General features: G+C 39.3%; 5 protein-coding genes across 14 annotated transcripts; 2 read left to right on the forward strand and 3 right to left on the reverse strand.

The window, feature by feature from the left end:
* Nucleotides 1-17514: 17514 nt before the first annotated feature.
* On the reverse strand, nt 17515-36665 carry NANOGNB (NANOG neighbor homeobox). Its single transcript, XM_053596462.1, is given in 6 exon segments — nt 17515-17853; nt 17855-17985; nt 18064-18082; nt 19119-19132; nt 20333-20396; nt 36408-36665. Coding segments are annotated over 6 exon segments (825 nt in total).
* A 16660-nt stretch (nt 36666-53325) lies between these two features.
* LOC128590204 (60S ribosomal protein L6-like) lies at nt 53326-54186 on the forward strand. The gene has a single exon (XM_053597463.1). It carries the CDS (start codon nt 53326-53328, stop codon nt 54154-54156), a length of 831 nt encoding a protein of 276 aa, XP_053453438.1. The 3' UTR covers nt 54157-54186.
* Nucleotides 54187-69032: 14846 nt separating this feature from the next.
* On the forward strand, nt 69033-123713 carry MARCHF7 (membrane associated ring-CH-type finger 7). Of its 6 annotated transcripts, none has more exons than XM_053596511.1 (11): nt 69033-69207; nt 88759-88851; nt 91696-91860; nt 100131-100320; nt 102155-102322; nt 104450-105554; nt 109048-109217; nt 114988-115097; nt 117897-118010; nt 119651-119699; nt 122404-123713. In XM_053596511.1, the coding sequence occupies exons 3-11, from the start codon at nt 91708-91710 to the stop codon at nt 122460-122462; spliced, it is 2118 nt and encodes a 705-aa protein (XP_053452486.1). In that variant the 5' UTR covers nt 69033-69207; nt 88759-88851; nt 91696-91707; the 3' UTR covers nt 122463-123713. The 6 variants fall into 6 exon arrangements, 5 of the variants coding, with proteins under 5 accessions (XP_053452486.1, XP_053452488.1, XP_053452485.1 ...); XM_053596513.1 differs by having other exon boundaries at nt 88759-88818; XM_053596510.1 differs by lacking the exon at nt 88759-88851.
* A 2929-nt stretch (nt 123714-126642) lies between these two features.
* Nucleotides 126643-316775, reverse strand: LOC128589810 (CD302 antigen). 4 transcript variants are annotated; one of them, XM_053596509.1, is made up of 39 exons: nt 316629-316775; nt 311076-311447; nt 299182-299352; nt 292601-292765; nt 284150-284260; nt 282486-282626; nt 279780-279971; nt 278735-278892; nt 276614-276724; nt 275941-276029; nt 275642-275811; nt 273042-273241; nt 271497-271639; nt 251061-251142; nt 247331-247399; nt 237794-237908; nt 231317-231352; nt 230587-230762; nt 229561-229628; nt 229203-229279; nt 226271-226410; nt 224194-224299; nt 223830-223990; nt 213570-213699; nt 211471-211697; nt 207252-207417; nt 205686-205853; nt 204353-204469; nt 199662-199856; nt 197135-197361; nt 195805-195973; nt 191686-191835; nt 188531-188653; nt 186532-186699; nt 152239-152349; nt 146249-146365; nt 145621-145794; nt 142568-142594; nt 126643-127669 (listed from the first exon to the last, which is right to left on the reverse strand). In XM_053596509.1, the coding sequence occupies exons 1-39, from the start codon at nt 316720-316722 to the stop codon at nt 127467-127469; spliced, it is 5619 nt and encodes a 1872-aa protein (XP_053452484.1). In that variant the 5' UTR covers nt 316723-316775; the 3' UTR covers nt 126643-127466. The 4 variants fall into 4 exon arrangements, with proteins under 4 accessions (XP_053452484.1, XP_053452483.1, XP_053452482.1 ...); XM_053596507.1 differs by lacking the exons at nt 126643-127669; nt 142568-142594; nt 145621-145794; nt 146249-146365; nt 152239-152349 and adding an exon at nt 175400-177179 and having other exon boundaries at nt 211564-211697; XM_053596506.1 differs by lacking the exons at nt 126643-127669; nt 142568-142594; nt 145621-145794; nt 146249-146365; nt 152239-152349 and adding an exon at nt 175400-177179.
* Nucleotides 316776-344935: 28160 nt separating this feature from the next.
* Nucleotides 344936-479540, reverse strand: PLA2R1 (phospholipase A2 receptor 1). 2 transcript variants are annotated; one of them, XM_053597838.1, is made up of 30 exons: nt 479265-479540; nt 462723-463106; nt 459871-460044; nt 448891-449064; nt 444913-445026; nt 444268-444411; nt 430428-430622; nt 428516-428673; nt 425173-425271; nt 421908-422020; nt 412827-412996; nt 394566-394768; nt 391150-391295; nt 387701-387785; nt 385455-385587; nt 384854-384889; nt 384230-384387; nt 378177-378241; nt 377599-377702; nt 375605-375744; nt 364355-364472; nt 363460-363590; nt 362938-363085; nt 359782-360020; nt 358084-358252; nt 356071-356211; nt 355464-355580; nt 354110-354286; nt 350973-351005; nt 344936-350836 (listed from the first exon to the last, which is right to left on the reverse strand). In XM_053597838.1, exons 1-30 carry the CDS (start codon nt 479374-479376, stop codon nt 350625-350627), a joined length of 4392 nt encoding a protein of 1463 aa, XP_053453813.1. In that variant the 5' UTR covers nt 479377-479540; the 3' UTR covers nt 344936-350624. The 2 variants fall into 2 exon arrangements, with proteins under 2 accessions (XP_053453813.1, XP_053453814.1); XM_053597839.1 differs by lacking the exon at nt 350973-351005.
* Between the last annotated feature and the right edge of the window lie 7521 nt (nt 479541-487061).

Here is a 487061-nt window from a genome sequence, read left to right on the forward strand (position 1 = left end):
GCCTGGCTAACTTTTTTTTTTTTCTTTTTATTAAACCATAGCTGTGTACATTAGTATGATCGTGGGGCACCATACACTTGGTTCATAGATCATTTGACACATTTTCATCACATTAGTTAACATAGCTTTTGTAGCATTTTCTTAGTTATTTTGCTAAGATCTTTACATTCCACATTTACTAGGATTCACATATACCCTTGTAAGATGCACCGCAGGTGTAATCCCATTAATCCCCCTCCCTCCTCCCTCCCCTCTCTTTCCCCTTTTCTCCCTATTCTTAGGTTATAACTGGGTTATAGCTTTCATGTGAAGGTCCTACATTAGTTTCATAATAAGGGTGAGTACATTGGGTACTTTTTCTTCCATTCTTGAGACACTTTACTAAGAAGAATATGTTCCAGCTCCATCCATGTAAACATGAAAGAGGTAAAGTCTCCATCTTTCTTTAAGGCTGCATAATATTCCATGGTGTACATACACCACAATTTATTGATCCATTCGTGGATCGATGGGCACTTGGGCTTTTTCCATGACTTAGCAATTATGAATAGAGCTGCAATAAATATTCTGATACAAATATCTTTGTTATGGTGTGATTTTTGGTCTTCTGGGTATATGCCCAGTAGGGGGATTACAGGATTGAATGGCAGATCTGTTTTTAGATCTCTAAGTGTTCTCCATATCTCTTTCCAAAAGGAATGTATTAATTTGCATTCCCACCAGCAGTGCAAAAGTGTTCCCTTTTCTCCACATCCACGCCAACATCTCTGGTCTTGGGATTTTGTGATATAGGCTAGTCTCACTGGAGTTAGATGATATCTCAAAGTAGTTTTGATTTGCATTTCTCTGATGATTAATGATGATGAGCATTTTTTCATAAGTCTGAAGGCCATGCATCTGTCTTCTTCAGAGAAGTTTCTCTTCAAGTCCCTTGCCCAGCCTGCAATGGGATCCCTTGTTCTTTTCTTGCTAATGCGTTTGCCTGGCTAACTTTTTTTTTTTCGTTCTTTTTTTTTTTTTTTTTTGACACAGGGTCTTGCTCTCTAGTCCAAGCTAGAGAGCAAAGGCATCATCCTAGCTCACTGCAAACTTTAACTGCTGGGCTCAAGTGATCCTCCTGCCTCAGCCTCTTGAGTAGCTAGAATTGTAGGCATGCACCATCATGCCCAGATAATTTTTCTATTTTTCATAGAGACAGGGTCTCAATATGCTCAGGCTTGTCTCAAACTCCTCAATTGATCTTTCTGCCTCAGCCTTCCAAAGTGCTAGGATTACATGTGTAAGCCACTGTGCCAGTCTCTCAGATCCTTTTCAAAGTGAATCCAGAGTGGTAATACTTTTAAAATGAGTTTAAAAATAAAAGTTCCAATGTTTAAAAAGAATAGATCAATATAAAATTATTAAGAGATAATTATTTTTTTTAAGACAGAGTCTTGCTTTGTCGCCCCCAATAGAGTGCTGTAGTGTCATGGCTCACAGCAACCTCAGACTCTTGGGCTCAAGCAATTCTCTTGCCTCAGCCTCCCCAGTAGCTAGGATTACAGGCACCCACCACAATATCTGGCTATTTTTAGAGACAGGTCTCACTCTAGCTCAGGCTGGTTTCGAACTTGTGAGCTCAAGCTATCTGCCCACCTTGGCCTCCCAGAGTGCTGAGATTACAAGTGTGAGAGATAATTTCATTAATTCTTCCTCTTATTATTATTTTTATTATTCACTCCGTTGTCCTGGGTAGTGTGCCATGGTGTCATCATAGCTCACAGCAACCTCAAACTTTTGGGCTCAGAAGATCCTCTTGTCTCAGCATGTGATTAGATCAATAACCTTTTTTTTTTTTTTTTGAGATAGAGTCTTGCTTTGTTGCCCTTGGTAGAGAGCTGTGGCATCACAGTGCACAGCAACCTCAAACTTGGGCTCAAGCAATTCTCTTGCCTCAGCCTCCTAAGTAACTGGGACCTATAGTACCCGCCACAATGCCTGGCTATTTTTTTTTTTAATTGTGTAACTTTTTTTTTTTTTATTGTTGGGGATTCATTGAGGGTACAATAAGCCATGTTACACTGATTGCAATTGTTAGGCAAAGTCCCTCTTGCAATCATGTCTTGCCAACGCCTGGCTATTTTTTAGAGACAGAGTCTCACTCTTGCTCAGGCTGGTCTCGAACCTGTGAGTTCAGGCAATCCACACGCCTCGGCCTCCCAAGTGCTGGGATTATAGGCATGAGCCACTGCTACCAGCCAATAACTTCTTTTATAATCTTTTATATTGATTATATAATCCTGATAGTATATAATCATTGTTCCACAACTCTTACAATGGTTCTCTTGCGATTTGTCCACAGAGATAAATAACTATGTTGCCTAGCATGAATTTAGAGTGACCTGAAAATTCTTCACCTCACTTTCATCCCAGGGACCCTTTGATTCTTTTTTCTTTTTGTATACATTGTTAGCATGTTATATTAGACATTACCAGTTCATTTTTTATATAAACAAACATTCTAAACTTTGGTATATAAGAATATTTTTCCAAAATATCAAAGATGCTTCATACTTTCTGATGAAGGACACAACTATATCTTGGACCTTACATTATAAACATAAGCAATATAACCTAATCATATGTACCCTTATATGAATCTGTAATAAAAATAAAATAAAACAAAATTTTCCTAGAAAAAAAATAAAAAGAGCATACTGAATTGAGAAAGTCAGGATTTACAGTACACATTTCAAAAATGTTGAAGAGGACATATTGTAACAATTGTGAATGTACTTAAGATTTATAATTTAGCTGATTTGTACCACATGAGTACACAAATTATAACCTTATAATTGCTAAATCCAAAGGATCTCACCCTACATAAACAATCTTCAACAACTGTCAATATTGTCATTTTCTTTCCTACAAATCTCCCAAGTAGAAAAAAAAAAACACAAAAAAAACAAAGTATATGATTTTCATTAAATCAGAAATTAGAAAACACTGCATCCTGTACTGAATCCTGGGGATTTAGAATCCTCCTGGAAATACAGTTGTTGGTGATACCAACGAGAGTGACCAGGGATAACTAGCACCTACTTTATTCTTTTGGACGGAGGGAGGTGTTACAGCTTCCTGTCTCCTGTTGCTTGGGGCTCTCAGAAGAGCTTACCAATTAACCCAGGTTAAGTAAACAACATACACCTATCATATTTCTGGGAGTTTTCCAAGAGGGAGATGAGCTTTCCTGAGCATTTGTCTAGAATGAGGCCCCATATTTTCTTGAATAGTCCCTCAAAAAACCTTTAAACACACTTGTATGAGGGAAGTTCTTACATTGAACATGGCTTAAGGATCACCGTCACAAATTTCTTTTCCATGATCCACTATTTGAGCCTTAATGGGTGATCATCTGGCTAGTAATCATGAAGTATATACTTCTGTGTTTTTTTCTAATTGGGGATAAATTGCCAGACATACACAGACAGGTCAGATACGAGTTGACGTGGCACAATTTACTTGTTCCTTCTCAGCATCATAATGGACTTATGGCTTCTCAAGGTGCAACTGGTTCCATTTATTGTAATCAATGGTCATTTTCAGATGTTTTGCACAGTATTCTTGTTTTAGCACAACAACATATTGTAGACCAGTATTAATTTTTCCTACTATAAATATGTAAGCAGATTATTACCAAATAATCCTGGCTCATGTTAGTGTGCAATACTGTTTGGAAAAGGCCAACAGGCAAGATAGAGGGGCTGAGTTTCTTTTTCAAAATGAGTGTTATAAAATATTTATAAAATAGGCCAGGCTTGGTGGCTTACGCCTGTAATCTTAGCATTTCGGAAGGCTGAAATAGGTGGACTACTTGAGCTCCTTCCAGACCAGCCTAAGCAAGAGCTAGACTCTGTCTCTACTAAAAGTAAAAAAAACTAGCCATGCATGGTGGTGGGCTCCTATAGTCTCAGCTACTCGGGAGACTGAGGCAAGAGGACTGCTTGAGCCCAAGAGTTTGAGGTTGCTGTGAGCTAATGATGCCATGGCATTCTACCCAGGCAACAGAGGGAGACTCTCTAAAAAAAAAAACAAAAAAACTTACAAATATTCTCTACATGTTGGCCACCTCTTTCTTTCTTTCTTTTTTTTTTCGTAGAGACAGAGTTTCACTTTATTGCCCTCGGTAGAGTGCCGTGGCGTCACACAACTCACAGCAACCTCCAACTCAACTCCTGGGCTTAGGCGATTCTCCTGCCTCAGCCTCCCGAGTAGCTGGGACTACAGGCGCCCGCCACAACGCCCGGCTATTTTTTTGTTGCAGTTTGGCCGGGGCTGGGTTTGAACCCGCCACCCTTGGGGGTGGTGCCCTGCTCACTGAGCCACAGGCGCGACCCGGCCACCTCTTTCTAAGACTTTATAATACATACTTTCTGAATAAAGGTACATTTAGCCCCTATGTATGGCAACTTTATGTGCCACTTTTGGGACACGCTGTATAATCAATAAAAGAAAAAATGCACAACTATCAACATGTAATTTTATAAAGTATTTCAAAGTGAACAAGTATTCAATAAATAGAACATTAGGCTGGGTGGAGTGGCTCACACCTGTAATCCTAGCGTTCTGGGAGGCTGAGGTGGGTGGATTGCCTGAGCTCAGGTTTGAGACCAGCCTGAGCCAGAGCGAGACCTCTTTAAAAATAGCCAGGCACTGTGGCAGGTGCCTATAGTCCCAGCTACTTGGGAAGCCGAGGCAAGAGAATCACCTGAGTCCAAGAGTTGGAGGTTGCTATGAGCTGTGACGCCACAGCACTCTACTGAGGGTGACAAAGTGAGACTTTATCTCAAAAAAAAAAAAAAAGAACATGACAAAAACATTCACAAGTCCCTTTATTAAACACACTCTTGATCACTACTCCCTATCAACATTCACAGAAGTATCATTAATTCTAACACCATAGATAAATTTGACTGTTTTTGAATTTTATGTAAGTGGAATCATATAGTAGATAATTTTCTTATCTATCTTTATTGATTTTACATTACGCTTGTGAGATTCATCCATTTTGATGAATGCAACAGAAGCATTTCATTCTTTTTTTTGTTTGTTTGAGAGAAGGTCTCTCTCTGTCACCCAAGGTAAAGTGCAGTGGTGTCATCATAGTTCACTGCAACCTCAAACTCCTGGGCTCAAGGAATCCTGCCTCAGCCTCCTGAGTAGTTGGGACTATAGGCATGAGCCAACAGCCTCAGCTAATTTCTTCTTTTTATAGGGACCCAGTCCCTTTCTTGCTCATGTTGTATTTTTATTGCAGTACAGTATGCTATCATATGCATATCAACATAAAAGTTTATCCATTATACTAATCATAGGCATTTGAATTGTTTTCTTTCTTTTTGCAGGATTAATATAAAGAAACGTAGATTAGGTTACAATGTTTGCATTTGTTAGGAAAAGTTCTAGCTTATTTCAAGTCTTCCCTTAAGAGGTATGTCATGTACCCCTATGTTGTATCTGTAAGGTAGGAGCTTACTAAGCATGAATTATTTTCACTTTTTGGTTGGTAAAATAATGATATGATTCTTTTTGTAGAGACAGAGTTTCACTTTATTGCCCTCGGTAGAGTGCCGTGGCCTCACACAGCTCACAGGAACCTCCAACTCCCGGGCTTAGGCAATTCTCCTGCCTTAGCCTCCCAAGTAGCTGGGACTACAGGCGCCCACCACAATGGCCGGCTATATTTTTTTTGTTGTTGTTGCAGTTTGGCCGGGGCTGGGTTTGAACTTGCCACCCTCGGCATATGGGGCCAGCGCCCTGCTCACTGAGCCACAGGTGCCGCCCAATGATATGATTCTTATACATATATTTTTGTGTATATATTCTTTGTATTGAGCCTATCTAGAAAATGGAAATAAAAGGATATATATGCTTTAGCAATCACAGAATTTCAAAAATAGCAGGGTTATGACAATTAGAGTTTCTCCATTTGAATTATAATTCAACTGAACTTTATAGTTTCATATGGGAGATTTTACCTTTATTTTCAACTTCATATTTGTCATATTTTAATGTCAAGGTTATGTTCATATCATACAATGAGGTGGCAAGTGTTTGATTATTTTCTGAAAGACTTTGTGGAATATCATGCTATTATATTTTGAATAATTAACCAGTTAACATCTCGGCCTGGCATTTTTATGTGGAAAGTTGTTTTTACTGTGGTTTTTTTTTTGCAGTTTTTGGCCGGGGTGGGGTTTGAACCTGTCACCTCCGGTATATGGAGCCTGCGCCCTACTCCTTGAGCCACAGGCACCGCCCATGTGGAAAGTTTTTTAATAATACTTAATAGATAAAGATATGTCTTTTTCCAGAAATTTGTTCATTTCACCTACATTTCCTAATATATCAGCATAAAGCTGTTCAAATTATTCTCTTATTTTAGTGTCTGTGAGATCTCCATGATGTCCTCTTCTTCATTTTGGATAATAGCATTTGCACCTTCTTTTTCTAAGAATTCTTATTGGAGATTTATCAGTTTTGCTTTGTTTTGGTCTAATTTTGTTGCCCTTGCTATAGCATCATAGCTCACTGTAACCTCTAACTCTTGGACTCACGTAATCCTCTTGCCTCAGTTTTTCTATTTTTATTAGAGATGGGGTCTTGCTTTTGTGCAGACTGGTCTGGAACCTGTGAGCTCAAGCAATCCACCTGCCTGGGCCTCCCATAGTGTTAGGATTACAGGTGTGAGCCACTGCACCCAGCCACTTATTTCCTATTTTATTAACTTCTCCTTTAGCCTTTATTATTTCCAGGTTTTATTTTCCTTGAATTTATCTTGCCATTATTTTCCTAACATCTTAAAATAGATTTTTTTGATTACTGTTGGTTTTCTTTTTTTGTTATAATATATCTAAATGAGGGTCTAAATTTTATTCTGAGCACAGTTTTCAGTGCATCCCACAAGTTTTCATATATCTTACTGTTATCATTAACTTCAAAACATTTCTAATTTCCAATATAGTCTATTCTTTTATGCAAGGGTATTTGAGAAGTATATGGCTTAATTTCCAAAGGCATAGACCTGATCATTTTTAGACCTTTGCACTATTCTACAGTATTTTCCATCTTCATTTTTGTCTGCACTTAAGTATAGATCTATTCTTCTACACTATTCCCAAATAAGCCAGATAAAACATAGAATGCTTTATAGTCTTCTGAACTTCACTATTTTTAACTTAAAATGTCCTAGTAACTATTCCAATAGCATAGAGTGATATATATATATTTTTTTTTTGGCCAGGGCTGGGTTTGAACCCACCACCTCCGGCATATGGGACTGGCACCCTACTCCTTGAGCCACAGGCGCCGTCCAGCATAGAGTGATATTTTTTATAGCTTACTATGTTTCACAATTGTGGGATGTACTATAGTTTAGTTAACCATTCTCTCTTGATAGATATTTGGTTTATTTCCAGTCTGTCACTATTAAAAATAGGATTATAATAAATAGCCTTGTGTATGAATCACTCTGCATTCTTTCCAATTAAATTTTGGGACATACTCTCAGAAATAAAAATGTTGCTGAAATGGTAAATGTATTTGATATAACAAGCTAATGCCATATTCCTGTCCATAGGATAATCTGTATTCCTGTAAATAGTGGTAAGAATGTCTGACTCTTCATAGTCTCAACAACAGTTAGAAACTTTAGATTTTTGACCATTTGATGAGTAAAAAATTGTATATTAGTGTATTATTAATTCTCAGCTTTTTATCATGTAACTTGGAGCATTTATTCTTTTGTTTAAAAGCATTTTGCTAGGGGTGGGCATGGTGGCTCATGTCTGTAATCCTAGCACTCTGCGAGGCCAAGGTAGGTGGATTGCCTAGGCTCATGAGTTCGAGACCACTCAGAGCAAGAGTGAGACCCCCCATCTCTAAAAATAGCCAGGCACTGTGGTAGGTACCTGTAGTTCCAGTTAATTGGGAGGCTGAGGCAAAATGATTGTTCAAGCCCAAGAGAGTTTGAGGTTGCTGTGCTGTACACTAAGACGCCACAACATTCTACCAAGGGTGACAAAGTAAGACTCTGTCCCCCCCAAAAAAATACATAAATAAATAATTAATAAACATCTAACTTCAGTATTGAGACTTTATGACTCAAAATGCAAAAGTGATAAAAGATACATTTGATAAATAAAAATTAAAAACTACTATATAGCAAAAAACTACCATAAGTAAAATCCAAAGACAAATGACAAACACAGAGGAAATATTTGTAACATAAACCACAGGTTAAGGGCTAACATATAAAGAATTCTCAACTGAAGAAATAGAGCCTAAAACTTCAGTAGAAAGGTAGGCAAAAGGTATTAACATATTTTACAGAAAAATATTAAATAATATAAAATGGATTTTAAAAAATTTTTGGATTAACATAAGGATACATATGATTAGGACACATTGTTTGCATTTGTAAGGTAAATTCCAAGTTGTAGTTGAGTCCTTCACCCATGAGATGTGCCCTGTACTCCTCCGTTGTACCTGATAGATGAGAGCTTACTGAACCCATATCTCCCTTCCCCCCTCCCCATTCTATTTTTTTCTCAGACAGAGTCTCACTATGTCACCCTCAGTAAAGTGCTATGGTGTCACAGGTCACAGCAACCTCCAACTCTTGGGCTTAAGTGATTCTCTTGCCTCAGCCTCCCAAGTAGCTGGGACAACAGGCACCCACAACAACACCCGGCTATTTATTTATTTATTTATTGCAGTTGTCATTGTTGTTTATAGCTGGCCCAGGCCGGGTTTGAACCTGCCAGCCTTGGTGTATGTGGCCAGCACCCTATCCACTGAGGTATGGGCGCCGCCACCCCCTCCCCATCCTTACATTTGTGTTTTTCTCTTGTGGGAGCCTGACGTGTTCATCTACTAGTTTCAAATTAGTACTGAGTACAAAGGATACATGCTTTTCCATTTTTGAAATACTTTACTAAGAAGAATGTTCTTTCACTCCATCATCCAGGTAAATACAAAAGATGTAAAATCTCCATCTCTTTTTTACCGGGGGGGGGGGGGATAGATTCTTGCTCTGTCACCCACACTGGAGTGCAGTGGTACGATTATAGCTCACTGCAGCTCAAACCCCTAGGCTCAAGTGCTCCTCTTGTCTCAGCCTCTTGAGTAGTTAGTACTACAGGCATGTTACCAGGCCTAGCTAATTTTATTATTTTTTGTAGAGACAGAGTCTTGCTATATATATTTTTTTTTTTTTTTGTAGAGACAGAGTCTCACTTTATGGCCCTCGGTAGAGTGCCGTGGCCTCACACAGCTCACAGCAACCTCCAACTCCTGGGCTCAAGCGATTCTCTTGCCTCAGCCTCCCGAGCAGCTGGGACTACAGGCGCCTGCCACAACGCCCAGCTATTTTTTGGTTGCAGTTCGGCCGGGGCCGGGTTTGAACCCGCCACCCCTGGTATATGGGGCCGGCGCCCTACTGACTGAGCCACAGGTGCCGGCCCATAGAGTCTTGCTATATTGCCCAAGCTGATCTTGACCTCCTGACTCCAAGTGATCCTCCTGCCTCAGCCTCCCAAACTGTGGGCTGCCCTCTTTTTTTTTTTTTTTAATTGAGACATGATCTTACTTTGTTGCTCGGAGTGGTCCTGTGCTCCTGGGCTCACGTGATACTCCCACTTCAGCCTCTTGAGTAGCTGGGATTACAAGTGTATACCACTATGCCAGGCTTCGAATGGCTCTTGAACATATGAAAATATGTTCATCTTCATTTTCATAAGGCAAATACAAATTGAAACTATATTAAGATACCATTTTCTACCTTTCAGACAAGGAAAAAGTCAAAAACTTGCCAATATAGTCTCTTGGTAAAGCTTTGGGGAAATAAGAACTTATCCACTGCTGTGGCAATATAAAGTTAACAGCCTCTACAGTGAGGAATTTGGCAATATCAAACAAAACTACAATCTAACAATCTCACTTCTAGTACTTACTCTGAAGATACATCTCCAAAACTACATATACACAACACTGTGAATTGTAGCATTTGCAAAACACTACACACTGTACATCACAAATTATGTAGTTGTAAAAAAATGACAAAAACTGTGAACTAACAAGAAGTGATTTCTAGAACACATTAGGTAAAAATCAAACAAATCACAAGTGCAAAAAGTACCTTTTCTGAGAGAAATGAGAATAATAATATATAATCAAATACGAAGATACATATCTGCTATTTCCACACAAAAACTTCAAAAAATTAAAACAAAAATCAAAAACAAACAAAACCCCCCAAAACTTGAGAGAAATAATAACCAGGAATTAATAAAACTAGTTACCTACAGAGGGCAAGTCAAAGTGGAGTAGAAGGGATACAAAAGGAAATGACATTTCATTGGATATGTATTTTTAAATAATTTTTATTAAAACTTCAAAAAATTAAAGATGTAATAAAAACTGTTTTTAAAATAAATTTAAAAGAACATGGGAAAAACTAAAGTTGAATGCATGAAGAAACAAACTTATTTCAAATGAACAACATAGGTGTACCAAGAAAAAGAACTAATCTAAATAATTTTTGAACACAGTATTTTAAGTACATTCCTTTTGTTGAAAAATAAAAAAATGCAAAGAATTTTTGAGCTCTACCTTAAACATTTTTTGTTTATAATGACATAGGAGTAGCAATTTTGAATGATTTTGTGTGTATATAACATTAAGCAAGTAAGTAAATATATAAAATGCTCTTAGAAGCCATAGTTTTCATTGGGAGAGAAGGAAGACACACATATGGAGTAGGGGAAAGACAAAACAGAATCCTCTGGTGTTAGACTGGAATAAGAGCTATTTTCATTAAACTCGGAATTACGCATATTTCCTCAATAAAAGAAGGCATAACAGAATGCAATTTAACGGATGTTAAATGAGCCCATCAACTATAAAAATCCTCTGATGCCTGAAACAGAGACAGGATAAATTTGTATACATGAGTGAACAGTTCACCATTTCTACGCAAGATGAAATATGAAGAAATAATAAACACATGAAAAAGTGCTCACTGTTTCTAATCATCAGGGAAATGCAAACCAGAACCACACAGAGATGCCACCTAGTCCCTGTGATAATGGCTCACATCACAAAGTTCTAAAGCAACAGACACTGGAATAGATGCCAGTGAGAAAGGAACACACATATGCTATTGGTGGAACTATAAATTAGCATAACCTCATGGGAAGAAGTATGGTAATTCTTCAAAGAACTAAAAGTAGGCTCGGCACCTGTAGCTCAAGTGGCTAAGGCACCAGCCACATACACTAGAGCTGGTGGGTTTGAATCCAGCTAGAGCTTGCCAAACAACAATGACAACTACAACCAAAAAATAGCCGGCATTGTGGCAGGTGCCTGTAGTCCCAGCTACTTGAGAGGCTGAGGCAAGAGAATCGCTTAAGCCCAAGAGTTGGAGGTTGCTGTGAGCTGTGATGCCACAGCACTCTACCAAGGGTGACAGCTTGAGACTCTTGTTTCAAAAAATAAATAAATAAATAACTAAAAGTAAACTTCCCATTTGATCCTGTAATCCTACTATTAAGTATTTACTCAAAGGATAGCCGGGCGTTGTGGCAGGCGCCTGTAGTCCCTGCTACTCGGGAGGCTGAGGCAAGAGAATCGCTTTAAGCCCAGGAGTTGGAGGTTGCTGTGAGCTGTGTGAGGGCCATAAAGTGAGACTCTGTCTCAAAAAAAAAAAAAGTATTTACTCAAAGGAAAAAAAGAGTCATTTTTAACATTTAAAAGTCATTTTATCAAAAAGACACTTGCACTTAGCACAATTCATAATCACAAAGATGTGGATATAACCCAAGTGCCCATCATACGTGAGTATTAATAAAATGAGTATGAGGTGATGGTTATGTTAATCAGTTTGATTTAAGCATTTCACATTGTATATCAAATCATCACATTGCACCCCATAAATATATACAGTTATGATTTAATAAAAATTAGGTTAAAAAATAAAATGAGTGGATTAATAAAATGTGGTACATGTATACCATGGAGTACTACTTAGCCATAAAAAAAAGACGGAAATCTAGAATCTTCTGTAACCTGGATGGATTTCGAGACCATTCTCCTAAGTATCACAAGAATGGAAAGATAAACACCACATGTACTTAATAATGAAGTGGAACTAATTGTTTAATACCTGTGAGTTCATATGGAAGCAAAGCTCAATGAAATTCAAGTAGAGAGGAAGGAGAGAAGGGAATGAGAAAATTCCCACTCAACAGGTACACTTTCCCACTCTTGTACACTTTCTGGGATAAGAACACACCTACAATTTTTATCTCCACAAAACTATGTACCCAAAATATATGAACTCCCCGAGCAAGCTCAAATTTTTTAAAAAAATGAGAAAATAAGCTCAAGATAAAAAATGTGATAGTGGGCGGCACCTGTGGCTCAGGGGGTAGGGCGCAGGCCCCATATACCGAGGATGACGGGTTCAAACCTGGCCCCTGCCGAACTGCAACAAGAAAAAAAATAGCTGGGCATTGTGGCAGGTGCTCAAGCGATTCTCTTGCCTCTGCCTCCCAAGTAGCTGAGACTATAGGCGCCCGCCACAATGCCTGGCTATTTTGGGGGTTGCAGCCGTCATTGTTCTTTGGTGGGCCTGGGCTCGATTCAAACCCGCCAGCTCAGGTGTATGTGGCTGGTGCCTTAGCTGCTTGAGCCACAGGCGCCAAGCTGATGGTACATTTCTTGAACTGATTGAAGCCATCCACAACAAACCCACACTAATATTATGCTGAATGGAGTAAAACTGAAAGCTTTTCCACTTAGAACTGGAACCAGACAAGGCTGTCCTCCATCACCACTACTATTCAAGTGTTAGAAGTTCTAGCTAATACAATCAGGCAAGAGGAAGAAATAAAGGGCATCCAAATGGGTGCAGAAGAGGTCAAACTCTCCCTCTTTGCCAATGATACGATCTTAGAGAACCCCAAAGACTCAACCCCAAGACTCCTGGAAGTGATCAAAAAATACAGTAATGAGGCCGGGAACAATGGCTCATGCCTGTAATCCCAGTACTTTGGGAGGCTGTGGTGGGCAGACCACCTGAGCTCACAAGTTCAAAACCAGCCTGAGCTAGAGCAAGACCCCATCTCTAAAAATAGCCTGGCATTGTGGTCGCTGCCTATAGTCCCAGCTACTCAGGAGGCTAAGGCAAAAGAGCCGCTGGAGCCCAAGAGTTAAAGTTGCTGTTAGCTATGATGCCAAGGCACTCTACCAGGGGCAACATAGTGAGACTCTGTCTCAAAAACAAACAAAAAAAAATACAGTAATGTCTTAGGATACAAAATCAAGGTCCACAAGTCAGAAAATAACCAAGATGAGAAGCTAATCAAGGACACAATTCACTTCACAGTAGCTTCAAAGAAAATGAAATACCCAAGAATATAACTAACAAAAGAGGTGAAGGACCTCTATCAAGAAAATTATGAGGCTCAGTGCCCACAGCACAGTGGGTATGGCACCAGCCACATACACCGAGGGTGACAGGTTGGAACCCGGCCTGCGCTTGCTAAATAACAATGACAACTGCAACAAAAAATAGCTGGGCATTGTGGTGGGCACCTGTTGTCCCAGCTACTCAGGAAGCTGAGGCAAGAGAATCGCTTAAGCCCAAGAGTTTGAGGTTGCTGTGAACTGTGATGCCCAGCCCTCTACTGAGGGCAACATACTAAGACTCTGTCTCAGAAAAAAAAAGAAAAAGAAAGAAAAAGAAAATTATGAAACCCTAAGAAAAGAAATAGCACAAGATATTAACAAATGAAAGAACATACCATGCTCATGGCTGGAAAGAATCAACATTTTTTTTTTTTTTGTAGAGACAGAGTTTCACTTTATTGCCCTCGGTAGAGTGCCGTGGCGTCACACAACTCACAGCAACCTCCAACTCAACTCCTGGGCTTAGGCGATTCTCCTGCCTCAGCCTCCCGAGTAGCTGGGACTACAGGCGCCCGCCACAACGCCCGGCTATTTTTTTGTTGCAGTTTGGCCGGGGCTGGGTTTGAACCCGCCACCCTTGGTATATGGGGCCGGCGCTCTGCCCACTGAGCCACAGGCGCCGCCCCAGAATCAACATTGTTGAAATGTCTATACTTCCTAAAGCAAATCCCCATTAAAATACAAACATCTCCATCTTTCAAGATTGGAGAAAATAATTCTTCATTTTGCATGGAACCAGAAAAAAACCCCATACAGCCAAGGCAGTTCTTAATAGTAAAAACAAAGCCAGGGGAATCAGCCCACCAGACTTCAGGCTGTACTACAAGGCCATAGTGATGAAAACAGCATGGTATTGGCACAAAATTAGTGAACCAGACATCTGGAACTGAATAGAAAACCATAAAACAAAATGAATATTTACAGCCACCTAATCTTTGATAAACCAAACAAGAACATTGGCTCAGTGCCCATAGCTCAATGGTTAGGGCACCGGCCACATACCCTGGAGCTGGTGGGTTTGAACACAGCCTGGGCCTGCCAAACAACAATGATAACTATAACAAAAAAATAGCTGAGCATTGGGGTGGCCGCCTGCAGAAAATAGGTTAGCCCAAGAGTTTGAGGTTGCTGTGAGCTGTGACACCATAGCACTCTATCAAGGGAGACATACTAAGACTTTGTCTCACAAAAAGAAAAAAAAGAAGTACACTGGTGGAAAGAATCAATATTCAATAAATGGTGTTGGGAAAACTGGATAACTACAGATAAAAGACTGAAACTGGATCCACACCTTTCTCCACTCACTAAAGTTGATCCAAGATGGATAAAAGATCTAAATCTAAGGCTTGAAACAATAAAAATCCTCAAAGAAAGTGTGGGGAAAACACTTGAAGTTATTGGACTGGGGAAAGACTTTATGAAAAAGATTTCAGTGGCAGTTGCAACAACAACAAAAATAAACAAGTGGGACTTAAATTGAATAGCTTCTATACAGCTAAGAAAACAACAACCAAAGCAAATAGACAACTATCAGAATGAGAAAAGATATTTGCATATTATGAATCAGACAAAAGCTTGGTAACTAGGATCTACAGAGAACTCAAATTAATCAACATAAAAAAAAGGCAACAATTCCCTGTATCAATGGGCAAGAGAAATGACTAGAACCTTCTCAAAAGAAGACAGACAAATGGCTAACATATGAAAAAACGCTCATAGTCCCTAATTATCAGAGAAATGCAAATCAAAACCATCCTAAAGATATTACCTAACCCCAGTGCGAATGGTCTACATCACAAAATCTCAAAACTGCAAATGCTAGAATGGATGTGGAGAGAAGGGAACACTTTTATACTGCTGGTGGGACTACAAACTAATACAACCTTTTTTGGAAGGAAGTATGGAGAATCCTCAAAGAACTCAAACTAGACCCCCCCCCATCTGATCTTGTTATCCCATTACTGGGCATCTACCCAGAAGAAAAAAAATCATTTATCACAAGGACATTTGCACTAGACTGTTTCTTGCAGCTCAATTTACAATCGCCAAACTGTGGAAACAACCTAAAAGCCCACCAATCCAGAAATGGATTAACAAGCTATAGTATATGTATACCATGGAATACTATTCAGCCACTAAAAAAGATGGAGACTTTACATCTTTTGTATTAACATGGATGGAGTTGAAACGCATTCTTCTTAGTAAAGAATCACAAGAATGGAGAGAATCCAATGTACTCAATTCTGATATGAGGAAAATTGATGACTTAGTACTTGGTGGGGGGTAGGCAAATGGGGGAGCAGAGAAAGAGAAGGAAGGAGGAAGCTGGCGGGGTCACGGTGTGTGACACACCTCTTGGAGGTGGGACACAATTATAAGATGGACTTTAAATAACAAAGGTAATCAGTGTAACCTAGTTCTCTGTACCCTCAATGAATCCTCAACAATAATAAATAAATAATTTTGGCTTTGCATAATACTATCAAAATAAAAGATAATCTGCAAAAAAACAAAAACAAAAACAAAAAAAATTCAAGGCATATAGACAGTTCACATGCGACGCAAGTCTTTAGAATATTTATTCTGATTCAAAAAAACTCCAGTGGCTGTATGGGGCTTACAATTTAAGCCTTTTTGTTAAAAAGTAGTTTTATCTGAGAGGCAGTTTCTTGAGATCAGTAAAAATATTTTATACCCATTTATCTGCTCCTTCTGTTTATAACTTCAAGTTAATATGCTTTATTTATGACCTGAAACAGTTGAAAAAATAAACTTAAAAATGAAAGATGTTTTAAAATCCTCTTTCTTTCTATTTCATACATTTCTATTTTCTATTATACTATCTTACTATATCTGTCATTTTCATATGAATAAAATGGACTTATGTACGCATGTATATATGAATATAAGCTTCCTCATTTCTGTCTTAAGATAATGCATATTACATAATACTGAAGAACTGTGAGTTCAAGATAATGCATATTACATAATACTGAAGAACTGTGAGTTCTCTTCTTCCTAAAAACAGTTAAGAAACCCAAGAATGAGTAAGATGTTTAGTAAGCTTACTGATACTTGTCATTTGATAGTGACTTGCTTGAGCCACTTCACAGCTGTTTGTGTCTCAGTTTCATTTCTCCTAAATGATAACAGTTGACTTTTACCATGTTAAAATTTTTTCAGCCAAGAGAGACGCCATCTTCCAGTAATTCACCAAAATTACAAACACAAAGGGAAAGTGGAGAGGTCCCTAATACATGTTTTCTAGGCCTTTTAGAATATGGAGTTGTTCCGTTGGCCACATATATGCAAATCTGTAAGAAAGGTGATATTATAGACATCAAGGGAATGGGTACTGTTCAAAAAGACATGTCACACAGGTGTTACCATGGCAAAATTGGAAGAGTCTACAATGTTTCCCAGCATGCTGTTGGCATGGTTGTAAACAAAGAGGGCAAGATTCTTGCCAAGAAGATTAATGTTCATATTGAACATATTAAGCACTCTAAGAATCAAGATAGCTTCTTAAAACACATGAAGGAAAATGATCAGAAAAAAGAAGGAAGCCAAACAGAAAGGCTGGGTTCAACTGAAGTGCCAGCCTGCTCCACCCAGAGAAATACACTTTGTGAGAACCAACAGAAAGGAACCTGAGCTACTGGAACCCATTGCCCTTGAATTCACAGCATAATGGGTGTACAGAATAGCACACAGCTTAATAATCAAGAAAACTAATGAAACAGTAATATAAGGTGCTGGAACCTATTCTCGGTGAATTCATAGCATAATGGTTATACAAAGCTTTGCCACAATCATTGGCAAGGTACCTCCCCACTGGAGGAACTCTCTTTATGAGTTCATGGCATAATAGATATTAAAAATAAAAGGCTACTGTAAAAAAAAATTTTTAATGGAAAAATTAAAAATATACGGTTTCTTAAAACTATTAATATCACTTGTTAATGAGATCATGAATTCAATTCTCTTACATATGACTTGGAGTAATTATTGCTGGAAACGCAGTCTCTCAACCCCCACTTGGCTAAAAAGAATGGATCTTGAACCTCTTAGGCTTTTGTTATACTTCTGCTTGGACATTGCTTTATTGTATTTCTTCCTTTTTTTACAAAACCATTGATTTATCTGTTTATTGGTCATGCTAAATTCAAATGAAAGGGAAAAACTAACTTGTATTGTGAGGTATTGGTTTAATTTAAACTTTCCCCAGAGAGTGTTCATGAGGGCTTTGTTGACTAATCTTTTCCTGAGATATCGTTCTTCATTTTCATTTTCCTTTTTCTTTTCTTTTTTCGGCTCCTCTTCCAATTTCTTTTCTTACTTCCAATTCTTTTTCTCTTCCTTTTCCTTGTCCTCCTCTCTCCTCTTATCTCCATTTCTGCTTTCTCTTTCTTTCATGTTCACTACAATTCCTATTTGATTGCTCTGGATTTTGATCCCAAGGCATAGCTGGTTTTTGTATAGATCTTCCAGCCTTTATTGATTTAGGTCCAGGATTGTTTTGCTTGGGGTCTTTTCTCAGAGGTTCTGTTTGATTTTTAGAGCTAAGAATATTCTTAGCAGCAGATGGTTTTACTTCAGAAAAGAAGTCTTGAATTATCAGGGGCTTTTGAAGTATCTGGAACTCTCTCCACCTTGAAAAACTTTCTTCTCTGGTTTCCAGGACACCATTCTTTCCTGAGTTTCCTTCTAAGTCAGTGGCTGGTCTTTTGAAGAATTCTTTGATGGGTCCTTCTTTTTCCCCTTACTCTCCCGGACCTTGGATTTTTGAATCCAAAAATATATAGTTATTTTAAGCTATGCATGGTGTATATACCAGTAGTCCCAGCTACTTGGGAGGCTGAGATAGGAAGATTGCCTTAGCCTAGTAGTTCAAGTCTAGCCTAGACAACATAGTGAGACCCTGTCATTTAGGAAAAAAAACTACATATATATATATGTATATATATAGTATATAGTGTGTATATACATATATATATATATAGTGTGTATATACATATATATATGCAAACTCACTTATATAGGTTTTATTCTCGGATTTAAAAATTTGTTTTAAATTTTATTTATTTGTTTGTTTCTTTATTTTGGAGGCAGAGTCTCACTCTATTGCCCTGGTTAGAGTGTAGTGGCATGATCACAATCCATTGTACTGCACTGGAGCAATCCTCTTGCCTCAGCCTGCCCAGTAACTAGGACTACAGGCGCATGCCACCATGCCGGCTAATTTTTTTCTATTTTTAGTAGAGACAAGGTCTCACTCTTGCTCAGGCTGGTCTTGCATATATAGTCATTTTAAAAATGAGTCATTCAAGGTTCAGCACCTATAGCTCAGCAGCTAGGGTGCTGGCCACATGCACTGGGGCTGGCGGGTTCGAACCCAGCCCAGATCTGCCAAACAACAATGACAACAACAACAACAACAACAAAAACATAGTCAGATGTTGTGACGGGCACATGTAGTCCCAGCTACTTGGGAAGCTGAAGCAAGAGAACTGTGTAAGCCCAAGAGCTTATTATTTTTTTTTTTTTTGAGACAGAGTCTCATTATGTTGCCCTCGGTAGAGTGCGGTGGCATCACAGCTCACAGCAACCTCCAACTCTTGGGCTTAAGCGATACTCTTGCTTCAGCCTCCCAAGTAGCTGGGACTACAGGTGCCCGCCACAACACCTGGCTATTTTTTGGTTGCAGTTGTCATTGTTGTTTAGCAGGCCCAGGCCAGGCTCAAACCTGCCAGACTCAGTGTAGGTAGGTGGCTGGCGCCCTACTCCAGTCTTGAGCTACAGGCACCAAGCCTAAGCCCAAGACTTTGAGGTTGCTGTGAGTGTGACACAATGGCACTCTACGAAGGGCAACATAATGAGACTCTGTCTCAAATAATAATAATAATAATAATAATAATAATAATGAGTCATTCAAATCAAATTCATAGAGATAGAAAGTAGATTGGAAGTTACCAGAGGTGGCTGAGCACCATGGCTCACGCCTTTAATTCTAGTACTTTGGGAGGCTAAGGCGGGTGGACTGCTTGAGCTCAGGAGTTCCAGACCAGCCGGAGCAAAAGCAAGTTCCCATCTCTACCAAAAATAGAAAACACAGCCAGGCATGGTGGCAGGTGTCTATAGTCCTAGCTACTTGGTAGGCTGAGGCAACAGGAAATGCCCAAGCCCAAGAGTTTGAGGTTGCTTTGAGCTATGATGCCATAGCACTCTACCCAGGCCACACAGGGAGACTCTGTCTCAAAAAAAAAAAAAAAAAATTACCAGAGACTGGGGGCAATCAGGACTTGTTGCTTAATGGTTACAGACATTCTGTTCATGGTGATGAAACAGTTCTGGGAACAATGGATGGTTACACAATAGCGTGCATATAATTGATGCCACTGAATTATACACTTAAAATGCCAAAATTGTAAAATATGTATTATACCCAGGGTGCCAAAAAATGTAGACATGTTTTAAGAAAGGAAAAAACTATACTAAAATTGTAATAATATATACTGATAACAAAAGATGAATACAAGTCACATTTGGACCACCTCTTGTAAATTGCTAAAGTCAAATGTGACTTGAGCATTAATAATTTTTTTTGTTTTTTTTTTTTTGAGACAGGGTCCCACCCTATGCCCCTGAGCAGAGTGCAGTGGGCGTGGTAGCTCACCACAACCTCAGACTCGGGCTGCGGGCACCCCGCTGCCTCAGCCTCCGGAAGCCGCTGGGATTACAGGCGCTTGCCGCGGCGCCCGGCTGGGTTTTTCCATTTTTTTCACAAGTCGGGCTCTCACTGTTGCTCAGGCGAGTCTCGAACTCCTGAGCTCAAGCGATTCTCCCTCCTCAGCCTCCCACAGTGCTGGGATTACAGGCGTGAGCCACCGCGCCCAGCGAGCATTAATAATTTTAATACAGTTTTTTCTTTTCTCAAAATGTGTACACATTTTTTGTCACTGTGTATATGTGTTACAATTTAAAAATACGATTAAAATAGCAAATACTGTTTTTTTTTTTTTTGTGGTTTTTTTTTTGGCCGGGGCTGGGTTTGAACCCGCCACCTCCGGCATATGGGACCAGTGCCCTACTTCTTGAGCCACAGGCGCCGCCCAGCAAATATTGTTTTATATGTTTGTTTAACCACAATTTTTTTTTTTTTTTTTGTAGAGACAGAGTCTCACTGTACCACCCTCGGGTAGAGTGCCGTGGCGTCACACGGCTCACAGCAACCTCTAACTCTTGGGCTTACGCGATTCTCTTGCCTCAGCCTCCCGAGCAGCTGGGATTACAGGCGCCCGCCACAACGCCCGGCTATTAACCACAATTTTTTAAAATTGAGTCATTTAGTTATAAGACTTATTCCCTTGAAAATTATTACCTTTACTTAAGATGTAAATATTAAATATATCAGAATCTCAGACAGTTATTTCTGGGTTAAATTTTACCTAAGAATTTCACAGATAAATAATAATCTATAATCCATCCCCCAATTATAAAAGAAATCATGATTTTCTTTGTTGCATAAATCACATAAATTATAATAAATATGCTAAAACCTTTTAACTTTAGCGGAGTCAAAATACTGAGGACTGAAACAAAGTACTGAACAACTAAAAACCTTAGACAGACTCTTGTAAGAAAAAAAAAAAAAACACCCCAGATGCAGTGGCTCATGCTTGTAACTGGCACTCTGGGTGGTCAAGGCAGGAGAATCCCTTGAACTCAGGAGTCTAAAACCAGCCTGAGCAAAAGCAACACCCATCTCTACTAAAAAAATTAGTTGGGTGTTGTGACAGGTACCTGTAATCCCAGCTACCCGGGAGGCTGAGGCAGGAGGATCAAAGATCACTTGAATCTAGAAGTTTGAGGTTGCTGTGAGAGTGGCTGATACTGTAGCACTCTAACCTGGGCAACAGAATCAGAGATTCTGTCTCAAAAAAAAAAAAAAAAAAAGTCAGCCCTTACTGGATAGAAATCCTACACTGTGCTGAAAGAGAAAAGGGAATCTTCAATAAGGAAAATGATGTATAAATATCAAAGCACATATAATTATCAATAACCTGTACATGTCAGTGAAAAGTAATAAAAATTTACAGCTATACGAGGGAAAAAACGCAAAAACTCCACAAAGCTTTGTCTTTCCCTAATATTTTTTCTTAAACACAGCACAATGGTATTTTGCTTCAAACCTGTATTTTATTTATTTATTTATTTATTTTGTGGTTTTTGGTCAGGGCTGAGATTGAACCCACCACCTCTGGCATATGGGACCAGCGCCCTACCCCTTTGAGCCACAAGTGCCTTTATTTTAAAGATATCGTAACTATTCTGTGTATCTGTGCTTTTGCTAATTATACAAGGTAACTAAAAATGGCTAACAAGCCACGGAATTAATGTAATTCCTATTTATTTATTTATTTTTGAAACTGAGTCTCACTACATCGCCTTCAGTAGAGTGCTGTGCCTTCACAGCTCACAGCATCTTCAAAGTCTCAGTCCTAAGTGATTCTCTTGCCTCAGCCTCCCAAGCAGCTGGAATCACGGGTGCCCACCATAATGCTCAGCCATTTCCCTGTTGTAGTTGTCCTCATTGTTCAGCTGGCCTGGGCTGAGCTCGAATTGGCCAGCCTTGGTACATGTGGCCAGCACCCTATTCACTGAGTTACAGGCGCCACCCAGAATTAATGAAATTCTTAAAAGTATCTCTAAAAATTGGCAAATGATTATTCACTCTTTTTTTATAGCATCAAAAAGAGAATGGAAAAATTTAGGAGAAAAAATTATACTGTCTTAAGTGTTAAATTTTATTTCTGATTTCATATCTATTATTAAACATGTATTAGGACAAAATAAACACAGAAAAACAAAGAATATCATGTATTGTGACAATGGAGAGTCAAACAGGAATTGAAAGTCATTCATATTGTGGTTTTATAATTTGCTATTTGAGAATAAATGACTTATTGTTCAATTCAGAAGCTTAATTTTTTCTAATCCATATTACTACATAATTTAGGAAGACCACAAGAAGTACTTTCATGGATTTGTTCTTTGTTTTCCTCCCCTCTGTTCTGGGAATTATATTCAAGGCTTCATCAAGTTACTTCAGAGCACAGAAGAAACAATGGATGCTATGTTGTTGACATCTCCACCTAGCGGTCTTAAATTTCTGTTCTGTATAATATTCAAAAAGGACACTTAAAACTGAAAGTTAAAAAAATGTTTTCGGACAAAAATTAACACAAATCAAACTTTACAGCTGGGAAGAATATTATTCTATTACCTAGTCTCCTGCTATTATAACTAGGATGTAATAGAATGTCAGGAATTACATAAAGCCATCAGAAAAAAATGAGTATCATTTTCCTGAAATATCTATTTTACGTAATGTTAAGTAATTTAAAACATTTTTGTATTAAAGCACACATTCTAGAGTAAAATGCTTATTCAGAGTATTTTGAGAAGCACAGGGTCAAATTTCTCATTTTCTAGAAAAAGAACCTGATAAACTAAGGAATGAAGTTACTTGGTCAAGTTCCCTCAACCGAGGAGTGATAAAGCAATGTCACTAATATAAATGTTTTATGCTTTTCTATTACAAAATACCAAATACAAACACTGAACACCTAATCACAATATACTGTTTTTCTTTGTGCAAGTTTCTTAGAGATTTTATTCTAATCTCAAGAATTTACTTTCACTTCTTATCATAGCACATTTACAACAGGAAGCTAACTCACAATACTGTTCTGCATTTTTTGGGCATGTCCTGTAGTACCAGCTACTTGGAAGAATTACTTAGTTCACGATCAGCCTGGGCAACAAAGTGAGACTTTGTTTCTTACAAAAAGTACTATTCTGTGTTCTTTTCTAAAACTGGCATAAGGGCTGGGCATCATAGCTCACACCTATAATCCTAGCAGTTTGGGAGGCCAAGGTGGGTGGATTGCCTGAGCTCAGGAGCTCAAGACCAGCCTGAGTAAGAGGGAGTTCTTGTAGTTCTAGCTACTTGGGAGGCTGAGGCAAGAGGATTGCTTGTGCCCAAGAGTTAGAGGTTGTGAGCTATGATGTCACAGCACTCTACCGAAGGTGACAAAGTGAGACTCTGTCTCAATAAATAAATAAATAAATACACAAACAAATACATAAAATTGGCTTAAAATTATAAAATAAAATTGACTTTGGGGGGGGGGAAGATAGTTCTTTTTTTTTAGAGACAGAGCCTCAAGCTGTCACCCTGGGTAGAGTGCCTTGCCATCACAGCTCACAGCAACCTCCAACTCTTGGGCTGAAGTGATTCTCTTGCCTTAGCCACTTGAGCTACAGGTGCAGAGCCAGATAGTTGTACTATGATAGATTATACTACACATTAAGCCACTGAAAAATATTTTGGATGTTTTCAGTTTTATGAGTGACAATAAGCATTTGTAGCAAGGTTCTTTTCTACCTTTTTTTTTTTTTTTTTGCAGTTTTTGGCCGATGGCTGAACCCGCCACCTCCAGCATATGGGGCTGGTGCCCTACTCCTTTGAGCCACAGGCGCCCCTGCTTCTTTTCTACTTTTTAAGCCTTTTCTAATTCTGATTGTTTACATAGAATGTGATACAAAAATGTAACTTGCATAAGAGTAATTTAAATAAATTATTTCAATGCCTAAATTACCACATTATTCAAGAATTGGCATTAAGAAGATAATTATCACTAGTGATATGTGGGATAAGTGAAATACAAAGACTAGATAATCAAATTTCCTTTAAACATGGGAATATGTAATAATTTACTTAAAAACCCAGGAAAAGAATGCCAAATATTGAGGCCACTAGTCTTTCTTTCTCTGCCCATAGGATACATCAAAAATCATCTAAGATATACTTTTGTAGAGCCTCTAAGTGGCCTCAGAATGCTCAATTGCACAGCTCTAGGTAGCCACTTCTAAATAATCAGAGTTGGCACTCATGCTATAACAAATTTTCCATCTCTGGGTTAGAAAAATTATTCCCAACAAACTCTAATCCCTATAAAAATTATTTTAGCTTTATGGAAAAATAATATTCTGTAGCAGTCTTAATCCTGGGCCTATTACTTTGATAATCTGTGATATTTCACAAGATTTAGCAAGAAAAACTGCTGAAATAGGTCTGAATAGCCATCAGTTGGTACCAGAACAAAACCCAAAGTATAGGCTTGCCACCTGTAGCACAGTGGTTACGGCACCAGCCACATATACCGAGGCTGGTGGGTTCGAACCCAGCAGGCGCCAACTGCAACAAAAAAATAGATAGGCATTGTGGTGGGCACCTGTAGTCCCTGCTACTGGGAGGCTGAGGCAAGAGAATCACGTAAGCCCGGGAGTTTGAAGTTGCTGTGAGCTATGATGTCATAGTACTCTACTGAGGGCGACATAGTGAGACTCTGTCTCAAAAAAAAAAAAAAAAGAATCCAAAGTTTATAGGGGAAGGTATATATAATCTTAAAAGAAAGTAAAGGGAGGTCAAAGAGAAGCATGAAAAGATTATAACCTGTTAAGAAATTATAAAAATCTTTTTTATGATGCATTATATTAAGCTAATTCTTCCAGTTTTGTGCCTTATACCTATTTAACAATTTTATTTTTGTGTCTTCATACTACCTATTTGTTAGACATTATGGTTAGATTCTAAAAGAATAAGTACACACATGGACTTATTTCCTATATTCCAAATAGGTAAAAACGGTAGATAAAGGAGAAAACTAAAAGGTACAATCAGGCTCAAAATAAAAAAACATGTACCAAAAATTAAAGAATAATACAAGCCAATGAATAGGGCTTATTCCCTAGGTGTGCTAGTCTCCAGGCCGAAAGCAAGCACTAAGCAATCAGTGACACATATCTGAGAATTCAGCTTCTGTGGAGTGAATCTCTAAATATACTATATGTGATAATACTGGATCAGTGACAGGTTTACTATTTGAAACTAGAAGCAGTTGCGGGAAAGGAGTAAGAATAGTCTGTTACCCCCTACTCCAAAATAAGCCTATAAAATGTGCTATCAACCTAATGCTTGGGCCTCCAGTTTTATAGAATGAAATGGACCCAATACACAGGAAGACAAAAATATAGCCTTGTGACCATATCTTGGTGTCAGAATGAGCAATATCCCTCAATAATGTTGTAGTACAACAGCCCTGAAATGATGTCGCAAAACCTATTCCTAGATTTGGGGGAAGTTCAGGTAGAGGTAACCTCAAAATTGTTAGGGAGAGATGGGTCAGCACAGAGCAAGAAGTAGGGAGAAAAAGGGGAAAGCAAAACACATAATCTACTTAAAATGAACCTGCTGATTAAAATCCCAAACCCATGAAAAAAATCTTACATTAGGGCAGCACCTGTGGCTCAGTGAGTAGGACGCTGGCCCCATATACCAAGGGTGGTGGGTTCAAACCCAGCCTCGGCCAAACTGCAATTAAAAAAAAAAAAATAGCCGGGCACTGTGGTGTGTGCCTGTAGTCTCAGCTACTCAGGAGGCTGAGGCAAGAGAATCACCTAAGCCCAAGAGCTTGAGGTTGCTGTGAGCTGTGATGCCACGGTACTCTACCGAGGAAGACAAAGTAAGACTCTGTCTCAAAAAAAAGTTAGCTTTATAAAGGTATAATTTACACACAGTAAAAGCATATCTTTTAGTGCATTGTTATACAAGTTATGACAAACATATATAGCCTCAACCACCACCACAACCAAGATACAGAAAAGTACTATCACTCCAAAATATTCCCTTGTGCCTTTTTGTAGTTGTGTTAGTTTTCTCATTGCTGCTGTAACAAAGTACCAATAACTCAGGTACCTACAACTTTTTTTTTTTTTGAGACAGAGTCTCACTATATTGCCCTCGGTAGAATGCTGTGGTGTCACTGCTCACAGCAACCTCCAACTCTTGGGCTTAAGCTATTGTCTTGTCTCCACCTCCCAAGTAGCTGGGACCACAGGCGCCTGCCACAACACCCAGCTATTTTTTGTTTGCAGTTGTCATTGTTATTTAGCAGACCTGGGCCAGGTTCAAACCCACCAGCCTCAGTGTATGTGGCTGGCGCCCTACCCATTGAACTACAGGTGCCAAGCCATGTACCCCGAACTTAACACATACCTAACACTTCAGAAGTGTGAGATGAGTTGTATGGGGGCTAAAATCAGGTGTCTACAATTTTAGTTACTTCTGGAAGCTTTTGAAAAATTAGTTCCTTGCTACTTCCAGTTTCTAGAAGCTGCCAGCATCACTTGGTGCCTGGCCACGTTTTTGTAATTTGTGCTTTGTCTTCACATTGCCACTTTTTCTCCTATTAATTGTTTTGCCTCCCTCTTATAAGAAGAACCCTTGTAATTACATTTAGGTAATCCAAGATAATTGCCCCAAATCAAGATATTTAATCACATCTGCAAAGTTTCTTTGCCAAGTAAAGTAACACTTTCAGGTTCTAGAGATTAAGATGCAGATATCTCTGAGGGCCCTTCTTCAGCCTACAGAGTAGGTAGTCCTTCTGTCCCCCAGCTGTTAGCAGTCACTGAAGTTCTTCCCTATAGTTTCACCCTTTCCAGAATGTCATATAAATGCAATCATGACAATCTGTAGCTTTTGAGTTTAGCTTTTTTAACTTAGCATAATACACTTAAGATTCATCTGTTGGGGTGGTGCCTGTGGCTCAGTGAGTAGGGTGCTGGCCCCATATACTGAGGGTGGTGGGTTCAAACCCAGCCCCGGCCAAATTGTAACAAAAAAATAGCCGGGCGTTGTGGCAGGCCCCTGTAGTCCCAGCTACTTGGGAGGCTGGAGGCAAAAGAATCGCCTAAACCCAGGAGTTGGAGGTTGCTGTGAGCTGTGATGCCATCGCACTCTACTGAGGTGATAAAGTGAAACTCTGTCTCTAAAAAAAAAAAAAAAGAAAAAGAAAAGAAAAAAAAAAGATTCATCAGTTGTTGTATTTGTCAGCAGTTTGTTCCTTTGTTTTGATGACAGTATTTTATTAAATGGATGTACACTTTGTTTATCCATTCCACAAACTGAAGAATATTTGTCCTGTTCTAGTTTTTTTTTTTTTTTTTGAGACACAGTCTCACTATGTTGCCCTCAGTAAAGTGCCGTGGTGTCACAGTAACCACTGTGCTACGGTCGGTGAGCCTGTCCTGTACTAGTTTTTACAATAATGAATAAAGCTTCTATGAACACTGATATGTAGTTTTTTGTGTAAACATAAAATTTTTATTTCTCTTGAGTAAACACCTAGGAATGAGTTTGCTGAACTGTATAAATGAATATTACACTTTCTAAGAAACTGCTAAACTGTGTTCCAATGTGGCTGTACTCTTTTTGTCTTTTCTGAAGCACAAGTTTACCCAGTACATAAACATACAAACAAAAGTGGAATTAGTAAAGAAAAAGTGGAGGTAATAGTATTTGGTCAGACAACACTATCTATACAATGATGGATAAATTCTCTGTAGAGAAAGACAAAGATAAAAATATGAAAGCACATATAAGAGACAGGACCAACAGTTACAAAGGCTTCAACATAAATGCAATAATAATTCTAGAAATAATGTAGAAAACAGAGGAGGTGCAATATTAAATAGACAATAGCCAAAAAGAATTTATAGAATTGAGGAAATAATGTAAGCATACAGATTAAAAATGCACTCTGATCTGAATATCAAGCAGAATAGAATATACCCAGACACATTATGATGAAAATGTGGGATATCAAAAAGACAAATCTTAAAAACTACCAGAAAGAATAGACAGAAAGAATGAAAATTAAGACTGACAACACACATTTCACCAATAGAAGAGGCTATACAATAATAAAGTAATAAAAAATCCTATAACTCCTTATCAGAAATATTAGGACCAGATATACTTCAGAATCCAGATTTTCTGAAAGGAGCGAGGATATTAGAAAATTAATACAACCCATAAACATAGCACTCGTAGCACATTTAGCTTGCTCCCAGGAGTAAAGCTTAGTTAGGCTCCAGAAGATTTCATAACTATATGAAGCAACAGAGATATCATGACAGAGAAGATCTGACAGAACTGTACTTTAGAAGCAGCAAATTAGATTACCACTGCTTTGTAAGATTTTGTTAACCAGTTTATCTGTACTGTTTGTGCAAATAGAGTATAAAGAAGTCTTCAGACTTTTCTCCCCAAAAACCTTTCTCCTGCCAAAATCTCTTTCATTCCCCCCAGAGGTCCACTCTTAAATGTTCTTGGTCCACCATGTGTGAACCATATTTTGCAAACCTTTTTTTTTTTTTCACCCAGAGCCAAAATAAGAAATATATTTTTCATCACAACCCAGAAATCACATTTATTCTCACATACATAAACACAAGAAATAAAAGCTTCCATCATAGTAATTATCCTTATTATATGCCAAACACTCATATTTTCTATTATTCATGAAAAATGCTAGTTGTAACATAAAAAAATTGATTGACTGACACAACAATAGGTAGCAACCTGCAGACTGACAATGATCTAAAAGTTTTTGTGCATGTATAAACAGATGTTGTACGTTTTTATATAAAAATGGGATCAGATCATACAAAGTATATATCTTTGTGACATTGTGTCTTTACCCATATTCCCCTTTACAATATTTGGTAATATACTCTCAGGTATGACTAAAATTTAAGGCACAGCTATATTCTTTTTTTTTTTCTTTGAGACAGAGCCTCACTTTGTCACCCTTGGTAGAGTGCCACGGCGTCATACTTCACAGCAATCTCAAACTCCTGGGCTTAAGCAATTCTCTTGCCTCAGCCTCCCAAGAAGCTGGGACCACAGCCCCCAGAGACAAGGTCTCACTCTGCCCCAGGCTGGTCTTGAACCTGTGAGCTCAGGCAATCCACCCACCTCGGCCTCCCAAGTGCTGGGATTACAGGCGTGACATAGCTATCTTCTTATTTGTACAGTATATTCCTCTTTTTTTTTTTTTTATGGAGACAGAGTCTCACTCCATTGCCTAGACTAGAGTACAGTGTGCCATGGCATCCATCAGCTTAGCTCATGACAACCTCAAATTCCTGGGTTCAAATAATCCTCCTCTTCTTCCTTCAGCCTTCAAGTAGCTGAGACTACAGGGTCCTGCTACAATACCTAGGTAATTTTTCTATTTTTACTAGAGAAGAGTCTTGGTCAGGCTAGTCTAGAACACCTGAGCTCCAGGCATCTGCCTGCCTTGGCCTCCATTATTACCCCTGTAATAATGCTAGTATTACAAGCATTAGTCACTGTGCCCAGCATATATTCTTTTATTCTGAAAGAAATGATTTATTTTCTACAATGAGTCTCTATGATATAAAATCATCTGGTTTAGTAGTAATCTTCTTTTATATCATAGATCAAAAAAGTATTTTTAAAACCTTCTACATTTTCATATATGGAATTTCCTGTTAAACAGGCTAAGCTGTCTATATTATACTTATTCACTAGAGTGGAATTTGAGGGTGGAGGTATTATTGCTTAAAAGAGTCACAGGTAATGTCCAGATCTCCTTCCTTTATGCCTCTGCTATACTCCTTTATTTATGCATGTTAGATTAAACTGCTTACTTATTAGTTTTGTTATGAAAAGTTTTATAAATTTAATCATAGACCTCTATGTTTAAATAAGAGGAAAATGACAAGGTATTTTCACACTATAGGTATAAAAAGTTGCAAATAAAATATACAAAAATATTTACTGAAGGAATAGTATAATTTTATTAATAACTTCCAGATACTAAGTGAAGTATAAATATAATTTTTATTTAGAAAGAATAAGCACCTATGAATTTTATACTTGATCTTAGCCAAAAGGTCGAGAAGCAGCACCTATGAATTTTAAAAGGTAACATTTGCTTAATTAATATAATAGTTTAACTAATGGGCCAGGCATGGTAGCTCACATCTGTAATCCCAGCACTCTGGGAGGCTGAGGTGGGTGGATTGCTTGAGCTCAGGACTCTGAGACCAGCCTGAGCAAGAGTGAGACCCCATCTCCATTAAAAAATAAAAAAACTGAGGCAAGAGGAGCTCAAGAGTTTGAGGTTGCCATGAACTATGATGGCAGAGCACTCTACCCAGGGCAACAGAGTGAGACCCTGTCTCAACAACAACAAAATTGTTTACCTTAAGTACTAAGTTTAATGGTTGTTATCTCTGACATTTCACTTTAATACTTCTTGTTTTATTGTGCAGGTACACCCCCACTCTTTCAAACACATGTTTTGGTTTGTGATTATCTTTCAAATTTTTTAGAGCAATTTTTGTGAAACCATGGAGACGTCAAAACTTCGTGTTCTTTTTAAATACGAATTTCATCGTGGAACCAATGCACTATAGACACCTCAAAATGTCAACAAAGTGTTTGGAAAGGATGTGGCTAATGAATACACAGTATGGCAACGGTTTGAGAAGTTCCATTCTGGTGATTTTAATCCTGAAAATAAGCCACGTGGGCAACCTGTGACTAAGTTAGATAAGGATGAGCCGAAAGCTGTAGTGGAAGTGAAACCTATGCATGAACTATCAGTAAGGTTTGACATTACTATTCCAACACTACTGGGCCATTTGAAATAAATTAGCATGGTAAAGAAGTTGGATAGATGGGTTCTACGTTAATTAAATGAGTGTCAGAGGAGACACTGTCTTGAAGCTTGCCTTTCTTTGCTATTACAACATAAAGACAAACCATTTCTACACTGTATTGTTATATGATGAAAAGTGGGTTCTTTCAGACAATCACAAGCATTTGGTACCATAGTTGGATAAAGATGAAGCGCCAAAACACAGTGCAAAACTGAGTATTTCTCAAAAAAAGTTAATGGTGTCTGGTGGTTCAGCACTGGTATTATCCACTACACAACTTCATGAAACTTGGTCAATTGATTACAGAAGATGTCTACTGCAACCAATTGGATGAAATAAATGATGAAGATGCTTGTGATTAAGAAGTGAAGACTGATAGACACAGGCTAATACTCTTGAAAGACAATGTTATTGCACAAACAACACTGCTCAAATGACAGAAGCTGGACCTGCAAACTTTCTGCCAACCACCATATTCATCAGACCTTGAACCAAGTAACTATCACTTCATCCAGGCTTTGGACCATTTCTTACAAGGAAAAATATTCAATTCTTAAGCTGTGGAAAACACCTTTTGTGATTTAATTGCCACTTGCTCTTCATGTTTCTTCACTGCTGGCATAAACAAGCTACCCTTAAAATAGCAAAACCATGTCAATAGTTTAACTGTGCTGTTTTTTGTTTGAGAAATAATAAAGTTTAGTTATAAACTTTATAAAAGTTTTTTTATAAAAAAAAGTTTTTATACCTATTTCAAATAAAAAGTTGCAAATAAAACATATAACATTTCACATTTCATATTTGATGACCTAAGACAATGAATAATGGATTCTTAAAGATTAAGAGGTGATTACAGGTATGGAGGTGGGAAAATACAAGAAAAGGCGGAAAGGAAGGAACTGCTCAAAAAAGAAAAGCTTGGGATCATGAAAAAACTCACAGTGGCCAATGCTGGAATAATGTAAGTGACAAAATAACGGCCTATTACATCATAACCAAAAGAATAAAATACATATACATGGACGGCACCTGTGGCTCAGTGAGTAGGGCTCCGGCCCCATATGCCAAGGGTGGCGGGTTCAAACCCAGCCCCGGCCAAACTGCAACAAAAAAATAGCCAGGCGTTGTGGCAGGCGCCTGTAGTCCCAGCTGCTTGGGAGGCTGAAGCAAGAGAATCGCGTAAGCCCAAGAGTTAGAGGTTGCTGTGAGCCATGTGACGCCACGGCACCTACCCGAGGGCCATACAGTGAGACTCTGTCTCTACAAAAAAAAAAAAAATACATATACATGACACCATACTGTTATAAATATGTAATAAATATATATATAAATAAATACAACAGAGTCAAATCTTCCTTACAGGATAGGAGAATATATATATATTCCTTGGGTAAAAAGCTTAAGTGTACCCCCTACTTCAACTCCTGCCTTTGAGGGTAAGCTGGACTTAGTGACCCCTTGCTAAAGAACAGAGTTGAGAAAAACTGGCACATTATAGTAAAGAATAATGGTAAATATTACCTTAACCAAGAATAAAGGTTTACACCACTAGGAATGTGATATTAATAGCGTGCAACCCCCCCCCCATATGATGTGTTATGGTGAAAGAGAATTTCATTTCTGCAGTATCTTTCCAAAAGCCCATAACCCCAGCCTAATCAGAAGAAATAAAATTGAGGAACATCCTACAAATATCTCACCAGTACTTCCCCAAAACTATAAAGGTCATGAAACACAAGAAAACACTGAGTGAGAAACTACCATAGACTAGAGGAGATTGGAGTGGTAAAACAACTAAATGTAATGTGGTACTCTGGATTGGATCCTGAGCTAAAAAGAGACATTAAAGAAAAAAAAAATCATGGGCGGCGCCTGTGGCTCAGTGGGCAGGGCGCTGGCCCCATGTACCGAGGGTGGAGGGTTCAAACCCGGCCCCAGCCAATCTGCAACAAAAAAAATAGCTAGGCATTGTGGCAGGTGCCTGTAGTCCCAGCTATTTGAGAGGCTGAGGCAAGGGAATCACCTAAACCCAGGAGTTAGAGGTTGCTGTGTGCTGTGTGATGCCACAGCATTCTACTGTGGGTGATAAAGTAAAACTCTGTCTCTACAAAAAAGAAAAAAAAAAAATCAGTGAAATCTAGAGTTTAGCAGGGTATTAAGAGAAAAACAGGTGAAATCCAAATAGTCTGGGGTTTAGATAATAATATACTGGGGCGGCGCCTGTGGCTCAGTCGGTAAGGCGACGGCCCCATATACCGAGGGTGGTGGGTTCAAACCCGGCCCCGGCCAAATTGCAACCAAAAAATAGCTGGGCGTTGTGGCAGGCGCCTGTAGTCCCAGCTGCTCGGGAGGCTGAGGCAAGAGAATCGCTTAAGCCCAGGAATTGGAGGTTGCTGTGAGCTGTGTGAGGCCACGGCACTCTACCGAGGGCCATAAAGTGAGACTCTGTCTCTACAAAAAAAAAAAAAATATATATATACTAAAATGGATTTTTAAGTTTTGAAAAATGTACCACAGCAATTAAAAATAACATTAGAGGAAACTGAGTAAACTCACCGTACTATTTTTTCAACTGTGATAGGTATAATATCTCCCCCCTCTTCCTGGCACAGAAACTAAAATTCTTAGAGAGTATCCAGATAATAAGGTGAGAGGAGCATCTTTTGTTATTCAAAATAAGCCCCTCTCAACCATATCTGATTTTATACTACTAATATGCTAATAATAATAATCATCATGAGTAACCTCATGATGAAAGCTGATTGCCCAGGGAACTAACCATGAGATTAGATGAACTTTCAGCCCTACCCCACCATCCTCTTGGGAAGGGAGAAAGGCTGGAGATTGATGTCAATCACCAATGGCTAGTGATTTAATCAACCATGCCTATGTAATGGAACCTTCACGAAAACCATAAACAGGAGTTCGGAAAGTTTCCAGGTTAGACAGGCGCGAGGTCGCTCACGCCTGTAATCCTAGCACTCTGGCAGGCCAAGGTGGGTAGATAGCTTGAGCTCTATCTATCTACGAGTTTGAGACCAGCCTGAGCAAAAGCAAGACGCTTGTCTCTAATAAAAATAGAAAAACTTGGGCGGCGCCTGTGGCTCAGTCGGTAAGGCGCCGGCCCCATATGCCGAGGGTGGCGGGTTCAAACCCGGCCCCGGCCAAACTGCAACCAAAAAATAGCCGGGCGTTGTGGCGGGCACCTGTAGTCCCAGCTACTTGGGAGGCTGAGGCAAGAGAATCACTTAAGCCCAGGAGTTGGAGGTTGCTGTGAGCTGTGTGAGGCCATGGCACTCTACCGAGGGCCATAAAGTGAAACTCTGTCTCTACAAAAAAAAAAAAAAAAAGAAAAAGGGCAGCGCCTGTGGCTCAAGGAATAGGGCGCCGGTCCCATAAGCCGGAGGTGGCGGGTTCAAACCCAGCCCCGGCCAAAAACCACAAAAAAAAAAAAAAGAAAAAGAAAAACTTAGGCAAGAGGATCTCTTGAGCCCAAGAGTTGGAGGTTGCTGTGAGCTAGGCGCCAGGGCACTTTTCCCAGGACAACAGCTTGAGACTCTGTCTCAAAAAAAAGAAAGAAAGAAAGGAAGCTTCCAAGTTGGATGCATTCACATGCCTGGAGGGAGGAGGATGTGTCCAAAAATCCATGGTAATCTCCAATTTGTAGCCAAGTTGGTCAGAAGTACTAGAGCTGGGGCTTACAATTGGTGTCTAAAGCAGGAAGGTGAGCAGTCTTTTGGGATACAGCCCTTAACCTGTGGGGTCTGAAACTAACTCCAGATAAACAATGTCAGAATTAAATTAAATTGTAGGACATATCACTTGGTGTCTGTAGAGAATGGAATAAATTCTTGGTGTAGAAAACCAATATATTTGGTGTCAGAACAGAGTTTTTCTTTTATCTACTTTTCTAAATCTTAAATTATTCCAAAATTAAAAAGTTTAGGTGGCGCCTGTGGCTCAAGGAGTAGGGCACCGGCCCCACATACCGGAGGTGATGGGTTCAAACCTGGCCCTGGTAAAAAACTGTGGGAAAAAATCCCCAACAAAATTAAAAAGTTTATTTTTAAAAAGTACAAGGAATTGGGCGGCGCCTGTGGCTCAGTGAGTAGGGCGCCGGCCCCATATGCCAAGGGTGGCGGGTTCAAACCCAGCCCCGGCCAAACTGCAACAACAACAAAAAAAAATAGCCGGGCGTTGTGGCGGGCCCCTGTAGTCCCAGCTACTCGGGAGGCTGAAGCGAGAGAATCGCTCAAGCCCAGGAGCTGGAGGTTGCTGTGAGCTGTATGATGCCATGGCACTCTACCAAGGGCCATAAAGTGAGACACTGTCTCTACAAAAAAAAAAAAAAAAAAAGTACAAGGAATTTCTACATACATTTCACTCAGATTCCCCAACTTTAACATTTTACCACATTACTTCATCAGTCTTTTTTTGCTCCCTTTATAGATTTTTTTTTCTGAATTTGCTAATAAGCTACAGTCATCATTCCCTTTTACTCCTAAATATTTCTATTTCCTTCAAAGGCACGTTTATCAAAATAAGAAAATTAGCACTAATACAGTACTATCCAATCTATAGATCTTCACATTTCACCAATTTTTCCATTAATTTCTTCTATGACAAAAATAGAACAAAAGAACAAAATAAAACAAAAATTGGTTCTGTCCTAGCTCATGGTTCAATCCAAGGTCATACATTGTTTTAAACTATCACATCCCTTTAGTCTTTTTGATTTGGAATGAGTTCCTCAGTCTTTGTTTTTCATGACCTTGACATTTTTGAAGACTATAAACTATTTTGTAAAATATCCCTCAATTTGAGTTTGATTGATTTTCTTGATTTTCCTATGTACAAATATCACAGAAGTGATGTGCTCTTCTTAGCACGTTATCAAGATGCATGATGTCAGCTCAGCACCATAGCACAGTGGTTATGGTGCCAGCTACATACACCACGGCTGGTGGGTTAGAAATCGGCCCCCGCCAGCTAAACGACGACAACTGCAACAAAAAAACAGCCAGGCATTGTGGCTGGCACCTGTAATCTCAGCTACTCGGGAGGCTGAGGCAAGAGAATCATGTAAGCCCAAGAGTTTAAGGTTGCTGTGAACTGTGACACTCTACCGAGGATGACATAATGAGACTCAAAATCAAAAAAAAAAAAAAAAAAGATACATGATATACTACTGTCAATGCTAACATTTATTTTGAATTTTAGCAGTTTTTAATGAAAGTAGTATAAAAGATTACTTTATTCCTGCATCTTCTCAATTGTTTCTTCCTTGTACTTACCTTTTCCTTTTTTACTTGGAGAGATTTGGGTTTCCATTCAAGGATCTTTTTGTAGTCTTTGTCTACTTGAACCCTAGTAATAACCACCTTGCCAGGGTGAATGCCCACATGGACAGTTGTTCCATTAGCCTCTTCCCACTGCGCCCACTCAATATAGCTGACATATTTCTTCCTGTAAACTTGGACTACTTTGTCAATTTGCTGACCTTTATACTGCCTCTGGACAACCTGGACTTCATCATCCTTTTGAATGGGCATGGATCGAATATTGTACTTCTGTCTTAGCTCTTTGGAAAGAGGGGAAGACATAATCTTGCAGTGAGTGTGGGAAAGTGCATTGAAATGTCTTTTATGGTTCTTCAGTCAGAAGCCACAAAGAGATCTTCAGTAATAGACGCAAAAGGGAAGAGTCAAGTCTAACTTATACAACTTGGGAAAGGTGGTGTGTGACTAGAGCACTATAAAGTTGATTTTTTTCATTTGTGATTAATAAATATCATGTGAGGAGATATTTCGAATATGTGAAAATATCCTCCTTGTCATCAGCTCTTCACATATTATTGTAAAATCTACTCATGATTTCTAATTCTTGGCTATTCTTACTTATGTGGTTTTTCTTTCTTCTTTTTTTATTTGGTTTTTCATATGGAGATTGTATCATCTTATGTAGCTCCATAAAAAAGCATGTTGGTATTTTCATTAAAATTACATTAAAATTATAAATTAGGAGGAATTATGTCTTTTCATGACTTCAAATCTAGTTTTGTGTCTTTCACAAGCATTTTAAAGTTTTTCTCAAATAGCTTTTATATACTTTTTGTTACATTTATTCCTAAGTAGTATTTTATCTTCTTTATTGTTATTTTATTGATGTTTTTCCTAAAAGTATATCCTCTAACTGGAAATTGTTTGGATTTGTAAAGGATATTAACTTTTGAATGCTGATTTCATAGCTTAAGGTACTGAATTCTTTTATTGTTGAAGTTAATTTTACTATAAGGGCAAGCATCCATATACTTTTTCTGTAAAAGCACTGCGTGGGGCAAGATGAAGTTGTTTGGGCTCTTTTGCCCACAGTTCTGCCGGAAGTCACCATGTTTTCTTAAATAGCCATAACTGTGCACAATGATGTCATGATTATGTAACAGCTGTTTGGCACTTTGCCACTATTGTACCCCAGATATAAAAGTGCATGCTCACTGGCTGCCAGGAGCTGAATGAAGGCATGTCATATCTGCCCCCAGTTCCTAAGTTCTTCTATGGTCTGTCCAAATCAGATCATTTGGATGACATACTAGATAATAAATATTTTCATTTTTGTACATCAAAAAGTTTCTTTTGGCATCATAACTCTTCAACTGAATAGTGCAAAAGCAGACACAGGCAATACAAAAACAAATAAATATGGCCAAATTTGGCTTTTAGTTTGATAACTCTTGCTGTAAGGTTTTCCAGGTATACTATCATATCATCTGCAAATAGAAATAGCTTCATTTTTTTCTCATTATTATGTCTCTACTTACTGCTCTTGTTTAACTGTATTGGCTAATATTGCCAGTAAAATGTTGAATAGTAGTGTAGTCACTGTATATCCTTGCCTTGCTCTTACTTGATACTAATAGTATTACTAGTAATATTACTTTACTATTACTTGATAGTAACAGCAAAAATGTCCCCAGTGTTTCCCATTAAGTAAGATAATGATAGCTTTAGGACCAAGGAATATCTATTTTATCATGTTAAAAAAACTTTGTCAAGTCTCATTTTTCTAAGCATTTTTATTAGAAGATGTTGATTTGTTGTTGTTGTTGTTGTTGCAGTTGTCATTGTTGATTTTAGCTGGCCCAGGCCAGGTTCAAACCTGCCAGCTTCGGTGTATGCAGCTGGCGCCTTATACACACTGAGCTACGGGCGCTGCCCAGAAGATGTTGATTTTTGTTTAAGGTCTTTTCAGTATCTGTGGAGATAATTACATGATTTATTTCCTTATTTTCCTTCCTTCCTTCCTTTTTTAGGGTGTTCCTCTGTTGTTCCACACTGGAGTGCAGGGGTGTGATCATAGTTCACTGCAACCTAGAATTCCTGGGGTCAAGCAATCCTTCTGTTAGTCTCCCATGTAGCTAGGACTAAAGGCATGAGACACCACACCTAGGTAATATCTAAATTTTGGTAGAGACGGGGGTCTTGCTGTTTCCCAGACTGGTCCTGAACTCCTAGACTCAAGGGATCCTGCCTCAGCCTCCCAAGGTCCTAGGACTACTGGCATGAGTCACTGTGCCTGGCCTTTATTAATATGTTATATTAATGAGTTTCCTAATATTGAGCCAACCTTGTTTCCTTGGAATACACTGACCCTTGAACAATGGAGGGGTTAGGGGTGTTGATCCTCCAAGCAATCAAAAATCCACATTTAATTTTTTTTTTTGAGATGGGATCTTGCTATATTGCCCAGGCTGACCTCGAACTCCTGGTCTCAAGCAATTCTCCCATTTCAGCCTCCCAGATAGCTGCAACTACAGGTACACACCACTGAACCTGGCTGAAAATGATCTTTTTCATCTAGGTTTTCACATTTATTTTGAAAGAAAAGAAGGTTCTTTTTTTTTTTTTTTTGAGACAGAGTCTCAAGCTGTCACCCTGGGTAGAATGCCATGGCATCATAGCTCACAGCAACCTTCAATTCTTGGGCTCAAGTGATCCTCTTGCCTCAGTTTCTCTGTTTTTTAGTAGAGACAGGGTTTTGCTTTTGCTCAGGCTATTCTTGAACTCGTGAGCTCAAGCAATCCACCTGTTTCAGCCTCCCAGAGTGCTAGTATTAAGATGTGAGCCACCATGCCCAGCCTAAAATGTAGGTTCTTCACCCTTTTAAATTGCTCTGGTTTAAAGTGTTTTATCTCCCTTTCCCTCCACCAAATTCATGTGCTGAAGCCCTAACCTCTAGTACTCAGAACGCGATTGTATTTGGAGATAGAGCTTTAAAGAAGTACTTAAGGTAAAATAATGCTTTATACATGGATCCTAATCCAATATGACTATTGTTGTTTTCTTTTCGTCACTTTGTCACCCTCGGTAGAGTACCATGACGTCACAGCTCACAGCAACCTCCAGCTCCTGGGCCTAGGTGATTCTCTTGCCTCAGCCTCCAGAGTAGCTGAGACTAAAGGTGCCTGCCACAACACCTGAGTATTTGTTGTTGCAGTTTGGCCGGGGCTGGGTTTAAACCCACCACCCTCAGTATATGGGGCCGGCACCCCACCTTACTAAGCCACAGGCACCACCCCAATATGACTATTGTTCTTGTAAGAGGAGGTTAGGACACAGACAATACATCGAGGGGTGACCATGTAAGGACTGTGAGAACTTGTCCAAATATAAGCCAAGAAGAGGCCTCAGAGTAAAATCAACTCTTCTGACATTTTGATCTTGGAGCTCTAGCTTCCAGACTATCATAAAAATAAATCTCTGTTATTCAAGCACCCCAGTCTGTGGTATTTGTTATTGCAACTCTACCAAATAAATATATGAAATATATAATTCGATGTTTTCTAGTATATTCACAAGTTCACGAAACCATCACTATTATTTAACTGCAGAACATTTTTATCACTTCAAAAAGAAACAACATACCCATTAGCAGTCACTCCCACTTTCCACTTTTCTCAGTCCCTGACAACCATTACTTTTTAGCTCTATGGATTTGCCTATTCTAGAAATTTCATATAAATGGAATCATACAATATGTGATCTTTAATGTTTGTGTTCAACTTCCTTAACTTACAATATTTTCAAGATTCATCCATGTTGTGGCATGTAACAGAATTTCATTCCTTTATAGGGTCCATTGTATTGATGTACCATATTTTGTTTATCCATTTATCTACTGATGGACTTTTAGGCTGTTTCCACATTTTGGGTATTATGAATATTGCTATGAACACTAATGTAAAGGTTTTAGTGTGTTTTTAATTCTCTTGGGCATATACCTACGTTTAACTCCCATTCTGTTTTCCCAAGTAGCCATGACATTTTACATTTCTACCAGCAATGTATGACATTTCCAATTTTCTACATCCCCATCAACATTTGTTATTGTCTATGTTTTTGATTATAGCCATACAAGTGTGTGTGAAAAAATCCTTCCTTGTAGTGTTTTGTTGTTTTTTTTTTTTTTTGAGACAGAGTCTTATTTGGTCACCCTCAGTAGAGTGCTGTGGCGTTTTAGCTCACAGCAACCTCAAACTCTTGGATTCAAGCAATCCTCTTGCCTCAGCCTCCCAAGTAGCTGGGACTACGGGTGCCTGCCACGACACCCAGCTATTTTTTAGAGATGGGGTCTTGTTCTTGCTAGGCTTGCTAACTCATGAGCTCAGGCAATCCACCCACCTCAGCCTCCCAAGTGCTGGGATTATAGGCATGAGCTACTGCACCCAGCTTCCTTGTAACTTCCTACTGACTGATAATACTATCTTTTCCCGTACTTAATAAAACGCCTGTTTAAGTGCTTTGCCTATTTCAAAATTAGGTTGTTTTTTAATTTTATTTATTTATTTTTTGAGACAGAGTCTTACTGCCATCCTCGGTAAGAGTGCCATGGCGTCACAGATCACAGCAACCTCAAACTCTTGGGCCTAAGCGATTCTCTTGCTTCAGCCTCCCAAGTAGCTGGTACTACAGGCACCCTCCACAAGGCCTGGATATTTTTTTTGTTGTAATTGTCATTATTGTTTAGCTATCCCGGGTTGGGTTTGAACCTGCCAGCCTCGGTGCACGTGGCCGGCACCGTAACCACTGTGCTATGGGCGCCAAGCCTGTCTTTTTATTTTTGAATTGTAAAAAAGTTATCTATATATTCGGGATACCACTGTGCTATGGGCGCCAAGCCTGTCTTTTTATTTTTGAATTGTAAAAAAGTTGTCTATATATTCGGGATACCACTGTGCTATGGGTGCCAAGCCTGTCTTTTTATTTTTGAATTGTAAAAAAGTTCTCTATATATTCAGGATACAAGTCCCTTGTCAGATACAGAATTTACAACCTTTTTTTCATGTTCTATGGGTTGTTTCTTCAGTTTCCTGAGGTATCCTTTTAAGGACAAAGGGGTTTTTTTGTTTGTTTGTAGAGACAGAGTCTCACTTTACTGCCCTCAGTAGAGTGCCATGGCGTCACACGGCTCACAGCAACCTACAGCTTTTGGGCTTATGTGATTCTCTTGCCTCAGCCTCCCGAGCAGCTGGGACTGGCGCCCACCACAACGCCTGGCTATTTTTTTGTTGTTGCAGTTTGGCCGGGGTTGGGTTTGAACCCACCACCCTCGGCATATGGGGCCAGCGCCCTACTCACTGAGCCACAGGCGCCGCCTGACAAAGGGTTTTTTTTTGTGTGTGTTGTTGTTTTTAATGAGGTCCAAATTTACCTAGCTTTCTTTGGTTGTTTATGCTTGATGGTGTCATGTCTTAAAAAACCACTGGTGAGTCTACGGTCAAGAGAATTTACATGTTTTTTCATAAGAGTTTGATAGGTTTAATACTTATTTAGCTATTTTGTCTTTTAAATTAATTTTTGTGCATACTGTAAGGTAAGGGGTCCAACTTTATTCTCTTCATTTCAATTTCCATTTGTCCCTATATCATTTGTTGAGGAGGCTTTTTGTTCCCCATTGAACTGTCTTGGTATTCTTGTTGAAAATCAATTGGCTGTAAGTATAAGTGTTTATTTCTGGACTCTCAGTTCTATTCATTGATCTATTTGTCTACTTTTATGCTTGTTTTCCTTTTTTTTTTTTTTTTTGCAGTTTTGGCTGGGGGTGGGCTTGAACCCACCACCCCAGGTATATGGGGCTGGTGCCCTACTCTTTAAGCCACAGGAGCCGCCCACTTGTTTTCCCTTTTTGGTAGGGGATTTTATACATATTTTCTTTAAGGCTCATTTTCTGTTTGATTGGCCTTTTCTTTCTTCTCTATTTTTTTTTTAGAGACAGAGTCTCACTACGTTGCCCTTGGTAGAGTGCTGTGGCATCACAGCTCACAGCAACCTCAAACTCTTGGGCTTAAGCAATTCTCTTGCCTCAGCCTCCCAAGTAGCTGGGACTACAGGCACCTGCCACAACGCCTGGCTATTTTTCAGTTGGAGTTGTCACTGTTGTTTGGCAGGAATGGGCTGAGTTCGAACCCACCAGCTTTGGTGTATGTGGCTGCCACCCTAGCCACTGAGCTACAGGCGCTGAGCCTCTTTGTTCTTTTATTTATTAATTTTTGCAGTTTTTGATGGGGGCTCGGTTTGAACCCACCACATATGGGGCTGTTGACCTACTCCTTTGAGCCACAGGCACTATCCCGCTTTATTCTTTTAAATTTAGTTTTATATTTAAAAAATTGGTTTTATGTAGTTAAAGTTTAATACATAGTATAGTTATTTATAAACAGAACTAGGTGTTTGCAAGTTTGCAAGATTTCTAGTTCAAAATTTCCCTCTTCTTTTAGTAAAGCATGGTTTATTACCTGAATTTGGGGGCAAGGCAGTATAAAGAGATTCATCCTCTAATTTTCAAAATATTCTTCTGTTTTGCAGGACCCTAAAATTTCTCCACTTATTTTCTTAACAGTTCAATTTCCAAAGGGCCATTGTCCCTTCCTTTTTTTTTTTTTTTTTGCAGTTTTTGGCCAGGGTCAAAACTTTGAACATCCCTTCCTTTTTTAACCTTTTGTTCCAGAGGTGCCTTTCCAAAACTAATTCCTTAAGTCTTACTTGTAAGTCTCTTCCAGCCTGCCACAATGCCCAGCTATTTTCTTGTTGCAGTTTGGCCAGGGCTGGGTTCAAACCCACCATCCTTGGTGTATGGGGCCGGCGCCCTACTCACTAAGCCACAGGCGCCACCCTGTTATTCATATTTTAATAATATTATTTTCTAGTTATAGATAAAGTTAAAACATTCTCTGTGTTCTGGTTAACACATTGTTATATATAGTTTTTTCTTCTTTATTATCTTTTAGTGGTTGTGTGGGGATATTCAGATTAATACATTTGCCATTACTTTAGCTACCTAGTCAATCTTTTTAATATTTTTATAAATTTTTTTTTCTGGATGGAGAATTGTTATGTTTTTTTTAGTCTAGGATATATGCCTACTTAAGTACTGCAGTGGTAATTCTGGTTAAGAATAATACTGAAACTAATCTTCATTGACTCACTGGTTAAAATAGCATGAGAAACTATATTTTTGCCTAAATTTTTGAGGAAGATCTTTGAGCTGGGGTCTGGGAGACTTGGGTTCTGAGGCAGAGTTCTACTACAAGCCTGCTGTTGTGAACTTGGACCTCAGTCCCATGAAGTTTCTGTCTGTGAGCATACCTGACAGCAAAGCATGAAAGCTGGGGGGTACCTGAGTTCACAGATTATAATTTTGAGCCTGTAACTTGTCTAAATCCCCAAGGTGTTGAGTTGGTATAATTTCCCAAACTTGCCACAAGGAAGAACTATGTCTAATGCTTAGGGGGTTCGTTTGTTTGTTTTCTTTTTTAAAATTTCAGATAAATATGTGGGTACACATGATTGAGTTACATTGTTTGCATCTGTAAGGTAAAGTCTGAGTTACAGTTGTTTCATTTACTCAGGAAGTATGCCATATTCCTGTGCATTATTCTCTTTGGATTGGTACTTGTAGGATGCTTGCTAACGGAATGGGTACCCCAGTCTTTCTCCGAGAGAGTTGATTCAGTGTATTTAGTTGTGCTTCAGGAGTTTCATTTTAAACAGGGTGATTTGTAGGATTTACAACTTTGAGAAAGGGTAGTATCATTCATTTATTCTTACATTACAGAGTGCCTAAGGTCTGGATGTCTTAAGGAGGTCACAGTTTAATCACTAAACAGAAATGTAAATACAGAGTACTTCACTGGGGTACATCAGGGAAGAATTCCTCCTCAGCACGGTGTCCTGGGGGCCTCAGAACCTGGGACCATCTGCGTGAGAGAGGCAGCTGGGAAAGGGCAGGGACCTACCATCAGGAGCCTGGGGGCAGGCAGGGCTGACAATGACCCCTCATATCAGCTTCCTGGGAAATAAGCCTGTTGAGATTTTCAGCAGAGCAGCTATGGCCATTTTCCCACTGAAGGACATGGGTGGGAATAGGAAATGAGACAAAGTGGGGACAAGGGTGAGTTAGGGAGGGGAGAGTTGGGCGAGGTCTGTGCTCGGATCATGTGAACTTCTCTCACCTGCTGCTTAGGCTTGCTCCCAGTTTCTCTACAGTGGCCAGATCTGTATCTTATGCCTCTCAAAAGAGAAGGAGATGCCACTGCACGGCCATTTCCTCCCTCCTTTAAAAATTGAAACAGGGCTAGGCACGGTAGATTACCTGAGCTCATGAGTTCAAGACCAGCCTGAGCCATAGCTGGGTATTGTGGCAGGCACCTGTAGTCCCAGCTACTCAGAAGGCTGAACCAAGAGGATCGCTTGAGCCAAGAGTTTGAGGTTGCTGTGAGCTATGACACCACAGCACTCTACTGAGGGTGACAAAGTGAGACTCTGTCTCAAAACAATGAAATTAAAATTAAAAATTTCTTTTCCTGAAAGTTTGGGCCAAAAACGTGTGTGTTACATTATGCACAGTAAAAGATGGGGTAAATTCTTCCCCAAAATGCTGCAATTCTACCATAATATTCAAATAATTCATAAACCATGTGGTATCTAATCAACAATGACAATAGGAAAAAATATGAACTAAAATACAAAATAACGAAAAGTCTTCTATGCTACTTGCTTTTGTTTTCAAACTCTATTAGGGAAATTATTTTTATTTAAACAGATGAGTTTAATAAATAGTTTATTATAAAGTATATAAAAGAGTATTTGAATCAGTCTATACTTATTTCAGCTCTTTTTGAGCTTTGCTTACCAGAAGAGTGTCCAACTAAAAACTTAATGACCATGAAATTACTACATTCTTAAATATAAACATTTAAATAAATATGTTTATACATAAGAGATTACAATGGAATACTCACTTTCATAAAGGCATTTCTTTAAATTGCCATGAATTAATATTTTTAGTTTATTTTTGGAGCGTAATAGCATTCCTTGGGTGTTACTAAATTGATTTTATTTTATTTATTTATTTATTTTTATTTTTTATTTTGCAGTTTTTGGCTGGGGCTGGGTTTGAACCTGCCACCTCTGGCATATAGGGCCGGCACCCTATACCTTTGAGCCACAGGCGCCGCCCAGATTGATTTTATTTCAAAATAAAAGAGTTGATTATGGAAATTTGGAAATATTCAGTTTTCATCAGTTAGATAATGTATGGTCTTAGGTAAATTACTTTGCCTCTCTCAGCTTTTGTTTTTTTCATGTGAAACATATAATTAATTTAATAATACCTATTATAAGAGAGGTTAATTTAATAATACTTATTATAAGAGAGGTTTTGAAAGGTTTAATTAGTGTTTATTAAATACTTTGAAATATCAGGATGAAAAAACTCCATGAAAATTATTAGTAATTATAATTTTACCTAGTACTCACTACTATGCTAACGACCAATGCCAGAGCCCATATTGTGGTTTCTTTTGAAGCTGAGTTCTCTAATAATCTACTCTTTCTACTTGATATAAAAATATTTTACTGAAAGGTACTGTTGTTTCATACACATAAGAATGTTTAGGGCTGGGTGCGGTGGCTTGCGCCTGTAACAGGCGGCTATATTGCTTGAGCTCAGGAGTTCAAGACTAACCTGAACAAGAGCAAGACCCCATCTCTACCACAAATAGAAAAAAAACTAGCCGAGCATAATGGCCCACACCTGTAGTCCCAGCTACTTGGGAGGCTGAGGCAACAGAATGCTCAAGTCCAAGAGTTTGAGGTTGCTATGAACTATGATGCCACTGTACTCTACCCAGAGCAACAGAATAAGACTCTGTCTTAAAAAAAAAAGAGAATATTAGCCTTTTTTAGCAAATACTATGTATAATATCATATCACAAATAGCCTACATTTCTCAATATAAAAGTATTTTAATCTAACTACTGCTACCTCATGTATTAAGAATATTTAGCCCTACATGGATGGAGCTGAAATATATTCTTCTTAATAAAGTAGCACAAGAGTGGAAAAACAAGCCTCTAATATACTCAATACTGATATAAAACCAATACATAAATAACTACATACCCACAAAAAAGAACAGTAAGAGAGGAGAGGAGGGAGAAGAGGGAAAAAGGGGAGGGTGGGGCTGGAGAGGGGAAGGGAGAGGAGAGCGAGGAAAGGACAGGAGGGAGGGTGATTGGTGAGTTCTCACCTAATGTGCACAATGTGAGGGTGTTCAGCACGCTCCCTGGGTGAAGGGCTCAACTACAACTACAACTTCACCTTAAAAATGAAAACAATGTAACCTAAGCATCTGTACCATCATATTAATCTGAAATGTAAAAAGACAAAGGAAAAAAAGAAAATTCTGAAATTACAATCCTATCAAAAAATGAATCATAATTGTTATAAAAGAAACTTTATTTTAAAAGGTAAAAAAAAATCAGAATGTTTACCCCTTCCTATCATATATTTATTATACATTAAGTGAGCTGACTTTCAATAACCCCCTAAAAAAAATCAATGCTTTCATTTTAAAATTTTATCCAAAGAACGCATGACAACTTTAAAATTTCTACTAGACATATTTCTTACATAATTTAATAGTATCTTAAGCTGAAGATTTTTAGCAACAATTTTTACTTTACCTGTCCAAAACATATTAGTGTATACATATTACTACCAGATAAAGGCTACTTAACAACATGGGTGCGGTGGTTCACACCTGTAATGCTAGTACTCTGGGAGGCCAAGGCAGGTGGATCGCCTGAACTCAGGCATTTGAGACCAGCCTGAGCAAAAGTCTACTAAAAATAGAAAAACTAGCCCGGTATTGTGGCAGATGCCCGTAGTCCCAGCTACTTACAAGGTTGAGGCAAGGGGATTGCTTAAGGTTTGAGTTTGAGGTTGCTGTGAGCTCAGTATCACAGCACTCTATCTACTAGGGGTGATAGAGTGAGACTCTGTCTGAAAAAACAAAAACAATAATAGAAAAAAACAAACAAAAAAAACTACTTAATCTCTTTAAGCAACTTTAAAAAGAAAAAAGAGCCATGTAACAATGTATCCCTTGTTTCCTTCAACATTTACAGAGTGCCTACAGTTTCTAAGAACTGCCCTCTGATAATACCAGATATTAGAAATGGTAGTGGTAACTGGGCAAGGAATACAGGGTAGAGTTAGACAAATCCAGTATCACAGGGGCTGATGACATACAGGACAGTCTCAGCCACCCTTGTAAAACTGTGATGCCCTTTCATTGGCATTACAGTGTTTGAATTGCATAGCAAATCTGTATTTAAGTTGGTCCAAGCACATCAACGCTATTATTAAAAAGCCAGTGTCAGAAATACAACCTGAATATGCAGCTTACAGTAAATTAGTAGATACATAGTCTTTAATATTTTGCTTTAGCACTTTGATTAATCAGTCACCCTAAAATAGCCTTGTACATCTTACCATCTGAATCCTATCTCTCTTTGTGGGTCTAATTGTAATAACACATCCATAAAGCCTACAATACATTTTTCATCTTGTATTACAATGTATTCATTCTATCAACTCAAAATTCCTAGAACCTTATTTATCTGCATTGTTTATTTGTTATGTTCTAGAGGATAGGAAGTCCAAGATCAAAGCACTGGCAGGACTAATGTCTGATGAGGACTGTTCTCTGCTTCTATTAATAAGATACTGCCTTGTTGCTGGATCCTCCAGAGGGGAGGAATGCTGTGTCCTCACATGACAAAACAGAAGAGAGCAAATCCACTCCCTTTAAACTCTTTTTTAAGGGGCCTAATCTCATTCATAACAGCTTCCCAAAGGGCCTAGCACTTAATACCACCATATTGGTATTACTGTGATAGTACCTGCAAATTTGGGGGGACTTTCAGACCTTCCCTAATAGCAGACACAGGATTTACAAAACAATTACAGTTACAGTATCTCTAATTCACTGTAAACAAGGGGAATTGGTTTCCTGACTCATGATGACCCCATACCAAAAGCCATGAATGCCCAAGTACCCTATATAAAATGGCCTACTATTTGCATATAACCCATGCATATCCTCTACTTAAAATGATCTCTAGATTACTTTTTTTTTTTTTTTGTAGAGACAGAGTCTCACTTTATGGCCCTCGGTAGAGTGCCGTGGCCTCACACAGCTCACAGCAACCTCCAACTCCTGGGCTTAAGTGATTCTCTTGCCTCAGCCTCCCGAGTAGCTGGGACTACAGGCGCCTGCCACAACGCCCAGCTATTTTTTGGTTGCAGTTTGGCCGGGGCCGGGTTTGAACCCACCACCCTCGGTATATGGGGCCGGCGCCTTACCGACTGAGCCACAGGCGCCGCCCTCTAGATTACTTTTAATACCAACACAATGTAAATGCTTTGATAATAGTTACACTGTATTTTTTTAATTGTTGTATTATTTTTCTTATTAGTTTCATTCTTCAAATATTTCTGGCAAGGAGTTAGTTGAATCCTTGGAAGTACTCTATGGATGATACAGAAGGCTTACTGTATAAAAGAGCAAATTCTATCTAATTATAGGGTTCATTTTATCAGAATCTTTTTACAATAATAAACAGGATAAATAATTTCTCAGTTTCATAAAGTGATATTTAATTTTTATTTGAGAAAGATACTCACATAAATTTTATGTTACATTTCTAGTTGTGTAGATTTGATGGTTAAATATGTGATCAAATCCTGCCTAACATTAGAACAAATTTAACTGGCAAAGGCATTTGTTCAACTACAGACAAAATTTATTTCTAATCAATGGCAATCAAAAAAATTATTTTAAAGTATCCTATAAATAAAACTTAAATGTGATTAGTATCAGTCACCAGCAACCCAGCTAAAAGACACATTTATTGTAAAATAAAATTTATATATGCAATTTTCAGTGCAAATTTTAAAATAGGAGTAAATTAAATTATAGACACAAACAGAATCTGTTTATTTTAAAATTTTTTCTCTTCCCATTAATTTGTGTAAGTAATAATGAAGGCAACTCCAACATATTTTTTGACTTTTAATAGGAATATGTAATCCCATTCTTAAGGAATGAAGGTTTACCATTTATTTTCCATAAATAAAGGTTACTTACTAATCTTACTGTATGAATTGATGAGATGCTAAAATCCAACTGTTAAAAAAAAATTCAGGTGCCGGGCACTCCAGCTCACATCTGTAATCCTAGCACTCTGAGCAGCCAAGGTGAGAGGACTGCTTGAGCTTAGGAGTTTGAGATCAGCCTGAGCAGGAGCTGAGACCCCCCACCCCCACGCAATCTCTCTACTAAAAACAGAAAAGTCAACCATGCACTGTGGCGAAGGCCTGTAGTCGCACCTACTTGGGAGGCTGAGGCAGGAGGATAACTTGAACCCAAAAGTCTGAGGTTGCTGTAAGCTAGGCTGATGCCATGGCACTCTATACTGGCACAGAAGAGTAAGACTCTATCACTAAAACAAAAGAAAAATCAGAGTAAAGAGGGAAATATTCTGTTACTACTAATTAAAAATTCACAAGGTATTTTTTCATAGCTCTATCAATATTTTAAAAATTCTACTTTATATATATATATATATATATATATATATATTTTTTTTTTTTTTTTTTTTTTAGAGACAGAGTCTCACTTTATCGCCCTTGGTAGAGTGCCGTGGCGTCACACAGCTCACAGCAACTTCCAAATCCTGAGCTCAGGTGATTCTCTTGACTCAGCCCCCGAAGTAGCTGGGACTATAGGTGCCCACCACAACACCTGGCTATTTTTTTGTTGCAGTTTGGCCGGGGCCGGGTTTGAACCCGCCACCCTCAGTATATGGGGCTGGCACCCTACCCACTGAGCCACAGGCGCTGCCTCCTACTTTATATTTTTTAAAATACCTTTTTCCTATATCTACTTTATGTTAATAATTTTTGTACATTTTCACTACAGATTCTTTTCCTGCATAAAATAAGAATACTGCAAAGATAATCTGTGCCAATCTTGCTCTGACAAAGCCTAAATTCCATATTTGGTTCTGCTAGCAAGAAAATAAAAGTCCTCTAAATAACGTATAAAAGCTTATGCAAGTCAGGCATGGTGGCTCATGCCTGTAATCCTAGTACTCTGGATTGTCTGAGTAGGTGGATTGCCTGAGCTCACAAGTTTAAGACCAGCCTGAGCAAGTGCAAGAACGTGTCTCTAAAACATAGCCAGGCATTGTGGTGGGCACCCGTAGTCCCAGGTACATGGGAGGCTGAGCCAAGAGGACCACTTGAGCCCAAGAGTTTGAGGTTGCTGTGCCAATACCAGGGCACTCTACTGAGGGCTACAAAATGATACTCTGTCTCAAAAAAATAAAAATAAATTTTAATAGAAAAGGCTTCTATTCAAAGTCTGAAAGTCACTCTTTCCTCACTTTGGTTGATTAAAAAGCAAATTCTTGTAGTATTTTTAGTTCCATATATATTATTTTTCTTTTAATAAAGAGAATTAATGCTAATTGTGTCTCTGTGGCTTTCGTCCAAGCATAAGTAAGAGTACATACTAGCTTTCATTTCTGGACATTATCAAGAAGAAATATTAACATTTAACTTAAAAACACTTTACCCAAGCTGAGCATTGGTAGCTCATGCCTGTATTCCCAACAACTTGGAAGACTGAGGCAGGACAATCATTTGTACCCAGCAGTTCCAGACTAGCCAAGGCAACATAGTAAAACCAGACTCTATACAAAATGAAAAAAAAAAAAAATTAGCCAGAAAGGGAGGCTAAGGTAGGAGGATTGCTTGAACCCAGGAGTTTAAGGTTGCAGAGATATCAAATACCAATGTGCCCCTGCACTCCAGCCTATACCATAGAACAAGACTCCATCTCAAAAGGAAAGAAAAAAGAAATAAATTATTAACCTAAACTTTTTAGAGACAAATTTTTATCTGCTCAATTAATTTTGTAATGCTACAATTTAATTGATTTATGTTTATAAATTATTCATAAAGCCATTTGAAATCCTAACATACAACTTCACAAAAATGATTTTGTTTTGGAATTACTCTAGCAGTTTATATTATTATCAGTAATACCAAAATCGGTGTGTCAGAAAAAATATTAGGTTATTAACCTGAGAAAGTAACAACCAACACTAAACAGCAACATCCGTATATTTCTAAAATTGTCAGAGAGCATAAGAGAAAACCAAATCTTTAGTAAAATTGTTTTCCATATTTTTAGTCATATCCTTGGACCCTAACTATTTGAGATAAGCATGAACTTTTAGAAAGTGCCTTAATGGCTCGGCACTTGTAGCTCAGTGGCTAGGACGCCAGCCACATACACCGGAGCTGGCAGGTTCGAATCCAGCCTGGGCCTGCCAAACAACAAGGACAACTCCCACCAAAAAATAGGCGATCATTGTGGCAGGTGCCTGTAGTCCCAGCCACTTAGGAGGCTGAGGCAAGAGAATCGCTCAAGCCTAAGAGTTTGAGGTTGCTGTGAGCTGCACTGTGAGAAGTCCCAGCTACTTGGGAGGCTGAGGCAAAAGAATTGCTTAAGCCTAAGAGTTTGAGATTGCTGTGAGAATCACTTAAGCCTAAGAGTTTGAGATTGCTGTGAGAATCGCTTAAGCCTAAGAGTTTGAGATGCTGTGAGCTGCACTCTCACAGTGCAGTGAGTGTGTCATGGCACTCTACCGAGGGCAACATAGTGAGACTCTGTCAGAAAAAAAAAAAAAGAAAGAAAAAAATTAAAAGAGAAAAGGAAAAAAGGATAAGGACAATACTAAAATAGCTAATAGGTATCATATAATAGCTTTTTATAAAACTGTACATGTGGACATGAAAAGAAAAGGGGCCAGGCATAGTGGCTCACGCCTGTAATCCTAGCACTCTGGGAGGCTGAGATGGGAGGACTGCTTGAGCTCAGAAGTTCAAGATCAGCCTGAGCAAGAGCAAGACCCTGTCTCTACTCAAAATAGAAAAATAGTAGCCGGGGCTTGGCGCCTGTAGCTCAGTGGCTAGTGCACCAGCCACATACACCAGAGCTGGCGGGTTCGAACCCAGCCCAGACCTGCCAAACAGCAATAACAACTACAACCAAGAAATGGCTGGGCGTTGTGGCAGACGCCTGTAGTCCCAGCTGCTAGGGAGGCTGAGGCAAGAGAATCTCTTAAGCCCAAAAGTTGGAGGTTGCTATGAGCTGTGACAGTACAGTACTCTACCCAGGGTGATATAGTGAGTCTCTGTCTCAAAAAAAAAAGAAAGAAAGAAGGAAGGAAGGAAAGAAAAAAAGAAAGGAAAAGGCTTAGCGCCCACAGCTGAATGATTAGGGCGCCGGCCATATACATCAGGGCTGGCGGGTTTGAACCCAGCCCTGGCCTGGAAACCACAATGACAACTACAAAAAAAAGTAGCTGGATGTTGTGGCGGGTACCTGTAGTCCCAGCTACTTGGGAGGCTGAGGCAACAGAACTGCTTAAGCCTAAGGGTTTGAGTTTGGTGTGAGCTGTGATGTCACAGCAGTTTACTGAGATCAACATAGTGAGACTCTTGTCTCAAAAAAAAAAAAATAAAAGAAACAAAAAAATGAGAAAAGGGAAAAAAGGAGAAGGACCATACTAAAATAGCTAATAGGTATCATATAATCATATATATAGCTTTTAATAAAATTGTACATGTGGACATGAAAAGAAAAGGGGCCAGGCACAGTGGCCAAACCTGTAATCCCAGCACTCTGGGAGGCTGAGATAGGTGGATTGCTTGAGCTCAGGAGTTCAAGATCAGCCTGAGCAAGAGCAAGACCCTGTCCCTATAAAAATAGAAAAATAGCTCTTTCCCATCTTGCAAGATGGCGGGTGAAAAAGTTGAGAAGCCGGTTTCTAAAGAGAAGAAACCTGTTAATAAAGAGAAGAGGCCTAAGGCCAAGAAGGGGAAGCCCCACTGCAGCAGAAATCCTGTTCTTGTCAGAGGAATAGGCAGATATTCCCGATCTGCCATGTGTTCGAGAAAGGCTACGTATAAGAGGAAATACTCAGCAGCTAAATCCAAGATTGAAAAGAAAAAGAAGGCGAAGGTCTTTGCCACTGTTACAAAACCAGTTGGTGGGGACAAGAATGGTGGTACTTGGGTCGTTAAACTTCGCAAAATGCCTAGATACTATCCCACTGAAGATGTGCCTCGAAAGCTATTGAGCCATGGCAAAAAACCATTCAGTCAGCATGTGAGAAAACTGCAATCTAGCATCACACCCGGGACCATTCTAATTATTCTCACTGGACACCACAGAGGCAAGAGAGTGGTTTTCCTAAAGCAACAGGGCAGTGGCTTGCTACTTGTGACTGGACCTCTGTCCCTTAATAGAGTTCCTCTACGAAGGACACACCAGAAATTTGTCATCGCCACCACCACAAAAATTGACATCAGTAATGTTAAAATCCCGAAGCATCTTACTGATGCTTATTTCAAGAAGAAGCAGCTCCAGAAGCCCAGACACCAGGAAGGTGAGATCTTCACCACAGAAAAAGAGAAATATGAGATAACAGAACAGCGCAAGGTTGATCAAAAAGCTGTGGACTCGCAAATTTTACCGAAGATCAAGGCTATTCCTCAGCTCCAGGGCTACCTGCGATGCGTGTTTGCCCTGACAAATGGAGCTTACCCTCATAAAATGGTGTTTTAAATTTCTTAAAGAGAACCTAATTAAACAGCTAATAGATAAAAAAAAAATAGAAAAATAGTAGTCAGGGCTTGGCACCCATAGCTCATTGAGTAGGGTGCCAGCCACATAAACCAAAGCTGGCGGGTTCAAGCCCCGCCTGGGCCTGCTAAAATAACAATGACAACTGCAACCAAATAAAAACATAGTCGGGTGTTGTGGTGGGCGCCTGTAGTCCCAGCTACTAGGGAGGCTGAGGCAAGAGAATTGCTTAAGCCCAAGAGTTTGATTTTGCTGTGATCTGTGATGCCACAGCACTCTATGGAGGGCGATAGCTTAAGACACTGCCTCAAAAAAAAATAAATAAATAAATAAAAAATAAAAATAAAAATATTAGCTGGGTGTTATGGCAGGCACCTCTAGTCTCAGCTACTTGGGAGACTGAAGGAGGATTATTTGAACCCAGGTGTTTGAGGTTGCTGTGAGCTAGGATAATACTTTGCCACTTTGGCCTGGGGGAACAGAGTAAGACTCCACCTCCCCCCCCCCCAAAAAAAAAAGAAAAAAAAAAGGCCAGGCATGTGGCTCAGGCCTGTCATGCTAGCACTCTGGGAGGGCGAGATAGATGGACTAGCTGAGCTCACAGGTTTGAGATAGGCCTGCACCAGAGTGAGACCCCATCTCTAAAAAAAGCCAGGCATTGTAGTGGGTACCTGAGAATCACTTGAGCCCAAGAGTTTGAGGTTGCTATGAGCCATGATGCCACAGCACTCTACCAAGGGAACAAAGTGAGACTCTGTCTCAAAAAAAATAGGAGGATGCAACTTTCCCAAAGAACACATGAGGAACTTATGTCAGTATCCTCTTCTGCTACTAGCCTCATTAAATATAGTCTGAAGTGGCTGTGGAAACTAAGCACAGTTTTTGATAATATTATCATTCTGAAACCTTTGAGAGAGAGAGGGTGTGTGTGTGTGTGTGTGTGTGTGTTTGGCTGGACTCTATTACAGAATCAAGAGCAGAGGTTAGTTAGTTTGGTTTTATGATTTGCTCCAGAGGTCAGCAAACTTTCTGTAAAGAACTAGATAGTGAATATTTTAGGATTTCATATCATTTCTGACACAATTACTCAACTGTGTCATAAGTTATAGGACTGTGATGGTTAATTTCATATATCAACTTGGCAAGGATCCTCAGTTATTTAATCAATACTAATTCAGGCACTGCTAGGAAGGTATTTTGTTGATGTGGTTACTGCTAATATCTACAATCTGTTGACTTTAAGTAAAGGAGATTACTCTCAATAATGTGGACAGACCTCATTCAATAAGCCTTAAAAGCAAAAACTGAGGTTTATAGAGAAGAAGAAATTCTGCCTCAAGACTGCAGCATCAAATGTCTTAGTTTCTAACTTGCCAATCTGCCCTATAAATTTCAAACTTTCCAATCTTTAAAATAAATCTCTTGATAATGTATACTATTAGTTCTGTTTCTCTGGAGAATCCTGACTAATGCATAGATGCATACAAATAATAGGCTAGTGTTCCAATAGAAGTATTTTCAATAATAAGTAGTGGGCCAGATTTGGCCTATAGTTTTTACTATCATTTTCCAACCTCTCCTTTTATCAATAATAAAAGCTAGCTGCTTTTATTAATCACTCTCTGTTTCAGGGAATGTGAAATGCACTTCACATTCCAAGCATCCCATAAAATAATTAGGAATTACTCCTGGCCAGGCCAGATATTCTAGACTATAGCAACTATGAGCAGGAACAATCTTCCTAGAGGCAATGACATATAGATTGTAAAAATACATACGTAACTATATATATATGTATATACTTTTATAATGTTTTATATTTATGTTATATATATGTATGTATTTATATATGTATATAAATGTTATATATGTATATGTAACATATATGTATATACAATATATACATATGTAGGCAACCTATATGTTTCCTATTTATATATGTTATATATTATTTTTTACAATCTATAAATTATAGATTTGTAATTTTGATAATCTATATATCATTGCCTCTAGGAAGCTTGTCCCTGCTCATAACAATCCACACATATACATACATTTTTAAAGACAGGGTCTCACTCTGCCACCCTAGCTAGAGTGCTGTAGCATCATCATAGTTCACTTCAACCCATTCCTGGACTCAAGTGATCCTCCTGTCTTAGCCTCCTGAGCATCAAGGACCATGGGCACATGCCACTATAGCCAGCTAATTTTTTCAATTTTTATTAGAGATGGGTTCTTACTCTTGCTCAGGCTGGTCTCAAACTCCTAACCTCAAGTGATTCTCCCACCTCAACCTCCCTGAGTGCTAGGATTATAGTCATGAGGCACTGCACCCGGCTCTTTACATGTTTTGTATCTTTTTAACTATTGGCTTGGGCAATGCAAAGTTTTTGCAGCTAATCCAAGCAGAAATCAACCAACAGAATGTGGAAAATGAAAATTTATAAAAGCGCTAAATTAGGAGTTTATTATTTTTGGCATAAAAAGAATCCCTTACATCAGAGATTTTTTTTTTTTTTTTTTGGCCGGGGCTGGGTTTGAACCCACTACCTCTGGCATATGGGGCCAGTACCCTACGACTGTCAAAAAGGTTTCCTTCTCTAGGGATCAGTAAGATTCCCATTTGAGAAGAAATTGGCATCCCTTGTTTTCAATTCAGGGACAGTACTATGAGCACTCCTATCTTACCTCCTTATCTTATTAATATCTGTAATAAACAGATATTACTTTCTGTTTTTCAGAAGTTTAAAAAAATAATCTACAATTAAAAATTATATGTAGTGGCGGCACCTGTGGCTCAGTCAGTAAGGCGCCGGCCCCATATACCGAGGGTGGCGGGCTCAAACCCGGCCCCAGCTGAACTGCAACCAAAAAATAGCTGGGCGTTGTGGCGGGCACCTATAGTTCCAGCTACTCAGGAGGCTGAGGCAAGAGAATCACTTAAGCCCAGGAGTTGTAGGTTGCTGTGAGCTGTGTGATGCCACGTAACTCTACCGAGGGCCATAAAGTGAGACTCTGTCTCTACAAAAAAAAAAAAAAAAAAATTATATGTATATTAGAAAAAGATGCCTTCCAATAAATGGTGCTGGGAAAATTGGGTATCTATATACAGAAGAATGAAACCCCCTATTTCTCACCATATACAAAAATCAACTCAAAATGGATTAAAGACTTAAATGTAAGACCTAATACTAAAAAACTACTAGAAGAAACACCCCAGGACATTGGTCTGGGGGTGGGGAACCTATAGCATTCATGCCACATGTGGTCTTCTAGATCTAAGTGTGACCTCTTGACCGAATCCAAATTTTATATAATGTTTAAGGATACATGTTTAAATCTTATTCTGTTTTATAAAATAAATAGCACAAAACTCTATTAATATCTATGAGTATTTCTTTATATACACACACACACAGGATTTTTTTTATGATTATGTGACCATGCAGAAAAATAGGCGGCAGGCTAAGACTTCATATGTGACTGACAGAGCAGGAGCTTCTGAAGCCCCTGAGTCCCAGGTTAGTCTTTGGGGCCTGCATGGGGCTCCTAGTGCTGGGTCTGCAACCTTAGCCCTTGCTCGGCATGGCTATCATCCATATCACCAGCTCCACTACTGCTCACTCCCCTGACTGGGGAGCACTTGGTGGAGCTGCTCCAGCCAATTTCCACCAGATCCTGGATCTTCTTAGACTGGAACCTTAGATATCTGTCTCCTTGAGCCTATCTGGACAGGTAGGAGGGTGTGGTGTCCCAGGGAGGCCCACTGGACTCTGCCACTCCTGAGCTATCCTACCTATGTTTAATGCATACCCTTCTGTTCTCTGAAAAATTTGGGCAAAAAGTGCACATTATACACAGCAAAATACAGTATAATTTGTAAAAAGCAAATATAACCACATCTTTTCAATGACGTACCATTTATGCAAAATAATATGTATATTATTGCCTTTGCCTTAGAGAGGCTTCTTAGAAGGTTAGATTAAAAAGCCAGATGTGGTGTCTCATGTCTGTAATCCTAGCACTCTGGAAGGCTGAGTGGGGTGGATGCCTGAGCTCCCGGATTTGAGACCAGCCTAAGCAACAGTGAGACCCTATCTCTAAAAAGTAGCCAGGCATTGTGGTGGGTACCTGTAGTCCCAGCTATTCGGAAGACTGAGGTAAAAGAATCACTTGAGCCCAAAATTTGAGGCTACTGTGAGCTATGACACCAGAGCACTCAACCGAGGGTGACAAAATGAGACTCTGTCTCAGAAGAATGGCTAGGTTAAGGATGATAAAAAGAATAGAAAACATGAACTTTGAAATTTAATATATGAAAAAGAATTGTAAGCTATGGGGCAGATGAAGAAATATGTAAGAGCAAAGGGCTATATGACCATAGGTAAATGACAGACAAGTTTATGAAGTAGAAGGGGGAAAACTAATAATAGCCTATAAGACCCTAACATAGAAAAGAAGCCAAGTTTTAAATAGAAAATTAAGATGAATGGTATGAGTACATGGTAAATATAGTTAGATACAGAAAGGTGTGTCTGGGGGAGTTCAAAGATGGCACACTGGAGCTATCTCCTCACCAGTTATTCTCAGTGACATTGGGGCAAGTAGATTCCACCTACCTCTTGGTGGATTGTCCCTGCCCAGAAACATAGTTCGGGGGCAGAGTGAGACAATGGGGACTCCAGTGACTGAGGTGGGGGGTAAGAAATAGTGGAGGACCAACAAATAAGGCAGGTATTTAGGTGTGTGTAGATGCTGGCCCTTTGGCAGAGGGCTGAATACAGGGAAGGAGGGAATACAGGGAATACTGTTTTTTGGACTTGGGAGGTCACCAGGGTGGTGTGGGGAGGGCCTGAGACAGTGAGGGAACTTGAATGACAGTGGAGGCCGGGTTTGGACTGTCAGGTGTATCTGAACTCCAGGATAGCGTGGCTGCCAGTGTCCTGTGGAAGGGCCAGCAGGGAGGAATAGCTTCCAGAGTCCCAGCATATGGCTGGCTCTGATTCCCCTGGTGAGTATGGGCGACCACCTTGGGGGTGAGTGAGTAGATTTTGCAGCCCAGCCAGACTCCTTTGTGGCCAAGGGGAACTGTGTGCAAGGTGGAGGCATGTATCCCAAGAAGTCTGGCATGAGCTTCAGGCTCCTGATCCTGGAGGGATTGAACTCTAAGCAAAGAGACCACATCCTGATTGAGGTCAAATAAATCAGTAAGATGGGTCTCCATAGCAACTAGATAGTGGCTTCCTGTCCCCTACATACACAGCAGAAACAGCAAGCTTGTTTTTCATCTCCTAACCCCAGAGTGCCACCTGGAGCCCAGGCAATATATTGCATTACATATATATATATTTTTTTTCTTTCTTTTTGGAGTACTACCTGGTGTCCAGACAATATTGCAAATTATATATATATTTTTTTCTAATTTTTTCTTCTTTTTAAAATTTTTGTTTTGTTTTTATTTTTTCATTTTATTTTCTTCAATATCAAGGTTTCTATCTTTGTTGCAGTTTTTCTGACTTTTTTCTTTCTTTTCTATTTTTCACCTCTTTTCTTTCTTTTTGTAAGTATTTTTCTACTTTTGTAATCTTTCCCTCATAAATCTCTCCAATGACAAACAAGACATCCCTCCTTTTAATTTTCTGGCCTCTTTTGTTCTATTTCATTCTTTTTTTTTTTTACTGGTACAAACCCTTGCTGTGAGGCTGGACTAAGGTGCCACAGCATTGGCTTGGCTCAAGGAGGCCTTGAACCCCTGACATAGGACATTCCTCTAGTTTTGGCCTTCTAAAGGACTATATACATAGGATCCCATCATGACATATTACTGATTTTCGTCTATATTTGGAGGAGGGGTCTTGCTTTTGCTTAAGCTGGTAAGAAGCTCCTAACCTCACCTCAGGGGACCCACCCATCCTGGCCCCCTAGAGTCCTAGATTTGCAGTTATGGGTCAATGTGCCCTGCTGAACACGACTATAATTACTGTTTTTCTCTTTTTGTCCTCTTTTTTCATTTTTTTTCCACTTCATCACTTTTTCTTTTTCTTTCTTTTCTCCCTTCTTACTCTTTACTCTTCTATTCCTTCCCTGTACCAAAAGGCTGCTCCAACACTGAAGCATAACAAGGAAAATTAAAGAGAAAGAAGCAAGAGGAGAAAGTAGGAGCAGGAAGTGAACAAGAAGAAAACACATATGAGGAGGAACCAACAAAAAAATTCTGGCAACATGAAAAACCAAAACAGGCTGGGTGTCCATGGCTCAGTGGTTAGGGCGCTGGCCACATGCTCTGGGGCTGGCCCAACTTGCTAAACAAACAAATAAAAAAAAAGCCGAATGCTGTGGCAGGCACCTGTAATCCCAGCTCCCTCCTCAGGGAGGCTGAGGCAAGAAAATCACTTGAGCCCAAGAGTTTGAGGTTGCTGTGAGCTATGATGTCATAGGACTCTACCAAGGGTGACAAAGTGAGACAGAGTCTCACTTAATTAAAAGAAAAAAAAGAAAAACTAGAAAGATCAATCTCCCCCAAGGAAACACGAGGAGTTACCATAGAGGATCGCACCTATAAAGAAATAATGGAAATGACAAAAAGGGAATTATGAGTACGGATGGTAAAAACAATGAAAGAAATTGAGGGGAAAATGGAAAATCACTAAAAGGAAATCTAAAAATTGATCCAAGAATGAATGAAAGACATGATGAAAATAAAATGGATATATCGGCCTGGCGCCTGCAGCTCAGTGGTTAGGGCGCTGGCCACATACACTGGGGCTGGTGGGTTTGAACCCCATCCAGGCCTGCTAAACAACAATGACAACTACAACAACAATAAAATAGCCGGACATTGTGGCAGGCACCTATAGTCCCAGCTACTAGGGAGGCTGAGGCAAGAGAATCACTTAAGCCCAAGAGTTTGAGGTTGCTGTGAGCTGTGATGCCACAGTACTCTACCAAGAGCGACACAGTGATAGTGTCTCCAAAAAATAAATAAATAAGGGTGGCACCTGTGGCTCAGTCGGTAGGGTGCCGGCCCCATATACCAAGGGTGGTGGGTTCAAACCCAGCCCCAGCCGAACTGCAAAAACAAAAACAAAAACAAACAAACAAAATAAATAAATAAATAAATAAAATAAAATAAACTGTACATATCATAGCTTAAGGAATTGAAGGGGTCATTCGAGGAACTTAAAGATGCAGTAGAAAGTATCAATTAACAGATCAGACCGTGAAGAAGAAACAATTTCAGAGCTACATGATCAGTCTCTTGAGCTAATACAGGCATTTCAAGAGGCAAAAAAGAAGATAGTCAAAGCATCTCTAAGAGAATTATAGGACTTGACAAAGTGTTCAAACATACAAATTATAGGTATCTCAGAAGGGGAAGAAGAACAACCCAAAGGAATGGAAGCCCTACTTGATTTCCCAAACATCACCAAAGATTCTGACACACCCCTTTTAGATGGATATCGAAACTTAGTTTGTCTCAATAAAAACAGAGAATCTCCTAGGAACACTATAATGAACCTGGCCAAGGTCAAAATAAAAGAGAAAATTCTGCAACCAGCCAGAAATAAGCACAAATTGAATCAGGGTTACAGTAGACATTTTAGCTAAAACTTTTTAAGCCAGAAGAGGATGGTTATCTCCTTCAACCTTCTTAAAACAATTTTCAGCCCAGAATTCTGTATCCTACTAACCTAAGTTTCATGGTTGACAGAGATACCAAATCTTTTACTAACATGCAAACACTGAGAAAATTAGCCACAAGCTCCATTCTGCAGGAAGTACTCAACCCCATTCTTCACACTGACCAACACAAAGAACCATCAGCAAAGTAGACAACCAGAAATTAAAGGATAAAACCTAGCTTCCTCAGTGGTGCAAGGGATAAAACTCATCAATGGGCCTTCACAAATAAGACAAACACAACTCCACCATACTAATTAAATCTCTCAATAAATGTGAATGGCTTGAATTCCCCACTCAATAGACACCGGCTGGCTGACTGGATAAAAAAAGCAGAAACCATCTATGTGCTATCTCCAGGAAATGCACAAAACCTTGAAGGACAAAACAAGACTCAGAGTAAAGTTTTGGAAAACAGTGTTTCAGGCAAATGGAAATCAGAAGAAAGGAAGAGGTCACAATTTTATTTTCAGAAACCAGTGGATTAAAGTAACAAAGTAAAGAAAGACAAAGATGGTCACTATACACTGGTCAAGGGAACAAAATAATAAGGAAACATTGCAGTTTTAAATGTGCACCCAACTTAAATGCTCCCAGATTATGAAAGGAACCCTAATTAGTCTGAACAATATCCTACAACACCATAATAATTGAGGACTTTAATACCCTTTTGACCAAAATGGACAGCTCCTCTACACAGATACTAAACAAAGAAACAAGGGACTTAGATGCAACCCTAGAACAACTGGGCTTAACGGACATATACAGAACATACTCTCCCAAACTTAATGAGTATATGCTCTTCTCATCAGCCTATGGATCATATGCCAAGATAGATTATATGCTAGGACACAAATCAAACCTCAACAGAATTAAAAGAATTGTAATTAGGCTTTGTATCTTTTCAGACCATAGGGAATAAAGGTAGAACTGAACTCCAACAAAACCCTTTATCCTGAGTCAAGGAGAAGATAGAGGAATATTATTAGATATCTCAAACACAATGACAATGAAGCCACAATGTATCAAAACTTGTAGAATAATGCAAAGCAGTCATATGAGGAAAATTTATCACATTAGATGCCCACATCTAAAAACCAGAAAGAGAGCACATTAACAAACTAATGAATTTTCTCAAGGAAATGGAAAAGGAAGGGCAATCCAATCCTAAATCTAGAAGAAGAAAAGAAATAATTAAAATTAAATCAGAAGGGGTGGTGCCTGTGACCCTGAACAAAAACGGCAAAAAAAAAAAAAAAAAAATTAAATCAGAAATAAGTGAAATTGAAAACAAAATAATTATTCAGAAAATTAAACAAAAAGTTGATTATTCGAAAAAACAAAATCTATAAATCTTTGGCCAGATTAACCAGAAACAGAAAAGTAAGATCTCTAATAACCTCAATCAGAAACAAAAAAGGGGAAATAACAACAGATATTACAAAGATACAAGAGATTATCTCTGACCACCACAAAAAACCTATGCCCAGAAATTTGACAATATGGAGGAAATAGATGAAACCAGGAATCATCCCACCTCCCTAGACTTAAGCAGGAAGAAATTCTTGAATATACCTGATATCAAGCACCAAAATTGAAGAAATAATAAAAGAGCTCCCAACAAAAAAAGTCCTGGACCAGATAGCTTCACACCAGAATTCTGCTGAAGCTTCAAAGAAAAGTTTATATTTACACCTCAGAACTTATTCCAAAACATTGAGAAGGAAGGAATCCTCCCCAACACGTTCTATGTTTCAAACATGACCCTGATACCAAAACCAAGAAAGGATCCAACAGAAAAGGAGAACTACAGACCAATGTTTATCAATTAATTAATCCTAGCAAATAGAATAGAGTTACATATTAAAAAAATTATACATTTGGTGGCACCTGTAGTTCAAGCGGCTAAGGTGCCAGCCACATACACCAGAGCTGGCGGGTTCGAATCTGGCCCAGGCCTGCCAAACAATGACAACTACAACCAAAAAACAGCTGGGTATTGCGGTGGGCGCCTGTAGTACCAGCTACTAGGGAGGCCAAGGCAAAAGAATTACTTAAGACCAGGAGTTTGAGGTTGCTGTGAGCTGTGATGCCACAGCACTCTACCCAGGGCAATAGCTTAAGGCTCTGTCTCAAAAAAAAAAATAAATTATACATCACTATTAGGTAGGCTTTATCCTAAGGACGCAAGGTTGTTTAACATACGCCAATCCATAAATGTAATTCACCATATAAATAGAAGCGGAAAAATCGTATGATCCTCTCAATACATGCAGAAAAAGCATTTGACAAAATTCAGCATCTTTTTCTAAAAAGAACACTTAAGAAAATACATATAGATGGCACATTTCTTAAACTGATTGAGGCCATCTATGACAAAGCCCCAGCCAATATTATACTGAATCAAATAAAACTGAAAGCATTTCCACTTAGGACTAGAATCAGACAACAATGTCGACTATCATCACTATTGTTCAGCATAGTTCTAGAAGTTGTAGCCAATGCAGTCATGCAAGAGATGGATACTAAGGGCATCCAAATGGGGGCACAGGAGGTCAAACTCTTGTTCTTAGTCAATGATATGATCTTATACATAGAAAACCCTACAGCCTCAACCACAAGACTCCTGGAAGTGATGAAGAAATACAGTCAAGTTTCAGAGTATAAAAATCAATGTCCACAAATCAGTAGCCTTTGTATATGGCAATAGCAGCCAAGTTGAAAGGCAAATCAAGGGGGCACAATACCCTTCACAGCAGCTTCAAAAAAATGAAATACCTAGGAATATACCTTAGAAAGAAGGTGAAGGATCTCTACAAAAAGAATTATGATAGCCAAGCATTGTGGCAGGTGCCTGTAGCCCCAGCTACTTGGGAGGGTGAAGTAAGAGAATCACTTGAGCCCGAGAGTTTGAGGTTGCTGTGAGCTGTGACACCATGGCACTCTACCGAGGGTGACAAATGAGACCCTGTCTCAAAAAAAAAAAAAAAAAGTTATGAGACTGAGATAAGAAATAGCAGAAGATAACAGAAGAAAACACTATGCTCTTGCCCAAAACAATCTACAGATTTAATGTAATTTCCATTAAAATACCAGGATCATATTTTGAAGTATTAGAAAAAATAGTTCTTAGTTTTATATGGGATCAGAAAAAACTTTGGATAGCCAAGGCAATTCTTAGGCATAAAAAGCAAATCATAAACCTCAAGTCTGGTAGAGACATTACTCCACCAGACTTAAGGTTATATTACAAGTTCACCGTGATTAAAACAACATGGTATTGACACAAAAATAGAGACATAGACATATGGAACAAAACAGAAAACCAAGAGATGAAATCAGCATCTTACTGCCATCTTTTTTTTTGATAAACCAAACAAAAGTATACACTGGTGAAAAGAATCTCTATTCAATACATGGTACTGGGAGAAGTGGATAACCATATTTAAAGACCAAAATTGGATGCACACTTTTCATGTCTTACAAAAATTGACTCACAATGAGCTTTAAATCTAAGACATAAAACAAAAATCCTAGAATACAGCATGGGAATAACTCTTGATGATAATGGGCTGGGGAAAGATTTTATGAAGAAGACTGCATTGGCAATCACAACAATAACGAAAATAAACAAATGGGACTGAATTAAACTGAAAAGCTTCTGCACAGCTAAGGACAAAGTAAAGCAAGTAGACAAATTACAGAATGGGAAAAATATTTGCATGTTACAAAACGGACAAAGAGTTGTTTAGTTACACACTCTTTAAAGGTGTGTAACTAAAATCTACAGAGATCTCAAATTAGCCAACAAAAAAAGAGCAAACAGTATCATCTATGAGCAAAAGACATGAACAGAACCTTTTCTGAAGACAGACGAATGGTCAACAAATATATGAAAAAATGCTCATCATCCCTAATCATCAGAGAAATGCAAATCAAAACCACCCTGAGAAGAGGGCACATCACAAACTCCCAAAGTGGCAGATGGTGGTGCAGACATGGAGAGAAGGGATAACTTTTATACTGTTGGTGGGACTGCAAACTAATACAGCCTCTTTGGAAAGAAGAATGGACAATCCTCAAAGAACTAAAAATAGACCTTCAATTTGATCCTGCAATCCTATTACTAGGTATATACCCAGAAGAAAAAAAATTATTTTTTTATACTAGATTGTTTGTCACAGCTCAATTTATAACTGCCAAGGTGTGGAATCAACCCAAGTACTCATCGTATAAATGGATTAAGAACCTGTGGGGTGTGTGTGTTTATGTGTGTATATATATACATGCATACATACCATGGAATATTCAGCCATAAAAAGATGGAGACGTTACATCTTTTGTATTAACCTGGATATAAGAGAACATTTCCTTTAGTAAAGAATCATGAAAATGAAAAAGGAAGTATTGGCCAGGTGCAGTGGTTCACTCCTACAATCCTAGAACTCTCTGGGAGGCCAAGGCAGATAGACTACCTGAGCTCAGAGGTTTAAGACCAGCCTGAGCCAGAGCGAGACCTCATCTCTAAAAATAGTCTGGTATTGTTGTGGGCACCTATAGTCCCAGCTACTTGGGAGGCTGAGACAAGAAAATTGCTTGAACCAAGAGTTTGACGTTGCTCTGAGCTGTGACACCATGGGGCAACAAAGCGAGACTCTGTCTCAAAAATAAAAAAAAGAGAAAGAAAAAGGAAGTATCCAACATATTCAATACTAACCTGAAGTCAGTAGAGGAACAAATACCTACACCAGAGAAAAACTCAATTTAATTCAAGTTGGAGGGAGGGGAGAAAAGAGTGTGTGTGTGTGGGGGGAATTGGGGTGCTCTCACCTAACTGGCACAATGTAAGAACATATGGCACACCTGCTGGGTGAGGGAGGGGCACAACTACAACAGGGACCTTGCCTAGCAAACACAAACATTGTAATCTAATCGTTTGTACCTTCATGTTAATCTTAAATTTAAAAAAAAAAAGAAAAGTGTGTCAGAGTCAGTCAGAAAGGATATAAAGCTTATCAAGGGAAGGTCAACTGGGAACATTCTGTGGATAAAAGACCACTATGAAACTTAGATTATTTGAAACAGTTCTAATTTCAAATACTTGCCTATCATTATCATATGGTCCTGATTTTTAATCTAGAAAATATAGTCATTGTTCTACATTTTTGTATCCGTAATTCTTTAACATTTCAAAATCTCATTAGTTTTTTCATAATGAAAATTACCTGGAGACTGAAATTTGAGAGGCTACATTAAATAAAAACAACCAACCATTCTTAAAAATAAAAACTATTTATCAATGGTCTTTACCTATTTGCTAACATCAATGAAAAAGAAGAATTTGCTAGCTCTGTTTAGCACAGGAAACTGGTGCCATACTCACCTCTGATAATATACCATCAGTGCTGAGTGAGGATGAAGCCATAATCTGCCAAAATCTGTAACATCGTTGCCAGGTTTGGGGGTTCTGTAGAGAAGTTGCCACTACCAGGTCTGACTGACATAGCTCAGGAAAATGGTGCAGTCATTCCTCTTACCAAAGAATAAAGTTGAGATGTTTTAAGGGACCTATATTTAGCCCCAAAAGAAACAGTATTAGTGATGGTTCAGATATAGAATGTAATAGCTAAGAATTATGGAATGCTTACTATGTTCTAGGAACTGATGTACTATCTCATTTAATTCTTCCAACAACCCTATGGGGTATAGGTATTCTTATTAACTTCATTTAACAGAAAACCTAAGCTCAGCAAGTTTAAGCAATTGCTCGAAAGTAGTAGGAGGCGGGGTTGGGATTGAACCTATGCAGTCCAGTTATTCAGGGTGCATATATGCTTGTACATGACCACAATGCTACAGGGCACTCAAACAGACTGGAAAAAAATGTTTTTCTTTAAAGGGCAAATTAATTTCCTGGAAAGTAATCCCTGCTCATTTATCCCTTATCAGATGTTTAATGTTCAATGAATACCCTGAAAGTAAGACTGATACTGTGTGCCAACTTTAAATAATAACCAAACTTTAAAATTTACAGTATTTTACAATTTATCATAATGAATCAGGAACAGTCTGTTAGTCTTTAAGACACAGTAAAATAAGAATGATAGTGTTTGATATTCCAGTCCCTTCAGGTGAAGTGACATATATATAAACACACCATATTCATTTATTGAAATTTCTGTATTTGAATCGAATGAATGGATTGCTTTTAATAAGAAAACAGGTCATTAAAAAAAAATCAAGTGCCTTCGGCTTGCTTCCAAGTGTCAATAACTGATCTCTTCTGTTAAAGAACTTTTGTTTGAGACATTATTCAAAATCCACATGTCATCTAAAGCCACATAAATTGCGGCTTTTTCCTCTAACCTACTCCTTTTTCAAAAATGTGTACTCATTTACATCTTGGTTTATCACATTTACGGTTCTTTGAAAGTTCTAATATTCACCAGACCATTTATCTCATAATTTTCCTTGCTTTCCAAATGAGTGAAATTTTTACTGAAAAATGTTAGTTACGCTATCGAAGGTTAACATCACGACTAAAAGAAACGATAGGAGACGTATCCGACCACCAAGACTTAATTACCACTGAAAATTACCACAAGATTAGAAAATCAGCTCCTTCCCTTACGGGGAAGGGCTTCATAGGGTGGGCAGGGAACAAGAGGAGAGGAGGAGAGGTCGGAAAAGGCAGTGCTTGATTCAATTCAATAAACGTTGACTGCGCCACTTACCAAGCGCCAAAAAAAAAAAGGAAAGGAAAGAAAGAAAAAAGAAAAAAAAAAAGCTGGGCAGTGTTTGAAGCCGTGGGCCCTGCAGTTTTGCCGGAGGGGCTGGAGCCTGTGGGCGGGGACCCGGGCGCCGGGGAGCGAAGGGGCTGGCGCGGAGACCCTCGCCAGTCGAGGGAGGACAGACAGCCATCCAGGGCCCGGCCTCCGGCTCCCGGAGCCGGCACACTCGCTAGCCCAGCCGCCAGCACTCCAGCCGACCTTCCTCTGCCGCTTACCAGTGGCGCCTCGCTGACTCCCTCGGGGCAGACCTTCAACGGTTGCCGCAGTCAGAGCACCACCCCGCGGTGGGGTACGTCGAGCCAGCCCGCAGCTCTCGGATTCCCGCAGCGCCGCCACTCTCGCGAGATGCCAGGAAGTCCGCGAAGAGGGGGAGTAGGAGAAGGGAGGGGCACTTAACGGTGGTGGCTGGTTCTGCGCCGGTTCCAGGAGAGGGGCGGGCGCCATTGTGCTCAGCCGCGAACAGCTTTTCCTCAGCCACAGGCCTAAAATTCCGAGGAGAGAGGCAGCGCTGTGGTCGCCGCGAGGAGGACGCACCCAGTTCCGTGCCGCCTCGGGAGCAGGGGTAATAAGCTGCGGGGCTCGGGTTTCTCCCTCGCGGGGAGCTGGTTCAGACGAGGCCGCGGGTGGGGGAGGGGAAAGTGGAGGCCTGGGGCGCGAAGGCCGCTTCCTAGCCGGTGGAGGGTGGAGGAGCTCGGTCCAGGCCCGCCGGTACGAAGCGGGGTCCGGCACAGGCCTCTTCTGTTGGTGGCCTTTCGTCCCGTGATGGAGTTTGTGACGGGTGGAGGGGCAGATTGTGCGTTTTATGGACGTGGTGAGCGAGGGCGAGGGGCTCGAGCCCTCCTTTGGCCTGGCGCGGCCTCCTCTTGGGCTGGGTTCTGGAGGATCTTCTGGAGCCCCGTGGGCCGGGGTATCGCGAGTGAGGTATTGAGAGAGCGCGGGGCTGGAGTCAGGAAGGGTTAGGGTCGGGCCGCCCCAGCCTCGAATCGAAGAGACATTGTCCACCCCGTATATTCAGTAAGGATCTGCTCGTTCCTAGCTCTCGTTCGTGAATATCCTGGCCCTTGGGGGCTTATTGTTTTGGTAGATTTTCTGTTATTTAACTTGAAAGAGGTGATCATACGTGTATTAAAAAGGACCTGTTGGAAGTAAAAATATGGAAGGCGCCAGTAGTCGAATGCGCTCTTATTTTGTTGAAAGTGCGTAGTGGACCCTCCCCTCCCATACTACGGTTAATACTTCCCTGTTTCAAAAGCAAATATTACATGGGAGTAATCTCTGGGCAAAGAATTTAGTCACCACCAATGTTTGGTACTATTAAGAGTAAATATGTCAGGCCGGGCGCGGTGGCTCACGCCTGTAATCGTAGCACCGTGGGAGGCCGAGGCGGGTGGATCGCCCGACTCGCGGGTTTCAGACCGGCCCGAGCCGGAGTGAGGTCCGGTCTCAGCTAGCCTGGCGTGGTGGCGGGCGCCTGCAGTCCCAGCTACTCGGGAGGCTCAGACACGAAGGATGGCGTGAGTCCAAGAGTCTGGTTGCTGCTGTGAAATAATGACGCCACAACACTCTACCCATGGCGACAGCTTGAGACTGTCTCAAAAGAAAAAAAAAAAGGAAAACCGAAATAAAAGAGCACATGTGTCAAGTAAAATGATTTAGTAAGATTTTTTTCCGATTTGGTAGGAGTTTTTAAGATTGTTTTCATATTGGTATGTATCTCCTCCTTCCTACCTATCTCCTCTCCTCTTTTCTGTCCAAAGCTAAGAGGTGGGGTTGAAGATAAATTTTTGATTTAAAAGTCAAACCGCACGCTGTTAAGAAGGCAGAGACATCGTGTAACTAGGTTTTTTCTTGAGGTAACACAATTTTTTCCTGAAATGGAGTCAGTACTTCATGTCATAGCTCTGCAGCTTTTTATGCAAGAGCAGTGGTATGTGAGGCTGTGGCGCCAGCGTCAGAAGATCTGAGTTTGAGTTGTTTTTTGTTTTTTTTTTTTTTTTGCCGGGGCTGGGTTTGAACCCGCCGCCTCCGGCTTATGGGGCCAGCGCCCTACTCCTTTGAGCCGCAGGCGCCACCCTGAGTTAGAGTTTGATTTTTGCCTTATTTAACCTCTTCAGATTTCAGAAGGAAAATAGTAGTTCATTTCTATGGTTAAAGTGAGGATTAAATTAGATGAGATAGTGTGTGAAGAAGCGTTCGACACACTGAGCAACAACCAATGCCTTTTATTCCACCTCATGTTCAAAATAATACTTGCAGTGTAGATTTTTTTTTTTTTAGACAGTCTCGGTTTGTCACCCTGGGTAGAGTGCCGTGGAGTCACAGCTCACAGCAACCTCAAACTCTTGGGCTTAAGCCATTCTCTGCCTCAGCCCCCCAAGTAACTAGAACTGTTACAGGCCCCTGCCACAACGCCCAGCTATTTTTTTTAGAGACGAGATTTCGCTCTGGCTCAGGCTGGTCTGGAGCTCATGAGCTCAGACAGTCCCCTGCCTTGGCCTCCTAGAGTGCTAGGATTATAGGTGTGAGCCACCTTACCCAGCCTAGATTTTTTAAAGAATATAAACAACTGGAGGGCGGCGCCTGTGGCTCAGTGAGTAGGGCGCCGGCCCCATATGCCGAGGGTGGCGGGTTCAAACCCAGCCCCGGCCAAACTGCAACAACAAAAAAAAATAGCCGGGCGTTGTGGCGGGCGCCTGTGGTCCCAGCTACTCAGGAGGCTGAGGCAAGAGAATCGCGTAGGCCCAAGAGTTAGAGGTTGCTGTGAGCCATGTGACGCCACGGCACTCTACCTGAGGGCGGTACAGTGAGACTCTGTCTCCACAAAAAAAAAAAAAAAAAGAATATAAACAACTGGAGTTGATAGCTAAAGTCCAAAACATTCTGGTCAGAAGAATTTTCTCTACCAGTAGTATATTCATCACAGGGTCCTGACTGCTGCACACACACAATGATATGTATTTATGTAAGTCCATATGACCTATGTTTTATAGGTAAAACTTGTTGTAGCTCTTCTTTTGCACGAAATTTCACCACAAATGTAAGCAAGGTCAACTTTCATAATCTTGCCCTCCTCCCCTTCCTGCTGGGTCAGGTATATTGAATAAGAATTCTTACTTATTTAAAATGATTTTTCTTTTTTATGGCACATTGGCTAGAGGGCTTACTTTCCCAGGTAAAGCACAAAGATGCCCCCATATGTTCCACATAAAGTCATAAAAGTCATCCATGATTCTAGTGTGGTCAATTTTTAATCAGCTCTGTATCTGCCTCACAACTCTTCTTGATGGTATATGTTCATGTTTGTCTACATTTTAACATTTTGTGGTAGGAAAATTGTATAGTGTAAAAGCTATCAGTGTGAAATTTTTTTTGGTTTGCTGTTTTGTTGAGACAATTTTGCCATGTCGCCCAGGCTATAGTGCAGTGGCACAGGCATAGCTCATTGCAGCCTCAAACTTCTGGGCTTGAGACAACCTCCCTTCCCACCTCAGCCTCCTGAGTAGCTGGGACTACACATGTGTGCCACCATGCCTGGCTAATTAAAAAAGAAAAAAAAAAATTTTTTTTTTTTTAGGGTGGGGTGGGTCACACCTGTAATTTCAGCACTCTGGGAGGCCAAGGTTGGTGGATTGCCTGAGCTCAGGGGTTCAAGACCAGCTTCAGCAAGAGCAACGCCCTATCTCTAAAAATAGCCGGGCACCTGTAGTCCCAGCCACTCAGGAGGCTAAGCCAAGAGAATCACTTGAGTCCAAGAGCTTGAGGTTGCTGTAAGCTGTGATACTGTGACACTTATGAGATGACATGTCATGGTGTTGTTCAGGCTGTCTTAAACTCCTGGCCTCATGCAGTCCTTCTGCCTTGGCCTCCCAAAGTGCTGGGGTTACAGGTGTGAGATACTGTGCCAGTCCTAGCCAGTAATTTTTAATTTGTTGTAGTATGGCTACTATAATAGATTAGGACATTCATATTGCAAGAATGACCTTGACATCCCATCTGCCCTCTAACTCAGAATTTAGTCATCAGATTAATGTATAGACAACTATTATTATCCTAGTGTGACTATGGGAACATAGAGGAGGATTGCTTAATCTTGGAGGGAAATTTTACAGAAGTATTGCTTGAACTAAGTTGTAAAGGATCACTAAGACTTTGATAAGGATTCTACAAAGTGTTGATACCAGGATTTGTTTTAGGAATTGACAGTTTGTTCCCCATAACTGATATGTAAATTGAATGGGGGGTAGACCCTGACATGAAACACTTTCTGTACTGTATTAAAAGCGCTCGTGCTCAGCACCCGTAGCACAGTGGTTATGGCGCCAGCTACGTATACCGAAGTTGGTAGTTTTGAACCCGGCCTGGGCCAGGTAAACAACAATGACAACTGCAACAAAAAATAGCCGGGTGTTGTGGCAGGCCCCGTGGTCCCAGCTACTTGGGAGGCTGAGGCAAGAGAATTGGTTAAGCCCAAGAGTTTGAGGTTGCTGGGAGCTGTGATGCCATGGCAACATAGTGAGACTGTCTCCAAAAAAAAAAGTTAGTGCTCTGTACTGTGTGGAATGGAGGGCTAGTGTGTTTGTAAAGCCAAGTAAAAATGATTTTTAGATTATCCTTGCTGATGCATCTTTCTGTTACCATAGGTAATTAAGTGCCAGTAATAAAGGATGGTGGGACATGTGGGAATGAAAGGCAAAAATTGCATCAAACTTCATTTTTAACCAATAAATTGGACTTAACTAATGAACCCTTTAACTCTTAGCTACTGAATCAGCAATCAATTTAGGTTGATTACAATTTAAAAGGAGATTTTGAATTCCTACTAAGATTACTTGGATTCATCAATGCAGAATTCTATTGCACTGAAATAATTTATCTGACAGATTATTATTTTACAAAATTCTTTCTTTATAATGCAGTATTTGCTAATCATAGTGTGAGCCCCAAAAGGGGGAGGGAGGGACTAAAATTACATTTGAGAGCCTTCTGGGGTTTAATTTTCATTGTTGTTAATTTTTGACCTTTCTACTTTGACATGAACTTAATCAGTCAAATCTGGCTTAACCTGCTCTCACATATATTTCTGTAACTGTACTGGTTAGACTAGCTAAACTGAATACCTGATGTTTACAATCACTGACTGCTCTATGCCCATTTTTGTCAACAGATTTTTAAGAGCAAGTTTTGAACTTGAACAGATGGTTATCAATATTTCTATCATCATCCTTGCACTTTAGTGTAATGCATTTCTCACTTTCAAAAAAGAACCCTAAAATGGATTCCACTTACTGAAAGCAAATTGAAACTTGACACTTAAAGATTAAATTCACTTGAACAGGTTTTCTTTTAAAGTGCTCTAATATAGACTTACTGTCATAGTTGTATTTTTTTGTGGTGAAGATGTTAAACTTTTTTCTAGTTTTTGGTTTTTAAGACTTGAGTATATCTTTGTGTTTTAAATATTTGTGAGCTAAAAATCTAGATTTTTTTTTTTTTGAGACAGAGCCTCAAGCTGTCGCCCTGGGTAGAGTGATGTGGCATCACAGCTCACAGCAACCTCCAACTCCTGGGCTCAAGCGATTCTCCTGCCTCTGCCTCCCAAGTAGCTGGGACTACAGGCGCCTGCCACAATGCCCAGCTATTTTTCAGTTGCAGCCATCGTTGTTCTTTGGCGGCCCAGGATGGATTCAAACCCACCAGCTCCAGGTGTATGTGGCTGGAGCCTTAGCCGCGTGAGCCACAGGCGCCGAGCCTAGATTTTTTTTTTTTTTTTTTTAATCCCAAAAATGCTTTACTTCAAGGTGCTTCCTTCATTCGGTCACCCTTAACTTCCATGTCTTCGTGTTCACTAGGATCAGTAAAACACTAGGAATTCCCATTAAAAAAAAAAAAAAAAAAAAAGAATTTTTCCCCAGAAGCAGATATTTTAAACAAAATGATACACAAAGTACAGGTAAATAATGTAATCATTACTATGTATTTCTGGATCTTGGATATTAGAAAACTTGTATAATTACATGTGCCTTTGTGCTGTATATAAATGTTGTGACTTTTGCAATTCAGTAACTGAAATCTCTCCTTAATAAGACAGATTTCAAGGTAGACCCAGTTACAATCAGATTTTCATAGAAAGTGGGGCCTAAGATAATATAGTAGTAGCAGGAAAGTAAAAAGATAGATTTAGGAAGCTGCATAACTACCTCAAAACCTATCTTTTTGAGACATCTTATTTTGTTTCCCTTGATACAGTGCTGTGATTGTTACAGCAACCTCAAATTCTTGGACTCAAGTGTTTGCCTCAGCCTCCCAGGTAGCTGGGACTATAGGTGCCTGCCACAACTGCCAGCTAGCTTTTCTATTTTTAGTAGTGGTGGAGGTCTTTTGCTCAGGCTGTTATCCAACTCCTGAGCTCAAGCAATCCACCTACCTTGGCCTTCCAGAGTGCTAGGATTACAAGCGTGATCCACCACGCTTGGCCTAGAGCAGTGTTTCTCAATCTTTTTAATCAGCACACTTGAACCTATAGTTAAACTTCCCTGCACACTTAAATTATGTTGATTTTAAAAAACTTAAGAAAAAATACTATGCTTTGAACTTCTTTTGAAATGAATTTAATGATACTCAAAATTTTTCACGCACACTAGTTGAAAATCTCAGACCTAGAAGATTAAAACAGATTTTTACTATGTCTCACAGTTCTGTGCCTGTTGGGCAATTCTACTTGTTTATTCTTAGGTTCACTCCTGTACCAGTACTCAGCTGGTATATTTCCTTGGTGGGAAGGTTCAGAATAGGGTGGGGGTGAGGGTACTGGTTGAAATCTACATGTTGCTCTGTATGGTCATTAATGATGTGGAGATCTTAGGACTGCCTTCCAAGGGAGTGAAAATGGATGCCTATAAGACCTCTTAACAACCTTGCAATTCACATAATATCACTTACAGTGGATTCTTTCAGTCAAACTAAGGCTCACAGGCTAACCTACATTCAAGGGATGTGGAAATGAGACTGTTCTGGGCAAACCAGTAAGGGTGCATTGCAAAGAGTTGCATACTAGGATGGGGGAGATTTGTAGCCATATTTTGTCATTTATCAGAGGTTGTTTAGAATTATAAGAATGGGTACCCTTAAAAATATCATGATTGGGGTTGCTTCAAAATAATATAGGTGGTGGTAAAATAGACAGGATTGGTCAAATGTTATTTGAACACAGTTAATTGGTACATGAACATTTAGTTTTATTTGTACTTTTGTGTGTGTTTGAAAATTTTCGTAATAAAATTAAGTCATACTCAGGTAACCTAAATTTCATTTTGTGAAGTGATAGAAGATCAATCATGTCATTGAAGACTTTCAGCTGGTGCATGAAAGTTCAATTTTGTCTCTATTTTCGTGTGTTTGAAAATTTTCATATTAAAAAAAGGATTTAAGGCTCCATGCCTGTAGCACAGTGGTTACAGCGCCAGTCACATACACTGAAGTTGGCGGGTTCAAACCCTGCCTTGGCCAACTAAACAATGACAACTGCAGCAAAAAATAGCCGGGTGTTGTGGCGGCTGCCTGTAGACTCAGTTACTTGGGTGGCTGAGGCAAGAGAATCGCTTGAGCCCAAGAGTTTGAGGTTGCTGTGAGCTGTGACGCCATGGTACTCTACCAAGGGTGACATAGTGACGCTATGTCTTAAAAAAAAAAAAGGATTTAAGTCTTACACAAGTAATCTAAACTCCATTTTGTGAAGTAATTTTAACTTTGTTTTTTTTTTTTTAGCTTTTACTAGAACAGTACTTCTCTGTTTACAACTTTTCTTTGTTATGTGTAGCTATTAAGGCTATAAACCAGCAGTTTAGAAAGGGAATTATTCTACTTAAGACTTCTTTATAGATTTTATGGTAATACAAGTTATTAAAAACTTAGTTTTTTCTTATGTATAATTTTTTGCCTTTAATTAGTAAAGACAAAATACATTAAAGAAATATTGGAAATCTAAGCGTAAACAAAACATATCAATACTGCTAACACCCAGAGAATAGTAAAATATTGAAAATGGCTATTTTCTTTTCAGTTTTTTGTTTTTTTTTTAAAGACAGGGTCTTATAATGTCGCCCTCGGTAGAGTGCCTTGGTGTCACAGGTCACAGCAACCTCAAACTCTTGGGCATAAGTGATTCTCTTGCCTCAGCCTCCCAAGTAGCTGGGACTGTGGGCGCCCACTGCAACCCCTGGCCACTTTTTTTGTCATGGTTGTCGCTGTAGTTTGACAGGTCCCCTGGGTTGGAAGCCTCCAGCTCTGCTGTATGTGGCTGGCACCCTAGCCGCTTAGCTCCAGTCACAGAGCCTCTTTCCAGTTTTTAATGCATGGGCTTCTGTAAGTAAGCTTGTGTTTCTTAACCCTGCAGTGAATATCCTATACATGAATCTGAATGACTTTTACAAGTCTTTTTACTATATGTTAGAGACAAATTTCAAATATCGAAAAAGTAAGTAGACTCTCTTCTGAGATACTTATATGAAAATCTTAAACAATACTGATGGTATTGTTTAATAATAGCTAGTATCGTGTGCCTGCAGAGCTCACAATATACCTGTGAAATGGGTATTGCTATTATCACCATTTTGTAGGTCAGGATATTGAACATTGGAAAGATTGTGTCTAGAGTTACACCCAGGGCTGACTTCAAAACTTGTGCTCCTAATTATCATATTTCTATAAATAGTCAGAAATTTGCTCATGCGCAAGAAATTAAGTAATGCCTAATTTATTTCCTGCCTTTCCTCAGTTTCCTGTTTTGGAAAAAATAGGAAATGAATTTTATTAATGCATACTTAAAATATATTTTTATTAATACATCAAAATACAGAGAAAAACTATTAGTTGTGGACATAGCATGTGATAATATGGATAATAAAAGGGCCAAGGCCCTATTAGGCTGGTTGTTTGGTTCGCTTGACAGATGCATGACTTAAGACTGTTAACTGTAGTAATGGGGCACAGTGATCTGTAGAGTCATGGGAGGAAGTACATACATATTACTTGAGAAGTGCCTTCATAAGGAAAGCAAAGAAGGAATTTTGGAGGTTACACTGCTGTTTCTCTGCTTTTAGGAATTCACAGCTTTCCAAATTTGGTAAACTAAAAATCCAGTCCCTAAGTGGTGGTCAACTTGTAGAGGTCAGAGAAAGCTTTACTCTACAGAATGTTTATTGGTAGAACTCCTTTGCTGTAAGTGTTTTCTTATGTTGTCTAAACTTTTTTGGTTTACTTTTTCATAGTACTCCATTCTACCAATTAGAGATAATAAGTTGTTGGGTAGGGGGAGGGAGTACTAAGACTGTTTAGATAGGCAAGCAGATAGCCTGTATGTCTGGGAAACAGTAAATAGATCAGTGTAAGTGATTGAAAATCTGTTGTCAGCTCACACTGTTCTCCTGTGTTTTCAAAAGTATTTCTAGCACATCCTTCTGGAATTCTGCATATTTCGGACTGCTTGTTTTAAACCAATATATCTTGGTTTGCTTCCTTGTCTTCCACTCCAAACCTCTGCAAGAAAAAGAAGAAAACAGTAAAGCGTTTGTTCTTCATCAATATTCTGAATTATCCTCTCCCTCTGAGTTGTTAAATTTGATTTGAGAAGTGTATTTTAAATTTGCCTTCTATCCATTACCACTCCTTTGGACTCTCATTAATTTATCTTGGTGTCAACATGTTTCTTCCTGTATAATTTGACCTCAGTACTATTTTAGTTTTAGAGAACTTTTTTGTTTTTACCTCGCCCTATTTCAGACTTCTAGTAGCTTCTAAGCCTGTAGCTTATAGCAGGGGCTTACTTCCCCTGGTTACACAAAGGCAGTAAAATTAAATATTGCAAAAAATTTCAATATTGCAAAAAAATGCAGCAAGTTACCTATTAATCTTTTATTAAATCTAGATAAAACTAGATAAAGTTTTGTTGGAGTATTAACTTGTTTTGTCTTTGAATGCTCTTAATTTTCAGAAACACAATTCATGAGATCATTAGAGAAGAAAATAATGTGCAAATCATTGGTGGTAGAGAGCTTCAAAGTTGTTTTAGTAAAGTACATACGCCTGAACAGAGGATACAATTACCTGCATAACGTACTTTCTGCATTTATTACCTTCAGAGTTCTTTCTGTTACTGTCTTCATCTTCCATGAGTTGAAGCATACTCTTCATACATTAATTTTTAATATTCCAGTTCTTCTTAAATGTGCAGTAGTATCTTTATACCTTTTTTTCTAGTTGTTGTTCAAAGGGTCAACTGAAATGTTACCTCTGAAGTCTTTCTCGTCTTTTTTTTGTAGAGACAGAGTCTCACTCTGTGGCCCTCGGTAGAGTGCCGCGTCCTCACACAGCTCACAGCAACCTCCAACTCGTGGGCTCAAGCGATTCTCTTGCCTCAGCCTCCCGAGTAGCTGGGACTACAGGCGCCCGCCACAACGCCCGGCTATTTTTTTTTTTTTTTGTTGTTGTTGCAGTTTGGCCGGGGCTGGGTTTGAACCCGCCACCCTCGGTATATGGGGCCGGTGCCTTACCGACTTTTTGGCCGGGGCTGGGTTTGAACCCGCCACCTCCGGCATATGGGACCGGCGCCCTACTCTTTGAGCCACAGGCGCCGCCCTAGTCTTTCTCATCTTATTGGAACTTTTGGATCTCTGTTTATTGCTCCTGTAGTCAATTGACTTTTTTTTTTTTTTTTTTTTTGTAGAGACAGAGTCTTACTTTATGGCCCTCGGTAGAGTGCCGTGGCATCACATAGCTCACAGCAACCTCCAACTCCTGGGCTTAAGCTATTCTCCTGCCTCAGCCTCCCGAGTAGCTGGGACCACAGGCGCCCGCCACAACGCCTGGCTATTTTTTGGTTGCAATTTGGCCGGGGCCGGGTTTGAACCCGCCACCCTCGGTACATGGGGCTGGCGCCCTACCATCTGAGCCACAGGCACCACCCTGACAATTTTTTAAAAAAATACAATGATTTTCATTAGACTTGTGTGAATTGCTACTTAGTCTACTTGGTATTTGTTGGGCTTCTTGACTCTGAGTTGGTTGGTGACTTTTTCATTACTTCTGGAATACTTTCAGCCAATATTTCTTCAAATGTTTTCTCTGCCTTGGTCTTCTGTCCTTTTGTAAATCCAATAAAATGTATGTTAGACTTTTTTTTTTTTTTGCAGTTTTTGCTAGGGCTGGGTTTGAACCTGCCACCTCTAGCATATGGGGCCAGTGCCCTACTCCTTTGAGCCACAGGCGCCTCCCACTTAGACATTTTTACTCTCCCCTCAGTATCTCTTAAACCATTTTTTCTGTATTTGCTGTTGTATGTCTCCAGCCTTCATTCTAGAAAATTATAGCCTGTGTCCTCTTTTTGTAATTTTTCAGTTTTACCTAGTCCTCATCCACCAATTTCCTTATTTGCTAATATTTGGTATAATCTCTTGGTCTGGTTCTGTTAACTGTTTTATCTCTTGGTACTGAGTTGATTTTTTTTTTTTCTCTCTCGCTATTTCATGTGTCTTAGATTTTTTTTTTTTTTTTTGAGACAGTCTTACTTTGTCACCTTTGGAAAAGTGCTATGGCATCATAGCTCACAGCAACCTCAAATTCTTGGGATCAAGCGATCCTCTTGCCTCAGCCTCCCAAATAGCTGGGACTAAAGGCACGACACCACAACACCCAGCTGTTTTTCAGAGACAGGATCTTGCTCTTGCTCAGGCTGGTCTCGAACTCTTGAGCTGAGGCCATTAAGTCTCCCAGAGTTCTAGGATTACAGGTGTGAATCACTGTGCCTGGCCTGTCTTATAATTTATGACTGGTTGCTAAATGGTAAATAAAAGAACATTAGATGATGCCACTGTAGCCCAGCCAATAGGGCAAGCCCCTATTTCCAAAAAAAGAAATAAAATTAAATTAAATACCCTAAAGGTCTGGATTGTAGTAAAAAATAAAAAAAACAACAATGAAGACTGAGGTAAATAATATTTATGCCTTGACATGAGCATATTCTGTCAGGGCATTAGAGTGATGCCCTGATGGATTGAATTGGTTTAGTCTATGTTGAGCTGGATCTGAGCTTTACTATTGCTTTATTTACCTTCATAGTATTCTAGTAGGGGAGTGCGACTACCTAGTGATTAGTATGCGTTATAGAAAGCTCCAGGGGTTTCTTTCAGGGTTCTTGTACTACCTTCAACTTTTCTGTAGGCCTGGTACCATAGAGAGATCTCTCTTGGGCTATTGTACCTTCTTTCATAGTAGACTGGTATTTCTTCTCTAGTTTTAGCCAGGCTCTATGTACCTAATCCTCAGCAGTGGAGATTTCCCAGCATTTATGCCTTTCTTTCTGCCTCTTGTTCATTCTATAGTGCAGGCGGATTCTGTGTGTTTCCTCCCCACCCCATGGCAGCTAACTTCTGTCTTGTATTGGTAGAGGGTCTTTGGCGAGATGGGTTTTATGGCCCAGTAGCTACAGTCCTGTACCTATTACCTTTATCGGTGTGCTGAGTCCTTGCTTAAATTGTGTTTCCTAACTGGGCAACAGGTAATCCCTGCATTGTATTCATAAACGGTCTGGGAGATGGATAGGTTATCCTCATCTAGTAAACGTTAACATGCCCTGGGTGATTATGCTACAGAAAAAGAGACTCTTAGGTCATCTGCCTACCCTTATTCTTTCTTGTGAACACTCAGTAGAGGTCTATGGAAAATACTTTCCAGAGTTTCTTAGTTGTCACCCTAGCAAATATTTGGCCTTTAGCAATTTAAGAATTAGTTAAATTTCGACCGTTTTTCTTAGCAGGTTTTGTCCCATTTCATCCAGTGGAGGGGTTTGTCATCTTTTGCAGTTCAATTCATCTTGTTGCCTTGCAACCTCAGCTTTCTGGTAAACTCATGAAAGTCCACTAGATTATAGATTATTCAACTTATTTTTGTTATTTTAGGGTGGGAGGAATATTTCCTTGTGACTTTCTGTATTGCTCAGGGATGAATACTCAATTATCACACAGATGGTTCCATTCTGAGGACCCCAGGACACCATGCTGATGGAATCTTTCCCTCATGGTACCCCAGTTAAGTACTCTGCATTTATATTTCTGTTCAGTGTCTACACTATGACCTCCTTGAGCCATCCAGACCTTGGGCACTCAGTACTGTCAGAATGAACAATTCCATCTTTCCCAAAGTTGGAAATCCTACAGATCACTTGAGGGGAGTGATTAAAAAGACGCCCCTAAACCACACCCCAATACACTGAATCAACTCTCCAGGAGAAAGACCTGGGTATGCATTTACTTGTCAAGCATCCTAGATGGTTCTTCGTCCTGGCAAGTTTGGGTTATGAAACCAGCTCAACACCATTGGGGGTTTGGACAAATCATAGGCTCAAAATTACAATCTGTGGGCTCAGGTACTCTCCATCTTTCATGCTTTGCTGTCAGGTACCCTCACAGATGAAAATTCAGTGGGACTAAGGCCCAAGTTCACGACAGCAGGGTGCTAGTGCTGTCGTGAACTTGGGCCTTAGTCCCAATGAAGGATCTCAGACCTCAGCTTAGGGATCTTTATCCTGGAGAGTTGATTCAGTGTATTGGGGTGTGGTTTAGGGGTGTCTTTTTTTTTTTTTTTTTTGTAGAGACAGAGTTTCACTTTATGGCCGTAGGTAGAGTGCCATGGCATCACACAGCTCACAGCAACCTCCAACTCCTGGGCTTAAGCGATTCTCTTGCCTCAGCCTCCCAAGTAGCTGGGACTACAGGCACCTGTCACAACACCCGGCTATAGGGGCGTCTTTTTAATCACTCCCCTCAAGTGATCTGTAGGATTTCCAACTTTGGGAAAGATGGAATTGTTCATTCTGACAGTACTGAGTGCCCAAGGTCTGGATGGCCTTAGTCCCAATGAAGGATCCCAGACCTCAGCTTAGGGTTATCCTTCGTGCAGTGGGGGAGGGAGTAATGGGGGGGCTCCGCATGGGGCCAGCTATATGGAAGATGAGGCAGCCCAGAAAGGGCAGAGATCTACCATCAGGAGCCCCAGGACAGGCAGACCCAGCCCTGACACCCCACACAAGCTTCCTGGAAAATAAGCCTGCCAGGATACTCAGTGGAGCAGCTGTGGCCATATTCCCACTAATAGACATGGGTGGGAATAGGAAATGAGAGGATGTGGGGACAAAGGTGGGCCAGGAGGAGACAAGTGGGGGAGGTTGGGTGCTTAGGTTATCTGGACCAATCTCACCTGCTGCTTGGGCTTGCTCTGGGCTTCTCTGTACTGGCCAGCTCCATGCCTCATGCAGGTTGTGGGAGGAGACACCATTTAATGGCCACTTCTGCCCGTGGGTGTCCTTTTGCTGAAGCTGTTGACTGTCAGTGGTGCACCCACTTCCAAGATGGCGGTGGTGGTGTCTGGTGTGATTGGAGGGGGGAAGCTTGAGGCTCCTGCCTTGGTGCTATTCTCTTATTCCAGAGTATTATTTTGGATACAGATATCCTTATTACATTCATACTTTCAATGCATAAGCATAAATAAAATAATTAAAAACATTTGTATACATACAGAATTAGTATTCCCCATATTACTGCATATCCTATTTTTCTTTCAAAAATTTGGGCAAAAAGTACCCATTGTACAGGGCAAAATACGGTGATTATGGCTATTGTATATTTCGATTCTGAGAATTCTATTCAGTCCTTTTTTTTTTTAGACAGTGTCTATGTTGCCCTGGGTAGAGTGCTGAAGCATCTCAGCTCACAGCAACCTCAAACTTGTTGAGTTTAAGCAATTCTCTTGCCTCAGCCTCCCAGGTTAGCTGGGACTACAGGCGCCCGCCACGATATTCAGCTCTTGTTTGGTTGTAGTTGTCGTTGTTTGGCAGGCCTGGCTTGATTCGAACCCGCCTGCTCCGGGGTATATGGCTGGTGCCCTAGCCACTTGAGCTACAGGCCCCAAGCCAGAAACTGAGCATTGTTAAATACCTAGTAATGAACTTATAAAACCTGAACTGGAGACTGGGCGTGGTGGCTCACGCCTATAATGTTTGGGAGGCCAATGTTTGAGGCTAGTCTGAGCAAGACTGATTACAAAAGTAGTAATAGCTGGGTGCGGTGGTGAGTGCCTCTTGTCTAAGCTGCTTAGGAGACTGACGCAGGAGGATGATTTGAGCCTAGAAGTTTAAAGTTGCAGTGACCTGTAGTGACACCAGTGCACTCTAGCTTGGGCAACAGATCAAGAGCAACCCTGTCTTAAAAATAATAAATATGAACTAAAACAGGATTTTTTTTTTCTTTTGTAGAGACAGAGTCTCACTGTACTGCCCTCAGGTAGAGTGCTGTGGCGTCACACGGCTCACAGCAACCTCTAACTCTTGGGCTTACGCGATTCTCTTGCCTCAGCCTCCCGAGTAGCTGGGACTACAGGCGCCCGCCACAGCACCCGGCTATTTTTTTGTTGCAGTTTGGCCGGGGCTGGGTTTGAACCCGCCACCCTCGGCATATGGGGCCGGCGCCCTACTCACTGAGCCACAGGGCGCCGCCTAAAACAGGATTTTTAAGAAAATTAAATGTAAAAGGTAAGTTGGCATTTTGGATGCTAGGCCAAAGAATTTGGACTTCCTCTTTAGGGTGTTGGAAAGCAGACTGTAAGTTTGGTTGGGAAATGGTGTGATTACTTAGAAAAAGTTATAAGATGGTGTTTCGGTTGCATTTAACATGTGACTGTGAGGTCTTGGTAATTTGCAAATATCAGGCATAGAATTAATTTCAGAATTTTCTATATCAGATAATGACACAGTTTTTTTTTTTTTTTTTTTTTTTTTTTTTTTTGTAGAGACAGAGTCTCACTTTATGGCCCTCGGTAGAGTGCCGTGGCCTCACCCAGCTCACAGCAACCTCCAACTCCTGGGCTTAAGCGATTCTCTTGCCTCAGCCTCCCGAGTAGGTGGGACTACAGGCGCCTGCCACAATGCCCGGCTAAATGACACAGTTCTTTTTGGCTTTTTACCTGGACTTTGAGGATGTTGAACACAAGATATTTCCACAGAATAGATTTGAATAAATTCAACCCTTTTTCTGATCCTATGTCTGCTCTTGTCTGACACAGTGATTTCTTTTTGTTCATAAACAAAAATAAACAAAAACATTTTATGTAACCTAAGATAGTAAAACCATCAGGTGAGTTCATATTTATGTTTTTCTTTTTTAGAACTTAAGGATAATTAAGAGTAATCCACCATTATCTTTACTGCCCAAAATAAGAGCTGAGGAATATATGGCTGGCAGAGAAATTGGATTGGAAAGGGTTAATGCTGTTTATGGGTAGGAAAAGTGAGGGTGGGGGGAAGAGTTGTGGTTTGTTCTTTTGGTGTATAAACATTCTTTGTAGTGTTCCATAGGCCATCAAAAATACATACACTGAGGCTGGTGGGTTCCAACCCGGTCCAGGCCAGCTAAAACAACAGTGACAACTGCAAAAAAAAAAAAATAGCCAGGCATTGTGGCAGGCGTCTTGTAGTCCCAATTACTAGGGAGGCTGAGGCAAGAGAATTGCTTAAGCCCAAGAGCTTGAGGTTGCTGTGAGCTGTGACGATATGGCACTCTACCCAGGGCACCACGGTTCTCTACTCAGGGTGACAGCTTGAGACTGTCTCAAAAAAAAAAAAAAGTATGTTAGTTTCATTAGTATCTAAAGCAAGCAACAGGTTTATGAACTGGGTGTGTATACCCATTTTCTACTCTGGCTCTGATTGCTCGTATCAACCTCTGTTAGGATGCCTTAAGGTGAGAGCATATTTAACAGAGAAAGAGAGTAGGTAAATTAGCAGTTATGTCTGCTGCAGAGAATCTTTACCCAGAGACTTCATCTCAGAAGTTGAAAAGTTCAGTAAAGTAAAAATTTCAAATATGGATTTAAGATTTTTGTGGCTCATTACCTTTGTTATGCATTTGGTGGATTACTCGTAATTATCCTTAAGTTCCAGAGAATAAAAGCATGACTTCTTGTGTCTGTCAGTGCCTGCCCTTAACTCTCGTCATAGATGTGTTGAATAAGAGCACATAGTTCCAGTAGCCCAGGCATGCTCAGGAGTTCAAATTATTAATTGTTTTTTGGAAGCAGAGTAATAATCGGGAGTACAGTATACAAATTGAGTGGTGAGACATGGCAGACAGGTGTTATCTCTTTTGCTCAGGCTCATCTTCCACTATCCTAACTTCATTTATAAAACACAGCTCAATGACACAATTATGAAGAATTTCAGGATATGAACAGCAGAACTCTTATTTTTTTATTTTATTTTATTTTATTTTTTTGAGACAAAGTCTTACTATGCTACCTCAGTAGAGTGCCATGGCATCACAGCTCTAGCAACCTCAAACTCTTGAGCTTCAAGTAGCCTCTCAAGTAGCTGGGACTAACAGGCGCTTGCCACAATACCCAGCTATTTTGGGGTTGCAGTTGTCGTTTAGCAAGCCTGGTGTATGTAGCTAGCGCCCTGCTCACTATTCAAGCTGTTGCCCTGGGTAGAGTGCCTGTGGCATCACAGCTTACAGCAACCTCCAACTCCTGGGCTCAAGTGATTCTCCTGCCTCCGCCTCCCAAGTAGCTGGGATTACAGGCGCCCGCTACAACACCCGGGTATTTTTTTGTTGCAGCCATCATTGTTGTTTGGTGGGCCAGGGCTGGATTCGAACCCACCAGCTCAGGTATATGTGACTGGCGCCTTAGCTGCTTGAGCCACAGGTGCCGAGCCGAACAACAGCAGAACTTTTAATCAAGCACAGGTGGCTCATCTGTGAAGCCAGCCCTGCGGATAAGTTTTATCTTAGCACCCAGCAGGAAGAGAACCTGGCTTTTTAATTCTGGAATCAAATCTGAATTTAAAGAACCACTAAATAGTGACAGAAGGAAATTAAGAGACCCCTACTTTGACCATTGAGGAAAGATTGTACATATGACCCTTTTTTTGGTTGTACACTTTTAAATCTTAGTTAAAACCATTAAGCTTCAAGTATACCTTTTCTGCTAGTTTTTCTTACACCTTTCTGTTCATAGCATGTGACTGTGTTTATTTGTATAATTTATTCCCTACTAGACTACAATTTCTTTGTAGGCACCATCTCAATATGTTCAGGGACATCCTCCCACCTCCCCCCTTTGTTTAGTATTAACAAATGTATTTAGCACATAAGTACCTAAAAGTTTTTGAATCAATGAACTTGAAAAGATGCCTCATAGAACCTTGTAAGTTGGCAAAAGTTTTTCTAGGAGTGCTCATTTTACTTTTCACTGTATTTTTTGCTATTGACCTACCACTTATGCAACCAAATTATATAAGTTTTCATGTAACACCTACATTGTCAAAATTCAATCAACTTAATGTAGAGGAATTGCCAAAAATAGTTTCATACGGTGTCAAATTATATCTCTCTGAGGACTTTCCCTCTTTGCCTTCTCCCAAGAGGTTTTGTACAGATTTCCTACTAGGTTAGTTTTATTCTGCAAGTAAGAATTGAGTATAAATATAGGCAAAGAAACTACAAGAGGTATAGTTAAGAAGCATTATTGCTGCTGTAGAACCAACTCTTGACATACCTCTTTCAAAAAGCATTTTGTCTTTATGTTTAAAATCCTCATTTCACAAATACAGTTTCTTGTTTAGTGTTTTCATAGCCTTCTTGATAAAATAATGTCTGCTACTTAATTATTTATGGGCTTTTGCATGTCATTGTTTAACCATTAATGTTTTTTTCCTAATGAATGCCTTTTAAAATTTCCAATTCAAAATTCGCCTCTTTTTAATGAAAAATTTTGTTGGACTTATATGTACATAGTTTATAAAAAACTGACCATATGCTTTATCAACCAAACCAGGCTACTTATAAGAGACAATATTCTGAGATAATGAGCATAGGAGAGGACTTTTGGGGGCATAAACTGGGACTCTTTCTAGCAAATGGAAATAACAGTCATCTTGCTACCAGGGAAAAGTATCCTTTGTCCCACTCTTTACTCAGGCCCTAGTCCTACTTTCCATAGGCAGTGACCCTCAACTGTTTAACTCTTTCTTCTAGGATTTATTTACTTTGGTTTTTTTCTAAACCTTGTGCTTATACTGTTATTTCTTGGTTTTTTACTATTATATTTTTTGCTATTCAAATTGCCCTTCTATGCACTTAGTGTGTTTTTTCCAGTTGTACTGCCATCTACCATATGGCAACAAAATAGAGTTTGTATGTGGCGCAATTTTTTCCTTAGAACTTTTGCAACCTGAGTCCTGCTTCAGTCTGATGGCTTGCTCCCTATGCTTTCTGTATACCATCCTCAACTTTCTCTTTGTCATTACTTCTTCAGTTTCATGTTTGCACTTTACACTTCTATTTTCCTAGAATATGCTCTTCGTTGAACTTACTATGTTTCTGTTTTGTTTTGATTTTTTTGTGTGAACTCGAATGTTGAAAAAGGTGGCCTATTCTCTGCCTTACACAGGTAGTTTTACTGTCCTAAAAGTTTAATGTTCCTGTTAAGAAACCATGCTTATTACTTTGATAGTACTTTGTATATGACTTATTTGTCAGCACTGGAACTTAAAGGCTCTTTTCTTTATTTCTGGTTTTCTGAAATTTAAAGATGATATGTTGTGCATGAAGTTGTCTTTTTTTCTTGGTCTTGCTGAATACTCTTTAGCCCTTTGAATGTGGAGGTTTATGTCCTTCAGTTCTAGAAAGATTCCTTTTTTCTTTATTTATTTCTATTTTCTTTTCTCCTTTGCTATAACTCTGTCAAACGATAATCCTCTTGACAATTCTCTGATTTACGTGTTATGTTTTCTTCTTTTTGTTATGCTTTCTGGGAGGTTTCCTCAACTTGATCTAAGTCCTTATGTTGAATTTATTTCTGTGTGTCTCATTTTAAAAAGTGTCACATTTTGAATTTCCATGAGCTCTTTAATGAATGAATGTTGTTTGATCCCTTTGAGGAAAAGAATTATCTCCTCACCCTCAAATTTTCTTTTCCTTGCATCATCTAAGTTCCTTGTTTTGTTGGTTTTTCTTTCATATTGGTGGCCTTCCTTGCATACATAGTGGTCCTTTATGTTTGTCTATTGCAGGAAAAACTTGATGAACTCTTGGTGACTACTGGTGGACTTTGCTGTGGAGTGAGGTGGCAAGTGAGCTTTTAAAGGGAGATTATTCCAAATGAGGTCAGAAATTTCACCTCTGATATTTGGTGATCCAGCAGTCTTCTGACAAGTGTCATTAGGGACTAAGAAAGAGTCTTTGGGTCCCAATACTGAGTAAATTCTTTTTTATTTCTTCTTCTTCTTCTTTTCTTTTTTATTTCTTTACTGAGTCTACCTGACTCCCTGCAGAGATGATAGTACATGGGATAGAGAGGTGTGGGAAGAAATGCCTATAAGATCTTTATTCTCCATAGTATAAATATCCTATCTTTTGGGGAATGGAGTTTGGGCAGAATCTGAAGTTCTGCTGCTCCAAATATAGGTTTCAGTTGTACAACTCATTTTTCAAACACATGCATCATCCTTTTCTCTCCCCTTCAAATTTTTATTGTAGTAAAATACACATAAGATAAAATTTATCATCCTAACTGTTTAAGTGTACAGTTAAGTGTTATTAAATGCATTCACAGTTTTGTTCAACCATTACTACTATCTGTCTCCATACCTCACTTCATTTTGTAAAATTGAAACTTTAGGCCGGGTACAGTGGCTCATGCCTGTAATCCTAACGCTGTGGGAGGCTGACATGGGTGGATTGCTCGAGCTCAGGGGTTTGAGACCAGTCTGAGCAAGGGCAAGACTCCATCTCTGCTAACAATAGAAAAACTAACCAACGTGGTGATAGAGGCCTGTAGTCCCAGCTATTTGGGAAGCTGAGGCAAGAGAATCACTTGAACCCAAGAGTTTGAGGTTGCTGTGAGCCATGATGTTATGGCACTCTACCCAGGGTGATGGAGTGAACTGTGTCTCAAAAAAGAAAAACAATAAAAAATAAAATCGAAACTTTATACCCATTAGGTGCAGTCATGTACACCACATTAACAATGTTTCTAATCAATGATGGACCACACTCCTGGAGGTGGATCCATAAGATTATAATACTATGTTATATATATTATTATTATGATTTTTTTTTTTTTAAGAGACAGCGTCTCAGTTTGTTGCCTTCGGTAGAGGGCTGTGGTGTCACAGCTCATAGCAACCTCCAGCTCTTGGGCTTAGGCGATTCTCTTGCCTCAGCCTCCCTACTAGGTGGAATTACAGGCACTCACCACAACGCCCAACTCTTTTTTTGTTGCAGTTTGGCCGGGGCTGGGTTTGAATCAGCCACCCTCGGATATATGGGGCTGGCACCCTACTCACTGAGCCAAGGTGCCGCCCTATAATACTATATTTTTACTATACCTATTCTATGTATGGCTATATTCAGATACACAGATATTTACCATTGTGTTACAATTGCCTCCAGTATTCAGTAGGGTAATATGCCCACATATTGGTAGCCTAGGAGCAATATCGAGGACATGTTTGCACAGTGACAAAATTAGCCTAATGACACATTTCTCAACATACCCCTTAGGGGACAGATGACTTTACATACAGTGCAGTATTATTCCTCCTTAAAAAGGAAGAAGATTCTGACATATGCTACAATATAGATGAAACTAGAGAGCATTAGGCTAAGTGTAATAAGCCAATCACAAAATGACAAATATTGTGTGATTCCATTTATATATGAGATACAGTCAGAGGCCGCCTTCTAAATCCTTGCCCCAAAAAAATTTAAATCTTTTATGAAAATAATGCCCTTATAACAGTACTATTTGTAATAGCTTCAAACTGGAAACAATCCAATGTACATTCATTATAGAATGGAAAATAGATTGTGCGCATTCATACAATAGAAAACTATGTAAACAAATTAGAGTAAATTTATAAGAATAAGTATAAATTTAATAACTAAACTGGTTGATGCGGATGACTTTGTCAAAGAACTTAACAACTGCCTGCAGCAAAATGGATGAATCTCACAAATGTGTTAGGCATAGCTTAAGGGTTACCTTTTATAGTTTTATAGATCTTTTTACTTAAAATATATCACTTTCCAACAGTACAATAAGCATTCTTTGAAAACCTTGTGATACTTCATAGCTGTGTGATCATGTGCGAATTACTTATTCTCAGTGCCAGTTTTCTTATCTATAAAGTGAGAATAAGATAGCACCAGCCTCACAGGGTTGGTTTGGAGATTGAATGAATCAGAAAGCATTTATCCCCAGGCCTGATATATAATGCCCCATAAATATTAGCTATTGATACTATTTTTGTTATATTTAAGAATGGTAAATGAAAGAAAAAAAACTTCATTCTTTCATAACATTTTAATTTGCACTTACTGAATACCTGTTGTATTCCAGGCAATAATTTTTTAAATTAAATGATCTTGACCTGGAAATTCATTGTTGCAAAGGAGAAATTGAAAGGTTAAAAAATTACGAAGTAGTATGATGTCTTATGTACAAAGTGGAAACACACAGAGAAGAAACGTGCTGTGTTTAAAACAATGACCAGGAATTAGATGGGAAATGTATGGACTTTCCAGGCACATACAAGCGTATGATAGCATATTTAGGTATGCAGACAACACAATAGCTATAAGCATTGAAAACACTAATAGAGAAAAATACCAAGAAAATCAAAGGTAAATTCATATAGGATTTTTTATATTGCCAAAACTGAGTAAGGAAAGTACTCATGTTTGGGAAAGAACAGACCTCGAAGTTCCTCATTCCATTTTTCTCATGTTTGCTTGTTTCATTTTATGGGTAGTTAGGAAACCATTGATGGACCTCTGATCTCTGCCTTATAGAAGAGAGGTAGTGATGATAGTCTCACAATTTACATTGTGGGATATAGTTAATTTGCATGTCTAATTCTTGATTTACGGTGATGATTAATGAGGATTAAGTAGTAAAAGCCTGTATGTTTTCCCAAAGGCAATTAATGAAAATTTGCATTTTACAGTAAACCTTAAGAATGGAGTCTAAACCTTCAAGAATTCCAAGAAGAATTTCTGTTCAACCCTCCAACTCTTTAAGTGCTAGAATGATGTCTGGAAGCAGAGGAAGTAGTTTAAATGATAACTATCACTCAAGAGACCCTTCATTCAGACTGGACTCTGAATATCAGGTAACACCTTAATTTGGAATATATGTACAAAGTCCTCAGGACTTTTTTTTTTTTTTTTAAATTTTAAAAAGGTAATAGATTGGCTGGGTGCCTGTTGCTCACTGGTTAGAGCATCGGCCCTGTGCACCACGGGCGGTGGGTTTGAACCTGGCTCAGGCCTGCTTAACAACAAAAAAAGTAATAATTGAATCTGAGGTGTCCTGCAATCAAAAACATTAATATATCTGTAGCAAATTAAATTATTAGTGTCTTTTAAACTTGGACTCCAGAATAATAATAGTAGCTTTATAGAAAATCATACTTTCCAAAGACTTGGAAAATTTGTACTTGCAAATATAACTATCAGAATCAGTATAAATTTAATAAATAAACTGGTTGATAATGATGACTTTGTCAAAGAAATAAAAACTGCATCCTTTCCCTCTAACGCAGCTGTTCTCAACTTGTGGGTTGTGACCTCTTTGGACTATATTAAAGGCTTGTGGCATTAGGAAGATTGAGAACCACTGCTCTAACAGCACACTCAATTTGTCTTTTTTTTCTCTGTGTACACAAAACTGGTGGAATAACAGTTAAGTGTTTTTCTTTTAAGTATTTTGCTTTTAATGTTGGGTGATTATTGAATTAACAAGCTGCACCTTCATGAAAATGCCAGTAATCTTTTACGTGAATGTCTGTATTTTATTATCATGATTAGTAATGAGACTGTACTGATTTATCCATCTCCTCTAAGTAGCTAGTTTTCCTTAGGACTAACAGCTTTTGAAATAGCTTGTCAGTGTTGCAGCACAATACTGGTAGTATAAGACAGTGTGGATCTCAGAAGGCATTGGTTTGTAGGTTTAATGCAGCTTATCTTTTAAGTTCATTGCACCTTTGGCTGAACAGCTACTTAAAATAATTTGCAAAAGTCTGATTTTGAGGTAAGTGAATCTAAAAGAATCGTTTAGTGGAAGTTTCTGTTTCAGTTTTGGTGTTTATGTATTTATATATCCTGTGATGGAATGTATGAAAAAACCTCATTGAAAATGTACACAGTAATAAGTATTTTATAAAATATTCAGAGTAAGACTGAAGTTAAAAATTTTTTTTAAATCCCCATATCTATACTTTCTCTTTTTAAATAACAATAATAATTTTTTCTAGAGACAGGGTCTTGCTCTATAGCCCAGGCAAGAGTACCAGTGCTTCAGCCTAGCTCACAGCCACCTCAAACTCCTGGACTCAAGCAATCCTCCTGCCTTAGTCAAACAAGTAGCTAGGACTAAAGGTGCATGCCATTACACCCAACTAAATTTTTTTTCCCCTATTTTTAGTAGAGATAGAGTCTCCCTTTAACGCCTGGACTCCAGGGAGGATCCCTGTATTCTCTTAAGCTCAAGGGATTCTTCACCTAAATTGGTTTTAATTTTGACCAAAGTATATTACTTAAACATTAATTTTTAACTCAACATGTTAATATGTTGTTTAGGATATTGTATCCTCCTTTATAAGTGACATATCTTTGTAATTTGTCTTTTATAATAATATATTTTCTCCAACTTTAATATCAGGTGTACCCAGAACAAGTAGAATGATTTTGATGTATTTCTTCTTTTTCTATTGCCTACAAGACTTAGCATGATCTCTTTTTCAAAATTATCTTTTAACTATTATTTATAAATATGAGTTGTCTATTTTTTGATACTTAAAAAAATAAGTTAACTGGGCGGCGCCTGTGGCTCAGTGAGCAGGGCACCGGCCCCATATACCGAGGGTGGTGGGTTCAAACCCAGCCCCGGCCAAACTGCAACAACAAAAAAAATAGCCGGGCGTTGTGGCGGGCGCCTGTAGTCCCAGCTGCTCAGGAGGCTGAGGCAGGAGAATCGCCTAGGCCCAGGAGTTGGAGGTTGCTGTAAGCTGTGTGACGCCACGGCACTCTACCAAGGGCGACAAAGTAAAACTCTGTCTCTACCAAAAAAAAACATAAGTTAACTGATGACTGTACTGAATCTCAGAGTCAGCATTCTATAATGGACATACTCTTATTTGACAATGTGAATGTTGCTTTCTTTGCATGATTATTATTGCGTAATATTTCCATGTAGCAATTGTCTGATTCCTTTTCTGAATGTATTTATATTCATTCGTCCTTTATAAGGTTTTTGTTTCTTTAAAAAAAACCCAAATGTATAAAACTGATCATTTCAGTCTTATTAAGAATCAATTAATACGGGTGGTGCCTGTGGCTCAAGGAGTAGGGTGCCAGCCCCATATACCAGGGGTGGTGGGTTCGAGCCTAGCCCCAGCCAAAAAACTGCAAAAAAAAAAAAAAAGAATCAATTAATACATGTATGCATATACAATTAAATAAGAAAATGAAAATAATTTAAAATGTCGGGATAAATACAGGTAGAATATTGAAAGATAGGTAAAAAATACTGAGAGTGAGTAGGGGTGGTAGGTAACATTGATATGTACTACATGAACCCTGCAGCGTTTTAAAGTTAAACTTAGGCTCTTACTTTGGATATCAGCTAGATCACAGGGAAATACAACCAACTCTTTAATGTGTATTATTCATAAGGAAAAGAGAGATATATAGTTTCTCAGAGGAAGCAAAGCTTGGCAGTTTGCTCTGAAAATAGTGGAATAATGATATAGTGGACAGTATCTTCAGTTAGTATTCCTATTATAAGTACATAACTTAGTTTAGTGAAACTGTTTCCTAGTAAAACCTGTGTAAGCAAAGGACATGATGCCAAATTACAAGATAGTTAAAGTGGTTCTGTAAAGAACAATGGTGATCCAAATATTTTTACTTTTTTGGTAGTCTGTCTTAACCCAGGTATTGTACCTAGAGTGTCTTATGGTTTAAATGTATTCTGAGTCCTTCCATCTTATATTAGTAAAGTATTTTTCCTAGATTTCTCATAAAGTTGGACATGGGATGGATCCACATATTTCTTTTTTTTTGGCCGGGGCTGGGTTTGAACCCGCCACCTTTGGCATATGGGACCGGCGCTCTACCCCTTTGAGCCACAGGTGCCGCCCGGATCCACATATTCTTAAGATCAGCCAATGTCTTTTATGAAAATTAAGAAGACCACTCCTTTTTTTTTTTTTTTTTGGAGACAGAGTCTCATTTTATCACCCTCAGTGGACTGCTGTGGCGTCACAGCTCACAGTAACCTCCACCTCTTGGGCTTCGGCAATTCTTTTGCCCCAGCCTCCCAAGTAGCTGGGACCACAGGTGCCCGCCACAGCGCAAGGCTGTTTTTGTTGCAGTTGTCACTGTTGTTAGCTGGCCAGGGCTATGTTGGAACCTGCCACCCTTGGTGTATGGGGTCAGCGCCCCACCCAACTGAGCCACAGGCACCTCCCTGAAGGCCACTCTTTTTTTTTGTTTTGTTTTGTTTTTTGAGGCAGATCCTTAAGCTGTCATCCTGGGTAGAGTGCTGTGGCATCATAGCTCACAGCAACCTCCAACTTCTGGGCTCAAGCGATTCTCCTGCCTCTACCTCCCAAGTAGCTGGGACCACAGGCACCCCCGGCTATTTTTTGGTTGCAGCCATTGTTTAGCAGGCCCAGGCTGGATTCGAACCCGCCAGCTCAGGTGTATATGGCTGGCGCCTTAGCCGCTTGAGTCACAGGCGCTGAGCCAAGACCACTCATTTTGAACAGAAATAAGATTGTAAGTTTCTTCCAGAGTAGTGTGGAAATGGGTATTCTTTATTACGTGAATATTTAAAACAGCGAAGAGTTCAAAGTTCTAAGTTGTTGCTTATGGCTGAGATCTGGACATTTTTTCTTTTTAATTTCAGTTTAGCAGGAGGTTACGAACAATTAGTTTACAGTATTTGCTGATCTGGAAATTTTTCAATAGCAGGATTTATCAGTAATTACAACTCCCAAATTACTTGTTTATCCATTATGCAGAAGATTGTGTGCTCTGAAGACAGACTTACTCACTGATTTCATTTGCCTCAACAGTTCCAGATAGAAGAAGGGATAATATATTGCTAAATGAAACCAATACTTTAAATGTTAAAAGAAATCAGAGGGCAAAAAACTGTTTCAGAGTGAAGATATTTTAACAATGGACAAAATGGATTGTGGAACCAGGAAATAGTTTAATATTTGAATTTATGCCAGCAGCAAAACTAGTCAGGACTTACCCTTTTGTATGCTGGTATTAATATTTTTCATCTCTAGGGTGCTATACAGATTGTACAGGCTAACTTTTGAGTTATGGATCATGAAAATTGTTTACTGAAAGGTGAATATGTCTGTAGGCCTTGAGCATTTCAAATTTTAAGTATCTAAAGTAACATTTATTGTTGTATTGCAGTAGTTCTCACCCTTCCTGATGCCTCAATGTATTTTCATTGTTACAGAGGGGTCGTAACTCACAGGTTGAGAACTGCTGCTTTACTGTCTAAGACTGTTCCTCTGCAGTAAATACTTTTAACCAATGGCACAGTCACTTATCAGTAGCCAGTGCCAGGAAACTGAAGTGGTTAAGTGGTTTTAGACTATTTCTATTTCTTTTTCTTTCTTTCTTTCCTTTTTTTTTTTTTTTGGAGACAGAGTCTCACCATGTTGCCCTTGGTGGAGTGCTGTGGTGTCACAGCTCACAGCAACCTCCAACTCTTGGGCTTAAGCGATTCTTTTGCCTCAGCCTCCCAAGTACCTGAGACTACAGGTGCCTGCCATAGTGCCTGGCTATTTTTTGTTGCAGTTGTCATTGTTGTTAGCTGCCCTGTGCTGGGTTCGAACATGCCACCCTCAGTGTTTGTGGCTGGTGCCCGTAACCATTGTGCTATGGGTCCCGAGCCTATTTCTTGATTTCTTATGTTGTCTCTAAATCTGAAGAATTTTTATCTTTTATAATTTTTCTCTGTTCCCACTACTTCTGTTGCAGGAACTTATTTCTTGCTATTCCAATGGCTTCCTAGTTGTTTTTGCTACTTCCTGTCCATTCCATCCTTCACACTTCTCAGGGTCTTCCTAAACAGAAGTTGATCTGACATAGTCCTTCCTTAAACGTTCTAAATTTATTCAATTTAAAAGACATATTGTGGATTATGTCCTTCAAATTTTATGAGTGTAGTAAATACCATTTAAAAAAATGGGGACAGGATTATGTGGTATTTGCTGTTAGATGTCCTGTAGTCAAACTTGACAGTTTTTTTAATTTTTAATTAAAACTTTTTTGTTTTGGTCTCTGATTCCAAAGGTTTTAGAACCACTGGCCTGTAGGATAAGATGTCATAGAGCCCTAATAATGGTATATAAAATCGTTCAGTTCTGATGAATTTTATTTCTTAGGCTAGCTCTAGTTTATTGTTTAGGCCTCTGGGGAATATTGATACAGAATGGATGTGAAGCCAAGTTTGTGCTAAGCTGAAGAATGTCATATTCAATTTACAAAATATTCTCTGGGCAGAGGATGGGTGAAATTCTTATCTAGCCCATTTCTTTTTTCAGCCTTCTGTCTTTTGCTTTTTCACGTATGTCCAGTGTTAACTGTGAACTACTAATACATGTGTGTGTTTGTTTGTTTGTTTGCATATTGAGACAGGGTCTCAAGCAGTTGCCCTGGACAGTGTGCTGTGGTGTCATAGATCATGGCAACCTCCAACTTGGGCTGAAGCGATCCTCTTGCCTCAGTTTTTTTTCTATTTTTTAGTAAAGACTGAGTCTCACTTTTGCTCAGGCTGCTCTCAAACTCAAAATCCTAGCCTCCTAAGTGCTAGGATTACAGGCGTGAGCCACTGCACCTGCCCTAACACACGTCTTGAATGCATGCAGTTTGCTTCTTATAATTGAAGCACAATAGAAGATCACATAAATATTAATGTCTTAGAAGTCTGATAGTAGAATAGTTCTTATCTGTAATGCCCTTCATTCGGCTACTTAGTGAACTCTAGTTTTTGTTTTCTCTGAATCTTTCTGCCTCCCTCAGATATTTTTTATAAAACATTCAGTAGGCCTCCTATTATGTTTTTTTTATATTATAATTATACTCTAGAGCAGGCGTCCTCAAACTGCGGCCCGTGAGCCACATGAAGCGGTGTGAATTGTATTTGTTCCCGTTTCGTTTTTTACTTCAAAATAAGATATGTGCAGTGTGCATAGGAGTTTGTTCATAGTTTTTTTTTTTTTTTTTTTTGTAGAGACAGAGTCTCACTGTACCGCCCTCGGGTAGAGTGCCGTGGCGTCACACGGCTCACAGCAACCTCTAACTCTTGGGCTTACGTGATTCTCCTGCCTCAGCCTCCCAAGCAGGCATAGTTTATTTTTTAATCTATAGTCCAGCCCTCCAAGGTCTGAGGGACAGTGAATTGGCCCCCTATTTAAAAAGTTTGAAGATGCCTGCTTTAGAGCAATGTTTTTCAACCTTTTTAATCTCCCAGCACACTTGAACCTATAAACTTTCCCAGCAGGCTTAAATTTAAAAAAAAAAAAAAAAAAGAATTTACTGTGCTTTGAACTTCTTTTGAAAATAATTTAATTAATGATCTTTAAAAATGTTTGTGGCACACCTAAGATCCTCTCATAGCACACGAGTTCTAGAGTTGCTGCTCTAGAACTTCAGTGGCACTCATGTTTATCGTACGAATTTGAGATTAATGAAGACTGACATGGCCTATGCATGATATGTTAAATTTTTAACTCTTTTTAAGCAAAATAACACTTAAAAAGATGTTTCATTTTAATATTTTAATATTCTTTAATACAATAAACCATTTATTGCCTAATTTACATGTTAACATAGCCTTGAAAATTACTTTTATCATAGGAATCCTGGGTGTCTCTATGCAATTTATGCATTATATGCCTGTTGGGAGGGGGGTGTATGCAAGTGAGCATGTAGATAAGAACTTTGCAACGAAGGAAATTTTTTTATAAAAATACTAGGAGAATTTTAGTAGTTGCAGTAGAAATATATTCTTGTTATTTAAACCAAAATTTTTAAGGGCATAAACTAATTCTCTTTTATGCATTACATTGAGTATACTATTTAACCAGAAAAGAATTAAAAGTAAAATAGTTTGTACATTATTAGTGGATTTGTGTTGCAAGTTTTATTTTGTGTATGTGTTAAAAGAACCATGAACTAAGAGTTCTAAAATTATGACTTACATAGTTTTAATTCATTGATGAAAAAATCTCAGATGTTAAGGATTTCTTTCTTTTGTTTTAGCATACCATTATTAGTATTGTATAACATATTTTTGAGAATAAGCATCAGAAGAATGATATGTTTTTTATTACCTGAAAAAATGTATTTTTTACTAAGTATTCGCAATCATTTTATACTTTGGTGTTTTGTCCATATTTCAGAGGAACAGATTAGAAGGTTGAAATAATAAACCAGGACAAGCCGGTAGGGTAACACATGCCTATAATCCTAACACTCTGGGAGGCTGAGTTTGGTGGATTGTCTGAGCTCACAGGTTCCAGACCAGCCTCAGCAAGTGTAACATCCCATTTCTAAAAAATAGTTGTAGCTATAGTCCCAGCTACTCAGGAGGCTGAGACAAAAGACTCACTTGAGCCCAAGAGTTTGAGGTTGCTGTGAGCTATCACGCCATGACACTGTACCAAAGGCAAGAAAGTGAGATTCTGTTTCAAAAAACAAACAAACCAGGAAAAATGATTATAAAGTGTTTGCTCTTCAGTGTTTCATATTATATTATTGTAGTACATAATATTATGAATATGTACATATATATTTATTTACAGATACAAAGAGAATGCTAAATCAGATTGGTAGCTCACCAACATAACAATTATATAGTAAAGGCACAAGTGGTAGAAGGGAACAAAGACTAAGAAAAACTACAAGGTAGAAAAATTGGTACTTGTAAGGAACAAGTGGTCCTTGAGAATTTATTAGAGGATTTAGGTTAAATTTAAGTTTTTTTGTTTTGTTTTAAGACAGAGTCTCACTTTGTTGCCCTCAGTAGACTGCCATGGCGTCATAGCTCACAGCAACCTCAAACTCTTAGACTCAAGCAATCCTCTTGCCTTAGCCTCCCAAGTAGCTGGGACTATAGGCACCTGTCACAATACTGAGCTATTTTTTAGAGACATGGTCTCGCTGTTGCTCAGGCTGGTCTCGAACGTGTGAACTCAAGCTGTCCACCTGCCTCAGCCTCCCAGAGTGGTAGGATTTACAGGTTTGAGGCACCACACCTGGCCTTTGTTAAATTTAATAACTGAGTGCAAGTATTTTGTTCCTTAAAACCATATTTTTTAACTTAAACCATATTTTTTAACAGTCTACATCAGCATCTGCATCACCATTTCAGTCTTCATGGTATAGTGAGTCTGAGATAACTCAGGGAGCACACTCAAGATCGCAGAACCAGCAAAGGGATCATGATTCAAAAAGACCTAAACTTTCTTGTACAAACTGTACTTCTACCTCAGCTGGGAGAAATATTGGAAATGGTTTAAGTGCAGTATCAGGTAAGAACTAAGTTCTGTAAGAGTAAATCTTATATGTATTTTGGAGAAAAGCCTTTTTTGCTAAATGTAACATGGTTGTTCTTAGGTTTGGGATTAAAAGCAAGTAGAATCTGTGTTAGGACAATAGATCAGAAATGGTAAAAGTGATGGGTGTTGTCCTTGTTATTACAGGAGATAAATTTTTAGAATTGTTAACTAAGAAAGCCAAATTTACTGATATGTATTACATGCTAAAAATACTGCCTAAGCCTATCTTTTAAAAATGAGGAACATAGGGCGGCGCCTGTTGCTTCGTCGGTAAGGCACCGGCTCCATATACCGAGGGTGGCGGGTTCAAACCCGGCCCGGCTGAACTGCAACCAAAAAATAGCTGGGCGTTGTGGCGGGCGCCTGTAGTCCCAGCTACTCGGGAGGCTGAGGCAAGGGAATCGCTTAAGCCCAGGAGTTGGAGGTTGCTGTGAGCTGTGTGATGCCACGGCACTCTACCGAGGGCCATAAAGTGAAACTCTGTCTCTACCAAAAAAAAAAAAAAAAATGATGAACATTGTGGTATATAATATTTATTTTCAGAAAATATGGAAACTCTTCAGTTAAAAAAAAAATAGTTGATGATATTCTACTGAGAGTTCCATGCAAGGAATTAGCAAGTCACAATTCTAGCCCTGTAACTAGTTGAATGGGATTGGGCAAATTACTTAGCCACTCTAGGATTTAGACCGTCTATTCATTAAGCTTTATGTTGGTATTTTGTATTCAGAGACACATATTTCTTGCACAGATTGAAAAGTTTTTTTGTTGAAAGGGCAAGAGGCTTCTTTCTCACTTACAGTCCTCTTGAAGTGAGATGTTAGCTGATCATTTTAAGGGGAGACAAAATTTATGATAACACAGTTGGAGGGAAAATTCTTAAAATGCTTCTGTATTATTAATTGAATTAGTGTAAGCGATTCCTTTCTATTTTGATAGGCAGGACCGCCATGGGAAAGACACTGCCCATCTGAAGGATATTAAGAGTAGTGTGATGGGTAAGAGCAGACTGACTTTAACTTTGTAGACAAACCACTGTGCCAGAGATATTTTTGTTCTCTTCTACTATGTAGAAGAGGAATTATTAAGGCTGACCTTAACTTTGTAGACGGTTTTGTAGACAGACCACTGTGCCAGAGATATTTTTGTTCTCTTCTATGTGCAAAGAGGAATTATTAAGGCTATTGGGACTAGGTAAGGAAGAATAAAAATTTCAAGGTAAATAGGGGAAAAGAAATTTGATACTTAATTTTTAATTTACTTTTAAATGAAATCATATCTAATAAAATTTAGATAATTGTGACAAAACTTCAATTCTTAGAATAAAGAATGAAACAAATGTGGTATATTTCTGATAAAATTGTATTATAACCCACAATACAGTATCTTCCATTTCAACATGGCTTTCATTTTGGCGATTCTTTAAGAACACTTTCATTGACTTTTTGTGAAATTCTGCATCTTTGGCAAGATTTACATTTTTGTTTTGTAATCAGTTTACAGTATGATTTGACTATCAGTATGTTCATACTGTATAGTCAAATGTTAGGAAAAGTGACTCAGACATTGACATCATGTATGGGGGTAGATTTTAATGTTAAGCATAAAAGAAAAAGTAGGACGTAATTTATAAACAATTAGTTCATTAGTGAATAATTTAATGTTTTGCTGAATTTTGCTGCTGATTGCAACTGTGTAACTGGGATTCTTACAATAAATAACAGTAATTCCTCTCTGTATTATTGAAAACTTATATCAAAAACCTTGAAAGCTGTCTCTGAATTAGAACTTATTCAATTATTTTAAGATTCTTCTTGGAGGCATAATCAAGTTCCCAGATCTTCATCAGTGGTACTTGGATCATTTGGAACGGACTTATTGAGAGAGAGGAGAGATTTGGAGAGGAGAACGGATTCCTCCATTAGTAATCTTATGGATTATAGTCACCGAAGTGGTGATTTCACAACTTCATCATGTATGTATAAACTACGCTAAGTATAGCTAATCTACTATTCCACTTTCCCCTTTATGTATATCACTAAAATAACAGCACAAAGGAATAAATGAAGTGGTGAATCTTATGCCCATAGGAAGATTTCAGACTAGCTTGATTTATCTTCAGGTGCCGTATTTATTGTTTTGCTTTAAAAATATAAAATATACATTGGCTCGTTGAGCAGCTAGGGCCCCAGCCACATACACTGGAGCTGGCATGTTCGAATCCAGCCCAAGCCCACCAAACAATAATGACAACTACAACTTTAAAAATAGCTGGGCATTGTGACGGACGCCTGTAGTCCCAGCTACTTGGGTGGCAGGCAGGAGAACCGCTTAAGCCCAAGAGTTTGAGGTTGCTGTGAGCTGTGATGCCACATTACCCTACCCAGGGTGACAGCTTGATTCTGTCTCAAATAAATAAATAAAATAAAATATATATATGAGTATCCAGATTCTATCTGCCCTTAAATTTTTTTACTTGGATTTTTACTTTTTAAGAATATATGTTATAAAGTAACATACTAAATCTTAAAGACTCAAATAAAATTTGTCCCATAATATATATAGTTTAATAAGTACTATTTAAATCCTGAAGTAACTAAAGGTTGAAATCACCATTTAAAGGCAGAGTTTAGAATGACTTTAGTATAACATGAGGTGCCTTTATTTTCATTAAATCAACAAAGATTCTATTATAGCCTTAAACTTTCAAAAATAAAACTATCAGACTAACAGAAGGAAAAAAGTGCTAATTGAAGTTGACAAGTATAGCAGGCAGGCCTTCTGAAGGTAATGAGTTATCTAGCTTGATAACAGGAAGTTGCAGATTGAACTCCTTGTTCTATTCTTCCTTCTTTCTCACTTCTCTGTTTGTCTTAGAAAATACATGCATATAAGTACACACACACACATAGATGTAGAGTTTGATTTAGAAGAAAACACATTTTGTTTTTAAAGGGTTAGATTACTGTTATTGGGACAGGAGTTAGCTTTATTTAAGAACATTTTTTTCATTTGCTTGGATGGAGAAGCTTTAGTCGGCAGAACCTAATACCCTTTAGATTTGGGGGTATAAAAGTACAGGACAGAAAAACAAACACAGTCCCTGACAGTTTTTCCTTCCATAAAACTCCAAGCATTAGCATAGTAGTAATCCAGTTCTTATACAGGTGTATGAATGAGTATTCTTCACAAAGGAATCATGTAGTGTTTGTCATCTCATTTGAAGATTCAAACCATCAGTAAAGGTTTTTTTTTTTTTAAGTACAGATTTCAGAGCCCTATTCTGATTCATAGTTCCCAGCCAGTATTTAAAAGCAAAGGTATGTTTTGAGTCATAAGAACCACTGCTATTCACTTGAAAGAAAAGATGAAAGGTTGGAATTTTTAGCTATTAGGTTGTGTAATAAGGTTAAAAATGACTTTTATACTTAAAACACAGAGTCTGGGAAACCTCCAAAATAGTTTCCCTATGATGATTTTGCTTTTAATAGTTTTGAGAGTCATTTACATTGTGTTATTTGGCCTATTTAAAATATTGTGTCATTTTAGGTTGCTAGCTATTCTCCTACCATATCAATTAATTTTTGATGAGTAAGTTACCTTCATCAACTGTTTGTGTTTTCATAAGCTCATAATACATTTCTTTTGTATTTGTAATATGACTTAACACACCACTACTAGATTTTACCAAAAGGAATATAAAGAGAAACATGTTTGTGTTTTTCTTATACTAATCATTAAGATCTATAGTTATAGGGTGGCGGGTTTGAACCTGGCCCTGGCCAAACTGCAACAAAAAAATAGCTGGGTGTTGTGGCGGGCACCTGTAGTCCTAGCTACTCGGGAGGCTGAGGCAAGAGAATCTCCTAGGCCCAGGAGTTGGAGTTTGCTGTGAGCTGTGACGTCAAGGCACTCTACTGAGGGCAATAAAGTGAGACTGTCTCAAAAAAAAAAAAAAAAAAATAAAGATCTGTAGTTACAATATAGCTGTATTCAGTTTAAGTACAGTGTTTCGTTTTGGCAGTGATTAGTAGTGCAAGTTTTAATAAAATGATGAAATTACTTCGTGTAATTGGTTACACTTCCTTCTTTTCAAAAACAGATGTTCAAGACAGAGTTCCTTCTTCATATTCACAGGGAGCAAGACCAAAAGATAACTCACTGAGCACTTTACAATTGAATACATCATCCACAAATCACCATTTGCCTTCTGAACATCAGACCATACCAAGTTCTAGGGACTCTGGCAGAAATTCTTTAAGATCAAATTTTTCTTCAAGAGAATCAGAATCTCCTCGAAGCAGTACACAGCCTGGATTGTCTTATGTTTCTAGTAGAGATGAAACTCCAACCATAAGCAATTCAGAAAGGGTTGTTTCATCTCAAAGATCATTTCAAGAATCTTCTGACAATGAAGGTAGGCGGACAACCAGGAGATTGCTGTCACGGATAGCTTCTAGCATGTCATCTACTTTTTTTCCACGAAGATCTAGTCAGGATTCCTTGAATACAAGATCATTGAGTTCTGAAAATTCTTACATTTCTCCAAGAATCTTGACAGCTTCACAGTCTCGTAGTAATGCAGCATCAACTACTGAAATTCCCGATAATAGGCCATCTGAAGCTTCTCAGGGATTTCGGCTTCTTAGGCGAAGATGGGGTTTGTCATCTCTTAGCCAAAATCATAGCTCTGAGTCAGATTCAGAAAATTTTAACCAAGAATCTGAAGGTAGAAATACAGGACCATGGTTATCTTCCTCATTTAGAAATAGGTGCACACCTCTGTTTTCTAGAAGGAGGCGAGAGGGAAGAGATGAATCTTCGAGGATACCTACCTCTGATATACCAACTAGATCTCACATTTTTAGAAGAGAACCAAATGAAGTGGTTCACTTGGAAGCACAGAGTGATCCTCTTGGAGCGGCTGCCAACCGGCCACAAGTATCTGCACAGTCGAGCAGTGCCACGAGAAGTGGCTCCACATCAGATTCAGCTCAAGGTGGAAGAAATGCAGGAATAACAGGGATTCTTCCTGGTTCCTTATTCCGATTTGCAGTCCCTCCAGCACTAGGAACTAATTTGACCGACAATGTCATGATCACTGTAGATATTATTCCTTCAGGTTGGAATTCATCTGATGGAAAAAGTGATAAAACTAAAAGTGCATCTTCAAGAGATCCAGAAAGACTGCAGAAAATAAAAGAGAGGTAAGTTTAAATACCTGTATCGAGTCTGTGAAATAAGGATACACTACAGAAAGAACTTATTTCTAAATTGAGAAGCCCTAAATTGGCTTCTCATAAAATTGATATCTGAAAGTTCTTAACATTTGCATTCAGTAAAATGCTACTGCCACATAGGTAAATAAATGTGAATTAATAATAGAGGCTAGGCACTAGGGATGTGAATTGCACCAAAATATGAAGGTTATTTTTTTTTTAAAACCAGTTTAGGATACGGATACATGTGATGAGCTCAGCGCCTATAGCATAGTGGTTACTGCGCCTGCCACATGCATGGGGCTGGCTGGTTCAAACCCAGCCCTGTCCTGCTAAGCAACAGTGACAACTGCAACACAAAAATAGCCAGGCATTGTGGCAGGCGCCTGTGGTACCAGCTACTTGCTGTGAGCTGCGACGCCATGGCACTCTACCAAGGGCGACATAGTAAGACAGAGTCTCAAAAAAAAAAAGAAAAATCTTTTTTAAATTTTAAGATATTTACTCTATTTTTGTCCTAGAATTTACTTTTTTTTTTTTTTTTTAACGGTTTCTGTTTATTGTTGCAACAATGCTCTCTGTCTACTTTCTTTCTTTTCTTTTTTTATTGTCGGGGATTCATTGAGGGTGCAAGAAACCAGGTTATACTGATTGCATTTGTTAGGTAAAGTCCCTCTTAACAATCATGTCTTGCCCCCAAAAGGTGTGGCACACACCAAGGTCCCACCCCTCTCCCTCCTACCCTCTCTCTGCTCTTCCTTTCCCCACCCCTCCCTCCTTAGAAAGAAAAATCTTAATCACTTACCCTGCTCTTTGGTAGAGTGCCTAAATGTCATTGGTAAGAAGAACCAAGTATTCATGAATTACTAATAAATCTGTTCGAGCCTTTACTAAAATGATTTATTTACCATTTATTTCTATTCTTCGCCTTATATCCTTTTTTGGAATAAAATAAAATTTTTATTAATTTTGTCATCTTAGTCTAGTTATTCAGTATTAATATAGTTTTTATGGTAAAGTAGGATAGAGTGGTACATAAAAAATACACATGTAGGAAGAAAAGTTGTACTTTAGTGGTTTTTTTCATAAAGGCATAGTACACTACAGCTATAGGGAAGCATAGTTGTTACTGTAGAAGTTTTTGTTTGTTTTTTATTTTGGTACTTTAACGAGAAAATACTTTTCAACTCTAAGAAAGGAAGCCTTGCACATTTTCTGAGATGTTTGGCATGGGGCTGTCATTTTAGATTTTACCATGTGGCCATTATCTTCCTGTTTTTAAACTTTTTAACATTACCAGGGTAGAGTAAATCTCTTGGAAAAACACCAAGTTTTTTCTTTCTTGTAGGAAGAGATTTACTCTACCCTGGTAATGTTAGCTTTAATGTTTGCTTATTATAGCAAATTCTCTGTTGCAAGCCATCTGCTAAGGAATGCAATTAACTATTACATTTTTTGTCCTCAAGATTTAGTTGAGTGTAATAATGTAAGCCAGAGGGCAAAGCAATTGTTTAGTGATCTTCTGAGAGAAAAAAATTGAGCCAGCACCATTCTTTATGGTTAATTTAAAAAGCAGCATTTGTTGGTTATTTTGCCAGGGGCGGGGGGAGAGGGTGAGATAGAGAGCTTGTGTTCCTTTATTGTATCTTGCCTCATACATGAAGATTTAACACATTTATATTTAAATTTTTTCAGAATATAAAAGCTTTAATTTACATTAGAGGGGAAATAGCAGGGGAAGAGGTGAGAGAGAAGAGGAAGAGAGCAGGCAGTGGCATCCCAAAGAATGGAAGAATGGTAGCCAGGACATTTTACATTTAAACTAATAAGATATATAAAAAATGTGAATATACTGAGAGGTTATGGCATAGAACCGAGGTGAGGGTCTGCAAGAAAGGAGAAGAGGCCAGTCCAGGGACAAGGAAAGACTTCAATAGAGGGGAAAACCAGAATGGAGACTGACCAGGTGTCAGCTTAGCTCTCACACAGTTGGAAAAGGTTTTTATTAGCCTTATCAGTATAGTTGGAATGGGGCAGTTGAGTCCAGAGTACCCCATGGGTTTCTTCTGTAGTATGGGTCAGGATTATGGGTAGGGTATATCCCAGGGTATTGCTAGTTTCTCACCTGATTTTCTAAAATGTCTGCACTCCTGTCAGGGTTATGAGTATTCCTTTCCCACATCTATCAAGTAAAAACTTGTTGAAAAAAGTTAAAGATAAAACATAAATAAATACCATGTTTTCAGCCTTTCAAAATACTTATGCTTGAGACCCTGTCTCTTATTAAGCCAAGGGATAAAAGTCACATTGCAGTTGTCTGTCCATCTCTTTTCACAAATCTTTTTTTTTTTTGTAGAGACAGAGTTTTACTTTATCGCCCTCGGTAGAGTGCTGTGGTGTCACACAGCTCACAGAAACCTCCAACTCCTGGGCTTAGGCAATTCTCCTGCCTCAGCCTCCCGAGTAGCTGGGACTACAGGCGCCCACTACAACGCCCGGCTATTTTTTTTTTGTTGTTGCAGTTTGGCTGGGGCCGGGTTTGAACCTGCCACCCTTGGTATATGGGGCCGGCGCCCTGCTCACTGAGCCACAGGCGCCGCCCTCACAAATCTTTAAGTTCATTTAGGAATCCATATAATCCAGGTTGTATTTCAGTGACAGTTCACTCAATATTACCAATTTACACAGTACCTCTTTCATGTCAGCAGTGGACTAAAACAATAGAAATTTTAACAATTACTTTGCTTATTATGTAACACTATTCTGCATTTAAATTAAGTAGTACATGATGATGATTGCCTATTAAATAGAGGAAGGAGGTTAATGGAAATTTTTCCACATTTTAAAAGCCTACCCTTATAGAAATTAGGATGATTTAGTAAAATTGCTGGGGGTAGGAGAGTGGAGAATTTTTAAATCTACATTTCAGTTTTTTACTGTGATAGGGTACAAAGTGTCAGTTTAAACATGTGGTTCTGATAACACATAAATGAGAAAACCATAAGCCAATATGTATTTAATTTGTCAAAGTAGTCTTGAGATTTTGAAGGAGATAAGGGACAAAAGTGAAAAGGTTAAGTACGTGGTTGGAATTGATCAGTCTGGGATATTGCAGAGTACTTTCAAAGCAATTGTGAAAAATACGGATCTTAAACTAAGCCTACCACAGATAATTTTTTAAATCATTTCAAGGTAAGTAATAAGCTATTCTGTTTTATTTACCTTTAAAAGACTTATAATTTGGGGGGGATTTGCATCCCCCTACTGACATCAAAAAAAATTTATAATTTTTATTCTCAGTGAAATGGTTTTTCATGGTTACTGTTTATTATTAATGTTTTGTTGTTTGTTACTGTTTGCTTTTTTTTTTTACTCAGAGAAAGAAATAGTAAAAAAGATACTGTTTGTGATGTATGACTGGAAATGATCAACCAGGATGAGTTATGATAGCTCTGTTTGGGAAATGTGCCTTCTTTTCCAGCCTCCTTTTAGAGGACTCTGAAGAAGAAGAAGGTGACTTATGTAGAATTTGTCAGATGGCAGCTGCATCATCATCTAATTTGCTAATAGAGCCATGCAAGTGCACAGGAAGTTTGCAGTATGTCCACCAAGAGTGCATGAAAAAGTGGTTACAGGCCAAAATTAACTCTGGTAAGATTTACTCTTTTGTGTATTTTATTTACAAAATTTTCCAAGAGATGCATGTATGTTTACATTTTAGTGAACAGATTTATAATCTACTGATTATTTAGACTCTTTCAAAGTATTAATTATTGAAGTCTGAACAAAAACATTAGTTTTATTTCATACATTTAATTTGTAATAATGTTTCTTATATTTTAGTTTCAAACTAATTCATAAGACTTTTTGAAGTAATACACTCATCATTTTGAAATAATGCACTCATCATTTACCAGCTATGCATCCCTGAGAAAGATTGTTTCTAATGGTCTTGTGTCACTTAGCAAATTAGATTTCTTGTGTTTATTGAGTGCCTGTAATGGAGCCAGGCACAATTCCAGACGTGGGTTACATAGTGGTAAACAAGATTGACAAGGCACCTGCTTTTGTGTTAGTGGTATTGGGTGTTAAGTAAATGCCTTTTTGAGGTGAGAACGTTTAAATTTAGAGCTGAGCTATTAAAGAAAGAGAGGCAGAGCATCTTAGCAGAGAAAACAGCTACAACAAAGACTTTTGAGATGGGAATTGACTTTGGTGTATTTGAGAAGCTGAATGATAATAGTATGAGTAGTGTAGAATTAATGTTTTAGATGCAGGGTGATACAGTTGAAATGAAAAAGATGAGCAAAGGCTGGGTCATGCAGTACTTTAATTTTTTTTTATCTTTGGTATTGTTTTTAAACTTAAAATTTTTAATCACAGGCACATAATAGTTGTGTATATTTATTTATAGAGTACATGAGATGTTTTGATAATAGGTATACACAGTGTATAAATATCAATCAGGGTAATTGGGGTCATGCAAGACTGGTAAAGCAAAGACCCGAAGCTTAGATTTTTACCTAGGTATGATGGGAAACCCCTGAAAGATAGGGAAAGGAAATGATCTTATTTATATTTGGCATTCTGTGATGGATTTTAGGGTAATAACAGTGGCTACAGGAAGACCAACCAGGAGTCTATTAAAGTAGCACTTGCTGGAGTTGGTGGTGGCCAACATATAGTAGTGGTGTTGGTGATGATAGAAATGGATAGAATCTGGTGTATTTTGGAGGTGGGTTCTGTAAGACTTACTATGGATTGGATGTGATAGAATGAAGAATAAATAAAAAATAATGGAAGCTGTTATTTCTGCTTGAAGTAATAAGTGAATGGTGATGCCTTTTCCTGAATTAAAGGAAGATAGAAAGGCAATCAAGCATTCTGTTTTGGACATACAGTTGAACTGCTTATTAGATAACCATGTGGAAATGTGAAGTAGGCAGGTAGTTAGACAAGCCTGGCATTTTAGGAAAAACACTGAACGGTACAGTTTTGGGACTTAATAGCACATAAGTAACATTTGAAGCTTTGGGATTAAATAAGGTCACCTGGGAAAAGAGCAAATGTCAAAGAATCAGGCACAGGACTGAGCCCTGGGTCAAATGTTGAATGACAAGAGTAGAGAAGGAGTTTGAGGAGTCTGGTAGTCCCTTCAGTCTGGTAGGCAGAAAGCAAAAATGTGCTGTGCAAGCCAAAAGAAAAAAAGTGTTTTATGGGAGTATGATCAATCCTGTGCTGCTGTGAGCTCAAGTGAGATGAGAACAAAGAAATGACATTTGGTTTGATAGCAAGGAATGTCCTTGCTGGCTTTGGTCTTTGTGCAGTATTAAGTCCTAAGCCTGATTGGACTGGACTACGAAGAGAAAAAAAAATAGCAGTATAGACTCATCTTCAACAAATTTGCTGTTGAGGAAATTAGAAATATGGGGCAGGAATTAGAATTATATGGAGTCACAGGAAATGTTTTGGTTTATTTTGAATAGGTAATTTTAGGACATTTTTTCCTTTGAGAGATCAGTGGAGAGAAAAGACAATTACAAAAAGGAGAAAAAGGAGAATGGATCCAGAGCACAAGTTAAGAGATTTTAACTTTTGAAAGGCCTATTAATAGGAGAAAGGATATTTTGTCTCCACAAGAGATGGAGAAATGATTATTGATCAGTTTATTGTTTTGGTGGGAAGATTCATGACTTCCTGTATAATTGTTTCTATTATCTTAGAGAGTTATGGTTGTTAGCCAATTAGGAAACAGGTTAAGAAGTTTTGAAGTACGAGTAAAATAATATAAGGATGCGTAGTAGGATTTCCAGATGGTATTATAGCTATAAAATAACTTAAATTGAGACACATGTACTGCATTTCTTAAAAAGCAATTTTCAAATACTTGGATATGGACATAGATAAGAGTTCAATTATGTTGAGTCTTTTGCCAGACAGATATGATGAGAGTTAAGGGTATCTGTAAGGACATAATTGTGGTTACATATGAAGTGCTTACCATAATTCTTGGCCCTTAGTAAAAGCTCAGAAATGTTAGCTTTTACCATAATGAAGAACAGCTTGACACAACTTCTAATAATGTTGGCAGTTGGATTGTTGAGTGTGGAGAAAAACAGATTAATATCGTTTATTAAGAACATTGGCATTTTGAAATTAGACAAGGCTAGATTAGCGTATTGGCTCCAATGCTTACCTGACTATGTAGGCTCTTGAATGTATTACTTAACATTGGTTCTCAACCTTAGTTACTGATTAAAATCACTCATTCATGTTATTTAAAATAAAGATATTTCAGATCTACTCCTAAAGATTCTTAGATAGAACTTAAATAGAACTCAGGTTGGGCCTCAGTTCCATCATGAATAAAATTGAGTAATGCTACAGAGTTGTTGTGAATGTCCAAAGAGATAACATTTGTAGTTACACACGCTACTACTGAGACATGGTACATACTTGATAACAGGTGAGTTATTTTTATGAAGTTATAATAAGTACTTTTTAAGATGTGATTAACTGAATATATAGATCTCAACATCTGAACCTTCCTAATAAATATTTAAACAGCTACTATATATATGGATTTTTAAACTCTAAAGTTTATGTGAGCTTTATTCATATGAAGATGAATTTCAAAGTCATACAAGTTCAGGCAGATACAGTCGGCGCTCCTTGAATGAGGAACCCTGATTAAGGAATATAGGGGTAAATAGGTTGCTCCCAACTGTATGACCTTTTTTGATGACATTGGGTATTACATTGTACCATAGAAGAGAAAAGGCCCTAAGGTATAACAGAATTGTATTAAATAATCTCTAAGATTCATATTTTAGAATTATACTTTTCCTGTTTCTAAATCAAGAATAGTTTTATGAAATGTCTAATAAAGCCTTTTAAAACGTCTTTTTCATTTTTTCTTCCATCAGGTCATACAGAAGGCTTATCCTAAATTTAGTTCATTGTAACAACGTTAATTTTTATAATTCAGTGCTAACATCTTCTTGTATGCTAGACTCCAGAACCAGAAAAATAGGCCCAGTGCAGTGGCTCAGTCCTGTAATTGTAGCACTCTGAGAGGCTGAAGTGGAAGGGTTCCTTGAGTCCAGGAATTGAAGACCAGCCTGAGCAAGAGTGAGACCTGGTCTCTTAAAAAAAAAAAAAAAAAAAGCAAGGCGCATAGTGGTATATTTGTAGTCCCAGCTGCTTGAGGCTGAGGCCAGGAGGATTGCTCGAGCCAGAGTTTGAGTTTGCAGTGAGTTGTGATGACAAAACTGTAATCTGGGTAACAGAGCTGAGACCCTGTCTCTAAAGCAAAACAAGACAAAACAAAAACACTGGGTTTTTATTCTTTTACTTGAAATATAGTAAAACCTTGATGTGACTTGACTATCACTGATTTTGAGGTAACACAGGCAACATAACTTCTCCAGGTTAGCATTCACTTTCCTTTTAGCTTTAGCTGTTTTCTAAAAATTTGCATGTGTTAATACTGCTGTAAGAGTTCTGTGAGCTGGTTGAAGACAGGAGCTACTACTTTTTTCCTGAAACTCCAGAACCTCTGGTTATTGTTTAGCATGTAATAGCCATTCAACAAATACAGAAGTTAGTTGAACTGAAATTAAACCCATAACTCTGTTACATAATTTAATCTTTAGGACATTTTTTAGTTTGAAGTCTTATCTCCATATAAACACAGGAAAGGGACGGAAAGCTTCATTTTTGTTTTTTTGTTTTGTTTTGTTTTAGACAGTCTTACTTTATCGCCCTTAGAGTGCTGCGGCATCACAGCTCACAGCACTCCCCTAAGGGCTTCGGCGATTCTCTTGCCTCCACCTCCCGAGTAGCTGGGACTACAGGCACCCGCCACAACACCTGGCTATTTTTTTGGTTGCAGTTTGGCTGGGGCTGGGTTCAAACCCACCACCCTTGGTATATGGGGCCTGGTGCCCTACCCACTGAGCCACAGGTACTGCCCCGGAAATCTTCATTTTTTTCTTTTTCTTTTTTTGTTTTTGGAAATGTTCATTTTTAATTAGGCAAGGCTACTAGCTACTAAATTGGAACCTAAGCTTAGGAATAATCAAATGTTAAATGCACATGGAATAGATAGTTTTTTTCTGTTTCCTTTTTAAATGAATTATGGTAAAATAGATGTAATACAATTTGTCATTTTGACCATTTTCAAGTATATAATTCAGTAGCATTTAGTATATTTAGAGTGTTGTGCAGTCATCAATACTATATCCCAAACTCTCATCATTCTTCACAAAAACTATGTATACCCATTAAGTGTTGACTCCCAACTCCTTCCTCCCTCCAACCCTGGTAACTTCTTATCTATTTTTTTGTCTATGAATTTGTTCTAGATTTTTCATAAGTAAGTTGAATCAACAAATATTTGTCCTTTTTAAATCATTTTTTTATTATATCGTAACTTTGTATATTGATGCATTTATGGGGTTCAGTGTACTGCTTTGATATACAATGTGAAATGCTTACATTGAATTAAGTAACACATCCATCACAGTTATACTCATTTCTTAATAGTTTTGAAATGTACCATTGTGTCATGCATATTACGTGAGGTCAACAAATTATGGTATATGTACACCATGGCATACTATGCAGCCATAAAAAGGTGGAGACTTCATGCCTTTTATGTTCACTGAGGTGGAGCTGGAACATACTCTTCTTAGTAAAAGTATCTCAAGAATGGGGAAAAAAGTATCCAATGTCCTCGATACTACTGTGAAATCAATATATAATCACCTATACATTCATATGAATGGCAAAACATAACTATTTGTCCTTTTGTATCTGCCTTGTTTCACTTAGCATGTTTTCAGGGTTCATCTATGTTATAGAGTGTGTCAGGACTGAACTCCTTTTGTGGCTGAGAGAAGCTGTTCTTATTTAGACAATGATGGCTCCCTTTTTTCCCCTTCTAGGCAGTATGGTAGGCACATTCCTTGGATTCCAGTAGATCTTATGTATACGCTGTAATATCAAAATATTGGCCTTGGTATGTAACTAATTGTTTGGAATGTTATATCATTTAGTTTTCATGGCATCATGCCAAGATATTTAAGGCGGTAATAGGAAGTACAGATAACATTCCGTTGCACCTATCAACTTTTGAGGATCAAGGATGTATGAATGAATATCTGGGAGATAAAAACAGCAAGATCTAAATAATGAGTGGAGGCTTAAATATTGTAGGGCAGGATCTGACATGCACATTGAGTATTATGGATTCTTATTCTAGGGGACATGATTGGTTTCCTGCAGCAATGCAGTGTTTTTTTCCTCTTCTCCAAACCTTTTAAGATTTTTTTTTTTTTTTTAGCTTAAAACTTATGAGGAAAAATGTTTTGTGAAGGCATTGTAAAGTTAAGCTTTACTTGTAATTTAATTTTGCCAGGTTCTTCATTAGAGGCTGTAACCACCTGTGAACTCTGTAAAGAGAAGTTGCAGCTTAACCTGGAGGATTTTGATATTCATGAACTGCATAGAGCTCATGCAAATGAACAAGTTAGTATATTTTGCCTAATTTGGTAAGTGTCTATTCTACGCTTAAAGGACAGCTCTTGAAGAAAAGGTTAAATCATGGTCAGAAACTCTACATTAAAATAATATATTCTTAGCATAAGTTCTGTTACACATTGTTTTATAATTTAATAATTTTTCTTTATCTTTTGCTTTACTTTTTGTAAGTGAAAGATAGTCAAGTCACGGGTTTTAGATTGATTCAGGTAAAATTTATGCTTCCTAAATAAAAGTGAAAATAATTAAGCAGGTGGTCCCAACGGAGACAGTCCATCCAGCCTTACTTCCCCAGTGCTGTAAGTTTTTGAGATATTCAAATGATAGTTAGAATAAAGCATTCAAATTCTCTCCCCCACTCCCTTTTCTCAACTGAAGGAAAATTTAGGATGAGGAGGAAAGATAAGGAGATTTACAAGAGTGATTCTAGAATCAAAATATTCACGTGTGGTTAGCATATTTGTTATAAAAAGTTATGATAGAAAGGAAATGCATGAAATGCTTAAAAACCACTTTTTAAATAAAGGAGTAATTTTTTTTACTATTGAGTGAAGTTAACAAAACATAAAAGCCATTTTAAAGTGAACAATTCAGTGATAATACATTCACTATGTTGTACAACCATCTCTTTTTAGTTCCAAAACATTTTCATCACTCCGAAAGAAAATTCTGTACTCTTTTAAGTATTTACTCTCCATTTCATCCTTCTCCCAGTGCCTGGCAGCCACCAGTCTATATTCTGTCTTACTGACTTACCTATTCTAGGTATTTCAAATAAATGGAATCAAACTGTATGTGACATTTTTCTTAACAGCCTTTATTTTTAAGATGTGGTAATAATGGATATTCTCTGAAAATCTGATTAAAACTATGTACACTGCTTAGAAAATAAAGACACATAGCAGGCCTAAGGGAAAAAAAGTAAGAAAACACAGACACAAATTTTTGTGTCTAATTTAAGGGATTCCCAGATCCTTTGAAGTTAATTGCTTAGATCCAGATTAAGAATCCCTGATGTAAGAAATGAAATATCGGGCAGTTGATATAGCTTAGGTGCTACTCTAATTAATCAATTATATTTTATTCTCTAATGAGCTATTTGTTTTAAAGGAATACCACTTCCTTCAAGGAAATATCTTAAATCCCCAGGAACGTCTCTATAGAGAGCTGAGCATTGGTATTTTAAAGAGCAAAGAATAAGGAAAGGTGGAATAATGTGGAAATATATATGTGTGTATGTATATATATGTACATGTATGTATATATAGTATAAATATACATACACACACCAGTGTGTGTATGTGTATATACTTCTCAAAATGGGAGTAGATTTCAAAAGGATTGTCTTCTCTTGCCATCTTCCTTTCCTGGATGTTCCATCATGTTTCTTAAAGGCAGTTCTTTGGTTTTTCAATTCAGCCAGGAATGTCTTATTGTTCTCCAAGCATTTTAATGACTAACATTGTTAAATAATTTGAAGTGTCAGGAAATGTTAGGTGAAGTCATCACACAAAACAATGACAATCATGATAAAGCTTCTTGGCTTTAACTTGTTTGTTTTGTATGAATAATGGATTCTACTGGCTTGACTCCTACCCTCATTGTTTTCAAGTGATTAGTTTAATAGTCCATCTTTCTCTTTATCCAGTGGTTTCAGCTTTTCCAAGGTGATAACCACTTAAAATATTTCAATGTTTTCTGAATATATCACTTCCATTTAAGTTAAAAATATGCAAGGTAAGGCTGTTACCATAGCACTTTGGGAGGCCAAGGCAGGAGGATTGCTTAAGGCAGAGAATTCAAGATCAGCCTGAGGAAGTGCAAGACCACAAACAGTAAGTCAGCTGAGTGAGTGCTTAGTCCCAACTACTCTGGAGGCTGAGAGAGAGGGAGGCTGAGGCAAGAAGAATGTTGGAGCTCTCAGGAGTTTGAGGTGGCAGTGAGCTATGCTGATGCCACTGTACTCCAGCTCAGGCAACAGAGAGAGATTCTGTGTCCCTCTTCCCCAAATGAAAATAATTATTAACTTAAGAATTTTTTGAAACATTTAAGAGATTAATTTCAAATTTCTTGAATACTCAGTAGAATAGGATAACCAGTTACTCCCTTAAGTTGATACTAAGAACATCCAATTCTTTTTAGATGAGTTAATTTCTCAAAAAGCGGAATTTATAAGGAGTTCATTAGGTGTGAAAATGACAAGACCTGTTACCTTTTTAATAATACTGTTGTATTCATGACATTTGTTTATAGTTTCAAAAAAGGGGGGACAGTTGGGACCAAAGAACACTGTTTTTACTATTTATAATTTCTGTGTGAGTGATACATATTCTTTTATTACTGTTACTTAAGTTCATTGTATTACAAAGAAAAAACTTCAGGTATCAGGATAGGTTTTAGGAATGGTAGTATATTGGTTTAGATATAGATATAATGATATGTTTAAATAAATACCATTTGACCTTTATAGAAAACTAGAGCATTAATTCTATCAAATGATTTAAAAGTTCCATTTTTACATAAATCGTCACACAAAGGAAAGACTACATGAGAATATACAGGATATTTCCACCTATTTGGACTCATTAAAAGGCATTAGTAACATTTTATGAAATTATAAAGGACAGAACAGTCTTTTAATTTTTGTTTTCATTGTATCCCTAACTGGGAACTGGATATGAGTACATTCCCTATAGTTTTTCAATGTACTGTGAATATGGATCTTGATTCTACTAATTTTTTATTCTCCATATTTTTCCTTTTCTTCTGTTTGCTTCCCTATCAAAGGCTGAGTATGAGTTTATCAGCTCTGGTCTCTACCTAGTTGTATTATTGCACTTGTGTGAACAAAGCTTTTCTGATATGATGGGAAATACAAATGAACCAAGTACACGTGTCCGAGTAAGTAATATTGGAGTGGGGGAGAGGAGGGAGAAGGGTATGATACAGCAAGTTTTTGCCTTGGAAAGCATATTGTTTTGTATGTTCACATACTATTTCCTTTGGGATGCTCTTATTTTAAAATGTTTCTTATAAAAATAAAGATGCTGTAGATTTCATGAAAATTGCTATCTTCTACAACAAGCAGACTGATTTTCTCATAAAGCTATTTTAGAGAAAGAAGTAATTTTCTAGCTCTTGAAGGTAATTGGAATATATTTCAGTGAAAAACAAGAACGGAAATAGAATTGGAAACATCAAGGGAAAATGGCCTTTTTAATTTAAAAAACAAAAAAAAAGAAACCTCAATATTATAACTTATAAGCCTAAAATTGAACTCCAAAAACCAAAAGAGCGTGGAAAATTAACTTCACTGTTTTTTTTTATTAACTATTTTGTAAAAGATTACCAGTGTACTAAATTTTAAGTGTTCATATCACAAACTCTTTAAGGTATGGACTATTAGGTGTTTACTATGTACACTGTTAACCATATAATACAATATTTGGGCTATGTTTTTGTTAGATATTTGTAAGTAAATGATGCTGTTTGCCTCAGCATACCAGAGGAAACTTTATGGTCTGCTGTCTTGGCCATTTTGTGTAGCAGGGTTAAAGGGTGGGTGGGTGGGTGGGTGTGTGGGTGTGTGTGTGTGTGGGTGTGTGTATCTTTAACTGCAGCATTTGGAACACTTCATATCTTGAATGTGTTCATAAATATATCCTTTGCTTTTTATATAATGTTCACTTTGATAAAGATTTAGTGGAGTTCATATTAATGTGTAATGTTTTTATTTTGAAAATTATCAAATAACTGCAATTAAATGTATATGATACTCCTTCTAAATTACTAAAATATTTTTCTGTGTTTTATTATCACATGGATATTATTCCATTGACCCAGTTCACAGAGTATTATTGTTGCAAGTAAAGAGAACAAACAGCATTTGCATTTGAGCCATTACTAAGTACTTTAGAAATCATAAGCCATTAACTTCAGTTGATGCTATGAAATTATTTCTAAAAGGGTATCTTAACTCTTCAGAGTGAATTAAAGCATATAAGGTCTTTTGAATTCATGTGTTTGTGAAAGTTAATATTAAGAATTTCTAAAGTATTGGATCACTTCAAAAGTGAAAGTCATTTTTAGGATTTTTTTTAAATTTTAGAACTAAAGATACACTTCTAAAACTATCAAATTTAGAAAGGAAAATAGAGATTTGGGGGAGGATTTTTGTTTTAAGTTGACCACTAAAACTAAATTCATTTGGGTCCAAATTACGAGTTCTCTGGATTTTTCTCCCTTCCATTTCATAATTTTTTTAAGTGTTGTACAAGAAGACAGACTAATGGATAAAATTATTTTGTTGTATCTGCTCCTGATTTCAAGAAACTGGTTTCTACATGATTAATAATGCTTATATAAAACATTTTAAAATAATACCCTTAAACTTGTAATTTTTGATGTGGGGGGAGATAGACCCCTATTTAAAGGTTTAAATTGATGTTTGACTTTTTAAATAGAAATGAATCTCCTATACTGACTCTTTAGATCCATTTGCAACATTTAAACTACTGTATTTCTTTCTGCATTGTTTCTAGTTTATTAACCTTGCAAGAACTCTTCAGGCACATATGGAAGATCTCGAAAGTAGGTGGAATTTCCCCTCCCCAGATTTACTGAATTTACTTTTGCAAATTAAACCCACAGAACAAAACCTTAAGTATATACTCTTTTGTACCAAATCAAAACTTCCTATACAAGCTTAATAATACCAAAGTGATTGATTTAGGAAACACGGGAAATAAGTTAAAGAAGGATATAATTTTAACCACCAGCATTTTACTTTATGTTAAATAAAAATTTATTTTTGATCACTTTGATATCACTTGTAATCAGAAAGAAAGCATGAATCTTAAGTACTAATCAAACTGCATTTCTTAATGTTAGAGGTTTTTTTCTTTTGGTAAGAAATTGTATTTGTTATTCAGCTTCGGTAGATCATAAAAGGTTTTCCCTAGGCTTATATATGGTTTCAGGCTAATAGGGGAATAGAGTGCTGATTCTGTGTCCATTAACAGAACACAGAGAGGGTTTTTTGCTTGTTGTTCAGGTCCTCCTTAAGAAGTTGCCAGCTCTGCCAGCAGCTCTAGTCTCTTAAGATGACATTCCATAATGAGGTCTTGTGCCCTAGCTTTGTGCAGGCACTGAAATGCCCAAATCTTTATAACCGTCTGCACAACCTACCGTTTTCTCAAAGTCCTATAACTTCATAGCAAGTGGGCACAGGTATTGGTGGCTCTAGAACAGTTGTGGGTACCCGGGATGACCCCCCCATTTAACCCCTACCTATTGTACTTTTTTACCCAAAGCAAAAAGCTTCTCATTCCAATAAACTCTTTGAAGTGTTTTTTAATTGTATATATCTCCAATTGATTACTTTCTATGCTCATCTTCAAAATACTTGGGAGTATCTGAAGTATGGATTACATTTTACCATTTAAGCTCAGCATCCTTTGAAGTAAGATATAAGTCCTCATAAGAACATTTTAATTCCTTAAATATTCTGGGGCGCCTGTAGCTCAGTGGGTAGGGTGCTGGCCCCATATACGGAGGATGGCGGGTTCAAACCCAGCCCCCTCCAAACTGCACCCAAAAAATAGCTGGGCGTTGTGGCAGGCACCTGTAGTCCCAGCTTCTTAGGAGGCTGAGGCAAGAGAATCCCCTAAGCCCAGGAGTTGTAGGTTGCTGTGAGCCGTGATGATATAGCACTCTACAGAGGGTGATAAAGTAAGACTCTGTCTCAAAAAAAAAAAATCCTTGAATATTCTAAGGTAGATTTCTTTAAAGTCTGTACTAGTTTTAAGTTTTTAAAAGACTTGAGGTAAAAACGAGACCACATTTTCAGTTTTAATTAGTGTATGTGTGATATTAAAGGAGTTAGAGGGAATTTATGTGGTGTAAAAATTTTTCCCCTTCATGCTTTATCTTATGTTGCCTAATACAAAGATCTCTGCTTTTTTTGTTATTTTGAAAATTATAATAATTTATCCAATATGATAGTAATTTGTTTCAGTGCACATTTCCCCCAGATTTTTTGTTTTTTAAAAACATTTTAATTTAGAATTTAGCTGAACAGCAATGTCTACTCCCAGTAGGTGAGAGGAATATAAAATGGAGGTGAAATATATAAACTCATTTGAGCATGAAAGACACGGTGCTGTAAATTAAAACCTGAGTACTAGAGTATTAATACATTCTGAAATTGGTTTTGACTGAGTTTTCCTCTTGTGGCATTAACCAAATAGAAAATACAAGAAGTTCCCTATAAAAGCTATTTTTTTTTAGTTTGATATTTCTCCATGATATAGCATAGAACTTACTGATAGAGTTTATATCAGTCATGAGCTAGGTATATGCTTGATATAATTTATTAAGTATACATGTTATTTATAATTGTTGCATACTTTTTCTGTGCTTTGATTTAGGTTTATTCCATTTGCAGGATGCTCTTAAATTGTCCAGTATTAATACAAGAAGAGATTCCGTTAAACCTTTCTGCCCTTGATATTAGCAGAGAGACGTTGGTTAGACATTAATGAGCTTTCATTTTCCTTCACATGCAAAGCATTTCACAGAATTCATAATTCTATGCTTTATCCTTCCTAAAGACATTCCAGGATGTTTTTATTTCTTGAGCCACTAATGATTCTTCAATAAATTGAAGACAGAAATGTTTCAAAAGTGATTATTTCTGACAGTGTGGAGACATGGAATTAATCTCAACAGGTTTTCACTAAGTCCAATTAACTTAGGCTGTGTCTATATAAAGCTTTTTGATGTAATAGAGCTTTATCTTGGCATTGTATAGACATAGCTTTGATGTAAATTGCAAGAACACCCATAACCTATTATTCTATGTACATTTTTTTTTTTTTTCCATTTTCATCGGATGCATCAAACATGCAGCGGTAATAAGCCAGATTCTACTCAGGTGTGTGAGAGCACTTGCCTTAAATTCACTTTTTTCTCTAGTGTGTATATCATTGGCTACTGTGAACACAGATTGATCACAAACATTTTAGAAGACACTGTTAAGCCACATTTTTAAACATTTTCATTTTTTAAAAACTGTTTAATATCACAAAAAATAACGGGGGCGGGGGCATTATGGATGAGTATCACCCATGGTCAAACCACCCTAACCCTGTCATGATAACTTATCATTGTGCTCAAACAGTATACTAAATTGGGGTTTTTGTTTTACAAGTCATTGCTGTTCTGGCTTCATACTTACACCTCCAATTCTTATCACCCTTAAAATCATCTTGATCATCCTGTTTTCTTTCAACAGCTTCAGAGGATGATTCTGAAGATGATGGAGACCATAACAGAACATTTGATACTGCCTAACTTCATATAAGACAAATGGATGATCTGTGAACAAGTGTTTATTAAAACTGGCAATTAAGTATGAATCAGTTTTTGTGGGGAAATGCCTATTGAATACATTGACTGTCTGATACATAAAATGAATATATACATACACATACATGCATGTATATATATATATTCATTCGAAGTGTTGCTGAATTAAGATTCTACTGCTGGACCTTTTAACATGGCTGGCAAATCTGACATTTATAAACTGATAATCAAAAGTATTTTTCTTCTAGGTGAGTGGGAAAGTATTACCCTTGTTTTAAATATCTGAGCAATGCCCATGAACGTTTTTGTGTTCTGATTACTGTAGTCATATTTATGAAAAAATGTTCATGTCTTAGTCTCTTAGTGGGACCCCAAATATGCTTTGGAAATAAAATGCCAAACGGCACTTAATTATTTTTCCTTTTAAAATGCCTTAAGTTGTAGTCTCATTTGGATAATCATTTGTTGCCAGTGTTTAAAAATAAAAGAATGGGGAGGTTATGAAGCGTGTTTATTATATGTATAAAGTTTCCACATTTAATTTAGATTCTAAATTCACCCAGCAATAAAACGTAATTTTTAAAAATGTATACAAATATAAAGTATATAAATGATGGGTAAGTTTTTGTATTGATTTGCAAAATGCAGATTATATTTGATAGGCCAACGTATGTAGATATTCCTTTTGGGAATATTATAGCTGAAATTACATCAGAATTGCCAGTCAAGTGCTATTTGGTTAAAAAACAATTACTGCAATCTTAAGTTGATGGAGTATTTTTAAATCCCATGTTCAAAATTTAAAACACTGGTTTTCAATGTGTTTTTTAGTGTTGTCATTTCTTTATAGATAAATATTATATAAATAACCTGTTTGGATCTTGGTCGTTTTTAACTGTTCCTTGGTAATTCTGAGCATTTGTTTGGTGACTTAATATTTTTCACAAACTTCAAAGAACAGATTATTCACTATGAATGGGTGTACACTGTGGTCATGAGTTGTGTATACTTCATAATACTGTAATTTTTCCTCTGTCAGCACCTTTGGGGTACACTTTAAAACACCTTCAGGTGGCTTTAGGTTGAAGTGTTTGATGTTATGGCAACAAACTAATTTTTCAGAACCCAAACAGAAACCATGTAATTTCTGAAATGGGAATAATTTGCCCATTCAAGTCAGTTTGTTGATCTTATGTAAAACATTGGTGTGAAATAAAGTGCATACTGATTGATTTATTTTATAGTTTGAATGTTTCATTTTAAATTGGTGCTCAAAGACTTCAAACCTTATAACCACAAATTTTACTAAAATCAAATCCCATCTCATATAAAAGCTTCTAAAATATTTGCTCAAACCTTGACTCTTATCTTTGTATTGTCTTTCTTAAAGCAAAAATAACAAATTTAAGGATACTAGTTTCAATATATACTATAGGTCCTTAGGGATGTTTTGAATTTGAAATACATACTTTTTAATAAAATTCACTATGACAATTAAATGTCTCCTGCTTAACCTATAAAATTTTATTTAAAATTTTTAAATGGGGGCGGCGCCTGTGGCTCAGTGAGTAGGGCGCCGGCCCCATATGCCGAGGGTGGTGGGTTCAAACCCAGCCCCGGCCAAACTGCAACAACAACAACAAAAAAAAAAAAAAATAGCCGGGCGTTATGGTGGGCGCCTGTAGTCCCAGCTGCTCGGGAGGCTGAGGCAAGAGAATCGCGTAAGCCCAAGAGTGAGAGGTTTCTGTGAGCCATGTGACGCCACGGCACTCTACCCGAGGGTGGTACAGTGAGACTCTTGTCTCTACAAAAAAAAAAATTTTTTTTAAATGGTACAAAACCTTTCATCAGTGTGCATATAATTTATACATAGTTTTGTCATTAAATGATAAATGACAGTGGTAGCATTGGCTTGAGCTTTATAGTATTCTTACAATTCCCAAGTACCACTTACTATTTAAATATTCTCATATTAAGTTCTGATTATTGTACAAATGTGACAGTAAAGGAGTGAGAAATAGATGTTATCAATGGCTATCACTTATAAACACTGAACAAAATTTATGTAAAGAGACTGCTAAGTACAAAGAATGCAGATTCCCAAGAAAAGTAGTTGAGCAGGGTATAGTTGTTCGTTCTTGTGTTTCCAGCACTTTGGAGAGCCAAGGTGGAAGGATTGCTTGAGCCCAGGAGTTTGAGACTAACCTGGGCGACATAGCAAGACCTGATTTCTACAGAAAATACAAGAAAAAGGTAGTTGAAAATGTTATTCTCTCTACCTGCCAAAAATTATTAATAGTTAGAACTAAGGTGTTGAAGAAAGCAGTTTCTACATCATAAATGCTGTAAACAAACTTGCCTATATGATACAATTATCTATTTACCAATGAATAAAAAGGGTCTGCTATAGATGTTCTGATAATGTATTTTTTTACTTTTTATTTATTTTTGAGACCGAGTCTCACTATGTCGCCTTCAATAGAGTGCTATGGCGTCCCAGCTCACAGCAACCTCAAACTCTTGGGCTTAAGGGATTCTCTTGCCTCAGCCTCCCAAGGCTTTTTGTTGTTGTAGTTGTCGTTGTTTAGCAGGCCCGGGCCAGGTTCTAACCCATCAGCCCTGGAGCATGTGGCTGGTGCCCTAACCAGTGAGCTACAGGTGCTGAGCTAGATGTTCTGATATGTAATGAAAATTTAAATTTATACATTTAAAATTCATTACCAGAGGCCTCTAGACCTGTTGAAATTCAATTAACTCAACCTTGAAAATTAAATCACAGTTAAAAACAGCTATTTTGGGAGAGCAATAGGTAGAAATTGCCGAAATGTACACAAAATTATTTGTATGGGAGTGTCAAGTAGAAAAGCACATTGATTAAAGAGCAACACTGTCCGGTAATACTTTTTCTTAATGGAAATGTTCTGTAATGTACATTGACCAGTATGATGGCCACCAGCTGCATGTGATTTGAGTACTCAACAGTGTGGCTAACTTACCTGAGGAATTGAATTCCAAACTACCCGTGTTTAATTTTAATTTACTTAAATAGCCACATGTGGCTAGAGGCTAAGTAGACATTATAGTTCTAAAGATTTGAGAGTTTTAGGGAAGTGGTAAGATTGCTTTTAATTCTTAATAGAGTGGTATAATTTGGATAGGAAGAACAGAAGGAATTCCAAGCCAATGTTCACTATGAGCAGTATCAATAGCCTATCAGTAATAAACATCTTAATCACTATTCAAAACCTCAGCATAATCATGTAACACAGCTACTGTAACACTTTTAGAACTACATTGCCACACTGTTGATAGTTTTCCGTCACTTTATAGTCATTTGTGTTTCTTTAACAAAAGTGTCAATTGTTGTGAAGGGTATTTTTGATTCATGGCATTCAGTGAAAAACAGCACAAGCTGGGGCTTTGTTGCCATTAGTCAAGCTAGAGAAACAGCGTATCCCCTTAAGGTAATTCCTCATGTGAAACTAAATGTAGAATATAAATGTCTTAACACAATAACTAAGAAAATGCCAGGAAGGCTATGTTAACCAGTGTGATGAAAATATGTCAAATAGTCTATAAAACCAGTGCATGGTGCCCATGGGGGAAAAAAAAATAGATAATTCCTCGTAAGGTAATTGATGGCGTGTGGGTTCAGGAGAGAGATTATGTTAATGCTTTCAGGTTTCTAAATATAGTCTAATATATAGTCTAAATATAGTATACAGACGTGGGCCAAATTATGTTGTTTCAGTCATTGATAAACCATAGATGACAGTGAAAATTACCATATTTTTATTATACCTTTTCTATGTTTAGATGTACAAATACCATTGTGTTAAAACTGCTTCTAGTATTCAGTAGTAGTCACATGCTGTACAGATTTGTAGCCTAGCGTATAGTAGGCTATACCATTTAGGTTTGTAAGAGTACACTCTGTTGACGAGAAAACATTGCCTACAGATGCATTTCTCTGAATATATTACCATCATTAAGGTGATGCATGACTGTGTATCCATGTGAATCTTACACATTCCTTCTTTTCTAATATTCTTTTTGCTGTGAATACTGAAGAAAATCGTTCATTGCAGCTTTTCTCTAATTTCATTTTTTACCTCCCAAATAATTTTCACCTGTCTTAAAAATGTACAATGAGTGTAACGAAATCTGTCAGTTGTCATCACTGCATTTGTACTTTGTATTTTTGGGGGTTTTTTCATGTTATTTATTGAAGGAAAACAATTTCTAAATCTTGGGAAATTTATAAATCCCTTTTATAGGAAAAGATAAGGTGTCAAGAGAGAAATCCTTAAAGGGGCACCATTATAATAAATGCTCATTGCCAGCTCTCTCCATGCCTTCCTGTACATGGTTATAATTCTTTTGTTTCAAAACATTATAAACTTTTAGTAAAATTCTAATCATTTGTGACTAGTGCTTGTGGTTCAAAATGTCTAAAAGTAATGAAACAAATTACGTGGCATATGGGGTGTAAAATTTTTTTCTAAATCATAGGGGAAGATACACAAAACTCCAGAGGGAAGCATCTGCTAATATAACCAGTATTAAGAATATTTAAATGTATGAGATCCATTTAAGAATCGGGCTTATTCCCTATTTATTTATACCAATAAACGTAACTAAAGTAATTCAACTAAATGGAAGGGAAAAATAGAGCACGTGACACAAGTAGGCTGGGTTTTTATTTTTATCTCCTTGGGCTTTAACCTTTACTACGTTCAAAAGAAAGGCTCTATTTGCTGAGGTTGTAAAAACCTCTAAATTACATATGTAATTCCTTTTCTAAAATCTGTTTTTGTACAATGAAGTTATACAATTAATCTATTACAGGTTAATTTTTGTTATAAGTGATAAGGACTGAAATTAGGAATACCATAAAAACTATAATTTCAATGTCAAGTTTTACATTAAAATACTGCTCTGGAATCACTGTCAAGACATTTGATGTCTTAGTCTGAGAACACCAAAAATTTACTCAAGTTGAACAGTGTATTCATTTTCTTCTGTAGCTACCAAAATGCAGTCATCATCATGAGGTGATTGGGGTGCAGTTGAAAAAACTGTGGTGAAACCAAAATCAGAATTTCTTTTATACAGGAACCAAATGATTGCTCCCAAAACTGTCAAAACTACAGTGATAGCAATCACCAAAGCTGATATTAAAATGTAGTTATCTGAAAAGGAAAAGACAAAAGAATATATGGGGGATTAGGATATGCAAGTTGCTGGTATTATATTTTAGGGACATAACTGTAGTTTAATCATGTAAATATTTCTCTATATTGACAATTTCCCACATATAAGAAAAACAATTATAGGTCTATTATAAGGATTTGTTTCTTAATTTGAAAAATAGCTATACTTCAAAATTTCATTAAGGTCTCCACTCTACTAAATCTTAAAATAGAAATCACCCAAGTACCCCACAGTCCAGTTTATCATGTTTGGCTTACTTTCTGATCTAAGACTACAAATTCAGACCTACTGCTTTCTTTATGAATACTTGCATTTAGATGTTTGTCACATTATTGAGGTTTAATAGTTTGCTTGGCTTTGAGGATTTAAGATTTGTTTCACTGAAAAAACAAGAGCTGCAGTCTTTGTATTTTTTTGCATACATTCAAATAATGCTATATTTGGGTATTTCCCTGAAGTTCTGTAAGTAGCCATCTTGTAGTTCCTACCAATCCAATACCCTTGAAATCTATAAAAATCTATTTTAATAAATTGAGGAAAATTACTGGTTTAAAGGTTAAGAGGAAAATGCTTTTGGGAAGGCATTTGTATCATACACATGTATAGTAATAAAGGACAATTAAGTTCTCTTTGCAGGTACATTTTCAATTACTTAAATACATGCATAATGCTCATTAGAATTAAAAGACAAATCTGTCAAAAATTTAATTATTTTTTCAATTTGCGAAAATAATTTAAGGAGAGCCATCAATACTTTTCAAATATGGTCACAGCTGAACTATTTTTAATCCTGAAATAAAATTTTGTAGTCACAATTTGCTAAGCTGGGTTGGTGTGTTGTTATTAAAGGCATTTAAAAAGCCAAGAAACTTGTAAACTGAGTTCAGATGAAATTCTTCCATAGTTCTATTAAACCTACCCTACCCCTTTTTTTGTATAGCACATTAACTTTACCAGTGGGAACACCCTATTTCACTTGATTAATGTACAATAACATACTCATAATCAGTATCTCCTTTAAGGATAATATGATCATAGCAATCACACAAAAAAAGTAAACTTTAGTCTAAGAACTTGGAGGTTGAGAATGATTATAGACTCAAAGTTTAACAGAAAGTTAATAAAAGACCTATATTCTAAGAACTGGACAGTATCCAAGACATCTGACACAGTAAGTATGTATGTGTTGCTGTATCTTCACATCCTGCGAGTGACCTCTAGGACTTAGGCCTGCTACATGCTATTAAAATGTGGAACAAAGCCAATCTCAAGGCAGCTGATGAGCAATGTTAAAGTGAGGTTTGTATCTGGAGAAAGGGTAGTTCTACATTAGGAAGTCTATTATCAACTCATTAAAGGAGAAACTCCATTGCTAACTTGACTGAGCAAATTAGTATCTGACACCTAATTCTAATCAAAACAATATTTCTCAGCCTAGTTAAAGGAAGTTGAGGAAACTTTTAGCAAACACTGAAAAAAGCTTTCTTTTATTTATTTATTTATTTATTTTTGTAGAGACAGTCTCACTTTACTGCCCTCGGTAGAGTGCCGTGGCATCACACGGCTCACAGCAACCTCCAGCTCTTGGGCTTACGCGATTCTCTTGCCTCAGCCTCCGAGCAGCTGGGACTACAGGCGCCCGCCACAACGCCCAGCTATTTTTTTGTTACAGTTTGGCTGGGGCTGGGTTTGAACCCGCCACTCTTGGTATATGGGGCCGGCGCCCTCAGGCGCCGCCCAAAAGTTTTCTTTTCTTATTTCTCAAGCCCACATAATCATCTTTTCAGCCTTTTTTCTGAAACTCCTGTGGCAAAGGCTACCAGTAATCTGTATGTCACTATATATACGAAAACACATGGATGTTTAGATTCAACCATAGGATGTTAGATTGTTACACATCCAGCCTTGATATTTTTTCACTTGCCTTCCCTGTCTGCCCTCTCCTCTTTATTTCTTAGAGCTCTACTTGCTAATCACCTTTGTGGACTCAAAACTTCATGGTTGATCTCAAACAATACAAGGCTTTTATGTAAATCTATAAATAAGTATATGTGTAGTTACACCTCCAAATGTGTTCTAATTTGCATTCCTATAAATAAATAGGCAATACCCAGTCATCAAATCTCGGAGACTTCCTTTTCATTAACTAATCAATTAGGACAATGTATTTTTAACCTACATGCCTGACCCATGGCAGACCATCTTTGATACACTTAGTTCTAATTCTAATACTGATCATCAGAGGCCCAAACTACATAATCCACCTCTTGAAAACTATAGAACTTCATGTTGGGCTACAGACATAGGTTAATTTGTTCATTGAACGCCAGTTGCGTACATTGAATTATCAGGCACAGGGTTTAAATGACGTGCCCACGTCCATTTAGGAAATGACAGCAAAAATTCGAACCCTTTACCTTGGTTAATGCTGATTCATCCTCTTGGATAGCCTTCCTTTCCTCTTTCCTGTCTGATAACCTCCTTATCCTTAAGATTTAAGCCTGCATCGCTCCAGTTACCTTTGCTGAAGCCAGTAACTTTCCCTTTGCCATATGCTTGCCACACTATGTGGACCCTGTAAATGAGACCTTTCCTGACCAGACTTCCAAAGAAAATAATAATACCTTCTCCCTGCACTTCCAGTCAGTCTTTTTTCATTGTCTAACTTGAGAACGTGTGGAACATGTTTACTTATTAAATACTACATATTTTAGTAATGCAGATCTACATACGTGTTGAATTCACAGATAACTCTTTTCCATGAAATCTAAAGACCAGATGTCAGATCATCTGGTTTTAAAGCCTATCATAACCTATTTCCTTTCTTCTAAACATGTTTCAGTTTATGTATGTTTTTATTTTTTCCAAAGTATACGTGTATATAACTTAAAAATCATACTTTTAAAAGGTAGGTTAATGGAAAAAAATTACTGTGCTCCTATCCCACTATTCACCCCCTTAATAGCCATGCCTCAAAGTTAACTACTACTATTACTTCCGTTATTTGTCCCCATGCTTCTAACTTAAATGCTTGCACTACTATTTTTGATTTAAAAAAAAATAATTGTGGTAAAATACACGTAGCAAAAGCTACCTACGTGTACAATTCAGTAGCATTGTGAACATTTTATATTGTGCTACCTCACCACCACCTCCACCTGTAGAACTCTTCATTTTGTAAAACAAACTCTGTTACATACTAAATAATAATTATCCTATCTCCTTTCCCCAACCCTTGGTGAACATTTCTAGTTTCTAAGGCTGACTACTTTAGGCACCTCATACTATAGGCAGGAATCACACAGTATTTGTCCTTTTGTGACTGTCTTCACTAGTCCAATGTCTTACAGGTCCATGCATGTTGTACCACGTGTCAAAATACACCATGTGTTGTTTATTCCTTTATCCTTCAATGGAGACTTAAGTTGTCTCCATCTTTTGGCTGTTAAAAATAATGCTGCTAAAAACATGAGTATGGAAGTATCAACTGTGTATACAAATATACCAGCTTTCAATTGTTATACCCAGAAGTGGAATTATTGAATCATCTGGTAATTCTATTTTTAATTTTCTAAGGAACTGCCTTACTTTTTTACATAGCAGCTGCACCATTTCACATTTGCACCAACATCATGCAAGGTTCCACTTGCTGTACATTTTCATGTCAACACTTGTTCATATACATATACATACATATATAATATATATATAGTAGCCATTAATGGGGGTGGAATGGTGCATTTGACTTTTTAAAATGCTATGTATTTTTTACTATAGAAAAATGAGTATGTAATTCATACATACATACTCTTATACTCCTTTCTTTCTCCTACAACATTATTATAGTCAGCCCCAAACAGAAAATATTCATGATACACATATCAGACAAGAATTTGTATCCAAAATTTAAAGAAAATTTGTTTACAAAAACCTAATAAGCAACCCAATTAAAAATATGGGCAAAGGTGCGGCGCCTGTGGCTCAGTGAGTAGGGCGCTGGCCCCATATGCCGAGGGTGGCAGGTTCAAACCCAGCCCCGGCCAAACTGCAACAACAAAATAGCCGGGCGTTGTGGCGGGTGCCTGTAGTCCCAGCTGCTCGGGAGGCTGAGGCAAGAGAATTGCGTAAGCCCAAGACTTAGAGGTTGCTGTGAGCCGTGTGATGCCACGGCACTCTACCCGAGGGCGGTACAGTGAGACTCTTTTTCTACAAAAAAAAATATATATATACGGGCAAAGGACTTGAACAAGTTTTTCATAAAAGTCACAAATGACTAATGTGAAAAGGTGTTCAACATCATCAGGAAATGAAATTTAAAACCACAAGATCATTACACTGCCATTTGAATGGCCAAAAGTAAAGAAATTGACAGTCCCATCATGGGATGAATGTAGAGCAAGTGGAACTTGGATACCTTGCCAATAGGAATGTAACATACTTGCCAATAGGAATGTAGAGCAAGTGGAACTTGGATACCTTGCCAATAGGAATGAAAAATTATTTGGTGGTTTCCAATAAAGCTAAATGTATAGTTATCCTATGACCAAGCATTCCACTTTTTGGAATGTGCTCAAGGACTATGATAACAACAGGTGCACAAAAAGATGTATAAGAATGTACTTGTGATTTTCTCTCATGTAGGCATGCACAATGTAAGGGTATACAGCAAACCCTCTGGATGAAGGGCTCCACTACAACTTGAACGTTACTTTAGAAACACAATGTAACAATCATTTGTACTCTCAAATTAAGCTGAAATTTAAAAAATAAATTAAAAAAAAATGTATAAGAATATACAGTCAGTTCTATCCAAATTAGTTTGAAAGAAGTAATCCAGGCTGGATGCCTATAGCTCAAGTGGCTAGGGCACCAGCCACATACATGGGAGCTGACAAGTTCAAATCCAGCCCAGGCCCACCAAACAACAATGACAACTACAACCAAAAATTAGCTGGGTGTTGTGGCGGGCACCTGTAGTCCCAGCTACCTGGGAGGTGGAGGCCAGAGGATCACTTAAGCCCAAGAGTGAGTTTGCTGTGAGCTGTGACATCACAGCACTCTACCCAGGGCAACAGCTTGAGATTGTCTACAAAAAAAAAAAGAAAAAAAAGAAATAATCCAAAATTCCATAAACAAAATAGAAAAAATGTGATATATTTATGAAAATACTATAACCCATGCAAATTAAAAGCACAATAAGGTACTACCTTACCTCTTGCAGAATGTCCATTATTAAAAAGTCATAGAACAGTAGATGCTTGCAAGGATGCTGAGAAAAAGAATGCTTATACATTGTTGATGGGACTGCTAATGAGTAGAACTTCTATAGAAAACAGTATGGCGATTCCTCAAAGAAATAAACGTAGACCATTCAATCCAAGCAATCCCAATACTGGGTATCTACCCAAAGGTAAAGAAGTCATTTTATCAAAACGATACCAGCACACAAATGTTTACTGCCACGTAGTTCACAGTTGCAAAGATGTGGAATCAACCTGAGTGCCCGTCAATTCATGAGTTAATAAAGAAAATGTGGGCCAGGCAGGGTGGGTGGCTCACATCTGTATTCTGCACTCTGGGAGGCCAAGGTGGATGGATCCATTAAGATCTGCTTGAACAAGAGTGATACCCCATCTCTACTAAAAACAGAAAAACCAGCTGGACATTGTGGTGGGTGCCAGTAGTCCCAGCTACTCAGGAGGCTGAGGCAAGAGGATCACTTGAGCCCAAGAGACTGCAGTAGCTGTGAGCTATGATAATGCCACCGCACTGTACCCTGGGCAATTAAGAATGTCTCCAAAACAAACAAAATGTATGTATACAGAGGGTGCCCAAAAAAGTATATGCATTTTGAGAAAGGAAAAAACTATTAAAATTGTAATAGTATATACTGATAATAAAAGATAAGCACAAGTCATGTTTGAGTACCTCTTAGAATTGCAGAAGGTGCAACTGTAATACTCAAATATTCCAATTGTAATACAGGTTTTCCTTTCTTAAAATGTGTATACATTTGATCACCCTCTGTATATACCATGGAGTACTACTCGGTTATAAAAAGGAATAAGATAATGTCTTTTACAGCAACATGGATGGAACTGGAGACAATTATCCTAACTGAAGTATCTCAAGAATGGAAAAACACACCACATGTACTCTCTGATAATTGGGAGCTAAATGATGGACACTCATGGACAGAAAGAGATGAAAAGGACATTGGAAATCAAGAATGAGGGAACGAGGGGTTCTTTGAACTACTTGGTACAAAGAAAACTATTCTGGCCCCGAATTAAGACTTCTATAAGGTATCCATGTAACAAAAATACTTGTACCCCCTTAATATTTTGAAATAAAAATAGTATGAAGCAATTGAAAAAAGTACAATGTATATGCATATGAATCTAAAAAAAAATTCTGCGTGAAAGAAGCCAAACAAAAGTATGTATTATGAATATAGCCATGTGAAGTTCAACATCAACTCCAACCTATGGTGACAGAAATCATAGTAGTGGTTACCTCTGAGGTGGGTCATGGCAGCATGGACATACACTGGAGAAGGTGAATGGGGGAACTTTGTATAGTGATGGAAATGTTCTATATATTGATTTCAGTGGTAGTTACACAGGTAAAAACATAAATATTTATCAAACTGAGATTTGTTTTACTCTGTAAATAATACCTGCAAATATGGACATTTAAAACTCTACTATCCAACTAGCAAAAATCAAAATGTTTTGGGGGCAGAGACAAGATGGCTGACTGAAGCCAGCTTTCCACAGAGGCTCCCGTCCAGAAGGAGAGTTAAAGGACAGAAATTTAGTAAGTAACCTGGTGGATTTGAGCTGCACCAAGAGAGAAGGTTGAAGAATGCACATCAACCCTGCTGAGGCGAGCTGCGACTACAAGGATACAAACAAAAGGTACAAAATCCATCACCAAGCGGACAGGAGTCCCCTCCCCCATGAGAATGGCACGGAGTGCCCCACAAACAAATGGGCAGAATTCAAAGGTCCTCCCACTACACTCCAGGGGAGAGACCCTCTAAAAACTGGACCTACCTCCCCTACTAGGGTGCCAGGCATAAAACTGTATAAAACTGTATATATTCTCTACCTGCAACTCTGAGCTCCCAGCACTCCCCTCCACTCTCACTCTGAGGTCTGAAGGCCTGTCCCCCAGGATTCCAGATTCTTGGGTGATTTCTCGAGGGGTGTGGACAGTGCCTAGACTGCAGCTGGTCAGTGCTGACTCTGGGGCACGGGAGCGAGGAGAGGATGGTCAGCTGAGAGGGAACCACACCGGAGTGGCAGTTCCCTGAGGCACAGAGTGGCAGCCGTCTTTTGGCAACAATATGGCTCACTTCCGGATATTCTGAAGCCACACCCCCTGTCTCCCTGGGCAACCAGAGGAGGCCAGAAACCACCATGAACATATCTGGGCTGAAATGCAAGCCCTGTGAGTAAAGGATTTGCCTGAGGCGGTACTGACCTGGGTAGAGCACAGGGACTAGAAATGCACTCGCAGACCCCGGAAGTTCCCAGGGTGGGGCTGACCCAGAGGACCACTTTACTGAGCCTAAGACGAACCTGGCCCTCAGGGGATCATCAGCCAATAGACAAAGGAAGGCAGCAGGATAGAACTGACAGGGGAATTTAGCAGGAACAGAAACAAAATCCTGCAAAGTTGTTCTGTTCTGTTCTGTCAGTAACATCAATCAGGGGCGGGGCTGGAACTGAGTGAACACCCCCCAGCCTTCATCAAGCGCCCAAGGTTGTCAGGCCTCACCTCCTCCTGCTAGGTAGAGGCAGAGCACAGCGGCCTGGCTGAACAGAAATAGATTTCCTTGTGATTCAGGCAGGAGCAAACCCTTGGAGTATCTGTTCACTACAGGCAACTGGGTCAGCCAACTCCAGGGCTATCAGTGACTGGGTGTGACAGAGGTACAAGGTAGGGAAGGAGGCATCAACCTTCCCAGACTGATCTATTGGCTGGATGGCTCCTCCTGACTACACGCAGCACTGGAGCAAGCCATATCAGAGTACTCACCAGACCCCTCTGATCCAGGTCCCAGAGACCTCTTAAACTCTCCCACCTGAGACAGGTGCTGACTAAGACAATTGATTTGGACCTTTTGAACTGAGCCAATTGCCTGAGGACTATTCAGGTGGTGCCCTGGGTGTGTGGTTGTAGGAAGGTTTGATTTTCCTTTTCCAATTGTTGCCTGTGGTGGGTGGGGTGATGTAATTGCTGGTATTTCTCCACAGCTGAGACTTCAACCGAGAGTAACTGTTTCACTAGGGTCAAACAGAAACAAGCTGAAAACAAGACAGAACCACTCAGCCCCACCACACCAAACAGGGCCCCCATTTCTCAGGCCATAGCACTGTATGGGTCCTTGACAAAGCTCCAGAAGAAAAATCAAACGGTGTAAAACAATCATGGGGGTGGAATCAGTGGCATGAATAACCAGAATAGAGCAATCTCCCCAAGGAAAGATATGGCAGATGTAACTGAAGATCCCATTCATAAACAACTGGCCAAGATGTCAGAAATCGAATTCAGAATTTGGATTGCAAACAAGATTAATAAAAGGGAGGGAAATTTGGAATTAGAAATTCAAGCAGCAAATCAAAAGTTGGAATTAGGAATTCAAGGAGAAATTCAAAAGTTGTCTCAAGAATTTAACAAATTTAAAGACAAAACCACCAAAGATTTAGACACACTGAAGCAAGAATTTGCAGCCCTCAAAGATCTTAAAAATACAGTAGAATCCCTCAGTAACAGAGTGGAGCAAGCAGAAGAAAGGATTTCTGACATTGAAACAAAGCCTTTGAATGCTCCCAAACTCTCAAAGAGGAAGAGAAATGGAGAGCAAAACCGGATCATTCTCTCAGAGAACTCTGGGATAATTAGAAGAAGGGTAATATCTGCCTCATTGAAATCCCTAAATCTGATGAAGTGCCCTCACTAGGCACAGAGGCTCTTCTCCATGAAATTATGAAAGAGAATTTTCCAGACATGCCTAGAGATTCTGAAATTCAGTTAGCAGACAGTTTCAGAACCCCAGCACGACTCAATCCCTATAAGACATCCCCCAAGCATATCATAATTAACTTCACTAAAGTTAATATGAAGGAGAAAATTCTCAAAGCAGCCAGACGTAAGAAAGCCATTACCTACAAAGGGAAAAATATTAGAATGACTGCAGATCTCTCTGCTGAAACTTTTCCAGCCAGAAGAGAGTGGTCATTGACTTTTAATCTCCTAAAGCAAAATAACTTTCAACCCCGGATCCTGTATCCAGCTGAACTGAGCTTCATTTATGATGGAGAAATTAAATACATTAATGACATTCATATGTTGAAGAAATTTGCCATAACCAAACTAGCTCTTCAGGATATTTTCAGACCTATCTTCCATAATGATCAACCCAATCCTCTACCACAAAAGTAAACTCACTCAGAAACTTTTGATCAAACTCCAACTTCCACACTGGCGAAAGGATTAAAAATGTCCACTGGACTTTCGAAAATGTCGATATCCAAAACTTTACCAGACTTACCAATATTCTCCATTAATGTGAACGGCTTAAACTGTCCTCTAAAGAGGTTAGCTGACTGGATACAAAAATTCAGGCCAGATATTTGCTGCATACAAGAGTCACATCTTACCTTAAAAGACAAATATAGACTCAGGGTGAAAGGATGGTCGTCCATATTTCAGGCAAATGGTAATCAGAAAAAAGCAGGTGTTGCAATTCTATTTGCAGATACAATAGGCTTTAAACCAACAAAAGTAAGGAAGGATAACAATGGTCACTTCATATTTGTTAAGGGTAATACTCAATATGACGAGATTTCAGTTATTAATATCTATGCACCCAACCAGAATGCACCTCAATTTATAAGAGAAACTCTAACAGACATCAGCAACTTGATTTCCTCCAGCTCCATAATAGTAGGAGATATCAACACTCCTTTGCCAGTTTTGGATCGATCCTCCAATAAGAAGCTGAGCAAAGAAATTTTACATTTAAACCTAACCATCCAACATTTGGATTTAGCAGACATCTACAGAACATTTCATCCCAACAAAACTGAATACACATACTTCTCATCAGTCCACCAAACATACTCCAAAATCAATCACATCTGAGGTCACAAGTCTAACCTTGGTAAATTTAAAGGAATAGAAATTATTCCTTGCATCTTCTCAGACCACCATGGATTAAAAGTGGAGCTGAGTAACAACAGGAATCTGCATACTCATACAAAAACATGGAAGTTAAATAACCTTATGCTGAAGATAGCTGGGTCAGAGATGAGATTAAGAAGGAAACTGCCAAATTTTGGAACAAAACGACAATGAAGACACGAATTATCAGAACCTCTGGGATACCGCAAAGGCAGTCCTAAGAGGGAAATTTATAGCACTGCAAGCCTTCCTCAAGAGAACGGAAAGAGAGGAAGTTAACAACTTAATGGGACATCTCAAGCAACTAGAAAAGGAAGAACATTCCGACCCCAAACCCAGTAGAAGAAAGAAATAACCAAAATTAGAGCAGAATTAAATGAAATTGAAAACAAAAGAATTATACAACAGATCAATAAATCAAAAAGTTGGTTTTTTGAAAAGGTCAATAAAATAGATAAACCTTTGGCCACCTAATCAAAAAAAAGAGTAAAATCTCTAATCTCATCAATCAGAAATGACAAAGATGAAATAACACCAGACTCCTCAGAAATTCAAAAACTCCTTCATGAATATTACAAGAAACCTTATTCTCAGAAATATGAAAATCTGAAGGAAATTGACCAATACTTGGAAGCACGTCACCTTCCAAGACTTAGCCAGAATCAAGTGGAAATGTTGAACAGGCCCATATCAAGTTCTGAAATAGCATCAACCATACAAAACCTGCCTAAAAAGAAAAGTCCGGGATCAGATGGCTTCACGTCAGAATTCTACCAAACCTTTATATATATATTTTTTAATTTTTTTTATTAAATCATAGCTGTGTACATTCATGTGATCATGGGGCACCATACACTAGTTTCATAGACCGTTTGACACATTTCCATCTACCAAACCTTTAAAGAGGAATTAGTACCTATATTACTCAACCTGTTCCAAAAGGTAGAAAAAGAAGAAAGACTACCCAACATGTTCTATGAAGCAAACATCACCCTGAGCCCCAAACCAGGAAAAGACCCAACAAGAAAAGAATATTATAGACCAATATCACTAATGAATATAGATACAAAAACATTCAACAAGATCCTAACAAACAGAATCCAGCAACACATCAAACAAATTATACATCATGACCAAGTTGGTTTTATCCCAGGGTCTCAAGGCTGGTTCAATATCTGTAAATCAGTAAGTATAATTCAGCACATAAACAAATTAAAAAACAAAGACCATATGATTCTCTCCATTGATGCAGAAAAAGCTTTTGATAATATACAGCATCACTTCATGATCAGAACACTTAAGAAAATTGGTAAAAATTGGTACATTTCTTAAACTGATAGAGGCCATCTACAGTAAACCCACAGCCAATATCATATTGAATGGAGTTAAATTGAAATCATTTCCATTCAGATCAGGAACCAGACAAGGCTGCCCATTGTCTTCACTGCTCTTTAACATTGTAATGGAAGCTTTAGCCCTCACAATTAAGGAAGAAAAGGCGATCGAGGGTATCCATATAGGGTAAGAAGAGATCAAACTTTCATTCTTCGCAGATGATATGATTGTGTATCTGGAAAATACCAGGGATTCTACTTCAAAACTCTTAGAAGTGATCAAGGAATACAGCAGCATCTCAGGTTACAAAATCAATATTCATAAATCGGTAGCCTTTATAAATACCAACAATAGCCAAGTTGAAAAAAAGTTAAGGACTCTATCCCATTCACAGTAGTGCCAAAGAAGATGAAATATTTGGGAGTTTATCTAACAAAGGACGTGAAAGATCTCTACAAAGAGAACTATGAAACTCTAAGAAAAGAAATAGCTGAAAATGTTAACAAATGGAAAAACATACCATGCTCATGGCTGGGAAGAATCAACATTACTAAAATGTCCATACTACCCAAAGCAATATATAATTTTAATGCAATCCCTATTAAAGTTCCACTGTCATACCTTAACGATCTTGAAAAAACAATACTTCGTTTTATATGGAATCAGAAAAAACCTAGAATAGCCAAGACATTACTCAGAAATAAAAACAAAGCAGGAGGAATCACGCTACCAGACCTCAGACTATACTACAAATTGATAGTGATCAAAACAGCATGGTACTGGCACAGAAACAGAGAAGTAGATGTCTGGAACAGAATACAGAACCAAGTGATGAATCCAGCTACTTACCGTTATTTAATATTTGACAAACCAATTAAAAATATTCAGTGGGGAAAAGATTCCCTATTTAACAAATGGTGCTGGGTGAACTGGCTGGCAACCTGCAGAAGACTGAAACTGGACCCACACCTTTCACCATTAACTGGATTAAAGATTTAAACTTAAGACATGAAACTATAAAAATACTAGATTAAAGATTTAAACTTAAGACACGAAACTATAAAAATAGTAGAAGAGAGTGCAGGGAAAACCCTTGGCGAAATTGGTCTGAGGAGGACCCCCAAGGCAATTGAAGCAGCTTCAAAAGTACACTACTGGGACCTGATCAAACTAAAAAGCTTCTGCACAGCCAAGAACATAGTAAGTAAAGCAAGCAGACAGCCCTCAGAATGGGAGAAGATATTTGCAGGTTATGTCTCCGACAAAGGTTTAATAACCAGAATCCATAGAGAACTCAAATGTATAAGCAAGAAAAGAACAAGTGATCCCATCGCAGGCTGGGCAAGGGACTTGAAGAGAAAATTCTCTGAAGAAGACAGGTGTGCGGCCTACAGACATATGAAAACATGCTCATCATCCTTAATCATCATAGAAATGCAAATCAAAACTACTTTGAGATATCATCTAACTCCAGTAAGATTAGCCCATATCACAAAATCCCAAGACCAGAGATGTTGGCATGGATGTGGAGACAAGGGAACACTTCTAACACTGTTGGGGGGAATGCAAATTAATACATTCCTTTTGGAAAGATGTTAGGAGAACACTTAGAGATCTAAAAATAGACCTGCCATTCAATCCTATAATTCCTCTACTAGGCATATATCCAGAAGACCAAAAATCACAACATAACAAAAATATTTGTACCAGAATGTTTATTGCAGCCCTATTCATAATTGCTAAGTCATGGAAAAAGCCCAAGTGCCCATCGATCCATGAGTGGATTAATAAATTGTGGTATATGTACACCATGGAATATTATGCAGCCTTAAAGAAAGATGGAGACTTTACCTCTTTCATGTTTACATGGATGGAGCTGGAACATAGTCTTCTTAGTAAAGAATCTCAAGAATGGAAGAAAAAGTATCCCATGTACTCAGCCCTACTATGAAACTAATTTATGGCTTTCTCATGAAAGCTATAACCCAGTTACAAACTAAGAATAGGGGGTAGGGTGAAAGGGAGTGGAGGGAGAAGGGAGGTGGGCAGAGGGAGGGTGATTGATGGGATTAAACCTGTGGTGCATCTTACAAGGGTACATGTGAAAATTAGTAAATGTGGAATGTAAATGTATTAGCACAATAACTAAGAAAATGCCAGGAAGGCTGTTAACCAGTGTGATGAAAACGTGTCAAACGGTCTATGAAACCATGGTATGGTGCCTGATGATCACATTAATGTACACAGCTATGATTTAATTAAAAAAAAAAGTTTCATTGCTGTCAGGGATACAAAATGGTACAACCACTCTAGAACAGTATCATATGAAAGTTATAGATTCATTTTCAATCCAGCAACTGTATTTCAGGAAGTCTAACATACAGATAAACATGTACTTGTGCAAGATGATTCATTTATTGTAGTATTGTTTATATCAGCAAATGTTTGGAAACAGTGAAGTAGAGATCTGAAGCTCATTAAAGGACTATATATACCCATACAATAGATGAATATCCAGTTAACAGAAAAAGAATGAAGGTCAATTTGCAATGATATGAAGAGAGAGATCTCTAGAATATATTAGTAAATTAAAGTAAATTAAATATATAAGTAAATTAATTAGTAAATTAAAGTAAATTAAAGATATTAGTAAATATATGTCATATATCTCAATTTATTTATATTAAAAAAAAAAAAACCAACCCACTAGACTGTCAAAGAAACTAAGTAAAATGGTCCCCAATAAGAGTAAAGAGAATAGGGTGGATGGGGGCAGTGTTTGCTTTTAATAGTTTTGATTTTTTGAACCACATAAATATATCATCTGTTTCTTTCTTTTGTTTTTGTTTTTTTTTTTTGAGACAGACTATATCACCCTTCGTACAGTGCCGTGGCATCATAACTCACAGCAACCTCAAACTCTTGGGCTTAAGTAATTCTCTTGCCTCAGCCTCCCAAGCAGCTGAGACTACAGGCACCTGCCACAATGCCCAGCGATTTTTTTGGTTGTAGTTGTCATTGTTGGTTAGCCGGTGTGGGCGGGTTGGAACACGCTAGCCCCAGCGTATGTGGCCAGCACTCTAACCACTGAGCTACGGGCACCAAGCCCATCTGTTTCATTTTAAAAAGAAATACATGTAGTAAGCCCTTAAGACAGATGCTTCATGAATTGTATATACAACTATAAGGTAAAACATTTTTTAACAAAAGATGCAGTCATTTCCTCAAAACCGCAATGGCATTAAATTTGATGTAAAAAAAAATTGGTCTGTAGTAATATTTTAACATGCCAGGATTTTAATGTATTTTTATTGTTGGAAAAATTCAAAGACCAAACTATTACTTACCTGATAAATATTTCCTTTCATATGGGACTAAAATACAAAAGAAAATACAAATTACACTTGAAGTATGTTCTTGTTATAAGACTGAGTTTAAACATTTTCAAAGTCATTAAAAATGAACCCCTTAACATAGTAGTTTAATATCCACATAATAGTAGCCTAGTATCTATATTTCTATTGCTTCAACAATTGTCTCCATTATATTTTTTGAACTTAGTTTTGGGGTAGATTTTTTTTTTTTTTTTTTGTAGAGACAGAGTCTCACTGTACCACTCTCGGGTAGAGTGCCGTGGCGTCACACGGCTCACAGCAACCTCTAACTCTTGGGCTTATGCGATTCTCTTGCCTCAGCCTCCCAAGCAGCTGGGACTACAGGCGCCCGCCACAATGCCCGGCTATTTTTTGTTGCAGTTTGGCCGGGCCTGGGTTTGAACCCGCCACCCTCGGCATATGGGTCCAGCGCCCTGCTCACTGAGCCACAGGTGCCGCCGGGAGTAGTTTTTTTGTTTTGTTTTTTGGAGGCAGACTTTTATTCTGTTTCTCTGGTAGAGTGCCATGGTGTCATCTCATCATAGCTCATAGCAACCTCAAACTCCTGGGCTTAAGCAATCCTCTTGTCTCAGCCTCCCAAGTAGCTAGGTCTACACCTGGCTAGTTTTTCTATTTTTTTTTTTTTGTTGTTGTTGTTAGTGGAGATGGGGTCTCACTCTTGCTCAGGCTAGTCTTGAACTCCTGAACTCCAACAATCCACCCACCTCAGATACCAGAGTGCTAGGATTACAGGCATGAGCCACTGTGCCTGGCCTTGAACTTAGTTTTTCTTTTTTGTTTTGTTTTGTTTTTATTGTTTGGGATACACTGAGGGTACAAAGAATTAGGTTACACTGACTGCATTTGTTAGATAAAGTCCCTCTTATAATTGTGTCCCACCCCCAAGAGGTATGCTATATACCATGACCCCCATCTCCCTCTCCATACTACCTCATTCCCTTACCCTACCCCTGTATTAGCTCATCTACTGCCTTCACATTAGAATTGACTACATTGGATTCTTGCTTCTCCATTCTTGTGATGCTTTACTAAGTTGAACTTAGTTTTTAAAGAAAGACGTAGAGACCTAACAAAATTCATTAGCTTGAGCCTGTGCATGCTGGCTCACATCTGTAATCTTAGCACTCTGGGAGGCCAAGACAGAAGAATGCCTGAGACCAAGTGTTCAAGACCAGACTGAGCAAGAGCAAGACATCATCTCTGCAGAAAAAAAAAGAGAATTAGCTGGGCATGGTTATGGATGCCTATAGAAGGATTGCTTGAACCCAGGAGTTGAAGACTGCAGTGAGCTATGCCGACACTACTGTACTCTAGCTCAGGTGAAAAAGTGAGATCATGCCTCAAAAAAAAAAAAAAAAAATTAAGGTGGTGCCCATAGTTCAGGGATAGGGCACCAGCCACCTAAATTGAGGCTCGCAAGTTTGAACCTGGCCCAGACCAGCTAAAACAATGACAACTGTAAAAAAGAAAAAATAGCCAGGTGTTGCGGCGGGCGCCTGTAGTCCAGCTACTTGGGAGGCTGAGGCAAGAGACTCACTTGAGCCCAAGAGTTTGAGGTTGACGCCATGGCACTCTACCCAGAGTGATGGCTTGAGACTCTGTCTCAAAAAAAAAAAATTAGCTTGTTTAGTAAAAATAAGGGATGTCAAGAAAAAGACAATAATGAGGTGAGGAAAATAATATTCCAGTCAGAGAGTATAGAGAAGGTCATAAAACAGTTGTGACTTTAACTTCATTAATATGGATTTGCTCACTATTTCTGAGGCTTTGAAGTTATAGTTTAATTAAAAACTTGGTTGATTTCTTTTCTTAGCATTGTAGTCTTTGGTTTATGTAATGGTGCCCTGAGGTGCAGTGTTTGGAAAAGAATGTTTAGAAAATCACATATTTTAAGTTGAATATTACTACCATAATAGTATGACAAACGCTGATGTATAATTATCGTAAAACTAATTGTAGTCAAGAACCCTGCTGTAGCAAATAAAGAAATCTGTGTAATTCTATATGTAAAGAAAGGAAAAATCAGAGCCAGACGTATAGTTGTGGTCTACAGTTGAAGTAAAAAAGAGAAAATACTAAGCATACAAAATGGGAAATGGCTGTTTGTGTCATGTTTCAAGCATCCCCAAATTCATATGTATTTTAAAATTTTAAGTTTCCTTAATAAGAAAACGTTTACTTCCTAAATTGAGAAGAACAAACTTTGTGCAGTGTTTAACAAATAACATAAAAATATTGTTGTGGGCCAGTATAATTTTGTTCATTAAAAAGCGCTGTGGCCAGGTGCTCACACCTATAATCCTAGCACTCTGGGAGGCTGAGGTAGGAGGATTGCTCTAGCTCAGGAGTTTGAGACCAGCATCAAACTCCTGAGAGTGAGACTCCATCTCTACTAAAAATAGAAAAAATTAGCCAGGCATTGTGGTTGGCACCTGAGCAACAGAGTGAGACTCGGTCTCAAAGAATAAAATAAAAATAAAATAAAATAAAGCATTGTGATGGATCAGAAGAAAACTTACATTTTAATGCAGAATATAAGCCATGATATAATTTATATTTGACTGAACACAGGTTGTTAGTTCTTATAAAGAATCTAATTGCTTATAAAGTCACACATGAGGATTCTGCAATTATACACAAGTATTCTTTACTGCTTCTCAATCAAATTATATACAAAGAGACTATAATTTCTTTAAACAGAATAATTTTTGACCTCCTGCAAACTCTAAGAGTAAACAGAATGAAATTATGCCTGCTTCACATGATCTGGCCCTACCTCATAAATGCAAGTATCAGACTACTTCCAAGAGACTTGAGAGCAAGCTTTCCTACTATATTCTGAAGTCAGTGCCTTAAGAGCAAGCTTTCCTACTATATTCTGAAGTCAGTGCCTCCCTCTGTTAATGAGGCAAACTAATCTCAAAAAAAAAAAAAAATTATTTGAAAAGCAGCCCTACTCTCACCATCCCTGTTGGAATGAAAAAAGGACCACCAATAATACTTACTAGCTGCTTTACATAGTGTTCCTTCCACGGAAGAAACTTCACAATTTCCTTTTCTCCATTCACCTGTCTTGGTGTGCAGAAAAGCACAGGTGTCAATTAGATCCTCACCATCTTCTTGGTCTGTCCACTTATTAAATGTCATATTTGAATTATCAAACCACTTGAAACTCGCATCTGTCAATTAAGGAATATTGTTAACATTATGTCAGTTTTTAAAGATGTTAAAGGAAAGCCAAAGAAAAAGATCTAGGACTAAAGGTGGGAAGTTAGCTAAAGTATATCTGGTCTAAACTTGTGGTTATAGGAATTAAATTCCACAGGGACATATTCTGTGTACAGACAAACCATCAAAAGGTATTGGCTGAAGAACGTTCTCATGAAGATCCCATTTTTGTAAAGCTTAAAACCCTATTTCAATCCATACAAGAGAATCAACTGTGGCTTTCATCTGTGAAACACAGTGAGCCATTCAGGCATATGCAGCAGTACAAGTCATGTGCACACTGAAAATACAATACCCACAGGAGGCCACAGAAAACATCAACTTGAACTAGACAACTGAAGAATCTAAAAGCCATCAGTTTTAAAGAAAGAAAAAGTCGTGTCCCACAAGGTAAATATCACTCACCGTCTGTGTCATAAAACATGCCTAGCAGGATATCATCTGGGCTTTTCCATTGCTTTCTCAAAACATCTAGGATAAAAGCATTTTCTTCTTCATTATGTATGCTTACCATGTCTGCTCCTAAAATTATTTTAAAGAGAAAAAACAAGTCAGTATATTTCAGAATCAGTGGAAATCACAGGAGGGTCCTAAGGGAAAAAAGACAATAAATTTAACTACAGGGGAAAAGAAAACTAAATGACAAAAATCTCCCCCCAAAATATCTATTGTTAAGGAGGAAAACCACAAACTGGACAGACTAAATCTCTACTATAAGTAAAAAACTATAAAGCAAACACCTAAACAGAAAAACAAAATTGGTCTCAGACTACTATAAAGGCAATTCACTTCTACAGAAGAAAAAATAACGCAAGAAATGTGAAAAATCCAATCTCATTAATGAAAAGTTAAAAATAGGGTGGCACCTGTGGCTCAGTGAGTAGGGCGCCGGCCCCATATACCCAGGATGGCGGGTTCAAACCCAGCCCTGGCTGAACTGCAACCAAAAAATAGCCAGGCGTTGTGGCGGGCGCCTGTAGTCCCAGCTGCTCGGGAGGCTGAGGCAAGAGAATCGCGGAAGCCCAAGAGCTAGCAGTTGCTGTGAGTCCTGTGACATCATGGCACTCTACTGAAGGCAGTAAAGTGAGACTCTGTCTCTACAAAAAAAAAAAAAAAAATTAAAAAAAAGAAAAGTTAAAAATAAAAGTAAGCACCTTTTTAGACTTGCTGATTAAACAGTGCAGGCCTTTCAGTGCGGACAAATAAGAACTCATCAGTGGCAAGCCAAAATAATAATTAGTACAGCCTTTTTGGAGAGAATTTAGGAAGATGTATCAAAAGCCCTAGCAATTCTTAACAATTTAAGCTGAGATAGTCATTAGCTCTGCACGCAACTAAGCATAATCACTAATGTTCATCACATATTGTTTATGACACTGAAAAACTAAAAGTAATGCTTCATGTCAGATTATGGTTTATCTATACAGTTGAATAGTAAGTCAATTATGGCATATCTATACAGTTGAATGTACGTTATTAGAAAATATGCATTCTATATTTACTGCCACAGAAAGACATCTTTAAGGGAAAATGCAGATTACAGAAGAATTTGGCTTCTATGATTCCATTTTTATCTTATGGAAGATTTATTAAAATATATTTACATAAGGAAAAGAAGTCTAGAAGCATAGTTAAAATGTTAACAACCACAGGGTGGTAAAAACTAGGGTATTTTTGTTTTATTTTTTAAATAATTGCTATATGCTTTTCTATAGTGATCATGCATTGATTGTGTAATTAAGAAAGAACTTTTTTTTTTTTCTTTGAGACAGAGTCTCAAGCTGTTGCCCTGGGTAGAGTACTGTAGCATCACTGCTCACAGCAACCTCAAACTCTTGGGTTTAAGTGATCCTCTTGCTTCAACCTCCCAAGTAGCTGGGACTACAGGTGCCCACCACAACGCCTGGCTATTTTTTGGTTATAGTTGTCATTGTTGTTTGGTGGGCCCAGACTGGATTCGAACCTTCCAGCTCTGGTGTATATGGCTGGTGCCTTAGCCGCTTGAGCTACAGGCGCCAAGCCTAAGAACTTTTAAAGAAAAAATATGACTGATCTTTAAAGTACTAAATAATTAGCCCAAATACAAAATTCAGCCAGGTTCTCTCTCTGAATTATTTCTCAATTTTTCAAAACTTTTATGATTTTTAAAAAATCATTCCAGCTGCTATTACATCTACCTGTTAAATGTAATATAAAATTTTGATCTGTTTTACTCTAAAAATTTACTTATGAAATGTTACCAAAATGTCATTCTAAAAAATCCTCAAGAGAATATCTAACTAGGTTATAGTTTAGGCTACATCCATAAATGAGTTTTTTATCCTTTTCTCTGACCTTGTAGCAGCCAATGGAACTTTAATGATTTTTAACATTGTAATCTAATTAAATACTGCATAGACTTAAATTAGTATATCAGGCAAATAAGACACTTTCATTTTCTTTAACAGATGACAGCATAAATCCCAGAAGAATTAATGTGCTCAGGCAAATCTTTTTCACAATGCATTACCAGTGACACCACCTGCTGAGATGTAATTTGGGTCTTTAATTCTCTTTATGGCTACTGATGTAGCTCATATATCACAAAAAAAAAAGACTGAAAATATTTATTGTTATAACTGATAATACATAAATTAAAGGTAAATGTTGCAAAATAAGACAAATGTCAGCTTCTCACAATTATTTTCCTAAATGAAAAATAGTAGCAAAAATAAGGAGAAGCACCATCAGGAATTTAGCACAAAGCACCAGGAGTATTTATACACATAGCTCTCTGAAGGCCCCAAAGTAACAAGTCACTTATAGAAATATACCCTAAATGACAGGTTTATTATGTGATTATGTATGGCAGTGGAGATTTTTTCCACAGGTAAATATTCTAGTATTCCTTATGCATTTTCTTCATATACAGCACAGAAAACACAACTCATGCCAACGTACTGTTCTAAACCCAAACACTACTCTAGCCAAAAGTAAGTAACAGTAATGCCAACTAAACGATTCGTCCATGAAATGGGTAATTCCTGTATGGAAGCAGGTGTACAGAATTATCAAATAAATGGAAGGATTCTTAGGAATGAATAAGGAACCTTAAAAAATCAACTCAATAAAACACTCTATTTTAAAATGTTTAAGAAGGGAAAAAGATAATTTTCTTTAGACATGACAAATTTTATAATCATATCTATATATAATAATTTAAAATTACTAAATAGCCACCCTGCTTCAACAGGTAGGATTAATGGACTATGAAATAAGCAATCAAAAAAAAAAAAAGCCACAAAGTTTTCGGGTGTTTTTAATCAAGTTTTGCTTTACTTGATAAAGAAACAACTACCTTCAAGTAAGTTATAGAGGAAGTCAGTCAACAAGTATTATGTCTCTGTCTAATAAATAGCTGCTGTACTATTTACAAATATTAGAACTAAACAATGAACTTTGATCTTCTAGTTCATACAAACTATTAAGGATATGCAGTTTTCTTGGCTCTCAGCCTCCAATATAATTTATTTTTTTTATTTTTTTTATTTTTTTTGTAGAGACAGAGTCTCACTGTACCGCCCTTGGGTAGAGTGCCGTGGCGTCACACGGCTCACAGCAACCTCCAACTCCTGGGCCCACACGATTCTCTTGCCTCAGCCTCCCAAGCAGCTGGGACTACAGGCGCCCGCCACAATGCCCGGCTATTTTTTTGTTGCAGTTTGGCCGGGGCTGGGTTTGAACCGGCCACCCTCAGCATATGGGGCCGGCGCCCTACTGACTGAGCCACAGGCGCCGCCCGCCTCCAATATAATTTATGTTATTGAAATTTATGTTTGGGCTTGGTGTTCATGGCTCAGTGGTTACGGTGCCTGCCACATACACCAAGACTGGCAGGTTTGAGCCCGGACTGGGGCCTGCTAAACAATGACAACTGCAACAAAAAAATAGCCAGGCGTTGTGGCAGGCGCCTGTAGTCCCAACTACTTGAGAGGCTGATGCAAGAGAATTGCTTAAGCCCAAGAGTTGGAGGTTGCTGTGAGGTGTGATGCCATGGCACTCTATTGAGGGTAACATAGGGAGACTCTGTCTCAGAAAAAAAAAAAAGAAAGAAATTTATGTTTATATCTAAGTAAACCTAATATAAAATATTTTTATTAAAGGGACAGAAAACAGTTGTAGGGAAACCCCATTTAAAAACATCTTGTAAAACTAGTAAAATTGCTATTATTTTATTACAGTGACTTGAAATAAAACCTATTGTCATGCTGGAGATTTTGTCTTATTTTCACAGAGCCAATGTTTAACATTATTTGGTAAGTAGGAAGCTTTTAGAGGAAACAACAGATATGTATTAAGTACTGGGTGGCACTTACTCCTTCTATGATAAATGAATGTGATTTTGATTAAGGTATCCCTAATACAGTCTTCCAAAACATCATATTGGTGTGTTGTCAGAAATTGTGTTTTTTAGGTAAAGAGCATTTCTAGAATTTTCTTTTTGAGACAGAGCCTCAAGCTGTCACCCTGGGTAGAGTGTCATGGCATCACAGCTCACAGCAACCTCCATCTCCTGAGCTCAAGCGATTCTCCTGCCTCTGCCTCCCAAGTAGCTGGGACTACAGGTACCCACCACAATGCCTGGCTATTTTTTTGGTTGCAACCGTCATTGTTGTTTGGTAGAACCTGGCTGGATTTGACGAACCGCCAGCTCAGGTGTATGTGGCTAACGCCTTAGCTGCTTAAGCCACAGGTGTGGAGCCAAGTAAAGAGCATTTCTAGTTTTTTTTTTTTTTTGCAGTTTTTGGCAGGGGCTGGGTTTGAACCTGCCACCTCCATCATATGGGGCCGGTGCCCTACTCCTTTGAGCCACAGGCACCGCCTAAAGAGCATTTCTAAATGCTGGAGTTATGTATATGTCTAAGACAAAATTTAATGATGTGATTAAGAGTTTTTTTAGGTCTCATATATTAATGCCAAGCATCTTTAAAGAAGCAAGGACTCTCATGTCACCAGCTGGGATATTTCAGTTGAAAAAGATGCCAGCTATGGCTCAGAGCCTGTGGCTCAAGAGACTAAGGCGCCAGCCACATACACCTGAGCTGGCGGGTTCAAATCCAGCCTGGGCCGCCAAGCAACAATGATGGCTACAACCAAAACACAGCTGGGCGTTGTGGTGGGTGCCTGTAGTCCCAGCTACTTAGGAGGCAGAGGCAGGAGAATTGCTTGAGCCCAGGAGTTGGAGGTTGCTGTGAGGTATGATGCCACACACTCTACCCAGGGTGACAGCCTGAGGCTCTGTCTCAAAAAATAAAATAAAATAAATTAAAAAATGCACTTTTTAAAAATTTCAGAATGTTCCATGGGTACAAACATTTTGGTTACATAAATTGCTTTTGCATCATTTTTCAAAAGTTATAAGTATGCCCATCACCCTAACAGTGTACACTATATCCATTAGGTGTGAATTTACCCATCTCTTCCTCCCCTCCTATTTTAATTTGATTAGTGTTATTTCCATATGTATACATAAGTGTCAATTACTTCCAATTTAATAGTGAGTACTTGTGGTGTTTGTTTTTCCATCCTGTGATACTTCACGTAGAAGAATGGTCTCCAATTCCCAGGTTGTTATAAAAGATATTAGTTCACCATTTTTTATGGCTGAGTAGTACTCCATGGTACACATAAACCATATTTTGTAACCCACTTATGTATTGATGGGAACCTGGCTTGTTTCCACATCTTAGCAATTGTGAATTGTGCTGCTATAAACATTCAAGTGCAGCTGTCTTTTTTATAAAGTGCCTTTTTTTTCTCTTTGGGTGAATACCCAGTAATGGATTGCTGGATGGAATATACAAATGGCTTTTTATCATTTTTCCTTAATGTACTCTTCTTTACCATCGTCTCACTTCATGGTCCTATGTAATCTGATTTCTGCCAACTCTGCATGCCTAAAACAGTGCTTTCAGGGCAAAATAACAATGTGATTAAGTTTGAAATCCAGCAGTTCTAGATTTGAATCCTGGCTCTGCCAATTATTACCTGTGTGATCTGGAACAAATAATTGAATTTTATTTCCTTTCTCGATAAAGGAAGATAATAATAAACTACTTTGATAAGTTTGCTCTGATAATTAAAGCCAGGTAGTGCCTGGCACAGTGCATGCATATTAAATAGACACTTGGTGCTATGAAACATCCTTTGGATAATATTGTCCAACAACTGCCTCCTAACTCTAGGATTGAGTATACACTCAATTCTACTGGCTGTGGCTTGTGTGTTGGAGAATGAAAGCTGTCCTTTAATTTTAACTACCCACTTAAAAGTCAGATACAACAAAATTATTTTTCCAAAGAAATTCATGAACAATATTTACTAGTTGGTAAAAAAACACAGAACAAGCCTCTTACCATGGTCAGTACATTGACTTCTGACATCCTCTATGCTTTCTACTTTGAGAGCTTCTTGAAGGAAAACATAACAACTGCCTTGGAACTGAACCCAACTGGATGAAGGACAATCTATGGAAAAAGAAAAACCATGTTAAGAAATTAAGAATTAAGAATTACATGATCTGAAAGATGTTTGGAGAACACTTAGAGATCTAAAAATAGACCTGCCATTCAATCCTATAATTCCTCTACTAGGTATATACCCAGAAGACCAAAAATCACATTATAACAAAGATATTTGTACCAGAATGTTTATTGCAGCCCAATTCATAATTGCTAAGTCATGGAAAAAGCCCAAGTGCCCATCGATCCACGAATAGATTAATAAATTGTGGTATATGTATACCATGGAATATTATGCAGCCTTAAAGAATGATGGAGACTTTACCTCTTTCAAGTTTACATGGATGGAGCTGGAACATATTCTTCTTAGTAAAGTATCTCAAGAATGGAAGAAAAAGTATCCAATGTAGTCAGCCCTACTATGAAACTAATTTATGGCTTTCCCATGAAAGCTATAACCCAGTTATAACCTAAGAATAGGGGGAAGAGGGGGAGGAAGGAGAGAGAAGAAGGGAGAATGGGCAGAGGGAGGGTCATTGGTGGGGCAAAAAGAAAAAAAGAAACAGCAACCTGGCCAGTGCAGTGACTCATGCCTATAATTCTAACACGCCAGGAGGCCGAGGCAGGAGGATCATTTGAGCTCAGGAGTTTGAGACCAGCCTGAGCAACAGCAAGACCTCTGTCTCTACTAAAAAATAGAAAAACTAGCTGGACATTGTGGCAGGCACCTGTAGTTCCAGCTACTTGGGCAGAGATAGGAGGATCGCTTGAACAAGGAGTTTGAGTTTGCTGAGAATGAAGCTGAGGCCACGGCTTGGGCAACAGATTGAGACTCTGTCTCAAAAAAAAAAAAATTAATAATAATAATAACATACAGCACAAGTCCTGTTGTACAATAGCACCTAGGTTATTTTCAAACTCCTAGTTTTCATATTAGATGGAGGGATCATGACTGTTTACATTATTAAAATGAATTAACTAAAATAAAGGCAGGTCATACATGGAAAAAAAAAAAAGAATTACATGAATTGGGTGGTGCCCGTAGTTCAGTGGGTAGGGCGCCAGCCACATACACCGAGGCTGGCAGGTTCGAACCCGGCCCAGGCCTGCTAAAAACAACAATGACAACTGCAACAAAAAAAATAGCTGAGTGGTGTGGTGGGCACCTGTAGTCCCAGCTACTAGGGAGGCTGAGGCAAGAGAATCACTTAAGCTCAAGAGTCTGAAGTTGCTGTGAGCTGTGACAACACAGCACTCTACCCAGGTGACAGCTTGAGACTCTGTCTCAAAAAAAAAGAAAAAAAATTACACGAATTCCCGAAATAAGGAAATTAGATATTAAATGTTCATCTGCACAGAAAGGCAATTTCCCTGGTCAAGTCTTTCTTAAAATAAGATATCGGTGTAATAGGAATTTCTTTTTATTTTACATGTAGAAAAAGACAACTGTGATAATGATTATCTTCTGATTTGACAGCAAAGTTACAAAGCCTTTAGGTTGTTTAGGAATTCAGGTATGTAAATTGTAGCATTATTACCGAGGCAACAAATTATCAAGAAAAAAAGCAAACACAATTAGAGACTTCTCCTTGAAGTCTGCAATAATAGTTTATAATAACAATCTCAAAAGTCTTAAAAGTTTTTTTTTTTTTGTAGAGACAGAGTCTCACTTTATGGCCCTCGGTAGAATGCCGTGGCCTCACACAGCTCACAGCAACCTCCAACTCCTGGGCTTAAGCAATTCTCTTGCCTCAGCCTCCAGAGTAGCTGGGACTACAGGCGCCCGCCACAACGCCTGGCTATTTTTTGGTTGCAGTTTGGCCGGGGCCGGGTTTGAACCCGTCACCCTCGGTATATGGAGCCGGCGCCTTACTGACTGAGCCACAGGCGCCGCCCCTAGTCTTAAAAGTTTTATAAGGCCCTCTTGTTCAAAGTATACCTCCAAGAACAGAGAAAGTTCCTAGATTATGAATATTCAGAGAAGTTTTCACATTGCACTGGAAAACAAGGTTTACGTTCTTATGAATGTTCTTAATTTAATACTTCATCAAAGCAGTCTGTGAAAATAGAACCACATCTCTTCCTCTGTTGCTATTGAGTTGAGGGGCATTTCCTTCATCTCTGCCTGGGTCTTTTTTGGTTCATTATGAAGACATGCATTTTTAAGACTAGACAGTGTTTTTCAACCTTTTTAAAAATATCACGGCACACTTGAACATATAGTTAGACTTTCATGGTACACTTACATTTTGTTGATAAAAAAAGTAAATAACGAAAGAATATACTTACTGTGCTTTGAATTTCTTTACAAAATAATTAATGATCTTTAAAATTTTTCACAGCACATGCTAAGATCCTCTCAGGGCACTCTGGTTGAAAATCACTGCTCTAGGATCTCACTAGCTAGCATTAAAAGCAAAAGTAAGAATGTAAGAGCTTGATTTTGGTGGGCAAAATGGAAAAAGGAGAAGAACATTTTACTTAATTCCAGGGAATAAAAGAGTACAAAGCATTAAGCTTCTACAGTCTTTTAGGTTTATACAGGTAAAGTCTTAGTGATTTTCTAGATACAGGTATTATTCTTAAGTTCTGTAGGTGTTTCATTTTTAATATAAACAAGTAGAAACAAGCCCTATTGCAAAAATCAGAACTCACCAATCAGCTACATTAATCTAAATTAATTTAATACTTTGGATTTTGCAGAACTCAGAATATGGCAGAGACCCTTAGCTGTCCCCAGTACTGACCTCAGTTTGTTATATAGCACAGAGCACCTGGCCCCAAGCTCAATTACTTCCAGTCTTCTCAGAACTTCTAGATAATGAGGCATGAGCGGAAGTGAAATGTTCAACATTCAGGTCTAGCCTTTAAGAAGAAGAAGTGTGCTGCCTGTACTGTATTCCCCCTTTCCCATTGGCTAAACCGTATTAGATCACATCTTTAATCATGCGACCAATGGAAACACCTAGGGATAACAGGGCAACAAGCCGGAAGGGTCCTAGGTGGATCTGTCCTGTCACATTCACATTGTAGTGAAAGAGCAACGACTTCTATCTTGTTAAGTCTTTGTTAATTCAGGTCACTGTTCTAACAGCTGCACCAGTAACCTAATTAATGTAAGGGGCTAAATTAAAATTATCCTAATGTGTGAGATGGGGCTTTGGCCTCATGCTGTCACTGCTAGTAGCTAAACTACCCAAGATGTACTGGGATGAGGGTAGATGTCCCAACATAAAATTTATTTTACATATAGGTTTTTTCTTCCTTCCTGATGTTTTATTACCTCTTGAATGAACATTTGTGACTACCGTGGCTTAAACTCTGCCAGGAATCTAGAACATCCCACTATGGTGGCTTAAAGATAGTTGGATAGGGATATTTTAGTAACAAGCACTTTCTTTGGGGAAAATGCTCATGATGAAACATTAAGTAAAAATTTTGGTTACAAAATTATAGTATGATCCCAAGATCAAAGAAGTTCATCAAGATTAAGGAATTGGAGATACCAGACACCTAGGTAGCAGGAGGGTTCAGAAGGCCTCAACAAGCTCTTGGTTGAAAGGCTGTATACGGCATAGCTAGATCTTTAGATCCTCTTCCTGACAAATAGCACTTAGCCATCTCAAGTTCGTTACACACTCCTATCGCCTTCTTTGAAAGTCTGGCCTTAACTCAGAGGAAAGACGTCTATTTCTTCAAATCTACTTCCAGGCTATCACACATTACTCTCTGTCTGCTTATCTTTGAAGTCCAAGCCATCTATCTACACCATTTTCCCCAAGACATTACAACTGGAATTTATTTTGACTTTCTCAAACTATTTCACCACACAGTTCTTTCTTTCCTATGCCACCATACGACAACCATATACAGAAGGAACACGCTTTAAAGTTAGACAAACTTGGGTTTTTATCTAGTGGTGAGACTTTAAACAACTTTTATTATTCCCTGTGTTTCCACACACACACACACACACACACACACACACACACACACAGGATATCCACCTCTCACTGGATTGTTGTTAACATAAGATAAGATGCCACAAACAGCACAGCACAGGGCTTACTATAAGGGAAGTACTCAAAAAATGTAGTTTTTATTAAACATTATCATTCTTGTTGTTTTTTTTTGGGGGGGTGGAGGGAGGTTTGAGACAGAGTCTCACTTTGTTGCCCTCAGTAGACTGCTGTGGTGTCACAGCTCACAACCACCTCAAATTCTTGGGCTCAAATGATTCTCCTGCCTCAGCCTCCTGAGTAGCTGGGACTACAGGCGCCTGCCACAACGCCCGGCTATTTGTTTTTTAGAGACAGGGTCTCGCCCTAGCTCAGGCTGATCTCTAACTCCTGAGTTCGGGCAATCCACCAGCCTTAGCTTCCCGTGCTAGGATTACAGGCGCCAGCCACTGCACCCAGACATTATCATTCTTGTTATTTTTTCCCCCTAGACAAGTGACCACTGTCAAAATATGGACTTGAGCCTTAGTAATTTGGGGATCCCTAACACTTCCTAGCTCTTAGACTATAACAGGGCCTTAAAATACTTAGCTGAATAAAGGAATCCTCTTCCTCGTCCTTACATAGCTTAATTTATCTAATCTGCATCTTCAAGCACTGCTTTTCCTGTGGGTTCCTTTTCTTCTTGAAGCATGTGAAATTTCTTTCTTTTTTTTTTTTGTAGAGACAGAGTTTCACTTTATTGCCCTCGGTAGAGTGCTGTGGCGTCACACAGCTCACAGCAACCTCCAACTCCTGGGCTTAGGCGATTCTCCTGCCTCAGCCTCCCGAGCAGCTGGGACTACAGGCGCCCGCCACAACGCCCGGCTAGTTTTTGTTGCAGTTCAGCCGGGGCTGGGTTTGAACCCACCACCCTCGGTATATGGGGCCGGCGCCCTACTCATTGAGCAACAGGCACCGCTCGTGAAATTTCTTAAATCTTAAAATAAGATCTTATTTCTTAAATAAGAACACTGTATACCCATTTTAAGAAAGGGAAAAACTATGTTAAAATTGTAATACTCAAATCACATTTGATTTCTGCAATTATAAGAGATACAATACACAAGATAACAAATGTTATACATTGTTTTGGTGCCCTCTGTACAACTGAATTGACCAAGTCTACTACCTTTCCTGGTACACTTTTTAAAAAGCAAACATTTTACTGAAATACTACATACAGAGCTGGGCACAGTAGCTCACGCCTATAACCCTAGCACTCTGGGAGGCTGAGGCAGACGGACTGCTTGAGCTCACAAGTTGGAGAACAACCTGAGCAAGAAATGAGACCCCCATCTCTACTAAAAACAGAAAAACTAGCAAGGTGTTGTGGGGGCTTGCAGTCCCAGCTACTCAGGAGGTTGAGGCAAGAGGATCATGTGAGCCCAAGAGTTTGAGGTTGCTGTGACCTATGATGCCATTGCAGCATTCTATGTAGGGTGAAAGAGTAACACTCTGTCTCAAAAAAAATAAAGAAAGAAAGAAAGAAAAGAAAAAGAGGGCAGTGATTATGGTTCAAAGGAGTGGGGCGCCAGCCCCATATGCCAGAGGTGGTGGGTTCAAACCCAGCCCCAGCCAAAAACTGCAAAAAAAAAGAAAGAAAAAAGAGAGAAAAAGAAATATAATATACACACAAATCATAAATATACAGGTTGGTGAATTTTCATAAAGTAAATATAGCCAAATAATCATCAGGGCAGTGAAGAAACACCACTAATTCCTTTTGTTCACAACTCTCTTCCAAAGATAATCACTATCCTAACTTCTAACATCTTAGTTTTGCCTGTTTTTGAATTTTATAATAATAGCATCATACGTGATTTACTCTTTTGTGTCTGGCTGTTTGGATAAACATTACTTTTATGAGATTCATTCATATTGTTAGCATGCGCCTGTAGGTTGCTCTTTCCCATTGCTATATGTAGTATTATATCAATTTATCCATTCTTCTGGTGATGAATCTTTGCATTGTTTCAAGTTTGTAAACATTGTAATGTTTGGGGGGGGGGTTTTGAGACAGAGCCTCAAGCCCCTGGGTAGAGTGCCATGGTATCACAGCTCACAGCAACCTCCAACTCCTGGACTTCAGCGATTATCTTGCCTCAGCCTCCCAAGTAGTTGGGATTACAGGCACCTGCCACAACGCCCGGCCATTTTTTGGTTGTAGCTGTCATTGCTGTTCGGCAGGCCTGGGCTGGATTCAAACCCCCCAGCTCTAGTGTATGTGGCTGGCGCCTTAGCCACTTGAGCTATAGGCACCAAGCCTAAACATTGTAATGCTGCTGTGAACATTCTAAGGGTATTTTGTAGGTGTATTTCTAGATGTTGATTGCTGGGCCATAGAGTGTGCCTATCTCCACCCTTTGTACATACTGCCAAACACTTTTTTAAAGTGGTTATAATTTTTACAAGCAAGTAGGTTTTTTAAAAAAATCCAGTTTGACAATCTTTGTCTTTTAATATTAAATACTGAATATTTCCACTAATATTTAATGTAGTTTACTGATGAACTTGAGTTTATATCTACCACCTATTTGTTTTCTATTTATCCTACTTGTTTTATGTTCCTTTTTTCTCTTTTGTCCCCTTTTTGGATTATTAAACATTTATATATTTTTCCCCTTTAGCTTATTAAATATATCTTCTTTAATTTTTTTTCAGTTGTGAGTAACCTGAAAATTACAAGATACAATACTGATTAGTACCTAAAATAAATGAGCATTTTTACCACTTCCTGGACAATGCTAAAATCATTCAATATTTTAATTTCATCAGCCTCACTTCCTTTACGTTATTGTTTTATTTCTGTTCTGCATGGTCAGTGTTTTCTTAGATTTGAACACATGTTTATCCTTTCTGTTCCTCTTCATACCAACTAATTTTCCACTTGCCTAAGGAAATCTCTGTAGTATTTAAGTGCAGTTCTACTATAAAGTCCTTCAGTTCTTGATATTCTATAAATGCCTTTATATTACCTATATGTTTGATGGGTATTTTTGAAAATATAGAAATCTAGGTGGCAGCTTATCTTCCATTTAAGCTGTACAGTTATGTAGCACATGAAGTCAGTTCAGTCAGCAATGGACCACATATGCAACAGTAGTCCTATAAGATTATGTTAAATACTATATTTTGTTGTATGTTTTCTGTATTTAGATACACAAATACTTATCACTGTGCTGAAATTACCTGCAGTATTCAGTACAGTAACACGCTGTACAGGTCTGTAGCTTTGGAGAAGTACACTGTGTCACACAGGCCAGGTGTGTAGTAGGCTATACCACCTAGGTTTATGCAAGTGGACTCCGTGAGTTCATGTAACGACAAAATCACCTATATGTGCATTTCTCAGAATGTACCCCTGTCGTTAGTGATGTCTGACTGTTGCTTTATTGTTTTGGCTTCCATTTTTTTCTAATGAGAAATTACCTATCAGTCTGATCGTTGCTCTTCAGATGATAATGTTCTTTTCCCTCTTTCTTGGTTTTAGTAGATTTACAGTGGTATGCTGAGTTTTGTTGTTGTTTTGTTGTTTAATCCTAAGAATTCAATACATGTCTTTTCTCAATGGTCACTTTTGCACATTTCTTGGGGCCATCATCACTTCAATTGATGCTTCTGCTCCATTCTCTCCTCCCTTTTAGGGACTCAAATTACATGTATGGTAGACTTTTCACCATGTCCCATTTATCCCTTTTGCCCTTTTCTTTATTGGTAATATTAGTTCTGAATTAAGAACCCAATTTCAGTTCTCGATGCTGTTAAACACATCTAGTGAGTTCATAATGTCAGTGACTTTTCGGTTATGAAATTTCCATTTGTTTACATTTTTATAAATTCTAGGTCTCTGGTGAAATCCTCAATCTTATTGTCTCTATTATTGAATTTATCATAGTTGTTTTATTTTATATTTTTTGAGACAGAGTCTCACTGTGTCACCCTCGGTAGAGTGCCATGGCGTCACAGCTCACAGCAACCTCACACTTTTGGGCTTAAGTGATTCTCTTGCCTCAGACTCCCAAGTAGCCAGGACTATAGGCACCCGCCACAACGCCCAGCTATTTTTTTGTTGTAGTTGTCATTGTTGGTTAGTAGGCCCGGGTGGGTTCGAACCCTCCAGCCCTGGTATGTGGCCAGTGCCCTAATCACTGAGCTATGGGCACCGAGCCAGTTAGTTATTTTAAAGCCCATTTCTGAGAAATCTAATTTCTGGATCACCTATTAGTCTGTTCTCTGCTTCTTCTCTTCACCCCTAACTTCCTTGGGCCTGTTTTTTGTTCTGCCAGGTAGCTCTGTATTCCATTCCTATACAAGAAAATTGTAGATCCTCTAAATGATGTTATTCTCCTCTAGAAAGAATTCTGATAGGAAGCTAGAATTGCAAAATCCACATTAAACCTATTAGGGATTAAATCAACCTGAGAAGGTATTAGTCTTTGCAAGGCCCAAGACCTATGGATCCCAGCTGAATGCCTGGCTATTAACTAGAAGCTCCTCTTCTTTGATGAGTAGAACTCAAATTTCTAGTTTCCTTAACATACCATGAGACTGCCACAAACTTGGCTTTGCTTTTAGCTTAACATTTTAGCAACTGTCCTAAGGAAAAAAGCAATATACACAGTGTTGGGTTCACCTCAGCCAACTGCCTTAGCAGCTCTCTGATGCCTGCAAAAAACAATTCTTACAGAATTTTATCTAGATTTTCTAATTGTTCTTAGTGGAAATATGAGTCTCTCACCCCATTATAGACAGAAGCAGAATTCCATCTTTTATAAGTTGATAACATTTGAGTTATATGTTACATCTCACAGGATAAACAGGAGTTTGCCATGCAAAAAAGGAAAAAGAAAAATTAAAGTCTAAGCAGAGGGAATACCAGTGACTGGCATCTAGTAAACACTACATTGGTATTTGCTGAAAGAGTGAACTAGGACATAAAAGGCAGATTTCTCCCTCCCACCACATTTTATGACACCCCAAACATTTTTATAAGTCATTGGAAGTTCTTGAGACACGGGCTGATAAATGCTCTCTTGTATTATTTCCAAAGTTAAAAACAGTGTTTTCTATTGGCAATAAATAACTCAAAAACATATACAAATTTTTGAGATATTGCTTTTTGAAATAAAGCATGTCTGATAAGCACACAAAATATAATCAATATGCAAATCAAGCAAAATTTACAAATTACTTCTTTGTATACTTGTAGTTCTTCTACTTTATAAAATAAAATGATCTCTTATTTCTAAACCACTAATTAAAGTACATTCTTACTTCAGTGGCCAGTCTTGTGTCAATTCTCCATGAAGTGTGTCCATCTCTTACCTGTAAACTCTGACTATTCTGAACTTTCACAGGACTTTTTACTATCCTTTGCATGAGAAGGCTTTTCTGGTTACAAGAACTAAAGACATGTTCAGGTTACCCCAGATGCTAGAGATGCAAGATTAGTAAGAAAGCTGAGGCTACTATGAGTAGTTAAATGGACTTAGAGTTCTTACACCAGGTTCCGTCTTGGCCTGCTGCTTAGCCTAGAGTAAGTCAGCTTTTGATTGAGGAAGTTTTCCTTCCCTCCCTCCTTCTCTTTCTTTCTTTCTTTTTTTTTTTTTTTTTTTGAGACAGTGTCTCATTTTGTTGCCCCTGGTACAGTGCCTAGGTGTCATAGCTCACAGCAACCTCGGACTCTTGGGCTCAAGCGATTCTCTTGCCTCAGCCTTCCGAGTAGCTGGGACTACAGGCACCCACCACAACACCTGGCTGTTTTTTTGTTGCAGTTCGGCCGGGGCCGGGTTTGAACCTGCCACCCTCAGTATATGGGGCCGGCGCCCTAGCCGCCCTATCACACTGTCTTAAACATAACACAGGATGGCATGCACAGAACAGGGGCAGTGCAGGGCCCTGGGTAAGCACATCAGGCTATGGAGAAAAGTCTGGCTCTGACTACATCACCTTAGATACGTTACTTAACCTTATTGTATCCTAGTTTTCTTATTTGTAAAATGGGGATGATAACACTACCTATCTGAGGGGGCTGCTATGAGAACATTCTAAGTGTTTGGGATTCCACAGTGAACACAAAGGAAAAAAAATTCTCGCCTTCCTGGAGCTTGTATACTAACTGAGGCAGACCTACAAAAGGTAAGTAAGTAAAAAATTGTTAGCTCTACTGCTGTGTAACTCATGAACACTTTAACAGGAGAAACATTTATTCTCCCACACAGTTGCTCTGGGTTAGGAATTTAGAAACAGCTGCTTACCTGAATGATTCTGGCTTGGGGTTTCTAATGAAGGTGTAGTCAACATACTGGCGAGGGCTACAGCCCTCTGAAAACTGAACAGGGCTTGGAGGATCAGCCTCAAGAAGGCTCACTGACAAGGATGGTGAGTTGGTGCTGGCTGTGGGCAGGACACCTCACTTTCTCACCATGTAGACTTCTCTACAGAGGTACATGAGGGTTCTGATGACACAGCAAGTGGCTTCCCCCAGAGCAGTGGTTCTCAACCTTCCTAATGCCGCCATGTATTTTCTTTGTTACAAAGGGGTCGCAACCCACAGGTTGAGAACCGCTGCCCCAAAGTGAGTGAGTCAAAGGCTTGCTCTCCTTTGAGATGGAAGTTCAATGCCTTACACATGTGTAATCCAGACTTGATTGTCATACTCCGTTATTTCCATAATACCCTATTAGTTATTGCATTAGTCAGAGAAACAGAACCAATAGAAGATATATGCACCAATAGGAGAGGGTGTGGGGGAGGATTGATTTATTATAGGAATTGGCTCACATGGTTATGGAGGCTAAGCAGTCCTACAATCTGCCCGCTGCAATCCGGAGAACCAGGAAAACTGGTGGTGTAATTTAGTCTGGGTACAAAGGCCTAACAACCAGTGGTGGGGAAGCAGTGTCTTTAGGCCAGAGAATCATGATCTCGGATGTCCCATGGAGGGAGAAGACAGATGTGTCAGCTCAGGCATAGAGAGGGAATTCTACCTTCCTCAGCCTTTTAGTTCTATCCAGGTCCTCAACAGACTGGATGATATCGTCACCCTGATGACGGTGGACCTTCTTTACTCAGTCTTAGCGATTCAGGTGCTAATTTTTTCCAGAGACACCCTCACAGACACACCTGAAATCATGTCATAAAATTAACCATCACAATTATAGAGGTCAGCCCTATTCAGTGTGGGAGTATTCATACGGTACAAGAGTATGAATATCAAGAAGTTAGAATCTTTGGGAGCTGTCTCAGGCTGGTGACCCCAGATATTAATAAGTACTAAGGATAAAAAACAGACAAGAAGCCAGGAGCAGTGGCATGTGCTACTCAGAGCCTGAGGCAGGCAGACCACTTAAGGCCAAGAGTTTAAGTCTACAGTACCCTATGATCATGCCTGTGAAGAGCCACTGCACTTCAGCCTAGGAAACATAGCAAGACCCATCTCTAACAATACAAAACAACCCCCCAAACATAGAGAAGGAAGATCCTGAGTGTGGGCATAAGGATTAGGGATGCAATTTTAGAAAGGTGTCCAAGCAAGATCTCATCATAAAGGTGACATATGAAGATCTGGAGGAGCTGAAGGAAAAAGTCATGTGGATATCTGGGTGGGACAAAGCCCCAGAGAGAGTAGTAAGTATGATGAGGATGATGATAACTAGGTACTCAAAGACCAATGTTGAATAATTAAATAAGTAATACAGAGATGGTCACCAACTTAGGATGCCTGACTTATTTTTTAACTTTACAATGGGTTTTATCGGGACACAGCCCCATTGTAACTTAAGTAGTATCTGAATGTGGCAATACAAAAAAATCAAAACCAAAAAGTGCCTCTTTATGCAGAAATGCAGAAAAATAGAAAACAGACTGTTGACTCACGTCCCCAAAGTTTTCAACCGCGTTCTCCTTAGGCTCATTTCAGCATTAGCAGTAAACGCCAGGTAATTCAACATAGAGCCTCTCTTCTCATGTTATAGATCCAAACATGTGTCCCAGAACAAGTGTTAAGCACTTCTCAAAGGACATGCTGAAAAATTATGTTGAAATAGTGGCTGCGTAACTCCTGTGAGGAGAGTTACTGAGGTTCACAGACCTCCTGAGCAGAAGGCTAACCTATGTCATCTTCAATGCTAAGTATCTTTGCTATAATCCTGTTATAATTAAAAGTCTGCCCACTAAGCTCTCTGCAAAGTGCCTGTTACCCTTACTTCTTCACAGCAGTCCTGAAAGATAGGTTGTTATTAATAATGCACCTAATCTTTAGGGATTTTCTAATTTTATAATTCTATTAATTTAACATGTACGGAAATTTAGGAGGCTGACAAAAATTTTAAAAGCTGTATTTAGCATAACTCCAAAAGTTTCCATATACGTCTTCAGTCTAAAATTACCACGTGCTAAGAGAATAAAATGTCATATCCACAGGAATACTTTGTATTAAGAGTCAAATCAAATAGAACTCTCTGTTCCTTTATAAGTTCTTCTTTGCTGCTGCCTCTTCCTCTTCTTTTTCTTTTTAAAGCAAGCGCAGCATAGGAGGAAGTGATCCTTGGAACATACTTGTCTTAAAAGTTAACAAAGGAAAGGCAAAGATTTTACTTTTCTTTTTCTGGTCACTAATAAGACCTTTGTTCCTTTCCCATTAAGATATGAGTTACATGATGGGCATGGTAGGTCACGCCTGTAATCCTAGCACTCTGGGAGGCCAAGGTGGGTGAGAATCGCTTGAGATCAAGAGTTTGAGACCAGCCTGAGCAAGAGTGAGACCCCCATCTCTACTAAAAATGAAAAGCTGAAGCCAGAGACTGGCTTGAGCCAACGAGTTTGAGGTTTCTGTAGTTATGAGGGCATGGCTCTTTACCAAGGGCAACGAAGTGAGACTCTATCGCAAAAAAACAAAACAAAAAAACAGATACTGAGTTACAGTTACTTACCTTCCACAAGGGCAACTGTGGCAGGAACACAGAAGAAGGGCTATTTATTACACTTACAGAGGAGAAAGGGGCTATTCCAAGTCCCTGACTAATCTGTGGCTGAACTCCAGGCTGTAAGATCTCCCCAGATCTCAAAGAAACAGAGCTACTCTGACATCCATCCCCTCTCTCTATCACCCTTCCCAACTTAGCTACCAAGGTGTCACCTCCATCTTCTCCCGTCATCTCCCTCCTCAGAACAGCTCTCATGATATTCATTCACAAAAGGGGTGTGCCACTGTTAATCTGCACCTTTCTGTACAGAGCATCACTGGTCTATTTTTTTACAGATTCAGTCTCAAGATCCACCCTCAAAATCTACAGTAACCCAGTAACAGAGTAAAATACTTCATATATACAATGAAAAATTATGGAAGATAACCCTGTTGCAAAACCAGTTTTCAACACATAAGTTAGCCATTAAAGGCTTCTCAATTATGAGAGAAGTTTTGAAATAATACAAGAAAAATAAACATTAGCATTTCAAATTTTATAAAAATACTCTAATCTAAAATAACTTTTCCTGAAATATAACTGTGCCATCCACAAGGGTCAAAAAAAGTGGCATCAACAGATTAAGAGGATTTAATCCTTTGAATTCAATTATAAAATGAGTGCATGGCAGAAGTAACATAATTTGAAAGAAATTTCAATCCAATTATCCTCTGTGCTTTTTAAATTATTCACCTACATTTTTCATCCCTTTATTATAAATTAGAATAAATTAGATGCACAAATCAAAACAAAAATCCACAAGACAGTAAAATTACTGCTGTTCTGAGCTTCCTTCAGAAAGAGGAGCAACAAGAGGACAAATGAGTAGGATGCATTCCGAAAGGCTCTGAAACAGGAATAACATGGAAATGTGAAAGAGAACGTGGGGCGTTCAGGGAAGCCTCGGAGGTACATACAAACGGAAGTCAGAGTGGTGGGGTGGGAGCAGCCGTCCAAGGACTTAGGGGAGGTGGTCGATGCAGAAAGACCAGCAGGTATTGGAGGATACACAGAATGAAGGGTAGGACCGGTGGCAAGAGATACCGTCAGGGAGCAAGACGGGCAGCTCATCAAAGGCTTGTAGGCTATGACAATTCAAAAGTAAAAAGCTAGATTCTGATCCACATAATGGCCACGGAATGAGGACTTAAATCTGACCGTGCTTATTTTCACCCATCCCATGGGAAATCACTGACCCAATAAACATATACTTGTCATGTACCATCCCCCAAACCACCATTACAGAAACACTTTTGAAAGGAAATGCTACGGGTCCTCACTCAAGAATTTAAAGAATGTCTTGTCTATCGTGACTTTCAAGATAGTAACCAAGAACTACATAAGATCACCAATAAACCCCAAAGTAACAGAATAACAATAATTTCCATTTCAACATTAAATTTAGACCTTATGCAATACTGTAAAGAGCTTTTCTTGAGTATTTCCCATTCATCAGAAAACTCCTTCTTCATGTAGTTCTAAGCCAAACATGAATCTTGATCCCGTCTGGATAGGAGATCTGTGAGGCATTCTGATGAAAAACATACACAGCCCGGTAACATCATGGCTGTGAATGCGCTTAGTGACCATAAGCATTCAACACAGGTAAGGTGTATGCAAACCATAGCATTCAACACAGGTAAGGTGTGTGCAAATCATATTTTCTGGTTGCAGTAATTACCCTTCATTTTGTTTGATGAGAACAAAGGGAAGGAAACCAAGATTTACCAAGCCCGTAACAGGTACTAGACCTGGTGTTTTCACTGAGTGCTCACAGTAACCCTCTAAGGTAAGTATTACCTCCACTTTACTGAAGTGCTGATAAACTGGGTAACCGGAGAGGCCAAAGTTCTTTCTAAATTAATCTTTAAAGCTTCCTGACTGAGAGGAGCTGATTAACAACATTAATTTATCGACATGCACTTCTAAAGGTCTTGAAAAGCCTATATCCACCACCCTGGACTTACAAGACAACAAAACTTTCCAATGAAAAGTTTGTCATCTATTGCTGGTCAAAATAAGTTCTCTGAAGGAGAGAGATACCAAAATCTAGAAACCGATTTTCTTAAAAAATCTGACAAGAAAACCCGACTAGCCTAAAGTTCAAATGCATGGCAGTGTAGAAGGTGGGTTAAGTGGGAGTCCAGATGTTTCTGGCTGTCAAGAAGGTGGGTGTGCATAAGGAAGTCAGGAATGGTCCAGCCCTGTCTTGGTTAAAATTAATGTTTTCACTCTGAACAGTGTGAAAATCGGCACATCTTGTTTCTGCTCCTTTGATAGGCAGCAGATGGCATAACTGGTCATAAATGCTGGTCCACCAAGCTTTTCGGAAAGGAGCCTTGAGTCTGTAGGCAAGTTCAGAGCTGCTTCCTAAGCCGCTACCTCCAACATGAGGTTCTTTGAAATATTCTTGCCTGTCCCCAGGCTTTGAACGGGAACTTATCTTTAAAAGTCAGTGAAACTGGGAGGGTGGAGGATTTCTTGCATAATCACTTCACTTTAAGCCCACACAAGTATTCCTTTAGTTCTTGTTTAATTTGCTCTTTAATTCCTGGAATTGTTCAATCAATAGCGATTTTAGAAACCTTTCTTCCCCTGAGTTTCCCTATCAACACATTTTTGACATGCTTGTATGGAAAACTTTTTTTTTTAAATATAGCCAACAGAACCGTGTATTTTCCTCACGAGTCACTATGGAAATGACTAATCGTGTGTAATTTTTCAGATGTCACTTGCACAACAACGGACTGGACGAGGATTTTTAAATCCCTCGGGGCAGGCGGGGTCCAAGCTCCCGCGTCCACGCTTCTCTGGAATCCAGGGGTTATTTGGCAGAACTGTTTTCCTGTTTCAACAACTTGAACGCCAACCGACTGGACAAACAACGCCGCTTGCAAAAGCGGGCCAGCTGCGTCCAGCCCCCCCGCCCCCTGCCCGCCCCTTCCCGGCCGGGCACCCGCGGGGACATCTATGCAGGCAACGTCCCCGCTTCCCGTGTCCTCCGAAACGCCCCGAATCCGTCCCCGTCCGCTCTCTAAGCCCCCTGCCCTCCGGTCAGTCAGACCCATGGTGGGGGGCTTCCCGGGAGCAGGGTCTGCGCTGAGGATGTAGATGCCGTGGGACCAGATAGGCCCCTCGAGTCCCCGGCCGCCCCCTCCCCCGAAGGCGCCCCTCGGACCCCACTGAACCCGCAGAGGCGACTCGGGGAGGACAAGACTCCCGGGCCCGCAGGGGCGCCGGGCTGCGCGCGGGCGGGCGGGCGCTCGCGGTCGGGGCTCCCGGGCCGAGGACGGGGCGCGGCAGGGGGCGGCTTACCCGCGAGCGTAGCGGCGGCGAGGCCCAGCAGCGGCAGCAGGAGACGGGGCAGCGCGGCCCGGGGCATGACGGCGGCGCGGGCCGGGAGCGGGAGCGCGGGGGAGGCGCCTCCGGGCGGCGCGGAGCGCGGGGCCGACCCCTCCCACCGCGGGGCGGGCGGGGTGTGGAGTACGGCCTGGGGCGGGGAGGGGCTCCGGGGAGCGGGGTGCGGAGAGGGTTCCCCGGGTGGGGGTGAGGAGGCCCCGGGGAGCGGGGTGCGGGGTGCGGGAGGGTGCCCCGGGAGAGCGGGGGGCGGGGAGGGGATGTGGGGTGCGGGGTGCAGAGAGGGTTACCCAGGGTCGGAGACAGGGCCCCGGGGTGCGGGGTGCGGAGAGGGTTACCGGGGGGCGGAGACGGGGCCCCGGGGTGCGGGGAAGATGCCCCGGGTGGCGGGGAGGGGTCCCGGGGTGCGGGGTGCGGGCGGGGTGCGCAGAGGATGCCCGGGGGGAACAGGGGGCAAGGAGGGGACCCCGGGGAGCGCGCGGCCCCTCAGGTCCCGCGGACCGGCCTGCGCGCTGCCTTCTGGAACTTCTCTCTTTAATGTTTTTTTAACGTTTCATTTGAACTGAGATAATTTCAGACTTTAAAAAATGTTGCAAGAATACAACAAAAACATTTCGTAACCCTTAGGCCCACTTCTCTAAATATCAACATCTTATATAACCCCGGTACGAGATCAAACCCCGGAAATCAGCGCTGGTATAAAAACTACTAAGGAAGCTGCAGCGCTTATCGCATTTATTCAATTATCCCTAATGGTTTTGTTTTCGGACCCAATACAGGACTGCACATGCATTGAGATGTCATGCCTCCTTAGTCCTCTTTAATCTGGGACAGTCCTCTGTCATTTTTTGTCACACGTTGAAAGAGAACTGGCCATTTTGTAGAATGTCCCTCAGTTTCCCTTTGTCTGATGTTTCCTCCTGATTGGGTTCAGGTTATGCTTTTTTTGGCAAGGGTACCACGGAAGTAATGTGCCCTGCTGGGGGGCTACGGTGGGGGCACGATGTCAATATGTCTTTGATGTTATCTTTGGTCACTTGGCTAAGGTGGGGTCTGCCTGCTTTCTCCTTCGGATCTAATGGCCAGAAACCTTTTCAAAGGCTCTTCCCAGTAGATTATGCTTCTTAGACGACCTGTCTGTGTTGCTAACTTCGGGATGGAGTCCTTAAACTATTATATATGCACAAACTCTGCAATTATAATTTGATCCGTGAAGACCTTTGGAGCCAAACAACACAAGCCAGGGCCAAGAAGGGCTGTTTGTGTAAGCCTCATATCACTGGCAAAAGAGTCCTATAAAATCAAATCTAAATTCAACAATGAGAAAACGAATTAATGGCAAATAAACTTAGGTAAAGATGCTCAACATCATATGTTACAAGAGAATGGCAAATTAAAACAAAAATGAAATACCAGTACACACCTATCAGAATTACCAAAATGCAAAACATAATACCAAGTGCTAGCAAAGATGTGAAGCAACAAGAACGCTCATTAACTGCTGGTGGTGCGAATCCAAAATGGTACCGTTACTTTGGAAGACAGTTTGGAAGCTTCTTACGAAACTAAAACATACTCTTACTATATGATTTAGTAATCTTGCTCCTGGGTATTTACATAAATTAGTTGAAAACTTAACCTACACACAAAAACCTGCACATGAGTATTTGTAGCAGCTCCATAATTGCCAAAATGTGGAAGTAATCAAGATGTCCTCCAATAGGTGAATGGATAAAAAGTGGTACATCCGTACAATGAAATATCCAGGCAGGGCCTGGTGGCTCATGTCTGGAATCTCAGCTATTCAGGAAGCTGAAGTGGAAGGATTGCTTGTGCTCAGGAGTTAAAGGCTGCAGGGAACTATGATTGTGCCACTGCACTGGATCCTGGGTGACAGAGCCAGACTCTGTCTCTATTTAAAACAAAACGAAAAAAAAGTACATTAATCATTGCTAAAAGAAATGAGCTATCAAGCCACGAAAAGCCATGGAGGAACCTTAAATGTGTATTGCTATGTAAAAGAAGCCAACCTGAAAAGGCTACAATGCTGTGTGATTCCAACTATGTGACATTTTAGACAAGACAAAACTATAGAGACAACAAAAAGATAAGTTATGTTAGGGGTTGAGGTTGGGAGAGAAGGAAGAGGTGAGTAAGTTTTCAGAGCCATGAAATCATCCCGTCTGATACTGGAATGGTAGCTGTGTATCATCATACATTTGTCAAAAGCCATAGAATGCATGAAACAAAGATGAGCCGTAATGTAACTGTGGCCTTTAGTTAATAATGTTATAAATATTGCCCTGATTTGATTAATTCACATAGTATGCTTATATCAAAACATCACGTGAACCTTATAAATATGTACTATACTATACCCATAATAGTTAAAAATTTTAAAAATTAAAAAATGTTACCAATATTGGCGCATCAATTGTAACAAATGTATTTCATTAGTGTAAAATACATTAGTGTATTTCATTAATTGGGGAAACTGTGTATGTGTGAGAGGAGGTATATGGGAACTCTATACTTTCTGCTCAATTTTTCTATAAACACAAAACTGCTCAAAAATCTACTTTTTAAAATTCAAGTCTAACCCTTTCCAACTCTTTCTAACCCTTTCTGTGTTTCTGACAGTCTAGTCTGAAATGAAACAATTGCACCAAGGAACTTTAAGCAAAGGGGTCTGTAAGGAGAATCACAGAGTGTTTGAGGTGGTTGGGGCCACCTGTATTTACTACTAAGGGAATTGAGACCCAGAGAAGGGATGTGACTTACCCATGGACACACAGCGAATGCCAAACAATGAACCAGAACCCAGGTCTTTTGTGGGTCTTTCTCACCCATTCCACGTTCATACCCTTTGACAATGTATAAAGGTCTTGCTCAACTTACTTCTATTTTTCTTCTCAAGCTGTCAATGATGGGTTTATTCTCTACCAAACCCAAACTGAATACTTCCAAAGGTACTGTACATCTAAATACTGACATATCTTTATTCTGGCATCCTTTGCACTGCTAACTGCACTGAGTTAGTGAACAGTTCTATGAGTTAACTGAGTTAAGTCGACAGTTCCATGTAGTCACGCAACTGAAAACATTTTGTTTTCCATCGTCCTACCTCAGGTGCCAAAGTATATTTTATCAATGTAGATAACTTTGTATTAAACTAATTTTCAACAATTGGTTAGATTTGCAATAGAATTGACATCCTAATGAATCAATCAAATTTAGGCGAATAACTCATTTTAATAGTGTTATTTTTCAAAGTCTCAGGAACTATGGAAAGGTATGTTTTTTCATTGTTAATTCTGACGTACAATGTCTAATTTCTTTGCTAATATAATAAAACAGACTATTTATTGCCTGTATGTGGGATAATGTGCTATTTCACTAAATCTCTCACAGTGATATCCAACCCCCCAGTGACACCTCATACTTTCAATTTTTCCTTCTTTCTCACTTCAGCTTCCCTCAAGCCAGACTATAGTCCTTTGACCTAATTTTTCTCATCCGTTTATTTCTCCCTTCTCCATCCAGTGTGGGGGCCATATCTTCTGTTCTTCTCATTCCTCTCGTACACTTACCTGGCCAACTCTGAACCTGGGGTCCTTTTGCCCAACTTTACTGAAGTAACTGAGGACAGGTACAGGCAATCAGTCAATTCTCCTGGTTGTCGCCTACAGTATGTGGGCCCTGTATGCTGCTTTGCAATCCTTATATTTTATTTTACCACAGTCATGGTCCTCTCCTATTCCTTTCAGTAGTTATTTCAATTTTTTATTATTCTGTTCAATTAGGACTCCCTCCTCTACTCCTGCTTTTCTCAGCAGTAGATCTTGCCCTCTAATACTCAACAAGAAAGTGGGAACCATCAGATGCAGACACACATCTTCAAATGCTGATCTGCAGGTCTTCTCTTGGTTGTTTTGTTTGTATTTCTTTTCTTTTTCTTTCTTTCTTTCTTTGTTTTTTTTTTAAAGACAGAGTCCCACTCTGTTACCCTGGGTAGAGTATTGTGGCATATAGTTCAAAGCAACCTCAAACTCTTGGCTCAGCCTCCTGAATAGCTGGGACCGCAGGTGCTCACTACAGCCCAGCTAATTTTCCTATTTTTACTCTTCCTCAACCTGGCCTCAACCTCTTGAGCTGAGGCAATCCATCTATCTTGGCCTTCTAGAGGACTAAGATTACAGGCATCAGCCACAGTGCTCAGCCTGTAGGTCTTTTCTTGTGATCTCAAAGAAGACATGCTTCCCCCATCCCACCCAAACTCAGTTTTTCTTTCTGCTTAAAATGGCCATGCTCATCTCATCTTCTATCTAAGATCTTCTGCCACTAATGACTCCCTCTTTCTCCTGAGCACCATCAACTTCTCTCTGTCCATGGTTTTTATTTTTGTTTTTCCTTTCAGTTTCTAAACCAATGAATCTCTTTATCCTCTCCTTTGGAACAAAATTTATTTTCTTTCTTTCTTTTTTTTTGAGACAGAGCCTCAAGCTGTTGCCCTGGGTAGAGTGCTGTAGCATCACAGCTCACAGCAACCTCCGGCTCCTGGGCTTAAGCGATTCTCTTGCCTCAGCCTCCCAAGTAGCTGGGACTACAGGCGCCCACCACAACGTCCGGCTATTTTTTGGTTGTAGTTGTCATTGTTGTTTGGCAGGTCTGGGCTGGATTTGAACCCGCCAGCTCTGGTGTAAGTGGCTGATGCCTTAGCTGCTTGAGGTACAGCCGCCAAGCCACAAAATTTATTTTCATCCTTTCTCTCCCTCTGGCTATGACACAATCCTTCTCCTTTCCATCTTTACCATATTTCTGAAAATCTCATGTTTCCTATTCCCTAAATTCTCTTTAACATTTAAGCTCACTCCTGTCCAATTCTGGCTTCAGCACTGTGCTGCATTTGCATTGGCTTAAGGCCATCATTGGTTCCCTACTTCCTAGAATCCAGTTTTACCTGACCCTGCCTCTCCATTGCTTAGCAACTGGATCCATATCAATTGCATTAAAAGGGTAATTGGCCAGGGAACTCAGACCCCAGCCTTCCCAGGACTGATCAACCACCCACAAGGTCCCTGGTTTTGGCATTGCTAGGCAGCCTGTGGGCCTGAGGTGTTAGGGTAGACAACTTCAGGCCACAACAGAGGGTGAGTCCCCTCTGTGTATTTCAGCTCTCCCAGCCCCAGGCTTGGTGAAATCAGGATGAAGGAGAAGGGTTGATAAGGGAGATGAGTGAAGAGCCTGCTGCAAATAATCCAGGAGGAAAAACAGGATAAAGACCTAAAGTGATACAGCCGACAATGGAGATAACCTGCTCTGTGAGAACTCTGAGGTGAAATTGTCAGAATTATTTTACTGGGGGATGAGGAAAGGAGAATTTAAAGATGACTTCTGGGTTTCTAGCTTGTGAGACAAGGAGTATGGTTTTATGGTTTCTTCATATTAATTGAAATAGAATATAAGAAGAAAAACTAGGGGAATGGAAGTTTCTCAAGTTCTGTTTGTGATTAACTTAGCTCAGAAAAAAGGGAAATAACATGTATACTAAATTTGTTGAGATGTAGATGAAGTGAGAATGTTTTCATTTAGAATCCACAGGGCATTAGAGGTAACTTCACAGATCATGAGGTCTAGTCAAAAAAAGGTCTTTATTTTGAGAACTAGTTAAAATTTGTTTTCTCAAGCACAATAACATTGTTGAACTAATTAATAACAGTTAGGTCTTTGCTTCTCCAAGCGAGTTTTAGGATTAAATGAGCCTAAGATAAAAAAAAAAAAAAAATCTGAACCTCTGACTTTCTACAGAAAAATATCAGTAGAGATACCAGGATTGGGGGTTATTAAGATTACAGCATCGATATGGAAGAGAGAATTCCTAGATAATGACAATATCTTGCCCTAAGATCAGGGATGGGAACTTGCTGTGTAGGGGGGAAGGGGAGAAGGGGATGATTACTGGTTGTTATACTTCATCAGTAGACCTATTTACTTGTTCTTTTTAGGTGCCTGGATTTAAGAGATCAATTTTGTCAGACCCCACGTGGCAACTGGATTAGTTAGAGAAAACTGGAGCAGACTGTCTTTAGTTCTTCTGCAACATTTGGAACAGTGAAATGAGGAAGGAAAAGAATATGGGCAGTGCCAGGCCTGGCACGGCGGCTCAGGCCTGTAAGGGCAACACTTTTGGAGGCTAGAGCAGGAGGATCACTTGAGGTCAGTGTCTGAGACCAGCCTAAGCAACATTGTGAAAACAGTATCTGCCAAAAAATCAAAAAATTAGCTGGGTTTGGTGGCACAGACCTGTAGGACTAGTTACTTGGGAGGATGAAGCAGGAGGATTGCTTGAGCCCAGGAGTTTGAGATCACAGTGTGCTGCAATCATGCCACTGCATCTAGCCTGGGCAGCAGAGGGAAACTGGGTCTCAAAAAAAAAAAAACTATAACAAACAAATAAATAAAATATAGGCAGTTCTGGACATATTGAGGATTTTCACATAGATTGTCCAGTAGGTGGTGGGAAATATGAACCCGGAACTATACATTTGGACTATTAGGTTGGAAATGGTTGTTGTAGGGGAAGGGCTGGACAGGATTTCCTAAGGGGAGGATAAAGAATGAGAAGTAAGTGGGACACTGATGGAATCCCTGCTGATCCTACTAGTCAAAACACACTAAGCAAGAGGAATCTGAAAAGGAGACGAAAATCAAACACTCAGAGATGTAGGAATGCTTATATTTATCCTTTAAAAAAGGTACACAAAATCTCTTAAAGAATGCCTCAGTTTACAATAGCTAGACACTTTATTTCTCAACATACTATATGACTAACATAATAAACCCCAATCTAGAGATATTTTCTTTTTAACAAGAATTAACTCCAACACTTTTACTTAAAACAACTTTATTAGGACATCACTACTATACTAATATACAGCTGTACTTTACACATCAAGTCCATCCACTTCTCTGAGGAAAGTCCAAATGACTAAAATTGTAGAGATCATGGGACAAGAGAACGTCTAACAAATTGAATAAAAAATATTTCAGGATAACTATAAACCACATGAAAACTGTCTTAGAAAATGTATTTACAACTTTATTATAATGTAAATACTCTAAATTTAAAATAAATCTGTGGATTTTATACAAAAATACTCTAAAGTATAAATAGAAGTTAAATGCTAAGTAAAACATTCACCATATCCAGTGGATGCTATTATTAAGAATAATTCTAGGTGTCAAAATTTTAAGTGATAGCCACAAAACAGTATTTCCTTAATTCATAACTTTAAGTCTTTTAATAGTAATTACAAGGTTTAGAGTTTCATTGAAAAATCCTTATTTTTACAAATGCAGGTTAGATAATTTCCTTCATGTACCCCTTCTCCATTTAGCTTATATAAAAAAGTAACAAAATAATAAAAAATTCTCAGTCAAAAGTCAATGCGCTTTGTAAAATTGTGAAGCATTCTTATACTTAATTGAGTCCCTTTAAGAAGGAAGCATTTACACGTACGACATCAGAAAAGAGAAAACGTGCTGTTTCACAGTACCTAATCAATCTGAAAATAATATTCTGACACTTTAGAAAATGGTAAGTGCTAAATCTTTAAATGCCATTGTTTCATGAACAATTATGAGCAGAAAAAAACCTTTGCATTTAAATAATACTAGTATGAAATATCTTTGGAGCAGTATAAGAAGGATCTTGCCAAGAGGCATCATTTTGCTATATAAAAAGTAAGCACAGCTCATTCTTTAATAATTTTCCCCCAATACTATAAATGGCTATTTTGAAACAATGTTGATACTATTTACAGCTAAGATTTTTAACCCTGAGGTACTAATTTTGTAATTGGTTGGATGCTTTAAAAATTAAAAAAATTACACCTAGGACTTTACATAACAAACACAAATGTAGCAAACACAATCTAATCTAATCATCTGTACTCTTATATTAATCTGACATAAAAAATTAAAAGTAGGTGACCTGGTAATTTTAATTTCCTGAGAAGTTTTGTGAAACAGTCCATTAAAAAAAAATCCTAGTTACTATTCCTACAGAGAAAATGCATATTAAAATTATTACCCTACAAACAATTTGGGCTTGGGTTCCAACTTCAAGTCCTCTCTGTTGTATAAATTAGAGTTATAAACGTGGCATTTAATGGGCAATCAATTCCGGATACCGGCATATACATACGACCTAAGCAACTAAAACAGTAGTTAAGACTTTTACTTTGGAACGGAGTAAATACTGACACTGGAAAATTTTAAGTGGCTCATTTTTCCTAACATATGAGTGCAAATTAGCAAACTTTTTGAATAATTTAGTCATGGAAGGAAGGAAGCATAATCTCATTTTCATTCACTCCTTGTTCATACCGAACTGATGAGAAGCGTGTCCAGTGGAAACGATTCTTTTGGAAGAAAAACCAAGTGAGTCCACTGATGAGAGCTAAGACACTTAGCACTGCAAAGGTAATAACTGTTCCTCTGTAATCAGGGCCTGGAATAGAGAAAGGTTTGACATTGAGAGAGACTACAAAAGTGATTATTATTGATTTTATACATTCAGGTATGTGTCACATACATGGGCTCAAAAATTGTGTACAATTTATATACATGGTTGTTTCATTGCATTAACACAGAATTCAAACTCATCATCAAACACTTAAGTGCTTTTTTTTTTTTTTTTTTTTCAAATTTAGGCGTTTTCCTTTTCATTCAAATCCTCTTCATTGCTACAGGAATTTTCTTCCAAAGAAATGAAAGGCACTTTGATTATTCTCACTTTTCCTTCCCAGTGCCCTTTTAGGATTACATCACTCCTCATATATTATCCTACTTTGATAGCAAATTTCTAAACGCTGCAAATTTTTGTGTTTGACTTAGCTGGAGCCAAATAAAACATTATTTGCTTTAAAATGATTTAAGCCTCTGCGATGACCTCATTGAATGCCTATTCAACTTCAACTGCTGTCCCAGGTTCCTCCTCTGACAGAAGGATTCATTCTGTCCCGTACCTTTTTTTTTCTTTTTTTTTTTTATTAAATCATAACTGTATACAATGATATGATTATGGGGCATCATACACTCACTTCATAAACCATTTGACACATTTTTATCACAGTGGTTAACATAGCCTTTCCGGCGTTATCTCGGTTACTGTGCCAAAACATTTACATTCTACATTTACCAAGTTTCGCAAATACCCCTGTAATATGCACCACAGGTGTGATCCCACCGATTCCCCTCCCTCTACCCACCCACCCCCTTTCCCACTTCCCCCTATTGTTAAGTTGTAGCTGGGTTATAGCTTTCATGTGAGAGTCCCAAATTAGTTTCATAGTAGGGCTGTGTACATTGGGTATTTTTTCTTCCATTCTTGGGATACTTTACTAAGAAGAATATGTTCCAGCTCCATCCATGTAAACATGAAAGAGGTAAAGTCTCCATCTTTCTTTAAGGCTGCATAGTATTCCATGGTATACATATACCACAATTTATTAATCCATTCGTGGATCGATGGGCCCTTGGGCTTTTTCCATGACTTAGCTATTATGAATTGGGCTGCAATAAACATTCTGGTACAAATATCTTTGTTATGTTGTGATTTTTGGTCTTCTGGATATATGCCCAGCAGAGGAATTACAGGATTGAATGGCAGATCTATTTTTAGATCTCTGAGTGTTCTCCATATACCTTTCCAAAAGGAATGTATTAATTTGCATTCCCACCAGCAGTGCAGAAGTGTTCCCTTTTCTCCGCATCCACGCCAACATCTCTGGTCTTGAGATTTTGTGATATAGGCTAGTCTCGCTGGAGTTAGATGATATCTCAAAGTAGTTTTGATTTGCATTTCTCTGATGATTAAAGATGATGAGCATTTTTTCATATGTCTGAAGGCCGTGCGCCTGTCTTCTTCAGAGAAGTTTCTCTTCAAATCCCTTGCCCAGCCTGCAATGGGATCCCTTGTTTTTTTCTTGCTGATGCGTTTGAGTTCTCTGTGGATTCTGGTTATTAAACCTTTGTCAGAGATATACCCTGCAAATATCTTCTCCCATTCTGAGGGCTGTCTGCTTGCTCTGCTTACTGTGTTCTTAGCTGTGCAGAAGCTTTTTAGTTTGATCAAGTCCCAGTAGTGTATTTTTGAAGCTGCTTCAATTGCCCGGGGGGTTCTCCTCATGAAATACTCACCCAGACCAATTTCTTCAAGGGTTTTCCCTGCATTCTCCTCTAGTATTTTTATAGTTTCATGTCTTAAGTTTAAATCTTTAATCCAATGAGAGTCTATCTTAGTTAATGGTGAGAGGTGTGGGTCCAATTTCAGTCTTCTGCAGGTTGCCAGCCAGTTCACCCAGCACCATTTGTTAAATAGGGAATCTTTTCCCCACTGAATGTTTTTAATTGGCTTGTCAAAAATCAAATAGCGGTAAGTAGCTGGATTCATCTCTTGGTTCTCTATTCTGTTCCAGACATCTACTTCTCTGTTTTTGTGCCAATACCATGCTGTTTTGATCACTATCGATTTGTAGTAAAGTCTGAGGTCTGGTAGTGTGATTCCTCCTGTTTTGTTTTTATTTCTGAGTAATGTCTTGGCTATTCGAGGTTTTTTCTGATTCCATATAAAACGAAGTAATGTTTTTTCAAGATCTTTAAAATATGACAGTGGAGCTTTAATAGGGAGTGCGTTGAAATTATATATTGCTTTGGGTAGTATGGACATTTTGATAATGTTGATTCTTCCTAGCCATGAGCATGGTATGTTTTTCCATTTGTTAACATATTCAGCTATTTCTTTTCTTAGAGTTTCATAGTTCTCTTTGTAGAGATCTTTCACGTCTTTTGTTAGGTAAATTCCCAAATATTTCATCTTCTTTGGCACTACTGTGAATGGGATAGAGTCCTTAACTGCTTTTTCAATTTGACTGTTGTTGGTGTATATAAAGGCTACCGATTTATGAATGTTGATTTTGTAACCTGAGACGCTGCTGTATTCCTTGATCACTTCTAGGAGTTTTGTAGTAGAGTCCCTAGTGTTTTCCAGATACACAATCATATCATCTGCGAAGAGCGAGAGTTTGATCTCTTCTGACCCTATATGGATACCCTTGATCGCCTTTTCTTCCCTAATTGCGGTGGCTAAAACTTCCATTACAATGTTGAAAAGCAATGGAGACAATGGGCAGCCTTGTCTGGTTCCTGATCTGAGTGGAAATGATTCCAATTTAACTCCATTCAATATGATATTGGCTGTGGGTTTGCTGTAGATAGCCTCTATCAGTTTAAGAAAAGTCCCTTCTAGACCAATTTTCTTGAGTGTTCTGATCATGAAGGATGCTGGATATTATCAAAAGCTTTTTCTGCATCAATTGAGAGAATCATATGGTCTTTGTTTTTTAATTTGTTTATGTGCTGAATTACATTTATAGATTTACGTATATTGAACAAGCCTTGAGACCCTGGGATAAAACCAACTTGGTCATGATGTATAATTTGTTTGATGTGTTGCTGGATTCTGTTTGTTAGGATCTTGTTGAATATTTTTGCATCTATATTCATTAGTGATATTGGTCTATAATTTTCTTTTCTTGTTGGGTCTTTTCCTGGTTTGGGGATCAGGGTGATGTTTGCTTCATAGAACGTGTTGGGTAGTCTTCCTTCTTTTTCTACATTTTGGAACAGGTTGAGTAATATAGGTACTAATTCCTCTTTAAAGGTTTGGTAGAATTCTGACGTGAAACCATCTGGTCCCGGGCTTTTCTTTTTAGGGAGGTTTTGTATAGTTGATGCTATTTCTGAACTTGATATGGGTCTGTTCAACATTTCCACTTGATTCTGGTTAAGTCTTGGAAGGTGGCGTGCTTCCAAGTATCGGTCTATTTCCTTCAGATTTTCATATTTCTGAGAATAAAGTTTCTTGTAATATTCATTAAGCATTTTTTGGATTTCTGATGAGTCTGTGGTTATTTCATCTTTGTTGTTTCTGATTGATGATATTAGAGATTTTACTCTTTTTTTCCTGATTAGGTTGGCCAGAGGTTTATCTATTTTATTGACCTTTTCAAAAAACCAGCTTTTTGATTTATTGATCTGTTGTATTATTCTTTTCAATTTCATTTAATTCTGCTCTAATTTTGGTTATTTCTTTTCTTCTACTGGGTTTGGGATTGAAATGTTCTTCCTTTTCCAGTTGCGTGAGATGTCCCATTAAGTTGTTAACTTCCTCTCTTTCCGTTCTCTTGAGGAAGGCTTGCAGTGCTATAAATTTCCCTTTTAGAACTGCCTTTGCAGTGTCCCAGAGGTTCTGATAGTTTGTGTCTTCATTGTCATTTTGTTCCAAAAAATTGGTGATTTCTTTCTTAATCTCATCTCTGACCCAGCTATCATTCAGCATAAGGTTATTTAACTTCCATGTTTTTGTATGGGTATGCAGATTCCTGTTGTTACTCAATTCAAGTTTTATTCCATGATGGTCCAAGAAGATGCATGGAATAATTTCTATTCCTTTAAATTTACTGAGGTTAGACTTGTGACCTAAAATGTGATCAATTTTGGAGTAAGTTCCGTGGGCTGATGAGAAGTATGTGTATTCAGTTTTGTTGGGATGAAATGTTCTGTAGATGTCTGCTAAATCTAAATATTGGATGGTTAGGTTTAAATCTAAGATTTCTTTGCTCAGCTTCTTTCTGGAGGATCGATCCAACACTGCCAAGGGAGTGTTGAAATCTCCAACGATTATGGAGCTGGAGGAAATCAAGTTACTCATGTCTGTTAGAGTTTCTCTTATAAATTGAGGTGCATTCTGGTTGGGTGCATAGATATTAATAATTGAGATCTCGTCATATTGAGTATTACCCTTAACAAATATGAAGTGACCATTCTTGTCCTTCCTTACTTTTGATGGTTTAAAGCCTACTGTATCTGCAAATAAAATTGCAACACCTGCTTTTTTCTGATTACCATTTGCCTGAAATATGGATGACCATCCTTTCACCCTGAGTCTGTATTTGTCTTTTAAGTTGAGATGTGACTCTTGTATGCAACAAATATCTGGCTTGAGTTTTTGTATCCAGTCAGCTAACCTATGCCTCTTTAGAGGACAGTTTAAGCCATTCACATTGATGGAGAGTATTGATAAGTCTGGTGGAATTTTGGGTATTGAGTTTTTCAAAGGTCCAGTGGACATTTTTAATCCTTTCGCCAGTGTGGAAGTTGAAGTTTGATCCGAAGTTTCTGAGTGAGTTTACTTTTGTGGTATAGGATTGGGTTGGTCATTGTGGAGGATAGGTCTGAGAACATCCTGAAGAGCTGGTTTACTTATGGCAAATTTTTTCAACATATGAATGTCATTGAAGTATTTAATTTCTCCATCATAGATGAAACTCAGTTTAGCTGGATACAAGATCCTGGGTTGAAAGTTTTTTTGCTTTAGGAGATTAAAAGTTGATGACCAGCCTTTTCTGGCTTGAAAAGTTTCAGCAGAGAGATCTGCAGTTATTCTAATATTCTTACCTTTGTACGTTATAGTTTTCTTTCGCCGGGCTGCTTTGAGAATCTTCTCTTTCATGTTAACTTTAGTGAAGCTAATTATGATATGTCTGGGAGATGGCTTATTGGGGTTGAATCGTGCTGGGGTTCTGAAGCTGTCTGCTATCTAATTTCAGATTCTCTAGGCATGTCTGGAAAATTTTCTTTCATAATTTCATGTAAAAGGGCCTCTGTGCCCTTGGCAGCCACTTCATCGCTCTCCGAAATTCCTATAACCCTTATGTTGTTTTTTTTCGAATTATCTGAGAGTTCTCTGAGTGAGTGATCCGTTTTTGCTCTCCATTTCTCTTCCTCTTTGAGAGATTGGGAGCATTCGAAGACTTTATCTTCAATGTCAGAAATCCTTTCTTCTGCTTGCTCCATTCTGTTACTGAGGGATTCTACTGTATTTTTCATATCTTTGAGGGCTGTAAGTTCTTGTTTCAGTGTGTCTAAGTCTTTGGTGGTTTTGTCTTTAAATTCGTTAAATTCTTGAGACAATTTTTGAATTTCTCCTTGAATTCCTAATTCCATTTTATTAATCTTGTCTGCAAACCAAATTCTGAATTCGACTTCTGACATCTCAGCCAGTTGTTTATGAATGGGATCTTCAATCACATCTGCCGTATCTTTTCTTGGGGGGGTTGATGTATTCTGGTTATTCATGTTACCAGAGTTTTTCCGCTGATTCCGCCCCATGGTTTACTCCCTTTGGTTTTTCCCCTGGGGTTTTATCGAGGGCCCGTACAGTGTTGTGGCCTGAGAAACTGGGGCCCTGTCTGGTGTGGTGGAGCAAAGTGGTTCTGTCTTGTTTTCAGCTGGTTTCTGTTCGATCCTATTGCAACTTCTACTCTGGCTTGAAGTCTCAGCTGTGTGGAAAAATCAGCAATTAAGTCACCCCGCCTGCCCACCTCTGGCCCCAGTTGGAAAAGGAGAATCAAACCTTCCTACAATCGCACACCCAGGGCACCGCCTGAAAAGTCCTCAGTCTATTAGCCCAGTTCAAAAGGTCCGAATCAACTGTCTCAATCGGCACTTGTCTCGGGTGGAAGGGTTCAAGAGGTCTCTGGGAACTGGATCACAGGGGCCTGGTGGCTCCTCTGACACAGCTCACCCCAGTGCAGCGTGGAGTCAGGAGGAGCCACCCAGCAAACAGAGCAGTCTGGGAAGGTTGACGTCTCCTTCCCCACTTTGCCCCTCCGTCGGACCCAGTCACTGGTATCTCTGCAGATGGCTAACCCAGTTGCCTGCAGTGAACAGACACTCCAGGGGTTTGCACCTGCCTGAATCGCAAGGAAGTCTGCCAGGCCCCCGCAGACTGCCGCTATCTAGCAGGAGGAGATGGGGCCTGACATCTTTGAGTGTTTGATGCAGGTGATGGGAAGGAGGTGTTCACTCAGGCTTAGCCCCGTCCCTGATGGATGCTGCTAACAGAACAGAACAGAACAGACAACTTTGTGAGGTTCTGTCTCTGTTCCTGTCGTCGCCTACAGAAGTCGGGCTGTTTTGAGTTCAAAAGTCTTTGCTGTTGGAGAATTGCGTCTGAACACCTCTCTGGGTCGGCCCCGCTCTGGAAGCTTCCCGGGTTTGTGAGCCGTGTCACCAGTGGCCTCCTCTGGTTGCCCAGGGAGACAGGGGGTGTGGCCTCAGAATATCCAGAAGTGAGCGTTCTGCCGTTAAAGAAAAAACGGCTGTTGATCTACCTCCAGGGAACTGCTGCTCTGGTGTGGGCACTCAGGCGACCCTTTTCTCCTCTGTCCCGCGCCCCAGAGTCAGCACTGAGCGGCCGCAGTTTGTGCTGGGTCCACACCCCTTAAGAGATCCCCCAAGAATCAGAACTCTTGGGGGATGGGCCCCCAGCCCCCGATTGGGAGTGGGGGGGGGAAGCTAGAGTTTCATTCAGTTTCACGCAATACTACGGTCCAGGGAGGGCTCCTGCACTGCACCGCAGGGAAGTGCCGCCAAGGCTTGATTTCCCCTCAGCAGAGTGCCCTCTCCTCGCTCACGTGTCCCAGAGTCAGCGCTGACCTGACGCAGCTCAGGCACTGTGCACTCCCCTCGAGAAATCACCCAAGGAGCCGAACTCCTGGGGGATAGGCCCTCAGACTCCGAGTGAGAGTAGGGGCTCTCAGCTCTCAGCGGGGAGGCCAGAGTCTGATTCAGTCTTGGGCCCCGTATGCCCGGGGAGGGTTGGTGCACTGCACTGCAGGGAAGTGCCGTGAGGCGTGACTCCCCCTCAGCCCGGTGCCCTCTCCTCACTTGCGCGCCTCAATGCTGACCAGTCGCAACTCGGGGACTGTCCACTCCCCTTGAGAAATCACCCAAGGATCCGAAGTCCTGGGGGACAGGCCTCCAGACCTCAGTGGGCGGGAGGGGAGCGCCGGGGATTCAGGGTTGCCGGCAAAGGATTCCCAAAGTTTTATTCAGCCCTATGTCCGGCAGGAGAACGCCACGGCACCCCAGTAGGGGAGGTAGGTCCAGTTTTTAGAAGGTCTCTCCCGTGGAGTGTAGTGGGAGGGCCTTTAATTTCTGCCCGCTTGTTCAATTGTGGGGCTCTAGAGCCGGTCTCATGGGGGAGGGGGACTCCCGTCCGCTTGGTGGTGGATTTTGTACCTTTTGTTTGCGTCCTTGTGATCACAACTTGCCTCAGCAGTGTTGATGTGCGTTCTTCAGCCTTCTCTCCTGGTGAGGCTCAAGTCCACCAGGATACCTACTAAATTCCTGTCCCTTAACTCTCCTTCTGGACGGGAGCCTTTGTTGAAAGCTGGCTTCAGTCCGCCATCTTGTCTCCCCTCATCCTCCCGTACCTTTAAATGCTGACTCGCCGCCTCTCTCATACGTTGAACTGCACACGTCCCTGTATGGGTATCTCATTTCCATACAGGTAACTCAAGATTGCCAACAGCGAACTCTTGATTTACACCACCCTAACCCTGTGCCGGCCTACCCGCTAAAATCCTCCAGTTGCTTTCCATTCCCCTCAGAATAGAACCAGAACTCTTGACTCTTGCATTCAAAGGCTCATGTGCCTGGCACCTGGCTCCCTTCCGGCTCTTCCCTGAGCACACAGCAAGCTCACTCTGCTTTAGAAGCTTTGCTCCAGCTGGTAGCTCCACCTGCTGTGTCTTTTCCTCTGACCTTTGCTTGGTGGATTTTTTAGATGTCAAGCTTCTGTGTCTCCTCTTAGACATTATCCCTGATAACCCAGAGGAGCTATCCGATCACTATTTTCAATCACAGTCTATAATTATTTGACATTTTCCTCTCTTTCAAAAGCTGACTGCTTGTTTACTTATATTTCCTCACTAGATTGTAATCTCTGTGAGAACAGGTGCCTTGTCTGTCTTGTTCACAGGTGCATCCCAACATGCAGGGCATGACACATAATAGACACTCTAGGGTGTCCCCCCAAATCGCCCTAAAGTCTCCATACATAGAGAAAATGGAAAATTGTAGCTAAATGTACCTTTATTTACAACGTGTTCATTACAAAATTTTATAAAATATTTATAAGCTATTCTCTACCTGTTGGCCACCTCTTTGTAAAATTTTGCAATGAATATGTTGTAAATAAAGGTGCATTTAGCTTCAATCTCCCAATGTATGGTGACATTAGGGGCAACTTTTGGGACACCCTGTATTTACTGAATCGATGCATGTAAATTCAGATACTGATTACCTAGAATTGGGGTCTTATCTTTCATATTTATAGAACAAAGTGGACATTTTTTATGCTAGATCTTTAAAAATGTTTTTGTAAAAAATTCAGAGGTCTTCCTTCAGAAATGAAGTTAAGATAATGTTTTTATGGTTGTTTTATGTATTAATTCATGATGAAACACAAGTTCAAATTATGATTTCATACAGATATCCTGAACATTTTGAGTAATTAAATCTAGATTGGCATCATTTTAAAATTAATCTTGAATTTTATGGGAATGGGAAGAAAGGAAGCAAATTAACTGCAGAAATAAACCTGTAAGCTTGTATATATTCAAACTATAGAATAAAACACACTTCAAGAACATTTTCAAAGAAATTACCTCCCTCATACTCTGACAGTTTCCATTTTTCTCAGAAAACAATTATGTAAGGTTTAGACTGTTTAGTGGTTTCATTTGGGAGCCCTAGACAGCTTGTGCTTTTACTGTGCTTTATGATCTATTCATCAGTGGGAAAATCTCTGGGACTTAATCAAGAATTTTGTAAATACTTTAAGGACTAAATACTTCAGGACCAGGTACAAAACTTTGCATATAACTGGAGTATGTATTTATTTTATGACCTGTTCTGCAAAAAGTTTTTTTAAGGACAGGTTACATGCTTACCCAGAGGAACTTTGCAGACAACTCTTCCGAAGCCATGTGCACATTCAACTTTTTTCCAAGTTTCATTTGAAGCTATCAAAATGCTACATTTTCCATTACCACTCTTACTCTTATTTTCCCATTTGACAAATTTCCCTTCTGATCCATCTAACCAACTCCAAGACTGGTCTGAAGAAAGAAATTAAACGCACCAATATTTATTGCTATTAAATGTCAAAAGCATGTACAACTATACTGTCCAATATGATAATCACGTTTAAAAATGAAATTCATTAGGAATGAAATAATTTTAAATCAGCCTTTCAGTTGCACTAGTCACATTTCAAGTGGTCAGTAGGCACATATACCTAGCGCCTACCACATTGGGCAGTGCGGACGTGGACCATTATTATCTTTGTAGATAGTTCTATTGGGTAGCACTGATAGAGAATGTTATGTTTTGATTAAAGTACAGAATTTTTGCACATTTCTTGTGTGGGGGATAGATTTCTAAGGACTTATATTCTCCCTCTACATGTTTAAAGAACTCATATCATTAAAGATAGTCTGATGGAAGAGGAAAGGTCCAGAAAGGTGCCTCCCCCCACACCCACAATGACTCCATTTTTGTTTCCCAGCTGAGGTGGCACCACCTTGTGGTGATAGCATCAACGTGACATACATTTCACTTAGATGGCCAACTTTGTTTTATTTTGTTTTGGGACAGGGTCTCCTCACTCTGTTGCCTGTGCTGGAGTACAGTGCAGAGTATCATAGCTCACTGCAACTTCCAACACCTGGGCTCCAGGGGTCCTTCTGTCTCAGCCTCCTGAGTAGCTGGGGCTACAGGTGTGCACCACTGAGCCCAACTATTTAAAAAAGTATTTTTGTAGTGACGGGGTCTCACTATGTTGCTCAGGCTGGCCTCAAACAATCCTCTCAGCTTTGGTTTCCAAAGTGCTGGAATTATAGGCATGTGCCATGGTGCCCAGCTGAGATGGTCAACCTTGAATCCATTCATTTTTTGACAAGGACTTCACATTTTAGAATTTGCATTTATTTTGATAATTTAAAATTCAACTTTGCATAAAATGTAAAATAGACTTCCAATTCTTCTCTCAAATTTTCACTGACTCATTCTTTATCAATTTCAAGTGCACTCAAACCTTACACATATTATTTCTTATTCAAAAATTCTTCCACAAATTTTCTTTGAACAAATTCTCTGTAATTTTACTAAGTTATTTGAAAAAAGTCACTATTAAGACTTAATTTTAATCTATGGTAAAAGTATCCAAAAGGGAAGAGAACTTCAAGAAGGTAAGTTTCTGAAAAACAGGATGGTAGAGTATAAAATCCTGGGGTGTTGAGAACTGGAACTTTTAGGGAAATAAGTTGTGGGTTCCTTACAGGCTCATGAGGACACAGACATTGCTGTGGGAGAGAAACAATCCTGATATTCATCTGAGGATTTTAGCAATGAGCCTCTAGAATAATTCCAGCTGATTTAATCTGTTTTTCTATTTCACCAGTGGTTTCCATCGTTGCTAATAAGTTACATATTCATTCGAAATTGCTAAGCTTCCAGTATAGACAGTAGACCTAGCTTATTTACCAGTAGGAAGCATTAGACTTAGCCACCACTTGACATCCTTTAGCAAGGCTCACTTTGCAATTTAGGACAAGTTAGAACTTTCTTTTTTTATTTTATTTTTATTTTTTTGAGACAGAGTCTCACTATATTGCCCTTGGTAGAGTGCCATGGCGTCACAGCTCACAGCAACCCCAAACTCTTTGGCTTAAGTGATTCTTTTGCCTCAGCCTCCTAAGTAGCTGGGACTACAGGCACACACCACAATGCCCGGCTATTTTTTTGTTGTAGTTGTCACTGTTGTTTGGCAGGCTACAGGCCAGGATCGAACCCACCAGCCCCAGTGCATGTGGTTGGCGCCCAAGCCCCTGAGCTACAGGTGCCAAGCCAAGTTAGAACCTTCTTTGAGCAAAGAGTTGTATTACTTACCAGCAGAATTTTGAGAGAATCCAAGCCAAACTCTCATGGTAATGTTATTATTTTCCCTCATCAGCCTGCTCACGAATTTATTCTCAGCTTCATCTTTTATGGAAATAATATTTGCAGAATGATCTGGTGAAAAGAAACCCCCAACTAATTACCTCAGGGATACTAGGGAATTAGTTTATTCTGTGCTAGCCATTAAAAAAAAAAAATCTATCATGAACAAGATCATTGAGAAAGTCAACCTTTACACAGAGACTATTTTTAAAATCTGGTATTTATGTCAAAGCTTTATCAGTACTTCCAAAAAATAATACTTTCAATAAAGTTTCTAGTTGGAAACATGGAGATTTCATGTTTCTTCCAAATATTTATCTGGCAATATTTTTTGAACTTTGAAAACTGCCTAACCAGCGAGACCTTTGTGTTTGAACAGTTTGTCCTAATAACTGGGGCAGTGATGTTAGAAATGTATCCTCCATAGAGACTTTTAGAATGCTCTCCTCCACTACTTTTGTACAATAACTCAGGTTTAAAGTCACTTCTATTAAAAGGAAAATAATAGCAAATAGGCTTGAGATCAGGGAACATTAGTTTTCCCTTTAATATTTTATACATAAATGTTCTTGGTCATGTCTATTATAAGTTTCTAAAAATAGTATGGAATTGAATGAGTGCATGTGTTTGAAGTTTCATAGGTAGCCATAAACTCACAGAGAAAATAGTATTATTACCAGAACAGGTAAAGAAGGGATAGAAATAAAATAATAACTAGTCTTGGAAATCAATCCCAAATGAAATCAAATCATCTTCAATAGTAACAGACCTATCCAAACTTTAATTATAGCATTTCTTTTGTGAATGGAGAGTATTTTAAGAGGGACAAAGGAAAGCCTGTACCCCTTTATGGAATACCACAGTGTGCAGGTGTTTTTTACATAGGTCACTATGAAAGTGTTGAGACAGGGCGGTGCCTGTGGCTCAAGGAGTAGGGCTCCGGTCCCATATGCCAGAGGTGGTGGGTTCAAACCTAGCCCCGGCCAAAAAAAAAAAAAAAACCACAAAAAAAAAAAGAAAAAAGAAAGTGTTGAGACAGACTGTATCATAGTCCATTATCTCACTTCCAAGAAACACAGTCAATAATATCCTTTCTGATTCATTCTTGGAAGTTTCAACTTGCTCCACTTATCAGTATTGATGGGAAAGCTTCTTTTTGTTTCCTTTTATGCAGATTTTACCTTTCTTGATTTTTGCATATTGCAAACCTTTTGTAATAACTCACAAATATTGGTTCATTTCATAGTACAACCTAGTAGAGGAAGATGTTATCCCTATTTTACAAATGAGGAAACTGAGGCTAAAGAAGATTAAAAAAATTGTTCAGGTTTACACAGCTAGCCAGTTACAGAATTAGAATAATGACAGTTTTAAGAACTCACTGTTTGCAGAGCACTGTACTACATTTGTATATTTCATCTCATTTCATCCATTCCTGCAACTTAACCTGTACCAACTTTTGAAGTGACTATTACATTATATTCATTCTCACTCTTTAGGTGAGAAAAAAAACAATTAGATCGCTTCCATAATGTCACTTAGCTAGTATGTGTAAAAGTTGGGCTTGAACCCAGATCTGTCTGCCTCAATGGCTTAAGTGCTTAACCACACACTACATTTATATTAAACTTTTCTATTTTCTCCTTTAGGAGAAAGAAGCTCCTGACTTTCAGAACATACATATAGCTTACAATAATTCCCATCAAGTATATACATGCATAATACACAACAGTTTTCACACAAAAGTTTCTAGTAACCATAAGAGTTTTTAGTCAATCAATTGTCTCCACAACAGTTAGCAAAATAAATTAGATTAGTGACAGTGCCATCTGCCTGGCTAAACTGCTATCCACAGATAAACAGTTTTGGTCTTTGAAATACTCTAAGTGGACTCCTTAGAAGTCATTTAATAGTTTGACTACAGACTAAATTGTCATTGCTGCTCTTTCTAAAACAGCTAAGTCTGAAGACAAAGAGCCCTGGATATGGGTCAATCCTATTGCAGAATAATGAATGGACAACCCATACAGCTTTGATTTCATTACCCTGGTCAGGCAAACCTTGCTTTTTTTTTTGCCTTTTTTTTTTTTGAGACAGAGTCATACTTTGTCATCCTTGGTAGAGTGCCATGGTGTCATAGCTCACAGCAACCTCAAGCTCTTGGGCTTAATCTGTCCTCTTGCCTCAGCCTCCTGAGTAGCTGGGACTACAGGCACCTGCCACAGTGCTCGGCTATTTTTAGAGATGGGGTCTCACTCTAGCTCAGGCTGGTCTCAAACTCCTGAACTCAAGACAATCCACCTCAGCCTCCCAGAGTGCTAGGATTATAGGCATGAGCCACTAACCTTACTTATTAATAACAAAGTAATAGAAAATCTGTAATAATAATAGTAAATTTGCATTTATTATTTAGCCAACTTAATATACATTTTTTACCTCTTAATTTCTTCCTCTAAGCATATATAATTATATTTAAAACCATTTCATTTGTCTGTGTTTTTATTTAATAATTCACTTAGCAATTTTTTTTTGAGATTTTGTCTCACTCTGTTGCCCCAGGCTAGAGTGCTGTGGCATGATAGCTCACAGCAACCTCAAATTGCTATGCTCAAGCAATCCTCTAGCCTCAGCCTCCCGAGTAGCTGGGACCACAGGCATTCTCCACCTCACCCAGCTAATTTTTCTATTTTTAGTAGTGATGGAGTCTCCTTCTTGCTCAGGCTGGTCTCAAACTCCTGAGCTAGCTCAAGCAATCCACCTGCCTCTTGCCTCAGCCTCCTAGAGTGCTAAGATTATAGGCATGAGTCACCTTGCCTGGCCATTTAGCAATGTTTATTCTACTTCTTCCCAATTACTATTACGTTCTATGTACTTATTCTTACATTGATCATTTTTAATGTTATTCCAATATTCCATTGAGATCCTATATCATAAAATACTTAACTATTACCCTACCACTGGGCAATTAGGTTACAATGCTATTATAAATGGCAAGTGCTTTAAATTATTTTCAAAATATAATTATTACTTTGAATTATGTTGTAAAGAAAGATTTCTAAGAATTAAATTAGTGCGTCAAAGAAAATCAACAAATTTTAACTCACCAAATTCTGGACACAATTGTTTGGCCTCTGAGAAACTGTGCAATCCCTGGTCAGATGTGTAGCAGTGATCCCCATACTGGATCCACCGCGACCCGTTGCCTTTTGCTGCCGGGCATCTTGATGAGTATGCATATGGTGATAGCTCTTTAGCTATAAAAATGTCAGAAGACACTTTAATAATGCACAGAACAACCTGCCCACCTTTTAAATCCCATCACATGTCCCTGTCTGAAACTGTTGTGTTTATGAGTAAGAAACATTTAACTCAACACACATACCAGAGAAAGCCACAGGCTAAATGCCACAAATACACGTTCTCATTAGCTTTTTGGGATACATTTTAAAAACTTAGACCATGCAAGAGGAAATTACTTAGCCTTCTAAGACTGACTTAGACTAAAGTAAAAAATGTAGTAAAATAGAGTAGGAAAAGCAGCAAAGACAGGCTGGGCAGGCCAAAAACTACTCTCAAATAACAATCAAAATTCTCTCTTTGCTTAGATTCCTTTTTATTTTGACAAACCCTAGTTTTACCTAGGCATATAAAGAACTATTCTTTTTTTTTTGGAGACAGAGTCTCATTTTGTCATCCTCAGTAGAGTGCCATGGTGTCACAGCTCACAGCCACCTCTAACTCTTGGGCTTAAGCAATTCTTCCGCCTCAGCCTCCTGAGTAGCTGGGACTACAGTGCCTGCCACAACACCTGGCTATTTTTTGTTGCAGTTGCCACTGCTGTTTTAACTGGCCGGGGCCGGGTTCAAACCTGCCACCCTTGGTATATGGGGCTGGTGCCCTACCCATTGAGCCACAGGTGCAACCCAAGAACTATTCTATTTTTAAAAATTACACCGAAGTAAAAATTTTACTGAAGTAAAAAATTGGTAATTTATTTTACAAAGCACAGTATATCAGCACAGCAAAATCTATCTCAAACAAAAAAAGAGTAGAGGTGGCTTCTCAGCTCTTAAAAATGCCCCTGTTCCCTATTAAATTGTTTAATTTTTAATTGTGCTGATTAACAAGAAGAAGCTGGTTTAATAAAGCTTGTGCCCCTTATCCGCCTACCATGAATTCCAACGGAGAAACACATGAGAACTGGAAAGTGAACTGTCAAATAGTGCCCTATTGGTGAGATGCAGACAGCAGTCCCATCCTCCGTGACAGCTTTGTAATTGTTCCGTAAGGTCTGAGCATCCTTCAGCAACTGCAGGCTCTTACTGGCTTTTTCTCCATTTGGTAGTGTCCTTATCATATGTGGTCTCAGAGATTCTAGACGAAGGCTGCTGCCATTTCCTTCTTCATCAAGAGACTTTTTGGTGGCCCTTAATTACTTCTTCTGTTTCTTTATTTTCTGTTAGAAGCCAGGGTTGATCTTTTTGACCTTTGGTTATTTGATTGGCTTTTGCTTTTATTCTTCGCACTAATGATATATCAGTTTGAGCGCTAAGTCTTCCTTCAGGCCAACAGTTAGACTTCTGGATAAGTTTTCCCAGCTGCTGCTATCAAAACTTATTTGCTAAATTCATCTATAAAGTCTATAAAACTTCGGACAACTCACCATTAATGCTGCTAGTGGAAGCAGATGTTAATAGCATGCTCTTGCTTTTATTACCTTATGAAAATGTTTGCCAAAGGTATATGGCTGACTACTCCATTGTTGCACTGGGCTCAACTGCTGATGTGGAATCAAGCTGGACATTCGCTACCAAGTTGCTAGGACTGGAATTTGCTGAATGGTTTGACTTTTAAAATAGTTCCTCTTGCCTTGGGAGTGTAAGAGTCCTATCTGCAAACTCTATTTGTTTCTAGTACCGTCTGCATTGCAAGGGGGCCACTGTAGGTGGTATACATTTTTTCTCCCTTCCTGTTTTTCACAAACTTTATTTCTAGCTCTTACATTTTTTTTTTCTCCTTCGAGGGCCTGCCTTGTGGTAAGTGTGTTCTATCCCTGTTCAAGAAGATCCAATCTTTTATCATACACATAACAGCAAATTTACCATCTTAACTATTTTTAAGTGCATAGTTCAGTAGCATTAAGTATATCCACATTGTTTTGCAACCGTCACTACCATCTGTCTCCAGAACTTTTTCATCTCACAAAACTGAAATGTTATACCCATGACACAATTCCAAATGCTGAATTCTCTCCTTCCAGTCCCTAGCAGCTGCCATCCTACTTGCTGTCTCTATGAATTTGACAACCCTAGGTACTACCCCATATAAATGGAACCATGCAATATTTATCTTTTAGTGACTGGCTTATTTCACTTAGGATACTGTCTTCAAGGTTCATCCATAGTATAGCATGTGTCAGAATTTCCTTCCTTTTTAAGGATGAATAATATATATAATACACACACACACACACACACATACATATATTTTTTTCCCTATGTTTTGCTTGTCCATTCATCTGTTGATGGACCCTTGCATTGCTTCTATCTTTGTGCTAGTAAATTACCCTGGTATCACATGTTCTACAAACATCTATTTGAGCCCCTGCCTTCAATTCTTTTTTTTTTTTGAGACAGAGTCTCACTAGTTGCCCTTGGTAGAGTGCCATGGCATCACAGCTCACAGAAACCTCAAACTTTTGGGCCCGAGTGATTCTCTTGCCTCAGACTGTAGCTGGGACTACAGGCACATGCCACAATGCCCAGCTATTTTTTGGTTGTAGATGTCATTGTTGTTTGGCAGGCCCGGGCTGGGTTTGAACCCGCCAGCTCCAGTATATGTGGCCGGCACCCTAGCTGCTGAGCTACAGGTGCTGAGCCAACCTGCCTTCAATTTTTTTGCATGTATACCGAAAGTTCTGGATGATAGAGTAATCTTATGTATAAGTGTTTGAGGAATTGCCATACCCTCTTCCACAGTGGCTACACCATTTTATATTCCCACCAGCAATACATAAGGGTTCCATTTTCTCAATATTCTCATCAGTATTTACTATTTTCTGTTTTTTTTAAAAATCCATTTTCTAACGTCAACTTGTATATTAATTCCCCAGGATTGCCATAATAAACCACCACAAACTCAGTGGCTTAAAACAATAGAACTTTATACTCTGATGGCTCTGGAGGCGTGAAGCCTGAATTTAAGGTGGTGTTAGGGTTGGTTCATTCTGGAGGCTCTCCAGGAAAATCTGTTTCATGCCTCTCTTATCTTCTGGTGGCTGCTGGCCATTTCTGGCTTGCAATCCTGCCTTTGTCATCACATAGCCTTCTTTCCTCCGTGTGTCTGTCTTCCTTGCTTGAGGACACCATTCACTGGATTTAGGGCCTACCCTAATCCAGCATGACCTCATCTCAACTAACTACAAAGCCTATTTCTGAATAAGCTCACATTCTGGGGTGCTGAAGCAATTTCGGGAGGACAGCCAGGACAGCACAGAACTTAAGGTTAGCCGGGTTGTCATTCTCCTTCATCCTGTACAGGCTGTTTCTCTCTCCATTTCTAAAGGCCTAATGACATTTCTCAGGTATTCCAATTGTTTTTCTAAAAAATTACATTTATTTTTCATACCTAACAACTGAGAAGTTAGTTCTTTGATTGTGTCTTTATTCCTCATTCTTTACATTGTTCTCGCTTTCTCGTTTTTAACTTGTTTTGTTAGACCAAGATTTCACACATTCTTCTGCTTGAATCTGTTCAGTTCCAAATGTTGAATCTGCTCTTCAGGAGTGCCGAGGAGTGGAGGTTTCAGAGACTAACCTCATCTCTCTGCCCCTAGGTCTCTGCAGCCCTGAGTTGTTTGGCTTTTGTGCTGTTACCCCAGGTTTACCCTGTACTTACCACAGGTGACCTCAGGTCCAGCCCCTGATGAGATGTTTTATGAAGGAACATCTCAGCCTTTAAAAACATTACTAAGTGAAATTAGAATTCACAAATGCTAAAGTAAAATTTACCTGATGATAGAATGAAAGTCTCTGGGAACAAATCCTTCAGTGGATATATTATATTTGTTTCTATTTACAAATTATCAAAATTATTTGTATAGGATTTGTGGGTAAAGCTTACTAAAATAAAACATTCTTGAGTATTTAGCTATGTGCATAAATTATATGCACAAATTATGTCATGTTTTAGTAAATATATGGTTGTTTGAAATAAAATCTTACATTTTGAAGGTTTGTAACAAATAGCACCATCCTTAACAGAGTTGCATTTTTCATGTTTCCAAATTCCTTTTGGATCCAATACAACACAGTTCCCAGGAGATTTTTGGCCTTTCCATGGGATGTAGTCAAATGTACTGCCATCAGACCACTCAAAACTTGATTCACTTCCCTGTTGAAAAAATAATAGAGATAACCTGAACCCAGATGTTCACTTCAAAAAAGAGCATAAAGAATAATACACATACTTTCAGAACATGATAATGAAGAATTAATTATTTGCTTACAAGTATGGTCGGTCTGAGATGGATTTGGGACATTTACTCTGGCACAGTTTGAATAGGACTTTAAACTTAGAGACAGAGTTACTATACCCTGTTTCTAGATTTTTTTTTGTTTAAGGACGACAAATCTGCATAACACTTGAAAGTAAATGACATGCAAATGGCTTCCACTTGTCACAATTATAGATTAACAATCCCAATCTTCATTTTCTGAGTATTATTTTTCTATTTTTATAGTTCTGAGCTTTGTTTCACTGTGTACATTTTTCACTTTACAGAACGCATTAAGCAGCAGGAGACTAGAAAAGGGAAATGGGAAGACGTCTTTTGATTCTCCCTTGAATCTATAATCTTGCCACCCTTTCTTTTATTTTCTCCTCTTTGTTCTACAGATTATTTAAATTAGGACTAATCTCTAACAGATGACTATTTTTTTTAACCAGAGATTATTGTACGTACATAAATGTACTAATTAACAAGATTAAAATAGTAGCACAGAAGATGTATTTATCATCAGAAGATTAATTTTAAGTAGTGCTATGTTTTAGGTGAATACATGGGAAAAAGGTATAAATTTATTAGTCCTAACCTTGTTAATATTTTAGTTGGCCCCTTATATAAATGTTTGTGTTAAAATCTCAATGAAAATATTATTGCCTTGACTTTACAGATGAGAAAATAAAGTTGTAAACATTAAAAACTTGTTCACGATCACCTCGTATATAAATGTAAGACCTGCCACTAGTATTGAAATTCAGGTTTTTCTGATTTTATGCATTTCATCAGATTTCCAATTGGTCTGCCCCAAATAGGCTACAGAGGTATTGTTGATATATTAATCCACTGGGCCCTTAAGATGGTCTGGCCATTTTTCCTGGCACAGTCTACAAATAAAAATTTTTATTTGTGCTATGTTGTAAAAGGTAAGAAAGCAGTATACTTTGCACACTGAATCCCAGGACTTAGTATGATGCTGTACTCTGAATTAATATTTCCAACCTTCAAAGTAACAAATTTGAAAAGTTTCTGGAAAACAAAGAGAGACTTACATCATGACTCGATAGCCCAACCCATAGTGGAAATCCATCACGTCTTACAACATCTTCCAGAAAGAGCTGGCCATTTTGGTTATGAACACTTGCCAAATAACCTCCATTTTGAGAACATGCGTTTAATGCTTCATACCATGTTACCCTTTTTTGAATAACATTATAAATACCGTCTTCATATGGAATAAGCTGTGGCAGTGTAGAATTATGTTCTTCTTTGTAGTCAACTATAATATTTAAATTAAAAGGGTTGGTGATTAAATTATACATATATCATTTTGAAAGTTAAACAAAACTGGGTTTCTTATTAATAATGAAGGTCAAGTGCCTTCTTTATTTTTCTTATCACTATAGCACATATCATAGGCTCTTATATATTACAGCTGTCTGGTTGATTTAGAGGTTCTTAGAAGAGTCAGGAAGCCTCCTTGATAAATCAGGTCTCAAGGGTTAAATGAAATTAAAACTAAAAAAAAAATAAGGTAACCAGAAAGTCAGGAAGTGCTAAAAACAAACAAAAAACAACACCAGCACAAAGATGAGGCTCTTTCAAGGGGACATAGGAACCAAGTGAAAGAGCTCCCAATGGGGCGGTGCCTATGGCTCAAAGGAGTAAGGCGCCGGCCCCATATACTGGAGGTGGTGGGTTCAAATCCGGCCCTGGCCAAAAAAAAAGCTCCCAATGGCCAAAGCTGGAATAATTTGAGCAAAATATTAAATAATGTAGTATGTTCGATCATAATCCGAGGTACAGGAGCCCATATTAAAAATAGAGGGTTAGAGGAAATTAAGAGTAAAACAAAGGTAAGTAGAAAGTAAAGAAGTGCTAAAAGCAAACTACAAATAACCACAAAACCTCAGTGAGGAGGGTATAAACAAATGAATGAATAAATTTAAAAATGAGAGAATATGGACAAGTTTCCTGTGCTGAAGAAGTCTAAATAATTCCATGGATAGTACCCTGACCCCACAGCCTGGAAGGTGGGGAATATCCCTACAACCTGTAAGGATGGACCGAGCATAGTGACTTCCTTACAAGGAAAACAGTATGGAAAGGGGGAAAACGAGTAACTTTACTGTAGAGAAACTGGACAAATACTACCTTGAGCCAGGTGATAAAGGTTAAAATCAAAAGCAGTAAGTCACCCTGCTCATATGTACTGTTTGTATGCGAGATGACAAGAATGCCGCTGTATGTCTGTAGTCCTCTTCCTGAAAACTCATAAACCCCTGTTTAATCATGAGCAATCACCAGCTGACCCAAACTAAGGGGTGTTCTACAAATAAAGGCCAAGTGCTCCTCAAAACTGTCAAGATTCTTAAAAGTGAGAAAAAGTCTGAGAAACCGTCACAGCCAAGAGGAGCCTAAGGAGACGTGATGACTAAATGTCATGTGGGATCCTGGATGGAATCCTGGAGTGGAAAAGTATGTTAAATGAAAACTAAGGAAATTTCAATAATGTTTGGACTTTAGTTAAAAATAATAATGTATCAATATTGGCTTATCAGTTGGGACAAATGTACCATCCTAATATAAGATGTCAAGAATAGGAAAAACTAATTGTGGAATATATAGGAACTCTCTATAGTCTCTTTGCAACTGTTTTGTAAATCTAAAGGTGTTCTAAAACAAGAAGTTTATAAAAGACATAAAAAAGAAAGAAAGACAGAAGGTGGAAATGTTCTTGGTAGGAAAAAAATATAAATAAAGGTGCAAATATGAGGGTGGCCGCACAGTGTACACAGGACACGTTGGAGATTAGCCTGACTGAGGAAAAGATGCTTATGGGGCAAGAATGGGGGAAAATGAGGCATGGAAGAAGACCTAGAAATTGGGGAAGGAGACGTGTTTCTAAAGTCTCAAAAGATTTCATGGACTCAAAGTAATCGAAAAGAGGAATCCGTGGAGATTTGGATGCAAACGGTCTTCAGGAAGTTATTCTGTAGCATCACGAAAGGAGATGATTAGCCAGGATGCTGGTGTTGGCAGAGGGCTTGGAGAAAAGTGACAGTAACAACAGTTTAGCTGTGAAAAATTTAAAACTAACATGCACTTTAAAATAGATGTATGTAATGATTAGGCAAGCTTGAGAGAAATTCCTTTTGCCTGGAAGGTCAAAACTCCACATAAACCCACTTTCTTATTTATGAGAATCCAATATAGCTTTCAGGGCCCAACCAAGTTTCACCCCTTCCTGAAGGCATTCCTTGTTTCATTATTCCTGTTTTCATTGATTTCTTTTGACTTTCCAACAAATTTAAGTCTGTATCAAATAATCTAAGACCAACCTACAGACAATAATTACAAAGAATGTAATGCTAATCTCTCCATCTACATTCTCCTCCTGGAGGTCCAGACCATGACAGTTGGGTATGTGGCTTCCTTCCTCCATAACCTCTGTGGCACTTCGTGTAGGACTGAATACAGAGAAAGCATTAAAAAAACATGATTGCATGACTCCCTTTGCTGAACTAATGGCCTTATATTTTCTTTCCTTGGAGTGAAAACTCTGTTAGTATTACTTACCCATTTCAATTTTACAAGCAAGAATGCTATGCTGATGAAAATAAAGTATTTCCTCAATAATATTAAAGGTGTGAATATCCCAGAAGCCATCAGTACCCAAACCGGCCCAAAATTTGCCATTCTTTATAGTTGGTCTTCCTTCTCTCCAGTGTGTATAGGACAGCCTGGTCTTATCAAACCACATAAGAGAATTATCTAGAGAAAAAATATTTGTTTTCCTATGATTAGACGTTAAGACTTGAATTATAGTTATCAGTTTCATATTTCAAACTCAACTAATTTTCTTTTCCTTTCCTTATCTTCTGAAAGATTATATGATTCTATATATCCCTTTTAGATTATATGATTATGTATATCCCTTTAAAATATTTTACAATTTATAACAGTAAATCATGGTTATTTTTAGCTTTGAAAATATAAATTATAAATATAAAAATTAAAATCTACCTATAATTCCTCCTCCAACAGCTCTCATCCCTCCCTCTTCCCCATACAACTCCAATAACATTTTGTTATTTTTTCACAAATATCCATTTCTCTTACATATGTGTTTAATTGTAATGGAAATGAATACAACTGTTCAATTAAAAAATCATTGATATATTCCAAAATTAGTGATAGGAATCTTTTCTGTGGACATAAACTATAAACAATTGTGCATACTTATGGTCAATTGATTAATATATATATATATATATATTTTTTTTTTTTTTGAGACAGAGTCTTATTATGTTGCCCTTGGTAGAGTGCCGTGGCATCACAGCTCACAGCAACCTCAAACTCTTGGCCTTAAGCGATTCTCTTGCCTCAGCCTCCCAAGTAGCTGGGACTATAGGCACCTGCCACAATGCCTGGCTATATTTTTTGTTGTAGTTGTCAGTTGTTTGGCAGGCCTGGTCCAGGTTTGAACTCATCAGCCCCGGTATATGTGGCCGGCACCCTAACTGCTGAGCTACAGGTGCCAAGCCTGGTCAATCGATTTTTAAGAAAGATGCAGGATAATTCAACGTGGAAAGAATAGTCTGTTAAATAATGGTGGTGGGCAACTAGATCTCAACATACAAAAAACATGAAGTTGGACTCCTTCCTTTCACTATATACAAAAATTAACTCTCAATAAATCATAGTCCTAAGGTAAGAGCTGAAATTATAAAACCCTTAGAAGAAAATACAAGATTAAGTCATTGTGACTCTAAGAAGTAAAGCCTTCTTAGATATGCACAAGTGGTAAAAGAAAAAATAGGTAAATTGGATTTCATCTAAACTAAAACTTCTGTGCTATCAAGGAAGTGATGAGACTTCCTCATTGCCCACCAAATCCTGTTGCAGCCATTGCCACAGCCACAATGCCAAAACAAAGGAAGCAGAATCAGCCCCAGCCACCACCACTCCAGCAGCCTCCAATGCCCAGTGGAGACTGCAGAAACTGGAGAGGAGGAGGATGGGGTTCTGAGGGACTCCCCATCCTTCTGGGCCCTGGAACAGGTTCAGTTTTGAAGTGGCCCTGAGGAAATGGGTCAGGAGTTGTATGGGCAAGAGGGAGGTATGAGAGCCGTTGGAGAACTGAGAATGAGATTTTAAAAAACATTTTTTTTAATATTAGTAATAAACACAATGGAAAGCCAATAAAAGATATGGATAGAACTTTCTCCAAAGATGATATACAAATATCCCGTAAGCACATGAAAAGATGCTTAAGATCATTAACCATCAGGGAAATGCAATAAAAACCTCAATGAGCTATCACAGAGAGTTGACGGCCTAGAATCAAAAAGACTGATTAAAAACAAATGTTGGCATAGATACGGAGAAACTGGAACTCTCAAATGCTGTTGTTGGGAATGGAAAATCTAGCTGCTTTGGAAAACAGTCTAGCAGTTCTCTGAAGGATTAAATACAAGGCCCAGCAATTCCGATCTAGGTGTATACCAAAGAGAAATGAAAACATGTTCATACAAAAACTTATACATATTCAGAGGAGCAGGATTCATAATAACCAAAAATGTGAAAACAACCTAAATGTCTACCAAATGGTGAATGGGTAAATAAAATGTGATATATCCATAGAATGGGATATTACTCAGTCGTAAATAGGGGATACTGATACACGCCAGAATAAGGGTGCACTTTGAACCTTTAAACTAAGGAGAAACCAGTCACAAAAAAAAAAATCACATATTATGTGATCTCAGTTATGTGAAATGTCTAGAATAGGCAATCCACAGAGACAGAAAGGACCTGGTTGCTGAGGACCAGGAGAGGGGTAGGGAATGGGGGAAGGAACACTGTTGGGCATTGTGTTTCTTTTTAGGGTAGTGATGGTTGCAAAATTCTGTGTCTATACTAAAAATCACTAATTGTATACTTCAAATGGCTGCATTAAATGATGTAGGAAAATGTCTCAGTAATGCCTTTTTTAAAAAAGTTGCTATCAAAATTATAGATTGGTATGAAGAGTGTTGCCCTCATTCCCTACACATGCTTGACGTCCTGATGGCCGTCTCCCCAGCAGCACACCTAAACGCATGCCTGCAGCAATATACACACTGCACATAACTGCACACACGATCTGGCGCCTGCCTGCTGCCTTATATCACTGCATGTCTCCCAGGCCTCTGTCCCTCTCCCATACTTCAAACTTCCTGATTTTCTGATCAATACAATGTGCAATGATGTCTTCTAAAGTTGCTGTAAGGAAAGGTCACTTTTTCCCTTGGCTTGAAGTATCTCTTAGATGACATATTGTGGTGTCTCTTAGTCATTCGTGGTCCTACTAATGAAAGGTCAAGAATGTTCTAAAAACCAAAGTCCTTTGTAGAGATGCCATATATAATTAAATATTCGGTAAGTATATCAAAGTAACTACACACTGACTTATGGATGTAAATTAAGTCAGTAAGAATTAGATATAAAACAAATTGCTATTTGCTTACAGTATGTTTCTGTATGTTTCTCCTAGGTCTGGATATTTTAATAGAAATGTTGCTACTAATACAGTTTATAGAAGAAGACAATTAAAAGGAAGTCTTTGCATCTGAAAATGCTTTTCCAGAATATGGAATAGGTATTCAGTAATTTCTGATGATAACAAAGTACATCAGAGAGCACAATTTAAACCTCTGTATCCTGGGCATAGTCTCCATTGCTCACCATGAGACCATGTTTCTTTTTTTTTTTTTTTTTTGTAGAGACAGAGTCTCACCTTATCGCCCTCGGTAGAGTGCCGTGGCATCACACAGCTCACAGCAACCTCCAAATCCTTGGGCTTAGGCGATTCTCTTGCCTCAGCCTCCCAAGTAGCTGGGACTACAGGCACCCGCCACAACGCCCGGCTATTTTTTTGTTGCAGTTTGGCCGGGGCTGGGTTTGAACCCGCCACCCTCGGCATATGGGGCCGGCGCCCTACTCACTGAGCCACAGGCGCCGCCGAGACCATGTTTCTTTACTGGCTTTCAAGTAAAGCCTGGGAACTTTCCTCCTAGTTTCTCTCGGTTTTTTTCCCGCTCTTAAATTTAAGGATACTCAAGTGTCATTAGAGAAAAGACTCGTCCTAAGGTTATGGACTTATCTTCAACTGGCAACCCAAGACTTATCTTTTGCTTGATAGTTTAATTTTGATTAATTCTTCTGCAATTTCCATAAATCTTTAAGGAAATCTTGGCAACCCTAAGAAATAGACAAGTTAGATAGCAAAAGAGAAGCCTGCTTTTTTTTGAGACAGAGTCTCACTATGTTGCACTTGGTAGAGTGCCGTGGCGTCACAGCTCATAGCAACCTCAACCTCTTAGGCTCAAGCTATTCTCTTGCCTCACCCTCCCATGTAGCTGGGACTACAGGCACCCACCACAACGCCTGGCTATTTTTTGTTGCAGTTGTTATTGTTGTTTAGCAGGCCTGGGACAGCCTCAAACCCGCTGCCCTGGTGTATGCGGCTGGCACCCTAACTACTGAGCACGGGGGCCGAGCTAGAAAAGCCTGTTTTTAAAATGGTCAGATTTGAGTAATTTAGCTTCTTTTGCTACCTTATCTCTGGCTGTCATTGTCCTGTTCCCCTTAGTAAACCCTTTTTAAGATAAATGTATGCTTTTGATGCTTTATACTGACAACAAATTTTCTTAAATCTAAAACTTCTATGATTTCAGGATATTCCTGAGAATCTTTTTAAATTGGTCTTGTTTCCCCATTGGACTCTGTTTTTAAAAATGTCATATCAATTATATTTTGGATTTAGCCCCAATTTTAATATTCTATCTCATTATCAGACCACGTGTTTCGTTTTCCTAATGCTTACCTTGTGTATACCCCAAGCCAGTGCTATAAACCCAAAGGTGCAACATTCACAGAAGAGTGATTCTGTTCTTACTCATCCCACACAGTTAGGAGAGACGTAAGTATAGGAGATTTATTTGGCAGTGTGATCATTTTTAGTTAATCTTGAGTTGTGAGAAGGAGGAGAGAAGCAAGGCGATTATTTTCTACCACTTAACTCCAGACTCAGTGGGAAAGGTATATTAATGGCAGAACAGAGACACAAAAAGTGACTTGGTATTTACATAAGTTACATTAAATACACAATTAGGCTTTTACATATTGAAGCATGTACTTGGAAGAACTGTACTTTCATAGCTTGATAAATAGGTTGTAATGAAGTATGAATACAAATAGAGAAAATCAGTAGATTTATAACTTACTTTCATAAGTTATTCCTAACATGACCCACGAAGCCATATAACTGAAGTACAGAAGTTGTTCTAAAACAAAGTTGTTCTCATTTTCATCTCGAATACTCAAAATATGGGATTTTGGATCTGTTGAATAAAAAATAATCAGTAACTTTAATAGTTCCTTATCCAGAATATTTCACTTTATTTGATAGATTTAGAAAAGTGTATTTCCCAGTTTAATATATTTTAAAACTTAAACAATATTGGAAAATTAGAAAGATACGTCGATTAAATCTATGTCAATGTACTAAAACAAATAGGGTAAAAAGTCTTCCAGCATTTTGACATTAAATTTGGTCTTGCAGTATGTTGGAAAACTAATAATGAGTATAGAATTTAATACTGATGCACTTCACTTTCCCCCCATTTAAAGGTTGGTAGAGATCCACCCATATTAATGCTATCTTGTTAAAGATCACTCTGTAAGGAATAAAATCTCTTGAATGGGCTATAAGCCAGACTTTCCTTTTCCTTCGAGATGGAAATATATAATAAATAACCATTATTATAGGGTTAAAAAAGGTGAACATTTGCCAAAGTGTGTTCCTGAGGAAATTAACAAGGGGTTCCTTAGAATAGGTCTACGTGGATAAAATGTTTGCAACGTCGGTTTAACAAGGTTAAACTTTGTTAATTTATGCCAGTATTTCTTAAAGTACACGGTAATGCTCATCTGATAATGTCCAACACAAACTATGGTGTACAGTGCTTCCTAACCTTCTTTTTTTCCAACCTATTCTTTTTCTAAGAATTTTTTTTCCAGAACCTCTCTCAAGACCAGCGTTATACAGAGCACACTTTGGGGGAACAATGGTTTGATATTTTCTACAGGAACTTTCCACAAAGTTCCCAGTTCCATCCGTTCTATCCTTCAGAGGTCACAAACCCACACGGGACCTCAGGAATTATCTGAAGAGTCTTGAGAGCTGAAAGCATGAAATGTGCATTTCTTTCTGGATTGTTGCTTCTGTGTGGCACATATAAACTTTCATCCACTCAAACTAACCAGTTTTCACTTACTCACAGCCTAGCTTGCGGTAACACCCAGTTCTCTGCTCCCCTGCGTCATTCCCTTTCCTTTGGAAGGAGAACCTATCTTGTTATGTTAACAAGCTAGTTCTGGAATGAACGAGTACAGAGGATTACTCCATATGGTCCATTTAAACTAACCACAACTTTTAATACTTTGTCATTGATAATGTAGAAATTAGGAGATAAAATATTTTTGAGATCTAGTTACTAGTGGTAATTATAACTGGTGAGATTAAAAAGAAATAAAATGACAGCATAATATACTTACGTAGTTTCTGGCATTTAGAATGTACTTCCTCCTGTGTTATTGCCGTATGTCTATTCTTTGTTATCATGAAATTGTAACAACAGTTCTGAAATGGTATCCATGGAGTATTCAGAACAGGAGATGGACATTTAACACTGGCAAGTGGTCTGACCTCTTGTTCAGTCTCATCTAGAAAAAGAGTTAATGGTAAGAATTCTAATTTCAGATATAAATGTTAATCCTGTTCATAGCCAATAAAATTAATTTGAAGGAAATATCCAGGAAGCTACGTGCTAATAGCTCTGTGAAGTTTGTTCTCTGGTTATTCTCAAACACAGTGCACAGAAACCCAGCTTTTTTTAGGAAGGAGGTTTCATGACACAATTTTCTTACCCTGGCTGTGGAGTGGAAAAGTGCAAAAATTGAGGCGCTGTTATGTTAAAGGTAGTTTCTGTCTTCCTGCATTAGCATATGGCAAGCACAGGGGCCACCTCAGAGAAACAATATGAACATATTCATTATTAATAAGCACCTCACTATAACTTTGAGAATTCATTTTCAAGTTTCTGGCTACTGAAAGCACTAATTTTAAAGAAACATTTTAATGAAATACTTGATGTTCTACGTAAGTTATTGCTTTAGCCAAATCAAACGGAAATAGTGTTTAAAATCTGGCATGAAAATCTGATTACATTTTTCATTTTATGAAAAGGCCACGCGTTCTAAAAATGCAAATGTAGATCTGCTCTACTTAAAATAAATCAAACTGGTTTAATAGGAGGTAGGGACCATTCAGCATCTTTCCCAGCTCACAACAAAGCCTGTTGTCTGTGAAGTAGTATCTTCTTTCTATCACAAACAGGCACATGTGGGCCCCTGCCAGTCGTAAAATCATTTACCTCTGAATGGGCTGCAGATTGCATACCTGACTCAGGCTAAGTTCATCAGGTTCTCTCTAAGGATTTGAAAAGTAGAATTTAGAAATCGTCAGGTCATCTCCACTTACAACTGTTTCTGAAAGCTGCGAGCTGCTAAGTTCCGCTACACAGAGAGAGAAGCTGAAGCATACTAAGAGAATATTGCAGATCCACAGAGGAGAAACAGAGTGTCTCTGGATTCCTCACTCCTATTCCTCAGGAGACTCAGCTCCATTTCCATTTGAAGTTTCTACATTTCACTTTGTCTTCAGCTAGAATGAGCACATTGCTGTTACTTGCCACCAATTGAATCTTAACAGTGGCTCAAAAGAGTAATGATAGTTGTGATGTTAAGAATTATGACAGAATTCCCACAATTATATTTCCTGTAAGAATATAAACACAACTTACATGCAAAAGAGGCTGAGTAACAATGAGACAAACTCACGTGTCAAATGCCATTGTTAGCGGACATAAAAATAAAGATACAACATGTCTAAAATAACTCTACCTGAATGTAAATTTTTGCAACTAATTTTATTGTAAAAAGGACATGATTATGATTTCCTCACAATTCTAAAACCAGATTTTACAAAACTATTCCCCAGAAATTTTACTCCTGATGAGACTGATAATAATTTAAGAATTAAAATATTTAAGATTCACATACTTCCTGGATAGTAGCAAATAGCACCTGGTTGATCATCACTGCAATCGGCTGTTTTCCAGAATCCATCCGTGTCTAGCAGTACACAGTCTTCAAGTCGCTCGCTGTTTTCAGCCCAGCGACTGAAATGTAGATGTTTCCCATCTGACCAACCAAAGTTGAGCTCATCCTGTAAGGATCAATACGTTTCAAGTGACAGTGTTCACGTTATCCCTTTGCATTATTTTGACCCTCATGGTCAATCCAATGACTTTTTATTTTATATTTAACACACACTTATATAACATTTACTATACACCAGGCATTGTTCTTGGTGCTCTGTGACTACTGACTTATGTAATCGTCAGGACAACCATCCTAGAGAGATACTATGATTATCTCCATTTGACCATTGTACAGATGAGGACACTAAAGATCTGTAACTCGTGCACATCACACAGAATATAAACGGCAGTGCTGAAACACTAATCCCAGCTGTCAGTCTTTAGAGTTTACATCCTAACCATGATGCTAACGGAATTGGGCTGTTGGTGGTTTAGAAATCAGAAAGCTAAACGAAAGTGAGGCCTGCTGTCAGCACTGATGAAACCAGCAACAACATGGTAACATAGAAAGCCTTTGGAGAGAAGTGTATCTGCTTTTTGAATCCTGCTTCAGTAACTGTTTTTTTTTTTTTTTTTTTTTTTTGCAGTTTTTGGCCAGGGCTGGGTTTGAACCTGCCACCTCCGGCATATGGGGCCGGCGCCCTACCCCTTTCAGCCACAGGCGCCGCCCCAGTAACTAACTTTTGACTTCTGAGCCTACCTCTCCAAATTTCCATCCCCTCACCTATTAAATGAGTGTGCCACTTAACTTCACAGGCCTGGAATGAATGGGATAAAGTCTAAAATGTATAACCCAGTGGCCAGTCAGCACGCCGAACTACATCAATGCCAGTTCCCCTCCGTTGAGCACCTCAGACCTTGTGGATTCCCTCACCACTGTTTTCACACTTATCTTTGGGGAGAAGCTGCTTCATTCACTAAGTTCTGCTGTGTGCTAGAGTCTGTGAACATCTGTCTTTACATCCTGATAAGGATCTGACCACCCCTCTTGGTACATGGGATGGATTTCAGGGTACAGGTTTGTCCCAGCTTCCCCATAGTGCCCCAAGAACACCAGACAGTCTACAATCAATGTTGGCCCAACCAGTCCATTCAGCTAAGCTTTCCTGAGGCCAAGGGCAATTTGTTTCTCTAGTTTATTTGGAATGTTGAGCAAAGGCGACACCCAAGTCTCCTCGGTGAACCATAAACAGCAAATAAAGTGCAGCCTCAACACCCCCAGCTACTTCATTCTGAACTTAGAGAACAGAGTTCCAGCTGCAACCTCGGGCCAGTTAAGCCCCGAGCCACTGTGGCCTCCAACGTGGGCCTCTGGCAGTGTGATCTTGTCTGTAGGGCCCTGTATGTCTCCCTTCGTTGTCCTCCCCCAGCGCCTTCCCATGTGACCTCAGGCTTTCCTTTTCCTTCTACATAAATCGTCCCACACCTTCTATCTTTTTACCGAATACATCTCCTTCTTAGGCCTACAAATACCTCTTAAATTTTTGACCTTAATTGATCTTAATATAAATCTGGGGTTTCCAAGGGCATAATCTCCTTTCAGCACCCAGAAGGGAAGGCTATTTGTTATTCCATTCTCAGAGAACACAGGGCTAGAAGGGAGTAGTAGTATTTTTAATCTCCTTCAGTCACTTCCTTTGAGGCTAAAGAGTAATACACAGTGTGGCCATGGCAGGAGTCACTCAAGTATATAGCAGTAAAAATCCATGGACCGAGAGGAAGTCAGGGAGGCTGCTTCCTACCACTGCAAACTCATGGAGTCCTTGCCTCTCTCAGACCTGGGACTTGCCCCCTTTGCTCCTCCCTGACCTTCATTTGCTGTTTGTTGTTCACTAAGGAGATGCGGGAGTCTTGTTCTGTGGCCCTGGCCTTCCCATCGACTTAGGGATGTCTGCGTTGGACACCCACTCTCAAGCTTCCCTGACTTCCTCTCATTCCCTGTATTTTCACTTCTATGTATTTGAGTGACCCTTGCCATGGCCACACTCTATTACTCAGAACCGCTGCCCCTCAGACACTGTACACATTAACTCAGGCCAATGTCACTTCCTGCAGTGACATGTATAAAAATAACTGGTCTCCCTCTCTCCAGACTGCTCATTTCCTCCCTATCCTCTACCCAGTGTCATTTTACTTAGTGAAATCTTACATTGTTGCTATTTTATTTAAAATCTTTCAGTAACTTCCTGTTGCTTTCAACATAAATTGTTATTTGTTAATATCTGGTATGTTCTAAAAAATTAAGGCAGTGTATGAAGATACATAATAAACAGCTGCACGGAATGTTAAATTAAAAGTGAGATAAAAAAAGAACTACAGATAAAAAGGATAAGAAATAAGATCAAAATCATTATGTAAGAAGAAAAAATGTTATAGAAGAGTCTGATCCTAAATGTCTAAAAAATAAATATTGTACGTATAAAAATAACTTGAAGGGTACATACCAAAATATCACACCACATTTATCTTTAGGTACTGGGATTACAGGCAACTTTCAATTCCTTCTTCTTCTCCTCCTCCCCCCCCACTATTTTTTTTTCTGAGACAGAGTCTTGCTCTGTCACTTGGGCTAGAGTACAGTGGCATCATCGTGGCTCATGCAACCTCAAACTCCTGGGCTCAAGTGATCCTCCTGCCTCGGCCTCCCAAGTAGCTGTGACTACAGGTGCCCACCACAATGCCTGGCTAACTTTTCTATTTTTCTGTAGAGAATGGATCTTGCTTTGTTTCCCATGCTGGTCTTAAACGCTGAGGCTCTGAAGATTGTCCTGTCTTGGCTCCCAAAGTGCTGGGATTACCGGTATGAGCTACTGGCTTAATTTTCAGGTGATTGAAACTGGGACATGTAGCAACTTATTACTCCCTTCACAATAAGTGAAAGCAATGCTAGGAAAGAATTCATGCTGTGAGGGCTGGGTACACAGCTCCCTAATCACCTGGCTTGATTCAGGGTAAATTTTAAAATACACAGAGGTCACAAGGACTATTCTTTAAGTCATTTTAAAATGCTACTTTTAATTGAGATTCTGGTAACAATTTTGGTTTATTCATCCATTCTCCACATCAATTCTGAGTTTGTGCTAGGATTAAATTGTCTTCAATTTTTCCTATGCAGCCCTAGACCCATCTTGGTATGCTGGGGTATACCATCGCCGAGAAAAAAGAGGCAAAAATAGTGTACAATGCTGAGAGGAATATAGTTTTTTTCTTTAATCCCCTATTAATTACAGCCAAAAGCTTCAGTTTTATAACTATTCCTGTTTGTGCGACATGTACACAGGTTAGCGTTGGGATAATTGGAGATTAGCGTTCTTTGCTTGGCTATGAAATGAATGAGAATCACCCCAGACTTCTATCAGGATCAGCACTTGAGATGGGGGGAAACATTATTCTAATTCCCTTTTAAGGCAGCTAATTTCACTCTGGTGATTTTTTTTTTTTTTTTAGAGACAGGGTCTTGCTATGTTGCTCAGGCTAGATGCAAACTCTTCATCTCAAGTGATCCTCCAACTCTACTGATTTTGAAAGGAATGGAAAGGACTCTTCAGCACCATTCACAGTGTTTCCACATGCCCAAGCCCATCTGATTTTTTTTTTTTTTTGAGACAGTGTCTCACTGTATTGCCCCTTCAGTAGAGTGCTGTGCTCTACCTAGCTCCCAGCAACCTCAAATTCTTGGGCTCAAGAGATCCTCTTGCCTCAGCCTCCCAAGTAGCTGGGACTATTATACTTACTACAATGCCAGACTATTTTTAGAGACAGGGTCTTCCTCTTGCTCAGGCTGGCCCATCTGATTTTTAAACTCTTCCCTCTTTTCATCTTTTCATTGGCTAAAGAGTTATGGCGGTTCCTGGTTCTAGCTCAGTCTTTGATTAGACAAAATAAAAAGAACTGCTCAAATATATACTTCCACTAGAACTTTTTCCTTATCTAAACAATAACACAGTAGACCTTTTAACAGTGGAAAAATAATTGCCACTAAAAACTGCCTATTCCACGAAATTTACTGGAATAAGCTTTGAAGATATCCAGTTTCTTTCAGTGTGGTAGGAGACGGTGTGCACAATGACAACATCGCATCTCATTGCCAGTGCTGGCAGCTGGAACTGGAAACTTACATCCTGGCTGGAGAGGCCGATCCACATGGAGGAGTTGCGCCGCACGGCCTGCACGGCGAGGAAGGCCTGCTGGTAGGGGTCTGTGATGCTCACCAGGCGCATGTTGTTTTGCAGACACTCCCTTTGAGCAGCGTGCCAAGTCAGAGTCTTTGGGATTATTTTGTACAGGTTATTTAGGTATTTTACAGTTTCTGACGTATTCTGCAAGGTCTCTGTGCCTTTAATTTCTGTGTGTAAAAGAAAACAGGAACAGCAACAACCACAAACCTTTCCCCACCTCTGTACAAGTCATGGGCCGCTCTTTCCAATTTCTCACATACTACTCTGCTGTAGATACTATTTACTCATTTATTTATGTTAGAGTTTTGGTTGGGACAACGAGGTATGTTCTGCTCTATGCCATGGGTAAAATGTGTGAGCTGCAGTATTTGTTTTCTAAAATCAAAACAAAATTCTGTTTATTTTATCTGATTTAGAAAGGAGGAAAACGGTAAATAAATGTAACCTGCAATAAGATTACCATTTAACGCTGGTGCCAAATACCTCTTCTGTTTGAACTGCTTCAGCAAGGAAAGAAATGTCTTAAGTTTGTCACCTTACAAAGTTTTCACCTTGAGAAAAATGTAAGAAACGACCCACAAGAAGAAGATATAATTGTTATAAACCCCTACTGCTAAATTTGACTGGCTAAAAAAAAAAAAAAAAGATAAAAAAGAGTATATATTGAATTATCGCTTTATAGTGCTTTTTTTTTGAGACAGAGTCTTGCTCTGTCACCCCAGGTAGAGTGCAGTGCCATAATCATAGCTCACTGCAATCTCAAACTCCTGGGCTCAAGAGATCTTCTTGCCTCAGGCTTTTGACAAATAGCTGAGACTACAGGCCCCTGCACCACAATGCCCTGCCTGGTCAAGTTTTATATTTTTAGTAGAGAACAGGTCTTGCTCTTGCTCAGGCTGGTTTCACATTTCTGAGCTCAAGCAATGCTCTAGCTTCACCTCCCACAGTGGTAGGATCATAGGTGCCAGCCACCCACCACGCCCTGCCCAGAGCAAAATAATCCTGCTTCAGTACATGAAATATCTACTTCATTGCATGATAAAAACTTTTTCTTAATCATTTGTTAAAGACTCATTGTATTAAATGAAAAACAACATAATACCTTTTAAAAATATCTTTTTCAAAATATGGGTGATTTCTACTTTTATATAGGCATTTTACTTTTATTTAGATTATAGAAATGCATAGACAGTGATCTATTTATTTATTTATTTCATAACTATTTTTTAGTGCTAAATTTAACAGACTCAATATTCAATACGGGACTCAATTAAAAATACTAAGTTTTTTCCTTTTGCCCATGATTAAAAGTAAAACTGAAAAAATGCCAGAGTAGAAAATAGAAAAAGATTCAACCATAAATTACCGTAATTGGACAACTGTTATTAGCATATTCTATCAGATACTTAATTTTTTTTTTTTTGCGGTTTTTGGCCAGGGCTGGGTTTGAACCCACCACCTCCAGCATATGGGGCTGACGCCCTGCCTTTGAGCCACAGGCGCCACCCAGATACTTAATTTTTATGTTGAAGTTAAGTATGGCAATGACACTCAAAAATCATATTCCGTTTGTCATAATATGACTCACTGAGCCAACGTGGACTTAGTTAATGTTTAAATTTTAAGACATGATTATAAATTGATACGACTTTATTTATAAAGCTATTGTTAACTATTGTTTGAGACAGGCTTTTACTCTGTCACCCAGGCTAGAGTGCAGTGGCATGATCACAGCTCACTACAGCCTCGAACTCCTGGCCTCAAGCATTCTTCCTGCCTAAGCCTCCCAAGTAGTTGGGACTATAAGCACACACCATGCCCAGCTAATTTTACATTTATTTTGTAGAGACAGGGTCTTGCTATGTTTCTCAGGCTGGTCTTAAACTCCTGGACTCAAGTGATACTCCCATCTCAGCCTCCCAAGGTGCTAGGATTACAGGCATTAGCCACTGTGCCCAGCCAATAAGAGTTTTATAATAAAGAACTGTATGTGTCCAACGTCATAAAGTACCATACTTAATCAAGGTAATTATTGATACCTGGATATTTCTGACAGAGAGCTACAGAGTGGCGTTCACTGCAGGCAGTAAAATTCCATGTCCCAGTAAAAGGTGACTTTTGGAGGTTGAGTATGATGGCACAGTGGTACTGAGACTCCTCCTCGAAAAACTAAACAAAAAGGAAAAATACACAAACAATCATGAAACTGATGGTCTGAAGAAAAATTTCTGCAGGAAAATTTTAGATTCCAGATTGAATTATTCCCCCCTGTGAAAATCCCCATGAAGTAACTGAGAAAATGATGAAAAATTTCCAAAGCATGGAAAAAGGGCAATTAATTTCAGAAAATAGAAAACCCAAACAGTGCCAATATTGACAAATACATCTTCAAAACAGACACAGAGAAACTGCTAGGGATATGGTGAAAACAGCTCCAGTAATAGCTATCACTCTGCTATCAAAAGTTAAGTAAAAACATATCAGTTTATTAGATATTTATAGACATTTTATAAGAACAAACTATAAACCACATAACAGAGAATACATCTTAAAGTTTTGATTCTATTCTAATCAATCTACAAACCTCCATATAGCAAAACAAAGAGATTGCATTCTCTGATCACAAATCAATAATATTAGACATGAAAATTTAAAGTATATTGTCCCTATACTTTTCTGTATGTTTGAAATATATCACACTTAGAAAAATAATAAAAGTCAGCTTATCCCAGGAGATACAGGCTTTTTTTTTTCAAAAAGCATGCTACTCAGGGGAGGGAGGGGGGAGGTCGGTGGAGGGAGGGAGATTGGTGGGAATACAACTGCGGTGCATCTTACAAGGGTATATGTGAAACTTAGTAGATGTGGAATGTAGATGTCTTGGCACAATAACTGGGAGAATGCCAGGAAGGCTGTGTTGACCAGTGTGATGAAAATATGTCAAACGGTATATGAAGCTAGTGTATGATGCCCTATGATCATATCAATGTACACAGCTATGATTTAATAAAAAAAAAAAGAAAAAAAAGAAAAAAAAAGCATGCTACTCAATAAATATTAAACGAAAAATGAAATAAAATAATTTTAGGAAAAAAATAATGAAAAATGTAAAAAAAATGAGTAAAACTTTATGTGGAGGCAAATGTGTATTATTAAATCTACTCTTTTTTTAGGACTATCTTTTTCTTTTATTTATTTATTTTTAAATAAGCAATATAAGTTTTTTTTTTTTTATTGTTGGGGATTCATTGAGGGTACAATAAGCCAGGTTACACTGATTGCATTTGTTAGGTAAAGTCCCTCTTGCAATCATGTCTTGCCCCCATAAAGTGTGACACACACCAAGGCCCCACCCCCCTCCCTCCGTCCCTCTTTCTGCTCCCCCCCATAACCTTAATTGTCATTAATTGTCCTCATATCAAAATTGGTTACATAAGATTCATGCTTCTCCATTCTTGTGATGCTTTACTAAGAATAACGTCTTCCACTTCCATCCAGGTTAATACGAAGGATGTAAAGTCTCCATTTTTTTTAATGGCTGAATAGTATTCCATGGTATACATATACCACAGCTTGTTAATTCCTGGGTTGGTGGGCATTTAGGCTGTTTCCACATTTTGGTGATTGTAAATTGAGCTGCAATAAACAGTCTAGTACAAGTGTCCTTATGATAAAAGGACTTTTTTCCTTCTGGGTAGATGCCCAGTAATGGGATTGCAGGATGAAATGGGAGGTCTAGCTTGAGTGCTTTGAGGTTTCTCCATACTTCCTTCCAGAAAGGTTGTACTAGTTTGCAGTCCCACCAGCAGTGTAAAAGTCTTCCCTTCTCTCCACATCCACGCCAGCATCTGCAGTTTTGAGATTTTGTGATGTGGGCCATTCTCACTGGGGTTAGATGATATCTCAGGGTTGTTTTGATTTGCATTTCTCTAATATATAGAGATGATGAACATTTTTTTCATGTGTTTGTTAGCCATTCGTCTGTCATCTTTAGAGAAAGTTCTATTCATGTCTCTTGCCCATTGATATATGGGATTGTTGGCTTTTTTCATGTGGATTAATTTGAGTTCTCTATAGATCCTAGTTATCAAGCTTTTGTCTGATTGAAAATATGCAAATATCCTTTCCCATTGTGTAGGTTGTCTCTTTGCTTTGGTTATTGTCTCCTTAGCTGTACAGAAGCTTTCAGTTTAATGAAGTCCCATTTGTTTATTTTTGTTGTTGTTGCAATTGCCATGGCAGTCTTCTTCATGAAGTCTTTCCCCAGGCCAATATCTTCCAGTGTTTTTCCTATGCTTTCTTGGAGGATTTTTATTGTTTCATGCCTTAAATTTAAGTCCTTTATCGCTCTTGAATCAATTTTTGTGAGTGGGGAAAGGTGTGGGTCCAGTTTCAGTCTTTTACATGTAGACATCCAGTTCTCCCAACACCATTTATTGAATAGGGAGTCTTTCCCCCAAGGTATGTTCTTGTTTGGTTTATTGAAGATGAGGTGGTTGTAAGATGTTAGTTTTATTTCTTGGTTTTCAACTCGATTCCAAGTGTCTATGTCTCTGTTTTTGTGCCAGTACCATGCTGTCTTGACCACTACGGCTTTGTAGTACAGACTAAAATCTGGTATGCTGATGCCCCCAGCTTGATTTTTATTACTAAGAACTGCCTTAGCTATACGGGTTTTTTTCCAGTTCCATACAAAACGCAGAATCATTTTTTCCAAATCTTGAAAGTATAATGTTGGTATTTTGATAGGAATGGCATTGAATAGGTAGATTGCTTTGGGAAGTATAGACATTTTAACAACGTTGATTCTTCCCGTCCATGAGCATGGTATGTTCTTCCATTTGTTAATATCCTCTGCTATTTCCTTTCTGAGGATTTCATAATTTTCTTTATAGAGGTCCTTCACCTCCTTCGTTAGGTATATTCCTAGGTATTTCATTTTCTTTGAAACTATGGTGAAGGGAGTTGTGTCCTTAATTAGCTTCTCATCTTGACTGTTATTGGTGTATACAAAGGCTACTGACTTGTGGACATTGATTTTATATCCTGAAACATTACTGTATTTTTTGATGACTTCTAGGAGTCTTGTGGTTGCGTCTTTGGGGTTCTCTAAGTATAAGATCATGTTGTCAGCAAAGAGGGAGAGTTTGACCTCCTCTGGTCCCATTTGGATTCCCTTTATTTCCTTGTCTTGCCTAATTGTATTGGCTAGAACTTCCAGCACTACCTTGAATAGTAAAGGTGACAGAGGACAACCTTGTCTGGTTCCAGTTCTAAGAGGAAAAGCTTTGAGTTTTACTCCATTCAGTAAAATATTGGCTGTGGGTTTGTCATAGATAGCTTCAATCAGTTTTAGAAATGTGCCACCTATGCCTATACTCTTCAGTGTTCTCATTAGAAAAGGATGCTGGATTTTATCAAATGCTTTTTCTGCATCTATTGAGAGGATCATGTGATCTTTATTTTTGCCTCTGTTAATATGGTGGATAATGTTTATGGACTTGCGTATGTTAAACCAGCCTTGCATCCCTGGGATGAAGCCTACTTGATCATGATGAATTACTTTTTTGATGATAAGCTGTAATCTATTGGCTAGGATTTTGTTGAGAATTTTTGCATCTATATTCATGAGTGAGATTGGTCTGAAATTCTCCTTTTTGTTTGGGTCTTTTCCTGGTTTTGGTATCAGGGTGATGTTTGCTTCATAGAATGTGTTGGGGAAGATTCCTTCTTCCTCAATTTTTTGGAATAATTTCTGCAGTACAGGAATAAGCTCTTCCTTGAAGGTTTGATAGAATTCTGGAGTGAAGCCATCTGGACCAGGGCATTTTTTGGTTGGAAGATTTTTTATTGTTTCTTTGATCTCAGTGCTTGAAATTGGTCTGTTCAGGAGCTCTATTTCTTCCTGGCTGAGTGTAGGGAGAGGGTGTGATTCCAAATATTGATCCATTTCCTTTACATTGTCAAATTTCTGGGCAGTATTCTGGTAGTTTCTGGTAGTATTCAGAGATGCTCTCTTGTATCTCTGTGGGATCAGTTGTTATTTCCCCTTTATCATTTCTGATTGAGGTTACTAGAGATTTTACTTTTCTGTTCCTCATTAGTCTGGCCAATGGTTTATCTATTTTATTTATTTTTTCAAAAAACCAACTCCTTGTTTCATTAATTTTCTGAATGATTCTTTTGTTTTCAATTTCATTGATCTCTGATTTGATTTTGGATATTTCTTTTCTTCTACTGAGTTTAGGCTTAGATTGTTCTTCTTTTTCCAATTCCATAAGATCGCTTCTGAGATTGTTGATGCGCTCTCTTTCTGTTTTTCGAATGTAGGCATCTAAAGCGATGAATTTTCCGCTCAAAACTGCTTTCACTCAAAACTGCTTTTGCAGTATCCCACAGGTTTTGGTAGCTTGTGTCTTCATTGTTGTTATGCTCAAGGAAGTTAATGATTTCCTGTTTTATTTCTTCCTGCACCCATCTGTTATTCAACAGAAGATTATTTAATTTCCATGCCTTTGTGTGGGGTCGAGCGTTTTTGTTAGAGTTGAGTTCCACCTTTAGTGCCTTATGGTCTAAGAAGATACAAGGTAAAATTTCAATTCTTTTGATTCTGTTGATATTTGTTTTGTGTCCCAGGATATGCTCAATTTTGGAGAATGTTCCATGGGGTGATGAGAAGAATGTATATTCTTTATCTTTGGGGTGGAGTGTTCTATATGCGTCTATCAAGCACAGTTGTTCTGGTCTCATTTAAATCTCTTATATCTTTGTTTAATTTCTGTTTAGAGGATCTGTCCAGCTCTGTAAGAGGAGTGTTAAAGTCCCCTGTTATGATGGTATTATCAGATATCATATTGCTCAGACTGAGTGAGGTCTGTTTCAAGAATCTGGGAGCATTTAAATTCGGTGCATAGATATTTAGAATTGAAACATCTTCTTGTTGTATTTTTCCCTTGACCAATATAAAATGACCATCTTTGTCTTTTTGACTTTAGTTGCTTTAAATCCACATGAATCTGAAAATAAGATTGCAACTCCTCTTTTCTTCTGAATTCCATTTGCCTGAAAAATTGTCTTCCAACCCTTGACTCGGAGCTTTAATTTGTCTTTTGAAGCCAGATGTGTTTCTTGCAGACAGCAAATGGATGGCTTGTGTTTTTTAATACAGTCAGCCAATCTATGTCTCTTCAGTGGGGAATTCAAGCCATTAACATTTATTGAGATAATTGATAAGTGTGGTAGTATTCTATTCGTCTTATTTGGTGAGAGTCCATTGCTTAGTTTTATCTTTTGCATCAGTGTGGAGGTTAGGTTCTGTCCTTTAATTTCTGAGTTCTTACTTTGCTGCTGATCCATTGTGGTGGTCAGTGTGCAGAACAGGTTTAAGTATTTCTTGTAGAGCTGGTCTTGTTGTGGCAAATTTCCTCAATGTTTGTATATCCGTAAATGATTTGATTTCTCTGTCAATTTTTAAGCTTAGCTTAGAAGGGTACAGAATTCTGGGCTGGAAATTGTTCTGTTTAAGTAGATTAAAGGTAGATGACCATTGTCTTCTTGCTTGGAAAGTTTCATTAGAGAAGTCTGCGGTCACTCTAATGGATTTGCCCCTGTAGGTCAACTGGCGCTTACTCCTGGCAGCTTGCAGAATCTTTTCTTTTGTCTTGACTTTGGACAGGTTCATCACAATGTATCTTGGAGAAGCTCGGTTAGAGTTGAGGCGATCTGGGGTCCGATATCCCTCTGAAAGCAGTGTATCAGAATCTTTGGTGATATTTGGGAAATTTTCTTTTATAATATTCTCTAGTATGGCTTCCATTCCTCTGGGGCATTCTTCTTCCCCTTCTGGGATTCCTATAACTCATATGTTGGAACGCTCCATAAAGTCCCATAATTCTGACAGTGAACGTTCTGCTTTCTCTCTCTTCTTTTCTGCCTCTTTTACTATCTGAGTTATCTCAAGAACTTTGTCTTCTACCTCTGAAATTCTTTCTTCTGCATGGTCTAACCTGTTGCTGATACTTTCCATTGCATCTTTAAGTTCCCTAATTGACTGTTTCATTTCCTTCAGCTCTGCTATATCCTTTTTATATTCTTCATATCGTTCATCTCTTATTTGATTCTGTTTTTGGATTTCTTTTTGGTTATTTTCCACTTTATTAGCAGTTTCCTTCATTGTTTCCATCATTTCTTTCATTGTTTTCATCATGTGTATTCTAAACTCCCTTTCTGTCATTCCTAACATTTCTTTATAGGTGGAATCATCTGCAGTAGCTACCTCATGGTCCCTTGGCGGGGTTGTTCTGGACTGGTTCTTCATGTTGCCTGGAGTTTTCTGCTGATTCTTCCTCATGAGTGATTTCTTTTATCTGTTTCCTTGCCCTGATTTTCCTTTCACTTCCTCTTGCTCTTTAAGTTCTCGTGCCTGTGGAAGTTGCAGGCGGGTTTAGACGGATTGGACACACACGACCACTTGCCGTTTTTCCACTGTTTTAGTCCTCCTCTTGGGGTCCAGAAGTCTCTTGCTGACTCCCTGTATCCTCACAGGGGTGATGATAGGCAGATCCCACCAGCCAGAGATGCCTGGAGTCCTATCTCCCCAGACTCAACGGTGCCCAGATGGAAGAAAGCTGTTACTTGGCCGCCATCTTGCTCCGCCTCTCCTGTACTCTTTTTTTTTTTAAAGGATTAATGAATTAGATTCAAAATAGGAGATTAAAAATGAACAAAAACAGAACTCTAATAAAAATAAGATAGAAAACTATAGAAATAAATATTCATAAATATAGACCAAGAAATAGAAATAAAGGATAGGGATGAGAGTGGAGAAAACCGGTTTTTCTATGCACCTGTTTCTGTAAAAATCTCAACAAGACCAAGTAAAAATGCAATAATAAAGATGTGGAAATACCAGATACAGTCTTACTATACATATTTCAAAAAATCTAAATAAAATAGTCAACATTGTTGAAAGATATCAATTGGCATAACTGTCATAGGAAAAGTGGAAACCCCAAAATGTACCAGTAACTTTGGAGAAAGTTAAAAATTAATGATCATAGCTATTTTTTTTTTTTTACTATGTATCAGGTACTATGCTTAAAGGGTTCAATGAATTATCTTACATAGTCCACACACTATAAACCTGTTAGGTAGTATAAGCACATTACAGCTTATAGGTGAGGAATTGAGGCTTAAGAAATGTTAAGTAAATTTCCAAAGTCATAGCAAATGGCTGAATTGGAATTCAAATCCAGGAATCTGACTCTAGAGAGCTTGGGCCCTTTACTACTGCTGCAATATACTGCACCAATTTACTAGTGTTCTCTGTATTATTACAACATGATTTCTGCAAAGAATGATGTACTGTATATTTCAAGATAGGTGGAGGAGAAGTATACTATATAATATATAATCTGATTGCATACATGTTATATGCATAATGTAGCACATATAATTTGATCATTATATAAGGTATATATGCAGTTGAAATGTCACACTATCACTAACAGATATGTAATTATTATGTGTTAATTATAAATAAAAATTAATTAATAAAAAATGTTAGGCTGGGTTTTAGGGCTCAAACCTATAATCCTAGCACTTTGGGAGGCTGAATGAAGCAGGAGGATTGCTTGAGGCCACAAGTTTGAGACCAGCTTGGGCAACATAGTGACACCACATCTTAAAAAAAACTTTTTTTTTAATTAGCCAGACATGGTGGCATGCACCTGTAGTCCTACCTACTCGGGAGGCTGAGGAGGGAGGCTTGCTTGAACCCAGGAGTTTGATGTTGTAGTGAGCTGTGATTGCCCCATTGCACTCCAGCCTGGGCAACAGAGCAAGACACTGTCTTGAGAAAAAAAAAATTTTTACAAAAGAAAAGAATGATCTCTAAAATCTATCATGAGGTAACTGAAATAAAGGCAAAGATTATACACAAAGATTCAGTATTGCTCACTGCAGTACTACTTATGATGTGTAAAACTGGAAACAACCTAATACCTGGGATCGGTTAGGTAAAAGATAGAATATTTATAAGAAATACTGTGCAACCATAACAATGCTTCTTGAGTAGATCTTTTATCTTATTTTTCTTTTTGAGACAGTCTCATTCAGTCACCCTGGGTAGAGTGGGGTGCATCACAGCTCACAGCAACTTCAAACTCCTAGGCTCAAGAGATCCTCTTGCCTCAGCCTCCCAAGTAGCTAGGACTATGGTGCCCACCACAACACCTGGCTAATTTTTCTACTTTGACTTGTCTCAAATTCCTGAACTCAGGTAGTCTACCCACCTCAGCCTCCCAGAGTGCTAGGATTATAGGCATGAAATAGGCGCTTGGCTTGAGTAGATCTTTTAATGGCAGAAGAAACTTTTTTATAATATAATACTATGTGAGAAAAGTAGAGTGCAATAGTATATATACTATGATTTTGTCTGTGTTAAGAAAACAATGTATGGAAAAGCTCTACAAGAAAAATGCTGAAATACTTACTATGAGTTCCTACATCAGGGCTCCAATAAAGATTGAGACCCATTTATAAGTCATGGAATCTTGGCTAATATTTGTGACACTGAAATAGAATAGAATAGGATAGGGTTGGATTGGATAGGAAAAGACAGGATAAGAAAGGAGAATGAAATAGAATAGAATAACAAAATCAATGTGCCCAATTTCTAAGAGTGAGTATTGTTTCCTAAAACTTTAGTTTCAGTTCAATATTATATGTATGTACTTGAGGGTGATTTAAATGTATGTCCTACTGTGGTTTATGGTTAAAAGTTTATTTTGTTTTACTTTATTTTTTTTGAGACAGAGTCTCACTTTGCCCCCTTGGTAGAGTGCAGTGGCATCAAAACTCACAGCAACCCAAACTCTTGGGCTCAAGCGATTTTCTTGCCTCAGTCTCCTGAGTAGCTGGGACTACTGGCACCTGCCACAATGCCCGGCTATTTTTAGAGACAAGGTCACTCTCTGGCTCAGGCTGGTCTCTAACCTGTGAACTCAGGCAATCCACCCACCTCGGCCTCCCAGAGTGCTAGGATTACAGGTGTGAGTCACCATGCCTGGCCAGAGGTTAAAAGTTTAAAAGCCATGGTCCTAAGTGTAAGATTAGGGTTGACATTTTTCTTTATTGTGCTTACTCTTCCACATTTTCTATAATAACCAAGTCTTTTTTTTTTGAGACAGAGCCTCAAGCTGTCACCCTGGGTAGAGTGCCATGGCATCACAGTTCACCACAACCTCTACTCCTGGGCTCAAGCGATTCTCCTGCCTCTGCCTCCCAAGTAGCTGGGACTACAGGCACCCGCCACAATGCCTGGCAATTTTTTGGTTGCAGCCGTCATTGTAGTTTGGTGGGCCTGGGCTGGATTTGAACCCCCCAGCTCAGGTGTATGTGGCTGGTGCCTTAGCTGCTTGAGCCACAGGTGCCGAGCCCCAAGTCTTATTTGATATTTACTTTGTAGGCATTTGCACATGCTTGAGAGTTTTCTTTGCCAGTAGCATCAACCTTGAGAAAAGTAACACTGCAGCAGAAACATCAATTGATTATTGTCTGAGATATGTGTCTAGATTTTGACTTGTATGTTAATATATCAATTTTTGCCCTTTGTACAAAAGATGGTCTGTATCTGGAAAGTGGTGAGGATAGAACAGGGGGAAGCAGTATCTTGGTGTCTGCAGAACCACTGTCAGTGTTATGCCTTCCTCCCCTCTATGGCCTCTCTAAACATAGCTGTTAGGAAAAAATGATAACCCATCCTTAATTTTGTATTTGTTGCCTGGGGAGACTGAGCTGAGAGCTCAAAGTCCCAAAATGTGAAATGAAACATCCTTATTCACTTCTGCTTCCAGCTCGCTATTTGATGCCTTTACATGTGTGTGAATAGGAATCTGACGCTACTGTGAAAAACTAGGGCATCTACCTGAAGCCTGGGGAAGTGCCTGTTCTTCTTCTTCTTGTAACAGCTTTATTGAGTTATAATTCACATACCAGACAATTTGCTCATTTGAAGTATACATTCAATGGTTTTTAGTACATTCACAGAATGGTAGAACCGTCACCCTAATAAATCTTGGAGCATTTTCACCACCCCTAAAAGAAGCCCCATGCCTGTAGCCATTACTCTCAATCCTTCCGCTCTCCGTGGTCCCTTGCAACTGCTTATCTACTTTTTACTTTGCATTTGCCTATCCTGTGTATAAATGGAACCACACACTAGCAATCTCAATCCAATAACTTATGGAAGACTCAGGTATTTCACAGAGCTATACAGATTACTGATTCAAGAAACTTACATTTCCTGGTATTCTCAGCCTCCGACCAACCAGTAATGGGTGAAAGTTACTGAATGTCAGCTCCCGGTTATCCGTCCATTTGCTGATCCTCCCAAAGGCAGTCCAGCGCAAACCAATCCATACAGTGGTTTCCATACCCGGAAGCAAGGACGTAATAAAATCTGTTAGAAAGACATTTTTTTAAAAAGGCATTTGACTTATTCAAATTATACTAAAAATGTCAATCTTATCTATCAAGATAATCTTTTACCTGCTTTATAGAAAATAGTTTAATAAGATTTTCATACGTTAATTCTCCATAGTCTCTGAAAATAATTTAGCCCTCAGATCAAAATAAAACATGTTTCCTAGACAATCCCAGTACCTTGTTCGTTCTGGCTCAAGATTGAAGGCAGGGTGCCACCATACGAGTGACACAACTCGCTTGCTTGAGAAAACTTAAGAGATGTGGATTTCACCTTTAGAAAACACTGCAAACAAAGACACAGATGAAACATGAGATTCTAGATATGAAAAGATCACATGGGAAGTAAATGCCTCATCTTTTAGAGGGCTGCTAAATTTTGGTCTGTGAGATGAGATAATTTACAAAGTAGTACCATAGAATTCCTTATTTAAATAACTGAGAAGTGTTCCTCAAACTATTACATATTTTTAAAAGATCTCTGATTTATTAAGGGCTTCTATGTTTGCTAAGCAGTTTGTATAATTCAAACTATTACATATTTTTAAAAGATCTCTGATTTATTAAGGGCTTCTATGTTTGCTAAGCAGTTTGTATAATTCTCACGACAAATGGGGAAACCGAGGCACAGGGCTGTTAAAGTAACTTGACCCGTAAGTGAAACAGTTATACAGCAGTGAACTCAGCTCCACCTGATTTCAAAGTCTGTGCTCATTATCATCATATCATTAAGAAATACTGTCTGCTGCCCTGGGTAGAGTGCCATGTTTTTCTATTTTTGGCAGAAATAAGATCTTGCTCTCACTCAGGCTGGTCTCTACATTCCTGAGCTTAAGCAATCCACCCACCTCGGCCTCCCAGAATGCTAGGATTACAGCTGTGAACCACCACGCCCGGGCCAAGAAATACATTTTAAAAGAAATCATCTTTCTTTTTCTTGGCAGAATATTTTAATTAAATTGACAACAACTATGCAAAATAATATGATTCCAGAACCTTGGGGAATTAAAAGGATTGTCCTAATTTAGAAGTTCAAAATGTAGCCCTAACTTTACTACAAATGGTTTCAGCCGTCAGACACATCACTTTCTTTTCCTTTTCGACATTACGATCACTTTAGTGTACAGTAATATGTCCCAAACTGTGTTCCTTGAAATACTTAGCCTTCTTATAGTCTGCTGTGGCCAGTAACATACAGGCAACTCACTGGGTGGTTTCTAGACAAGACCCTAGAGAGGATACCCAGGTCTTGAGCTTGGAAGCCACCCAGTAAGGATGGCAGAGCAGAGACAAAAGGAGCCTGATTTTGAAGACTCCATGTAGTTTCCGCATGAGTCTGCTTACCTTCAAAGTTCTTTAATGTGAGAGAATAAATGTTTTAACAGACTGTAGCAATGTCTTTTTTGTTGCCAAATGTATTTCCTGATAGATGCACACAGCAATATGGATTATGCATCTCAAAGAGGCAGATACAGAATGCAGCATTTCCCAAATTTACTTAATCATAAAACACCCATTTGGAGGCAAGATCAGTGATTAATGTTTCATAGCATATGTGTAGTCCCTGAAAAGTAGTTTGGGAAATGTTAGATTAATTTGGTTAGCAGATGATGCTTGGATGCTTTCCTGGAGGGGAAAAAAGGAAACATCAGCCAGAAATTATGTGAGTTTCCTATATGCTATAGAGATAGTTTTGACTATTCAATGCATGACTATCCACTCACGGATGAACTTCAGCAGTTCAAATGTTAGTCACAAAGAATACAATGCTTAACTTTAAAAGACCTGTAAGTATGACTAACTTGAGAGTTAACTCTTTTTTTTTTTTTGAGACAGTCTTACTATGTCCCCCTCGGTAGAGTGCTATGTCATCACAGCTCACAGCAACCTCAAACTCTTGGGCTTAAGTGATTCTCTTGCCTCAGCCTCCCAAGTACCTGGGACTACAGGCGCCCACCACAACAACTGGCTATTTTTTTGTTGTAGTTGTCATTGTTGTTTAGCCAGATTTGAACCCGCCAGCCTTGGTGGATGTGGCTGGTGCCCTAACCGCTGAGCTATGGGTGCTGAGCCGAGAGTTAACTCTTAATATCATTCATAGTTTCTGGCAAAATAGAGAATCAGGTGGGATATTGAAATACATAGCATACAGAGGCTATCTCAGTGAAAGTGTTTAATGGGTTGTCTTTCTGCTATAGGCCACACAACCAGCATGAAAGCAATTATTGTTTGCACAATGTAGCAATTCTCTTTTTACCTTATTCTGAAAAGGAATCCAATCTCCAGAACACTGTACTTTAGCTGCAGAATCCGGGCTATATGTCTCTAATGAAGATACATTGTATTTTTCACAGATGAAGGGAAACTTGGAACTACAGTCTGCTGGTTTATTTAAGTCTGAGAAATGAAAAGTGGTGAGAAGTTTTCAGTCATCACATTTTAAAAACCACCTAGTAGTAGAGAAAGGTTCATTAAATCAGTCTTTCCCAGATGGTTAAAATATATTATTCCCTTTCCTCTCTGGAAATTTCTGTCTTCTATTATTATTCTTATCAGTAGGGTATAGCATATCAATATTACCTATAAAAAAAGCACACATTTGGCATTCAAATTGGAAAGGAAGGAGTCAAATTATCCTTGTTAGCAGATGATATGATTTTACATGTAGAGAAGCCTTGAGACTCCACAAAGAAACTGTTATAACTAGTAGATGAATTTGGTAAAGTTGCAGGATACAAAATCAACATACAAAAACCAGTAGCATTTCTATGTCAACAGGAAATAATCTGAAAAAGAAACCAAGAAAGTACTCCCATTTACAATATCTAGAAATAAAATAAAATATCTAGGATTAATCAAAGAAGTGAAAGATCTCTGCAATGCAAACTATAACACATTGATAAAAGATATTGAAGGGGACACACAGAAAATGGAAAGATATTCCATGCTCATGGATTGAAAGGATCGCTGTTATTAAAATGTCCATACTACCCAAAGTAATCTACAGATTCAATGTAATACCCATCAAAATACCAATGATGCTCTTCACAGAAACAAAAATAATAATCCTAAAATTTATAGGGAACCATAAGAGACATAATAGCCAAAGCCATCCTAGGCAAAAAGGACAAAACTGTCTTCAAATTTTACTCCTGAGCTGTAGTAACTAAAACAGCATGGTACTGGCATAAAAACAGACACATAGACCAATGGAACAGAACAGAGAACCCAGAAGTAAATCCACACATCTATAGTGAACTTACTCTTGACTAAGGTGCCAAGAAGATACAATGGGAAAGGAAGTCTCTTCAATAAATGATGCTGGGATAACTGGATATCCATGTGCAAAGGAATGAAATCGACCCTTAACTCTCACCATGTATAAAAATCAAGACTTAAATCTAAGACCTGAAATCATAAAAATACTAAAGAAAACATTGAGGAAATGTTTTAGGACATTGGTCTGGGCAAGGACTTCCTGAGTCCTGTGCTTCCCAAAGCACAGGCAACCAAAGCAAAATTGGATGGGATCACGTCAGCTAAAAAGCTTCTGCACAGAAAAAGAAATAATCAGGGTGGCGCCTGTGGCTCAAAGGGGTAGGGCGCTGGCCCCATATGCTGGAGGTGGCGGGTTCAAACCCAGCTCTGGCCAAAAACTGCAAAAAAAAAAAAAAAAAAGAAAAGAAAAGAAGAGGAAACAATCAACAGAGTGAGAAGACAACCGTTAAAATGCGAGAAAATGTTTGCAAAATACCCCTCTGACAAGGGATTAGTGATTATAATATACATGAAGCTCTGATAACTCAATAGGAATAAAATAAAATAATCTGATTAAAATGGGCAAAAGAGCTAAATAAACACATCTCAAAAAGACATACACATGGCCAACAGGTATATGAAAAGAAAATGCTCAACATCACTAATTATCAGAGAAATGCAAATAAAAACTACAATGAGATGTCTCATCCCAGTTAAAAATAGCTTTTACTAAAAGGTTGGCAATAACAAGTGCTAATGAGGACGTGAAGAAAGGGGAAGTGAACCCTTATGCACTGTGGGGGGGAGTGTAAATTAGTGCAGCCATCATGGAGAAGTCAATAGAACCACCATGTAACCCAGAAATCCCACCGTTGGGTATATATCTAGAAGAAGGGAAATCAGTACAATGAAAAGATATTTGTACTCCCATGTTTAACGCAACACTATTCGCAATAGCCAAGATTTGGAATCAACCTAAGTGAGCTCCAGGGGACGAATGGATAAAGAAATTGTGGTACAAATACATAATGGAATATTCCAGAGCATAAAAAGAACGAAAGGCTGCCATTTCATTTGCAACAACACTATTAGAGAATGTGATGTTAAATGAAATAAGCCAAATACACATGTTCTCATTCATCTGTGGGAGCTAAATATTAAAACAATTGATTTCCTATAGATGGAGAGTAGAATGGTGGCTACCAGAGGTTGGGAAGGGTGCTGGGCAAGGGGAAGATAAAGTGGGGATGGTTAATAAGTGCAAAAATATAGCTAGTTAGAATGAACAATATTTGATAGCACAACAAAGTGACTATAGTCAACAATAAGTTATGTTACACTTTAAAATAACTAAAAGAGTGGAATTAGAATGTTCTTTACCAGAAAGAAATGACAAATACTTGAGGTAATGGATTACCAGTTACCCTGATTTGATTACTATGCATTGTATAACTGTATCAAAATATCACATGCACCCTATAAATATATGCAAGTATTATGTATCCATAATAATTAAAAATTATTATTATTTTTAAAGCATACATCTGGTATGAACTATCACACCATCCGAGAGGGATGGCAGAAGGAAATAGGAAGAGAGTTGAAGGGTAAATCTAGTAAGGAAGAAAGAAACCTAGACTATATTTTAGAACTCCTGCCTATTTATCTTTATAAATTTGTCTAAATGCTTTTCAGTTATGAAAGTGGTGATATTATTTCTAAGTAACTGCTTTAGGATAAAGGAAGTTAAAATAGTCACAGCGAAAATCACTCTCATTTGTATTTGGAATTTGAGCTATCGTCAACAATAAACCAGAATGAGATGAAGCTATCAAACATTTAATCAAAAGGAAAACAAGATCAAGCTAGAAATGGAACCTGAAATTCACATATTACATAATCAACATTAAAGGATTTGGAATTAACTTTACCAATAAGCCAAGTCTTGGCAGACATGTACAAGCATTCCTCTCCAACCGCCATGGGAAAGTAGTGTGACAGGTGTGAGCTGAAAGAAAACAAGAGATTTGGCAACTCATAATGTAATTAGATGTTCCATTCTCGTTTTTACCCCATTATTTTAATTTTAAATTTAATACTAATGCAATCATTTTATACTGTTTTTTTCTCAATGGTAACATGCAAAAGGATTTGGTTTCTCTAATTTAGGCAGTTTATGATTTAATAGTCCAGGCTACTTATAAGTAGTAATCTGTTCAGTAAAATATCTCTGGGAGTGCTTCTTTTAAGTGACAACTTTACAAAGGCAGAATCAATGATGTCACATACTATATATAACGATGATCTATTGGCTGCTCACTGGTTCTCACCCACCACTTCTGTTCATCAACAGATATCTGAAACACAAACCAAACATATATTCTTATATGTACTGTGTTTTCTAGGAGATTGACTTAAATGCCCTAACTTACTATAACCACAAACCACATTAATTTTCAGACATTTCATTACTTTGGTCTCAAAATTACACAAACCAGGATCTTTTACATTAGAGTAATTTGAAAACTTTGTATGAGATCTATTTTTAGGTACATAAAATATGGTCAGTATAATTATGAGCATTCATTAATTGGGCTAGTACATTAAGTGGAAATATAGTATCCTACTGCAATTCATTACAAATTTAAAAATAAATTTAGGCGGTGCCTGTAGCTCTGTAGCTCAGTGGGTAGGGCACCAGCTACATACACCGAGGCTGGCAGGTTTGAATCTGGCCCCGGGCCAGCTAAAGCAACAACGACAACTGCAACAACAACAAAAAAATAGCCGGGTGTTGTGGTGGGTGCCTGTAGTCCCAGCTACTGGGGAGGCTGAAGCAAGAGAATCGCTTAAGCCCAAGAGTTAGAGGTTGCTGTGAGCTGTGACGCCATGGCACTCTACCGAGGGCAACATAGGGAGACTCTGTCTCAAAAAAAATAAATTAATTAAATAAATAAATAAATTGAAAAGGAATTTATTTTTCTTTCCAAAAAGTATTTTGCAGTTACTTAGTACAACCAGAAATGCAAGTTAGCATTCAGTAAAAAGAGGAGAAAGGAATCAGGATCATTTATATTACCTACTGATACTCTCATCTTATAAATTGTCACTTATTATTAATCTTCTATACTTTAAAACATTAAGCAGTTCTATTTAACTTTTCTAACATGAAACCAAGAATTAGATAGTCATAAGACAAATCTTACATTAAAGGAACATTTAACTTTTGTAAATTTGGGTAACATTTTTGAAATATTTTTAATGGAATATGTATAGAAATAAGTAATATATTTAAAATACATTGTTTTAAATTACATTTGCTATTTTTTTTCTGATGGCTTTTAGTCTTGCAAAAGATGTTATAGTAGCAAGAAAGCTGTGATTGCTAGCACAGTACAGGTTGGCTTCTTCGTAGTTTAAGCGTGGGTCAGCCACAAACCAGTATTCACTTCCTTCAATTATAACTGGAGGTCCATGAATTCCAGCACGCTCTAAAGGAGAGGAAGAGGAAGATCAGAGTTTTCGCTGTGCAAGCCAAACTGTATCCTCTAGGTATAGCTCAACATTTAAAACTATACATTAGTGTTTCTCTTTGACTGGGGCAGTGCAATTACAAGGAACTAAAGCTTCCTGAGCGAGTGACTCTGCCACTCTTAAACTCAGAGGGAAGGAAACGTCTAGACCAGGCGTCCTCAAACTTTTTAAACAGGGGGCCAATTCACTGTCCCTCAGACCATTGGAGGGCCGGACTATAGTTAAAAAAAACAAAACAACTATGAACAAATTCCTATGCACACTGCACATATCTTATTTTGAAGTAAAAAACAAAACGGAAACAAATACAATTCACACCGCTTCATGTGGCCCACGGGCCACAGTTTGAGGACGCCTGGTCTAGATTCATTGCCTCATCCCATAGCAACCACTCACCTTCTTTGCCTGGAGAAATTTTATAGAGACATGTATAGAGTAGCTGGCACTTAAATAATTAACTAAAGGCATTATTGAAAGCAGGTTTGGCTAAATTTAAGTTCTCTTAACTCACCTGGATTGTACCAGTCCGGTGTCTTTGGAGTGTGGCCTGCATAAGGAAGAAAGCAATTGGCTTTAGTATTCACTTACAGATCAGGAAGGACCATAATATACAAGGAGGGCCTTTAATGCAGCTCAAAAGGACTTACGGTATTGCTGAGGTTTGTAAATTTCTAGCCAAACCATTTCAAGTTATGATTATTTGAAATACTTTGTGTGGCCTGTACTAAAAGCTGACTCAGGGGCAAACAAAAAAGGCCCATCTGTTAAATGTTAATAAAGTATTACTAGCAATCCTTTACTTTATGTCATGACAGTCACGAAGGAAGACTAGATGGACAAAATAGCACTAAGAATTAGAAAGTAAAAATGAGTCAGTGACGATATTGTGTATGTTACATAGAGCCTAAGGAATGCACGTCCAGAAACCATTGTAGAATGAGGTTATTCAAAAACCACTTCTCCATCTAATGAAATTTGAGTAATGTTCTGTAAACCTAGGTTGGTAGAGTTTATTTTCTTCTAGACACCTTTGGAAATAATGTACAATGATCCAGTACTGAGCCTTTTGTGAAGGTGAGACAAAAGGACTCCAGGATGGAAATGGAGGAAATATTGCACGCTACACAGAATGAGAGGCTTTGAAGTTGGTCAGTGTCTAAATGCTCTTGTGCACTTTGCTGCCATGGTACTTTGGAGGAGCTGTTTAACTTCCTGAGTCTCAAATTTCTATGTCATAAAAACTGGGCTCTATTACATAACTCACAAAGACAGTGTGACAATCATGTTTACCCCAAGGAAACACCCAGCATGGTGCCAGGCACAGAACAGTCCCCCAAAGGATCCGACTTGCTTTCCACCCGTTTCATTTTGATCGCACATCACTCAAGTCAAAGACAAAATTTTACTAAGCTTAAAATTACAGGGTAAAGTAGCTGTTGTTAATCTTGTTGTGGCATTAGAGTCTAAGGTATCAAAAGCCCCTTCTCAGAGATCTGCCACCATATCCCGTCAGTCTTGCTGAGCCAGTTTTCTTAGTAGTGGATAATTTCCATCAGTAATGCTGCAGATCAGTGAAAACGTACATAGTTTCTTGTTTATAATTTTGTCAAAGACTTATGATCATTTGTATGTTAGGAAAGCTGCATGTGTATGTGATCTATAAATATCTCTAAATTAGTGAGAAAAACAGGATGCAAGATTTTCTTATACAAGATTACAAATATGTATATGTGTACACGGTATTAAGAAATAAAATAGCTATTTTTGGGTAGTAGCATTATAGGTAATTTTCCTAAATAGATATTTTTATAAAGGGATTTTCTAATATAATTTTCTCAATTAAAAAAGAATAGTTAAAAAGTAAATATATCCATAGTGGTTTTGGCTACTTTGAATTTATAGGTTGTTAAAATATCCCCTTTAGAGGAGAAGGGACTGATTTGAACTAGGTAATAAAAAGGCAAGAGCCAGAGAAGTGGCCTGGTGATTTGGGATCCAAAAGAGGAAAATTTCTTCAAGGAAATAAAAAAATAGAGATTAATACAAGCTGAATAGACTTCGGCTGTTCTAATAACCAAGAAAATATCCAACCAGGTGAGGTGAATGCAACATATTGTAACTTAGAAATTTAGATACAGGGTAAAATAGCCAGGCGTTGTGGCAGGCACCTGTAGCCCCAGCTACTAGGGAGGCTGAGACAAGAGAATCACTTATGCCCAAGAGTTTGAGGTTGCTGTGAGCTCTGATACCACAGCACTCTACCCAGGGTGACACAGTGAGACTCTATCTCAAAAAAAAAAGAAATTTAGATACAATACTATCAAAGGGAGTTAACATAACATTTCAACCCTGGAGCAGGCAATCATTGATTGCTTTGAATAATTGGGAATAGGCTGAGACAGGGAGTTGTTCAATTGTATATATTTTTTCTGAATGGGGAGAGTGAGTGGCACAATTATTTACGTTTATTTGTTTGATGAATCAATTTATATTTGCTAAATCAGTTATTTCCCTTCTATTTTGTTTAAAATAATACAGTAGAACCTCTGTAAGGTGACCACCCAAGGGAATGTAACAAACTGGTTAACATATGGAGGAGGTCAACGTAAGGAACTCGGGTAGCTGTACTGATACATACATGTGCATGTCCAGTCTAAGAAAATTAGGTCAATTTCAGGAAGTGATCAATGTCGGGAGGAGGTCAACTATGGAAGTTCTACTGTGTATATACATATATGTATATATGTGTATCTATATACATATATACAGAGAGAGGGTGGCAAAAAATGTATACACATTTTAAGAAAGGGAAAGACTATTAAAATTATACTACATAAAAATGGAAAAGGAAGTAGACAATGTACTCAATACTAACATGAAGCCAGTAGACAAACAAACAGTTTGCTCACACAAGAGAAAAACTCAATTCAAATTGGGGAAAGGGAGACGTGAGCGGGGGAGGGAAGGGGGCAGGGAGGGAGCTGGTGTGCTCTTGCACAGGTACAATGTAAGGTACACTGCACACCTCCTGGGTGAGGGACACAACTACAGCAGGAGGAACTTTACCTAACAAAGGTAAACATCTGTAACCCCATATAAATCTGAAAGAAAAAAGCTGTAATACTCAATATATACTGATGTTTGTTATCTTATGTATTATATCTCTTGACTTAAATATTGCAATTTTAACGTAGATTTTTCCTTTCTTAAAATGTGTATGTGCATGTGCACACATGCACATGTGTATAAAACTCCAAATACTATTTCCTGTGGTCACTGATTTGTCATTTCTAAAGCTGCCCTTGTTTAAACTCTTGGTGTGCTCCATCACTCTGACCGGAGGTAGGGGCAGCAGCTTACCCATCAGGGCTTCTGGGTGGGAGCAATGACATCTTCCACGCAGGTTAACAAATGCCAGAATAATGGGAGGTTCACATTAATGCTTCAAACCAGATGTTTCTGAATTAATTATATATATAGTTACTTTTCCACTTGCTTAGAGGATATTCAAACTGGTTTCCCTTGTCCCTTTTTTCAGTTGAATCAAATAATCAGGAATAATTCAACTATGATTTCTCCTTTAGAAAAAGCCTATCTCTTTCTCTCTTTTACACACACACACACACACACACACACATTTTACTAATGGCTAGACAGTTTACCTTCGTGAAAGAGACTTGCCAATTACTGAGCTCACAGTAATTGAGCTCACATCTGAGCTCATTTTTTTTTTGAGGCAGAGTTTTACCATCTTGTCCTTGGTAGAGTGCCGTGTTGTCTCAGCTCACAGCAAACCTCAAACTCTTGGGCTTAAGCGATTCTCTTGCCTCAGCCTCCAAAGTAGCTGGGACTACCGGCGCCCTCTACAATGCCCAGCTATTTTTGTTGTTGTTGTTGTCATTGTTGTTTGGCAGGCCTGGGCTGAGTTTGAACCCGCCAGCCCCAGTGTATGTGGCTGGCCCCCTAGTTACTGAGCTACAGATGCCGAACTACATCTGAGGTCTTTTAAAGGCAATATGGTGGCTTATTTTAGGAAAAAGAACAATCTTCTAATAGACAGCTCCAAGTTCTTTAAGAACTTGTAGAAAGATGTACCTTTAGTTTCGATGATCTGTTTACATTCAGTTCACGAATTCATTTTAGAACCTCCTTTGTGTTTTTCACTAATTATTTCTTTTTTTTTTCTTTTTTTTTCTTTTTGTAGAGACAAAGTCTCACTTTATGGCCCTCGGTAGAGTGCCGTGGCATCACACAGCTGACAGCAACCTCCAACTCCTGGGCTTAAGCGATTCTCTTGCCTCAGCCTCCCGAGTAGCTGGGACTACAGGCGCCCGACACAACGCCCGGCTATTTTTTTGTTGCAATTCAGCCGGGGCTGGGCTTGAACCCGCCACCCTTGGTATATGGGGCCAGCGCCTTACCAACTGAGCCACAGGCCCCGCCCTTTCACTAATTATTTCATATATCCAATATCTGCTTAAAATTAATTTGGGAATTAAAATCTTAATATTTACCAAATATTTTTCTAGTAAAAAGATAAGTAAAGGGCATTTGTTTCTTTTCTCCTTTTTTCTTTTTGTTATTGAAGCCTCTACTATCTAATTGTTTTTCTAAATTTGAACTTACAAAAAGTATTAGCAATTTTGGATTCATTGCAAATAGTTTCTAAATTTCAAAGGGACTGCCAAATTTTGATTTCTTGCCTCCTGCCTCATTCTTCTAAGATTGTCTTCATTTTGCATCATAATAAAAATCAGTACCAATGACATTCTTCAGAGAAACAGAAAAACCTATCCTAAAATTTATATGTATCCACAAAAGACCAAGAAGAACCAAAGCCATCCTAAGCAAAAAGAACAAATAGGAGGAGTCACATCACCTGTCTTCAAATTACAGAGCTATCGTAACCCCAGACAGCATGGTACTGGCATAAAAACAGACACATAGACCAATGGAACAGAATATAGAATCTGGAAATAAATCCACACACTGATAGTGAATTTATTTTCGACGAAGGTGCCAAGAACGTACAGTGGGGAAAGGACAGTCTCTCCAATAAATGGTGCTGGGATAATTGGATATCCATATGCAGAAGAATGAAACTAGACTCTTCTTTCTCACCATATACAAAAACCAAATTAAAATGGATAAAAGACTTAAGTCTAAGACCTTAACCTGTGAGACTACTAAAAGACAACATTAGGGAAATGTTTTAGGACATTGGCTTGGACAAGGACTTCTTGACTAACACTCCTAAAGCACAGGAAACCAAAGCAAAATTGGAGAAATGGGATCACATTAAGCTAAAAAGCTTCTGTACAGCCAAGGAAAAAAATCAACAAAGTGAAGAGACAACCCTCAAAATGGGAAAAAGTATTTTCAAACTTCTCATCTGAAAAGGGATTAAAGATTAGAATATACCACATATAGGGGGCTCTGACAACTCAACAGGAAAAAAATAAAATAATCTGATTAAAATGAGCAAAAGAGCTGATTAAACATTTCTCAAAATCAGATATTCACATGGCCAAAAGGTATATGAAAAATGCTCAACATCATTAGTCATCAGAAAAATGCAAATCAAAACTATAATTTTAAAAAAACAACACTACAATGAGATGTCTCATTACAGTGAAAATGGCTTTTATCAAAAGATAGGGAATAATGAATGCTGGTGAGAATGTGGAGAAAGGGGAACCCTCATACATAGTTACCGAGAATGTAAATTAGTGCAACCACCAAGAAGAAGTCAAATAGAACTACCACATGACCCAGAAATCCCACTGTTGGGCATATACCTGATGTGCCAAATAAGTGTATACACATTTAAGAGATCCTGTTTGATGTAAAATCAATCATTATCAAAAAGTGTATGAGTTTCAGGTAAAATGGATATGCGTAGTATGCCTAGGTATACTTGACTAGTCATGGTACCTTCGATTCACCTTTGAAAAGTAATACATAGATAACAGGTCTTAAAATGTGTATACTTTTTCTGGCACTCTCTGTGTATAAAAGGAAATCAGTGTGGTGGAAGCATACCTGCACTCCCATGTTTAATGCAGCACTATTCATAACAACCAAGAGCTGGAATCAATCTAAGTGTCCACCAATGGATGGGTAGATAAAGAAATTGTGGGAGATATTCACAAGGGAACATTATTTATCCATGAAGAAGAATGGAATCCTGCCACTTGCAATGGCATGGCTGGAACTGGAGAGTATTATGTTAAGTGAAATATGCCAAGCACAGAAAGAGAAATCTCACATGTTCTCACTCATCTGTGGGAGCTAAATATTAAAACAATGGATCTCATGGAGACAGAGAGTAGAATGATGGTTATCAGAGGCTGGGAAGGGCAGGCAGGATAGAGAGGATAAAGTGGGGATGGTTAATGGGTGTAAAAATATATTTAGATAGTTAGAGAGAATGAATAGTATTTGATAGCACAAGAAAGTGACTATAATCAACAATAAGTTAGGGTATACTTCAGAACAAGCGAAAGAGTGGAATTGGAGCATTCCTAACACAAAGAAATGATAAATCCCTGAGGATATCTTAATTACTTTGATTCGATTAATTCACATTGTATGCCTATGTCAAAACATCACATGTACCCTATAAAAATATTCAACTATTATGAATCCATAATATTAATGAAAAAATGAAAAAAAATTAATTAACATGCTTCTATTATTTTTGTCCTTTTGCTTACTCTTTCATTCCAAAATTTAAGTAAGCCTTAAATTTTATCTTCTATACAAAGTCTTCCATGGTCAAATAAATTTTGTATCACCAAATTTCAGTGACTTAGCCTTCTACATGGTATTAGGAGGGAAAATCAGGCAGGGGTGGCTTAATCTATTACATGCATCTTCATGGGGTTTAAGAAATTAAAATTATAGACAAAAATGCTCCTTTAGGTAACTTTTAGTTTGGCATTCACGATGTTAATATGAGACAGTTCTGAAAAGGGATGCCACTCACCTTTTGGAATCTGGCACACCCATTCAAGTTTTGTATCACAAGCAAAAGGTCTGAAAAAGATGGTTTCTCTGTCATCAAAGAAATACCAGCCTCTTCTCCATGGCCTATGAGCTACCTAAAAGAGGAAAAAGATTGCGGAATATTTTGAAATTGATTCAGCCCTTAGGAAACACTCAACTGTAAGCTCTATGGTTTTTGCTGTTTTGTTGTGTTTCTTTTTGAAACACGGGTTTCATTCTGTTGCCTGAGTTAGAGTGCAGTGGTGTCAACATAGCTCACTGTAGCCTCAACTTCCTGGGCTCAAGCAATTCTCCTACCTCAGCCTCTTGAGTATCTGGGACTATAGGTGTATGCCACCTGCCCAGCTAATTTTTCTATTGTTTTATAGAGATGGGGTCTTTCTTGCTTTGTTGCTCAGGTTAATCTCAAACTCCTAGGCTCTAGAGATCCTCCTGCCCCAGCATCCCAAAGTGCTGGTATGACAGGCATGAGCCACTGCAAAAGGCGAGCTGTATGGCTTTGATTGCTATTTTAGCTCTAGTACCTGTGGTATTTGTTTAATAATGAACACATGAGTAAATGGAATGTTTCAACAGTGACGCCTTGAGCAAGAGCCTTCAAAGGGGTTGAGAAAGAAAATATATTGTAAGGTCATGTTTCCATCTAAAATGAAAATTATTTTCTTCCCCTTCCCACCTATTTTTATTGACATGAAATTGTAAAATCTTGTACTGTTAAGGTTTGGGAAATACCAAACTAGAAAAAAAATTTATCCTCTCTGAGGAAGGCATGTTTCTTTGCTGTCCAACTGTATCCAATAGGCCAAGCTCAAGACCTCTTCTAACATTTAGAAAGCTGAAGTGAGTTCTGAAACTGAAAAGCCAATCAATTACTGGGTTAATTTGCAGTGACCACATCATCGGGGAAATTACAAATGGACCATGGCCTTGTTTGAACCTGTGACTTATGGTCTATTCTGTTGGTGGTTATGTAAGAATAAAAACAGCAATTAAAAGAAGTATATGGGTGATGCCTATGGCTCAGTGGGTGGGATGCCAGCTCCATATAGTGAAGGTGGCAGGTTTGAACCCGGCCCTGGCCAAATTGCAACATAAAAATAGCCAGGTATTCTGGTGGGCAACTATAGTCCTAGCTACTTGGGAGGCTGAGGCAAGAGAATCACCTAAGCCCAGGAGTTGGAGGTTGCTGTGAGCTGTGATGCCACAGCCCTCTACTGAGGCCAATAAAGTGAGACTCTGTCTTAAAAAAAATAATAATAAAATAAAATAAAGTAAGTATAAAAGAAAAAAAATTTATTTCAGTGGTATCCAAGCACCAGGCTATGATTAAAGTAGATCAGAAAGTGACATAAAAGTATGGCCTCAGGAGTATATGCTCCTTCCTTGGTGTTACTCTGCCATTTCCAGGATCTTGCCCTTCTCCACGTGGTCTAAGAAGGGTCATGATGATAGCAGCCAGCAAGCAGGAGTGAAAGGCAAGGGAAAGCAGGGTTTATGACAGGCATCTTCCACTGTCTGGACTGTTTCCTCTCTAGGCCAAGGTTCTGGAGGGTGAGGTAGGATGCGCCACACAGACCCTGGCGCGGCTGTTCCTGAGGCAGGTTGCGTCGTATCTCTTTTATTTATTTTTTGGCAGATTTTCAAATCTTCCAACCTTGGGAGGCGATTTCAAATCTTTCCATACTTCTGAAAACTTCATACGCTTCTCTGAAGTTTGTACCTTTTCATATGTAATTTGTCATTAGAAGAGTAACTTTGAAAAAGAATAACTTTACAGGGGCTTTCTCAGTTCTTATTTGCCTCAATCTCCTTATACCATTTCTAGTCAACTACCTTCTTCAGTCTTTGTGAATAAAAAGATTCTTTCTTGGGCCACAAAGCAAAGATACTATCAAGATGTTTTGTCTCTCACTTTATATGTTGGCAGTTCCTCCAACATAGAAAGTTGATTTTTTTTTTAATATCCATCTTCCCCTTCAACTACAATTCCTCCAACATATAAAGTTGATTTTTTTTTACAATATCCATCTTCCCCTTCACCTTAGCATGGAACATATCTTATAGCTAGCTTGGATGCAAAATATCTAAACCAAAATATACCATTTTCTCTATATATCCAATACGACTTCTGGCTATTTCTATAAATGCCTAGCTGTAGAATAGTGGTTAAGTGTACTGGATACCTGAGTGTTTAAATTTTAGTTCTTTAACCATGTAAACTCAGGTAGGTTACTCAAAGCCTGAATTTGTTTCTCTGTAAGATGGTTGCTTAAGTATTAAGTGAAATAATGTACGTGATATGCCTCAGACAGAGGCTGGCTCGTGAAGGAATCAATCAGTGTTAACTGCTTCCATCGTTATCATTATTATTCTCATACTACCCTTGTTCCTGCGTAAAACTTGCATTTGCCTGACATCATCCTTACCCAGTGGTGGCACAGCTTCCTTGTCTTTGTTTCCTACTAGCCGGTAAGTTCCATGAAGACAATGACTATGTCTTGTACTTGTCACTGTCATGTCCCCCATGCCTTACAGACCCCTTGGACATACTGCTTACAAAATGGGCAAATGAATGAATTCTGCAAAGGAAGATGCCTAACTAGTCTTACATGTCTTCCAGTACTGTCTGGTTACTTCTTTCAGTCTGTCTCAAGATGAATCTTCCTTATACTTTCCTTGCTTCACAAGGAAGACACTTTTCTTGTGAAAAGCTACTCAGAAGCTTTCTAAAATGCCCTCTTGCCTATCAAAACGTGCACAAACTCCTTCACCTAGCATCAAGGCAATTTCCTGGTGTTTTCAACATCACTAATGAAAACTTCTTGATTTATATTTTGTTCTCCTCACTGCCTTACCCTCTTTCTTCTACTCCCATCTTATTTTATGCCAGCTTCTCAGACCATTGCCCCATCTCCCACCCAGTTCAAGTGCCACCTCTTTCCGGAAAATGGTCACAGGGATCGCTTTCTCTTCTGAGTTTCATTTGTCCTCCTCCGCCCACTCATGTGGAGCTTATTACTGTGCAGAGTAATGAGGGATGTCTTTCTTGAATATGAATTTTTTTTTGTTAAATCATAGCTGTGTACATTAGTGAAATCAAGGGGTACAATGTGCTGGTTTCATATACAATCTGAAATATTCTCATCAAACTGTTCAATGTAGCCTTCACGGCATTTTCTTAGTTATTGTATGTAGACATTTATATTCTGCCTTTAGTAAGTTTCGCCTGTACCCATTCCAAGATGCACCGTAGATGTGGCCCCACCCATCACCCTCCCTCCACCCTAACCTCCCCCCTCCCTTCCCCATAGTCTTGTGCCATAGTTGGGCTATAGCCTTCATGTGAAAGCCACAATTTAGCTTCATAGTAGGGCTGAGTATATTGGATACTTTTTCTTCCATTCCTGAGATACTTAGCTAAGAATATGTTCCAGCTCCATCCATATAAACATGAAAGAGGTAAAGTATCCATCTTTCTTTAAGGCTGCATAATATTCCATGGTATACATGTACCACAATTTGCTAGTCCATTCATGGGTCGATGGGCACTTGGGCTTCTTCCATGACTTAGCAATTATGAATTGGGCTGCAATAAACATTCTGGTACAGATGTCTTTATTATATTGTGATTTTTGGTCTTCTGGGTATAAACCTAGTAAAGGAATTATAGGATCAAATGGCAGGTCTATTGTTAGGTCTCTAAGTATTCTCCAAACATCCTTCCAGAAGGAACGTATTAGTGTGTATTCCCACCAGTAGTGTAGAAGTGTGCCCTTTTCTCCACATCCACACCAACATCTCTGGTTTTGGGATTTGTTATGTGGGCTACTCTTACTGGGGTTGGGTGATATCTCAAAGTAGTTTTGATTTGCATTTCTATGATGATTAAGGATGATGAGCTTTTTTTCATGTGTTTGTAGATCGTGTGTCTGTCTTCTTTAGAGAAGTTTCCCTTCAAGTCCCTTGCCCACCCTGAGATGGGATCACATGTTCTTTTCTTGCTAATACGTTTGAGTTCTCTGTGGATTCTGGTTATTAGACCTTTATTGGAGGTATAACCTGCAAATATTTTCTCCCATTCAGAGGGCTGTCTGCTTGCTTTACTTACTATGTTCTTGGCTGTGCAGAAGCATTTTAGTTCGATCAGGTCCCAGTAGTGTATTTTTGATACTGCTTCAATTGCCTGGGGAGTCCTCCTCATAAAATATTCACCCAGGCCGATTCCTTCAAGAGTTTTCCCTACACTTTCTTCAAGTATTTTTATAGTTTCATGTCTTAAGTTTAAATCTTTTATCCAGTGAGAGTCTATCTTAGTTAATGGTGAAAGGTGTGGATCCAGTTTCAGTCCTCTATAGGTTGCCAGCCAGTTCACCCAGCACCATTTGTTAAATAAGGAATCTTTTCCCCACTGAATGTTTTTAATTGGCTTGTCAAAGATCAAATAACGGTAAGTAGCTGGATTCATCTCTTGGTTCTCTATTCTGTTCCAGACATCTACTTCTCTGTTATTGTGCCAATACCATGCTGTTTTGATCACTATCGATTTATAGTACAGTCTCAGGTCTGGTAGCGTGATTCCTCCTGCTGTGTTTTTATTGCTGAGTAATGTTTTGGCTATTCGAGGTTTTTTTTGATTCCATATAAAACGAAGTATTATTTTTTTCAAGATCTTTAAAATATGACAATGGAGCTTTAATACGAATTGCATTATAATTATATATCGCTTTAGGTAGTATAGACATTTTAACAATGTTGATTCTTCCCAGCCATGAGCATGGTATGTTTTTCCATTTGTTAACATCTTCAGCTATTTTTTTTCTTAAAGTTTCGTAGTTCTCTTGGTAGAGATCTTTCATGTCCTTTGTTAGGTATACTCCCAAATATTTCATCTTCTTTGGCACCACTGTGAAAGGAATAGAGTCCTTGACTGTTTTTTCAACGTGGTTATGGTTGGTATATATAAAGGCTACAGATTTATGGGTGTTGATGTTGTAGCCTGAGACATTGCTGCATTCCTTGATCACTTCTAAAAGTTTTGTAGTAGAATCCCTAGTGTTTTCCAGATATATGATCATATCATCTGCGAAGAGTGAAAGTTTGATCTCTTCTGACCCTATGTGGATACCCTTGATCGCCTTTTCTTCCCTAATTGCAATGGCTAAAACTTCCATTACAATGTTAAAGAGCAATGGAGACCATGGGCAACCTTGCCTGGTTCCTGATCTAAGTTGAAATGATTTCAATTTAACTCCATTCCATACAATATTGGCTGTGGGTTTGCTGTAGATGGCCTCTATTAGTTTAAGAAATGTCCCTTCTATACCAATTTTCTTAAGTGTTCTGATCATGAAGGGATGCTGGATATTATCAAAAGCTTTTTCTGCATCAATTGAAAGAATCATATGGTTCTTATTTTTTAGTTTGTTTATGTGCTGAATTACATTTTATATTTACATATATTGAACCAGCCTTGAGACCCTGGGATAAATCCCACTTGGTCGTGGTGTATAATTTTTTTGATGTGTTGTTGGATTCTGTTTGTTAGGATCTTATTGAGTATTTTAGCATCAATGTTCATTAGTGATATTGGTCTAAGATTTTCTTTTCTTGTTGGGTCTTTCCCTGGTTTGGAGATCAAGGTGATGTTTGCTTCGTAGAATGTGTTGGGTAATATTCCTTCTTTTTCAATATTTTGGAAGAGGTTTAGTAATATAGGTACTAGTTCTTCTTTAAACTAGTTCGGTAGAATTCTGACATAAAGCCACCTTGTCCTGGGCTTTTCTTTTTAAGGAGATTTTGTATAGTTGATGCTATTTCAGAACTCGATATTGGCCTGTTCAACATTTCCACTTCATTCTGGCTAAGTCTAGGTAGGTGGCGTACTTCCAGGTATTGGTTGATTTCTTTCAGATTTTCGTATTTCTAAGAATAGAATTTCTTGTAGTTTTTGTTAAGGATTTTTTGAATTTCTGAGGGGTCTGTTGTTATTTCATCGTTACTATTTCTGATTGATGAAATTAGAGATTTTACTCTTTTCTTCCTGGTTAGATTGGCCAAAGGTTTATCTATTTTATTGATCTTTTCGAAAAAACAACTTTTGGATTTATTGATCTGTTGTATAATTCTTTTGTTTTCAATTTCATTTAATTCTGCTCTGATTTTGGTTATTTCTTTTCTTCTGCTGGGTTTGAGGTTGGAGTGTTCTTCCTTCTCCAGTTGCTTGAGATGTCCCATTAAGTTATTAACTTCCTCTCTTTCTGTTTTCTTGAGGAAGGCTTGCAGTGCTATAAATTTCCCTCTTAGGACTGCCTTTGCAGTATCCCAGAGGTTCTGGTAATTCGTGTCTTGATTGTTGTTTTGTTCCAAAACTTTGGTGAGTTCCTTCTTAATCTTGTCTATAACCCATCTAGCCTTCAGCATAAGGTGTTTAGCTTCCATGTTTTTGAATGGGTATGCAGGTTCCTGTTGTTATTGAGTTCAACTTTTACTCCAGGATGGTCTGAGAAGATGCAAGGAATAATTTCTATTTTTTAAAATTTGCTGAGGTTCGATTTGTGGCCTAGGATGTGGTCGATTTTGGAGTATGTTCCGTGGGCTGATGAGAAGAATGTGTATTCAGTTTTGTTGGGATGAAATGTTCTGTAGATGTCTGTTAAGTCCAGATGTTGAATGGTTAAGTTTAAATCTAAAATTTCTTTGCTTAGCTTCTTTTTGGAGGATCTATCCAGCACTGCTAAAGGGGTGTTAAAATCTCCAACTACTATGGAACTGGAGGAAATTGAGTTGCTCATGTCTGTTAGAGTTTCTCTTATAAATTGAGGTGCATTCTGGTTGAATGCATAAGTATTAATAATTGAAATCTCATCATATTGAGTATTACCTTTAACAAATATGAAGTGTCCATCCTTATCCTTCCTTATTTCGGTTGGTTTAAAGCCTATTGTGTCTGCGAATAGGATTGCAATGCCTGCTTTTTTCTGCTTTCCATTTGCCTGGAGTATAGATGACCATCCCTTCACTTTGAATCTATTATTTGTCTTTTAATGTAAGATGCGATTCTTGTATGCAGCAGATATCTGGGTTGAATTTTGTATCCAGTCAGCCAACCTGTGCTTCTTTAGAGGACAGTTTAAACCATTCACATTAATTGAGAATATTGATAAAGAGAGTCAGGTGGACATTTTTAATCCTTTTGCGACTGTGGAAGTTGGAATTTGATCACAATTTTCTGGGTGGGTTTACTTTTGTGGTGGATGATTACAGTTGTCTTTATGCAGGATAGGTCTGCGAATATGCTGGAGAGCTGGTTTAGTTATGGCAAATTTCTTCAACATGTGAATGTCATTGAAGTATTTAATTTCTCCGTCATAAATGAAACTCAATTTAGCTGGGTACAGGATCAAGAGTTGAAAGTTATTTTGTTTTAGGAGATTAAAAGTCGATGACCATCCTCTTCTAGCTTGAAAGGTTTCAGCACAGAGAAGTACAGTTATTCTAATATTCTTCCCCTTGTAGCTGATGGTTTTCTTTCGTCTGGCTGCTTTCAGAATGTTCTCCTTCATATGAACTTTAGTGAAATTGATTATGATGTGTCTGGGGGATGTCTTATTTGGGTTGAGTCGTGGTGGAGTTCTGAAATTGTCTGCTATCTGAATTTCAGAATCTCTTGGCATGTCTCAAAAGTTCTCCTTCATAATCTCATGGAGAAGAGACTCTGTGCCTTGTGAAGCCACTTTGTCGCTTTCAGGGTCCCTATAAGATAAATATTGGTTTTCTTCAAATTATCCCAGAGCTCTCTGAGAGAGTGATCTGTTTTTGCCCTCCATTTCTCTTCTTCTTTGAGAGTTTGGGAGTGTTCGAAAGCTTTGTCTTCAATGTCAGAAATCGTTTCTTCTGCTTGCTCCATTCTGTTACTGAGGGATTCTACTGTGTTTCTCAGATCTTTGAGGGCTACAACTTCTTGCCTCAATGTGTCAAAATCTTTGGTCATTTGGTCTTTGAATTTGTTGAATTCTTGAGATATCTTTTTGGTTACTGCTTGGAATTGTAATTCAATCTTATTTGCTATCCAGATTCTGAATTCGATTTTTGACATCTCAGCTATTTGTTTGTGCATGGGATCTTGTGCTGTGTCTGTCCTATTGATCCTTGGGGGAGTTGATCTACTCTGATTATTCATATTGCCAGAGTTTTCTGTTGATTTCGCCTCATGATTGTTTTTCACCGTTGCCTCTGGCCATCCTCAGAATTGGGGAGTTGTCTCTTCAAGATTAGACCCCAGCGGGATCACTCTACTGTTGCTGGATCTTTGTAGGGAGTGACCCTGTGAAGTTCCTCTGGGGCTGCCCAAGCCAGGGAGTTCTGGTTGTGGAAACAGCTCTGGAGTGTGACACACCCAGATCCAGCAACAGGGCGGGAGGTGGTGCGCACGGTTCTGGGAGTGCCTGGCACCCAGTGACTTTGTCACAGAAAGCCCAAGGCTCTAGCAGTCTCTGGCCAGGAGAAGGGCTCTGCGCAGATGCAGGGAGGGCTCCGGAGGGCACGTGGCTACCACAGTCCCTGGCCAGATGAGCAGGCCAGTGTGGAGGCAGGGAGGGTACAAGAGGAAGGACGCAGGGTTGCGTGGCTCCTGCAGTTCCTGGTCAGGGCATGCGGAAGCCCAGCGAGCACAGGTCACGGGTCGGGGGTCGCGGCACAGCTCTTATGGAGGTCCGGGTGGCACCAAACCCAGGAGTTTGAGGTTGCTATGGGCTGTCATGCCAGGGCACTCTACCCAGGGCAACAGCCCGAGGCTCCAGTGTGCCAAAACTGGTCTCACTCTGCCCCTGAGGGTTAAGGCTATAAGGCAGCTCAGTCCCTGCCTTTAGACTGCTCAGTCACTAGGTTACTAGCTCCAGCTCGATCCTTGCTCTGTGACCCCGAGGGTGGAGCTTGCTGGGGCAGTTCTCTCAAAATGGCTCCCTGCAGCTCACATCCGAACACTATTAGCTCAGTCCAGCTCAGCGGCTCAGTCTGGGGCTCTAGACAATGTCCAAAGTTCTCTGCACTCCTTCTCAAGCTCTCCTCAGGCAGTTCAACTGAGTGCCAAGTCCAAAAACATCAGAACAGTTCAGAGGTAAGGCCTTTCCAGTTTGCAGTCTCACTGGTGCTTGTACTTATGGCTGCTGGCGGGATTAGGTCGATAGAACACATGCAACCATTTGCCAGTTTTCCACTGTTTTTGTCCTCCTCTTGGGGTCCAGAAGTCCCTTGTTGACTCTCTGTATCCTCAAAGGGATGATTATAGGCACATCCCACCAGCCAGAGATGCCTGGAGTCTTATCTCCCCAGACTCACCTTAATATGAATTTTATCTGCTCAAAGTAAGTGTCAGTTAGGCTGCTGAGGGTCAGGGCATGGTGCACTCATCTCCATTGTACCTGACATCATCCTGAGCACATGAAAGGCAGCCCATGTGTCCGATGCCTGACTCTGCATTACTTGGGATTTAATTTGGATTTTCCAGCATTGTACCGACCTTGACGGCAGCACAGTCTCTGATGTCATAATCCTGCTGAAATTCATCTGCCATGGTAATAGTGGACACCTGAAAAGACAAGAGAGGCTTGAGAATTTAAGGCTGAAGTCTAAGTATTTGTAATTTAGATGTAATTTGGGCAGCTCTAATAACTCAAACATGTTCATATACCGCAGAAAGAAAACCTTTTAATCTCTTTTTTAATATTAGGGTTCGAAATCATGAGAGGATTTAGAAAATAACATAATGTCATAAGTTTCTAAACAAAGGAAACACCCCCAATAATGGAGATTAATGGTATATTCAGTTCACCACTAGCATCAGAAAGAATGAAGAACTTGCAAAAGACTTTTTTGGGGTATGAATTGAAATGCTAATTATTTGATTAATCTCAAATATTTTACAATTTGAAAATAAGAGTAAGTGTTTTGGCTTGTTGCCTATAGCACAGTGGTTATGGCACCGGCCACATACATCCATGCTGGCGGGTTTGAACCCAACTGGGCCTGCGAAACAGCAATGACAACTGCAACTAAAAAATAGCCAGGCATTGCAACGGGTGCCTGTAGTCCCAGGTACTTGGGAGGCTGAGACAAGAGAATCACTTAAGCCAGGAGTTTGAGATTGCTGTGAGCTGTGATGCCATCACACTCCACCCAGAGTGACATAGTGAGACTCTGTCTCCCCTCCCCACCAAAAAAGCTAAAGTGTTTTATATTTGGAAAGCATATGAAATGATACAATGGTAATGTGGAAAACATACTGAATATTTGAGAATAATTTTGCTCTTATAAATGTTACATAAAGCCTCTTTCAAGGATGATATAAACCTTTGAAATAATATTAAGAATTTGAATTTTCTCTAAAATTATTTCTCCCAATAAAGTTATTTTTAAAAATATAACTCACATTTTTAGGTAGTAAAAAAACTTTTTATTATAAAAATGGAAGTAAAAAACAGTACAACAAAAGATCTTTGGAAAAAAATCAAATTTACTACTCAAAGATGACCACTATATATTTTAATACTTTTGGACTACATATAGAAAGACTGTACATATGATTCATATGATTTTTTAATAAAAATAAGATTAGTTACTTACTTTCCCCCTACTTCTTTTTTTTTTTTTGTGGTTTTTTGGCCAGGGCTGGGTTTGAACCCGCCACCTCCGGCATATGGGACCGGCGCCCTACTCCTTGAGCCACAGGCGCTGCCCATTCCCCCCCCTACTTCTTATGTGTAAATCTATTTCCATTTCAATAAAGATATGGCTACATAACTTTATTGGTTGTATGGTATGTGGATTTTATTATTTTATTTTTATAAATCTAGGTTCATGCCTTTAATACTAGCAGATACAATTATGTGTATTTATCCTGTACAAAATGATGTTATGAAGTACATATGCATTATGAAAAGACTAAATATAGCTAATTAACATATTCATTGCCTTACACAATTATCATTTTTGTGGTGAAAACACTTAACATCCAGTCTCTTAGCATTTTTCAAAACTATAAAATATTAATTCTAGTCACCATGCAGTACAATAGATCTCTTGAACTTAATTCCTGCTCTCTAATTGAAATTTTGTATCCTTTGATCAATATCTCCCCAAGTCTCCTACCCCAACTACCTCGGTCCCTGGAAACTACCAGTATGCGCTCTAGTTATATGATATCAAAATTTTTAGCTTCCATATGTGAATGAAATCATGCAGCATTTGTCTTTCTCTGCTCACTTTAATTCTTTTAACATGTCCTCAAGGTTCATCCACATTGTTGCAAATGGCAGAATTTCTTTCCTTTTTACAGATAAAGAGTATTCTATTGTATATGTACCACATTTTCTTTATCCATTCATCTGTTGATGGACACTTAGGTTGACTTTATACCTTTGCTTTTGTGAATAAAGCTGCAATTAACATGGAAGTACAGATATCTCTTCAACAAACTCATTTCATTTTCTGTGAATATATACCCAATAGTGAGATTGTTAGGTCATATATACTTATATTTTAAGTATACTTACATATACTTATATTTTTAATTTTGGGGGGAACCTCCATACTGTTTTCCATAATGGCTGTACTAATTTACATTCTCATCAATATCATATAAGAGTTCTCTTTTCTCCACATCCTAACTAATTTATCTCTTGTCTTTTTGATAATAGCCATTTTAACAGGGGTGAGGTGATATCTTATTGTAGTTTTAATTTGCATTTCCCTGATGAATAGTGATGTTGAGCATTTTTCATATTCCTAGAGTGTAAGTCGCAAGATTATAGCTCACTGCAGCCTCAAACTCCTGGGCTCAAGCAATCCTCCCACCTCAGCCTCTTGAGCTGGGCCTACAGGCATGCACCACCATGCCAAGCTAATTAAAAAGTTTTTCTTTTAAAAGATGGGGTCTTGCTAGGTTGCCCAGGCTGGTTGCCTCCTGCCTCAATCTCTTGAGTTGCTGGGATGGAAAGCATGAGCCCCCATACCCTACTCTTTGCTTATTTTATAACTGGATTGTTTTCTTGCCATTGAGTTGAGTTACATGCCACATAATTATGTTTCAGTCATTGATGGATCCAAGTATAGAACAGTGGTCTTGTGAGATATAATGTATTTTTACTGTACCTTTTCTATATTTAGATATGTTTAGACACATAAATAATTACCAGGCTAGGCACGGTGGTTCATGCCTATAATACTAGCAGTCTCGGAGGCTGAGGCAGGTGGATCTCTTGAGCTCAGGAGTTCAAGACCAGCCTGAGTAAGAGTGAGATCCCATCTCTACCCCAAATAGAAAATAATTAGCTGAGCACTGTGGGGGGTGCCTGTAGTCCCAGCTACTCAGGAGGCTGAGGCAAGAGGATCACTTGAGCCCAAGCATTTGAGGTTGCTACGAGCTATCATACCATAGCACTCTAGCCCAGGCAACAGAGTGAGACTTTCCAAAAAACCCCCATTGTGTTAAGATTGCCTGTAGTACTCAGTATAGTAATGTGCTGTATAGGTTTGTAGCCAAGAAGCAATACATAGCCTAGCTGTGTAGTCTAGGTCTGCAGGGGGCTATACTGTCTAGGTTTGTGTTAGTACATGTTTGCACTATGACAAAATTGCCTAATGCCACATTTTTCAGAACATATTTGTGCCATTAAGTAACACGTGACTGTACTTTGGATATCAGATGAAGAGCATGCAAATATTATTTCCAATTCGGTAGGTTGTCTCTTCATTGTTTATTGTTTCCTCTGCTGTGCAGAAGCTTTTTAGTTTGATTTAATCCTAATTGTCCATTTTTGGTTTTGTTGCCTGTGCTATTAGGGTCATATCCAAAAAACAAAATCTTTGCCCAGACCAATGTCATGGAACTTTCCCCCATATTGTCTTCTAGTAGTTTCACAGTGTCAGGTCATACATTTAAGTCTTTAATCCATTTTGAGTTGATTTTTGTATATAGTATGGTATCAGGAAAAAACTGTATTAAAATTGTAATACTCAAGTCATGTTTGACTTCTGCAATTACCAGAGATATAAGATATAAATACAAGATCAAAAATGTTATCAATATATATTATTAGTATTTTAATACATGTTCCTTTCTTAAAATGTGTGTGTATATATATATATATATATTTTTTTTGGCACCCTCTGTATTATTTAACAGTCAACTTACTTTTTATTGAAACAAAAACTACTTTCATATTATCCCAAACAAGAAAGTTTTAACTTACTGGTGCATGATCGCTCCATTGCCAGGATCCTTGTAAATCTGGGCTCCTTTTATTCAAACCAATCCACAGCCAACGCTGGCCACTTTAACAAAAAAGTGTTAAAAAAAAATTGAGGACAACATTTGGTAAAAATATTTTGCACTCATATGTCTAAAGCTTCAGAGATGTAAGTTTATTCAGAAGATGTAAGTTTATTCAGTTTATTCATTATTATTCGCTAATGGAAAGGCACAGCTTCAAGCTATATAAAGAAGACTTTTGAAATGAAATTGAACCTTTACTATGAAGTAGCTAAAGAAAAAAGTATCACTATACTTTAAAAAATACTTTATTTTAAGTAGTTATATTGATATAAAAGGTAAAAACTATTGCATTTTGAATTTTAAGAGGAAAAAATTGTTATTATTCCAAAATTTTTCCTGTAGTGCTTGAATATTAGACAATGTTTTTAGATACATGCAAATGCAACAATGCTATTTCCTTGAAGCATTTGTGTGTAACACTATAAACCTTTTCTTTATAATGCAGAACAAATCATTTGGCTAATTTTTTTTTTTTTTTTTAGATGACAGAGTCTCATTCTGTTGGCCCAGGATAGAGTACGGTAGCATCATAGCTCACAGCAACCTCAAACTTAAGTTATACTCTTGTCTCCAGCCTCTCTAGTAGCTAGGACTGCAGGTGTCTGCCACAACACCTGGCTAGTTTTTCTAGTTTTAGTGGAGACAGGGTCTTGCAGTTGTTCAGCCTGGTGTGGAACTCCTGAACTCAAGCAATCCACCTGCCTCAACCTCCCAGAATGCTAGAATTACAGACATGAGCCTCCATACCCAGCCCACTTGGCTAAAATTTTATTGAATAAGATTTAAAAATAATTTAATTCCTTCTGCCTATTAAGTTTAAAGTAAGCAAGTATTTGAGTATTCTCTTAAGTGTCAAAGAAATGTACCAGAGAAATATAATTAAGCAATGACTTAAGTGTGTAAACTTAACACTCAAGTTAGACTTTTATGTACAAGGCACTGAGCTAGATGCAATGATGATACAGGGAAGTACAAATGGGATATAAAATAGTCAGGGAGACAGGAGATATAAAGAAAATATGACTAAGACCACTTATGAATGCTATTCAAAGAGTGGCATGAATTTTTTTTTTTGAGACAGAGTCTCACTATGTCACCCTCGGTAGAGTGCTGTGGCATCACAGCTCACAGCAACCTCAAACTCTTGGGCTTAAGCAATTCTCTTGCCTCAGCCTCCCTAGTAGCTGGGACTACAGGCGCCTGCCACAACACCTAGCTATTTTTTTTTTGGTTGCAGTTGTCATTGTTGTTTAGCAGGCTCGGGCCAGGCTCGAACCTGCCAGCCTCGGTGTATGTGGCCGGCGCCCTACTCACTGAACTATAGGTGCTGAGCTGAGTGGCATGAAGTTTAAGTGCTATAGAAATTCGGAGAAAGGAGTGGTCGTTGTGCATTGCGGGAAGTGAGGAAATACTGTGTGACGTTGGTCAGACAAAAGATTTTCTTCAAGAGTTGGCTAACCTTTCTTTCCAGCCATAATCTGAGTGCTTATCTCATACCACTAAGAGGAAAAAAGATAGACATTCCAAAGAAGAACGTATACACAAACACTTAGGGACAAGAACAGACATTTAAGTGATTCTTTTCCCATAAATAGACTTATCCTCAAGCCAGGGAGACATATCTAGCATCAATTACAGTGATATAAGTGTAAAAAATTTTCTCAGCTTCTAACTCCACACTTGAAAATATTCCCTAAAATTTATAGTATTTTTTAGGCCTTAATAAACAGATCAATTCTGTTGACATGCGGTATGTACAATCAGTACATATGTGTGTATACATAGCATATATAATACATATGTAAAGGTAATATACATACAAATATCATACAGAATACATATTAGAGAAGGGGATAGAGGGCATAGAATCCAAATCTAAAAGCAATCCCTATCCTGAAGCTCTCGAGACTATATGAAATTTATGGAATGTACAGCTCCAAGTCTAGTGGGAAATACATGTCTGTATTTTTTTTTTAAATTAAATCATAGCTGTGTACGTATGTCTGTATTTTTATAAAATTTGCTAGTGAATCAAAGGCTGGAACAAATAATTTTAAATTAATATCTCACTTTTTTTTTTTGAGACAGAGTCTCACTATGTCACCCTTGGTAGAGTGCTGTCACGTCACAGCTCACAGCAACCTCAAACTCTTGGGCTCAGGTGATTCTCTTGCCTCAGCTCCAAGTAGATGGGACTACAGGCGCCTGCCACAATACCTGGCTATTTTTTGTTGCAGTTGTCATTGTTGTTTAGCTGGCCTGGGCTGGGTTTGAACCTGCCAGCTTTGGTGTTATGTGGCTGGCGCCGTAACCATGGCTACGGGCGCCGAGCCTAATTTCTCACTTTTTAATAAAACAATTGCCTATATCTCTCTCTTTTGTTTGACACGTATTCCCTTTATTTATTTATTTCTTTATTTTCTGTCATACTTTAATATCAACAAGTACTTTTTTATTTTTTCAACTTTAAGTTTTTCAACTTAATGCAATGGAATGTGAGGACTGTCCCTTTTGGTTTTATGATGATAATGTTATCATTCACAGAGAATTTGTGGACTTAAGATAAGTCCAGTAGAGGCAATTAAGCCCAGTTTAAATGTGGTACCTATAAAAAGAATCTGCAGTTTGTGTCTTCAACTAATCAGAGCGTTTCTAGAGGCTTCCATGTGTTTCGTCTGTGCAAATGTTGGCTCCCTAAAGCACAGGGGCTAGATAATTGCCATACAGCATAATTAAAGCCAGATGGCTGAAATAAGAGGTTAAATTTCCTTCCTCATACTTACTCAGGGATATAGCTCCGTTTCTCCCAAAATTGTGCATATTATGTATTTAAGGCTGGGGAATGTATGCAGAATTTTGTCTTTCCCTAAAGTAAGCATTAGATATTATCTTTTTTACACAATCAACAGTACAAACAGGCAGATGATCAAAGATCTTTTGTCACAAGCATTTCGGAGGTCTGTCCCTAGCGGCTTTTGGCCCCTGGAGCTTCCACCCAGTCTTTTTTCAGCCAATGGCTCCCCCCCCTCACCTGGAAACTTCTCTTACTTCAAGCCCTTATCTAGTTCCTTTGCTGTATCTCAGAGAGCAGTTTCTTAGAGAAAAGAGTCTACCTCAAATCTCCAGAATTTCTAATCACCCCTACTTTCTGAGAATGAACTTCATTTCAACTGAGAAATTCACAGATTTCAGCTTCATTTCAAGGAATTTGCCCTGGTGTCATAAATACAGAAAATAGTAGCTACTTTGTGTGTGTGTGTGTGTGTGTGTGTGCGTGCGCGCGCGCGTGTGTTTTCTGTGGTCAAAAGTAGAAAATATTTCCTGAATTGTAACTTGTTACTGGTTTGACCCGGTTTAGCAGTAGGCAGATTAAGAGAAGACATTTAAAATCACATTGAATATTGCCAATGTTGATTTTAGAAAATTTGAGGGAAAAAACACATCTGATCATAACTGGGAATCCAGCTGAACTGAAATTCTCTTTTCATAAATTTCTTCTACTCCAAGCTCTAAGTGTAAGGTGTTAAAGCTATTAGGTTTCACATATACCCTTGTAAGATGTGAAACTTAGTAATTGTGGAATGTAAATGTCTTAGCAAAATAACTAAGAAAATGCCAGGAAAAAAAAATAAATAAAGCTATTAGGTTAAGAAGACGTTGGATAAAGGCTAATATGTGCAATTGTGCTAAAATTCCTATTCTCAATCAAATTTCCTGCTGCCTTTGGTCACTAAGGAAAATAGTCTGTTAGCTATAACCCCTAATAAATACTATTTGGTGGAGGTGCTAAGTCTGCAAAGCCTTAGATTTATACCTAAATCCATTCATGCCGCATCACAGGAGGTAGTGTACACAGCAGCAATGGCTTTGCAAACAAGGCTTTCTTCTCTAATCCTATGGCTATTTTTGCTCTACAATGGCTTTCCCTGTTGGGCTGCCATTAAAAGTTGCAAAGATCTGACCGCCCTAATGACTTGGTGCACCATGAATCCTTTTCACTGAAATACAAAAAGAGATGTGGAATTTAGGTTGTGAGAGGTATAGCAGTAATCTGACTTAACTCCTTGGCACTCAACGCACAATTTGGGCAATGAACATCTTGCAGAGAAAGGTCAATTTCTGCAATAGAAAGCTAACACCTTCATGGAGTAAAGCTTTAGAATCACTTTCAAACATAAATAGGTTTTCTTCCTACTTTCCTTTAAACTATGATTACAATTTTGTTTTTAGAATATGTTGTTTTTCAGCTTGGTGCTTGTAGCTCAGAGGCAAGGGCACCAGCCACATACACCAGAGCTGGTGGGTTCGAATCCAGCCCAGGCCTGCCAAACAACACTGACAACAGCAACCAAAACATAGCTGGGTGTTGTGGCGGGCGCCTGTAGTCTCAGCTACTTGGGAAGCTGAGGCAAGATAATCACTTAAGCCCAAGAGTTGGAGGTAGCTGTGAGCCGTGATGCCATGGCACTCTACCCAGGGCCACATAGTGAGACTCTGCCTGAAAAAAACAAAAAAAAGAATATGTTGTCTTTGTAAGTACAGTACAGGCCAATGATCTCTTTATTACAGAGAACTTATTAAGCAGGCAATGCAGTCTGCTTAATATGGCCTTGTGTTAGCCGCTGGGATCAGAGTTTCAACAAGATATAGTTCCTATGAATGAAGGGATTATGGAGATTTGTTTTTTTCTCCATGCTTTTCTGTTTTTTAAATTAAATATGTATTACTTTTGCAATTAGAAAAAATTAAACACAGTAAATTCTATGGAAAATAAATTTTGTAAAAGCTGTATGTATAGGAAAGGAAGAAAATGTAAAGAGTTGACACTAAATATTAACTAGGATTTGAGGCGATTTGTATTTTCTTCAATACCATTCTTTTTATATTTTCTGAATTTTACATAATGAACTTGTATTAATTTTTTAATGGGAGGAGGCTATGAGAAACAAGGAAATGAATCAAGCAAAGTTCCTTAATTACCTCTCAGGTTAGTTTTGATCCTCTTGTAATCCCTACTGTATAAGGATTCTCCTGATGGTCATTGCTATCATACATGATATTCTAATGTTCTCCAGTCATTGATTCCCACAAATATCTACAACCTCATTGCTTAGTACTTTTCCATGGCTCTCTATTCTTGTTAGAGTTCCAAACCCTTAGCTTGGGAAACTAGAGTTTGTTATCTCGGTATTCTACTTTAAAATACTTTACCTAAACAGAATTATATTATGTATATCAAGCTTGGGAGCTAGAGGCTTTAAGTTACCCTGCTTGAAATTCATGTCAGGGAGAAATGGCAATGTTTTGGAAAGGCTATGGTCTAGAAGCAGCCACCACAAGGACCGGAGGCTTTGGTCATTTGTAGAGTAAATGTCAGAAATGAGAAAGCTTGTTCATCAGCACAGTGTTAGAAATTTGCTCTCACTGGGGAAATTTAATTTATTCAAGATATGAGGATTAGTTAAAATTCAGAGACACTCACCTTCCATGAAAGGGTAGTAAGTCTTATAAGGCCACAGTGAGCACCTTTAAAAATGGCATCTGTGGCTTGCTCCCTAAGTAATCCTATGTCCAGTCATTGTGACAGCCTCATGCTGGCTTTCACAGGAACAGAATTCTGCTGTTAGAACATTGTCACAACTGCCTTGTGTGAACTTTCTGTGTCAGATGGTAGTTAGAACACTTAAAAGGACAGATTGCTGGGATGTCGTCAAGCTTATACAATGGGTTGTCTGAAGTATTTTGTGTCCGCTTCATGAATGTTTGTGTAAATGCCTGTACATATGGAAGAATATGGTCTGAATTTTGTATACATTATAATCTATCAAAATTGTGAGGGAATAGCTAATGGTCACTTCAAAAAGAACCTATGAGTGAATATATCCAAATTGACTTAGGTCAGTCTGCAATGAGATTTTGTATACTGATTTCTACTGCTAGACAATAGATGCTTACTAAATGAACACTTACAGAACTCAAGTAGCGCATTTTACAATAGGTTCTCATGACATTATAGTAAAACTACTTTCTTTAATGAGAAAAATACATTAGTGGCTATGCTAGTATAAAACAAATCTGGACGCCAGGCGCAGTGGCTCATGCCTGTAATCCTAGCACTCTGGGAGACCAAGGTGGGTGGACTGCTTGAGCTCATGAGTTCAAGACCAGCCTGAGCAAAAATGAGACCCTGTCTCTACTAAAAATAGAAAAACTGAGGCAAGAGGATTGCTTGAGCCTGAGTTGGAGGTTGCTGTGAGCTATGATGCCACAGCCCTCTACCCAGGGTGACAGCTTGAGACAATGTCTCAAAATAAAACAAAAACAAAAACAAAAGTAACCCCCAAAAACCCGCCTGTGTAGTCCCAGCCACCTCATAGGCTGAGGCAAGAGAAACGCTTAAGCCCAAGAGTTTAAGCTTGATGTCAGCTGTGACACCACAGTACTCTACTGAGGGTGATATAATGAGACACTGCCTCAAAAAAAAAAAAAAAAGAAAAAAAAGAAAAATCTGAAAAATGTGGACATTTTCAGAGAAAGCATTTTTAAAATTACTTGGAATCTTACTTCCCAGAGGTATCAACCATTTTTTTAAATGTATTTCTGCAGTCTAGCTTTTAATGTAAATAATCTTTAAAAAATTTTTATAATCTGCCTTTCCCTCCACTTAATATATTATAAACATTTACACATGTAGTACTGTTTTTAATTTTAATGTGCAGGGGATGCATTCCAAACAAAAATCAACAATAGTGGTGATATTAGCCTTTTTCTGATTTTCATGGAAACACATTTGACACTTAACTATATTAAGTGTAATGTAGTTACTGCTTTGAGCTATTCTTCTATTCTTTCTCTCTCTCTTTTTTAGGCTGGTCAAGTGAACCAATGGGAGTGAAGAAGGAACAAAGGAATCTGCAACTGGTTGTGATCAATTAGTTGTTAAAATACCACTGTACTCAGACCAGCCTATTTTTAATTTGGTAAGGATTTGTATATTAATTATATATATGTATATATGCATATGACATACTTATATAGTAAGCCAGGAATGAATAGCAAATTTTACCAGGTGCATTTTCAACACCTATGAAGATGATCACATGATATTTATTTATTAATTTATTTATTTTATTTTTTATTGTTGGGGATTCATTGACGGTACAATAAGCCAGGTTACACTGATTGCAATTGTTAGGTAAAGTCCCTCTTGCAATCATATCTTGCCCCCATAAAGTGTAACACACACCAAGGCCCCACCCCCCTCCCTCCGTCCCTCTTTCTGCTTCCCCCCCTCATAACCTTAATTGTCATTAATTGTCCTCATATCAAAATCGAGTACATAGGATTCATGCTTCTCCATTCTTGGATCACATGATTTTTAACTTGTTATTTACTCAACCACTATTTGAGATAAGCAATAACATAAGCAACTAAAGTGGGTCGAGAAGTAATAAATCAGGGGCCCATTGCAGGGGGCCACAAACTACTCAGCACTAAATCTGGTGCAACATGAAAATGTTGCCAGTTCTTTTAATTTTTAAAGAGATGGATTCTTATTAAAATGTCTCAGTTTGGTAATAACTGTTGTGACTGTATTTTTCTGAGGGAAAGAACATCATACTCTTGGTGCTGGATAGGTACTCTAAGTCTCTATCAACAGCATAGAGTTGGACTATATTGTTGAACAAATTTGCTGACTTGTACTTACCCAAAACTGATAATATACAAACTTGGTCTTTTACCAACTTGTTTTATGCTGGATTTCATCCTTTGTAATTTTATTTCCCTATAATTTTGTACATAGACCTTTTATTCACCCATTATATATTCAGTAGATGAGCATACTCTTTTAAATTCTATTACACATTATATTAAAATTTTAAAAATGTACAAATGGGGGGGCGGGCAGAGGCAAGATGGCTGACTGGAGCCAACTTTCTACAGAGGCTCCCATCCAGAAGGAGAGTTAAAGGACAGAAGTTTAGCAAGTAAGCCAATGGTTTGGAGCTGAGCCAAGAGAGAAGGTTGAATAATGCACATCAACCCTGCTGAGGCGAGCGGCAACCCTAAGGATACAAGCCAACGGGAGTCCCCTTCCCCATGAGAACGGCTCACAGTATACTCTTTACAAACAAGCAAGCAGAGTTCAAACATCCTCCCATTTTATCCCACAGGAGAGACCCTCTAAAAAATGGATCTCCTTCTCCTAATAGGGTGCCATGGCACTCTCTTGCCAGGCATAGAACTGTATTAAACTGTATATATTCTCTACCTGCAATTCTGAACTCCAAGCACTCCCCTCCACCCTCACCCCAAGGGCTAGAAGCCTGTCCCCCATGAGTCCAGATTCTTGGGCATTTTCTCAAGAGGTGTGGACAGGGCAAAAGCTGTTACTGGTCTGTGCTGATTCTGCAGCACAGGAGTAAGGAGAAGATGGTCAACTGAGAGGGAACCATACAGGAGTGGCTGCAGCGGTGGGAACAATAGGGTTCATACCCCTGGGGATATTCCAGAGAGACACTCCCTGTCTCTCTGGGCAATCAGAAGAAGCCAGGCATCTTCTCTGGTGGCAGCAACTGGCAGAACAGATCTGGGATGGAAACGCAGGCCCCATGAGTAAAGGGTATGCCTGAAGTGGTACTGCCCTGGGCAGAGCACGGGGACTAGAATATATGCGTGCAGAGATAGCAGACTCCCAGGGTGGAGCTGACCCAGAGGACTGATTTACTGAGCCTAAGACACACCCAGCCCTCAGGGGATTATAGCTGAGACAAAGGCAGGCAGGCAGAGGCTAGAACTGATAGTGGAGTGTGAGCTCTAACTGTGCCCACCCCAACACAGACTGCAGCCGAGACCAGGCAGCGTCACAGACTGGGGCTCAGTCACAGTTTCTGTGAACTCAAACAGCATCTGATCTGCAGGGGAATATAGCCGGGACAGAAACAAAGTCTGCGAAGTTGTTCTGTTCTGTCAGCAACATCAATCAGGGATAGGGGTGGGGGTGGGGCTGGAACTGGGTGAACCACCACAGCCTCCATTAAGCACCCGAGGTTGTCAGACCTCACCTCCCCCTGCTGGATAGTGGCAGAGAGTGGCAGCCTTGTTGAGGAGACATAGATCTCTCTGTGACTCAGGCAGGTGCAAACCCCTGGAGCATCTGCTCATTGGAGGGAACTGGGGCACAGCCCTGCAGGGTTACCAGTGACTGAGTGTGACAGAGGTGCAAGGGGGGAAGGAGGCATCAACCTTCCCAGACTAATTTATTTGTTGGGTGGGTCCTTCTGACCTCATGGACCACCAGAGCGAGTCATACTTGAGCTGCCAGCAGACCCCTGCTATCTAGTTGTTGGAGACCTTTGGAACTCTCCCACCTGAGACTGGCATTAACTGGGACAATTGATTTGGACATCTTGACCTGGGCCAATCACCCAAGGACTATCCAAAGTGGTACCCTGGGTGTGTGGTTGTGGGAAGGATTGATTTTCCATTTCCAATTGTTGCCTATGGGGAGCAGGGTGACTTAATTGCTGGTATTTCTCCACAGCTGAGACTTCAACCCAGAGTAATTGATTCACTAGGGTAGGACAGAGACCAGCTGAAAACAAGACAAAACCATTTAGCCCCACCACACCAAGCAGGTCCCCAGTTTCTCAGGCCAGGGTACTGTATGGGTCCTTGGCAAAGCTCTAGGGGAAAAACTTTTGGGCAAAGGGCTGGTTAATCACTACTCCTAGAGCCCCCAACCCAACTTCTTTTTATCTAGCTCATCTAGCCAAATGGTATAAAATAATCATGGGGCAGAATCAGTGGAAAAACTCCGGGAACATGAATAACCAGAGTAGATCAACTTCCCCAAGGAACGACATGGCGGACACAACTGAAGATCTTATTCACAGACAAATGGCTGAGATGTCAGAAATCGAATTCAGAATTTGGATTGCAAATAAGATTAATAGAATGGAGGTAAAGTTGGAATTAGAAATTCAAGGAGCATTTCAAAAGTTGTTTCAAGAATTCAACGAATTCAAAGACAAAAATCATCAAAGATTTTGACACATTGAGACAAGAATTTGCAGCCCTCAAAGATCTGAGAAATACAGGAGAATCCCTCAGTAACAGAGTGGAGTAGGCAGAAGAAAGGATTTCTGACATTGAAGACAAAACTTTTGAATGCTCCCAAAGAGGAACAGAAGAGAAGAGGAAGAGAAATGGAGAGCAAAAATGAATCATTCTCTCAGAGAGCTCTGGGATAATTTGAAGAAAACTAATATTCGCCTTATAGGAAGCACTGAAGGTGACGAAGTTGCTTCACAAAGCACAGAGGCTGTTCTTCATGAGATGATGAAAGAGAACTTTCCAGACATGCCAAGAGATTCTGAAATTCAGATAGCAGAATTTTAGAACCCCAGCATGACTCAACCCAAATAAGACATCCCCCAGGCACATCAAAATTAACTTCAATAAAGTTAATACGAAGGAGAAAATTCTGAAAGCAGCCAGATGTAAGAAAACCATAACTTACCAGGGGAAGAATATTAGAATGACCGCAGCTCACTCTCCTAAAACCTTTCAAGCTAGAAGAGGGTGGTCATTGACTTTTAATCTCCTAAAACAGGGTTCCTCAAACTTTTTAAACAGAGGGCCAGTTCACTGTCCCTCAGATCGTTGGAGGGCCAGATTATAGTTAAAAAAAAAAAAAACAACCCACAAAAAAACTATGAACAAATTCCTATGTGCACTGCACATATCTTATTTTGAAGTAAAAAAACAAAGCGGGAACAAATACAATCACACCACTGCATGTGGTCCGTGGACCATAGTTTGAGGACCCCCGTCCTAAAACGAAATAACTTTCAACCCTTGATCCTGTATCCAGCTAAACTGAGTTTCATTTATGACGGAGAAATTAAATACTTTAATGACATTCACATGTTGTAGAAATTTGCCATAACTAAACCAGCTCTCCAGGATATTCTCAGACCTATCCTCCATAATGACCAGTGCAATCCTCCACCACAAAAGTAAACTCACTCAGAAACTTTTGATCAAACTCCAACTTCCACAGTGGTGAAAAGATTAAAAATGTCCACTAGACTTTTGAAAAAACTCAATACCCCAAATTCTACCAGGCTTATCAATAGTCTCAATTAATGTGAATGGCTTAAATTATCCTCTAAAGAAGCACAGGTTGGCTGACTGGATACAAAATCTCAGACCAGATATCTGCTGCATACAAGAATCTCATCTTACCTTAACAGATAAATACAGACTAAAGGTGAAGGGATGGTCATCTATATTCCAGGCAAATGGAAAGCAGAAAAAAGCAGGTGTTGCAATTCTATTTGCAGATGTAATAGGCTTTCAACCAACAAAAGTAAGGAAGGATAAGGATCGTCACTTCATATTTGTTAAGGGTAATACTCAATGTGATGAGATTTCAATTATTAATATTTATGCACCCAACCAGAATGTGCCTCAATTTATAAGAGAAACTCTAACAACATGAGCAACGTGATTTCCTCCAGCTCCACAATAGATGGAGATTTTAACACCCCTTTGGTAGTGTTGGATAGATTCTCCAATAAGAAGCTAAGCAAAGAAATTTTAGATTTAAACTTAACCATTCAACATTTGGAATTAACAGACATCTACAGAACAGTTCATCCTAACAAAACTGAATACACATTCTTCTCATCAGCCCATGGAACACACTCCAATGTTGATCACATCATAGGTCACAAGTATAACTCAGTGAATTTAAAAGAATAGAAATTATTCCTTGCATCTTCTGGGACCATCATGGAATAAAAGTCGAACTCAGTAACGACAGGAATCTGCATACAAAAACATGGAAGTTAAATAACCTTATGCTGAATGATACCTGGGTCATGGATGAGATTAAGAAGGAAATTACCAAATTTTTGGAACAAAATGACAATGAAGACACAAATTATCAGGACCTCTAGGATACCACAGAGGCAGTCCTAAGAGGGAAATTTATGGCACTGCAAGACTTCCTCAAGAAAGAGAGGGAGTTAACAACTTAATGGGACATCTCAAGCAACTAGAAAAGGAAGAACATTCCAATCCCAAATCCAGCAGAAGAAAAGAAATAACCAAAATTAGAGCAGAATTAAATTAAAAACAAAAAAAAATTATACAACAGATCAGTAAGTCAAAAAGTTGGTTTTTTGAAAAGGTCAATAAAATACTTTGGCTAACCTAACAAGGAAAAAAAGAGTAAAATCTCTAATATCATCAATCAGAAATGACAAAGACAAAATAACAACAGACTCCTCAGAAATTAAAAAAATCCTTAATGAATATTACAAGAAAATCTATTCTCAGAAATATGAAAATCTGAAGGAAACTGACCAATACTTGGAAGCACACCGCCTTCCATGACTTAGCTAGTATCAAGTGGAAATGTTGAACAGGGCTATATCAAGTTCTGAAATAGTATCAACTATACAAAATCTCCCTAAAAAGAAAAGCCTGGGACCAGATGGCTTCACATCAGAATTCTATCAAGCCTTTAAAGAGGAACAAGTACTTACATTACTCAACTTGTTCCAAAATATAGAAAAAGAAGGAATACTACCCAACACATTCTATGAAGCAAACATCACCTTGATCTCCAAACCAGGAAAAGACCCAACAAGAAAAGAAAATTATAGACCAATATCACTAATGAATATTGATGCAAAAATATTCAACAAGATCCTAACAAACAGAATCCAGCAACACATCAAACAAATTATACACCATGACCAAGTGGGTTTTATCCCAGTGTCTCAAGGCTAGTTCAATATACGTAAATCTATGAATATAATTCAGCACATAAATAAATTAAAAAACAAAGACCATATGATTCTCTCAATTGATGCAGAAAAAGCTTTTGATAATATCCAGCATCCTTTCATGATCAAAACACTTAAAATTGGTATAAAGGGACATTTCTTAAACTGATAGAGGCCATCTACAGCAAACCCACAGCCAATATCGTATTGAATGGCGTTAAATTGAAATCATTTCCACTCAGATCAGGAACCAGGCAAGGTTGCCCATTGTCTCCACTGCTCTTTTACATTGTAATGGAAGTCTTAGCCATTGTAATTAGGGAAGAAAAGGCGATCAAGGGTATCCATATAGGGTCAGAAGAGATCAAATTTTCACTCTTTGCAGATGATATGATTCTATACCTGGAAAACACCAGGGATTCTACTACAAAACACTTAGAAGTGATCAAGGAATACAGCAGCGTCTCAGGTTACAAAATCAACAGTCATAAATCAGTAGCCTTTATATACACCAACAATAACCAAACTGAAAAAACAGTCAAGGACTCTATTCCATTCACAGTAGTGCCAAAGAAGATGAAATATTTGGGGGTTCACCTAACAAAGGACGTGAAAGATCTCTATAAAGAGAACTATAAAACTCTAGGAAAAGAAATAGCTGAAGATGTTAACAAATGGAAAAACATACCATGCTCATGGCTGGGAAGAATCAACATTGTTAAAATGTCCATACTACCCAAAGCAATATACAATTTTAATGCAATCCCTATTAAAGCTCCACTGTCATACTTTAAAGATCTTGAAAAAAATACTTCCTTTTATATGGAATCAGAAAAAACCTTGAATCACCAAGACATTAGTCAGAAATAAAAACAAAGCAGGAGGAATCATGCTACTGGACCTCAGACAATACTATAAATTAACAGTGATCAAAACAGCATGGTACTGGCACAAAAATAGAGAGATAGATGTATGGAACAGAATAGAGAACCAAGAGATGAACCCAGTTTCTTACTGTTATTTGATCTTTGACAAGCCAATTAAAAACATTCAGTGGGGAAAAGATTCCTTATTTAACAAATGGTGCTAGGTGAACTGGCTGGTGACCTGTAGAAGACTGAAACTGGACCCACACCTTTCACCATTAACTAAGATAGATTCTCACTAGATTAAAGATTTAAACTTAAGACATGAAACTATAAAAATAGTTTCTAGAAGAGAATAGTTTCTAGAAACTAGAAGAGAGTGCAGGGAAAACTCTTGAAGAAATCGGCCTGGACAAATATTTTGAGGAGGACCCCCTAGCAATTGAAGCAGCATCAAAAATACACTACTGGGACCTGATCAAACTAAAAAACTTTTATACAGCCAAGAACACAGTAAGTAAAGCAAGCAGACAGCCCTCAGAATGGGAGAAGATATTTACAGGTTATGTCTCCAACAAAGGTTTAATAACAAGAATTCATAGAGAACTCAAACGTATAAGCAAGAAAAGAGCAAGTGATCCCATCTCAGGCTGGGCAGGGACTTGAAGAGAAACTTCTCTGAAGAAGACAGGCACACATATGTCCTACAGACATATGAAAAAATGCTCATCATCTTTAATCATCAGAGAAATGCAAATCAAAACTACTTTGAGATATCATCTAACTCCAGTAAAATTAGCCCACATCATAAAATCCCAAAACCAGAGATGTTGGCGTGGATGTGGAGAAAAGGGAACACTTCTACACTGCTGGTGGGAATGCAACTAATATGTCCCTTTTGGAAAGAACACTTAGATATCTAAAAATAGACCTGTCATTCAATCCTACAATTCCTCTGCTAGGTATATGTCCAGAAGACCAAAAATCACATTATAACAAAGATATTTGCACCAGAATGTTTATTGCAGCCCAATTCATAATTGCTAAGTCACGGAAGAAGCCCAAGTGCCCATCGACCCATGAATGGATTAATAAATTGTGGTATAAGTATACCATGGAATATTATGCGGCCTTAAAGAAAGATGGAGACTTTACCTCTTTCATGTTTACATGGATGGAGCTGGAACATATTCTTCTTAGTAAAGTATCTCAAGAATGGAAGAAAAAGTACCCAATGTACTCAGCCCTACTATGAAACTAATTTATAGCTTTCATATGAAGCTATAACCCAATTATAGCCCAAGAATATGGGGAAAGGGAAAAGGGAGAGGATGGGAGGGCGGAGGCTGAGTGGAGGGAGAATAATTAGTGGGAACACACCTGCAGTGCATCTTACAAGGGTACATCTGAAATTTACTAAATGTAGAATATAAATGTCTTAACACAATAACTAAGAAAATGCCAGGAAGGCCATGTTAACAAGTGTGATGAAAATATTTCAAATTGTATATAAAACCAGCACATTGTTCTCCATCATTGCATTAATGTACACAGCTATGATTTAATTAAAAAAAGAAAGAAATCATATGATGAAAAACCACTAAAAAATATTTCCCCTATTATGCTAGTGAAAAATCTTTCTTCCCAGCCTCTTTTTTCAAAAGATAGTATCTTGTTTAGAGGCTAGTTCAGTCAAAGAGGGATTCTTACACACTAGCAAAAAGTATATCCATTGATAAAATCTTAACAGATAGCCAACTTGCCAATATGTACTAAAGGCTTTGAAATGTGTTGAAACAATTTTGGCCTATTATGTGCTACTCTAAGAGCTATTCCAATGAACTAAGAAATGTACCAGAAAAGCTTTATGAATGAGGAATTCTTCATAGCGTCATTCATATTAGAAAAACTTTAGGACTATCCCAAACATCAAAAGTGAGGAATAGTCAAATAAACCGTAGTGTACCCATGTGAGAAATATCATGCAACCATCAAGGAGTATGCTGTTTTTGAAAAATATTTCAAGACATTATAAAATTTTTAAGTCAAATAAAAATTGTTTACACATATTGTTAAAAAAATGTACAAATCTGGGTTTCTAAATATGATTTCTGGATCAAATGAGGAATTTGTTATACTTTTTTTTCCCACAACTGTTTTCTCTCTATATATTCTAGTTTTTATTTGTAAACAGAGTTAAACACTTGGTTTTACTAAAATATTCTTATATTGTGTTTTTCTTTCAATATTTCAAAATATTTCAAAAAATATTTCTATTTTTATAATTAAGTTTATTGTAAGTTGGAGCTATGTTTTGTTTTTTTTTTTTGTAGAGACAGAGTCTCACTTTACTGCCCTCGGTAGAGTGCCGTGGCGTCACACGGCTCACGCAACCTCCAGCTCTTGGGCTTATGTGATTCTCTTGCCTCAGCCTCCTGAGTATCTGGGACTACAGGCGCCCGCCACAACGCCCAGCTATTTTTTTGTTGCAGATTGGCCGGGGCTGGGTTTGAACCCACCACCCTCGGTATATGGGGCCGGTGCCCTACTCACTGAGCCACAGGTGCTGCCCGGAGCTATGTTTTTAAGAAAAATTTAAATGTATTTAAAATTTTTTTAGAGACATGGTTTCCCTCCATCACCCAGACTGGAGTCCAGTGGCACAATCATAGCTCATTGCAACCTCGAACTCTTGACCTTAAGTAATCTTCCTGCCTTGGCTTCCCAAAGTGTTGTGATTATAGTGTGAGCCACCATATCCAGTCAGTATTTTTGTATTAATATTTTTGCTTCCAACCTTTTTTATAATAAATTGCAATTGTCCCTTAGCATGGCATGGTTCCAGGAATTCCCCCTCCCTCACTGACACCAAAATGTGAGGATGCTCTTGTTCCTTGTATAAAATAAGTATTTGCATATCACCTATGCACACCCTTTTGTATATTTTAATCATCTCTAGATTACCTTTAATACCTAATACATTGTAAGTGATATGTAAATAGTTGTACTATGTTGATTTTTATTTGTGTTTTTTATTATGATATCAGTTTTTTTTTTGTTTTCCCTAATATTTTCAGTCTGCTATTGGTTCACCCTGCAGAAACAACCCATGAATACAGAAGCCAACCATACATATTCATTTTGACTCATCTCTCAACTGGAATATGTCTTGGAAAGTTTTTTCCAAGGAGGGAACATAGATGGTTAGTATCAATTAATCTTTTCACTAATGAAGTTAGTTGGGAACTAAAATGAATACATTGCAAACATTTACTAGATCAAAATTCTTCAGATGTCAGTCTTTAAATGTCTTGTATAACTAAAAAGCTTCTGCACAGCCAAGAACACAGTAAGTAAAGCAAACAAACAGCCCTCAGAATGGGAGAAGATATTTGCAGGGTATGTCTCTGACAAAGGTTTAATAACCAGAATCCACAGAGAACTCAAACGCATCAGCAAGAAAAAAACAAGGGATCCCATCGCAGGCTGGGCAAGGGATTTGAAGAGAAACTTCTCTGAAGAAGATAGGCGCATGGCCTTCAGACGTATGAAAAAATGCTCATCATCTTTAATCATCAGAGAAATGCAAATCAAAACTACTTTGAGATATCATCTAACTCCAGTGAGACTAGCCTATATCACAAAATCCCAAGACCAGAGATGTTGGCGTGGATGTGGAGAAAAGGGAACACTTCTGCACTGCTGGTGGGAATGCAAATTAATACATTCCTTTTGGAAAGATATATGGAGAACACTCCGAGATCTAAAAATAGATCTGCCATTCAATCCTGTAATTCCTCTGCTGGGCATATACCCAGAAGACCAAAAATCACAACATAACAAAGATATTTGTACCAGAATGTTTATTGCAGCCCAATTCATAATTGCTAAGTCATGGAAAAAGCCCAAGTGCCCATCGATCCACGAATGGATTAATAAATTGTGGTATATGTACACCATGAAATATTATGCAGCCTTAAAGAAGATGAAGACTTTACCTCTTTCATGTTTACATGGATGGAGCTGGAACATATTCCTCTTAGTAAAGTATCTCAAGAATGGAAGAAAAAGTACCCAATGTACTCAGCCCTACTATGAGACAATTTGGGGCTCTCACATGAAAGCTACAACCCAGTTACAACCTAACAATAGGGGGAAGTGGGAAAGGGAGGGGAGGGAGGGGGGTGGTGGGTAGAGGGAGGGGGATTGGTGGGATCATACCTGTGGTGCATCTTACAGGGGTATTTGCAAAACTTGGTAAATGTAGAATGTAAATGTTTTGGCACAGTAACTGAGATAATGCCAGGAAGGCTATGTTAACCATTGTGATGAAAATGTGTCAAATGGTCTATGAAGCGAGTGTATGATGCCCCATGATCATATCAATGTATACAGTTATGATTTAATAAAAAAAAAAAATGAAAAAATGTGCACATGTGTATGTGTATATGTGTGTGTGGCTATATGCAAACACGTGCACTGTGTGTGCATGTATGTGTGTGTATAAATGTCTTTTATAGTTAGTGTCCCAGAGAAGAAGGCTAGCTAGATTTTGTTTGTGTTTTGGTAGCCTATTTTGCTTATTTTCTGCTGCTTTTCTCTGAGGTTTTTGTTTGACTCAAAATAATTGCAAAAATATTCACTAGACTATGTCCAGGTAGTGGTTCCTTTTCAGTAATTTTTCTTGGTACACTGAGAATCCTTGATTTACAGGTTTGGATCTTTACAATTCACAAAAATGAGGGAAGAGAAAAATAAATTTGTGGAGTTAAAGCCCCTCACACCCATAATTGTCTCCAAACCTTCAGAGAAATTTCCTTCCCACGATAGCAAGTTTTGGCCCATATTTCTCTATGTTGCCTTTAAAGGCATCAAGAAAAATGTCCACCCTAACATCAAAATTGCAACAGCTACAAATCTTTGATCACTTGCTTACCTTCCCATTTTCACTGTTCTCCCTCATGGTAGGTTTGCACAGGGGTGGTTATACTAGCTTTCAAATTAGTCGCCCTGCATCTACCTGCTGACCAGTCCCTCTTTGCATGTATATGTCTATGAGGATATATATACGTTATATGTATGTATCCACATATACATACATACGATATGTATGTGTGTGTGGGTATATGTATACACGTGCACTGTGTGTGCATGTATGTGTGTGTCTATGTATATATGTGTGTGTGGGTATACGCATGCACGTGCACTGTGTGTGCATGTATGTGTGTGTCTAGGTATATATGTATGTGTGTGGGTATACGCATACGCGTGCACTGTGTGTGCATGTATGTGTGTGTATAGGTGTATATGTGTGTGTGGGTATATGCATACACGTGCACTGTGTGCACATGTATGTATGTGTATAGGTATATGTGTGTGGGTATATGTATACACATGCACTGTGTGTACATGTACGTGTGTATAGGTATATGTGTGTGTGTGGGTATATGCATCACATGCACTGTGTGTGCATGTATGTGTGTGTAGAGGATATATGTGTGTGTGTGTATATGCATACACGTGTACTGTGTGTGCGTGTATGTGTGTGTATAGGTGTATATGTGTATAGGTGTATAGGTGTATATGTGTGTGTGGGTATATGCATACACGTGCACTGTGTGCACATGTATGTGTGTGTATAGTTATATGTGTGTGTGTGGGCATATGCATACACTTGTACTGTGTGTGCATGTATGTGTGTGTATAGGTGTATATGTGTGTGTGTATATGCATACACGTGTACTGTGTGTGCATGTATGTGTAGAGGTATATATGTGTGTGTGGTTATATGAATACACGTGCACTGTGTGTACATGTATGTGTGTGTATAGTTATATGTGTGTGGGTATATGCATACACGTGCACTGGTTTTCTGGTATAATTGTAAGGTATTCATAGTGTTAAAGTCAATTACAGTTAAATATGTGAGCCCCTGACACTGTGTGTGGGTATATGCATACACGTGTACTGTGTGTGTGCATGTATGTGTGTGTCTAGGTATATATGTGTGTGTGCGTATATGCATACACGTGTACTGTGTGTGCATGTATGTGTGTGTATTGGTATATGTGTGTGTGGGTATATGCATACACGTGCACTGTGTGTACATGTATGTGTGTATGTAAGTATATACATATACATGCGCTTTGTTTTATGTTTGTTTTTGCTTATTGACTTAAAAGATCATGCTCCAGGGCAAGCAAGGACCTTCCAATTTCTTATCTAAACCCCCTTGCCAGCTAAGTTGTATGACTCATTTCTTTTCAACCATACCTGAACATTCTGGTCATAGTACTTTGCTTATGTTCTTTTTATTCCTCCCGCGGCCCCTTCTGCTATCATACCTTTCAATTACCTCCCTTTCAAGAACCAGCCTTGTTCTCGACAGTTTTCCGGATTATAGCTCCCAGAAACACTTCAGCTCTCCTCTAAATTCCCAGGGCCTTCCTTGCCTATGCTCCAGATTTTTTGCTGTACCTTTCTCAACCTGTTGTTAGGCTTTATTACACAAAGGGTGGGGACTATGCCTCACTCACTTTTGAATCTTTCATAGTTCTTACACATGAGGTTGCTCAATATTTTATGACAGCTACACCAGGAGTGAACTTTCACATAATAAAACGTGCCCATTTTGAACACCTACGGGACATCAATTTCAGCATAGAAACCTCATTCTAAAAGTATTACCTGAACTGGTCCACTATAAAGTGAAGAAATTTTATTATTTCATCCACGTGACTGAAGCTAGGAAGGTGTGCTCCAAGTGCTTGGCAGAATCTTTCAGCTTCTTCCCAGTTCCTCTTTCTCACAATTCTTTCTACATGGAATACCTTAACAAAATACAATGTTAATTTGTTTTCTGGTATAATTGTAAGGTATTCATAGTGTTAAAGTCAATTACAATTAAATATGTGAACCCCTGACGCTGTTCTCAGAGGTGGAATGAAGGTTTAGGTGACGGCACATATCCTGAGACACAGAAGGCCCCACTGAAAGTGGCAACCGAAGGCCAGCCCAGGTGCCGCCACCATTGTCAGAGGAATAGCTTTTGTCACCCAGGCTGCAGAGGGCTCACCTGCACTGGCAGGACTATGACAAATAAAATGAACTAGCAGGCAAGGCTGTGAAGGATATATATGAATATGAATGCTCTGGGAGTAAGCTCAGCAAAGAAACGTGCTAACAAGATAATTTTGAACATAAGACACTAATATCTGCAGGAAAATAGGACTATTTTCTGATAAGGAAGAATCAGAGAGCAGTCTTCACTGGCATGTGAACACTGACACTTGGACTATTTGTTTTGTGCTAATTTCAGGCCACTGGAACCTGTTCTTTCAAAACAAGAAGAAGGGGAGGAGTAGGGAGAGAAGATGTCACAAAGATAGGCTGGATTACTGGTTCTGACCTTCAGTTTTCTGCAATAATATAATTATATATTCTTGCCATGGCCTCCTGGTGGGCAAAGTATATTTCTCTGTGCCTTGACACGGGGCTGAGCTGTGCTTTGATCACACGTGCTTTGCTGTGATCAATGGGATATCAGTGGAGGTAAAGTGAACACAGCCTGAATCAGGCTTACTTGGTTGGCTTGCCTTCTGTGGCTCTAGTAATTTACCATGAGAAAAGCAAGGCCCTGATACCTGCCGCCCCTTCAGCCTGAGCCCTAGACTGACGAGCAGCAGACCCCAGGTCATAGCCTGGAGCCCAGCACAGCCTACCTGCCCTTGGAAGCAGAACGGACCATTTAAACCCAAACCAGACCCCCCGTCAGACCCAAGCGGACCTGAAGATGTAAGGGTGAGACCAATGTTGTTATTATTACTGAATTTTGAACCATATCTAACAGTTTGTTTATGAGACTACCTGACTGATGCAGACCTCAAAATAATTATTTTTAACATTGTAAGAAGTGATGTAACCCTTAATTTGATAAAAAGAATTAGAGGGATATGAGAATCACAAGCACAGTGTCAGTATGGCAGGCAGCTTCTGCCTGGGAAAGGGCCAGCTGTGGCTTTGGCCCTGCTCTGTCTGCTAAGGACACATGCAGTGTGTGGGGGCTGAGCTGCCTGATGCCAGAGGTTCAATATGGCCTGCCAAGGACTCTGGGCTGCCCTGTACCTCAGTCACATTATACATAACTATGGGAAGGAGCGTATTTTGTACAAGCACATGAATTAGAGTAGAAAAATAACTTCATTGAAGGATTGAATGAGAATGTGACTTTACCTTAAAACAAGAAAGACCTGAGGGGAAACTCTGCCAGCCTTCAGGACAGGGGTCATCAGGCTTAGGGGCTGCTTCCTCCGGCTTACGAGGTCCACTTATCTTCTTGCAGATTGAAAGTGCTCTGAAGCTTCTGCAGTCCTTCACCTCCCACTTTCCAAGAGACTTCCCAGTAGACATAGCCACGCATCCACCTCGAGAAGCTGGGATGGAATTGGAAAGTTTATTTGGAAAATTAAAAATGTCAATTAAAGTTCAGATTTTTTTCAGTGTTCCTACTTTTTGAGTCAAGGCAGGGGTGAGGAGAATAGGAAAACAATGGAGGAAAGAGAGAAAAGAAATGCGTTGTTGAGAATAATGATGATGATGATGATAGGTAATATAGTGTTTCTTATTTGCCGGATCCTATTTTAAAAGTATTAAATTAATTAAACCTCACAACAAACTTGTAGGGTGGTACAAACTTATTGAGGTACAATTAAGTGACCTGTTCAAGGTCACAGAGTTAGTAACTGACTGACCATGGATTTGAACCTACACGGTCTGCTTCCAGAGCTGTACCCTAAACAACTATGCTGCTCTGGATAGTAGTTCAAATTAGCTTAACATCTCTGAGCAGTTTTTAAGCAACTTAGTAAACTTCAAAGCATAACTCTCCCAGATTCAGATCCCAAGGAAGGGTTGGTATAATAAAGGTAGAAGTAGGTACTTGTATCTGGTGACATACATTTGTTTTATGACGGTCATAATTTTATTTATTCATAACAACATTAAAAGGTAGTTTGTATTATTAAAGCTGCTTTTCAGATGAAGACTAAGTGACTTGCTCACAATTGTAGGCCAAGTTCCGTTTCTCATATTACCACACTGCCTGAAGTGGGCAGAAAACAGGAAATGTCGCGTACATTGGAAACAATGAGGACAACTTCTAGCCCACCAGAGAAGTCCTGCGGTCTCGGGGTTTATACACGGACAGCAAAAGGAACAAGGAACTAGGAAAAATAATACCTTGCTGCCCTGGATGGGTGCGAGTGGGTTTTCCCTTGTTCTGTCCCCCTATTCATTCATGTTGCTCATGATAGACCAACTTGGCTGCAGTAGGAGCAATGATGGTAAAGAAAGCTTCATGGCGGTTTTTCTGGCCATAGCACTGAAAAGACAGCCACAGTACCTACTTCCTGAGCACCTCTGCAAACACTGAAGGTTAGCCATGAAGAATGTGACATTTTCTTTAAAATGTCTGAGTATTTATAAAAGAAATCTATGGGGCTGGGTGTGGTGGCTCATGTCTGTAATCCTAGCGTTCTGGGCATCCACGGCAGGAGGAGCACATGAGACCAGGAGTTTGAGGTTGCTATGTTATGATGATGCCACTGCACTTTAGCCCAGGCAAAAGAAAGAGACTGTCCACCCCCCCGCCCAAAAAAAAAAAAAAAGGAAATAAAGAGAGAAATCTTTACATTTCATCCATTAGAATATTTCTAATTTAAGGGTGGTGCCTGTGGCTCAGTGAGTAGGGTGCCAGTCCCATATACCGAGGGTGGCGGGTTTGAACCCGGCCCTGGCCAAACTGCAACAAAAAAATACCCAGACATTGAGGCAGACGCCTGTTGTCCCAGCTACTCGGGAGGCTGAGGTTGCTGTGAACTGTGACATCACAGCACTCTACTGAGGGCAACAAAGTGAAACTCTGTCTCTAAAATAAATAAATAATAAAAAGAGAATATTTCTAATTTAAAATGAGATACAACCAGGAGTAGCCTCTGTATGTCTATCTGCTTCCACACATAAAAAGATGCCTTTGTTTCTATCAGCACCACTCACATTGATGATGATGGCCCACATGGTCACACATTTCATGGGTGTTCTCTATTTCAAATGTGTTCAGTGGCAAGCTCACATGTCTTCATGATCACATCAGACCAACATAAGAAAATACAAATAATTCAAGGGGGGGAAAGTAGAATGCTTTATAACTGCTGTCTTATTCAAAGCCAAAATCCTCTAAAAAGCGCTGGCTTCCAAACCAGGAATTCTGGATTTTACGAATTCAATAACCAGATGACTTTCATCAAGTAAATCACCTAAGTCTGTTTTCTCAACTCTAAAATCAGAAGGGACTTACGATCATACTTTATGTTGGTTGGAAAAAGATGAACTAACTTTCAAAATAAGTAATACATGCAATATAGCCTCCTTAATTCTTACCGATTGAGAATAACAATAAACACATTTGATTTTGGAGAAAGACGTTAAGAAGCAGACAGATGAAAATGTAAAGTGCTTTGCAATGAGGCCTCTAGATTCTGCTTGAAATTTACACAGAGGAGATAGATAAAAAACCTCACACTGGTGGTTCTAGCTCTGAGCTGCTAGAGGACAGTTTTAGAGAAGTGTCTCTTTAACATCTTTCTTGATAATTCCTAAGGATCTAAGAGGGAAGGCAGAACCACTGCTTCTATCTATGATTTCATAAATAGATGCTGAGCTGGAAGATCATCATTTCCCTCACATTTCAGAAGTAAGTGAAGAGCATATTTAAGAGACATGCTACCTTTCACTAGTCACTGTATGCTACTGCTCCTAAAAGCCAATCCATTCACCTGGCTCAAGAAATTTCCAGTTGGAAAAGGTTACAGCCTGCTTTATTCCACCAACAGTTGACCAACTATACTCTCCACGTGAATCCACATCTCTCAGGCCAGTCCAGAAGTGTTTTCTTAAAGATTTATCATAATTTTTCATCATATTATTTAGGTATTCTTGCTCAAATCTACAAAAGAAGAATCAAATTGGCAAGTGCTTTTAAATGAATTTGAAGATGCACTTTTTCATAGGGAAGATTGTTTCACCAAAGGACTGAGTTAAGAGTTTACTAGTACGTATTTACTGATGGTCACACCTGTTAGTGATAGTCAGATTGCAGTTTGTTCCAAAAGGGACTTCATCCTTGTAAATCTTGTAACAAGTTTCTCCATGTCTCTCCCAGCCCTAAATCAAAGGAGAAATGTTATTATACTGTTTTCCAAACTTGATGTTCCCATCTGACAGGTAAGTTTCTGCTACGTTGATAGTATCTTAGGGGAATTTGTGGAAACTGAGGGCACACTTGGTGAATTCATACATGTGATGAAAGTGGGATGCAATTTCATAAATAAATTACACGGGACTGGGAGCCTGTGTCAGACAGAAGATGGGATTTAATTGTCTTTTTTCTTTTTTTTTTTTCACTTGTTTTTACCCTCCTTTGCTGGCTCAACATAAGGGCTTAACAATTGTTGGTTGACTAGTTTTTGAACTGGGGAGGACGTAAAAGACATTAGCATTGAGGATAATAATCATATTGATTTTTATATAAATTCACGAATACTAACTCTTTCACCTTCTGTAAGAATGCCAGTGTGTGTATGAACCACTGTGTTCTGGGTTGCCCTAACGTAGTAGTTGCCCTAACTAGAACAGAAGCTAGTAGTTACTTTAATTTTCTAATTCTGACTTATTTAAGTCTCAACTACCATCTCTAACCACAAAGGCATAATATTGCTTAGGAAATTTTATGCAGGGATTTGACCTACCTCCTCTGGAGGACACATCTTATCAGACCTTGTATCACTCATTTTCTCTCCCTTTTTCTTACATACATATTTGAGTTTCTCTTCACACGACTGGACTTTCCACTGACCTAGCTTTTGAAAAAGAGACAAAAGTATTGCTCACAAAATAAATTATTTGCCATATATTTAGAAACGAACTTACAAAAACGATGAAAAAGAGAGAGACAGGGAGAGAGGGTGACAGAGAATGAGTGACTATAAGTGAAGGGTTAAATATGAAAACTTAGTAAATGTGGAATGTAAATGTCTTAGCACAATAACTAAGAAAATGCCAGGAAGGCTATGTGAACCAGTGTGATGAAAATGTGTCAAATGGTCTATGAAACCAGGGTATGGTGCCCCAAGATCGCATTAATGCACACAGCTATGATTTAATAAAAATAAATAAATAAATAAATATGAGCACACACTTCTAGAAAGTGCTGCCTAACAGGCCTGCAGGTGGCACAATCTCAAGTACATCTCAAGAATCTCAGTATCACCTCAAGGTCACATTGCAGATAAATTCATTGACTTATAAGAATAACACTAAAACTATCAAAAAACACTTAGTAAAGAAGCTGAAGAGGGAAGAACTCAGCCCGCTGTTGTCGGCATTCTGGTCTTCTTCTATATGACATGGCTAAGGTTTGTCCACATGTTAAAACTTCTAAGCATGTCAGTTAATCTCCCTGTCTCTCTCGGTTTCCTCCTATGTGAAATTGTGGTGGTTAGAACAGCGACTTTGCAAGACTTCTAGATTAAAAGTTTCTTTCAACTCTCCTTCAGCCTACTTTCAAAGTTTTCTCTTTCAAATGTGATACTTGACATTAATTTTCCTTAATTGACTAAGTCATTCTGCTTTCTTCAAATTAAATTTTAATTACTCTATTGTGATAAGGGTCAGTTTTGGACATTGGGATGCTGCTAGGTGTGCCATAAGTTCACTCGTACCCACAGGCCCTCATTCCCGTTTTTGATACTCTTCTAAAGGCATTTTGGATATCCTTTTAAATAGAGCACCAAAAGTGACATCTTCCTCAATACACCTTTAGTATTGAAAGACTTCTAAATACACATATCATTTATTGCTTCCACTTAAGGCTCTCTAGATGTCTGGATGACATTGTAACCCTCATAACCAATTAGAAGTCCATAGAAAAGTGACATAAACAAACAAATGTACCCTTTTTGCTCAAAATACAGCCTACTTTGGGTTATTAACTAAAGTATGTTCAAGAAATGTTTAAGCATTCTTGAGTGTGATGTTTTCTGAATAAAGTTAGAACTAATTTTTTTTGAGACAAAGTCTTACTTGGTCACCCCTGGCTGAGTGCCATGGTGTCTTAGCTCATAGCAACCTCAAACTCTTGGGCTCAAGTGATCCTCTTGCCTCAGCCTCCTGAGTAGCTGGGACTATAGGTGCCCACCATGATGCCTGGCTAGTTTTTCTATTTGTAGTAGAGGGGGCGTCTCGCTCTTCCTCAGGCTGGTCTTGAACTCCTGAGTTGAAGGGATCCACCTGCCTTGGCCTCCCAGACTGCTAGGATTACAGGTGTCAGCCACAGCACCTGGCAGTAATTTTTAAATAAAAATATCATTTCACTTCTCAAAGTAGGTTATTAGAACTAGTCTGGCACAAGAACCTAAGTTCTAGTTGGTTTCTCTGTCTGTTTTAGACCAGAGCAGATGCTCTCAGGAAGTAGGTAGGTTAATTAGTAATCGCTTTTGTTTATCTTTTTTTTCAGTAGCTACCAGAACAACAATCTAAAGCAGGCGTCCTCAAACTTTTTAAACAGGGGGCCAATTCACTGTTCCTCAGACGGTTGGAGGGTCAGACTATAGTTTAAAAAAAAGCAACTATGAACAAATTCCTATGCACACTGCACATATCTTATTCTGAAGTAAAAAACAAAACGGGAACAAATGCAATTCATACCACCTCATGTGGCCTGCGGGCTGCAGTTTGAGGACACCTGATCTAAAGGCTTCTTACCTCTTATTTTCTTTCCTGCCTAAACACAAATGTCTCAATCAAAACACACCTAATAATATCATTAGGTATAACATCAAGAATATAAATAAACCATAGGAGGTTCCTACCTTTCCTAAATAGGAAACACAGTTGGGAGTCTGATTGTAAGGAACTTTTGGCTCATTCTCATCCCAGTATGTGACAATAACTTCAGTACCATCTGACCACTGAAATAAAGGTGGTACATTTATGTTCTTAAGGCCTATCCATATTTCTTCCTTGGCATCTAAAAGAAAAACGTTTTATCTGTTTAATTTTATGCAATTACATGTACATCATTATACTAATTTTTACATTCTGATATGGGGTTTGAAGAGCCTTTGTGGTATTAATTAACCTACTGAGATGTTGATAAGGCCGGCAGGTTGGCTAATGAAGGCTTTCAAGTCACTAATGCAAGTATAGTACACAGGTAAACAGCTGCACGGTGATCTGTAGGCTGGGTGTTCCCGACAGCTGGTGTAGGTAAACTTTGCTTTATGGGGATTAATGAAATTCTGAAAATACAATCGTAGATATTCCAACTAGAATAGAAATATTCTCCACTACTACCCTGGAATGGCTCTGCTGCCTTCTCAAGTAAAATAATGAGCACCATGCTGGCACAGAATCAGTATCTCCTCTTAGCTATCATTATTAGCAGATTCTAGGAAGAGATCATAATACTGGCAGTCTAGTATATTTTTGTTTAACATTCTTTAGCTTCCAAATAATTTCAAAAGTGAAATAATTATCCCTTAAGTTTTTGGAACAACTTAAGTAGAATTTAGCTCATGAGAAGAGAAAGATTATTCAATTAATGGTATAGTGCCAAATTGGTAGCCACTTGGCACAGAGGCCATTTAAATCCAAATGTAAATTAATTAAAATTAAATAAAAGTAGTGGTTTGTTTCCTCAGTTGCCCTGGCTATATTTCAAGTGCTCACGTGGTTAGTGGCTACCATCCTGGATGGTCCAGGTTGTAGAGTGGCTCCATCACCACAGGGAATCCTACTGGGCAGTGTTGATCTGTAAGATCAAGTTGTAAGCTTTTCATTCCTACTAAAAGTCTGAAAACAGGGATACTTCAAATTGTCTTAAATCTCTCAAATAGGATATTTAAAAAAACTTACCCCCATTATGGAGTTTTGTGACAGCCACCTCCACATCAGCTAGAGAGTGAATGCTGACGAGGTCACTACCGAAAGCTTTGCATTTTTTATGTGCCTCATCCCAGGAATCACTTTTATTTACCAGCAGATAGCAAAATCCGTTATTTGGCAGCCAGCCTGAGTCACAGTGGGTATCAGAATATGTCCACACATCTAGGGGAAAAGTAACTATTTATATTCCCATAAAGACACATCTATTTTGAATCAATAACATTGTAAACTCTTCTTTCCTGAATACTAAGGCTCCTGGAAAATTGGGGAATGCAACACCAAATATTATAGTGACAAGAATTTATGTGGTGCATCAGAATTCCCGCAGGGGTTCAGATACTGATGTGACTTTAACATGACACAAATGCACTACATGGCCGGGCACAGATTATTTAAGGGGCGTAGACACAATCACCAAGGGCCTGCCCTTAGTTCTACTTAGACAGAAGAAAGGCCTGAGGGAAGCCGGCTGCTGACGAGTCTTTTCCTGGGTGTGGGATTTGTTGGGTTTCTCTCTCGTCTCTGCTTTGAGAAGATTATAATGAGGGCGAGCCTCTTTCTCTTGTATGGTCAGCTTAGCCAGGGGCTGTGCATTAATGCTCAGTGTTGAACAAAGGACAGGTAGAGGTTTTAGGAACCGAGTAAGACATTTATACACTTCCCACCCAAGAGACGGCAGCAAGGGAGGGAAAGGGCAAGGCCACCTCTGGACCCCTTCTTTCTTCCCCACTACTTGACAGGTAGTCCTCCTGGAGGTAGGGATTCTGTTTTGACTGTGATAAAACTCACAAGTGAAGGTCTAATCTCTCTAGATTAGAGGAAAAAAGTGTTGTGTAAGACCATATAAAATACTTCCACCCCTGTTAACAAAACTAGAACGTGATTTGGTTGCTCAGACTTCACTGATTCAGAGCCACTTGGAACATTTGTCACAAGAAAACACAGCATCTTAAAAATGTGGACGGTTTGTTTTCTACTGAAAGATGAAATTCAGGTTCAGCTAGCCTCTACTACTTGCAAGATAACTCAATTAACTTTAAGTTTTGGAAATAGCTTTTGTTATTATTACTATATTTTATGATTATATAAAGGAACAGAGGAAAATTATCGCCCATAATGGAACTTAATACAATCATTTTTATATTCTAGTCTTTGTCTCGATGAATACATATTTTTACAAGATTAAAATGATAAGTAGGCATATCATTGTGTTTTGTTCCTTATATTTTCCTGCTGGCACAGTTATTTTAATAAATGCATATTATTCAATCATGATTTACTTAAGAATTGCTACTGCAAGATGTTTACATAATCTATCATCAGTCACTCTATTTTCATTCGTGCTGGATTTTTTAATTGTGTCTTTTGTTGAATGGACTAAATTTGGTTTGAATCAACTTGGAAGATAAATATTTATTTCCTCCTGTTACCTTACAACATCTTTCTACATTTCTTCTTCTATATATCTATTTTTTCCTTAAAAATTGTTCTATCTTCCTTTCTGAATGGAAGTTTAGATGCTTTATTCCCTTCCTCTGTGGTTCCTTAAGTAGAACATTTTCAAAACACCCTTTCCTCTGTTGTTGAGTATGAGTTTTTCTCATTCAGTGAGGATTTAATCAAATACCTGCTGTTTGTCAAGACCCGGGCTTGACAGTCAAGGATTTCTCTTCTCCATTCTTCTAAAAACTCCTCTAACATCTCTGCACCTCAAAAACTTCAGATGTTCTTGTGTCCCTCTCACTCTAAACCTCCCTGGCAAAAAGCCCCCTGTACACATTTTGTCCTTCTGCACCTGTCCTTTTTTAACCTGCCTTTTCTTTTTTTTTTTTTTGTAGAGACAGAGTCTCACTTTATGGCCCTCTGTAGAGTGCCGTGGCCTCACACAGCTCACAGCAACCTCCAACTCCTGGGCTTAAGCGATTCTCTTGCCTCAGCCTCCCGTGTAGCTGGGACTACAGGCGCCCACCACAACGCCCGGCTATTTTTTGGTTGCAGTTTGGCCGGGGCTGGGTTTGAACCCGCCACCCTCGGTATATGGGGCCGGCGCCTTACTGACTGAGCCACAGGCGCCGCCCTTTAACCTGCCTTTTCAATGCAGAGGTCTCCCTGTCAAACAAGGATTAAAGAGGGCAAGAGGTGAGAGGCAGGGCTGGAAAAACCTGGTACTACTCCTGTGTCCATGGTTTTTGACTCATCTCAGAGGCACGAAATACACCAGGCCTGTTAGTACGACAGTGGTTCTTAGACTTGAGCATGGATCAGAATCATTTGGAGGGCTTCTGATTCCGTAAATCTGGGGCGGGTCCTCAGAATTTGCATCTCTAACAGTTATAGGTGATCCTAATGCTCTTGGCCTGGGGACCACACTTTGAGAACCCCTGATCTAGAGGAAAAAAGAGTACTCATGAACAAAAGCATATTTCCTTATCTAGCGTATCCCTGAATGCTTCTGTGCACATACATATTTTTACCTGATATTCTTCATTGCCTCAACCAAAGCTTTATTCATATATGGTTTATAATATCTAACCACAGGGTCAAAAATCAAATATTTTTGGGCATTGGCAGTTATCAGGTGAAGAAAAGGTGGAAACAGAGCTCTGAAATGGATTGACCTGATTTCATAAAACTAAGATTGTAAAACATATTTGTACGAGGGAATGGGAAAGTTACCTGTTAATTCCACTGTATTATTTAGTGGTTTCCTACAGACATAGGGCAGTTGCGCTTCACAGGAAAAACTCTGCCACAGACCAGACTCGGCATCCATTCTTGCACAGCTTGATCCACCGATTGTAGGTGCACTTGGCCTATCTTAAAAGGTAGGATTTTCAAACAATTAGAAGAAGGCCAAGGTGGTGATTAGAAAAAAAAAAAAAATTCTGCTGTTATGGGAACTCACAGTATGGTGAAAACTTTTAACTAAATTGAAACATATAAGCCACAATGAATAATCAGGTGCTTGAAAATATCTTACTTCTAAAATATAGGGGGAAAAACACTCTAACATATTATAGTTAATTTAACAAACAAAACCCGGGGAGGCGCCTGTGGATCAAAGGAGTAGGGCACCGGCCCTATATGCCAGTAGTGGTGGGTTCAAACCCAGCCTTGGCCAAAAACTGCAAAATAAATAAATAAAAAACAAAACCCAAATCTGTGTCACAAATGACTTCCCTGTCTTATCCCACGGTCAGTAGCTCTTAATCTGCTACTCTATATAGTACAAATATTAATTTATAATTATGTAATGCCTTATGGCCTTGAATGAAAGTTAAATTATTTTATTCCATTTAAAATAGAATATTAATAGGTGATCCTAATGCTCTTGGCCTGGGGAGCATTTACTAATTTACTAATAAGGAAATTTAGTAAACTAAATTAACAAAAATAACTTATCGGTATTTTATTACCTTTAACCTGTTTTTTTTTTCCTATATTTATATAGAACACATTTGTACTGAAGTTAGTGTTAACCTTTAGGTTCCTTGTTTGTGAGAAGCCTAAGATTTTATATTTAAAAAGGTGTCTAATCCTTTCTTTGGGGAAAAAAGTCTTTTGGCTAAGTAGGGTTTTGCTTATTTGATTCACTATAAAATTTTCTTTGAGTTATTTATTTGTGTTGTAAAATACAACCACTATGTTGTCAGTGCTTGGGTGCTATAGTGGTGAGACCCCCAAGAGTTTGAAAATGAGGGAATATTTTCTTATTGGAGTTAGGCTGCAGATGAAACACAGCATGGGCAAGTCATAGACAGGTGGAGTTCCCCAGGGCACACAGAATGGCTCCTAGCCTATTCTTACTAAAAAGGCAGGGTTGCTCCAATTGTCCGGGACAAATGCTCAGCTGCCCATGATGTGGTTCAGCTTGGCTATAACAGTACTGCAATCAAGAAAGACTTTGGAAGAAACAATTCTTCTGAGAAGTAACCATAAGAAGAGTTTGTAAGATTTGAAACTTTTTTTTTTTGAGACAGTCTCAAGCTGTTGCCCTGGGTAGAGTGCCGTGGCGTCACTGCTCACAACAACCTCAAACTCTTGGGCTTAAGCGATCCTCTTGCCTCAGTCTCCCAAGTAGCTGGGACTACAGGCGCCTGCCACAACGCCTGGCTATTTTTGGTTATAGTTGTCATTGCTGTTTGGCGGGCTCAGGCTAGATTAGAACCCGCCAGCTCCGGTGTACGTGGCTGGCACCTTAGCCACTTGAACTACAGGCCTCAAGCCAAGATTTAAAACTTTTATAAGTTCTCAGTAAGTGAGAAGCTCTTGGGATTTTTTTTGTTTGTTTTTTGTTTTTGAAGCTTTGCTTTTTGTAAAGCGAGGGAAGGAGCAGTTACCTGGGTCCCAGTTGAGAAAGTTTAATGGCTTGTGGTCCGACCATTCCCAGCCTCTAGCAGAGTACAGCTGATTTAAACCAATCCAGAATAATCTAGCAATGCCTTCTTTTTCTGTTAAGAATTACATAATTTAAAGAAGTGACAAAATTGCGTAAGTAATTATCTAAATCAGACTTAAGTTTCTACCAATAGCAAAACACCCTGCAGGCCTTGAATGTAAGGCGGGAATCCCCATAGAAGGCTATCTGTATATCAAAGGTAAGCGATGCTGATAGGAAATGAAACTTCAGACCATTGAGAAATCCAAAGGCTGGTAAATTAATTCAGTTCTGCTTCCCTATTTGCTTGTCAAATTCCCTTTGTTGAAAGGTAGGAACAGAATCTTCTCAGAGTAGCTGTTTCATTATCTACTTTTAGCCTTTTTTTTTTTTTTTTTTTTTGAGACAGAGCCTCAAGATGTCACCCTGGTACAGAGCCATGGCATCACAGCTCATAGCAACCTCCAACTCCTGGGCTCAAGGGATTCTCTTGCCTCCACCTCCCAAGTAGCTGGGACTATAGGCGCCCACCACAATGCCTAGTGATTTTTTGGTTGTGGCTGTCATTGTTGTTTAGCAGGCCCGGGCTGGATTCGAACCCACCAGCTCAGGTGTATGTGGCTGGCGCCTTAGCTGCTTGAGCCACAGGCGCTGAGCCTACTTTTAGCCTTTTTGTTCTAATGTAGAAGACTTATCAAACGTAGTTTCCATTGTACTTACAGATTTTGAGGATCTAACATATTCCAGACTGACAATTTACATTTATTAAGCACATATTATTTGCCAGGCACCAGTACTATAAAAACTAAAATGCCAAAATCCCTTCCCTCATGAGTATTTCAATCTAAAACAAGAGAACAGACATGGATCTCTCCAGTGATAAATTGTTTATAGGACTTGGTCAGATGTATGTATAGGAGCTGTTTTGTAAGCAATGAAGTATGTGGTTCCAGAGTCCAAAGGAATATCTAGACCAGCAATACAGAATCACACACACACACACAAATACGCACACGCACATGCACACACAAACACACACGCACACTCTGCAGTGGAGTTGCATCATTGAAATTTATTACTGGAGGGGGCTGGTGAGGTGGCTCATGCCTGTAATCCTAGAACTCTGGGAGGCCAAGGCGGGTGATTGCCCTGGGATGATTGTCCTGAGTTCACGGCTTCGAGACTAGCGTGAGCCAGAGCGAGACCCCCGTCTCTAAAAATAGCCGGGCATTGTGGCAGGTGCCTATAGTTCCCGCTACTTGGGAGGCTGAGGCAAGAGAATCGCTTGAGCCCAAGAGTTGGAGGTTGCTGTGAGCTGTGCCACCAAGGCACTCTACTGAGGGTGACAAAGTGAGACTCTGTCTCAAAAAATTTTTTAAAAGTTATTATTTGACAACCAGATGTCATCAGTAAAAAAAGATGTCATCAGTAAAAAAAAAAAAAAAAAAAGGAAAGAAAGAAAGAGAAGCAGAGATCATTTAAGTAGGGAGGCCAATTTCTGATGTGCCACTCAATGAGCATATATAAAAAGTAGATGCAATCATGCTTGCACGGGTCCATGTATGTTGGAAAAAGAAGGAAAAGAACGTGCAAACGATTATAAGGATTTTCAATACTGTCTAGTATTATTTAGGAAGCCGGCAAGACCTTGTCAACATCATGAAGAAAAAATTTGAAAGATTAATTGAGGGCCAGGAAGAAGAAATAGCACTTTATGAAATATTCCACCCAAGACAAAGATGATGCTGACAAACAGGAAGTGCTAGCAGGTTGGCATTTCTATAAATCAATGAAATACTCCCAGCAGTAACACCTGATAAGAGTTTCTTAATTCCTTTCAGGGAAATATATGATGTATTATTGCATTATGCAGACAAATAAATGGTGGTCTGGATATAGAAAACCATATCCAGACTTTAAGGGCTTTTAGAGGGCAAAATTGATTCTACATAATTGTTACTGAGACTTTAGAACTCAGATGCCTCAAACATGTGACTCCAGTGGAATTGAAACACAGGGAATGGAAGGGCTTTCCTGGATAGAAAAGAAATAGCAGAAACAAAGCGGAAAGGGGACAAGAACTGTACCCAGACACCAACCTTCAAGGGATAAGCAGGAGCCCGGTAAGTGGGTGGTGGGGACAGAGGCTCCGTTATTGCTCCACTGAGGAGCAAACGTGAGATGAGGAGGAAACTGCCAAGGAGCATGGCTGTGAAAGGAAGAGATGGGGCTGCAGGATCCAGGAAAGAGACATACTATATTTTAATAGTAGAGATTAAAACAGGATGATAGCCAGAGGGCAGGAGTCAGTAGAGTGGGTAGATGAAAACAAGAAATAGAAGACAGCCGAGGTACATACAAAGCACCTGGGGAAGGAGTTAGCCTTGAAGAAACTAGAGAGATGACAATATAGAGGCAGATAAATTTCTAAGTTTGAAGGTGAGAAGCTAAGGTTCACCTCACTTTTTTCAAGGAAATAAATGGTAAGAATATTCTATGAAGAAGGGAAAAGGTGGATAGTTAGATAGATATCTTGAGGAGAATGTTAAGAGGGAACTCTGGATTCATCCTTCTCTTTCACCCCCTAAGCATAAGCAAGGGCTTCCAGCACTGGTACAGAAAGACCTTGAAGATATAATCTAATGCAAAGTTTTCCTCATTAGCGAAAGGCATTATTATCCAGGATTCCTAAAGAGGTCCCGGACACTATGATGTGTTTCCAGTACTCCAGACTCAACCATGCACACCCTGATATTCAAAATTCTTTTCACTTGTGTCTACTGGGGTTACTATGGAGGGCCAGTCCTTCCCATCTGTCCTAAGTTCAATACCATCCCTTCCATGAAGACTTTTCAGATATCTCCCACAGGAAGTAATCACTCCCCCTTCTTTATTCTATCACCTGCATATGGTAAGTACACATGTATAATGGAACAGAAGGTTCTTTTGAAGCTGACATGCTCCCTATGTATTTCATTACTGTGTTCCTTTTGTGACCTGTATAGATGAATTCACTGAAATTATAGGATTTTAAAATTGTGACTATGTTGGAAAATAAGAATACCTTTATGTGCCTTTTGCCAGGTAGATGTAAATGGGAAAGAAATAAATTCTAAAGGTTCTGGTTGGCATAGATGAAAGGCAGAGGTTTTTTTTTTATAGGCTCGGATAATCTGGAGCTAGACTTTTTTCTCTATAGACAGTCCAGGTAAGAAGTTGATGAAATTGAGACTGTGCCTACCTCCATCTTTTCAATCAAGAGACAGATAATTACTAGTGTAAAACTCCTTACCTAGTCAAACGGGGGAGTCCACAGAGGTCTGTGGAATAGTCTCTGGACTATCCCAGAGATCCCTTTCAGATCTAACCCTATACTTGTATTCCTTTCCTCACAATGAGAGACTACCAGGCCTGATAATAGTCACGCACGGAACAAGCCAGAGAAGACGTCTTCTAAAGGCTTCTCCAAGACCACAGCCATCAAGGGCCCTAACCTACAAGTGTCCTAGCCCTGAGACACCTGTCAAGTTGGCTGAGGGTGAATAACTCTTCTGGTTGGAAGCAAAAACTAGGAAGAACAGAAATGTGCCGTTCCTGCTCTGGGGATTTTTGGGTTCTCTTTTGTAGTTCTAGGGTGAACCAGTGGTTGGAGATTCTAGGAAAGCCAGAGCCAGTGAAAATATGACTCTCAAATAAAATTCAGTGAGTACACAGAAACCAAATCTACCACCCATAGGCCCCAAGTATGAGTAAAACAAAATGGAAACAAAACTATGTGCAGGGAAGGCAGAAAGGAAAAAGCAAGCTCCTGTCTTCAAGCTTTTTTTCTGGCAATTGATTGCCTAGTTCCACCCAACCAGTAGCTACCAAACCCAGAGGCTGTTTGGGAATAATATTCTCCATTACACTCTGTGTATGGGCCACCGTCATTCCCCTGACTAGAATAGGCACTTCTATTACAAATCTCTGTGTGATTCACTTTCCTTTGCCTCATTACTCATAGACCAAGGTTTACACATGTTAGTCTTCAGTAAAGGGACAATTAACAGATATTTCTTTTCCAGATTTGGATACTATAAGTTTTAGATGTTAAAATATAGCATTCTTGGGTCCTGGGAAACCAACAGTCATAAGTAGGCATATGTCTAAGTATTTCATCCAGAAAGAGGAACTTGGAACATTAGAAGTGGATATACCTCTAAAATTAATGTTATGCATGAAATATGATAAATGTCTGGCCAAGGGGTAGCAGATAGTATGTACTTTATCATACTACCTCACTTTCATGATTGACTAAAGAAAATTGGTACATGAAGAATTGTGAAACATTTGTTCCACTAAGAATTGTGCATCATTAGATTGTTGAGGAGGATGTTGATAGTCACACTTTGGTACCTTTTGCTTTCTTTGAAGGCATCACTTTCCCAATGTTGATATTCCAAGACACTTAAATTTATTGACAGTTTTCATTCAGAACTTTTTTCAAGGCTTGAGTGAGGTGTGGAATAGAATCTCACTGCCAAACACTAGTCTAGCCCAATCTCACTAGCCCAATAGGCTTATCCAACAGGTTTTCATTCTACGGGTCTGTACTCAAGTCTCAAACAACACAGGAAAATGGTAAACAAGAAAAGAAGTCTGAATGAAGATGCAGTCAAAAGGAATGACAAAATACCAACGGACTTCCAGTGATAAAAATAAATAAATAAAAGTATGTAAGAAGAGTAAGTAGCGGGCGGCGCCTGTGGCTCAGTCGGTAAGGCGCCGGCCCCATATACCGAGGGTGGCGGGTTCAAATCCAGCCCTGGCCAAACTGCAAAACCAAAAAATAGCCGGGCGTTGTGGAGGGCGCCTGTAGTCCCAGCTACTTGGGAGGCTGAGGCAAGAGAATCGCTTAAGCCCAGGAGTTGGAGGTTGCTATGAGCTGTGTGAGGCCACAGCACTCTACCGAGAGCCATAAAGTGAGACTCTGTCTCTACAAAAAAAAAAAAAAAAGAAGAGTAAGTAGCATAATAAAAGAGTAAGCTGGGCATGGTCCAAGCTACTTGGGAAGATGAGGTAGGAGGATCACTTGAGCCCAGGAGTTTGAGGCTAGAGTGCACCACGATCGCACCTGTGAATAGGCTGGTCTCCAGCCTGGGAATAATAGTGAGGCCCTGTGTCTAATAAATAAACAAAGTAAGTAAGTAAGAGCTTGCAGTCCTATATGTTGATACTCAAATCCCAATTCTGGATTTTGCAGCATTGAGCTGGTTGCCTCCTGTTGTTGTGGAGGAACCCTTCTCTTCCTGGCTTTTGGACCTTTTTCTGTAGACTCTATTTAGATACGTAAGTCTTAGCCTTAAAAAAAAAAAAACAAAAAGACAACAGTCCAGCTCTTTAATTTTCCCCTTCCATCTCAATAACATGAGAGTGGATCCAGTGTGTCCCCAAAGCCCGCCTTGATCTGAAGCGTCTGATTCTAGTGACTCTTCTCCGGTGCCTGTGGCTTGTGGGCCTGAAGAAAATTATCCATCGTTTCCAATGTCTTCTACAGAGGTGCCTTCCACAGAGATTGCGTCTCCTCTTCCTGCTTTGGTGGATCTGCTGACTCAGGACAACCCTGATTCTTCTGCTAGTCCCAAAGTAAAACTAACCACTTCCGAGAGAAGAGTGCAGTAAAGAAGATAAGGTCCATGTCAAGAAACATAAGACCAGAACCATGTTCTCTACGACCCAGCTGTGTGTGCTCAGTGATAGATTTCAGAGACAGAGATACCTCAGCCTCCAACAGATCCAAGAACTTTCAACATCCTGAACATCAGCTATAAACAGTTTAAAACCTGGCTCCAGAATGAGAGAATGAAATCTAAGAGATGGCAGAAAAATAACTGACTAAAGAACACCAACAGTATGACTCAGGCTCAGAAGGCCTCAACACCCACAGAATACCCAGGCCTCTACTCTCCCTATACCGGGAGTGCTTGACGAACACACGTGGAAACCTTCCCATGTGGAGCAACCCAACCTGGAACAGCCCAGTCTTGGAGCATCTGTTCCTGGAACAGTCAGACCTGGTGCACCCAAGCCTGGAACAGTCAGCCCCGGAACAATTCCTTCTTTAACTGTCAGGAGAAACATGTACAGTCCTGCCCGCAGTTCCAGCAAAATTTTCTTGCTTATGATTTGGAAATTGCCTTGGAAGCTGCTGGAGAAAGCCATGATGTAATCCATCCAACAAACCACTAAGTATTTTAGCTCCCCACAAACATGGATTCACTCCTAAATTACTCAGTGAACATGCAGCCTGAAGATGTGTGAAGGGGGATGTATTAGTCAGTCTCAGTGTGGGCAGGGCCTGCATCCTTTCTTCTCCCATAGGATTTATTTTATTTTCTTTCTTTTTTTTTTTTTTTTTGAGACAGAGTTGCACTTTGTTGCCCTTGGTGGAGTGCTGTGGCATCGTGCTCATAGCAATCTCAAACTCTTGGGTTTAGCCTCAGCATCCCAAGTAGCTGGGACTACAGGCACCTGTCACAATACCCGACAGGCTATTTTTGGAGACGGGGGTCTCATCCTTGCTTAGGCCAGTCTTGAACTCCTGAGCTCAAGCAATCTTCCTGCTTCAGCCTCCCACAGTGCCAGGATTACACAGCGAGCCATCGTGCCGGGTCTTATAGGCACGAGCCACCACACCTGGCTAGTTTTTCTATTTTTAGTAATGATGGGGTTTTGGTCTTGCTCAGACTGGCCTTCACTCCTGAGCTCAAGCAACGCACCCACTTCAGCCTGCCAAAGCTCTAGGATTATAGGTGTGAGCCACCATGCCAGGCTTATGTATTACTTTTTGAATTGAATTACACAGCAATGTATAGTATGATGTTCACAGCACCTCTTGTAATTGCAGAAGTCAAAAGTAACTTTTTTTTTTTATTGTTGGGGATTCATTGAGGGTACAACAAGCCAGGTTACACTGATTGCATTTGTTAGGTAAAGTCCCTCTTGTAATCATGTCTTGCCCCCAGAAGGTGTGGCATGCACCAAGGACCCACCCCTCCCTCCTTCTCTCTCTCTGCTTTTGTTATCACTATATATTGAATATTACAATTTTAAGGCAGGTTTTTTCCTTTCTTATGTATACTTTTTTAATACATATATCTGTATAGTCTGATAAAAACTGAATGCTGGTATATGCCCAATAACACTTGTTTTCAAGTCAAACTGCTTCAAGTAAATTAGCTTCACTAATTACTTATAGGTAACTTTGGTCAAGTTATATTTCTTCTCTGAGCCTCACATTTCTCACCTACAAATGAGCATGATAATAATGCCTACCTCATAGGGTTGTTATATGGGATTAAATGAGATAATGTATGAAAAGCATTTAGTAGTCTGCCTAAAACATCATCATCATCATCATCATCATCATCATACATTGCTATTATTTATTTCACTCAGAAAACAAATCATCAGGGAATCAGTAACTTAGGCTATGGTTTAAAATATATAAAGTTAATGAAGTTTTTTTCTAAAAGGAAATATAAGACTCACATGGAAAAAAATTATAGAATTTTACTGAGTACATAAAAGAAGTCCTAAATAAATAGAAAGGCATACCATTTTCATGGCTTAATATAGAGACAGCAATGCCTTCATAATTAATATATAATTTAATATAATTCCAATTCAAGTCCCAATAAGGGGTTTTCACTGAAATTAACAAGGTGATCTTCATATGAAAGAAAAATGATGTTTTTAAGGTTATTTTCTATTCTTGTCTATAGGATTTACATTTTCACAGTTAAAAATTTAAAAATTACCACAACCATACCCCCGAACAAAACAAAGTCCTATGCATTCTATGTGTCCATACTATTAAATCCACTTTAAAATTTCTTAAAACTCTCCTCGCCCCTGAAAACTGCACTGTCTTCCTCAGTGTGAGGATTTTTTACTGAGACCATCTAGCATGACTCAATCATATTTTTTACTTTCCTTGAATTCTCCTTTTTTCAATGTTCAAAGAGTTCATTCACTTTTATTCAAATTCTTTATTTGGGATTAGGGCAGCAATTTAATCTTGCTACCTGGCCTCATTTTCTGAATACTAATCTCTGTTTAGTCTCAATCACAACATGCATTTTCTTTTTCTTTTTTTTTTAATTTATTTATTATTATTATTTTTTTTATTGTTGGGGATTCATTGAGGTACAATAAGCCAGGTTACACTGATACAACATGCATTTTCAACAGATGGAACATGACCACATTCAATACTTTTTTTGCTGGTGGACTTAAGTGTTGAAGTTGAAATCCCAAGAGAAGCCAAACAAACAAACAAAACCAAACAGAAAACAACGCACCTAGCTATGAAAATGAAGAAGAAAACACCATTACAATTTCAGCAATTTGCTTTACCACACATTATACCTACCTTGAAGATAAGTTAATTCAGCAGCATTATTGATGCTCACTAAGTCAGCTCCTTGATTGTGACATGAAACATAAGCTTCTTTCCAAGAAAGAGCTGCCTGAGTATTAAATTGGTAGCAACTTCCAATCTGCTCATTCTTTTCCCAATTATCTTTACAGCCATTTTCTGTTGACAGAAAGATATGTTAGCGATCATAAAGTAAGAGCATAATGTTTTATATTACTTAGGATGCTTATAAATACTATAATCCAATTTGCATACTGTTAGGATATGCCAAAATAGAGGCTGCCACTACTCATTTAGCCCATATTTTGATCTTTTGGTTACACAATAACACTGGAGTTGTTCCATACCAAAGGACTCAGGCTGGCTAAAACTTCTGCTCTTCCATTATCCTCTATCAATTACAATGCCATGTAGTCACCTATGTCCCTGCCGGCCCTCTGCCTGAAGGTAGTAGTCTCAATGTGCAGATGCTGGGAGCCCTGAGCCAATGGAAAACCAGCTCCCTTGAACAGGGTGGTAGCCTTCAAAAGGTCTGTCCTCAGACTGCAGAGAAACCACTATATGTGTATATGTACGCACTTACTTTGGAAACTAAGTCCAAGTTTTTCCTTAATGTTTTAATACATAATTGAATATATGATATATAATTAATATAATTTATGCCAGTTTGCGCATATGTACATTACATAATGTACATATTTATATTCTTTAACAGATATATAAAAACATGTATAATTTTAGATAAAGAAACTTCCAGCTATTTTCTCTTTGAGACACCTGGCTCAAACATTTCCTCAGAGCCTCCTGTGGGCTATGTCCAGCGTAGGCTATGTCAAGTGTGTCCCAGGGTCCATTCAGAGGGTTTCCTCCTATAACCAGTTACATACGTTAGACTCAAGAACCTATAAGTTGGAAGGGCCCTTAGAGATCATCTTGTCTAATGCTCTAATTTCACAGAAAGGAGCAAAGATCTAGAGGTGATCGTGGCAGAGCTACAATCAGAGCACCAGTCTCTGAGCCTGGTCTTGTTGACCCACTGGATGGCACATACTGCTTTAGTCTTTTCTCTATAGCACATATAGCAACAGAGATTGTGACATTTGGTGAAAACGAAATAGGGTGAATTTGCAAGCACATTACCTAAAGGTTCATTATTACCACTGAGGCCCTATACTTGTAAATCTAGAAGCTTCCTGTGGGATGGCAGTATGTTTGCTATATAACATGACCCCCATGATTTAACAGTTCTCAGGTTTGAGAAACTTATAATCTTGCTTCTTTCATAAAAAGTAACTCTGGGATGCATTAAACACCCTCCGCCCACACACACAACTAAAGGAGGCGAAAGGCCCTGAGAAACATCCCAATCAAAGCAGCATGGCAGAGTGGAGTAAATATGCTGAGGATGAGGAATCTGGGTTTTCCACCAGGTTCCACGGAATGTGGCCCAACTCTGACATGTCATTTCGTAAGATGGGGCTTGCTTCCTTTCACCTGAGAAATGGGGGTTGGCATTGGATAACTGCTACATTCCCTTTCACACCTGAAATTTCGAATCTAAACTACAATTAGAGTTCAATGAAATTGGCACCAAGTTGACTAAACTCTGCTTGTTATAAATTACACCTGAAGCAAATATTGGCTTTTTTCCATTTCAGTAGGTTCCAGGTGCTGAAAAACCTGGCCTCTACCTGAATTCTCAAAGCATAATCCCCAGACCAGCAACATCATCATTACCTAGAAACTTGTTAAATGTTTGGGCCCCATCCAAAATCCACTACATCAGAATTTCTTCGCACTATGTGTTCCAACAAACCCTCCAAGTGATTCTGTTGCATGCTGAAGTTGGAGAACTACTGGTCCAGTAAAACCTCTTCAAGTTGCTTAGAACTCTGCATTTTGAAACTCACATTGCCTTTGGGAGGGATCAGCATTACTAATACCACCAGGCTAGCTATTCAGTGAGGCAAATAGTGGAGCTATTTGGGGCAAGGACTGCACAGCCATATTTCTTGGGATTGAATGCTAGCTCTAAAATTTATTAGCTGACTGATATTAGACAAGTTTTGTAACTCCCCTGTCCCTTGCTATATTTGTCTGTAAAATGGGGATAAATAGTGTTGATTATTTATAAGGTGATTGTGAAGATTGTATGAATTAATGTATATTGAAAGCTAGGAAGAGTACTTGACACCTTACAGAGCCTGTAAACATTGTCACTTAGGTCTGGAACTCTTTCCTTGTTCTTGGCTATAGATTCTATCAGTCTAATACCCATTAAGTAATATTTCCTAAGCACCTGTGATCCCTTGTAACTCTCACCTAATTGGTGAGAAATTGTGTTTTAGTTATATGCCAGATAATGATACAACTGCTACTTTGTCTATCCCTCCCTCTAAAGAACAGGGAGTTCTTTTTTTAAATTATTTTTTATTAACTTTTAAAAAAATTTCAGATTAATGTGAGGGTACAGATGATTAGGTTACAATGTTTGCATTTGTTAGGTAGAGTCCTTATAGTTGTGTCCCTCACCCAGAAAGTGTGCCATTTACCCTTACGTTGTTTCCATTAGGTAGGAACACACCAATACCCCTCCTCTCCTCTCCCATCTCCCCCCAACTTAAAAATTTGAGTTTTTCTCTTGTGTAGGCATGTATTAGTTTGTCTTCTTGCTTCATGCTAGTATTGGATACTTGCTTTTCCATTCTTGTGGTATTTTACTAAAGAGAATGTTCTCTAACTCTATCCAGGTTAATAAAAAAGATGTAAAGTCTCCATCTTGTTTATGGGTGAATAGTATTCCATAGTATACATACACCACAGTTCCTTAATCCATTTACGAGTTGATGGTCACTTGGGTTGATTCCACATCTTGGTGATTGTTAATTGAGCTGCAATAAACAATTAAGTGCAAATGTCCTTATGATAAAATGATTTTTTTTTCCTTCTGGGTAGATACCTTGTAATGAGATTGTAGTATCAGATGGAAGGTCTAATTTGAGTTCTTTGAGGATTCTCCACACTTCTTTCCAATGAGGCTGTATTAGTTTGCAATCCCACCAAAAATGAAGATGTGTTCCCTTCTCTCCATAATTACACCAACATCTGCAGCTTTGGGACTTTGTGATATAGGCTATTCTCACTGGGCTTAGATATTTCAGGGTGGTTTTGATTTGCATTTCTCTGATGATTAGGGATGATGAGCATTTTTTCACATATTTGTTGGCCATTCATTTGTCTTCTTCGGAAAAGGTTCTGTTCGTGTCTCTTGCCCATTGATAGATGGGATTGTTTGCTCTTTTTTTTTGTTGATTAATTTGAGTTCTCCATAGATTCTGGTTATTAATCTTTCATCAGTTTTGTATCATGTAAATATCTTTTCCCATTTTGAAGGTTGTCTATTTACTTTAATTGTTGTGTCTTTAGCTATGCAGAAGCTTTTTAGCTTAATTAAGCCTCATTTATTTATTTTTATTGTTGTTGCAATTGCCAATGGAGTCTTCTTTATAAAATCTTTCCCCAGGTTGATATTATCAGTTTTCCCCACGCCTTCTTCTAGAATTTTTATTGTTTTGTGTCTTAAATTTAAATCTTTTACCCAGTGTGAGTCAATTTTTGTAAGTGGTGTAGGCCTACTTTCAGTCTTTTACTTGTGGTTATCTAGTTCTCCCAGGACTATTTAGTGAAAAGGATTCTTTTCCCCAGTGTATGCTTTTGTTTGATTTACTGAAGATCAGATGGTTATAGAGCCTGATTTCATCTCTAGGTTTCCTATTCTGTTCTCTGTGTCTATGTCTCTATTTTTGTGCCAAAACCATGCTATTTTGATCACTGAAATCTGATAGAGTGATGCTTACAGCTTTATTTTTATTATTAAGAATTGCATTTTTCTTAGTAAGCACCATAAGAATGGAGGAACCAGAATCTCAATACTAATATGAAGGCAGTAGATGACCTAATACATGGTGGAGGGTAGGGGAATGAGGGAGCATGGAGAGAGGAGGAGGGAGGGGGATGGGGGTCATGGTGTATGGCACACCTCTTGGGGTGGGATACAATTGTAAGAGGTACTTTACCTAACAAATGCAATCAGTGTATAATTCCTTGTATCCTCAATAAATCCCAAACAACAACAACAACAATAATAAAGGATTGCTTTGGCGATAAGGAGATTTTTCTGGTTCTATAAAAAATGTAGAACCATTTTTTCCAGTTGTTCAAAGTATGATGTTGTTATGTAAATGGGGATTGCATTAAGTCTTTAGATTGCTTTGGGTAACATAGACATTTTAACAACGTTCATTCTTCCCAGCCAAGAGCATAGTATGTTCTTCCACTTGTTAATAATGTCTTCTGCTATTTCTTTTCTCAGAGTTTCATAATTCTCTCTGTAGAGATCTTTCACCTCCTTTGATAGATATAATCTCAGGTATTTCATTTTCTTTGAAACGATTGTGAAAGGTATTGTACCTTTGATTTGCCTCTCAACTTGACTATTATTTGTGTATACAAAGGGTACTGATTTGTAGACACTGATTTTATACCGAGACATTACTGTATTTCTTGATCACTTCCAAGAGTCTTATGGTTGAGTCTCTGCAGTTTTCTAAATACAAGATCATATCATTGGTGAAGAGCAAGAGTTTGACCTCCTCTTCCCCCATTTGGATGACCTTAATATCCTTCTCTTGCCTGATTGCATTGGCTAGAACTTCCAGAACTATGTTGAATAGTAGTGGTGATAGTGTGTATCCTTGTCTGGTTCCAGTTCTGAGTGGAAATGCTTTCAGTTTTACTCCATTTGATATGATATTGGCTGTGGGTTTGTCATAGATGGCTTCAATCAGTTTAAGAAATGTGCCATCTATGCCTATTTTCTTACGCGTTCTTGTTAGAAAAGGATGCTGAATTTTTCAAATGCTGTCTTCTGCATGTATTGAGGGGGAATTATGGTCTTTGTTTTTGCTTCTGTTTATATGGTGAATTACATTTATGGATCTGCATGTTAAACCAACCTTGCATCTTTGGGATAAAGCCTACTTGATTGTGATGTATAATTTTTTTAATGTGTAGCTGTATTCTATTGTTATTATTGATTTTATTGAGTATTTTTGCATTGATATTCATTAGTGAAATTGGCCTGTAGTTTTCCTTTCTTGTAGGCTTCTTTCCTGGTTTTGTTATTGGGGTAATATTTGCTTCATAGAATGTGTTGGACAGCAAGAACAGTGAATTCTTTAGCACACCCTGAATAGTTTGCTTCTAGTAAGAAGGAAGTAGAAACTAAGTGCTCTGGCCAACACACAGGAATGGCAGAGGGAACAACATCACTGATTTTGAGAGAGTCAGAGATATTTTGTCTCTTCTGTCTCCCATTCTTTGCTTCAGGCCATAAGTAGGGGTAGGGAACATGCAGGCTTCTATTTTCTACAATCCTTCCATTTTTATTATTTTTTTTTGTTCATCTTTTATATTTCTACTTTATTTTTTAAATAAATCTAGGATTTTTTCTGTAAATTTTGGATTCAGTCAAAAGTCCACATTTAAGGACCTAGAAGACATGCGGTCTTAAGGCAGCTTATCCAAGTTCCATATCACCAAACCAAAACTCAACTATTATAATATCTGGCCTTGTGATAAATCAGGAGAGAAAGATAACAGCTTAATTTGGCAAATTGGCCAGTTTCAATCAACATGATAATAAAATCTCCTCTGTTTTAATTCTTAACCTGCAATCACCTGGTGTTAAGCAATTAGTCCTTTTTCTATTGTTCTGTCTCCCTGTCCTGTCTTGCAGGGAAAGTAACTTTGAAATGACCAATCTGCTTTTTGGTTTCCTTTTTCTTCAAGCCTTATTTTGTCTACAAAGCCACCCTCCTCTGCTTGGCTACCTGGAATACTTACATTATTCTATTTTATGGAATCATGTATTGCCTGATTCTAGAATCACAGTGGCACCAATTGAAATCTTTAAACTATGTGCATTTGTGATAATTTTGTCTAAGTTTCTCTTTTTCTTCTCCATGAAACTTAGGAGGCTTACTTCCTCCTGTCCATGCTTCAGTCCACTACAACCCAGCTTCTTTCTGCTCCTATTAGTGCTCTGACAGCAGCGATTTCCTAACTGCTCATGCTTTGCCCACTTCCCCTGTCTGAGGTGTCTGCTATTGAATGCTTCCTCCTTTGTCTTCCACGACACCGTCTGTCTTGGTTCTCTTCCTGACCTGTTTCTGAAAGCAAATTCATAGTAACACATTACTTCTCTTTCTCCAAAGACACACTCCTTATTTAGGATAATATTTATTGCAGTCACCTTTGAGTCATCTTGAACTATTTCTTCTCCATTTTGCATCATATAAACAGCACTCTCAGCCAGATCCAAGTAGCTTATGCCTATAGTCCTAGCTACTCAGGAGGCTGAGCTGATTGCTTGAGCATGAGGGCTTTGAGGTTACAGTGAGCTAACACTGTGACACTACACTTCAGCCTAAGTGAGAGTGAGACCCAGTCTCAAATTAATAAATAAATAAATAATACTCTCTTCTCACATATAAAGTTTACTAGCCCATACATACCTGGTTTTAAGCAGATGCCCCACTTTTGATCATATTGATAATTTAAGGTGGTGGCACACCATGGCCCACTATGATTTTCATCAAGAATGCACTCATGATGCCATGTCCCATCAACCAAGAATGGAAATTCACAAGGTCTCCCATAGGAGTTCCCATCTCTGGTATAGATCTCTGTGGTTTGGAGAGGGAGTAGAGGAAGAGAGAGTTAAAAACCTGACAACCAGCTTCAGTTAGCACATTTCTAAAGCTGTTTTTAAAGAAAGATTGTTGTTTTCACTTACGAGAATTCGATATCTGAGCTGCCTAGAGTGGAAGTGAAGAGCATGGATGCTGATGATTTAGGTCTGGACTTGACTTCTGGCTCCTGTTCTGACCTACTATGTGGCATCAGGCACGCTTTCCAATCTCGATTAGCCTTAGTTTCTGTATTTGCACACTGGGAACAGGACTCAGTGAGATAATCTAAGAAAAGCTTCATTTATTGTGGTGATGAAAAGCTAAAAGAGTCTGGCTTGGTCAAGCAAGGGTCTACTAATCTGCTGTGGGTGGCACAGTGTTTCACCAGAAAGGACACCCTGCCGGATATTAAACTTAGCTCTATTTTCTTTTCTTTACTAAGTGTGGGACCAGAAAAATACCTTGAAATCACTGAGAGTGGCTGTGGACTTTGGAACCACCTCTGGAGTTAGAGAGATGGACACATAGTCCCCTTGTTTAGAGACTGGAGATAGAATTGAGATCGTGGGTTTTGAGGAAGTGAGAGGAAGAACCACTGAATCTCTGAGTAGATTCTTGGGGAAAGAGAGGGCACTGTAATTTGGGACATGAAAGAAGAACAGCTTCAATAGGACAGTCATGGGACCAGCTGTTGGCCAATGAGGTAATGGACATAGGTTTTATTTTAATTATTTTCCCTGGTACCTGGAGAGCAGCTGAAAAGCAATACCAACATTAAATATGCTTAGAAATGCTAGAGAAAGTGCTTAATACTCATGTCGAAAATAGTTCTTTTGGAAAGGTGTTTTTATAGAACTAACCCTGTATCTATTTCTATCACCTTTTTGCATATTCTCAATTTGGTTAATACTCCGGTCATCATCAGGTCAAATAATGGCTATTAGATAAAGCATGGTAATCAGATCTTACCACCCTTTTCCAAGGTATTAGGGTCCCTTAAAATGTTTCACAGATTTGTTTAAAAGTGTGCTTAAGATGGACAGTGTTTAATTCTATATTCTTTATTACTCTTAAATGTTCAAGTGTGAGACTTAATTTAACAGTATTGAATAAATTAAGTAGCAGTATAGCAAAAGGTAAGAATAATCTGGATGCTTTTCTTTGCAAACAATCTTTTAAGGATCACTGGTTTTGTTTTCCTACGTCATATAAATGGTTTTGAAAAGGGTTCTTCTGCTCAGGAATATGATGACCTTACAAAAGGGTCCTGCTTATTATCTATGCTTTTGTTTTAACCACACCAAAATCCCCCAATATCGCACCATCAATTTCTCTTACAATATTACAATACTAAGAGGGACTGTGTTCAGGGACTATTACTTAATAGAATCATCAGATTTTTTTCTAAAACCTCTATTTCTTGGAATATCAAATGCTTTAATGTACATTTGTTTCACTAGTTCTTTACCATAAACCTGTGTGATTATAGGGGAAGAATTATATTTATTTGTGAAATCCCTATTTTTGCAGAGTAGTTACATAAAATATTGGTCTGTAAGTGACAGAGATGAGAATAGGCAGAATGAGATTAGAGTCCTCGACATACAAGGACAACTTGGGTGGCTCCTCAGGTTTTGAGTTAGATTTCATAGCTCTATGGTGGGCTTCAATTAAAAAACCTCTCTTACTATGGCTCAGTGAGTAGGGCACCAGCCCCATATACCAAGTGTGGCAGGTTTGAACCTGGCCCTGGCCAAACTGCAACAACAACAAAAAGTAGCCAGGAGTTGTGGCGAATGCCTGTAGTCCCAGCTACTTGGGAGGCTGAGGCAAGAGAATCGCCTAAGCCCAAGAGCTGGAGGTTGTTGTGAGCTGTGACACCATGACACTGTACTAAGGACAACAAAGTGAGACTGTCTCAAAAACAAACAAACAAACAAAAACCTCTTAGTCACAACATTCCTTGAAGACTGGGAAGCATACAAAGATATCTACAAAAGCAGTAGCTAAATTATGCTAACTACTCACTAACAGTTTATTCCCACACTTTCTTTGCTACTGCTGGATCTCTTAAATCCCCTGAGTTTCCTTAGTAAGGCACGCTTTCCTGAGAGGAATCTTCTCTCAATGTGTGAATTTATGATGCTAATATCCTTAAAACAACAGCTTATTATGTGATTGGCATACATTTGTGAGAGGAAAACAAGCAGATTAATGGCTTCCATGGTTAAAGAGGTTGGCAGCCTTCTAAGAGTTGCGCAGAAGTTCAGATAGTTCTACAGCCACCCTTCCACCAAAAGTTCCTTTCTCTGCATGATTCACCAAACATTCACAATTTGAAAAGTGCTAGGAAGGTCAAGATATCTTAATGATATAAATGCATAACTGGGTTCTAATAAAAAAGCAATTCAATTGTAGAATTTATAACAGCTTAAGTTTTCTCTGGGATGAACATGACTCGCACAGGAGGGGGTGAAAGGCAACCCATGGCATGGTGATAAATAGATGTTCTTCCATTAGAAGTAAATCATTTTTTGTACTGCAAAAGCCAATGGAGAAGTAAAGAAGCTATTATTTAAGGAAAGGAATCCTGATTTTGAGCCCTGGCTTTGCTGTTCAATCTGGCTACCCATGGACTTCACTTTGTTGGAACTCAGGTACTTTATCTTTCTTATTTCTAAACTTCTAGCTAAGAAGGCAATGAGGGAGGGACCGGTATCAAGAGTCTGAGACAGCAGTCTTAGAGAAAGTCCCTAACTTCAACAGCAGTCCCTAACCTAAGAACAGGAAGGGACATACATACATTTTAAAAGGTAGAATTGCCAGGATTTAATAATTGATAATATCTGAATGTTGGGAAAGCAAAGGAGGAAAACTCTAGGGTGACTCACTGATTCTGATAGGTAGGCGTTACATGGTACCAGTTATCTAGCCTCTGTGCAAAGTAAAACCAGAGGTATGCCTTGCTAACCTAAATATGCCTTTAAAAAATTTTTGGTGTTGCAAATATTGCATTTGAAAATGTCAAGAAAGACTTTATGCCTGGAACAATCCAAGATGGCGGCCGAGTAACAGCTTCCCTGCAATGGGGCACAGTGAGTCTGGGGAGATAAGACTCTAGGCATCTCTGGCTGGTGGGATCTACCTATAATCATCCCTTTGAGGATACACAGAGTCAGCAAGGGACTTCTGGACCCCAAGAGGAGGACAAAAACAGTGGAAAACTGGCAAGTGGTTGCATGTGTTCTAACGAGCGAATCCCACTGGCAGCCGTAAATACAAGCAGCAGTGAGAATGCAAACCAGAAAGGCCTTACCTGTGAACTGTTTCGATGTTTTTGGACTTGGCACTCAGTTGAACTGCCTCTGGGGAGAGCTTGAGAATGAGTGCGGAGAACGTTGGGCATTGTCTAGGGCCCCAGACTGAGCCGCTGAGCTGGATGGAGCTAATAGTGTTCGGCAGTGGGCCGCAGGGAGCCATTGTGAGAGAACTGCCCTGGCAAGCAGTTGCAGAGGCAGTTGCAAGAGCAAGGATAGGGCAGGAGCTAGTAAGCTAGTGACTGAGCAACCTAAAGGTGGGGACTGAGCTGCCTTACAGCCTTAACCCTCAGGGGCAGAGTGAGACCGGTTTTGGCACACTGGAGCTTTGGGCTGTTGCCCTGCGTAGAGTGCCCTGGTGTCACAGCTCATAGCAACCTCAAACTTCTGGGCTTGGCACCACCCGGACATCCATAAGAGCTGTACCGCGAACTTCGACCCACGCCCCGTGCCTGTGGGCCTCTGCATGCCCTGACCAGGAACTCCAGGAGGCGCGCAACCCTGCGTCTTCCCTCCTATACCCTCCCTGCCTCCACACTGGCCCAGTCATCTGGCCAGGGACTCTGGTAGCTGCGTGCCCTCCGGAGCCCTCCCTGCCTCTGCGCAGAGGCCTTCTCCTAGCCAGAGACTGCTAGAGCCTTGGGCTCTCTGTGACAAAGTCACTGGGCACCAGGCACTCCCAGAACCATGCGCACCACCTCCCGCCCTGTTGCTGGATCTGGGTGTGTCACACTCCAGAGCTGCTTCCACAACCAGAACTCCCTGACTGGTGCAGCCACAGAGGAACTTCACAGGGTCACTCCCTACAAAGATCCAGCAACAATAGAGTGATCCCACTGGGGTCTAATCTTGGAGAGACACCTCTCCAACTCTGAGGACAGCCAGAGACAATGGTGAAAAACAATCGTGAGGCAAAATCAACAGAAAAACTCTGACAATATGAATAATCAGAGTAGATGGACTCCCCCAAGGATCAATGGGGCAGACTCAGCACAAGATCCCATGCCCAAACAAATAGCTGAGATGTCAAAAATCGAATTCAGAATCTGGATAGCAAGTAAGATTGAATTACAATTCCAAGCAGTAACCAAAAAGATATCTCAAGAATTCAACAAATTCAAAGACCAAATGACCAAAGATTTTGACACATTGAGACAAGAAGTTGCAACCCTCAAAGATCTGAGAAACACAGTAGAATCCCTCAGTAACAGAATGGAGCAAGCAGAAGAAACGATTTCTGACATTGAAGACAAAGCTTTCGAACACTCATAAACTCTCAAAGAGGAAGAGAAATGGAGGGCAAAAACAGATCACTCTCTCAGAGAGCTCTGGGATAATTCGAAGAAAACCAATATTCGTCTTATAGGGATCCCCAAAAGCGACAAAGTGGCTTCACAAGGCACAGAGTCTCTTCTCCATGAGATGATGAAGGAGAACTTTCCAGACATGCCAAGAGATTCTGAAATTCAGTACCAGACAGTTTCAGAACTTCAGCACGACTCAACCCAAATAAGTCATCCCCCAGACACATCATAATCAATTTCACTAAAGTTAATATGAAGGAGAAAATTCTGAAAGCTGCCAGATGAAAGAAAACCATCACCTACAAGGGGAAGAGTATTAGAATAACTGCAGATCTCTCTGCTGAAACCTTTCAAACTAGAAGAGGATGGTCATCGACTTTTAATCGCCTAAAACAAAATAACTTTCAACCCAAGATCCTGTACCTAGCTAAACTGAGTTTCATTTATGACGGAGAAATTAAATACTTCAATGACATTCACATGTTGAAGAAATTTGTCATAACTAAACCAGCTCTCCAGGATATTCTCAGACCTATGCTCTGTAAAGACCAGCATAATCCTACACCACAAAAGTAAACCCACCCAGAAAATTGTGATCAAATTCCAACTTCCACAGTTGCAAAAGGACTAAAAATGTCCACCGGACTCTTGAAAGGCTTATCAATATTCTCGATTAATGTGAATAGTTTAAATTGTCCTCTAAAGAGGCACAGGTTGGTTGACTGGATACAAAAACTCAAGCCAGATATCTGCTGCATACAAGAATCGCATCTTACATTAAAAGACAAATATAGACTCAAGGTGAAGGGATAGTCATCTATACTCCAGGCAAATGGAAAGCAGAAAAAAGCAGGCATTGCAATCCTATTCACAGACGCAATAGACTTTAAACCAACCAAAATAAGGAAGGATAAGGATGGACACTTCATATTTGTTAAAGGTAATACTCAATATGATGAGATTTCAATTATTAATACTTATGCACCCAACCAGAACACACCTCAATTTATAAGAGAAACTCTAACAGACATGAGCAACTTGATTTCCTCCAGTTTCATAGTAGTTGGAGATTTTAACACCCCTTTAGCAGTGCTGGATAGATCCTCCAAAAAGAAGCTAAGCAAAGAAATCTTAGATTTAAACTTAACCAATCAACATCTGAACTTAACAGACATCTACAGAACATTTCATCCCAACAAAACTGAATACACATTCTTCTCATCAGCCCATGGAACATACTCCAAAATCGACCACATCCTAGGCCACAAATCGAACCTCAGCAAATTTAAAAAAATAGAAATTATTCCTTGCATCTTCTCAGGCCAGCATGGAATAAAAGTTGAACTCAATAACAACAGGAACCTGCATACCCATACAAAAACATGGAAGCTAAACAACCTTATGCTGAAGGATAGATGGGTTATCGATGAGATTAAGAAGGAAATCACCAAAGTTTTGGAACAAAACAACAATCAAGACATGAATTACCAGAACCTCTGGGATACTGCAAAGGCAGTCCTAAGAGGGAAATTTGTATGACGGCAAACCTTCCTCAAGAAAACGGAAAGAGAGGAAGTTAATAACTTAATGGGACATCTCAAGCAACTGAAGAAGGAAGAACACTCCAACCACAAACCCGAAGAAAAGATATAACCAAAATCAGAGCAGAATTAAATGAAATTGAAAACAAAAGAATTATACAACAGATCAATAAATCCAAAAGTTGGTTTTTCGAAAAGATCAATAAAATGGATAAACCTTTGGCCAACCTAACGAGGAAAAAAAAGTGTAAAATCTCTAATTTCACTAATCAGAAATGGTAACGATGAAATAACAACAGACCCCTCAGAAATTGAAAAAATCCTTAACGAATACTACAAGAAACTCTACTCTCAGAAATATGAAAATCTGAAAGAAATCGACCAATACCTGGAAGTACACCACCTACCAAGACTTAGCCAGAACGAAGTGGAAATGTTGAACAGGCCTAAATCAAGTTCTGAAATAGCATCAACTATACAAAATCTCCCTAAAAAGAAAAGCCCAGGACCAGATGGCTTTACATCAGAATTCTACCAAACCTTTAAAGAAGAACTAGTACCTATATTACTAAACCTCTTCCAAAATATAGAAAAAGAAGGAATATTACCCAACACATTCTACAAAGCAAACATCACCTTGATCCCCAAACCAGGGAAAGACCCAACAAGAAAAGAAAATTTTAGACCAATATCACTAATGAACATTGATGCTAAAATACTCAATAAGATCCTAACAAACAGAATCCAACAACACATCAAAAAAATTATACACCACGACCAAGTGGGATTTATCCCAGGGTCTCAAGGCTGGTTCAATATATGTAAATATATAAATGTAATTCAGCACATAAACAAACTAAAAAATAAGAACCATATGATTCTTTCAATTGATGCAGAAAAAGCTTTTGATAATATCCAGCATCCCTTCATGATCAGAACACTTAAGAAAATTGGTGTAGAAGGGACATTTCTTAACCTAATAGAGGCCATCTACAGCAAACCCACAGCCAATATCATATTGAATGGAGTTAAATTGAAATCATTTCCACCTAGATCAGGAACCGGGCAAGGTTGCCCCTTGTCTCCATTGCTCTTTAACATTGTAATGGAAGTTTTAGCCATTGCAATTAGGGAAGAAAAGGCGATCAAGGGTATCCACATAGGGTCAGAAGAGATCAAACTTTCACTCTTCGCAGATGACATGATCGTATATCTGGAAAACACTAGGGATTCTACTACAAAACTTTTAGAAGTGATTGAAGAATACAGCAATGTCTCAGGCTACAAAATCAACACCCATAAATCTGTAGCCTTTATATATACCAACAATAACCAAGCCGAAAAAACAGTCAAGGACTCTATTCCTTTCACAGTAGTGCCAAAGAAGATAAAATATTTGGGAGTATACTAACAAAGGACGTGAAAGATCTCTACCAAGAGAACTATGAAACTTTAAGAAAAGAAATAGCTGAAGATGTTAACAAATGGAAAAACATACCATGCTCATGCTGGGAAGAATCAACATTGTTAAAATGTCTATACTACCGAAAGCAATATATAATTTTAATGCAATTCCTATTAAAGCTCCATTGTCATATTTTAAAGATCTTGAAAAAATAATACTTCGTTTTATAAGGAATCAGAAAAAACCTCGAATAGCCGAAACATTACTCAGCAATAAAAACACAGCAGGAGGAATTACGCTACCAGTCCTGAGACTGTACTATAAATCGATGGTGATCAAAACAGCATGTTATTAGCACAATAATAGAGAAGTAGATGTCTGGAACAGAATAGAGAACCAAGAGATGAATCCAGCTACTTACCGTTATTTGATCTTTGACAAGCCAATTAAAAACATTCAGAGGGGAAAAGATTCCCTATTTAACAAATGGTGCTGGGTGAACTGGCTGGCAACCTATAGAAGATTGAAACTGGACCCACACCTTTCAGCACTAACTAAGATAGACTGTCACTGGATAAAAGATTTAAACTTAAAACATGAAACTATAAAAATACTTCAAGAAAGTGTAGGGAAAACTCTTGAAGGAATCGGCCTGGGTGAATATTTTATGAGGAGGACTCCCCAGGCAATTGAAGCAGTATCAAAAATACATTACTGGGACCTGATCAAATTAAAAAGCTTCTGCACAGCCAAGAACATAGTAAGTAAAGCAAGCAGACAGCCCTCTGAATGGGAGAAAATATTTGCAGGTTATACCTCTGATAAAGGTCTAATAACCAGAATCCACAGAGAACTCAAACGTCTTAGCAAGAAAAGGACTTGATCCCATCTCAGGGTGGGCAAGGGACTTGAAGAGAAACTTCTCTAAAGACAGACCCATGATCTACAAACACATGAAAAAAAGCTCATCATCCTTAATCATCATAGAAATGCAAATCAAAACTACTTTGAGCTGCAATAAACAGTCTAGTACAAGTGTCCTTAGGATAAAAGGATTTTTTTCCTTCTGGGTAGATGCCCAGTAATGGGATTGCAGGATCAAATGGGAGGTGTAGCTTGAGTGCTTTGAAGGTTCTCCATACTTCCTTCCAGAAAGGTTGTATTAGTTTGCAGTCCCATCAGCAGTGTAAAAGTGTTCCCTTCTCTCCACATCCATGCCAGCATCTGCAATTTTGAGATTTTGTGATGTGGGCCATTCTCACTGGGGTTAGATGATATCTCAGGGTTGTTTATTGCAGCTCAATTTACAATTGCCAAAATGTGGAAACAGCCTAAATGCCCACCAACCCAGGAATCGATTAACAAGCTGTGGTATATGTATATCATGGAATACTATTCAGCTATTAAAAAAAAAAGGAGACTTTACATCCTTCGTATTAACCTGGATGGAAGTGGAAGACATTGTTCTTAGTAAAGCATCACAAGAATGGAGAAGCATGAATCCTATGTACTCCATTTTGATATGAGGACAATTAATGACAATTAAGGTTATGGGGGGGAGGAAAAGCAAAAAGAGGGATGGGGGGGCCTTGGTGTGTGTTACACTTTATGGGGGCAAGACATGATTGCAAGAGGGACTTTGCCTAACAATTGCAATCAGTGTAACCTGGCTTATTGTACCCTCAATGAATCCCCAACAACAACAACAACAACAACAACAACAAAACTACTTTGAGATATCACCCAACCCCAGTAAGAGTAGCCCACATAACAAAATCCCAAAACCAGAGATGTTGGCATGGATGTGGAGAAAAGGGCACACTTCTACACTGCTGGTGGCAATGCACACTAAAACGTTCCTTCTGGAAGGATGTTTGGAGAATACTTAGAGACCTAAAAATAGACCTGCCATTCGATCCTATAATTCCTTTACTAGGTTTATACCCAGAAGACCAAAAGCCACAATATAACAAAGACATCTGTACCAGAATGTTTATTGCAGCCCAATTCATAATTGCTAAGTCATGGAAGAAGCCCAAGTGCCCATCGACCCACGAATGGACTAGCAAATTGTGGTACATGTATAGCATGGAATATTATGCAGCCTTAAAGAAAGATGGAGACTTTACCCCTTTCATGTTTACATGGATGGAGCTGGAACACATTCTTCTTAGCAAAGTATCTCAAGAATGGAAGAAAAAGTACCCAATGTACTCAGCCCTACTAGGAAGCTAATTTATAGCTTTCACATGAAGGCTATAACCCAACTATAGCACAAGACTATGAGGAAAGGGCCAAGGAAGGGGAAGGGAGGGGGAAGTCAGGGTGGATGGAGGGTAATGGGTGGGGCCACACCTATGGTGCATCTTAGAATGGGTACAGGTGAAACCTACTAAATGCGGAATACAAATGTCTACATACAATAACTAAGAAAATGCCATGAAGGCTACGTTGAACAGTTTGCTGAGAATATTTCAGATTGTATATGAAACCAGCACACTGGACCCCTTGATTGCACTAATGTACACAGCTATGATTTAACAATAAAAAAGTAAAAAAGAAAGACAAAAGACTTTATGTCTTTATGCTGGTGGCACTCTTTAGGTCTCTTAGCTGGTGCTCTTGGTGGGTTCTTAACCCTTTTTATGGCACTGATCACTCTGGCATCTGTGTGAAGCCCATGGATACCCTTTGCAGAAGAACATTATGAATGCACAAATAGAACACATAGGGTAAAAAAGAAAACCAGTTATATTGAGATAAACACAAGTTGGGAACTGAGGGAGTTTAAGATTACAATGATGCAACTCAAAGAAATGAGGGGCAGGAAACGTTCTGAAAGAGTCTTGCCAAGAAAATGACATTTTCTGATCTTTGGACAAATACAATGAGGCAAGTTAAATCCAGGCCAAAAGGCATTTTGTTTGGTTCTGTGTTTTCTTTTAGTTGCCAAGTTAGAGAAAGGCTTTTTTAGCACAAAATTTAAACTTGCCATGAAGTGGTATCCAGAAAGCAACTGGTTTACATTTAAGCAACCACTTTCTGTTGAGGAGGAAGCTGGCTAGTAGAAACAGATTTCTCAACTACTCCAAAGTTGGGGACTGATGAAAAGGAAAGCCCATCTCTAATTCTCTAGTATTTCTCCCCAGCAGCAGAACCTGCCATTCTCAGATTTCTTATATCTTTATTGGGAAATAGAGATTCTCCAGGAGAAAAACTTATACAGGTAATGGGAATGATGGGGGTGAAGCTGTTATCCTGAGTCTAAGGCCAAATTTAGCTTAAATGAGCTTTAAGAGAAGAAAACCTCTGTAATGTTATGCAAGCACGTACAGAAAGGTGAGGTTAAGACAACAGGACTTAGATAACGTGATAGATTAATACTTTATGTAATTTAGAGCAGCATAATGAAAAATATGTACTTGGGTGATAACTTATTACACTTAGTGGTTATAAAATAAATGTACTCATTCTTTTGAAACCTGGGAGTTAGTTGCAATCCAGTCTCTAGACTCAGAGCGAGTTGATGATCAGCTCCCCCCAAAGCAATAGTCATCTACTTATTTTTGGAAATAATATAGGAAAAAGTCCACTCTTAAAATGCTAGATCATAAATACAAACATTAAAGTGTGATTGACATGCCAAAGACGAAAATAAATAAACCCACATGAAATTCAAAATATTCTCATTATCTAAAAATCTGTAGGCAAAGAAAAATACATTTTTCTTTCTTTTTAAACTCAAAATAAAATCAGAATTTTTTGATTATTTCACTTTGGGCCTATATCAACCTTCCTTATTAATCTAATGTTTCCTTTCCTCTAGGGTTCAGAATGTCACCATAGCAAGTACATGTGCCCCAGGCATCAGGTACATTTCACATCTCAGGTTTACCACACCATGGTTGTGTGACCTCTGACAGGCACTTAACCTCTCCTAGCTTTACCTATAAAGGGGTGGGGGGCACATACCACCTGCCTCACAGGTGTGTAGTAAGAATGTAGCTTCAAGTAACTTCACAATATCCGGAACTGAATAACTCATTCACTGTACAATAAATGTGTAACTTTATTTTACACAGTTGTGAATGTTCAGTGCCACCTTTATCAATCACACAGCAAATGGTCAAAGTCCCTCCCCAGTACTCACCATGGTAGGGCTGGTCACAGAGGCTTTCCTCCGAGCCTCCTTTCTTCCAGACATCAGATGCATCAGTAGTTGCTATGGCATGACCGCTCTGCAGAGCCAGCCTATACTGGGCAGCACCATACACTGAGTGGTGGTCACACTTCCACCACAGCATAACACTGGAGTCACAGCTAAACAATCCCAAAGAATCCTCGGGTTTAGTAATGTCTAGGCCAAGGCACTTCCGGGATTGCAAATGAAAAAGTCGATGCTGGGACACCCACTTCCATAACATGTCTTCAGTTTCAAGACAGTCCGCTGCTACTATCCAGCTGGACAGGGGTTTGATGCATTGGCTTGTGTTTGCATTGATGATGGTGAATGGATCATTGCCTGAGTCAAGACAGACAGTGAGGGAAGATAGTTTAGGACTCTGAATCACGTGCCTTGCTTCCTGCTTGCTGGGGAGAATCTGAGCACACTGCACTGTCCCTTCAGAACTTTATAAGGTGTAATTACTAGGCGCGGTATGAGAACAGTGGTGGCTGGAGAGGCGGTGCTGCCTGCGGAGTAAGAGTATGTGCTCCAAAGCTAGTCTGCTGGGTTCATATTCTGCTTCTGCCACTTTCTAGCCCTGTCATCATGGCAAATCATTAACTTCTGTGCTTCAGTTTTCTCATTTGTAAAACAGTGCCTACCTCATATGGTGGATACGCGGATGAAATGAGCTAAATACATGTAAAGCAACTAGAGCAGCATGTGTGTTATTGCTATTAAAGACCTCCCCCCATTTACTAAGATAAAGAAGCCCCTAATGTTCATCTTCCTTAGACAGGTGGTTTAGCGTGAATGAAAAATGTCCTGAGCCTACTTGGCACCACATTTCTGTCTTGCATACACTGAAGCCACTATAGCTGCATAAATCATTTCATGAAAAAACAATGTTTCATTCTCACTGTATGTTCCAGACCTTTCCTTTCCTAAAATGAAAGTATGCAGTCAGGCCTCTAGGCTCCTTTGTGCTGGAGCAAATTAGTGCAAGCACACCATAGGAGAATTTGCTTAAACACCACTTCCCCCGAACCTTTTGTGGAAGCCTGAATTCATTAAGGTGTCTCAGAGGAAATGGAGAAACTTCCGAGGGAGCAGTAGAACAGTGGGGTAAAGAAATGAGAGGAAATAGAAGGCGAGGGTGCGAGGGCAGGACCCTGTGGCCAGCTCCATCATTGCCCTTTCAGGACGGTGACAGGATCTGCGGAGGGGCTGGGGGGACTGACTGTGTGAATCACTGAAGGAGGCTGATCCTCAGGCTCCAAGAATCACCTCAGCTAGCAGATTCAAGACTTTGTGGGTTTAGACAATGGGAAACTCAGAAGTAACTAGTGGAATCTGAAAACTAAAGGAGAAACCTCCCTGATTGTTCCCCTGCCACTTTCTGGGAGCTGGGGAAGATCCCCACAATGAAAGAAATCGAAGTTCTGCCAATCTGGTAGAATGGAAATTCAGAATCAAATTAAATTTGATATTCTGAGCATAATGCATAGTTTCTTGTGCATGAGTTTGTAGAGTAAGATTCACACCTGTTAACAACAAACTATAACTGAATGATTTGGTTAGTTTTTTTTTAAAGAAAAAAATTTAAAGTTATGGCACAGATCATCACGTTGATAAAAGTAAAACTAAAATATTTTAGATAAGCTTAAACAATCATTGTTAATGAACCGGAGTTTAGCAGAAAGACCCATAAAATTTTGTTTCCCCAAAAAGGTGCTTTCGTTTTGATACCAGCTTCACAATCACCAGTTTCATTAACACTAAATGTCTTTTCTAGTAATAATTCACGGTTCTTCAGAATTAAAAATTCTCATTCTGGGGTCTGGTGACTTGAGGGGAAATTCACTATGTAAATACTATCCACAAAATGAAGTCTAATTGCACTTTGAACTTCGCATGGGATTTTTTTGTTTTAAGAGTAGCAGCGACAAGAGAAACAGCAGAAACAACAACAAAAATTCTTTAAAGCTCTAAGTTATTTCTGTTTCCAAATCTGAATTTTAAAATATTGCACAGGGTGGCAGCTCTGTATGCTTGCCATAGCAGCTTCCACCTGTCACTCTATCTTTTTTGACATTTCTCTGTCATTCTCTGCTGATGGACACAGGTTGGGAGGATAGTCACAAAAAAAGGAAAATGTACTATCTTTTAAGATTGCCACTCACACTCTATCTATAATGTCCTTCTCCCACATATTCACTAGTCACTCAGACCGCTGAACTATCTCTTTTCCTAACTATTCTCTTGTGCCTCCAAAATAAAACTGTGTCCCAAATATCAGGAATCAAAGCAGAAAAAAAAGTTTGTTCCTGTAGGAGTCATGTCCATGACTCTTTCTGGAAATATTCCTTCTCCTCCCCAGTAATCTTGTTGCTTTCTTTCCTGGGCATTCTGCATTGCACCTTGACCCCAAATAAGTGAATTGGGCAAGCAATAGCTTTGCTTTCCTTTACAGGTTGAAGTTCTAGTTTTTTCAAGCTGCCATTGTAGGATCCAATAGATGAGCTATACCTCTTAGTATAGTGGAAAGAACAGTGGAGTAAGATGTTGGGAGTCTCAGATTGGAGACCTACCTCTGCTACCAGATTGCTGGTAGAATGTGGGGTTGAACCAAGTATGCAATTTCAATTTTTGACATGTTAGTAGTCATTTAGTACAGATATTATTTATATATTTTAAGGAAATGTATTACCCTTCACATATAATGTCTGCATAAGCATTCATATATAAGCTTGAGAGATCTTGACTTCTCATGATGTTTCCCCACATTTTTCTCTATTTCTAGTGGGAGCTGTTCAGTCTGCCTCAGTCTTATGACTCTTATGGGGATGGCAGGTTGAAAAATAGGAAGGACTGAGACAATGTGAAAATAATTCCTTATTTTTAAAAACTGTTACATAAAGGTATAGAATTTATTTTAGAAATGAGTTACATTTTGAAAACGCAATTATAGAACAATTTATAATATTGGTTCCTCACTGAAAGTTGTATGCTGTGTCTCGTTCATTTCACAACTTTATACTTGTCCTCAAGGAAGTTTTAATGTTTACATCCAAATATAATATGGGGCCAAATACAAAAGGAAGAGGTTGATGAGAAAAAAGAGCTTCATCACCCCTAGAAGCTCTTTTAGAGCTCTCCAGTGGTGTTTGAGAATGGGTAAGTAGCATTACCACAAATTGAAAGTTAATTTTTAGTATCTTTCCATTTATCAACAGAAAACCATCTCTCTGTGTTTTTATAATGTCTGATCACTAAGTAAGTTCAGTCTTTTAGGACCTAGACCAAAGATCTTTGCATAATTCCAAAGAGAAGCAAGATATTAACATAACCACAGCCAAATGGAGAGAGAAATGTCTTGGAAAGATAATAAGGGTGAAGACTGTAGCATTTATAGTTTCAGGGGAACTTTCACAGCTCACACTGTGTAGCATATGTCCAGAGTGTACAGGTACAGTAAGTAGGAGAGAACCAGAAGTCTGGTTTACTAGTTCAAAAACAGGCCCTGAAGCAACAGTCAGGTCCACAGCAGTCTACTAGGAGTCAGAAAATTTTCAAGCACACACTGACTCCCCCGAAGTCCCCGGAGAATTGGTTTATTTCAAGCTGTTAGTTCTCCAAGCAGGCAAAGAAAGAAACTGAGCGCTTGGCATGTCCCCAAGGACATGGAGGAACAGATTCAGCATTTGGGTGACCAAGACCACCTGCACAAGCCCAGCCACACACTCGTGACAAGGCGTACACATCATCCTTAGCATCATGAAGCTGATACACTGCCAAACAAGTTACCCAAATAGCTGGGTGTTCAAAATTCCAGTACTTCCCCTAACAAGGCCACAAGTCTGCTCTGAGGGTAAAAGCCGACCAGGGTGGTTGCTAGGAGTAAGGAAGAATACAAGAAAACATATACCTGTGGGGACCTATGTGCAAGGAGAATAGAATTCAATGTGGTGCTCTTTGCTTTGGGTTGATGAGAAGGGCAGAGATTGTACATATTGTAAGAATCAAGGAAATGTTGAATTGCATGGAGGAGACAAAACAGATAGGAGAAAAGCAGATATAGACAGTGATTGAAAGCTTAGGTGTTTTCACTGTAGTGAGTTGCTCCGTGAGTGACATTTTTCTCCTTGGATCATGGGGCAGGCAGAATAGAATTCTCACACCAGTAAACCATCTTATTATTAATGGCTCTTTTGGAAGTTCCCAGCTGAGAGAGTCAAAGAAGAATGGAGAAGTGTGAATCAGAGCAGGGTCCTGGATGCAGATAGGATGAGAAACCTCTTCCCATCACTTTCTTAAGGAAGTCTAAACTAGATGGTAACTTAGCTTAGCTGTAAAGAAAATAAGAGCCACAAACAATAACGTTTTTCAAACTGTCTCCACTGTGTTTTCCTTCCTCATAAAAGCAATATGACAGAAGTTGTGGATGGGGCCTGCTAGCAGACTTCTCATTAGGCAGCCCAACCAAGAAATGAGGTCCTCAGCACACCTCTTGCCAAGGCAAAAAGAGAAAGTAAAAGTAAAATTTGGTTGCTGCCAGGGGGGCTAGTGGGGCTGTCATGACCCTGGGGATCAGCAAAGGGGTCTCTTCCTGGTCCTGCTTCCGGGGTGAGAGGAAGAGATCCTCCCCAAGCAAGCGACCCCCGCTTCAGCATGGGACTGCCAGCCTTGGGAGGGGAAAGGGGGTCATTTGGGGCTGATAAGACAATTAGAAGAAAGAGTTCCTGCTCTAGGCCGTGGGGGAAGGCGTTGTCAACAGATTCTTGGTCCCGACTTCCTTTTTAACAGGCAGCGTGAGTGCAGTGAGGCGACCAGTGACTGGGAATCCTTGGCGCGGTGAGGGGAAGCCCCCTGGACACTGAGTGTCCCAGTTGGCCAAGGAGACCAAGGGGCGAAGGAAGAGGGAGATTGGGAGGGTAGGATGTGCGGGGAGATGAGGAGAGGAGCTTCGTATTCCAGGGATGCAACGTTTTGCAGTGGTTTTCTCAACCTTCCTAATGCCGCGACCCTTTAACACAGTTCCTCATGTTGTGGTGACCCCCAACCATAAGATTATTTTCGTTACTAGTAGCAAAGAAAATAGTTTTATGGAACAAAAATAATTTTATAGTAAGTGGGCACCACAACATGAGGAACTGTGTTAAAGGGTCGTGGCATTAGGAAGGTTGAGAACCACTATTTTAGAGGAAAGATGAGGAGTAAGGTGCGGGGGATCTGCCTGGAGAAGACCCCAAGAGCCTCGGTTAGGATGGACCCGGTCCCCTCCGCACCTGAAGGCCCTGCCCTCTCCCACCTCCCTGGCCTTCCTCCTGCCCCGAGGGCAGCGGCGCGCCCTCTCCGCCCGACCTGCCCTTCGGCTCACTCGTCTGGCTCCAGAGCCGCCACCCTCATCCCCAGCCCCAGAGCAAAGCAGCTGTGACCCGACCCCGGAGCGTGGCCCTGGGCCGGGAGGAGGAAAGTCCGCAGACCTGCAGCGTCGAGGCCCCCAACGGACAGGTGGACGGACGCGCCCGCGGTTACCTGAGCGGCCAGAGGGCTGCGCAAGCCCAAAGCACGGGAGGAGCAGCAGGAGGAGCCCCGCCGCGCGGCGAGGGGTGGCCCGGCGCGTCCTCATCCCGAGCCGCCCGCCTGGTCCCACTCGGCGATCGGGCGCTCGCGGTACCCACCCTCCCGGCGAGCCCAGCCTGCCCGGTCCGCTCTCCTGCTCGGGGCTTCCCGAGGCGCACGGGTCCCGCCCCCGCCGCCCTCGCCCAATCAGACGGGCGTCACCTCGGTCCCGGGCGGGGCGGGTCCCGAGTGCAGCGGGTAGCCGGGCTCTGGTCCTCTGCGTTGGGTGGGTCCTTCCAGGAGGCGGCCCGTGTCTGTCCCAGGAGGTTCGGGTTCCCGCCTCCGCATCTGTAAAGTTGGGGAGGTGCGGCCCTAGCTGGGACTTAGCTTCGCCCTGGTGGGTGAGTTCGGTCAGTTTAGGACCTTGCCCTCTACCTAGTCCATAGCAGGTTGGGCTGGAAGGGCACTCACATCCTCCCGTACGTACCCCAGTTAGGAAATATGCCCCTCGTGTGGCCGCAGCGGCAGCCACGCTAAGGAATTCAACGTCCTAGGCCACCTCTTGGGTATTTTGATAGTACACACAGAGGTGGGGTAATGGTACAGTGCTGTTCTACCCGATGTTGTTAAAGAATTAAAAGCAAGAGTTATCCAAGTGACCCTACAATACTCCAGGGATGACGTAGGTTTTATAACCATCTGACCTTTGCAAGTGTGCTCTTTTGTTAATAATTTAATAATAATAATCCAATGGAAATGCGAAAGTCTACTTCCAGAATCAGAAACTACAAGCGCCACTTACTCTCTCCCTATAGACACGGCTATCACTGTGTATTTATAAGGCCAAATTCCAATGACCTCAGTTGCTTGGATGTGAAATCCATTACCTTTAAACCCCATATTTAACAAGCACATGTGGTATACTTGGGATGGCCTCCATCCTGTTCCTCAGGAGTGTTTCCGGGAGGATGCAAGGGCTGAGGTTGCCATTGCTGATTCCAACTGCCGAGGCTTCTCTGAGGCTCCCAAACCTGCCCTGACTCTGTCCCCTCCCCCAGCCTCTCAGTTCAGCAGACACCTGAGCAGTTGCTGTCACAGGAAGTGGGCAGGGTGGAACAGGGGGATGAAGAGACAACGGCCCCAGCTCTGGCACTCGCTGAGTACTGGCTGAGACTGAGGCACACACAGTGACTCAGGGAAGAATGGACAGGAGACATGGTCAGAGCTTCAAAGAAGCTCAACTGCACCTGGAAGAGTGGGTGGGAATTTGGCCAGGCATTAAGGTGGTGGGAGGAAAGTAAGGACAGAACAGAGGAAGCAAAACGCAAAGCAGGGTCAGAAGATAGTCCAGAGTCCAGCTGTGTTGCACTATGTGCGTGAGAGAGAGAGATGAAAGTGGTTGTGGTCAGGGCCTAAATGGAAATTCCAGCAGAAAGGTGAGTTGTGGCTGTTTTGTGAAGGGCCTTAAAAATATGTACAGAAAACTTTAACTTTATTCTTCAAAGAATGGACACTGGAAAGTTCTGAGTCAGATAACCTGTTGCTGAACTGACCCCTCTGCCTCTGTGGCTGCTTGCATTTTTTTCTGGTCCTGCCCAGCTTGGAGCTTTTTTAGGGCCGTGTTCTTGTTTTACTCGTTATTGCCACCTCAGCCCTGGGCATAAGGCCTGTCCCAGAGTACACTCTTAATAAATGCTAGCGTTATGAATGAATGAATGAATTTTGGAGCCACCATCTAGCCTAGAGCTACATGAGCTGCTTGCATTACATGGCAGCAGTTTCTCAATTGACCTCACTGCCAACAGTTATTTCCCTCTCTGCCAAATGTATCCTTCTAAACGCTGTTTGCCACACACTATGGTTCGACGTGCTTAGACGTTTTCAGGGCTATTTGCTTATAGCAGGGGTTCCTAAATGGGAGTTAAGAGGCTTTGTGAACCTCTGAAATTTTATGAAGCTTTATAAATGTGATTTTTTGAGGAGGAAGAGGGATCTAAGGCCTTCTGGAGAGTATCAGGAGAGGCCCATGACACCACAAGACAACTCCAAGATAAGCAAGTACCTTTACAAACTGACCTTTTATCTCTAACTTCCCTCTCGTCACTCCTTGGTTCAAGTTGCCTATCTGAACTTGTCTTGCTGAAACTATCTATATTAAAATAGTGTAGAATTACAAGTTATAAATAGTAATCACAGTCCGAATTTTATAAAAGTGTTGTTATACTCAGAAGTTAACCAGCTATCGTCCCTTAACTCCCTTGCTACTGTTTTTGGTCAAGACTTAATGACACCACCCTCCCCAACAGGCACAGGATTTGTATCATCCCCTCCCCCACTACCTCTATAGGTAATACTGCTTTTGTATACCCCAGGAGTTGTGTTTCTATGGATAACATTGCTGTTGTAAATCCTAAAACTGATCTTTGATGTGTTTTTCAGACTTATTCCACAGACCTGCTTGCACCAACCAGACTTGTGGATAGGTGTAGGAAAGTATCCACCAGCCCTGAAACCCCAGACCCAAGAAACCTCCCAACTGAGAAGGTGATTTCTCACCCTAACCCTATGAGTTCATCCCCCCCCAACAGCAGATCCAATTCCCAAGCCCTTTGTTTGCCAAACCACTTTTAAAAATCCTAGCCCCCAAATTCTAAAGGAGACGCATTTGAGAAATGACTCCCATCTCCTTGCCTCATGCCTTGTAAAATAAAACTCTTTCTCTGCTCCAACATTTGCTGTTTTAGTATATTGGCCTTCACTGGGCAGTGGGCAAGTTGCTTTTCCTATCTCTGTCCATATGCTAATATCCAGAATGCCTCTTTTTTCCTTTCCTGGTCTTATTTACATTCTTCCTTTAGGCTTCTGCTTAGATTCTCCATTTTGTATAAAACATTTCTATGAAGGGGCATAACCCTTGGGATTCCCCCTCCTCCAAACATCTGTATGGGATTGTACATTCTGTCCACTTGGCATTTAATATATACTCCCTCCTTCCACTGTTTTTTGGTTTTTTTTTTAGGAACGTGTGCATTGATATTCCACCCAGATTATATATTCTCAGTAAATCTTTATGGTTGATGGTGACAGTGGAAAGCAGTGTATCCTTCAGGTCTCACTTTCTCAAAGAAATCTTTTTTTCTTGACTCTACAGGCTGGGTCTCAAGGCACCCCACACTTTTTCCCTGATAGCACTTAGCACAGCAAGACTAAATCATTATGTGCTTACTCAGTTGTTTAATGTCTATCCCCTCACCAGGCTGCAGGCTTCACGAAAGCAGTGACTGTCTGCTTCCTTCACTTCTATGTTCCTATTACCTGACACATGATTTGCTAGTTGGATGAATAAATAAATATGTAGTAAATGCTCCATAAACAGTGCAGGCAATAGGAGGTCTAGGGTCTAGGCATTTAAAAGAAGGGGAAATTGGGATGGGAAGGAGGGTGTTTAGGCACTGAACTGGATATCCTTGGATGAGTAGCATTCAGTAGGTAGAGGTGATAAAGACTCCAAGCTGAGGCAATGAAGTAAACAAAATAACAGATATCAATAAATGTTTGAGATGACGGATATGATGCTAATTACCCTAATCTGATCACTATACATTATATGTATAAAAATATCACTATGTACCCCATAAATAGATATAATTATTATGTGTCAATTAAAAAAATAGAATTTTAAAAAGTAGTAAAAAAAAAATTGACAGACATCTGCCACTCACTGGGCACCTGGCCGCTGTGCTAAGCATTTCTCATGTACTCTCTTGTTTAGTAATCATCTTATGAAGTAGGTGCTACTATTATCTTCAATTTATGGATGTGGAAACTAAGCCAAGGTTAATAGCCACAATTGAAGATACCATAATGGAAATCTAGCTCTAGAGCTTGCATGAATGTGTGACAGTGTTAGTAATACTAGTAATATTTTATTATTAATCACAATTAGGGAGGAGGGAAAATGAGCTTTTAGGGTCTCTAAAGTCATGTTTTTAATTATAAATATACCTAAAAAAAGAGTAGCTATGCTATGTTTATGGACTTCTTTCGGTTCATATGTCCCTTATTCCCATATACAGGTAAATTCTACTGTGAAATATATATATATATCTATATATATCTATATATATATATATATTTTTTTTTTAAGAGAGACGGGGTCTTGCTGTATGACCCAGGCTGGAGTTGCAATAGTTCAATCACAGGTCACTGCAGCCTTGAATTCCTCGGCTCAGCCTCCTGAGTAGCTAAGATCATAGACACATATCACAACATCTGGCTAATTTAATAAAAATTTTTTTCGTAAAGACAGGGTCTCACTATGTTGCCCAGGCTGGTCTCAGACTCCTGGGGTCTAGTGATCCTCCTGCCTTGGCTTCCAAAAGCATTATTCATTTCTTTGTCATTTTCCTATATGTAATTTATCCCTTAAACAGTATATAATTTCACATATTTTTGAATTTTATGTAAATAGAATACTTTCAAGTACTTTTTTTGATACTTGTCTTTTTTGCTCAAAATCGTGTCTGTTACATTCATCTGTGTTAGTGTGGATAGCTATAGTTCATTTGTTTTTATGTAGTATTCCATTATATGAATAAAACAACACACTTTATCCATTCTCTTGTTGGTGGATGTTTGAATAGTTTCCAGCAGGGTACATCCCATTTGGGTAGTTTGCTGTCCTTAACAATGGTTCTGTGAACATTTTGGTACCTGTCTCCTGGGGCACATTGCTAGAGCTTCCTGAGGATATGGTCCTAGAAGCGGAATTCCTAGAACTGAGGATACGTTCAGTATCAAAGTTATTGGGCAATCTCAACATGCTTTCCAGTGCCCACTCCCACTAGCGTGTACAAGTATTCTCACTGCTGAACACCTTCATCCATGTTTAGTACTTTAAAGTTTTTGGTGAGGGCTAGCAGAGAATCTTGCTGTGGTTTAACATGGCAATTCCTTGATTGCTAATGAGGTTGGCCGTGTTTTCCATGTTTATTAGTTATTTGTATATTACCTTTTCCTGTTCTTGGGCAGGTTATTTGCCTGCTTTCTCTTAGATCCATTTCACTCCATTCCCTGTAGTAACTCCGTGGAGCTCCCTGGCACCTCCCAAACTCCCTTGCCCATTGCCTTCTGATGAGATGCAGCCACTGGGACTTCCTGGCGTGAGATGGCAGTTTGGGGTGGGGAGAACACAGGGTATTTCTTCCTCTCTGCTTTGGGAGCATGTCAAGCAGTGTCTCCTGTGGTTCCATCTCCTGCCTTGAAACCCCATCCTTTGTGCTTCAGCTCCCACCAGGCAGCCCCTGCCACACACCAGCTCCTTTTGGGTGGTTTTTACCCCAAGGTTCTAGCTCCCATAGAGTAGCCCTGGTTCCTAGACTGATAACAAACATCATCATCCTTCCCATCCCTCAGGCCCCATGGATGGACGGCAGTAGCTTCTTGTCCCTGTTACTTTCTAGGTAGCCTCATTCCCACTTATTTTCAGCTCTTCCAAAACTTCTGTAACTAGTTATTTCCCATGATTAAATTCCTTCAATTGAATTATGTAGCATGGCTTTCATTCCCTTTCCGGACCTTCATTATATTTATTCAGAAAACGTACCCAGAGACAGCATGCAAAATCAAGTTAGTTGTGGACAAGGAAAACTGCACACGTCACATATTCAGCCTCACGAGGAGCTCGGCACGAAGCAGGCCTGTGTGAGATGCACCTAGACCCAAGTTGTGGTGGTGCCCACAGATGGCCCCAGGTGTGGTGAGGAGGACCCAGGAGGCCCAGATGAGGTTTTGGTCTAAGAATACATTTTAAACAATTCCCACTGCACCACAATAATAAAGATCTGCCTTGATTCTGGTCATAAGTAAACTCCTGAGGATTATAGTCAAGGATGTGGACTCCACAGGGCAAATATAAGGTTCTAATTCAACCACTTAAAAAAACAAAAATAAAAACAAAAATTTCACAATTCATGTGGTTTAAATAAACTGAACTTTCTCCACAAATTTTAAATTATAGAATTCTCAGATGAAGAAATGTGCTATTAGGATATGTGTATCTGTAGAACAGGGACAGAAGAGACTGAACAAGGAGTGGATGTGGTGGACATAGTTAAACTTCATACACGGACACCAAGGAACTGTAGATTTACAGGGCTTATGGAGACCCCACTCTCTTTATAGACGAGGAAACTGAGGCCCAGAAGGCTTGGTGATCATTGTCAATATGATTAGCATTAGAGTGTTTAAAAGCAGACCCCAGAGATTGGTAGGGAGAGTAAAAAAAAAAATACAGATTAGAGCAGTTTAGGACTTGTTAACTTCTGATAAGAGCAGAAGTGAAACTTGGGCATACAAGATTGAATCACAGACGGAGAAAATTAGTGTTGGCAGGGGTGTGTTACAAGGATCAGGAATGTGTTTAGGGTAGGAGTGTAGATCTCCAGCATGGTGGGAATTCCCAAGGAAACATATTTATCACATGTGCATGTTTGGAGAACAAGAAAACAATTTCCATGGTACAGATGATTTTCTGGATGTAAGAAATGTGATGAAGGGATACGTTTTGACTTTGGGAAAGGCACGTGTTCACTATGTTTTGACAAAGAGTCGAGAACCAGGGTGATATGTTTTCCTTTTACTCATGTAATTGGAGGTTCTTTCCTCAGGATTAACTAAATTCATTGCTGAAATGTTTCCAAGAAAACAACAGTTAGGATGATAAATAATCAAAGCCCAAGAGTCTTTGCTCCTCAGGGAAACTGATCAGGTTTACACATTAGAATAATTATTTCCCCAACTTTAGCAGAAGATAGAGAAGGTCAAATTTTCTAGGTTTGGAAATTGGAGTGTGATATAACCCTCTAACAAAGCTGAATCTCAACACAGGGCCAAAATTCAGGACCACCTCCTGTTAATTAACTTTAGCAATGCTGAGTTCTTGATTTTTAGGGATATCTTTGAGAGTCCTACTAAGAAATTCTGGCACTGAGAAATATGACATTATAACCTTACTGTATTTACCAACATTACTATTTACTGGATTTTCACTGACTTACCATTATCTCCTTGAAGTAGATGGTCCAAACCTTTTCCTCTTCAGGATCCAGTTCCATCTCCCCATGAGCTTCCTCTGGGGAGAGGAAAGTGCCTCTTACTCTGCTGATAGGCTCAAGGCCACCTGATAGGAGTTCACCATCTCTCTTCTCTCTATTCGCTGTGGTTCTCAACCTTCCTGATGCCACAACCCTTTAATACAGTTCCTCATGTTGTGGTGACCCCCAACCATAAAATTATTTTCATTGCTACTTCATAACTGTAATTTTGCTACTGTTATGAATCGTAATGTAAATATCTGATATGCAGGATATATGTTCATTGTTACAAAGGGGTCGCGACCCACAGGTTGAGAACTGCGCTATTGCTTCATGTCTTTCTCAGCCTTGGAAGGAAAAGCCAGCACCCTTGTTTTTTGTTTTGTTTATTTTAAAAAAATTTTAATTGATACATAATAGTTGTACATAATTATGGGTACAAGTAACATTTTCATACTTGTATACACTATGTAATGATCAGAGTAATTAGCATGTCTATCACTTCAAACACTTATTATTTCTTTGTGTTAGTAATATTCAAAATCCTTTTATCTAGCTATTGAAAATATAGCAATTAATTAATTGGTACCTGTAGTCACCCTACAGTGTTTTAGCATATAGAACACTTTCCTCCTATATGACTGTATTTTTGTGTCTGGTAAGCAGCCTCTCCCAACCCTCATCCAAATCCTCCTTTCCGCCTACCCTTCTCAGCCTCAAATTACCACTATTCTGCTCTCTACTTCTATGAAATTGACTTACTTAGCTTCTACATATGAGTGAGAACATGTGGGATTTATCTTTTTGCACCTGACTTACTTCATTTACATAATGTCTTCCAGGATCATCATATTGCTGCAAATGACTGGCTTTCATTCTTTTTTTGTGGCTGAATAGCATACGTGGTACATACATAACACATTTTCTTTATCCATTCATCTGCTGATGGATGCTTAGGTTGATTCTCTATCTTGGCTATTGCAGACAGTGCCACAGTGAACATGGGAGGGCGGCTATCTCTTTGACATACTGATTTCATTTCCTTTGTTTAAGTTGGATTGCTGGATTACAAGGTAGTTCTATGATAAGCCTCCATACTGTTTTCCAAAATGGCTGTACTAATTTATATTCCCATCAACAGTGTATAAGAGTTCCCTTTTTCTCTACAGCCTCACCAACATTTGCTATTTTTTGTCTTTTGGATAATAGCCACTCCAACTGGGGTAAGATGATATCTCATTGTGGTTTTCATTTTACTGATGAATAGTGATGTTGATCACTTTTTCACATATATTTGTTAGTCATTTTTATGTCTTTTGAGAAATGGCTATTCAGATCTGTTGGATTATTTGGGGTGTTTTGCTATGGAGTTGTTGGAGTTCCTGTATCTTCCAGCTATTAATCCCTTGTCAGCTGAATAGTTTGCAAGTATTCTCTCCCAGTCTATAGATTGTCTCTTCACTCTAGTTTTTTTCCTTTCACTCTGTTGATGGTTTCCTTTGCAGTAAAGAAGCTTTTTAGTTTTATATAATTCCATGTGTTTATTTTTGGTTTTGGTTGCCTGTGCTTTTGAGGTCTTATTCCATAAAGTCTTTTCCCAGACTAATGTCCTGAAGTATTTCTTCTACTTTTTTTTTTTTTAAGTAGTGTCACAGTTTTGGGTTTTACCTTTACACCTTTAATCTATGTGGAGTTTTTTATTTGGTGAGAGATAGGGGGTCTAGCTTTATTTTTTATGCATGTGGATATTTAGTTTTCCCAATACCACTTTTGAAGAGAATATCCTTTTCAAAATCAGTTTGTCTGTAAATACATGGGTCTAATTCTGGGTTCTCTATAGTGTTCCATTGGTCTATGTGTCTGTTTTTATGCCTGTACCATGCTGTTTGTGTTATTATAGTTTTGTAGTATATTCTGAGGTCAGGTACAATGTGATGCCTCTAGCTTTATTCTTTTTTGCTCAAGATGGCTTTGGCTATTCAGGGTCTTTTGTGGTTCCAGCCACAATTTAGGGTTGTTTTTTCTATTCCTGTGAAGAATGCCATTGGTATTTTGATAGGGACTACAATGAATCTATAGATTGCTTTGAGCAGTATGGTTATTTTCACAATATTAATTCTTATAATCTACGAACATGGTATGTGTTTTCATTTTTTGTGTCCTCTTTATTTCATCAGAGCTTTGTAATTTTTATTGTAGAGATTTTTCACCTCTTTGGTTAAATTTATTTCTAGGGGGCACACATGTGTGTATCTGTTGTAAATAGTTCGCTTTCTTGATTTCTTTTTTAGCTAGTTTGTTATTGGTGTGTAAAAGTGCTGCTGGTTTTTTTTTTTTGTTTGTTTGTTTTTGAGACAGAGTCTTACTATGTTGCCCTTGGTAAAGTGCTGTGGCATCACAGCTCACAGCAACCTCAAACTCTTGGGCTTAAACGATTCTCTTGTCTCAGCCGCCCAAGTAGCTGGGACTACAGGCACCCACCACAATGCCTGGTTATTTTTTTTTGCAGTTGTCGTTGTTTGGCAGGCCCTGGGCCAGGTTTGAACCCATCTGCCCTGATGTATATGGTCGGCTCTCTAGCCACTGAGCTACAGGCACCAAGCCGAGTTGCTGGTTTTTGTATGTTGATTTTGTCTCTTACAACTTTACTATATTTGTTCATGTGTTCTAAGAACTTTTTTTTTTTTGTGGAGTCGTTAAGTTTTGCTCTGTATAAGATCATGTTGTCAGCAAAGAGGGACAATTTAAATTCTTCCTTTCTAATTTGGATGCTACTTACTTCTTTCTTTGCCTAATTATTTTGGCTAGAACTACATTGAAGAAGAGTGGTGAAAGTAGGCATCCTTTTCTTGTTCTAATTATTATCATTATTATTTTTTTTTTAGACAGAGTCTCATTATGTCACCCTTGGTAGAGTGCTATGGTATTGCAGCTCACAGCAACTTCTAACTCTGGCTTAAGCGATTCTCTTGCCTCAGCTTCCCAAGTAACTGGAACTACAGGTGTCTGCCACAGCACCCAGCTAATTTTTTTTGTTGTTGTAGTTGTCATTGTTGCTTAGCTGGCCCGGCCTGCCTCAAATCTGCCAGCCTTGGTGCATGTGGCTGGTGCTGTAACCACTGTGCTATGGGCACTGAGCCTCTTGTTCTAATTCTTAAAAGCTTTCAATATTCCTCATTCAGTATGATGTTAGCTGTGGGTCTTTTACTAGACCTAATTAGTCGAAAGCTTTTTTTATCATGAAGAAATGTTTAATTTTATAGTATGCTCTTTCTGGATCTATTGAGATGATCATAAGATTTTGGTCTTTCATTCTGTTAATGTAATGTATCACATTCATTGACTTGCATATGTTGAACCATCCTTGCATCTCTGGGATAAAGATTATATTGTCTTAATATAGCTCCTTCTGTACTCCCAACCATGTTCCTCCCTTCTCTAGAGTTTTAAATTTCTCCTCCATGAATCAGTGGGGAAGAGAGATAAAAAATACCTGAGCATATTTAAAATTTTTATTTTTAACTTTTTACTTTAGCTTTTAAATAAATTTGGTGTAACCTAAGTGTAAAGTGCTTATAATATCTACGATAGTGTATGGTATTGTCCTTGGCCTTCATATTCACTCATCTTACTCACTGACTCATCCACAGCAACTTTCAGTCCTGAAAGCTCCATTCACAGTCAGTACCCTATAAAGTTTTACCATTTTAAAAAATCTTTTATACTGTATTTTTACTATACCTTTAGATGTACAAATGCTTACTATTGTGTTACAATTACCTATAGTACTCAGTACAGTAATATGCTGTGCAGGTTTATAGCCTAGGAGCAATACAATAGAGCCTAAGCCTGCAGCAGGCTTTACCATCCTGGTTTGTGTAAGTGCACTCTATGATGTTTGCACGATGACAAAATTATTTAATGACGCATTTCTCAGAATATATCCCTGTTGTGAAGTGATGTGTGACTGTATTTGGGACAATAATGCTTTGATATATTATAAATCTGTTTTTCAAATTTGAGGTCTATTTTCTTTCTTTATGGTATCTTTTATTATGAAGACTTTTGTTGTTGTTGAGACAGAGTCTCACTATGTTTGTTACCGTTGGTAGAGGGTGGTGGCATCACAGCTCACAGCCACCTCAAACTCTTGGGCTCAAGTGATTCCCTTTCCCCAGCCTCCCAAGTAGCTGGGACTACAGGTGCCCGCCACAACACCCAGCTATTTGTTGTTGCAGCCATAATTGTTGTTTAGCTAGCCCGGACTGGGTTTGAACCCACCACCCTTGGTATATGTGGCCAGTGCTGCAACCACTGTGCTATGGGCGCCAAGCCAGTTATTATGCAGACATTTTAATCTTTAATTCATTCAGGTGTATAAATATTTTCCTTTGTGATGATGGTTTTCATTCTTGTTTAATAAATCTTTTCCTACTTAAAGATCACAAAATTATTCTCCTATGGTTTCTTTCTTTCTTTTTCTTTTCTTTCTTTCTTTTTTTTTTTGTTGAGACAGAGTCCCACCCTAAGCCCTGAGCAGAGTGCAATGGCGTCATAGCTCACTACAACCTCAGACTCGGGCTGCGGACATCCTGCTACCTCAGCCTCCAGTAGCTGCTGGGATTACAGGTGCTCGCTGTGGCGCCTGGCTAGGTTTTTCCATTTTTTTCATGAGTCAGGGTGTCACTCTGGCTCAGGCGAGTCTGGAACTCCTGAACTCAAGCAATTCTCCCTCAGCCTCCCACAGTGCTGGGATTACAGGCGTGAGCCACTGCTCTGGGCTATATTTTCTTATAGACATTAAAAAAAAACTGTTCCTTTATACATTTAGATTTTTAATCCATTTAGGATACATTTGACTCTATGATTAAAAATAGAAATTTTTTCCATGTTTAATTAATTATCCCAACATTATCCTTTCCACATTAATTCATAGTGCTACCTCTATTATATATATACATCTATAAATTGACTGGACAATATCCAGGCTTTATATATAGTAACATTAAAAAACATATTTTCTACATCTCTGAGATAATAGTAGCATAATATTTTTACATATTATATATTCAGAATAAGTCCCAATTTTTGGGACTATGGAAACAAGTGAAGTTGAGAAATTCACTTGTTTTTCCTCTTCAAAATTATCTTGGCTATTCCTGCCCTTTTGCTCCTCAATACGAACTTTAGAATCAATGTGCCAATTTCACACAAAAAAAACTCTATTTAGCTTTTCATTGGAACTGCATTCAAGAACTAATTTGGAGAAAGATAATGTCTTAGTGATGCTGGTCTTTTGTTCTTTGTGAACATGGTATTGCTCTTTTGTTAGTCTGGTCTTTTTTTGCAGGCTGAACCGTGGGGGGTAGGTACTTGATATGGCAGTTGTTTGGGGCTCACTAAAGCCTTCTGAGTTGAAAGGGTGACATAACGACAGCTTTCTTGTGATAATATTTGTCTAAAAGTAGTAGCAATTTGATCAGTGACTAGAAATAGAGAAGTTGATCAGGACTTTTGCAAAGGTCTGGGAGAACAATAATGTAGCTCTGACTTTTAGTGGTAGCAATGGTAATGGAGATAAGATGGTTGCAAGAGACATTCCAAAAATGAAATAATTACCCTCTTGTGTAAGAAAAAGACCCACCCAGGTTTCTTGCTTTTTTTCTTAAAGACAGATGAGTGAAAAGGTCTCCATGAGAAAGACAGTAAAACTTACAGGGGTTACCTCATCCTGTGATAGAGAAAAATGGTTATCACTGAAATAAATCCTTAGAGCATCCTATTCCCTGCTGCTTCTTTTGGAAAGCATATTATTCCCTGAAGTCTAGTTTACATAGACCTCTTCCATGAAGCCAATCCTGATTCCATCAGTTAGAATGAGGATGCTTGACAGGTTTTCCTTTGTATCATAATTTTGTGCAGGCTTATCATTCCCAAGGGAGCTGACACTAAGTCTTAGGTTTTTATTCCCTACTCTTTGGCACTATTCTCTTTAATGCAAGGAAATGAATGCAGTCAGGCAACAATTCAAGAAAAAATGAAAACATTCACTTGTTTCATAAAGGACACTGGGTTTTTTCCTCTTCCTTTTGGGGGTAGAATCTGGACCACCATGCTATCTTAGGTCATGGCAAATGAATTTGGGTAGTATTTTTATGGATCTTTCTCTCCTCTGTTCCTTCAAACACGTCTTGTAGGCCATGTGATTTCATTCATTAGTAGGCCATTTTAGAGTGTTACTATGACATATGGCTTCTGTGTGTAAATTAAGTAGTTATTCGGTTTAAATGATTTTTTGTGTGCTTTATTATTTTTACAACGAAATAATTTAATCTATAAGTCACTTACCAGGTTACTCTATGCAATTTATGGAATGAAAGAGATATCTAACAATTCAAAAACTAAAACCAGAATACAACTATAAATAAAGGTGTACCTTTGGTACGTTGTAAATAGCTGTAATAGGTTTCTGGCCCATGGGTGGTCAGAATTCCCCTGTGAGTTAATGGAAAACTAAAGAGATATTGTTAAGATTCTTTTTTTTTTTTGTAGAGACAGAGTCTCACTTTATGGCCCTCGGTAGAGTGTCATGGCCTCACACAGCTCACAGCAACCTCCAACTTCTGGGTTTAAGCGATTCTCTTGCCTCAGCCTCCCGAGCAGCTGGGACTACAGGCGCCCGCCACAACGCCCGGCTATTTTTTGGTTGCAGTTTGGCCGGGGCTGGGTTTGAACCCGCCGCCCTCAGTATATGGGGCCGGCACCTTACCGACTGAGCCACAGGTGCCGCCCCTGTTAAGATTCTTAAGTGTGGTTAAATCTCATGTTGCTTTCAGCGAGAAGGCTTGATTTCTGGGTCCTCTGTGTGTGTGTGTGTGTGTATGGGTGAGTGCATGTGGGAGTGTATGTGCACTTATATCTTTCTCTTTCATATTTTAAAGTACTGTTGATGATTATAAATAACACATTGTCATTTCTACACTGGGCACAGAGAACACTTTATTTTCTTTCATCTGATGTACTCAGTTCACAATTGTTGCCTGCATTTGTTTTCACCTGGCGTGTTTATGACCAGGAGACATTAGCCAAATGAAAATGAGTGTATTTTCTGGAGAGATCTCTGGCTCTTGGCTTATGCTTCTTCTTATACTGTGAGAGGCTGCCATGGCCCATGGCCAAAGCCCCTGCTAAAGGGTATGCGCAAATTATAGTGATCTGTTCCACGTGACCTTGCAACCCTGGTCACGGCTGATTGGATCAGGGATGGGAACTTGCCTCAAAGACAGCCAGTCTCTAAGTGGCTTAGCAGAATATGAAATGGCCTTTTCGGAGATGGGTACTGGGATAAAGATTTCTGTAAAAATGCTCTGGAGAAGATAATCTGCAAATAAAATCCAAGGAGTTTGTCTTGCTTTCATTGGAGTCTTAAGGTAGGATGTATTCCCAGAAAAAAACTATGTATTAGAGTTGTAGGTGACATGGGTCAGGCGAAGGGAAGTAAGACAAACAAGGCCGAATGTCAAACAACACCCCATAAAAGGTAACTTTGTCTCAATTCTGCGAGGTATGGGTCTGTAGATAAGTGGGTCACATCACAGTCAACCTCATCAGGGGCAAGGAAGCTGAGGCATTTATACTTCCACACATGTCAATCACTGGTTAATACTGTGTATAAATTCCCAGGCACTGCCTGCTATCTTTGCGTACAGAAAATACTGGCCTCATGCAGCCTGAGGACAGCCCTCCAACAAGGAGATACATGTGATGGCTGTTGGGAGCAAAAGCATTCCAGGCGGGGACTGCACAAGCACAGCACAGGCATGGGAAGGGACGGGCATGAAGCACTGTCACGGAGTCTACAGGCCTAGAATGAGCTTGCTCAGGGACCATTGTGATTAATGGGACTAATCAAATCCTCTCTCTTAGGGATCCTGGAGTATGAGCTTTAACATCCCCAGAGAATTAACAAGAATTTGTAAGGCAACAGGATCTAACAGGAACAAGAAGCAGAGTTAAAAAGCATAGAAGCAGAAGTGCACGTGTGTGTGTATGTGTGTGTTTGCCCTGGTGTCACTCAGCTCGCTCTCTCATTCCCCTTGGGAAGTGGCCTTTCATTATTCTATCACTCTGCCTTTTGCAATGATGGAATTCCTTCAATATACAGTAAGGACAAGAGTCATGACTTTCCCCCAAAGAACCAGATGGTCAAATCCATAGGTTCAAGTACTTTCTTGTTCTGCTTCCTTTTGTTTTAGCTCTTCTTGACTTGTCTATGTCACGTGAGGCATGGATTCCACTTGGGAGGACTACCTGCGTTATTACGGAACCCAACCTTCTGGGATTTTCAGTATAGGGAGATGGGTGTCTCAGACCTCCAATCAGTTTAGAAACTTAAAGGTGTTGGGAATACTTTTCTACCTCACTGGAAGGGCCAGCTGCATGGTGGCCAGTAGGCAGTGCCTTCAAACAGCATGATCTGGCACCAATCCTTGGACTACCAAAACCTCAGCCTCCCATCTTTCACTCACTCTCCATTTATTATGCATTTGTACCCTGCAAATTGGAGTTGTTAAAATGCCAGTGTTTATAGTTGATAACCCGAGTCAGTTAACGATCTAAGTTCATTTGCTCTTGTGTGATGATGCAGTTAAAGAACTGCAAAACGAAGGCCCCACAGAACAATTATTTCTAATATCTAGAGTAACCCTCTCAAATCTGTTTTAGAAGTGACTTATTTAAGAAGAGAGAACTTAAAGAAGATAAACAGTAAATTAACACAAGAACTGGCAACCTATTGGTACTGAGAAGGGAATTTTTTTTTCTCCCCAGGTATAGTAACCTTATTTATATGTCCGACATTTTAAGAAAAGGTATAATTAATGCTAGTAACAACCACTCATGTGGATAATGGTTAGGTATAGGTGAGACTGGGGAAGGTGAAAGTGATTTACAAGGTGAAAACAAAAGTGATAAAAATAGTTCAGAATAAATTAGAAAAAAAAAAGAAGCAATTAACTTGAAGGCCAGTATATGGTGAACTTTGGAATGGCAGATAATCTAGCTCCTTCTAAACCAGATAGTCATATTCATGTCACTGCATAGACTTTGTCTGCACCAAGACATCAACTTCTACTTATAATGGTATCTGGCAGCTCTTAGGGTTAATAATGACAGGACCACATTAGTTTTTTTAAAAAAGCAACATTCCTTAAGTTATTGAACACCTATTCTGTGCTTTGCTTTTCCTATATGTAAAATCAGGGTAATAATAATATTCACTTTACAAAGTTATTGTGAGGATTAAACGAAGGAAGCATTTAGATCAGCACCTGAACCATAATTCTAGTGCATAATAACTGATATTTATTATTTTCATTATTGTTAAATATTAAAGTTAGCATTAGCAATATTGAGAGAGAATACCAGGAAAGTGAAGTCTGGAAGACCAAAGGGTTTCTCACAGAAGCTCAAGGACACACCTGCAAGGTCCTCTCCATGGTAACCCAGCTCTTAAAAATGTGTAAAACTTAGCTTCCTGGGTCCTTGAAACTAATGCTTGCTGCTTGCTTCCACTTCTGTAAACCCTGCACAGGATTTGACACCCACAATGAGAGGTTATATGGTAATTCCTTTGCCTGTGAATCCAGTAAAAGGACAGGGAAAGAGCTGATGGGGGAGCTCAGCCATTTTGGATTCTAGTCTGCTGCAGCTCTACCGGCTGAAATAAAACGCCTTCTACTTCTATCACCGGTGTTCAGATGACTCTTTCTCTTCACTTTCTCTCCACTGGGCCTAGATTCCTGCAACAACATAAGAAATGGCCAAATACGACCCCTTTCTCCACCTAGCTCTAGGCTAATGGAAAATGAGACAGGTGAAGGAATATTTGTGATTTGGTAGGACTTAGTACAACAATAGAGATATGTTAAAGTCAAGGTCACACGGTTTAAAGGAGGGATTATTAATTTTTCTTAGGTACATCTTGGAAGATTTTCCCAGAATGGAAGGCAGGGGGTAGCATATTGACAACTGAGGCTGTTGTGTGGGGTGAAGGTCCTTCTGGTAGGGGGGACTGCATATGCAGTGTCATGAAGACATGACAGAACAGGGCACGTGGGAGCAATGGGTGGCTGGAGACCCAGCAGGGGAGCACAGTCTGCCTGTGCAGAAATATCTAAAGGGGATGCTGGACCATGAGGAGGACTCATGTCAGGAAAGGCCTGTGTACAACATAAAGGAGTTTGGACTTTATCCTCTGCCCACTGTACACTGGTGAGGGTTTGGACTCCCCCTCACAGACGCAATCAGATCTATATTTTAAAAAGATGACTCTGGCAGTTGTGGATAGATTTAAAGTTGGTGAGACAAGACGAGCCGTTAGTAAAGTCCAGGCAGAGACGATAATGAGAGCGTTAACTAGGTCAGTAGCAGTGGGGTAGAGGGGAGTTAAGAGAGTTATGGGAACACAAAATATAATGAGCTGCTATTAAAAGGGTTAGGGATAAAGTTGTTATTTATGGTACAATAGCATCTTACCAATTATTCCAAAGAAATTTCTCATTTTAATGATGTACCAGTCCATGTACAACTGAGATTCTTTGCATTTCTCTTTAACTTGTATACTCTGTTCTTGGGTTTTGTTGCACATTCTAACTAAACTTGTCTCCATTTAAACTGTAAAAATTGGGGGAGAATAAAGTCAGCAATGTGGTAGCTTAACTTGTATTTGCTACAGCCTATTGTCCTTGAAAAGTGTCAGAATGAATGATTTAGGACTATCGTCAAGATAAAAATGTGAAATTCTGGAAATAATTGGATGGTAATGGTAATAGGTAAGGATTATACTGATATATGTTAGGGAATCGCGCTACAAGGATATCAGCCCTATTTGGAAAGCTGTCAATGTTATCTCATATTTAAACTAGTAAGTGCATATTTAAACTGTGCAAATCACTTGCATTCATTTCATGGCTAATCAATCTAGTCTGAAATAGCTTGCCAAATAGTAATGGGATTTTCTCTATCAGCCAGATACTTAAGTCACGAGACACCAAATTATGGGATAAAAAATCAATTCAACATCTCAGGTAATTACGGGCTTAGAACAATATTGTGTTGAGTCCTGGCACATACCCACCAACAGCAGATGTCTTTGTGTTGGACCATTTTGATGATCTCAGTAAATCTAGCATGGTAAACTAATGATGCAAATTATTTTTTCATTTTAATTTTGCATTGTAGATGGAGCTATTGGCCTTTAACATAACTTACTTTCTGTTTCATCCGGGGCCTACATTAGAACAGTAATAGTGAAGAAGGACAGCAGGTGACGTGTCTAGAGCTATTGCAAGGTCTAATATCTGGAAATATAAAGTGGGAGTTGAAGGGATAAATTCTGGGTTTCTCCAGGGGGCAATTGGCAAAACTGATGGTGCCATTTGCTGTGAGAAAGGACTCAGGAGGAAGGAAAAGTTTAAGAGGAGACAAATTCTTTTTTTAGATTTGATGAATTTGAGGTGTCCATTGTAAGGATTTGGAAAATTCACTAATATCTTCAGTATGGAACTCAGGAGAGAGCTATGTTGGAGACAGAGACTTGATCATTATCAGTGTACATGTAGCAGAAAGGTTACAGGAGTGTCCCAACCATAAAGAATTTAGGGATTACTACGTGTCAGGGAAGGGAGAGGAGGAGGAGGCATGATGGCAGTCCAGAAGGAAAGGTCGGAGTTGAGTAGAAAAACTGTGAACCAGGACTACTTCCATGAAGGGGGATGGCTTAAATCTGTGCTCTCCAAACCTTTTTTTTTTTGAGACAGAGCCTCAAGCTGTTGCCCTGGGTAGAGTGATGTGGCATCACAGCTCACAGCAACCTTCAACTCCTGGCTTATGAGATTCTCGTGCCTCAGCCTCCCAAGTAGCTGGGACTACAGGTGCCCACCACAACAGACTATTTTTTGGTTGTAGTTGTCATTGTTGTTTGGCAGGCCCAGGCTGGATTTGAACCCGCCAGTTGTGGTTTATGTGGCTGGCACCTTAGCTGCTTGAGCTATAGGCGCCGAGCCTCCAAACCTTTTTAATTATATACCTAATCAATAAAGTTTTTTGAACAAACTTCATATATACTATAAATATGTACTTATAAACTACATATATTTAATATTTTCAATCCATATAGTAACTATCAGTACGATTTAATTTCTTAAGAATTTACACATAAAATAAATACATTTTACCTATCCTAAAGTGCATATTTTCCTCATTTTAATGTCTGTCCATCAGGAAGTTGTAACAGCATTGTCAATGCCCAGGCATACATGAACTTAGTCACAATGAATCAAGTTGTCATCATGTGTAAGTTAAAATAAAGTTATAAATTTAAGTGATCTAAAGGAATTCTTACAAGAAATATTAACTAAACTTGTAAATGATCCAAAAAAGCTGTGTCATATTTGATTAGCAGTGTTTTTCCTTCTTAGTGGTACGTAAAATAATGGCAGATATTACAGTCAATAGAAGTTGCTATGTTTCCTTGTCACACCCAGATGGATCATCTTCAGTGCCTCCGTTTGGAGACTAAGTTTAAGAGGGAGCAGTCAGTAGTGTGGAGCACCTTCAAGAGAATAGGCCAAATACCATTTAGAAACGGAGAAACAAAGTTCTCTAAATATGTCTGAGACTCAGGTTTACAGCCATCCTCCTGAGAACCACCTACTTCGTTCTGTGCTGCAGAGCCGGGCTCCTCCGTAGTGGTTTCTGCAATCCATACAACTCTAAATTTCTTGAATTCCAACAATAACTTCCCTGACCTTTGCTCCACTGGACCTTTTAAAGACTACGTAATTCTCTAATTTTCTGTATTAAATCCCCTTTTACTTGACATATTTAGAGAACTTTGTCTAACAAAACCTTGGTGAATATATTCCCCCAATTTTTCAATTAAGCAGGATTATGAGCTTTTTCTTGATCACAATGGTATCAGTTAGGATTTTTAGTTGCGAGCAACACAAAGAATACATAAGCTAATTTTAAAAGAAAAGAAATGTATTGAAAGAACTTTAGAGGGCTTGCAGATTTGCTGGGAAGGCTGGAGAACCAGGTGCTGAGAATTATCCTAGGACGGATGGGACACAGACAAAAATCATGCCGTAGATCCAGTGCAGGGACCACCACTGCTGAGCTCCCAGGTGAGTGTCCCTGCTGATGAATCTGAGCCGTGCCCCTGTGCCCTCAAGGTGGCAGGGAAAGTCAGCATCTGGCCTTCCATGCTAGAGTGATCGCTTGGCCGCATCGGATGGAAATTCAGAACTGATAAATGCCCTCTCTAACATTCAGTTTGTGTGTGGGCGTCATAGTTTATACCTTTCATTTTCTCTGGCAAAACCTCCAAATGCTCATTGTCCCCACTATGTCCCCTCATGTATTTAGATTCAGCTTCCTCCCTGAGACCTCCCTAGCCGGAAGTGTCTGCTTCTGTCTCTGAACTCCTACAGCAATTTGATCTTACTAAATTCTCACTTGTTTTTACTGAGATTGCAGTTAAAAACATTACATTTCTAGAATATTTAAGGTTGTGCGATCATTCGAAGTCTTCTCATCTAGTCTCACCAACTCACTGAAGTCATGCCCTGTTTTACCCTATTTAATACCCCACAGTTGCCAGCATAAGACTCAACACCTCCTAAATATTATCACATGAAAGGCTCCACAGGACTCCTTATCCCCATTTCCCTCTTGTCTTCCAACCACCGCCCTCTGCTACCATCCCCTTTTCTTTGATCCCCAGCCCTCCCACAGGCTCTAGGATCTTACTTCACTCCTTTTCTGGAATGTTCAATTGCTCTCTTTTACAACTGCACATTGGCCTGAAATAAGCTCAAATTTCCCCTGTCTTAAAACAACCTTTCCTTCCACCTCTACACTTTTAAAAAGAATAGTTTCTATGAGCCTTCTGCATTGTCACCTTGCTCTGCCTCGTGACCTTTCTTGAAATTTGACTTTTACCTTCCTGCCGGTGGACTGACTTTGTCCTTTCTTAACGTTGCCCGTGACTGAACCCATCTGCGTCCTCCCTGGCCTCCTGGTATTGTGTGACTGCTGTGTTCTCCTCTCTGATGCTTCTGTCATCACCCCTTTTCTTTCCTTTTCCATCCCGTGGTTTCCAATACTTCTCATTTTATGGTAATAACTGGATTTCTCAGGGATAAATATGTGGAGAGAAGGGGATGCCCCACATGGGATCTGCTGTGGGCGAGAATGGCATGACGTGTTTAAGACAGTGCTTGTTTATTGTCATAGCCGGGGTGCTCAGCTGCAAAAACTGAACCCACCCCAGCTTAACAGAAAAGGAACTTATGAAGGTATATTGGGTAGAGCACAGGATTGTTGAGGAGCCAGAGACAACACAGCCAAAGGAGGGCACAAATGACACCAGAGACTCCACGGCCCCCTGCTTTGGGCTGATGCTCTGCAGCTCCCTGTGAACTAGAAGGTTGTCCTGGAGCTTCAGCTCCTGCTTCTGAAAGTTCGTGGGTCTGCCACCAACCTGGCCAGAATGGATTCAGTGTAGGGCCGACTTCTTCATGTTTGTATTACCCTGTTTCCCCGAAAATAAGACCGTGTCTTATTTTAAGGTGTGCTCCCCAAGATGCGCTAGGTCTTATTTTCAGGGGATGTCTTATTTTTCCTGTAAGTAGGTCTTATTTTCAGAGGATGCCTTATTTTTGGGGAAACAGGGTAGTTTCCGTGAGGCAGGGATTTTGGGTTGTACTCCAAGAAAAATCTGTTCCAGAACCCTAAAGTGACCGATCCATTCAGATTCATTCAGATCCTATATTTTGTTAGGAATAACATTTTGTTATAAGTCGATGTAAATTCCATTTTCTATTTGGCCTTCTGCATATTACTCCTGCAGTGCCTAGCATTGTCCAATACGGTTATGGCAATAGGACTTGGGTAATAAGTGGGTGGCTTCTGTTTCTTTGGCTCCCTTTTACATGATTTTTCAAACAAACCTAAGTGGTGCTTTTTGTACCTGTCCCTTTATCCCAGTGTACATGTTTTCCCCATGTGAGCGATGAATTTTCCTAGCTCTTCTCACCTGTATACCTATTGCCATAACTGCTAAAAATAATAGTGTTCTTATTTTTCTGACCAGTTGTTAAAAAAATTAAAATAATCTTTTAGAGGTGGCACCTGTGGCTCAAGGAGTAGGGTGCTGGCCCCATATGCTGGGGGTGGCAGGTTCAAACCTGGCCCTGGTCAAAACTGCAAAAAAACAAACAAATAATAATCTTTTAGGATCTGATGTGGCAGGCATCCTCTAGGTCATACAGTGTCCAAATTGCTGTGGAGGGAACAATAATTCTACCTGTTGGGGTTTATATGCATATTTACAAGGAGGAGAGAACCAGGTAAAACATTACTGAGATTAGCATTTACAGCAACTACATACATGTCATTATAAATACATTTTGGGTTCTTATTTATAAATAATGTTCTGAGAACATTATTTTTATTGTTGACACTTTCCTGCAGTTTTCTGAGACACATTTAAATTCAATCTGTTCTCTTGAGCATTTTTTTGTGATCTGGCAACATAATAAAAACTTTCTTTCAGAAGGTCTGGAATCAAAGCAATGAAAAAAATTAAAGTTGTGGGAAAAAATAATTTTTTTCCTTTAACCTTAGAGGGTTCCTATCTCTTTGCTGAGAGATTTTATTTGAAAAGGGACAGCAGTGATATGATCTGATTGACATTCCCAGCTTCCCCATACATTAGCTGGAAGTTTGGGGTGAATTCCTGACCCTTTCTGGTGCCCCATTTCTCATTATAAGATGAGAATAATGACCAGGTCACCTAATAATTTCCCAGCACCAGTTTACTTTCCCCTTTCTTAGCTATGACTGGCATTTTTATAAAAGTATATTTCAGTGCTCGTATCTTCCTTGGGTTCTAGAGTGGTTTTGTGTATATTGAACACTGACAAAATGTCCACTCTCTTTTGTCCCTAAACGCCTGGTTTGATGTGACCTTTTTGGTAGGGGGAGGAAGGATGCAGGAGAACTGTAGAGGTTCTAGAAGCGTCACTCTATGAATTAATGCTTCTGCTTCAGCATAATGTTGGTATTTGATCAAACGTAAAAAGCTTCAAGCTTTTAATGTCCTGCTGACACCAGTATCAACAAAGCATTGAAGCAGAAGCTTTCTGGCAGCTGATTAGAGGGAGATTTTATTTCACTGGCGTTAAGACTAAGTATACCTTTTAGTAGATCTTTCTCAGGGATAAGCTACATCGTGTACTATAAATCAAATTCAAGAGCTTTAATAAAGAATCCTTGATAATTTGGTAATATATTATCACTATGTTTTGGAAAGGTGATAAATGACTGCTTTTTATAGTGTAATTTAAAATAATAATATGGATTACAGTTGTGTTCAGTAATGAAAGTATAATTTAACAGTTTGGGTTTATAATTACCTCTTTTTACCCCTTTGATAATGTCCACTCTGCTTTTAACTGAAGAATGGCTTACTTGGGAGTGATTTACTATGCTTGCTTTTAGAATCTAGTAGGGCTGAACATGTGCTTCATTGGAATTTTATGTTGTTGTGTTGAAAGAGCTTCACACAAAAATGAAATTGAAAGCTGGGAAGTGAAGACTGCTAAACAGTTAGTCATTCCAACCTGGGAAGCAGGGTCCATGTCTGCAAGCTTGCTGAGTCAATTGGGGATCTCTGGGGAATGGGAGGCTCACTAGGAGTGGTATATGAAAACTTTGGAAGGACTCCTGTGGGTTACTAAAGGGGCAAGAAGTTTAAGGGAAGCAACATGGAGTGGTGACCAATATGCCTGCCTCAACTCTGTGTGGCAGGGAGTCTTCACCACCCGAGGCCTGAAGAGGCAAGTGTGTTAGTGAGCTCCCGGATCTGGAAAACATGGAGTCCCCTGTAAAGGAATGTAGCCAACGCCAGTTTGCAGCAAGGCAAGGAGGGAGCCAGGGAGATCAAAATCTCCAACCTTTCTTTTTTCCCAATCGGGTTTGACTCAACTGAAGCTAGAGGACAAGAACATCACAGGACATCATCTGAGGCCCAGAGCAGGTGGAGAAGGGCCAAGTGTGGACTGAAGGAATAGCCAGCACCCACGAGCTACTGGTTACGGGAGTGAGGAAGGATGAGCAACGTTCTGATGCCGAATGGCATTTATATTTAATATGTATGTGGTGGGTTAGAGTCTAAACCCAAGGATCTTCGGGTTCCCATTTTCTGCTTTGCAGTCATTACAGTAAAAATAAAAAGGCTCTTTTGAAGTTTTCATTTTATTCTGATGGCATGTGACTTTCAGAGAGCTGTTTGCTTTATATCTTTTATCAGGATAGAATGCAACTCATTAGCTTTGAATAAGAATGCATGTTCTTTAGGAACAAACGGAAACAACTTACTTCTTGCTGTTATTCAAGACCACAGGAGGAAGTTTCGCCATTTATGAGACCCATCAAAAACAAAAACAAAAACAAAATAAAAAACAAAATGAATGGGTAACTTTCCTTTGAATTGTCCCTCCAGTGTTCCGGAGAGCTCCTTTGGGGTTCCTGATTGCCCTCCCAGGCCTCTGTGCTTCAACTCCCCACTTTCAGAGCTCTCCTTAGGCCTCCTTGTCTGCTCCACACACCTATTTGGGTTCCAGTGCATAGATGCAACTATATGTCACCTTCCAGGTGTCTGAGCCAGATGAGAAGCTTATTTGCCTGTCTCTGTTTTTATGGCCCAATAGCCGGGGCTCTTTCATTATGCCTGATCTACCACGGCCCCCACTCCTCTTAACCTTGTCCTTTCTTGCAGTGCTCTGGGGTCAGCCATGCTGCAGGCAGCAGTCTACTGGTGAGAGCTCCAAACTGGGAATCATGAGATTAGGTCTCACGTATTGCCACCAATTCACCATGTATCACTGGTTAAATCAAAGAATATTTCTAAATCTCGCTTTTGTCATTGTAAAATGGTGTTTGAAACAGATGTGTGATCTCTCAAATGAAATAAGAAGGATGAGAGCTAGTGGAAGAGTCTTATCTGTCCTCCAAGGAAACACAGACTTTGCGGAGATGGGCTGGACTTTGAAGATCACCAATATGTCTCGGACCTGATCCACAGTTTCAAGCCACAGACACTTACTCTTTTCTGGGACCAGGGCATGTCATGGTTGGCTCACTCTACCTAAGCACCCACACAAGCCAAGGTAGATACTGCAAAGCCAATTTATGATTGTTCTGCCTTTTAAGTAAGCACAAGCCCTTGTTCTGGAATCACTGCACCAGGACAAGTTCCCCAAGTCTTGGCTCCTTTCCCCTGGACACCTGTGCACTTCCTCCAGCAACATTCCAGAGCCATCACTGTCCCAACACAATCAGCCCCAGAACGAGATAGACATCATGATGCTAGTTTATTGACTTACAAGGGGAAATTTAAAACAGGAATAGTCACACAATCAGCAACTTCACTCAAGCTGCATGGGAAATTTAATCACAATCAAAAGCCATTTCCTTTATTGTAGCCAGTCACTCTCCAGGAGCCTAATAGACTTAAACTCTGGGAAATCAGACATTCTCTCGACACTAAGCAGACCTACACTGGGGACCTAAGTCCTGACTAGAGATTTTTGGTGAGCTTGAAAATGAAGTGAAGGAAGTTATGCTTATGGTAGGAGGTAAGATATTCTGATCATGCATCCATTTCGCAGCCAGGATGTCCTTGGATCTCTACAATCTTTTGGGCATATTCTTGCCTTTGAGAGTCCAAGGCCTCTTCTTTCCAAACTGCTGAGGTGGTCTGATTCTGCGCTGCTTCCGCAGGGGACTATTTCCCCTCCCACCCCGTCCTGGGCATCTTCTCGCTTTCCTTCTTCAGACACTAATCACGTTACAATCTGGACAGGTGGTCCAGGACAGGTGTCTCTCCTGCTTGTTACAGTCAGATCCATTCTGTATGGATAGCAGAGGGTTACATTCATAGAGAAAGCCTCATTTCCTGTTCTTGGAGTAAGTCTCAAACATAACAGCTCATGAAGAAGCTTGTATCTCAGCCACCCTGCAGGATCAGCCAAGCTGCCTGTGGAGTAAGGGGGTCCAGGCTGCTGTGCCCACCAGTCCCCTCACGTGCTTAGCAGGAGTTGCTTGTGCATCCACTGGCGCAGATGGTGCTAGGTTGAAATTATACAGTTGAACGTAATTATAAAACATAAAATGGGAGTATGAAAAGAGAATTTTTTTATGAAACCTAAGCTAAAAGCTTTGCAAAATCCCAATAAATGTGAGCAACTAAAAATTCTGTCAAGCAGGTAATCATAAATATTGGGGGAAATTACATAAATAGGGCATGCACTGAGATTGATTTACAGGTTTGTTTCAATTTTCACCCACTAGAGACAAGGAAACTGGAGACCCTGAGCCACCCTCAGGGATGTGCTTTATGTGGATGCAGAGCTGATTTTCTCTTGCACTTTTAGGTATCATCTGCCGTGAGAAGGGAGTAGACAATTTCTTATCTGATCAGAACAGCCCTTACTGAAGGACTACCATTGTGAGTGGCTTGAGTAAACAGTGTGTCTGTTAAAGCATGCTCAGTCTTGAGCGAGTTTGTCCTCATGCTCTACAGAACCAACTGCCTTTTGAATCAGGAACTCCACAGCCCTTGCTGACTCACTGAGGTGCTATTTCTGTAAAGTCCCTACTCTTTTCTATGAGTTTTTCCTTGTTTTGCCTTCTCGTTCCATGTCTCCCCTCACCCCCACTCCAATATCGACAGGGGCACAGGCCCTGCTGATTCCTAAATCCGTGAGTTGTGTTTCTAGCTCCTCCCAAGCTCTATCTCCTAAAAAAGTAAAGAATAAAGTTTAAATAATCTCACAGAACGTGACCTTAAATAGAGGCTCAAAGAGCTTAAGACAATCTACAGACCACAGTGTGGAGGCAAAAATAAAGTCACAATTATTGGGGAGAGGGGACAGGAGGAAACATTAAAATGGTGTTTGAGTAAATAGTAAATTCAACACATATTTATTCGAAAAATATACAGGAAAATATATATCAAACCTAATGTGAAAAAGACTTCATGGGAGAAATGGAAAAGAGCATTTTATGTTAATTTAAAAAATCAATTTCCATTAATAAGTGGAAGTACAGGAAACAATTTGAAAATAGCGTAGATCAGGCTGCCTATTTTTTCTTTTAGAAAAAAAGATGATATTGCTGTTCATAATTACAAGAAACGGTTGATAATATTTTAAATGAGTTAACTTTGGTCCATCACACTTACTTCATGGTGTGAAGAAAACAGCACTTGAATGATTTTTTTCCTTAATTTGCTCTAAATTACAGCAAAGTGCTCTGCAAGAAGCAAGTGCTTGTGTTAATTAACTCAGAGTAAAGAAGGTCACCCGTATACAGAGGCCTCATTTTGTGGTTTTAGTTATAGATTTTTCTTCCGCAATTAAAGTTATCATTAGGCATTCTGAGCACATGCAGATCTTTACTTTTTTATCCAGAATTTCTGATTAGGTACACTTTTACATGCTTCCTTAAGCCAATTTTGGCCCCAAAGCAAAAACTTGCTTTCTAACAATCTCAAAAAGCTCTAAAATTTCCTACTACTTAACAGATATCACTTATCTTGTTAAGGCTCTTTCTCTACCTCTGATAGAATTAATCAGTACCTTTTCTTTTTCTGATGCTGTCCCTCTTGCTATTATTTGCATCACACTGTGTAACAGTTATTATTTACATGTTCCTCTCCTTCTGAGATTGGGTTCCGTGAGGGAAGAGATGGGGTTTTATTCATATTTCCAGCCTCAGGGCCCAGAACACTCTCTGGGCCACAAATGTTTATTGATCAGAGTTTCCTATTGATACACTTTAAGCCAGTGTTTTTCAACCTTTTTTTTATCTCACAGCACACTTGAACTTAAACTTCTGTAGCACACTTAAATTATGTTGATCAAAGAAAAGAGTAAGAGAAAAGAATATACTTACTGTGCTTTGAACATCTTTTGAAAATAATTTAATCACTGCTTTCAGGGCTGCTCGTACATAAACTAGAGCTACTGAGACAGGTCAAAGTCAGCTAGACTTCCTCACTTAGGTTTTCATTCTCCAAATGAAGGTTTGACAAACTTCCTGTAAAGGGCCGGATTGTAAATATTTTAGGTTTTGCAGGCTGTTGGGTCTCTGTTGCAACCATTCAACTCTATTGTTGTGGCAGGAAAGCCGTCACATAACGTCAAGAACTTTGGATGCCACGTGTCCTTCTCAGTGCTTCAGACGGGGGGTTCACGATGCTGCTCTGGCTTGTAGTTGGTCAGCCTTGATCACTTGTTTAAAGAAGTTTCTCTACTGCGAAGTTACAGCTCTCCTGTTATAATTAGTGACTATCATGGGGAGACACTTTAAGGTTATGCAAATAACCGCTTTTCTGCAAACATTCACCTGCTAATTTTAGCACCCCTGGCAAATCTTGTAAACAACCATTTTTACTTTTGTGTCTGTCTCATGGTGACTTTTCTCTACCATTTCTCTCGTTCCTTCTGTGTTTATTTGCGAGCACCTCCTTATTTTCTGGCCTCACATGATATTCCAGTTTCATCTTCTATTGCTTCTGCCCAGATCTAGAGTCAATGAATTCTCAAAGAGTCCTAATTTTTTTGATGGAGATACTATAAAAATTTGACTTCTGACCTAATCTATTTAAAAATAGAAATAAACACAAATAAGGTCTTGAACAGTGTTTTTCTCTTTAATCTTATATTTATGTTCCAATTGCCCCAAATTTTATCCTAATGTAATACATTATTCTTGAAGTATTTTATTTGCTGTCTTGTCATGTTTTCCTGCAGTAAATATGTATATATACATTAAAATTATTTTTTAAAGGTCTCCGTGAACATAGGCTCTAAGTGTTATAAATTTTCTTCTATATTGAGTTATTTTATTATATGTGTACAATTGATCAGAACAAGATAAATGTATTACAAAGATCATATTAAACATATTAAATTACAATTTTACAGGAAATGCATCTCCTAATCAAATGTCTATAGTATAGAAAAATTAATATTAATTAAAAATTGCTAGAATGAGTCAGGATTCAGCAATTCTATTCCTATCCCCCCTTTTTTGTAGGTGTGTTTATGTGTGCTAAGAAATTGTCAGAGTACAGGTCTGCTAGTACTCACTCTAGTCAGTTACCCTCTCCTTTCTGAGCACACTGAAAGACCTCTTGGACTTCCTTGCAGTTAGATGAGGTCATGTGACTAGTTCTGGCCAATAACAGGAATGAAAGCACCATGTGTTGCTTTCTAAACCCAGGAACTTAAGAGTTCTCAACACTTCTAGTGTCACAACACTAGAAGCCCTGTGTTCCAGAGTAGGGTGCAGACTAGATTTGTGAGTCATTGCTTGGAAGTTTGCTGCCCTGGGAAACCAATGAAACCACAGCAGGCTTTACATGATCAAGAAACAAACTTCCTATCCTATCTTGGCTACTACAGAAACTTTGTTTATATAACTAGATAGATGGGAATGGAAAGAGGTTTGTTGTAGCAGTATTACTTCATTATTTGAATTCTTTTCTCATAGGTGCCCCAAAGCACAGTGATATTACATTAAAAATTATTTTCCATTATATGTCAACATAGTACTTTGTTATATCCTCCTTCAGTTTTGCTTAAAGCAAAGAACTGGAGACACCACCTACAAAGGGTTTGTTACCTAGTCATTAGAGTGATTCATATTGTCAGTTTCCCAGTATTCAAATTAAAAGGCTTTACTAAGACTTTGCTGATGCCCATTCATTTTGCCTATTATAGTCTTTACTTATGCACCTTTTTTTACCTGATACACAAAGTAGGGTTGGGAAAAATAAGATATTATTTCATTTTATTTCTGTCAATACTATTTTTCTATTAAAATGCCATTATCTTGTTACATGTTTTAATCAGAACACGAGAATTGCCGATTTAGTTTATCCAGTTAATAAAAAATGTTCATCATAAACTTAATTGGTAAAGTCAATCCTCCTTGTCAAACCAATGAGCCAAATAAGACAATGTTCAGAAAAAGCCTGATTTCATTTTTCATTTCAAATAAGCTTGTTAATACTCGTCCTTACAACTCACTTAGAAATCTAAAATAGCAAAAAAAATAAAATAAATAAATAAATAAAATAAAAAATAAAAGAAATCTAAAATAGCACAGAGCCTTGTCTTAGGCCTTTCATCTGGATAATCCAGGTCACCAGGTTCTTAGCTATTTTCTCTGTGGAAATAACATCCTTTGACAATGGTGAAGGATGGAGGAGATAAGGTTTCAAACAATGGTACTCAGCAGAGTTTTGGTTTCATTGTATAATACATACCAATTCAGAATTTGAATGGGGGGCAAAATAACTCATTTCCTCATCTTATCCTTGACAGAAAAACATATGAACACAGGGAAAGACATGAGGCTTATGAGAGTTTATGATTTCTTTATTAAAAGCAGCTTTGCTGACATCAATGTTTTAAACTTTTTTCTTTCTTCATGGTGCCATGAAGAATTTTCCCAAGGTAAAGTAACACAGAAAGAGCTGGAGTAAAAGCCATCCTCCCCGCTTTTCTTTTCTTTTCTTTCTTTTTTTTTTAACCCCCTAAAAGGGTAGACAAAGGCATTTGTGCAAAAAAAAGGTGAGGAAGAAGAACCTGCCTGATACCTTGGTCACAGGGGTGCTCTCAGGAAAGTCAGTTCTATGGAAAATTACACATGAAGATCAAAAATTCTGGAAATTGAGATCCTTAGAAATATCCATGCCCTTGAGTTTTCTTGGAAATCTTCATGCACTGTCAGGGTGTATGTCCCTAATTCAAAACTGTTTACTTAGAGAATGTATTTCAACAGCCTGCGAAGGCTACATAATTAATCAAAGAGAGATCTCGAGTTAATTCCTCTGCTGGCCACAGGTAGACCCACTGGAGGACCGCACGGGCCTGACCGTGTATGAGGAACCAGGACTCATGAATGACTGGAGAGAGCAGAGGCCTCTTGCCAGCTGGTTCAGGTGTTGGTGGTGGAATCAATCTCTGCTGTGTTAAGCCACCAAGATTTGGGGATTGTTCTGTCTGTATTTAGCCTCGCCCACCTAATAGAGTAGCTGATGGTGCTGGATAGGGTCTCACCACCACAGGGGAAAAGTGACCTTGGAATCAAGAACTGCAGTGTCCAGGTAAGAAATCGAATAGGAGTCACAGTCAGTTCTCCAGAGATAAGGCAATGCCAGGGAGATCTGGGATCAATAAGAACACGCCACACGTTAATTGACTACAGACTTCACAGCAGATGCTGGCAGAATTCCCAGGAGAGGGACCAGACAACATTCTCAGTGGACAGTAGATAGCACACGTGCCTGGTCAGTTAGTACCTTGACCCCTCAATACCTAAAGGACACAGCAAGTTCTCATATATCCAACTGCCTTTTTGAGGATGATAAAGAGACTCCAAAAGACTTATTATTTATTTAAATATTCAGTTTTCCCCTAGTTTTGATAGGGAGGGGGACTTCTAATAAGACCCTTGTAATTGGAAGAGCCCAAGATATGGTTAATTAGAAAAGTCCAAGATTTTCCATTACCCAGAGTCTATAAAGATACTCAGATTAGTCACAGAAAATAATTGATTGGGGGTGGGGCTGGGCTGATTATGTGTGCGTTTGTGATCCTGCTACTTTTTTTCTTTACATGTTCCAGCTATACAATCTAGTTCAGATTAAAATAGATGAGGTGGAAAAAAATTTTAAAGTGCATGTGTATGATGAATATAGCAGAATTCTTCACAACTTTCTACTTCTGCAATTTCAGTAAGGGCAGGGAGCACATGACCTGTCCATGGAGACAGATTCTCTGGAGATGTGGTTTAATACTCAACCGTCAAACTACAGAATACTGACCCGCAATACAGTGTCTTTGAGCAAAGACACTTTCCTAATGACATATTTTGTCAAATTGTTATGTGTAACTGTATACCTTGACTGGAAGGCTAATTGATTAGCAGGTTTTACCAATTCCACTGAAAGGAACAGAACTTTAATTTTACTTGACAGATTGTTAAAGTGGGCTTTTATACCATCTGGTTAGTTTGAGTCAATTATTCTTTTGAGTCAGAAATATACAACTGCCACATAATATAATATCTTTTAAATAAAATGAAGCATCAAAACTTAAAAAGAAATGACGGTAGATTGTCCCAGAGTCTAAACAATGGAGCAACAGCAAAGTGCAGCATTTGGAAGCTTTATGAACTATTTCAGGGCACTAGAGCTCCATTGGTGGGGCCTGGTCTTCAAACTGCATTTATAATGACGATGGTTTGCCCCTGAGAAATTCATTCATACTTTCTCTCGGAGCTCCTCCTTGGGACTAGCGGCCACCAGTTTTGAGACAGTGGTTGTAATAATTAAATCATATACAGAGAGGCTCCGAGTTTCCTCTATTACAGGACCTTACTTAAAAGTTTAATATCCACCTGCTATTTTCGACATATGTATTTCTTTCCTGGTTAATATCAGCTTTTCTGATTGGAAAACAAGAGACTCCATTGGCTTGCTCACTTTAGTACCCCCATTTCTAGAATAGCACTTGTTCTTAATCAGAACTCAACAAACATCTATGTAATGAGTAAACTTTTAAATACTGATTATGGAGCCATTTTTCTCTAAAAGAAATTAATGAAGGAAAACCAAACCTCCTTTTAATTTCTTCAAAAGCAATTAATGAAGGTGATTTATAAAAATTTACAGACAGTATTATACTTTCAACTATTTTTTCCCAACTGGAATAACTAGTGCAATATATTGTAAAGGATGATGGTTCCCAGAAATCATGGTTTATTAAATAAAACACCTAAAATAAACTCATTTATACTACAATAAAAGTATCTATATTACTACTGAAATGTAATTCATTTGGTACTTTTCAACATATCCTCTAGTTATAATTCAGGTCTTCAATTTTTCTCCTTTAAATTAAAGGTATATATCTTCTGGTTACGTGTCATTTATTAATATCTTTAGTTTTTAATAAAGTCCATGAGTTTAACAGGATTAAAATCCCAAAATATTCCTTTAAGCTTACCTGTAAAGCATTTTTTTAAAATATCAAACTCATTTGATAGTAGTGATTGAAGGTTTAATGGCACATCTAAACTGTGTAGTTGCTTATGAATGTGTGTTGCTAACCAAGATCATTAGTATTCAAAGAAAGCCATCACTTCTTCTCCTTTAGCTTGAGAAGTCAGACCTAATAAAAGCAAATATCACCATAAATATTGGTGTAGAACCCAGAGCCTCCAACCCTTAAGCTTAGAAATTAGTATTTTCCAAACCTTGCTATTAAAAATGGAATTAAGCAAACAAGAAACATTTCAGAAGACTTTTGTATTCCTCTCCTATATAAATATGACTTTTGGATTAAAAAAATTTTTTTTTGCTTTTCTTTTCTCTCATCAGAGGGTGAGTAAATGTTTGCATATTTACAGATTAGTTTTAAAATTTCCAAAAAATTTTAGAAAAAACTATTGTTCATATTGGTTTGAGAGTTTTCAGTAGAGAGTTTCTTTCCATAGTTCTTGTCTTTCTGAATAACAACCACTGCAGAATTTCCCCTTTTTAAGAATGGATCACAGTTTAGCAAAATGACTAAATCAAAACCTATCTAATTTGGTTATAATTAAAATTCAAATAGGGACCCAATTCACATTCTAACGGCATCTGGTCTACAAGGGGAAACTTAGAAGACAAGCCAGGTTTCATCTTCTTTACTCAACCTCTTGGCTGTAGCATTCTCTGATTTCATGATTACTAGTCATTCTTCTCAAGATCAGAAATGAGAATATTTTCTTCCAAATGAACTGTACTAAAGTTGGTTGTAGGATAGTAAGGGCTCTGAAACCCTGCAAGTCTCCTGCAAAAGCCACTGTTTTGCTTATACATGCAGAAAGAAAGTGTGAAAATGGCCAGAATTATTATCAGGGTCAGTGCTACTGCAAGAGGAACCACACTGTGATTTGGTCCTGAAAGAAGAAGCAGAAAAAAGAAAATTTTCAATGACAACGGAATCAATGGCACCATAGAGACACTTTCATATACATGTTTTCTGTCTATTATTTCTAAAAAAAATCAACGTGTTCTCTCGTGTTCCAAACATACCTTTTCCTGGATGCTCCTTTGTAGTGTGAATATCTAAAATTAAATTTAAAAAAAAATGAAGTGAAGTTTTTCTTTTCATTGAGCAAAATTATGTCATTACCTACTGCAGGGATCAGCAAACTATGGCCCATGGATCAAATCCAGTCACATGTTTTTATAAATAATGTGTTACTGGAGCTCAGCCACACTAATTTGTTTATGAGTTGTTACAGCTGCTTTTGTGCTACAATGGCAGAGTGACAGAGACCATATGGCCCCCAAAGCCTAAAATATTTACTATCTGGCTCTTTATAAGAAAAGTTTACTGACCCTTGATTTATAGTAATCACCATTATTAGTCTCACAAACACACACCCAGTTTTTTTTTTTTTTCAAGTCAAAGAGTCCTTATCACGAGTCAACACTATACTGCAATAAAAATGTGAGTAAAATTCAGACCCTGCATACAAGAGACTCACAGTTTTTTTGGGATCTGATATAGAGTTTGTCCAGCAGGGATAATCTGCCTGTCTGTTTGTAAGGATTTTTAAGATCAGCCTTTGTGATCTGAAGAGTCTTTGGAAATGAATAATGGCTCCTCTATTCAGAAAGTTGGAAGGTTCCTGTTTTAGGACTTCCTACTGTAAAAACATATCTTTTATTTTTAATCTAGGTAAAGATTCAGAGAAAATGGAAGAGAATGATCCAGTGGAAGATGAGTGAATGGATTTGTGAGTGGAGGAAGCACCTTGGTGTTCATTTCTGAATGACTTAAGAAAATAAGCCTTGTGACCAACAGCAAAAGCATATTTTCAAAAACCTAACCTGTTCTTATAATTCTAACCTGTTCTTTTAATTCAATAATTAAAAAATTATTGAATAATTTTTGTGTGCGCATGCACGCCCATGCACACGTGAGTGTGAGAGTGTGTGTAGACACTTCTTTAAGAAAGACTATAAAAAGACTATTTGCTTTCAGGACTTGGTGGCTGGGGTGCCAGCCACATGCCCCGGAGCTGGGAGGTTCAAACCCAGCTCTGGCCTGCCAAACAACACTGACAACTACAACGAAAAAATAGATGGACATTGTGGCGGGCACCTGTAGTCCAAGCTACTTGGAAGGCTGAGGCAAGACAATTGCTTAAGCCCAAAAGTTTGAGGTTGCTGTGAGCTGTGACGGCACAGCACTCTACTGAGGGTGACATAGTGAGACTCTGTCTCAAAAAAAAAAGAGTATCTGCTTTCAGGACAGAGGAAGTGGGAGGTACAGACAGAGCACTTGGGGATATGAAGTGTAGTCCCTGATCACTTGATGTAACCTCAGTTGGGACAAGCACTTTTCTCATCTGTAAAATGGGGATATTCTAATTGCTCTACTATCTTGAAAAGCAGTTGTGGAAGATGAAAGAAGTGTCATATGATCATAGGAAGCTTTAAAGTCCTGCAGAGATACAAGGTGATTCTGATCTTTATTTTTATTTTTTTTGAGATAGGGTCTCTCTCTGTTGCTCCAGGCTAGAGTGCTGTGGTGTCAACCTAGCTCACAGCAGCCTCAAACTCCTGAGTTCAAGCAATCCTCCTGCCTCAGTCTCCCAAGTAGCTGGGACTACAGGTGTGCATCATGAAGTCCGACTAATGTTTTCTGTTTTTAGTAGAGATGAAGGTCTCAGTCTTGCTCAGGCTAGTCTTGGGCTCCTGAGATCAAGCGGTCCTCCTGCCTTGGCCACCCAGAGTGCTAGGATTATAGGCACAAGCCAAAGCCTGGCCTGATTTGTTCTTGATACTTAAATGCTAATGACATTTACTATTAGGCTTAGTCATATTTTCCACACAGAATGGATGCTTAGGGCGGCGCCTGTGGCTCAGTCGGTAAGGCACCGGCCCCATATACCGAGGGTGGTGGGTTCAAACCCGGCCCCGGCTGAACTGCAACCAAAAAATAGCCGGGCGTTGTGGCGGGCACCTGTAGTCCCAGCTACTCGGGAGGCTGAGGCAAGAGAATCGCTTAAGCCCAGGACCTGGAGGTTGCTGTGAGCTGTGTGATGCCATGGCACTCTACCGAGGGCCATAAAGTGAAACTCTGTCTCTACAAAAAAAAAAAAAAAAAAAAAAAAAAGAATGGATGCTTATACTATGGAGGTTTCAGACAGGGGTGCCCACACCTGTAGTTTTCTCTCCTCCATTCCCAGTCACCACGACCTGATGATTCTCTCTTCTCATTTCTCCCCCTCTTTTTTGTTCCTAGTTCTGTTACTCAAATGAAAAATCCAGCTCAACTGCAGGTGTCTGCGGAGCAGATAGGGGGCCCCTGTCTCCTCCACCAGGAAGTTTAGCTCTTTAGCCTGATGCTCTCTGCGAACGGATCCTCTATTACGGTCCAGGGTCATTCCTATCTCTCCCTAACAAAAGTCTTTCCCTCTTACCTCATTCCTAAGCACCTTCTCTCTTGCTGCCTTTAGTCATGCTGGGTCTTTTGTCCAAAATGCCTTTCCTCCTGTGTTCCAGCTCTTAAAACTCTCTTCATCCCTTGTGATCCTGCAGCCTCATCTCTCTGAAGCCTTCTGCAACAGTCCAGGCCCCACCAATCCCTCCTTTATGATGTTGGAGTCTACAATTGATCCCCTTTAAATCTTCTCTTAAAAATGTCTTCTATTGTTTGCAAGTGACTAGTATTTTCTGGCTTAGATTTCTAGAATTTTTAAAAATCACTTTAAGTTAAGCATGTTGCTCTTGGTGAAGTTAAAATATGATTTTGATGACACGTTATGGTTGCAACAGAGAATTACATCTAATTGTCCTCAACAAATATACCTAGACCTAAATTATATTTCCTGGGGCCAAAGATAAACCTTAAAAATTCTGAGCAGTGGTCACCAGAATGAAAGTTACTGGCTTACATTTCCAGTCCTATTTGCTTGAGGTAAACTGCTTTTTTGCCCCTTAGGTTAATAGCCAGGATGACACAAGAAATTCATAGTCTTTCAGTTGATTTGAAAGGAAAAGCTGAAAAATCTTTTGTTTTGTTTGATGCAGAACAAGACAGTAATGTCAGAATCTATCTGAATGCTTGGATTTTAAAACCTTTAAATAGTAAAGAGGCAGGTCCACATTAGTCAAGGTAGAATCAAAATGAAGAATTACTCTCTGATTGTACATACCTGCCTCCATTTTACATATAAAGCCCTTTTTTTCTTGACAGGGAGATAGCTGCCACACTCCTTCAGGGAGCCTTAGGGCCACACACTGATGGGGCGTGAAGTGCTCCCTGGCTGGCTCCCGAATGCCCCAGTTTGATTGGTCAGTGGGAGTTCCATCAAACCACTTTATGGTTTCATCTGTGGAAAAATCACCGAATTACTACAAATTATATGCACAGTTATCAAACATACTACGACTGGAATGGAACCATAAAAAGTAGCCCCTAAATTTAATGAGACTCTACTTTACTGATGCATTCAACTAGTAAGTACAGCCATGAACTCAACATCAAAAGGTGGGTGTTAATAAAGTTGCCTTGTGAACAACCCTCTATTTATTCAGACATAGTGTTCTAGTTTAGGTCATTTAGGATGTCGTGTTAATTAAGGTAACAATTTGAGTTCTGAAATTTTCCATATAATCTTGAAAGAAATAAATAAGTGAAACTAATCAACATAGAGAATAATCCTTTGAAGTGCTAACATCTATATTGTTACAAAATGGCTCACTTTCTGAAAGAATTTCATAGTGAGTTTCTTTAAAGAGCAAGTCAGTCATGTACTAAGAGTGTAGTGAGGGTGGGAGAGCCTATCCCGTGTGTGGGCAATAAGGGGGAAGGTGCGTCGTCTCAAAAGAATTTAAAACTCACAATAAAACTGACTCAAAGTCTGTCTGCTTTTTATTATCACCATCTGCTCGAAATTCTAAACAATGTTGGTGATTAAAATACTCCTCACTGCAAGGACTGGCTCACCCTCCACCTTGGTACACCACTGTAACAAGCTCTCCATACCAATTAAAATAATTTTCTTTACAAGTATCTTTCAATGGCCATCAATTACATAAAACAAAAAAGAATACCAGGCTTCCATTTTATTACAAACTCTGGTTTTTATGAGTAGCAAATAAGAATTCCAATAGCACAATTTGTCACCGAAACATTTCCATAACTCTATTATGCTTTTATAACATTTAGAAACCTGGGGGTATTTTCAAGTAAATATGGCTTTGGTGTGCAGTGAGTAAGTCCGTGAGTAAGAAGTTCCAGCCAAGCATCTTCAGGCTAAGTCTAAAGGTAAACTTGTTATGGTTTGTCTGTTGTTATTTTGGGTATTCTGGAATTATTCCAAAGGATAAGAGGGTATAGAAAAGGCTCGCAATGTTGTTTCTGGAAGAATGGCTGAAGGATTCATGCTTATTTTTCACAGCAAATATATCCAAGGGAGCTTTCTGGCTCACGGATGCCATTATCATCAGCCTTAACAACCATGTATTTATTTATGCCCTCTCCTCTTCCCTCCCCAAATTACTTACTGTTACTATCAAATTGAGCATTCAACCAAACCATCTGGACGGAAGAACCAAAAGCAAAAAGCTCTTGTAGGAGAAATGCATTTTCAGTCTCATCTTTGATGGTTAAAAGATTAGATCCTATAAAAAAGTAGCAAATGAACAAGCATTTATGTTTACACATAAACATAATTTTTAAAATGTCTCCTATACAATCACTTGTAAAGCCAATGTTTTGAAAAGTGAAAATGTCTATTGTACCTAAGTGATTTTTGATTAAAAAAGGTAAAGCAAATTTGTTAGAAGATTCAAGCTTGCACCTAAGAAGTTTTAAAGCATAGAATGTTAATTTTAGCGAACATTCAAAATTCATAATGTAAAGGGCATTCAAAAGGAATTTCTTGGGGAGTATGCTGGGATGTCAACTAAAGTTTTCAAATTCTACACTGGATGTTACGTTTCAGATATTAGCTGTCCTCCAAATAAGCAACCTTAATAGTATTTACTTTTTTCAGTAGTTTTTGTTGCTCTTAAATTCACTAAATAATCAGACAAATGAAGAAAACCACACCATTTACTGAAATATCAAGAAGAAGCACATGAAAGCATTTTACCACCACAAAAGAATTACCTTCCTTTTTGCAAAATTCATAAGCAGCCTCAAAACTCGTACTGTCTAGGACTGTAGAAAAACTGTAGCAATTACTTTTAAATTTTATCCAGGGAATAGATGTTTCTGAGCACAAGTCTGGGTGTTCAGATTGTCTTGTTTCTATGAAGAAAAACCAGTTATGATTTCAGGGTAGTAACCGGGTTTATTTATTACAACAAATATTACATTGTGTTCTGTGAAAGATCAAGAAAATATATGTAACAAGATTCACGATAATACTCTGAAAGACTGGGTTTAATGTAAATGATTACAAAACTGGGGCCAGTTTGTAGCATTTCTGGCAGAAATGATCTTTTCCTAAACATAACAAGGTGTATTAATGCATAGCTGTGTAGGCTTAGTTTGGGTATTGGCTGGGGAGGGGTGGCTGTCGTTCATGTTTACACTTAGTACCCTAATGATTGCTACAATATGGGGATGTGATTCTTAGAAATAGTGGCATCTGAATGACACCTGCAAAAGGGACTTCTTTTTTTTTTTTTTGTAGAGACAGAGTCTCACTTTATGGCCCTCGGTAGAGTGCCATGGCGTTACACAGCTCACAGCAACCTCTAACTCCTGGACTTAAGCGATTCTCTTGCCTCAGCCTCCCGAGTAGCTGGGACTACAGGTGCCCGCCACAACGCCCGGCTATTTTTCGGTTGCAGTTCGGCCGAGGCCGGGTTTGAACCCGCCACCCTCGGTATATGGGGCCGGCGCCTTACCGACTGAGCCACAGGCGCCGCCCGCAAAAGGGACTTCTAAAGGTACAAAATGTGTCAAATGAAGCCCTGAGTATCACAAATGTGAAAAATCCTGCCTGCTAATAAACCTATGAGAGAGAAGAATGCATTCAATGAAATAAAACAACACAACATAAATCAGGGAAGTTCAGGAGCCACGTTATTTCAGAGAGCAACGTGAGAGCCAGATACATGGGTGCTGCGATCCTGACTCTGCCACCCTCTAGCTTTGCGGCTGTAGGACTGTTACCTTACTCCTGGCAGGGAGCCGACAACAATACCTCTCTTATGAAACCAGGGTATGGTGCCCCATGATCACATTAATGTACACAGCTATGATTTAATAAAAAGACAAACAAAAACAATACCTCTCTTACAAGTGGAGAAATTTAAATGAGTTAGTGCTGACACTTTCTAAGCACTCACTAAATGCATTGTTACTGAAAAGGGAAGGACAGCTTTTATGGTGTCTTGGAAGCAGAATTAGCTTTTACAATATATATGGCTATCATTTACATTTAATCCTGAATTGTTTTGATCTAAAGTTACCTAGTGGGTATATTATTTGATACAGCACCCAGAATGTAAGTAAAGACATGTGTTTCACTAAATGAGATATTTAAAAAGGAGACAGTGTAAGGAAACCCTCTTTCTGCCCACCCCAGCAATCAAGGGACAGAAGCCTGGTGCCATGGAATAAATGTGCCATGGGAGAAGGAGGAAACTTGGCTTCAACTCCTGGTACTGCTGAAGGACAGCTATGAGGTCTTCAGGAACCTATTTAATGCTCCGAGTTGAAGTTTCATCTTTAATAAGCGGGTTGGGCCAGGTAAACTTTAAGTGTAAAGGAGATATTAGGTAAAGTGTAGGCCAGACACATCGTAAATATCCAAATAGTATCAGCTGTTGCCATCACTATCGTCATGATCATTATCACTGGTTCTCCATACATGCTCCTAACCCACGTTTCTAGTCTGGTTTCCCACCCTGCCCTTACCCCTAACCTGCTGTGTTCTTCAAGAACCCTTTCTACTTTCCTCCAGATGAACACGATGTAGTTGTTTCTTGGTAACCCCTCCCTACAGCCCTGGGTGGTATACCAGTTGTCTTTGCATCACTGACTAGAGCAGCAGCTTCTTGAGGGCAGAGTCTCCTCAGTATTCATCCCTATATCCCCTGGATAGTGCGGTGCCTTGCACACAGTAGGTGCCTAGGGCATATGTTGTGAGTTGAGTAGAACTGAACCTACCAGTGGGCACCTGACAAATGGCACCTTGCAAGAATGACTCACAGGCTGTGCTATGCCAGCGTCCACTGGTGTCGGCATAAACACAGTCGCCAAGGAAGGATGACGCCTCATCTTTCCAAAAAGTGAAAGAGGATTTGGTGCCATCTGACCAGTCAAAATGAAGACCATTCTGTGGAGGAAAATCGAGCCATCATTTCTTTGCCAAGACTGCTGCACCATCCCACAGTGCTATCTGAGCCTTCATAATTCCCATGTAGATTTATATTTCCACACCTTTTTACAGAGGATTTAGGACAGCTTATAAAGACAGCCTGACAAACAGGAATGTCTGCCACAAATGATGTCTTTCTTTTGGTTTTTAAGAATCCTTGGCTCTCTGCCACAAAAAATATCCTAGTGAAAAGTCAGGGTGAAGTTAGACCAATGCCTTAAATAAATTTCAGATTAATTAAAGATTCAAACATAAAATTAAAAATATGAAAGCATGAAAGAAAACTTGACTAAATTTTGTATACTCCTCTTGGTGTGGGGAAAATCTTTTTAAGTCATACAAAGTCCAGAGGCCATAAAGCAAAGTTGACTCCATAAAGTAAAAACACTGATACAAAAATACAACAAACCATCAGGAGATACCATTCTTTGACCTATCTCACAAGCAAGGATTAAAATTCTGGTAATACTGGATGCTGGCAAGGACATGAAAAAACAAAATGTTAGCATATCCTGTTGCTGTTACGTAAATTGGCACAAACGATGGAGGTCAATTTGGCAGTACTTATTAAAAATTAAAGTGTACTCAGCAATTTTACTTCTGGGAATTTATCTTATGCGTACAAAGATATTTTCTGCGCATTGTTTATAATTGTGAAAAACTGAGAAGACCCACACGTCCATTCGAAGGAGAATGGTTTAATAAATTGTCATATGTCCTTATAGGCTGCTGTTCCAAGGAATGCATGAGATTTGCATGTGTGGACATGCAAAGCTGTAAAAAATATATTAAATTAAAAAGCAGGCTTACAGAGGGCATATATAATAGAATATAATCTCATTTGTATTTAAAAAACAGTATATGTGTTCACTTATCCCGTGTGTATATAGAAAATTTCTAGATGACATAGAAGAAGCACTTATAATGATTAACACTGCAGAGCACAACCAGGGTTCAGACAGAATAGAGTTTACTACTCGCCACTTTGAGTGTGTAATGCTTTTATTTAACAAAAAAACTGAAAGCAAACTTATTTTCCAAACAACATCCTTAAAGGAAAAAAAAAATCCACGTGTTAAATTTCAGGGAGAACTGGATTAATTAATGTTGAATTTCTAGCCAGGAAGTATATGATTCATTTTTCTTGGGAATTCCTTAAATGCAACAAATTACCCAAGTGCATTGCCTGAGGTTAAGATGAGTGCTGGCGCACACATAAGGATATAGGAGTACTTGGAAAATCTCAGAGAACCTTTGAAAGGGATTCATTTCTAGAAATTAGGCAAGTGGATGTTTACCTCGAGAATGTGTGCATCTGTATTTTGTAAAATATAGGTTGCTCCTAAAGTCAGTATTTATAGTCTGAACCAATTATTTAAATGCTATGTTTACTATTATTTCCGGGAAATTTCTGTGGTTGTATCACTAAGGAGGTAGATGGGAAACTTAATTATGCAAGGACATCCCAAGGGATTTAGGACACTTACATCTGCGGTGAACAGTCCAATCCAGTGGGCACGACCTAGCCGGTTGAGGACAACAGTGAGAAAGGACTGGTGATACTGGTCTGCAATGCTGACTAAGTCTGCTCCATGCACCAAGCAGGTTTTTATTGCTGCATACCACGTCATATTTGCATGAATTATTTTGTAAGTTCTGTTTCCATATTCTAAGGTATTGGGGACTGGATACATGTCAGATGTATTTATATCATGTCCGGAAGTATCTAGAACAAGAACCACAACAAAAATCATTTGTAGCTTCTGGATGAGACATGAGGAAGTAAAGCTTAGCGTGAATCCTCTGACGGTCCGTGTTGATCAGAGAGTTTTTCTTCCAGAATCGACTATTTCAAAAAGAGGATACTACCTTAAAGTGTATATGATGCTAAAGAATTAGAACATTTGGGAAATTCAATGAATGCATTTTTTTCAAAAATATAAACATAGTTTGAACCAGTTCTAGAAGAGTTTTCATTTTTGACCATCCCTTGTCAAACTGAGCACTTTTTGGTGCAACTGATGGGATCGGCTTCATTCTATGAGTGACACTTGGCCTCACACACACTGCTGTAGCAGAACTTAATACTTAGGGATAGAATATTGATACAGACAGTCATACACTGCATTGCAATCCTAATTTCCCATGAGCATATTCTCACGTAAACCTGTAGGCTGTATTTTTGAGACTACATAGTCCCTGTCATGTTTGCATATAAAATTCTAAAAGGAATTTTTTAGAAACAAAGTTAATACATGTTTAGAAATACACACAGTTACTGGTAATATACCACCTGTCAGAGTCAAGATTTATAAATTAAAAGGCAAGGTTTTCTCACTCGTGATCATTGGTGCTTGTGTGTTTGTGAGAAGCTGTGACCGTGTGAAAACGAGCTTGTGTTTTACATACAGATGTTTCCTCTCTCATGTGTGCATTTGACTTTCTGTTCTGTATTATGTTATCTGTTATTCCAGGATAAGCAAACGTTAGAAACCTAAAACACAAAAACAAGGTAAAGAGTTTCTCTGTGATATGATCCAAAGTGACTTGAATTCATCTCTGTGTGCTGGTTTTCATTACATTTGGGGTAGGAGAGGAGTCTGGTGAGGCGTGGATAGGTTAGAAGACCTGGGACTTAATTCTGTTCCTGACCTGACTAAGATCTCTTGGGCAAATAATCTCTCTCTATACCTCAAATATGTGGGCTGTGAGAGAGCACTCGGGTCTCTCTTAGAAGGGTGTGGGTAGAAAGGTACTTTCTATTTTTATCATCTGCTTATCTTTCATTAGAAGTCTTTTTGCCAGCATATGTACCTAGTATATGGTTATTTATACAAAATCAAAACAACACCGAAGTAGCTATTTAAAAATAATTAGCAAAATTAAAATAACTGAAAGTCTTTGTGTATGTAACCCAAATTCTAATTTGACATTTTTCCCCACTGAGTTATAAGCTATACTTTTACATGTATGTATTTCTCTATGTGTAATTCATTCCATTATGTTTCAAAATATAAGTGATTTTGGGCAACAGAACTTTTCCGCCCATTGGTCTAAAAAAGAAAGGTCTATTAAAAGCAAAGTTCCAAACTGGAGGTCTTCACTTTGCCCTTATTTCTCTTTATTCAGATTTCTTAATTTTTTTAGACAGATAAAAGGCTGTAGGCTCAAGCCCAGGGTAAGCACATATGTATCTGATGAATAAAAAAGAGAAACAGAACTTGGATATTTATTGTAGGCTATAAGAGTTTGTGTGATTGAATTAATACATTTTGGAAGTAATAATAAAAAACTCTTATCATTTGTTAAACGTATGCTGGAACTATGCTAAGCATAACGTATACATAGAAAATCTGAAGACAGTTATTACCCCATTTTGCAGAAATCAAGGTTCGTAGAAGATGACTAATTTGACTAAGCTTATTTACAGGGTGGGCAGGCATTCCAGTGCCTATGCTCTCCACCACCACTGCTCTATACTGTCTCCAAGAGAACATTCACATTGTTAGTTCCCAAAATATTTCTAGACGAGATCAACCGCAAGGTAGGGTAATAGAACGTTGGGTTTAACTGAGACACTGTGTGTTACTTACTTTTTCTAAGCCTCAATTCCAAAATGGACAAACTTTGACCCGCTTCATAGAACCATCTTGAGGAGCTCATGGCATGATGCCCCAGGTGCAGAGCACAGTGCAGGGTGCATCAGAAGCGTGAAGTACGGGGGTACTGATGTTGTTTCTGTCCCCACAAGGCTCTGCTCTTCCCATTTACTCTTGCTATTACAGATTTACTATCTTCTTTTGGTTCCTGACAACAATCAAGCTTAAGTGATAACTGGGAACCAAAGGCAGAGCTTCCCTGGAACTGATTTTTGGAGGATGGGGTGATATGGGCTGATATTTAGTATCATAGTTCATGTCTATGCAACACTAAGAAGTGCAATTCATGTTTCAAGTAAGTACGTGTGTGTGTGTGTGTGCGTTTATGTCTATGCTAGGCTGCTCAGATTTCCACCCAATCCAGACATAAAACTACAGCCCTCCCAGCGCTCAGTGAAAGCCTGCGCTGTAGTTTTCCTTAGTATTCCTCAGGTCTCACTTACAGCGCATTCGCTCTTTGACCCCACTGGCTATTTGTATTTCATACCAGAAACTCTTGGGGGGTCTGCTCACCAGATCTACAAACATTCTGCATACCATCTGTAGCTACAGAGACCATTTTTAGGATTCTAAAAAGGGGTAAATATGAATTAGTTTATTTCCCTGATGCTTCTCCAGTATTTTCTTTTTAAAAATTGCCTAAGGGTGGGACACAATTCTAAGAGGAACTTTATCTAACAAATGCAAAAAAAAAAAAAAAATCTACCAAAAAAAAAAATTGCTTAAGTAGACCCATAATCTCAGAACAAAGCAGTAAGGCCATTTAATATGACTAAAATGGAGACATGAACTTGGTTATCATTCAAGTGGCCTCTGCAGTGCTTAGAACCTCGCAAAGGGCATAGTCCTAGGGCGTGACTAAATACACGTAAAACCAAAGGGCAAATACCTTGACACCATTAGCTATATAGCTATGGAAAACAAATATGGACAAGGAAGGACGGGCTGTGGAAATGAAAGGAATAAAAACCAAGTATTTCTTACCCTGCATTTTTTCACAGACAAACCCATAACCTTCTTTTCCACAGTCTTCAAAATACCATTTTCCAGTGAAATGAAAATTAGGATTACTTGACAGCAAGGCACAGAGAGGAATGTGTTTTTGAACTTCAGTGATATTATAACTTGGAATCTTTAAAAGAATATATATGTATCAAAAATATGGTAACATATAACATTGAAACATTGAACATATAGCTTTGAAATTTTTATTAAGGATAAATTTAGATCGGCATCATTGTTCTTTTATTTGCATTTAATAGATCTGCTGACAAATCACTTTATAACCTACGAAATCAACAATTACTGTGGTGAGCAAAGCAATTACATTTATGGAACATGTGAAAACTATATGAAATTACATTATTAAAAATTAATAAATGAATGACAAGCGAATATCAATTTAGACCTAAAAATATAGAAAGAAAAAGAAAAAGCTTGAGTAAACAAGTCTCGAATAAAATCTCTTGTCAAAATGATTTCTAAAAAATAAATCTCAAAACTTACATTTATTACATCAACTGGAGACCAGTTAGAATATGCCACAGGCTTTCCATTTAGCCATTTTTCATAATTACTATTTTGTAACCCTATCCACACATTAGTGGTCTGGCCAAAAAGATTCATAGTAATGAAAGCTGAAAAATAAGAATACATTATCTAATTTAATACTGTGGAAATCATTTGAGCAATCATTGAATTCTTTTTATAGCTATGATAATATTTAAATGACAGCAAAATGTAATTACAAATCAATCGTAGCAATTTGTTACTTTGTCTTTGTTAAGGTAATGCAGTTTCTTTCACTTTTGTTTTAGTTTAAATAGAAAGATTAGCTAAATAACTTGCGATTTCGTCATAGCATCAATAAAACAATTTATAGTGTTCATTCATTTTCTAGCTAAATAACCTGAGATTTCATCATAGCATCAATAAAACAATTTATAGTGTTCATTCATTACCTTTCTAAACACAAGAGGATTTATCTACTGTATTTAAACTAAAGTTTGTAATTGTCTAAATAGCAAATGTATATAGGTAAATCTAGAGGGATCTAAAAAATCATACCGTGTAATTCTAGTAGAATATACCTAGATTATTTTACCTATTTTGAAATACAGATCATAAATATGTACTTATTCTTTCTACTGCTTTTGGTGAGATGAAAGGCTTCAAAACTTAGCAGTTCATAAGCAATGTGGTATACTTACTTTTACATGTCATGTGACAAAACCTTATAGGTCAAACTGAAAATATATATGTCATCAGCAATAATATTTTAAATGTATACACAGAAATAATAAATTTGTATTTGGTAATGTTAGTTTTTTGTCGTAAAATATCTTAATAAATATTGAATAAAAATGGTTATGTTGGCCTGGGTGAACATTGAATACTCCACCTTGCTCCACTTCACTTTCAATGGCCACCAGTGTCCCTCCTGCTTCAACACAGAAATCCCGAGCACCTGTCCAGCTCTTCTGATTGCTTGGGTCTTTGGGGATATTCATCAAAAGACACTATAAAAAATGTTAAAACAAAATGTTCATTTCCTTATTTTTTAAAAAGTGGATTAAAAATTTCCCAAAGAAACCAAGGGCCGGTTTTGAGAATTTTTTTTTTTTTTTTTAATTTTCAGGGGCAGAAATAACTCATTTTTCTTTCAACTGCTGGGAACGTGTTAAAGCAAAACAAAGAGGAGTAGCTTTCTGGGTGAATTGCGACTTGCCTGCATTTGCATCAGGCAGGAACAGAAGCAAGGATGTCTTTTGTCATGTGTGTTATCAGAACAGGGTCTTTTGCTCAATGAAGATTAGTATCTTTCCTGAAAAGAGCCAGTCTGATTGCAAAGGTTGCAGTGGTACATTTAATTTAAAAAAGAATTCCGGGAGTGGTAATGAATAATTTAGTTCAATTTTATTTACAAACACATTTCCTCACTTTAAATGAGAGAGGAATAGTGGAGAATCAAAGCATATCAGGTATTTAAATTCCCTAAATTCCTGGAGCCAGCCCTTTGGTCAGTAAATCCATCAGAAAGAGCTGCAAAAGAAATTCTGAGCCCATGGGAGGAGATGAAAGGAGGAAATGAAACCTAGAAGGAAGGAGAAAAGAGGGGCAAGGTTGGCCAGCGGCATGAAATGGGACACAAAATGAACGGCTGGGTGGTTTGGCAGTGAGAGTTGGTTGTTACACAGGAGAGAGAATCGTGTCTGTAACGTGACAGAGGTTTCTTTATTATGGGATGGGATGAGAAAGGGAATGATACATGCTAGGCAGACCAGGCAGGATTGTAGATACGGTTTTTTTTTTCCTAAAATCTCAGTGAAATTTAAAAATATTGGTTAGGACCAGATGAAGTTAGGTGAGAGGGAGAGAGAAAAGAGAAAGGCTATAGTGGATTACGCCAAGTTCCAGAAAAGGAGGGAGAGATTTTATGCGAAAGATATCCCATCTGGAATTTGCTAGAGATTCCTTTCTCATACGCAGTTCAACCCTAGTCATTGACAGGTCAGATCCCAAAAACTTGCCACTGAGAAAATTCTAGCAGCACGATAGTTCCAGATTAGCGTAAAAACTTACACTTGAAAGAACATCTTTCCCTGTCTTACTTTGGAATAATATCCTTCCGATCTTTTCTTAATTTCTAAGTTCATCGGTTCCCCATCCCTCCTCCACCTTCGTATACTCCTTAGGGCAGGGGGACCAAATCTTACTCCCTTTGAACATCCTATCAGAAAGGGGGCCCAATAAACATTTATGAATGAAAATAAAAGCCAATAAACCCTAAAATAGTTGTCAAATGACATTGTCAAGCCCAGAAAGGCAATTTGCCCCTCAGGGGATATTTGACAATGTCTTGAGAGATTTTTGGTTGTTACAGTTTGGGCTAAGTGTTGTTACTGACATCTGGCAGTGCTGCTAAACATTCCACAACGTGAGAGTCTGGTCAGTCCTCCAAACAAAGACTGTCCAGCCCAAAGTGTCAACAGTGCAAAGCAAAGCTTTTCAGAACTCAGTCCTGAGTTTTGAAAAGGTAAAGCATGTTACCTTTTGCTTTAAACCCTTCAGAAATTTTCCACTGCTCATAGGATAAAAACCAGAAACCCCGATGTAGCCTGAAGTTGGGTCACTAGGAGAGAAAGTACATTTCCAATTCTTTTGGTCCCCTTTGCCTTGTTTGCTTCACAAAGAAACTGAATTGGGTTTAAAGGAGTTTAATTTTATAACAACTATCCTTTTATCTATTCCCTTTCATTTTGCCTCTTTCCTCTAATTACAAATTCTAAAGAGTGGCACATACTAATTATTAGGAAGTCTTATCATTTAATGTGAATTCACCTTGTGTTCAGATAGTTACACTAATGAACCATTCATAAATACCAATGAACCTCATTGGTTCAGTTGGCTCAATAAATCTTTCTGGAAAAACATCCCCCTCCTCTCACCCACAACGTTTTGACTCGGCCAAGATTTACTGGCTTGACTTTGGAAGTGTGGCCTCCCATTACCACAACTTCATTGTTTCCAAAAATATAACATAGTTACTAATGTACTCTATCTATAATGGTGTCATTAATAACTAAAACAAAGCAGCAAGATGAAGTACAGCATCCTTAATTTTAAATTGTTTATTTACTTACTACTTTGCAAAATGTGATCAAGTTTAATGTATCTCTGATCATTTCTGAATTAATATATGTACTCCTACTGATTCTAAATGAGTTTTGAATATAAAATCCTTTCTTGATTCAAACTAATTTCTAGCAGTGGCACCTGTGGCTCAAGGAGTAGAGTGTCGGCCCCATATACCGGAGGTAGCGGGTTCAACCCTGGCTCCGGCCAAAAATTACAAATAATAATAATAATAATAATAATTTCTAAGTCAACATTTGAAAATGAGGATTCGCCATCTTCCCTCCAAAGTTGGTCCTTTCCTGATGTTACTGTATAGCCTGAAACCTGGAGGCACTCTCACCCCTATAGCCCTTCCATTTGGACATCCTATTTCTCAAAAAGTCCCTTCACCCATCCCCGCATCCCAGCTGCCCCATGGTCTTTGTCATCCTGTCTTAGACCAAGCTACTCATCTCTTGCGTGGACCACTGTAATTGCTTCCTAACTGCCCTCATCTTTCTCACCCATGCCCTTCTCCGACATATCCTTGGTGCTGCATCTAGAGCAAAGCCTTTCAAGGTTCAGTTCTTGCCTAGCCCTGTCCCTCTCTAGTTTAAAACCCTTCAAGGGTTTGCCATTACTCTTAGGACAAAAAAATGAGAAATCCTAACATCTAATATCACCCTCGCCTACTTCTTCCTGCCTCACGTTCCACCATTCTAATTTTCTTTAGTTTCTTAAATGTCACATTCCCTTAAAATGTCACATCACAGGACCTTAGTACATGTTGCTCCCCTTACATTTAATGTTCCCAGCCCTTCTGACCACCTCAGTCAGGTCTTCCTGTTATGCACTTTCATAGAACTATATAACTTTCCTTTGTTATCTATGGCACAGTCTTAAATTATGCAGGTTTTTTTTTTTTTTTTTTTTACTAAGGTTTATTCTCCTTCTAGTCTGGAAGTATCAAAAGAAAAAGGGTTGTGTCTACTTTTCCTCATCATTGAGTTCTCAGAATCCAAAATAGTTAAATGGTGCTGGTGAGAGGGTGTGGAGAAAAGGTAACACTTTCACACTATTGGTAGGACTGCAAACTGATACCGCCTCTTTGGAAGGAAGTATGGAGAATCCTCAAAGAACTCAAATTAGACCTTCCATTTGATCCTGCAATCCCATTACTAGGCATCTACCCAGGAGAAAAAAAAATCATTTTATCATAAGGACATTTGCACTAGAGTGTTTATTGCAGCTCAATCCCCAATCACCAAGATGTGGAATCAACCCACTGCCCATCAACATATGGATGGATTAATAAACTGTGTTATATGTATACCATGGAATACTATTCAACCATAAAAAGGTGGAGACTTTACACCTTTTGTACTAACCCAGATGGAGTTGGAGAATATTCTCCTTAGTGAAGTATCACAAGAATGGAAAAGCAAATATCCAACGTACGCAATACTAACATGAAACCAGTAGATGAACAAATACCTGCCCACATGAGAGAAAACCACATTAAAATCAAGGTGGGGGGAGAGGGGGCTTGGTGTGCTCTCACCTAACAGGCACAACGTAGGGTATGTGGCACACCTGTGTGAGGGGCACACCTACAACTTGGATTCTACCCAGAAAGCACAAACGATGCAATGTACAATCGTTTGTGCCCTCATATTAATCCGAAAAAAAAAACAACCTAGTTAAATGAATGAATGAATGAAGTGTGAAGAACTTGAATAAATTCCAAAAACAGAAGAGAGAACATTTTAAAGGAGAAACTATGCTGTGCTAATATTGGCTAATCCCAAACTAAATGGTACCAAGCAGCCATTAGCACTCAATCTAAGTCTCAAATAAAAATGTGCAAGTAGAAGCACAAGAGTTAATGTAACACACAAGGAATCCCTTCCTCCCACAGCTCTGCTGAGACAAGTAGATGACTCATTCTCCCTGGGTCAACCTGTGATCAAGACTCTTTTATTGTTTTTTTATTTTTTATTTTCTTTTTTCTTTTTTTTAGAGACAGAGTATCACTTTATCACCCTCGGTAGAGTTTTGTGGCGTCACAGCTCACAGCAACCTCCAACTCCTGGGCTTAGGTGATTCTTTTGCCTCAGCCTCCCGAGTAGTTGGGACTACAGGCACCTGCCACACGCCTGGCTATTTTTTGTTTGCAGTTTGGCCGGGGCTGGGTTTGAACCCACCACCCTCGGTATATGGGGCCGGCACCCTACCCACTGAGCCATGGCGCCGCCCTGATCAAGACTCTTTTACACTGTCAAACACAGAGGAAATTACTTACGAGACATTAGAAAAGATGCTTAATTTCTGAGTATTTCAGTTTTTAAAACTGAAAGGAGGTTAATTTGTCATCCAACTAGTATTTTTTTCTTAGAAATAACCAATAAAAATTAGTCCTAAGAAACTGACAAACCAGAAGCAAGTTTAATGGGAAATAACTATATTGGAACCTATTCAGAATTGTAAACTGAATAAGGCATGATCATTAACTCTGTTTTCCTTCTGTAGTTTTATTTGTTGATGGGGGAAAATCCCATTCCCAGCTGACTCTCAACTCCTCTCAGCTATTAATTCTCCCATGAACAGCTTTTCTAATAATCTGATAAATCCACTTTTCTAAGATGTAGATAAGGCAATCTCAGAAAAGAATTTCCTTTAAAAAATAAAGGGGCTGAGGGGTCTGGCTCATGCCTGTAATCTAGCACTCTGGGAGGCCGAAGCAGGTAGATTGCCTGAGTTTAGGAGTTCTAGGCCAGCGTGAGCAAGAGCAAGACCTCGCCTCTGCTAGAGAAAACCAGCAGCAGCAGTAGTGGGTACCTGTAGTCCCAGCTACTTGGGAGGCTGAGGCAAGAGAATCACTATACTTTGCAGCCCAAGAGTTTAACGTTGCTGTGAGCTATGAACCCACGACACTCTACCCAGGATGACAGAGTGAGAATCTGTTTCAAAAGCAAAACAAAACAAGACCCCGCCCCCCCCCAAAAAAAACCTAAATAAATAAACAATTAAAAGGAAAATGTTAAGGTAAAGGAATGAAACCCCTTGGAATTTTATCTATTAATAAGCAAGGGAAGTCACTGTGGGTGAGGAGACATGGATGGTGACTCTGATACTGTGCCCAGAAAATGATCACCTACTCATGAAGCCTGCTGTGACGATGTTCTTCACAATCAAATCCTCTGAATACCTTGTTGACAAAGTTGTGGAATTATGATTGTTGAATTGCTGGGCAAATATTGGCTGCACGTTAGGATAACTGAAGGAGCTTTTCTTTCTTTTTTTTTTTTTTGTGGTTTTTGGCTGGGGCTGGGTTTGAACCCCCCACCTCTGGCATATGGGGCTGGCACCCTACTCCTTTGAGCCACAGGTGCCGCCCTGAAGGAGCTTTTTAAAAATTCAGTTGCCTGAATCCCACACAGATAAGTTAAATAAGAATTTTCAGGACAATATTTCACCTTGATGTTTTTAAAAAGCTCACCTGCTGATTCTAAATATTTGACTAGGGCTGAGAACTACAGATCTAGCTGTTAGTTATCTGTCAATATTTTTCTACAACTCTGAGCTACATGAGGGCATTTTAATCCTGCTCCAGGGCTAGCTTCAGAAGGCCCCCTACTCTCATTTACGTGTTTATGCTCTATTTCTTTTGTGGGAGGCATTTGCTTGTTCTTTTGCCCCCAGTTTGTTCCACCATGACTGCCACTTTGTTCCCAACGCGTGCACAGGACTCATGGGTGGAGCTTAGCTATGCAGACAAAGCTTGGGGGAAGGGGAACAGCCAAGAGCTGAACTAAAACCAACGATTCTAGGTTTCTAAGAATTATTTTTCTAATGCCAAGGATTTGACTTACCTTTAATTTCCTTAACATGTCCATTTTTATACATGCAAAGAAGTATGAATTAGGAATAGAACAGTTGTGTTCATGCTTTTGGGTTGTTCACTACCTGCATCAAAAATGTGATTTTGAGATGAGATAGGTATTCCTGTGTGCCTGTTCCCTGCAGACCACCACAGGATGCACTTATTGTAATAGTTGTGAAAACTATTTGTTTTGAACTAAAATAATTAGCATTAGTTATTGATAAATATTTTTCTCTAACTCTACATGAAAGTGTTTTAAGCATTAAATAAAAACAAACCCACAACCTAAATGTAAGAGCTCTCAGAAGAAAACACAGGAGTAAATATTCATGAGCTTGGATTTGGCAATGAATTCTTAAGTATAATATCAAAAGCACAAAGGACAAAAATCCAAAGTAAACAAGTTAGGCTTCATCAAAATTAAAAACTTTTGTGCATCAAAGGGCATTATCAAGAAAGTTAAAAGACAACCTGAAAAATAGTTTGTAAATATATCTGATCGGGTTTCACATCAAGAATATGTAAAGAATCATACAACTCAACAATCAAAAGATAACCCAATTTAAAAATGGATGAAGGACTGCGATAGATATTTTTCCAAAGAAGTTAAACAAATGGCTAATGAGCACATGCAAAGTTGCTAAACACCATTAACCAGTAGGGGAAGACAAATCAAAACCACAATGAGATGACATCTCACACGTATTAGGATCACAGAGTGCTACAACAGAAGAGGCAGACAATAGCACGTGTGGGCAAGGATGTGGCAAAATTGAAATCTTCATACACTGCTGGCAGGATTGTAAAATGGTTTAGGCACTGTAGAAAACAGTGTATCAGTTCCTTGCAAAGTTAAACATAGAATTACTAGATGCCCAGAAATTTTACTTATAGGTATATAATCAAAATAATTGAAAAGAGACACTCAAAAAACAACTTACACACCAGTGTTAATTATAGCATTATTCTCAATAGTCAAAGAATGGAAACAATCCTAGTGTCCATCAATAGATGAAAAAATAACAAAATATGGTCTATTCATCTATGTGAATATGATTCAGCTTTGAAAACGAAGAAGGTTTTAATATATGCTAATATGGATGAATCTTGATAACATCATGGTAAATGAAATAAACCAACACGAAGACAAATAGCGTATGAGTCCGTTGCATAAAATATCCAGAATAAGTACATTCACAGAGATAGAAAAATTAGAGGTGACCAGGGGATGGAAGGGGAGGGGAAGGGAATGGAAAATTACTGCTCAATGGTTACACAGTCTCTCTTTGGGATTATGACAAAATTTTGGAAATAAGAGATGATGTTTGTACAACATTATGCAGGTAATTAATGCTACTAACTTGTACACTTAATAATAGTTAAAATGACAAATTTTATGTTATATATATTTATCCTCAATAAAAATGCTTAAACCCCCCAATTGTCAAAGGTTTTAATAAGAGACTTAGTAATATCCACACTCGGTGTCTTATTGAATAAGAGCCACAATTTTTTTTTTTTCTTGAGACAGAGTCTCAGGCTGTTGCCCTGGGTAGAGTGCCGTGGCATCACAGCTCACAGCAACTTCAAACTCTTGAGCTTAAGCAATTCTCCTGCCTCAGCCTCCCAAGTAGCTGGGACTACAGGTGCTAGCCACAATGCCTGGCTATTTTTGTTGTTGTTGCAGTTTTCATTGCTGTTTTAGCTGGCCCTGGCCAGGCTCGAACCACCAGCCTTGGTGTATGTGGCTAGTGTTCTACCCACTGAGCTACGGGCACTGCCAAATTTTTCATAAAGAAATGTAATAATTTAAAACTGGTAGGAAGACTTTGTAGTTTAAGAAAATAAGAAATATACAAGAAAGAACCAACTATTAAAAATAGTGCACTTTTATGCAATAGTAGAGTTTTGAAGCTCCATTACATTATTCTAGAAAATATCTCACAGGGCCATTGGGCTGATTGTAACATGGGGCTAAGCTGGAATGGCAATTCTTTTAGAAAAATTATTATTAAAGGCTTGATTTTTTTTTTTAGAGCAGTTGTAGTTACACAGCAAAATTAAGAGTAAGGTACAGAAATTTCCCACATATCACCTGTCCCACAAATGCATAGCTTCCACCATTATAAACATCCCTTACCAAAGTGCTATATTTGTTATAGTTGATAAACCTACATTGATGTATCATAACCACCCACATTCCATAGTTAACATTAGGGTTTACTATTGGTGTACATTCTATGCATTTGTAAAAGTATTGCCCATTGTATTATCATTCAGAGTATTTACACTGCCCTAAGAATCTTCTGTGCTGGTGTGGGTGTGGAGAGAAGGGGACACTCTTACACTGTTGGTGGGATTGCAAACTAACACAGTCTCTTTGGAAAGAAGTATGAAGAATCCTCAAAGAACTCAACCCTCCATTTGATTCTATAATCCCATTACTAGGCATCTACGCAGAAGAAAAAAATCATTTTTTCTTTGCACTAGATTGTTTATCCCAGCTCAATTTATAATCGCTAAGATGTGGAAACAACCCAAATGCCCATCAACACATGAAGGATTAATAAACTGGTATATGTCTACCATGGAATACTATTCAGCCATAAAAAGATGGAGAATTGACATCTTTTGTATTAACCTGGATAGAGTTGGAGCACATTCTCTTTAGTAAAGTATCACAAGAACGAAAAACAAGTATCCAATGTACTCAATACTAACATGAAGCCAGCAGACGAACTAATACGTGCCTACCCAAGAGAAAAACTTAATTTAATTCAAGCCGGGGGGAGGGTGGAGGACTGGAGTGCTTCTACCTAATGGGGACCTCCTGGGTGCAGGACACAACCAGGACTTAATAAACACAAACATTGTAACCTAATTGTTTATATTCTCAGATTAATCTGAAATTAAAAAAAAAGAAAGAAAGTTCTGTGCTCTAGCCATTTAACCTTCCCTCCCTGCAACAGTTGGCAATCACTGATCTTTTTGCTGTCTCCATAGTTTTGCCTTTTCTGGAATGTCATATAATTGAAATCATGTAGTACCGTAGCCTTTTCAGACTGGTTTCTTTCTTTTAGTAATATGCATTTAAGTTTTCTCCATGTCTTTTCAGGGCTTGACAGCTCATTTCTTTTTAGTGCTGGGTAATACTCCATTGTCTGAACGTACCACAGTTTTTATTTACACATTCACATTCTACAAGGCATCTTGTTTTTTCCTAAGTTTTAGTAATTAAAAAGAAAGATGTTATAAACATCCATGGGCAGGCCATTATTTGGGCATAAGTTTTCAACGTGTTTGCGCAAATACCAGTAGATGTGACTCCTGGATGTCATGGTGAGTATATTTGGTTTTGTAAGAAACTGCCGCTGTCTTCCCCAGTGGCTGCACCATTTTGCATTCCCACTAGGAATGAACGAGATTCCTGGGGCTTAGCGTCCTTGCTAGAATTTGGTGTTGTCAAAGTTCTGGATTTTGGTCATCTAATAGATGGGTGGCATATCTCACTCACGGTTGTATTAATTTGCATTTCCGGAGTAGCAATCCTTAAGTTCTAATATAAAATGCCAGGCCTAGGAAAGGGGCAAAACCACCAGACTCAGGGTCAGAAAATATACGGTGATTCTCAGCCTGTCAGTTACTCATTGTGAAGTTTCAGAAAAGTCACAGTTTTATTAGCATCAGTCTTCACACATGTAAAGTGGGGACAATAATTTTGTATACTGTAAACACTCAACAAAATAAAAAATATATGCATATGAACTCACTCAGGAAAGTCAGTTAGCCAAGAGGGGAGGCAACCAAAATATCCATCAACTGACGAATAATAAACATGAATAAAACACGGTCTGTCCACACAACAGGATCATTCAGCTTTAAACAAGAAGGAAATCCAGTCACTTGCTACAACACTGATGAGTCTTGAAGGCTCATATTAAGTGAAACAAGCTGGTCACAAACAAACAAATGCTGTACGATTCCACTTATGAGGTATTTAAAGAAGACAAATTCATAGACAAAGAAAGTAGAATGGTGGTTGCCAGGCACTAGGAGGACAGACAGGGAGCTGCTTTTTAATGGGTACAGAGTTTTACCTTTGTAAGATGAAAGGGTCTGCAGATCTTCTGCACAACAATGTAAATGTACAGTACTTAATATTAGTAAACAGGAAACTTAAAAATAGCTAAAATTGTGAACTATATCTTATGTGTATTTTATCATAAATTAAAAACCAGTGCCAAATATACAGTCGGTATACAACAAATGTGTGTAAAATCCAAGCGGCCCCATTCCACAAATTAACACGGAGGAAGAACACGGAAAAATTGAGGATGCCCTGCCTCCTCCGCGTCAGTCTAAGCGCTCAGTCAGCGCTTAGATTGAGAACTGGCCATCCACGATTGAAGAGCAATCTCACATTAGCATATGAGATTATGACACAGTTTGGGTTTTTAATTCTCTGAGAGTTAAACAATTATAATTTGGGATGTATTTTAATTACTTACACCTAAGGCCTATAAAGTTATTTTATTATAAAACATAAGGAATGGAGAGAAAGTCTAGGCCTTAATTGAAGGCAGTATCAGAAATAATAAATCTGGTTTACAATATCCCCATTGGCAATTTTTTTTTCTTAATTCAATTCTGTATGAAAGTACCAGCTTTATGAGACTCAAGATGACAGTGACCAAGCTAAGTTATTAGTCTGTTAATTCACAAGTGGGCAGAGCGCTGTGCTGGCTCCAGGCATGGAAGACACAAAAGGAGAAGGTGGATCTGGTCCCTCTGCGGCTCACAGCTCTTTCAGGAGCACGGGATAGACATGTCCAGGCATGCGTGTGGACATGCACACGTGCACACACAACTCACAGCACGCTAAGGAAACCTTCATCCAGAACCATAAATGACTATGCCAGGTGTATACCAATGAGGGGTGGTGTCCAGGCTGTGTTTGACCAAAACTTTTTTGTTCCAAAAGGTTTGTTACTAAATGGAAAACTTCTCCAATCTCTTGAAAGTTGTAACCAAAAATTCCAAGTCCTATGGACAACTCTTAGTTTTTTAAGAACCCTTCCGATTTTTTGATCGCTTTCTAAAATCAGTATCAACAAAAGAGAAACAAAGGTAACTTCTGGAAAATGAGTTTACCTTATAGTTAAAATACAGCCATCCCTTGGGACATGTTCCGTGTTGTTTTGGTGTATTATTCTCTTTCTCGATGACCCAAATCTTCTTTCTCTTACAGATACTTGGCATAGAAACTGAACACTCTTCACTACCCCAGAGTCCTAAAGGAGAAAATGGGTTAGAATTGACTTAAAAAACAATGGTGACTCTTCGTAGCCCTTCTCTATAATATTATTTTCGTGATTGCTATGCTTTTTGAGAATTTTTTTAAATGTAGAAACTGAACAAAACTTAACTACTGATCAGGGAGTTCTCTAGTGACAACAACTAACTGGGCAAGGTGCCAAATCAGTAATGCTAATTTAGGAATGAAGAATTCTGCAAATGCAAAGAAAACAATCTAAACAAATACTGCAACTGAAATCACAGGGTTGATTAAAGCCCCAAGAATATTTGACTTGGATAGCAAAAGAATACTTTGCAGAGGAATATTTTTTTTAAAAAATATTCAGCTTCAATGTACAGAGAGAAAGAAGACAATAAAATAGTACATGGTTGTTTTCACTTTATAATTCTTTAGAAAATTCCATAGAAAAACCCATTCAGCAATTTCTAAGAAAAGAGCATTTCTTTTTTTTTTTTCTTTTTTTTTTATTGTTGGGGATTCATTGAGGGTACAATAAGCCAGTTGAAAAGAGCATTTCTTAATACTGACCCTGAAATAAAAGACTCACAGATAGACATGCCCTCGATAAGACATATCCTCAAGTCCTAAGCCTCCTGCAAACTGACTTTTTTTTTTTTTTTCCAATTTAGAAGATCTATCGTTTCAGAGTAAGGGTTATACCCATGTAGAACATATTTTAGCATTTGAATCATAAGTCCCAGAACAGTGCAGGGTGCATGAAAATTGCAAGGGTAGTCTCAGTTTTCTAGCATTAGGAATATGAGCCAAAAAGACGTTGGCATTTTGAAGGAGGGGCTGGAATATTCTGTTCAACACAGACAGCTGCTATCCTTCAGTCTCATAAAACAGCCCTTTCTGTAGGCTGTTGTGACACCTGCTGGCAAAAGCAAACTGATTAACCACATGGATTTTCCTTTCCTCCATTCAGAGGACGATTTCCTTTCCTCAATGCCCTCACACCAGGGATTGCTCTCCATGTTTATTCCGACCTGGGGCACAGGTAGGTTATTAATCTGTAGAGAGGGAATATCATTATCTTTTAATCTGTAGAGAGGGAATATCATTAGCTTTAGAAAGGTGGGGGTGGGAATAAGGGAGCATCAATCCAACAACACTGTACAGATGAACACAATTAAAACCAGTCTTCAACCTACACATACTTCTAAATTCAAGTTGTAAACAATTGCTATTTAATGAATTGCTGGCGCAAGCAGCAGTTAATTCCAGGTATTAAAAAAAAGGAATATTGAATTGAAGAAAAATTTTTAGTGAGTGGATAAGTCTTTAGTAAGTGGGAAAGCAATTTCACAGAGTTTAAAAGTTCTGGCCACTTATAAATTGGATACTAGCAATCAGCCCATATGGAAATTTCATGGAGAACAGCGTTACTTTTCAAAGTTGAATTGAAGGTGCCATTACTGGTCAAGTGTACAGAGACATGCTGTGCACACCCATTTTGCCTGCAATTCATACTCTTTTTGGGAGATGATTGATTTTGCTTTCAACAAGATCTCTTAAAGTGTAAATGCATTTTTTGGCACCACCCCCAGTATGTTTTAGCAGTTTCAGTGGGTCCATTTTTTGGTGCTGTTTTGGTCCATTAGAAAATATTTATTCAGATGTAAATTATTTTCAAGAATGTGATTGTATGGATTAAACAGAAGGACGGGCCATCCTTAAGCCTTAGGACTGGCAAAATTGAACACGGTCAACTCAAAAGAAAAATTAGTCCAACAGAACCTTCTCATTGAACTCACGCAATGAAAAGGAGATTTCAAGCCTCCTGGAAACCACCAGTATAAACCCCCAAATGGATAAAGAAAATAACCTGTTATGGAAGAAATGAAGCCACATCTCAAGCTCTGATTAGTCACAGATATTTCTCTCCCTTTGTCCCAGTTCTGGTATATTACTGGTGTTCCATCTCTCCAGCTGTAGGAAAATTAAAACTTTTAGGGTCTTCTCTCATTCTGCATGTTCAATTTCTAATACCATTCTTAGAGTTCTGAAGTATGAATTAAAGGCATGATGTTTTATTAAATTAATAAAAATACTCATGTGTAACACAGTGCCTATAGTTAACAATATTGTACCGTACACTTAAAATGTGTCTAAAAGGGTAGATTTTATGTTAAGTGTTATTACCATAAAAAATGAATGAATGAATAAATAGGGTAGGAGGAAACTTTTGGAGGTAATGGATATATTCATGGCAGACCTTGTGGTGATGGTTCTGTGAGTATACACTTAAAACACTCATGTCTTTAGTTAAGGAAATGAAAATTTATGCATAAAAGATGACATTTGAAGACTACTCAACAAATTGATTACTAAAATCTGATCCGATCATTCTGCATATAAAAACTTATCAAACAAAATTAAATGTAAATTGATCTCGGTTCATACCGAAATTCATCATTGGCTGTTTCTTCTTGAAGTCCCATCCACCAGTTTGCACCATACTTTGACAACTATTAAAAGAAAAAAAAAAAAAAAGGAAAATGTCAGCATTTATTCTACTTGTTTTCCTTTTTCACTATTAAGATTAATGGGATTGCTGTTAATAGCTTGCTATTCTTTTGTATTTTACCCCATTGTCTAAGGAAAAGTATACTAAGCCCTAGCATTTTGAGAAAACCTGAAACTTCATTATTCTAAAAAATTCCTTCCCCATTATGGCAGAAAGTTGAATCAAACATTGAAAATAATTTTTGCGTAATACAACTTGAAAAGTAAACTTTTCAACTATATAAGAGGGATTTAAAAAGTAATGTTGTAAAGTAAAATGAAAAATGATTTCCTTTCCTAACTAAAAATATGCATGGCTTATCCTCTTAGTGATTTATAAAAATTCATTGAATAGGTCACATCTATTAGAAAAATAGTACAAGGCACAAAAGCATCAGTAGTATAAAGATTTTGAACTTTAGTCATTGGTCTGATTGGTAAGCCTTAAACAGCATTAGCACTTTCCCCATTCGAACACAACACAGCATCGGACAAAATACTACAGGATTCCCAGTATTTAACAATGAGAAAGTTATCCTTTGTTTATTGTATTAATTTTTACACCAGTATTAATCATGTGGTCCTAAGTACAAGAAAGTCTAAAATCGAAACACAGGCACACACGTGTTAGAGCAGATGTAACGCTCGACTTACGATGCAGGAAATTGAAATTCCCTCTTTAAGTATAAAAGAGAAAGAGGCAGTAAGGGTTTTTGTAAGACCTCTAAATCAGTGTACTTTATGGTGTAAACATGTGTTATGTGTGTGTATCAGTATGTGTGAACCGTAACTTTTATATGCTAAAAAGTGTTAGTGTAAAGGTATTATATATTCAAATACATACTCTCATTTCTTCTGTAAAGACTTGGGAATAAATTTTAAGACATATTATTTTTCTGTATGAATTTCAGGTCACTATACAATAGAACTTAATAGCTCTCTAACATTCTAATTTATAAGCAGGTATTTTTATTCCTTAAACATTGTGGCTGTTTGCCGTATCAGCAATTTGAGACTAATACAAGACGGAACAACTATAATTTTGGATCCCTGAGGTGCCGTTTCATGGACATGTTCTTACATGCTGAATTTAGGTTCCCATTGTCAGACTTTGGAATGGGTCTATTGAGACTGGCTGTGAACTCAGTGGGAGAGCCACAACAATTTTATTCAGTCTAAATAGGTCTCACGTGCAACAGGGGTGGAACTCATGGCCTGATTGTTCACTACCCCAATTACGGAGCTCTTAAGAGAAATTATAATGACTGCATCTTAAGTGACATATTTATTACCACCTTGCTTATGGCCTGGTAATCTTCCACCCTCCACATTACAACCTTTGTGACAGGGCACAGAACTTCCTAGGACATGCTTGAAGATTCCCAGACTGAAAAAAAATCCAATGTCAAAAGCAGATGTTTTAAATTTTAGCTGAGGCATAAGACTACAACAAGAGAAAACTTGTTGCTTGTGCTTGTATAAAGAAATGTGATGCAAACACGCATTTGTAACATCAATTATGTTTTGATAGATACAAACTGCACTTACAATTAACATTACATGGAAAGAACACTTACAGATAAACGAAAATCCCAGCAACAGTTAGCATATTAATTTACTAAAAAATATAAGGAAGAACAGCTTGTCCTCTCTTAAAATGTTCCCATCAAAAATGACAAGACTGGGCAGTGCCTATGGCTGAGTGGGTAGGGCGCCGGCCCCATATACCGAGGGTGGTGGGTTCGAACCCCGCCCCGGCCAAACTGCAACAAAAAAATAGCCGAGCGTTGTGGTGGGTGCCTGTAGTCCCAGCTACTCAGAAGGCTGAGGCAAGAGAATAAAAAAATAAAATAAAAAAAAAAACAACAACCAAAAAAACAACCAAAACAAACAAACAACAAGACCAAGTTCTTTTAAAGGGTTTTAAGCCCCATATATTGGAGGAAGACTAATAGATTTGGTAGGTATTTTTAGAAGTATTTAGAAATCAAATTTTAATAATAATGATAAGTTGCCATTTCAAAAATGCCAACGTTGCATAACAGTGTAAAAATGTTAGCCACGTGGACCAATTGGGTAACAGTATATGTCAGTTCCTAAAGAGCTTACGCCTTCCCCCACCTGCAAATTAATCTGATTATCAAGATGGCTCCCCAAATGAAGTCACTCTATCATGCCTTGTAGTCTTCTGTTATTCAAGAGTTTCAAGCTGAAAACATCTTGTTAACAATGTTTTCTTCGCTTCAGATTTTAAAAACTGTTTAAAAACCCAGTTTCCTTGTTCATAAGGGATTTTTTGACACTTCAACTAATCTTATTTTTGTTTTACACAATTCCAGTTACTACTCTTCGGAGGTGAGCTATACAAATCAGAAATGTAATTTTTAAAATATTTAATTACTTATTTCTATTCTTCCTACATTTATAGGATAAGCATGCCACAAAAAGTGAGTGGCATGACCTCCACAAATTTGGCTCCTCATCCTGTAATAAAATAAGTTCTTCTGGATTAACCTATTTCAGTAGGACATTCTTAAGCATGGGATTTCTTACTTACGAAATGTGAACGTTCACCATAAATGCCACTTTCACCACCACCAACAAAACATGCTCAAGGTCATAACAAATTGTGCAGAAATAAGAACTGCTTGCAAATCTACCACCTTCTTCTAATTTAATACCCTTTCCCATTGATATTTGCTTATAGACTAAATGTTTGTGTTCTCCCCAAATTTACATGCTGAAATCCTAACCTCCAAGTTGATACACGACAAAGTGGAGGGAGACTTAGGGAAATGATTAGGTCATAAGGATGGGGCCCTCGTGAATGGGATTGTGCCCCTATGGCAGGGACCTTGGAGAGCTCCCTTGCTCCTTCCACTATGAACACAGATGAACACAGGACACAGATGAACCAGGAAGTGGGCCCTCACCAGACATTGAATCTGACAGTGCCTGGATCTTGAACTTCCATCCTTCAGAACTGTGAGCAATAAATTTCTGTTATTTGTAAGCCATCCAGTCTATGGTGTTCAGCCCAAATAGACTAAGACAGTTCTAGGCCCCTTTCCTGGTCTCCACATCCTGTACTTACCAGTAATTTTTTTTTTCTTTTCTGTAGCACAGTAAGGTGTTAGATGAGTCAGAAGATCACCCATAACACTGATGGGACTTTCTATATTAACATGGTTATTGGCTGGTTGACAATTTTGCTATATAAATCACCACAATGTTTGTCCTATTTGAGATCAGAGTCTGCCCCTGAATCATGGCACTGGCGACCACGACTAAAGCTGCCAAGCTCATGGAGTTTCATTATTCTTTTCTGTGGGAGTTATTAACTTCACCATCCCCACTGGCGATTAGAAGATGAATTAAATAGAAAGGTGAATACAGAAGGCTTACAGAAGTTCCCAGAATAGCCAAGCTCCTGTTGGAAAAATGATGAAGCCTGTGTTGTTTATGCCTGAGATGGAGTTGGTGGCCATCTTTTGGGGAAGGATTCTGGAACTAAATTTTAATGCAATGAAGACACTGTGCGCTTATATGCCCTGGAGACTGCTGTTCTGCTGTTGCAGGCAATACTGGGTAGGGTTTTTAAATGACCTTGTAAGTCAGATGGCCTGGGTTTCCTTCCAAATTCTGCCACTTAGCTGCCATGTAACTAAGTTGCTTAACCTGTTTGAAGTCTTTGGTTCCTCATCTATAAATGGTACACATAAAAGACTTCCAGGTTCTTGGAAAGATTAAATTTTAATGCTGAGCACCATCCTAACACTGTTATGGTACATACTGGCCAAATGGCAGCTCTTTCGAGGATAGACATTTTGCATATTGTTGGATTTGTTTTTAGCCATTCATCTGATCTCTTGTTAGTGTCATCTGAGGCGAGGAGTTTGCTGTCTGGCCAAAGAAACATGGATTTTCTGACATTATAGTATGTAATTTGTTAATATTGAACCTACATTATGGTTTCCCTCCAGTGCTCCAGTTGCAGGAGTGGAAAAGTGACAAAATAGCATACACACTGATGGTGGATCTAGAGGTGGTTCTGCCACTGAGCGTCAGCAGCATCATGTGCTTGTTATCTGACCTCTGACCTGAGCTGCCTACAGCTATATGAGCAAAAACAGGATACAAAAATGGTAAAGCCCGTGAGCTTGAAGGAAGACATTTCTCCCATAGGCTTAGGATACTTTAACATAGGGCTTTGTTTTAACAGTTAACTTACAAAGACATGAAAAGACGATAGAGCCAGCCAGGCGCAGTGGCTCACACCTGTAATCCTAGTACTCTGGAAGGCCAAGGCGGGTAGATCCCTTGAGCTCAGGAGTTTGAAACCAACCTGAGCAAGAGCAAGACCTGGTCTCTACTAAAAATAGAAAAAACTAGGTAGGCGTTGTGGCAGGTGACTTAGTCCCATCTCTGTGGGAGGCTGAGGCAAGAGGATTGCTTAAGCACAGGAGTTTGAGGTTGCTGTGAGCTAGGCCGACATCATGGCACTCTAGCTTAGGCAACAGAGTGAGACTCTGTCCCCCTCCCCCCAAAAAAATGATGGTATCTCTAGTAAAGATTCCTGGATATCAAGAAATATGGTTAGATTATAGAGAAAGGAAATGGCTTTCTCATACTTTCAAAGGCTTCCTAGGGAAGTTGGGAGTAAGAGTTTTCCTCTATGGGGCCCCCATGGAAATGTGCATCTACTGCTCCATTTGACTCACAGCATCATATCATTTACAGACTTTTAATTTTTATTAAAAAACTGACAGATAAAATTGTATGTACTTATTATGTAAGACAAGATGTTTCGAAGTATACATATCCAGATTTTTTAAGAACACAGACTGTGCCAGGCGTGGTGGCTCATATGTAGAGTCCTAGCAGTACAGGAAGCTGAGGTGGGAGGAACTCAGGAGTTCCAGACCAGCCTGAGCAAGAGCAAGACCCTGACTCCACAAAAAAAAAAAAAAAAAGGCCAGCAGGCATTGTGCGCATCTGTAATCCTAGCAAGTCAGGAGGCTGAGGCAGCAGAATGCCCCCAGCTCGAGCCTGAGGTTGCAGTGAGCCATGACACCACCACTGCACTCTGTTAGGGCACAGAGTGAGACTTTGTCTCAACAACAACAACAACAAACAAAATACACAGACTGTATCTCGTACATTCTTTGTGTCCTTGACAAATATCACAGTGTCTGCTACACACTTGATGCTTAATAAATGCTTACTGAAGGGATACACTGAACAGTACGCTATTCCTTGCTGATTAGTTTGCTCCTTTCTGATTAGCTTAGTTCCACAAAGGACTGAGTAGTTTTTCTCTACTTTAAGTTGACATGGAAAACTACTCCTAAATATTTTTTGTATATTGTCTTTACAAATATAAAAGTAGTATACTCTCGTTAGTAAAACTGGAAACCTTAAAGCTGCCCTATACCCCCCCCAGGTCCTCCTGTCCCTTATTTGAGCCTTATTTTCCACCATGGTGTTTATCCATTTATCTTTTTCTAATACCCACATATTACATCACTCTATGTATTTACTAATATTGATTATGGTCTTTCACTCCAGACTAGATTATAAACTCCATGAGGGCAGGAATTTTGGTGTGTTTTGGTGTGTTTTAGAGTTTTGATAGAACTCTAGTCCCTGGGAGGGACTCAGTAAATGTGTGTTGAACGAGCACATGAACCTCACAAAACAACAAAATTCTACTTCCTCTCCATTGTTGCTAACAAAGAATGAAGAGAAGTGAAATGACTGAGCAACGCGGGAAAACTGTATGGCTGTGATTTTCCCTTAACCTCTATACCTGGAAGAAGAGCAGTTCTCGAACATCTATGGCTTCTATTGAAACTTAAGTAAATGTCTGAATTCAAATGAAATCCACACCCCCCAAGGACAGAAGCCAGCCCTGAACCCTGAATTTCTCAAGGAGCAGTGTGTTCTAGTACCACTTTTATTTTGCTGTGGATGAATTCCTGCTCGTGTGCGGAGTGAATTGTGAGAAGATCACCGCGCAGCCAGGCACAGACAAACGCAACGGCAGACCAGTCTGAGGCATAGGTGTGAAAAAGGTATTCTGAGTCCTGATAGAAGAGCCAGGGTGCATCTGAAAGAAGAATAAACGATTCAAATAAGGCAAAACCAATGACGCAGAATGCAGCTTAAATAAGGTACACCACAACTGACCCCAATTTTGCAATCTGGCCACTCAGCATTAAAAAAATTTTGTATACACACACATATGAACATGGACACACACATCTCTATGAACACAAATACATAATTTGCTTATTTTTCTTGGTCCACCTCATACAAGAAACCATCATTAGTATACAAAGGTCAGGGATAGACACATTTTAAAATCACATGTCATAAAAATGACCAAAGATATTAGTCTTCAATTATAATTAATGGGCACATTTATTCATTTGTTCATTCATTTCAACAAATTATTTCTAGGTTGACACGAGAAGAGAGAGGCTCAAGCGAGGACTTGATAACACAGTGAGGTGTGCAGAACCACGTACATGGTATACAATTAGAAAGACAAGAAGTGCCAGGATTGCTCTTACCGTACTGGTACCAGGATGGAGTCTTGGGTCTCACGTCTGCAAGTGAAAGCAAATCACCTTGACTGACCTTTCTTCACAAGTGCATTGTCTCTGAGTTACCTCATCTCTAAACATATCACTCTGTATTTCATCTTTTTAAAAATCACTTTTAAAAAGGTACATTAGGCTGTTGGGAACATATGATCAGTTCTCCTATTTGAAGAGGAGACCCCAGAGAGGCCTTTGATTAAGGAAGGAAGGACACAGACATGGCTGGGGGCCCAGTGCTTCCACTTACTCATTTCACAAGTAGTTCTGTTTGCTTATAAAGTCAGAGTGACATTTCTTTCAGACTGTACTTGCACAATAAAGTATTCTGCAATATTAGCTGGTTGCCTTATTCCTAATGAACTGACTTGGCATACAGCATTAGTGTCATTTTTTTCTCATTTCCTCATGATGGATTCTTTGTTGAAATAGTGTAATTTGGTTCATCAAGCAGGTTGTTGGTATTGTGGTTCAGGGTGCTTAAATTTTAAGGTGCCTGTAACCCTCTACTTGGGAAAGTTCTATTGGTTTTTAGAAGCCAAACATATAGTAAAAATCTGATTAATATTTTTACCTCTTGGAATTTTGCATATCCACTCGCGTTTGGAATCACAGTGCAAGGGTAGCAAGGTTTTGTTTGCCTTAAACACAGCACAATTTCTTGCATCTTCTTCCAAATAAATATTGTCTAAAAATGAAGAGACAACCTGCAGCAGATGAAGTTTGTTATTCCTTAATGATGATTCCCCCACAACAAGTTCCAACAGATCAAAAAAGACATTCCTGTACATAATCACTATGGACTTCTAGAGAGAGCCACAGAAAATGTCTGGATAGCATTCCAGTTAAAGTTTGTTGGACATTCGTGAAGAACAAGCCAAACAATATTTAGTATTTTTTCTTAAAGATCCTATCCCTTTAAAAGAGGCATGCTACCCCTTTCTCCAGAAGGAACCAATCAGATGCAAGCTTCATTCTGCACTTACACTGATTTCTACTGGCTGGGTTAGTCTCACCTTGAAATCCTGGGTAAACTTCTCAAGGGATCAAGGTTGTGTCAGATTTGGGTATCACCTCTGATGTCAATTATTTTGCATATTTGCTAAGCTTTTAGTCTCTAATTGTTAGCCCTAGATAACAGGAATAGACTAATCAATTAATAGATTTATCAGGTAACTATCCATCAGTATCCATGCATGCCAAAGAATTCATATAGCAGGGGTATGAAATAAATGTGCTTTTCAATTATTTAATGACTACCTGACAGAAGAGTGGATGGACTACTAGTGAAATTGGGGTAAAAATTTGGAAAAAGGAGGATATTTTGAAACCATTTATATTCTTCCTCAAACATGTACATAGTTATGCAACAATTCATCTAATTTAGATATAACTAACATATGAATACATATCCTCGGGTTCAGAGAATGGCATGAGGAGTAGTGAGGAACTCAGTCCACTGCTTCATGGCCTTGTCTCATTTATTCTGAACCACATTGTCTATTCTTCTCTTATTACTAATGAGTTTGCTTTGTTAAAACAAAATGAAATGCTCTCAACCTCTTAGTTTTTTAAGTGCTGCACTGACTTTAACCACCCAACCATGCCATGCCGTGGCTGCCATTTACAGGGTGAGTTGACTCTTCTATATTTCTTCTGTTTTCTGGGCCTAGGTTTCTCCAGCAAAACAGATGGATGGGGCTTAGTGATCTTCAAGATCATGTCCTGCTCTCTGAACCTGACACTCTTCCAAAGAAGCAGTATTGGAGTAGAAATGTTATTCTTATTTTTTAACTAGTATGCCCTTAGCATTATTTCAGTTTCCACCAGAAGCATACAGCTTCATCACAAATCCCTTGCCGCAATTCTGAATACAATCTATGTAGTGGGCATTTCTCCTTGGTCTTTACCATTTCAAAGTTAGGCTGCTGCTACTTTGCAACTGTGAGATATTACAACATGTGGCTTTGGAGTCAAGACAACCTATGTGCAAATCCTGGCTGTCCTAGGTATTATTGTAGGCCAACTACTTAGTCATTCTAATACCCAGGGTCCTGAGTGATTGTCAGGATGGATTAGATCATGTATTCAGCTTGGCATTTGCAACATTGTGCAGCTCAATGAACAGGAGCAGCCTTAAACACCCGTGCAGGTTCTTACTAGTGACCCCATGTCACAGATGAAACAGAATAACTTGATTTAAGATGCATGCATCCCATTTCAATCTGGGATACGGCTTCCATTTTTTTCCCTGTGAATCTTGAGAAAAATGTGAGAATTCTTCAGTGCAATAGTGGGTTCTCTCTCTCTTTCACAGAGGTTTGCAAGACTCTGTTTCCTTCTGGAGTTACTTGCTCTGGCAAAGAAGAATATTTTTAAGTCTTGCATTTCTGTCCTTTTAGAGTGAGATAAAGTGAAAACCATTCTCCAAAATAGTCTCCTTTCCATTGTGACAAACACAAGGATCCCATGTTCACATAATCAGGCACCATACAGGATGGGGGAAGGGGGAAGGAAGACTGGTGTTATTCTAAAAATAGCTGCTTTGCTGCCACAGAGACTCTTCCCATGGTATATGGTATGGGGCGGACTTTTTTTGAGCATTTAATTCTTTTTCAGGATGAGATATTTAGAACTAGCTGGCTAGCAAAAGTTTCCTAGGACCTAACCAAAAGAATTCTGGTACCAATATCTGGTGTAATTTTGCCATGGTAGATACAGTCATGATTTCTAGTTGACCCTGTCTTGGTTGGTTCACCAAGTGGTTCCAGGGCCACTTGTTTTGAATTCATCACTTTTCTCCAGTTTGGCAAGACTTACAGGAGTTCCGTCAGACCACTCCCAGGAGCCAGCATTCAGTGGGTTTCTTTTATTAAATCCAATCCAGAACTGCCTTTCTTCTGTGCTAGGAAGAGAAGAAACAAAAACGTTGCCTTTCCTTTAGAATTTATGACATCACGTAAAAGGCTCCAACATATTTTAAAATATGGATGTATGCAGGAAACAGCTGATGCTCCTGGCAGGATTGATCAAGTCAACGAACATTTTTTGAACATTTTTTTATGTGCAAAATCCTGCGCTATGAAATGAACGAGATGAACAGAGAGAATATTTAGACTCACACTCTCTTTCTCCTGGTTTTATGGTTTGCTCACCAGGGACACACAGCTGGGGAAGAGTCAGCCCATGTTGAGAACATGGGTTCCTGATCAGAGATGGCAGCGCCTTTCACTCAGCACAGAGCACATGAGAGCGAGTTGGTGGAAATCATGGGACATCTCTTCCCCAGAGGAAGTTTCACTACTTTGCTATTTCTACTACCTTGCAATGCTTTGATTTGTGGCTCTTTTGTCAAACGTCGTGTGTTCTCTGAAAGTTAACCACCATCCCCATTTAATAAAAGGTGCACAGTAGGTTTTGGGCTTTTCCCCCTCAGATCCCAAGATAAATACTTCTACAGCAAATCAGCCTGAGCCATGGTAGATTAACTTCAGCAGTCACCACTGGTTTAGACTTGGCGAGAAGCTCCACAGAGAATCATCCGCCTTCCTATTAGGCAGAGTACAAATATGTCAAACCACAGACTACTCAATAAATCAAGCAATAAAGCCAAATTGTACAATGAACCATCTCACTAAGATAATTTTCTGAGAGTAATTTTGAAGAATCTAAAATTTAAAAGATTCAGAAGTCATGACAGATGCTTTATTTTCCTTAGTGCAGAGAAACAAGCTTATTCTGAAGAATCCCTTCTCGTGGATTTGAGCTACTCAGCCTGAATGATACAAATTAAAGTCAAATGCAACATAGAAAATTTGAAAGATCACTGGTGCCTGGTTGGTCACTGTTGTGTTGGCATCTTGCATTTGAGGTTGGGAGGAGGTGGGAACGGTCACCTTCAGATTAAGCCAAGCACATTCGTTCTCCACGGCAGAGGCTGAAAATCCACATCATTCTCCCTCTCACACCTTTTATTTCTTTGTTCTCTGATTCTCTGAATTCAGAGTTCTACATTTTTTCCTGCTATGTACTGGCTCCTAGAAGATTAAATAGTATTTATTTTCTTTCTATCTTTTTCCTAAAATTGTATAATTTCCTAAGTGTGTGTGTGTCTGGTTAATGAAATAGAAAAGCAGTTCCATAGGAAGGATCAGCAGCTCCCATGCTGCCTCTGAGGTCTGGTACACACTATAATTAAGCATCAGATTTGAGAGAATTCTCTAGTAGTCTGGGCAGAATGCACAACACCATTATACGGCTTGTATGATTAGAGGTCAAAGATCAATAATTTGATAGATGCTTGGCACTAACTTCTATAGAGATTTCAGATGTGAGCATTTATGTAAATAGAAATGGCACTGATATTTGATCTGAAAGCAAACTGGGAAGCAGTTTGTATGTGGTTGTGTCATATAACAAACCTCACAAAAAGCACAGGGCAGAATATGCAAATATGTGTTGTCAGGGGCTAAAGTAGTGAAGCAAAGTACACTCAGGACAATGAAGACTGTCACCTATCCTTCGGATCTGTGACCTCACACCTGTCTAATAATCCAATCAACCAGGAAGCTTATTAGATCTTTCTTCAGTCCTAGAGAGTCTGATTCAGCCGCTCTGGGGCAAAACCAGAAAGCTCCCATGTTAAAAGGTGATCAGTCAGGTTCTGGAACCCTGTTTTGTGTCAGCACTTCCTGTAGGGATGAGCAGTTTTGTGGGATGTTAATAAATGTCCTCCAAAAAAAGGGTTTCGTGACTAAAGAAAATGCTTCCTTCTAGAAGCCTTTACAATGCTAATAGGCATGGCAAATTTCAAAGATTATCTATTAGTTTGCAAATATATTAAACCACAAAATCTCCCTTTTTCTCCATAGAATAATCCAGGAGATTTGCAATGGAAAATGTGTCAAAAACGTTCACCCTTATGGTTATTTTTATAGATGCTGAAGATGGAGAATTTGATACATATTACATATTAATCTTTTTACGGGAATGTCCTACAAGGAAACTTACAATGAAGGCCATAATTTTCCTCAAAACCCATCCTGGATTTTTTCTGGGATTCGGGCAAGTGTTTCATTGAGACTCCAGATTTCCAGACCTTGGAGGAGAGTATCTGGTATTATGTTTGTTCTCACTAAATTAATGAATCCAGCCATGAGGTGCGCTGCGCTTAGACCACGTGTCCTCAAGGGCAGGATACTATCTGGATGTCTGCTGGGTGCTCCAGCCACTTACGCATGCACCTGTGTCCCTCACACAGAAGATAGTCTCAAATATACAGTGACTCATAAGAACATTCTAGAAAGACAGTTCAAAGTGGTAGTGGGGTAAGATTCAACAAAGAGACCTATCTTCAAATATTTGAAAATAAAGCAAATTTTTATCTGAACTGCTGTAGCTCTAAACTGAAGGGAAGGAGATTTCTGGTTTACTAGAAAGTTCCTCGTTAAAACCAGCCTTCTACAATGGGATAGGTTCTCTCTCAAGTAAAGAGATTGCTGAGACAGGCAGGGATCATGGCAGACGGGTGGATGACCATGGGAATGTACTTGAAGGAATTCCTGTGTAGGGCAGGAGGTAGCATAAGACCTTTTAGATTTCTTCTGATTTAAACTTAGCTGAGTTTCTAATTTCACAGAATTCAAGATTCTGTAAACTTGCAAGATGGACACAGATAAATAAGCACTTATTTCTGCTTATGTAAAATTAGGGGGATGGGTTTGAAATTAAAACAAAAAAATCAACAGGACTATTTTTTTTCCCCAAACAAAATCTTACATGGATTCCTGTTAGATATAAAATAATCATCAGTGGAGCTAGGTGGAGCAGCTCTGGTGAGTCAGTGAGCAAGGAACCAGTTCTGCCTGTGGCCGCCTCTTGCTCCTTGGGTTCCAGGAGCCTCAGATCCTCAGACAACACTTTGAAAATCACTGGGCTATATAATTATTGAGTTTGGCAGCAAAGCTCTAAAATTCTGACTTGAGTCACATGGAAAAGTTTTCAACTATCAAAAACAATTGTCATTTGGTTCTTTGTTTTATGAAATGAGAAGTTGATGCAATTTATGTATATACACACACAAATATACATACATATATATAACTATGTGTATATATATATTTTTTTCTTTCACAATTATGTATAGCTGGCTTTAGGCTTAGTACAAATACTGGAATTATAAAAAGCTACTTTGGATACTCACCCCTAAGAAGCCATTACTAGGAGATGGAACATTCGACTGTAATTTTTCAAAATTAACACATATTTACCGATTAAATTTTGAATGTAAGAGATCATTCACAAAATTCTCTTCTTCAATATGGGCAAAGCTTGCAAGATGAGCTCCAAATTCTTCACAAAATGCTTCAGCTTCTCTCCATGTTCTTTTCCCCAGGACTTTTTCACTATGAAATACCTGAATAGTAAATGAAGAAAAGTAACACAGTCACGGAGGAGGTGAGGCTGTTTAGTTATCCTCAAGAGAAGAACAGCTCAGAAGAGAACGTAATTGTCATTATTCTTTATTAAAAAGCTTGACTTCGTGGGAAGATGCAACAATTCTCAAACTAGAATGTGCCTAGTCATCACAAAACTATTAGCTCATTTTTTCTCACAACAAATTCCTGTGGAGGATATGACAAACTCAGTTTTATAAATGAGCTTTTTGAGACTTTCCCACCCTAAATCTCCTGTAGCTGACATGACTTGCCTGTACTTGTCCTTCAATAAATGTTTGTCAAGAGATGAGGAAAGTCAGTCTAAGAGAAGTTGAGAATTTTAGGTTACACAGCTACAAACTGGCCGAGTTAAGATTAGACTCAGACTCCTTGCTTCTGGAGTCCATGACTTTGCATCCTACTAGACTGCCTTCTGACAAATTAGTATTAGTATCCGGCCGACCAGCGGTAAGAATTGAGGAATGAGACCTGGGACCTAGAGCAGGTATATTTCTAGGGTCTTTGGGTCTTAGCTGAATTGGCAGGTGCAATGGTTCAGCTGGGTCTAAATTTTCTGCTGTTTTTCAGCTGTGCTCATGGTAGCAGAAAAAAGTCAGTCAAATGATGGGTCTGTTTTTGGCTTTAAGTTTCAAGTGAGGGACTGAAGCCCAGAGCTCATGATCCTGGACCTCTGCACCTTTCTCAATTTTAACTGCCTGGCACTAAGCCTGAACCTCTAATGTCAGGCAGGTACACCTGCGGCCACCCTTCACCAGACTCTGATTTGCTGAGACCAGAATGAATAGCTTTCTAAATCCTGTGGGCCACAGCACACCATTTCCATCTTTTAAATTATATGTCAAAACTTGCTTCCTCTGGGAATGTCTTCCTGAATCACTCTAAACTCATAAATCCTATCACCATGCCCATCGCACACCATGCATTTGTTGACATATTAGGGTGATATATAGTAGAAAAAGCACTAGACCAGGAGTCCCAAGACTGGAGTTTTATTCCAACTCTGTCAAGAAATAATTGTGATCTTGGGCAAATCTCAGTGGCATCAGGTTGTTCATTTCTAAAGTCTAACTTACTGCTTCGTGAGGTCACTTTGGGCCTGTTATTCTATGAATGGGGTGTACATGAGTACAATTTAAACCAAGTGCACAGGTGTTCCACACCATCCGTGAGCTGCAGCAGCTCTGGACAGAGTCTGTCTGTGTTCAGATCTGCACGTGCCCTGTTGCTGGAGAAGTTTCTTCCAAGATTTGGTGAAACTCTATTTGTAAAATGAACTAAGACAAAACCAGCAAACATAAAAATATCATATTTCAAAAAATATATTTCTGATAAGAAAATTATAGGAACTGATACAAATATAGGATCTGAAACTGATTTTCAAATAGGCATTTCTTCATGGATTTTATATATATATATATATATACACACAAGGGATTATATCTATATATACAAAGGATTTTATATATATAATATATATTTATATATAAATATAACACACACATACAGTATATACACATACAGAGGGTGCCAAAAAATGTATACACATTTTATGAAAGGAAAAACTTGTATTAAAATTGTAATCCTCAGGCTGGGTGTGGTGGCTCACACCTGGGAGGCTTAGGCACATGGATTGCTTGAGCTCACAAGTTTAAGACCAGCCTGAGCAAGAGTGAGGACCCCATTTCTAAAAAATAGAAAAACTGAGGCAAGAGGATTACTTGAGCCCAAGAACTTGAGGTTGCCGTGAGATATGATGCCATAGCACTCTACGTAGGCCATCAGAATGAGACTCTGTCTCCAATAAATAAATAAAATTGTATATTACTGATAAAAAAAGATGAATACAAGTCACATTTGACTTCTGCAATGGCAAGAGGTGGTATGAATTTCATACTACACGCATTGCTACCATAATTCAATTCAATTTCAAAAAGTAATACATAATAGCATCTCTCAAAATGTGCATACATTTTTTGGCTTCCTCAGTATATATACACACATATGTATACACACATAATGCACACACATATACACATATGTATCAAGTGTATATATTAATTTGTGTGATTTTTTCAGGTGTCTGGCAAGCTGCAAAAGTTACCCTTATTAGCAGAATACTACCAATAAGGAATTCATTCATTATCTTACCAACAATACACAAATGCACCATTTCATCAGTAATACCCAGTGAGTGTCTGCCTCCTTGATGTGGCGTATGTTTGACAATAAGGACAATATTAACAGGGGCTTCACTGTCCCCAAATGGTCCTTGCTGACTCAGCTCTTGATTGTAATTCTCAGGCAGAATGTACTGTGAATGTAACATCGTGAGATAGGGGGAACTGTCCTCATCCCTCCTGTAACAGGATCTCCTGAATGCTGTAGTCCAAAGATGCAGAGAGGAGAGCTTTTGGGACTCTCTCAGCTGTTGTAGGAAGTGAGGCATGTGCAGATGAGACTCCATCCTCCTTGGGCAGCTTTCCTGGACCTTGGGGGTCTGGTTCACCACAGATTAGGCTCTTGCTGCTTCTCACTGCCTATCTGTTAATACAGGTTGTGCATCCCCAAACTAAAAATCTGAACTCCAAAACACTCCAAAATCTAAAACATTCTGAGCAGGGACATGACACTCAAAGGAAAAGCTCATTGGAGAAGTTCAGATTTCAGCTTTTCAGATTTGTGATGCTCAACCAGGAAGAAATATGAAAAAAATCTGAAATCTGAAATACTTCTGGTTTCAAGCATTTTGGATCAGGGATACTCAACCTGTAATAAAGTTGCTTTGCCTGACTTGTCATGTGAATCTTTTGTCCTACCAGATTCATACCGTAGCAGCTGAGTTCACACGAAACCTCCTGCCAGAGCTAGGAACCTTAGCAGAAACTGGTCAGGGAATTGGAGTCCTCCTCCAGGATTGCTAACCAGTACATGGTGTTCCCCGCCCAGGGACTAAGACTGGCACATAGTATTTCTTCTTAATAGATTTCAATCTTGGTGATAAACCCTTCAATGTCACCACAACATGCCAATTTTTTTTTTGACTTAAAAATTATTTGGAATGCAACCACAAGGGTAGAGACAGGCAACAAATACTGATTAAGCGCCTGCTGTTTCCCAGGCACTGTTCTGGAAAAAGAAAAGGTGCTGGAGGAAAGGAATTTAGGATACACGGATCAAACTGATAAAGTGTTGTCTTGTTAAGCACACCTATGTAACCTCGGTGTTACCTTGAAGCAACTGGCCAGACCGGACTCTGATTCCCAGTCCAAATAGCAGGGGTGAAAGGGCCATCTCTCTTCATGCTCAGTTTTTTCCTGGGTTTCAACTGGCTGCTTGCACAGGGACATTGCCTTAAAATGTCTGCAGTCCTTTACTTCCCAGCGACCAAGTGGATACCTTCCTCGCATGGCAACACAGCCACCACTGTAGCCTAAAAATAGAAAACAAGCACTTTTCACACCACACAACTAAAACATTTTGTGCTCGGGAGACAGCTCTTTAGAGTATTGAATAATTGACATCTCATAATGAGGCACCCAGACAGAGCAATAAAGATGAAAAAGGAGGCTTTGTTGGCATGATTAACTCATTTCTCTTCATCTCTGGAGACAAGAACAGAAGATGGAAGTCTGAGAGAAAAGAGAGTGTGAAGGCTGAAAATTGGACATGGTCTTCTTTGAGCTCAGATGGCAAATGATGAGGAACTAGGATCTGTTCCTACATGGAACCAACATATCCCCATGGCCCAAAGCTGTGCTTTGAAATCCCATCATGAAAAATCGGCACAGTGCTCATCCTTTGACAACAGATTCAATGGGGGAACATTCATAAATGATGGGTTCAAGGTAGACCTCAAGACATACACAGAAAACCAAACTGTAAACCCTGGGAGAAGGGAGAGAATGAGAATGAATTCTCTAAATGAGGTGAAGCTCTGGGCAGAGAGAGAAAGCAGACATCAGGGAAGAGAGGGCCAGCAGAGAGAGAGAGAGAGAGAGAAAGAAAGAGAGAAATGTAATAGATGTTTGGTTATAGACAAATTTCCACTATTTTCTTTTGTGTATGTCTGAACATTTTAAAACATGAAATATGTTTTTACATAGAAATAATTTATAAATTGAGTTAAGATTCTTAAGTTGTCAGCAACAGCTATACAACTCATAAAGCAGCTGAAAATACATATTTTATTTTATTAAGTAGAGATGTTTATTTTTAAATATAATTCCCAATCATCATGACCATTTGATATTTTCTGAGTATATCCTGTACTTTAAAAATACATATTTTAAACTTTAGTAAAGAGTAATAGAAAACAATCTCATTCCAAAAATAGAGTAAAAATGGTTAAGAATGAGCTTTGTTTATTTTGGAAGCCAGGGTGCTAACTAAATCAACATTCAGTAATAGCTACGAAAGCTGGGAATTTGTAACATGCTGGACTAGACTGTATGAAGGACAAAACAAAACAAAACCCAACTCTTAGTTCAGCAAGACATTAAACAACTGAAATAAATAGAATGTGTGAAATGCTATAGTGAAGATGTTTTCAAAGCTCTGGAGTAGACATCAGAAGTAGTGATAAAGCCTGACCAGAGAGATGAGCAATGAATGTGTAGGAGGTGACATTTGGGCTGAATTTTGAAGGAAGAGAAAAGAGTTTTCAAGGCATGTTTGTCAAAAGCAAGCATTTGAAGACTTGTGATTATTCTGGATGTAAAGGCACTTTAAAAAATGTAGTCTCTTGGTACTAGATATTTATCTTGCTTAATTTTCCTTCAGAAGTGATAGCTTCCATTTTTTTAGATACCAGGAAACTGGTATTATCCTTCTCTACCATATTTGCATTGTTTCAGGCTCACAGAAAGACAAAAGAGAGGGGAAATGAAGAGTGGGAGTGAAAGAAAGAAAACAGAAGAAGACATAGCAAATTCCTGCTGAAGAAATGGAAGAGTTTGATGAAAGAGGAGAAAGAATAAAAAATTGAGAATGAGAGCGTTTGGGTCTTCAACAATCCTGGGTGCACACTGATGTGGTAGACACCAGCGTCCGGGTGACCAGAGAGTCCAGATTGGTGCTGCGTGTGTACAAGTTCATGTATCAAATAGACCTGCAAAGGGGAAAATGGCTAGCTGCAAAGGAAGAAACACAGTAAGTTTCAGATGGAAGAAATGGAGTCAAGGGAGAGTTGGTCCATACAGAGGCCATCAGAGGGCTCCACCTGCCTAGAACAGATAGTTTGTGTTAGAGATGCGGGGTTGTGGGATGGCAAAGGAGATTGTAGTATACAACTGCCTCTGCCTTGACTGGAGCTTTGTGGGCCTGTGGAGCATAATAGTGGAATGCAGCTTGCAGTCTAGCTGGGTCATGAAAAACAGAGATGTTGCATGCTCTGTGCTATGAGATTACACTGGGAAATCCACATGGAAGCTCCAAGGGCAACACGCCTGCTGGAAGAAGAGGTAAAACACGCACGCTTGCCTCATCCCTTCATCTTTCCTTCCCAACAGTCTTTGAAGGGGTGCCAGTGGAACCTCCAGTTCCTGCAGAGCACATAGCACTTCTGGGGAACAAAGCACTTCTGACTTGGAGCCTGAAGTCCAGGGTTCTGGTCCTAGCACAAATATTTGGTAACTTGAAACTTGAGCATGTTAATCACAATGAGCCTTGTCTAAAATAGGGGGATAATAACCCCTTTTCTTCTCATAGGTGTTCAAAAGCATCAGCTGATACCAGAAATTGAAAAGCACTCTGAAAAGTATGAAGAACTAAAAACTCTAAGATGTCTCTATGATTGATGTTACATGAGAAGGTGGGGTTCCCTAGGCCCCTCCCATTCCTAAGGGATCTGGTGTGCAAACTGTGTCGAGGGGAGATTCTCTGTGAGGTGAGGGACTGAGTAGGCAGGGGCACCCCAGCCTACCTAAGGGCCTTTCTCTTCCTCTCATGCTCTGGCTGACGTTGGTCTGGGGGTTCTTACTCCTCGGAGGCCACGTGGGCCATAAGATCCACCACCCTGTTGCTGTAGCCAAATTCATTATCACACCAGGCAATGAGTTTGACAAAGTGGTCATTGAGGGCAATGCCAGCCCCAGCATCAAAGGTGGAAGAATGGGGGTCACTGTTTTTTTTTTTTTTGCAGTTTTTGGCCAGGGCTGGGTTTGAACCCACCACCTCAGGCATATGGGGCCGGCGCCTTACTCCTTTGAGCCACAGGTGCCACCCAAGGGGGTCACTGTTGAAGTCAGAGGAGACGACCTGGTGCTCAGTGTAATCCAGGATGCCCTTGAGGGCGCCCTCTGATGCCTGCTTCATCACCTTCTTGATGTCATTGTATTTGGCAGCCTTCTTGGCAGGTGAGGTCCACAACTGACATGTTGGAAGTGGGACACGGAAGGCCATGCAAGTAAGCTTCCCGTTCAGCTCAGGGATGACTTGCCCACAGCCTTGGCTGCACCAGTTGAGGCAGGGATGATGTTCTGGAGAGACCCATGGCCATCAACCACATCTTTCCAGAGGAGCCATCCACAGTCTCCTGGGTGGTAGTGATGGCATGGACTATGATCACAAGTCCCTCCATGATGCTGAAGTTGTCATGGATGACCTTGACCAAAGGGGCAAGCAGTTGGTGGTGCAGGAGGCATTGCTGACAATGGTGAAGCTGTTTTTATATTTCTTGTAGTTCACACCCATCACAAACATGGGGCATCAGCAGAAGGGGCAGAGATGATGACCCTTTTGGCATCCCCCTGTAGGTGAGCCCCAGCCTTCTCCATGGTGGTGAAGATGCCAGTGGGCTCCACAACATTCTCAGCACCTGCCTCATCCCATTTGATTTTGGTGGGATCTCGCTTCTGGAAGATGTTATAGGATTTCCATTGATGACAAGCTTCCCATTCTCAGCCTCGACCGTGCCATGGAATTTGCCATGGGTGGAATCATACTGGAACCAGTAGACCATGTAGTTGAGGACAATGAAAGCGTCACTGATGGCGACAATATCCACTTTGCCAGAGATAAAAGCAGCCCTGGTGACCCGGTGCCCAATATGACCAAAGCTGTTTATTCTGACCTTCACTTTCACCATGGTGCCTCGGGGATGCAGCTGGCGCTAGAAGAAGAGGCTGTCTGACAAACGGGAGGACCAGAGAGCCCTGATGGTGGTCACTTTTATTACAAAGGCTGGGATTTTGTGGTGTGAGTTTTGCCTGCATGTTCAAAGAATTTTTTTAAAAGTTCGAATCAGCAAGTTTGAAATGTAATATACTTTTTTGGTTGGGCTTGCATTTTTCACACTTTCCTACATCAGACAATGATTAAATAGCTTTGGTTTTAGATGCTATAGATAGTCAACTCATCTTCATTAGTGAAGAAGGAGCCGCTGGTGAAACACTATGAAGATGAAAAGTGCTGTGGGAGTGCTATTGGTATTCTAAAGTGCTTCACTTAATGGGACGTTTGACCCAAATTTTAGAGTCTCAGCCCCAAAGAAGCAGTAAAGTGGTATAATAAAGGGAGGCTGGGCTCAGGGAGATATAAACTGAATTTACAAGCTACACCATGGGAATGCATGCTTGCAAAGCCCGGAAGGGGACGGTGAGGGCAAGAGAAGGGGTGGTTTTTCTCTCAGAGAAATTGTTGTTAAATTTGATAACTCACTTCCCATTGGATGAAAAAAAAAAAACCTATTATCCTTTTTCTCAGTGGTGAGTCTCCTGTTTCAACAGATTCTTGTTACCGTCTTTCCCCTGAGTCCCCCGTCACGCTCTCCCTCAAACGCGAAGAGGGAGACTTTCTGTTGATTAAGACATTCCCATTCCTAATTCTAGTCTCCTCCATTCAATAAAGCTATCTGGCCTTATAAAATGAAGTGAGCTGGGGAAGCCTCCAGCCCCTCCCCCCCTTTGGTGACATACCTGAAAACAAACCAGCTGAGCAAACTCTTTGTGGTATCAGGGTAAGAGAAAATGTGCTAGGCCCTCAAGCCTCTAGACAAGTATTGCATTAGAGTTGGTTGTTTTATTGCAGCCCAATTCGTAATAGCTAAGTCATGGAAAAAGCCCAAGTGCCCATCAATCCACGAATGGATTAATAAATTGTGGTATATGTATACCATGGAATACTATGCAGCCTTAAAGAAAGATGGAGACTTTACCTCTTTCATGTTTACATGGATGGAGCTGGAACATATTCTTCTTAGTAAAGTATCCCAAGAATGGAAGAAAAAGTACCCAATGTACACAGCCCTACTATGAAACTAATTTGAGACTCTCACATGAAAGCTATAACCCAGCTACAACTTAACAATAGGAGGAAGTGGGGGTGGGTGGGTAGAGGGAGGGGGATCGGTGGGATCACACCTGTGGTGCATCTTACAGGGGTATTTGCGAAACTTGGTAAATGTAGAATGTAAATGTTTTGGCACAGTAACTGAGATAACGCCAGAAAGGCTATGTTAACCACTGTGATAAAAATGTGTCAAATGGTTTATGAAGCGAGTGTATGAAGCCCCATGATCATATCAATGTATACAGTTATGATTTAATAAAAAAAAATAAAAAAAAAAGAGTTAGTTGTTTTCCCATTTGTTGCCTGCAACAACCCCTCACACTCTCAAGTCCACGACCCTCCCCACCTACCCTCTCCCTCCCTCTTCTCTCCTTCTCCACAGAGAAAAGGAGGGCTCTTCAAGGGTGCAGGAGCTGAGCTTTCCTGAAGTGCTGTATATCTGCCAGGCACCGCGTGAGGCATTTCAGATGGTCTTTTCCCAGTTTAACTCCCCAAACCTTCTGAGGCAATTCTTAGTGTCTGCATTTTGTGGATGGAAATACTGAGGCACAGAGGCTTAGTGCCTTGCCAAGACCACCCGGTTGGTATGGGTTTGATCCAGGATTTGAAACCAGACTTAAAATTTGAGTCTACTGTGAGACAATATCAAGGCACAGAGAGGGTGAGCATTCAGAAAACAGCTGAATGAATGAATAAACCATTTCCCTTAAAATTATGCTGCTTTTCCATGGAGCTTTCTCTGATTCCTCTGATAATGTTTCTCTCCCTTATGTGGCTAACGCATTTCCATGGAGATTTACTATCACATGTTTACCTTGTATGACAGTTACTATAATATTATTTTAAAAATGTGGACATGTCCTAAGGGTGCTCAAAACCAAGACTGGGTTTATCTTCACATATGTGGTGGTTCATTCCAGAACTCTGATGAACCTTAAAATAGACTGGCCTATACAGTTGCGTCTGACTTGCCCTCCTGGGACCCTATTTTCCTTATCACTGGCAGAAGATTTTGATTGACTTGAAACAATTGGGGCGAGTGTGCCCTGGAGTTAGTTCATATGTGGGAAGCAACATGCCAGAGGCATCTAGCTTTAGAAACAAAACTTTTTCATAGAATGGATGGTGGTAAGATAGTGCTTTCAAGTGATTTTCTTTTTACAGCCATCTACAAGGCTCTAATCTAATATTCTAATAACTTGGAAAAGCATTTTTGAGTAACTTAACACCACCCAGCAACTTTCATTTCCATTGCATCTTTAATCTAAGTCCAAAGTAAATTTTCGTCTCTATGCATTCACTTCCTTGATGAGAAGCTAATTTATCATCTTTCCCTTTAATCAGTAGCAACAGTTAGTATAGATCAAAACCATTTTTTTCCATTTCACCTGAAATTTTACTTCTCTAAAATACCAAAGGTCATAGGGTTGCTTTGTTGTTCTTGCTTTTTAATGAAAGTAACGGAATTTTCTGGTGTTTTGAAAATGGGAAATTTTAGCATGAAAGAAAGGAAATACAGAGAAAAGATGGGTTAAGTAAAAACCTTGTATTTCTGACTTCAAGTTGGAAGCATGAATTCGAACTCAAAAAGCATTTCATCTTACACACGCACACATACACATGCACACACATACCCTAAATATGTCCACTGAAATGGCCTAGAAACAATAACAAACCCACAAACTATGATCACTCGTGGGTCCAGATTGTGATATGTTGCCCATCAAAAGGAACAAGGGTTCTCTGGTGAAATGGATGTTTCTAGGTCAGAGCAGAAATTTGTATCTTGCCATGGCAGGTGGTAAGGACCCTATCAAACACTACTAGTGTCATATCAAAAGGACTCAGAAGGTCATTCTTGAAGACATTTCGACCACAAAGATGGGTCAACATAAGCATTAAAAAAAGAAAATTGTAATGAATTAAAACATATCAAATATATTTAAAACCCTTACTTCATAGTAATGCTAAAAAAAAATCAAAAACTCAAATTCAGTGTTTTAACCTTTTTTTAATCTCACAGCACACTTGAACCTATATTGAAATTTCCTTGGCACATATAAATTATGTTGATCAAAAAAAAGAAAAGAAAGAGCAAAAAAGAGAATATACTTAGGGTGCTTTGAACTTCTTTTGAAGACACTTTAATCAGTGATCTTTAAAAATTATTGTTGCACACCTAAGGTCCTCTCAGGGCACACCAGTGTGCCGTGACACGCTGGTTGAAAATCACTGTTCTAATCTTACAAGGGTATATGTGAGGCTTGGTAAATGTGGAATGTAAATGTCTTAGCAAAGTAACTAAGAAAATGCCAGGAGGGCTATGTCAACTAATGTGATGAAAATGTGTCAAATGGTCTATGAACCAAGTGTATGGTGCCCCATGATCATATTGATGTACACAGCTATGATTTAATAAAAAAAAAAAAAGAAAATCACTGTTCTAATGGTCACTTTTGAAGGACCCTAATGAAGAAATAAGCATTTTGAAAACTAGTAAAGGGAAAAAATTAAGCATTCATTCCGTTTTTCCTCTAAAAATTGTATACAGGGTAACCAAAAAATCGAGAATTACTTCCTTATAAGAAATATTCCAGCTATAAATGAAAACACCCCTGATGAATTAAGAGATATAGACATTGATCATCAAAGGCTGCTAATATCAGAAAAGTTGGACACTAGGTGCCTTCAGACAGAACACAACTTCCAATGAAATGTTCTTCCCCAAATCTAAAGTATAAAATAAAATCTGAATGTGTTCATGCCTCTGATTCTAACCCTTTAAAAATAAAAATTCCAATTTTATAAAATATATAGAGGATAGAGTAACGCATTAACCAACATGATGGGAATACAATCAGCAAAGCCCAGACTCTAAAGACATTTATAGAATAAAACCCATTCGCATCAACCAATAAAGGTGGGGGTAGGGTGTGGAGAAGGAAACCTAGAGATTGAAAAGAGTTTAGGAGACCTGTCAACCAAGTGCAATGCATGAACCTTATTTGAATCTTGATTCAAACAAACTATAAAATGCATTATGTAATACTTGTAAGTCATTTAGAAATTTGAGCATTAGCTGAAGATTTATGTTAGGCAATTATAGTTAATTACATTTAGGTATGATGATTGTATTATATTACCATGTTAAAATAAAGTCTTTATTTTTTGGAAATAATGCTGAAATATTTATGGATGAAATGATATAATGATGGGGATTTGCTACGAAAAAATATGGGAAGGGGTGAGGATAGAGAGGAAAGATTGGCTATGAATTGAGAATTGCTGATGCTTGGGGATGGATACATAGTGTTTCATTGTACTATTTGATGGACATTATACCATCAAATAATGGCAGAAAAAATGGCAGACATGTGATTCCACCACAGATTGAATGTTTTGCTGGCATGACAGAAGGACAGAGTCTTGGCTGAGTTTATAAAAAACTGCAGGCTTCCTGTTCAGTGGTCAATTCATATATTCACTCTTCACTGGATTAAGATTCTGACACGGGGACTAAGCTAATGGATTCTTTCGTGACAGGCAAGAAAGAAAATGTGATTTAGGATGGTGTTTCTACAAGCTGCAATTTGAAAGAAAAAGGGAAACACAGGGGCTTTTATATTGCTATTTTCTTCCAAAAAGATTTACATTTTCATCTTATTCAGAGACAATTTACTCAATGTCAATCAGCATGAGGAGCCAAACTAAGCATCACGGCATTATTTTTGCTTCAGGGAAAAGAGAAAAAGAATAGTGTCACTCAAATAAATTACAGCAGAAACTTATGAATGACAAGGAGCTCGGCTTCAATTCCAGATTTTAGACATCAAAATGTGCCCCAAGGAAGTTAACATTAAAAACCAAGGAGTCTGTCTACTCAAAATGTATTAATTTATTTTGACAGTTATAGACATTCCTAACAAAATTCCAAAATCTATAGAAATGATACCTGAGCTCCTAGTTTTTTTCAATATAGTGTGACATGAAAGTTTACTATTCTCTGCATTGTAGTAAAATTCATAGATTCATAGAAAAAGAAAATTGTTCTAGTGAGACAGTTGTGATGTTTCTTATTTAGAGCTATGGAAAAGTGCCAGTTTCTATACAACTTTCCTAAATGATGCTTATATACAAAAGAAAATCTCATTTGTCTTAACTTCATTTTGCTGAATCTTTAAAAAGCAGCATTAAAACAAAATTAATAAACTTATTTTGTTAGAGCAGTTTTAGGTTCACAGCAAAATTGAGGGGAAAATACAGGGAGTTTTGCTTAATATCCTCACACCCACCACAACCTCCTTCACTAAAGACATCCCAGGCCACAGTGGTACATTCATTACAACTGATAAACCTAGGGTGTCTGATGTTTCTCTGTAAGAACCTGATTGAGGTCCTGGAAGTAGAATTCACAAATGTATGGGGGCCCCCTGTGACTGGGTCCCCTGGAGTTTTTGCCTCTCAGAGTCAGTGCACAGTGAACCTTCAGCAAATTCATCAATTTCAGGTTGGGTTTTCCCATCCCAGCACTGGTTCCAGTAACTTATGGTTCTCTGTATCCTCCTGCTTGTCTGTCCACTTTTGGGGGACAGTGATTTGCCCTCTGATCTCATTTATTTGATGGATCTAAGAAGAGTTATTGATTTTTCATTTTGTTCAGTTTTTCACTCGTTGCTAGGATGGCGTGGCAACTTCTAAGCTTTGTATATGCTGGGCTGGGAACTGAAAGTCTTCAAAAAGTACAGATTTTTAAACCATATATTCAACAGAGAGAATGTAAACTTTCTTTGATCTCACTCTCTTTTTCTTTCTTTTATCTTTAGGAGGTCTAAAGAAATTTTTTTAAAAGAACATTTAATGCTGGCTCTTAGGTTGAGGAAATGTAAGACTGTAAGCAACAATCAGACCCTCCTTTAAAGCCCTGTGATTTTCCAGGGTACTCACATCTCAGACTATATAGGTGAGGAATTCTAATAGCATAATAATGATACTCTCTGTACACTTAGGCACAGTCCTACAAAATCTTTGTCTAAGGAAGGCTTATATTTACTGATTATTTATGATGCAGCAGGAACTACGTAATATTTCTTTTTTTTTTTTTTATTGTTGGGGATTCATTGAGGGTACAATAAGCCAGGTTACACTGATTGCATTTGTTAGGTAAAGTCCCTCTTGCAATCATGTCTTGCCCCTGGAAGGTGTGACACACACCAAGGCCCCACCCCTCTCCCTCCTTCCCTCTCTCTGCTTTTCCTTCCCCCCGCCATGACCTTAATTGTCATTAATTGTCCTCATATCAAAATTGAGTACATAGGATTCATGCTTCTCCATTCTTGTGATGCTTTACTAAGAATAATGTCTTCCACTTCCATCCAGGTTAATATGAAGGATGTAAAGTCTCCATTTTTTTTAATAGCTGAATAGTATTCCATGGTGTACATATACCACAGCTTGTTAATCCATTCCTGGGTTGGTGGGCATTTAGGCTGTTTCTACATTTTGGCGATTGTAAATTGAGCTGCAATAAACCATCTAGTACAAGTGTCCTTATGATAAAAGGATTTTTTTCCTTCTGGGTAGATGCCCAGTAATGGGACTGCAGGATCAAATGGGAGGTCTAGCTTGAACTATGTAATATTTCATTTAATTTTCCCAATAACTCTGTGAGGTAGATACTATTACTATGATTATCTTAAAGAAGAGGAAACTGAGATACGAGGAAATAAAGAAGAAATAAAGTAACTTGCCAAAGATTATACAGTTGGGATTTGAACTTGAACCTGACTCCACAGTGGGTACTCCTTATGCACATGCTAACCTGCAGGGCAGTCTCTTGTAACTATTAGTTATCTACTTAATGCCCTAAGTGAAGAATGGTTTTGAGCCTAAAAATTTTCAGATCCAAAACCTTCAATGGCTTCCCAGACCTAGAGAACAAGTGAAAACTCTTTAGCTTGTAGTACCCTGTTTCCCCGAAAATAAGACATCCGCCGAAAATAAGACCTACTGACAGGAAAGATAAGATGTCCCCTGAAGATAAGACCTAGCGCATCTTTGGGAGCACACCTTAAAATAAGACACTGTCTTATTTTTGGGGAAACAGGGTATTAAGCTGTGGTTTCAACATACTTCTCTGGCCTATCTTTTACAACTCCTTTTCATATATCTTACTTTCTAGTTACATGGAACTATTAAATTCCTCAAAGTTGCTCAGGGCTTCCTTGGCTCCGTATGTTCGGTTATGCTTAGAAAATTCTTTTTACTTCTTTAGCCACCAAATCCTGTGACATTTCAAATACTAGGTGAAATCTCACTTCCTTCTTGGAGTCTTTTTTGATAGCTCCAATGGGAGTTATTGTCCCCACTTTTAACTGTTAGAGTACTTTATTTTCTGCTGCTATGGTTTGAATGTATGTACCCCTCCACCAAATTTATATGTGTGATAGTATTAAGAGGTGGGGCCTTTTGAAAAGTTATTAAGTCATTAGTGCTCCAACCTCATAAATGGAATTAGTGTTCTTATAAAAGAGGTTGAAGGGAATGCCCTGGTTCCTTTTTACCCTTATACAGCAGGAAGGTTCTGACCAGTCCCTGAGTCTGCTGGCCTCTTGATATTGGACTTTCTAACTCCCAGAACTGTGGAAAACAAATTTCTGTTGTTTGTAAATTACCTAGTCTGTGATATTTTGTTATAGTAGCAGGAAAAAACTAAGACACCTTTATAAAAGTTATTTCTTATACTTGCTATCACCACTAGCAGATTATAGCAACTTGAAGGCATATACTTTAAGCAACTTTTTATACCCCTTGTTATACAAATGCCTTATGAAAGTTTATTGGATGAATGGATTTAATTATGTAATAGGGTTATACAGAGGAAGAACTTTTCTAAAAAATATGCAGGAAGACCTCTCAAAGATTGAGTAGTAGACTGATCACATGTGTACATCTCTTTTCTATCCTTAAATCCCATGTATTGAAATAAAAGATGCTATAAGAAATAACCAGCAGATTAGGTGCCCTAAAAGATCCTTCTGATTGAACCAGTTGAAATGGTAGATGAAATACTCTGAAAACGTCTTTATGAATGGCTGAACTGGCATAAAGTGAATGAATTTGTAGAGTTCTCAAATGCAATAAAAGTATAAACCATGGAAGTCAAGCTGCTGTCATAGTTGGTTTTATGCTGACGATTTCTTCCTAACCCCAGAGACACTGAGCTTCTGCTCTGATAGTTACACGGAGGTTTGAGAAAAGAAGATGAAACCGAAGACATACACAAAATGGGAAGTCTAAAAGAAGACACCAGAATAAAATAGGATCCCAGCAGCCACTTCTAATATGAGAGGTAATTAAGGATAAACTTGGTTGCATGTGAACTTGCAACCTGGTTGTCTCTCTTAAGCTTGGCAGTGAATAGTGAGAAAAAGAAATAACTCCTTGAAGAATTTATAACCCTGACCCAAACTTCATGCAGGTTAGTCATCTAAATTCATACTACCTATATGTTCAAGAAAACCTCAACCACAGTTTTTAAAGTGGTCCTTAGTTCACAGTGCCCAGACTGAGTGATAGAAACAAAGGCTAATTCTCTCTGGAGGAACCTGATGTCAACCCAGGGGTGAGAGAACTACCATAAAAAAGTATAAAGAAAATGAGCAGCTCTCAGGCAAACACTCAGAGCACAAGAAATGTGATAGCAGAAATAGACTTACAAAACTTCAGGTATGCCACTGTCACAAACCAAACGCAAGATAACTTGCTGTTGTATGTGTAAGGAAATGAAAGAGAATCTTAAAAATATGAGAAGGAAACAAATGACTATAAAGAGCTACCAAATAAAATTGAAAGAGAAATAAACATACCTTTTAGATATGAAAAAATACAGTATCTAACATTAAAAACTCAAGGAACAAATTTTAATTAGATCAGATCTTGCTGAAGAGAGAATCTGTGAACTGAAAGAATACATGAAATTATTAAAATACATTCTCAAGAGACAAGAGAAAGAAAATAAAAAGAAATGTTAACAAACATGGAGGAGAAAGTGAGAATGGTAAACATCAGTAACTGGAATGATAAACACCAACATTAGAAAGATTAGGGAAAAGGTGATATTAGAAGAGATAGTAGCTGAGAATTTTCCAGAGTTATTGAGTCACATTATTTCTTTATTTATTTAGTGAGACAGAGTCTCACTATATCGCCTTTGGTAGAATGCCTTGGCGTCACAGCTCACTGCAACCTCAAACTCTTGGGCTGAAGTGATTCTCTTGCCTCAGCCTCCCAAGTAGCTGGGACTGCAGGTGCCCTGCCATTATTTTATTGTAGTTGTCATTGTTGTTTAGCAGGCCCGGGCTGTGTTATAATCTGCCAGCCTCAGTGTATGTGGCTGGCGCCCTAACTACTAAGCTACGGGCACCGAGCCAAGTCACACATCTTTAGGTTGAGGGAGCCCAGTGAAAAAGATCCCAAACCAAAAATCCCCACATCACAAAAGAGATGGCATATTAGTGAACAGATATATCTAAACATCTGAACAAATATTGACAGCATAAACAACAGCAATAAGATAATATCAAATGGAAATGAAACAAGTCAGAATTTAAAAACTAGACACCAATAGCAGCATATGATTTGGAATCCCTTCTCAAGATGAGAAGAGAGTGATTAACTGTTGAGATTGTTGATTTTGTTAAGAATGCCTATTAACTAGCTAGTGCAACAACTAAAAGAATAGATTTAGAGGATACAACTTCCAAACAAAAGGGGAAAAATGAAGTGCAAAAAGAAGAAAAAACCAATTAATAAAATGGCCAGAAAAAAAAGGAAAAATAACATTAAAAAATGCAGGACAAATAAAAGGGGCACAATAAAATAGAAGAAATAAATGCAATTATACACATAATCACAAAAGTAGAATCAAATTCTGAAGTTAAAGATTGTGTGAGTAGGCTTAAAAAATTCAGTTATATAATTTTTATAACTATAATAACCTTATAGTTATATACACTAAGTATAAGGACACAAAAAGATCGAAAGTTAAAGAATGAACTAGGCCAATACTAATTTTTAAAATGTTACTCTTGCTATATTAATAGACAAATTAACTTTAAGGAAAGAATAATTTTGAGAGAATACGAGAGTCACCAAGAATACTTTACTGATTTTGATGCCACAGGGAGGATCTAACAATTCTAAACTTGTATAGTCCTAAGAACGTAGCTTCAAAAACATACACCATTAAAAACTGGCAAAATAAGAAGGAGAAATTTACAAATCCACCATATAGTGGGAGATATTTAACACTCTCCATAATTGATCAATCAAGTGGGCAAAAACTAGTGAGGCTCTAGATGACTCGAACAACGCAGTTAACATCATTGATTGACATACAAATATTTAGAATGTTACATGCAGCAAAAGAAGAATATATATATATATATCCTTTTCAAGTCCATGTGAAAAATACAAAAATTGATCATGTGAAGGCCATAAAACAACTTTAAATTCAAAAGAATAGGCACCAAGCAAACCATATTTCTTGATTATGGTGAAATTAAATGAGATCTCAATAACAAAAAGAACTAAAATCACCTGTACTTTGGGAAATTATAAAAAAAAACTTTTCTTATAATTCAAGGGCCACTATCATGTTCATCTGGGAATTAGGATATATTCTAAAACGAAAAATTATAAACTCTACTAAATCTTGTGGGATGCAACCCAAACAATACAATACTTGGAAGGAAATAGAAATCCCTAATAGTCTTATAAACATTATAGAAATTGGATCAGTGGTTTAAAAATCTTCTCCTATATAAAATATGAATACATTCTAATAAACATGTATTGGATATACAGGTCAAATTTAAATATGCATTTCAGAGACTAAAAATGAACAGTCTCCAATCATTCTATAAAACTAGCATAATCATAAAACAAGAGAAATATGAACCTTTTTTCTACATAAAAAGGTTGTAGAAATCATAATATTAATGCTTTATCATTCAATGTTTGCTCTGTGTACCTACAACACAGGCTCCGCCTGGGAGCTTTTTTAAAAAATGCAGATTCTTGGACTTTACCCCAGAGCGACTGACTCAGAATTTTAACTTCATCAAGGTTCCCAGGATATCTCTATATTCACTATAGTTTGTACTAGCAAATTAAACCCAGAGATAGATTTAAAAGATATATCATAACCAAGGGAAATTTACCCTAAAGTGCAAAGCTTATTTACTACCATAAATTAAATTGTTATATTAATAGGTTAAAAGATGAAACCTTTGGATTGTCTCAACAGATTCAGCAAGTGCTGAGTGAAATTCACTATCTATTAATGATTTAAAAAAAATAACTCTAAGCAAACTAGGAACAATAGAATAAATGATATTCTTATATGACTAATATCTTTTCAGATACATTGGTTCTATTTTTTTTCTTTTTTTTTACTACTTCTCTTTCACTACCACATTACTTGAGTTACTCCAGTGCTATTGGCAGGGAAACAGAAAATTAGAATTTAGTTTGTGTTATTTATGATATTTCAAATCAGTGGGCAAAAGGGTGAACTAGTCAATATATAATGCTGAAACAAGTTATCTAGAAAAATTAAAGTGAGATATATCTTGGAACATACTTTAAAAAGTTCCAGATCAAAGTCACATACTTACAAAACAAAACTATAAATGTATTAGAAAATAATGTTTTATAATATATATATATATATATATATATATTTTTTTTTTTTTTTTTTGGCAGTTTTTGAACCCGTCACCTCCGGCATATGGGGCTGGTGCCCTACCCCTTTGAGCCACAGGTGCCGCCCAAAATAATGTTATATTTTTACAAACTTCTGTTGAGAAAATACAAAAATCTTCACAACTATAAGGAAAAATACAAACATTTTATGAAAAAATTTTACCTTTTATGACAAAATATACCACAAGAAAAAATAAAAGACAACTAATAAACATGGATACTTTATTTTTAAAAGATAATAAAATTTCCACAAATCAATGAGAAAATAGAAAATTTCCAAAATAAAAATGGAAAGTGATGCAATTATGTAACAAGGCAATTGAAGTAAAAAACAAAACCAAAAAAAGTGTGATACAAATATGAAAAATTGCTAAATCAAATTACTAAAAATTATAAATTAAAACAATAACAAAACATTTTTATTTTATCAAATTGGCAAAAAAAAGAAAAAGGTTGTCACATTCAGTATTGACAAAAATATGGGAAAATTGGCATTCTCATATTTTGTTAGAGGAAATTGTAAACTGATAATACCTTAGTTGTATTTTCACTTTTAGGCTGTTATGCTCATACTTATGTACAAAGACATCTACATAAATATATATTTGTTGCAACAATTTCATAGCAGAGAAGAAAATGAATTTAACCCAATGTCCCTCAGTAGGGTTAAGACAAAGCAAATTATGGTTATATATACATACTGCAGAATTCTATGCAGCTGTTTAAAATATTGACAAATAAATACCAATGTGGAAAGTTCTCCAAGATAGATTATTAAGTAAAAAAACAAATAGCAGAGACATGCACCCTATTTCCATTTAAAATCACATATGCATGGACGTCTGTACATGAGTAGAGCAGCAAGATCACACCCAACAACTAACAGTGGCTATTTCTGAGAAGGGACGAATGTTAATGTCGGGGAGGTGAAGAGAAGGAGGTGACGCAGGACTTCCACATTTTATGCAGGATACTTCTCTATAATTAGAGCATCTATATGATTTATCATCCAAACCAGGAAAATTTAGAGTAAACATATCTGCTCCAAGACAATAGACATAAATTGGAACTGCTCTGGACAAATGGGCTGTATGGGCATTATCTATAGTGAGACCATATTCATGACTTAATTGTTTAGTTTTAAAAACCAGTCATGTGTTGCCAACTGTTGTCTAGTGTTGGAAGTAGCACACTACCTTCAACTGGGCTTTGATAATTATAAGAAAAAAGACTTGTGTGGCCTCTTTCATATTTTATCGTGAGGCCACTAGATATCCCTCCCTCTGTGCGTGGCAAACACTCTTCCTTTACTTGGTAGAGTAAAGTTGGAGGACATGACAGAACAATTTGTATAAGGACCCTACAGGGTTGTCCAACCTTTTTTCCCTCCCCTGCCACACATCTGAAGAATAAAAGTTGTCTTAGGCCACACATTAAATACACAAACACTAAGGAAAGCTGATTAGCAAAAATGTAAGTTCCATGCACACATTTTGTGATATCTGACAATACAGATAGACAAAAAAGTCTTTACAAAGTCAGCATGTGGCCTGTGGGCCACAATAGACAGACCTCCCTGCGGACCTTCTGGGAGGGAAGAGCCTGAGGCCCTAACCCATTTCCTCTGGATACAAACTTGGAGGTGACCTACTGCCTGTTGTCTCTTGACACAGCTCCTGTAGAGATCCAGAAGCAAAAAAGGGACTAAGATATCCAAACAGGAATTCACCCTGAGGTGCAGGGGAGTGTGGGGTCTGGTCTGTCGGCCTCAGTGGAACACAAGGACCTAAAGCTGGTTCTGCAGAGACTGGCTCTCGTGTGGGTTGCTGCAGAAGCCATTAGCTTCTCTGCTTCTAGACAACCTGGAACATTTTCATGCTTTGGGATCCAGAGCTGAGCATGTGAGGATGAACTAGCAGAGCTGTTAACTCTGGGACCTGGCTCAGGTACCCGAGGAGTCCACAGAAGAGGCAGACCAACAAGAATGCTGTCTCAGTAATGGGTCCACATTCTGCAGGAAAGCCCGGTGGCAGTGACTGTGAACTGACCAGAGGTGCCCACATGGGCCCATCACTGTGCTTTGAAGTATCACTGACTATTCTAAACTGAGTGAACTCCTGAGATCTGGGGACAATGAAAAGGCATGGGGAGAAAGACGTTAGGAGGGATAAAATGAACTTTCTGCTAATAAAGGCAAGTGTGGTTTTGATCAGTGAATTTATACCTTGAACATGTCAAATGACTCACGTGGATTATTTAAAATGACCAGCCACGCGTCAACCCCTGTGAACCTATGGTGATCATTTGAGTTGATTTAGGCATTAAGAAAACATTAAGAAAGAATGGAAGGAGGTGGGCCAAGGAGTAAAGGAATCTGAGGCGAAGAAAACAGGAGCAGGCAGTGAGGCGGAGTTGGGCCTGCGGCACACTCTACTCACTGGGCTGACGTGCGTTCCAGTGCGTGTACCGCACCTGCTCCGACGCCCGCCCTGCTGTCTTCCACGTGTACTCTCCCGTCTCATTTTGGTCTTGAAGAGCTATCCAAAAATAACTGTCCTTCGTTTTCACCACACTACTGATCAAACTGGTAATAAAAGCCTGTTCGAACCTTAAAAAGGGAAAAAGGAAGTGGTTATATTAAGTTTTGGGGCAATAAAAAAATGTTGTTAAAACATAATGAAGTGCACAAAATGGCTGCAGAGTAAGCATTTCTCATTAATTCTTTAGAACACAGAGTAGAAACATATCTGAAGATCCTGAGCATTGCTAATAAATGCCAAATGTCAGTGCAATTCCCAGAAATACATGAGTGAGAAAAATTTAACTCTTAATTCTTTCAGGCAATAAATAGAGTCCAGGTTGGAAAGGTTGACATAGTCAGCAATACATTTCTTTTCTGTTTTTTGCAGTTTTTGGCCAGGGCTGGGTTTGAACCTGCCACCTCCGGCCTATGGGGCCAGCGCCCTACTCCTTTGAGCCACAGATGCCACCCAGCAATACATTTCTTATAGTAAGGTGTGGCCTATTTTGTAATTAGGGAAGATATCACCGCTGTGCCCTCATGTGCAGGAGTGGGCCTTGGCAGGAGAGAGAAGGAAGGATATTATGCTTTTCTGAATGAACATCTACCAGCAGAGTTCACGTGCACCCCACCACCACACCTGCCTGGGGAGAAAGAACAGGGCAGCAATTCTGGGTCTCCCAGATAAGTATGTTCGGAGGTCCAGGTAGGCCTTGGCTTATTCAAACGTGTTCAACTGCATTTTTACAGAAGATAAATTTATAAGCCTTAGAGTCAGTCCAAGGCAGTGCACCCACTAATATATGTATTTTCCCCTAAAGCTGCATGAATTAGTGTTGAGTGATTGGTGGCAGTGCTCCCTTCCCAGTCTGGATGCATCAAAAACAGAATCTAAAAAACTTGTACTTACGCTTCCACACGCACATGTGCTAAGAAAAATGTAGGTATTAAAGTTTAACTAGCACTGAACTTGGGCTAAGTTCAAGCTAAGTTTGAAACTGTTTTGAGAAAGCTCTTTTCAGACATCCAAAGTTAGGAGAAACACTTTTCAAACCATGCTAACTTCTGGCCAGACCTGTGAGTAAATGGGAAAGGAAAGGCCTGATGTCATAGAAACTTAAGGAGAAAGCAAATTAGACCTTTTCATCAAGTTTTGGATTTTTTTTTTTTTATTACCATGCATCCTTAACTTGCTGAGGGGAGCCAAAGCAATGAGAATTAAGAGTAGAGAAGTTTCAAAAGGAAAATAGGGGAGGAAAAGAGAATAGAAGGAAAAGGAGCACAATTTTTAAATGCCTTGTGGACATCATCAGCATGTCGAGTCATCTTAGGCACCCCTGGAACTTACCTTTGCAGAGCACATGGATTTTCATCACGTGTTAGTAAACATTTTGTGCAGATACTCTGTTAATGGCCTAACTAGCTTGTGTTTGAAATTAGGAAAGTTCTTTCCTAGCCATATTGCTCTGGCAGAACTTTACATAAATGCACTTCAAAAGGAAGGTATGTAAGACTAAATATTGCCTACCTGATGGTGTCACACTTCTGTTGGTTGGTGCTCTCATCACATATGATCCCCTCACGGTATCACCCCACCTAGTCCTGAAATTGTTGTGTGAGAGGCCAGCAAGATACCTCTATTTTCCGAGCTGGTGCTGCACCCAGGGGGTGTTGCTGGTTCTTCCATTAGCTTCTATTATGGCATTTATCAGACAATGCAGGGAAATGATGTTGTCTGTAAACTTGGCTTTGGGTATTATTACTCGTGGCAACATTTTCCTTTTGTTCCCTGCTGGTGGCAGATTTTTTCACTCCACCAGTATAGTATTTCATCTCCATTTATCATGCTTAAAGTAATAGGAACCTGCTTTTTAAATTGGCTACTGTACCTTTTAAGTAGCTACATGTAATACTGAATAACATTCATGCATTAAATCCTAAAACCTTCAAATCAAAACATGAGTCTAGTTTTCTTGGTTCAATCTAGAAGATGGCACTGTTAATAAAGAATTTCAGCAAACATGTCTTTCTTCTAAACCATATATTCTAAGAAAATTAAATCTGGAATCTCTTGAGTGTCTGTTTTTAGCTGGTAAAGAAATAAAAGTACGTTTTATATTCTTTACTATGCTCTATTTGTTTTCACACACTCAGAAGGTTATGAAAATTCTGGCTTAAAGTAATAGAGCAGATGACCTTTCAAAGTCTTTTCTGGCCCTGTGTTTTAGAATTATTAATAAGAGGACATTCCAGAGTTTTAAAATATCTGGGCTTTTTGCATGGTTTCACTGAGGTGGTTTAATTTGAATGTCGTTATGATTTAAGGAAGCAAAAATAATCCTGTGTGTATGTTATTGTATTATTATATGAGCCAGGATAACATGTTACCTCCAAGGAATTCAGTAAAGTAAGAGTAGTTTGTTATTTTTAAAATTAAATTTATTATCATTATTATTATTATTATTTGAGACATAGTCTCTCTCTCTCTTACCCTGGGGTTGAGTGCTATTGTGTCATCGTAGCTCACAGTAACCTCAAACTCTCAGGCTCAAGCGATCCTCTTGCCTGAGCCTCCTGAGTAGCTGGGACTACAGGTGTATGCCACAACACCTGGCTAGTTTTTCTATTTTTAGTAGAGACAATAGTCTCGCTCTTGCTCAGGCCGGTCTTGAACTCCTGAGTTTAAGCAATGTGCCAGCCTCAGCCTCCCAGTGTGCTAGGATTACAGCCATGAGGCATTATGCCTGGCCACTGTTTGTTATTTTTTTAAGAAAACAAATGATAAAATATTTAGCTTATGTGTACGTATTTAGAAAATCAAACTTTGTAAGAGAATAATTCTTAGTGTCAGAAAGAAATCAACTTCTTAAAAAAGTTAAGAAATCCAGAGTGTGTTTTCAAGTGTAAATAAGAAAAATGTATCTTGGGCTTTCAACAGTCTAACAAAAAAATCTTGCTCATGGCACTCAATAGTAAATTTTAACTAAAAAATGCAATTTAAAGATAGCAATATGTTTTTAGCATGTGTTGACAGTTTACTTATTTCAGAATAGCCATTTTGCATTTTGAAAAATGTGCGCTTTAAAAAGAGACATTTTATATTTAATCACTAATTGAAAATTACATGTCTTCATCAGTTTAGTCAGTGACATATGTAGTAAAAATCTTTTTTTTTTGAGACAGAGGCTCAAGCTGTTGCCCTGGGTAGAGTGCCATGGCATCACAGCTCACAGTAACCTCAAACTCTTGGGCTTAAGCAATTCTTTTGCCTTAGCCTCCCAAGTAGCTGGGACTACAGGTGCCCGCCACAATGCCTGGCTATTTTTTGTTGTTGTTGCAGTTGTCATTGTTGTTTTAGCTGGCCTGGGCCGGGTTGGACCCCGCCAGCCTCAGTGTATGCAGCCGGTGCCCTACGCACTGAGCCACAGGCGCCACCTAAAAAACATTTTTTTCTTGTCTGTGACCCACATACTTTTAGCAGACAACAGTACTATAATGATGGTGCTTTTATTATCTAAAGCAACTAATAGAAAAAAAGAATGAATATATCTTCACTAGAGAGTTATTTCACCTAGAAAAAATAGTATGCAAAGAACCCAGCTTTGAACGGAGTAGCTATAATTGGATTTCTCCCAATAACATGATTATTAACATTTTTGATGTTATTTTCAAATAACTGACTTTGTTGTGGAATTAGTATAAAATGATTAATTTCTTCCTCTTTCTTTTAAATAAAGGATTGAAATAGAGTATCCGTAGTTTTAAAACAGGAGATGCTCACCACGACCATCATCGTCAAAAGTTTCTGGTAGCATTCCTCAAGAATTAGAACTAAGTTTTTGGATATTGTTTCTTGCAAAAGATTGGAAAAGAAATATAGACTTGGAAAATATATTTAATATAGACACAAGAGATAAACTTGAAGAGCAAATTCGAAACAGTGGTGGTTACTTTGGGGAGGGGAGGCTGATTGGTTAAGAGGAGAAAGGGATAGCGGGGAGGGGCACTTTCATTTTTTAGTCTATATTCTTCAGGTTTACTTGAATTTGTACCAATAAGAATATTTTTATTGTATAAATTTAAAGAGAATACCTAAAATGTGTTTTTAAGAAGAAAGTTAACTGCCTTACACACACTAGAAAAAAATCCCTGTCAGAACTAATAAATAAATTCAGGAAAGTTGCAGCAATACCAAAGCAAGTTGTGTTTCTATACACTAACAATGAACAATCTGAAAAGGAAACTGAGAAAACAATTCCACTTACAATAGCAATTGAAAGAATAAGATATTTAGGAATGAACTTAACCAAGGAGGCATAAGACTTGTACACTGAAAACTGCAAAATGTTGCTGAATGAAATTAAAGAAGTCACATAAAAATGGAGAGACATCCCATGTTCATGGCTTGGAACACTTAGTATTGTTAAGGTGTCCGTAGTACCCAAGGTGATCTATACATTCAATGCACCCCTCATCAAAATCCCAGTGTTAATTTTTGCAGAAATAGAGAAATTCATCCTAAAATACTTATGGAACTTCAACGGACCCTGAATAGCCAAAGCAATTGTAAAAATGAACAAAGTTAGAGGTCTCACACTTCTTGATTTCAAAACCTACTACAATGCTACAGTAATCAGAACAGTACTGGCCTAAAGACCAAAATAAAGATGAATGTAATAGATGAGAAAGCCTAGAAATAAACCCTCATATAGATTTCAAATGATTTCTGACAAGGGTGTCAAGACTATTTAATAGAGGAAGAACAGTCTTTTCCACAAATGGTGTAGAGAAAACTGGGCGTCCACCTGCAAAACAATGAAGTTGGATCCTTATCTTCTACTATGTACCAAAATGAAGTCAGAGTGGATGAAAGACCCAAACATAACAGTGAGAACTATAAAACTCTTAGAAGAAAACATAGGGGAAAAGCTTCATGACATTGGATTTGGCAATGACTTCTTGGATGTGATACCAAAAGTATAGGCAACAAAATAAGAAATAGGTAAATTGAACTTAACTAAAATGGAAAACATTTATGCATCAAAGGATACTGTTAACAGAGGGAAGAGTCCACCCACAAAATGGGAGAAAATGTTTTCAAATCATATATCAGATAAGAGATTAATATCCAGAATATATAAAGAATTGGTATAACGAAACAACAGAAAAAACCAAACACCTCATTTAAAAAATGGGCAAAGGTCTTGCATAGACATTTCTCCAAAGAAGGCATACAAATAGTCAATGAGCATAAAAAAAGATGCTCAACGTGCCTAGTTATTAGGAAAATGCAAATCAAGACCACATGAGATACTATTTCACACCCAGTAGGATAACTATGATCAAAACAAAACAAGATGAAACAACCAGAAAACAGCAAGCATTGGCCAGGATGTGGAGAGATTAGAACTCTTGTGCACTGCTGGTGGGAATGCAAAATGGTGCAGCCACTATGGAAAATGATATTGTGGTTTCTCGAAAATTAAAAATTGAGTTAACATATGATCCACCAATTTCACTTTTGGGTATATACCCCAAGGAATTGCAAGCAGAGACTCAAAAGATATTTGTATATTCATGTTCACAGCAGCACTTTTTTTTTTTTTTTTTTTGCAGCTTTTGGCCATGGCTGGGTTTGAACCCACCACCTGTGGCATATGGGGCCAGTGCCCTACTCCTTGAGCCACAGGGGCCACCCTCACAGCAGCATTATTTATAATATCCAAATGGTGGAAGAACCCAAATATCCATTACTGGATGAATGGATAAACAGAATGTGGTGTATACATACAATGGAATATTAATTAGCCTTAAAGAGGAAGGAAATTCCGACATACATTACCACATGATGACCCTTGTGGACATTATACTGAGTGAAATAAGCCAGATACAGAAAAGCAAATACTGCATAATTACACCTAGATGAGGTATCTAGAGCAGTGAAACTCACAGAAACAGCAAAGAGAATGGAGGCTGCCAGGGGCAAGGGGGAGGGGAGAGGGAAGCTATTGTTTAATAGGTACAGAGGCTCAGTTTGGGAAAATGAAAAATGTTCTGGAGATGAATGGCAGTGGTGGGTGAACCACAAGGTGAATGCACTTAATGCCACTGAATATACACTGAACAATGGCTGAAACAGTAAACTTTGTTTATGTAGATGTTATGCTCTTTTCCCACAATTAAAAAAAAGTGTACTGCAAATGTGTCTTGGGAGATATGGCAGTTGTGGGAAAAGGGCAGAGCTTCAAAAATGCTTGAAAACAACACACATTTGAACCTAGGAGAAAATGAGATACTGCAGAATTTCTTCTTACTTTTGGTAAAATTCACAAAACTGAATGTCATTTGGATTATTTTGTACCAAATATTCCATGATTCAAGATTTAGATATATGGGCATTAGACAAGTATCCATTGTAATTCTGGAATCTGAATTATACAGTCATGCTTTGTCTGGAAACAAAGTGGTCAGACCTGGAAAAGTTTTATAATCATTGGCAACCAAGGGAAAGTTTGTTATTTGACAGTATGGATCTGTTTTTCTTCCCTTCTCTATTCCACAGAGGGTTAAAAGTCCTAGACCAGGAGCAGTTGCCCGATAACAAAAGAAATAAGTAATTTGCAGCAGGTGGTTCTAATCGTGCCCATCAAACCTGTCACTCCATTGTGCAGAAGAGTAGAAAATCAATTAGCTGCTACAGACTTGGGTATTGAAGAGTGACAGAAGTGTCTTACCTCAAACAGGAAATCAGCAATTAGGGAAAATGATTACCAAGGCAGTGAGTGGACCCTCCTGGATCTGAGGGGACATGTTTTCTACTGCCCAACCTTCTCAGACAAAAAATGCTTTTGGAGGATATTCCAATATGGGTTGTCAACTCAAAGAGCAGGACGGTGTAGACCCTTGTTTCTTTTCTGTTGGGGTCTGAATGCTGAGAAATTAAGAGCATGGGGCACTTCCCCTCCTCAGCTTGCAAACCCCATGTTGGAGTCACTGCTTGGGGTATGTAGTATACATTAGATAAGTTAACTGACTTGGAAAGGTGCCGCACTCCTGCTCCTGAGTAGTCCTGTAGGATGTGGTCTGTGCCCAGGGAGCACGGGCAACCTAGGCCATATTTCTGCGTAGAGTTGGACCTGTCATGAGTGTTGGCTACTAAATACAGTTTACAAAATATAAAAACAATTCACAACATACTCCTGTATTCAGTTTTGGGGGAAATGAAACAGATTTTTGTCCAGATGCGTTCCATCATTTGTGTGAGGTCCCTAAGAGATTCGTAGAATAGGAAATATTTGTTCTAAGAGATTTCTGCCTTAGTTTGGGTCATTTTGGTGCTAAGAACTATCTATAATGTTACTTTAAGTTTGTCCATTTATTATATTATTGTACCTTCTTCCCTTACTTCATGTATCTACATTCTATCTCTTCCACTTCCGGGCTGCAAAAGGCACTGGACAACTCTACCATCCCTTCTATTCCTTTTGTATAGCCCGTCAATGTTTAGTGTGATGCCTCTCACAACATCAGTATTCCAGAAATAATTTCCTACTAAACTCTTGGCTATTAATTTTTTGTGTGGTCAGGTAATATGAAAAGTTATTAACACAGGGCCAAGGTAGGTGGCAGGCACTCAAAAAATATTAAATAAAAAAAAAAAAGAAAAGAAATAATAAGACATAAAAAAAACCCAGATCAAACAACTAGACTTATTTTCTCAGTGAAAAACATAATTAAATTATAATTAACAAAAGGGCATAGCTTCATTGGTCAGGCTCCTGTCAAGTCCAATGTTGACTCACTGATGGGGAGAATTCCAACCCATGGTGCTCTTCAAACTTTTTGGGTGGGTTAGCAAGTTAATAAAGGCTTCCTTCTGCCTGATAGCTACACCTGGGAAGGAGAAAGGTAGGACCAAAAAACCCTGAGATACATCAAAGATAATTCTATATCCCAAAGGGAGGGTCTCCTGGGCATAAAATGTTTCATTAGGTGATTTAGTCTGTCAAATGCCATCAGTGTCTTTCTCTCTGTGTGTGCACACGCAGGTGCATTTCTGTGTGCGGTCTGGAGGGAAGGTAATGGGAAGGAATACAGGAGAATTAGCGGATAAGTGGAGGAAGGCTTTGAATGCTAACTCCCAATATGACAAGAGCAGGAAAGCATATAAGAATTCCTCTACAAATTAGGCATACATATGAAGGGTCTCTGGATGAAACCATAACACCAGCTGTCCCATTTTCTGGTATTCCATGGACATTTTTAAAGGCAGTGGCCCAGGCAAAAAAGCAAGTCCCTTGCTCTGCAGGTGTAGTTTCTGTGGAGCCACAGAACAGTTCCATCCTGTTTCTGTCTTCAGTAGGGAGGAAGTGGCCTCCCAGCCCTCACGGTCCTCCTGGCATGAGGTCACCTTTGCCGTTGGTACTTTTATATCCTACAAGTACTACACATCTGTAGCATGCTGCAAATTGTATGGGACGCAAGAAAGGGCACAGGCTCTGGGTCAGCATCAGTTAGACGTGTATGCACAGAGAAGTCTTGATCTAAACAAAAGTGACCTAAGAAGTAATAGTGAAGCATTTGAACATCCTCCACATTTTATTTAGAGTTCCTATTCTGTTTGAAAAGAAAGAAAAACCACATAACTCACACCCATTATATTTAAAAAATACTTAATTTTTAAATAACATTTTTTTTCATTACAAGCAGTTAGAAGCTAAACCTCAAAAACAACCAAATATATCAGCAAAGCTAATTACTAAACCTTTATGGAGAGTAAAAGTTGCCTTAGATTTTACTATTTGCTAGTCAGTAATCAATTTAGAAATAACACTAGAATTTAAATTCATCTCAATAAATAATTTAAATAATTTAATACTACTCCAATATACAGCATGCTTTAGATTTTGACAAGTTATAGTTGTAGCAACATTTTTAGCATTCCAAGAGTCCTCGCATCAGAGCATACTCATGTTTCTGTCAGCAAATTTTTATTTACCTGTTTGCAACGGTGACAAGTGCAGGAGGACAGTAGTAACCAGTGGAAGCGTGGTCGAAGCTTCGAAGAACTGTGTCAATTTTGTAACAGAATCCACCATGTCTCTCCCATCCCTTAAAAAAAGAGAAGGGAAATTAAAGACATAATCTGATTTCATTAAATACCAAGGGATCCTTTTTACACACACTCACATATTTTCCACTTACATAACGTCCTTCTGTGACTCACTGCAAACTCCTTGAATGTTGGTCTTGATATATTTGTATTTATTCTACCCTGATAATGCCATTAGCTATAGCCGCTTCTATATTTAATTAATTATCTTAAAGCCGAAAAATGTTTATTAAATGAAAACCCAAAACATCAAAAGCAAATAAAGGGGTCCTCAATCAAGATTGATATTCTTTCTCTCTTCCCCCACTGGCCCATACAGAGGGTAAAAATGAAGAATGTCATGACTGAAGTCAGCATGCATGAGTTTGAATGCCCTGGTTCTACCTTATTTGTGACCTTGTGGGGTCTCTTAGTTTTCTCACCTATAAAATTGTGATAATAATAGTATCCCTGGTACTGTTTTAAGAACCAAAGGGAGACAGTGCTGACAGAGATCTTCAAACTGATATGGCGGCTCACTATGAGCAAAGAGGACATGTGTACAATATTTGTATCTAGATTACATTATAGATTTTTTCAATTTTCTTGAAAATGTTAAAACCTAAAAATTTTAAATTAGTTATTTCATGTTATCCCATTGGGATTCACCGAGGTTGGGGACTTAGGTTAAGTCACAAGCTAGTGGATCAGTTGGGCCTGGAAACCAACTCTGTTGGAACCCAGGATGATCTTCATTGGATCATGCTACTTTCAAACAGAAAATGGCATATTTACATATGTATGCATGGGTATAAAGATTATTCCTAAATTAACTAGCTGGCCTTTTAGAGGAAGAATTGCTTTCTTCCTCTAAATTGCTTGCTGCTTTGGTACTCAGATAAAAATGACAAGCGTGTGGCTTTGTGGCTTAGCCCTGGGAGCAAAGAAGGGCTTTAAAGCCATATAGTACAGAAGGCACACATTCATTAGTCTCCTGTATTTCAACTGAGTTATTTTAGCTCTTTTTTCCCCAATATTATAAAATCATATCACTTATATCTATTTTTACTTATTCACCAGTTTTAAAATACTCTTCATTTTATGCCATGCCGATACTTGCCAGCTTTTGATCAGACATAAAATGACTTCTAATATAGTTCTTGAAAAAGGTCTTGGTCTTGCAGTAAATTGAAGAAAACCTTAATTTAGAAATCAGCTTTTTTAGTTCAAAACCTATCAGGAAATGAGGCATGGATCCCTGGAGCTGCCGCAGCCGCTGTCTAGGACCTGCTCTGAACTCCCAGCTTTCCGTTCTGCTCCCAGCCCTCTCTGTGCCTCTGACAGCTCCACACAGCTCTTCCCTGGATCACCGGGGGATGGGGCAGGGAGGTTAGACTGCTTTTGTGCTTGGAGGGATAGGAGGAGGGAGGCTGACAATCTGACCTTTCTGACAATGTATTTCTTTTTCATGACTAGTTTTTAGATTATAAGCTGCTTCACAAAACAAAGAAATCTCAGAACTCAACAGGCTTAAGAAAAGGGAGGGGAAAAAAAGATATGTCATAGAATAACTAAAAAAACAGACACCTTTACTACAAGCCTTTGTCCACACAATAAAAGGGGGTAAGAAAATTGATTATATCAATTAACCCTTTGTGTTCTACATGTAATTTCATTTTTATATGAAAAATGATGATGATTATACTGTAACAATTGCTCATACAGTCTGATTTCAAAGAAGTGACTCATAAGGAAGAAATAAATCACTTTTTTTGCTTTGAAATTATCCAGACTATTACCACAAGTTGATTTTATCAGTGCAGACTGTTTAGAGAACTAGGTAGAAGCAACTGTCTAAAAGAAAGAGACACTTCAAAGCCATAGTCACAAACTGATAGGAATTTCCCCATAAAGCGGGAGAATTGGCTTTGAATTCAGACTCTTTAAATACTGGTAATGCTGGCTGGAGAAGGGAAGCAGCAGACAAAAATTTGGGTAGAACATCAATTCTGTTTATCTTGTGAAAGAAGTTAATTGTCCTGTCAACAAAAACAGAACATGTTGAGTTCCCCTGAAAGCCACGATAAGACCAGTTTCCCCCCAATATTTCTGATTAAATAGAGAAAAGTCAGTGATCAGCTGTACGTAATTCAGAAATTATAATCATTAGGTAAAATGGCAACATGTCAGCTATGGCACGTGGATTATCTAACTTGAGTGTGAAGAGTGGTTCACATGTCCACACGTTGATTAATGAATAAAATGCAATTTCTGGAGAGAGGGTGGGGGGGGGACATAAAAAAATCAGATTCAAAGAGAAAATAATTAGAATTGCATAAAAATCAGTTCTGGGAAAATTTTTAGGTTCATATAGCACGAGAGAGAAAGAGAGAGGGAAAGGGAGAAAAAAAAAGAGAGGAAGGGAGAGAGAGAGAGAGAGAGGGGACATGTGTGCATGCGAGTACATGTGCCTAGGACACTGATAGGTAGATTGCAGACTCCATGCAACTTTACGGCAGGATATTGAACATATTTTTAAAAATTTAAAACATAATTTTCCACCTTTTAATTTTAAAGCATCAAGTATTTTTTATTACTTAAAATATCTAAGATGGTTTTTTACTTAAAATACGAAATTAAAGATTTTTATTATCCCCTTTTTGAATCATAAATATACCGCACACATGCACTTCTCTCCATCATTGTGTTCTACTCAAATACTCAAGTCTAAGAAAGGTGAAAGGAGGCAAGATCCTGGGTGCAGAAGTTCCCTCTGATTCAAAAGAGTACAGTAACTTTGATAGCCCACTTCAAAACTAGGAAAACCAGGTATGAGACTGGGCAGCACAGGACAGTCATTGTAGAGATGATGTATCAGGATTACTTAGTTTTCTATCTCAAAAAAAAAAAGTAGTCTTAGGTCAAAGAAAAAAGCAAGACTGTTCTAGGGAATAAAAAAGGAATAGGGAAGGGCGGTGCCTGTGGCTCAAAGGGGTAGGGCGCCGGCCCCATATGCCAGAGGTGGTGGGTTCAGCCCCAGCCCCAGCCAAAAACCTAAAAAAAAAAAGGAACAGGGAAGGAAATAAGGGAGAGAGACTTTAAATTGATGGCATTTATATTTTCCCAGTTCTGAAGTCCCTGGACCTAAATCACAATGTTTAACAGCACTTACCTCTTGACATCCTGTTTCAGCATCAGAAGGGACCTGGCCTGCTTTTTCACAAATGTAAAAAAGTGTTTCTTCACAGTTTTTAACTTTCCAGCGTCCCTCCTTAGGGGAAAAATGTTACAAGAATTCACTCTGTGCTGATGATAAAGGACAATACCAAATATTATGAACATAAATATGATTAGTATCAGGTGTTTCTGCCTGGGGTAATATTCCAGGCAGGACCCCGCCTTGTCACAGACAGGGCTGAGGCTCTCTCCATGGTGGGAGGTCTCTCTCTCCCGGGCTTGAGTTTCAAGGGTGCAGTCCCAAACTGGGTGAGCAGAAACAACTACTTGTGTTTCTTGATTGCTGTCATGTGCCGAGCTTAATGTAGGGTGACTTTGGCATACTATCTCAATGTGTCTGGGGTTAGGTTTAACATTTTGCATGCGGTCCTATGGTCATTAAAAACTGGAGCTTGGATTGATACCAAGGGCAGCCTGGCCTTCCATTAAGCTGTTCTCAATTTTTCTTTGAAAAGACAGGATAGAGCTGGGCTGCTCAATCTTCAGTGTTCACCAGAAGCACCCAGAGGGTACCTAAAACACAGCAAACTAGGCACTGTGATGAGGGTCTCATTCATAGGTCCGTCGGACCCACCAATTTGCATTTCTAACAAGTTTTCAGGTGACACTGATGCTGGTCTGGGGTCCACACTTTGAGAACCACTTGGATGAAGCCATTCTCCTCACCATGCGAGAGTGCTGTGGCTTCTCTTCAACACCTTTAAGTGTTAAGCTGAATGCTTTGCTGCTTTCATGTATAAACCTAGAACAGGGGAAGTGCTGGGGAGCTGCCGTGAATCATCCTAGACAATATTCGTGCAGGTGAAGTCCACGTGTAACTCCCAGTGTCTCCTTTCATTGCTGATTCTGCACAGTCTACAAACAGGTAGATACCTTTGTGTCTTCTCTTAATCTTACCAAAAGTTCCTGTCAGATTCTTCATTAATAATGACATAATAACTACTAACAGATTAAAATTTTATCTTCCCAAAGGATGTTTTACAACACAATCATAAGAACCTTAGGCTGAAACTACACAATTCAAATTCCAAGTGGAATTTCAGGCATCCAGACTTTTAGGGAAATATGGATCCCTCAGGAAAATACTATGTTGGGGCTAACATCTTCATCTATAAGAGGAACCCTGCATCAGTACCCCATGGAATCTTCCAGCAAACTACGCAGTTACAGAACAATGTCCGGCATATTGTAGTTGCTTAATAACTGTTGGATGGGTGGATGAATGAATAAATAGTTTCCTCGGATCTCACATTCAAATTTAGGTGTCAGCCATGATTAGGTAACTTGTTAATTATAATAATTATATTCATACTGAGTTCTACTTCATGGAAATAAATGTTAATTTTTATACATCTACTATTTAAGGAGCTACAGAGTTGCCAAAAAAGGAGCCATAAAATATCACACTTACAGCAACACTGTCCTGACACATCCAGTAATATCAATTCCTATTCTTACTCCCTTAAAAATAACCCCTGTCCAAATGTTGGTTCCTGCTCCGTAAAGATGCTAAATGAAATATCTATGTCTGTTAGTAGAAATGAAGGTATCTTAATTATATTAACACCAGTGAATGAACTGATAAAGCATCAGATACTGTGGAACAAACTATGATGGATTTCATCAGAGCTAGGCCCAAAGCAAACATGTACAGAGGACCCTGTTTGTCCCTCTCCAGGGTGACTCAGAGACACTGTGTGTGCATCTATAATTATACCTGCACTTGGAGCATCTCTTGCCTTATGAGATGAAATGTGTCATAAAGTGAAGTGCTTAGAAATTTTCCATGTTTGATTGGCACAGTTACTTTGTCAAGCAACTTCAGTAACATTTAAGAAACTGCTTTTTAGAGGAACCTGACACAGTATTCTGATGGTTACAAAGAATGAGGACGCCCACCTAGTCCCAAAAACCTCCTGGGACTCAGCTGGTACATTTAATAGCCATCTGATCAAAGAGATTAAGTCTGCTTTAGACATAAAATAAAATGTTCAAATGGCCCAGGATTAAGCTAATTCTGTATAATCAGGTGCTTTAGATGAATGAGAGACTAGAACACAGGGATAAACATGATGTTTGGGCAATTGGGACCTTTCCATTCATGTGAGAAAAAGAGCAAGATTTGCCATGGCTTCACAATTTTCTTTTTTTTTTTTTTTGTAGAGACAGAGTCTCACTCTATGGCCCTCGGTAGAGTGCCGTGGCCTCACACAGCTCACAGCAACCTCCAACTCCTGGGCTTAAGAGATTCTCTTGCCTCAGCCTCCCGAGTAGCTGGGACTACAGGCACCTGCCACAACGCCCGGCTATTTTTTGGTTGCAGTTTGGCCGGGGCCGGGTTTGAACCCGTCACCCTCGGTATATGGGGCCGGCGCCTTACCGACTGAGCCACAGGCGCCACCCGGCTTTACAATTTTCAAAGAGATTACGTGTAACATTTAACAGCTTTTATGTTCACATGTTCTATTAATAAGATAATGGGGCTTAAAAACCATCACTTTCCAGAGTAATCTTGCAATTCTCTGTTCTTCCCTTCACCATCACAGCACCACCGTCCACCAAAACGGTAGCTACTTAAGCAAGAACCTGCTTCTCTTTCAGCCTCACATCTCATTTAGCACCAGGAGATGTTCTCCAAAGCATCCTTGAACCTGTCCACTTCCCTTCACAGTCACTACCCTAATTCAACCCAGGTGTAGCCGCCAAACTGGTCTTTCTCCTTCCTTTTATCCCTGTCCTTTCTCTCTGTAGCAGCCACAGTTTTTGAAAACATCAATCAGATCCTGTCCTCTTTCTCATGCAGCATTTGCGTGGCTCCTATTCTGTGGTCTATAAGGCTGGAATTTTGGCCTTCCTGCTGCCCACCTCGCCATTGGTCTCCCTTGGGATCATTATACAGGGCAAGGCTGGGCCTCTGGGCCTTTGCACGTGCTGCCCTCTGCTTGCTGTGCTTGCAGTGTTCTCCTTGCTCTTCAAGATGTTGTGATTTTCTAAAGTCCCAGGTTGAATGTTACCTTTTCAAAGCAGCTTTCTCTGTCTTGTCTGAAGTAGCTGCCCCAACCCAACTTCCATCATCATGTCACCTATTTCCTCAGAGCAACTGTCACACCATAATTACCATGTTTCCCCAGGTGTGCTTGCTCACTGCCTAGCGTGGAAGCCCCATGAGCAGGAGCAACTGCACCTGTCTTGGTCTCTGCCCTAGCCCAAGTCCCTGACGTAGGTGGTCCTTGATACTAGTCCAGCAAAGTGAGATTTGAACAAGGGAATCAACTCACAGATTGCTCTGCGGAGACACATAGCTGGTGTCTATTTGGAAAAATTTGTGGCTCATGGGTGTTCCAATTGGTGAAGATGACTGAAGAGCCATCAGACCATTCAAAGGAAACTGGAATTTTATTGCTGCTCAAACCAATCCATGTTTCTGATGCATTTTCTGTAAGAAATAAATGCAAGTTACTCTTAAGACTATTATTTGCAAAGGAGATAACACACGGGGTATATTATCAAAATATACCACTCTGCATGTGATTTCTTCCTTTATCTCTTCATGTGATGAAATCTGTTTAAGTCTCAGTATAAAATACTTGTTTGCATCTTTCCCCCTTCACCCTCTTTTGGTTTGAATTTTTTGCTCTTCTAGAACTCATGTAAAAAGTTAATTCCAATGTAGCAGTATTGAGAAGCAGGGCCTTTAAGAGGTGATTGGGTCATGAGGGGACATGACTGTGCCTTCATGATGGATTAATTCATTCATGGATTAATAGGTTATCATGGGACCATGATTTTATAAGAAGAAAAACCATTTGTACCCTCCCATTAATCTGAAATTAAAGAAAAGAAGAAGAGAGACCTGAGCTGGCATGTTCAGCACCCCCTGCCTGTGACACCCTGTGCCACCTCAGGACCCTGAAGAGAGGCCCCACCAGCAAGAAGGCTCTCACCAGATGAGGCACCTTGATGTTAAACTTCCCAAACTTCATAACTGTAAGAAATAAATTCCTCTTTTATTTTTATATAAATTATTCACTCTTAGTTATTCTTTTATGAACAACAGAAAATAGACTAAGACACCCCATAATGTCCAGATCTGCTAGAGAGAAGCCTCATAAGTGAGGCAGAATATGAGCTCAGACTATGGAAGGACTAAGCCTAAGCAAGTCATGCTCTCAGGACTCTGGTTTCTGCCATGGTATTCAAAGTAGATCTGAAAAGTTTGGTTTTGTTCTGCCTAGAGGAAGGAAAAATAAGGACCATTGGATTATGAAAAGGGCATGTTTCAAAAAACCCCAAACTTTTAATGATAGTCTAGCTTGAAGGTACATTTTTTTCTTGCCTTCTTTCTTTTTTGCCATGAGAAAAAAGGAGCAGAAGCTCTTACAGGAGTAACAGGGTTGCTGGAAAAGTAACTAACACTTGACAGCCTCGGTGGGGTGAAAGGCGTCATGTAGCCGAGAGAGACGTGCAAGTACCCTTGACATTAAACACCCACAGGATTTGTTTAATCCCGAAGGCAAAGGATTACGAAAAATGAAAGAGAAGGATTTGTGTTTTCACTCCAAACTAAAACTTAACATTGAAAACGTCATCAAAGTAGAGACTGGGGATTTTTGTTTTGATTTGTTCAAGGCAGCAATTTATTGTTTTTCAGCAGAATTCTACGTTAAATATATGACACAATGAGGAGCGAATCTGCTCTGATGGGCTAAAACTGGGTGTAAGCCCAGAAACCTAGAACTCCTGGACATGGGACATAGCCTGAAAACTATCTCACCAAGTAAATTATTCATTTTCACTTGCTAAAATTATTTAAAACCCTTTAGTATCTGGATTACATGACTGTAACACATTACTGCTATCTAGTGGATATAAAGCTAAATTACAGGTTCAGGTTTTTTATTAGGAGTTTTAGGAAATAACATTTGCCCCCTTAAAAAAATTAAAAATTTTCTAATGTATCTGGCATAGATGGAGATGTTACAAAGTCTCCAAACATGTATTTTAATCCACTTAATCTTCACTCCTTGATTTCTCTGCCACCATGTCCAGGAGTTACTATTTAGAAACTTTAAATATGTGTGCCATAAACAACCACTTTTAAATAGCTTAAATTTCTTTTCAATTCCACTAATAAAAGTAGTTACTACATTATATTTTATACCTCTTAAGCCAAAGGTAATTGGTACTCACCATCTCCAAGGAGGGTGACGAGAAACTCCACCTCTGCTAATGAAACGGTGTCTATTAGTGTACTGTTATCAGACTGGCAAGAATGCAAAGCCTCATTCCAGGTCTTTTCTTCTTTCTGAAGTTTGTAGCAATTACGATTGTAGGGATTCCAACCAGGCTCACAGTGTGTAGCATGATATTTCCAAGCATCTTTTTCTTTTTAAACCAACAACAATAACAAGTCATTTTGTACAATTATTTTGACAATTGCTTATTATCCTTTACATAAATTGCCATCAATAGGATTACTTTAACAATGGGAAAGACAGAAACATTTGAAATGACTTTTAAGTCATAGAATTCTAGATCTTCAGGGTCGAGAGTGTCTAGTCTTCTAGATACAGGATCAAATGAACCTCAGAACTACATTTTCCAGTTGAGATATCTAAGGTACAAAGAGGATAGTAGTGATGCTAGCAAGGTGGCTGGCTAGGACCTCCTAGTATACATCTCCCCATAGGAACAGCCAAAGCAATTAATAAACAGCCACATCTTGATGAAGGTAGTGCCAGAATACATCAAGAAGTTGCAGAAACTACAAAAGACATAGAAACCTTCTCCTTTGCCACACTTTCCTTCAGGGGAGATCAGCTCAGAGCAGGCGGGGGTGGGGTCTTCCCCCTGTGGGGACAGAGTGAGCAAGAGGACCCAGGAAGCCCCCATCACCACTGTGATCAACTATAGTCCTCACAGGCACTAAGCCCAGCTGAGAGGGCTGCCTGAAGTTTACACAGCTTTGCTTCCCCCAGAGAAAGAGCTAATGTTGTACTCTGACCCATTGTGGCCCCTGTGGCTACTGTGCTGCCCCATATTGGAAAAGGAACCACTGCTGGAGTGTGTTGTGCTCCACTGGCAAGCTATGGCAAGCTATGGCACTCTTGCATCCTTGCTGCTCTGTTGCCACTGCACCCAATACCCCTATGCAGCCTCCATTCTACCCTATAGGACCAAGCTACCACAGGGTACTTCATCTATCTCTCCCCATCGCTGCTGCACTCTGCCTTGCAGAGCATGAGCTGGCTTGCTTATCAGCCTACCTTCCAAAAAAACCAATGCCTTGGCCACCTAGAATAGTCATGCTGCTCAATAACTGTGCTGAAGTAGTACCCTGCCTCCCGTGCTAGTGTGGCACCCTATCTCCCTGGGAATCCCAGAGCAGTCCTGTCCTAGTGACTGAGCTGAAGTGATGCCACACCTCCCAGGGAATTCCTGCCTTGGTTGCCTAGATCAGTCACACCCTGGCATCTGAGCTGACATGGTGCCCCACCTCCATGGAAAATGATTCCTTTACTGCTCAAAGCAGTCACGCACCCCTTCATGTGAGCAAAGCAGCATCCCACCTCATGGGGAATTGGTGTCTTGTCTGAGATGAGCAGCCATGCCTCACAGGGCTGAGCTGATGAAGCAGCCCATGTGCCAGTGAAACAACATTTGCTGAGCTGGAATACCTGCATTCCAGGCCAAACAACTGTAGCACCCTGCTTCCTCCCTGGAACTGGACTAGTCCCCTACAACCTGAACTGCTGAGGCACTATACCTCCCCAGGGAGTGGAATCATCCTTTTGCTGTTCCTTGCCCCCAGTGGCCTATGCTATAGTTATGCTCCCCTACTCCTGAGTCCTTGATGCCACTGTGCCTGACCTCACAGAGTCTGAAATGCTGCTGGGTCCCAACATCGCTGGGTTAAGCCTCATCCCCCAGAGCTTGCATTCTGGTTCCTGAACTATAGCTGTGCCCTGTTCTCTGGGGTCAACCTTCCAGAGAACTCCTTCCTCAGAGCTGGGCCAGTGCTGTACTTTGTTCCCCAGTGGCCAACTACAACCTGGCTCTATAAGTAGAAGCTTCTGAGATGTGCTTAAGAATCACAGATCCCAGTTTTGCGGGTAATCTTCATCCACTCATGCCTTTGAGAGTGAACCTGTGCCAGAAGTCCCCAGCCCTGGTTCTTCAATTTCTCTGAGCATCTGTGTTCTGAACCTCAGCAGCACTGTTTTGGGGCCATGTCAGACCCAGCACCAAGAGGCGTCCTCTCAGCTAAGACTCCCTATTCTTGGGAAGTGAGAACAGAAGGGATGCCCAAAGCCCTTGCCACTGAAGACTAACAGAACAGGCTGCTGCTGCAGCCTCAAAGACCTATAGCCTGGGCCGCTGAGGCACCCACAATCATTGCTGATATTAATTGCAGCTGAAGAAACTGCATGGAGGCTATACCACTGCATCCACTTGGACCTAGAGCCAACATAACCTTCCTACCTAGCGCCCTAAGGCCCATTTGCAGGTGAAAGTATTTCCCTGTAGAAACTACTTGGTAAATTTTGAGATGACTATTCCATTAGATGTAGAGACATCAATGAAGGAACAGAAGAAACATGAAAAGTAAAAAAATATGATACTACCAAGGGAACATAATAATTCTCCAGTAACTGACCCCAAGGAGGAGGAAATTCACAAATAGTCTGAAAAGGAATTGAAAATAATGATCTTGAGGAAACTCAGAGAGATATAAGAGAATACAGATAGATAATTCAATGAAATCAGGAAAACAGTTTCTGAATAACAGGAATCTAAATGACAAATTCAACAAAGAGATAGATATCGTTAAATGGAACCAAGCAGAAACAACAAAGCTAAAAAATTCCATGAATGAAGTAAAAACTATAATAGAGAATTTCAATAGAAGATTGGATGAAGCAGAGGAAAGACACTATGAACCCAAAGATTAGTCTTATAAAATTACCCCATGAGAGGGGAAAAAAAGTGAAAAAGTGAAGACAGCCTATGGGACTTAAGGACACCTTTAAGTAAACAAACATTCAAATTATAGGAATTTCAGAAGGAAAAGAAACAGAGAAAGGGATAGAAAGCTTATTTAATAAGGTAATTGGAGACAACTTCCCAAGTCTTGGGAAAGATATGAACATTTGGATCCATGAAACTTAAAGATCTCCAGACAAATTTAATCCAAAGAGGTCCTTTCCAAGGCACATTGTAATCATATTGTCAGAGAGTTTTAAAAGCAGCAATATAAAAGTGTCAAGTCATATATAAAGAAATCCCCATTAGATGATGAGCAAATTTCTTAGCAGCAGCCTTGCAACCCAGGAGAGAATGTGATGAATATTCACAGAATGAAAAGAAAAAAATTATCAGCAAAGAACACTATACCCATCAAATCTGTTCTTCAGAAATGAAGGAAAAATAAGGCCTTTCCCAGATAAGTAAAAGAGGAGAGAATTCATCATGACTAGACCTGCTTTACAAGAAATACTGAATGGAGTTCTTTCCTCTTTTTTTTTTTTTTTTTTAAATTGAGACAGAGTCTCACTTGGTCACCCTCTATAGAGTGTTGTGGCGTCATAGCTCACAGCAACCTCAAACTCTTGGGCTCAAGCAATTCTCTTGTCTCAGCCTCCCAGGTAACCATAATGCTCAGCAATTTATTTTTGTTGTTGTTTGTTTGTTTAGCAGGCCCGGGCTAGGTTCAAATCCACCAGCCCTGTACATGTGGCCAGCATCCTAACCACTGAGCTATGGGTGCCCAGCCCTTAATGGAGTTCTAAAGAAGAAATGAAAGGATGCTAATTACTAACATGAAAATATATGAAAATAAAAAAAAAAAGAAAATATATGAAAGTATAAAATTCACTGGTAAAGGTGAATGAATATATATAGGCAAATTCGGAATACTTAAATACTATAATGGTGATATGTAAATCATTTACATCTCTAGTCTGAAAGTTAAAATCAAAATGGTAAAAAATAACTATAGCTACAATAAGGTAAGAAATAACAAAAAGAGGAGGCGGAGCAAGATGGCAGCCGAGTAACAGCTTCCGTGCATCTGGGCACCATGAGTCTGGGGATATAGGACTCCAGGCATCTCTGGCTGGTGGGATCTGCCTATCATCACCCCTGAGAGGATACAGGGAGTCAGCGAGAGACTTCTGGACCCCAAGAGGAGGACTAAAACAGTGGAATACCGGCAAGTGGTCGCATGTGTTCAATCCGTCTAAACCCGCCCGCAACTGTAAATTCAGTAGCAGCCAGACTGAAAACCAGAAAGGCCTTACCTGTGAACTGTTTTGGTGTCTTTGGACTTGGCACTCAGCTGAACTGCCTTGGGGAGAGCCTGAGCGGGAGTGCAGAGAACTTTGGCCTTTGTCTAGGGCCCCAGTCTGAGCCTCTGAGCCAGACGGAGCTAATAGTGTTTGGCTCTGGGTCACAGGCAGACATTGTGAGCGATCTGCCCCAGCAAGCTCCACCCTCAGGGTCGCAGAGCTGGAATTGGGTGGGAGCTGGTAACCCAGCGACCAAGTAGCCTAAGGGCGGGGTCTGAGCCGCCTTGCAGCCCTAAACCTCGGGGGCAGAGGGAGACCAGTTTTGACACACAGGGTAAGTGGATAGCCACTTCAGCAGTGATTCCAGTGACAAGCACTTCCCTGAGAAAGCTTCTGCTCAGTAAGTGAACAAGTTCAAAGTGCCTTTTAAGTGGGCTGAAGAGAGATTTAGGGTGTCTACCTGCTGGGGTTTGAGAAACTAGCAGGCTCCAGTCGTATCAGAACTGTGATTAACATCTCATACCCCAGAAGACCACGTGTTGCCCAGACAATATTCAATAACATATACATACTGCTTTGTTTTTGGTTGTGTTTTTTTTTTTTTTTTGTTTTTTTGGTTTGGTTGTTTTTTTTGTTTATTTTGATGTTGTTGATTGTTGTTTTGTTTTTTAAGTTCAACCTTTTCCATACAGATCCTTTTTCTTTCTCAATTTTTCTAGTTTAATTATAATTTCCCATTGCTGCCTATTTCAATAATTAGAACTTGATTTTTGTTAGTGTTTCTATCACTATTATTTGGTTTTTCACCCAATTTTATCCCGTAAAGTTTTCTGTTGCTTGTTTTGGTTTGATTTATAGCATTTTTGTCTTTCCTCTCTACTTGGTGGAGGTGGGGTACTGTGTCTGATCAGGTTAGCAAAGAGCTGCTGACCTCAAGGGAACCACCCAACTGGGCACCCCCAGAAGGTGGTTTTTTTTTTTTAAGGTTGTATCAAAGTACCCTACTGTACACCTATATTGCTCTGTCTCCCTCTTTCTATGCCTCTCTTCTTTTTGTCAATATTCCTTTTACCCACTCCCTCTCCTTTCTCTATTTTTCTTTTTTTTTTTCTTATCACTCGGTCCTCCTTTCTTTCATTCCTTTTTTGCTCTTCAACCTTCTCACCCTTCTGGTCCTGTAACCCTTAGTCCACAGGCATGAGAACTTAAAGAGCAAGAGGAAGTGAAAGGAAAATTAGGGCAAGGAAACAGATAAAAGAAATCACCCATGAAAAAGAATCAGCAGAAAACTCCAGGCAACATGAAGAACCAGTCCAGAACAACCCCGCCAAGGGACCATGAGGTAGCTACTGCAGAGGATTCCACCTATAAAGAAATGTTAGGAATGACAGAAAGGGAATTTAGAATACACATGTTGAAAACAATGAAAGAAATGATGGAAACAATGAAGGAAACTGCTAATAAAGTGGAAATTAACCAAAAGGAAATCCAAAAACAGAATCAAATAAGAGATGAACGATATGAAGAATATAAAAAGGATATAGCAGACCTGAAGGAAATGAAACAGTCAATCAGGGAACTTAAAGATGCAATGGAAAGTATCAGCAACAGGTTAGACCATGCAGAAGAAAGAATTTCAGAGGTAGAAGACACAGTTTTTGAGATAACTCAGATAGCAAAAGAGGCAGAAAAGAAGAGAGAGAAAGCAGAACGTTCACTGTCAGAATTATGGGACTTTATGAAGCGTTCCAACATACGAGTTATAGGAATTCCAGAAGGGGAAGAAGAATGCCCCAGAGGAATGGAAGCTATACTAGAGAATATTATAAAAGAAAATTTCCCAAATATCACCAAAGATTCTGACACCCTGCTTTCAGAGGAATATCAGACCCCAGGTTGCCTCAACTCTAACCGAGCTTCTCCAAGACACATTGTGATGAACCTGTCCAAAGTCAAGACAAAAGAAAAGATTATGCAAGCTGCCAGGAGTAAGCGCCAGTTGACCTACAGGGGCAAATCCATCAGATTGACTGCAGACTTCTCTAATGAAACTTTCCAAGCAAGAAGACAATGGTCATCTACCTTTAACCTACTTAAACAGAACAATTTCCAGCCCAGAATTCTGTACCCTGCTAAGCTAAGCTTCAAAATTGACGGAGAAATCAAATCATTTACGGATACAAACATTGAGGAAATTCGCCACAACAAGACCAGCTCTACAGGAAATACTTCAACCTGTTCTGCACACTGACCACCACAATGGATCAGCAGCAAAGTAAGAACTCAGAAATTAAAGGACAGAACCTAACCTCCACGTGATGCAAAAGATAAAACTAAGCAATGGACTCTCACAAAATAAGACGAATAGAATACTACCACACTTATCAATTATCTCAATAAATGTTAATGGCTTGAATTCCCCACTGAAGAGACATAGATTGGTTGACTGGATTAAAAAACACAAGCCATCCATTCGCTGTCTGCAAGAAACACACCTGGCTTCAAAAGACAAATTCAAGCTCTGAGTCAAGGGTTGGAAGACAATTTTTCAGGCAAATGGAATTCAGAAGAAAAGAGTAGTTGCAATCTTATTTTCAGATACATGTGGATTTAAAGCAACTAAAGTCAAAAAAAGACAAAGATGGTCACTTTATATTGGTCAAGGGAAAAATACAACAAGAAGACATTTCAATTCTAAATATCTATGCACCCAATTTAAATGCTCCCAGATTCTTGAAACAGACCTTACTCAGTCTGAGCAATATGATATCTGATAATACCATCATAACAGGGGACCTTAACACTCCTCTTACAGAGCTGGACAGATCCTCTAAACAGAAATTAAACAAGGATATAAGAGACTTAAATGAGACCCTAAAACAACTGTGCTTGATATACGCATATAGAACACTCCATCCCAAAGATAAAGAATATACATTCTTCTCATCACTCCATGGAACATTCTCCAAAATTGATCATATCCTGGGACACAAAACAAATATCAACAGAATCAAAAAAATTGAAATTTTACCTTGTATCTTCTCAGACCATAAGGCACTAAAGGTAGAACTCAACTCTAACAAAAATGCTCGACCCCACCCAAAGGCATGGAAACTAAACAATCTTCTGTTGAATAACAGATGGGTGCAGGAAGAAATAAAACAGGAAATCATTAACTTCCTTGAGCATAAGAACAATGAAGACACAAGCTACCAAAACCTGTGGGATACTGCAAAAGCAGTTTTGAGAGGAAAATTCATCGCTTTAGATGCCTACATTCGAAAAACAGAAAGAGAGCACATCAACAATCTCACAAGAGATCTTATGGAATTGGAAAAAGAAGAACAATCTAAGCCTAAACTTAGTAGAAGAAAAGAAATATCCAAAATCAAATCAGGGATCAATGAAATTGAAAACAAAAGAATCATTCAGAAAATTAATGAAACAAGGAATTGGTTTTTTGAAAAAATAAATAAAATAGATAAAACATTGGCCAGACTAATGAGGAAAAGAAAAGTAAAATCTCTATTAACCTCAATCAGAAATGATAAAGGGGAAATAACAACTGATCCCACAGAGATACAAGAGATCATCTCTGAATACTACCAGAAACTCCATGCCCAGAAATTTGACAATATTTGGAATCACACCCTCTCCCTAGACTCAGCCAGGAAGAAATAGAGCTCCTGAACAGACCAATTTCAAGCACTGAGATCAAAGAAACAATAAAAAATCTTCCAACCAAAAAATGCCCTGGTCCAGATGGCTTCACTCCAGAATTCTATCAAACCTTCAAGGAAGAGTTTATTCCTGTACTGCAGAAATTATTCCAAAAAAGTGAGGAAGAAGGAATCTTCCCCAACACATTCTATGAAGCAAACATCACCCTGATACCAAAACCAGGAAAAGACCCAAACAAAAAGGAGAATTTCAGACCAATCTCACTCATGAACATAGACGCAAAAATCCTCAACAAAATCCTAGCCAATAGATTACAGCTTATCATCAAAAAAGTCATTCATCATGATCAAGTAGGCTTCATCCCAGGGATGCAAGGCTGGTTTAACATACGCAAGTCTATAAACGTTATCCACCATATTAACAGAGGCAAAGATAAAGATCACATGATCCTCTCAATAGATGCCAGAAAAAGCATTTGATAAAATCCAGCATCCTTTTCTAATTAGAACACTGAAGAGTATAGGCATAGGTGGCACATTTCTAAAACTGATTGAAGCTATCTATGACAAACCCACAGCCAATATTTTACTGAATGGAGTAAAACTCAAAGCTTTTCCTCTTAGAACTGGAACCAGACAAGGTTGTCCTCTGTCACCTTTACTATTCAACGTAGTGCTGGAAGTTCTAGCCAATACAATTAGGCAAGACAAGGAAATAAAGGGAATCCAAATGGGAGCAGAGGAGGTCAAACTCTCCCTCTTTGCTGACGACATGATCTTATACTTAGAGAACCCCAAAGACTCAACCACAAGACTCCTAGAAGTCATCAAAAAATACAGTAATGTTTCAGGATATAAAATCAATGTCTACAAGTCAGTAGCCTTTGTGTACACCAATAACAGTCAAGATGAGAAGCTAATTAAGGACACAACTCCCTTCACCATAGTCTCAAAGAAAATGAAATACCTAGGAATATACCTAACGAAGGAGGTGAAGGACCTCTATAAGAAAACTATGAAATCCTCAGAAAGGAAATAGCAGAGGATATTAAAAAATGGAAGAACATACCATGCTCATGGATGGGAAGAATCAACATTGTTAAAATGTCTATACTTCCCAAAGCAATCTACCTATTCAATGCCATTCCTATCAAAATACCAACATCGTACTTTCAAGATTTGGAGAAAATGATTCTGCGTTTTGTATGGAACCGGAAAAAAACCCGTATAGCTAAGGCAGTTCTCTGTAACAAAAATAAAGCTGGGGGCATCAGCATACCAGATTTTAGTCTGTACTACAAAGCCGTAGTGCTCAAGACAGCATGGTACTGGCACAAAAACAGAGACATAGACACTTGGAATCGAATTGAAAACCAAGAAATGAAACTAACATTTTACAACCACCTAATCTTTGATAAACCAAACAAGAACATACCTTGGCGGAAAGACTCCCTATTCAATAAATGGTGTTGGGAGAACTGGATGTCTACATGTAAAAGACTGAAACTGGACCCACAACTTTCCCCACTCACAAAAATTGATTCAAGATGGGTAAAGGACTTAAACTTAAGGCATGAAACAATAAAAATCCTCCAAGAAAGCATAGGAAAAACACTGGAAGATATTGGCCTGGGGAAAGACTTCATGAAGAAGACTGCCATGGCAATTGCAACAACAACAAAAATCAACAAATGGGACTTCATTAAACTGAAAAGCTTCTGTACAGCTAAGGAGACAATAACCTAAGCAAAGAGACAATCTACACAATGGGAAAGGATATTTGCATATTTTCAATCAGACAAAAGCTTGATAACTAGGATCTATAGAGAACTCAAATTAATCCACATGAAAAAAGCCATCAATCCCTTATATCAATGGGCAAGAGACATGAATAGAACTTTCTCTAAAGACGACAGACGAATGGCTAACAAACACATGAAAGAATGTTCATCATCTCTATATATTAGAGAAATGCAAATCAAAACAACCCTGAGATATCATCTAACCCCAGTGAGAATGGCCCACATCACAAAATCTCAAAACTGCAGATGCTGGCGTGGATGTGGAGAGAAGGGAACACTTTTACACTGCTGGTGGGACTGCAAACTAGTACAACCTTTCTGGAAGGAAGTATGGAGAAATCTCAAAGCACTCAATCTAGACCTCCCATTTGATCCTGCAATCCCATTACTGGGCATCTACCCAGAAGGAAAGAAATCCTTTTATCATAAGGACACTTGTACTAGACTGTTTATTGCAGCTCAATTTACCATTGCCAAAATGTGGAAACAGCCTAAATGCCCACCAACCCAGGAATGGATTAACAAGCTGTGGTATATGTATACCATGGAATACTATTTGGCCATTAAAAAAAATGGAGACTTTACATCCTTCGTATTAACCTGGATGGACGTGGAAGACATTATTCTTAGTAAAGCATCAAAAGAATGGAGAAGCATGAATCCTATGTACTCAATTTTGATATGAGGATAATTAATGACAATTATGGTTATGGGGGGGGAAACAGAAAGAGGGAAGGAGGGAGGTGGGTGGGGCCTTGGTGTGTGTCACACTTTATGGGGGCAAGACATGATTGCAAGAGGGACTTTACCTAACAATTGCAATCAGTGTAACCTGGCTTATTGTACCCTCAATGAATCCCCAACAATAAAAAAAAAAAATAACATGGCCCCTGCTGGCCTTCAGGCAGTAAAAAAAAAAAAAAGAAATAACAAAAAGAGATAAATTGTGACATCAAAATTTTAATTGTCAGAGGAGCAGGGTAAATGTCTAGAGTTTTTATGTCCAACCAAAGTTAAGTTATTGTCAGTGTAAAATATTGTTATGACTATAAGACCTATGTGTCCTAATCATCACAAAGCAAATATGATAGTAGTTACATAAATGATAAGGAGAAAGGATTCACAACTTAGCACTCTAAAAAATCACTGAGTCACAACGGCAAACAAAAGAGGAAGAAAAGAACAAAGAATCTATAAAAGCAACAGAAGACAATTAACAAAATGGTGGTAGTAAATTCTTACCAATAATTACTTTGAATGCAAATGGATTAAATTCTTTAATCAAAAGACAGAAAAAATGGCTGAATGGACGAAAGGTTACTAGGGGTTAACAGTGGGGGGGGGAATTCAAAGAATACACAGTAACAGATGCATAGGATGAGCAAGTCTAAAGACCTATTGTATATGAAGACTATAGTTAACAATAGTGAATTATGTACAGTGACTCACGTCTGTAATCCTAGCACTCTGGGAAGCCAACACACGAGGATTTCTTGAGGTCAGGAGTTTGAGACCAGCCTAAGCAAGAGTGAGACCCTGTCTCTACTAAAAATAGAAAAATTAGCTGGGCATTGTGGTTGGTACCTGTAGTCTCAGCTACTCTGGAGGCTGAGGCTGGAGGATTGCTTCAAACAAAGAGTCTGAGGTTGTTATGAGCTATGATGATGCTACTGCACTCTTGCCTGGGCAATTGAGTGAGATTCTGTCTCCAAAAAAAAAAAAAAATAGTGAATTGCATTCACAATGAGTAGATTATAGCTGCTCTTGCCACAGGAGAATAAATGGGTAACTATGAGATCATGGATGTGCTAATTTATAAAATAATCACCATTTTACTATGTGTATCTTATAAATCATGTTGTATATTTTAAATATGTACAATACAATTTATTTTAAATATAGTAATAAAGTAAAAAAAAAAACAGTCATAAAGAGACTTGACAAAAAGTTATACCATGAAAACTGAGAGTCAGGGCTAGGTATAAAATTTAATAGTTAGAGGACAGTGCTTGTGGCTCAAAGGAGTAGGACGCCAGAGGTGGCAGGTTCAAAAACAGGCCCAGCCAAAAACTGCAAAAAAAAATTAGCAGTTAGAACTGTTCATTTTTGAAATCTTTTTATATTGCGAAAGGAGTATTAAGGAATTTAAAGGGATTTCCAATAATTTTATACATAGTATTGAGTTAAATAGACATATATCCTCAGCTGGAAAGAACCTAAAACTCTGGAAAACTATTTCTGAAAAATCTCTAAAAACTTCTGAAACTCTGAAAAACTATTTCTGAACATAAAACTCTGAAAAACTATTTCTGCAAAACCTCTAAAAACTATTTCTTCTAAGGCAGGGTTGATAAGTAGGTTTCATTTGAGGGTCAGTGTGAGTGACTGTGGTGGATTGGACGCAACCTCTGGATTGGACTTACCGGAACCTAGAGCCATGAGAATGGACATTGGAGGGGAAGATGGTGGGGCACATGCCGAGTGTGGGCTTTGCTTTTCCAGGATCTTGTCCCCAACCTGATAAGCATTTTTACCTTATTTTAATAACCACAGTTAAGTGCCTCCCTTAAGAACTGAGTTAAATATGACTTCAAAACTATTTGGAGACATAAAAATATACTTTTAAAATTGTTTCTAGGACTCTCACAGCAATTAGAATTATGGTGAAAAAAGGTTGGAACGTTTAGATAATGATCTACCTCAATGGTTTTCAAGCTAAAAGGAAACAATCATGGAATCCTTTTAAAATATTTTTAAATCTTTAAGAGGACCTTCTGTGATTGAAGCAGAGGCAGAGCCACGAAAGGAACCTGGGGATGCAGGAACCACAGATCTGAAGTCACTGGCCTCCATGGTCAAAAGGATTTTTTGAACTTGAAGCAATAGCAAATAAGCCAAACAGGCTTAGCTTAATTACTCCCATTTCTGGTTTTCTGACCTCAATTAATAGACCAGAAGAATAAATAAAATACAAGAAAAAAAAAAAGATGACAGGAGGGAGCACAAGATGGCATAAGAGAGAAAGAAAAAATGAAGAAGGAAGGAAGGGAGAAAGGCAGATGAAAGAAAAAAAAAAGAGGCAGGGAAAAGGGCAATAATTGCTGGTAGCCACTGCAGCAATTCTGGAAGTAATGGAAAAAAATCTCTCTGTAAAAAAAATGACGAGCTGTGTCTTCTCTCTGCACCCTTACCCCATATTCTACAATACTTAGCTATTTTAAAGGAATCAGAAGTTAAAACATAATTACAAGACATAATATTTTAAATGATGATTCAGTTTATTATTTTAAATCTAGAATTGTTTTTAATGATTCTTTTAAAAAATGGTTGTGTTTTTAATCTCTACTTTCTGAGTTCAGACACTAATTCCCACAGAAACTAAAAAGAGGTTATAGACCTTAAAAACAGAAATAATTTTACTTCAGGAACTAGATTGTAATTAGGTATTATTTAAGCATTAACTACATATAAAAGTTTTATGTGTTATTTCAGAGAGAAGGGTGTGTTACTAAAAAGATTCAGAGTGTGAAAGAAAATCAATAAAATAATCATAAAATTATTTTCTGATTTACGTTGAATTTCTAGGAAAACCATAAATAAAACTCAAAACTAGAATAGAAAATAAAGCATATCTGGTTTCTCTAAAGTGAGAATACAAAGAGAGGAAGAAAATGTTTGCTATGTGCAGGTAATTTTGTTTCAGTTTTTAGTAAAAACCTAAATGCATTTGTTAAATTCATGGTGCCTTTGGAATAATGGATACTTTTCTTTTTTCTTTTTTTTTTTTTTTTTTTGTAGAGACAGAGTCTCACTGTACCGCCCTCAGGTAGAGTGCCGTGGCGTCACACGGCTCACAGCAACCTCTAACTCTTGGGCTTACCTGATTCTCTTGCCTCAGCCTCCCGAGCAGCTGGGACTACAGGCGCCCGCCACAACGCCCCGCTATTTTTTTTTTTTTTTGTTGCAGTTTGGCCGGGGCTGGGTTTGAACCCGCCACCCTCGGCATATGGGGCCGGCGCCTTACTCACTGAGCCACAGGCGCTGCCCGGAATAATGGATACTTTTCTAGTGACACATTTTTTTCTTTTGTTTGTTTACTTAAGGGTATCCCATAAGTCCCATAGGCTGTTTATAAAAATACAAACCAGGGTTAGCTAAATTTAAATGACAAATTATTATCAAAAAGAAAATAGATGAATTTGAATTACGGAGAGGACAGGTAAAACAACCCACAAGAACAACTTAAAATGAAAACACTTACCAACTATTTCGTGATCAGTGTGGTTTAGGTATTTTTTACATATATACGGCAAGGTGGATTCACAAGCCCGACTCCTCCAGGCCCTTGTCGTAAATGAATTAAATATTCCACAGTGATATTCAACAAGTGGCTCAAATTTTATCTCTGAAAATACAACGTGCATGTTTAAATTCGAAACAAGAGCGGTTACTTTAATATATTTTGGAATGAATGTAGTTTTAGCACCGGGGGACAGCCTTTCTATTTGGTATCTGTAGTAAAACCTGTAAGAAGACCTGTTTTATCTGTGATTTTGCAGTTAAGTCCAGCCATGACAATTAAATGATTTCCCAAAGTTTGCTAAAGACCCAATTGTATTATTTTAAAGTAGGTAGATATTTTGCATTTATTGCTATTTTCAAAATAGCAGACTAGAATCTTGGCTGTGATTCAAATTCTCTAGCAACTTTGGTTAAATAACTTACCTTCTTGGCCTCTATTCTCTTGTTTGGGAAAGTTTGCCTCATAGAAAGTCAGTCAGGCTAAAAAAGCTGTTTATAAATCACTTTCAGAATCACGTGTCATATCTACATGGGAAACGCTGCTGCCCAAGGCTGCAGGATGATATCACATGATGAAGGCAAATAAAACGCTGGCTGCAAGTACCTGGGTTCCAGTTAAGGTAGCTGAGTGGAGTTCCATCAGACCACTGCCAGCCAGCCTTGTCATCCAGCTGGTTCAGACCTATCCACACTTCCACTGTGTCCCCACTCATGTGCTCTAAAACGAAAGGAAAAAAGAAAAAAATTCAGTGTTACACTTCTTTCTTGTTCTCCTAGTCCTGGATCACGAAGTCGTAAGTTAATCCCAGTCAATGAAAGAAATGGTGCACTGGTGCTTAAAAGTGGCAAAGCAAGCCTCCTCTGTCTTGGGAAACACAGCAGTTGCCCATCGGCTCACTGACAGCTGTTCATAGTTCAGCTTCCTAGCACTTCATCCAAGCATCCAAGAAAGGCTGCCTTTCAGCTGTTATCTTTCTATCCAAATTTGAGGCCATCTTATTTGTGTTAGCTCATGTACTTAAAGGTTTTAGAGGGTGGTGGAGGAAGTGTCCAGGGCCACTCCAAGAAAGTGAACAGAGATAAGCCTTCAAACTTAATTGTGCTGATGCAGAGCAGGGAGGGGGCTGGACAGTGTGGCAGCTCCATAGAGTTGCCTGGCTAAGAGGGGCAGTATAATCCAAGGCACCAAACTACCCATTGGGATCCCTAGCTGCCTAGCAGGTTGGGTCCTACAGCTGTGCGCAATGCAAACTTGAGGCTGCTTCCACACTTGGGAGGGCAAGGGTTTTAGGGCAGGCTTGCTCTGTAGCCACTACTCCTAATCACTGTACCCCAACAACTTGTTCAATAGCCTTTTTGTTATAGATGCTGTGAATAAACACATGCATTGACATGCTTGTGCAAAAAAAAAAATGTGGTTATTGGAATTATAGAATTATGGGGAAATTTTACTTGATTTTTCTTTTTGCACACCTGAACTTAAAAAATTATAAACATATACTTGTGCAATAAAATTAAAAATAAACCCAGTGTCAGAAAACTTTTAACGCAAGTGGTTTATTTTTTTAATTTATTTTATTTTTTTAATTGTTAAATCATAGCTGTGTATATTAGTGCAGTCAAGGGGTACAATGTGCTGGTGGTTTATTACACTTTCAAATATTGCCATTTAATTATTTAATCTATGAAGGAGAGCATTGCTCTCTTTGGTTCATTTGCTTCAGAGCTCAACTTATTTTGAGCCAGATGCAGGGTCGCAGTCTGAAATTAAGACCCGGATAGATAAGCATTATAAAGAGGGTGACTATATGTCCCAGGTTTCCTATAAAACCCATGGTTTATGCTAGTAGTTCCAGAATAAATATTAATTGCAGCCTATTGTACTCTGAAGAGAGTCTCAGTTTGGATGGCAGACTGTATGATTACTCCGGTTATGAGAGTCATTGTAGTCATGTAGCAAGGCTTCCGCATCCTCAGTGATTGGACATCTCAACATAAGAGTGAAAAACTGATTAAGGTTATGGGGGGGGGAAGCAGAAAGAGGGATGGAGGGAGGAGGGTGGGGCCTTAGTGTGTGTCACACTTTAAATAAAAACCGAAAAAAAAAAAAAAAGAGTGAAAAACTGGAAGAACCGAATCCACTAAGAAAATAGAAAAAGGCACTTTATAATTTTTGAACTCCCAGAAATTACTAAGCAGAAACAGTGCACTATATCTGGGCCCCGTCCTCCAAGTTTCTGTGGCATTAATGTGTTGTCTCTTCCTAATATCTATTTGATTACTTCTTTCAATAGAACCATTTGATTAAAAATCATTTAACAGAAGGTAGCTGGGAGTTGTGATGCCTGGCCCTGGGTAGAGTGAGACTCTGTCTCAAAAAAAAAAAAACAAACAAAACATTTAACAGGGCTTCTGATGACACAAGTGAAACAGATTGATAAGACAGAAAGAAACTCGTACATTTCATTTCTGGATCAGTGCCAAGTGATACTTTAAAATCTAATTAAAATATTAAAACATTAATTATTTTTACCTTAGAATTATTTTAAGTACCCATTGTGCAACTGTTTTAATGATACACATACTAAATACTAAATAATACACATACTATTGTGCAATTTATAGTTTGTGCCTAATGGTACAAAAACAGTCTCTTTACCTTTATGACTAAATTGGTCCACAAAACTGTAATAGCAAATTGAAACCTAAATTCCTTTGGATATCTTTTGGCATTTGTCGCAGCTTAGATAATTCCTTATGCCGTAGTATATACACAACAGTGATTAGCAAGAAACATAAGACCATTCTCATCATTAAAAAAAAATACCTTGGTCAGAACAGGTGTCTGTCTTTATGAATAGATTTCTGGTTTCCTAAACAATTCCCAAAGACTAGCCTTAGAACGGAGGTATTTAAATCAGAGTCTCTGACATATCTTATTTTGTAAAAATTGTTATTCAAATTTGATGAATAAATCTAAACTGTCATCAAAAATCCCGGCAGTTAAGATAGATGACAACGATAATTCATAAGCAGTGTATACACTTCTATATAAAAACCATTTCAGGCTAATAATGATTTTAGAAATTGATGTTTTCCTGTACTATGATGTACTCAAATCAGCTTCCATAATAATCCCCCACTTTTGCATAGTTGTGGGGAAGGACACGCATTCACTGTTCATTCATCTGTTACAATTCTCTTGGAAGATAGTAATAACTTTCAAAAGCTTTAAAATGTGCTTATTTTCCATCCAGTGAATTCACTTCTATAAACTTGTAGAGAAATAATTGGGGATTCTATGCACATAGGTATATGCAGGGATGGTTTATAATAGCAACAAATAACTATACATACAAATAAAATAAATAATTTAACCTATATCCCTAACAGAAGGAGATTAGATCAATACAGCGTATTATTGCTAACCTATATTACTCTGAAACTACTAAAATTTATGATGTGGATCTATATTTATAGACACAGACAAGTGTTCATTTTACACAGGTAAATGAAATAAGCAGATTACCCAACTCTGTGCCTAGTTGTTGCCAAACAGTTAACACACATTGAGTGTCATGCGTGCCAGGCATCTCAGTTACACTGCAAGATGTAATCCACACCGAGAAGTAGACACTATTCTTATTTCCACTCAGTAGAGGGAGATTACTTGCTTGAGTAATCCTGCTAGTAAGTAAGAGAGGCAGGATTCAAACCCAGGTGGCTTTCTAGTCCCTGTTCCTAACTATGGTGTAAAAGCATTTTGTTTTTATACAATACCATTTTTTATAGCTACTGTGCATATACACATGCATTTTCTATTTTTGCAGAAAGGTATGATTATTTTAGGATTGCAGACTTGTTTCACAAGTTTTTCTGTCTGTGCACCTAAATCTAAAACATTACTAACAAATAAACAGGCACTACATGTATAAGAAAATTTGAAAAAAATAATACCAGAAACTTCTAACGAAAGTGAATAATATTGTGACAGCTTCTAATGTTTCCAAAAATGTTAGAGGAGGTATATGTAAGCACATACAAGCACATGTAATCTATAAAGCAGTAAGAGTGGAGGTCAGGTCATGGGCGAATTCTTCCAATATCTTATATTGGTGTCTAGATTGTTAGTTAACATGCATGTGCTTTTGCTTTTCCACAAAAATTTCAAGTTCTTTGGCATCTACCAGAAAGCCCAATGAGTGATAAGATTTTGTTTGGTAAACTACTTAATTATTTACTAATGGAAATTGAATGGATAAGATCTCCAGAAGAGTGAGGATTGGCACTTAAGTTGAGCAGTCTCCTTGATCCACTTGATAGAACTGCAGCTCTCTTGGGTCCCTTCCTGTGGCTTCAGATTTTCTTCTCCAAGAGGGATAACGTGAGTAAGACATGACTGGGTGCTCAATGGAGTGGCTCAGGGTTCATGGGAAAATTCTGGGTGCGAGAGTTTGGGCCATAGTAAGAAAAGAAAAATATTTTTTAAATAACTATTTTTCAGAATATGCTTTTGAACACATGGACATGACTTTTGACATTTTATTGTATCAATACCAATGTGAATCATTCACGTACTTACTCCTTATGAAATTTTCTTCAGTTTCATCTGCAATGCTCAATAAAGCACCTCCTTGCATATGGCATGAAGAATGTGCCTCACTCCAAGAAAGAGACGAAAGCAGGTTGAATTGGTAGCAAATGTGTGAATCGAGACTCTTCTCCCAGACAACATCACAGCTTACTTCTGCAGAAGCTGGAAACAAAGTCTTATTTTATTTATATAGCAACATATTTCTGAGATGAAGTTAAATGGAATTATTCCAACTTGCAAGCTCTAAAACTTCAGTGCCTTAATCTATTTTCGACTAGGTCTTTATGAAGAAATCTGCATTATTAATCCATTATTAATATATGGCTAAACTCTTCCAGGAATTCAATTATTCTTTTTTTCTTATTTCAGGTTATTGTGAGGGGACAAACAACCAAAATTTGTTGAGTATGGGACACAACGCAACCTCTTGAAGTTGCGTCCTACACCCCAAAGATGTGCCGTACACCCCTACCTTCTGCCCTTTAAGCAGGAGCACACCAGTTAAACTCTTCATAAGAAAATTCAAGAAAGTATCAGTAAAGAAGCTCTGATTTTTTTCCAAGATAATAATAGAAACCAGTTTTAAGAGAAGGAAATAGAAGTCAAGAAAAATAACAACATCTGAGTTCTGTAAAAAGCAGCCATTTAGAACTTTAAATCGAAAGCTGTGCCAATTTAAATATTTATTCGAGATAGACACAAGTGTCATTTCAAAAAGTATTTCTCACCAGAAATACTTTGGTATCACCAGATACCAAAATGTTGGATGAAAAAAAGGGATAAAGGAGAAATAGGAGTCAATAGTGAACACAATTTTTCACATTGACATTGAATACAGGAATACTGACAGTTGAAGAAAATTCTCCAAGAGGAATAGATGCAAAATCCACTTGTAAGACATCAGCCCAGTGGTTCTCAACCTTCTGAATGCCTCAGCCCTTTAACACAGGTTGAGAACCACTGCAGTAGCCAAAGAGTGCGTAGAAAATTCACAGTATATTTAAGGAGGTATGAAATGTGGCTCTGAAATGTGAAGTTTATGGAATTAACAGAAAATTAAGAACTAGTTTGAAAGCTTTTGCTAAAATTTTTGATCAAACTGTATAATAATTGCTACAAATTCAATTTAGCCAAAGAATTTCAGGATGCAGAAAATGTGAACCCTACTACTGGTATAACAGAAGTGAAGCTGATGGACAAGCAACCAGCTAAAATTGAGAACAGCCTCTCCCAGAGCGTAATTGTCAAAGTAAGACAACTTCAAGAGATACCCTAAGAAAATCTGGAATAAAATGCAGATATAGAGTCCTCTGGGAAATTCACAATGCATATTGACCTATTAAACGCTCTGAGAAGTTCCATTGTGAAGATACCTGCTTAATACACTTCAAACTTGTTTGACAATGAAATCTTTTTTCATACATTTTCTTTTGCCTAATACTTTGTTAGATGGCTCCCTTGGGAAATGAGTACAGTTTGTTTGCCTGTCTGGTTGCAACATGTTTTACCCAGAAGTTAGTTAACCAGAAGTTATGAAATCACATAAAAATCTAAAGCTGTTTATAGAGTTTCCCAGCTGATATATGTATTTACATAAAAGGACCCAAGATTGAAGGCAGGCAGGAGACAAGGCTATCAGGAAAAGAGGAGAAAGAGAGGGGAGATTTTCAGTACCTATTTTGCCTTGGTGGCTGAAACTTCCCCCATTGAATGAAATCCTTAGAGACAGTCTTCAGTGAAGATACTAGGCCTGCCCTGAGAGTCATCAGACTCCAGCTCAGCCGTACTCATCCTGTGTGACAGCGGAGATCATGAAGAGGGAGCTGGGGTGTATTTACAGGTTCAAGGGCATACAGTGCTTTCTCTGCTTCGCTGGGTGGGCTGCATGTCACTCCACAAGTCTCATTTGAATGTTGTAACTGAACAAGGAATGAAAACGGCCATCGGAGCCACTGTGAGGAGCTGCCTCATCCCCCTTTAGGTCTGAAAGACTTATTTCTCCAGCTGCCATCTGACACTCCTCCGTGTTAAGCCTCCCAGGACTGGCTTTGCTGAAGAGTCTCTGCTCAATGTCACTCTCCCTTCCCAAGGGCAGCTGGCTGACCACGACTGGCCAGTGCATCAATACAAGGCACCCACCAAACCCTGACCAGGGGCAGCTCTGAAGGGCCACTCTATCTTGAGAACTCCTTATAGGACTGGACTGGGGGTTGTCAGGCTCATATCCAGCTCCCTCAGTGCAATCCCACTCCCCTCCCTTTCCTCCCCTTCCCTTCCCCATGGGAACCCGCCTGCCATAGGCTCTGCTCTTGGCCTGGTGCATTTGTGTGTGTGTATATATATATATATATGTGTGTGTGTGTGTGTGCATATGTGTATAAAATCTCACATATATATAATATCTCTTTCCAAAAATTAAAGGTCACTATCTCAGGTACAGTTAATTATTCTTGAAAAATTCTAATACAAGGGCTAGAATCCTATTATAATATTTTTTTTGCATCTTTTGGTTATATTTATATTGTCTTTTCTATCACTTAGTTATGAGCTCCTTGAGAGAAACACTTGTGTCATATATATTTTTGAATTTCCTATTATTTGATGAGAGATCACCAAAATCTTTGGCATGATGTTATACAACAAGTAATTTTTCCTCTCCTAACTTCACCTCCCTTTTAATGAACTGAGGTGTGTTCACGTCAACATTGATTTTGCTCTGGTTAGTGACTGACATCCGCCCTTCCTCCTTCTCTGGTACTGTGGCTTGCTTTTCTTCCCTGATTATACAGTTTTGCCCACGGCCCAGGTGTCCTATTTCTTTGCTTCTTTTAAAAATTATTGAGTTCTTTTTTACACAAAGGAAGAGTTGTATTATCAGAGCAGCTATTGAACTCCAAACTGCAATGTAACTATTTTTTCCTCTCTTTGGTCTTTTTTTTTTTTTAATTAAATCATAGCTGTGTACAGTAATGTGATCATGGGGCACCATATACTAGTTTCATAGACCATTTGACACATTTTCATCACTCTGGTTAACATAGCCTACCTGGCATTTTCTTAGTTATTGTGCTAAGACATTTACACCCCACATTTACTAAGTTTCACATATACCCTTGTAAGATGCACCGCAGGTGTAATCCCACCAATCCCCTTCCTCCCCTCCTTTCCCCCTTCCCCCTATTCTTAGGTTGTAACTGGGTTATAGCTTTCATGTGAAAGCCATAAATTAGTTTCATAGTAGGGCTGAGTACATTGGATACTTTTTCTTCCATTCTTGAGATACTTTACTAAGAAGAATATGTTCCAGCTCCATCCATGTAAACATGAAAGAGGTAAAGTCTCCATCTTTCTTTAAGGCTGCATAATATTCCATGGTGTACATATACACAATTTATTAATCCTTTCGTGGATCAATGGGCACTTGGGCTTTTTCCATGACTTAGCAATTATGAATAGGGCTGCAATAAACATTCTGGTACAAATATCTTTGTTATGGTGAGATTTTTGGTCTTCTGGGTATATGCCTAGTAGAGGAATTATAGGATTGAATGGCAGATCTATTTTTAGATCTCTAAGAATAGATCAACCCCCCCCAAGGAAAGATATGGCAGATGTAATTGAAGATCCCATTCATAAACAACTGGCTGAGATGTCAGAAATCGAATTCAGAATTTGGATTGCAGACAAGATTAATAAAGTGGAATTAGGAATTCAAGGAGAAATTCAAAAGTTGTCTGAAGAATTTAATGAATTTAAAGACAAAACCACCAAAGACTTAGATACACTGAAGCAAGAATTTGCAGCCCTCAAAGATCTGAAAAATACAGTAAAATCCCTCAGTAACAGAATGGAGCAAGCAGAAGAAAGGATTTCTGACATTGAAGACAAAGCCTTTGAACGCTCCCAAACTCTCTTTGGTCTTTCATGCGATCAGCATATCGTTGTTGAGTATCTGCTCCCCGAAGGGCTGTGCTGAAAAGTCTCGTGTAAGAGGGACACAAGGCCACATCGGGTTTTCTTGCTCTGTACTCTCTCAGCACCCTATGGGATCCTTGGTAGCCCAATCACAAGTGAAATGAAATGATGTATTATGCGATTGCTTGTTGGTTGTCTGTTGCTGCTGATAGTGTGAAAATAGCCGGGGAGTAGGTACCATGTTCCATTTTGTTCAAGCTATTATTCCTCAAGCTTGCTCATCAGCATTTAATGGTTCCTGGGCAGAGGTGGCTATGCTATCAAAGAAAGCTGAGAGGTGATGGCCACAAAGGAAAGAGGAAAGCTAGTAGGTGTGGGCTACAGAAGCCCAAGGAAGTCATTCTGATCATTTCATTATCCACAACCTCCAATATTTGCTTGAAAAATTACTGGTTTTCTATAGTGAGCTTGTTCTCCCTGCAGCCACGATATGCATTGCATGCCTGCCCTGCTGTTCAGGCCTCTCACTCTTTTTCCACTTCAGAGAGAAAGTCCTTGCCACTGGACTGATTTCTTATTTTCTCCCATCACCCACACTATCCACCTTCATGGACCTGTGCTGTCCTCTCCATCATCCCTTCTATGGAGCAACTATCTTTCCACTATTAAAAGCCACTCCGTCTATGATCTGGACCCCACTTCTTTCTGTCTTCCAAGAGACCATCTACACTCTACCAGTTGCCTTCACATTCCTGGATCATCAACCTCTCTTTCCTGAGCACAACCCCTCTCTCTCTCACAAAATCTCCAGTCATCCTTATTTCATTTATAGATGCAATCAAAGATAGCATCTCTGATCCTTAAAAATAAGAAACAAAAAACTTCCCTTCTCCAGCCTCCCCCAACCCTTGTCACTGCCTTCTCTCTACCCTCACTAGTCATTACTTAGAAATACATACTCTCTCCAATTCCTCATCATCCATTTACTCTTTAAAAAATAGTTTGTTGAGATATCATTCATATACCATTTAATTCATTATTTTAAAGTATACAATTCAATGGTTTTTAGCATGTTTAAGTATTGTGCTACCATCACATAATCCATTTTAGAATATTTTCATCATACCAGAAAGAAATCCAGGATCTGTTAGCAGTCACTTCCCATTTCCCCCTTAATCCCTCCCACCTGCCAGCTCAAGGCATTATACGATATGTAGTTTTTTGTGATTAGTTTCTTTCACTTAGCATAATGCTGCCAATGGTCATCTACACCGTAGCATGTACCAGTGCTTCATTTCTTAACATAACACACTTTGTTTGTGCAATCATCAGTTCACAGATGTTTGGGTTGTGTTCACTTTTTGGCTATTATGAGTAATGCTGCTATAAACATTTGTGTACAGGTTTTTGCCTGGGCATATATTCTCACTTCTCCTGGGTGTACACCTAGGAGTGGAATTGCAGGGTAATAAAGTAACTCCATGTTTAAGCGTTTGAGGAGCTGGAGTTTTCAGTATCAATTCACAACCCTACTGATAATAGATAAGAGTTACAATTTGTCTACATCAGTGGTTCTCAACCTTCCTAATCCTGTGGCCCTTTAATACGGTTCCTGTGGGTCGCAACCCACAGGTTGAGAACTGCTGGTCTACATCCTTTTGAGCACTTGCTATTTTTCATCTTTTTGACTGTAGGTATCACTGTGGGTGTAAAGTGGTAACTCATTGTGGCTTTTGTTTGAATTTACCCAATGGCTAATAATGTTGAGCATCTTTTCAAGTGCCTAGTAGCCATTTGTCAATCTTAAGTGGCTGTTCAGATACTTTACTCATTTTCAAATAGGGTTGTCTTTTGATTATTGAGTTGTAGGAGTTCTTTGTGTATTCCAGATATAAATTCCTTATAAAATATATGATTTGCAAATATTTCCTCCCATTCTGTAGGTTGTCTTTTCATTTTCTTGATAGTGTCCTTTGAAGCACAAAATTTTTAGTTTTGATGTAGTTGAATTTGCCTCTATTTTCTTTTGTTGCTTGTGGTTTGGTGTTAAATCTCAGAATCCACTGCCATATCCAAGATCATGAAACTTTACCCCTAAGTATTCTTCTAAGTGTTTCAAAATTTCAGCTGTTAATTCAAATTTTTAATCCATTTTGAGTTAATTTTTTTTTTTATAAGGGGAGAGTTAGGGGCCCAAATTCATTCCTTTGAATGCAGATATCCAGCTTTCCCTTTATCATTATTTTGAAAAGACTATTCTTTTTCCATTGAATTGTTTCAGCATCCTCTTCAGAAAATCAGTTCACCATAAATGTGGACTCTCAATCCTGGCACATTTTGCCACATTGTCTTGATTATTGGATCTTACCCATCATGACTTTTGCGTATTTGCACGCCTAGCCCAGGTCCTCTTCAGGCAACTCTGCTGAAGTAGGTTGGGGTCCAGAGTGAAGGAGGGAAAACTCTGAAGATATTTTCCCCACTCTGATTCAGTACTCAGTACTTTTCTGATCCTAGCTCTTCCCCTTCACCTTATTCTTGGCCCCAGAATCCATGAAACTGATAAGCCTTTTTTTCAGGGTTCCCTCAACAGCAAGGCAGACTCTGCATCTGTGCTGATCCACCCAACCCTCAGTAGGTGTGCTGTTTTCTGGGGGAAAACGGCACAGAGGGAGTTGGTGAATGCTTGTTTTAGACTCTTGCTTATACCATCCCAGAGGGTGATTAAAGCCTTAAGCCTTTCATTTTTGGCCTGTTGCTTTAATCAGCAACTCTAACACCTGACAGCTCAGCTCTCTCTCCAGCCCAGCTGAGCTCCTGACAACCAGGGCCCGTGCAGTCTACCTCTCAATCAGATCATCAGTATACCCACTTTCCTCTGATCACCTTTGCTCCCACCTAACCCAGGTCCCCACTCTTCCGGCCTGGATTCTGGTTCTAGCCTTACCTCTGGTCTCCAGGATTTCCCTACTGTTACCTTCCAAGCCATTTGCTATCAAGGAACCAGAGTGATCCTTTAAAGAATTTTAAGTCATCATCACACCCCTGCTTAAAAGTTTTTCTGGCTTTCTTTTGCACTTAGAATTAGGTAAATCTTTACCTTTATGACACCCTATTTATCTAGCCTCTGCATGAGTCGGCCTCTGTGTACCTTTTCAGTGTGTCTTGTTTCTTTCTTGATCACTGTACTCTTACCACATGGCCTTTCTTAGAAAGCAATAACTTCTTTTCCTTGTCAAAACCTCCAGTCATTTGGCTAGTTGACATACTGAGGGGTGGGGGTGGAATAGCTGTCCCAAATAGGTGGGAGTATTTTATCACTCAAACTATTTACAAATGTTAGAGCATGTGCATGGTGAATCAAAAGACTGACCTTCCATTGGTTTTATTATTATTTTTAGTTCTGTTCAATATACCTCTTTTATTGCCTGCCTCCAGTGCTGACCACTGCCTCACCAGCCCCTCCTTGTCCCACGACCACACCTCTGTATGGGTATGTCACTCCCCTACTCTCTAGCTTGATATTGTCTGCTCATATCTCAGGCTAGATGTGAAAAGGCTTAACTGCTAATGAGAAGGATCCACCCAAGTGGGAGTGGATCCCACTCGAGTGGGAGTGGGCATTGTAATTACCTAAAAGTCTTGTTAAAACACATGATATTGGGATGAACTCCTAGAATTTCTGCTGTACTAGTCTTGAATGTGATTGACAAACTGCATTTCTAGCAAAGCTGTAGAGAATTCTGACATTGCTGAAATGGGAATCACATCCTAACAACCATTGAAATATAGATTGGAGAAGGTTGGGCAGGAGGCTCCAGAGCCCAGGTGGAGAGATTTACTCTAGGTAGGAGAAGAAAAGTCATCCTCTTATACAGGATGGAGGTAAAAAGATGGGTAAAGACCCAGGTAGGCCTGAAGGTCAGGCGCAGGAAGTTGTTGCCAAAACTCTCCCCAGCCTGGATTCTTTTGCCATTATGAGACAGAAATTGAGGTCATCTGATGTTAAAGAAGAAGGAGCATGGAAGGCAGGATTAGAAGTTAGAGGGAAATAGAGAGGCTGGAATGGTCATTCTGGGGCATGGAAATCACGTGACAGACATGCGGCTCTGCTGATCCATGTTGAGGACTTAGGTGAGGTCGACAATCCTACATGTATAGGCCCCGATCTGCTCTGGAAACTGACCGAAATTACATCAACTGAACAAGGTTCTAGGGCAATGGTTCTCAACCTTCCTAATGCTGCGATGTATTTTCATTGTTACAAAGGGAGTGCGATCCACAGGTTGAGAACCACTGTTCTAGAGCAATCAGATCATTTTAGAAGTTGGTAACCAAAAAAAAAAAAAAATCTCAAACTAACCAAGTATGGCTCTCCTTTTCTGGTAAGGCACACAAATTAAGAAAGACCTAGCATGGCCCAGAATTGCCTCTCAACAAATGCAGAGAGATTCCTGTATATCAGCTTTATCTCTGAAGATGATTTATTATGTGCTTCCCTGCTAGTGTGTTTGTGTATGTGTGCATTAGTACTAAATTTAATTCTTGTTAATTTATGGTGAACTTTTCTTTCAAAAAGGCAGCATCATTTTACATTGAGATATTTAAAAACTTTCATGTAGGAAAGACGAGATACAGAAGCATGAACCCTGACTTTACTGTGCTCACTTCTCTCTGCCTTGTCCACTTGCTGACCCCGTGGAAAGAGCCATCAGCTTGCTCAGATTTCAGTCTCTGACATGTCATTTTGAGTTATACTGGCCACCAGGAACCAAAAGTCATAAGAAAAGAAGAAAACTGGAACTGTAATTTAGCACTGCACAAATAAACATGCTCTCTGCTGGTTGTGATAAAGGTCAGGAGAGCTGGAATCTGGCAGGCTGTCAAGTGAAGGGAGCTTCTGAGCTGTAGGAAGCTGAACAAATAGGTAGTCTTGGGAATGAAGAACCCTGAGCACCACTGAACCAGACTTCTAGCAGCAGACTATAATTGGCTACCAGTGACAGAGGATGGTGACAGAGCTCTTCTCAGAACCTTAAGGAGAATGCTGTGGTTTAAAAAAAGTTCCTAGTATTAGAACCACACGAAGTATGTGTTAATGTTATGAGCACTGGTTCATTTATTTGGTTTTAGTAATGACATCTATTGGAGATGGAAATGGAAAGAGCAGAGGAGATGCAAATAACATGGCATCTGGTTCAGGACTCCAAGAAGTGTAGGGAACACATGCCTATTCACCTACATACATATGTTCAGATTCAGGTAGGGAAGGCTGGCGATCTGACGGGTATTAAATAAAATGCCTTCATGCTGCTGGGTGAAGAGCCAACCTATAGCTGAGCTCGTCTGGTGCCACCTGCTGCCTCAGCCTTCCCTGCACCTCCTCCCTTCCTGACATTCTAGCAGCTAAGGGGTTAATACCAGCAGTGGGCCACTGGAACTCCCAAGCCCCACACTAAGGTCTCCACTTTGGTATTAAAGATCTTAATATCACCCCATGTATATAGATGTATGTTGCATAGAATTACCTGCATATTATGATTGTTTTATGGGAAATTATCTGCATTAAGATTACCTAGGACACTCATCAAAAACACAGATGCTTCCATTCCACACTCTGCCCCCACTGTCCCTCTGGGGGAAGCGGCAGGATAGGCATATTTATCTATCTTCCAGGTGATTCTATAGCAGCATATCAGATACAGTCTGCATTTTCTGGCATACCGCAAACCTGCCTGTCCTGTCTTCCACCTAGATATCAAGATTTTTGAGGTAGGGATCCTAGATCCTAAAACTCTTGACATTCACCACCATGCCTAGCTTAGTGCTTGTTCACTGGCATTAAAGAGGAGAGATCGTTTATTCAGAAGTGTAGCTGACAAGACAAATGGGGTTTGATGATGATGGTGGTGGTGGTGGCGGCAACGGCGGATCCTTGTGTGCCAGGTACTATGAAAATTAGATGCCTCCCCTAATTGAATCTGCGCAATATCCATATTCCATGGCTGAGGAAATTGAGACCCAAAGAGATGGAGAGACTTTCCTAAAATCTCATTGCTGGGAGGAGGCAGGTCCAGTCTTGACCTGTCTGACTTCAAAGCCTATCCTCTTTCTTGTTTACTTAACCATACTCGCCCTTGGATTAGAAAACAATCCTACAAGTAATTTATAAATCAGATTTTTTGGTGTTAATCTCTTCCATCTGCTTCTGTTTGAAACTGATTTGTTGCATTTTATTATGTAGGTGGAGGAGAGGCAAGCACAGAAGGCAAAGAGATTGTACGCAAAAGCTATACTCTCTAATTTGCAGAAACCAAGATGAAGAAAACTGAATATAGGAAGTAGAAGGTATATATAAATATTTTTCAATACTAAGAAACAATTGGAAACTTTTTAGTTAAGTATAAATAAAATAAGATGAAATAATAAAGCACTAACTGAAAAAAAATTAGAACGATGCAGCTGTCACTAGACCTAAGAAATCAAGAAAAGAAGAGAAAAAAATTTTGAGGTTATAGCTAGAAAGTGAGTAGCAGGAAAAAGAGTAAAGATGAAAAGACTGTTGAGAAATAATGAGGGCAACTGTGACTTTAGAAAGACCATCATTGGGCCAGCTGATGCCTAGACTTGACCATGGGCAAGACAAGCAGCCTGGATGTGTAGAAATTAAGGCAGCTCATAAGAGGCAGTGGATTGAAAGGATAACTGGGCTTTATATGCAATCAGGGTTTTTTTTAAGTATCCTGCAGGGAAGCTGGAATTAATGAGATCACAGAGTATTATAATTTGATTCTGGTTAAAGCATCCTTGTGCACTGAGCTTAATGAAGAATGGGTAATTAACATCTTTTGAATGTAAAGAAAAAAAGAATATACACCAGAATTGTCTTTTCAAGGCAAAAACAAGACCAAAATCAAAATCTGGATTAATAGCATCTGAGTGCTTATTCAGACTTCAATAGATCAATCCCAGTGCTTTTCTTTAAATACAGAAAAGTTCCTAATCATCTTTGATTCATTCATGACATATGGAGAAAACTATATTTATTCTTACTGGGATCTGGGCAAAATCCCCACTTTTCATCTCTCTCGTATCGGCTTGTCGTGGCACACCACAGTAAGTCGTCATCACGGCCTTCTCGGGTGCATTCGTGATGCCACTGATGGTTGTACTGGAAGGGAAACACACATGGCATCCCGTGGGCATTTCCTTTGATTGTATACAAATCTAGGAGAAAGAAATTCACCAAGTCAGTAAAGTATAATGTCAGCCTTGTCTTGGAAACTGCCATATATTTAATGCATTTTGGGTCATTAGGTAAATGACCCCGCATAGGGGCAGGTATTTTACCATTCCAGACTGAGCCCCCAGGTCCTCACATACCAGGCTGAGTGCAGGGCTCAGAGGAAGTGCTCACACACAGTTTGCTTAGACATCTATCTACTTCTTTGCTTACAATACAGAGCAACGTTCATGTCAATGGGTGGATAAGAAGGAAAATTTAATAGAGATATTACTTCAAAATATCTCCCAGTCATCCTTTGGCATCTCAAACTCAATAGTTTCATAGGCATTTATTAATTCAATAAATATTTATTGGGTGTTTAATATACCCAGCACTGGGTCTACAACGAATGAACCAGCAAAAGTTTCTTCATGTGGGACTTCCATTCTAGTGAGGAAAGACAGAGAAGGCAAATATATAAACATATAATTTTGGGTAGTGCTAAGTGCCCATGAAGAGAAAATAAAATAGGACAATAAGACAGAGTGACTGTGTGTGAGTGTCTGATGGGGCAGCGGGCACAGCTTTGGATGGGATGGGCAGTGGAAGGTGTCTCTGAATCACTGGGTTAAATAAAGGTGCAAGTCTTGGAAAAAGCTTCGTTCCGGTGGAAGGAACAACGAGCGTAAAGGACTCAGAGGGTTCAGGGATGTGCTGGAGAGTCTGCCCACCAAGGGCTGTCGGGCTGTCTCTCCACCGTGTATGGACCTTGGCCTCTACTCTGGGGGTGGTGGGAAGTCAATGGCAGGTTTTGAATACGAAAGTGACATGATCAGATTTCCATTTTTAAAGAAACCTTAGGGGTGCAATGGGGCCAACAGTCTACAAGGTGAAGAAGACAGCTGGCTGTGAGGCTTCCATGTGGCCTGGAGAGAGAGGACCCTGCGGAGGTGGCCTGCTGGTTGCTGTCTCAGAGTATCACAATTCTCAGTCATTCTTGGCCTTAGCAGAAAGCTCTTCATGACTTAGCTGCGGCTTTCGATGGGGAGAGGGATCAGGGTCACCTCCAGTTAAGACGCTAAGTCCTGGGGCAAAAGGGTCAGATGTTGAGATATCCACCCCTCTCCCTTAATTCCAGGGGCTGGACTAAGCAAGCTCACAACATGTTGTTGACCTTGGTGGCTAGGGCCGTTTAGCAACCAGAGGTAGTTCAGGACACATCTTTCTGTTTCAATCCCCTGTCTTCTATTCAGAAGCACATGTTGCCTGGAGTCTTCCCTGCATGCACTGTGAGTGTGGGTATACGGCTAAAAAGTTAACATAAAGCAAGATACCAAGTTCTTCCTTAGAACTGTAGATTAGTCTGGGTGCTGGTTTGCAGCACTTGCTTTCTTGCTAAGAACTCAAAATGTCCTGCTCTTGGCTTTTTACTCACTCCTTCTAGCTAGAGGAGAAAGTCCTACCTTGAGCCTTAGGAGTTCCTTGCTCCTAAGGACGATATGCTCTTATTAAGACACAGAGCAGAACCTCTATAGTTGACTACCTTCTTGTATCAATAACCTCCTTTAGTTGACCTAATTTTCATAGACCGGATATGCACATCTATAAGTCAGTACAGTATCTAGATCCTTATGATGACCACCTCTGTATGTTGACCAGTTTGTTAGAATCCCTTGGGTGGTCAACTTACAAAGGTTCTATTGTAATTCTGCACAGCACGGCAGGTGGGAGGCACACCTGTCCTGCTGGTCATTGTAAACCAGATGCCTAGCACTGTGCCTGATGAATAGTGCCCGGCAAATGTATGATGGACACATGGATGGAAGGATGGATGGATGGATGGAGACAGCTACCAAACAAACCCTGAGGGACAGGTCTGAGGTTTCAGAATTTAACTATGTGACTTTCTTTATTTTATTACTTTTTCTTTAAAAATGTCAAAAATGAAAGAACTTTGAAAAAGTAAAATCCCCCAACTACCATGCTTGCTACACACCCCATAATCCCTGATGTTACCCTGTTTCCCCAAAAATAAGACATCCTCTGAAAATAAGACCTACTTACAGGAAAGATAAGACGTCCCCTGAAAATAAGACCTAGCGCATCTTTGGGAGCACACCTTAAAATAAGACACTGTCTTATTTTCGGGGAAACAGGGTAGTTTGTCCCCTCTCTTCAAGTGCCTTGTGACATGACCATCACACAGATGTCAACTAGGCATGGGGAGGTGTTTCAGAGGCCCTGCAGACACACCTCCACGGTGGGAGGAGGGGGAGCTGAATTCCTACAGTACTAGAAAAAGGTGGCAGGGAAAGTTGTCACTTTTGTCCTGACAACTGTCTACACTTTAAAGATCTTTTCCTTCCACCTTCCTTTCCTCTTTCCCTCTTGTCCATTTGTTCTTTTTCCTCTTTTCCATTAATTCCCAAAGTGAAATGTTTTTTTCTCCCAATACCTTTAAATTCTGAGCAGTTCTTCTTTAGCAGAATTTGGCATGTCCACTTCAAAACTCCAGTAACCCTTTACCATAAGCAAGGAAGCAACTAAAATGTGTTTATAGAAGTCCCCGATGTCGCAGGCTCTGTGCACTTCTTTCACATAATGCTTTACAAATCTTTACTTATGGGCAAACTTTTAAAATATACCTTTCTGTGAGTACTTTGATTTAAATTATTTTTACCTTTGTGCAGATATTCACAAATGTCTCCACCACCTGACAGATAGGAAATCCACTTATGGACATACGTCCAGGAGGCCACCACTGTGTCATCGTCCTTCACCTGGACCACATACCGGAGCGGGCCCGTGATCATCTTCCCATGACAGCGCCACCCCAAGGAGACCTGGGTGGAATCACATTCATATAAGCTTAACGGTTGCTCCGGATTTGATAAATTCAGGCCCAGGCAACCGCTGCCTCCTATGTTGTAGAGATGGTGGTTTGAGACCCATTTCCACAACATGTTCTTGTCTGGTTGTTTGCAGCTCTCCAGGGTCAGTACAGATTTACCAGTTCGAATGCATTTCTTGAGACTCTCACTTTGGATAATAAATACTCCTTTACCTGAAACAGAAAAAATAAGACATGAGGAAGACATTTTCATTTATAATTCACTAGCGTTGGGAAGATCCCGGTGTGTATGGCTAAGCTGTGATATGTCACAGGTTCCAGTCATTTCCAATAGATCTGGAATTGATGGGGGGAGAGGGGGCAGGGGTCCACCTGAAGGGCTTGATTCCCACAAAACGAAGAGTCTGGGGGGAAGCATGAAAGGACTTACTGGAGCTCATGGGAGACCTCGGATTAAGATCCCATTGGCCACACGGGAACAAAGGCCACCTGGTTTACTTCCTGTCTATTCTGCAGAACTCTGAAGAGACACTAACAGGTTCCATTAACATGGCCAGGATTTAGGGCCGGTTGTGTCATGTGGCTGGGGCAGAACAGGGACAGGGACAGGCAGAGAACTTCGGCAGGTTTGGAATCATGCAGGATGAGCCTCTACATGCATTGTGTGAGGGAACAATGCTTCAATTTGGTAACAGTTCTTTTTATTTCTCCAAAGTTAATCAGGCCAAAGAGAATTGATTTACAGTAACCATGATCACTTAGACACCATTTAAAAATACTGTTATTAAGTAATGAGTATAATTGAGATGGAAGTGTTAGTTCAATGTTAGAATTTCACATTGTATATCCAAGCAGTACCCTGAACCCCATAAATGCATCAATGTATAAAGTTATGATTTAATAAAAAATAATTTAAAAATACTGTTACTGTATTAATGGAAGGTATACTTCATTTATAATTGGTATCCTTTCTTGTAGCCACATATTTAAGGTGTTGATTTGGTTGTCAGAGAATTGCTTTGATCACCATCCATCAAAGCAGAAGAGAAGGGGGTCGGGTGGGGGAAATGAATGGTTTTAGGGAGATTTCATTTAGATCAGGAAATTTGTTTTCCTAATGAAGGCCATGTCTGGATAGTTATTAGTAATACTCATTCAAAATCAAATTCACCTCTTGCCAATGCAATATGGACTCTGACAATTAACCTTCTCTCCAACTCTCCTTTCCACCTTTTCATGCCTAGGTGGAATGTTAACCTTAATTTCTGTTGTAACCTGCTAACTAATGACTTTGTAGCTAGCCCAGAGTTCTATCAGTTTTTTATTAAAGGATAATTATTTTACTATAACAGTTCTGTAGTTCATCTTCTACCTATACATATGTTCCAGCCTATCCATCTCCACAACTTACTGACCGGCCCTCAGTTTTACATCTAAGATAAGTGTGCAGACCACCTGGATAGTGGTTGAGAGCCCTGGAATCAGGCAGACTGCGTGACTGTAGACAGACTGCTTGATCTCTGAGAGCCTTGTCTTTCCTTTTTGATCTGGGAAGATGTATGATACTGAACTCACAGGGATGTTGAGGATATTCTATTAAACAACCTGTTCAAAACACACCATGCACTACCACGGAAGTGGGAAGACCTCAGCAAACGTGAGTTGTTATCATTGTTATTCCTCTGACTTCCTGATTCTTGGTCTACAGATCCAGCTGTAGATCTGGGTGAATGCTAATCTGAGCATCCCTCAAAGACTTCTCCCAGGTTTAGCACAGAAGCTTATCTTTAGTTTCTGCAGGACACAGTGGGTGCAGATTTTTTAAAATCAAACCTGAGACACTATGCAGTCACCTTTCATAAAAAAAGTACTCTTCAAACAACGAGATAACAAAATCCTTCTCACATTTGTTCAAACACATGTGCAGTTATGAATAACAGTCTTCATCTGTTGCTGTTCTACATTGCCTACTTGTAAAGTCTATACTGCAGGGTTTTGTTTTGTTTTTTAAGAAGAAAGAGAAAAATACATCATGTTGACAAGCAGCGTGTGGATGGGGGAATGGATAGCCTGTGAATAAGTGAACGTGGAAATGATACATCTCAAATTTAGGGTGAATAAGCAATGTTTTTCTAACTTATTGTTAAGAGGAAAAGTGTGGCAGAATTCTGTAGTCACAGCAGTGATTATAAAAATACCTTTCCAAAGCAGAAGATATTAGACACAGCTAATGCTGCTTACTTTGGGGGATGTGATTACATTTCTATGTCGGCTACGTTTAAGATGTAGCTTTGGAAAGTTCTCTAGAATGTGCCATAAAAAAGTAGCTGTGGCCCACCAATAACAATAAACATGATACCTCTAAATATATTAAGCTAAAAAATGACCCAAGCCCATTTGCATTAAGTTATAATAGAATCTAATCCCAGCACTGTTAATCTCCATAAATTCACTGAAGAGAAAAACAATTGTTTTCAAATAGACTGTGAGGAGACTTAATGTAGGCATCAATATTCTTATTGTTATTATATGCACATAATGTCTCTAACAAAACTATAATGTGAAAATAAGCCACCAATCTTTAGTGTGTGTAGTTGTTGGATTTCAAAAGAGATGAAAATCAAATGTGGGAGGAATCAAGATTGATTATATATGTCAAGGACATCAGTTCTGCTTGAACACTGATTAAGTGATTAATGAAGTACTGCCAGAATTACTAAATCTCTTTGCAGAAAAATGTTATTATACCTCCCTTCATAATTATAAGTTTAGGAGGAGAAAAAGGACTGATTTACTAGAACTAACTTAAGCTAATTTCCATTCTTAAAGAAAAAAAAATCCATGGAAGAGGGTGGTTTTGCTCTTTACTTCTAGTTCCTTTTAGGAGGAGATCATTTCAGACCCAATCAGACCCCGTAAGATAAAACGTACTCTTCTAAAGAGTGGGAGGAGAGGTGGGGCCACACCTACCGTGCATCTTAGAAGGAGTACAGGTAAAACTTACTAAATGCAGAATACAAATGTCAACATACAATAACTAAGAAAATGCCATGAAGGCTATATTAAACAGTTTGATGAAAATATTTCAGATTGTATAGGAAACCAGCACATTGTACCCCTTGATTGCACTAATGTACACAGCCATGATTTAACAATAAAAAAAAATAAAAAAAAGAGTGGGAGAAGAGTGTTTTCTTGACTGACTATTGGACTCAAGTTCAGGGTATTTCTTCCATGACTGCATATGGAGCATTCATTCATTCATTCAACAAGCATTCATTGGGTACCAGCTATGTGATAGGCATTGTATAAAGTGTTAAAGATAGAGGACTTATTTGCTTAAATGCCTATCCTTTGAAACTATATCTATTTGGTCTGGAATCATGGCAATTTGCCTAGCCAATGAAACAAAGGGAGTTCTATCAGTTCCAAAAAAAGGAAAATATAATCACCCTTAAAATAAGCCCTTAAAAACACAATATAACAAACAAGAAAAAGAAAACAGAACAAATTTATGACATTTGACTGGATCCTTAACTGCTGTTACACGTGAGGTGGACAGAACTCCCAGTGTCATCAGCCTTTCTGGGTGGGGAGTGTGCGTGCACACATGTGCTTGCCATTTCCTGGGAAGGACAAAGCAGGACAGCCCTGGGAGGAATATGGGTGTAGTAGAGGAGACTAACTTTGCTCATAAACTAGGGCTGCGAAGCTCAGAGTTGAATGGGACTGTAAAGATTATGTAATTAATTTCTTTTTCAAAATCCATTTTGTCTTAGAAGTTTTATTCCCACACAGTCAGTGAGGACCATATTCAGCCTAGGTGTGGCTTTATTTGCATATATTCATTTATAACCTAGAGAGAAGAACATGAACTACTATAGATTGTTGCTAAACATTTTCGAATAAGAGACTTGAAATTTCAAGCAACAAACATCTCCTGAATGCCCGGGAAGGCCTATGTTGGAAATTCTGCAGAGAGAAGGATGTATATGCCACAGTGCTTATCTGCAAGGAACTTGTGCTCTCCCTGTGAATCACTGAAATGTGAAGAAATGCAATAATAATTAATGCCAAAATATATTTGACATACGAGATACAAGTACAACAGAGTGGAAGTTGGGGGCGGAAGGGGTCACTTTGGCCAAGAAGACTAGAGAAATCAACCAACGCTCTCCTTCCTCTGCCACCTGACATTTTCATTGAACAAATACTTACCAGGAACCTAATATTTGTAGCAATGGGGATATATTGGATGCCAGTCCTCATCAAAGAGTGTCCAGGATCACGGAGGAGGGGTACCCAAACTCAAAGACGATGAAAATGATTATCTGTGAATAGGCTGTGCAGACCGCCTAGATATACACAACATTTTAATGACAGTAGAATATGAAGTTGGAAAGAGGTAGTTTGGGGTTATTTTATAGATAACTTGAATTTTATCCAAAAATGTCCATATTATCTTCAGATAAAAGGTATCTTTAGGAACTGGAGAAGACATGACAAACTGTGGTATAAAAGATGAACTGGGCAGGCGAATCGCTCAACAAAATCATTTACCAGATGCCCACTGTGCGCTCAGCAACGTTTTAGGTGCTGAGACAAATGAAGACAAATAATGAAGCTCCTGCCCTGGAAGAGTTCTGATTTCGGTGGGATGGGACAGGACACGACTGAACTGGAGACTGGAGCCTATGCTGTGATAGGGGAGACCGAAGGTGTCAGTTCAGTGATGATGCGAAGGGAAAGAGGAAATGGTCAGAAGTAGACGAGAGAAATGTCAAAGGGCGAACAAATGACAGGATTGGGTGACCCATAGAATGCGAGGAATCTGGAAAAGGTAGTTGCAATGCCTGTCAGATGCCTACCAATCCAACTTTGCCAGGAGTTGGGAGTCTTAAACCACCCTGCACTTGGCTTTCAGCACCCCTTCTGGTCACCTCTACCTGTCTTTTTGGTGCTCCCTTTTGCTTTAGACAGCTCTTTTCTTAGAACTGGCTGAATAAAGGTTTGAAATGTTACATGAATAAGGTAAGGCTTGAGCTGTAAAGCCTTGCCAAAGTTTCTGCATTTCCAATAAAAAATACTTGAAACAAATAATAAAACAATTCCTAAGGAAATACTCTTTGTACAGTGGCACTTTAAGCAAGCAAAAGACTTTCGGGTATTCAATAAATTGCATCAAGATGGTGTCACCTGATCCAGCTACACACAAAAAAGTTGGCCTCTGTTAAGGGAACGGGAAGGAAAAGTTCAAGTGCATGGTTCACATCAAGTGCAATGTTTAAGACAAGCTATTAGGAAGCCACAGCTTGCAAGCTGCAATCCACTTTCAATCTCCTACTCCAGTCCCCTGGGTTTGAAATTTCTTCCACAACATCCACCCACACAGCCAGGGCTGGGCTCACCCACTTCCTGTCCTGCAGCATCTCTTGAATTTGTCCATTTCCTTTCAGTTTAAGCCGGTCCATGGTCCAGAAGGAAGAGAGAAGGGAGAGCATCTCTGCTCTGTAACCAGTCTGAAAGTGAGCAGCTTCTCTCCTGAGATGTATCGACCTTTTGCAGCTCCACAAATTTGGGTTTAGCTATGTCTAGCTTATATGGCAAACAATGAATTCAGAGCTGATAGCATTCCTAAGATTACTCTGTTGCAGGCAGGGATATTGTAAGCTGCTGAATCAAGTCCTGTGCATGGCTGAGTGATGCAGAAAATCTGGATTCTGAATATGACTTTCCAAACCAATAAGTGAGGAATGTCCCATGCTTGCAGCAAGCAGCATGTGCATAGTTCTTGAAAGAACAGATCCGCAGAGCAAAATGAAAAATATGCCAGCCCTTTCTACTCCTCTCTGCATGAAAATGTGCATTTTACCTCAAATTGTCTGAGCTATAGTGTGCCTCCATGATCTGAAACCTTCTGGTACCTGTGAATTGCCTTCTATTAATTAATGAAAAAGTTACCTAAGTATATTTAAAAAAAAACTCAGCCTGTCTCAGAACGTCCTTTTCTCTCCCTGTCCTGGCATTGTCCTTGACTGAGCCTTGTTCATTCCCCTGCAGCTTCTGAACCTGGATAATCGCCACCTCCACAGGCCTGTGGGACCCCTCTTGCTAAATCTTTTTTGTGTTCTCTCCCCCTTTCTCTCTAATCTCCCCAAACCACCGCTCCAAGTTCCACAAGGCACACAATACTCTTTCTCACCTGTGGGAAAAATGAAAACCAGCTTAATCAACTCCACCGCTGCAGTTTTGTGCAGCTTCAAATTGCTGTTACTAATCCCTGAGCCAAGAAGAAGAATAACCTTTCCTGGTGTTCTTGCCACCTCCTGCCCATGCCTATCCCCTCCTTGCTAGCCCTCCTCATTTCAGCAAGCTGACTATTGCAGAAAATCTTATATCTTCCCAAAGTTCTTTGCTATATTTCTGTGTTTTACCACTAAAATTTGTAAACTGAGTTGAGAATATGTTTCTTCCTTTTAGCTTTTAGTCTGTTCCCCCATCATTTTGCTTTTATTTAACCGGTAAGTACCTCACAGACATTGCTGGTGTAAAAAACATTATTCACAGTGGCTGTTATTATCTTATAGACTGTGTGGAAAAGATACCATCTCAGTCACCAGGGAGCCTCGTTACAAAGAGCAAGTTCTGGCATGACCGGATAAGACAGAACACTGCTAAGCTTCCCTTACGGATGCCTGCATATTAAGGCCTTGGGGGAAATGATTCACAGACGGGGTCACCAAAACAAACAAAAACAAAAAACAACTCTACCATCAACCAAAACAACTCTGGAAGTGATGAGCTATCCATCTTAACTGCTTTGAGAATTAGAATTACATCTACTAAAGTGCAAGGTAGAAATTTTTGAAAAACCAAAAATAAGTTTTAATGGTAGACATATTGTTAGACCCTATATTAGCTTGCTAGGCTACAACAAAATACCACAAACTGGCTTAAATAGTGGAAATTTATTTTCTCTGTCTGGAGGCTGAAAGTGTGAGTCTAACATGGCAGGGTTGGCTCCTTCTGAGGCTGTGCGGGGCGGTTGGCACCAGGCCTCTCTCCTTGGCTTCTAGATGGCCGTCTTGTCCCTGTGTCTCTTCACATGTTCTTGCTATGCATATTTCTATGTCAACATTTCCCTTATGAGCACACCAGTCATAATAGGGTAGTGTTACCCTAATCATCTCCTTTTAACTTGTTTAATTCTGTAAAGATCCTCATCTCCAAAGGTCTCATCTGGAGGTGTTGGGGATTAGGCCTTCAACACAGGAATTTACAGGGGTTTGTGGGGACACAATTTGACCTACAACAGCAATCCCCATCCTTCTTCCTTAGGCTGGCTACATAATTTGCAGGGTCTAGGTAAAATGAAAAGGTATGGCCCTGGCTAGAGACAGGTAAGTCAAATCAACCTCCCCTTCCACGGGCCCCCAAGGGATTACAACCTTTGAGCCATAACACACAGGGAGCAACCTGGTCCCCAGATTGGGGACAGGTGATATAGGGTCCCAATCAGTCCTCACAGAAGGTGCAGTGGTGCTGCCAGCCCAGTGGGGACTGCAGTTTCCTTGCCATGTCCTGAGACACCCCGGGCTTCCAGCCCCCAACCTCAGTGCAACCTGGTTGGCTGTGAGGCAAAAGATAACAGTTATTGTGGGGCAGGCGTGAGGTGGGGGCACCTGAGAAAAAGTTCTGGGAGGTGAGGAAGGGACAAGTAGAACTGAATTTGAACTGAGGCTCCAAGCCCTACCTGGTGCTCCACGGTCCCATCATGTACAACACACAAATTCACAGATCAAAACTTTTAAGAATATCAAGACTCAAAAATGCAAAGCATTAAGCCCTAAGTGGAAGGCCCCTCTAAGCTTGGGGCCCTGTGCAACTGTGCTGGTTACATGCCCATGAGCTTGGGGCCCTGTGCAACGGCGCTGGTTACATGCCCATGAGCTTGGGGCCCTGTGCAACTGTGCTGGTTACATGCCCATGAGCTTGGGGCCCTGTGCAACTGCGCTGGTTACATGCCCATGAGCTTGGGGCCCTGTGCAACTGCGCTGGTTACATGCCCATGAGCTTGGGGCCCTGTGCAACTGTGCTGGTTACATGCCCATGAGCTTGGGGCCCTGTGCAACTGCGCTGGTTACATGCCCATGAGCTTGGGGCCCTGTGCAACTGTGCTGGTTACATGCCCATGAGCTTGGGGCCCTGTGCAACTGCGCTGGTTACATGCCCATGAGCTTGGGGCCCTGTGCAACTGCGCTGGTTACATGCCCATGAGCTTGGGGCCCTATGCAACTGCGCTGGTTACATGCCCATGAGCTTGGGGCCCTGTGCAACTGCGCTGGTTACATGCCCATGAGCTTGGGGCCCTGTGCAACTGCGCTGGTTACATGAAACCCTCCCTGTTTGTGAACAATGAGGCGGAAAAGAGACCTCGGCACATGACCGAGCACTTCTTTTAGGGCAGAACTGCCTGAAGCTAGAAAAGTCCCTGTCTTGGTTTCCCTGTCTGAATAATGAACGGGTTTAATACCTGTACTGGCCTCATAAGATTACCAGATAAGGTTTACCTCAGTCATGATGATTACTTTTTAAATGTTAATAAAGGTGAAAGCAGGTCTTTGAACATGTGTGGTGCCAAAGAGCAGCAAAATAAGACAATATTTACAGTTAATATAATTATTTCGAATTTCCTGTTTACATTTTCATAAGTGAAAAGAAAAGTTCTCAAGAGCAGAATGCCAAAAGCCAGAAATAGTATGACTTTTTTATTAGCATATTTCTTTGGATCTACAGTGGTGTGGAAAGTGTCATAAATTAAAAGTCACGTGACCATACATGAAACCAGAAATCTCTTTTCTCTTTAGTTTAGCTCTGTGTCACAGAACCCAAATTAGAGAAATTCTAAACGTAATTTTCCATTTTGCTTGAGTAGTTTTATAACACATTTTCCCCTGAATGACTTAGTCTAGTACTTGTAAGGTGCTGTTTTGTTTCTTTGATGAACAATAGTATTTCTTTTCACTTTGATCAATTCAAAATATAATTTATGTTCCTAGCTATGCATTGGAACATCTCCTAAAAGGCTTTTAAGGATAATTTCTAAAGAAAATGGAGGGAAGGGTCTATAAATGCCTCGAATATATTACTTTGATAGATTGTATGAGGATTTGCCACGATAAGAACGAGTTCAGAAGAGACAACGCAAATCATTTCAGAAAACCTGATACAAAAAAGGTGAATTGTTAGGTTGAGAAGGGAAGCTGAGGGGACAACTGAGCTGTGTGGCTTGACCTTTCCTGTCCTGGGCTTGGAACTGCGCTGCGTGGTATCACAACAGGAAAAGAGGTTAGAGGCTTAATGAGAAAGAATGAGAAGGACCCAGAAAAGTGAAACTCTGTACTGCCTTGCCAGGGAAGGAGCCAGTCAGAGCAGACAGGACGAGAAAAGAATGAGGTGGAGGAAAGGATGACAGCCTGCGATGGGACACGGAGCCAGACGGCTGGAGTGATTTGGGGCTAACTGATCTGCAAACTGATCATGCTTTTTCTTAAATTCCAGATCTTGGGCGGCGCCTGTGGCTCAGTGAGTAGGGCGCTGGCCCCATATGCCGAGGGTGGCGGGTTCAAACCCAGCCCCGGCCAAACTGCAACAAAAAAATAGCCGGGCGTTGTGGCGGGCGCCTGTAGTTCCAGCTGCTCGGGAGGCTGAGGCAAGAGAATCCCGTAAGCCCAAGAGTTAGAGGTTGCTGTGAGCCGTGTGACGCCACGGCACTCTACCCGAGGGCGGTACAGTGAGACTCTGTCTCTACAAAAAAAAAAAAATAAATAAATAAATAAAAATAAAAATAATTAAATTCCAGATCTCCAGATTAGGAGAAAGGCCCATTACCTAGAACAATAAACAAAACAATGGCTTTGGACATTTCTGTTTTATGAAAATATCCTCTCCCCCCTGTGGAAGGAGAAGTCTGGAAAGGAAGGGGTTGCAGATAGCAAGAGGCTGACCTCTCCTTCCTCCTGCTGAAACTCAAACCACGTGATAGAATGAACTATGCCACGGGCTCTCATGCCTACCGGGGGATCCTTTGCATTAGAGCTGAGTGCCTGGTTCGAATCCCCATGCTACACTCTCCAGTAGAAGCTAATTACCTAACATTTCTCCATCTGCAAAAGAAGGGTAGGTATTGATATTGCCTGCGTCGTTGTGAAGAGGACGGTATGCGTTAATGTATGTAGAACAGCATGGAGTAACCACTGTCCAGATGCTGGAAACCACTGGGAGCAGTAGAGACGGCGTTTTGACTTTTGTATTAGAAAGGGAAGCTATGGGGAAAGTCTAGAGCCACACTCCTCCTCACTGCTGCCTCCAAGGGGTGGTTCTCCTCACCCTCTTTTAGAACCTCTCCCAGGTGACACTCTCCCTTCCTTGTCACTGGGGCTCATGACAGTGGGCCACATTCACCATGGCTTTGATACAGGCAGGCTCCCTGCTATCCTCTCCACGCCACAGCCTTTAACTTTCACACCAATGTCCAACACCCTGGCTGTGCACTTCTCCACTGCAGGCTGTGGACCCTTCATGGTCGTAAAAATCAATTTAGTGTGTCATGATCAGCATGACAAAACAAAACAGAATGGAACACAGTGGAAATGTAGCAGCATGTCCCATTAGATAAGGTATTTTTTTTTTTTTTTTGTAGAGACAGAGTCTCACTGTACCGCCCTCGGGTAGAGTGCCGTGGCGTCACACGGCTCACAGCAACCTCTAACTCTTGGGCTTACGCGATTCTCTTGCCTCAGCCTCCCGAGCAGCTGGGACTACAGGCGCCCGCCACAATGCCCGGCTATTTTTTTTTTTTGTTGTTGCAGTTTGGCCGGGGCTGGGTTTGAACCCGCCACCCTCGGCATATGGGGCTGGCGCCCTACACACTGAGCCACAGGCGCCGCCCAGATATGGTATTTTTAAATGAAACTATGTTTCAGTTGTATGTAAGTGGGCATCTGCCCTGCGGCTTCTGATGTAAGATGTACCTCTTTCTTTTCTTTCTTTCTTGTTTGTGTGTGAGATGGGGTCTTGCTCTGTGTCCAGGGCTAGGGTGCAGTGACATCATCACAGTTCACTGTAATCTCAAACTCCTGGTCTCAAGCAATCCTCCTGCCTCCGCCTCCCAGAGGGCTAGGATTACAGGGGTGAGTTACTGGGCCCAGCCTAAAATGTAGTTATTTTTCATGGCTCACTGACAAAAGAGTACTGAATTCTTTACTCCAGCTCTGTCTCTGCTCTGGACACTTGGTTCCTCGACCTCCTCTACTGCAAGGACCTTCCTTCTGCTTCTTCTCTACTCTGGCGACCACTCCTACAACCACGTCTTGGATTTGGTCATTACCAACCAACAATGGATCTATCTCCAAAACTTGGGATTTTCATTACTACTCCCCCTCCTTCTGTGCAACTTCTCCCATCTCCTATTTTTCACTAAGTCTACAATTTTTTAATTTTCTTCTTTTTAAACTCTATTTCTTGAATCCAAACATTTTCTTCCTTAGTCTTTCTATCGGGATGGACTGAGCTCAGCTTTAATCATCCAAATGCTGCCCTCCAGAATTACTCTCTTTAAGTCTCAGACTGACCATGGCATTTCTAAACTTGTAAGTGTGACCTACTTCCCTTTCTCCAAACCCATAAGGCCATTCTCAGCAATAACCAGTTTACTCAGTCAGACTTGTTTCCAGAAGCAGAGGGCCTCTAACCAAACTCTTCACTCCCTCATCTCTCCCATGCTTCCTAGTACAGCTTCTCTTCCTGCATGTGACCATGCTCTGGAGGTCCACCCCAGGTGCAGCCCCTGAGGAGACAGCGTGTGACCATGCTCTGGAGGTCCACCCCATCTGTAGCCCCTGACGGAGATGGCGTGTGACCATGCTCTGGAGGTCCACCCCATCTGTAGCCCCTGACAAGATGGCGTGTGACCATGCTTTGGAGGTCCACCCCATCTGTAGCCCCTGACAAGAGGGCATGTGACCATGCTCTGGAGGTCCACCCCATCTGTAGCCCCTGACGGAGATGGTGTGTGACCATGCTCTGGAGGTCCACCCCATCTGTAGCCCCTGACAAGATGGCGTGTGACCATGCTTTGGAGGTCCACCCCATCTGTAGCCCCTGACGGAACAGCGTGTTCCCATAGTCTGGAGGTCTACCCCATCTGCAGCCCCTGACGGAGACGGCGTGTGACCATGCTCTGGAGGTCTACCCCATCTGCATCCCCTGACGAGGCAGCACCCCTGTGCACTCCTCATATTCCCTATCATGGCTGATTAGTCATGGGAAGACCTTTGATTCAAGGACAGAGCACAAAGACTAGCCAGCATGTTGTGAAGAGTGAAACCAGACTTCTGTCCTAGGAGATTAAGACCCTTGCCAGGAAGCTGTGGGAGCTACACATAAAAGGTCCTACAAGTGGAAGCAGAAGAAACTAGTCAACAGAAAGGAGAGCCAAGCAGAGCCCCACGCAGCTCCAGAGGGAGAGAAACAGACAGCGGCTTCTTGCTTACAGTGCCAGTTCCTGTTCCCGGGGGTCCTGGCTGAGCAGAAGAACCTGTCTTTGGGTCCCCTTGACATCCTGGGACCATTATAACCAGCTCCGCATTTGCCTGGGCAGCCTCTAACAGCCTCTTCCCTGCATTCAAAAGAGCCCACATGGGAACCTTCAGCTCACAGAACTTTTACTGCTGTTCAACATGATTCTATGCCTTTGCATATGAACTGTGGCTTCTCTCCTAGTTCCTAAATGGCAACTACCTACTTAACCTCTAGCAAAACCAACTCCCTTTTGTGAGTCCCTGGCTCCCCTGGCCTCTTCTGCATGCCTTTACTGCTTAGCTCATTCCTGGTTATCAAAACACCTCCTGCACTCTTCTGTCATGGTTTGCATTTCTGTACCTGTCTCTGGACTCTCAGCTTCTTAGGGACATGGTCACATCCTGCTCATGTTTTTATCTCCTCGATCTTGGGGCGAGTAGCAGATTCTGTTGGTTCCCTGCTCACACCCCCTCACCTGGAGCTTACTCACTTGCAGACAGTTCCCGTGCACTCTGACTCACTTTCTGTGTCTCTTGGCCTGAGAGCGTTTCAGGCAGTCCAGACGCACCAGGGGATGAATGCCCAGGAGTGACCCTCGGTCAATGAGCAGTATGAGCTGGTGGTAAACACCTCAGCTCCCTGCCCCTTGGTAGGTCCACTGAGCTCTATACTGTCCCTCAGAGGGCCCTCCATGAAACTGAGACCCAGCTGCCCATGGTAGCTTTCTTCCCATCCCTGCCTCATTCTCCACTTCCTTGCTGTGCTTTCTAGAATCGCTCCCTAAACAGACTACTTGCACCCCAATAAACACATGTCTCTAGGACTGCTTTTGGATGAGCCCAAACTAAGATAGCGAAATAAAGCACATAGCACTTGACAAACAGCGAATGAACAACAGAGGCCTCCAGCCCCTCACCCTCTTTCCACAGGTACTGAATGTCAAGAGCTGCCACCTACTTACTCCCTTCCTCAATTCACTCTCTTCTCTCCAGATGGGACCCCAAGGTCAAGCACATTGACCTCACGCTCATCAGCACCCTCCCTTCCCTTTGTCACTGATTATTCAGAAGAGCCAGGCCCTGACAGTTCCCAAGGATGATACAGCTTTGGCCACTCTCCACTCCTGCTTCTGAGAAACCAGGCAGTGCAGGAAGAAACTCTTCTACTATATGGGGGGGCCGGGGGGGGCATTTCACATATGTGGTTTTTAGCTACAAGGTAGCTTCAAAACCCTTTCATGTGTCTCCTCCAGTTCATTTCCTTTAGCAAAAACTATATCCACCTTTCCCCTCCCTCATCCTCCCTCTGCCTTCCTAGTACCTGGAGTACTTGAGTGAGTGATGTGATCACATCTGGTCACCTGTTAGAAGAGGAGCTCAGATTCTAAATTAGGGAAAACAAACCACAATGAGGCTCCTTGGTAGAGCAAGCTAGAGGTAGGGGACAGGATTCAGACCTTCCAAGCACAGCACTGTGAAGGGGGCAGTAAATAATGGTCACAGGGAGCCAACCTGTCAAAATGGTCTGGATTGACCAGGGGAATAGGACGCTGTGGCAATAGGGCAACACAGGGACAAGCTTGGATAAGTATTATTATTAGCTCCATTTTTACAGATGAGGAAACTGGGGCACTGAGAGGTTAAGTAACTTACCCAGGGTCACACAACTGGTAAATGTCACAGTCAAGATTCAGACTCAGACAGTCTGGCTCGAAAGCCCATGAACTTAACTACTGTACCAACTGATTTTTGAATATAACGTTATTGGTAAGTGATTGAAAAGTCAGTACAATACAATCTGCCATCTGCCTCCCAATGCTGGTATGGTTATATCAGATCTATTAATGATATATATAAAACAATACATATCAAACAATTCAGATGAAAGATACTGTATATATAATCTAAAGTGCATTATTATATGTCCATTATTAGTGGATAGGAAATGAAAGATAGTTATTGTATTGATAGTTATTGTATTTTTCTCCCTGTTTCTCTGTGGATATTAATCAAGGCTAAATGTAAGTCAGTGTGGGACAGTGAACTCAGCAGTAAACTAAGGGACCCTGAAGCATGGCTAACTACAAAATGCCTCAGCTTCCATATCTGTGGAATGGGTGATTTAGATAGACAGTGCCAGGAGTCCTTTTGAATGCTAAGATTTGGTTTTTTCATCTTTGTATAGACAAGAAAAACTTGATTTCAAACGTGTCCAGATTATACTTTAAATTCCATTGAGGTGGGTGACTGGGAGGGGAGGCAGCATGAGGATTGGGGCACGTTATCTCTGTCCCCTTTAGAACATCAGTAGCAGTGTATTCACATCTGAAAACTCTCTATGCCAACTGTCAACCCCTTCAAATTTGCAAACTGCACCTAGAGGCTACAAGGGGTAGTAGATGGTTCTAATTTCAGAGTGTCCTTGACTACTATAAAGAAGGCACTGATTAGGTTCTATCTCCGGCCTGGATTTGGGTCTGCTACATATAGAAGGGATTAGCCTGTGGCTCGGAGGATCACCAGCACACACTCTGCGTGGCCCAGTCCAGCTTCTGTCCTTCCGCCTGCAGCCCTGTTCTACCACCTAGTGCCCTGGCAGAACCCACACTTGGAAACATTAAAGAATAACCACCGCACGGTAAACCCCTGGTGGTGATGGCCCACACTAGGAGCCAAACGTGCATTCACCAGAACAGTGTTCGCCAAGCGGACCAGAAAGGTAACAGCATCTCTCTGACCTTTGCTCAAGAATGGTCTTGTTCCACCCGCCCTAATAAAGCTCCCAGGAGTGCTGGGAAAGGCAGTCCAGAAAAGACTATTTCAAAAGTGTGTACACATTATGTTGAGGAGGAAAAGCATGAACACAGGTATTGATCACACTTTGTTTTACCCTCTCTCTCCCAACTTATCCCAAAGGGCTGAGAGAGAGGCCGCGGACCGCTCCATCTCCTTGACTGAACCGCCCCCCTACCCCCGCACGCCCGGACTTTCGCTCCTGGACGTGGGCTCCTCTGCCCGCAGCGGCCGATGCCGGAATGGGGGCCCCTGCGACTCGCTGCAGGTCTGTCTACACGGCCTTCTGAGTCTTACGGAGTCTAGGAGGACCCAGTGAAAGTTTGCGGAATGGACCCGTTTGCACACGTGCGTGTTTCAGGGGATAACCCAGTTCTTCGCGGTCGCATGAGTACTACCGACACCATTTTTTCTGCTGAGAGAAACCAAGGAGCAAAGAGGGTCATCCAGCTCACACAGCTCAGCCGGCCTCAGGGGCTCCTGCCCCTGCCCTTTCTCACCGGATGTGAGAGGTGTTAACCAAGAAGAAGTCCCCCGGAGGGGGCTAGCCACTCGGCAGGTGCGGCGCGCACCCCACCCCGCGCCCTGGCTTTGGAAGGGGGCGCAGTGAGCCATCTTTTTGCCGTCATTTATCCAAGACCGCATCTTCCCAAAGAAACAACTCTCTGAAAGTTTCCATTTTGAAACTTTTACCCTCCTATACCGGTCTTTTGCGGGTAGCCGGAGACTCGTCCAGAGCCGAGCCGAGCTGCCCGGAAACCGAGCCCCGCCCCTGGCCGCGCCCCTCCAGCAGCTGGAGGATGCGCCGCGCTGCAGCCGCAGCAGGGCCGAGAGAACAGGGGGTCGGACTGCGGGCACCGGCGGCTGCACGAACCCCGCCTCTCTGGCCAGCCCCTGCCTTTGCCCCTGGCGTCCCTCCTTCGACCTCTCCCTCGATCACCCCCCTCCCACTACCCCCAACGTGCGGATCTGGTCCCACAGCCCTGGGGACACTCACCCTGCCACTCGAGAGCCCACTCAGGGATGGGCGTCGCCCCCGCGCCCTCGGAACTGCCCCGCGGCGCCCCAAGCAGTAGCAGCAGCGGCGGCAGCAGTGACCGCGGCAGCATCGCTAACCACTGGGCTCGCTGGGCTCCCCTGGTCGCACCCTAGGGGACCGGAGCGGCTCTCAGAGCGCCTGGCCCTGGGGCGCGGGGGCGGGCTGCGGCCTCCTCCGCGCTCCACCCCACCCCTGGGCCCCAAGACCTAGCTCGTCACCCCTGTCGGGGCTCGGGCTGGGAGATGGCAAAGTCCTGGAGGTTTTCCCCGCCCCACCACTCCATCTTGGGGAGGAGGAGGAAGAGGGGGTGGACCGTCTGCCCATCCCAGAAATTCCTGCCTTTAGGGTGGGGAGAGGAGGGGTGCGGCTGTCGGGGGACGCTCCTTGCTCCTCCCGCTTAGCCCTGCTCCCAGCTCGGCTCTCTTGGGGCTGGTGAAGGCTGAAGGGAGTTAGAGCAGAGCTGCGAGTTGAGAACCTCCTCCGGACAGGAAGTCTGACAGCTGGAGTTTGCAAATCACCAGGATTCCAGTAAACAAACACCGCGGATTTGGCCCCAGTCTGTTTAGAGTAAACCGAGCCGCTCCGGGAATCCGCGGTGAGACAGCTCGCCAGCCTCATGGGGCGTGTGGAGCGCTGGAGACCCCTGAAGGGCCGTGCTTTGGTCTCCACCCTCCTGCTCCTAGTAACCCTAAGGTTCTTCTGTTGTTGATCTCCTTTAAAAAAAGAAAATCTCCCCCATCATCTCCTTTGATTTCCCCATACAGACTGGGCCACTACAGTCCCAGTTTGCAGCTCAGAAAACCCGCCCAGAAAGACCGACGTGATTTGAGCTAGGTTACTCCTTACTCCTTAATCCAGCAAAAATTACTCCCTAATGTAGGAACCAGGACAACCCTGATTAGAATTAGTCCTTCTGACCTCAGTCCTTCAAATAACCAGAACGCTGGAAGCATTCTGAGAACAGGTTAATGTAAGACCTTTCCTAAACAGAACCTTGATGTTAGTCACTGAAACACGAGAAGAGGGGAAAAAAGCAAAAAGGAACTTAACAAAAAAGAAAGAGAAAGATGGTGGAAACTTAGAGGACTCTGACTTTCTCAGCAACTTCTTAGCCAATCTCAGACCAACATTTCCAGGCAGCACTGTCTTAGCCTTGTCCTCCGGAAGGCAGAGCCTGGGAGGGGATGCCCAGCAGGGAGCCAGGCTGAAGGTCAGAGAGAAATGGAGAAGGGAAAGTGATTGCCTTGGCCACTGCTGTAGCACAGGGCGCTCAGGCCTGCGGGAGGCTCATTTATCCATAGATGCAGAGTCCCTGTTGGTTAGGGAAATCCTAGGGTCATTAACTCCGCTGGCTTCTCCTGCCTGGTGGTGAGCTGCAGGCATGAAGCCAGGCCTTGCCTCTGAGGAGCCCTGGGACCGGAAGTGGCAGGCGCATGGCAAAAGGTGAAGCTCTGTCAGGTTGCTCCCACCCTCTGGCGGGAGGGCACAGGGGAGTAGCTGGGAGAAGCCTGCTGCAGAGGGGGCTGGAGTGAGAGGTTCCAATGTTTGAATGTAGTCCTGTTGTGTTGAAATCAGCACCCCTGCTTGAAGACATGCAGAAAAGTCTGCTCCGCATGGCAGACTTGCAGGTATATAGACCAGAGCAAACTATGTATCTTTCCCTCCTGTGGCCTCAGAACTACATTGCTTTGGGAATATCCCCCAGTCCAAGATTCAGCCCTACCTGAGTGGGCTGGTTTCCTTTGTGGCTGGCAAGTGCAATCCATGAGGCATAGTTAAGTCCTAAAGTATGACAGTGCTGTTAACCCCTGGTGAGTTATGGGACAGTGAGAGTAAAGGGGAAAGAGACCCAGAGGGGCAGGAGTGGACATGAAGGAGGAGGATTTCAGTTTGGGATAGGCTGAAAGGCTTAGGGGATATCCAGGTAGAGATATCCAGGGGGCAGTTACATATCTGGGTATCAAAGTCAGATGGGCTGGGAGCATATATTTGGAAGTTATCTGTCGTTGGTAAAATCCATGGGATTACATGTAATTACCTGAGAGTTGTAGTTGAGAAGAAAGAGAAGAGGCCTGAAAAGAATCATAAGAAACAACATCTAAGAAGGGACAGTGAGCTGTAGAAGCACAGCGAGACGGAGTTAGAGAGGCAGGAGAGGTGGGTAGGGAGTGTGGTGCTCGGGAAGCTAGGGGGAGAGTATTTCAAAGTGAGAACAATCAACAGCTTCATATGCTCTGAAGAGGTTGCAGGACTTAAGGACAAGAATGTGCGGTTGTGGCTCAGTGCCTGTAGCTCAGTGGTTAAGGTGCCGGCCACATGCACCAGGGCTAGTGGGTTCAAACCCAGCCAGGGCCTGCTAAACAACAATGACGACAACAACAACAACAAAATAGCTAGGCATTGTGGTGGGCACCTGTAGTCCGAGCTACTTGGGAGGCTGAGGCAAGAGAATTGTTTAAGCCCAAGAGTTTGAGGTTGTTGTGAGAGCAGTGTGATGTCACGACACTCTATCGAGGGCAACATAGTGAAAAAAAAGAATGTGCAGTGAATTTTGGGAAAAAGAGGTAAGTTATGATGTTGGGGGAGTGCTCCTAATGGTTATGAGCTTTTGAGGCTGGGCAAATGCTAGGCAAAGTTTAGGGAGAAGGCACACGGCTGCATGGGCTATATGGTTGGGGATGAAGGGTGATGTCTATGGGTATCAAAATCGGAACAGGTTAGGAACATAGAATGTTGTTGTGCTTGTAGTCATTATTATGCTGTTTTTAGATGAAAGACTTGAGCGTGTCTGAGTGCTGGATGGAAGAACCTAGCAGGGAAAGAGAAGTCAAAGATATTCCTGGAAATTCTTAGAGTAAGGTCTTTGTGAAAGCAGAAGCTTCCAGAACAAGAAGTAAAGGGATTCACTATAGAAAGGAAGGTGATGCCTCTCATAAAGTTGGAATGAAGGAAGTAATAGTGTAGGCAAAGGTAAGACTGTAAGCTGCAGGTGAAGATGTGAGTTCTCTCCTCTGCTAGCCTCTTGTTTTTCTGAAAAGTAGCAGGGGAGTTCGTCTGCTGAGAGGTAGGGAGAGCTGGAGTTGGGGAGGATGGGTGAGGTTGGCCCCAACATGGAGCAGCAGACAGAGCCACGGGGGAGATATAGCTGGACATCTTGGAGTCACCAGGGGTCCAGATGTGGCTCAGGACCAATGACTTTATGGTGGCTTATGTGTTCTCTTAACAGTGTTCCCCAGCACAGATCTAGTCAGGGAGAAGGCGGACACTGTGCTTCATATAGATTAATGCTACCTGGCCAACATGTTGCCTATATAAGGGGGCAGATGTTGGCAAGGGAAAAGCTGTTGCTGGTGGTGAGATCTCACTGGCTCAACGCCATGACCGCAGGTGAACAAGTGTGGCAGGTGGGGAGGGCTCTGGGGCCAGGCTGCCAGTTTCCAATCTTGGTTTTGTCACTCACTAGTTGTGTAGTTTGGGTAAGTTGCTTTAGGTTCAATAAGAATCATAATAATAATGCCTATCTTGTTAGTTTGTTATGGAGATTAAATGAGTTAATATCTTTAAAAACCGCGCAGTGACTTACGCATAGAGAATACTTATTAAAAGGTAGCTTTTATTATTGATATTACTTAAAACAAAAAATATCTTTCAGACAAATAAAGAATGAGCATTGATTTGGTTTCTTTCTAGGTAGAGAGAAAAGCCATATGACACCCTCTTTAGTTCTTCTGAATAGCTGCCATTTACGGAGCACCTGATGTGTGTTGGGCTTGACGCATGTTCTGCTCACAGAGCAGTGGTTAAGGGGTCAGACTGTCTGGCTGGGAATCTGCTCTGTGACTTATGTCAAGTTATCACACTTTGTCCAGCCTCAGGTTTTAAATTTTTTTTTTTTCTGTAAAACTGGGTAATACAGTATTTACCCCCATAACATAATGCATGGGAAGTTCTCATAACCTGGGAAGTAGGGGATGCTTATGAAATGTAACTATGGCCATTACATAATACACACTGCCATGAAGTGTGTATTAATGAAGTCACTTTACTCTGATAAGGACACTGCAAGAGGTTAAGTGACATTGTTAAAACCCTACCCTGAGCTACCCATTAAATACATGTAATAAGCGATCTCATTAAGAGGCAACTGTACTGTAGATAAAAGAGAATATTGGTTTATATAAGACAGGAATTTTCTAAGCTATTTAATATGTATATTTAGCAGCTGCCTCCCAGCCATTTATAATAAACACTTCTGGATGTGTTCAAAATATCATTTTATGTTGCGATTTAACAGCATTGCGGTATTTTAACTAATAACACCCACAGAGGTTAGAGTAGTAAGAGGTGAAAAGGAGTAAAAATTCATTGGGCAAAGGGCCAATTTCAGTAGTGAATTAATGAACTAGCTTTTCGCCTTAGTCTAGGCAGCAATTTATATCAATTTAATTCAATTAATGGCTTTCCCAGTGTGCAGTTCTTAGCCAGAAAGCAAGTTCCACTCACTTAGAAGTTTGAGTTGAGCGTCTGTCTTGACTGGGCCTGCACAGCATGTCTCTCTGCCCCTGTCAGTGAGAGGAGCTTCATTTCTTCACCCTCATGCCTTCTCTTCCGTGTCCTGTACATAACCTGGTGGCGGATGTGCCGAGGAAGCAGGTGCACACGTCTGTAAGGAAAGAGGCCACCCAGCTGAGACACGTCTACCCGCAGCTAAGTTTCTGAAACCTGTGCTTGCCCAGTAGTTAGTGCTCAGCTCTCACTCTGACCAGAGTCACCTGGGAATTTTCAAAATCCACCAATACTCAGACCCTCCATTTAGGAACCAGAAAAGTGTGTAAGATAGTTTTTGTAATCACCAATGCTCCTTTTAAGTAAAAATAATAAAACATAAGAGCTGGCATCTTTTGATTTCATCCCAAGTATCTCCCAATAAATGGCAGCAGAGTCGTGGATGTGTTAGCATCTGGAAGCAGCAGACCAGGGGAGAAAGAAGATGCAGACAGAGCAGGTTGGGACAGGTGGGTGACAAGTCCTCCTTTCATTATCTCTGAGCCATGTTCCCTGGGTCAAATTACATATTCTTGCCAGATCCTCCTTTATATGTAGGGCAATAAAACCTACTTGCAGGGTTATGGTAAAGTAAGAAATCACGTGAGGCAAACACCAGGCACAAGCAGGTCCCCTGGTAGTGTAGCTGCAGCTGTCTGAGGGAGGGAGCCTGATCCAGAAAGTCAGGGACAAAGAGCCCCGTGTATTCATACTCGCCCCATCTTGTGTGCTCAGAGGGTTTGGAGACTTTGTCAAGTTTTATTTCTAAGCAATTAAAAATGCTAAGGCTCAGAGTAGAGGAGATAATTGGAATAAGACAAAAGAAACTTAAAGACAAAGGTCTTCACCTACCTTTCCTAGTTAAACTGGTTAAATATTAAAGTTCAGTGCTTTCCGAGAGGAAGATCTGCAAAGCTAAGTCAATTGAGCACTAAGAAACTGGCAAGCTTCTTATGCACTCAACACTAATATGAAACCAATATATAAACAACTACATGTGCACAAGGAAGAAAAACACAAGTATAGTCTAGGGAGGGAGAAGGGAGGGGAGGGAAGAGGGCAGGGTGATTGGCAGGATCTTACCTAATGAGCACCATGTTAAGATGTTCAGCACGCCCGCTGGGTGAAGAGCGCAACTCCAACTCCAACTTTACCTTAGAAATGAAAACAATGTAACCTAAACATTTGTACCCTCATATTAATCTGAAAAAAAAAAAAAAGAAAGAAAGAAATTGGCAAGCTTGCTTTACGTGTATATTGCTAACTCTCATTGGAATCATTCAAACATGTTATGTAGCTTTTCCATGGCTTAACATTTTTTCTGAGTAAAAATGGCAGGATGAGTTCCTTCTGAGAGGTGTGAGGGAGAATTGGAGAGAGAATTATGCTGTTGTCAAATATGTGGATTTTGCAAAAGGGGAAGATGTGGATGGTTAAGTGACCAGGAATCCATAAATATAACTTAAGTTTTTCCTACATCATATTTATCAATCAATATATAGTTTTATTTTTGCATAATGGCCTTATTTATATTTGATACTAGAAAAGAGCAATTTATTAATATAGGGCCAGAAATCTCAGCTTTTGAAGCCAGGATTGATGGATTAAATAAAAATGTTCATATATTGTTCATATACCCACTGGATTAGAAAATGATAAAAGCCCTTTGTGATAGCTTTTTGAGGTATAAGTGACAAATAATAAACTGTGCACATATAAAGTAGATAATTTGAGAATTGTTGGTATACTTTCACACCCATGGAACCATTACCATCATCAAGGTGGTGAACATACCTTCCACTCCTGCAAGTTTCCTGTGTTCCGTGGTACGCTCTCCCTTGAACCCTTCTCACTCCAGCTCCGAGTAAATTATTGAGCAGCTTTCTGTCACTGTAGATTAGTTGGCAATTTCTAGAATTTTATACTTAGTTTGAGTTTCCTGTTCATCAGTGGTTCATTCTTTATTGCTGAGTTGTGTTATTGTATGATGCATCACATTTTATTCATCTGTTGATGGATAATTGTCTTATTTCCATTTGGGGGTTATTATATATAAAGGTGCTATGAACATTCATGTATAAATCCTTGTATGGACATACCACTTTAATTTTCTTGGGTAAATACAGAGGAGCGGAACCACTGGATCACAAAGAAGTTATATATTTAACTGTTTAGGAAACTGCCAGTTGTTTTCCAAAGCAATTGCATCATTTTTAAATTCTCATCAGTCATGGGAGTTCTAGTTCCTTCACATCCTTGATGCTATGGATTGAATTGCATCCTCCCAAAAGATGACGTCCCAGCTGTCAGCACCTGGGACGTAACCTTATGTAGGAACAGAATCTTTGCAGATGACCAAGTGAAGACGAAATCCCTGGAGTGAGTCATGTTCCAATATGGTGTCGTTATAAAAAGGGGAAATTTAGACACAGAGACACATGCATGTGGGGAGAGCACCAGGTGAAGATGAAGACAGAGCGTGGGGTGATGTGTATACAAGCCAAGGAAAGCCAAGAGATTGCCAAACCCCCCCCAGAAGCCAAGTCTCCCTCACACCTGTCAGAAGGAACCCGTCCTGCCAACACCTCAATCTCAAATGTCCGGCCTCCCCAACTGTGAGATAATACATATCTGTTGTTTCAGCCACCTTGTTTGTGTACTTTGTTAGGTGAGCTAGGAAGCTAATACATTTGTCTTCAACATGTGGTATGGTTGGTCTTTTGAATTGTAGCCATTCTAATAGGAGTGTAGTGGCATTTCATTGTGGTTTAAATTTGTATTTTTCTAACGACTAATGATTTTGGAAACCATTTCATGTGCTTATTTCATACTTACATATATATATTTTTTGTTGGAGTATCTATTCAAATCTTTTGTCCTTATTTTCCCATTGGATTTTTTTTTTTTTCTTATTGAGTCTGGAGAGTTCTCGAATGTTTTTAGATACAAAATCCTTACCAGACACATGATTTGCAATATTTTCTTTCAGTCTGCGGCTTATATTACTGTTCTCTTAACATTGTTTTTCAAAGAGCATAAGTTTTGTATTTTGGTGAAGTCCCTTTATCAATTTATTCTTTTATGGATCACGCTTTTGAATCTAAGGAATCTTTGCATAACACAAGGACACAAATGTTCTATATTTTCTCCTAAATGCTTTATACTTTTAGAGTTTACCTTTAGGTGTATGGTCCATTTGTAGTTGATATT

Source organism: Nycticebus coucang, chromosome 7 (genome assembly GCF_027406575.1).
Source record: "Nycticebus coucang isolate mNycCou1 chromosome 7, mNycCou1.pri, whole genome shotgun sequence".
Lineage (NCBI taxonomy): Eukaryota > Metazoa > Chordata > Mammalia > Primates > Lorisidae > Nycticebus > Nycticebus coucang.

Excerpts from the sequence above, each read along its gene's own strand:
- MARCHF7 (XM_053596511.1), top strand. The coding sequence starts at position 91,708 with ATGGAGTCTAAACCTTCAAGAATTCCAAGAAGAATTTCTGTTCAACCC. Across the intron at positions 91,861-100,130 it reads GACTGGACTCTGAATATCAG|TCTACATCAGCATCTGCATC; the intron begins GTAACACCTTAA and ends ATTTTTTAACAG. Across the intron at positions 119,700-122,403 it reads ACATATGGAAGATCTCGAAA|CTTCAGAGGATGATTCTGAA; the intron begins GTAGGTGGAATT and ends TTCTTTCAACAG.
- LOC128590204 (XM_053597463.1), top strand. The coding sequence starts at position 53,326 with ATGGCGGGTGAAAAAGTTGAGAAGCCGGTTTCTAAAGAGAAGAAACCT.
- PLA2R1 (XM_053597838.1), bottom strand. The coding sequence starts at position 479,376 with ATGCTGCCGCGGTCACTGCTGCCGCCGCTGCTGCTACTGCTTGGGGCG. Across the intron at positions 430,623-444,267 it reads CACTGATCACGAAATAGTTG|AAAAAGATGCTTGGAAATAT; the intron begins GTAAGTGTTTTC and ends TGGTTTAAAAAG. Across the intron at positions 363,086-363,459 it reads CTCCAGTTGATGTAATAAAT|ATTCCAAGTTATAATATCAC; the intron begins GTAAGTTTTGAG and ends ATTCTTTTAAAG.
- LOC128589810 (XM_053596509.1), bottom strand. The coding sequence starts at position 316,722 with ATGAGGACGCGCCGGGCCACCCCTCGCCGCGCGGCGGGGCTCCTCCTG. Across the intron at positions 311,448-316,628 it reads GCAGCCCTCTGGCCGCTCAG|GCAATGATCCATTCACCATC; the intron begins GTAACCGCGGGC and ends GTCTTGACTCAG. Across the intron at positions 230,763-231,316 it reads ACCGGACTGGTACAATCCAG|AGCGTGCTGGAATTCATGGA; the intron begins GTGAGTTAAGAG and ends CCTCTCCTTTAG.